This window comes from Argiope bruennichi, chromosome X1 (genome assembly GCF_947563725.1).
Source record: "Argiope bruennichi chromosome X1, qqArgBrue1.1, whole genome shotgun sequence".
NCBI classification, from domain to species: domain Eukaryota; kingdom Metazoa; phylum Arthropoda; class Arachnida; order Araneae; family Araneidae; genus Argiope; species Argiope bruennichi.
Window position 1 is genome coordinate 40,753,677 of NC_079162.1, and position 576,716 is coordinate 41,330,392.

The window sequence follows — 576,716 nt, forward strand, 5'->3', positions numbered from 1 at the left end:
TAATACGGCTTAAAGGCAATCTTACGTCTTAATGAAAATGTTATATAGCATATTGCTATATTAAGCATATGTTTTTATAAAAACTTTGTATGACATAATGTCACATTTATATAAAGTATAAATAAAAGCATTATATTACATTATCCATATTACTTTTTACAAAAATAATGTTACAATTACATTTATTATGTATATAAATTTAATAAAATATGGTTACATTATTATATAATGCTTTAATAAAAATATTGTTTCACGATGTACACAGAGATTAATAAAAATATTGTATGGCATAATATTCCATTTTTATTATGCTCTGCTATCAATAAAATTAAGTAATCTAGTTCTCCTTTCAAGCAAAGCAGTGTGTTAAAAATCATAAATACGACTCTAACGTTCCGAAAGGAGAATAACAATTACTTCGTCAAATCAGCTTTACTATCCACTGACGCAAATAAATTTCCTCAAATTTCAAAACAATCCCTCCTCCATTTTTCTAAAAAAGCCGCGAGCGATTCTCCTTTCTTTAATTAAAGCAAAAGGAAGGTAATGAATTGTAGGCGACGTAGTTTTCTAAAGCCTGTGCAAATGAAAGCTAATCAGGCGTCTTTTTTTACGCACTTTTAAATTATGCGTATATTAGTAATTAAAACCCATTTTCTACACCCTAAACATTTCATTTTTAAATGTGATCCTTATTTGCTTTGTTTCTAGCACTGATTGTAGCAAGGAAAGTTGCACTTAGAACAATTAAACGCTTAGTATTTTCGGTGTTAAACAAAATGGATAGATTTTTGAAGAAAGCAATCACGAGTCTGATTTAAGAACACTTTTAAAGATCCTTTAAAATAAACGCGAGGATTATTTTTCAGAAGAATGTTTCCTTTAAATGTGAATGGAAACAACCGATGATGAAAATTATTTAATCTAAAGTTTTTCTTTCAGCCAGTTCTTTCCTGCATTTAAAATTTTCACGCTGTAGATATAATTTCGTTAATATCTTCAGATTTTCTTAATTAAATTCAGGATGGCTTCTTTGGAAAATAATTGAATATGTAAATAAATTAAAATTGAGATAAATGAAAGGTTGTAACATTGTTTGGGTGCTTACTTTTTATTGCCATTCGTTGATTAATGAATATTTCCTCTTCTCAGAATGCGTTAAAGATGATCATTTTAATTTATGATTTAATGACAAAGCGAAACAGAAGGATTAGAATGAAGATACCGTTTGTTAATAATTTTATGTGAATTTATGTTTCGCTAAATCCTTTTTTTTTTTTCAAAAATTTGAATTTAATTCAAAAGGCGTATTATGCTCTTGGGCTACTCAAAATCTTTGGAATTGTAGCCCAAAGGCATTTTATTATTTTTATTGAGTAACAATGTTTAGAGAAGAAAACTAAAATAATTAGAATAAAAAAGAATGAAAGAAAATTAATAAATTTTTTTTAGAAATACTTGCATGTCTGTGCGAAGCAAATTTATGAAAAATTAGTTTAGTTTAATTGTTTAGTTTAGTTAGTTTTGTTTTGAAGCTACATGGATGTTATTTTGTGTGGCTCTCAATTTACGTCTTTGACAAAAATAATTGCGGATGAAATCTAATCTCTTACAACATGTTATACAATGAACGGCACGTTCTTTCTTCTCCTGCAAGATGCAAAATCGAATTGGTGATGCTCATTTGACATGTAATCAGGAAGTGTGAAATGAAGACTTATAACAGTAAAAGCTATTAGCTGTTAAAAGCGAAAAATACTGTTCGATGAGCTCATAAGTACGAGAGAAAGCAATAAAGATTAAATGTAGTAGATGCTATAAGTGACAAAAGCTAAAATATTTGAAAATCGTGATTCAATTTCCACTTATTTATTTAAATATTTTTAATGCGCTCTATAGAAAACTGATGAATTAAGCCTTCTGACGTTGAAATCGAAGGGATAAAAATCCTAATGCTTACAAGATTATTTTAAAGATACCTAAGATTCCCTTCCCTAATTTTACACATATCATAGAAATCGCCATCAAAATCTCATAATAAAATCAATGAAAGGAAAAATTTCAGTCACTTTGTTCTTGTATCGTGATGTAAGAAGAAGCCATTTTATTATTGCCTCTTTCCTAACTTTCCTTTCCTTTCAGTAGTGAAATAAATCGAAGTTAAAATTTCAAAAGTTTCTTCTTTTCGGCCATGCAGCTGCAAAATTCACACACACACACCTTCATCTTCGGCAGTAAATTTTTGAAAATAAATAAATAGGTATATTTATCAGTGATTCTGATTTTAAATAAAATTGATATTTTGCTGAATAACTATTTATACATTGCTGTCCTGTCTCTTTCATCGTTTTTATGTTGGATTTACGCGTAAGTTTGTACTAAGCTCCCACAATTCCTCATTTATATCTGCGATAAATTGCTTTCCTGTTTCTATTTATATAAAAAAAAATGTTAAGCAGTTATAAATCATTAGACATAAATATATTTGACTTATGAGGAAGTTCATATGCTATTTTACTTACTTTGAAATTAGATATCAATACTTTTTTCATTTTATACATTTGTATTTTATCCAATTAATTTTTAATACATCTTCAAAAAATTTAACAGGTCCTGAAAGCTGCGTTTATGCTTCGAAATCGAAGGATCAATATTCCACCAAAACACATTGTTATTGATATGCATTGCATTTTCAGTCGCAGCTCAGATGTCTTCACATTGCAAATATGAGGAAGTTTGGAAAGTGAGAAGCTGATTCAGGTATCATCCTCGTCGCTTAACCTCGGTTCAAAATTATGAGGTGCATTATAAAATAACGCACAGTTAAATTCAAATGGGGAAATCAATCTAGCAAATCAAATCAAATTCAAAAGTATTGCTTGATTAAATTTTATATGCAGAAATATGTATTTTTGATGAATAAAAGGACAATTCAGCAAATGTTAAAAATTTCAAATGGTGTAGAGTTTAATTTAAAAAGTATTTAACAAAGTTGTATAACAATTAACAGTGATTACTTGAATTTATTAGCAAATGTAGCATTTTCTCAAAAAAGTATTCAGTGTTACTTTTATTAATTCACAATTAACATTTTAAAAGCCTCCAAAATCTTTCCAGTTAAACAAAATTTATTAATTAACGCGCTAATGATTTTTTAATTACGAATAATTTATTTAATTAACTATTTCTAAGAAAATAACTCTCAAAACAAGTGTTTTCTTTTTCTTGCATTGATAATAAGAAACAAATCAAATAAGTGAATAGGTTCATTTAATTTTCTCTCTAAAACTATCTGCAGACACTTCCATGAGATAGTAATTAACTCTGTTTCTTTCTGTTATGTTCTTTATTATTTTCTTAAACAAAGGCATATAATTACGGGAAATAAATTAAGGTTATCGAATCAGCTGTTATAATTAGGATAATTCTAATAATTGATAACGTTATTTCTTATTTATAACATAGTATAAATGTCATAAAACATAATGACGTTAAAATTAAGCTTTAAAAAGTTTAAAAAATAGATAAATATATCCAAATTCAAATGATCAAGACCCTATCTTTTCAAACAAATAGGGTGCAAAAAATTACTCTCTGATTACCATTAATAAATTTTTTTAGAAATCCTTTCTTTCTTTGTACTTTCTAATATACTAAGTAAAACGAAAAGAAAATAATATAATCTATAAAAAACTCGAATTCGAAACTTTGACGAAAATCTACGTTTTGAACCTCATTGAGTCCAAAAAACACATTTTTGGTATTATATCTATATGTGAACACGATAACGCAGAAACACTTTGAGCTAAATGAATGAAATTTGGTATATGATCTTTACACCAAATTTGAAAATTTCTATCAATCTCTGTCTTTTAATCTATTCAGAGGAAATCTATCTATTCGATTGTTTGAATACAAGTCACACGATAGCTACAAAAAAAAGCAAAATAAATAAAATTCGGTGGACAGATTTTTAATTTCTAAAGCGTACATGTGTTTCACATTTGGAACTAAATCCGTCAAAGGGTTGAAAGTTTGCCGGTCTGTACTTTCACAAGCAAGTATACGCAAAAATGCTAAGAATTAAATATATAAAATTAGGTATGCGATTTTGTAGCTGTAGTTCTACGCTAAATTCTTATTCCTTCGGTAGGGAGAGAAAAAAAAAAACGCACCATCCAAAATACATATTCGTTTTTTTTTGGTACTTTCGCCAAAAAAGTCAAAGACCGCTATCTAATAGGCTTTTTCACAATTATTATTCGCCATTTACATGCAATTAATAATACATAAGTGCAATTATTATGGAGTATACGGGAAAGCTTCCAGGACATCCTCTCCCTCGTTTGTCTCCCATTTTTTAAGTAACACGTGACTTTGACCAAGCTTTGAGAAATTTTTCCTGTATAATTTGCTTCACGTACAAATTAAACTAACCATAAGAAGAAATGAAATAACTTTATAAAACGGTTTCCAGATTTTCTTTCCTGCTGTTAACACTCAAAAATGCTCTCCTCCTCTACATTCAAAACACTCTACACTCAAAAATGCTCTCCTCCTCTACATTCAAAACACTCTACACTCAAAAATGCTCTTTTATGGGTCTTCTTGAAACATGATGTTTGTCCTGAATTTTGAGCAAGAATAGTCATGCCGAAAAAAAAATTGCTTGGTTTGAAAAACAGATAAAAAGATGACTTGGGTGGTTGCAAATTAAAACAAAACGTTCATTAAGACACATTCCCCAACAACCGTAGGAATTTAACATTAATTCTCAAAAATGAAATTATGATGTCATATTTTGACCTCAATTAATTTAACAATAATTAATAAATGTATTAATCTAAATGTTCCATGGTAAATGAGGTATATATTCATATAGTAAATAGGATATTCAGTATCAAAACGAATAAAAGCATTAAATACTATAATATTCGCTATGCGCTCAAAAATATCATGACACTTTCAGATTTCATTTTTTAGAATTTCTTCCAAAAGGCTGGATGAAATGTCCTTGAACTTCGAGTATATAAAGTATGTGTATGAACTAATTCTTAATCGTGAAGATTCAGTCACGAGAGCATTTAACTGGATGGGCCATGTATTGATAAAAAAGAAAATTATTTGGGCTCACTTCGTTTCAAAGAAAGTTGATTGTAATTCGTAACTTCAGTCAATAGTCTTGTTCACTGCATTCAGTACTCACGTGTACTTTTGTAAAAACAGCCTGTATATTCGAGAAGATATGTAAAGATTTTTTAAAAAAATATTTCAAATTTTTTTCACAAATGTTTCAGAAATTTCATCCAAATTACAGAATAGATGGCAAAATTCCTCTAAAGCCTTATATTGAAAATCAAGGTAAATATTTTGATCATTCGAGGAAAAATGTGTATTTGCTGTAAATAAATTTTAATTGTGAAGTCCTTTCATAATTGTGGAGTTAGATATATAGGACTTATTAAACTTCTAGGTGAATATCGTTAAGGCTCAAAACCGGCTTTGCGGCTAGGTAATTTTCAGTTGATCTGTATGAAAAATTAAATGATAAATGCTTGATATTGATAATTTTAAATTGATATTTTTTAGATTTAAAACTTCGAATAATATTAACTATACAAAAATTAGAAATATGCTAATTACTGATGTATACTAATAAATTAATACATAATTTAAATTGTAATAATTTAGTTATTATTGTTAATAACGAATGTTATCACAAAATCGTATTATTTGTATAACACTTCTGAATTACTTCTGAATGTACTTGATATGTAACACATAATTAAAAGCCCCAGGATACATTAATCTTATAGTTTCTTTAACACCCATTCTTGTTTCAGAGTGATTATGCTTCTGAACTCAAAACACGAGTTGTACAAAGCTGGATTGTCGTCATTAATGTTGAAGAATTGATGTCCAATTTAAATTATTATTTGACACATCTGCAGGCTAAACAAAATATAAAGTTGTCAGAATGCTTTAAATAATATAGCGTATATTATGTTACATAATGTTACAATTCTAATGTTTTTGATAATAATTTGAATAAATAATATTTAGTGAATAAATGATATCGTTATTTCTGATGCCCAATATACTGCATTTTAAATTAAGCACTATATTTATAAATATTAGTCGGAAGTTAGCACTTATGATTTCGTGCAAGAACAATCATAATTTTACTTCTCTTGGAAGGAAGCTGAAATTCATCTTGTTGCGATGTTCTTGCTTCTTTCTGAATCTTAACGATATTCAACTAGAATTTTTATGTAAGTTGCCATATCTCCCACCGAGGGGTACCTCAAATATGAGGATGAGAAGCTTCCGACTTGGTTCTGACACCCGGGTCGGTACAGAATTAATGTGGGGTCGACTACCTTCTACCGAGGATGGGATGTGATTCCCATGGGAAAGGTTGTACTGTGGCCGGTGATGATTCTTAGGACTCAACCTTAGTTCCATTCATTTAGATTTTATCCGTGTGCCTCAAGGTGGGTCGGAATAATCAGTGTGTGATATAAACTATGATATATATATATATATAGACTTAGAAATTATGAAAGAAAAAGTGTGTTATGTTTTGTACATGCACAATTGAAAACTATTTACCACGCTCATACTGCCTTGAATAATCAAAATCTTTATTTTGAATTTCATTAGAATATTTTAGCTGCATTAGTCATCTGTTCTGTAAATTTTGCATGTTTTGATTGAAAACTCTGTATGCTATAAGAAAAAAACAAACAGAAAATTTTTGGATTTTTTAAAAAACCTTTATATTGTATACGCACTTTTTTACGTAAATATACATAGGCTTTGAGCGAAGAATATAAAAACCATTGATGAGAATTACAAATTGTTATCAAATTTCATGGAAAGGAGGTGAGCTCTCATCATTTTGTTCTTGATCAATTTCTTCTCGATCCCTTAAATGCCCTACTAACTTTTTTTTGAAAATATGAGAATATTCATTACATGATTGAAATTCAGTTCGTGCAGCAGCAGAATTGCAGTTCGTTCAGCCTTTCTGGAGTTGGTTGATTGTTGCTTTGAAATTTTTTTTGGCGCAAGAGCCATTCTTGGTCTTTCTGCGCGCCTTTATGGAAAATTTCGAGGAAAAAAAAAAGAAATGTATAAATCCCAGTGTCCGGATTATTTTAATCATATAAGGTACCTAAGATAAATAATTTATCTTACACATTAATTTTCTTTCCGACTTTTGTATAAAGTAATTTTTTTCCTTTACCTTTCTTGTTGCAAATATAAAACCTGGATAAATGAAATGTACGATCATAAAAATCGACAAACTTTCTGAATGGATCTCGAAACCTCTTTCATCTTGGGTGGCGAGGAAGTTCAGAGAGAGATGAGATATCCACTTGTGTGTCGTTTTCATCTTCTGACAGTACATCGGCCTTTAAAGGTCCGTTCTAAGATAAGGTCCGTCGTGTATTTTCAAAACAGAATTTTAATCTAACTAAATTAAACTGAATAAATTATTCTTTAGACTAAATCAGTTGAAAGATTGAAAAGAAACGAATATTCCACCTTAAAAACAACACCTAAAAGATTGAAATCTCTCTCTCTTTTATCGATGTTTCAACAAAGTTCGATAATTAATTATTCAGTTGTAATCTTAATGCCTAAATGTATGCAGAAAAATGTTAAAATACTTTTAAACACTATTCAGTTTTTAAATATAATTTTGCTTCAAATTTATCAGAAATTATTATATATAATAAAGATAATAATATAGAACAACACATACCAAACATAAACCATTTTCTTTTTAAAAGATAGAAAAAGCAAGCGTTATCCAATGCTAACAAAAGCGAAATAAATTTTCTTTGGCGAGGGATAATGAGTGATAAAAATATGCCGTTGGAAAAAATATGAATTTGGCGAAGTAATAAGAGGAGACAAAATTACCGGCTTCATACTGATGGTAATCCAGAATCTGAGGACTACGCATATTTATATAAGATTTTATTGGAGTTGGTTTCAGGTTAAAAGGGGTTTTTTTTTTTCAAAAAAAAAAAAAAAATTGGCGAAAAAATTGAGTGATTTGTTACATTGTATATCATAAATAGGATAATATACTTTTTCAATGTCTAATCGAGCAGAAATTTATCATTCGAAACCAAAAACCATGCTTGATTTTAATATAAACATAACAGTATATCGTAAGTAAGAAAAAAAAAAAAGATTTTTGATGCGATATAACTATTTTCATCACCAGAAACAAATATTTTCAAGGAAGAAAATGAGGCAACATTTCGTAAGTAATTCCTTACATTTCTGACGGCACGACTTTTTTTCCCCTTCATCCTAATTACCTAAGCAGTATGTTATCGTTAGAATCCAAAAATTATTATCTCGTTTCACTTAACTGTGCTCTCTCAGTAGTAAAATACTGACTTCAAATCGCATAACGCCTGACAACGAGACAATTTCGAATTCTAACTGAAAAAAAGTTATATTTTAAGAAAATTTTTGCCTGGTATAATTGTCATCTATGGTTAAATAGTGATGTCAATAGTCAAACAAATTTAATAACTAAATTTAAAAAGAGGACAAAAAGAAAAAAACTAACCAAAAATAATATTTATCGATAAAACGATGCATTGTAATGAGAAAATAGATTATCTTGATGCATCATCATTATAAAAAAATATTTCCATGAAAAGAAACACCACTTCATTAGCAAACCCCTAACACTTCTTTCATTTCGCCTTCTTTGTTACCATTCTAATCAAGACAGAGGCAATTTTCAACAATAGACGTAACGGCATATCATCATTAGAAATCAAGAACCACTGTTCCGCCAGATCTTCAGCAGCAAATATTAACCAGGCGGTTTTATTCAAATACCAAAACCTTTTTCCCCTTCCATTTTTTTTCCCGCTCACTCAAAGAAATCATAAAACCCCCTCTGAAAAGAAGTCGATTTGAGGGGAATCCTTTGTACGTGCTTCTAAGTGCCGTCTCTCTAATGCCAAACAAACCCCGTTGCTGGCGAATTACTGGCTTTTGATTCCACTAGCTGAATGGATCCTATTGTCCGTCGTGGCCCCATTAGCCTCTCCTAGGTGAATTCATCCAGTCTCCCTGCCTAAACGTTGCTCGCCACTGTGGATTGATGATAGAAGGTACTCTCTGCCGTCTCTTTTATCATTTATACGATTAGGCGGCGATACTAATTATTGACGTTAGTCCTTGAATAGCGGCTGCTCTATAGACTTCGAGGATCATCATGCTAAAGCTAAATAACGCTTTTTCGATCGCTTTATGCAGTAACCGCGGAAGGCATTTACTTAGCTTTTGTAACTCTCTATGGATTAAAGTTCAGTAAGATGAGCTGTATGTTGCGAAAGGGAATAAAAGTGAAACGACATAAGGAGGATTATGTCACGATAGGATGGCAGAATTGTTCGAGTCATTTTATACTTTGAGAGTTATGCTTGTAAAAATGCCTTAAATTTTTTTTCCTTATCACATTTATTTTTTTTAACGAATGATTTCAGTTTATTGGGATTTAATATCTGTTGCTTTTAAATTCGAAGCTCGTTTCCCTAATCTAAAACATTTTATAACATTTATCATACAAGGTGCCCTCTAATTGTGGTTTAATAGCTATTTTGTAAACTATAGCAATAGGCATATACCTACAGTGCTAAAAGTCTTTCAGTGAGATAAATAATTATATTTTATGTAGTTTAAAAATAGTAAAATGTTGAAAGAATTAAGAAATCTAAATTCTAATGTAATCCTCTGTCCTTTTAGTTGTATTTAGAAAAGAATTCTTCAGAAGCTAACATTTAAGACAAAGTTCACTCATTTATTCTTAAAACAGACTGAGTTGTGAAATTTTGAAAATTATTATTTAAGAAGAATTTTATAACTAAATTTCAATGCTTCATGGACTCTCTTAAGACATCATAAGGAAATTGAAATCAGACATTGATGTGTTATTAGAAGTACATTTTTTCGGATTACTTCTGTTTTGAAAAGATCTTTAATACTGAATTAGACGCTTAGAATGTCTTATTTTTAGACATTTTATTTAACCCACTATTACTCATAGTTTCTAAATAATAAATATGGTAAACTACTAAATTATGGCACGAATTTAATATAATACATTGATCTTTCAAAATAAAAAATAAACATCGACATTTTGCAGGATAGCTAATAAATTTATGAAATTAACGGCGATAAATGCGTTTACAAGTGATCATTCAGGCCAAACTGAAAGTGATAAACATATTTATTACTGACCGTTAAAGATTAAAAAAAATATCATAGAAGGCTTACTAGTAATTATATTTGTCACTTAATGTTAAGACACGTTCAAATTATTTTCTGGCATTTTTTAGCACAAAACAATCGAAATGTTTACAAATAGAAGATAAATACATTTTGTATTTAATGGGAAGTCCAAACATATAATTTCAATTAAAAAACTATTGTTATCTATTATAATTTATTTAATAATATCTTATCTATTTGTTTTGTTAAAAATGAAAAAAAAATTACTACATTTTAGTTTTCAATATGCCTAAAAGGAAGTCAAAATATGCTTAAAAGTATTAATATGAAGATCCCAAATGTAAAAGAAATCCTACTTCATCTACAGTTTTTTACATTTTTCGGAAGTAAAATTTAAATTCAATATAATTACAAAACACTAAAAATTGGATGTACGATCATTTCAGATGTAAGGAACCAATATAAATTTGGCTTTCTTATTGAGAAAATCATCTTGGACTGAAATAAAAGGACAAACATTTGTCTCTTTTAGACGCTAGAATATTCTCGTAACATCTAACAGGCATCGGATGCATAGGCTGGAATATGAAGAGTTCGGTAATTGGATACAGCACACTCGCATTCCTCTATATTATATTGGGGTAAAGTATTTTCATCGATGATGTTTCAATGCTTGTTAAATAACGGTTATTTTATCCGGACCATCATATAATTATGTGGAGGAGTCCGTTCCACGATGGGACTGTCAAGAATACGGTTACATGATGATAGCATGATGGGTCTCCAGCACACAAATCCTTTCAGCCACGTACTTTCATGACCAATGCGTTTGGAAATTGCATCAGTGGATAAGGAAGTCTTTGTGAGTGATTCAGCGATCGCCAGATTAAGTCGATTTGATTACTTTCTTTGGGGTTACTTAAAAAATAAAGCTTACGAAAGAGAATCCACGCGTAGATCAGATTGATAAGCTGCATTACTTTGACATGCAGATCTATTACTCCAACATTATTTCATGAAGAGGAATAAGAATTTGTTTTGAGGAAGCGTCTATGTAGGAGGGAATTTCGAACAAATATTACAGTGAAGTGACTTATATTTAAAGTTTATAAAAATGCCTATCATAATTGGAGTTTTAAAATTAATATTTCATTTTGTCATTAAATGATTTAGCTTTTTTCACCATGTTGTTTATTGCTCAAGTTAGATTAATCTTCTGTTATTTCTTTTTGCGTGCAAGCTGAATAACTGTTTTACGTTTTTCTGTTAAGTATTTAAAACGATAATAACAATAATAATAAATCTCTTGAAAGAACATTTTTTAAATTTCGTCAAAATTCGTATATTTTGTTTATATTCATAGTGGAATTCATTAATATTCTATTTTGAATTATTAATATTTGACAGCAAGAATTATTCTTTTAAAAGGTGTAAGAAACTCTTATATATAGTTTGCTCTTATTTTTAGCCTGATTAAAAAATCTCAAAATAACAAAATACTGTAACCCATCAAAAACTTGTTTAAGACATTTAATTACTAAGTAAAACTTATATAATTACATTTGATATTTCTTAATTTTAATAATATATATGCGAAGGTAAATTAATAAGGTACGTAATAAAGTAATAAGGTAAGTAATGTAATAAGGTACATTTAATTACTAAGTAAAACATATTTAATTACATTTGATATTTCTTAATTTTAATAATATATATGCTAAGGTAAATGCGATTAATCGATAATTGTTAATACTAACCTGCCGAAGTGATTGCCGGTTATTATTAATACTGACCCCAATTGTTATTAATTATAAGTGATTAATTACATTGATTGTAATATGTATATCATACTTGTGTACTGTAATTAGAATGATGTACTATATTACAAATATAATTAGATGAGGAAAATATTATTTAGCTTCAATTTCTTGATATTTATTTTTGATATTTATTTAAGAGCTGATACATTTAATGACATTCGGGATAAAAATATCTTCGTGTATTCTATTAATTAAAAATTAATAGAATTAATGTCATTGTCACGAAACTTTGACTTAAGCTTTCCTTATGTTTCAATATATGGGCGAATGTCTAAGTGTTTGACAATGCAACAGTTACAATTATCACATTAAATCAGCTGTTGTTGGGCGTGCTGCATAAATGTCATATGGGAAAAGGTAAATATATATTTAATAATAGTATTTTCCACGCTAACGCAGATTCAAGTGTTTTTTAAAGCATATAATATTTTAATATCAATAATTCATTTACATAAAACACTACTGGTACCCGGCGCGTCGCGGTCGCAGAAGAAATAATTTTGGAAATAGCATTTGAAATTTGAAATAGTTATCTTGTTTAATTAGGAATGATAGAAAGAATAATATTTATTTTCTTGTCGACAATGAATATATGTATTGAAATTGAATGATATATAAAGCAGTATAAATAATATTCATTTTTTTTTTTGCATTATTATTTAAGTACACTTTAGGTTAGGCAATATTTCTTGTTTTGCCATCTTCAGCAAAACCAAATAAATTTCTTGGCTGTCCAAGCATCCAGCGTATAACTGGCCATGTGAAAAACATCGATTTTCTTGGTTCAAAGCAATTGGTTGGCAAAGTTTTATCGCAATCGGGTGAATGGTACGGCAGCGCATAAAATAAGAACAAATAAAAATTTATTTTTATATATTAGATTATATCACAAAAATCACCTTTACAATTTTAATTTTTAATTAAAATAAGAATATCATTCACATGAAAATAATTTTATGTCTACCAGCTTCTTAAAGAATTACAGGCGGTTACAATCGATTTCTAAAAATCACCGAAAGCTAATTTTTCCTTTAAGTTATAAATAATTTTTAAAGAATGATACATTTTTAGTTAACATTGCGAGATGCAACTTGGAGGCATTTAAATAAAATGATTTAATAATTATTAATTTCTTTAATATTTTCATATATGGCAACACTATTCATAAATCCATTTGTTGTTGATACGGAAACCTATTTTTTTTATTAATGGAAGTTAACAATGTAATTAATTACTACAAAACCTTTCGTTATACTTCATTGTATTTTTGAACCAACTTTCTGTAATTTGGATTTCTATATTATCTATTTTACTTATTAGTTTTACTTATATATGCGGAATATGGCACTGCGGCATCCCAAATTTTTCTGCTAATAAAATTAGTTACTTTTTTATTTTGTTCTGCATATAACATCCGACTCCATCAACAATTTAATTTTCGACGTCTCTATCTTAAACTGAAAAAATGAGGGCCGCGGTGGCCTGGTGGTAAAGTCTCGGCTTCGAAGCCGGAGGGCTTCAAGTTCGAGACCCGATCCCACGGAAGAACCATCGTGTAAGCGGGTCTGGTGCACGTTAAATCTCGCGGGGCCAAATGTGCTCCCACTACTGTGGTGTGGAAGTTTGGAGAGGGGGTGGCGGCTCAGGTGTCTTCTTCGTCATCTGACCGCGGTTCAAAATTACGAGGTCCGTCCCAAAATAGCCATAGTGTTGCTTTAAAACGGGGCGTTAATAAAACTAAACTAAAACTAAAGCATCAAATGAAAAAATTCAAGTATATTTCAGAGAATTTCCTTACACACAGTCTGCTCAGACAAGCTTTATTTCTTTGCTAGTACTGTGATTTCCTTTTACTCCCAGTTTGCTTTGTTTCAGATACTTTTTCTCCCGTCCCTCAATCTCTCTTGAACTAATAAAAATATATCGCCCGGAAGTGCAGCCAGTGATTTTAAAAACTGAGTTTTAAATATTTTTCACAAGGTAAAATTTTTTTTAAAAAAAGGGAAAAATGGGCATAAAAATAATTACTGTTAAAATTTAAAAAAAAAAAATCTATTTTAAAAGATATTGTAGATTATTTGAATTAATATTATAATTATTACATTCAAAAAAATTTTCGATTATCTTTTTTTTCTTACGAAAGTCTGAAAGGAGGTGTTTTTAAAACGATTGCGATCTTAATATTATTTTATGTGATACCATTTAAAATAGTGAAAAAGATCTGATTCGAAGAGAAAGAGAAAAAAAAAAACCATGGTTTTTGTGCTGCATTGTCTGCTCAGAATAAAATGTAATAGCTTTGAATGAATACAACTTCTTCTAAAGTCCTTTCAGGTTGAAAAGGATCATAATCACTTTCCTTTCAAATTAATCACTTTTTTCCTTTCCTTTCTTCTCTCAAATTCGAAGTATACAAAGAAAACTATTGCAATTGCCAAAATATTTCAATATGAGATTTAAAAAAAATATCCATGCTTTAGACCTCATCTACCCACTGTGAAAAAATTTGAGCATTTTATTTGTCTGCTTGTCCGTATAAATACAAGCATGATTATAACCTTGAAAAGGATGATCGTGAAAAGCTGAATGAGCTAGAGATATGAAATTCGGTATGAGGCCTTTTAACTTCAAAATTATGGACTTGTATCAAGTTTTAAATAGAAATCCGTCAGAAAAAGCTTTGTCTGTCTGTTCATATGCATCTTCGTGGGATTTGATAGTCACACGGATATTGAAGATATTTTTTTCAATATATATATATATATATATATATATATATATATATATATATATATATATATATATATATATATATATATATATATATATATATATATATATATATATATATATATTCGATCGAAAACCTGAAGAACTGATTTTATCTTAAGTAATTTCCGTTAATAATATCAAGTGATAAATAAAAGAATAAAATGTAGTAGCTTTGAATGAATACAACTTCATAAAGAGAATCAGTAAGATCTTTCAGGTTGAAAAGGATCATAATCACTTTCCTTTCAAATTAATCACTTTTTTCCTTTCCTTTCTTCTCTCAAATTCGAAGTATACAAAGAAAACTATTGCAATTGCCAAAATATTTCAATATGAGATTTAAAAAAAATATCCATGCTTTAAACCTCACCTACCCACTGTGAAAAAATTTGAGCATTTTATCTGTCTGCTTGTCCGTATAAATACAAGCATGATTATAACCTTGAAAAGGATGATCGTGAAAAGCTGAATGAGCTAGAGATATGAAATTCGGTATGAGGCCTTTTAACTTCAAAATTATGGACTTGTATCAAGTTTTAAATAGAAATCCGTCAGAAGAAGCTTTGTCTGTCTGTTCATATGCATCTTCGTGGGATTTGATAGTCACACGGATATTGAAGATATTTTTTTCAATATATATATATATATATATATATTCGATCGAAAACCTGAAGGACTGATTTTATCTTAAGTAATTTTCGTTAATAATATCAAGTGATAGTTTTTATCCCTGCATATTATATTTATTTCAACTTGTCAATTTTCAGTGAATTCCTTTATTACTTCGCCATAAACCCTTGAATCGTTATAAACAATTGCAAGAAACGTGGAAAAACAATCGAAAATTTATTTTAAAGTTATCTATTAATTTAATTAATTTATTGAACATTAATTTTTCAATTATGAATTTAAAAAATATGTAATTAATATTAATTATATTTAATTTTAGTATTAATTTTTAAAAATTTAATAAGAAATTTTTAAAGAAGGTATATAATAAAAATTTAATGATAAATTATTAATTTTTCCCCAAGAAATTAATAATTTCTAAATTAAAATTTCTTTATTGAAAATATTCTTCATAAAGTCAAAAATCAAAAAATAATAATTTTATTAACTAATTATTAGGATTCTGAAAATTTATTTAAAAGGGCATAATCTATGTAGAAATCATCATTCAGAAGATGATGTACGAGGCATCACTATATGTATATACTTATAATTCAAAAATTATATTTCCACCTTTTGGTCTCAATTCATGTTTTTAAAAATTTCATTTATTTGTTATGAAAACAGAATGATAATACTATAGATGTTATTGGGTCCCTATTGTCTGCAGGCTGTTTATATTTTTAGACACAGTCAGCCATTGGTTGTCAGAGTGCATTTAAGATATTTTTCCAAGGGGCTATGAATATGTTAAAATATAAGAAAAGTGGATGATATTGTGAATTAGTTGAACAGAATTTCTAAGAATTCTAAGTCATTTAAATTTTCTTTTTTTAGCTGCAAAAAAAATCAAAATAGGAATAATGGCTTTTATATGAAAGAGTGGTGAAAGGCGTTTCTTGTTTGGCTTCGCACTTCATCTTTACAAAACCGGTAGCAAAAAAGTATTATCTTAGAAAATGAAGAAATATTTCAACTGAAAATAATTTTGATTTGTTAAGAATATATGTTTTTACAATGTAGCAAGATTATAATATTTCGTCGGTATTAGGAAAAGAATTTTTGTTAACAAAAATTATAACGAACATCAGTTTAGTAATAATAAGTTGTGCATCATACTTATGAAATTTTGTCGATAAACACGATATTTTTAGAGAAAGATCTTCTATACCAGGCAGTATGACATAGCTAAATGATTTGATTCAGGATATCGCATTAAATGCCTTTAGCGTAAGAGGGAAAAAAAAAAAAGAATTGAAAGTATTAACTGGAACAAATTTTTTGCTCTTTTATATCGAAATATGTTGGATTATTTTTCCAATAAAGACATCTAGATTTTTGTTTTGGGTCCAATAATAATTTGAAACAAAGTAATGGAAAATAAAAAAATTAATAAAAAATTTCTTTTATGATTGTTTTATTTTTCAAAAGTTCTCTTACAATTATTAAAGTTTCATAATTCTAATCTCACTCCTGTTCTTTTAAATGCACCAATAATTCTGATTTAATTATGAAATCTATCTAAATTAGGCTGATAAAAAAATGATATATGCAAAAATGTAGTAATTTTATGTCTATGTATAACAAACAATAAATATAACGATTCCGGAACGAACAAAGTTTGGGGATGAATCTTGAAGTTGCAGGAACATTTGTATTTTAAATTCACTTCAGATTATCACTTGAAATAAACCAGTATAAAATTTAAAAATGAAAATAAAACCGTCTCTATTTTGTTGTGAACATAGCTAAATGTATCGAAATTGCATGCACATTTTAAAAAACTTCTACAAAAAAAGTTTAGAAGCATATATAAAAGCTTCATCAAGCAAATAAATTTATACAAAAAAAGAATTTTTCATTTATCGGAAATTTTCGAAATGCTGACTGTTATTGTCTAATCACCGTGGATAAAAATCGGTTGAGGAAACAGCAAACAATTCTAAGCATGTTTGTAGGCATTTGGGCGTATCCTCTTTCAGTGAATGCTTTCAACTCGTCAGTTATATTTGTATTAGGAAATAAATATTAGATTTCATATATTCCCATTAAAAGAAATTCACCAGAAGGATACGAATGAAGATAGCAATTCATTGATCTTTTCTATCAAGATAGGTTCTTTCATCGCAAAAACCAGATAGGCCTGTCCTTCTGGAAGATCATTCTTTGAGAGCCTGGCCTAGCCGATTCCTAAAGTATATTCAAGTAAACTTCGTAAGACACGATGTTCTAAAAAAAGATAGATCTAGTTAATCTATGTACATGCTGAGATATCACCCTACACAGATCATATCTACGACCTCAATATGATATTCAAAATAGGCTTATCAGTTGCCGAGTAACTGTACTTAAGGTGGCTGATTGAGAAATATTTTTCAAAAACTATAGTTTTAATGCAAAAAATATAATCTGAAAGAAGCGAAATATGCATTAATTAATTAAATATAATCATGAAACTCCAAATAATTGACAAGATTTTATATTTATATTCGTTAATTTGAATTATAAAATTTTGATCATTTTGTCAACTGTTCATGTGATAGCTATTCCAAGAGTATATATTTTGGAACACTATATTGCAACAAAAGTTGTCAAAAGACATATTTTTAAGGTTAATTTGAAAATTCCTTTCTTATTCTAATACTTCAAAAGGGTTTTTTTTTTTTTTGATAATGAAAGTATAAATAATTTAGCTGTAACTTTTCCTAAGGCCTTTCATTTTTATATTAATTTTATAATCGAATTTATCTGGCCGAAGAATCCATCCAGGATTATCATGACCTAGATTTTAATCCTTTCTCACTTACTTGATTCAACTTTCATTGTTGTTAGGCATTGGTATTTTTAGTTAATATTAAAATATCATTTAAAATAATGGTCGAAAAATAAATTCAAAAATACATCTTCTTCTTTGTGGATATGATGGGCTAATCTCAGCTAAAAGCCTCATGGGCATCATAGCACCATTTCTGTAAAGACATATGTATTTGTGAAATAAATTGAAGAATCATTGGAAACCGTCACCTCATCCCCTTATATTTTTATCTCCCATCCCAAATCCACATCTGTCTCCCTCCCTTCTCCAGATATCTCTATATCCAGCGAATGCTCCGTATAAACTTTATTATGAAAGGCCACCGCCAGGTATGAAAGTGGGAAGCAGCCTCATTTATCGTAGTAAATGGCTGCCTATCCGTAAAAGTTTTCGGTAACAAATAACAATTTAGGCGAGTCACAAAAACCGAATTCTTGGGGAGGGCGCCAAACCCAATCAAAGGCCTTCCATCATTCGGCAAATTCTATTAGCTGGAGGCGAGGTGACGGCGAGGAGCCATTTTACGCAGGGCGAAGACACTCCAGTTAGCTTTGGTTTATCCTTATATTACTCCCTCCGATTTACGGTCCTATTTGTCGCTACTGGTGTCCACTTACGGACATTGGAGGCTTGTTTCACAAGGCGAGAGAGCACCTTCCCATTAGCCGCTATTAGGGAGAAAGGGGGAGTAATGGCAGGCGGTCGCCGACAGATTAGCCATTAGCCGGGCTCGACGCCCCTGATGGAAAGGATGCTGCGGCTTTAAATGGACTTTGATGGAGACGCGCGGTGAGGGGAAACACTAATGGAATTATTAGAAAACATCGCAGACAATCTGCTATTCTATCACAACCCAGACAGAAATCAAAGAGGCGCATTTTGATTTATTCCCGCGGTAGAAAAACTTTTGCTTTTTGCCTCTGCTGCGAGATGGAATTAAATCGCGATTGCCTCTCTTTCACTTTGCTTCGGTGCTTTTTGAGTTCTTTTTTAATCAATATCTGCTCTTTCTCCCTCTCCCTCCCGGGAAGGAGATGGGTTTTTGCTAACAATACCATTGATTGGCGGATCCATGATATTTTCATTAAAGATAAAACTGTTAGATAGATTTCGAGATGATTGTTATTTTTAGGCATATGAATCTCAAAACTAATACAAATGCATACATTTCGCGATATTTTTAATCATTATCGACTTTTTAGGAGTAGCAATAATCTTTTTTCTTTTCTTTCTTTCTTTCTTTTTTTTTTTTTTTTTCCTTTCTCCCATTGACTGGTGAGACATTTGCTCAGTTTAGAATTGTTCTGCGTAGATTTCAAGGCTGTTGCTTTGGGATAGATAACATTATATTAAATTATTTTCAGATTTTGAAGGCGTCTCATAACTATTTATTAAATACTTACTTTTTGTAACATTTTTTTATCATTGTCATTTCTTCTGAAGAAATATTGACAAATTTTTCTGAGTGACACTGATTGGCTGATATATATACTAATTGAGAATAAAATTGTTTTAGGCAGATTTCTTGATTATCGTTATTTATGAATATTCGACTTTAATAAAATAGAAAAACTGATATAAAATTTGTATATTTCATGAAGTTTTTCAATCAGTATCGGCTGTTTTGTTGGGAAGCAAATAAATATTTTTTTCCAACCATAGATCGGTAGATACGAGAAACACTTATTTATTCTGGAGTGGCAATAGATAGATTTTATCTTGATAGTTGTCTTTGGATATGCGACTTTAAACTTAACAAGTTTTCTATAAGCGTTTAGAAATTACTATAAAATATATATTATTCTTAATAGTACCAGTTATTATTGGTTCTACTAAAGGGCTGGTGATTACTTTTTTTCCCTTGTCAATAATGAAATTGATAGATTTGAGCACAATATCCTAATTAAAAGCAAAGTTCTTATAGTTAGATTTCTTCTCATAATTATTCGCCTGTGTGATTTTGTAGTAAATGATTTTTAAATTTTGTAAACAAACTAATATTAGTACAATCTTTAATATTTTTCAATCATCGGTGGTTCTGCAGAAGAGCTGGTAAAGTTTTCTAACAATTAATCAGTATATATAATTATCCACCGTCGTCTTTAACAGTGGGAAGAGTTTAAAATCCCACAAATCCCAATTTCTGTTTTGGTGTCAAGCAATTCATTGAGGTTTTTTTTTAAAAAAAATGTTTAAGGTACCTGATTTATTAGTGTGTGAATAAACTTAATCATGAATAAATAATATTTATGATGATTCATTATATCCTCAATCTACGCACCAAAATGAGGGGTATTACTAATATTTTAAATTTATATTGCATTCTAATATTTAGGGACAATTTGTCGGTTTTTAATATGATATGGGGTCTCATTGAAGATATTGTCGGAACTTTAATTGAATGCTCTCCGTCAATCATATTGATTTGTGTTTGAATGATGCTTAAAATGCTCATTAAATGATGCTCATGCATGATGCTTAAATGATGCTCATTAAAATGAAAGCGATATTAATTCAGTTTCAGTTATTATTTATTCTTATTGTTTGCATTAAACGTATTTTAATTCTATTGGTTACATCGGTACATTTCTTTAGGTACATATTGTCCTTATTGATATAATTGCCGGTGGTGTTATAAATATGCTAAAATAAAAATTTCTGAGAAAATTTAACAATTATTTTGTAAATAACGAGCTTCCTTTTTATTTTTGACATAAATTAAGCATTTTTATATTTCTCTTTCACATTATTAATAATCAAACTGTACTTAAATTTCCGCACCTGTGCATTTCATAGGTAGTTCACCTGTGCATTTTATAGCTCATTTAATAAAATCAATGAACAGTTTTTAACATAATATACGTTTCTTAAATTACTTAATAAAACTAAAATTTATAGGCTATACATAGTATTTGTTATGCAATAAACCAGTTAGAAACGTGTAAAGTCAAATTTATTTTCCTACATTTCAAACTTTATGAATATCTCACGATAAGTGTCGCTCTAATAGAAATTTGGATACTCTTATATTTTCATTTTGATGTATTTAAAATTGATATATCAAATAAACAATGTACAGTTTATGTACTGTTTGTGAATGACTTTCAGATATCTCTTTTAAAGTATGTAATTAAATGAATTTTATTCGAATCACTTTTTATTAAGTTCTTTCGATTCCGAATTCCATTTCAAGGGAAACCGCATCCTATTACAGAAAAAACCGTGTGAAAGCATATGTACATCGGAATTTGTACAATATGAAATAATAATTAGAAATAAAGTATATCCAAAAATATGCGCAATTTCATTAATTTCACTTACTTTTTTAAAAATTTTTTCCAATCATTATTTATTTTGAACAAATATTTCATACTCGTTACTTGGAAATGACCGAACATCTACTACTACCCTGCTCAAAATGAAATTCTAGTAAATCATTTCGAATATTTCATGACACTATCCTATAGATGGCATTATAATCGCGTTTGTGGTTGTCCACATTTGATTTCTCACTTCCTGTCGACCAAAACCACATTCTTTTTTAACTACTCATATCAATGGATTCACATGTACAGTGACAGACATAAATGCAGTGATTTAATAATAAACCCAGTTGCACTCATTAATTATTCATTCGCTGGATGATTCCCATCGCCTGCACTTACAAACCGTTTACGTTTTAGAATATTGATCTGAATAGAACGAAGTTCAAATATCAGACAAAAAGCACTTGAAAAGCCACTTCCTCTTCTTCACAGATTCAAAACTTTTTCTATTCATTTCCCTAGCCACTATATAACGTGTTTTTAATAAAAAATAAATAGAAATAAGAATTATATTTAAACAAAATAACGAATAATATTGACGCCAGGTTTTATTCGACAGTTATGTGTAATTTGTTATAAAAGCAGCCATGAATAAAACTGTCAAAACTGTTCGGTAATACATAACTTGCTTGGTATTTATAAGTTCCCTGAAAATCTTTCATTAAGTCAGAAGTAGAATTTTGTTCTAAATATGACGGAATTTCACAATCAATAAATCAATTCCTAACGTCAATTTGCATGTTGTTCAAATTTAAATGTACGGCCTAAAGGAAACATAAAAAAGTGGCACGACTAGGCTGGGAATAGCAGGGCAAGTGTCCTGGACACTATTACAAAGGTGTATGAAATTGTCCAATCAATTAGTTACTTTAAGGGAGTTTTTTTTTTTTAAATTCTCATTTCCAATATATTCTTAAAAACTAAAATGAATTTAAGTGTAAGAAAACGTCTATCTGATATAGTACTTTTCACAATCTTGGAGCCAATTCTAGCTCTTAGACTGTGAGAAGTACTAGATTTCTCAAAACAAGTAACAAATAGTTTTATGTTACAGATATCTGATGACTAAGAACCCCGTCTGCGAAAGGGGAATGTCATTAAGGTTCTCTCAAAGATTTATGTTACAATGGGGGTGATGAGTGTACTTTATGAACCTTGGGAACTTTTAGAATAAGGAAGATAGTATATCAATTAACTCCGTATCGTTTCTCAGGTTTCTTATGATATAAACGGTGATGAAATGTTGTAACCATGTTTTTACCAATTGGATATCGATGATTCGTAAAGTTCATGTCAAATAATAAGGAATAAAGCTTTATTTCCAGTTTCAAAGAAATATTTCTATTTTCGTGGTAAAGTGTAAAAGGAATCCTTTCTTAGCGATCAATATTTAGACTTCTTATTAATAAAAAAGTAATGAATATAATTTTGTTCTTTATTATTCATTTTTGAAGAATTATATTAAATACATTAAGAGATTAGTATTTATTTTATCTTAAGTTTTGTAAGTACGGCATCAATGAAATGAATTTTTGTATTATATTTTCTAATTATCATATTTTTCCCATATACAGTTCTTCGAATGCCTTATTTAAGGCCTTTTTTAATTTATTAAATTAATAATTCATGGAATTTTCCAAGAAAGTTAAGCGACATTTCATTTTCTTTCAAAGCAATTTTATAAAATGTATTTTTTTTAAAATATATTTTTGTGATATATCTTTATGATGCCTTTTAGGTGAAAGACCCGTTTATATTTAATGTCCAATGTTCAATTATCTCTACTTATAGAAAAAAACACAAAGTTATGAAGAAAGGCTGTCTTAAAGTTAATGAATTTGGTTGAAATATACTTTGGAAGGTGGGAACCTCGAAGCAATATTTATCAAAACTTTAATTAATTAAAAAGTAAGCAATATTTCAATATTTTTTGGTGATAATTTCTGAAAATGTTACCATATAAAAATAATAATTACTCCATAATATACCAAAAATTGTCTTTTTAAGGACATAAATGTTGCTGTTGAATAATATTATCGTGATTTTACTAACTTTTTATAATATTAACATACTTCTAACAACTTTTTATAATAATTTATACAATTTTATAATATTATCGTGGTTTTAACAACTTTTTTATAATAATATAGCAATTTTATTGTGATTTTAACAACAATTGTAAAATTGTATAAACTATTTTATTTTAGTTTATAAAAGTTTATTAAAATTTTATCTAAATTTGTTGCTTTTTTTATTGAAAATATCTTTGTATCCAAATGATTTCTTTAATCAAGGATTTTACTTTACTCAAAAGCTATAAAAATAAAGGGATTTTATATATTAAGCTATGAAACTATGAAGTGATAAGTTATGAAATGATACGCTATGAAGTGAAAATATAGCTAAAGTAATAAAATCCTCGAAAAATTAATCATGATTATTAGTTAATGAATTTTTTTACTTGCAAATAAGAACATTTAATTATTATGATAGAAAATTTAAAAAATGATAAACTTCAAACAAATATAATATTAAAAAAAATTATTTTGTAGAATCTGCCAAATGGAATTCAACGTAAAGAGATAATTAATGATTAATATTGCCATACATTATAAATAAATAACTATTTATAATTTAAATAATTATTTTAATTATTCAATATGCATACACGTAGTAGCCCAAATTATAATTAAAAAATGTATTTTTTACAAATTTATTTATTTGATAACCAGGTTAATAACATTTTTAAATGATGTACATGAACGTTCCGTTAGCTCAGAGACCTTAAGTTGCAGGCTAATATGAAATCCGCCACTGGATTTGTAAAATGTATATGAATCTGCCACTGGATATTTATTAAATGAATATGAATTATTTAAAAGATTTTCATATATTCAAAAACCACTGATATTTTTATTTGTGCGTTTTTTAAATAAAGGAAATTTTTATTTTAAAAGTTAGAGTACCTTATGCTATTAATTTATATTATTCATTTTTATAGTGCAACTTGCTAAAAAATGTAACTTCTAATCAACTAATAAATGCAGTTATTTTCAGAATTATATTTGACATTAGATTCATCTTTTTAAGTAGATAAATGATTCAGATGGTTGCTATAGATTTTTCTTTTTTATTTCTTTGATATATTTAGTCGTGCATTTCAAAAGACGCTTGCTTTGATTCAAAGTAAAAGCTTCGGCATCAATTAATTTTTTATTTAATTGTTTAGTATAATTTGCTTAAATATTTACTTCGTAATACATTAATAATGTAAATTATTGCAATTAAATTAAATTCATATTTGACCAAAGGAAAAAATAGTTTTATTTTAATTTCATGTATTTTAGAACTCATTCTGCCGTATGCTTTCGTTTAAAATAAATGCAAAAGCGTAATCATGCATTTCACCAGCAGCAAAACTTTCAATACAGTTCCATTTTGTTTCTGCATGAAAATTTAATTCAAACATTAAAATTTTTTGTTCACAGCTTTTTTTCCTTTGAAATTTTAATTTTCTTTCTTTGTTATTTGTATAGAAATTAATTTCAATCAGTCTACCAACAATTAAATAAGTGTAATAATTAAATTAATTTGATTGATATAACAAAATTAATATCGTTAATTTGATGCGTGAACAGTTTTCTAAAAGCAGCCTATTTGTAATGTGTAAACCATATTAGCTCAAAAATGTTTTATACATTATTTTGATTTAATCTGCATTTTAATCTTAGCCTTCCTGGAATAAAGTTTCTCAGGAATTGATTATGCATACTGTAGTTCTAAATAAAAGAGAGGGCGCCGTTTTTTGCATACTTTTCTGAAGACAATTTAAAGTAATACTAATAAAATAGAAAAAAGGCGTTATTCGTTTTCTACCTATATCAATTAAATTGATCGCGTATAATTTACTTAGTTTAGATTCTTTGAAACTGTTAGATCCTTCTTCTATAAGAAACCAAACAATCTGCTTTGTTGCAAGAATCTCCATTACCATCATAAATCGCCCCAAAATGCCAGGTATTTAGAAAGTATTTTTCAAGTATTTTGTATAGTTTGGGATCCAAACTTTTCTGTTGCCAAGTTCTACAATTGTGAAAGATAAGTAATTTGAGCAATTGGATTTTCAAATAGAAGTGTAAATCACAGCCGAACAAATAGTTACCTCTCGGTGTTGGCTTATCGAGTATCCTCTAGCTCATTCGGATGGTGTTTCCAGCTAAACATTCCTATGCGATTTATATTTGTTTCTGTGCTTTCTATCTTCATTAAAGTTTCTTCACTGAATTTAAACATCCATTATATAATAATGAAGATTAAGCGGCTATATCTTTAAATAATTTGTTTTCATTAATTATATTAAAATATCATTTGTGTCATTTTTAGATATTATTTTATTAAAAAAAGGCACCCAATTAACTCAAATAATACTTCCAAAATTATAACAGAATTGGCAAAATATTTTAAAATTTTTGAATGTTTTTTAACTGTAATTTGTTCCGATTCATAATTATGTTTAATAATTAGTTCATATTACATCTAAAATTTGCTGGAGATATATATTTTTTAAATGTTCATCAACTACTTGTAGAGCATTTTATTTAAAATGCAATCAAGACGTTAATAAAGAGGAAATGGTAATATTAACATTTCTTAACTTATTTTTCGCCATTAACATCATTTGAAAAAAAAATTCCAAAATATCTATTAATATTATATGTTTCATTTCTTTATAAACAATAAAAAACTATTCCGATAGTGTGATCTTTTTTAAATATAAATGGAGATTCTTTTAATTTCAAATCTCAAATGAAAATTTGAAAGTCTAAACGTAACTAAATTAAAAAAAAAAACAACCTTTTTGCCATAGTTTTGTAGGCTTTCCTAATGTGAAAACACAAAAATATTAATCCATTTTAAGAAAAAGCAAAAAAATTTTGAGAAAAAAATTCCATGATTTATTTTGAACCATACTGGATTTTAATCAGTTTTCACTTGTACTATTTGAAATCAATCTGTAACGAAGCTTTTTTATTCAAATACCAAACACGTTATCTCGTTATACAAAGGGTGTTGCCGAATTTGAGCGACAAATTCAGAGGGGTGGTAGTAGGCATCAGGAGGATAAAGAATCACCATACAACATGGGGTCCCAAATGACGTTTAAATGGTGAAAATCGCAAAAATATAGAAAACCGGAGAACTGCTGGAAACTGTAAAAAATTAATAAAAAAAATAACAAATGGTGTTTCAACTAAGAATTTATTTTAAGTGAAAGCATATTTTTAAAAGTTATTATTTTTTTTTTTTCATGCTGATAACATGCGGATTTGATGATCTAGAATTTGATGTCTTAAATTACTGAAAACGAAAAAGTAGTTTAGAACCCATATTTGCAAAAATATTAAAACTTGAAGAAAAATAAAAGCTTGAAAAGGTTAGGAATTTTATATTCTGTAATTTGATATATGCGTGTAGTGTGAGATCTGGGGAGTTTGAAATATATTCAAGAAAAACTAAAATGGGAACCAGAAAACATCGCTGCAACATCAGTGCCGATGATGCCGAAGTACCGAAGTAAATGAAAAATTACCAGAAAACATAGGGTCGCAAGTAACGTTTATTCAGTGAAAATCGCAAAAACAGACGTCGAAAAGACAATGAGTCTGGCGAAGAGAATGGCCTTATGAATGCGAGGATTTGGAACAAGGTAACCGAGAAAAAGCCTTCTCGTATGTAAATTTTTCATGAGCTCGAGAAAAATAAAAACAGCGACCAAGTATTCATTAATGAGCATTGTAGAATTCATCTTCATTATACTTCATTCGCGAACAAGTCAGATTTCACGAATGTGACTAAAATGTTCTGGTGCTCCATCATGCATTAACCAAATTTTCGGTTTTCCCTGCAGTAAATCCGGAGGAACGTGCTGGAAGAAAACAAGGTACTTTTTGCCGCTGAGGGGTATGGGAAGAATATACGGTCCAAATGGATACTCTGCCCAGATGTTAATATCAAACTTGTGTTGTACGTTTGACGAGATAGTGAAGTGGGGATTTTCGAATGACTGAATATTCACATTGTCTGTGTTGAAGAGACCTTATCTCGTAAAGCAAGCTTCATCTGAGAATTAAATTGTAGCAGAAAAGTGTGCCTCTTCCTATGTGGCATCAAGCATCCAGCATGCGAACACCGCCTGATTTGTGATTGACATTGAAAAACATTATCTGCGATCCTATGTTTTCTGGTAATTTTTCATGTACTTAAGGCCTATTATCCTTGCTCTGAATTTATCTTTCGAATTTGGCAACGCTCTCTACGAACATCGGTACTAATGTTGCAGCGATGTTGTCTGGTTCCTATTTTAGTTTTTCTTGAATGTCTTTAAAACTCCCCAGTTCTCACACTGCACTCTTATATCAAATTATAAAATATAAAATTCCTCAAATTTTCAAGCTTTTATTTTTCTTCGAGTTTTAATATTTTTGCAAATATGGGTTATAAACCACTTTTTCGTTTTCAATAATTTACGACCCCCTAGATCATCAAATCCACATGTTACCAGCATGAAAAGAAAACTTTTAAGAATGTGCTTTTACTTAAAAAAATCATAGTTTAAACACCATTTGTTATTTATTTATTAATTTCTTACAGATCTCCGACTCTCTATATTTTTGCCATTTTCACCAATTAAACGACGTTTGGGACCCCATGTTGTATTAAGATTCTTTATCCTCTTGATGCCTACTATCACCCCTCTGAATTTGTCGGTCGAATTCGGCAACGCCCTGTATATACTGTTGATATGAAGGAACAAATGTATTCCATTTATTTTGAACTATTCTTTGCCGAAAATGTCTATCACTAAGCATAGTAAAAATCTGATAAACATTTAATTTTAGGAGAAAAGTATTTACAAGTTTCGAGGAATACCAGGACAGATATAAAATCGGAAAAGATAACAACAAATCATGGAACACGCGCTATAATTTTCCAGAATTAGGATATAATCAATCTGAAAATTCGGTCAGATTACTTATTCTTGGAGCTCTTTCACCAGAAATTCTAATCAAGAAGTTTTAATCTTCTGAGATGTTTGATTAAAAGTAATTCTCTGCTTCAGTCGACCGTAATGGTAATCAACAATGTTTGAATTTAAATTGAATTCGGACATCTTCCGAGAATAATTCTCCTCCTTTCTAATCCGTACATAATACACACTCCAAGTCTAATAGAAAGCATAAATTTGTTTAATGAGGATGATAATGTCTCCGTTTTATTAATGCGAGCTACCCAATTGGATATCACAGTTTAATTACGTGCATTAAGATGAAAAGATGAATGTATGCTTTTCCTCTTAAATCAAAAATAAATTTGAAATATTTCATTTTTTACATGGATATACAAATTATGAAAACAATATTAATAAATATTTATCTTATGTGGATGGTTTAAATTTCAAATAAATAAATAAATAAATTTAAATTACGTTTAGTAAAGCACAAATTCACTTCATTTCGATTCAACCTCTACGTCAAATTTATATCTCTAAAATAAAAACATTATAGCATTTTTGTTCCCGAATAATACAGTAACTTTTGCGACACGGATAACACTGGGTAACAAAGAAAATGTGACTTACGCCACTGTTACCTTTGACCCGTTCACATGAAAAATTAAAGTACGATAAAATCTAAATGAAAACATAGAATATTAACTAGGAATAGGAATCTTAATTTATGAATATGTATTATATATTAGATGAACTATCTTTAAAAAAAACAAGAAAACCATAAATTGTACTTATATATATATATTTATTATAAAAACTATAACAGGATTTAACACTCTATACCCAAAACTAATCGTAAAGCAGTTTGGTTCTTAACATTCTTTGATTTTTAGATATTAGTTTAATGGCCAATTTTTAATGTATATTTGATGTTTAACAATCCTTATATAAATCTAACATACGATGTAATCTCAATTAGAAATATAATGGTAAAGGCAAAGGCAAAGATGAAAATGTTTATCTATTTTACATATGAAGGCTCATTAATTGATTATTATTCTTTAGTCATTTGCTTAAATATGAGAGTTTGATAGAATGTATTTTTCTCTACATCAAATACGAAATTGAATTCAGTTGCTGAGTATGTACATCATAGACACAGATCAAAGAGCCATAGAATGAGTCTGTACATCATAGACATAGATCAAAGAGCCATAGATTGAGTCTGTATATCATAGAAATTTTAACGCTAGTTAAAAATAAAATTTAGTATTAAAGCATCGAATGTAATAGTTTGAAAAAATAAATAATATACTAGCTGAAATTATGTTCTCTTTACACTGGTATCCCTAAATTAAGGCACGACAGCATTTTGTCAGCAAAAATAAATTGTAGAAGTTTTATGTTAGTAAAGCCATCGATATAAAAAACAAGTACGTCTAATAAGAAAATATAATTCGAAAATTAACAAATTTATTGGAATATACAGGAAATAATTAGTACCAAAAAATATAACAATTTATAGTTTTCAGAGAAACAAACAAAGTGATCATAAATATTTGATCATTGCTTCATTTATGAAATAATTATAAAGTATGTATCCGCTTCTCACAGTAATGCATACAAGTAACAACTGCTAATGCTCTTGAATAGCTAATCCTGAAAAATTTGGGATCTATTTTGCTGTGACTGTTTAAGAATTATAGCCAGATCTTTTTTGCAAAGGCCTGCTATACGTCTCTCAAGTGCATTCCATGCGTGTTCTATGTGATTAAGGCCGGGTAAGTATATCCGCCACTTAATTTTCAGGGTCTTATGCGATGCTGTGCTATATATATATATATGAGGGAATTTTATTTGCGTTCTTTTATTTAATAAGCTTAGTGTCTAACAAAATCAATGAAATGATGTAAAATGTTGAGTACTCATTCAATAGATCAAAAAGATCAAAAATTGCAGGAAGCAAAACTGAGGATAGAATTTCTGTATTTCTTTTATGTGTATGAAGAGATTCAATCAATAAGAAATAGTTTGGGAAATGAAGGAAGGAAAATGTATGCAACTGCAAATAAAATTAGAATAATATAAATATTTTGTCTAGATGACAGGAAAAAGAATCATGCGGTATTTACAAAAAGAAATGAAGGAATCCAGTAAGAGGTTGAGTGCTGTGTAGACGCAGGCTCTTAGATGCAGACTATTAGAATGTTCTGGAATTTCACATAAGATTCATTTTTTATGTCACAAGAAAAGTATTAAAGAGTGAAACTCAAACTAAAATAAAAAAGATACATAAAAACGATAAATAAAATTGATGCATTACATTTTTAAGCGTTATCATAAAAAAATGTAATGTAGACAAACTTTATATATACAGAAGATTCAAATGATATTCAATTTATTTGTATTACATCTACATCTACTAGTAGGTAAGGTTCTATTACACTCGAATCTAATCAGGAATAGTTTAGGCTGCTCTTTGTATGATTAATAACAATATAAATTCCCCTTAAATATAGCAATGCTATAGTTGACTCTACACTGATGCCTTGCTCACGTAATCTTCTATACATCTTATTCGTAACGAAATTTTATACTTCATCAGTATTAGGATGCACATCATATTACAAATGTGAGGGAAAAGATGTTCCAATACAGCTGTATTTCACTAGCAGAATGGGCCAGAAACAGCTCAGATCTTAACTCTAGCAACTTCGGACCCGACTAAAGAAACTCTTTAACTATAAGCAGTCCTGTAATAAAGTCAAATTAAAAGGACATATTATTTAATTTTAGCATAATAACAGTAAAAAAGAACATTAAAAAATATGGTTTAATGCATGAGCAAATGTTATAATGCCATAATTCATATTCAAGTTTATTCAATAAAATATTGATTGATTTGATGGTCTAATAAAGGATTTGATGGTCAATAAAAGCAATGACTTTACATAATTGTTTGAATTACTGGAGAGTTACAGAGTTTGGTTATTCCTGAAAAAAAATATGTCGTGAGACAATGAACATCAGAATTTACACATTTTCCAAAGGTTATTTTTATTTTAGACGCTAGATTAAGTAGGAAGATGAAAGTATCTGTATCCAGTTTTTTGAGTTTCAGTCGAATTTCTCTAATTCGTAGTTCAAGGGGGGGGGGAGGATTATCAAAAATTTTGAATGAAAGAAGACTGAATATAACCAGTAAGAGTAATCTCCTTGAAACATTCTTGCATACTTTCCAATAAAGGTCTCATGTCTCAGTCTCACTTCCACTGCATAAAATCGTGGATAAGGCCAAGAATGCCTTGTATGGCATTGGCGAACAATAGTTGCGAAATATAGATCTTTGGAAGGAATCTAGCATTTTTGCTGAATCCATCGTGCCAATACATATTTTTCCAACCGATTCAAACCAAATTTGGTTCATTTGTAGTCATACAACCACATGCATTTTAAGTCATGGAGTTTACATGCATGCGGTCAATGTTTTGACGAATTTGGTTCAAAACTTAATAAGAATCTACATTTTAAATGCAATAGCAGTTTATCAAATTTTATCGAACTCTTTACATTCAGTAGTTATCGATTTCATTTGCATTCGAACAGCCAGGCAGAGAGATTTCCTCAGAATGGGTTTCGTTCAAATTTTGATAGAAATCTACATATTTGATTTTAATTTCATATACTAAGTTTCATCCGTCTAGCACAAAGCGGTTTTGAGTTATCGCGTTAACAGACAAGCAGACATAGCGCCAAAAATGTGTTTTTCAAACTCAAAGAGGTCTGAATGATGATGATTTGTCAAAATCTCCAGTTCGAATTTTTTTGACGATTACGATATAATCTATATACTTCGTATATGCGAAAATAAAAATGAATTTAGAAAAAGTAAACGGCTATTCATTTTTTAACTATAAATAGCAGTAAATATTTATTTTTAATATCTAATAGAGTTAAGGAATAATATAGGATTACTAAATATACAGTAAGTAGTTTTAATAAATATGTAAATCATAATAATATCTAGACAGTGTATAATATTTTAAATGTACAGGGAATTTTAAAATAAACAATAGGATAGATCAGGTCGAGTTTTAGCAATTTTTGGAAAAATGTTAATATTTTTAAATATATTTGGGTTTTAAATGTATTCATAATAGTATGCATTATTAAATATCTTTGGACGGTAATTAAACTGATACAATGATATAGCGTTTAATTTTCCATATATTTTACATATTGTACTAAAATTATATATTGTACTATATTTTACATATAGTACTAAAATTAGTTTCCTGAAATAAAATGGAACATATAATTTCTTTTTAGAAATAATTGTTATATCAAGATAATCTAATTCTTTTTCTAGAGCTCGAACAACAAAACCTTAGGTCTTGAACGTATATTAATTTCCGGCAGTTATTTGTTGAACATTTTTTGTTTTCCTTCTTTTACGATTATTTTCAGAAGGTTCGTAAATCGAACAAAAAATCGAAAGTAAGTACTAAGGAATTGAAAGATGATATAAAACTCATACAAATACCTTTCTGACTTTGTAACAAGAAGCCATTCTAGTTACTTTAACCACATTGTCGAATTTTTGAAGTTAATGACATTTTTTTTAGGAATTCTTCGAAATATATTTTCTAAATATATGCCGTGATCTCGCATTATTGTTTAATTATAAGTTTTTCTAATACTAATAAAATATGATAGAAAAATGTTATTTTACATCTTAAGAACAGTTAATTTCTAACTAGGATAGCAATTTTTACAGTAAAAGAATTATTTCTGTTAATATCAATTTTTCGTAACAATGTACCGGATTCATTACAGATATGAGCAAGATTTATGCATCTAAATATAATTCGTTAATAATGAAAGTGAATTACATAAAGCGCCTTATATTTGATTTATTTGTTTAAAATTTACTAAGAATTTATTTATTTTTAAAATTAATTTCCTTTTTTAAAAGCAAATTTTAGATATGGTTAATATATTTTAATTCTCTTTTCTTCTTTAAATCTTTTAACCACTCCCACAGAAGGGCACCTCAGAAATGAGGATGAAAAGCTTCCGGTATGATGGTTCGTTCTTGCCACCCGGTTGAGTACAGAAATGGTGGGGATAGCTACCTCCTATCCATGATAGATGTACTTTCTAAGGGAAGGGTTGTATCGTAGCCGGTGATGGCCCTTAGGACTCAACCATAGTTCCAGCTGTGTTGCTGTAGCAGCGATCCTATCAATCAGATGTGTCCAGGGGCCTTCAGGCGGGTCAGAATAGCCGGTTAGGGTTAAGGTTAAATGCTTTAACCACTTGCGGTAGAAAGCAATTTACAGGGGCGGTGCCAAAGCAGTCCATTGTAACCTGCAGTGAGGCAGTGTAACCTGAAGCAACTGCAATGAGTCCATTGTAACCTGCAGGCCACACAAAGTATCCAATACTTTATAGAAATCAGAAAAAGATTTATATTTTTAAAATGGATTCATTTTCGACCTAAGACTCAGCTGTTGTAATTTGTATGCATCAAGCAATCTCAGTCGACGGATAGAAAATATCATTTTTATTTCTGTGACAAATGCAACTGACGTGTATAGCATATCGTTGGCGATTCTGTGAGAAAAGCATCTCGATGTGCGTGGTACGTCACGTCTTTCCACCACAAGTGGTTAATTGCATGGTCATCATTTCTTTCGAGAATCGCATTTGACCGGAAGATTCTAGTTTTGAGCCCTATTATCACCCAAAGTCTGTCGTATAAACGAGCTTGGTCTTTTATTGAGGGTCGGACTTCAATCCACCTGATATATAGAGAGGGAGTGCCAGCACAAACGTCGTCTTTGTCATCTGAATATGATTTAAAATTTCAAAATACAATCTAAAATAATCTCTTTGTTTCTTAAAATGTTAATTTGCCAAACGTTTCACTTTTTAATTTATTTTATTTTATTTATTTCTGTAGTTTATCTTTGTCTTTAATTTTGTCCAAACTTTTTAAATTTATTTTCCTTACATATATGAATCCAACCAATTTCACAAGATTTTAATCTGAATCAAAAATAAAGAAATCTCATAGTTTAAAAATATAACAATGTAGATCTGCAATAAATTGAGTGAAATTATTTCTTATGATTATTTATTTGTCTAGACATTCTCAGTTCTCATTTTTAGAGTATTGCGTAGGTTAGAAATATTTCTTGATAACACTGAACAATAAACACTGAGAAACATTATATCATCTTTAAGTAATCACTATTTACATTGATGCAAAATTTTTTCATGATATTAATTTCGCAATTTATTTACAAGCTTTTGAGAAGATTATTTTCTTTTTGCAATATTCAAACGTTCAAACTAAACGTAATAGAGAATTTTAAATGAAACATAGTTTATATTATTCATACATTTTAATAAACGTCTTTAAGGCCTGTTTATTTAAACTTAAAATGAATATATATTCAAAGAGTTTTGGAAATTTAATTTTGGATTAAGATCGTTTCGCACTTATATTTCCCTCAACATTATTTTAATAATTTCATCTCTTGTTCTTATTCACTCTGTTCTCTTTCTGTAACAATTAGTGAATCAACCAGCGGGATTGGTTGCCCCAAAACTTATCGCATAATAAAGGTTTTATCCCCCTCCTTCCCGTATAAAAGTGCGAACCTTCGTTAAAATAACGAATATCTTGCATGCCATTGCCGTTTTCAAAAGAAACAAAACATTTGCATCTTTTAAATAAACAGAAAATGCAAATTTGGAATACAAATTTAGAAAGAAAAATATCAAAGCGCTATAACTAATAAGTAAGCGCTATAACTTTTAGGCAACATGATCTTGTTCGCGATCTTTTTTCAAATCCTTTGGGGACAAGGATTCTATTTCTGAATTGTTTGATTCTAAAAGTGATTGTTAAAAATATCATTCGAAACTAAAAAAAAAAAAGATATAATAAAATTTTTATTCTATCATTTAATTTAAGATTATTAAAATTATCAGTTTTGATGCCCATATTATTGACTTTTCCAGCTTTATAATATTTTTATTAAATAGAAGTTTAAGAAAATGATAAATTTTTAGTTATAACATCTCGACGATTTTTTTCAACCGAGATTCTTTCAAAGAATTTATTTTTGAAAAAAGATTGTTCCCCTTTTTAAATAATCTCCCCTCCGGCTATATCATCATTTCAGATTTCCCACTGATTTTCATTCTATTGCATTGTTGGTATTGCGATATTTATTTCTTGAGATTTTTAAATCTGTGTTCCAAAATAAACAAGCTCTATTCGAACTACTTTTCTTTTAGATTGAAATAAAAGAATGTTTGATATGTTTGTAAGCTTTTATAAAAAGGCATCAAGTGAAAAGCGACGAAATGTTTGATTTAAATCTGGAAACTAAATCAAAAAAGTAATTTTTAGTTTTATTAAAAAAAAATTCGAATGATCGGTAACTTTGAAATATTAACGTAATAACATTGAAATATTAGAGCTATTACCAAAAATAACGCCAATATGATAGCTGAAGGATTTCATGACAAAAAATTTCTAGTTCCTTTTAATATAAAAATAAATTGGATTTTTTTGAAAATTAAAACTGGCTATACTTTTATGAATTGAAAAAATGGAAAACGCGGACCCATTAGAATTAAAAGCCATTAAACAATTATAAGTAATGAAATATATTAGCAATGGTCTTTCTTCATTTTCTCAAAATCATTATTCCAAACTTTTAAGTAATCGTTGAAATACCTAAAATAATAACATCTTTAGAAATAAAATTAATAATAACTTTAATAAATTAATGCCAGCTAGAAGAGGAAAGTAAATACTAAAAATAAAAACTTTGAAATTACAAAACTTTTCAAGAGCATCAATTATATGCGAGATATTAAGACAAGCATAGATTTTATATTCAGTAAATCAACAAGATATATCATCAGTATATCAGCAAGATATATATTCAGTATAATATCATATTTTTTGGAGGGGAGGGGAGTTCTTTCCAAAATTTTCTAGTAATCTCTGTAATAAAGGTGCTATCACCTTCCCCTTACATAAAATTGTGGACTTTGGGCAAGGTCGTCAACGCCTTGCATATCGAATAGCGTATAATAGATACAAAACATTGATTTTTGGCGTGAATCGAGCATTTTTATTGAATCTATCTTATGATGATAGATGTTATTTTTTTGGCGATTAATCTCTGACATGTGGTTAATACACAAGTACCCAAAAATCCAATTTGTATTTTGAATGATTTTTTTTCACTACGGATTGAAACGAAAATTTGGCATAAAGTTACTATTGTAGCTGGAAGATCACATGCAAAATTTCATTTATTTAATTCATTGTGTTTTTGAATAATTGCTTTTCCATTCATGCGAAAATACCGACCGACATTGATCAAAGTTTTAGCAATTTTTTTTTTCAAATTTTGATAAGAATCACATTTTAGATACTAAATATGTGACCGAATTTTATTTATCTAGCTCTTTACATTTGGTTTTTTTGTTTGTTTATCAATTTTATTGAACAACCAAACAGACTTTCTCGGAATAATTTCGTTAAAAATTCAATAGAAATCTACAAATATGTCATTAAATCTATACAGCAAATTTTATCCATCAAGTTCGAAGCGTTTTTGAGTTACCATGATCAGAGACGGACAGACATAATTTCAAATATGTGTTATTCAGATTCGGAGAGATATGAAAATTGGAGATTCGTAAAAATCCCGATTTCAAAATTGTTGACGATTGCAGTACTTTCTCTTTTTATACTTCCAATAGGCGAAAATAAAAAGAAGCCTATTCTCACAAACAAAAGATACTTTTAAAAAGAAAGGTAAATATTCAAAACCTCTAAAGAAAGATAATGCTAAAAATTTTTAATGAAACATTGTTAACAATACTCATCCGTTTTAATTGAAAATTTGATTCCGAATCAAAGAAAAATTGTTGAATTTTCAAATTTTACATGGGCAAAGAATGGTTTATTGTAATTTGCCTTCTAAGATATGTAAAATGATTTCATTTTTATTTTCTCATAATGATGTATTCTTAGAGAAAGTAATGTAACTTTTAAGAAATTCGAACTCGAAATTTTAACCAATTTATATTTTTCAGATCTCCCTAAAAACATATTTTTGGAATTATGTTTGCCTAACTGTGATTACGATAACTCAAAAGCATTTTGGACTAGGTGGGTGAAATTTAGTATTTACAACATTTGTAGATTCCTATCAAATTTTGAACTAAAGAGGAAGTCTGTCTGTCCCATAGTTCAAATTTAAATTAACACGATGAATTGACAAAATTTGCTAAAGAGTATTCAAAATGCAGTCTAATCTGTCAAACGGTGAACCGTCTGTCGGTCTTCAAGCATATAAACGTGATAATTTGAAAATGTAATATTAGGTAAATGAAATTTGGTTCACAGTTTTGACATCATATATTGATTCTTGTGACATTTTGAATTAAATCTCTCAAAGGATTGACAGTTTTTTCGCATGCGTGTAAAAGAAATAACTCAAAATCGCAATGACTTAACTATATAAAATTTGGCATTTGATTCAGTGATTAAAATTGTATTTCTATGTTCAATTTTGGTTTACGGAAACAGCATCAAAAATGTGCACTCGGTTTTCTGGCTCTTGAGTATAAACCGCATCTCAGCGATTAATCATCGAAATTCGCTCGCTGATGGGTTCTCTCGTAACTATTGTTCGTCAATAACATGCAATTTATAATATACAAATGCATTTTTTAGAAGGTAAGCAAGAAAGTTTCGGGAAAATCACTTCCGTTGGTTGATTTAATTACTTTAATAAGAAATATTTATATATAAATAAATCTGTGACAGAAATAGAAAAAAGTAAGCGAAATTTAAAAAAATAATAATAAAAGAGCTCAGAATTTAAATTAGGAATAACGAAAATTCTTAAGTAAAACATGTTTAACAATCTTCATTGTTTAACAAAAGTATTTAAATTGTATAAATTTAAATTCATATTTCTGTTTATTTATGCTGAATAAATAAATATTTGCATTTTAGAAAATCTTATTTCCATTAAAGATAATGCAATTTACCCGGCAAAACATTTTAAATTATTTCACTTACGGTTCAAATCCTTTGATGTGAAATATTGATATATTTCTTTATATTTAATTAATTAAACAGAAATTAATTTTCGAAAATAAAGGCAAGTTTCAGAAAATTATTGTCTAAAGATATTCTGATATTTTAAATAACACTTTGCAACCATTAAAATTACTTGGTGCGTGCATATTTAAAGTTAAAATTTTATGCCTTTTCAGTAAATAAATGAATATTTGCCGAATGTTAGCAATACTTCATGGATTAAGATTAATTTATCGAATTTTTTTAACGAAATATTTTAAATGATTTCGTGGCTTTTTCAAAAAATTTGACTAGATATAAAGGGAAGTCTAAATTAGCTGAGTAATTTCATAATTTATAAATTGTAATACCATTTCAAGGTAAATTAGAATTAATGATAGATATATTCTAAGTTTGCAGATACATAGCCGTAGGTCAGTGGCAGCTCGTCCATTTGAGCTGCAAAACTGTAACACCCCCTGAAATTATTTTTCAGTTACATTTTCGTTGTTTTTATCGAGTTTGCTTTCTTTTACACTCTGAAAGTTCAATGCTGTTTGTTTACTTTTTCTGTCTAAAAGTTCGATGATCAATGAAAATGGTGAAAAGGCAATAAAAACGAAACAATCTAATAGAATATAAATCATAAAGCAAAAAAAAAAAAAAAAAAAAAATTGCAAGTCAGTGCTATTTTTTATTTTTCCTGCAACCCATGATAGAAACGCATTGCACTGATTGATTTGAAGACCAAATGCAATCTTACATCCTTTTGAATTTTAAGGCACAAGAGTTGTAGAAATATCTGGTTCGGCATGGAATGCGGCCAACTGATCTTTTTTTTCCAGTCCTGAAGTTCGCCTTCGTTCTCTCAATTTATTTATTCATTTGCTATTTTTCAATTTGTTGTTTCAATACTTTTGCCTCAATCGATTTAACGAATATTAATTTTCTTTATTTAATAATTTATATATTTATCTAATATTAGTTTAATAAATTTATTCTTTATAGTATGTTAATTTTCTTTTGTTAGAGATTTATTTCACTTCGAAAACTAATTCGTGAATAATTTTCTAAAGCGTTATTCAGATAAAATTTTTTTATGAGGGAATATTTATTATTTACAATTACACGTAAAAAACGATGGATGTTGCAGATAATTTATTGCAATCTAATTTAATATTCATTTTTGTACGAGCATTTTTGAGTGTGGATGGTTCTGATATTTTTATCAATTCCATTATAATTTACATATTTTTACATTATATAATCTACATATTTATTTATAATTTACATATATAACATTTACATATTTTTTATTGAAAGAAACTACCAGTAATTTATATCGTATATTGGTCATTAATATATTTGAAATGCAACAATCTTCATATATGAATTTGGAAAAAATAAATGGCTTTTTATGTGTAAAGTAACTTTTCTTACGACAAAATGAACAGTCTTTTGATAAATATTTTTTGAAGCACTGCTAATTTCTTTCCTGATAAACCGTCACTGCTTTAAATATTTTTAAGTCCAATCTGAGCCTGATATTCTCGTAACTATGGAGACGTAAAACAGCATTAAAAATACTACATGCTCTCCGCAGTTCCACGAAATTTATTCTGCGGGGTGGGTTCAAGGAAATTTCTGTCTGTTATATCAGAAAAATCAGACGAAATACAGACATTACTTTCATTACACTTGATTTAATGGATCTGAGCATGCTTACAAACATACGGCAATCATTGATTTACCGATGGGCTATTTTGAGAGCAGAGAAGAGAAGAGAGCTACATAAAATTTTTATGAAAAAGATATATTTTATGCCTTTTCTTATCGTCTGTATTCTCGTGTTTGGCTGTGTATACACGTGGTCGTGTGTGGGAGTGTGTTTGTTTTCTGCAATAAATCCCGAGAATATTAATGCATAAAACTTATTTTTACACCATTTTAAAATTTAATAAAATGTCTTTTTAATGATATTAATTCCATTGATGTGCAGTCAATTTTACTCTGTTTATTGATAAATTAAAAAAAAAATTTTGCTTAATTGTCAACAATAGATTTCACTGATATGGTGAAATTCAAACTGTTTTCATTGTTTCGTTAAATATTTAATCGTGCGATATCCTTCCTCTATTAATTACCTGCAGTTTATATGAAAGATCAGAAAATGATTTTACATTGTCTTAAAAAAACAAGATATATTTTTAAATTAATTACCTGGAAACGTAAGTTTTTTATGGCACTATGATGTCATACAGTTCTACTCTATTAGAATGGTTCATGTGCGAAATTAGTAGAACATGTGAAAGGCTATTAAAATAACAAGGGTTTTATGCTTATCGTAATTTGATGTTTAAAATAGTTAAAAGCGTGGTAAACATTAAGCCGCAACCATTATTTCCGGTGAACAAGCTAGTCACCAAAAGCGGCTAGTCTCAAATAAAGCAAATAGTCGATATATAAAATAAAATACGAAAATATTATAGCGAAATGTAAAGACACTTCAAATAAAACAAGATAATAATATTCATCCTCTTTAATAAAAGTATTTGAAATCTATGTATTTTAAAACAATATTCTATGTATTTAGCCTAACGAATTTATATTCAAAAAGCTTTGTTCGGATTAAGGTCGTTTTTCTATTATTTTTCTAGTAAAAAAAATCTAAGTTAAATAATTTCGAATCTGATTTAATTATTTTGAAGAGAAATATTTGCATAAAAGCGTCGCTTATTTCTTACTAATCTATTGTGTTTAGCAAATTAAATAAAAGTATCCCAAACTTTGTTTATTACACCCGAATTAATTATTAACCCAAAATCAAATATAATTTAATTAATCAATACTTTTAAAAATAGAATTGCATTTAAAGAGGAGTAGCATTGAAATTAATCATTCATTACTCTCACGTAACAAAGAACTTGAATAAACTTTTGAGCTTGGGAAAAAATAGTCTTTTAAAAGAAATTAGCTGCCTTATTATTTGTGGACTCATAATAGTTCTTTCTTTGATCAAATCTTACCTTTCAAATTCAGCATCATTAAACTCCATTTTAATCTTCAACGCAAACCACCTGAAGGCTTCTTTGTAAAGGCAATAATTTATTCTCATTTGAAATTCTATTCTTATCTTTTTTCCACATTCCCAAGAAATGTTCAGATATTTAAATATTTATCATTCATTCTAATGGATTAGAAAATTTAAATCAAACATGAATTTTTAAAATAATTATGTTTACTTAGGTAAGTAAACTCTCCTAAAAATTAGGTACACACAACTTAAAATGTATGTAATAAATCTGTACGCACTGCGGTTCGCTGTTTAAGGTATGCGATTTGTTAGAGATTAGATTTTTAATGGTATAAAATACTTATATTTTAGAATTTTTATATAAAATAGTTTAAAAAACACTTATGAAGCACGAATATATCAGTTGGAAAAAGGTGCTTAGAAAAGTGAAAAAAAAATTTTTTTTTTTCCTCCTCTGTTGAATGGAAGTGTACTTTCATTCCCAAAAGCATTGTACAAAATAATGCAGTTCTTAAGCAGCAGGTTCTTAGTGACTTCAGATCCTTGCGAGATAAATTCTAGGAAAGAATCGTCAGCTGCTTATTTTAAATATAGAATGAAAGGTTAATCCCGAAGTCAAACGAATAGTGTACTATCTTTCTTAAATCAATGCCAAAGTCAGGAAAAAAATGAAAGAAATATTTTTTTACACAATTACCATTCGATAGTTCAGTAACTGAGTAGAAAAAGATTCTTTATACCTTCAATCTTAAGTTCCGAATAAATCGATCTTTTATCTAACAAGATTAAACCCTAAATGCGAATACATAAGTAAAATATTATAATTTATTACATTTAACTTACACATAATTTGTCATATCTTTCTCTTCGCTTAGATTTTTATGTGAAATTTAGTTTCGCGCCTTTTTGAAGGAATCATTCTTCAAAAATTTAAATTCGAATGATTGGGTTTGTTTGAACAGATGATATAATATGCAGATAATGTCTTGCAAATGTTTCTTTAATTTAATTATCATGGTATTAGTATACAATGGAATGCATAGAATTATATAATATTTAGGATTACATATGATTTTCACCCATTATTAATTCTATACAATTCTTCAAGAATGAAGCTGAATGAATTCATCATGAAGCTGCCTTTCGCTGTTGAGATGTGAGAGTTTCTGAAAGGTCAAATGTCATCCTCATTGTCTAACCTGTTCAAAGTTAAGAAATTGACCTTAAATAGAATAGTTCAGAAGTTCCCTACTTTTAAACACTGAGTCCACTTTTTGAAATTCCAATCTACCGCTACCTATTCTATTTTCGGAACAATGTTTTTTAGACTACCAGCCCAGATTCTTTCCGAAAAAGGTTTTATGGAACAACAAGGAGCTTTTGATAAGAAAAAAAAAACTTATCATTTGTACAAATATTTATTGCTATTAAATCTAATAAATGTTTTCACAAATGATAATGAACCACTTCGAAATTAACGCATAATCAAACTGAATTGAATTTTGATATTGAAGAGGAATTTCTGATAAGATGAGGGGCGGTCTGAGCTGAGATGAGCCGTTTGCTTGAGTATTGCGCTTTTTTATCGTATTGCTATCAGATGACTTTATGAATATTTTAAACCCACATAACATTTTCGTAAATTGTGGAAAGATACAGATATAATTCAAAATCTTGTCCCTCCTCACCAAAAATTGCCTTGCGACTCTGCAGTGAGTCACTATTCAAAGTTTAGGAAATCTTGTTGGAGTTACTATAAGCTGCCTATATTTTTAGAGATTATAAGTGATCATGCACTTCACATCAAATACTTATGGAGAATGCAGATAAAGAGAAAAGTCTAGACACTAGGAATCGATGTTTAGGTTTGGCTGAGAAATGATATACAATAAGTTTAAGCATTTTAGTAAGTCCATTTAGATAGTTCAGAAATAGTATTTTCAAACCTGAGGTATTGCTTTTTAATTTTCCGAAAGTGTGCTTATTAAGATTGAAACTAATCACATAGAAAAATTTTTTTTAAAAACTTAAATCCACAGGTTTAAAATTTGTTCCACGAGTTACATCTTCATCCATGATACATCTTATCATTTTATTATAAAAAATATATCTGAATTAAATCAAATTATTATCCCTTACTTAATACTTATCCATTTTTGATTCACGCTTTATTGATTTTTGCTTCAAAGTAATATTAACACCAAGATTAAGTTTAAATTTTCTTTTTTGCTTATTAAAATATTAAATAAAATTATTTAATATTGCAATGGAGGAAAAGGACAATTTTGATTGTATTTACAATAGTGGCCAAAATTGTGGAAACCTTTTTTGAAAAAGAGCCTTTTTGAGATTTGATGGCTCACAACAGTAATCGATTTTATTAAGAGAATCACCATAAAGTTGGTATCATTTTATAGGTAATTTAATTAAAAATTTAATGAAATAGTTTTTATAATGATATTAGTTTTGGAACAGCAGTTATAAGGATGAAAAATAAAACATAGAAATAATGATAAATATAAAAATTCCTGCTTATGGTAGTTAATAGTTAATTGAGTAATCCTTAGTTGTTATTATGTCTTGCTACGCCATTCCACGGAGTTCGCCAATACTTTTAGTTTGTCAGCTGTTATTATAGGATACCTTAATTAGATTACCTTGTTGTAAATAATTGGGTTTTATTATTGGGTTCATTCTGTATAACATCTTTCTTTCGCCTTCTCTATGGATTTTCGATTGGGTTATTCTTACACCATTCCAGTAGTGAAATATGATTGTTTTAAAACCAGTGCGTACATACAGTGATAACATGACATGGAGTTGAATTCTGCTGATGTATAAATTCTTCATTATCTGGGTAAAAATTATAAATGGAAGGCTGCTATTTTCGAAAGAGTATTTCATTTATGCATTTTTGGGAAATTATATTCCCATTTAAAACACAAATCCTGCCGACGCCTGTTACAGTCATATATCTCTAGATCATAATACTAATGGGGCGTTTAACAGTAGTTGTAATGCAATTAGGATGGAAATTTTCTCATTTTCTTCTAATAGTATGTTTTATGCAATCACTCAAGTCCAAATCATGGCGTTAATTGCTAATTTCTACTAGAAATAAATTAGTTGTTTTGTTTATTAATATTATTATTATTAGTTTAAAAATCCTGCTCATTGACTATATTCAAATGAAAAAAAGAAAAAGATATCTCTTATCGACTGAATCAAGTCGATAAGAAATTCTAATAAGAGAGTCGTTTTCTTTTTTATGGTTATTTTGCCTTAATTGTTAAAAAAAATAATGTTAAATGAACCTAACGTAATGAATTTTTTACTTAGTTAAATTATCTTTAAAATGATGCACAATTTTATGGTATTACTGCTAATACTATTACTGTTATTTGCAATTAAATCTACAAAATGCTCTTTTTCCAAAAGGTTTCCGTAATTGTGGCCACTACTGTATTTAATTTTTTTTCTCTATAGAAACGAAACAAAATCTTTCTTTATATGCTCTAGCTCAAAACCGTTCCTATTCAGTTGTTTTATTGTCATCGGAAAATACTGTCAATCTCTTTTTTCCTTGCAAATACAAAGATACATCTTCGCTTAAATAAATCAAATAAAATCTCTTGCTTAAACTATATCTATTTTTCATTCACTGGATCAATGGTTTTATTGGCCATGTCAAGGTAATATTGAAACCAGGATTATGTTTCAATTTTCATAGGTTTTTCTTTCTTTTATATGCTCACAACATCAAATAACACCATTGAAGAGAACGAAAACGTTCGCCTACCATATTTGTTCCTTTCTTCGCGAAATGAACAAATTTATTTTTAATTTAAACTCTGCATCACAAAACATATTCGATATCATCGAAAAATACACTCTTTTCAATTTGCGAAAAGAAATCTTGTGTTGAATAAGTTGAAACTATTTAAAAGCGATCTACTTTTGGTCCGCGAGTAATCGAGGATTTTTTTTTTCATCCTTTTTTTTATGTGTATTCATATTATCAAATAAAATCATTGAAAGATAAAATAGAAAATTGCTTCGACTGTCACATGTAATAGCTGCCTTCTTTATCAATTCATTTTTATTTTATGTCATCGTTATATAATTAGCCCCAGAGATTGATTTTTTTATAACAAAAAATAAATTAATATGTAAAGAAATCATTTCGTAGAGAAGTCATATCATTGAACTTTACTTTAAAGAAAATTATTTTTGGTCCTCGAATGATCGATGGTTTTATTTACATCTTTTTCAAAAGAGTATTGAAATTGGGAACATGTAAGATTATTTTTTTTTCTTCTGTGTCACAATCTTTACTAATAATGAAGGCACGCGCGCGCGTGTATGTGTGTGTGTGTGTGTCACCAAAGTTTCGTACTTTTATTACTGTATTTATTTTGTTTGTAAATTTGTGCGTTTAAATGTTTCCATTTTTTCCCAATTCTTTTTTCTTTTTTGTATTTATTTTGTTTTTTTTCTTTTTGACTTTTATATTACTTTTTAAAAATTACGCTCTAATATTTTATATTTTTTAAAACCCTTTTTCTCTTTCTCATAAGACTGTCTAATAAACTCCTGATAATTTCCTTTTTCTTTACTCGATAATGAATTAATATTTAAATAGAAAAGTTAAATCCTGAATAAATTGCAATTTATTATATTTGTTTAGTGAAAACTACATGCTTTGTACATTAAAGGAGTAGAGACCGAATTGAATTTTTTTGTAAGTATTTTCTTCTCTTATTCATCATTATTTTATCTTCTTTCTTTTTTTCACTTTTCGTATTATTTCGTTTTTTGTAAACAGTATTTTTCTTACTTGCATTTTGACTGTTTTCTGTTTTTATTTTATGATTATTTTTTTATGTGCATTTGTGTAGTTTTGTGCCTTCAGAGTTCTTGATACCAACATACTTCTGTCAAATTTTGTAACACAGAAATGCAGTCCAACCTGATATACCAGATGCTGATCAATACCTCTCATTTTTTTTATTTTTATTTTAAACAATTAAATTTTGAGATTGGCAGGCTGGCGAGAATTAAAAGGATCATTACCCCCAGGGGTTGTGATTTGTCTTCCACTTCATGTTCACGATACTACGTAAATAATCTTAAGGTTATAGTTGCAGGGGCACTGAGTAATGGTAGCGGTGATTTGTGTGTTGGCGCTCTACAGGCCAGACCATTTGACCTACAACTGCCAACTTTGACACAGCTTCTTGGAGAGAGGGAATGTGCACCTTGGGGTAATTGTTCTGAAATTTTAATTAAAATTTATTTAATTAAATGTTAAGCTGAATTTTGGAGTTTTCTCGCGCTAACTTCCGAAAATATTATAGCACAAACATAATTTTTACACCGTTTCAAATTTTTAAAAAATTGACTTTTTAATAGTACTAATTTAATAATCATGCAAATTTTCATGAATTTTGGCAATTATTTTTAAAAATATTTTTTTGCCTAATTTTCAAAAACAGATTATATTGTTGCTCTGAAATTCAAGCCATTTTCATTGCTTCATTAAATATTTGAACAAGTGATTTTCTTCCATTGTTGAAAAGTAAAGAAGGATTTTATTTAATATTTGTATAATTTACAAGACAAATAAAAATGTGAAGTTAAAGTACCTCGTCAGTAAGAAGGGATACGAAAAGAATAATTAAGTTTCTAATAGAGCTATCATGTCATAGACTGATCTTCTTTAGTAAGGTTCGGGTACAAAATGAACAGAAAAGGTGTAAGACTATTAAAATAACATTTTGACGGAATCACAGAAATAAAGTTAGATTTAAATGATTTAACTGAAATTTTATATAACCATATCCCTAGCGAACTATTTAGTCGCCAAAAGCGACTAGAACCAAATAAAACAGCTAAATTAATATTTCGATTGTCAATATTTGTTGCTTTCAATGTTGAAATTTTTTATTTAAATCCTCCTTTTCAAGACTGATACTCGCTATTGATTCATTATCGTCAAAAACTAATTATATACATAAAGGAATTCTTTCCTAAACGAATCAAATAAATGCCCCTTTTGTAAAAGGGATATGTTCGCGATCCATAATTTTATCGAGAGTCATGATAATATTAAAAATTGAATTTCTTCTTTTTTTATTTATTTTACTTCTTTACAAAACTAATAAATGAAAGGAAAGAAAATATTTATTTCAGCTGTCCTATTTATCCATTTCTTTCTGTATTCAAATTTTAATTAAATTATCTCGGAAATAATTCATTATTACCGAAAAATGCACAAATATCTCGATCTCTTCTTTTAAGTCACCAATCTCTTCTTTTAAGTGAGTCAAATCAAGATGCCTTTTAAGTGAGATAAATCAAAATGCTTTTTAAATGAGTCAAATCAAGTCCACAATTTTATTGATGACTGAGTCAAATATTATTGAAAATGTGATTCATCTAGTTTTTCTCATACTTTACAAAATTAATAAAGGAAAGTAAAGAAAAAATTCAATCAGCTGTCACATCTATTCCTTCCCTTCTGTATCAAAGTTTTTAATTTAAAATCTCGCAGCGCTGACTCGTTATTATGGAAAAATACACAAAGATACGAAAAACTTTTCTCTTAAATGCGTCAAATTGAAGTTCCTTATTTAAGAGAGATCTATTTTTGATCCACGGTTTTATTGATGACTGTGTCAAGGTAATATTGACGTAAGAGTTTTCCCATTAAGCATTGTTTACCGAATTCCGTGTCAAATGGATTCATTAATTTCGATCAAACACCCCGATCGCAGTGTAGGAATAATAAATTTACCCGAGGCGAGGGTAATCAAGCAGAGCATTTAAGAGCAAGCGGGCCAATGTAAATGAGATTCATTTTTGGCGCCGAGCAAAGAAGAAGTCTCGCTATTCATCCCTCTCTCCGCATCCTGGACATTTTCAGGTATTCTGAACTCGAAAAGCCGGGCGTGCGCTTCCCCAGATCCCTGGAGACTCTTCCTTCCTTCTTGGTGGTGCTCCTTCGCTCCGATCTTCATTCTATTCGGCTCCTCTTGTTATGTGGCTGCGGCTTTTCGCCGTGACGCGTCCCATCTTTCCCGTATGAGATTGCTTTTTCCGCCTAAATGCTTCGAAATGCGAAACGCTACTTTAAGAAGCTGCTTGCCAATGTCCGAGCCCGACGTAAAAAGCTTCCCCCATTATACAGTTACCCTATCTGGGAGGATCCCATCAGACTCCAGATCTGGCGCAGATTAGGAAATTTCACGCCGCATCAGTTCGGCGGGCGGCTCTCCTGGGATCGCCGCCCCTATTCAGACGGTGCGGGATTACACGTGGATGGCGATAACACGCTCCAAATTCCGGCTGACATGTTTGGAGACGCATTACGCGGAGGCCGCCTCATTGAAAATGCCCATCTTTTCACTTCAATCACCTCGAAGCCGAAGGGTTTTTCGAAGCTTTTGCTCCTTAACGCCCAATCACTGCGTGCGCCTGATCGCTCCGATCGGTCGCTCGTCACTTCTTGCCTTTAATTAGATCTTGGAGGAGGCCCATCTAATTGAAAACCGATTCTCAGCCAAGAGCCCCACTTCATTAGCAAAAGAATCCATAACTGAACGTTTATTCCGTCAGCTTTGTAAACAAAAACAGCCTTTCTTATGTAACTCACCTGGAAAGCTGCTTTGATTTTTTATTTAAGAAAACCAATGGCATGCAGTCATTTTGAGACTGGAAGGGTTGGATTCCCTTCATGGGCTCTTCGTTTAAATGGATTTTATAATGGCATGCATTTTATTTAAAAGATAAAATCATTTCACCACGTAACGATAAGCAACTTGATTTCACAAAACAAATTTGTTTCTTTAACAAATACCGACTCTCCTTTGTGCTATCAATGTAATTTCTTCTTCGAGAATATCTTCTATGCACAATATTTACACAAATATTTATATTTTTTAGAAATTCAGGATGGAAAATTTAATTGCTTTACAGTTTAAAGGAATTTCCCTTCATCTATTTCCATTTTTTTCTAAAGTAATACTGTGGAATCAAACTAAAAGAATCGCCATTGAAATCGAACGGCTATTCCGCCACAACTGTGTAAAGAAAAATATTCTCTATTATGCAAATCACCTGGATCAGTCGGTCATTTTTTGAATGGAAAGGTTGGATTCATTTCATTGACACCTGCTTTAGATGGATTTTATAATGTCATGGCTTTATATTAACACATTGATCGCCATGAGGATCACCAGTGACAGACATTTAAGTTGCTCCGTGGGAGTCATAGGTAACCAGTAAAGTAGCCGACTGATCGGTGTGCATAGCTGTCACTAAGCGCTGTCGGTCATATGCTTTACAAAGTGACCGACGTGGCTCTTCTTCATATTGCTGCGATTTGAATTGTGAATAATTTTTGAAAGAAACATAATACATGCTCATTTGTAAGAAAATTATTCCATTAGTATCGTGACAGGCACTGGTGATCGCACATAAAAAATAAAACTTTGTTAAAAAGTGCACCAAAATTCTAAAATACATGTTTACATATCCTCACAGAATAATCGTTTACACAAATATTTAATAAATATTTAAAGTAGAAAAATTTGCTTGATATTTCAAAAAAATTCTCCATCAACCGTTTCCTTTCGTTTCTAAAATAATATTGTAGCATCAGACTAAAAGAATAGTCATTGATTGTAGCAAAAAAATTATTTAACTGTTTACTATAAAAAGATGTTTAGTCACACAAAATATTTTGAAGAGCTAAATTTTTAAGCTTGAGATTTCAAATCTAATCATTTACATCACACGTGCCTTTAGCACTTCGAGAAACAGAACATCTAAGAATAAATGATAAATCCGTAATTAGCACAGTATTTGAAATATAATCCTGAAAACAGTTTTATTACAATACGAAACTGAATTCTTATTTTAAATGTCCTAATCTTTGGTCAAACAAACAAACCAAAAGTATCTTATACTATAGAACCTATAATACAGGCAGTAGCTTTCCTTCTTTAGCAAATTTAAACTGCAGCCAGTAACCATATTGCACTGCTCTTAAACTAATATCATTATCTTCAAAGGACGCTGTGAATTGGTTATAAGATTATGGTATTTAACACGTTTTCATTTAAGTCGAACCATGTGTATGATTATAACGCGTATCAAATCTTATGCAGAGCACCCTCCCACTTTTATAGAGCGAAAATTTGGCGAAAGGTTGTCACTCTCCTTATTCGATCACAGTTAAAAATTCGTTCCGAGATAGAATTCATGCAAGCTGAAAGGGGCTTTTTAATAATAACTGAATTGAAATATGAAAAGACCCCTCCCTCCGTCACGCATTCAAATTCAGGTGGACAACGCACTGAAAGCCACGCATACTCAGATTTTTATTTTCACTGCCGCACATACGAGCAGTGCTTAGTAGTAAAGTGAAGAAACTCGAGTATGCATTTTGAAGCCTTTTTGTAGACTGATTAAAACAAAAATGCGATACCGAACTACAATTTTAGTTCAAAGGTAATATACGACGTTTCGATTATTTAAGTCGTGGCATTTTTTGGGTTATCGCATTCAGATGCATTCAAATATACAGACCGACAGCTGCTCAATTCTTGGTTGGATTTGTTTCAAAATTCAAGGCAGATCTACACTTTAGATACTCAAACTGTGAATCAAATTTTATTTATCTGGTTCTTTGCGTTTTGAAGTTACCGTATTCTGTTGCTTTTGGGCAAACTGACAAACTGAATTTGAATGGATTTCTTTCAATATTTGAGGAAAATTTATGAATTAGGTATAACGGCTACAAACCAATTTTCATCTGTCTATTTCAAAGGGCTTTTTAGTTATTGTGGTCACAGACAGGCAGACTTAATTCCTATATTTGGGGCAAGGGAGGGAGGACTCAGGCAGGTCTGAAACATGGATTCATCAAAATCTCGAATTCGAATTTTTTGAGGATTACAAAACTTCCTGTTTGTATATTTCGGATATGCTAAAATAACATGTATCTTTGTTTCATGGGTAAATTTCTTTTCTTTGGAAAATAATCTTTTTTTTTTCTTTTCACTACATTAGTTGTTATTATAATTACTCTTTACAACTACCACCAATTGTGTTTCATTTTTAGAGGGAGTTTTAAAGTAATTTAACCCTTTCTAGGGCCGTGAGAAGTATGCTTCCCACCAAATTTATCAATCTTTGCATGAAATTATGTAGGTTGGCATAAGTTCTGACACATTTTTTTAGTAAGTCAGAAAATTAGATGCTCCAGTTCTTTATCTCAGACAAAATGCTATGTCTTGATTTGTTACTTAATTATTAATTAACCAAATTAATTAATTAATCAAATTAAATTTATCTAATAAGCTAAACGAATCCCTTTTCTTATTCTAATTTCAAGCCTATAAAAATACTTTAACATAATATGACTAGAAAAAAATGGCCCTTTAAAGGGTTAAAACCAAAAGCACTGATTGCGATACATCTGTTTAAAATTATTCCACGTCTTACATGCTTTTCTGAAAGCGATCCCACATTTGGACATTTATGGCGGTTAATAAAAGAATTTAGATTCAAGAATAACATCAATTTCTTTCAAAGACCTTTTTTAAAAGTATTAATAACAGTATTATTTTGTATCACATAAAGTGCACTGATATTTCAGTTTATTATCAAACTAAATTCTTGAACATTTATAGCTTCACTGTCTTGAACTACATAAACTACGGTTCTTACTTTCTCGTATACGAAGAGAAAGTATTCTAATCGTCAAAAAATTCGAACTCGAGATTTTGACATGCTTCAGACTTCCCTTAATCCAAAAAGCTCGTCCTTCGATTTATGTTGGAGCAGCATAGTCAAAGGTGACTTTTGCGCCAGAAAAAAACACGAACAAACTCAACTCAAACTCAATTTATGCCTGTCTGTCTGTGAACTCGATCACTCAAAATGGCTTTGACCTAGACAGTTGGAATTTCGTATATAGACTTTACGCCAATTTTTTAAAAATATATTTCTATCAACGGAGGGAAGTTTGATCTATGCTCTGGGATTCAGGCATACACCAAACCCGCTTATACGACGATCCTTCGGCGAAATCGAATCTTGAACCTGAAACCCTGCGTTTTCGAGGCTAAGACCTTATCTCTATGCCGCCGCGACTCTCTTTGATTAATAGCATAAGTATGTGTGGAGTAAGGGGTTTTGATGTTGTCTTTCCCTTCTTTTTCTGTTTTTGATATTTAATATTAATTGAGATACTATCCGCTATCCACTTCGTGTTCTCTCTCTAGAAATTCTCTTTCAAACATTCGTAACGCATTTTACGTTAAAATAGCTTTTAGGCAGACATTAAAGCTACTCAACTTTGCAGGATGTTATTTAATTTTTAATCTTCTTTCAACTGGTATATACCGAAACAATCTTGCAAGGCACTCAATGGAAATATTACAAATAGAGAGGAGCAGATAATGAAACATTAAATTAAAGAAGCTTTTAAGTAGTCTTTTACTCACGGAAATGTTTTATTTTAATAATGTATAAATTAGTTATAGTTTTCTTAAAGTACTAAATCATTTTTTATCTTGTCTAATGATTTCTCGATTTATAAAGATTATAATTTTCTTTTATTTAAAAAATTTCTTTCATTTATTTTTATGACATTTTTACGTACAATTAAGATGCGTTTCCAATTCTTTCAATATTGTAGCAAGTATTTCAAATCAATATTTGGTAGCTTATAACTAAGAAATGACTCTCGGAAGAATTGTAAATGAATAATTCATTTACATTTCTATCAACATTAGATTCACTTTACCTACAGATAAAGAAATTTGAAATTTGAGCAGATTTGTCTATACTTCAAAAAGAAAAACGATATAATTTCATCGAATTTTCAATCTAAAAAAAATAACATTTCAATCTTGATTCAAATACATCTAGATTGAAACAGGTGATCCATTTCATTCTGATTGCATTTGTACATTTATTTTTGATTTTGCTACTAACTATTTCATCTAAAAAGATCAACTAAAAATTGCTTTATTTAAACATTTTACTGTGTTTATGATAGTCCTTTTTTTCCAAAGCTTCAGTTTTATCTAACATCTTTTTCATCATAGTAGTTTATTATTCTGGAAATTTAAATCGGTAATTACTTCTTCCGATTCTTTTAACTCTGAATTTTAAAAATAAAATAATATGCAATCAATAGGAACTATTTCAAACCACGTGCATGTTTCAAATTATTATCATGCAACTGAATTGCAGTAACTAATAAAATGGGAGAGCACGCTGATTTATGAAAGTGGCTAGTCAGTAATATTTTTTTTTTCTAATTGTCTTTAGATAATATGATTATAAACTTACTAAAATTTTTATATCTTTATTGAACGATACAATTTTCTTTTCTTTTCTCCTATTCTTTTACATCAGTTCTTATTTGAATTTTTAATATTTCAAATATTGTTAGATCTGCGCATACTGATGCTGTCGCGTGACTCACCAGTGATTCACATCTATTGTCTAATTAGATTTCTTTTCCTCTACTACAATTAAGAGATAGAAAAGAACTGGTTATTAATTAGATTGAGGATCCGAATCACAAGTGTAAATGATGGCAGGCAAACGTGCTAATAAGCTGTTAAAGATTTCTACTCCCCCCCCCCCCAAAAAAAAAATTATGACTTCAACCATGATATTCTAAGTTAAGAAACAGTGCTGCATCTTTAGCAAAATCTACTATACAGGATGCTCATGAAATAACTTTGCGATATACGAGATTCTAACCACAATGTATATATATTCAGTTTCATTCTTATATAATCAATGTATAAGAATGAAATTGAAGATATATGTCCTTCAAAACATGAGTTCTTAAAGTGAGAAATTAATTAAAATCGAGCCTTTAAGGTCACTGGGAAAAATTTCAGAAACTCTTAATGGCAACACTTGCCACATTGCTAATTGATTACTGTATTAAAAAACAATGAATGGATTGAGCGGGAATGACCTTCATGTCTGTTGTTTTGTCCAAATAACATAATGGCTTTAATTAGCTAATTAAAGCCAGTACAACATTCTTCAACTTCAATTAATGATTGACATTGGAAAGAGATTTAAAACTCGAAAACTCCAGGTATATGAATGACAAAAAAAAAAAAATGTGGCAACAACCTTAAGGACAAAAACAAAGTACCAAAAGCAAAACATTTTAACTCATTTCACAAATGTTCCATCTATGTATCTTTACACACGATGACATTTTACATGTGGAAAACGGTGTTCTAATTCTCATGTGTACACCTTGAAATATCGAAATCTGGAACTTCATTCGCTGAGGATGCAAGGAGCTCAGACGTCGTGAAAACGATTATCTGTAGGTAAGTGAAAAGACATTCCTTCCAGTACTATTCCAAATTAGCTAACTGTTTAAAAATGCAAATAAATATAACTATTGTAATAGGTAAAATTTTCGATCGTTGCTTCAGCAAATTATTTCGTTCCTGTCTTTAAATGTTTCTTTTGTAAATGATATTGAAATTGCACAGTTATAAAATAGATTTTCGGGTTTATCACTCATGTTTTGAATTATACAATTTTGTATACTAGAATTATGACCCATTTCATTGCAATTCGATATTAAAATTATGAAAAATCTATTAACATTTCATTTGTAACGTGTAATCGTATTTGAACGAAAACGGCAACATATTCTCAAAATATATTGGTCTCCAGTTAGATAGAAAACTGATCTGTTAAATGAATAAAACTACAATGCAATATTTCCTTTCATACTGCTCTTTATTGCCTCATTTCATCTCAGACTGAACATATATTCAAAGTTAAAAGAGACAAAACTCAAAGGGACAAAAATTGTAAGCTGATAAATTAGTTCATTGGTGACCGCGGAAAGTACAAGGAAAAAAATGTTTCTTCTTAAGAGAAATAATATATTCTGAAATATCCATCGAGAACTAATAATTCATGCGAAAATCCAAAATTTGCAAGTGTATCAGTTGGTTTATTAATTAAGGAGCATCCACCTTCGTTTTCAGTGAATTTTTATTTTGAAGCATTAAAGAACAAAAACACAAATAGGCATATAAAATCAATACGCTTATTCATTTAGAAAATAATTAGATACTCAGCTGTTGGAACTAGATGGGTAAAATAACCTTATTCACTTTTAGCTTACTCAAACAATGTTATTATAATTATAATTTACATTACTCTCAACTTTACTGAAATATTAAGTCAGTCTACCTTTGGCGCACAATATCATCTATCTCCAACTGAACATCCACCCAGTGCTAAAAGCTAATTCACCTTGACAAATTTATTTGTCCACAGAATGTCCCGAAGATGGCAATTTTTATTTTTGAAACAAAAGCATACTGAAATTCATGTCTTTCAAAGAACAAAAGAACTCGCAACTTCAAATTACTTCCCCCACTGAGAATTACCCAACAAAAATGCAAGTTTATTAATTGGTTTATTGACCACTAAAGTATCCACCAAACGAAGAAAATGTCTTGTCTTTACTGAATAACTTCGAGAATTCCGAGTCAGCCGAAAGAAAAGCACAAATAGATAAATAAATAAATAAATGAAAAAGCCATCCACTCGGAAAATGGTGAATGCCGGAATGCAGCGGATAAAACAGCATTATATTAGTTTCGAAGCGAAAGTAAATCCTTCCATTCACTTGAGGACGGGAACTGAGGTTGGGTGTCAGAAGAGAGGCATCAGGTTACTCTAACTGTGGTCTAAAAGGGAAAAGCGATTTACAGCACAGAAATAAGTTGAAGTTGGGAGCCATTGATAATAGTTGAGTTGTTGATCTTTTGTACGGGAATTAAGGTGCCTTTAAACGAAGCACACGGCCATTGTATAAGAAGCTTAGCGTTACCAGCCTGCGTCCAGTGATTTCCCTCGTGGCGTCTACTCCTCTTTTGAAAATGGTCCTACAATTAAGCAGTTAAAAGCATCAGCGGCAGTGGAGGGTGTCTATTTTCATCGGCTATAGCCACTCATCGCTAATGGGTTTTGGCAAAAGCGATGGCACGCACAAAGTTGTCCAGATTAACCACGACGTCAGCTAAATTAATAGATGCAATCAGGACATAGTCCGAACTTTTAAAGGAATTATTGTAAGCGCCAGATTGATGTTTACGGTTCAAATCTTTTACGTTCGATATGGTGGAATATTTGTCATTTAAGCTTTAATTAAAAGCTTTTGTAATTGAAAATGGTGCAATTTCCGAATCTGCAGAAATTTAATTGCAAAAAAAGTTAATAGGTGTTTGTGAATGATGCATTTGCTTGAATCTTTTAAATTTTCGTGTTTGGTGCACAATTATATTGTTAGTATTTGACAGGCAATTTGTGTTCCTTTTAATCCTGCACTGCTCAATAATGCGTATTTGAACCATTGACATTTTAAGCTTTATTCTACTAATTTGAATTTAATATTTATTTATTAATATATTTGCATCACTACCATTTTTCCCATTTTTTTTATATATTTTAAATATTTTAATTAATGATTAATGAATTATTTTGCTTATGAAATTTTCTAATTCAATATTAAAATTTTTAATAAAGAAACAATTATTAAGCAACTAAAGCTTTTGAATGATGAATTTTAATTTTGTAATTAAGTTCAGAGTTGAATTTTTTATGTATTTTTATATATTCCTTTGAATCATTTAAAGCTTTAATGATGTGTCTCCAGAATGTAAAGAGTTATATACCTTTTCAGCCTTAGAATTGGAGCATGCTTTGAATAGCCATTTATTTAACATGAACATGAATTTTAGCGGTCATAATGGCTATATTCCTGTCAGAGGGTTAAAAATGCTTAAAAGATTTTCATAGCTTCTGTTGAAATTATACTTTTGCTTTAAAATATCAGTTTTGCATTGTATACATAGCTATTCACATTACATATGATAGATAACGATCAATAGATAAATCCTTTTATATCTTTGTCAAAGGCTTTGGAAAAAAATTTATCTACTCGAATCTTTTATCATAACTGTTCTATTTATTCACTAATTTACTTTCACTAGGACATTACTATAAATCTAACATAAAAAAAAATTCAATTTTCTAAGGAAATAAGATACTTCTGATTAAATTCCAAGTTATATGAATCCATAATCGTAAAAAAAAGTAAGAAATCGTGTACTCTAATCTGTTCAGATAATCTCAGAACATTGTTCCTAAAAAATAAAATTCTGGTTGATTTGAAAGTTATGACGCTAAATCTCTGTAGATCCATTCTGATTTTTACATTGGATTTACTGCTTAGTGTTTCTTCAGAAATAAATATCTTTATGATTCTAATAAATATCTAAAAGATTCGATTAATAGATACAAGGATCGCGATGGTAGTAAAGGAATTTGCGTCCGATTTACCAAAAAATCCGCATGTTAAATCAATAGAGGTCAAACATCCTACCACTTATATCATGAAGGTATTTGGAGGACATGTTAGCAAAGGTGCCACCTTGGACATCTAACGAGATCCTTCTGAGGGCAGCTTCTAAAAAATTGAACTAAACTAGCTGATGTTTTTGGGTGTTTAAGATAAAATGAAATATATATGTGATATATTGATCGATGTTTTAGATTATGTAGATATTTGTGTTTAGATTACGTAGATATATTTATTAAGATTATGTAGATATTTGTATTAGGTATTTCAGACAAACACTTAACTAACATTTCTTTATAGAATATCACTTATTCATAATAGATTTAATTGTCTACGGTCTGTTCAAATTCGGTGCAATCATTCAAAAAAAAAAAAAAAAATCAAATGCCATAATCAGAAATATCCACAAGAGTCTGAAAAATTGCGGTTTGTCGTGACGAAAATTGAAAAAAAAATCAGGCTAAGTTTACTTTAAATATGTATAATAATATCTTTGGGCTGGCTTACTATCGGTAAATTGCTTCATACAAGGTCAGTCCGAATGATCTGGAGTGCAGACCATAGGATTTAGAGCTACCAAATTGGTCATGTAGTTAGTTACTTATGTAGTAAGTGTTATTTGAGAAAGGTGTTTTCAAGATTTTAGATTAATTAAAAATCGATCAAACTGTTAAAGTTTTTCTCGGAAACCTCGGAGCATATTAACGCACTAAAAGTATTAATACACCAATTTAAAAATCTAAAGTTTTTTTCTTTAATAACTTTTTCAAAATTTGCTATACAGTAATTCATGAACTAGATTTGTATCATTTATTTACCACTGAAATGCTCAGGTCTTTTTAATCGTAAATTAGGCTTTTACAGTGAAACATTTCATTAAAGAAATTAATAAATTGAAGTTTAAAAAATGACTCGAGATTTTTTTTACGTTCTTTTTTTCAAATTTAATGGAAGCATCTAGCATATTGTGCTATATTGGTGAAATTTTATGATCTGTAAACTTGATTTAAAAATCACGATGAAGTCTAATATATAAAAATGAATTTTTCTTCGTTCGTATTTTATGCATTGCCGTATTGTTCATCTGATTACGATGAAACTTGGTCAACCTATTGCTTGCACTTGCGCGAAGGTTCTAGGCGTAATGCGTTATTTCCGATATCTATATATCTATCGAATCGGTATGCAATCGGATGAACGACGATACAGCAGCGCATGAAAAGTAACGAACCAAAATTCATTTTTATATAAGGGATATAAATTATCTACTCTAAAGAACATGAATAATAAAGTCAAGAAACAGAATAAATTTTATTTATACTTCTCCTTTATATGTCATTCAATTTCAAAGAATGTATTTACTGTCGACAAGAATATAAATATTCTTTCTATCATTTCCAATCAAACAAGATGTTGTCGTTGTCATGTGACTATTTTAAGTCAGGTTTTTTTCGCAGGAGCTTCTGAGGGTATAGACCCCTGAGCACCCGACGACAGAAGTCTGACTTCTAGCTCAAATGAAGATGACACATACACACTCATGCGTGACAGTGTATCATTACGTGATTTATACGTGCGTCAGCCACCACACACACGGGGAGTCTTCGGGGAGCCGGCGGGGTTCGAAATCAGAACCAAAGGGATGCGAGTCCAACGCCCTACCAATCAGGCTATCCCGGCCTTAATTAAACAAGATAGTTATTTCAAATGATATTTCCAAAAGTATTTCTTCTGTGTCAGCAACGCGCCAGGTACCAGCTAGTATTATTATAAAAACGCAAATGATAAAATAAATTATACTTTTTAGCATAACACTGTTATGCTATGTGTTTCAGTCTAGGGGTTTAAATTCCCTTTGTTTTCGTCCATTTTCAACTTAATACGCGATTTCTGCTTACAATTCCCTCTTAAATAGGTGCAGGCTCCAATTTTCGTTGGCATCGAGGAATGGGGATTCATTTTCATTTGGGGAGGAGCAGATGTTGTTAATATTACACTCAAAACATCACAAAATGGTGTGAAATTGTTACGCAGTCAAATTTGTGTGCTTCATGAAGTAAATTTTTAAATATGCGCCGGCACTTAAAAGGGAGCTAAAATATTGACAAAGAGAATTTATGAGAGGACAAAGAAGGATTTGAATAAATGTGCAGAATTATCAGATTCAATTGATTTTGAAATTTCAAGAGGACTTGTTAGGGACGCATCTTTCAATGGCGACAATATACGTGACGTTCAATGACAACCTTTCGATAGACACCACACCAACATGGATGTATTTGACCTAAAAAAACAGATTTTACATGTCTCAAGCCCACATATGTTGTGGATTCTCAATGGAATCGGGTTTCTAATTCGCCATCATTCTTAATCGTATTCGAAACCATTCTGAAAGGATAATCGAAAAAGAGGAAATTTGGATCGGACATGAAATGATAAATCTTTGAACTACGAATTTATTTAACCTCCTGTTTGATAACATATCTCAATTCGACATTTTATTGTTATTGCAATCTGTGTAAGAACATCAGAGTTTTATTGCAAACTTTTTCAGAATTAAATTGAAAAGCAAAGGATTAAATCTGTAGCGATGGTCTGGAGGATTTTGGCCGATCAGATGCTTATCATTTAATAGCGAAAGAAGTCACTTTGTTGTTTAAAAAAAATTAAAAATGAACTTGAAGAAGAATTTAGGAAGACCATGTTTATCGAATGGAAAGAAACGATGTATCCCTCTGTCAGAACTTCAATTCGACACTTTGAGAAAAGAAGAAATGTAATGATTCTTGCTGACAGCGATAGTTGGCAGTTATCGTAAGTTAACTCGTTATATAAATATATGTAGTTCAAGTCCTTCAGATGAATCTAAAATCATGAAACAAACTTTGAGAACATGTCAGACATAAAAAAAAAAGTCGTTTTTAGAAAGATAATCTTTGTCTGAAAATGAAGTAAAAGAAACGGGCACACCAGATAAAGTGTACAAAACAGTTTTAACAGAAAAAAAAATTTAAATACCAAGATCATAGTGGTACAACAGCAGTTCTATGACTCACAACATGTTAGTTTGTATAGCTTTGGAAGTCAAGTCCTTTGAAAACTTATTTTAATTTCTCAAAAATTGGCAATGGATATTGCATTCTACTTAACATTATATCTATATACAATGTCAAGTAGCCATTACCAATTTTTCATACTGCGTATGACGTGCGTATCATAGCAGCACAACACTGTTGCATGTTGTTAGCTCATGCAACAGTGTTGTGCTGTTATGGATTTGTATTCCATTAAAATTGGTGTGTACAACTTATCTAATGTATCCTTTTCTTTTGATAGAAAATAGATTACAGAAAAAAATTTTAAATAACAAATTTACAGTGGTGCAACAACACAGTTCCATGACTCACAACATGTTAATTATATAGCATCGGAAATCAAATCCTTTGAAATTTTTATTACTCAGAAATTCGTAGTAGATACTACATCCTGCTTGACGTTATATCTGTCACATTGTGTATGATTTGTAATGTTGATATCTCATTCAACAGTGTTGTGAATTTGTATTCCATTAAACTTGGATTATACAATTTATTTAGCGTATCCTTTTCTTTTATTTAATTCACTGGCAAAGAACACCTTGTAGCGTTCGCCGTTCGGATTTATGATCTCATAATCTGTTATAAAAATCACCTGTTTCTGTGTACTTGCCCAAGCTTTGCAGTTTGTCTACGGACTTTTGAATCCACCTGTACACTTGTTTTTTCAAAAATCTCTTTATTTGAACGAACTTGCAATCATCTCTATCTTTAGTTAATAACAGCGTAACGAGATAGAATTCGTGCAAGTTGAAAGTGATTCTTTAATAATAAGTGAATTAAAACATTAATGGTGTTATTCCCCCCACACTCATGCAGTAAAACTGGGATCCTTGGGCAACTCATTGAACACCACGAATGCTAAGATTTTTATTTTCAGTGCCTCGCATGCGAGTATTTTGTGCTTAGTAGTAAAGTAATCCGATTGTGCATTTGGAGCCTTTTTTCGACCAAATAAAATCAAAATTTGATACAGAACTAAAATTTTAGTTAAAAGATAATACTCGATATTTCAGTTACTTAAGTTCTAGTGCTTTTTAGTTATCACTTTTACATACATGCAAATGTACAGATCGTTAAACGGTCAACTAAATGGATTTGGCGCAAAAATCTCGAAAAGTCGTAGCGAGGGTAGGTAAAACCAGAAATAAAATGATCCTCTCCCCTCTTTAGTCGTTATTAGTGGCTTTCCAGGTGCTAATAGCGCTTGGGGATTAGAATTCTTTTTTTTTTCGCCTTTTCCTCATATTATTTTTATATATATAAAAAAAGAATGACATACTAAAACTTTGTTTCTTTAATGTCCCCTAAGATGAGACCCCATGGCATTTATATTCCCTTGCTACTGCCCCGGACTCTATGCCACTGCTTGCTTGTAACACTTTTAGGTTCCTAGATAAAGTTGTTGGGAAATACAAGTACCACTGACTGTTGTTTCCTATTATATTTTATCAGAAAAGATGTCGATTTAGTCTCCTCTTTTTGAATCAGTGATTATACTCGATTTATAAATAAATTCAGTTTGGATTTCAGTGATTATAAGTCCATTTCGGATTATTCTTTGGTTAGAAATTTTACCAATATTTCGCACGTATAAAGAAAATGAATTACTTTAAGAGGTACATATAGTTAATTTATATTTCTGTTTTAAGAATAAAATGTTTAGTTTCTAATTGGCTTTCAAGTATGAAATTTCTATCATTTAGGCATTTTGAATATTTTTGTTTCTTATCACTATAAAACCTTAAACTGTTTAAAATTTCCAATCAACTTTTTAATTTTTCATGCATGCCCGAATAATTCAGAACAAAATAAAAACGACTCTACGTTTTTCAAAAAAGTAGGATGCGACTTCTATCTTTTTGGCTGGAGCGCTTTCTGATAAAGTTTTGGTTCAAAACCCGATTTATTGAAAGATCTGCCGTACTTGTGGACCTGAGAGACGTTAAATCAGGCGACAAGGATCAAACGTAAGAGAGGGGCAGAAATTTAAAGTCCCCTCTAAATATCCGCAGTTTTATTTAGTTTAGTTATATTAACGTCCTATTTTAAAGCAACACTAGGGCTATTTTGGGACGGACCTCGTAATTTTGAACCGCGGTCGCCTGAGCTGGCACCCCCTCTCCACACCACGCCACACCAGCGGGATGACGTTTGGCCAGGACGTTTAGCGTCCACCAGACCCGCTTACACGAGGGTTCTTCGGTGGAATCGGATCTCGAACCTGAAACCCTCCATTTCGGAAGCCGAGACCTTACCACCAGGCCACTGCGGCCCCCTAAATATCCGCAGAGAGAGTTTCTGACGCGGCGATGTCCTCGTTGCCAAACCGTGGCTCAAAATTATGAGGTTAGAACCCTCGTATTGCTTCAAAACGACACGTTAATGTAACTGAAATTTTGAACTAATATTTTAAATGATAAATGAAACTAATATTTTAAATAATAAATGAAACTAATATTTTGAAACAAAAATTAATAAAGGAATTTTGACAGTTTTAAGGGTACTCAAGAATAATAGCAGAAATTCGTTAACATTCAGCTCATTATTTTGAAATTCTGTTTTTATCTGGTTACTAAATATATAATTTAATAGAACTGGAGTATTCAAAAAGTCCAGAAATAATTAAATATTGCTACAAATTTATCATTTTGAAGCTATAGAATAGCTTTTTTGCGACGAATCGCGTAGTTTTGAACAATGATCATATTATGGTCTCTCATTCCAGACTTTTACAGCACAGCTCTAAAGAGGCGTTTCACTTTCATGAATTTAACGAAAACCCATGATCGCGAGTATGTATACAAAGGAATTAAGTCTTTATCAAGTTACTTTCACCCTTGTTGAAACTGTGCCACTAGGGTACAGCAGTCTCTAACAACAAAACGCAACATGGGTGCGCATATATATATATATATATATATATATATATATATATATATATATATATATATATATATATATATATACACAGTGGCTCCCAAAATTGAGTATACACTATACTCTTTCTTCTTTAATTTTATTCTTTTTGACCTTAACATCCCTATTTATGGCTAATATTTATAAGAACGACAAAATATACATTAACAAACGTATTAGGCTAAAAAACAAAACGGAGGAATCAATAATATTTTTATTACAGTAATTTTTATGTCAAAGTTGCAAATTCCAAAGTCACAAAATTGAGTATACATCTAGCAAAATCTGTCAACAAAAAGAGAAAAAGATAAATTAATATTTTGTTGCATATCCATTTGCATTTAGAACAGCTTGTAAACGGCGTGGCATTGAGTTGACAAGAGTTTGAGTTTTTTCGCCGGATATTTTCGACCATTCTTCTTGTAATACTCTTTTTAAGTGTTCCTTGCCCCTAATATCGTGTTTTTGAACTGATTTTCCTAATTATGCCCACAAACTTTCAATCACATTGAGATCTCGAGATTGAGGAGGGGTGTGCAATTGCACTTTACAATTATACGACAACCATAACTTAACTATTTTAGATGCATGTTTTGGGTCATTATTTTGTTGAAACAGAAAACTTGACCCTAAACCCAAATTCTGGGCACTTTGTTTTAAAATGCTCTTCAACATATCCAAATATTTAATTTTGTCCATCATTCCATCAATGAAAACTAAATTTCCCACTCCTTTTGCAGACATACAGCCCCATACAAGAAGTGAACTACCTCCATGCTTGACAGAAGGATTGGTGTTTTTAGGAAAAAGTTCAGAATTGGGCTTTCTCCAAACATAACATCGACCATCACTACCAAAAATATTGAAGTTACTTTCGTCACTGAATATTACTTGATTCCAAAAGTCAAGGGGCTTTGAAATATGACTTTTAGCAAATGAAATTCTTTTCTCTCGATTTACTTTGGAAATGAAGGGTTTTGTTCTGGCTACGCGACCATTATAATTTGCTTTTTGGATTACTATTCGAATTGTTTTTGCAGAAACACACTTTCCAATTGTTCTTAAAGTAGATGTAGCAATTTTTGTAGCACTCACCTTAGGATTGTTTGTAACTTTTCGAATAACTCTTCACTTGGTCGTTTCACTGAGGATTTCTTTTCTTCCTCTTCCAAGTTTATTAGTAATTTGTCCATACATTTTATACTTCTGGATAATTTTTTGAACGCATCCGTGACTGCGTTGAATTTTCCTTGAAATTTCTCGTAGATATGTACCATCTTCAGACAATTGAATAACAAGTTTCCAAATTTCAACATTTGTTTCATTTCTGGAGCTCATTATGATAACCAAAACGTTTGTTTTCGCTTGGAAATTAATGACTGTCAATTAAAGTAACAAAATTATTTTACTTATTCACTTGAAAAAAAAATAATGGTAGTCAAATCGCATATTTTATAAGGTGTATACTCAATTTTGTGAGTTTGGAATTTACAACTTTGACATAAAAATTACTGTAATAAAAATATTATTGATTCCTCCGTTTTGTTTTTTAGCCTAATACTTTTGTTAATGTATATTTTGTCATTCTTATAAATATTAGCCATAAATAGGAATGTTAAGATTAAAAAGAATAAAATTAAAGAATAGCATAGTGTATACTCAATTTTGGGAGCCACTGTATATAACAGGAAGTACTACAGCAATTTGACATTATGTTTAAAATTAACATTTATTTACATTACAGTGCTATATGTTCAGTTACCTTAAAATGTGTCTTGTGAGAAAGGCTCTCCATGCTTTCATACCTAGACAGGATTTTTTTTTTTTTTTTTTTTTGTGTGTGTGTGTGTGTGTGTGTGTACGAAAATAAGGAGGTGGGGAAGAACCGTAGGAGTAGCTAAATAATCAACTTCTCATCTAACCTTGCTGAGGCTCTGCCACTAGAGCGCAGCAGTCTCCAGTAGCAACATGCAGCATTGGCATATATAACAGAAAGTACAATAACAATTTGACATGCATGTTCAGAATCAACATGTACTTACGCTACAGCATTATATGTTCAGTTACCTGAAAGTAAGTCTTATGAGGTAGGCTTCCCATCTTTTCATATCTCAATAGGAATTTTTCTTTTCGTATAGAAAAATAAAAAGACGTTAGTAACAAAGGGAAAATTAAAATCGTCAAGCAATTCGAAGATTTTGACGAATCTCCATGTTTTTGATCTCCTTGAATTCGAAAAACCATTTGTAAAATTATGTTCATCTTTATGTCTGAGAACACAATCGCTCAGAAGCGGAATGAGTTACATTAAATTTGATGTTGGCCTTGACTCTTAAATTGCATTTTAGTGCCAAATTTTGAGTGAAATTCTCCAAAAGGTTTATCTGCTGCCTGCATGTGAATATGGCGACTTAAGTTAGGTGAATAAATTTTGGCGTATAATTTTATCCTCAGATTTTATTTTCTGTAATTTTTTATAGTGAACCCGAGTTATTTGCCAGTTGATGACTTCATCTTGACTATAAAATATTACTAAAATAAAAGTTAATGTTCTTTCTCCCTGTCAGACTTTTTTTTCCTGATTGTTGTTCCTGAGTATAAAAAAAAAAAATCATTCATTACATTTTCACCTCATATATCTTTTCAAATTTTGTAAACTAAACCTATTAACATCTCCATTAAGATTAATTTTAATTTTCTGTTATATTCCGAATACACCATGTCGATTCGAAAGAAATTCCGTTGTGGTGTCATTTACAAGTGAATATTTGATTAATAAAAATAATGTCAGAATCACAATTTTTATTCCTAATCATCATGACAAGTAAAGAATTATGTGGTAACTACTTCCATAAAAGTAAAATTGGACTGATGAGTTTAATTATAAGCTATTATGAACCTTGAAAGTCTGACTTTTTTTTATTACTTTTTGTTTTGGTTGAGTCTAAAATTGAAATGTATAGAGTGACGACGAGATGAGGGGTTTTGGTACCCTAAACCAAGCAAATACAGAGAAGGAGAAAATGGGATTTACCCTTCTGAAAGATAAAGCCTGACCATTTATTCTAGTATATGACTATGTTTGGCCAGGTAACAAAGTAGGGTATTTGTAAATAAACAGGATGCTTTGTGAAGGCCTTTTGGTGTCATGATGGCCTAGTGGTAAGGTCTCGGCTTCGGAAGTACTAGGTTCAAAACCGAATCCTATCTCAGTTTATACGTACCTGGAAGTGTTAAATTTTCCATTTTCGCTTGAACGAAATGTGGTGTAGGGGTCTGACGAAAGAGTATACCAATTCAGGTGTTTTTTGTCGTCATCCGATCACAGTTCAAGATTCACGCCAAAATAGCCCTCGTAATGTTTCTAATTTAAATGCTAATATAACTAAACTATGAAGACTTATTTCAAAAATCTAGAAAATAAATTTAATAAACACAGTTTTTAAAAACAGACTTTTATTAGATGCTAAGAAACATTTTTTTTTTTGCTTTAATTATTTTCTACCTTTCAGTATTTAATTATATACATTATGTAATTTTGAAATCCATTACCAGATAGCCTAAGGAATAAAAATTTAATTAATTTACTCGATTAACCGGGGATTAAGTTTCGGAAATATCAAAAAAGTATATTTTCATCAAGAGTGCATAAATATGCAAAATTTCAAAAAATCAAAATAATATACAAAATTTCACTCTTTTCCTAATGTGCTAGCTAAGAATACTAGGAAGAGAGTAAAAATAAATTATGAAATTCCATTATTACAAAAAAGAAAAAAAATTTAAAACGTGGACGCATATAGAGTTTCAAACGGATTTTAATTTTACAAATTAGATGCAGTGATACAGTTTTCCCCTCTTCACATATAATTGAAGTATGTGAAAATACTGAGAATATTGATAACATTTTATGGAAGGCAGTCGGAGATGAAAAGTTCAAAGAATCACATACAACATGTAAAAACAGTATGGAAAGTCTTTGCAAGAAATTCCCATTATGAAGTAACTGCCCACTTTTACTATTACATACGTTACCTATATGCACATACTATGCTTAAGTATTCATAGTAAACTGCAATTATTGTTCTTTCACTTCATAATCGCTGATGAAAAGAAATCTGTATACCAAACTCTATTGTACCTATGAAGTAAATTGTACTGTAATTTGTACAATTGTACTGTAAAAGTATATTGTAGCGGTTCGACCGCTTGTTACCTTTTTTGAATTTTGAATGAATTAACTTACATATTGCATTCTTTATGAAATTACATAACTATGCAATTCATGAAAACTTTTGTAACTATCAATTAAAGGGGAACATTTTTTAAAAATCTTTTTTCAGAATTTAGATATAATCAAAAATCCTTTTTAACACTTTTATTTGAATAAAATTATTTCTTATGAATTCACATTTCAAACTGTAACCATTACTAACTTCTTCCGATTCCAATGTTAGATAGGGCGACAATCCAAATTTTACAATGCTTCATTTCTAAACCCGATTCTAGTGAAACTTAATGATTATTTATTTTATTTTTTGCTTATTATTTTGTGCTTCGGTTTTCTTTTGTAAATATTACATTTTAATTATGGTTAATTTTGTCCAACAAAAAAGTGACCGTTTACTTGCATGTCATCTTATAGCTTGACCTACATTTATCAGTCCACATCAGACACAAAGAACATATTTCAGCCTATTGTGATAGAAAATATTAATCATTTGTACGAGTTAATCTTTTGTTTATTATTGAGTATAGTAATAATGTTTTGTAAGGTCTGTAGATAAGCGTTTTATATCAACCTAGCATACTGTTTTAATTTCATAAATGCAGTAGATGTTTATTTTCTTAGTTGAGTGGAGTATAACACTAGATCTATGGAATGAGCCAATTTAACTAATTAAAGATTTTATTGCTATATGTATAGAGAGAAAGTTTAAATAGGCATTAAAAATTTAGTTGGTTTTTATTTACATTATGATATATTCATTTTTCTGGTCTCTATTTGATTACTTATTTTCAAATGTGGAATATCTTTTTTTACTGCTATGAGCCAACAGGATCTTATTATTAGTAGTTTTAACCTCGAAATTTTCTTGCATAAAGACATTTCTGACAGAAAACCGAAAGCCCGTTGATGCGCAACCTTTCATGTTCAATCTTGTCATTTATTCAATTATTTGAGTACAAATTTTACTATCTAGATGATGCAATGGAATTCTAATAGAATAATTTTGAAAGTTGTATAAAAATTAGTGCTAAATACAACAAATGCAACAGAAATAAAAATAAAAATATTTGTGGAAAATGCATTTTAAAAACAGAGTTCAAATGAAAAAAATAAATAAATAAATAAAAAAGCAATACATTTTTTATAACATATGATTTACTTAAATAAGGTAAAATTTATTTTTTCCTTTAAAATCTCACCCTGATGAATTAATCAAACTGATTTATTTCAGTAAAAGTTGGAAGAGTTAATATCAATAATAAATTTGAATGTTAATAGAGTAATATTTAATAAAAGATAATAGATTAATAAGTTGGCAGTGTTAATGACGCATGGGCCAAATTTCCAGATTCATAAAAATCTCAGAGTCAAATTCTTATAATAATATTTTCTCTTTCTTCGCACAACAAAGACACAAATTTAAAAGGGGGTGGTATAAATATGTGGTACAGAAAACTGAAAAGTTAAACTGTTAAAAGAATTTTAGCTTCGTCTTCAGGCACCATTCAATTAAATACACACAGATACAGCATCAAAATAAAAACGGCGCAATCAAAGCCTGCTTGCTTTACAGCACGCTTTCTGAATTACTTACCTCAACATCCTTCGTTTAACTACGACCATTATTTATTTTGGATTAACAGATCCCTCACCACCCCGGCAGTCCCTCAACGAACAATAGGCGTTCTGACGGTCCCTCTGCTCCTTTCAGGCCCCCACCCCCCTCTCCAGAGACAATGTGATGAACAGAATTCAGTGAGCTTCAATTGCAAAAATCGAGCATCTGCCCTCCCAGGTCTCGGGGGAATTATAATGGGATAGAGCTGGAAATAACAGTTTTCATATCAGATATTTATAAGAGAACAAAAAAGCAGAGAAGGAACTTGTCGAGTTTTATCTTTACGTTATATCAACTGATTCTTCCATCTGTAAATTTTATGAGCACTCTGGATGGATCAGACAGAGTTGTGCGGAACGAGTGGCATGTTGTCACTCTCGTACCATTGTCAATGGGTTCATTTGCTTCTGCGTTTTTAGAGCTGAATGGTGTGAATTGAGTTATAGTGGAGTGACACGCGTTGAATGGCCGATTTCGTATTGCTTTCTATCAGATTTTTTTAAAGGAGTTATTGTTACAGCTTAAAATTTTTCCATGGAACTATTATAACAAAAAAAATTTACAAAATTACATGAAATGGAATGTCAAATTTATAGATTGTGCTGTCATGGGTTTTGTGGAATGATTGCCATGTTTTCATTTGTTATACAATTAATGATGAATTCATTTGCTAATGTGCTGTTATAGATAATTATGGCATAGACTAAGACGCAGAAAAAATCAAATTCACTGAAAAATTGTTTCCATGTTATTTTCTAAGAGATTTTTTTCCCTTAAAGATGTCAAAAAATATTCAAATTGTCAGTCATTGCAAAATTATATACAATTTTAATTATCTGAAATAGAACTATGATTTTCAAAATGTAAATGAAGGTTACGCAATGGATTAGACAGAGTTGTGTAGAGAAAGCATAATGTCGCCACTTATTGCGCAAGACGTGATCAGTTGCTTCTGCCCTTTTATAACAACGAATGGTACACTATGAGTTCTAGAGAAAATGAAATTCGTCGAACTGTCGACAGCGTATTGTTTTCCAAGATTATATTTTTTTCTTAGAATTATACAATGTATATATAAAAAAAACTGATTTCATTTTTTTCATTGTATAGAAAATAGGCAAATGAAGAATAAAAATGAGCTGTGAAGCCCATAAAAAAGTGTTCTAAGAAAATCTAGAATTGCAGTTAGAGAAAAAGAAAGAAATGAGAAATTTTTTCCACAAATTATAATTATTTTACATTATATTTAGTTACAAAAAATATAAATAATTTTTTTCCCTTAGCATTAGAAAAATAAAGGACGAACAATTAAAATGAAGAACTGCTTTAAAGCCAAATGTGAATCAAATTATACTATATCAAACATTTCATACTTTTAAAATATAAAGAAATGGTTGTATTTTGCTCTCTTTGCATGAAAGTGTAAGGGAAATAATATACAAATCTTGTCATGAAGATGCTTTTTATTGAAATTCATGGACTGAGGGTTTTCTAATATCAAACAGTAAAGCGTAACGTATTTATGATTTGAAAGATTTGATTTGGGCCAAATATGTGATGCCAAGATATACCTTATCAAATCCGACTCTCACGAATAGAAAATCCAAGAGATGTTTTACTTTCTCGAATCTGCCGATTCTTTAAACAAAGCTCTTTAAATCTGTCAGTGTGGTCACTTGCTCTCTCCATTTCTATAGCATATTGGCATCCAATTTCATTTAATTTATTTGTCGATATCTTTATTTTCGAGTGAATCATTTTTAGATTTACTGCAGTTTTTTTTTTTTTTTTTAATAATCTTGTCGCCATGTGAATTTTTAAGTTAAAAATCAAAACAATTCCTTTATTAAAAACAGAAAGAAGATATCTATTGAATCATTTTATATTTTCTTCTATATAATTAAAATTCTTGTTTCGTACTCTTTCACTGGTAGTCTTGGGTTGTTGAGGGGCGGGGGAGGGTGAAAGAAGAAGAATATCAGAATTTCGCTGAAGAATTTCAGAAAAGCTAATTTTAACATAGTTTGATTCAGTTTAATGTACTCTTCATAAATTTAAATGTTTCTATAGGACAAAATACAACTTCTACGCAGAGGTACAACTCCTCCATACAAATATGAGTGACTGGCCTCCAGGCAAAATAAATGTGGACTATGCGGCTCTATCACGGCATGTTATCCATTGAGTCTATACATCATAGCTTGGCATGTTCCGTTTCTAAAATTGGATCACTAAACAATCTATCACAACTTACTGCGTTACCTAGGAAACTATTTACCTGATTGCATCTCATTCTGTTGCTCGAGGTGTCCCTAGAGTCATTAAATGAATAAAGAAGATATGTAAAAGAGAATAGAAAGATTTTACACTACTTATCGCATAGCAAGATAATATACTATGAAGCTAAGCAATGAAACAACTAATAAGAAATGCTAAGAATTGAAATTAGACGAAACAGATAATTAAATGTCCTTATATGGCATCCTTATCCTGCTCTATTGGTAGAAGGGATGTGCTTTGGAGGAAAGGATCCATTAATTATTAATCGATGTCTAGAGTTCTTAGGTTATCTCTTTAATTAATTTGATATAATTGAATCCTCTGATTTTATGCCAGTATTACAAGCCTTAACATTAATTTGTCTAACTGTAAACTACATTGTTTGTGATTAAAATAATGTGTCACAAAAAATTCCAATTGATTACATACATACATACATACATACATAAGAATTAATTAAGTAAAAGTGTGTGTGTATATATATATATAGCTTAGTTTCGTTTTACAAGTGTACTTAATTTATTAGTAATTTCTTTTAAACTTTTTGTTTTAATTAAGTGTAAATTCATTTTTTAAACTTTTATTACCTTAACATATAAAACCTTTTAGATATTGCATATTTTTATGCATTAATAGAGACCAATATGAATTAATTAATTCCTTTCAGAACATTGTTTTAATGCTTTTAATATCTCAATTTCGAGTTACATATCACATGCTTATGAGGGAAGCGTAAATAAAAATTCCATATTAAGAGATTCTTAAACTGTTTGATATAAGTAGTATTAATTTAGTATTTCCATAGTTAGTTCTCTAATCTATCAACAGATAACTATAAATCTAAATATTCGATTATTATGATGCATTTAAAAATTTTATCCCTCAACTTAAAAAAAACCTTCATACTTCACATTTTTAATAAAATATGTTGATTGTTTAATTATTTCTTTTAATTTCTCTTTAATTTAATTTTGATTATATTCGTTTAAAAGAATTCATTATTTATTTAAAAAAAAAGAAGAAAGATGTGATAAATATAAGAATAAAGCTTAAAAAAAGAAATATCAGAAACAGAGAGGAATTAAAAGTTATAAAAACAATTTTAAACAAAGCTGAGAATGCCGATCAATTTATATTTAAGAAGTTGGAATAATAATAGCAGTTTCTCTGGCCTCAACGCTTTCGTGTCGCCATCTGCTGGAGTTATTACCAAGCATTTGTTTATAAATATATTTGGTGCACTACAACAAAAACTCAAATTTTATGAAATATAAGTGTCTGTCATCAAATAACAATTCATACAAACTGAACGAATTATCATATCCTTTTCTATCAATAAAATAAGGTGGCGTGTTATTCTTTTCTCATATCAGTATCAGATTTTTGTATTTTAAGAATTCAAGCGAAAAAATTAAATAATAGGTTTATAAATATTTGTAGCATATTTTTTTTTCTTTCCATCTTTTTATCAAGGCCGGTCAGCTGTTGAGTCTGAAACATTTGTATTTATTTGAAAATTATTAACTGTTGAATCTATCTCTGATATTTGATAGAGATATATATTAGATTTATATTTCTTGTTCAATCTAAAACTAAATTTTTATCATTTTAATTCCAGTAAAGCATTTCATAATTTAATTCTAATAAAACTGTCTTTCAAAAGTATTTCAAAGCGTTTATCAAATAATTTCAAATTCATGAGATTTCATTAATACATCTACCATAAACGCAGCAGTTTGCAAGTGTTTGGATTGTTTCATTAGCAAAGTTTCCACCTTTAAGTATTTCTATATTCTCCATGGTTAGATGTAAACTAAGTGTATTTCCCTCGTGTTTTGGTGTTTTGTTATGTTTAAATCATTATTTGAGGATTTTGTTTTTATTCTGAATTCGAATTTATTTTTTTATGTTCTCTAAGTAATTTATGGCTTTTAATTCCTGCATTTTATGTCTAATAATTCTCTTTCTTCCTGGACCTCATGGATGAGATTTTACGATCACTAGGGTCTAATATTTAGACAAAAATCAGGTCGCTTTCCGAAGAAATCCTTATTTGAATCCCTGAATGGAGGTGGCTTTTCATAAAGTCTTCAGGGCGGGATGTTTTTTAAAAATCTTAACTTATTTTTATTTCTTTTTAGTTTCTTGGTTTTCATATTGATATTTCTTTTGGCTTGCTTATTGTACTTTCATTCATCTGTGTATTGATGTAAAAGTTAAATTTCACTGAAGTATTATCATGATTTTATCATCATAACTTTCGGTAATCTTCACTGTTATTATGAAATAAAGTTATGATATTTTTCCATATATGATGCTGATAATAACCGAAAAAAAAGAAAGGGTTCTTTGTTGTCGGTAATAGTCTAAAGAAAGTTTTTTCTTGGATGTCTGCTTTAATCCTCTTTTGTTTTCAATATGATTTGAAAATTTAATTAATAACAATAATATTAAGGTGTCGCAAAAATTTCTTTTGCACCATGCTAGGGATGACTTCAACTGTCGATTTCTGTATAAAAATACAGCCCATAATTTTCTTTTGAAATCTCTCTCAGTAATTACGATGCGAATAAATGTAGAGATTTGAATATTAATCAGTAAAATCTATGTGAAACTCTGTGTATTAGCAAAAGATATTTAATATTCTTTTCCCTTTTCTATTGAAATATTGCACATAACGATTGTCTCGAAAAAAATACTTCTCTCTGTAATGGATGACTAAGAGATAAATTATTCTGAATTCCTTCTGAATGAGATAAAATGTCTTTTAATCGCATATTTTTCTATCAAATTTATAATCACAATGGTAAAAGAATTATTAAAGTACTGCAATTAAAACAAATTTAATTCAGATTACTTAATTACGATCTTCTAATTTAACTTACGAAAAGTTCTACCTTTACCTTTCGGAATTGTTCATTTATTCTAAAGTATGGGTTTACCTATATGACAGTAAGTCACCTTAATAACGGAGACGAAGAGAAAAAATATATACAAATCTGATTACTTCAGATTTATACATTAATTAAATTAATTAATTTTCTTGAAGTGAAAGTACAGAGCATCATTTTTCATTTCAAAGAAAAATTTAGCATAATTTACTGTTATTAAAAAAAAAAAAAAATCTTGAACAATTTTTTTTGTATTCATTTTTGTTCACGAAATTCTTTTTATTTTTACATTATTATTTTTCTAAAAAAAAATTTCAAACTTTTCTTTCGTCTCTTCCCTCATTACTTTCTGAATTTTTTTATTGCATTTGAATTTTATATGCTATATGATCTTCTACTTTCTAAATGAAAGTGTAGTAAATCGAAAATAATATATTTCCTGATATTTTATTCCAATAAAATATTACAATGGAGTCCGAAATAGTGAATTACAGGATCGCAGCATATAGAAATACGGTTACTGCGGCCTATTACAAAATAACCATCACCGCTTCATACACAGAGCCCTTGCTTAGGTGGTATGTCCCGTCATCGAAAATAGGGCCCTAAATAATCACACCACCATTACTGCACCCACAGGAAAAGCAAACCCACGCATACTCGGAAGGGCCGTTTCTCATTCATCTAATCGATGTGCACCCTTTTGGGGATGAGAGGATATAACCAAAAACCACACAGATAAATTCTTTCCCAAGTGTCCAGCTGAATAACTGAATCGTGAACTCAATGACACTACAGAAAATAGCTTTGAGAACCGTGGTCAACGTACAATAGCCTTCATTACGAGAAGACCATGTGCCAACCCCTCATACGGAGTTACGGCTGATCATCGGCGAACGTCTAGAGAGTACTGTCATCATTTTTGTACTCAAGAAGCGAAAAACAACCACCATAACGGATGCTTCTCCTCTCCAAATCTAAGTTTTCCGTAGGAATTGAAAGGATGCAAGGTTTTCTAAATTTTTGGAGATTAAAAATGTTTTGTGAGTATGTTTACAATTAACCCTTTGCACTCGGATAGTGAATCTCCCTCACATTCAAGACGGGGCATCATTTTGACGTTTAATTAATTAATTTAATTTTGATTGTTAAAAATACCTGCAGTGTAGTAAGAAGATGCAAATTAATCAAACGGGAGAATTAAACTTAAAGCAATTATATACATATTTATTTTTCGGAGCAATAAACAAGTCTTTGTATTATGCGAATTATTATGCATCGAATTACTTTTCCGAGCTCAAAGAGTTAATTATGCTCTAATTTTGAAATTAGTTAATTTAATAGCAGAATAGAGTTAATTTAATAGCAGAATAGCAGCACCAACTTTTAACGACAAATTTCAAAATTGCATTAAGATTAATGCTCAAATTTCAAATTTCTTAATTGTTAAGTCTACATGCTTCCAAAAATATAGACAAATTTTGAGTCTCTAATGTTAAGTAAATAATACGAACTTTTAATTATATCTCGAAAGATGAAATATGTATTGATCTGAAATTTTTTGTGTTGTGTTAATAATATTGTTATTTATAGATAATCCACTTACATTTTTTATTTAAAAATAATTTTTAGAATATAGTATAATTCATCAAAACTGATATTTCAAATTTTGGGAATTATTAACACTCCATAATTTTGACAGACATTGACGGAGAACATCATTTAAACGATCAATCGAAATTACAGCTCTTTCCTTGGAATAATTTTTTAGTTACATTAATTAAATTGTATGCTTTGGTGGTACTATGATGCGCTTTATTTAATATTAAATTACTAAGAGAAATTACTTTTCTAAAAATAATTCTATTATCATATAGAAACGTATCTAAAGAACCGTAAAACGTTTTCTGGCAGTCAAATTTGGCAATAGAATATTATTTATATGAAAATAAATGATTTTTACGAATGAATTCCACTAGTAATTTTCTTCGCTTTTAGTGTTTTAATTTGGAAGGTAACCATTGCAAATATTTTTTGAAATAAAACTGTAAATATTTATTATTTAATATTTTAAAATTCATAAATATTATTAACGTGTGAAAAAATTTTGCAGAGTAAGTGATAATTTGGGCAACACCATTTTATACCCCCCCCCCCTCTAAATGCGCAAGCATTTATTTTAGCAAAACCCTGTAAAATCAATTATTCATCTTCCATTTACGATTCCTAGATGGCAGCACGGCAATATTGGATTACTTGATTGCGTTTAAAGCTCAAGAAAATTGACTATTTTTATGCATTCAATTAAAAATTCTTTAAGCGATGCAAAATATTTTTTTTCAAGTTGGCCTATATGTTTTCCCCTCTTCATGCGTATGATGTACTAAGTATGTGATTAATAAACAAATTACGTCGATTCGAATACTTCATTTTGTAATTTTTCAAAGATATTTGCGAATTGGCAACATCGCCTTCGTAAAACTTCGTTTTGGTGAGTTCTACTAATAAGTTTCATACTCTTGCAGCTGTGTTTGTTTACCCAGTAAGGAAAAAGAGGAAAGAGATGGACTAAATATTTTCTAGAGAGAGTAATATTAAAACAGTAAATATTTTCATATATATATACATATATAGATAGATAAATATGTTTTTTGAATTATTTCGACCATTTGAAAAAAAAAAAAAAAAAACTGTACGAAATTGACAGAGCCGAAAGCAATGCCAAGGAATGTTTTTTCATTTTTTTTTTTTTTTTATAAATTTCTTTCTTCAACTCTTTCATTTTTTTTACTGTCTTGTCAGAGTTTTAAGTAGATTCTAGAATTTTAAAAGAATCTCGTGGAAAATAATGAGAGAACTGATTTCAATGGAAAATGAAGAAAATCATAAAAGGAGAAATCGCCAATATTTCAAAAAAACAAATAAACAGTGATATAGATTTTTCTAACGAGAACCGTCTTAAAAATGTCGATCACTTTTCTATAAAATTCAAACCAAGACAATGCGCGTTTTGCAGCAGAAAAGTTAAGCCGCACTATGCAAGAATAATGCGCCAAAGGTCCAATGTTATGATTGTGCCAAAGCAAAAAGAATTCTGAATGTTTTAAAAATTTTCATTCAAAATAACTCTTAAAACAATATTTTATATATTTTTTAATGTTATGAGTTTTTATATAATATATAAACATTCATTACCTTCAAATTAATTTTGTATTCACGTGATTTTCTAAAAAATGATTTATTTTATTGTTTTCAACATAATATTTTTAGTATATTATTAGATTTTTATATTTATAGAATACCCGTACATTTACTACTATCATAGACTTGAGTCGTGGCAGCAACCTGTTAAATATGAAACGGCAAGAAATAGAGATAAACACTCAGTCATTGTAATCTACTGTTATAATCAGTGTACTATACATTCGGTAAATAGCTGAAGAATTTCCAGTCAGTCAAACTGAATTTCGAAAAATACTTTCGTTACTGGAGATCTCCAGTCTACTCTTGATCCCTGTATACCTTAATCTGGAACAAGAAGTAGACTGCAATCGTACGATTTCAGAGTACGTGCTGATTGGTCCCATTTGATATCTCAGTGTGACTGCTTTCAAACCTGGGACTACTAATCTAAGCCGTTGTATTAAGCGCTATTACAGAAATCGGTCAACTGTTTGAGGTTTTTTTTTACTTACTCCTTCAGTTTCTATAACTTCACTCTGAATAGTTTTCTCAAATTATGAGAGGTAGATAATTTTGTTCGGTTATATGATGCATTGGAAGGGATTTCCATTGTAATGGTATCTAGGTATATGCATTTCGGGGATTTCGACGTATATTTTCAGCTTTTCCATGCTCTGGGGATTTTAACATATTTTAATCTATAATTTTATATAATGGCAAAATATAATTATATTTAGCGAACAATAATTTGATGTGTGCAATATCTTAATTCTAAGGAATTGTTAGTATTATTTTTTACGGTTTTATAGAAAAAGCAAAGTTAGGAAGACTTGACTCCATTAAAAAAAGCTTCAAAAACACATGAGTTGATTTGATACAGATATGTTTGAATTGAAGAAAACTTTATCAAAGCTCAGGATCAGTTGGAATGTCACAGAGGAGAATGTCATCTCCAGGGTCAGGTGGAAATCAGTAGTATTTGAATCTGACTGACCACTACTGTTTTGCAATGTCGCTAATATTGTAACACAAACAATCAAATTAAAAGGTTCTATAAGGAGCACCTCGCCTTGATTTTTAATGTAATTTCTAACGGTTTTGTTAGTTTTTATTTGCGAATAATTATTTAAAAATTGTTTTCTTTTGATTTCAAATTAGTGAAATAAAAATATTAAAGAGAATTGAAATTTACTAATTCCAATTTATTTTCCTCGCGCATAAATGAACGATTTATAATATTTTAATTTAATAAAAATCTTTTGAGAGAACTTTTTATCATTGCCCGATTTGATTTTATATGTTTTCGCCATTTCGGTTCAGATCTCTTTTTCTAGGTTCAAGTTTTTCTTATCCCGAATAAATATAATTTATTAATCTACAGATAAAAAAAAAATTACGGGAATGAAGTAACCTATTAGGCTTTACTAGTTTAGTGAAACTTTTTAAAATCTTTGTTTGTTTAGTACTTTTCTGTCTTAATCTAATTTTCCAAAACCCAAAATTCTTTAATGCGGTATTGAAGATACTAAGCTCTTTGCTCCATTGTTGTTATTTCTATTATTTACTTAACTCAGCATATTTCAGATGTTAATTTTTGTTACTTAATGTTGCATATTTTTTAAACACTTTTGTTTCACTTCGCATGTTTCAGGTTTGCAATGTTAAATTTTTTAATCGATTTTTCATTCTGTTCGTCATGCACATGAATTACGAAACTTCATACAGTTGATGGTTTCCAATGACAACAGAATATTTGAATAATTTTAAAGCTCATTATCATGGTAATTAATAATCTCATTAGTTATCAATTAATATATTAACTAAGCTAAAAATTTATTTCATATAGATGGTGTTATCTATAATTTGCTTTGATAAATATTTTTTTATATTCCATAATATTAATAATTATGAATAATGAAATATATTAAAGACAAAAAAGTAAAAAATAACAAAAAAAAACCTTTATTAATGTACTATATATTTATTACTGCAGTAAAAACTGGCAATAAAAACATGAGAAAAAAAAATCAAACATTCATTAAATGTCAAAATGTGATCAAAATCCCGGTTGATTTTGTGTATTTTTATCAAAATCTTAGGGCTTTACGATTTTGCTGTATCATTTTGGTAAAAGTAACTGAAAATAAGAATATTATGGAATGATAAGATTATTAATACAAACTAGAATATTTATTCTTAGAAAATGTGCAACATTAACTAATAGAAGGCAATTTTCTTCAAGATGAAATTTTCAAGGTAATTTTCTTCAAGTGATTTTTAAAAATCTGGACGTAAGCTTAAAAGTAATCGCTTGATTTTGCTAATGGTTTGCGTATGGCAATGCAGTATCAGTGTGATTGTTTTAGATACCCGGTTAAGACTTATATGTTCTCCGTCATTTTTTTAAGCCACAATGAATAGCATAAAAAGTAAGTTTCTAAACATTCATTAAAAGTGAAAATATAAATGAGGAAGATTAAAATTCTATTAACTTAGAATATTTCTATCTGAAGTTCACCGCACTGACGCCAATATTTAAGGTAAGAATCTATATAATATTAATAGAAGAAAGTTTTTCTTGGTGAAATTTCATATGATTGTTTAGAATATGCATGTAAACTTAAAGCTACCTGATTTGGTAGATTGGTTTCAGCACTAGATTGTAACTCAGGGTGATTAGGTTCGAAACCTGAAAAAGATTAGGGGATTTTGTTATATCACTGTAAGTTTGCTTTCTCCCATTCTCTGGTTCCAAAAAGGTAATCAAATCCACATTTTTGCTGATTAGATAATGTATAATATTAAGATTTCTTCTAAGTAGACACAAGTAAAGTAAGTCAATTTACTAAGTTGAAGAGGATATCTAGCAGCTAACAGCACTTTAGATTTATAGATTTTGCAGGGTGACCGATATTTCTAACCCTGAAAAATGTTTCTAATATTTTACATAACCTCGCATGCTCCATGTTTATTTGAAATTTTGCAATCGATTTTCACTCACTTCGTCATACACTAGAGTTTTGAAATTTTGTTCAGCAATTGGATCTCATTGAAAATAAAATATTTTAATAATTATAGAGTTCTTAAATATCATATTAATTTAGCTAAAATTTGATTTCACAGAGATGGTGACATCTAGAAACTAATTTGAGAAATATAATTTGTAATTATAAAATATATTAAAGACTAAAAATTGGAAACAAAATGTAGCAAGAATAGGTAATATTTTTTTTAAAATTGAGAATCAAGCAATTTTATAAAGAAAACAAAATACAATGAGATCATAAGAAAATAAATATTCATTGAAAGTTAAAATATAAATGTGATTAAAATTCAAATTTAATTAGTTAAATTTTAATCTTAGAATAGGAATATCACTTATTCGATTAGAATTTTTTTTTTCCCTTAGAAGTCTACAATTTTAGTAAAAGCTAATTCTCTTGTATAACTGTATAGGATTATGGATGTTAGCTTAAATAAAACTACTGATTTGGTTTAGTCTCTTACATGCTGTGTTGTGCTTGATTGTTGATTAAAGCTTACGTACACATATTTTACGTCTTTTTTAAGCCGCAATAAATATTATAATAATTTAAGATTAATGACTGGAAAATAATGAATAGAAGAAAATGCCTTTGTCAGAGTAATAAAAGGGAGAAATATTTTTATTAAAAATAAGGACGCCAAAACAAAAATTGCGGGAGGTGCAAGTAGAAAAACTTGGAATCGTAATCATATTTATAATGCAATTATAAAGTTTAGGAGTTTCTTCATGATATTCTTTGTGGTTTCATAGCCTTCTGCTATTGTTTTCTGTACCTCACGCTTTTTTCGATGCTTGATTATAAAGATCTTCAAAGTCAATTTTTTACGTTGATTGAAATCATTCCACATAGATTTTTCACTAGTTAAACTGCGTTTTATATTTAGTTTAATATTTGTTAATTATTAAGCTATTTCCAGTTCAATCATTTTAAATTTATTTGGATTTCGCATATATTATGAAAACAAATATATATTTATATCTAAGATCAAAATTCCTTACCCTTAGAGATTTAATCACAAGCGATTTAATGAAATATTAATTAAGCATATTTCATTTCTTAAAAAATGTCTTTTGATATTTTGTGCATTAAAATATTCGGAAATTACAAGAAAATTTAATTAAATCCCTAGTTTCCTCTACATATTCCCACTCCAATGGTTTGCTGTGTCAAATAAATTTCTGCTAAGAACATCACCTACTGAATTGGTTTAGATAATACAATACTGAGAAAATTTCTGCATCTATTTTCTTTGAGCATGGCCCTAAAATCCCAAAATATTCCTCTTTTAAAAATCGTATATATTATAAATAAATATAAAATGACTGATACATTGTACAGATGAAAGTCCCGGCCGAGGTTATAGAAAGGCATCCTACCAAGGCCATAACTATTGATTTAGGTGTCCTGGGACAACAGATAGCAATCCCCATTTTTGTTTCTTCCAAAATTAATTTAAAAAAAATGATTATGATGGGAATTTTTTTTTAATAATTAAAGTGGCTTTATCCTCTTTACTTTAATATAATTTCGTTAATAATGACGTATTGATGTGTTTTTGCATGCGATTTCTCATCCCCTTAAGTCAAAAAAGCATAGTATATCCTAATTTATGTACCATACATTAAATGAAACGTATGCAATATATTTCATGTAAAATGTTCACTAGCAAATTAATTAGAATAATTTATTTTTACATTGGATGGTAAAATCTGTTTTTGAACTATAAGGAATCAAAGTTAAATTATCATTCACCTTCCGCTGATTTTTTTATGCCTCCAATTTCATTAGTAGCAATCCAGTTATAATTAAAGCTACATATTGTAGATCCTCATAATATGCTTCACAACTTAACTCCAATCTAGAAAGTCTTTGATTCAATGATAATCTTAATTTTATTTCTTTAAAAAAACATATTTTTAGAGAATAAGCACAGAAAATAAAACACATAAAATTTATTAAATTGGATAACAGAAAAAAAACCCCTCATTTTATATACATTTTTATTAGTTTTCTGCATTGATTGATAAAGGTCATTTACATAAAAACAAGGGCTGGAGATAGCATGTATACATAAAATTGATTTGACAGGCATAATTATCAAATAATTTTGGAAACTAGATTCGCACAATCTAAAAATTGTACTGTTAGACTCGGCAGTTAAGAGTAAAATAAAATTATTTTGGCAGATCAAACTTATATCATTGCAAAATAATAACAACAACATTTACAATGTGCTACGAAAATTTATTATAAGAAAATCTAATAAAATCGAACTAAAAAATTTGAATGTCATACAAACCCAAAAATTAATAAAAGAAAATTTCCGCCTTGTAAATCTTATTACAAAAAGAACACATTTTATGCATCGTGTTCTTTAAAAGGCAGTTACCATTTATTCTTCCGCATTCACTCATTTAAATCATTTATACAAATATATGTACACTATTGGTCCACACCATATGGGTAAAAATTTTGGCAGTGTCACATGGTTATGTACAATTTGAAACAACACTGACATCAACCATGACAGATACTTGCAGCTGAATGAGTAATGCCGCAGTAACAGCTGAAGATGCTTCAGAATCGACACATGAAATGATAGAAGGAAAAATGGCAGTGCGAAGGAAAAAAAAAATTAAATTATGAGATTTCATCTTCACCTTACAAAAATAAAAATTACTAAATAAATAACACTTTACATTCAAAAGTTCTCATAAGATGAGGTAGACACGTCAAAAGAAAAACAGCTTGAGTTAGAACCGAACATCACAAAGACAGTATTTACAAATTCAGAGAATTTACATCTATAATTACATATATTAAATAAATATAAATGTATTGTTTAACAAATGATATTAAATAGGTATCAAATATAATACACTGAAAAATACAGCCACAGGATAAACATCTTGAATCACAAAAATAAATTTAAAATTATTTAAATTGCTTCAATAATCATTTTAAATGCATTATTACAAACTAATAATACCACAGCCTCCATGTAGGAACTTATTATATATTTCAGATATTGTAAAAATAACTGAAAAAAGTAATCTAAAGTTATTTTCACGAACATGTGAATATTCATATCTGACATAAAATTAAACAGTATATTAAAAACACATGCTAAAAATTCATTGCTATTAATAATGATATACTTAGAAACATTTAATACGGGGAAATTTATTCAGCTCAAAGTTAATACTAAGTATCAAATTACTCAAAATTTTTTGATAAATAAATAAAAAAAATCAAACTTAACATTAGCTGAAAATTCATTGGCAGTCTATCTAAACAAAATAAATAAAATCCATTAAATGGTACTCCTTATTTAATGCTAAACTCAGAAATGCATTGCATCTGGTAAGATAAATAGTTTGTGTATATATTAACAAAAATGCAAATTAAAATAAATAGCATCGGCATAAAAGTGCTTGCATATGATGCATTTTTTCACATGTCAAAAGATCTGATCAAAATTCGTGTGATTATCATTTGCTTCTCTAATTTAATGACGTAGCGAAGTAAGAGGCGCTCGGGTCTTAAAATGATTATTTTGTCCACAGTCACCATCAGTGGTTTGGCAACGATAAAGGACGTCCAAGGAATGCCCCCCCCCCCCTCGTCTTTTAAAACTGGCATAAGCGCAATATTCTATTTTCTTGACGTTCGAGGCATCCCTTGCTCCGTGCTCGCTACATCACTGCTCTAAATACAATTCAACCATCACCTTACACATGTTTTTTGCATAAGAATACTGATTTTAAAACATAATCAGAAAAGAACACTTAGGGTCAAAGACAGACGCACATAAAAATGATGAGATGTGCATTCAATTTCTATCGGGTCATAAGAGATTCACCTTCTCCTCCTTAATTTGACATACATGCACATTTACTATCACTGCATCAATCAAAATTGGATGCATGTATGAGAGAAAAAACGACTTCTTATATTCTAAATGTCATGTTATATCCAGTTCAAAAACAATCACATTTCCGAAGAGATGAACACAAGATCTTGGATGAGAGTCATGCCTATTCACAATGCTTTCCAGAGATGATTACAACTGATGAAGAATACTGATAAAATTTAGTTAATTTCTTGATCTGAAATTTAAATAACATTATTTTGAAATAAATTCATATTTAAATTACAAAATCTATTATAATAAAACAATATTAACAAGAGAAAAAAAAATCAGAACTGATAAAAAATATTCAATGATTGTAATACAAATAAGTGAGTTTATCTATGACAATGACATTCTAATTTAATTATTAGTAATGCTGATTTAATGCATATTATTATTAAAAGATTGTAGAAAAAGCGATTTGATATGCATTGGTAATTGCATTTTTAAAAATAAAAAGATCAGAGTTTAGTAAGAGCATTTATTTCCTATGAATAAATTAGAAATTTATAACAGTTCAACATGATGGTCATTCAGTTCTCTTAAGTTGTATTATATCTATTGGAACTTACTCTTTTTTTGTTTTTTGTTTGTTTTAGAAAATTTGCTGAATTCTTAAAAATATACAGCTGATGAAAATTCCATAATTATATAATCTGAAAGATATAAGAAAAATCGCAGTGAAGAAAGAGATGGTTTAGAATATTGAGTGAAAAATTTCTATGGCCTTTGGTCAGCCACGATTGTGATTTGATGATGAAGGCAAAACAAAATAGCTTTATTATTTCTCATGTATTTTGGGATTCAAGAAATTATCAAAAAATACTCGAATTACAGACTGTATTTACATTAGATATTATTGCTAAATATTGAATGGATTATCAAAACGCTTTAAAGATTATATACAAAATTATCATCCCACTTTTAAAATAATACTCAAAATAATTAGAAAGTTGAACATGAAATAAGTAGTTAATTTTAAATATTTGTGGGAAAAAGAAAATTAGAACTTCCCCATTATAGTACAAGTAAATCCTGTTATTCTTTTTATTCATACAACGATTTTTAAACAGACGATGAGGAAATTGTGCCTTTTTTTAAAGAAGTAAGTTTGGGGACATTTATGCTAGCCTTTCCTTTTCTTGAAGTTTTGAATTAAAAATTGCTTGACCTAAAATCAATAGAATATATAATAAATAAAACATTAAAATATTTCTAATATTAAAGTCTATCAAACATTTTTTTATTTACTGATATTATATTCATTAACCCCTTAACTGCGAAATACAAGTGAGGTTAGAACATAAAATTGTAATTTTAAGCTCACAGTCTAAGTAATTCAGACATAATTCGATACAAAAATGACCAGTACATAAGGCGTACCTATTTAAAATGGCGTCCAAGGCAAATATCAAAACCATGTCCCTTTCCCCCTTTTTTTAAATAGCAATCTTCTTATTTGCCCTCCCCCTTTCCCCCAAAAAAGACATTACTGTGTAAGGAAGGAGAGTTTATATAAAACTATTTAAGTTTAATTTCAACATTTTTGAATAAAATGGCCCAGCATCTTGTCAATGCATCTCAATTAGTCACAAGATTATTTTATTCTTAAAAATAGTTTAGTTAATGTATTTGCTATACAGGCAACTGTTAACATCAATGTTGCTAAAATGCACAAGAGTATTTGAAATTATATTTTAAACGTAATAATTGATAAATCGAAACGTTCATTATATGTAATTTTTTCAGAAGAGCTCCTAAGGATACCAGAACAATTCAAATGTTTCGAAGAATTAATTGTTTGAATTTCTTATTCAAACCCCTTTCAAGAGGTTTAAAAAATCAATATATCAAACATTTTCTGGGCAAGTTTAACAAAATTTCATTGGCAATTTTTGAAACGAAGATATTTTAATATATCATTATGATGCCTTTTGGAGGAAAGAACCGTATTTAGTATACATTATACAGTTATCTTTGCTATACTAAGAGCGGATATTTATATATCTGATTAGTGTCTGAATTGGTACATTACAGGTCAAACAATTTGACTTAATATTATGAAACTTGTTTCAAACATGTTTTGGATGTGGTAATTTGCACTTCACGTCGATTTTTCATAACTTGAATTCATCGAAAATTGAGCGAACTCTTAGTAATAACTTCTGAAAATATTATTACCTAAAAATGCTTTTTATACCATCTTAAAATTTAAAAATATATATATTTTCAATAACTACATATGTTTGTTCAATTTTTCTCCAGTTTTAACAAATTTTTAAAACTATTACTAGTGTGATTTGCAGCTGTAGTTCTCATTGCTGAAATATAAATTAGACCTATTTCTTTAACTTACAACTCAGAAATCAACATCAACACCGCTATCATTAGAAATATGAAAAAGAGGAATAGAAAACTGATTAACTCTCTGGTTTTATTCTGATTAATACAGAAATTACAAACTGAGATTAAATTCAGCAATATTACCGTGAAATTAAATGAAGACAATAAGATTAAAATTTTACATTTTTTGAGAAGCTGAAAATTTGGCATTAAACTTTCATTACATAAAAAAATATTTTGAAATTGTAACATAATTCTTATCTAAAGTTCAACGAAATTATGTAGAGAATTTGTTCAATTAATTACTCGATACCAAATACTTTGCAATAATTAAGCAATTATTAATTATATGACTAGCTAACTTGCTTAATTTGAGAAATACAAATAGACCTATAGCTCCAGTGAATTTGTTTTCAAGTGCATTGCATTGTTATGGGACAAATAAAAAAAAATCTATCAAAGTTTCTTACGTCGTTCTTCTGTTTGATGAATTTACAAGAAAACATGTTCATTCCAGGCTCAAAACGCAACAAAAATATTAGATTAATAATTCCTTATTACATCCAAGTCCTCTTTCATCACGGTATAGTTCTTACTGCTTATAATGTTTGTATCTGGGCAATTTTATTATTAAATTTATTTCCGCTCTTATAATTCAATTTAGTTTATAGAAATATGAACTGCTAATCATATTTACAGTAAGCCCGTTTCCATGTTAATTTTGTTTTATCTAATAATAATTTCATGTTTCCATCTATATTATGGCGATATATTAGAATTTGCTTATTAATAAAAAGAAACATTTTCAAATTGTCATGATTTAATTAGAAATGCCAGAAACGAAGTTAATGCAAGGTACTTAGTGATTTGTATTTGGAAATTTCGAGATTTCTTAGTATATTCAGTTATTTTAATTTAGTTTTGAAAAATTAAATTTAAAAAAGGTACTTATTCAAAAATACTATTTATTTATTCCAAAGTATTGCACTCTCTGCTACTGACACGCAGGGAACTTGTCTGCCTAACCCATCCTAATTATGCCACTGAATCGGTAATTCACAAACATCTCAAGTATTATGTGAATACTTGGTTAAATCAAAACAACACATTTCCAAACAAAAAGTCTCCTTTAATTAGACAGTGGATTTCAATAAATCATATATTATTTATTAAAAAACTATTTAATTGTTAATCATATATAACATATCATTTCAATTAGTATTTCACAGGAAGGATGCTTAATGACAGGGGAATTCATGAAAGTTCTTATTTATTAATTTGCCATCATCACTCACAATTTTGAAAAATGATTAATATTTGTTCGTTGGCGCTGTACGAACCAGACCATTAGACCTATAGCTACCAAATTTGGCACATATGTACGTTTGAGGATAAAAAATATGCATACAGGTACGATTTTGAATTTTTAACTGGAATTTTTATTAATTAAAAATTGAGCGAAACTTTAGGGCTCTTTTTACGATAAATTCTAAAAATATTACAATAAAAATTAGTCTTTACAGAATCCTAAAATTCAAAAAATTATCGTTTTAATGATAGCAGTTTTTTCACCAAATAATTTTTCTTTCTATTTTTAATGAGTGTTTTTTTAAATATTTTAAACATATTTTACAACAATATATATCGCTGTTAAAGTGAAATTCAAACCGATTACATTGTTGGCTATTAAAATTTCATGTCGGCTTTTTTCAATAGTTGTGACCAAGATATGAACATTCAGCTTATTTTTTCATATTGAATAGTGTTTAGTATAAAGCATACTTTTAATAATTTTTATATCTACAAATAAGGTTTAACTTCAGAATGAAGCAATGCTGAAAATTTTTTAAATGCCTGTATTTCAAAATACTTCTGACTTTTCCCAAGACATAACTGGATGCATAAAGACGTGGATAGAAAATAGGTCACAAAGCACAATATACAGAAACAGAGCAAAACTTTTGAAATAATGTAAGTTTTATATCAAAATTTGAAAATGATTTGCCGTGGAAATAATTCAAATTGTTAGCGAACATTAATCCCGGCGAACCAACTGGTCTCAAAAAGCTGCTACTTCTAAAATAAAACTGAATTTCAGAAAATCAGGTTCATCGTGGAAGGAATAAAATAAGTTTTTCCTCATTATTTTGATTTTTTAATCGCATCTTGAACAATACAAATATAGAATGAATGCATTTTATGCAGTTAAAAATCTTTTGCAAAAATGTTATGTTGTTGTATTGACTATATTGCAGCACTCATACCCCAAATGCTACAGATACATAAAAAATAAAATACATATTTATAGCGCAATACAGAAACCATCCTATAAAATTTTGTCCTTTAACTGTAAATAAAATCATTCACATTAAAATGATACTTTCAAAATTATAAACAATTTTTATGCTTATGACATTTGTACTCAGATCAACAATTCTTTTTTTTAAATGTAATCTAGAGACCAAAAGCAGTTTTTAATAAATAATCATAAGGCATTACTCTGTAATTTAATAAATAAAAGGTGTTTTATTTTCCAAAAATTTTAAAATAATGAAGTTTAAAATATTACAAATTCAGCATTGTATTGTATTGATTGAAACCAATCAAGGTGCTAAAAATGTGTAGAAAATTATATATATTGCTCTGAACTAAAAATAAAAAATGTAAGTGCAATGTTTTAAAATGCAGAGATAATTGTCTAACTTTTTAATCTTGTTAATAGCATTGTTTATATTTGTGCATCAAAACCGTTGCAAACATTTTTATACTTTTATAAAACAGAAATCTCCTTAAGAAAGAAAACATCTTTTTAAAACCTATATATGCCAGAACTTTAAAAAGTTATAAACACCGCTACTTACGAAGCAGCATTTTCTACACGGGCAAACACAAAATATGTAAACACTTACCATCACGAAATATCAACCGCAAGACCAATTTTGGGGTCAGGAATACATAAATCGCAATAACCTCCACATTTGCCTTTTACAACTTCGTCATTCTGAAAAGTATATAATATGTCTTTTTTTTTTTTTTTTACCAATAATAAATTTCTTCTCGAAGTAAAAAGAATATTAATCAAAAATATATTCTCTAATCTTTCAGTAAATTGACAAATCTATAAAAATATGTTGCAGTTACCATAGTTCTTCGAATGAAAATTTGACCAGCACCAGTTCTTGATATCCAATTAGTGTCCTGTGCTACTCGGAAGCCAGTTCCTTGAAGAGAGATGAAAAACATGCCTTGTGGGCAATCTGGTCTTCTAAAACAATCTCCCGCAGTTCCATAAGGCACAGGTTTACCATGATAAGTTTGACTAAATGTAAAATCATCAGCTGGAATAATATAAAACAGATTTGCTAAGATTATGATAAATCGTTGAACAAGTTCTGATCTAAGAAAAAAAAATACATTATTCTTTTTCTTGTTTTATAAAAATTTCTGTTGAATTGGCATTGATAAGACCTTACAAAAATATAATTTGAGTTCAAAACCATGAACGTAAAGAGCTAAGTAGATAAAATTTGGTGCACAGATTTAGCATCTAAAATATAGATACGTCTCAAATTTTGAACCAGATCTCTTATAGTGCTGATCATCTGTCAGTCCATACTTTCGCATGAATATAAACACAACTTGAAGCTATGAAATTCGCAATGTAATTTTGTAACAACTTCCGAGTCAAATTTTAGTTCCAATCGGTCGGAAAAAATGTGCCCCAAAAACACATTTTTGCAAGATAGAATCAATAAAAATACTAGTATCTTGTCCAAGATCTATATTTCGTAAATATTGATCACCAACACCATTCAAGGTCTTCCTAAGGTCCATAAATTTATATGGGGTATGGGGACAAGACGTTCGCTCGAGCGCATGCGAGAAAGTTTCAGAGAGACTACACCTGCTATTTTTTAAGAACATATAGCACATTTTGTGTGTGTGTGTGTGCATTTTCAAAATTTGCTAACAAAATGTGGCTTCTCTTTGTTACTGTAGATCGATAGTAACCCAACTTAATAACTCCAGAAAACTTAATGTGAAGAGATACTTATCCAGATACTATTAAAATTATTCCACAGGCAATATACTAAAATCAACTGTCTCAAGGTTAACTGCAAACAAGCTATCCAAAATTAAATATGATGTCTGGCTGAAAAAAAATATTTGTTATTCAATAACCGCTTTTATAGAAATTGAATTGAAATCGCTAAAAAATATCTGGTTTTGGAAGTTGAAAGGGGAGGAGGGGCCGAAACTTGATAACTAATAGCTCTATTGGACTTAATACAGCAGTGAAATCTTGTGCACTACATCTAATTATTGAAAAGAAATTTCAATCTTTTTGTTTACTGTTGATAATGATTATTGCATATCAAGATATTTTTAGTATTTTTCTTAATAGTTCTATAAATTTCCTCTAGTCATGAAGATAAATTAACAACGAAATCAAGTTAAATATATGCAGAATTACATTCATTTTATTGTTAATCATACAGAGTCTTTGATTTTTATACATCATTGTTACCTTAAATTAAAACCAAAATTTCAATTTTGCAAAATTAAGGTAAAACAGAAAAAATATCAATGTAATACAACAAGACTACTAATATTTAATACTAAAAAGTAATACCAGCATCACATAAATAAAATCTATAAGACTTCCGGAGTCTTAGAAGATGCTTAGAGAATAATTAAAAAGTTTTTGTACATAATTTTTATATGGAAAAAAAAAAATCGATAGTTTCGAAAAGCACAGACGCTACTTACTAATTAATTTCAGGCTAGATATATTTAAGGCTATTTTTGTAAATACAGTATATCCGAAATCTTTTCTGTCACAATCGCAATCACGACCGACGTTAGTAGTTAGACAGCGTTCAGAAGTATCATACCTAAAATGAAAATATCAAAATGATTAATTCATAATTCGAAAAAATGCAAGCAAGAAGAAAATTAGATTCTGCACAATGATAAAATTCTCACAGAAATAAAAGTATCTACAAATTCAAGTTCTATAAAAAAAATGTAAAGTTAAGTTTTTCAACTTTTTTGAAAGAAAGTTTCAAATTTTGTAATGATTTATAAATAAGTTTAAACCAAAAATTAAGTTTTATTTAAAACACGTTATTAAAATTATTAGTTGGACATGACTTATTTAAAAAACTAAATCTATACTGTTTTAGATATTTGTTCATGTTTAAAAAGAAACTACATATATTATCAGAAAATATCTTCAACTAGAAAGATGCTATAAATTCTACTCTAATAATGATAAAATGTAAATTTTCATCTCAAGCAATGTGAATGAATTTGGAAATAAAATATGGTTATGAAAGAAAAGTAAAAAATAAAAACATATAATTTGAAATATAAAATATTTAGGTTACATACTTTCATAAATATTAGAAAAATCTTTCCTTAATATTTATAAAGAACATAAAAATACATACTGGCTTCCTAAATTTGTTGAATGTATTACTGCATAGTTCCTATCCCGCAAATTTATGTATTCTTGTGGATATGGTGTATCCATAGCATTACAATACACAATAACAAGCTTCCCTCTAACAACAATTTGGTAATTTCCATTATCTGTTTTTCCTTGGGAATTATGAATATCCATACAGCTCTTTGGAGGACCTATAAAAATATATTAATACACATTTCCTTTTAAGAAATTTGAAATAGAGAACAAATAGGATGCAACAACAATGTTATATAACTATTTTATGTTTAACAGAAATAAAAAAAATAAAAAAAAAACAGTTTTCTATTCAAATGTTTAGGGATTAAACCCCTTCGTTAAATACTTTCGGCAAAGAAAGAGCATACTAGATATTGCTTACTTTTTCTCAGAGAGCAAAAATGCTTTTTTATAATAGAATCTGCTACAAATATTTCCTGCACCTGACATAAGACAAAATGTTTCCGAAGTTAAGGAAAGTCAGCAATATTTACATAAAAAGACTACATATTTAAAAAGCTTTTTCGAATCCAAATACAAAATGTCTTTGAAAAAATCTATCAAGAATGAATTATTATCACATTATTTCAAATTAAAAAATTTTTTTTTTGATAGAATTTGCATAAGGTAATAGAAATTGAGTCAAAGTGTTGGTGACTATTTTAATAAGATTCAATTCAACATGATATGACCTTGAAGTGTCAAAGATAGTTTTTAGAAACTATAATCATAAAGTTGCTGCTATTTCAATTATTTACAGACATCAACAGATTAAGTGGTATCACACAGATTTCTTGCTGAATGTGAGTGTCTGACAGGAGAAAACGAAAGTAAATAAAATATTTTAAATACATTTTCTGATACACTGTATAAAACTTTCTTTTTTATTTTTTTCATTTTTTAACGTAAAAAAACAGTTTGCTGTTGCAACGTATCTTAATAGATAAAAACTTTAGAGGAAAGCATAAGCGTTTCGTCTTAAATCTTAATTTAAAGTAGTAATATTGCCTTTTTAAAGCACATATAGGAAATTGTTATTTGGCAACTAAGTTTCAGGAAGAGAAACTTATATAAGTTGATTCAAGATAATGGAGAAAATAATACCCCAAAAATGTCCTGCAAATGTCATATTAACATGTTATGACAAGGTATTTAAAAATGGCTGTATGGATATTTTAGGACAATTCGCTAAGCTTAAATCTCGCAAAACAATATCTTGATTATTATTAACTAGATAATTTTTTAAAAAATGTAGAGAGTATACATTTCCTTTCAGAAATATGTCTTCAGCAATTTCGTTTCCCCGTATAATCTTTCAACAATTTTGTTTTGAAAGTTTATCAAGTCATTTCTACTGATGAATAGAATACTTCATAATATTTATTTGTTGAAAAAGAAATAGATTTGACATTTTGTTGGCAGAGAAGAATCTTAGTAATTTCCTAGGCAGGAAATAGATTTAATATTTTCTGGCGCAGAGAAGAATCTCGATAAAAACAAAACTTTAAGAAAGTATTCCCATCTCATAGTATTGTAATAAACATTTCAATCAGGCCTACAGCCACACAGTGCATATAAACTAAATTTAAAAAAAACTTTAAGTAACCTGAAGTATAAAATTTAAAACCATTTATGCACAAAGAGTTTAATATTCAAGTGAAATGCAATTTAACTTACACTCAGGAGATGAAGAGCACCGTCTTTTCTTTTTTGGCTTGAAAGATGGATTACATCTTCGATTCGGAACTCTTTTTCCTTCTAAATCAAAACAGTGCAATTTGCGTTTCTGTTTTGCATTTTGACAAGGTCCTTTACACTAAATAAATGTAGGTGAAAAAGAAATATATGTTTAGAACAATATTTTGGATTGACAGAAAAAGAAATGCAACTAAAAAAAAAACCTTTTATGAAAGCAACACTGAATTACATCAATGAAGATTAGATGGATGCATGACAATAAGTAAAAGTAACCTATTTTTTCCATTACTAATAAATTCAAATGAAATGCAAATTATGTTTTTGAAGCGGTAAGAGATACGCGTAGGATAGAACCTGGGACTTTTTGGTTAGCAGTCCAGTAACTAAACCATTTTACCAAAACAGCTGTTCGGGTAGAAGAGCTATTACTGGCTTATATGCTATTCACCACAGTATTCTCCCTCCAGTGAGTCGAAGGTAAGACGAACGATATAAGTTGAGTGATGATTGTATTGAGTAGTTATTTGCAGCTGTTGCCTTAATGGGCCTGTACCCAGTTGAATAGCGCCAAGCGTTATGGCGAGCGTTTGTGGGTGCTGATGCGCCAAGTGTGTCTGGCGACTTTTGAGTTGCTGCGTCAAGTGAGTCTGACGACTTTGGTTTTGCTTCGTCAAGTGAGTCTGACGATTTTTGGTTGCGGGTAGATGGCGCCACAACAGCGAAGGTTGAAGGTTCATTGTCTGAGGTCACCAATGAGGCGATATGCGATGCACGAAGGATAGAACCTGGGACCTTTTGGTTAGCAGTCCAGTAACTAAACCATTTTACCAAAACAGCTGTTTGGGTAGAAGAGCTATTACTGGCTTATATGCTATTCACCACATTTTTAAGGTAACTTGTACAGAAATAAGGGATTACAAAAAAAAAAAAAAAAAAAAATCAGAAAATGAAATTTCTAACACAATAGGAATGGAAATCTTGCTTTTAAGAATTTTTCTGATTGTTAAGGAAGTCAGATAATATAAAATATTTTTTTATAGTCCATAATTTTAAAATGATGCGACATACCGATTGCCATTCTTCTGGCTTCCAGATGAATCCACTAGAGCAGTTACCATAATTGCATGCTTCTACGGTCTTAGGTTCTCGAGCTCCCATTACACAAAAATGCTTCTCAATTTCTTCAGGTTCAACCCAGCCATACTCATTTACAGCATGACAAGCCACATGACGTTGTCGAATACCTTCATTACACGTCTTCGAACACTAGTCCAAAATTCAAAATCATTAGATATGAAATCATTCACAAATATTTAATACATTAAATGCTACAGGTCTCAAGAGATTATTGCAAGAATAATTGTTTATTTTCAATCTCAAACTAAAAGTGCAAGCATCAGAAGAGATGGCATAATAACTCGTAAAGTATAAGATTACATGACATTTAACAAGCATAATTTGTTAAATGTCACTCAAGACCATTTAGAAAGATAAATAGGGCTTAAATGACACTTACTGAATTAAATTATTACAATTTATTTAGGAGACCTTTTTTTTTTAAAAGTATGAAACTGAAATTGACATTTTACTACAATAGAATGTTCCAAAAGAACTTTAAACTTTGTCCCTCAGACCTTAATGAATGATTTTTACATAGAAAGTTGTGTGGAAACATGAACAATGACTGCCAAAATCATTTTATCCATTAGGCTACTTGGCTGTAGACTAGGATCGCTATTGATGCAAATTACTTAATTTGCTTAAATAAATTTTTGGTTCAAAATTAAAATTGGTTAATTATAATTTTATATATTAAAATGCGAAAATAGGATTAGGTCTTCTAATTAGACATCAACCGGCTTTATAATTTTATATCATATATTACCAATTAAAACGCATATTTCTGTGTCAAATAATTTTTAAAACATAAAATCAATTACAAAGTGTTTATATGTGCCTTACTATGCTTAGTATTTTTATATTCAATACAGTAAAGCACCTTTATACGCCTTTCAAGAGGCTAACATAAAACGATGTATGAATGGAAGAGATGTATAATCGAGATTTTAATAAGCAACTCTGATTATTATAAATATAATGTTATTAATATAAATTTATTACAAAGCAATAACTTCAAAAGTTTCTTTTATAGCAGTACTTGTGCAAATCCTGAAAACAATAATTCTATTTTAAAGCTATAATTATAAAAATTGAAGAAAACCATACCTTTATTGCCTACCTAGAGAACTAATTAATTATTCTTACATGATTTATGTGTACGCAAGTAGATGTTTATTTTTAAAAACATAATTGCTGTCTAATGTATTTTATTTCCAGTGAATATTATATAGAATTACTAATCGAATTAAGATTATTGAATGTTTTTTCACTAAGTAAATAAAATAAGTTCTAAGTTTTTCGATGGAATTTAGAGCAAGGAAAGTGGAGTATGGTGGAAAGGATGGAACATATAACCAAAGCTTAGCGGTAAATAAATTATGTACTTCGCCATTACACTGCTTTACGATTGAAAGCAATGAAACTATGCGTCAATGGAGACTACATATAAATGAGAAATGTATAAACGGCGCATAATGAAGAGCATCGAAAAAATATTTTTAATATAACTCAGCTGTTAAAATTAATCACATATACTATAAAAGATGTTGGAAGTAGCTTGCCACATCCTGTTTTGATAAGGCTCTAAATTGCAAAATTGTAAGAAGTTAATAAAACAAGTGATTTTTTTCATTCATTATTGCAGGAAATAGATGTATGTAGGGCTATGGGCAATGAAATTACTAATTACTATTGTTTTAATGTGGATCTAAATTATTTCATTCCAAAAAATTATTCTATTCTATTCTTAATATTCCAAATAAATTATCAGAAACAAATTTAATATCAATCAAATGGGAATAGTTTGGCAATATCAATAAAATAAATGAGATTTAAAGACAGGAAAAGACACTGTACTAAAATTATCTATATTCAGATAAAGAAAATTTTATTTTCTAAAACTACAATATCAAGCGTGCGAAACTAGTCATTCTTTATTTTTATGTAAAAAAAGTATAAAGATTGAATAAAATGTAGTACAATCGATCGTATCAAGTTGGTTGGAAAAATTTGCATCTTATAAAATCAGAAAAAGTAAAAATACATTTACAAAAAAAAAAAAAAACCTTGTAAAACTTATAAAAAAATCAATTGAATTTTCATCAACATTCAAGCATGTTTAATTCAGTTTAAAGAAGAAAAAAAATCAATACTGCTCCTTTCGGAATCCCACACCTAACACTTTTAGACGATTTTACACAGCAGAGATATAATTTGCATTCAGTAAGAAGAGTACTTTTCTGAAGTGTTACCAGTGATTCGTTTTTATTTTCTTTCTGAATCTATTTATTTTTTTATACCAAGCGTGTAATGTTTCTATATATTGTTTAATTTTCCCCATCATCTTTTTATTTCGACCGTATTTTGACGAAATTAAAACAAACAAGGGCATACATATAAGTATGGGACGTTTCTGTTCCGAAAGAGAGTTGGTGCATATTTTTTGAAAAAAAAAATGTAATCCATCAAAATACAATCAGAACTCACCTTTTATATTTAGAAATGGGATAAAATGAAACACCTTAAGAAAACAAAAATACATAACTCGGGTAATTTTTTTTTTCATTTAGTGTTCTCTTTTTATTCATTATTTTTTTATTTTCTCTACACATATAGGAAATTTAAGATCTTTGCAATTAATAAGAAGTGTAAAATGTCAAACTATAATTCAAAATACACATTTAAGTTTAATAGGAAACAAAAAACCGGAACTTACTTCAGACCACTGTCCTGATACCCAGGTATAAGGACAGGATTTTAGATTGCATTTTCGCTTTCTTTTAGGTCTATTCTGAGAGGAACACAATTCTTCAGGCACACGATTATTTTCATTATCAACACAAACAACTTCACGGGTTTTGTAAGTAGATCCACAAGACGCATAACACTGGAAATAAAGCATACAATAAAACTAAATAATGTATCTCGTAAAACTGAATACCAGTTGCATTGAATCTCAGTAGCATTCTTAATAACATTCTTAAATAAAATGTAATCATTGACATATACCTGTGACCAAATTCCTTTGCGCCACTTATAAGAGCACTCGGGAGGAATTTTACATTGCCTTCTCTCAGTTGCAGGTTTAGGCTCAAAACAATCTTCATCATTAACTATCCTTTCGCCCCGAATGCAGTGAGCATGTCGATATTGTTGATGAAACACGCAACTTTTGGGACACTATTGTAAAAATATATATAAGGCAATTTATGATTAAAATTCATACTGTACAGCCGTGTTCTAAACATTAATAATAGTTTGTAAAAAGTATAGCAAAACTAATCAGCCAATTTAATATTGAAACGTTTTCTGCAAATAAAATAATAGCTTCAAGCATTCATGTTTTCAAGTACATGCAATCTTATTTTAATATACCTTGCTTACACCAGCAGTTTTTTAAATATCGCACATTTTTTATTTCTACAAATAATCGAATTTAATATTGTCGAACACGATTCATTAATATTTAATAAAATTGAATCTAAGAATGCCAAAATGTTTAAAGGTTCCTAATACGTTTTATTTAAGGTATTCTCCTTGTACTCTTCTAAGTAAATGATATTTATAGATATTCGGATCAACATAAATCTATTAAATTATCTGTTAATATTTTAAGATAATCTAAAAAGATTAATCTGTAAACGTCAAAAATGCATTTCCAGTAAAAGACGCTAGGCATGAATCATATAATTTTAAATTCAATTCAAGTTTAACGCATACTTTTATCTCGACATAAATTCCTCGGGAAGAAAAGAATGTCTCTCGATTAACAGAAATATTCATTAATTTAACTAAGAGTTTAATAAAAAAAAAGTTATTAACATTATTATAATATACTTTTACAGCAAATTTCTTCTTAATTATCATACTACGTACATGACATAAATTACTAAGAATTCCTGAAGATAAAATTTTTTTTAAATTCTGAAATTTTACAAGAAATACATTAAGATACAGCCAATTTTTCCAAACCCTATACAAACCTGACTCCATTCTGACCATTTCCAGCTAGAACACAAGCTTAACAAACAAGATTGTACAACAGTAGGTTTCGGAGAGGGACATTTTTCTTCAACCTCTTCATGACCTTCAGCATTTACACAAACCACACTGCGATACTGAGTCCCTTCGCCACAGGTTGCAGAGCACTGGAAAACAAAAAATTTTAAATTTAAATTTTAAAACACGGCATTAATATATTCTTGAATATGTAATATGATAAATGCCCCACATAAATTGAAATTTTGAACCTAAATACATCGTACAATTGGCTGCTCGTAATGTTAAGAGAAATACATTCGCTTTTTTTGAAAAAATTATCTGTTTCTGCTTAATATTTTTTTCATAATTCTTAGTCCCGACATTAGAACTGAAGGATTTATTCTTTTATCAGCTCTCAGTTACTTCCTAATTTAATATTTCTTTTTTACATTAAGATCACCTATGTTTATTTCCTTTATTAAGCTCACTTTAAATTGCATTAAATCTAATGAATTAACTATAAAATAATTTTTTTTACATTATTTGTTAGATTCTATATTTTAATAACTTAATAAATATGCACATCAATGAGTTGAAAGAAATTAATTACACAAAAAAAAATGGTACAATGCAGAATTAAAAAAAAATCATAATATTTAGGCTTGTTTAATAACTCGGGATTGTTAAATGGAAAGATAAAAAAAAAATGCTTTCGTACGACGACTGACATTCTCTTTTGAGTTCCAACAGCCAGAAACTGAGCAATAAAACATCTTTTCTACTCAAAAAGTTGCCTAAAATGTAAAACAGCGTCATGCAACAAATAAAATATTGGCCTATAGGTGCATGCATATTGAACCAGATTGTTGCATATTTTTAGTTGACATCCAAGTTATGTTTTTAGGTTATTATGACGTCACATAATTTAACTTTATACAAAAATCGCACAGAAACTTCAAAAAGAACATCTAAAATACTAAGCAGTTTTTTAAATTCACAACTTTAAGTCTATGTAACAAAAAAATTTCTAAATGTATTCCTTTCTGCATAATTTTTATGTATATTTATTTTTTTTAATATTTATTGATCCATCTTGATCCACATATTTTATCAACTTTCAGATTTTCGATAAAGTGCAACAGAATTCATGCCAATTATTCAAAAGGCAATGAAACATAAGAGAATTATAAAAGTAATAAATTTTAAAATAAAATATGCTGGAAACAGATAATATTATCAATGTTTAAACCGATGAAAGCTACATTGAATATGGAGAAAAATATGTTCTATGCCAATAAATTTTCGAGATGAAAGCACAAATATTTCTGATGCATCGGTAAATGATTAAAATTAAGGACAAAAATAAACTAATTCTGACAACAAATGAAAATACATTCAAAGACATAAATATATTTGAAAAATATTCCAAACATTTATGCAAATTTCCTATAAAGGGTTACCTGGGGCCATGGTCCTATAATCCAATTGAATTCATAAGTTAATTCTGAGCAAGACTTCTTGAAACAAGATTGTTCTTCTTTAGGCTTCTTTAGCAGGTTGCATGAACTATCAGGCATTATTTCTCCATTATCATTAAAGCAAAGAACAGAACGTACTTGCGTTCCATTTCCACAGGAAACACTACACTGTAGAAATTCCAATACAATTTTGAATTTAAAAAAAAACTCCTTACAGAATCTTACATAATCTAAAATAGCATCGCTGAAATATATAACATAGAAAATGAGTATATATTTGAAAATATGCAATTTCAATCCTGTTGTCAGTTAAAAAAATAAGATGTAAATTAAATTTTAAAAAATTCCATGAATTTGTATTTTAACTCTAAACGGTATGCTTCTTTATACGCGATTCTCATTACGTTGTAGCTTTCGGTAAATATGCTAAATATTATTATTATAAGATTAACATTTTGTTAGAAATTATTTAATGTTTGAAGAAGTACTATAGATATAAATAATTATTTGAAATTCATATAAGTCTTTATGATATATTTTGAAGCAATCTCCAACATGAAGGAATGGTTTTCTGTTGCACCTTTCTCAGAAGCATACTGTTGCTTTTCGTTTTCCAGCAATTTACGATTGGGGCATATTAAGCAGTCATTATGTTTTCCTTTAGCATCAAATTGTAAGATTTGTAGTTTTCATGTAATCTCTTTCCATGTCTGTTGTTGATGGCGGTCCATATCGTATTAGAAAGTGAAATTATATTCCATATAATTTCCCCTTCACATAAACTCTCAATTAATTTCAATTGAGATTTAAATTTATGTTTTAATTAATATTTTCCAAAGAACGTTTATATAAAATTTTATGATGCCACTACTAATCTCATAACTAGAATCAAAATCATTTGAGCACTGTTTTCAAAACATTCATTGCTCCTATTACTATTGAAATTTATAAAATTTTCTTCATTCATCTTTGGGCTGATTATATTAAAAAATGAGTACAATAAAGATATCACTGGAGATGACAATTGCCCGTTACTGATGCTTAACTGACAAGACAATCATGCCCGCATTTCACAGAGAACGAGTTTCGACAAGTTCCATCTTGTCACCTCCACGTGACGTACGACCGCAGCGACAAAGCATTGTTGTCACCTCTCAGGTGACTTACGACCGTCAAGAGTTTAAGTTCAGTAAAGCTTAAGTTTTTAAAAAAAATTCCACGTCAGTTTCAAAATATTTATTTACCTCACTCCATTTATCTGCAGACCAGTCTGGACACGGGCCGTTATTGCATTCAAGTGTTTCTGACGGTTTACGATGTAGATCACAATCGAAACTTTCGACTCCATCAAAAATATTATAACAAACAACTTGGCGACGTTTCACACCATTGCCACAGGAAACTGAGCACTGTAAAATCCATAATTAGATTTCGACGAGGATTAATTCACCATGCAATTATTTATATTAGTTCAGCCTTTTAATAACAAGTTATATACAGTCATAAAATTCAAATGCAGAATAAATATTAAGGAATCATATGGAATAGGTAAGACAGCAATAATAAAAGTGATACTAGATAATGTGTTCTGATTTCAGAAAAGTAAGGTGTAGTTTGAAAAAAAAATCGTTAAAAGGTTTACGAAAGAGATAAAGTTTTTAACTATCTTAAATAAATTATTTTTGGTTCTGTTTAGGCACTGTGTAATTGTTTTCAACATTAATTCTCTTCTATATTTAAAGTCTTAGAAATATTAAAGTATCATTAAGTAAAAAATACATCAGTCGATTTTTTTGTAATAAAATAAGAGATGCGATACTTATGATGCTTAATATATTTAGAATTTCGAAAGTAAAATGCTTTAGAGGTATCCACACTTTAAGGGTTTCATTTGAGCTAAATCAATTTTTTTTTTAAATCTAATATAGTCATTTTGAAAGTCTACAATCTTTTTTTGTTTGGACAGTATGGATTTTAAATTAGTATCCATTTGAAAACGATTCAGCTATAATATATTCTGAAAATTTTAAGTATCAGAAATTTGTGCATGCAAAAAAACATTTTCTACGGCGAATACAATACAAAGCAATGTTTGTCATCTTCAGTTTCAAAAACATAATACTTTAATTTTCTACGTCAGATTAGTATCGATTAAAAAAAGTTTCATTATGTCCTAATCAAGAGATTGATAGACAGCAATAACATTTAAGGTGTAGTAAGTTTATTAATTGCTTTTAGTTTATTACTCCTATACATGTAATTGAGTTACCTAAAACTTTTAAAGGTTCATAATTACAATCACGGGAAACTACCATGATTGATTAATTTGGCAATTTTCCAGTTAAAGAAAATAAACAAGGAGAAATGGTATAATAATAATCTTGGTCTAATGTTGCAGTTATAAAGATTGAACTTGTAGTTATAGTTCAGCAACGGATTGTAAAACCCTCCGCGTTTAAGCGCATGCGTTAGGATGGGTTTAATTCTTCAAAATAGGGGTGAAAGGAAACATGAAAGGAGGAGATGTTTACAATTACTAATATGCAATAGGGAAAATCCAAGGTAGAAGGGAATACTGGAAATGCACTCATCGTGTCTCACCCCTTAATGAGATGAAGTCGTTGAAATGTGGTAGTCTCAACATCCGTTGACGAACTATAAATAAGAATGGCTTCAAACTGAAAATATGATTTTGACAATTTCCAGAACAGGCTTTAGCATCTTTAGGATCCTGGGAAATTACCAACATTTGCCACACAAAAGATATTTTTCAGATTTTAAGTTTATTCTTTTCCACAACATTGTGGCACTTAAATCATAACTCTACTATATTTTGAAAATGATGGAAGAAAACATTTACTAGATTATACATAGATTTTTAAATCGCATATTTCTGAATAAGCGCTTGCAAAAATTATTTCAACAAAGCTAAGACATCAACATATTTCTGGAAAATGCTTATGACTGTAATTTCCAAGTTAAATCATATCCCAACCTTATTCTTACTACATGCAAGGGGTAACTTTTTTTTTTTAACTAAACAATGGCATTAATTTTTAAGATTGAAGAGAAAGGATTATTCATTTTTTTGTACAGCACACTTTCCCATTTTGTGTTACATTTTTAAGGCAGTTAAATAGTAATAGGAATTCCTATCTTATAAGGTGCCTTTAAGGCAGTTAATAGAAATAATAAAAACACAACACCATTGAAAAAATATATTAAAAATACAGCAGTGAAGCTTACTTCAGCCCACGGACCAATTTTCCACTCAGAATAGTTTACTGCATGAGGCTGGATATGCATTTTATGAATACATTCACAATTTTCAGAAGAATGCGGTTTTTCTTCTATGTTGCACTCATTAATCCCGAATTTGTTTTTTTCTATAATGCAAGTAACTTTCCTACTTTTCGATTTTGAATCGCAGAAACACTGAAATATAATAAAGATTACAAAAATTAACGTATATAAAGTGGGGAAAAAAAGAATAAATAAAAAAATTAATTTTTGATTTGATAATAAAAAGTACAGCTTTCAATGAAAGTTATTTAAGACTCATAAACATAAACATTGATGATTATTTTCCCAGATAAGCTAAATTTCTAAAATGTTAATTTTTAATGATTATTTCAGATGTAGGTAAATTACAAAAAGTGATAAATATATAATGCAGAAATTTTTAATATAACCTATATAGTTTTTAATACTAAAATTCGAACATCCTTGCAAAAAAAAAAGTTCATATTACGAATGAAATATTATTCGTTCATTTACATGGATAAAAAGAATCCCTACTTTTAATATCTCAAAAAACTATTAAAATCCGTAGTTTAGAAACAGACATGTATAACTTAAAGTAGATAGTTTTTGGATAGTTAAAATACATAAAATTTCAATACCTCAGACCATTCTTCAGTTTCCCAATGAGTACACTGTCTACCAATACATTTTTCTGTGGTCTTAGGTTTCCTTTTGGAATCGCAATAACTCAAAGAAAGGCGTGAGTCGTCATGAGAATCATGGCAAGTTATTGTTCTCCTTTTTACGCCTTCACCACAAGTATTTGAGCACTACATGTACATAAGAAAGAATCACATAGATCAAAATCTGTCATACAAACTTTTCAAAAACTATATTCACGTCAGAAAACGGTTTCTAAATTCGATTCTATCAAAATCTTCTCACCAACATTAAATTTAAATGAAAAAGTTTAATATCAAAGCAGGCATTACGAATACCTTTTCTTTTAACAAAAGCAAAAGCTGGCTACTCATCAATGAATACATTACAAGAATTGCTCAACATCTCAAGCAAAATCTAATGCATAGTTACATTATTTAGATGATTAATGCATGTAAGAAAGTAAGCTCTTCAGATATAACCTGTATATAGAATGCCACTTCATGTTTCTGCACTTACAATCATTGCTATCTTTTAAGCAGCTTATTTTTTAGTCGTTCATACATAGTTATAAAATAAATAAGGACGCCAAAATAATAAGGAAAATGTTTCTTCCTACAGTTGAAATGCTGGCACATAAGGATATGAATGCTTTATACCAAAACCGATTGCTAATTTTCTATTAGATTAAAACAATTTGTTCAGTTCCCTGAAGTGTCCTTGACGAATTACTAATGATAAAATTCACAAGAAACTTTCCATATTACTATCGAATGCAATTTGGGTTTTAAATTTTTGCTGACATTAACATGATTTTTTTTAAAGTTTAAAATATTAAAACGACGAAGCAAATATTCTCCCTGTAAAATATCTTAAATAACTTAAAACAACAGATGCAATATATGACTAGTTGCAAATCAAAATTTGTGAAAATTCTTGTAGCATATTTTATTTTACAGCGATCAAATAAGCTGCCAAAAATGATCATAAAATCTGATTACACGAAACAAGCTAAAACAAAAAGACACGAAGAAACAAATTTGTATGCTTTGACAGAATATTTTGACTATAAGGAACTCATAAAAATTGGAAAAGAAATAACAAATAACAACTTTCTAAATCAACAGTAACTAATAAGTTTCATATGAAATAACTTACCTTCGACCATCTTCCTTCCTTCCAAATAGCTCGATTAAATTCCGGAATAGAGTTAGTGTCACTAAGGGTGCGTAAAGGGGGAGGCTTCCATTCTTTGAAACGATTCTGCAGAGGATTCTTCTTCTTGATACCAAGATTACTGGAACAAGACAGGCCAGAAGAACAACTTTTACTTGCTGGAGGTCGATTTAAAGAAGAGCAATAAGATTCATCAACTTTTTGATCAGACGAGGACTGGCAACTTAGAACTCGATGTGTAGTACCATTTCCACATTTTACTGGACACTATAACAAGCATCTTATTGAATTAATTTCTTCAATATAAGCATTTTAATCATGGAAAGAATTTTCGAATTAGTCATGAATGGGAAAATGTATAATCGCGCACTTATAACAGAAAAAATTAAAAAAACGTACGAATCATAAACATAAATGACGAAAACTCGATTCAATAAAGCAGTTCACATGCTTGATCTTTTCACATGATTTTTTTTTTTAATAAGTGCATATCACAAGAGCAACTTTACTTGCTAGAGGTCTCCATAGCAAAAGGTTTTAAATTTAAGAAGACATACGGAAATTATAAGAATATTATAAAGGCAAAGAAATAGACTTTAAAGAAGGAGCTATGTAAAAATCTGTGGGAAAAGAAGTACCAAAAAATTTGTCCACAGATAGACTTTTGCCAAAAGTATTTTAAGAGTTTAAAATTTTTGAAACATTGCAAAACAGAGAATAAGCAAACATATGTAGATAGCATAATTTTCATAGATGGGTTCCGCGACGGCGGTGGTTTTGGAATAAACGTTAATTTATTTCACCACTTTTGTGGGCAAAAATTTGTACATGGGGACGAAAGACGGAAAACATCTGTTCGTACTAGAACAAAAGAACAAAAAGTGACAGAAATTTCTCCCTCTAGTCATTTTACTGAGATTCTGAGAGGGATTTCTTTGACACGTGTCGACTTAGGAAATAGAATATTAGATATCTTTGAGAGGAATACGTAGGTGCTGTGTAATTTTATCCCTTCGTTCTGAGAGTAAGAGATAGCAATGTTCAACAATGTTTTAGAGTGCGTCTTAGAAATAATTAGAGAAAAAAAGTGGGATTCGGATCGGAAATAATAGAAAAATTACCAAATTAATTAGAATTTCAATTAAGAGATACCATTACATGCATAACCTTTGTAATCTTAAAAGCTAAGTAATTAGATTGTCTCGTTATTATTTACTCTACTAATTACAATCGATGTATTCGATTTTTTTAATTTTTTCAGACACAAAAAAGTTAGAATAACTGCATTACATCTTTGAGAAAGTAAAATAAATATATATATAAATAAAAATCGCTGCTTGAGGCAAAGAAGTATATAAAGCATAAATAACTATGACATATGTCCCTTTTTATTTTTAAATAACAATTTTTAGAGGAAAGCTAAAAACATAATTAATTATTACGTAATTATAAGGAAATATGTAAAAATAAGAACTGCCCAAAATACTTTAAATACTACTCTCTATTAAAATGATTTTTATAACTGAAATTTCAAATTATAAGATGGCTATTAAAATGCTGAAACAGATAATGACCACATAAAAAAGAATTCAGATGAGAATTGACTTATACAGAGGAATAATACCACTAAATTTTTCAGCTAACAAACAAAAAAATAAATAAATAATGTACACTGAACAAATTTAACATTTTCTTTTAGTCACAAAACTGATGCATGTAAGTTAGTGTCTCTTTATATTAGTAATAATGCTGCATTAAAACCCGAAAGAAACGTTTCTACATTTTACGAAAATAATATGCAAATCAAATGATGTCAAGGTATTCATAGTTTAGAAAACTTCCCATACAGAGAATTGGCATTACAGATAGGATTCTGGATTCTAATTTCTGAATCAGTAGAACTTTAAGTGGCTTAACCAGTTTAAAAGGAAGTGGCACTATTTAGTAGATCTTAATTTGACAAGAATAATGTGAAAATTTCTTTGTTATATGTATTTCTTTGTTACTGCAGCTATATCAAACATGGAAAAAAAATAATTAAAAAATATATAACTTGAACATATTTCATGCCACAATTTGTTGTAAAGAATTAAAAAGAAATTAGATATCAATTTAAGACAAAAATAAATAAATAAAATAAAGAATTACACACGCATGTGTGTATAAAAGGGGCAGAACAATAAAATGAACTAGAGAAAAACTATAATAACTGAATTAATGGTATGAACCAAAGGATTAGGATGATTTTTATATGTTATTTTCGCTATTTTTCAAATTAATACAATTATTACTCATGAGCCATGTTTTTAAAGAACAAATGTAAGCTAGTAATGGGTAGTAAGAGAAATTTATATATATAACAAATTATACACACACACATATAATTTTAGTAAAATCAAAAGAAATAGAAAACAATATCTAGAAGCTTTAAAGTAGATAGTAAAACTGTGGATTTAACAGAAAAAAAGTTTAAATTGAATTTCACTCTTTACAGTTCGAAAAATAATCAGATGTAAAATAATTCATATGCAACTGTGAAAACAAATTACTTTTGGAGTTGCAAATGATATTCTGCAATTTTTATGATGATCGAAATCCATTAGGAATATAATAAAGAAAGAATCATTGCATGTGGCAAATCAAGTTAAACATGACACTGCAAATTTAAAAAAAAATGCTGTACAACAGTACAAAGGAATCATAAATCTTATCTGAGTTCAATGAGAAATCAATTTAAAATATCGTTTTGAGACTTCTGTATATATATTCACTAACAAATTCTTTTTAATATTTATTATTAATAATGATTTTAAAACGCAAAATCCTTCAACATAAAGAGAAATTAGTACAGAATAAATCAATAAATATTTTAATGAATAAATTTATTATCGTGGAATAATGTTCATTTATTCCAATTACGAACATTCAAGTTATTATTTCAAATCTTTAGATAACATGGTAAAAATAGCATTCTTATTACACGATCAAAACAAATTTGAATTTTCAAATTTTCAATTGAATTGCAGATAAAAAGTACACAAAACATGATGTTAAAAATCTATAAACTGTATTATTTTGTTTACTCCATTGCCGTTGTTTCATAAAAAAAAAAAAAAAAGAGCTAATAGTAAATGTTTATGTAAGTCTTAAATAATCTAATTATTTGCAACATTAGTAAAAGAAAATATATTAAGGGAAAACAGATGAAATTTGTTTACATGCAATAATAATCTAAGAGCATATTAAAGATATATAAAGAGTAAATAGCAAGCTGACTAAAGCAAATAGATATCATTCATTAAAAATAAAAATGTTTTTTCAATAAAATACTTGCCGGTTCCCAAGGACCTGTTTTCCATTCAAAACAATCCCCCATGTTACATGTTTCTTTTGCAATAGGAATGTTGTCATCTTCACAATAGCGTCGATCGACATATTTGTTTTCATGTTGACACCAAAAGGGTCGTTGCTTCACACCAAGGCCGCATGTCACAGAACACTATAAAAACAAGAAAGAAAGCATACTAAATAAAAATATAGCATTGAGCATACGTAGAAATTAAGAAATATAAACCGATTTAATTAATCGACATTAAAGTCGATCTTAAGTGTTAGACTTATAAAATCGTAATAAGGCAAACAATATTATCTGGTTAACTATTCTACTTTTCAGATATTTAAATATATACACTAAAGACGTAGAAAAGAGATGTTGCACCAATATGGCGAAGAAACATATCTTCGAAGGGTTTCCAATAAAATACAATTCGTTTTACAAGAAATATAGAAGAATTTATTTTAAATAGCAGTATGAATACATAAAACGAAACGCAGCTAACCTTCTGCTTCTCATATCTCCATAATAATCGACAACCGAAATTTCTTGTTTTGATATCCGAATTTCATTATAATAAAATAAATGCATAGATAGATGCATATACAATCAAAATTAAAAATCTACAATTCAGGATATGATTAACTGCACCAAGAGTATTAAAATCTATTAGATATAAAGTTTCCATTCCAACAACAAAGGATGTAGGAAAAAATTAGAGCATTTTCAAAACACGTATCTATCAAATCAACAAAATGCAAGTTATAGTCATAATGTCAAAAGCCACCAGTCATTTAATGCAAAAAAAAAAAAAAAGTACACAATAGAATTATTCTATTCTTCTCAATCCTGAAATAAATAGTAGGCATAAAAAAATTTACCAGTCAGCACCATTTAAATCAAACAGTTAACCAGAATCATTTACTATCCTTACTATTAATGAATCCTTACTGTCGAAATTAAGAATTGAACTTAAAATTCGAGTTTCATTCCTAATCCGAGAACATTCCTAATTGTTTACTGTAGAGACTTACCTCAAATAGCAAGTCTGTACAGTAAACAATTACTTGGAAGGAGAGAGAATCTAAAAATTTTGTAATGTATTTATACCCACAAATGCAATGGAACAAATAAATCAATTCTGAAATTTTCCTCAATTTTTGGCAAAACACTTTTTAACTAAACATAGTAAATCTAAATCAAACAGCCTTAGAGCTTTACATATAATGATTATTCTCAAATGTAATATCTGCAATATAAATCGTATTTTCTCCAAACTGCAGCAAAAATAAATTTCTACCAAAATAAATTATCAGAAAAAGTGTATTTACTTCAGTCCAGTTTCCAACCATCCAGTGAGGGCATGGACCTTGGTCACATACTTTTGACACAACTTTAGTAGATGAATCACAATGATCATCTGGTTGCTTAATATTTTCAGCATTGCGGCACTCAGAAGTACGTTGTTGAGTACCAGTTCCACATGATACTGAACACTGCAAATTAAATCGATTAAAATAAAAATTGTAATGTATATATGCTGATCAAAACTGAAATTTGATATAAAAATTTAGGTGATCAGTAATGTTTGCTGCTTTATCAGTGTTATTTTATGACCGCCTTTTGTTGCAACTGCTGTAGATAAGAGATGAAAGCATAGCAACAAAATTTATTGAGAACTAAGCCCTTCGGCGATCACATTTCCCTCAACCATTAGTCATTTCAGTCAACTTTGGTGAAGTACATTTCAAAAGCAAGAAAAAAATTATTGTTGAAAAATATTATAAGTTATATGTTTATTATTAATTTATTATTATAAGTTTATAATAAATCGTTTCATTTTGATTAGCTAACTTAGCCAGCAGAATCACGAAATAAACTTGTGAATCAAATTGGCACAATCGGTCCAGCTGCTGAGGCTGACATTTCTGTCAAAATTTCCAAATTATGAAATTTCTCGAAAATGGAGGGTGGGGGAACAAGTGACCATTGATGATATATCTAGAAATCATAAGCTTTTATACAAAATAAAAATTATAAAATTGGTGAAATTGGAACAGTAGTTGGGGCTGGGAGACTGGTTCTTCGATTTTGCCAATTATTTTAAATGCATAAATATTTCATTAGGCTTTCACAAATTTTGATACATTATATATTTTTGTTATAAACGTAAATTTGTTATCACAAAGTATATAAATTTCAAACAATGATAAAGAGGAAGAACATGATTTCAGATTTACAATAATTTTATAATTGTATAACCAGATAGTTTTTTTGTTTACAAAATAATTTAGAATCAAATTTAAAATTAAATGAGAAAGGTGAAAAATTATGAACAAACGCTTAAAAGTTAATAAATGAAATTTATGAAAACTAAATTTAGAAAGTAAATTTAAAAAGGATAATTTCTTTTACATTCCTCAATAGTGCAGAAATGTAAATGACAAAGGGCAAGAGGAGTACAGACGGCCAACGCGATAGGAACATTGCGAAGATATAATATCAGTGCGTTTATTTTACTTCTCCACATTCAATATTGCAGGAGTATGACATTGTTCGATATTCTGATGAAAATACAATGTCTTGAAGGCATAACAACTACAACATAAAGAATCTTTTACTATGAGGAAACATTTGAAAACATTTCTACGATATATTTAGATTTCTAAATATTTCTGAGCAATTTAAGATGTAAGGCATGTATAGGTAATCCTTACATAATACAGAAAGCTTAAAAATGATATGACAAAATTCAAGTGCGCATGTATCGAAATTTTCAAAACCAATAAATTCAATTCAAAAACTAATATAAGAACAAGGATTATAAAATTATTCCGAAAACATTAAAGGGAAAAGAGCAGCAGATAATTTTTTTTATTGTGTGATTAACAGAAAGGAAAGCTATAAATTATATTTAAAATTGTAAATGACTCAGAATAGTAGTGGCCATTCATTCTTAAATACGTTTCATACCTTTTTAATGCAGCGTGAATCGTTGAACAAAAATACAGTACCCAAAGTAAAAATGGACTGAGTATTTTCTTTAAATATTCTATTTTTCACTCTTGAACTGTCATGTAAAATATTACATCGCTGTATTTATACCTACAGAAATCTTCAACACTAATAGCAGATATAGGAAAATAACATTTTAGGAACTAATAGCATATAAGGAAAGATATGATTAAGTTTTAAAGAAGAAGGAAACTATTTTTAATTTGATGCAAAACATTTCAAAGAAATAGAATAAATTATCACCTCTGACCAATCCGAATATATCCATGATGAATTGCGACAAGAGACAGAACACTTTTCTTGAGAACTTGGTTTTGGACCTAAATGCATGCAGTGTTCTTCTGGCACAGCATGAGCTATTCTAGTAGAAATTTCTTCCTTCATGCATTTAATTATTCTATGACGAATTCCTCTTCGGCATTGAACTGAACAGTCTAACTTGCTAACATCTTGCCATCTATAAAAGTGAATACGCATATATAAGCTTCAATTTAAAATAAATAAAAAAAATATGATTAAGTTAATTGATATAAACAAAATGAAAATATGTATACCAATAGTTCTCTGACGAATGATTACTCGAAAAGTAAGGAAAATCTCTTAAGATTTTAATGCCACAAATGCGAACTAACAGCTAAGGAAAACAAGTTCATTAACGTGATCAGCACCAAACATATTAATATTATTGATTTAGTCAGCACTTTTGATAAATTACTCTTTTTGAATGTTAGTAAAAACAACGTTCAAGACGGTAATAATATATATATAATGAGAAAACTTGTATATAAACTAATAAATGTAGAGAAGAAAACTGAAGATACTAATTTCAGTAATTAAATTAATGTATACATAAAATGTAATATAAGAAGAAAAATGTCAGATTTGTTACAGATTGTGCTTCACACTTCATTCAGCTAAAAAAAAAAGCATTAACTTACTTAAGGATACAATGTTCGTTGCATTTCCGAGTTTTTTGTAAACTGGGCTTCGAAATATCATTGCAATGGTCTTCATTCACTGGATATTGGTCCGATAATCGAACACATATAGGCTTTAAAGAACTTATACCTATCAAAAATTTAAAAGAAAAAAAATTAAACAGACGAAACTATTTGTTTGAAAGTTTTTTAATTTAAAACACTTAGATATAAAAAGAACTGAGACAAAAAGAAGAATCCCTTTAATGTTGCGTTCTACACACTATTGTTGAAATTCCTATAATTTAAGAACTAAGAACTAACAACTTTAATTCAAAGAACATGCCTTTTAATGAACCAATAATAAATATACTGTTTCTATTAAACCTCAAAGTTGTTCGTCATAAAATTAAAAAAATAAATCCCTTTCAAGAATAGCCAAAAACTTTCAAGCAATATTTCTTTAAGAATAACGATTACTGCTGCTCTCTTTGAGCAGTTTCAAAAAATATTCAATTCACAATTTAAACTTTTCCATAAAATCCTAAGATTAAATTGTATAAAATGTTGTAACAGTAAAATCATCTAAGAGAAAGACTCATTGGTAGCTGGTTATGGTTATTGGGCTGGTCGCTGCAGCATGTATATTAAAAAATGTTATGAATTTATTGCCAAATAAATTTCTAAAAAATTCAGATTTCATCAATTAAATAAAGAAACTTTGAAATAATTACTTTGATTAATTTTTTTAAAGTTTTATGAATAATGTTTCCCATGATACATATTTTAAAAAAACATTTTCAAAAAATTATTAAAATAAACCAACAATATTTTTACGAAAAAAATGTGTCAAAATGTGAACTATATGGATTGTTATTATAACAAGAGAATCAAAATGCATTTGCCTGAGGCCAGAAATTTTAATTTTTCAAATTAATATTAACGATGTCAATTTTGTTGGATAAATAAGATGGAATAAAACGGGCCAAAGAAAATATAATATATATTTATACTTTACCTCAAGAAAGAAATAATTAAAATAACCTTTTGGTATCATTGTAAAATTTACTATGAAATCCTTCATTCAAAGGAGCTGAAATTACGAGTATAAAACTGACATTTACATGGCTTTCAAACTAAATATACATAAAATAATAGTTATCCATTGAAATGCAGGAATACTGTTAATATCATAGAAATAGTTAAAGAAATAAAAGGGCTAAATTGGTGGAGGGGCTAAAGTACCTACTTCTTCTGAAATATTTTAAATTTTAAGAAGTCCAAATGACATAGGAAAATGTTCAAAAATGCACACTGATTGAAATGTAATATAAAATAATCTAACTAAATGCATAATCAAAAAGTAAGAGCAATTCAAACAAAAATCTATGTAAAACTCTAAGACATTTCTTTCTGACAGCTTGTATCTTTGCTTTGTAAAATCACTTTTTATCATCAAACGATTTATTTTGGAATCAATATAAAATTTTAACAATTTTATATAATTTCACAAAATTTTCTGTGTAATAAAAAAATAGGCAGCATGACAGTAATGGTTACTTTACTCTAAATTCTAAAAAGATAATCAATATAAAATTAATAATAAAAAGAATTAAGATATGAATAATTCTTTATTTTTCTTCCTGTCAACTTCTTAGCTTTCTGACTGGTCTCTCACGGAAAGAAAAGAAAAAATTCATAGAATCATAAATCTTGAATTTTTAATGATTACTTCAGTTTAAAGGCACATTAAAAATACAAAATAATGGACACTAGAATCAAAATTTTTACTATAATAAATTGTCCACAATATTTTAGAAATGTTTTGAAATATCTTTCAATTACAATTTTACTTTCCAGAAAAAAGATGACAATTATATTAAATAATAATGCCCCCCCCCCTAAAAAAAAGGGCAGGTGTGAGAATGTCACAACTGAGCAGCATCAACATTCATGATTGCAAAAAACGTTCACAGAGAATATCGAAGTTCACATATAGGCTGATTCATTTGTTGGCAAGTGCATCAAAATGCCTTTCATGCACGGTAAAGATGGATGCGACCAGAATGGAATAGCAAAAAGTAATAAGCATTTAGTGGCAGAAAAGAGTAATATCGACATTTATCGTCAAATGGATGGCGAGTACTATTTAGAACAAACAGCTGTGAACAAATGGTGAAGGAGTTTTAATAAAAGGCAGAAATCAATATTAATGTCCCCTGACAAGATTAAATAAATACCATGATCGGCGTTGTATCTGTTGTAGCTTAAGGAAAAATCAAAAGGGTACGACTCGTTAAATCTATGCAGCTGTGACCTTGAATAAAGGAACAGTGCAATCACTCATCCACCAACATCGGTAGTTCAGTAAAGCCTGTATGCAGCGGTTACCTAAACACTTTATCCCTGAAACCAATCAACAAATGGGGCACAGCCTGTAACGAATATCCAAAATTTCTGAAATACATCGCAGAGAACGACTAGTCGTCGTGTCACCACTACACACCGGATTCAGCAAGCAGTGGAAACATACATCATCCCCTCCACTGCAAAAAAAGTAAAGCCTATTGCAAGGAAAATTATGTTAATGCTGCTCTTCAACCACTAAAGGCAGCTTTTGACTGATTTCTGCCGCGTAACAGCACTATTAATTCTGCACAATACTGCATCACTCTTATGAAACTTCGGAAAGCAATCCAAGGCAAATGTCCCTGTCTTTTCTCGTAACAAATTATCCTTTTTCACGATAATGCGCAACCACACGTCTTCCGTGATACTTCGACAATCCTACCAAATTTTCCTTGAGAAGAATCAGAACGCCCAGTGTACAGCCCCAGTCGCCATGAGAATATCGCATTTTTAGATTTAAGCGCAGTTTCTAAATTAAACGTTCTCGTTAGGACGTTCTAACGAAGAAAGCAGAGCGGGATTCTTTCAAATAAAAATCGTAATCTATTCCATAAGAAAGGGCCTGCTGTTGGAACACTGGGTCCAGTGTATGAATAATAATGGCGATTTCGATTAAATTTATAATAAAGGCATTACTTTTTTTAAAAATCTCGTCTTCTTCCATTTGGGCCACCTTTATACTATACTAATTATTTAAAATCTACTGACATCTGCTATTCTGAAAAGAAATGATTTTCCACTGACAATGGTTCAGATACCATGTTTTATTTCAAACAATCCATTGGCATATGTAAAAAATGTCAAATATGCTGATCTTATATTATTACACCAGATTAATTAATAGGAAAGTTTACAAAGATACAGATATGCATTTCCTGAATTTAAATGTCCATATAAAGAGAATTTTTTGGTTTCTTTTTACACAAACTCAAATCCTTGATGAAAACTAGTTAATTTGTACCTAAGCCAACTCAGATCCTTTGTGAAAACTAGTTAATTTGTACCTAAGCCAACTCAGATCCTTAGTGAAAAGTAGTTAATTTGTACCTACGCCAACTCGGATCCTTAGTGAAAATTAGTTAATTTATATCTAAACTAATTTCAAGATGGAAAAAAAAAAAAGAAAGATTTAAAGCTATTTTTAATTAGAATAAAAATACAAGTAACAATGAAAGTACATCTAAAAACACACATAAATGTTGAATTCCTTTCTGTATATTTATTCAGTGTTATATCAGGTAAAAAAGCATAGCCTTAAATGATTTTCATATTATAGTTAGTATTCCTTAATGTAAAATTCATCTTGTGGTAATTTAAATTATAAATTATCTATATTTATGATATGAAACGAATTTAGCAGCATTAAACTGAGCGTTGAAAAGGGAAAATGAAAAATATATTGTTCAAATGTAGCAAAAAAAAGTTGCTCGAACATTTGCATTTCTCACAGCTTAAAAATTGAATTCTCAATGAAATTATACAGAGATTGAAGAGAGCTTTCATTTGCTTTAAAAAAGTTAACTAGAAGTTCTTTGGAATTTTCACATACCGTTTTCATAAGTTGTCATTGGTGAAAACAGAAAAAGGCTGCACTTAAAATTATCTGAATCATTCACTTTATGCCGCTTAATCTACAAACAACACAGACATAGAAGTAAATATGTGACAATAATAAGCATCCCCATTTATACATACCATTACATAATCTTGTGCATTCTGAATATTGCGTCGCTAGTTTCCAACTGTATAGCTGAGTACCAGTAAGAGGAACCGTGTAACTGAAGCTAATATTCGGTGGCTGAAGCTTTCCAACAACCAGGACCTGAAGAATTAATACTTATCAAACAACTGAAAAAAACCCCGAAAAACACCGAAAAAAAAATTCAATATCAAAATGAGAATGATTTTCAATGAAAAACATGTTCACAGCATTACTTCACTGATTAGTAACACAGCATCAGAAACATGTTCAAAGTTCAGTAACCGACTGAAGCTTCGAGTCCACAGTTCATTAAAGTCTTAACTTATATCCAATAATTATACTGCGATGTAGGAATTTTTGCAACTTAGGTAAAAATAATAATTCCAAAAATATAAAGTACAATAGCAAAATGAATATAATAATACTAAAGGGTGCAATTAGTGTAATGATTGTCATAAAACAAAATATAATCCATGGGACTAGAGCATTTTACCTTGAAAAGAGACAAAATGTTCTATGGTAATGTCTAAAGGTAAATGTTTGTTTATTACCTGTCGTTCAAAAAAGCCTGATGTCAAAAATAACTCGAATTAAATACGAGATGCAAAGCATTTATCATGTTAAATAATTAAAAGATTGTTGCTATAACACAGGCCAAAATACGAAGGACGTAAAATCCAATATAAAATATGCATTCACTACTAAGAAGTTTCCTGAACATAATTTTTATTGCAGCATAATTATTCAGTAATTAGTGTTTGTAAATATCGCCTTTTTAAAATGCATAATGAACTAAATATAATTAGCTTGAAATAAAAATAAAAACAAATTTTAAGAATATATAAAAATGATCTATTAAAATTGTAGATAAATCCACTCTTGATGAAACCTATAATTATACTTCCAAAGCAACGCTTCAGGGAGAAAAAAAAAAATGTTTGTGACTGAAAAAGAAATTAAATTCTGTTTTTTTTATATCAAATTAAAATACATTTAGAGTGTAAAATGCCATAAAAGATATTTAAAGAGTTTTCATAAAAAAATACAGGTTAAAATTTAGGAAACTCAGATATCAAAATTAAATTAACAAGCAAGGACAGCTATGCACAATTTTATTTTTAAACGTGAACCAATTTTGTTTCAATTAAACAATTTTTGAACTATAAAGTAAGTAAAATTCATGTGAAACTATAGAGTATCCATTTTCTCAATAGATGCAATTTTAATCATGAAAGCCTAGATAGTGCATGAAATAACTAATGGATATATTATTTGTCATAACATTTGAAACATTAGGATTTATAATGAGAGGAGAGAAAGCCTGAATATCTTATTTTCTACAGAGACGTTTAGTTATATTTAAATCCCATTTTGAAATAAAACATGGGCTCTTCTAACTTCAACACCACAAATTGAGTGTACAGTTACCCAATGAAATTCAGTTACATAGTGTTTTTATTCAAAAGAACAGGGTTTGAATGTAGAATCCTATATCTCTGAAATCGATACCTTTTCTGTCATTTTATAAAGGCAGAAAAGGGATCAACAATAATTTCAAGTTGTATAAATAAATGATAATTAGGACAAATACACATCAATTTTTTCAATAAAGGAAAACGCCAAGATCTTATGAAAAGCACTGGAGAAACATCATCATGTTAACTCAAATGCTTCATAACAGAGCATTTACAGATATGCATGTTTAATCGATTTTCATTGTTATTACGTAAAGGAAGAAAATATTCAAAAAAGCAATGAAAAAAATATGCGCTAAATAGATAATTTAAGTAAAGTTTTTACGGATGAAAACATTTTCTATTAATAAGTGAAAGGTATTTGTAAGCTTGCATATATACTATCAATCAATCCCAATAGCGTTTTTGAAGGCACAAAACACTAAAATACATTAATGCTTTGTTTTTTCATATAGTGTATAAAATATTCATAAATAATCTATTCAAATCATTTGTTCAGTATTATTTATAGTTCGTGGATCACATGATAAAAATCAAGGAGATAAAGAAACCAAGGATCAACGAGATTCTTACTGAAAAAAGGGATACTATTAGATTATTTATTCTCTGTTACTTGTTATATAGAATAAAATTATTTCAAATATATTAATTATACTATTATCTATCATAGTATGAAACCGATTTCAGAAATCTTAATACTGAAACTATAATTTAATAAGTTTTGTCATCTTATTATTTATTGAAATAATTTTCAAAAGTAAAATTGTTTTTCTACCAGCAAGACAGAAATGTTAATGTTCAAATGATATTTCAAATAAAAGTATGCTTTTATTTTTACATTAATAACATGGGCAAGTTGATTTTATTAACCACTTAAGGATCAAATTATATTTTATTATCAAATGTACATATAGAAATATAGAACGAATGAACTCGGGTTATAGCCTTATGCTGTTAACTTTTAACAATACACTTTTACTAATTGTAAAACCCAAATCAGTTTCATATCCTTAAAGAGCTATATTTACATAAGAAATTTTACCTACCTTCTCAATTGATCCTTAGGATATTTTTCTCAGAATTTAAAAGAAAAAAGTGCTGTCTAAGAAATTAAAGAAAAAATTGGGACAGAATAAGCAGTTACATAAATATAAATTTCGTACCTTTCCAGAATTGCAGCCTCTCATGAAATGTAATTTATTTTTTATTCATCATAATGTTATACATAAAAATATTTGTGTATGTAAAAAAAGAACGCACACATGATTACTTTCTCATGATAATCGGAAAATGATATTTAAGTATAAACGATTCTCAAGAAAGCTTAAAAGTTAAAATTATGAATTGCAAAAAGCTAGAGTAGTACACGAAAAGTATAGAGAAATCAAAAGATACTTACTTAAATTTCAATAAAAAACTTAAGAAAACAAAGAATATAGAAATATAATCTAAAATGCATGCATGCATCCTGCTAAGCCACCTTCTTTTGATATACAGTATAATAAACCAGACACTAGATTTTGTTTAATTGGTATTTTATTCCTTGAATATAGAGTTCAATGCTTCGTTTCTTAGGATAAAAACATGTATGATTCAACTTTATACATATAAACTAAATTTTCCAATAAAAAATGAAGTGTACAGAAAAATCTTTGAGAAAAAACAAAACCTTTAATAAAAATATATACTGTACAGTTACTTAAATTCAAAATATGGCATAAATTCAAGCTAAATTACCTGGACAAATAAGTCTTTTGTAAGTGGATCAGAACTATTTATATGTTCTATCACAGAGTGGCTGCCAGAATAATCGATAGTTATTCCATGATATGCTAAAGTCTTCGGGAACATGCTGATCATGAAGTCTCCGTTCAAAATGTACTTTTCAGATGCATCTTTCAATGCTAATAAGGTAACAAAAACACAGTCACATTTGAAATGCCTTTGACTATTTCAGAACAAACATTTCATACAAACATGATTAATATCACATCTCCGAAAGAAAATGACCGACTCACCTTTAAATATTGAATGGGTAATTTAGGCTAATAAGTTAGATATAAAGGATAATAGAACTTACCTTTACAAAGGAAAAATAATATGTTCAACGTAAAATACTAATTTAAACAAGGGTTAAAGCATTAGTAAGATGGGAAAAAACAGATTCTTAGAATTTAAAATGGAACATACTCCTTACTTCTAACTCATGCATTCTGAACTTTTATAAATTTAAAATCTTTACTTCTATATATTTAAAATGATATCAAATACCTCTGTAAGTCAGACAAGATAAAAATTTTCTTTTGAATTTCAAATAACATATTTTAATGCATTTTCACTACATTCATAAATTGCAAATAACATTCAGCAAGAAAATTTTCAAGATAAAACAAGAAAATGTATAAGGCAAATTAAATTCTTTCCATTAAAGAAGTATTAAGGTATGTAAGGCTACTCTTCAAAACCTTAGAATATATAATAATTAAATTGTTACAGATACAAACAATTAATTGACAGGTTAAATGATTTGTCAGAAAAAATCATTCTTACCTTAATTATTATTATTTAGTATATATTTTGGTAGAGACATAGATTAACATAAATTCATAAAATATTCTCAACAATCATAAGAATACTGATGGTCAGAATAAAAGAAATACCTCTAATTTATTTCAATATCACACAGCAAACTTATTGCACAATGGTTAATTTTTCTCCTAATTTAATTGTAAAATACTTAAGCTGTATGACTGCTAATATTTTTTAAGTTAAAAATTATTGAGATTAATATAATTTGAAAAGCTTTCTTATTTTAAGAAATTTATCTATTGAAAAAAAAAAACAGAAATGTGTTTAATTTGAGAAAAAATTTGATAATATAGTCACAATATATTCTTTCAGATGCTTAAAAGGTAAATTTTACCAATATAGTTGTCATCGACACTTCCATCTGGACTGTGCTGTATTACTCTAAGATTACTGGCTCCTGGTGGTATCATTACTACATTATGGTAACCTAGAAGGGTATTTATAAAATATAAAATAGAGTAAAGTAATATGAAAAAAAAAAAACATTAAAGAGAATGGTATACACATATAATTTAAATTATTTCTCTAATACACATAATGGTTTACATATATTAGAGAAAAACTAAATTATTTTCTCTAAAACATGTAAAATGTCCTTAGTGTTCTCTTAAACAGATGCATTAACATATGAAAAATATGTCTATAATTGTAATATGAAGTATTTCGTCTCCATCTGATATTTCCAGTATAAATATTAACAATTACAGCAGAGTAATGATAAGAATGCTATGTTGCTAGCACAAAATTACATTTGATTACAATGTTTAAATGTGCCACCAGACAGAAAAATTATTAATGATATACTTCAAATATGAAGTGTAATAAATAATTTAAAGCAAACTGAAAGTTAGTTTTAAATAATTATTCTAGTGAATTAGACAAAAGAAAAAAAAAAAGATGCAATTATAAAGCCTATTCAAAAATTCTGATGATAATTACAAATGAAATAAAAGCAATTATTAATTTTTAGCAAAGTACAAGTAATTATTTCTATTTGCCGAAGAAAAATTTTGATGAATAGAGTTACATTATCAGTTCTTTGAAAGAGATTACTTTTATAGATTTATTGTACAATTTATTTTAAAACTATTCGTTAAATGTTAATTTCTTCAAATATTATTATTTACAGGAATACATACATGTCTTTAAATAGATGAAAAGTATAGAATAATAACTCATTTAATAATATTTGATATCGAGCTTTGTTGTATCTATGATTGTTTTAATGCAGTAATACTTTCAAAAACTTATTGATTCCCTATTTTCAATTTTAATCATTTTAAGAAAAGCAAAAATTTTCTAACTTACCATAATCAACTTTTCTGTTAAATTGCCCTTTTATTTCTTTGCATGTGTTGTTAGATCCCCCACAAACACCACAACGATCAAGTGAAACTTTAGAATGAAGAATATGGTCACAACCAGCTATCTGGAAGAAAGCTTGCAATATAATATTCAATAACTGTAAATTGAATTAAATTGAAGTCTTATAAGTTCATTTCCGGTTTAATCTTAAATTGTGGATAAATTAATACAACTTAAAAACAGAACAAAGAACTGACATTTTTCAAAAAAAGAATGTCATCTAATAACTAATTAATTAAAATAATTTAAATTAATAAATGGTATCGAATAAAAATTTTATTATTAGATTTTGAAACTTTAGAAGCATTCATAAAGGAATATAGGAGAATGACCAAGCTCTCCCAATAAATGTTCCATCGAAGGAAGTAAAAAGAGCTGATAGCATAGAAATAGTCTGTACATTTCATCTGTACATTCGTACACAGTCTACTATTTCTTTCAGTAACGGCAACAATAAGAAAACAACCTCGTAGTGCTTAAATAATTTGCTTCGTAATTTTCATTACGAAGTGATTACGAGGACGTCACCTGAGCTGGCATCCCTCCCTTCTCTAAACTTCCGCACCACATTCGGCTCAGGTCTTCAGATTTAATGAGCAACAGGCTAGCATACCCGACAAATTTTTTCGAACCTAGAGCACTCTGACCCCGAGACCAAGATTTTATTACCAGACAACCACGGCCCCACGCGCAGAAATTGAAAGCATATCGGCTATTAGAGGGGGGGGGGATCCAAAAAAGTAATAACAAACCAAGATATTCACTTTATTGAAACTTTATTTTTATTGATTTCACTTTATTGATTTTGAAAATGAGTTCTCCTTACTCGAAATGGGATTTATGTTTCCCGAATAAAAACAAAAAGATCGTTCTTCAAATAACTTCAAATAAGTTATCTCATTTGATCTTGAAGATTCATCAAGAGAAGAAAAAACGATATTATAGTATGATTCCGAAAATGAAATCAAAACCTCGGGAATCATTCTGTTGGAAACCTACAGACTTCGCCGCTAAGAGTTTTGTGTATAGGTTAAAAGGAATGCAAGAAGAAAAGATATTTATTTGCCGACTATGCTAATAACATTTATTAATCGTCCTACCAGCACTCCCACCCCTAGACCAGCGTTCTGAAATAGCTATCTAGTCGGAAATCCGCCACTGTTTTGAATCACAGTAGCTTTTCTCAATTTTTTTTAAAACAAAGTAAGTTATGGTTTGATCTTTAGATTACCTCTAATCAAAATCGTAGCCCAAGAAGCAGGAAGATTGGCGAATCTCCTTCCTTTTTAAGTCCATTAAAACAACAAGTTTTTCATCTCTCTCAATCCCTTAGAAGAAGACTTTCCTTTTCTTTCCTTTTTTTTTTTTTTTTTTTTTGCTTATTAAGAATTTAATACAATTTGTGAGACAAAACAGTGAGTTCCAATATAACATATTTAAACAGAAGTATCCCATAAAATATATTATTATCCTAAATTCAGGCAATTATTTTAATAAATAAAGTAAATTTACAAAAATATTTTTGAACAATAACGATAGAAAGCATAATGCTAAATAATAACAAAAAAAAAAAATTAAATTTTAGATGAGGGATAAATGTACATATAGAGCAATATTAAAATGATATTTCAGAAATGGTAGTAAAAAAAATGGGAGAAAAAACTGTGAGAAGAATGTTACCAACATAGAAGCGGATATTGCAAGTCATTAAAATATTAAAATCTCTTTTCTTGCCTTTAATTATACATTTTTAATAATCTATTTCCCGTACTAAGTCATTTTCCCTTAATCAGAGACAGCTCATTTAAGTGCCGTTGGTTCATAGTATTCAGATAGTTTTTAATGCATTTTAGAAAAGAAATCTCTCTCTTCACTTACATTACAAATTAGCATGGCTCTCTGTCGGATTTCAATTTGGTCGAAACTAAGCAAAAAGGAATTAAAGAATTTTCTCTTAAATATTTAATCGCTGTTTGTAACTTTCTGCATTTAGAATTGTTTTCTTTTAGAAAATATTATGATGCCATTCTTACTAATTTAGGTAGTCTTACATTATTAAAAATAGAAATATCCGTCTTGCCCGATGATAACACATTTGTAAAAACCATATTCCCTCAACAACGGCAAAGCAAATTCTGTCGAAAAAGAAAAATTGAACTTCGAATACCGAGAATCGAAGAATTATGTAAATGATTCTTCTCAAAATTTATCCCTTTCATTGAAATATGACTAATATGTATTTCTTTTATGTACTTAACCTTTTAAGCATTGTTGATTTTATGATTTTTTTTTTCAATTTTTATATCTTAGAAATTTACCAAATATTATTACTTCAGAAATTATTATTTTTTCTCTTGGTGTTTCTTTAGTGCTTATTTCCCCTTATATTTCATTTGGATCTTTTTCTTATTTCATTTTCTATCTTTCATTTTCTCTTTTTTAAAGAAAAAGTAAGGTAAAAGTTTTTCAATAAGCAAGAAAGGTTTGCAATGTAAAAAATTAAAATTTTCTAGAAAATCTTTGAATAGCTTTTGAGGTCTCGGGATAAGGGGCAACTGCCTTCAATGGCTATGCGGAAAGCGCTGTTGCTGCTGAAAATCTCATTCAAACCCAAAGGCATGAGAGAAAATGGTTCACTCAAGCTGCTTGCATCTGTTCAGAAGACACAAGGAGACAAAGAAAACTGTCAAAAACAGAAAAGATAAGGAAAAACAGCGAACAAGAACAATGAAGAATTTTGCTGCTAAAAAATAATAAATTAAAAAAAAAAAGCAGATTATTGCAAAATGAATCCAGAGGTACTGAAAAGGGAATAAAAATCAAAAATAATATTCCAGAAATCTGAAGTAGTGCATTTTTATTTTCCCTCTTTGTTTTTCTAAGACTAAGAATAGAATCAGTATCCTGCAAGCAGATACTAAGATGTGGAGGGGAAGGGGGGAGGGAAGAGACTATGAGAAAACACTCAAAGTTTATAAAAATGGCAAAATGTATATCTGAAAGTATTTACTACAGCCGCTTGCCTTTCATGCAATATTACAGCACAACATTAGACAAAGTTACAGAAATTAAACTCTGAGAAGGGTGAGATGGCCAAAAGCCCATACAACTCAAAAGTTGTAGTAGTTTTCAAATCTGATTTCAAGTGATTAGAAAAGAATTAATTTTTTGAATGCAAATAAATTGAATTTATTACACACATATATATACAACAGAATCATATTATAAACCAATGCAGATACTTTATATTAAAAGAAATGCAAAATAAATACCCAATTACTCATTTTGGGTATTTATTTGGATATTAACATTAATAATTACCCTTAAAAATAAGTGGATTATTCATTATATCATTAGTTTAGAATAGTAAAAGCCTTACTAGAGAGCTTAAAAGAAGTACTCCTAGAGCTGACAACTATAATCATGATGGAAATATTTGGAAATATCCTCCTAATAAAAAAACTCAAAGGTACTCTATGTAAGTTTCTATTATTAAAAGCATCTAAAAAAATAATAATTTTTTTCTTTATTAATTCATGTGCTTTTCTAAATTTTTCTCACACTACGAAATTTTTGAAAAAACAAAAATTGAAAAATAACCATTTCCTACTTTAACAAATGAAAAATTGTTAATGAAATTTTATATCTAAAGTAAAATATTATTTCATATTTTTCCAGTAAGAAATCTTTGTTATGATCAGTAATATCTGCTTTAATCTGTGTTTATGTTCTCAGCGATATCAGTAAACTACATTTTTATACTCTATATTCAAAAGGCATCTCAATCAACACTTACCAAATTGACAACCTAGTAATGATTATATTAAAAGCAATTAATGCAATATATATTTCTATGCACCTCAGGTTTACAGAAAGATTTTTTTAAATTAAATAATTTTTATTTTAAATGCACAATTTTAATATATGATTGGTGCTTAAAACTAAATTCTGCTCAAATACATCAGGAAAAAATATTCAAGATTATTAAACAAGTGCATTGATTCATTGTATATCTTTCCCTAAAATGTCAACTTCAATTATGTATAACTATTGATACACTTAAAGTAACTATATGAATGTTATGAAATACATTTCGTGAACAATGCTAATGGAAATATTGTGTTTCCCTTATTCTGCTCTGATAAACAATAATATAAATAACAAAATTATCTTATATTTAAAACAAAATTGTTAATTCAACTTCATTTTTACAAATGAAGTCTGAAAAAATTATATTAGATGCATAAAAAGCAAAGTTTAGCAATAAAAACTACATAGCATAGGGAAAATCTCTATAAGCAAACTTAAAAAAGAGTGAAATATTATGTGACAATGAATAAAAAATACATAATTTTAATAACTATTTTATAAGTTGCAAAGAAAAGAATTACAAATTTGAAGTTTAAAGTATCTTACCTCACATTTTCCATTTACACATATATCAAATGAGCCTAAGTCACATGGTGTACCATCAATAACTTTTTCACGTAGAACAAAATAAGAGGAGGAATCATTGATCTTGCAATATAATTTGCATTTGTCATTAGGAGGAACTGCAAAAAAAAAAAAAAAAAAAAAAAGAGCAACTTAAAAATTTTTAGCAAAATAAAATAATACAATAATTTATGATTCAAATTTACTTTTATCAAATCTGATCTCTCAGCACAGTAGATTTTGAGTAATATTTTAATAAAGCTGTGCCAATGACAACACTAATTTAAAATCATTTAATGAGGAAAGAGAGTCTCAACAAATTGTATGAATGCTTATATTCCAATATGCATCATAACATAGAACTGGGAAATATAATTATTATAAGTTAGATATAATTAATAGAATTTAAGTATTATATAGCCTGCAAATTGCATGAAATTCAAAGGAAAAATATTGGAATAGAAATTTTTCACAAATTTCCAATTAAAGATAAAATGCACCCTTTCAAAGAGAAATGACCTTAATATCAAATGTGGGGCAATTGCTGCGCCAAGAATGAGATTTTATTTGGAGATTTTGAAAACAACTCTTCATCTTTAGTTAATTGATATTTACCCAAAAAGTGCTTAACCTATTTTTAGATAAGAATTCCGAGATGGCAAGACTTCCTTTCATGAAAAATTGACTTTGTAGCAACACATTTGACAGTGTGATAATTGAGATTGCAATTTGAAAACGCCGGTAGTCGCAGGCTGCAAAAAAACTAATGTAAACAATCATATTACTGCACATCATATAGCAGCGCCATCTATAGACTAATTCTGAAGATAAAAACTATATCAAAGAAAATCTAAAAGATTACGTGATGTAAAAATGAGTTAGTTTCTCGCTGGAAAAAAAGATACTGTAAAAAAGATTCTTTCTTCACAAATTTCCAACAATCGGAGAAACGAAAGTTCTTATTTAATGAAAACCTAGAGTCACGTTTCTATGAAATAAATTTAAGAAAAACATTTTCTACTTCCCAAATACATCTTGCATTGAAATAATACATCTATAATTTTTAGAATTTTTTAAAATCATTCAGTTATAAATAAATAAACGATTAAATCCAGTTTTTCATTCTTATTCCTACTCTTATATTTTTTAATACAGGGTTTATTATTTTATTATTTTGACCAAAAATGTAGAAATTTTCAAATTAAATACAGCTTAATACGTTTTTATTTACAAAAATTTCATTACTTAATTTTAAATGATATTTTATTTTAAGCTAACGTAGTTAACACTGGTGAACGGAGAAATTTATTTAAAATCTGCACTTGTTTAAAACTTTTGAAAAAAGAAAGTAGTGTAAAAAAACATTGTTTTATGTAAACGCATTTCAATACAAAATAAATTTTAAAAGTTTTGAAAAAAAAAAAAACTGACGGGATGAAAAAAATACGGAGTGAACTAAAAAATATTCACATTAATAATTTATCGTAAAAGAATAAATTAACTTAATATTGATTAAATATGAATGTAAAAGACCTATCTAAAATCCATATACACTTAAAAATATTTCAATAAAAACCAAATAAATTCTATTTATTTTTCAGTACTATAGCATAATATAATTTTTAAACTATAAATTAGTAATTTTTATTTGAAATTTAAATATATTTATTTTTAAAAAATTTTGTCAGAATTAATCGTAGAATAATTGAAATAAAATATCAATGACTTCATTATTTCAACTCAATCAAGTAGTAAGATGCAAAACTCGGTCAAATTCGCTAGAGAAAAATTTTAATGAAAATTTTCTCAATTGGCACGCTATTTCTGACAGCATAGTTTTTTGCATAGTTTGAGAGACAGAAGCCAAGAGGCTTTTAAATAAACAGTTTTTTTTTTAAATATTTTAATAACCAATAGTAGTAGTAACAGAAATCTCATTTTATTATAATTCCATGTAATAATTTCAGCTGGAGATGAATTATTGATAAATCGATATTGTATTTCCTAATTAATAATTTTTAACTGCGCCAGCTTAAATTGATAATTAAACCATTAATATTTTAAGTTGCTGAAATTCTTATTTAATTCTTTTTTAAGAGGATTAAAAATAAGAGTCCCCCCCCCGTTTGCGTAAAATGATGAGCCACTGCACCATCAGGATTTCATATTCTACTTACTAAATCAATCTGTCAGCTCAGTAATTATTTTGAAGATATTTTGCTCTCTGTTATTATTATATCTATTACTAATGAGAAAACCTAGACAGGAAAAACTCGGAAGGAGAAAAATACTTTCCTGTTTCGCCCATTTGAAAAACGGCTGTTTTGGGATTTCACTAATCAATGATGTAAAGATTAAATAACACCTATACAGGGTGACATCGAACTAATCAGCCAAACGAAAGATGATGAAAGAAATGTCATTGTAGATCAGAAAACATTACAGTAACCCTGTCTTATCTCTTACCGTTTGCAAGTTACGTCAGACAAAATGATTATGCTACCAATCGGGAATAAATCCTAATTTGAAAGGTTTTTGGCGCGTAAAATAGACATATTTTGAAAGAGCAAGGAAACTCCTATATAATGACACCATTTTCGTCGGATATCTGGATTTAAAACCAAACTATAAGTGCCGAAGCCTTGGCGGAATGCACAGTCAAATTGTCGCCAAAATCTTTAATATTCAATACCGCGAATACCGTTCCAGCAACAACATGTCAAATTTATCAAAAACTTGTACATTCCACCAGCTTTCGAATGAGCTATAATAAACCATATCATAAACCATATAACTATTTCCGATATGAAGTTGTCGGTCGGTTTCTTTCCATTGTGTGTTTATAACTTAATAAAAATACGACTTTTCTTATTTGTCGTTAAAAATTGCTTTCTCGATTGTAACTGAAACAGCAGGCTTAAGGTGATCAGGAAATTAAAATCAGGAGCTACAATAGACTCTCGCGAATTTTCTTTTTGACTAGCACCGATTTCAGTGATGTATAGCAAACGAAATTTCTTCTGAACTAAAGTACTATTATGGTTTATTGTAGGTTCATTCAAAAGTTGATGGAATGGGCAAGTTTCTGATAAATTTGATGTATTTCAGCTAGAAAGGTATTTGTTCTATTTAACGTTAAAGATTTTGGCGACAATGCGGCGCTTGAAGCTCGGCTTTAAATCCAGATATCCCGATAGAAATGGTGTCATCGTATAGAACTTTTACTCTTTCAAAAACGTGCTGTGTAGGTCTGTCAGAAACTTTTTAAATAAGGACCCCCCCCCCTTATTTGTAGCATAATCACTTTCTCTGCCTTAACTTACAAATGGTAAGAGATAGGACAGGGTTGCCATAACAAACTCACCCTGAAATTTAATTTGAACTACAGTATCCTGCTTTGTATATTTATGCAAATATTAATACGCATATTATACTATTTATGTATGTATTCTAATGTTTTACTATGTCACCGCAATAAATGTATACGAATTAGAGACAAAGGAAAAATTTTAATGCAATTTGGATAAAGTTTATGGAAATGGAATTCACAGCAATATGTAATGCTAAAATGTGGACTTGTACAGAAAGCATATAAATTCGTCATTGAATAGCGGAAACGGATGATAAATTTAGGTTTCTCCATTTTATTTGTCAAAAAATGCATAAATAAAATATCATAAAAAATGATTTATGAACCCAAAATAGCTAAATAAAGCTGCATAATTAATTGGTTAGAAAAAATTTCTCATACATATAAACTGCGCAGTTCTGAATCTTTTTTCACTGTGTATTTTTATTTTTTTTTATCTGTGTATTTTTATTGATTTTCATTTTGCATTTATTATTCACATCAATTAATCAATCTAACGCACTTTTAAATCAAAAGCTTTCGATTTTCTAATGAAACGCAAGGAAAAATTTTGGTATAAATCAAAGTTGTCTATCCAATTTTTTTATTTTACTAACTAAAAAAAAAAAAAAAACTGTCTGAGTAGGAGATGAAAATAATTACTCAAATGAACTGTGCTTCTTTCCATGTACTAAATTTCACCATCGCACATGCGTAGTTACTCAGTGTTAGCTATCCCTACCACGATTTTAAGTTGACGAAATACTGAGAAGGCGTGCAGTACCAATGACGTTAAAAACGTACTCTAAACGTTTTTCCATAGCGGAAACTTTTTTGCAACTTTAATATTTGAAAATAAATAAGGAAATAAAGCATAATCAATGATAAAAAAATTAACTGAAAATAGTTTTTACAGAGTTAATTTTAAGCTAAATTTCTAGTAATTCAAATGATTAATTTTGTTAATTTTTAATAATTTTTTTAAATAAATTTAAAAGGTAGAGTTTCCAAATTTTCTAGAAACCAATATTATAATGCACGATACTATTTGGGATTATGCATCATTGTTTAAGAACCTTTGATTTCGAATAGAATATTCTTTGGCTCCAATCAAAGAATTTTTAAAAGAATATCTATATATGTATTCTAATTTAAAAGAGACACATTGATCCTTTCAATAAATGTGACAGAATATACTAACAAATATAGTATTAGTTATACGATGTAATTTTTTCATATTAATTAAATTATTTTAATCATGCACTATACTCTCATTTAATTCTTCACCAGCAGCTGCGAAAATTTTCATAAATGCAATAAGGAATACAAGAAAATAACAGAAAAATAAATTTTGATCTTAAATTCGTTATCAAGTTTCTTTAATTACAATACTTATCTATTTGAAGTAATAATTTTATTCATTAAATATTAACCTATTCAAAATCAATGAAAAAAAGCTAAAAACATAATTTATATAAATATATACCATTGTGCAGTGAAAGATTAAAAATTATAGCACCTTCATAAAGATGATTACATTACATGAACAACCACTATTCCTATGATCAGCGTCACATTTTGAAGCCACATGCCGATTATTTTAAGACAAACTTCGTAGTTCTGAACTTTGATCAGATGACGAATACAGCACTTCACTCTCCAAACTTACCGATCATACAAATATGAGAATGTTTTGAGATAAGGACAACTTTAACAAGTACAAAACTTGCAAATAAGTACATAATCTGAGGCGGAACTCAGTCTCAACTTCCGTTACTTCCTACGGCCAAATCTATACTATCAAGGCCCTAAGATCTATTCTGGAAATCATTGCTTCGTGTTGATTTTGTTACATTAAGCTATTAGCATTCAATCAAAATCGCAGTAAATAAAAAGTGGTAGCCGATCCAAAGCTACATACAAAGAGTTAGTCATCATAGGTTTTCTTTTAATTTTCTTGATGCCAAAACCAGTTTCGGTAAAAAAGAAAATTTAGTTATTCGGGAATTTTTAGAATGAATTTCTGTCATTGTAATATTTGAAATATTTGATGTTTCAAAAATTAAATAATTGCAAATTCATCGAATGTCAAGGATTCTGCTTTTTATATTTATTTCCATTGGGCTAAATTCAAATTATTACAAAGGCCAAAATGTTTTTTCACATAATGCTTTTCTTGAATTTTTCAACACGATAGGATGCGATGATATTTTCGGTTCCAGATCGAATCGAAAGGCGTTATTTTTTACATATATGTTTAAAAATTCAATTATATGCTAAAAGTTAATTTTTGTTTTATTCAGATTTAAATAGAAAAAAAAATGACTTAAAAAAACCTACTTCCAGTATATTGTGGTACCCATTTCGTCGACCACTGGGGTACACCTGGCAGATTAATATCTTTACCATTAAACTCTGCGCACTGTTGAGCTCTGAAATCACCACTCCCACGGGCACAATCCTATAATGAAAAGGAAGATTTATTCAAATATATCTAGAAGTAAGATCTAATACTCAAATAGTTTGGGAACGAAATGCAAGCAAAATATATGTAAGAGTAACTTACGTGAGTATTACAAGACTTGTATTTCACCCGAATTCCAGTACAATAACGTCCACCGTTTGAAGGTCTAAAATAAAATTTAAAAAAAAAATTACACGTGACGGTTTTTTTTTTTTTTTTTTTTTTTTCGATTTGAGAACGAATTCAACATAAAGTAGAGTCTTGAATATTCTAGTTGATTGGAACCTTAATTACAAGGGATAATAGAAGGCTTAAATATTTCTGTCCTTTAAGTGAATAAATTTTTAAAAGCGAAAGAAAAGAGATGAATTCTTTTCTTTTCCCCAAGGTTTTCAAAATTCATTTGAAAAAATAAAATAAGTCCCTGAGTACTACTATGTGTTGACGCTTAACAATTTCTTTTATTAGTTATGAAGCCTCTATGGTGCAATTTTTAAAAAGTTGAATGATTTTGATAAGAGAACTCGTGATTGTTGCCGATTTTCGTTGTTCCCTTTACACCCACTCCCCATGATCATTTAAAAGAACACACTCCCGTCTCTCCAAATCACGAAACTTCCTGACACATTTTCAGTGTCCATATAATTTTTGAAATGCCAAAAATGAAAGTATGTTTTTATTTTTACCTTTAATAACTTCTCATATAGTTTTAATGACACCTAAATAATTTCTTCAGTCATCCGATACCAGAATAAAAATCCGTTCCAATGCAAACTTTGATACGTTGTCTAACAAAAATTTGGTAACTTCATGAAAAAAAAAAGAAAAAATACAGTTTGATTTTCTGGACCAGCTCGGTCAACCTCGATTAATGGAGGTCTTGATATTCGTGGTTGTACAGTGTCACTACTTCTAGATAAGAACTTCGATTAGAACAATATCAAGCCAAAATACTAATGAAAGTGAACCTACTGATGTTAATATGAATTTGGAAAAAAAATTGAGTTAATTCTATTTTTCAATACCATATATGCAAACCTATAAATTTAAATGTATTAACGTCCATTTTTAAGATGAACTCAGATGCAGTTTTGGGACGGATTTCTTAATTTTGGTCTTAACTATGGTCAGGTAATGAGGATGACACTTAGTGAGGGGCGCTCCTGTTCCAATCTATGTGCCAAATTAGCACGTTTGACACCCGACGTCGAGTTTAATATGTACCAGACCCATATTCATTATAGATCTTTGGTTGAATCATCTTTAGAATTTAAAATCCTCCGATTTCAAAGTTGAGATATTACTATCAGGTAAATTTGATACATTTACTTATTTAAAGCGATTCATTCAGGTCAGATTGTTTTAACAGGAATCCATACCATTTAATTTTGAGTGATAGCTGAACGAAGTTAAATTAACTTTTTAACAACATCTCATTTTTTTCAAAATTCTAGGTCTCAGTGGCGTTAAGAATCAATATTGAAATGTGTCATCTATTTCTATTAGAGTTCAGGTATAAACGTGACACCTCAAATCACATTCCTGTTTTCAATTGTTGAACTCAAAAGTTATTTTTTCAGTTAACGGATAAAAAAAAATCATTCTGACAGCTTGCTTACTTAGGAGAATCGCATTCTCTGAAGGCTTGCTGAATTCCACCACCGCAAGTTCGTGAACACGTTCCAAATGGTTTCCATTTACCCCACTGACCATCAATGGGAGTCAGTCCAGCTGGTCGGTAGCGCATGCATTCACCTTGATGGCATCTCTGAAAAGAAAATAAAATAATTGTAAGTCATAAAAAAGAAAAATGGGCACGCAGGAGAGAACATTTTAATATTATTCGAAAAGCTTATGAATATTTTTCAACCGAATATACAAAGTGTCGATATTAATTGTTGTGAATCAGAAATTCAACTATTGTTCTCGCTCTGAAATACTTTATTTTTAGTATGTTCAGTAATTTTATTACACTCTCTAAACATCAGTTATTTCTTCCTTTAATTCTTTTAAGGTATTTAGAATAAGAGACGAATGATTACAAAATTTCAAATTTTTTAATAATGCCCCTAAGTTTTCTGCTGTCATAGAAATTGCAATCTAAATGTATAAAGGGATTCGCAAAATTTTCATAATACAAAGCTTCACTTCCAATTCCATGGAAGTCAAAAGAGAGATACAGAGACAGACGGGTAGACAGCTTATAGGAAGAGAGAATACCAATATTTAGTGTGACTATTTACAAGCGCGGGATATGATAATTTACAAGCTCCAATTAAAAATTTTCTTTGAATTCCTACTCCAATACGATAGCATGGCATCAATACCAATTTTCACGGGAATATTTGGAAATACTAGACATAAAATGGATTAGAAATAAAAGCTGACTAAATAAAATTACGGAAAGAGTAATGTTTGAATGAGAAACTTATTTTGAAATATTTATGAGAAACACAAAAGTTCTCAGAAATTCAATGTCTCTCCTTAAAACACATTTTCCCCAGACTTTTAGAACGGCATAAAACCATCTTGAATAACACTACATAACCTAAAAATATCTCATCTTGATTCCTGCTATATTTCGGGATCCAAACTCAAAATATAACAAGTAGATGACTAACCTTCAACAAGGACAGAAAACAGTTAGCATAGTTTTTGTTGCCAGTATTTTCTTTTAACTACTGAACATCAGCGTCTCAGCATCACTCACGCTCCAATTTATCGCACTTTTAAACTCACAAGCTAAAATTTAGTCATCCACAGACATTAAGCGGAGTAATAAAAAAACAAAAAACAAATTTATTGCAGACTTCAAAGTTGAATCATATCGTCAACGCATTTTAGAGCAAAAATGCGCCATCTAACTAGATAGCAGAGAAAGCTAACCTATCAGGGGATTCAGAATATACAATACTAAAATATTCATCGAAAAGTTAACTTATAGAACAAAGTATAAATGTGAGGAATGCATACAACAAGCAGAACATTAATGGATCATAATAATTAGAATCTGGACCAGTTTTATAATTAAAATGTGTGTGAAATAAGAAAACACAACATTAATACATTTTGCTCAAAAAACAAAAGAAAAAGCAGAGATGAATGAAAGATAAAAAGGATATATTGTATTCATCGCTTTACAACTCTTTGATAACTCGTTACCTCGCGCCATTTGCCGCAAAAGAAAACAAAGTTTCTCTTCCTCAACTTTATTCCGCATTAAAAACAATAAGCGATTTATAACAGGAAGCTTCATGCTTCTTTTCATTGTTATTATTTCTTTTTTCTTACGTTCATATTTCGGGATACATATGCCTTATCAGTAAGGCCTCATGTAAAGTTATTTTTATGACAAGCCTTCTGCTCAGCTGTCTAAGGAGGTCAAGGCGCAGAGAGAGCTCTTCTCTTCGACCTTGAAGGGGAGGGAGGAGAGGAAAGCACCGCACTCCGCCTTTATTTGCGTATTTCAAAGTCGGGTAGGGAAGTGGGGGATGTTTAATGTAAATTTATACCCCACGCATTCTATTTATCAACAATGCTTTAATTCTCCGAAAGCAGTGTTAAGCAATTTTAACCATCTCTTTACTTTCAACTTTTCAGATACAATTTGACAGGTACTTAGTTAAGTTGTAAGTAAAGAACGAATTTTAAATTGGTGCTGTCATTTAATAAGATCCATGAAAAGTTATTTAAAAAGGACTTTTTTGGGGAAAAATGTTATTTTGTTTTTGCAGGGCAAGGTTATTTTAAATGATGTCAGTACTCTTTGATTCACATTTTAAATATAAACCTTGTTATGGATTTCATTTATAACAGTAACATTCAGTTCTGAAACTGCACGAGAGTTTGCGACAAATGAGTCTTACTTTTGGATAGTGTTGATGATGGAGGTACCCGAGTTGCTATCCTTCTTTCCGAACTTCTATAACACATCATGATGGAATGGTGATGGAATCGAATTTCAAACAAGCGATTTTTTTTACTAAGAAAACAAAATTCTGTCGCCAAACTACAAATGCCCACAACATCGTCGAAGAAATGAAGTCCAAAAATTACATTTGGGGGCCTTCGTCACCATACTGGCAGTAAATGGCCACGACCTGGCTCTTCTAAAGATTTGTCTTATATAATGCCATCATAATTGTCGAGTCGAACGGGTTCAGTCGTCTTTCCGCTTATGAGGCGTAAAGGAAGTGTTAGCTTTGATGCAATTCATAGGCATACGAACACAGTTCTAAATTACCAAGTCCATAACCAGATATGCCTTGTGTAGCTCTATAACAGGACATTATTCTAATAAATTCTAAATCTCAGAAAATGAATCTGGATTATATAAGTCAGCATTTTTATTTACTTATTTAATAACTTATCTTAGATTTCATAATTTTAGAAATCACGAATTCCAGATTCTTAAACTGATCTCATTAGAGCTCCCCCCCCCTCATATTTGCGTCATACAAAAAAAGCCCGACTTAAAAAATATCTTTTTCATTCCAATTCATAAGAGTTACCACAGCACTTTTCTTTAGAAACTAATATTCATACCCATTATTTACAGTTTTTTAAAACTTAAATATAAATCTCGACAAAAAAAAAAATGCAGATGTACGGAATAAAAAAAAATAGTTTTAAATACGGTATTATGACCAATAAACTTAAACTTTAAATGACAAATCAAGGTTAAGAATCAGGTATTTATGATGCATTCTCAATAAAATTTTATAGTTAATAAAAAAATATAAAAATTATTATCAATATTCACATAGGTTTTTATTGCAAATATTATTCCCCCAATGTCTGAATAAATTAATAAAAATTAAAATTCTCTTCACATTAACTGAAACTAGCATTTTCAAAACTTTTTTTTTGGTGAAATCAGAAAAAAGTTGTTCGAATTGTGAGTCAATTTTATAATTTTCTCCTATCACAGATTAAATCCGAGTTGCAAGCTTTTTAACTTAACGAAATATTCTGCAAGACAATAAAATTAAATTGCACAGTTATTGGTTGAACATCAATTCGAAGGTCACCAATGATCGGTAACTAATTTTCTTTTCAGGTCATCATAATAGACAGAAGTACTGGATTGCTTAAGAATATTTTGAAATTTTTACGCATCCGAAACAATTGAAACACTGAAATTAATCAATACAAACGTCCTAGCTTCTTATCTTTTTACTTTCTCGTATAGGAATTAAGAGCAAATATTATAATCGTGAAAAAATTCGATCTCGAGATTTTGACAAATCTCCACGCTTCAGATCTCCTTGAGTCTAAAAAATATTTTTTGGCATTATGTCTGCCTATTTGTGTAAACGATAATTCAAAAACGCTTTCAGCCAGATGGAAGAAATTTGATTATATGAATTACAAGCAAATTTGTAGATTTCTGTCAAATTTCGAAAGAAATCCATGCACAAGAAGTCAATCTGTTTGGCTGCTCGAGTATAAGTGAACTCTATAACTACAAAATGCAAAGATCTAGGTAGATGAAATTTAGCATACAGGTTTAGCACTTAAAATATAGATTCTTACCATCTCTCACCCAATTGATCGTCTGTTGGTATGCACTTTCGCATGCGTGCAAACGCAGTAATTCATAAACACAATCAATAAAATTCGGTATGTTATCTTGTGACTACAATTATAGTTTTGTGTCAAATTTAGGTGCTAATCAGTTGGGAAAAAGTTATTTAAAATACATATTCTCATGATAGATTCAGTAAAAATGCTATATTGAAACAAAGATCTATATTTCATAACTATCGTTTACCAATGCCATGTAAGGTATTCGCGGCCATAGCCAAGGTCTACAATTTCATGGGGGGGGGGAGGGGAGTTAAACTTACTAGAGAGAAAGCGAGAAAGTTTCGGAGCGACCACTTCCGCTGATTTTGTTTTATAATTGTTTCTATTACAAAGAAACTGATGTAAATGGTCACTGAGATAAGTTAAATTAAAGAATTTAATTCGAATGATCCAATAAAACTTGCTCATGAAGTGACTTTTTATAGATAAAAATCCTAAATCGATTCTAGGATTTGGTCGCATTGAATTTTAGAAGCAAAATTCAGATTTTCCTGCATCGATGCAAGTTCGTAAAAGCGTTTTTATTTATGAAGTTTACACATCTAATCTATAATTCTTGCAGGATGCGAATAGACCACTAATTATCTATACGTTTTAAGATCTAAGGAATACCTCTCTTAACTTAATTAACTATTGTGGAAGCCTTTCAGCAAAAGTTTTTATTTTTGACAAAAAATATCAAGAATTTTTGTTTTTTTACATACTCACTTTTGATTCCCCACACAATGTACCATCTGCCCATGGCATATGTTGAGTTCGACAACCACCTTGTGCAGAATCACCATCCATTGTACACCATAACCTCTTGCATTCGGGCATGTAAGGACAAATTCTAGACTTTGGTCCAAAAACAAGTTCACACTGCCGATCTCGGGGATAGAGTTGTCCTGGTGGTTGTTGAAATTCGTCGTCTAGTAATAACCGATTTCTACCAGGTTTATCCATTAAACAGCGTCCATATCCAATACTGAAAACAAAAAGACACTTGTGAGTAAACATTTTGTGGATATGACAATGAACAATGCATAAAAGGAAAAATATGAATTATGAATAACATGAATTTTAAATTAATAACGCAAGAATTATAATAGAATTCCTGCTTATTTCGCATGGTTTAAGTTCTTGACCATCCAAAATTGATGCAATACATACAAAATTGATACTTAACAATACATATTTCTAAAATATATAAATAATTTTTATAGGATCATATTTTGAATTATTTAGCTGAGTGTAATGAAAATTCATCAGCTTTCGTTGCCGTCATACTTTACTGTCAGTCCCACTGAGGAGTTGGCACCATAAACATGTGGATGTGAAGCTTCCTGTATGGTGGTTGGTTCTCACTACCCTGGTGGGTACAGAAAAAGGCGGGGGTTGACAACTTCCCATCGATGACGGGACTTAATCGCTCCGGAAGGGTTGTATCATCATGGCCGATAGCGACCCTTAGGACTCAACCACAGTTCCCGCCAATTTTGTTGTAGCGGGTTCTGTTATCCGGTCATTGAGTTTTTTCCGTGTGCCTTAGGACAGGTATGAGTAGTCAATTTGTGATACTATACTGACAACTTGAGTTGCCACTGATGGTACTAAGAAGGAAATTCAATCTTTTTATAATGCAGTAATTGAATGCATTACTTACTATGCACTACTTTAAATGTCATGTTTTTGACAAACGTTTTCGAACCAAGTGGAAGCATTTTATCATCAGCACGTATCTGATCAGTGAAAGTACTTTTTATTGCGTGGTGTTGTTGAGAAATAACTCTTCCTCACCTCATTGACGTCATCACAACCAGGGATGTTGCAAAATGACTTTGTAGTATCGCAACAATGTCAGAATATTGACACATTCTAAAGCGATGCCGCATCAACGCATGAATGGGAAATTTTGATCATAAGTTGCGCCATCCTTTGCGACTACACTTTGACGAACATTGGGATTATTACACGAACTTTCCAAAACAATATTATTCCGGACCATTGTGCGAACATTAGTAAAAGGTTATTCAATCAGAACATCAATGACTAACAAAGATATAGAAGTCATTGAAATTGAAAAACAGTTTGAAATGCCCCGAGTGAAGAAAATCCGAAATCAGATACAAATCCACCCCAACTCTTAAGTGAGATAGTACGGATTTTAGTTTCTAACATATCCGTATATGTAAAAATAATTCAGCAAATATGTAAAATGGATTTCTTTTTTAAGTTTGCCAATCAAAAGTGAATAACTGGCGGCAAAACGCTGAGCGCATCAGCTGTGATTAAGTTCAAAACATGCATTTGTATAATGAACCCGATCAATTTTAATAAAGAACTGTGAATATGAATGTTCCTTTTTACTTTGTAGTGAGTTCGTCCCATTATTTTTTATTATAAACATCGTTATAGAACATGAACAGTTATTGCATCCAAAAACAAGAATCTGGGAATTTCAAAATTTTACTTCGGAAGAAGCAAAATGCAGGAAGAATTTTAATTTACAAAAATGTAGGAAATGCATATGCTCTCTTTAATAGCTATCTATAAAATCATAATGATATACTTTATTTAAAAAATGCTTAATCACAAGGCATTTAATGAAAGAAGATATTTAAAATTCACTCACTCAAAGAAAGTTGTTAAGTATTGTCGACTGCATTCTGACCAACTCCAAGGGTGGGAATTGTAGTCTAACATTCTAGCCATGACGTGCAGTTTCTTTTTCTGAGAATGAAACCTAGAGCATTTGGAGTCATCGTCATGAGGTATACTCATTCTGAAAAAAAAAATCAAGCAATTTACGAAGCCTTCATAATTCACAAATAAAAGATAGTAGAAAAGAAAAAAAATCTATCTACTACAAGTGAAGTACAAATTGAATTTTTAATCAATAATTTTAACTTTTTTTTTTTATTTTCAATTTTAACAAATTGATTTTTTGATTCGTACAAACATTTTTTTTTTTACAATTCAGGTGATGACCGTTTGAATGTAACCTTCCCTTACACGATTACTAAAATCTAATTAAAGAAACTCATGCAATAACATGAAAACGTAATTATTTTGTTTGTTCAAATTTTTAGTGAATGTACTATTAACTCATATAACTAAGAAGCCTATTTAATTTAGCCAATTTAATAATTAATTTAGTTAAGAGAATTTCACCAACATTTCAGTAGGTGAAGTCGTAAGGAGTTTTCAAACATATATAGCACATAACTCAATAATTTTTGGAAAACTTAATCCACTGGTTCAAAAATTTATTTAAATTGGAAACAGCCAACTTTCTTCAAAGTTAGAATTGATTCTATAATAATTAGATATGGTATTGAGCAATAATTTGAAAACCAAAATATCAAAAAATGCATAGTACATTTTTTAAATCAAAAAATAAAATACGTATATCGAATGTCGATTACGAGGTGTTTCATAATGCTTGAAAACTATCACATAGGGTGTTTCAATGCATATTTTTCTGTCTTCCGTGTGCAACAACAATTCACAAAAGTCGAGCATGTTGATAAATTTCTAATATGTTTAGATTAGAAAACGAGCAGAATGTATCAGAAATGTAGAAACTCAACATGAGACATAAGTTTTCTTTGTATCGCTTTTTGGGAGAAGCCGGGTAAAGCGAATAAAGTTTATAAATTATAAAATATAATATATAAAAAAAGCATTATCCATTATTTATTTTTGAGTTTTTAAAACTGATATAATAGTTTTCCCTCTTACAATGAACATAGTTCTTCCTTCTAATTGTCACTTTTTTAAATATCTAGTGAAGTACAGAATAAGTTACACTCTTTTTATTCTGTCCGATTTTGTAACGATCATGACCTAAGAAAACTCATTTATAGGCAATAATACAGGCATAATCTTACAGACAAAATCTTGTATGATTTTCATTACATGAAACTATAAAAAAATAATACGATATAATTTTGATAGTTAAAAAAAAAAAAAACGAAATAAAGTTCGCCATTTTGTTAAGAAGGAATTTTTCTACTAGTTTTAATTTATCCTTTGTAATAATTCTTGTCTCATTCTGTTGTACAATAGTTTTATGGAAGATAAAATAACAACAAAAAAATTGAAATGCAAGCAACACATATCTAGATTTGGATATTCACAACAAATAACTCTTATTAAAGATATTTATAGCTTTCAAAGGATAAATCAATCTTATAGGGGCCATAATACCTTATATACAAAATATATTATTAACTTTAATTTCATTCAAGATTCAATCATTAAGAACTGGATAGCTTTATGAAATACTCAGCGGAAGCCAACGTTTTGTGTTTTACTTTATATAGCTAAATATTTTTTTTTTCGTGTAAAAATCTTATCAGAGACACAGAAATACTTCTTGGAATTCTAAAAACTTTCCAAGAAATCAAGTCGGCAAAATTTTTTTTCAGTCATCATGCGGAAGTTCTTCAAATAACTAGAAAACTGTAATTTTACGTTCTCGATATATTTCAATGATAAATGGCCCTTGTAATCGGTCATTTAAATCGAAAAGAAGTCAAGTCACGCTATCGAGTCATTGCTAGAACTCCTCCCTTATTCATGTTCACTTCTGTTCTTTTACCAAAAGATTATAAAAATGATTTCGCAGAAAAAATTTTCTTGGGTTGTTGTACGACATATAATTTGGTAAAAAGTGGAGATTAATAAAAAAAAGTTTTGTTATAATGTCTTATATCGATTTTAATCAGTAACCGGATGTCTGGAATATACCTTTTTCACAGATTTTTCTTAGAAGTCTGAAGTGGACAGAAACTTGAACATTCACACATCAAAATGATTTAAAAATAATTATCATTTAGAGTTTGCAAGATTGTTAGATTACCACTAAGAGGAAATAATTGATGAGGCAGGTTTTTTTTTTTTAGAGTTCTATATACAATCCGAACCAAAAATAAGACATGACACGAGCTTTGAACAAAAGAATATGAACTCTATAAAATAATAAATTGTACCAAACATAAAAACCGGGAAGCAAAATAAGTATGAATAATTGAGCAACGGAAAGAATAAATTTGGACAAAAAAAAATGCTTGAGATGTTAAAAAATACTGCCGAATAATGACTCAAAAGAAAACTAATCGATCTCATGACTGATGAAATTCGATTCCGAAAAAGCTAAAATCAACATTTCTGCGGAAATGTACCATGTCTGATAAACATCCTTACTGATTGTATTGAATTATAGACTAATAAACAAAATAAAATTTCTGGGAGAATTACTGTGAGATACATTTATTTTTGTATAGAACTAAGGCGTATATGTACATTGCATTTGTCAATATGTAGTAAAAAAGATAATGATGTTGAAAGGATAATGAAAGTGAAGTGGACACCTAGAAAAGAATATATTTAAAAAATGTGATTTACTTAATAAGACAGAAGCATGATAGGCAATTAAGGTGGCGATCACAATTCAGAGAACTATTTAGCAGTTGTGCGTGTGCGACAACGAATTGTAGTGCTTTTTCAAAACTTATAAGATAAAAATAAAGTCATTCAAAAACTTTATAATTTCTAATAACTTAAAATCTATTAATCTTTTTAAACTTAAAACTTTAAAATTTAATTTTTAATTTAAAATTTAAAACTTTAAAATCTATAAGCAAATCAAGCGTTCTAAAGACTTCAGAGAAACAAAATGGCAAAACATTTCCAAATCAGAGAGTGCTATTTAATTATAAAACTTTTCAGAAAAAATTTTAAAATGATTATTTCGGAAGTATTGATGTTGGTTTTTTTTAAAGAAATTAAAACTTTAATATTTTTAAATGCGCTTCGCAGAAACTATGCAATAAAATAATCCATTTAATGAAAATGTATGCTACTAATCATTATTAAAAGGATCGCCAAAAATGCATTTCACAGAAATTATGCAGTGAAATAATCCATCTAAATAATAATCCATGTCATCGTTTAAAATAATTTGTCATCTCGTTCATAACTACAATGCACAAGGTTTTGATAATTTTTCATTTTAAACATAATTTTTTCATCACGCCGTTAACAAAGGGTACTTAAAATTCTTAATAATTTAAGTGAATCATAAAGGTAGATACTTTGATGTATCGAAATATACTTATTTAAAATAAGTAAAGGATATTTATGAGAAACAAAGAAGTGAATGAAAATTATATTTACAAATTGAATGCCTGAAAGTGAAATAAGGATTCACCTGAAACTATGAAATATTGCACCAATTAAATTTATTCAGGAATAAATGTCAAGAAGTAATATGAAGCATTCATTTAAAAAGATTGGAAGAAAGGCTATGAAATGTTTTGTGTTTTAAAAAATTTGAAAGACAGAATTTACACTCCATGGTTCCTTTGAAAATGCCATTCCGCGATGAATTACCTGAAAACAATTACAATTCCTAACATGCCATTATAGTTTCATTAATATGAAATAAGTAACATTTAAATTGTTAAAAGCTTAATCAATTTTTTCAGATTTTTTTCTTTCCTTATCGCAGAAAATGAAAAAATTCATCAGATTTTACATTTGTAAAAAAAAAAAGTATTCTTAGACGGTTGCGCAGGGAAAGTAAATTTTGCTCTGGAAATAGTATATAATATACCTGCTTCTCCATCAATTTCATTAATAACTTATCTCGACTAAATGATGGCATGGTATTTTTTCATTCTTTTATATTTAGTTAAAAAAAAAAAAGATTATGTACACTCCTTGATATTTTGTCTTAACTGCGCCCCTTAAAACTGGCGCATAAGACCTTTATATGTTTTTTGATTCTTCCTCCTCTCCGCCTTACGTTACGAGTCTGTAATGAGAATACTGACACCTAATAATTTTTTTGTTAACATTCTTGTTGTTATTCTAACATTCCTGTTGTTAACATTCTTTTTTTTATCTAAAGAGAGAGAGAGAGAGAGAAATAAGTGGCATTAGAAATGAAACGTATAATTTGCACACTACCACTGCATACTTATGGATTGTTAAAAGAATTTGAAAAAAACTATAGGTATTTTCTTGAACTAGTTCTCTAACATCAAATGAAAAAATATCAGTACTTTAATCATAAAATAATAAACAGTATATAAGGACAGCTTTAAAATCTGATGGTTTTATGCAGAAAAAAAAAAACTTTAAAAATAAACATTTGCTACGTGTAGTTTTAAACTTATTCAATAAAGAAGATTTGAAAAATTCTTAAATTACGATTTCTTCATTCTTAATAAATTGCTGACATGCATGCTGACTTTCTAATTTTCGAATGTTGTAATCTACATTCACATTCAAATTGAAAAATTCATCTTTTTGTATTAATAATAATTATAAAAATTGTAAGTTTTTAGCAATACTTATTTCTTTACTAAAAGCTGACAGAATGTAAAGAGGTAGCGATGGCATCGAAGTCATAGGTTATCCATGGTCAATTCACCTGCGCTAGACGTAATTGCATGTTGTTTTATGATACTGGGAAGTGTATTTCATGCATAATGTATTGGTGAAAATCGTACAACAGCCACCATAGGTCATCGTTGAGTCAGGTTGACACAGAATGTGTTAAATAAGCCCTCAGGCCGATTAATAGATGTTACTGAAATAAATCTAGCAATTAATAAATAATAGCAACAAGAACTTTCACCCCAAGAGTTAAGTAAGCATTTCATTGGACTCAAAAGAGAAGCTCCAGGGTTGAAACAAACTATCAATTAATAAAGATGTGATAAAGAAACATTTAGTAAAGCCGATGTAGCAATCTTAAACGAGTAATTTACAGCGTCAAACGTTTTTCTTTCGATTAACATTCATATCATAGCTGGATACTACAAAAAAATCAATAGAATGAATGAATTTGCTGAGATTTTATGACTTAACATTATATACGATTGTGTTAAAATACAAATATTTTTTTTTTGTATTTTAACAAAAAATATTTGTTAAAATATTCGGTAAATTGGTTGGTTGGTAAATTCTATGATTATTGGGTAAATGTCAACGTTACGAAAGCCAACTGTGGCTATATTGAATCACAATAGATATCGGAGTTTTAAAATACAATTCACAAGTTGCTACAAACAATGTTAATAAGAAAATCTGATCACAGGTAAAGCGATTTCACTGTTCAATTCGAAAAGTAAACCAGTTTTAGTTGCTAAATTAATCCGCACAGATTGAAAATCGTATTATTTTTTTTATCAATCCCTTATCAACTTGAATCTAAAATCCCTTATCAACTTGAATCTAAAAACTGATCTTTTTACAAAGATCTGTCGGGATTCAAATTATTTAGTATCAGATCTAAAAATATGGGCTCTAAATTTTTTAAATCAAACTATTTCAGTATATATTTGTGACTAGATCTTCTGGAAGCTGCTGATCAGTTCAGATTCACACCTTATATAATAAAAATAAGTCAAATAGGAAGTGTTTAATCACACTAAAAGCACCTCTTTCCAGTCACAAGTGATGGCATTGTGTTCATATCCAGTGCATCGTCTGCTCAGTTAGCGAAAGATAATATTCAAATTGTTTAAAGATTGAGTATTTTTTTTTCCTTCTATGGACGAGAAATCATTACATGCATCTTACTATTCACCTAATCAATCATTATAAATATTGTTTCTTTCTATAAAAATATTTCTTACATTTTGAAAGTTCAATTTATTTTTTATTTTTTCATCACATATTAATTTTATATAAAAATAGGCTTATAAACCAATAAGTAGAAGATAACGACGGCCAACCAGGTTAAGAAACGTCTCGTAGATCCAATTAGTTAATCCTAAGAAAGAAGAAAGAATTAAGTAACGAAACAATTTTCAAACTATAAGAGATTGAAGAAATAATTTGCCGAATATAGAGTTAGATTCTGTTTTTTCATCTTCGATATGCTTAAAATAAGTTTTTTTAATAATGTACTATGGATCTGAATCAATAAGTACATAGAGCAAAATATTTTCAGGAATTCAAAAGGGGATTGGCCTTTCCCGATGTGTCGTTGTCCTCTTGCGTGCCAAAGCAGATTGTTTCAATGAAATCAATACTTCATGAAATAATACAGCAGAATCAAATTACTATTTTCTAAATCTGTGAGTTAAGAGAAATAACTGATCTTCCAATATTTGGTCACGAATCAATGGTGAAATATTTTGATTCCCTGAATCAGGCAATGACCAGCAGAGTTTCATGCAATCAGGTGAAATTGATTTCGAATCATGGCTTTGCTTTATAAAAGATGGATTTTTTAACAATAGTCTTTCTAAGTTAAAATATTAAGATTATTGACTTCATAAATTGGGTATGTCACTCAGCCACAAAAGATTCTGTTTTGACCAAAGATTTTACATAATTACTTTAATCTCAGTAGTGTAACTCGATTCACTACATTTTTTTGAAACTATTTTTATTGCTTAAAATGGCCTTTTCGATATCGTATTCGAAAGTACTTGTTAAAAACAGCCTTTTGTAACGAATTTTGTAGTTTTCTATAAGTTAAATTAAATTATATTAATGAGGACATATATCCTAAACTGTTATTTAAAAAGTTAAGGAAATAGAAAATGTAATGGTGAAATAGAAATTATTTTTCCATCGGTAGTATTTTTCTCAGTTTGTAAAATGAAGGTGAAAGAAAAAAAAAGCTTCCAACTTTTTTATTTAATTAAGTATTTCTGTCTTAGAAATAGTTAAGTGCAAAATTAATGATGAACAAGTGTCATTAAGGCTTTTACTAATCATTTTTTAAATTACAGAAACAGGTTAACACTATTATTTTCCGTAACATCTGAGAGATAAATTTCATATACGAAGAGAAGTATGCACTAAAATATGTGGTTAAATCTCGCAATATCTCTATTTTAATGTAAAAAAATGGTTACTAATGATTATTGGAATTCAAAAATAGATTTTTTTAAAAATAACTTTTCAAAGAAAGAAGTATTTATATTAATTATAATAAACTAAAATATTTCCAATTGATTAAAAAAAATTTTGTTTTATCAGCAATTGTTTTCTCACAAATTAAAAATAAATCAAACTACAAATCAAACTGCAATAGCCAATAAAAACTAAATGCTCTTCATTTGCCAATTTTGTTTTTGTTTAGACAAATTTCTTAAAGTTTTTATATTTCAATGTAATCACATGTGGTAAGATATAATCGATAGTTTTTTCATTAAAAGTTTACGTATTTTGATGAGTGATTACCCAAAACCATTCAAAGCAAATAGAAGTAAAAACTAGTTTGATAGGAACGTGCAACTCTTCATGCTAAAATCGCGGTTAACGCAGAGGTTTTGCATTGCTTTAAACCACACAAATAACAGTTTTTAATTTGACTAATATGAAGATGTATGCGATAGTCATAATTACAGTGGTTAAGCAGTAGCCGCACTATTAATCATACAACAGCAATGATATAATTGGACTGCATGTTTTTTAAACTAAAGTAATGATAATTTATTCCTAAGAAAAGTCACCACGGTAGTAACCATTTAAAGTCAGATAAACTATTGTAATTTCTTTTTTAGACGCGATTCTTTTTTTTTTTTAGTGATGAATAAAATGGTTGTTTCGTGCATTTAAAATGATGGAAATAATATAGTTAAACCTTTTTTTTTTTTTTTTGTAAAAATAAATCGTTTTTAAGTCTTACCGACCAATTCTTTTTCTTTTTTTAATAACTGTAGTATAACCTCCGACACTGTTGAACAATTACTTTCATTGCATTCATACAAGCATAGATGCTTACAAGACTATTTCATAACAGTATCTAAAAAGATAACGAAGGTGTTTTTCATTTTTTTACTCCAAAAAATCTTTCCGACAACCATAAATGAAAAAAAAAATTATCATTGCAGCATAATAAAATGAATTTCTCAAAAACAAATTATATTTCGTAATTTTTGAAAATTAAAATGCTTTTGTACCATAAAAACGATAGTCAAATTTCGTAATTCGAACTTAATTTATTTGTGAAGGTTATTAAGAAATGGAAACCATTATCTAAAAAAATAATGTAAAATATATTAATTCTTCCATCAAATCCAGATGATTGTGTATATAAACTTTTAAGGTGTACGTACACACTTGAAGATTTTTTTTTAAATTTTAACTTTAAAAATCCAGTTTTTTCACAGTAGGTCATTAATATATGTTTAAACTCATTTCAGTGAGAAAAACCATATTACACTATTTATTAATTAAATAATATTTAATGAGCTAATTAGCCTATTTTTTGAAACATGATATCTTAAATTCTAATTTGTACAGACACATAATTCCAGTTGGAAATGATGCCTAATATTAGTCTTCATGTTGTCTGCCTCAAACAAGTTATAAAAATGTATAGTTTTTTTTTCAAACAATTTTTTCATCAAAGATGAATAGAAAAAGCGAGATTTTTTCTTTAATTTTAACTTTTAAACAGCTAATAAAAATTTGTTTCTATAAATATAACTTTGATTGAGGCACAAAACATCCACTATTTCATACAGATTATTTTGATATATAAATAACTGTATTTGGTTCATTTCTTGTTGAGTTATGATTGTTTGAATGAAGCAACATAGTGGAAAAATATCATTCTTCATAAAATGAGTTTAAAAAACACCGTAACTAGAGTTTTTAATGAAAGCACCTCAAGAAAAATAATTATAACTCGAGAAATATTTCGAATATTGACATATCTTGGTATCGTTTGAAAGCTAAAGGATCAGAGAAAATTATTAAGCAATAAAAAAATATTCGATATTTTGAACGATTTTCGAAGTTTCAAGTGTGTACATACACCTTAAAACTGCGCTTTGTGAACAGATTTTTCACAGAATATCATTAAGAATCCTGAAATCTATGAAAAAAATAATAAACACAACACTGTGGTGAATAAATATAAGCGAAAACTTCATTTAGTTTCATCGTTCCTAGAAGGCAACTGAATTGGTGTCGTATAAAACTGAAATTTCGAAGAATGTGTATTGATGATTCAATAAGTTTTCTTTTTTCGCTATCATTCTTGTACATACGTATATAAAATTAAACAGTGGCACTTTTAATGAAAAGGGAATAGTCATCATTTTAACTGACAGACATTTTACAACAGTTAAACTCTGTTTTAAGTTTTCTTTGAAAAAAAAAAAAAACACATTTACATGGTGCAAATAAGAGCGATAAAGAGAAGGTTAGCATATTACACCGAGTTCTGAACACGCGAAATATATAGCCCTTCAATCATTCTCTCGTCACTACGCTTAGAATATTCTTTGTATTTGAAAAATTATTACATCCTAGAATATTCTTTGTGTTTGGAAAATATATTCATGACCCAAAGTGTTCGCCAACCAAGATTTAACTGAATACTGGTTATACTATACTTGGAGACCTAGGCTACAAGAAAGTAATTTTTAAATGGACATCAATCTACTTCTTTTTGTAAAGATGAAAGACAAATTAAAATTAAATGACAATCTTTTTCGAAATAGAAGACTTCTTAGAACTTAATGCACGCACTATAATAGACTGGTTTTAGGATAAAAATATAAAAGTCGTACCAAGGCCATAAAAACCCTTTTTAATCCCGACTTAGAATGCCTGATAGGTATTGACGGAACTTGTTTAAGTATGCCGCAAAACTAAATAATTGAAATCTACAATAATTGATCCATAGAAAACTTGCGACTAGCCATTGCAACAAATGTAATTTGTTTTAATTTTAAAAACCTTGAAGTTGAAAAAGGTAGACAAGACAAGTAATGGAAATATTAATAGCACATCTCATTAAGTGCCATTGTTCACTTAACTTTTTACTGATCAGATGTCTCCTGTAATTCAATAGTTTAAAAAACTTGAAAATCCACCTTGCCAAAACTGATAAAGCATATCTAAAGAGTTACATAACAATTTCATTCGGTTTTATTTAATTTGCCTTTTTTCAATATTATTTATTTTTATCCAATCAATGTTGAAAGAGCGAAAACGCATTTTGCTTTACAACTTCAAATAGAATTCTGACTTATATTTAGAGGAGACTTCAGTCAAAGGAAAAGATTGTATGGATATTGTTGTTGAAGTGGAATACACAGGATATACACAAAGTTTTTTTTAACAATTTCAAAAATTCATTAAAAATCCTAATCAGCTATACTAATGAAATCTCTCTCACACACTCGGCCATTATCGAAATTTGAGAAAAAACTGCATTTGCATATGTAAGGTTCTCTACTGATGGAAGACAGGTTATTGAAAAAATCTTAAAAGGTTATTTCTGAAGAAAAACGTCTCTTGGGATGTACCTCTTTCTGTGGGTTTATATTAAAGCTGTAGTGTATCGAACAAAAATATAGATCTTTAAAGATCTTATGTAAAAGATCGTTTGAAAATTTTATTTTATCTATCGTTCACGATGACTCTGTGACAGAGTGTTGCAGAAAATCGAGTGCCATCTTAATGTATTTCATGCAACTAATGATGACTCTACTATATATGTATAGTGTCGAGATTTGTCAAGTGATGACAGTTTGTTTCCTAAAGGAATCAATCTGTATAATTTCGAGTAAACAAGCACTATTTACATACGTACATTTGAAATTTAAAATGAAAATGTATATAGGGAGATTCTATCAATAAAACTTCAAACTTTGGAGCTCCTACCAAAAAAAACCCAGCACGCGCCTGTGTCTTCCACTCGTTTTCCTCGCAACTGTTCCTTCAATTCACTTCTATGACCGCGAGGCCGGAGTTGCTACTTGATTAGTGGCATGATAAGAATATTAAACGCGACAGAAAAAACTTCACTATCTATTCATCATTTTGAAATAATTTTTACACATTTGTCAATAATCTGGTTTTTTTAAATGAAATTATAAATGAAACCCTGTATATAAAATACAGATGAATGGAAGAGTTTTTCGGATTATGTATTTAAATAAAACCAATTTATGGGGGAAACGCAAATAAATATGCGTTTCTAATTGACACACAAAATAATTTTTAAAGTAATTACTCAATGTCAAAATCTTACGACCAGTCAATTAGCATTAATTTTAACTTGAAAACCTTAACTTACTATATGTGTCAGTGAATTCATTGTATCTTTCAGTAAATCTTCAGCAATAATCATAACAGAAGTCGAAATTTCAAAATAATAAAAAAAAACGAGTCCGACTTTTAGTTAGCGAAATTTTCAAAGCGTGTTTTGTTCTAAAAAAATAATGTGGGATAATTCTTAAATTTCAAAGCATTACTCAGATAATAAAATTAAAAATCCACACAATTTTTTTTAATAATCCAAAACATTACTTGATTTTCGGAATTGAAATTCTGAACTTATTTTATCAATGATGAACTTATTTTACAACTATGATGAATTTTACCTGTCATTATTGTGTTAGTGTCCCAATTTGAAGCAGCAAGATGATTATTATGAGACTACTCTTGTAATTTTTAATAGCACTTAGATGACATCTGCGCTGGCAGCCTTTTTTGAGAACACCTCCTCCTATGCGAAAGGTCGTTTGATCAACGGATATAACGTGCATTAATCTCGAGAAACTGCCTTATTTAAATGAAATTGAGTCTGAAATTCGTGAATTGTCGACATCCCATTGCAACATTTCATCATTTTTAGGAAACATATTTTACGTAGAGTAAAAGAATATCTATGATCAATTTTTACATCTTATAAACGCCAATCTTGAAAAAAAAGCCTAATAAAATTGCACCGATGTGAAGGGCATCAAAATGAAAAACGGAGTATTTGTTTTCGCTTATAATCAAAATCCAGTGAGAGAAACATTCAAATTTATTTTAGTAGCACCGATTACATTTCTCAGTTACATGAGCAAACTTCGAATTATTGAAGTACACAATTAACGCTTTATTCTAATATATATTTCGATGGCGTTAAAAAAGGAATATATTTACAATTTCGGAAAAACAATTTTTTCTATATGATTTTATACCAAATAAAATTCCGAGAGAATTTCTGTAATCTTAAATAATGTTTACAGAAAACAATGTCACTGTCTGACATCAGAACTGGCACAGCCTTAATGTTTATGCACGCCTGCAACCATAGAAACTGGCCTTAACACAGTTTATCCAACAAGTGACGTTTGAAAGAAATTCATTCTCTGCTGGCGTATTTCATTGAAGATAAATAAAACAAAAAATTACCCCGTCACATAACACTACTACTTGAAATTGTAGTGACAGCTACTTGAAAGCACTTCATAAATTAAACATTACCTTGGGATTGCTCTTGTAATAGTGAACAGTTGGACACTACCTATATAATTTTAATACTGTCTAGTCTGATTGCTGAATTTCACGACAAATGTAATACAATTAAGAGAAGGCTGCACCACGCATCATATGAAATATTTTATATAGTTTATAAAACAAATCTTTTGAAAACAGGATCATTTCAATATTCGCAACTAACCATGCAATTAAAATGCAAATTTTTGAGAATATTTGAGTCAAATAAAAGCTTATCGTATAGTTTACTCATTGATATTTTAACAGCAAATTTCACGTCTCTTTACACGTCTGCAATTTCGTTTTTTCTGCTCTCCAAAGAAATAAGATAAAATGAAATTTTCATTTTTTTTTATTGTGGGGGACAAAATGTGAGAACTTTTCGGTGATTTAATCACAATAAGAAATTTAAGAACTAAAAGACTGAAAAAATTTCACACTCTTATAATGTGTTAAAAATTCTTCAATAAAATGCATAACGAAAAATGTTATTTACATACAGGGCTCGTAGGAGGGCAGGGAGACAGACTTTCACACATGGTTGGTCAATATAAAAAGTGATTTGATCAAAATTAAAAATATATGAATGCTATCATTATATGTGCTTAATTAAAAGCGATACATTTAGAGTCCTTGAAACATCAAGCTTCTTTACTTCCACGCGCAATTAACACCAAATTTCAGTATATTAATTTGTTCCGCGCACTTTATTCTTCAGTTCCTTACAAGTTTCATCATTAGTGTCATATCGCATGTCCTTCCATATTTTCATCTGGTAACTAGCTTCCAGAAAGGGCTCGTTTTTAATTTATATTGAGTTTTCACTTTTTTACTTCCGGAACAGACTCTTCCAATGCCAGCAGCTTTATTAAAAATAGATAGAAATGCTATCTTATAGACAAAACAATAATAACTTTAACTGTCATGATTAACGCCTTTGATTCGGACCATTTATATAAATAGATGACCTCTTCTTTACAGTCTTAACTATTATAGAAAAAGATGGGGGGGGAGTCATCTAATTAGAAAGTATGTTTGCATCACAGGCAATTCCCGGGACAGACATCACATTAAATAAAATAAACATGACAAACATTTGGCTGAGATAAAAATCTAACAAAAATAAATTTGTTATCAAATTGAATTAATAAATCGAATTGAATCAAGCTCATAATATTATACGACAGTGATTTATAATATTAGAATAATTATATTGCATTTGAAAACTTATTATAAAACGATTCAATGAGTTTCTCTTAAAATTTGAAGCAGCTTCATAATGTGTTTGTGTGTATGCGTGCGTGTGTGAAGATATTTTATATATATTCGGATGTCTGTAATTTTTGCCCTTGAAATTTTTGGGAACAAAGCCTGGCAATCACACTCGTTCGTTAAGGGCTATATTACTAACGAAGAAATAAACGTTAGAGAAATTCGCACTGAAACTGGTCCACATTCATTTCACATGCAAATACAATCAACCTGATTTCAGGGTAGCAATTTTCCAGGAAAGTGTACATTCATTCTATCAATTAAGTGAATAGTTCTAAACAAACAACCTTGGTTATCTGAATATTACCTTCTAGAAGACCGTTGATAAAAAATAGCCATATCTGAAATTGCTCTCAAGAAAGTTTCACACAATACCTAGTCTTGTTTTTTCTTAGAGACGCAGCAGCCTGGGTTTGAAATCCTGAGGATCGTGAACTCGAGGTCTAATCGAGCAGAAAAACAATGTGCTCGGTTCATGTTAAATCCATGAAGTCAAACGGCCTCCATTTGGTGCGTGTGAATGACTGGACAAGACAGGGTCGTCCTTTTCATCTGAACACGCTCGGATATTACAAGATCCATCTCAAAACAGCCCCCAAATAGTTAAACATCAATCTAAATTAACTGAACTTGAATGGCTCAATTCTACTTATCCAATAAAGAAACGAGAATTAAATATTAACTATCATGCACTGATCTGTAATACTGCTTCTCTTCTTTTAGTACCATAAAGAAAATATAATTACGATAAACTTTAATGAAATTCATAGATATGAAGTGCATTATGAATAAACATACTTTATTAAGAAAAAGCAATTATATCTTACTCAGGACGTGACATACATAATCTAATTGAATTTACTTCATCACAAAGGAATGAATATGCATAAAGTAGAAATTGAGTTATACATAAATCGTGTATGGAATTAACCGTAAGGTTAAATTTTTACGTTATTATTATTATAGATAATTGAAGTAATCATAATATTATCATCAGTTTCCAAATACAAGGTCGATTTGGAAACTTCTATTATTTTTAAATGGCGAATGAGATTTTAATTTCTGGGCGACATTTAATTGGTTTCATTACATTTAAAAAACACAAATACAAAGGCTTTGGATTCTCAAGAACTCTCTTAACTCCATAACTTTTTTTATTACCTCAGTAGATGATATCTTCCCTTTCGGGAATGTATTGCCTTATTGATTTGATTCAAAATCCACAGAATACTTGGTGTTTCTGGATTATATGCAATTCTTTTGTCCAATTATAACATCTTTAAATGAGTTAATGATAGCTTACCGTTTGAGAAGCAATAATTCGTTGCTCGGATGAAAGATGATAAAGAAGCTCACTTATAGAAAATTTTCAAATGGAATAATCATACCAAACATTGGGGATTCCATTTTATTTTTTACAAGTTGTAAAAATGCGTTTAATTTTAAAATCATTTTCATGCAACATTTAGATAAATGTTTTTTCCCACTGTATGTATCTTACCAAAGTTAACATCAAAATAAAATTATCAGTTCTGACATTTATGTAGCTACTACTTTAACTTAAATTGCTGGAGTATCCTCTTGTTAAAATTTTACTTCAGAAATTTATATTTAGAACATAATTTTGCAGTGTCCATCAGCTATTTCACAGAGACATAAATTTTCATGTACATGAGTTCTGTTATCTTTAATGTGCATACAGAAGATAACTTTTAATTTCGAAAATTTCAATAAACTCCACCAGAATATATAAAATCTAACTGAAAAATTCAGAAGTCGCTCTCCAAAAGACAGTCTAGTTTGTCAAAATGGGGGGGGGGCATATGTAGCGAAGGGAGTTCACGAAAAAAAGGTATTAATTTCTTGGTATATAAAATGAGCATGGGTTTGGTTCTCATGTCACTATTACTTACCACTAAAAACTACTAAAATTCCCTAATTCGCGAATAAGTGATAGATAAAAATGTAAATCATTCGCATTTTTTAAAATTCAAAGGAACATAAATTTTTCTTTGTTTTCCTGATTTTTCTATTAACTTAATGGGAAAATATAATTTATGAATAGAATTTATTTTCATTAATTCGAAATCAAAATTTAAAAAAAATGCTTTTATTTCTGAATAGTTTTCATAGCTTAAATATGTTTGAACCTTTTATCTTCTTCGTTTATAAGTGGATAATATTTCAGGGGCTAAGTTTTCTCTGGAATTTCACGTTGAGCAAATTATTAAATTAAAAAAGTAATAGGATTTTCTTTTTTCCTTAAAACATTTAAACGCATTAGCTGCGAATCATACTGTTTATTGTAAGTTTTATTGTACCATTATTGCATACAAATTGTTGGATATTGTTTGTTGAAATTATTTACCTTGTGAAATTATTTTTAAAATTTTAGAAATGCTTAATCATAATTATTAAAATTATTTCTGTTTATTAATTAATTATGCAATATTTATTAATTCTTCAACTTTCAAAAATAATTCCTGCCACTTTTAGTTTGAAAATTGTTATTTTTTTCCCTTGTTTTTCTCATTTTGGAGCCAATTTTTCTTAATTCAAATTTTTGGATAAATCGATTTTTATTGGGATTTTATTGAATTAGTCAAGCAAAAAAGTATAACTGAAAATAATTTATGTGAAAATAAGTTTAGTTAATTTATACATATTTACAAAGGATTTTTTTTTTCTTTTAATTCCGACAGAGATACTATGTAGCTCTTATCTCTCTAAGATGTTTCCCATTTTTTAAAAGTTGCTTGAAAAAAATTGTCAATCCATCTATTGTAAAGCAACGACACTCGTACGAAGCTGCTAAATTGCTCCTTCAATTGCAAAGTGAAGCGCTCTTGAATGTCTCTTGGAAAAACAGTAAATCAAACCCAGTGAGAGATAAAAGGCCAGCGTGCGCGATGTTATAACAGAACTATTTCAGTGCGAGCAAAAATTTCACGCGTCGAAAGAGAATAAAGATTTCCTAAGGGAAGCACATTTCGAAGAATGAAGCTGACCTTGGTGAGAGAAAGCTTTCGGTTTATGTGTAATGTCTGCATTAGTTGGTGTTGGTGGGCAGAGGCGTCAAGGGTCAACACAGGGTCGAGGTTGCTTCCTTTTCCAGAAAGAAAATTCAACGGTAAATAGGAGATTTAAGACTTCCCAGTTGAACAATTTTGGTGGATCAAAAACATCCAGACAGTAAAAATGCTGAGTTTGAACATAAAAAGTGAACTGCCAGGGAAAAAAAAACTTTGGGTGAGGGGACAGGATATGATAATTGGAATCAGCAATAATTTCAACAAATTCCAAAAGTTTTCTGTTTGATTTATACATGAAAAAAAGAAGAGATTATTTTGTCTTCGTTCAGCTTTCGAATAAATAATATGGAGATTTTCTACTTCAATTCAGTTAACTTTTCTTTTTCTCGTATAAATTCAAAAAAAAAAAATTAACCTTTGCTGCTTTTTCTAGATCAACAAGGTCGTTTTAAAAATACTTAAAAAAATGGTTTCATCCAATAAGTGAAATTTAAAATTTTTTCTCAGGTTGAAGTTTAATATTATTTAGCCCTATTTTGTCCCATATATCTTTTGTATTTCGAATATGCCACTAGATCATCATAGCTGAAAATTAATCAACTTAGTAAAATGCATCAATTAATTTTATTTGCTTCTTTAAAAGCTTTATATTCCCTGCCTTAGTTTGGTCAAATTCTCTATGAGTTACTTATCAGAATAATATTAACCTACTCATCAGAATATTGCAACATTTATAATCGCTTGAAAAACAAGAGAATATGCAAAATAATAATAATAATAATAATAATAATAATAAATAAGTTTAAGAAATTGATACGACTGTGATTCTCTTAAAACATTTTCTACACCCGTACCTTTATATAAATAACATACAAATATCTGTATAATAATAAATATAAAATAATACAAATTAAATTTATTAATAAATTGTAACCATATTTACTATTAAAGTTAAGAAATACATAAAAGGTAACACTGATGACTTACAATACACGATTCTCTCAACCTGATTCTCGAGGAAAAATCAAAACTTTTCGGGGTGTGGAAATTTTAATACAGCAAATATAAATCATGGATAATAGGGAAAAGGCAAAATCAGCAAACTGATATTACAACCAAACATTTTTCAAGTTATTGCCCTAGAGAAATGATCGCTTATTTTTGTTGACAACTCAAATTATAATCGGGGCATTTTGCATCTACGTGCACTTCGCCTCGTTCTGGAGATTAAAAAAAAAACTGGGCAAAAAAATTGATTTTTTTAGTACGAAATTTTATAGTGAAATGACAGAAAAACAGCACATTTAGAAATTTAATTTTATGTCTATACTTCCACCACAGAAAAAATAAAGATGAAAAGAAAATATAAGAACTTTCCAGCTCATCTAAATTCGCTTTTAATTTTCAGTTTACTCAAAACCGGCATATCATTAGAACTACACACAAAAACAGTATAAACAAAATTAAGTTCGTTAAACAAAGCAATATATATACTTTTTTTACCTTGAACTCTGGTGTGTTATCTCGCAGAAAGCCACGGTAATTTTCGATGATAGATTGGATGAATGAACCGTTTTCTGCACAAACACCTGCTATTGCTTGTTCCGACATAACAAAGTGAAGGGGCAAGACGCTACGACTTACGAGTTAGCCGTAAAATTACCTCATTGTTTTGTGCTCAAATGCAAATTCGGCATTATGTTTCGATGTAAAATTGAAGATAATCTAGCTCTATATTTTCGCTTGTGAAAAGTATTAGTCGCATTTGAAAAGATGGAACTTAATTTTACAATGAAAATGTAGTCGCATATGCGGCATTTTTAAAACCTATACATATTCAATGCAAGATAAAATATAATTTACGAATCCCTCTGGAATAAAAATATTTTTTTCAGTAATTTAACTAAATAAAATTAATATAAAATGATCAGAAATCTCAGATTAGCCATGATTGTATAAAATTTTGACTGTCTGCCCAGGATTGAAAAAAAAATTGTCTCAGCTTTTTCTGGAATTTAAAATGACCCAATTGATCCAGTGTTTACTTGCAAGTATGGAGATTTTTTGCAAATAGGTTTAATGATACAAAATGAATACCTGAAGAAATATCCTACCCAAATTATATTATATATACTGCGGGCTCATTAGTAAAACCATTGCGCGTAAATAAGCTTGAAGAAAGACTGATGCAGGTAGTATTGACATTTTTTTAAATATTCCTTCATTTCTTCTTTGCTTTCATTTGGCAATTTTTTTTATTCAACCTCCACAGCCTATATCTCAATTCCTGCTCCTCCTCATTAGCAACAGCTTTAGGCTGTCCTGAATACAGCGAATCGCAAACTATTGTTCAGAAGAATCTGCTCAATTTCACTTATTCCAGGGTCAGACATAATTGTTTCTACTTAAGGAATTCAAACGTGAATATTTTAAGCTATCGGAAGAGTGCATCAATATTAAATATTCTCTATAATTTCAATTAAAAATAGCAGATTACGCTAATTTTACTATTTTTCATTTTTATATGTTATTTATTTCAATACTCACGCTAAATATTCAATATAAAAGAAACAAAAGTGGCTTACTAGTACAAAACAATACAAACCAAAATCATCAAGCTAAAAATATTCGTCCTGGGTCAGAATCAGACCCGACAAATATTGAACTCGGGTGACGTCAAATGTAACCTACTTAGTGATGCAAACAGCGCAAATAAAAATTACTGTGCGAAAAAAAATGCGAAACCTGGGGTTAGAATATATATAACTATTAAAGGGTGAGAATGGTTGCTTTATGCACACTGTGGACATTATGTAATCCTTCAGTCTGGACATAAGATTTTCCAGTCGAAGTCCTAAACAAATCGCTGAAGCTCCATACAATCTTGGCACTGAAAAAAGAAAGTCTTAAACACATCTATGTTCTCATTTTCATTTAATCTTCTAATGTAATGGTTGCTTTAAACAATGCAGACATTAGTTTAAAATTATTATAGCCTCAAACATCTGGATGGTGACCTATTCAGTTATTTAATACTGCAAAAAAATGTTAATCCGTAATAAGTTCACAACGATGAACCCTACACTGGCCCTGATCTTTTTGCAATTTTGTTTATGTTTAATAGCTAATTAATGATTGAAACAAACATCACGTTTATGATTCTTATGCAGCATCACTTTTCCCGTTTGAGTTACCACTTCATTTGATTTGTGTCTGTCCTTCCCCCTCTTCATGTTATCTTTTTTCAATGTCGTCTGCTCTCATCTGCTTCCTTCCTTCAAATGTGTCTGCCTTGTGATGAATAGCCTGCACTTTCTCGTTGAGCGACCGTCTTTAGATTCCATTCACCTAGACACCAGTTAACGATTATTCCCACCTCCAGTATCTAACCTAATTTTATTCCGACTTAAAATTCAACAAAAAGCACGAAAGAACATTCATCTTTCAAAACATTTCTCCCACACAGTTAATGCTTACAAATTGGATCCTTTTAAGTTTTCCGATGAATGAAAATAAAAAGCCGATACAGCAATTGGATCAGAAAGTGATCCAGATTTGTCTTCACGTAGGCGACGATTTGTGTCTATCACAAGTACAGATAATTTTGACAGGTGAATTAAGGAAACAATTCTTTTTCTATATTTTATGAAGAGCAGCAATTAATTCAGATCATTTTATTTTAAAGCAGATAAATTATTCTATTTATAAAATTTTATCAAGAATATTTTCAATATAGAATTTCTGTTTCGAAATAATGTATCTTTCTTTCACAAATTTGCAAGTTTTTAAGTAAATTTTATTGCGCTAGTATAGATTTCTGTGTATTATAAATTTGCTTATCCAAAGGAATGCAAAACACGAAGATCGTTCACCGAAAGGAAGACAAATACGATAGAATCAGGTTGGGAAAAAAAGTCAATGAAAAAAAAGGCGTGAATACCAATAAAAAGTATCTAAATATTCAGTAAAAAAATTTGAGAGAAAATTTAAATTTACGATAATTGCCAATATACTCACACGTGTCCTAATTCATGCGCAATAGTAAAGGCAGCGCTAAGACCATTGTCTTCAACAATAGCGCAGCTGCTTTCTGAATCGCAAACCATCCCAGACTGTGCTAATCCTGAAATCAAAGACAGCTGTTTTAATTATACAAACAAAATTAATGAAAACAGTAAATGCATAAAAATTGTGTTGTATATAAAAAGAAAATGAAAAAAAAAAAGATAAATGTATAAGTATATATTATACGATTTCGTATTTTTAAATTTAACTGTATTTTAAATTTAGTAATACTATTTTTTTACGATTTTATGCTAAAAGGGAACACACGTATAAAGTATTCGCATTTTTAGAAGAAAAAAAAAAGCCAGAGTTAGAAGCTATCAAGAAATATAAATATAGATTTGAATTAAGTATCGGTTAAAATAGGTGTCTTATAAAATTGTCAAACCATCAAGTAAACAAAAAGAACCAAACAATTTAACATGCCTTTCATCCTTTATGAAATTATTATCATCCTTAATATTAAGTGATGAAATATTTTGATCAGAATTTAAACATTGTTGATATGTACTTTTAACCAGCACTCAAGTCTTAATTTTTTTTTTTACTTTTAAAAGATCATAAATAAGCAGTATATTTATTACTACTATCATCTACAAGTGATATCACAAGTGTACGAAGTAGGGGAGAAAGGGAGAATACCGCGAAGTGAGCAATTTCGTGCAAGTCTGTTTCTAATAAATTAACGCGCGGGAAAATTTGCATATGTAAATACTGACAGATATAGCATTTTTAATTAGAATACATCATTTTTTGAATCTATTTATTCATATTTAATAGAAATGGCAGGGAATTACTTTGGAAGGAAGCCTATTTTCTCAGTTTCTTAAATACAAGACCTCACCCACTTTGAAGTTAGTCAAGATATTTTGTGAATATTCGAAAGCTGGAGCACAATTTAGCTGAGCACAAATAACCCAGATTTCAATAAACAGACAAAAATAAACGGTTTGGATTGGTTGACGTTATTTCTTAAACGAGCTTTGCCCATATCATTAAAAAGTAACAAACTGATAAATACAAATTATGTCAATGATTTTAATACGATGAGACGAAAAACTACTTTAAAAAGTTTACAAGCAATTTTTGAAAAGTACAAATTAACCGAAAAAAATTTACAAAGTGGGCGAGACCAAAATTCGACGGTGTAAAATCCTGCGAAAGTATTGGGTAAAAAAGAATGAAACTGTTCTGCGTCTTAGCATACCGGGAAAGTGTAAATAACGCCACATTGCTTTATGCTTCAATGGCAAAATCTTAGCTTTGAAAATTACAAATATATTAATGAATTTAGTTAATTTTCTCTTGCGGAACTCATAAAGACCGCTGAGGGTGTGGAAGTTATGTGAAATTTAACTTTGTTATCTTAAATTCATATAATAACGTTCTCTGGTTTTAAAGTTTATTCATTAATTTAGTAAATATGTGAATTTTAGAACAAATTGGATTCATATTTACATATCTGTTAACAGTTTTCTAAAAAATAGTGTTTTTACTCCTAATTACACAAAATGTAGGTAAGGGGATACAGCCATAGGCGATAACACTGCGCAAATGAAACTTCTAGAAAATTGATTATTTTAAAAATGTAACCTGGTTGGATAAAAACTGCTTTCACTTCACACTAATAGTTGCACTAAAAAAACACTGGCCGAAAAAAAAATTATTAAATTTACGAATGGAAAACTTTTTCAGGCACGCGGAATTCCGTAATTTCCACTATTATCACAGTACTTACTTTCTTGTGTACGAAGTAAAGATAAAGTATTGTAATCGTCATAGAATTCGAGATTTTGAAGAATCTATGTTTTAAACTTCCATGAGTTCGAGAAACACATTTTTGGCATTGTGTATGCCTGTCTACGACAGCGATAACTTAAAAACGCCTGGAGCTAGACGGATGAAATTTGGTATATATTCTTTACACCCAAATTGCAGTTTCTGTTAAATTTTGAGTAAAATTCATTATGTGGAAGTTTGTCTATCCGGTTGTTCTAACATAATTTAACGCTATAATTATAAAACGAAAAGGGCTAGATTAATTATTGCAAACTGCCGTCTTCATATTTCATGCTGTACACACATACTCAAAAATTTTAATTCTTTAAAAATTATAAGTTAAGAAAAATTAGCTTTATGTCATTTTTAAAAATTGTTTGGGAATATCTGCTATTTTTTTCAGAAAATATAAGATAATATAACTTTTTGATGTCAAAGACTTTCTCGTTTCAAATAAAAATAAAATTATAGACAATAGAATGATTGAGAGCTTTACAGAGTTTTATTTAAAATGAGTTATTTAAAAAGCGTTTGCTTACGGATGCATGGAATTCCATCAAGTTCTAATATTAAATAAGTCTATTTCTTCCCGTATTACGAATAAATACCTAAGCCTTTGTACATAAATGCTAATAAATAAGTAAGATTAATAATTAAGCTTTTGTGACAATTAATTACGCATTAATTTTTAATTAATAATAATAAAAAAAATAGAAATTCTATCTCAAGGAGAACTGGGTATTTCATGTAGTGCAAACATAAAACAGAAAAAGCTTTGATAATACATCTTGCCCTTATTATTCACTTACGATTTGTTACCATGTGAAGAAAACAAAATTGACAGCTCATTTAGAACTGCTTAAGAGCAATTCTCTGATTAATCTTGTGTTTTGTTTACATTTACATTCCCTTCTGAAATAATATGAGGGCTATTTTCGGACTGATCGTGAAATTTAGAACCATGGTCAGGTGACAAGGACGGCAAATGAGCCGGAATACTGTTTTTCAAACTTCTGCGCCACAATGTTTAACTTTATGGAAAATCCTTGAGACTTTTTTAGATACGTTTTATTGATTTTACAACGACCCAACATAGTAATTCATTGCGAGTTACTGCATTTCTCTAAAAGGAGCGGTATTTTATTAAATCGCTTTATAAGTTAACAAAATACCATAAACTTTACTATTGAGAGCGGGGTTCCGCAATCTAAACTGTTCGTATTTATTATTTTAAGAGTTGAAATAGAATAAATATATTAATATAAAAACAATTTTATTTTCAACAGCAAGGAAGTTATTGGGGAAAAAATAAAATATTTTTTGTCTTTGGGAATTCTTTTTCATTTATATATGCTGAAGAAAATCGTTTTTCAATGATATTTGATGGGAATGTGGATTATTGAAATCAGGCCAACTCAGCTGATAATCCCAACGATGATCAAAAGGAGTAGTTCAAGAATCCTTGGTCAAGGTTACAAGAAAGACGTTTCAGTCTCTCCTTTGGCTGTTTGTTGCTTATGACTGCACAAAAGAAATAAAATATACAGGGACAAAGTTCATCCTACTTACATTTAGTCATTTATTTTAAAACAAAAGAATTATGCAAATTTTGAATAAAATTCGACATATTCCCTAACCACGGATATAGTTTAGATAAAGACTGGATGGATTTGGGAAATATTATTAACTTAATATTGGGGAATATTATTGTCTTCATTTATTAAATCGGACTCGAATTTCTGTTTCGGATCAAACCCGGGTATATTTATGCTGACATCATTATCTTCGGCAAAACGTGACTATCAAGTGTCAGCCTCTTTAAAAAAACATTAAGGAGCTAAAGATTGTTGTTTTGATTTTATTTGAATTTTTCAAGATTGGTGGCTCATAAAATAGATGAGTTAGGCTATTTAGAAAATAATCGTAAGGTATTTCTTTTTAAATGCAACAATCTTTTTATACCGAATCGGTATGGATCGGCGCGCCATTTAAGTGCAAAGTGTTTTTCCAGCCTATGTAAAGAGGGTAATATGCAATGCCATGACGGTATCATTACTTTAATGGCCCATAAATTATTTTTTTTCGACGGATAATTCTCAATTTCATACATGGATTGTGCTACCAACTGTAATTGCAACATCCCTTGTTTTTGTTGGTCATTCTTTAAGGTTACAAGAAAGAAAGACTTCCGCATATTTAAACAATTCGCATCAGACAGTTTCGAAAAGACAATGTAGTTTATTTAATTGCCCCGATTTATTACCATTCGCTTAAATAAGATATTCAGTCATTGGGATACGTTAAATATCTGTTATATCAAAATACAAAATGAATGTAATGAGAACTGAGAAAATGCTTCGCAACAAATCTCTCTCTCTCTAATAAAATCAATTTAGACAGCTTTAAAAAAATTCCACATTTTTAAAAAGTTCTAAGGAGGAATCGAATGACATTTCACGAAATTCTTTTTCTCCGAAACTAGACGGAGTTATACAAAAATAAATAAATAAATATACAAGCATCGCGAGAGACGCATTTCAGAATAATTTGATAGTTAAGAGCTTACCAATTAATTGCGTGGTAATAAATCTATCAATGTCATGGATTAGCTTAAATATATTAAGGACCGATTTGGAAATAAAACTAAAGCTATTTGGGGACAGAGCTCGTAATTTTGAAGTCTGGTTAGATGAAGAGAACGACATTCAAGTTGGTACCTCTACTTAAAAATTCCGCGCCACATCATCGGGAGGACATTTAACCCAAAAAATCAGATTTAATGTGCAAGAGGTCCATATAAATGAAGGTTCTTTAGTAGAATCAGGTTTTAAACCAACTTCAGACCTTCAGTCTCGTAGTCACTAGACCACTGTAGCCTTTTGTTTTCCCGGATTTTGAATCAAATGTTGAACTTTTCCCGGATTTTGAATCGAATGATTGAGAAGGTAAAATAATAATAATTTTGTACACAGCAAATTTTAATTGAATTGTCTTTTTTATTCAGAAAAATCCGACTAACTATTCAAATGAAATTTTAAAATTAGTCAATAGAATCTATACCTAAAATAATAAACGCCAGGATAAAATATTTCCTCATTTAGTGATGGCCATGACTAAATCTAAAGTTCAGAAATGTTCTGTAAGATTAATTTAAAAATCTCCATTTTTTGAGCCAGAATCTTATAATAAAAGGCAAATTTTTACTTAAATCAATGACAAAATATAGACAGCCATTAAAAAGAGAAAAAAAAATGTGGAAATTTTCAATCAGTTCCTGTATATTAGCCAATAGAATAAGCCTCTCGCTGTCGAGACAACGTGAAGTTGTATTTTAAATAACTAAAACAGATGCTTTTAAACTGCTGATCATTAAAAAAAAATGAAGGGAAAATAAACTTGCTCAAACTTTCTTAAGAGATGGTGTTAGTCTTCAAATTTAATTACTGACACCAAACAGAACCGCTTAAAATAATCCCATTTCTTACAGAGAAGTCGGTCCGAATTCTATTTTGTTCTTTAGTCTTCAGAATTCTCACTGTTTAAGAAACTTCATCACAACCGAGACAAAACATCAGCTGCATAAAAGTTATATTTAAGGTTTATTTAAGCAATAGACTCCAGAAGAGAGAATGAGTTTAACGTTTCTGAAATGCTGGAGGGCAAAATTCTGAAAGACCTAAGCATAATCTTATATCGCCATTTTTCTCAAACTGTAAATAATTCTTACAGACTTTATCAGCATCAGACGGTGATAAGAGACTAAAATATTATGCTCGTGAATTTGATGATGTATTGATTAAAAACATGCTAGCGATTTTTTTGATTGACAATTAAAAACTTTGAGTTTATTAATTTCAAAAATGTTTCACGTATTCTAATGCAAACAATCCCCCAATCAATAACGAATTAGAACCACCTGATGGAGAGAATGACAGCGTTGCCGGATACAACACGTAATAAAATATTCATTTTATTACCACACTCTGAATTTGTTTAAAAGTCTGTAAATGTTTTAAACAGCCCAATATTTGGGATAATCGCACATTAATAACCTTCAATCACCGACAAATTACACCAAAAATCTCCTTTTTGCCTGTATTTAGGTTTATACATTTTTCTTTACATTGAAGTATTAAATTAAGGTCCCGGGGTTAAAAGCCGGATTAAATGTCTTTGGTGAAATCTCACCAACCTTCAATGGCGATTATTGTTTTAACTGAAGTTATGCACACTAAAAATTTGCCGTTGTTGGCTGCAACTGAAACCTAATCTATACTTATATAAAGCTGTATGTGTGTGTGTTGTCGCTCTACAGGACAGATCGTTCGACCAACAGTTACCAAATTTATTTAGAATTTTAATTATTAATTAAATTTAATAAGAATTAATTATTAATTTTTATATTAATTGCAATTTAACCATTTCCACTTTAATTTAAAGCATAAATTCTACTGGAGCTAACAGAAAATTAGAGTTTGGTTTGGTTATATTAACGTCCCGTTTGAAGCAACACTAGGGCTATTTTGGGATGGACCTCGTAATTTTGAACTACGGTCAGATGACGAGGACGACACCCGAACAGGCATCCCCCTCTCCACACCACACCACACCAGCGGGAGGACGTTTGGTCATGACGGATTTAACGTGCAACAGACCCCCTTACACGACGGTTCTTCGGTTGAATCGGGTCACGAACTTGAAACCCTCCGGTTCCGAAGCCGAGACCTTACCACCTGGCCACCGCGGCCCAACAGAAAATTAGAGAGATACATATTACGTTATGGCTGAAGGCCTTTATAATATTATGAATGAATTATATGACTATCAAAATTTGAAGCTTTAAAATTTTTTATGAAGTTATTAAAATAGGAGTTACATAAAATATTTAATTATTAAAATTTTAACACGCATTAAGATTGGCGAACCGGCTGGTCACCAAAGGCGGCTAATTATACAATAAAGAATGCGATAATAATTAATTAGCCGTGTTAAAAATGGGTATATCTTTCCAGACTTGTGAGTATTCATGATCTTAAAGTATCACTTTCGAATTTAATTTTCACATTTGATTAAAGTATCGCATTTAAAATTAAAAGATTTACGCTAAAAGTCTATAATGCACTAAAAATGCAAAAATCTAGAATTTATTTTAAAGTATATTATTAAATATATATTGACCAAGAGGATGACTGATAAAAATATTTTTAAATTAAACTCGTTAAAATGACAGATTTTGAATTTTATTTAAACTCTTTATTTGCTGGCTTGAAAATGTAATTCTTTAAACTTCATAAAATCTAATTGATTTCCAGTTTAGCTTTGTATCGTTTCACAGTAATCACAGGAAATAAAGTAAAATTTGAGAGACTGATTTCGGCTGTCATATCTTCAGCCTTTTTAAAAGCTTTATTTTCACGAAATTCTTATTGCACTACATTAAGTCACATTCATGAGACGTTTTGCACCAATTTGAAGAGTTGCGAATCCCAGCATCAGTTATGCAAAAATAATTCGCTTACAATTTTATATCGCTTATATTTTAAATTCATACATTTAAGTGATCTGAATAAAAGTAAAAGCAAAACATCTTAAATTCTATAACGATTTTATTATTACAGATTACTAGCATTCTGTGAGCAAATCTTTCATCAACATTTTTAGTCAAAAGACTGGAAACCGTCTTCTGTCATCAACAATTCCATTTACTTAAAAAAAAGGTTTCTTTTTTTTCATTCATGATCCAATTATTAATGAAATCTTTCGCCATTAGTCGCATTTCAATGAATAGTTGATGAATGGTCAATAATACCACGCGAAGAATGACTGATTAAAAAAAAATCCTGCAACAGTAAACAGCGTCTATCATCTTCACAAAAACAATTAAAACTAGTCTTGATTAGAACGCAATGATAAAGAAAATCTGTGTTACAGTAATACTTCCTTTCAGATCAGAAACTGATTGCTTAACTGGCATTTCTTCTGCGAACAAGAATTAAGAATTCAGTTGACAATCTTCCATTGCGCCATTATAATGTCTACAGACTTGATGAACTTTAGTTGTAGGATAAGATTGAATACACTAAAAAGGATTTACTCTTGTGCGGAGTCCAAATTTAGTCTTCGCTGTTTCATTTTTTAAGACTGAAAATCAAAATATTTCCAGATACTATTGATGGACATTAACATCAAGTGTCCTTAAACAAGTTAAGTTTTTAAAAATGACATTTACTTGTTTTCGCTTGCTCAATCGAACAGGAAATAAGCTTCTTGCATAATAGTCTGTGAAGAAATATCATTTCCTAACTATTAACTTTACTTTTTGACTAAATGGAGTGCTTACAATTGTGTTATTTAGCCTTGTTGTCGGAATAATTTTCTTCTGCGCGGTTTCAAACGTGATGGAAATCATCTTTCGACGTTTGCTGATCAAAACAGCAAAATGGTTTTTTTTAAACCATTTCCGCATTGTTTCTTGTTTAGATAAGAAAAATAGGTATATGATCAAAAATCATAAAAGTCGACTAAGCAATTTAACTTTCACTTCTCTTTTAATAGCTTATATTATTATTCACAATTAAAAAAAATCTGAGCAGTTGGCAGTGGTAATGAAAATGCTTACATATCTCCCAAGGAAAAATAAAACACATATAAAACGGGGGTTATATGACTAATCTGCCGCCTAAGCAAGACGCAAGGATAAGAGAGTCACGTTTGTTAGACGAATCAATTCTGCAAAAGAAAAACTTATCCTGCGGACGTTCACACAAGGGCAACCTAAAGTACCGATTCGTGATGGCAGAAACATTGATTTAAGAGCACTTCATTGCAACAAAATGTTTAAAATGATTTTCAAGGCGGTGAGAGGTCAAATGAGCAGAAACTCGGATATCACTGCATTCTACTTTGAAATGAATAAAGCACATTCAGGACAGACATGACCTTAAATATTAATATCATTGGGGATTTCCGAAAATACTACACGCGATGTTTCGATAAACGTTACAGTACCGCCTAATTGCGGTTGAATGATATTAATTCGAAACTATATGGGAAAAGATTGATTACCAAGATTGAAGGTTTTACTTTGGAGATTTAACGGCGTGATTAAAGGAGAAAAACAATTTCTAGAAAAACTTTTTTTTGGGAATTAATAATACTTGATTTCCTTTACAATATAGTGTATGTATATATATATACATTTTTAAAAGCAGGTTCTAAAAAAAGTTTCTTGAAGGTTCTATAAAAATTTGAAGTAAAGTGATTATGTCTTCTGAACGTCAGTCCAGGATGTCTGGTCGATTTACCATTCACCTTAACATGTTCGCTGCCATAATTTACGTCTGTGATGCTGATAATCTCTATAATCAGCTGACCCTCTTCTTTGAAATCTCTTAACTGTAGTATAGAAGGGGTTATCTAATTAAATAATCGGTGAGAAGGCGAGTCACGCAGCAGCCAACGTGTTAATGTTGTCAGAAGCTTAAACAAATATTCAAATGAATTATGATTCTAAACTGATTTTGATTCACAAGAGCAGAGTGAATATATCTTATAGAAAACAGATATTGGAGGGGGCGAGGGGAATTCTTCAGAAGCAATTTTTTAAACATTAGGCATTTTTTCATAACGAGAATAAGAGTCGAAAAGGACTGACAAGTAAGATGGCTGGTCAGTTTAATTCAGACATCATCATAAAGTAAAAACTCCTGAACTATGCTAATTATTTCCAGAATTTCGTTGTTAGCGTGAAACAGAAGGTCTGAATTCTGAATCCTGACAATATAATTTTTTTAACAGGACCAGGACAATTTTTTAAAAAATTTCTAATAGTGTTTCGTATTAATTAGCGCCTTCGTTTCCCCCCTTTCCACTAATTTCATTGTAATTTTTCTAATACACTCTAAATAATAAAAAGAAATGCAATAAAATAAATTGGCATATGTTTAGAAATGATTTACGGAATTAAGCCATACTTGTTACGAATAATATAAATTAATTGGAAAAAGAATGTTTTAAAAGTCAGTCTTCAATATCACATGCTTAGCATTCTTCTAAGAATTTTAACTTAAACACGGTTCTTACTAAAGACCTTTCATCACATCTTCCGAAATTTCTTCAGATTAGTCAGGAAATTAGATTTATGAATCATTTACCTGAGGCAACTCTACAAACCACAACCTAAGCAAGGATCCGCCTAAACTAATGCCTATTCGTTAAAACTAAGAAAACTGGAAGCCATGCATCATAAACTGAGCTCCAATTACGGTGTGCCCCTTGCAGCGAGTCACTCATTGTAGGTTGGTACGTCTAATCATCGGGAGTTCCTGCTTACCATGATTGTTCAACAGTACCACAAAGGTGGATCGAAAACTCAAACTCCCATCCACATTTTTGAGGTGATCCTGGAAAATTTTTGCAATGACAATGCAACTTTCCTGTAATTAACAACTATGCAAATCAAATGTTACATCTGAATCGGTAAATGTCCAAGCAATGCAAAAAATGTGTGATATTTTTGCTGAGTTGTGAAAAAGATAACTTAATAGTAATTCAGTTCGCCCCAAAACTATCTCAGTCATTGGACACTCGCTTGAACAGAAGACTTATATCTACATAAAAAAAGTTTTGGTTGGATAGCTCTAACGAAAGCGAGTTTTGAGAACTTTGAGCAAGTGCCTATGGAATTTTAATAGACAAGATCGTGCCTCTGGTCACAATTTTAAAGCTGTTGATGGATAGCAACGACTTATCCATCTCCGAAGAAATTATGGAGTTGTATTCTATACAACAGCAAAAAGCTGCAGACGAGATTTGATCGAGATAGAAATAATAGATTCAATAGAGCAACAAACTTTCAATGAAATCAGAGAAATGCTGAAAGCATGGGAAATTATTGAATCCTACGTTGAGAAGCATCACCTAATAAGGCAGTCACTTTACGTTCTTTAAATTCACATTTAGCAATATCGCTATGTTTCATTTTCACCAAATTTTGAAGCGTAGCCAAAGAAAAATATCTATAGACTATTTTCTTGTAAAAAACAAAGGACTATAAATAATAAGTTAAATTATTATAAATTTGAGTATTTTTCCGGAATGAATGTATTGCCCTATTTTACATGTATAACTATTGAAAAAAATTGTTTCTCTAAACGAGTATTTCGAATTATGAGTAAGAATCGAGAAAGAATTGTGCTCCTTAAGCTGGGTTTCACTGTAGTAGGTTCTCTTTTACTGAAGACCTAAGATTGCTTTAAAGATATTAGAAGAGAGAGTTTAAAGGAAATATGGTTCTCTGAAACACTCATTTATGATTGAGTATTTCGAACAAAAGATGGTAAAACAATGAGATTATTAATCAGAATCATTCTTGATTTTTCACTTTATTTTCTATGAAGTAAGTTGATTACGTATACCTGACTATCTTTTATAACATTACACACAAAAAGAATGAGTGCTAAACATTCTTAAATCATGGCTTCTGAATTCAAGTGAAGTTAGGTATATTAGTTTAGGCTACTCAAAATAATCACATTTCGTGTTTGCGTCGGATTCTTCAATGCCATTAAGACAAAAATAATTCAGAAGGCCATCCTTTTTAAACATTTCATTCTTTATTACATTTATGTTTAATATTAATTAATATTTCATTACCTTGATTTTTAGTTTATTTATATATATGTGAAAAAAAATTTCTTGCCTTTTCTTGGCTAAACCGAGGTAGTTGGTGGAAAAGCTTACGAATCAATCTTTTAGAACTATGAATGAGATGTCACAGAAATAATTTGATTTGAATTTTTAATGTCTCATATACGAAATATACAAAAAGAAAATACTGTAATTGTCAACAAAAAAAAAAAAAAAAAAGAGACTTCAAGATTTTGATCAATCTTTACGTTTTAAAGCCGAGTCTGGAGAACAAATTTTTGGAACTATGCCTTCTATGCTGTTTCTTATGGCACTCGCCACGGACAAGCCCACTTTTACGAAGACAGCGATTTAAGCCGGAGGGGGAGCGTCTCTTGTTTTTATAGTAGCGCCAACTAGGGCCAAGAGTACGACTTTGCTACTCACGCATCACTCATTCGCTTGCACAACCCCTTTTTACAGGAGGGCACATTCACACATCTCACTGATAGAACAACGGAAGAACAACCATGCCCAAACCGGGACTTGAACCCGGGACGCCCAGATCACAGGGAAGACGCGCTACCTCTATGCCAGGACTCCGGCATGCCTTCTATGAATACAATAATTCAAAAATATTTTGAGCTAGACAGATGAGTTTTATTATGTGGTCCTGACACTGCATTTGCTGATTTTTATCAAATTTTAAACAAATTCCATTCGGAGGAAATTTAACGGTTCGAATACAAATCAAGGTGATAAACTCCAAAACGTGAAGAGCGAAATTGATAAAGCTTGATATAAAGTTTTAGCTTTTCGAGCATAGATCCATATAAAACATTGAATCAAATTTGCCATGGAGTTGGTATTCATTACATCTTTAGGGGATAAGCAAGAAAGAATAGGGGAGACCGCTTCCGCAGATGGGACTTGTCATACTAAATTAGGATCAGATAATGATTATCAAGAATGAGATCGATCTTTAAATCGCAGCAATGTAAATACATTTGACTTGGGATCAAATATTAAGCTCAGCAAGGGAGCATTCACAGTTGATAATTGGCGAAATCGAGTCTCAAATTGCAATCATGTACTCAGGTGTCGTTACCAGCATCATAGCATTTGCGAAATAACTCGGCAATTCACAGTTTAAGGAAATAATGAATCTGGTTAACTTAATAATTGCAAGTATTTTCATAATAATGAAATAATGAATCTGGTTAACTTAATAATTGCAAGAAGCTTTCCTAAAAAAACCTACCTTTAAATCTAATTAGATATTTATAATATCCTTCTTTGAGTTTCATTTATTCTTATTCATTTCGTTTTGTTAGGCTAATTCAACTTCTTACTAAATGCGTAATTTTAATAATTTCAAAGTCGTTTTTAATAATGACAAGAGTTTTTTTAATTTATTAGTATTAAAAATATCCATATGTTTCAAAATAAATATGTCATAATTATACATTGAATCATTTGGGGCAAATAAAAAATAAAAATACTTAACACATTTATGGTGCCTATTACGCGTCATCTATCATCTGTACTTTTAAGCGGATATAAATCATTAGATAAAATGAATTATATTACGTGAAGATAAAATTCTGAGGATAAATAATATAATTCCTCGTTAGCATCCTGTGAATATTCTTAATGGAGAAATTAGCTCCTTGGTAACGACAGAGGCATACGTACATTATATTAAAATTGCAATGACAAGAAAATTGTACGTATTCTAGTTTTCTTGAAATGCATCCAAGTTTGATATTTCAGTTAGTAAAACTAGCCCATCGTCAGAATTAAGGGTCTTACAGTTTTAGATTACTTCATTTTTTTTTTAGTTTCTTTATTATATTCCGGGTCAAGACAGAAGACTTCAATTTAGCTCCAAGTTTCTTCCGTCATTTTCATGTTATTTACGTTTCTAAGCGCAGTCTCACATCTTTTATGACGTTCCAAGCTTCTTAAATTAATCAGATATGGACATTTATAGTGGGTGAGTAAACTTCTTTGAAATATTGGAGTGTAGATCAAATGAATCATGTCTCAGCATGTCTCATTCAATAGAAAGTATTTGTAGAAGAGAACTGACGTCAAAATTTTCCTTAAGCACTTCCTTTCTTTCCGAATTGTAGTTATAGCCCATCAGAGTTCTGGAAACGCACCTAATTTTTATATTCTTTTGAAATGAAATTTGGGACAAAATGTAGATGAAATAACGCCTAAACAGCAACAACTATAAACTTGTATAATATGTATAGCGTTGACATTTTGTCCCAGTATTTCCCAAGTATCTTTAAACATCTCAAGGGGAATGGCTTTAAAAGATATTTGACAATTTTTTGGTGAAAATTTCCAGACCATTATCACACAGATAATATTAAACGCGAAATTGCGCGTACAACAGGTAAATGAGTAAGCATAGAAAGAAATTATCATATTCATAAATTAATGAACATTTTATAACTTTGAAACGGGGAATACTCTTTATTTAGAATCCAAAAGATAAGAAAAAGCTGGTTTAGATTTTTGAAGAAGCTTGAAAAACTGACTGGGTTTATTAAACAGACAGTGCAAGTTTCAGAAGTTTAACTTTAAGAAGCATATATAAAAAACGAACTTAATATATAACATAGAATACATATAACATGGAACATTATTATAACATAGAATTTTTAATAATAACGTTATTTTTCAGGAAAAAATCGTTTTTAAATGATATTTTTATAGAATTATGAATTATTTAGTAGCCCGAATTTGGAACGCGATTCCCTCAAAAGTCCGTCGCGCAGGCCTGGTCCATATTAGACCGGTCAATCACGATCGTTTTATTAGTAGTGGAGCAATTGAACCTGAGGAAATGCAATGTTCGACGAACCGCTAGGCGTTAAATCAAATGAATCTCAGTTTTTGGCGCACTATTGCGCCATTTTAGAGGCATGCGTTGACTTGGCGCGGGTGTGAACAGTTGGTTTTAGTTTTGAAAGGTTGAACGTCCTGTCACTGGTGTGTTATGCACGTTTCAAAAGTGGGTGTTGTCCCAGATATCGTCTTTGTTATTTGACAACGATATTTATCTACAAATAATTTTAGAATACCTTCAAAATGGATGTTAATCTCACCAATCAAAACAGAATTCATATTCATTAAAGCGCAAATGAATTTCTAAAAAATAATTTTGCATATTAGAACACAAACAGAAAACTGTTACCCACGGCAATTTATGATATTGTTTCAAGAATGATATTTTTTCATTACCCGTCAAGATAATCCAAGCCATAAGAGTCTCGAAAACACAAACCAAGATTAAATAGTTCCGAATAAATAACCCAAATTCAAATTTTGAATAGTTAAAAAAATATTTTAAAAATCTCTAAACTTTTATCAATTTTTCGATATACTAAACCTGCATTTGAAAATTATCTGAAATGCCACAAAGAAAGTTCATATGTTCCATATTTGTATAATTTTACACTAATACTTCCAGAAGTCGATAAAATTGTACATACTCATATTTAGTTTTGCTTGTATCTGGATTGCGTATACCTGCAGCAACGCAGTCTACCCGATAGTCCTTTATATCCTGCTCTTTCTTGAAATGATCGATAAGTTTGTAGATTAATGTATAGTCACTCCCCTCCCCACCCTTAAAAAATAGGGCACGATTTAAATAGCCCGAGCCAAAATAGCCTGACAAAAAGACTAAGAAACGAAACGCGAAAATCGCGAATAATACGGATAAATATTTACATATTTTGTACAACAATAAATTATTGCTAGGTATAAAAAACTCTAGGCATAAATTTTTTTTTATAATAACTAATCTCTGGTACCTTTAAAATATGCTTCTTTGTATCTAAAATAATTTTATTATTTATGGACTTTTTTCTTAGCACATCGCATAAACCTGGAATGTAATTTTTTTAAATATATAATTATACTCGTATACCTTTCTTTTATAATTTCTAATAGTATTCAAAATTTGAATTTGTATCATTGTGTGGGAGCTATTTTGTTACGGCTTCTCATAGCTTGGCAATGCAATTTTATCGAGGTACTCGCCTTTTTCTATTAATGTCGATTTTTTCATTTTATTCAACCAATAAACAATATTAAATATCTTTAAAATATTACTTTCTCCTTGTGAAATTACAAGAAGAGATAGAAGGATAGGAAAAAATCATTAGCTTTAAGACAATATGTTAAACACTTGATTAGGGCCAAACACAATGATCCGAGGAAATTGAGAACAAAGTATTTAATTCAAAACAAGTAGATTCAAACCCAAATTATGTATTAAATCTGCAAGAAAGGATATTTCCCCTAAACTGAAAAACATATATTTATAGATGTATTGCTTCCATTTAATTTAAAATTAATTAACGTAAAAGGAATAGAAAACATATTAAAACAGCTTACCTAGTGTATCACAGGCACCAGGGAATCGGCAAAGATCTTCCCTACAAAATAAAAAAAAACAATTTACAACAGCAAATTAAATAAAAAAATAAATTTAAAAATGCAAGTGATAAGTATTAATTATAGCTACATTCAGTTCAGAATTGTGAAAAAAAGTATTTTATTACCGGTTGTTGCAATTCGTAAACAAAAACGATGAGAGACAGTGACCTTCACTGGGACTTCTGTTTTAGCGCTATGTTCCTTCCAATTTGCAAAATAATGTTTTCAAGCCTTTTGATTAACATTGTATATTACAGTATATCGAGGTTGTTTTTTTTTTGTAAATACTTGTAAGTTTTAATTTGCTAAAATTAGTAAGAACAAAGAGATTAGAATTTAGAAAAAAAAAAAAAAAAATTAAGTCTTTACATCAATTGCTTTCAAGTATCAATTCCTTTAAGACTAAACGTACAACGATCGACTGTAGACTTTGATTAGAAAATTCGCATATAATATTATCGGTTTTTCTCAGTAAATTTCATAATTTGTATTTAATATATAATCATAATTTTACATTATTAAAGTCTATTTTCCTTTGTTTATTCTGATAAAACCATGTCACCATTATTAACTACGACAGGCCATTTTGAATGGAAGAAAGATTTATTGCCTTGAAAGGTTATCGCATCAATAAATATGACGTACATGCACATTCTTCACATGTCTGCCTATCGAGTTATCGTTGAAAACGATTATTCAAATTCGAACCTCTAGCCAGTAACACTGTAGCATGGTAAAATTTTAAGCTCCATTCTTCTATCTCGCTTCGGTCCAATGTCGATAAATGCACGCATAAAGACGAAGATATCTGTATGTGAAGATGACTTTGTTGAAATGGACAAAATTTTTTGGATTATTTTTAATGTTATTTCATTGAATATTTTCTTATTAAAATCAATATTTTTACATCCACTTAGGAAAAAAAATTATCTCAAAACCAGTTCAGTTACTTTGGTCAGTTGCTATGAGAATAGGCATATATTAAGTGGCAATATGCTTAATGTCAAGAATTGGAAAATGTCAAGTGAACATAACATAATCTGCGATAAACTTGCGCAACAACTTATCGCAGTATAAACATGAATCGTCTCCAAACCCGACAACTAACACTGAAACAATCGCCAAATGGCCTTCAACGAGGTCTCGTACATCCATCCATGCCGAAACTGAGTTGTTGAAGCGATTAGGATTGATCAGAACATGAAATAAACATGATTTCTCATAGCTTTTATACAATGACATGACAGTAAATTGTATCCATCAACAAAAGGGTGTGACAGTGAATTGAGGGATTTGCTACGCTAAAATTAGCAAGTTATGCGAGGAAAAAGAAGGCGAGAACGATTCTATATAAAAGACAGAATGCTAATATGTCATATTTCATTCAGGTAAAGGCCTTTAATTTTAAGTAGTGGAATGATGAATAACGCATATCTGCAATGAAGGAATTCATACAAAAACAATGATATGAGCTTGGTTTCATAGCATAAGTTTCAATACCTATCTCTTTTCGTAGATTTCAATAAAGTTCTTCCATTATGGTTATTAAGTGTGGTTAAATAAAAATATTGAAAAAAGCGCGCAGATAACATCGAATACATACGAATTCGTCAGGAAGGTAAAATATTTTCTTTGCGACTTTCTGTAAACATCAGAATGCATTACTGACCAATTACTAATGTTATGCTTTTAATTCAGTTTCTATAATTTATTATTTTAAATTAATTTAACTTTATTGGTACTTTTAAATTAACCTGTCTCATATTACGAAGTTACGAATATATAAGGAAACGAAAATAGAAATAGTAAATTACAGCTTTCACAGAAATAAATTCCAACTGACACAAATTCTGTCACATTACGATGCAGTTTCATACATATATTTACAAAAAATATTTACCTTGTGATTAAAATGGCAGTGTCATAATGTTTGGGATCACTATCGTGAGCCCTGTTGTGCTTGTGTTGCCAGCGACAAAATTTTCTGAGAGTAATAGGTGCAATATGATGAATTATTTCGTTGTCCTAAAAGAAACAGAAAATATGATCCGAAAATAACAGAAATATAGGCGATATAAAAAAAGCTACAGGAAGCATAAATAGGCTACGTGAAATCTTGTTTAACATATTATACATTTTTTTTTATTTTGATCCAAATAAGAATATAGAGAATTTTCCATTTAAAGTGAAAGCTGCGATTTGAAATAACAATAAAAACGCTACTTTGTAACAAATACAATCATGATCAGATTAGCTATATGATTTGAAGGCAATACCAAAGGAAAAGAATTGACCAGTCATATCAAAATATCCATGGGTCATTATCTGGGAACAAGGATTAGTGTTTTTTTAGAAGTCAGAATCTTTGGTATTTGTAAAACTTCTATTCTTTAGGCCTGAATGAATTTCAAAATATTTTTATAACTTAAAAAAGAATAATCTAAACATATTTTCATTTCCAGGGTGTTTTTTTCGAGCTTCGGGAAAATCTAACTCCAGATTAAAAATAGAAGTCTAACGCATATTCGTTAACGGCTATTTTCGAAGCTGCCAAATGTTTTTTGAGGGGATGTGCTTCGTAATTTCGATTCTTGGTCAAATAAGGATGAGCCCCGTACACTGCCCTTCTCTTCATAATTCCATATCACACAAACACGAGTATATTTTTCCTAATCAGCGATAATTAGACGATTATTAGATTATACAATTAGAAGACTTTTGAAAAGATAAGGTCTCTAATCTATAATTCTTCGATTTTGAAACCATCACACTTCTATAAAGTCGGCGCTACTGCAAATTTTAATATATATGAGAACAATATTCAGTATTTTCGTAGCAGTAAGCAATTTCCACGAATCTCAGTACATTTAAACCTCCTAACCCCGAAAAAGTAAAATGCGTCAGTTCATCTTGAGAGATGAAAAAGAGAGTCTAAGCAGATTTCAGCATTTCTGAGTAAACCGGCGAAACAGAAAAACGAAAGGGTTTTTACTTTTGCTGATGTACAACACTTTCAAAAGCGCTGGAAGTCATCAGACAAATTTTATGGAAAATCAACAGAGAAAACATGTATTTTTAGTCCTTACATATGTTTACGTTTAAGGCTGTGGCATTTTCAAAATACACTCCTACTGAGTCATCCAATCACATCAGCAATAACCTATCTACCGTCTAGCGAAACGGGAAACTTTAATTTTAAACTGGCCCAGAATTTAGTTTGAGTTACAATACCGTTATTTTGTATTTGTTATCCACAAAAGGGAAATAGTTTATATTCTTGAGTGCACTTGGAGATAACCCAGATACAATTTCGATAAGAAAGAAAAAACCCACTTATGTTGCGGTCGTAAAAGAGGAATAAGATGTAACATTAAAAGAGTTATTTCTTAGAAAGAAAAATGAACATTGTAAAGTTATACGAACAGCTGTTTCATTGAGGACGACAATATCTACGACGGCAATGTTGATGTGGTTTCCAATACTTGGATCCTTATAAATAAGGGCAACCTGAAAAATAATGAGAACAAGTCAGATTTTTTTCAGAAATTATTAAATGCCACATATCTTTTCAATTTCATTCATTCAAGATATTATATTTATATATTTATTGCTTATATAATAAATAAAATCGCATTTTTCTTTCATTAAATAATCAAAACAATCAAAGAAAAAAAATCTCACTGTCACTCTGTTTCTATTGTAGACAATAATTCTTTTTTATAAATTTCAAAAAATATAATTTATCTGCACTAAAATTTAAGAGCCTTTAATAATTATTTCAATCAATATTTTTTTCTAGAACATCATTCAGTAACTATTTTTAATATTAATAGAAAAAAATGGCAAGAGCCAATTTTTATCCTGAAAATGACTAAAGCATGTACAATGTACAACAAATTTGTAAAACTCACACAGACCATAATCAATGCCGTTGCTGTCCATCTAGTATTACTCAAAACTTCTTGCATTAAAACGAATTTTGAAGATCTCTGTTTATGGTTTAAATTTATCCAAAACAGTACTTAATCAAAAATACGAGGAATTCTTTTTGAAAAAATTCAAACTTAAAGAATTTGCAAACAAAATACATGCGATATAAAATGATGCATACGTGAATGTAAAGATTCATTTTAATGTTTAAAAAGCTCAAAAATAAAAAGTTGTTCAAACTCCAAAAGAGAAATGCACACGTTTTTATTATTATATGTCTTTTATAATAATAATCATCTAACAAGAATGTGCAAACGGTACATCCTTCAGAATGACGTGTCATATTCGACATCGGAGAGCAAAAGGTTTCAAATTGATGTTGAAACAAGTTTATATATTAGAGTACTCGGGATTACACGGGATTTGTCCCAGACAAATCCTGAGGGGGTAAGCGGAATGGCGATGCTTCCATGTATAGCGCGGCTATGACGGGTTGGCTGCGGGCCTTCGGCCTAAAACAGATGAATGCATTTATTGAGAGGGAGAAAAGATTAAAACGGAGTGCGGATCAGGAAAAATAATACGGTTGTAATAAATAAGGATATGTTGAGCAAATATTTTCCCTTGCTTTTCATCATTTACAGATCTTTAAACTCGTGTTTTGAAGGAAATACTACCACACCTGGTAAACTTTCATTGACACCCGTCTTCTAACTTATCAAAATACACTCGTCTAGTGACTTTTACGTCACATCCGCCAATTCGTCAGAGCCAGGGAGTAAGTACTATAATCGTACTCACTTCGAAGAATAATCATTCTGATTTTGGGAATCAGAATGATTATTCATTCTGATTCCCAAATGAATTTAATCTAGAGTGATACGTTTTTATGTAAAGATTAAAGTGAATAAAAGAATATTACATTTTCAACTTACAGTTGACATTAAAGTTAAAATGTAATGATCTAAGTTGGGTCCATGGTATCTAGCCATTTTACTGTCAGCCACCACCAATACTTCCAAATGTAGCTCTCGGGACTCAGACCGCTTTTTTCGGATATGAGGTGCTGATGAGTTGGATGGAGAATCTGATTCGAAACGGTTGAGCAACGGTTCTTGTTTTTCATGGTTCATGTGCTCATCTGGAAAAAAATAGTATACATATATGAGAATAGTTTTTTTTTTTTAAGAAAGTAAAGTAAACGAAAATAACGACTGAGTATATTCATAATAAAAGAATCACTAAACTATTCAAGATGCTTTAACTTTTAACAATCAGAGTAGTCATTTTTTCAAGGTACCTTTAATCTAATCTTTGAAATATCGTTTTCAAGATATATTTAAAATCATATTAGTCAATTAAAAATTGCTTTAACTTTTCGCTGTCTTTTTTATCGAAAGTAAAGCTAAACTTTTAAACATTAACTGTTGAAACGACATTCAGTTGTTGGTAAAAAATAAACAAGACACTCAATCTAAGTGGCTAAGAAATTCTAGTACGCAGTATTGACATTATTTGACAAAACAATTCCAAATACATAGAGCGATTCAAAATTCGGTGCTTATATTGTTGGGAAAGGTATAAAGTAATAATAATAATTTTTTTAAACGTAGCCAGGACAACAAAGGAGTAACAAAGAAACGCTGTTTGAATGAATTAAAGAACACACGAAGTAACAAAAATGATAATTTAATAATGGGTTTTGGAATACGGTCGAAAGTTTTTCATCTTGACTTCATTAAGTTATACTTTATAGAGAGCAAACATTATATTTTCTGGTATGGTCGACATTGAGATCATATCCAAACAAGTCAACTATTTTATTTAAAGGACTTAGTATTTCGTTAAAGTTATATACGTTTCTGTTATTAGTTAATTGATCATGGAGAATTTTTCCAATTAAATTAAACCTACCAGTTTTTCAGTGCAATATTTTAATACTCCTCGCATTTTATTCAAAATATATCCTTAAGTCTCCTCAAGTACCTAATTTTTATAATTACTTTATTTTTTCACTCATACAGTACATAATCATGTTTATTCATCCAGTTTTATTGTATTCCAGATATTTTTCATTCTCGTTTTTACCATTTTTGTTATCATATGTGTTCCTATTTTGTCATTTGTATGCTTTTTTTCCAGCTGATTGCAGTGTAGTTTTTTTCTTTGTTTTTTAATAATGTCCACCTACATCTATACCAAACCGTAAAGGGGTTACATGAGCTCTAGAAAAGAAGTCGTGGTGTTGTGTTAAGAGTTATTATTATTTCTGTAACCAAGGGGAAGGGCGACTGGACCATGGAGATCGGCGCAAATGAAATGTCAAAGAGAAAAACAGTTGTTGAACAAACTCGTCTAATCCTCGTCAAAGGATAATAATCCTCGTCAAAGGATAATAATCCTCGTCAAAGGATAATAATCCTCGTCAAAGGATACAAACTGAAAAATTTCATTCTTGAACAAATGCGCGCTTATTTATACAGTACTTGAATTTTAGTTAAATATGATCAAAGTCTTATAATAGTCTTTTTTTAATGAATAAATATTTATTAGAAAATACTATAATAGTTTTCTAATAATTTTTCAAAACATTAGAAAAAGTATGATGATTCAATATAAATTTTTTAAATATACCAGGTATCTATTTTCGAAGTGAAAAGTTAATTTGAAAAATATGATTTCAATCTACATGTCGTGTAAATCGAAAACAAGATATACTTTAATAAGAATTATCAGTATTTTTTATAATTTCCAAACCCCACACCTCATGTAAGACAATTACTACAATTTCTAGAATATTGTGTAGTTCAAATTATTTTAACTATATACTATATGTCAAAATGAAACCATTCGATATCATAATAATTTAAAGAAAAGCAAAATAAATTTATTTAAAAAATGCTAGAACTTTTAAAAGCTATATGCTATCCTTTTAAGAATAATCTTCTATTTTAAATAAACCATTTTAAAAACAATAAAAATTTCTTCAGTATTAAGAGAAAATTGTAAACATCTGGATACATTAAGGTGAAATAATACGAAACTAGTATTCCTGATCAACAGGTTGTTCATCAAAAGCAGAAAATGATTTATTGAAAATTACTGGTTTTAGTATTAGTTTTATATCAAGCCAATATAAAACTTGTATTTCCAGGAAATAGCAACCATAAATTTTGTTTACAAGGTTAATAGCGCATTAATGCTATATGATGGAAATATCTTATTCATAATGTTTTGATTCATTTGAAAAGAAATAAAATATAATTTATCATAACCTCAATTCATCATTATAGTTAATTCAATTCAAATATTATATATCTTTAAAAAGCTAAGAAAAAGTTTATTATTAATTGGTGATTTATTGTAACTCGTTCCTCTTGGCTATGAACAGCTTACTGGTAATTTCCAATGCTATATTATGCACTCTTTCACACAAGCGCTGAACTTATAATAAATTATAATACTCGAATTCGTTCCGCAATATTATAATAATATTATCAAAATCACACTCGTCGAGAGCTATCAAGAAATATTTCCTAGAGAAAGTATTATTTCGCTCCTGGTAACTAGTGTTTGAGACAACACCGAAACATTGACAAATTTTTTCTACATTTTTTATAAAGGAATGCTGTTTAAAGTTTACTGCAATTTCAGTAAGCTCATAAAAACTTTATTTAGCTCTTGCCATTGTAATCTCAATACTGATATCCACTCCTTCTGACTGTATTCTCCTCTGTGCTGAACAATCATATTTATTACACATTACTATTTTCAATAGTTACACATAAGTAAATGAAAGTGACTCTTAGAAATATATTTTATGATTAATTGGTATTAACATATCCGCTACGGTTACTTATAAATATAGTTAGCGAGAGCTATTTAAATAATTATTTTCAAAAATTTAACGTCGGCAGATGAACGTGACTTAAATTAGTAAGATTGTTCAAAAAAATTTTCAACAAATTGCCAATGACATTTAATATGACGAACGTAAAGGAATGCTCTTTGTTACTCATTTATCGTACATGGCGAGCTACTCTGTACGCTTCCCTATCTTTTACAAAGTACAGCGAGTGTGGCCGAACACTCGTCTTATGCGAGTGTTCGGCCGAGCACTTTTAATAAATAAACGAGCACTTTTAATTTTTTAATTTTGTAAAACCTTTAAAAACTCAAGAAATAGCATCAAAACCAATATACGAAAAAAATGATACCAGAAAAGTAGATGATTCCTGTAAATCTTGTTTAACTTGACAGTTTTTTTTATAGGAGGTAAAATCAAAAATATCTTTTAAAAATAATTTACAATTTCATATTTTAATATTAATATCATTTATATATTATTTTATCGGAAAATTTCATGCTATTCCATTATTAACATTGTGTGGTCCGTACATTTAATCAGATTTTTTTTCTTCTTTTTGCTCTGAAAGGACTTATATCGTTGGTGGTTTTTCGAGGCTTTCGGGAGATCATAATTTTTAATTTCATAAATAATTAATTAAAATAATAATTTTTCTAATGTAAATTATAATACCAAATAATAAAAATAAAATAATTAAAAATAGTTTAAAAATTTAAATAATAATTCATAGTAAATAATCAAAACAAAAAAAAATCATAAAATTCGTGTGACACCAGTGTGGCGTCTTCGTCATTCGACCGATAGTTTTTGCAACACGCTACCATGGTGTCATCAGGCGACATAGTGTTAATTTAAAAAATATATATATATATTTACAAAAAGTTGTAAAAAATAGAGCTTTTAGTGATTATCATATTCTGAAAAACTGGAAGGATACAAAAACTTTGAAATTAAACAAAACATCTTAAAGGTTAAAAATAACCATTAATCCTAATCATTTTAATTATAAATTTCTGCTACAACTGAGGATAAAAAAAGATTAGAAAAGCAGCACTATTAACGAAAAAAATACTTTACAACTCCTATAAAGAAACAAGAATCCTCTGAATATTTTAATTAAGAAAATAATTCAGGTGGCACTTTTTTTTTCAAGTGTAACAATTAGAATAAACAATAACTTCGAGCAGCTCTTCTCAGCTTGAAATCTGCAATACATTTTAATACTATTGCTTTCTTAAAATATTAATAGAGAAACAAGAATCCTCTGAATATTCTAATTAAGAAAAGAATTCGGTTTTTATTGTTTGTTTCCAAGTGTAACAATTAGAACGAGCAATAACTTCGTGCAACTCCTCTCAGATTTTATATTTTAATGTTTCTGCTATACTATATTTTAATGCTACTGCTTTCTTAAAATATCGATAAAAAACAAGAAGTATTTAAATATCACAGTTAAGAAATACATTAAAGTAACATGCTGAGAAATAAAAACGGCAGCGATTAGAATGAATAATAGTTTCGTGAGGATCCCCACATATTGAAATCTTTCAACGTCACGCGTATCATTAAGACCAAATTTTACCTCCTAACAGAACTGTCAACATAATCAGCATGGGCAAAAAAAAAAAAAAAAAAAAAATGCTGAAACCCTGAATCATAAAACTTGCTACCTAATGAGTCAAACAGGTGCACCACACTTGTTATGCATCGCAGTTACAGACTATAAAGATTAGCAGACATGAGTGTTTTCATTCATGAATGAAAGAAGGAACAATAATTTTGTCACGTCTTAATAAGATGAGTTGATGCTTGCTGCAGAGAGCGTTTTTCCTTTCAGGTTTCATTCAAATAGACTAGAATCAAAGTACGATTCACAGGGGCTCAGATGTGAGGGAAGTTGTCAGTTATTCTTAAAAACTTCCTGCTCATACTCTGAATCGTAATTTGAAAATCTTTTATATTCTATGTATGTCAAGGACGTTATATAATAAAATTTTAAAGCAATTCACGCATTTTTAAGCGTTAATGCAAAAGTGGTAATATTTATGAATTATATTTCAATGTTGTATGTTAAGCAGCTTTGTTAAAAGCATGAAGGTATTTTACGATGTTGTATTTGATGAATAATAGATGAAGTGGTTCTCAACGTAATAATTAAGTGTCGAAACATTTGAGGCCACTTTATAATGCAAGTCTAATAGGAACCAAAATCAAGCGGATGTGGTTATGTTATGGGCGGAAAAGGTTAGCTAACGCACCTGGGAAAAACTTTAAAATTGCTAAATCGAGGGGCGGAATTATTTTATTATTATTTCTAAGTGCTACTTTAAAATAAAGTAAACGTTAGACAAAAATTACAGGAAAACCCAGCATAACAAGAGGTTCTACATGTAAAATATTTGATGGAAGTACTTATTATCATTTTCAAGATTAGACAGTGCCAATTTGCTTTTTAATAGAAAAGGTTTCACTGTAGTACCTAGTCATTAAAAACCATATTTATTACATGATGGTAAAACTATTAAATTTCGAAACAAACGCTTAAATATCATTAGCAAAATTAAGGAAGCGATTAAATAGACATATAATAGATCATTAACATATTCATAAATTATAAAATTGAATTGTATAACAGCTCTTTTTTTAAAGTTCTTATATGGAAATATATTTAAAATATTTCCAAATGCGAAATTATTCTTTGAACTTTTAATATTTTGTTGCTTTAATACTGATGAATTAATATCAAGCGATCTTTGCCTGGTTTAAGGATTATATATTTTATTTAGATTGTTCCAACAATTTGTTTCTGATCATGATATCCATTTCGAACTTCTGCTGAATTCATGAGCATATTCTGCATTAAGGAAATGAAAACAATGGTTATAAAAAATTATACTTTTGATAGTTTATTTATCTCACAGAACAAAATTTCTTATGCAAAGTGTCCATAAATTAAAGAATTTTATTCGCAAGATATACCATGCAATGTTTATGTCCCAGTTACAAAATTATACAGGAATTAAATATACTGAAACGAAAAATAAATTGTATCTATACGTCAATGCTATATGTTCGCATTTAACACTAAATTTCTCGTTGTGTCTTATACTAAATAAAATCTTTTGAACCAAAACTGACATGCAAAGCTCAGGAATATGATTAAATATATTAGAAATGTAGGGTGAAGCTACTTATATGAAACGCTATAACACAACCTCCCCCCCCGCCCCGAAAAAAACAAACCAAGGATTAATGGAGACAAGATTTCTAAGCTGCCTGTGGGGGGAAGAATAAATAGCGAAATCTATTTACATTTAAGGAATTTACCGGCGGTACACATAATTTAATTATAGTAAGACTTCACTTGGTGTATAAACAGCTATGATTTGTAGATAAGGCTAATATTAGATATCTTTAAAGAAACTGCCTTCTGATTATATCTCAGACAGACTTGCTTTGTCTCTAGAAAAGCCGCCGTTCTATTAGGATGTCGAAAACCTGTCGGAAGTGAAAACTGCTGTCTCTGAAGCAAATAGAAAGCTGAAAGCTCTTCAAACAGCAGCTGCAAATTGACGCAATCAGCAATCTCGCGTAGACTGGACTGGAACATTTACTACAGACGAGTTTCAGTAACTGAAAGGGAGCGTAATTATTTTTCCATTCATCAAAAATATTACGAGAAAGGAAATTAGCTGAGATTAGAAATGGCATACGAGTACTCAAATATCGATTAAAAACCGGCAAGACTGAGTGAAAGTCTAAGGATAATTTTGGAAGAACTTAATTAAGGCTTGTTAAACCCAAGTTGAAGAAATCGATACAACAATTCATAAACATAATGGTCGTTTTCAAAAGAAAGGATCTGATAAATTTCGTTTTATCACATCAGCGTTTTATTTTATTCATATAGAACCTGATTTTTTTTTAGCTCGAAATAAATTAAAACACTGGGAATGGTCTTACCGCATCTTTCTCGCAGATTCTTCATTCAAGGTCTTATTTTCCCGCTCTGCATAAAATTGGGGACCTTTCGGTAAGACCGAGAATACGTTGTATGACATTGGTGAATGACGGATAGGAAATATAGATCTTTGGCGTGAATCTAGCATTTTTACTGAATCTATCGCGAAAATATGTACTTTGGACACCTTTCTGCAGACTGATTGACACCAAAATGTGACGCAAAACTGCAGTTGTAGTCGCAGGATATCGAATTTCATTGATTTAAGTCATTAAGTTTATGAATTATTGTGTTTACAAGTAAGCAAAAGTTGAAATCAACAGATGATCAAACCTTAGTAAGATTTGGTTCAAAATTTGATAGGTGTGTATATTTGCGAAATGTATGCACTAAATTTTATTTATCTAGCTCTTTGCTTTTTGTGGTAATCGATTTCATGTTGTAAACGAAACCTGTGAATATATTTCATACAAAATTTGACAAAAATCTACACATTTGGTCGTAATTCCATATACCAAATTTCAGCAATCTAGTTCAAAACGTTTCTGAGTTATTGTGTTCAAGCAGCATAGACAGACATAATAACAAAAATGCGTTTTTTGGACTCGGGGGAAGTGTGAAACTTGAACATTCATCAAAATCTCGAGTTCGAATGTTTTGATGATTACAATATTTCCTCTATACTTCATGTACGAGAAAGTAAAAAACGTACGATGGTTTTGTGTTTCTAATAAACTTATTTGATAATGTATTTATGACAGATCTTGAATATGAAGATGGTTTCTTTTCTTTACTATTTTTTAGCTATTTTTACACGTACATTTGCAACAGAAATTCTTTAAAATTATTGAAATGTTATAATGCTGTAAAAAAATGATTTACTTAACGCATATACGCTTTATTTAATCAATATATTCTTTTTATAAATTGGAAAACATTACACGAACTCATTATTTCCACTTTCCGTAATTTTACTACTTAAAAAAACTATGTTTTTACGAAGTAAAACTGCTATCTCCATATTGCTCTCTTTAGTTGAGCTATCCAGAATTTAACAATACTGATTAAAAAAATCCTGAATGCTAAATATTATATATTCAAAAATTAAACAGTAATTCGTTAAACTGCATAACAAGTAAGATAAGGGGATAAAATATTATCTATTTAATCCATTATTTTAACGAGTGGATTAATATATGAGCGATTAGTTTAAGAATAGTTTTAATATATTGTATAACTTGTTATTAAACAAACAATAGATTAAAATTATTATAGATACTTGGGTCCTTTACATTGTATGTAATTTAGGAGGAGACTCCTCTATTACGGTTACAAAGCTATAACACGTCCTGCAACTTTTCCAGAAATTTATTTATTCTCTTCTAATTTATGGATATTTCCTTCCTGAGATTTGAATAATCTTAGGTTTGAAGCTTAATAACTGAAGGTAAGAAAAAGTATTCACATCCTATAACAACAGTTTAGTTGTGAAAAATCTATTATATTTGATCAAAATTTTGATTCTCGTCGAAACAAGACTTACAACTGTTTATAAGATGCAGCTCATTACTACTTTAAAATCTGTTTGTGGCCTTAAAGGAATGGCATATAAATAGGAAAAGCAAGAGAAAATGGTTTTATTGGGATTGCAAATATAGATAACTAAATCTCTAGTGATTCTTCTTCGGATTGGGATCGATCTCCCGCCTGCAGTGTTAATGACAAGAGAGCTTCGAAAGTTACATGAGGCAACTTCTGAATGAATTTTCATAACTGGAAGAACTTTGCGTCTTCAATCCCAAAAATCTTAATAATTTTACCTATTTGCGTTTCTATTATTTTTAACATTTAATTTGTATTTTAAGCAATACAAAATAACGTAATGGAATCAGGCTTTTACGACTAGGTTTATTTTGATTAGTTATAAAAAATGTTTATCCATTTTTTTAATAATTTGAATTAAATGTTCTATTACTACGCAAAAAAAATCTTTTGGCTTCACAATAAATATATGTTTTACAACAGATAACCGCTATATTATTTATTCTAATATTACCAATGTAGGTACTTATATTTGGATCTTTAAATAGTAATTTACCACATCGGGAAAAAATGGCTCTACTTCAGTAGCAAGGGAATTCAGAAAATAGCATTATTTTCACGTCTTCTTTTCTGTTCTCATTTCTTTCTATTTGTATACAATTCTTTGAAATGTTGACTATTTCAATTTCTACACTTCGAAGTTCTAAAAAATAAATTGCACCAAAATTTCACTTGAAATGAAAGTCCACTTTTAATTTAAGGACAGCTGTGTGTTTATATGAAACCCGGGGCTCAATTCTTTTATATTTTTTTTTTACTTTATTGTAGCCTTTAGATAAACCTCGCACATAATAAATAGGAATCATAATTTACCAAAACATATTATAAAGTCTTGGAGCATTTAACATCCATATTTTTCTAGCCAGTCTCAAGCTTTTTTGAGCCTGGAAAACCCAACGAAAGAAGCCAAAACACATATCATTCAGAGTTGCTTTTTCTTGTTTTCAGAAGTGATATGGTAGTGAAAAATTACCATACTCTCCTTCACTCAGATGAGAAAAGGAGATAAAAAAAAGTAAATGACGACAAGGAAGTTAAACTTATCAAGACCCGTTGCTGGAAGAAGTGTGACTAGCATTCTCTTTTAGTCTAAGCAATTTTTTTAACGGAATGGCGGCAGCGTTTGAATCAGTCTATTTAAGTGAAATAGACAAATGGAAATCTAAGCCTGTCAGCGACTAATCGCTTAAATTATAGGTATAATAAAATAGGGATTCTGAAACTGTGGTAGTGGCACCAAGTGGGGTCATGAAATCTTTCAAACTGCCCTTTCTATTCCGATTTTTCAATATTAAGCAATTGGTAAAATGTTGTACAATTAGTACATTTTTAAAAATAGAAAGTTTAGCAATGAAATTTTTACTAAACAACTGATGTTTTGTAAAGATGTTAAAGAACTTATTTTTAAGTATTTTCTGCCTTCCTTACATTCATTCATAAAGCATTGCACAACTTCTGCTGTAAAGAAAAAAAAAAAAAAAAACATCGTGTAGCATCATGTTAAAATTTATTACTTTTCAATTTTGGAATTGGGACAAGTTTTTTGTAGAAAGGTGAGATCGCCAAATTTTGTGGCGGCCTGAAAAGGGTTACACAAGCAGAATTTTAAGAACCACTAGAATAGACAGTATCTAGTTGCGTAAAAATTACTAATTAAAAATTTCCAGGCAAAGTCAGAGTTCTATTAAGATATATTTGATTTAAATAATAGATTTCTTTTGGTTTAAGCTTTGGGTTAAGTTTCAAATTATTGACTTGACAAAATTTTAAAAATGATTTTGAAGTGAAGGATTTAGCAACAATTGTAGCAGCTGGATCCCACCACCGATACAAATTGTTCAAATCCTTCCAAGGCAAAATTCAGTTTTTATGATTTGAGTAGTTAACTATTCTTGCCTTCTATCATTAGTAGCAACTATATTTATAGCAAACGCAGCGATAAGAAGTACAAGGCAATGGAACGATGTATAGAGTAATTAGAGTCACTACAGATTAGCTACCTAAAAGCAGTGAAACTAATGACTAGCAGATACGACAGTTGTATGAGCCTGAATGCTGAGATAATGAAAATCTATTCATAATTTCATTTATATCTCTATATTCCCTAAAGTATTTTTTTCATTACTTAGACATATAAACAATTCAAATAATATTTATTTGTAAAGAATATTGTATTGGAAGGCATTGGTCTTCTTGGTATTCTAACCTACTATAATAAGATGTGTTTATGGAATAAAAATATGGAAATTTAAATGGAATATATAGACGAACTTTTTAACCCTCCACCACTGCTTATCCCAAGATTTCCAAGGGTTGAAAGTTAGTCCATTTTCTGCTGCATGCCGCGATTTTTGAGGACTAGTATGTTTATTTTTTTTTTATTATTATTATTTCAGAGTTGAATTATATCATGATGTTAACAGGGAGCATATAAAAGAAAATATCTTCGTTTTTAAAATATTTGTGCTTTTTGTAAAATATACGTTTAAATAGGGATTTCAACTAAATAAATCGCAGTAGGAGTATTAACTGTTAAACCAGAGAGCAGATTTTGGGAATGTGTTCAGATCCTTGAAATGCATAGAGATTCCACCCAATTTTTGTATCAGGCTATAACATCTAGGAGCATAATTTTAGCTAATAATTTTTTAATACTATAATTCAATAAATATACAACATTTAGGCATGACAGTTGAAGGGCTTATAAAAGTATCGTTCAATATAGATAGAGTGTTCAAGACTTGACAAACTTGGAAGAAAAAAAATGAACTGCATAAAATAATGAGTGAGTGATTCATTGTTTTATGGCACAAGGACCAAGATAGGCCATACTGCGCCAATCAATGGCATAAAATAATGAAATGGACCAAATATAAACACTGCGAATCAAAATATGATTAATTGAAAAATAAAATGAGCACACTTTTTATAAAAGTGGTTGAAATATTGTAGAATTATTACATAAAGAAAATTATTCGGTTACAAGAATGTTAAAATTCGATGCTGAAATCGTGAAATCCGCGTTTCCGCTAAAAGGTGTGGTTTCTGGGTCAGGCGTAAATCTTAATAAATATCTTGCGCTGCGCATAGGTTGCATTATTTTTTAAAGTGTCGTTACAAAATCTTTAATTTTTTTTATAAAGTCAATCCTAATACAGTAAGTTAATATAATATATATTAAATCCTGTAAGATGCTGTATAAAAATACATTGCCATTAAATAATTTTCTATAATAACTTACTAACTATAATGGTCTCAATTTAGTCAGATTAATTAAAAAAATGCAATATATGAATTATCTTTATGAACATTAAAATAAAAGAAAACAAATTTCATCTCCGTGGAGTGATTTGAAAGGCTAGTTTTTACACTTTAGTCCGGTTTGAACTAGAAACTTAATTACTATTTCATAAGCATAAGAATGCAAAGAGATGCATTCTTTAAACTGCCCTCTCGGACCTAACTCTTCTTTGCCTACCTGGTTATTAACCTCCCCAGGAGATGCACGATTGAAATTCCAAAGTTCAAACAGCATATTCGCTAACTCGAACCGGTTGATTACCATTTAAAATTAATTTTGCTTCCACTTCAGTTGTGTGCATGCTGTACACACGTGGGTGACATGTTAACGTCCATAAGATAACAAAAAAAAATTTCCGAATTACTAATTCTTAAGTTTCGTGCGCCACCGAGTTCGTATGAATTATATATACTTGAGGCTAGGTTTGACAAGGTACTAATTTAGAAAATGGAAATTTGGATACTTATTAAAAAGAATGGCCTCAAAATGTCAAGAATATAAGCCTTCATTCTAAAAAGAGAAGTAAAAAATAAACAATGCCGGTTTGTAAAATAAATATAAAAAGTTATTTTAAAAGGTATATTTTAACCCACTTATATTCCAGACAACATTTGATTTGATGTATTAGAAGTAACAGACGAGTGTTCTGGTTTCATTTGATCTGTAACATTGACACTGTATTTTGAAGTTCACAAAAGAATACATCAATCTCGAAATACGGTTAAAAGACTGATAAAATGAAGGCGATGTATTATTTGGCACTATAATTCATAACTCTTTTGTATTTGCAATTAGGTGTTTGAACTCATATATCGAATTATAAAATATTTTTGACATTGAGTCTGTAATTAAACCAAAGTAACAATTAATTTAAAGGGTAAAAACTTGGACTCGCTAAAGTATCTCGGATGTCTTTTACGGAGTGTAATAACAAATGTTCCAAATAGGATGCACCGTCTTATTAGGAGTTAAAATTTATTCATACGTCAAGGAGTTAATATAAATCAGTTTTAAAGATTCAACTGAATTTCTGTAGAAATTACTTTCGATCCTACAATTACGGAGCTAAGTTCTCTAAGTTCTATCTATGGAACTTAGTTCATCTTATCGCAATCCTACAACCATGGAATTGAGATTGATGACAGATTCTCAGATTTTGTGATTAAAAGAGATGTACCAGTAGATGCACTCACTCTAAATCAATTCCAATAAGAATTTTTTCAAGAAATCATAGTTATTTGTTAGAAAAACTAAAATTACCAGAATTCAGCTTTAAAAACAATGAAACATATTTACTTAATTAAATGCGTTCGGAAATAATTAAAGAAAAATGGAACTAAATTGATCATTCTGTGGCTGATTGATTGTAAAATAATAAATGACTGTACTAGATGTTGACCGATATTGTACGATATCGTACAGTGTAATACAATATAATAAGTGGGTTTGAGCGAATCATTAGCGTTCTGTCGGAAGCAACCAATCTAATAGTCACACATCATATGTTCTACTATATAGTCTTCAAATTATTATGCCTGATTGCAAATTAATTTGTTCCGTTTCATTAATTAAAAAATTCAAGTTTTCAGCCTTTAACCATGTGGACTTAATTAATCCATGTTCTAAAATGTTCATCACTTCTAATAATTAAATTAATTAATTTCCCCCATCCTTTTGATGAAGGATAAAGTTTAATATCTCTTGGGTTATCAATATGCATGACATCATATTTTTTTTTCAATTATCATTCAATTTTATATTAAACTTTATTTAATTTCAATAAATATATTGTCGTTATCTCTGATTTTAAGAGGTTAAAAATCATTCTTTTAAATGCATGCTATTTCTGAAATCAACCAATTTAACATGCAAGATAGCGATTGATACGGTTTGGCCTTCTAATCAGCCAAATATTTACCTCATACATATATTTAGAAATTCCGATATCTATTTATTAAGAGAGTTAAATATCCATAACTTATTCCGATAGATAAACAATCAATAAAGTAATTTGTTGAGCAGATAAAAATATCAGTCAGTATAATAATAACTCCAGTAGCGACGGTTTTATAACGAAGAAAGAAATGAAGTCAACGGATCAGTTACACAATTTAATCTACTTAATGCGAGGCATTACCGTGCTGATGTCCGAGATAAACATGCCAAATTTCACTCATCCGTCGACTTCAATAACAGTTGAACGGAAGAAGTTAGTCGGAATCAATTAAGAAAAAAATCCCCTATTAAAATGGGAAAAGAGAGTGGAGGTCACAGTGATAAAAAGGTTGGCGCCAGACACATCACTCAACTTATAAGCAATTACTAGAATAATTACCCGCTTTCATATTCTACTGATTCGTGTCCGTTGATGGATAAATCGAAACAAGTGTGAAAATTTTTTACAAAGTATTATTTATACAGTTTGATATTAACACAAACAAGATATTGTTACACTTGAGAAAGAATTTTAAATATTTATGAGATGCAAGAGCGTTATTCTAAGCTCGAAGGGAAATGCTATATTTGCATATCAATAATTTTATTCACTGCTTTTATTAGAATTAATTTATAAATTTAATTATAATCCACAGGTATCCTTTTCATGAAAAATAAAATTTTGTTCAGTTTTCTTCCCCTGTTCAAGATGTCTTTTTAGCTGAAGAGCTGCAATATTTGGCAGTTACACGAGATTGAAGGATCGAGAATTCGTGACCATATTCCACTGGAGATCCTCTACTTATGTTATTTAGTACACACATAATCTAATGATGTGAATCAATAGCTCTTATATTACGCAGAAAATAGCGCAACAAGGTTTCATCGGCATTTTAGCACAGTTGAAAATTATGAAGTCTGTCTCAAAATGATCCTCGTGTTAACCTTGAAAGAGGAAACAAATCAATCGATTTACACGGCTCGCGATTAATTGAAAAATTTTTATATTTTATAAAATCATTTTTTAATCCAAAAAGAACATTTTCTGCATTGTTTCAACTTTACGTGCATACACCATTTCGTCACTGTTATATTCAAATCTCGTACGTCAAATTTGTGAAACCCTTTCATTGACGAAAAATATTTGCAAAAGCAAATCACATTTTCTCTCCAAGTGCTGTATGTTATCACAAAACGCAAATATCACTAGTTGTGCCGGCTAGAACTTGAAATTTTTTTTCAGTTTGTTTTTGACATACAGCACTTTGATATCACAATGAAGAAATTAGAAAAAATAGAATCAGTGTTATAATTAAAATTTCAAGTGACGAATCTAATGAATGACAGACATAGCAAGTCTATTCAATGCTTTTCAATTAACCCATTAACTGCCACGATCCCCATGTGGGTTTTTTTGGAATTTTACGTTCACCATTCGGGGAAAAAATATATTTGTTACCCTTGATAGTTTAGTTTGATTATATATATATATATGTCAATATTGTGTCTAGCAGAAAGTGTGTATTCCGTGCTTCGTTTCTTTACAACATTATGAACAAATTTGAAATTCGTCTGTAAGCTGAACGGAACAGAATTGGTTTGGTTTTTTTTTATATATAACGAAATACAGTACATAAATATGCGATTTAGAAGTCACAGTAACGCTCTGTTACTTACTCAGCCCTTTTTTATTGAAATTATTTTATTGATTATTTTATAACGATACCTTTTTTCAAAAATATCAAATATTTTCAAAGCAAATCATAATTTGAATGTACTTATACTGTTACATAACTTTTTGTGCATATATATATAATTTATCCAACCAAACATTTAAAATAATTGGCAGTTAATGGGTTAAAATTAATCTTTTCAACTTCGGATTTCTTAACCTCTTTTAGATGACATCCTATTTGGGGTATTTATTGTTATTCCAATCCCTATAATATCAATGATACTTGAAGTTTTAAAAAGTGACTTGTGTTTTAAATGACGTAATACTTTCACTTAGTTTCAAATTTAAATACAAAATATTCAGTAATTCGATGCACATTTCAGACATGTCATTAAAATGCAAGAGGTAAAAAAAGGGATTACCGGCTCCGGTATTGTACTCGTCATTCCACCAGAATTCAAAATTACTAAGTTAACTCAAAACAGCTCTTTTTTAGCTTAAATACAGGGTATTAACTTAACTAACAAACCTAACAAAAATACGACTTTTTAAAAAATTTGTTTAACATTTGTTCATCCCATAAATTATTTGACAAAGACTCGCTTCTAAAGACAACACGATTTTTGTCTCCGGCTAAAGTAGAAATCTATTTTTGAATTAGAGCTCTTTAAATTGTATTAATTAAGATCACATATGCATCATTAAAGATGGGATGCTGCATAATCTAAAAATCTAGACACTGTAGCCTGGAATAATCGCACGATTTCTCCTTTGAAAGGTTCATTTTCACTACTATTAACAGGAATTTTTCCAGTTCGATCACACGTGAATTGTAGACAAAACAAACCCAGAGACCGAATCCATGTTTAAATTACATTTTTAGTTCTCCGAAGGTACTTTTAAAAATATTTTTGACGAATTCTAATATAGCCATGCAGCTGAAAATTTCTTTGCTGTTTATTAAAAATATTACTTCAAGCATTTTTATTGCCTTCATTAAAGTGTATAAATCACAAAAGCGTAATGTCACCAAATTTGTTATAATATCGATCTTAACACAATAAGATAACGTTTGATAATGAGATATATCGTTCGTATATAGCTAAGTGCCCAATTAGAAGGAAAACTAAACTGTGTTAATGTGCTAAAACGTTTTTAAAATGCCATAACTGAAAAGGAAAAAAAATCACAGATAAGCATAAGCATAGAATGTATGCAGTAATACAGGGTGTTTATAAAGTCCCGGACCCATTTTGATGTTTAATAACTCATAAAATAATAAAGATAGATTTAAATTAATAACATAAATGGTTAAATAGACTCAAAAATTTTCATGACCCTTGTCAATGAACTTCCACGTGTGCCCCCTTCGTCGCACGGAGAATATCAAGTCGATAGTCAATTTCACACCTGGTAGCGACAAGCATGTCGGCATCCACAGAGCTATTTGCGCACTTTATGGCGATTAACAATGCCAGAAACATGAAAGGATGCTTCATCGGAGAACATTATGCTCTTCAGAAAATCAGCAGCATCTTCTATCCTCCTTAGCATATCTGTTGCAAAGGCCATCCTCCTAGGTCTATCGTTCGGTTCCAAAACTTGAACAATTTGAACTTTGTATGCATGCAGTCTTAATTTTTTCTTAATAACCTTGTACACCGTCGAAATTGACATATCCAATTCTGTTGCCGCTGATCTCACAGATATTCTAGGATTGTGTAAAAATGTCTCTCTGACACGCTCAACATCAAAATCACTTGTGCAAGGACGTCTGGAACGTTTCTTATCTGCGATACTTCCAATTTCTAGAAAATTCTTTTTCCACCGCAAGGTGCTGTTTTTGGATGGAGGATCTTTTTGGTAAATTCTTCTGAAATTTCTCTGTGCTTGCACTATCGATTTCATTTCTATGAACCACCATAAAATCTGTGCTTTCTCTTGTGGTGTATGCATTCTCCTTAATATCCACTCGAATAAAACATCACATAGAAAAGTATTACATAGAACAAACACATCAAAAGTAAACATAACATTGCAATAGTTGTCAAAAATAAAAGAGAAAAATGCAATTAATAAGCAGACAATATTTAGAAAAGTACAGATATTTAGACTGGAAAATGAAATTATCTGAAATTAACCACACTCGCAGACGATATTTACAAAAGTAAAAATATTCAAACCTGAAAAGGAAAATATATGAGTTATTCCATCAATAAATGTCATAAGTGTGTTTATATCTTTATTATTTTATGAGTTATTAAACATCAAAATGGGTCCGGGACTTTATAAACACCCTGTATAATAAATAGAATTTATTATATTACTGAACTACTATTATATTAAAGAATTTTTGTATTACATAGATGACATTTTAAAACTTGAACACATTAACTTATTTTTATTTCTTATTTTATTTTGTCACTTTTAACAACATACCGACGATAGGTAAATAAAAGTATTTAAATAAAGCAACACCTAAACTTGCCATTTATTCTATAAATAAAAAATATAAGACGATTAAACACAGTTCTTTATTTTGTAATACCTTCCAAGTTAATTCTTTTCATTTTTAACACTGTTTTTAGTCTGGATACGTGATATAAAAACCGTTACTCATAGAATTTAACATTCCCATGGATTTGGAGCTAATCTGATTCATAATTCTTTTTTGGGTAGTAGTTGCTCAGAGAAAAGGCTTTTCAAAATTTTAAAGATTTTTTCCCGCAATAACTTCCCGCATTTCACTGGCACTCTTTTTTAAAATTTCATGCCATACCAACACAAGGATATCTGACCTGTGGTGACAGATTTAATATACACCAAGTCCACATACACAGCAAATATTCAGTAGAATCAGATCTCCAAGTCTGGCAATCTCGAAGCTGATACTGTGCAAGCAAGTGTTTGAATTTTGTGGCACTTCATATTTTTAAATAATTCAACATATTAAATCGAGTCTCAAGACCATTTCTTCGGTATTAGCTGCAAATCAAAACCCCACAATCCTATTATACCACACCCTTAACTCTATAGTTCATATAGCTTCTATCCAGTTTGATATTGATATTATATTTAAATCTAAAAATAGTAAATTATAATCAGGGATTAGAAGCCTAACTTAAGAAAAACAGCATTATTAAGCCACGCCTGATTGTTGAACCAATCTATTACTCGAAGTTTTATCATTAAAAAATCGTTTTTTTCAAATGCTTTAACTTTTTAAAACCAAAAGATAATGCCAAAGATTTCGCAGATAATTTTATGTACGCTGATTAGATCCTAAGTACAGCTTGTATAGAAGTAATTTACATATGAAATAAAATGTCTGTCTTCATTTATTTGAACATTTTACACTTCTATAACTACAGATGGATTCGAATGAAATTAAGCATGTTTCTTAGTACCTGGAAGGATTAATAATTCTATTAACCCTTGAGCTACCAGTTTATTGACTTCCAAATTAGATAACATGTCCTATTTGGAACATTTATTGTTATCTTAGTTCCTGTAATAATATAAGGGGCTCTCAGAAGTGTTTCTAAGTGATTTTTCATTTTAAATTCTTAATACCTTCTCTTAGTTGCAGATTCAAAACTAGAATCTCAATTATTCGATGCGAGTGTCAGATAGGTTATTGTATGCTATGGGATTAAAAAGTTTCTAAAGGGACTGAAAAAGGAGTTAAAGGATTTTAAGTTTTTTCCGCCATAACTTTGGAAGATATCTTACGAAAAAATTTTTAACACCTTAGAATTCAAAACGTCAGCTATGCAATGACATCAATGTCACTTCCATACAGTTTCCTTTGCTTTTTAATCAATATTTTAATACTGTTTATGAGAAAGCTCAAGAATAATGATTAAATAGGAGCATTAATAAAGATTTAAATATTTTAAGGCGTTAAATATTGAGTAGATAAAAGGTATACGCGTTTTTTTTCACTCATGTAGAATAGAAAAATGCTGGCGAAGCTATAGGAATAACTGCTAGTGCATTAAATAATATGGTGCATTAAGTAGTAAAGATTTTGAGTAAAATAAAAGAAACTGCGAGACAGAGAAATTCGAACTGAGCGATTTACTAGTCTTTCTTACAAAATTATACAAATTCATTCGTTCTAGAAAATGCAAGAAAAACATTGGACCCACCCATCCGCATTTTTCTTTGATATAGAACAATAAAAATCTGCTGGAATGTGAAAAATGTATTTGAATAAGTACAATTTAAACAAACTGGCGTTTTTATTTTATTCTAGTTATGCTGATATATTTGCACCCTAAAACATTCTCTACAACTCTTTCCTGAGAACTGCAACAGCTTTAATAATAAATTATTTCGAAAACAAAAGAAAACGGAAGCAATAAAGTATTATATCATATTTAGGAATTTCTGTTCCGCTGCCATTGAGACAATGCAAATCAATTAGAAAAATGACGTACACGTTCTGGAATACAGGCAAAATTACAGAAAACAAGTGAAAGGGTTCAGATTATCAGAATATAAAAAACAAAATCGTACCCATAAAATAACACACGAAGAAACGGTCTCTACTCACGCTTTGAAGTAGGCAATAAATTACCCACGGTGTTTTATTCTTGTTTCTATGAAAACAGGAATTGTATCTGCAACGGACTTTGGCCTAAGATTGCGGAGTTTACTTTGTCGTGAAAAGAAATTAGTAACTATTGAATGAATACTTGTTTAGAAGAGTTTTCAAATAATCATCATTTTCTTTCTGTGCTAATTTTTCTCCACTCCCCCATGAAATAAAAAGTGTAGAATAGACGGCTATTTGTTAAGTGTTAAATTGTTACATTAACATCTCATTTTGAAGTTGTGTGATGGCTAACCGAGATGGCCGTACTGAGAAGGTACCTCAACTGAAATTCCGCATTAACATGCCGTATTGTATTACACCGCTGTAAGGTAGTTAACCCATAACAATACAATTAAACAGACTCAATTTGTGGAAGTGGTTTCAAATCTGCGATTTTTAAACCTTTCATTGTGACCTGTGTGCGTGCATACGTGTGTGTTTTAGAATCCTATTAGTTTTAACATAACGTAGTGAAATGATTAACTTTACATTTACTCGAAACAACAAAAAAAAATTCATAAGTTTTTAATTTTTATCAAATGAAATTGCATAAAATATTCCAAATTTGACAATTTAAATAAGCAAAACTGATCATAATGTACACACTTTATAATGTTTGTATACATTACTTCTCTCTTAAAACACAGCATTCTGATGCAAAGTTTTCCTTTAAATATGACCCAACAACCGTGACCACCCTTCTTCAAAGATTAATTTTAAAAACAATTTTTTTTTTTCATATTTAATGGAGAGTTGAATGAAGTATTTTTAATAGTTCTAAAAAAATTGCTTAAATGACCAGAATTTTTTTTAATGTAATTAACAAGTTTCGATGTCTGGCCTTTCTCAATACCAATGATATCCCAGAATTATTATTAGTGAACACACAATATGTACAGAAATCTTTCCTTATTGGAGGTTGAATCATCGAGGAAGTGAAATCGGTAAGGAACATGAATGAATTTCTAAAAGCAACATATTGTATAACATCTGAAAAGTCACTGGTCACAAACCTGTTCACGCCTGAATGAAAGTCCTTTATATTATTGCCGACCTCTCAAAACCTATTAGATAGCAGATCCATGAAAGAAATAAGGCAGCTTACATAACAGAAAGGCTGCTTTTGAACTCTGGGCACAAACAATCGATTTAAGGGGCGGGGTGCACGCGACAAGATGAAATCCGAGACAAGCTCACTCAGAAATTACAATAACTCCTTTCTGCCACAGATGGCCACGCGTCTGGCAAGACTTAGAAGCAGCAACTTGACAAAATTATGACCCTGAAATGTAGGTGTCTGTAGAACACGGAGAAAGCTGATGACTGATTTGATACAGAAACATCTGAAGATAAATAAACGATTTTTATCTTCGGCAAAGTAAAAAATAAGAAAATATTCTTCAAAAAGATAAAATTAATAATAAAAAAAAACGACGAATAAGGTGATAAGCAATTCAGCAAAATATTTCTTTCAAGAAAATTTTTTACCGTACCTGAATGCCATCGAAACATAATACTGATATTTTATTTCTATGGATTCATACTAAGCAATGCTCTTACAACACCTGTCTCCTGATATAAATTATATTAGGATATTTCGTAATTTCTTGTTTACAGAAAAAAAAACAATGTCAAATTTACTGGTTTAAGAAAATTATAACTTCGTCCTAGATAACGCGCTAAAAGATTCTCAAATCAGATCACAGCTCATAATTTTATTTTATTTCTGTAGAAATTCGAAATGAATTTTTGAAGTTGGTCTTATTCTAAGTTCAGGACGATATTGTAGCAATTCTTCAAAATGATATCCCATAAAATCGAATTAAAATGCCTTCAATTATCAAAATGCATATAAAAGAATCTTTAAATTCTAAGATCTGAGAGAATGGAAATGATAATTTAAATGAGCCACTACTAACCATCAAAATTAGAACCTACATCGATCCTTCAAAAATGTTTTTTTTTTTTTTAACTTCTGAAAAATTGAAGCATTTACATAACAAAATAATAAGAATATGTTGTCGAGAATTTCGAATAAACAGTCATCTCTCATTGAAATCTAGCATAACTTCAATTTTAAACTGTTTTAAATAACTAATTATGGATTGTAAATAACTAATGATGGGATTAACAGTATATTTTTTAATCACTAAAAAGACCACTAATATAGAACAGATGGTACAACGTATACCTCTTTAGTGAGCAGTACATCAAAAATGCATTTAAAAAATATATAATTCTAATAAAATAATACTGAAAAATTTGCTGATATTGCAATGAATCATGGTCGTCCTCATGACTGGTCGTAATAAAATCTCCAAGCGAAATCGCCTGAAAATCGAAATTCATTATTACAAGCAAATTTTTGATCACTAGAACCGGAGGATTTTCTATGTATTCAAACATGGAAAATCAGTTCCATGGTATTTTGATCAATACAACCGGCTGATGTTTACACCGGTGATCACTACAGGCGATGACAATTGTATTTCTTTTTTTTTTTTCGACTTTTAATAACTTCTCTTTCTTTCACACATACGGTAAAATTATTCTCTGGATAGACGAATGTTATTTATTGGATTTTTCGACAGTCTCAAATAAGTTTGAGAGTTCGATAAAAAAAAAATGTTAAATCTATAGAAGATTTCCATACTTATTAAAAAAATAACCACATAAATGATATTGCTTCAGTAACAAAGAATTAATCACACTTGAAAATCAATTACGCATTCAAAAATGTACATTATTGCATATAAATTAATGGACATTTTTTAGAATCACAAATTTTCATTTCTGTTTGCTTAATACAGGGCACAAAACTAAATCTTGTGTTTAAAAATTTAAAAAAGCAACTTCTAACGTATAATTGGGTAAGTAAATATTTATAAAAAGATTTTCTACGTATGTTTTGCCCAATTAATTAAACCGAAGGCTGTCATCGCATTCTTAATTAAAAAAATTCATTGGTTATTACTGCTGATTAAAGTTTAGTAAAATCTTAAAAAACAGTAAGTCGAAGATGCTGGAATGGATATTCTGAAGTTATTTAGATTAAAAAATTTTAAGTAAATAATTAAAACAACAAACGTTAGCGGGAACTGATAAAGAACAACTTAAAGGTTTTTGAACAAACTTATAAATTTTCCCATCATTCGAGGCAAATTTCGAAAAGATCAACTTTTTCTATCATAAATTCTGTTTTAATTTTAAAAGCGTTTGAGAAAAAGACTAGCAAAAAACAAGAAAGATAAGAAAAATGCCTAACTGAAATGCATTTTACAAAAACTTACATCAGTATTCACTAAACAGCCTATTAATATGTTATGGAGTACACAAACTAATAAGTTAAATGAAGTTATTTTAAGAGGTCTGTCTTAAACTAATCATAAAATAAAACATGCGAAGAAGCAAAATTACAGTCAAGTTATGTATAGATAATATAAAAAATAATATATTAACCTATATTTCATGTCTTTTCATCAACGTATATTTATAAATGATATATTATGCCGAGAAAAGCTTCCACCTATTAACGGCTTGTTATTTTGTCTGCTTAATTCTTGTTAAGAAACACACCTTAAACGTTGCCATTTTAATGAGTTCAACACGTTGATTGGCCTTTCTTCTTTAATCCTTTTCATTTATTTCAAAGAAGAGATTTTCTTCATGAAGAAGTTACCATTTAAAAACAAGGAACAATAAAATTTTGCTTGTTATGAAATGACAGAAGCTATTTATTCAATTCAAAATTACTTTAATGATGCTGACTTAATTAGCCATTCTCGAGATTTTTGTTTGCATAAATTGCTATTTAAATAATGATAATGCAAAAATAAATACATTACATTTAAATATATCCTCAAGGATTAAATATCATACCAGTATTCTTATTGTTCACTTGACAGTAATTTTTATTCGTTTATGTATCGAGTAGACTGTTGTTAGAAAACTCTTAATTAAAATAATGCCAAGCATACACTGCCTTCGTGAAATTTCAAAGGCTTTGTTTAAAATAGATTTAAAAAAAGTATTTCTAATAATAAATTCTATCTGTATGCTAAGTATTATGAATTTTTTCCCAAACATAATGTCATTGTACCGAATTTTTTCTGGTCATTCCGTGTCTGGGAAACCCACTTTAATCTCCTTTAGATGAAATGAATAAAAAAAATAGTATTTCCAGAAAAACTTAGTTAAACATTCAAATGGAACAAGCCACTTGGAGGTACTTGTCAAGGCCGAAGTGAGCAAAGGGTGCACGTATCACATGCATAATTTGTAGCTGTATAATCTTCTCTCATTAGCCTGTCATTCTCTTTCGAATGCACATGCAAACGCATGTAGGTTGGATATGATAGTATGCATATAAATAGTTCTGTTTCGACGAGTTGTAGCTGTGGCCCGCCCTTCGACGAAACGACTATTTTTCAGTCATCATCGCTTCATAATTGTCACTTGCATTTGCAGATGTTTTTCTGTTCTTAAAATGCGTGAGTTCTCAAACGACCGGCCATGAACTTGTACTCATCCGTCTAGACTCGACATCCCAGCCTTTGTCCTTTAAATCACCCCGCTTCCAAATCAGCAAAAAGGTAATCATAGTACAAAAAAGTTATTTGGATGTCAAGAGAAAGGCTATGGAAATGTTAAGAAATGATAAAGTAAAGAAAAGGAAATACAGTTTTACTGAACAAGCCTCCAATTTACCCAAATTAGCTCTCACCAATAGAGCTGTCAGACGTGGGGTCAGAGACTTAGTATTGCCCCGCCCGCTTCAAAACTCATATCAATGACCACCGTGTAAAATTTAACTTCCGTTAATAACATCAAACATAACTCTTTACCAATTAAATGAAGGTCAAAAGACCGTTTCTTTTATAAAAATATTTATAAGATAGAAAAATGGCAACTATAACTGGGAATAAATGTTTTGTGAAACACGACAAAGGCCACCATTCATAAGACGTTTGTCAGCTACATCAATACATGTCAATCATACCATGCATTAAATGCATTTAAATAATTTAAGTTTTCACCGATATACCGATATTTCGTACTTGAAATAAGCCTAGTTATGCAATATGAATATCTTTTGCATAATGATTGAGCTTAAGATGATGTAATTTTCCTGGTTTATTTTACTTACATCCCTCATGATTCTAATGACTAATGTAACAGAATTATTGTGATATTTGTGATTCAAGAAACGATTTCCATTCTGAGAAATGCCGGGTACATCAATTAGAACTAATAGTGCATTCAGTCAAAGGAAGTAAACGAACAGTTTCAAACCAAATATTTGATATATGAAAAAAAGAAACCAGATTGGTTTCCTAAACAATCTGAAGTAATCTTGATAGTTGCCATTGTAAAAAATATTCGCATGGAAAATTTCAGGAATCTTTTCGCAAAAATAATTCAATGTAGCTAAAGTAACAACCACGTATAACGAACGTTTTTTTCCAAAGAAATAGAAAGTGCAAAGTATGAAACCTTCTGGTATGTGTACGCTGTTTCTGAAAATACAAATCAAATTGACGGTTTTGTAGTAGATACGGGTAAGTACTGAATGCCGATATAGTTACAGTGTTAAATAGATGAGAATTCAGCATTATTCTATGAGAAACCAGTGGGACAGGTCTTCCCAAAACTTTCTCGTATATCCTGTAATAAATGTGTATTATTAACCGCATGTCATTAGCGAACAATATCTATGAAAGAGTAAATTAAAGAGCGAACTTTGACAATGAATCGCTGGGATGCGGTTTATACACAAATAACAGAAAACAGAATATGTATTTTGGATACATTTTTTCCCGAACGTTTGAGGCTAAAATATGGCACAGAAATACAATTGCATTCAGAAAATCACATAAAATAATTTCACATATTTAGGTCACTGAATTTCTGAGTTACCGCACTTACATGCTTTTGAAAGTACAGATCGACAGAGGGACATTATTGTATACCCAAAACGGATTTAGTACCAAATTTGAAAAGAATCTACATTTTAAATGCTGCACTTGTGTACCAAATTTTATCTTTTCAACTTTTCTTATCTGAAGTTTCGGAATTCATTTGTTCTTGAGCAGCCAGCCAGACAGACTTCTTTTGAATGGATTTCTTCCACACTTCGAATAAAATCTACAAATTTGGTGTAAAGATCATATACCAAATTACATTCATCTAGTTCAAAACGTTTTTGAGTTATCGTCTTTACAGACAGACAGGCAGACAATTCCAAAAATATGTTTTTCGAATTCAGTGAAGTCTAAAAGGTGGAGATTCGTCAAAATATCGAGTTCGAATTTTTTGACGATTACAACACTTTCTCTTCTTATACTTCGTACACAAGAAAGTAAACATTTTACGTTGCAAATATAGTAACCAAAATTCTTTTCCCATGTTACTTTCTCCTTTCTTTCTTTTCTTTTTTTTTAGAGAAATAGCATTCGACTTGGGAGTTTTTGAGCACTTTTTTAAAGCTATTCGTGGGAAAAATATCCCACCACCTTAAGAAGTAGGGGAAAAAATAGTTTCATCGAATAACTAAGGAGAGCAGTATTAACATCACAGCAGAGGTAGCAAAAGCATTTCTTATCTAAAAGCTGGCTTATTTATAGCCTTAAGGGGATCTCGTAGTGAAGGCCAAAGGGACTTAACTCTCAGGTTTCGCACTTTAACTCTCTTTTCAATATAGAGCAGAGACAGTCGTTTATAATTATGTTTCCACCTGCTCTTGAAAGCACAATGAGATGATATAAGCTCTTTTGTCAAGTATCCGCGGCTGAGTGTTGTTTTATGTCAAGAATCTTTCTCAGAGGATTCGTTTGTTGAGCTCGAGAACCCCAAAACTGTTCGCTGTCATATGTCATATATCAGAAACTGTAAAAATCGTGAAAATAATGCTCTTCCATAAATACATACATAATTTTAATATGAAAAGTTTTTACTATCTTTTTTCAAGATATGTTATATAAACTAATAAAATACCCAAATGAATTTGTTCTAAAATGAATATATTCTTTTTGTTCAGATAATTGTAATTCTATGAATCTATGGAATCAAATACTATTTCATAAATGTATAAACTCACGAACAACTTAACCACTTGCGCTAGAAAGACGAGCCACGCAGGTAGAGATGCTTCTGTCACAAAATCGCCAATGACGTTATACACGTTTGCAGGAAATTATGACAGAAATAAAAAAGTTTGTGGCCCGTCGACTGATATTTTTTGCCGGAGGTTGCTTGGATTGAAAATTAATTCATTTAAAAAATATAAATCTTTTTCCTATCTCTGTAAGATATTAGATATTTTGTGTGACCTAGCTGCGAGTTACAGTCAATTATTTTGATACGTGCATCTGTGAATCTTTTGCCTGCATAAGTGGTTAATTTACAAACCATAACCCATAAAATATTTAAACTTATTTCAGTTTGCACTTTGAATCTAACCTGAACTATATACTTCGTAATTTATTTAAATTTTCGTAATTAATTTAATTATTTTATATAACAAATCGATGCAAAATATATTTTATGAATTAGGAAGAAAATAAACTGTAGTTTCTTAAATTTAAGAAATAATTTGTCATTTTGTAATTAAATTTCACATGGGTAATATGAAAAATGCACTATCTCACGTCTGATACAAACAATTCAAGCTTATGCGTATTTCTAAACATCAAAAATTTCTTAAATCATCGAAATAAATATAAAGATATGAAGAAATTGGGTGATGACAAAACATAAAATAAATTAGCAAAATTTAATCATTTTTCCGTTTAAACTAAACTAAGATAACTGTTTTAAATCATAGTTTTAACTGTTTTAAAGCATTCACTATTATGAAAGGATCAATCATCACGTGACAAGAACAACATTCTTATGGAAATTATCTTTTCAACCAGCTAATAGATATATTAACATTCTGATAATTGGATTGAAATGCGCCTCAAGATTCCGAATGGACTTTATACGAAATTTGTAAATTTCCAAAAATAAAAATGGAAGAAATCTATTTAGATCATTCTACGGTTGGATAATGCTACTGCTACTGATCACTTTTACTGCTTATAATTGCTGTTATTAACAAAACAACGTTTATAATCTACAGCTAATATAATTATTTTATAGAATTTCATATTAAAAGTCAATGGTTCTGATATTGCTATGATCTGACATCACTATTACTACTTAGGCAACTAAATACAAGATTCTGGCAATCATTTTGAAATATTTTGCATAATATGAGCACTAGCATTATTAGTTCATCAAATTAATATTTGGATCTTCCAGCCACAAAATTCTGCAGCCTTTCTATCAGAAGATTATTGCGATAATTTTGAAACACTTTTAAGAAGTTCTGATTTTTGCCAATTTAACAATCATTAACATTTTCGCTCAATACAACATATATAAATTATACGCCCAGAAAAGAAAAGATAATTTTCTTCCTCAAACGACAGAACGCATTTCTGTCGATACAGATTCTATGTTATTTTGTTTTTTTTAAAGGGGGGGGATTAGATTTTATCTCGCTAATATCTTCTGTTTATTCTAGTGGCGGCAAAGACAAGAAGAGAAAATCGAATTAAGTTTATGTCCTCACACACATGAAACATTTGAGAGTCTCAATCGGATAATTAATGAAAAAAAAAACGCATTTGATTTTTTTCGGAAAACAAAGACCTTTTATAAATGTGAAAGGTCAAGTCAGTGTTCTACTTCGGAAACAATTAACACGAAAAAAAATCATTATTGTTGAAAGTAAAAGCTCTCTCGTAAAACAAGTTTAAGCGACTTCCCGAGTGAAAAGAGCGAGTTGACATTGATTTTAGAGGCTGGTTAAACCCATCAGTTACCTAAAGATGGGCATTGCTATTTTTGAGGTACACGTCATCGCTGGAAAAGCTCAAGGTGAAGAAGCTTTTGTCGAAAAGGTGAGTGACAGAGAGAAAGGAACAAAATGAAATTTAAATGTTTAAGAATAATGAGAGAAGAAGAATACAACCAAAAAGGCTTATGAAAGGCTTTCGGCTCGTTTGGCTTACTGGTTCATATCACAATTTTTAATTTCTCGCATACAAAATACGCACAGTATTGCAATCGTTAAAAAATCCGATCTTGAGATTTTGACGAATCTCCACGTTTTAAACTTCTCCGAGACCGAAAAACACATTTTAGGAATTATGTGTGTCGGTCTGTGAAGACGATAACTCAAAAACACGTTGAGCTTTACGGGTGAAATTTGGTATATGTTTTCTACATCAAATTTGTAAATTTCTTTCAAACTGTGAACGAAATACATTCACAAGTCTGTCTGTAAATCTTTCTGAATATAATAACTAATTTTAGAATATTTAGTTTATATTATTAATATTTAGAACAAATTCGCCTGACCGTCTGTCGATCTGTATTTTCCCAGCTATTTAAACGCGATAATTCAAACATCCAATTACTTAAAATTTGTTATGTGGTTTCGTGACTACAGTAGTAGTTCTGTACGAATTTTTTGGTTTTAATCTGTCGGGAAAAGTTGCCCAAAAGATACATTTGATTATCTGGCACTTGGGTATTGATTGCATCCCAGCGATAAATCGCCAAATTTCACACTCTAACAGACTCTTTCGTAACTTTAGTCGTCATACGTTTAATAATACACAAGTACATTTATTAAAGAGCACGCGAGAAACTCTCAGGGAGTTTACTCTCGCTGATTTATAAAGGGCATATATACCATATATAAGAAATATGCGCCTTTCAATAGGAAAGGTGATATAAGTTTCAGCTTCATTTTTCAGATTCTATGCATAAATTAACAAAGTTTATGAATGAGTATTAATTATATATTCAAAAAAGGGACATTTCCTTTAGAATTTTGAAATTGTACGTATTTCAATATTCAAGCATTCCACTACAAAAAAAAAAAAAAAAAAAAAAAACCAAAAGCAGGAAGAAAAAAAATTGCCGTGTTCAGAGAAATGCCACCTCATATTAAAACCCAAGAAGGACCGCAGTCATTAAATAAGAGAGCTGGGGGCAGGCACCTTGCCATATTGGGGCTATTATGCGTTTATTACAGAGACAGTTTTAATTGTCGTGGCAGCCCGATCATTCAGGTCACCCCTTACGCTAATGCAGATTAGAGGTAGCTCTCTTGTGATTACCTCATAATGGAGTACGCAATCACCAGTATTAATACATGGATGAAAAGATTTTTCCCCCTATAAAAAGTCGATCATTTGCCAGCCATTTAAAAATATATAATTATATTTTTAAAATATATATTACTGCCACTTGTTTCATGTTTGAAATAAAAAAAATATCAATAATCTCTAAATGTAATGTATAAATGTGCAGTTTACTGTGTGAAATTCAATGGGGGAATACATTAATATTATATTTATATCACATTTTACAACTTTCCTATTCAACTATTTTGTGGGATTATAGCAATGAATCAAATTTCTCACAAGAGCGAGCACAATCTAAGTGTTTTTATGCAAATTGGAATTTCTTAAATAATTTCCTCAATTAATAAAATGAATTAAATCATGTATTATTAGCTTGGAGCTACAAACAATTATATTAGCAAGAAAACAAGAAGAAATTTAAAAAAATACGAATTAATTTTTGTAATCCCAACAAGAAAATACATCATGTAAATGCTAATTAAAATGCTAAATTAAAATAAGATATAGACATTCAAATTATTAAAATAAAGTGTTGATAATAATTTTAAATTTTTATATTCATTAGACAACTGTCTACTATATGTTTTTTAGTTCTAGTATTCTTGTCAATTTTGCACAATTTGGAAAGTTAAAATATTTACAATGAAGAGATTAATAATAGCAATCAATTTATATTAACTGTAGATTAAACTAATCCATTTAAATACGAGTTTTGATAAAAGAATTGAAAAGAATTTTGCAAAATGTGAGGAACATAATGATATATATAAATACATGTTATACATTTCTCTCTTAAAAGACGCAATTTGCACTCATTGATATATTATTTCTCTTGTAATTTTATGCATTTTTTTTTAATTTATTTAGCCATTTTTTTCTCATAGTAAAAAAAAAGGAGAAGCAGGGCTACATATCAAATTGAGCCCCCTATTTTAGGGATATCGAAGTTTGATTTTTTACGGCAATGCCAGAGTAATTTTGTGCTTTCAAGAGTCCTGAACTTGTACATATCCAAATTAAATCCATTCTAAAAATTTCAGAATATATAGAGTTTTTTCCTTTCGTATTCAATGCTGGCCATAGATCAGTATTTTTCAAACGTTGTGGTTGATTCACTAATCAAATTCACTTGTCCCATTCACCGAAATGAATTACTTCCCCAAACTTTCAATTAGAGTATTTATACTGTGTTAAAAATTTTTAATTTGTCATTTTATATAAAATTGCTCTTAAATTTCATTTCCAGTGTTCTTTAACGCAAGGTACTGAAAAAAATTTCAGGTTACTTGAAAATAACCTGCACTTGTTAGTTATTTCAGTATGTCATAAAATTTATTGCTAAAAAACTGTTGATATAGAGATAACCTTTAAATCAGTAAGACATATCTGGTTCTGATAGTTTGAAAGAGAAAAAGAGAGTTGCAAAATTTATATTGCCTAAGGCTCGCTACAAGACTTCCCCAACCATAGCAAGTATACGAGATTTAAACTACCCGTCAATAATTTCAAGTTATTCCTCCTCTTAATCTTTTTTTCATCACATAAATTCAAACTTCATGGAACTTTTCATAACTTCTGAGTTGTGCGCAAATTTCTCACGTCATACCCTCGTTTTGGCCGCTATCTACTTGCTTTGTTGAGTGTGATGCTCACTGGTCATAGATTAACCAAAGGAATTTTAACGATTACTAAAAAATGTATTCTCCCTGGAAGGATGAAAAAAATAAAGATATGACTCCCAGTTAACATGCTCATTTCCAGAAAAAGGCATTGTAATTATTTATTCTTTTAATATTTAAAGATTATGAAATCTGGTAAAGCAACGAGAAGTTCGTGGAAAAGATGGACATAATTCAAAGAGGACAAAAAAGAAAAAAAGATTAAAATCTATGTGTAAAGTTAAGTCCTGTAAATTAAAATGCGCAGAATCTTTGAATTCCAATAAATAAAATAAAATAAAGAAGCAGTTGTAAATTTTGAAAGCATCGAGCAAAATGGGAAAATGTACAATTCCGAGCTGATAATATTTCTCATTTTAAAGATCCAAATAAGAGTCAGTGAAGCTTGTCCAGTCCCTTTAAGATAACAAAACAAGCCATCCATTATATTTTCTAAGAATACCGGACTGCTTAATGAAACCACTTGTGTTTCAAGCCGTGTAAGTCAACTCCGCACAGTATTTAACACAAAGCAACGTCATGAAGATCATTTCATTTCATTTACGGAGTGGATTACAGCCACTTAAATTCTTTTGAACCGGAAGCTAAGATTCACTTTAATTGATTATGTAGGTTAAAAGACAGTTTTAGGCCAGTTACTTAAATTGAGGTCAACACTCTTCAAAATACAGAAACAAAAGAAAAAGTAAATAGTCTAAACATTTCCAGAAATTGAAATACTTGGTCACGGCTTTTGCAGAGTTACATTTTAACAAAAGAAGTGTCTTATGTAATAAAGTGTTGTGATGTGGCTTTTACGTTGAGTTTTATTGATAGAAATTTTAAATATACAGTGGAGTTTTTTTTTTCCAAATAATTAAATTTCCAATCTTTTAATATATTAATAAAAGTATATGATACACATAAATGTCATAAATGTTCCGCGAGTTATCGGCCCTCCAAATACTGTGAATTTTATCTATATCTGTGTTAACACATTAACTGCCATGTCAGTCACCGGTGACTGACCCTGAACTTCCCGTTCAGACCGCGTCAGACATCGGTGACTGACAGTATATTTTCATTTCGTACCTCATCTGTTACTGATGACTGAGTTTGTACTTTTCCTTCAGGCTACATCAGTCATTGTTGACTGGCAATATAATTTCGTCCAGGTTGCGTTAGTCATTGTTGACTGACGATATATATTAAAATTTATTCAGAAAACAAATTCTTAAATCTTGGAGATCTCAAAATAATGCACCTAAATGGATGCACTTATTGCAACTTTACATAATTCTCTACTTGTCAGCAAGCCAAAAACAGATATCACGGGTAGATGGAAAGGTCGTCAAAATAAACATGAGAATTAACGTGTTAAAATAATGGGTTATTTTCAACACTGTTTTTCAGCATTTTCTTAGGAGCAATTAATCTAACAAAAATATTTCAATAGCCTCTTAAAAATAAAAAAAATTGTCGTTTCAATGATATCAATTCCATTTTTGCACAATATTAGTTTCAATTAATTTTTTTAAAAATTAAAAGCATTAAAAATAATATTAACTTTGAAGAACCATTTTTTTAATTTCTGTTTCATTTTATTACATATATTTTTACCACGCTTTTATTTATTTCAGAGTATTTTTTCAACAATGTTTAAAAGTAGGCATAAGTCAAGCCCTCAAACGGAGGCAATAAAAGTAAAGTTCTTGTGAGGAAATAAAATAAATGTACGCCAAGAGCATCATCGTCAGCTTACGAGAAATTAATCCATATTTTGCCTATTTTCCACAGAAAATTTGGAGAAGATTATTCCGAAAAAATTCAAACCATTGTAAATTTTAAATAATTCTCTCTTGAATGATACCAAAACGATATTCATTTTTTAGCAATTTTTCTTTCAATTGTTATTAATTCTTGAGCTTGAAATTTTTTTCCAGTTAGACATTAGACGATTTGGCAGTCACGCTTGCCATATGGCAATAATATTGCCTGAATTAACTCCATTAAAATACCAAACATCACATTAAGAAAGCGGTATTATTTACACACAGAGAAGTAAAGTTCTCAGAAACATTAGAAAATATAATCATGCGCAATTCTTTTGAAAATAATTTTATGAATTTTATGAAATCAAATTGCAATAAACAATTCTAGAAATGGAAAAATACAACACTTCGTTACGAGTATTGTGGGTTCTCAAAACAAGATACAACACTTCCTGAGATTTTGCCGATTCTCCAGGAATTCACTGAATCTGAAAAAAACATTTCTGAAATCACCAGTTTTTGAAAACGAAATGATATGTTTGGTATAAAATGGTAAAGGAAACGATTTGGTATGGCTTTTTTACAAAACCTCGTAGATTTCTATGGAATCTGAGCGAAATCCATTCACAGGAAGTTTATCTATCCAGGTGCAAGAGAACGCGGTAAATAAAAAACGCAAATATTTGGTGCACCTTTTTATCATCTGAAATATCCAAATCAATTTTTTCATCGAATTCCTGCACGGCTTGACAGTCTGTTGGCTGTACATTGGCAAGCGTGTTAACGCGATAACTAAACCAGCGGGAGAGGTCTAACCGAAACTTTCTCGAATATTCAACTAATGAAGGTGAATCCTCTTCTAACTATCCTCTTCCGCATAGAATCGAAGATCATGCATTAGACTGCGAATACCTAGCATGGCATAGACACGAAATGTTATTTAGCATGAATTTAGCAGTTTTACTGAATCTATGGTGTAATTTTTGACGAATTTTTTAAGGCGATTCATCCCTGGCATGCGGTTTATAGTATACAAATACCCGGAAATCAAATTTGTATTTTGACCGCTTTTTCCTACCAATTTAAACTAAAATTTGACACATAACTACAATTACAGCCCCAAGATCATATACCAATATTCAATTATTTAAGGTATGGTGTTTTTGAGTCATTGCGTTTAAATGCATGCGAAAATACAGACCGATAGAAGGTCAACTCTTGACAGATTTGATTCAAAATTTGATAGAAATCAATATTTTAGAAACTAAACTTTTGCACCAATTTTTATCTATTTAGTTCTTTATATTTTGTAGCATTGTACTTCTATCCAAATACACAAACATCCTCTGAATGGATTTCGTTAACAATCTGGTAAAAATTTGCAAATGAGATATACCAAAGTCTGTAGACCAAATTCAATTCGTCTGGATTAAATCTGGATTCGTCTGGATTTGATATATCGTGTTCACAGGTTGACAGACATAATTCCAAAAATGTGATTTTCGGACTCGGGGAGACCTGAAACGTGGAGATTCGTCAAAGTCTCCAGATCGAATTTTCTGACGATTACAATATTCTCTGTACAAAGAGAAAGTGAAAACGTAACGACTTTGATAAATGAAATCTGTCATACGATTAATTTACTAAAATCATAGTTTTGTGTAAAAATTTTTCTTTGTTATACTACTAAGCACAAAACATTCACGTGCGGTATTCGGAAAATAAAAATCTGAGTACTTAAGGCGTTTACGACCTTGGTTAAAATCACCACATTTTATATTTGTCCTATCAACCCAAAACGCCTAACAATATTGTTAGGTTATCTTCTCGATAATGGACAGCATTCAGAATACGGGGGGGGGAGGAATATAACACTTTTATTAGGAAGTATGCAAGAAAGTTCCGGAAAAATCACAATTGCTTAAATATGCTTCATAATTCAATCGCTTAAATATGAATGACTATTTTAAAGGTTAATTCATAGTTCAAACTAAACAACTGTTTATTCCGATTACAAATATTTATTTTATTAAATGCCTAGTATTAATAACTATTAAATATTAAATGCCTAGTATGTAGACGAAATAATGACGTCTCCAATTAAATGACTTCATTTTTACGTATGTTTTAAATAGTTGCTCTTTACATAAACAATATTTACAGGAAAATAATTAAGAAAAAGCTCCCAAGCATAAGTATAAATTGCTGTTTTATAAAAATTACGTACATTTCTTTGATGGTGAATTATGAGAATTAAGAATATTCAGTTTTAATGCATTCCATTTTTTTTTACAGACAACTATTATTTCGGTTTTATTTGAATGAATATGTAAATAAATTTCCCATGAATCGTTTCTGCCGCTTTTCGGTCAATAATTTTTAATACTGACGAAACTAACTGTTCTTTAAATTATCAATACACGTAAATGAGGGACTCACAAAAAACAAAATTCAATGAAGCTATTTATTTAGATCGTAACAGCAAATATTTAAATGAAGAATTTATCATAAATTAAGAAATAAAAATTAAGTTCCCATTTTTTGTAATTAACTAGATCTCTAATAGTTATTCAATTGAAATTTAACCTTGGTTGTTTTTTTAAATTGTGTAAATCGACAATAATAGCTGAATTAAATACAGTAAAATCGAGTTTTAAGATTAAATTTGTAATTAAAATTAATTTATTATGGAGCATAAATAGCACAATTAAAATTTTATTTACTAATTTTTTTTATTCTGGACATAAATGTAAAAAGAAAGCAATTTTATTATTCAATAAGTTATTCAAAATTAATTGAAAAAAGAGGGGAATGGGAGCGGTCCAAATATATATATCACTGAGTAGCACGAGACCAATGGTTTTTGCTGGATTTGAGCCAGCAAAAATGAAATGCGTTAATTGAATTAACGCATTTCATTATTCTATGGTATTTTCTATAACAGTAGTCGCCTTAAAAGAGTACTGCTACAATACGAAATTTCCAGTTAATTATTATTATTACCTGTCGAACTTACAAGGGCACAGGTTGGAAAATTGAGTTCGCGATGAGATTTAGTAAAATGATAGACTACCCTTAGGATGGTCAGTTATTAAAATTCAATTTCAAGAAAATAGCCTTCACATTTTTGGTATAGCTTTTATACTAGTGAATTGTCACACTTTTCCCGTACAACTGGCTTTGCAGTATGTAATAGCAAAACATAACTAAAATTACTCTTAACATGCATGGAAATAAGGTCCCGGCTTTGAATTTTGCTTTTTAGCCTAAATAATTTAGGAAATTATACTCAGGTGAAGTTACACTCCAATAATAAATGGAAAAGGGAAATTTCTCTCTGGCAAAACAGTTATATTGTGATCTGTGAGTGTGCGTTGTATTTTCCATTTGCGGGATAAAAATTCGAACTTTGGAAATTCCTACAGTTTCATTGGAAACTTTGGAAATTCCAAATCTAATTCAGTTATATACCTTATTAATACAGAAAAATTCGTTTAAATAAACTAATTCATTTTTTCTATTCACTTTTTTCCATATTATTATAAGTTGTATATAGTCTAACTATGGCGAGAATGGCAAATGGCACTCTGTTAAAGTCTCTTAGAAAAATTTTGATCCTTGTCCCAGAAAATGTTTTATATAAATTGCAAAAAATGAAAAGTTATAAGAAGAATTCCTTTTCAATTTTAGATATCAGTTACTTTCCTTGAATTAACATCCTCATTCGTATGTTTCTAAACCAGTTTCTTTTACTGAACAAGAATTAATACTAAAAATATTTCCAAGAATCGTCATAACAGTTTTTTAAAAAAGTTAACGAATAAGAAACAAATTCACAATGCTATGTAACATCCGGTATACATTACTAGAAAAACATTAATATAGCGGTTCTTAACCTGCACCGTAACACCAGAAGTGCGTGAAATGGTTTAGACATAGATAAAATAGATGACAGGATATAGATAAAATAGATGTAATGCTAAGCATAAAATAGATGTAATGCTAAGCATAAAATAGATGTAATGCTAAGCATTGACAGACACATATATAGATGTTAATAATTATATATAATAGAAGGGGAATTAAGGTTCGTGAATGATGGATCAAGAATAAACAAGTAAAAAAAATGAGAAAAGTTGTTTTAATACACGGGGTTAATTAATTCCAAATACCGCTTTTACTAACGAATCATTCACGAAATTTCAGAAAACCACAGGCTCCTCTCCCTATTCATGGTCTTAGGGGACACTTTGACCTTCACTTTGTATGTCAATCAGACAAAAGGGAGTCAAAATTTTTTCAACGAGCCAAATAACAGAAATTCAAAAAATGATTTTCACCACTTATATTGCCCTGATTTTTTCCTATTATTCTGAATCATCAGGTGCCTGAAATTGTATTTTTTATTACCATTAAATATTAACATGAGTTATGAGCTAGCTACCTTTATTCTAAGTTAAAGCGAAATTATCTAAGGACTTTTTATCATGACCTTTTCTTTTCACAACATTACCCTAGCCAGGCTTCTTTTACCACATTACGTCAAGCTTACCCTCTCTAAGTTAAACCAATTTTGGTAATTTTTCCACTTAGCGTATTTCATTAAAATACCAGAATTCATTTCTGTAAATACATTATACAGATAAAAAGGATTCAATCTGATTGCATAGTGCTTTTCATCCTTCACAAGAAACATGTCCAATAAAACATAGATTTATATTGCGCTTATGTTCTGTTTTTATCTAACTGATTCCTTCAAACGGGATCCCTTAAACTAACAATATTTCTTCTTCAAATCCTTATTTCAATCATTTAAAAAAATTCATAACAAAAAGAAAATTGATACACTTCAGTGTAATTCATAAAACTATACTAAATCAGAGTTTCTTAAAATCAATCTGTATCCCTTTCTTTTTTGAAAGAAAAAAAATACTATTGTGACAATCAGAATAATTGTACAGGGACCCAACATTAGAAAATAAATAATAAAATGCAGAATGAATTGAAAAAATAATTCAACTCTTTTGAATCCTTTCATATCATTTTAGTACTTTCTTAATTATTTTTGTTTCAAGTGTTGAGAAGTTTGAAAGAAATGGTCCTGTTAGAAGAGATTCTACCATTTTTTTGGGGGGGCGACCCCCTCCTCCGCTGGAATCGTGGCACTCGGTTTAAGAAAACATATAATAAATAAATATAAAGCACGATATTATTTCTTTTTCAAGAGTTATTTTTATTAACTACACACTATTTATTATGATTATCTAGTACTTGTTTAAAAAACTATTATTTGTTGTTATATCCGAGTTAGGAAATTTACGAGGGCAGCGGGAAAATGTTGGCATTTTGACAATATAATTAGTTTTAAAATGAGGTATGGTGAAGCATAACAACTAAATGATTTTCAAAGCATTCATAAAACTCATCAGTATTGTGAATCAATTAATTTTACCATGCTAAGGCTTGGAGAACAGATAAAGAAGATACATTGAGCGTCTCCTGACATCTACTCGTATATCAGCAGATGCAATTTGGCTAAACACTGGCCGCGCCACACGGACTGCTCCACCAGGCGCATGCTGTTGAAGCATTAGTGTTTTATGTCCTCGATGAAAATGTTAAGAGAAACAAACTTTTCTACATTCTAATTACTTCCTCGATGATGTACGTCATTACGTCAGGTTACGTCCCTAAACTCGATGATGTACGTTCAACCGCTCACGTGAATCGATGATAAACGAATTGAAGCAGACGATCTTTACAAAAAATTATTCCAAGTCATTGATAAGAATTAAATCAACCTAGAACAGGCCCCTTGACCTTTGGAAACCTTCAAGTTAAGCATTCCGTTGGTATTCTCTATCTAGAAGTAACAGTAAAAATCATTGTCCCAAGAAGGGTGGTGGCAAACTGTATATAATCAATTCTTCAAGAAAAACGTGCTGCATGCGGTCAGACTAAAAAACACAGTATTTTCTGTAATGACTACAATGTATGAGAGCACACGCATGCTGTGGGACCTCTTGACCTCCGTATGGGTGCCTCTTTGACCTCTCGCATAGGAGTGATCGTACAGGCCAGGTAGGTAATTCATGAAGTGGGGAGTGAAAAGTGTGGTTAACTGTAAGTCAGTAAAACAAAAAAATATTAAGCTTGGAAAAGTGAAATGGTCGATATGGGATAAAGTGACGTTGATAGGCGGGTTTATGGAGATTGGTTGAAAAGAACGAGTCATTAAGTCAAAAACTACACCTTATGATACACAATACTCAACGGAAAATTCAAGGAAAAGAAATTGTGCTGTTGGTAGAATATTCATTGAAACTGCAATTTGCAGGTTCCGGCTCACAGGGTAATAAAGGGAGAGGGATAACGGATAACAGAAGTATTCTAAAACGAATTGAAGAAATTGATATGAAATTAGCGATAATTAAGAGCACGCTGCATGAAATATATTCTAGATTATAAGTATCGAGGAATAATTATACATAATATCCAACTTTATTGCAACTACAGTAAATAAAGAATTTAGGAAAGAATCGAATTATCATTGTTTATGGTTATATGAATTATATCTCACAAGAAAAGGACTGGGCAACTGACATGTTGGCGGAAGGTAAACTGTAAAAAAAAAAAAAAAAAAAAAAACATTTAAGCATTAAAAGATTCCAAATCATTATTGATTAATGACTTGCGTGGAAAAAAATGATCTGCATCATCTTTGCGATTTCACAACGTGAAAATTTCTATTTATCAATTTAGAAATATTTACATCTTAACTATAATTTAAAATTGCATGGTTTACATATAACTACGTGTCGAATAATAAAGTTCCTTTATTTAAAATTTAAATGAAATTCTATCTTTTAAACGTCTTCTGTTTTACATCATTTTAATCCATTAAAAATACTGATTTAGTGAATTTTTAACAAAAAGAAATGAAATTAATTATTAAAAAGTAGTAAGTGAATGATTTTGAAGTAAAAAAACATCAATATTGAGGATTTCTGTGTAGAGAAATAAAAATGAATCGGCCCGGAAGAATTTACCAACGGTCACTTATATTCTGAAATTCAACCTAGGGATTTTTCTTTGAGGGAGACGGGCTTTCATTTGAAAATTGATGACTTAATTGAATTGCTTTTTACTAATAGTGTTTTAAACATAGTATTGAAGAAGCTCTTCAGATAATATCATTATAAATACAAGAAATGCTTGCAATGAAGAAATTGTTTATTCATTAGGCTTTTAATAAAAATAATATGTATTAATATAGACATTTTTAAATTTACTTATTTAATTAATACATCGCTTAAAATACAATCATATATAAGGATTGAAGAAGTCAACAACAACACCTTGAATGTATTCAATACTATTGCGAGATACCGACAGGATATTTCGGTACTTAAACTGTGATGAAGAGTTCCTATATAAGAAAGTCCCTGTTTCTAAGGATGAAATTAATTAAGATAATGCCATATTATAAACGTAACTGCGAATGCGCTATGCAATTTTCCTTTCCTTGATGGATTCAAAAATTAAATCGATATGATGGACTGAGCTTAAATAACAGGAATTGAATCTATTAACTTAAAGTCATCTTTCTTGATTCTTATCAATACATCAACTGAATGCACTTCAAATTTCTAATGTATATAAATATTGTGAAATTAAATCCAGGTATGAATTTTAGTATGCATGCTGCGTTGTTAATTAAGTATGAAAAATATTATAGCTCCATTACGCAAATTGAAATAAATCAATATGGGAAAGATAGGAATAGTATGAATTAATAGGGTAATTTCTTTAATAATAATGCAAGAATAAATCAAATTTCTTTACAGAGATATAATGAATATGGAAATTAATCCAGTCGTGGAGTTTAGTATGCATCGAGCGTTATTAATTATTTGCAAAATAAATTTTCGCTCGTATAAAGATAAGTCAGTATGGGAACACTAGGATTGGAATAAACTGTAAAAATGATTTATCGTTCCATTTCAACTCCAGCTGAGCCAAGTGGCTATTAATGTCAAATATCACAAATAATAAAAATTGCTCTTGAGAGATCCCCAGCAAAATGTTGCAAGCATTGATTTCAAGTAAAACCAGTCTAATTTATGGATTTTTGAAATCATCAAGTGTTACCTTTGACGTCGCAGAATTGGACGTCTTCAGAAAGCAAAGGCCTCCACTGGCGCTCCGAGTCGGGGTGTTGCAAAGGTGATAGATGATGAGGATGGAATGAGCTTGCATTGTACGAAAACGGAGAGATTACGTAATCACCCTCAGATAAATGAATGTCACCCGTCTGAAATGAAAAGAGATACATCAAGAAATCATTCAACAATAAATAACGTAGCTTTAACAATTTTTCTTTTCAGTTGATAATAATTTCATTTTATTTCAAAAGGGGAAAAAAATAACATTCTGAGTAAAACTTTTAAGTCGATCTGTACTGAAATTATCATTTTAAATATATTTCAAAAAAATATTTGTTTTCTTTCTACTTTAACCCTTTTAAAAGGGCCATTTTTTTCTAGTCATATTATGTTAAAATATTTTTAGGCTTGAAATTAGAATAAAAAAAGCGGATTCATTTAGCTTATTAGATAAATTTAATTTGATTAATTAATTTGGTTAATTAATAATAAAGTAACAAATCAAGACACATCATTTTGTCTGAGATAAAGAACTGTAGCATCTAAGTTTCTGACTTACTAAAAAAAATATGTCAGAACTTATGCCAAACTACATAATTTCATACAAAGATTGATAAATTTGGTGGGAAGCATACTTCCCACGGCCCTAGAAAGGGTTAAGGGGACAGTAGACATTGAAATAAGCAAAAACCGGTAGAAATTTTAAAATTTTATTATTATCGTTTCCTAACAAAAATATATGTTTATAATCAACTAAAATAGTTTTATAAAATATATTGTTCAATAAAATGAATATTTTAATGGCCAAAATTAAAAAAAGCACATTTTAATTACTTTCCTCAAAATAATATTGTAATTCGATTTAAATATATTTGAAGCGTTCCAGATGTCTTAATTTTTGAAGAAATTAAATAGAATTGATAATAAAGATTTCTATTAAACATTAAAAGAAAATAAAGCATGCATTTTATATTTCGAGATTTTTTAGATGGTTAAAAGTCAATTTTTGTTCCGAAAAACAAAAAATTCTTACGAAAATTCAGTAAGTGTGGATAAAATTATTTCTAAAAAAATTAGCATTTAACTAGAATTACTAAATCATACACAGTTATATTCTAAATAAATTTGTATTGGGTAATATGGAAAAAGTAGAAAAAATTAAAAATTGAGTCGCCTGGAATATTTAAAAGGGTGAAATTGTGCAATTTTCCTACATGTGATTAATGAAAAATGAGAAGATACCATATGCTGACAACATAATTACCAAAAGACGTCATTTATCATTTCCCATTGGTATTGTGTCCATGAAATATCCTACAGGGAACTCCGTAATTAATATTTGAAATATTTTATATGGTTATGAAACTTCTATAATAATTCTACATTTTAAAAGGTTGAATTTGTGCAATGTATTAACTTAATGCATACTTATACAATAAATTATTGAGTTTCAGTTTTATGTATGGCGGAGTTATAGACCATTAGTTTTAAAAAATGAAAGTCATCATTTAATAAATGACACCGTTCATTTCAATGTTTTAAATTTTACAAGAGGAAGGAAAAGGTTTTTTTCTTTCTCTTACAAAAATTAGAAAATTGAGATGAGTGGTGTCAGTTTCAAAGTGGCGAAATCTATTTTATTAACTTAACTGATTCCAAGGATGCTCTTAAATGCTCAATTTTGAAATTGAAAATTTAGTTGCGAAAATACTAATAAAATAATGAGATCTGAGGAATAAAACAGTATCCAATATAAAAATAAATAATCAACTATTCACCAATGGTAATTTTTTTTTCTCAAAGCAATGAAATAAAAATGAAATTTATTTAAACTGCATTATTTGCGTTCGTTTAAATAAATAAATTTGAAAAATAAAGACAAACATTTTAAAAGCAGAAGTATTTAAGCATCAAAAGCAGTCTTCCTTATTTTTATTTATTTATTTGTATTTCCTGTAATGAGAATTCCCGATACTTCAACGAAGGACTAAGACATCATATTGTTAAAAAATAATTCCTACCTATTAATTGTCATTTTCAAAACTATATTTTATTTTACATAAAAAAAAATTCCAGCGGCACTTATTAGAACTGAAAATTAATCAAAAAATTAATTTTTCCAAGTATAAATGTAAAATTATGCGATTCAATTTTAAATAATGATGTATAAATAAGAAATTAGGTTTATAAAATATGATACATGGATAAGTTTAAGAAATTCTGCCCCTACCACAAAAATGTAATAAACGCAATTAACAAAATACAATCTGTAATCATAGAATACTACAAACTTCTTCTCGAACTTCTGGTCTTCTATGATTAATATACAGATACTGAATCTTTATATTACATGAATTTGATGATTATCATGACTAAAAATTTTTTTATGATTGTCGCGTACAATTGAAAGTTTTAGGAAATAATAAGTTAATAATCTGCATAATGCGAATTAAGATAGCTTATGATTTCGGTTCCTTAATTAAGAATATAAAATTACTTGTATCGGTAATACATTCGAGTTCAAATAAAGTATATGATTAATCAAGAAATTCAAAACATTAAAGCATATAAATAAATTGAAAATTTGTTTGAAGTAATTATTTTTGTTTTATTTGCAATGTATAATGTTTCATATGATATAAGTCAACGACAAGATTTTCAGATCACTTTAAATTATTTATCCTTAAAAGTAAAATATTTTTTCATTCAATAAATAATAAGATATATGAAATTATCCAGATAAGTTTTAATGGATAAAATAAAAAAAAATTAATCACATATTAAACTGAAGGATTAATTTTTAAATTTAATTGAACCCCGATCCCAAATCCTAACAGCTATTAGAAGAATAAATTTGTTAGAATATTTAAAGTATTTGTTGATACAACATGGACTGTTTAAGGAAGTGCCTTAAAAACAGCAAACTAAACAAATAATATCAAAAGTAAGCATCATTGCTTGTATCAAGTTACAATATTTATTCAATTATCAATATGTTATAATATATTTAATACAATTGAAATCATTTCGACATATGTATAATAGCGTTTTATTTCTCATTTTTTAAAAATTAACAAGTCTCCACAAAAGAAAATGCTCCTTTTCTTAGAATTCAGGTTTTTTCCCCCATAATTTGAAATCATGATTAACCGAAGGACAGAATAATCTTAGATATTCCCTTTTCGATCAAACCTTAAAGGTTCATATAGCAAACTGCTGTGTATGCTCACTGTTTTCAAATGACGATCGCTATTTTTACGATGTACTAAGAGGCTGAATGTTTATTAGCTCCTTAAAATCTTATCAATACACTTATTTCTCTTAAATAAAAGTTCATCATAATTCTTGAAGTAAATTTTCTCAATTATGTAAGAAATATCGTTCTGCGCACTGAATTCTAAAGTATTTTTTGCAATAGAATATATTTTCTTATTTTCGTATAGTACTTGTTATTCTTTTGCTTAATGTCACATTAGTTATTTTTATTTTACTTATATTCATCAATGTTTAACCCAAAAAAACAAAAATCAACTTCATTAATAATAGCCTATAATTAATTATTTGATTTATAACTTTGATGAATGAGGAATCAATTTTAAGTTCAATGAAATGGGATATTCAATATGACTCACAATTGGAGTAAAAAATTGCATACATGCACAATCAAAACTTGATAATTTAACAAATATTTTCAAAAAATTTCTGATTAATGAATAAAATGAATGAATACTCCAAATTCTTCATTTGCTTATTCTGCAGAGTAAAATAAATAAACAAGCGGAAGTGCTTTCTTCGCAACTTTCTCACGTGCTCTACAATAAAGGTCTTATTCCCTTTTTTTCGCATTAAATTGTGCACACTGGATGATGTGGTGAATTCCGTGTATGGCACAGTGAAACGATAGTTAAGAAATATAGATCTTTTATGTGAATTTAGCAATATTACTGAATCTATCGCGAAAATATGTATTTTGAACACCATTTGTCATCCGATTGACATCAAAACTGCAATTACATTCACAAGATAACATACCGAATTTCATTGATTTAAGTTATTTCGTTTTTGATTTATTGTGTTTACATGCATGCAAAAGTACAGACCGACAGATGGTCAATCGTTTGATCGTCTGCCATTTGGTTCTAAACTTGATGAGCATATATATTTTGAATTCTAAACCTATGTAAAAAATTTTATTTACCAAGCTCTTTGCGTTTTGTACTTATCGAGTTCGCTTGTGTTCAAAAATCCAGACAGACTTACTTCCTGTGAATGGATTTCTTTTGAAATTTGATAGAAATCGACAAATTACTTTGTTATTCCATATAACCAAATATCAGCTATATATCGAGTTCCCAGACAGACAGACATAATATATTTTATATATATATATATATATATTTCGGATTCGAAGAGATCTAAAACAAGGAAATTCGTCAAAATCTTTATTTTGATGGTTATAATACTTCCTCTAAACAACATATATGAGAAAGTAAAAATTAAACCTATTATTTTGAATGTACTGATGAAATCACTTTACGATCGATTACAAAACAACCAAGGAAATTCGAATCATTCAGTTTATTTTGAAAAACATTGCTTCTAGTAATTTAATTTTAAATCTAGTAATTTAAATTTAAGCAAAAGAATGGAAAAAACCGCTAATCCTTATGGCATATTTACTAAGCTATGTGGCAGGAAAAAGGAAAAACGTGCAACGATTATCTGTTGAACCTCGCAGAATCGTGTTCTCCTCGAGAACTCTATGAGTCATATGAGAAAAAAAGAAAGAAAAACCGTTTCTGTTTGTGTTTGGCCTTGGAGTGGAACGAAAAAAGTATGCGAGAACGATTAGCATTCGCATCATTCATGTACACCTGATCATCGATATTAATTTGCGAAGCCTTCGTAAATTCCCCATTCAACTCCAAAGCACATTAGCAGAGCACTTATATCGGTCAAGGTACAGAATGTAGACGAACAGACACGAAAACTTTGTAAATAACTCAAAAGAAATGATGATTGACAATTTCCAAGCAACAACAATGACTTTTTTTTTCATTCGTCAAAACAAATCTAAATATGGAGACGACATAACCCTTGTAAAAGGTATCTGGAGTCGGAGGACTTTATCAGGGTCAGTGTGAAATCAGTAAGGTTAAATGACCTTTCCGGCTGGAGACATGCCCTTCACTGTAGATCTGAATAGTTGATAAAATCTGGAAATGGGATCTAATATCATCAGTCATGCACAGATTAAAGTCGGATGTTTTGATTCCCCAAGGCAAGTTGGTGAAATGAGAATCGATAGACAGAACCCAAACAGGTAAGAGAAAGGCATAGGTAGCTTTCATATCTGTAAACAAAATCTACCTTTGACATTTGTTTAATACGCCCAAGGATGTTTTCAGTCTTTTTTTTTCTTTCTTTCTTTTCGAAGAAAAAAGGAATAAAACTAGAAGAATATTTCTTTTTATGCTAAAGACAACGAAATTAGAATCCCACTGCCATCAACAAACGAATCATTAAAAAATGCTAAATAAAAAAAGTAATTTTTTTTCTTCAGTGGAAGGACAAAATATTGATTTTATTGTTTCATTAAAATAAACGTGTTTTTTTTAACAATTTTAATTTAAACAAAATTTTAAAGGCTACCATAGGTTTAACTGACCTGAAAAGTTCCGAACTCGGGAGAACTTGTAGTAATTTGGTTGGATCTCCACTCATTTGATCATGCGGTACTAATGACATGGTATGATGCTGTACTGTACAATAATTTTTAATAAAATGCGACTGCATAGTGTCATGATTATAAAGTAAATGTGTTTAATTGCTATATGAAACTATAGATAACAGTGTTTTATTCTATTGTATATGTTACCTTGTAAAACACTATTAAATGCTATATAAAACATAATAAATCAAATGCAATCTCAGAATTTAGATTTCATTTTTCTAAACCGAAGATACTAATATTTTTTCATATTTAACACTATACAGGCCGTTTGTTTGACCAGAATATTTTTGTTTGGCGCAGATAGGACTTTTGTCGTTGGCGATTTCTCTAGATTTTCGTGTTATCATAATTTTCATTTTCCTATAATAATTAATTAATTAAAATATTAATTTTTATAATATAAATACTAAGTAAGAATAAATAATTAAAATACAATAAAAAATTCCTAAAATAAATAAAAATTCGCGTGAATTATCATTTGGGAATTTGTACAAAACTAGAACGTAGCACCGATTTAAAGAAAAAAACATTAAAATTGAACATATTTGCATATATTTCAAAGAATTATCATGCAAAACTCGATAAAATAAAGCGTTAAACACAATCTTTTTGTCTTATGGCGCGTTGCAAATTTTAATTAAAGACCATCAAATTCTGAAACAAAAGGTTTTCTCCTAAATGAATATTCACAAGAAACATATTTACTCTAAATTATTATCTACGTCAGAAGTGCCAATGCACTCACATGGGAATCTGGTTAAAAAAAATCTTTTTATAAACTTTCTTTTAAGTAATTAAATAGCTTATCTATCGAAAAAAATAATAACTCAAAAGATTAAGAGTCTACAGCAAAAAAAAAAAAAAAAAAAAAGTTAAATATCTAATTACGAGTAGTCCCAAGTTTCACTAAGTTCAGAGAACTTAATATGCTTAGTGAACTTAGGATCTAAAAAGTAACTCCAGATGTGAAAAAAAAGTAAAAAGGCAACGCATTATCTACTCCAGACAAGCCAAGCAAAATATGATTACTCTTTAATTTCAATTATTATTTCTATTTTTACGTTTTCCTTGTAAATAGAAATAATTGTTATTGCCTGATTTATAGCGATTAGACATTTCACATCTTTTGCACAAAAGAATCTGAAGCAATTAAACTTATTAAAACGGATCTGAAAGTCTAAAAAATACCCAGAACTCTTCCTTTCTTTGTTCCAACTTGCATCATCTCATGTTTTTATTTCATTTACTTCTCAGTCAAAGATGGTCTCGCAGATAAATTTTATAAATGACTAGCCACGGTGGGTTGGGCGCACGAAAATGTGACAGTTCATATTTGTTATATTCCCTTTCGTTGATTTAATAACAGGAGAGGAAAAGCGAAGCAATTGACTTAGTTGAGGTTTGCAGGATAAAATTTGCTGCGTCTTAAGTATAAGTTCAGACGCTTGGATAAATAAAGAAATGCTTGTCCTTCATTCTTATAAAATCCAATTCAAAGATAACTATCTTTACTTGCATTGCTCGAAATTGAATATTAACTGAAACATCATCATTAAATTATTCACGTGATACAAAAAAATTATAAATAAAACATCATCATTATTATTATAAATACATGAATTTTTATTTTTATTTGCTGTATTTTAAGCATAAGTGGAGTTTTGCTCACCAAGCACGGAATAATGAGGAAATGGAAATTTCTAATATTGATGTGACCCTCACTTCTTGCAAAAAGCAGTATTTTATTTGTTACTTCTTAAAATTCATTCTATTTTATACTTTCATCATTTGATTCTCCCTCTACTAATATAGAGACACAATCACGATTTTGGAGTCTGCCTTCTAATGTGGTGTGGAAGTTTGATGATGGAACGTCAATTCAGGCGTTGGTCTGTCTTTCACTGTGAATAAGAATGATTAGGTCTTGGAATCCTTATGTGGCTTGGTCTAGGTCTACCCCACGACGACCCGCCTACCCGAAATGGTTTAAGACCTTGAAGGCCACCGGGGTGACCTTATGTGGCTTGAAAAATATATATTAACCCAACAGAAAATCCATCAATCAAAATATCATATCAATTTCAAAATAAAATGTAATGATGACTAGATTGCCTAAAAAAACAGATTTATCTTCCGCAAAAATCTAAAATTCTTTCGCATTTTATAAGCATTATGCCTCGGTATCTCTTGAAAATGTTAGGCTCAGATTAAAGGGTGTAATAAAATGAAAATCAAATACTTATACAGGTTGACTAAATTAATTTTAATTCCACAAATAAAATTAATCATTACACTAATTACTCTAAACAATTAAAAATCCAGATATTACATCAAAAAATTACTATAAGTAAAAGGATGTTATGTAAAACATTAAAATAAACATTGCGCTTGTAAGGTTCAGGGTGAAATACAAGTAGTTGGAAACTTGCAATGCAAGTGGAAGTTCCTTATTACATAAAACATTCCACTTGAACTTAAGTGGTTTAAAAACCAATTTAAGGAAAACTGTCCCTTAACAAGAGTCTCTTGTATTCCCCCTTTTTTGTTGTTGACCAAGCTGCGTATAATAATGGTTTAAATATGACGCGGATCAAAACTGCTTTGCTTCAGGGAAAGAATAACACTTCACTTTAGAAGTATAAATTACATCTCATAGCCAATATAAGGCAAGGAAAATAAACTCATTTTTTTATTTTATTTATTTATTTTTTGCGCAAAATGCTTGGCTATTACTTCGATACAGATTAAAACTCATTAAATCTCACTCATCACATCCCTGTATTTCAAAAAAAAAAATGCGACTCTATTCTTAATTTAGACTTTGTATTATCAGCTAAAATTTAACTTAAATTGTTGAACAATTTTTAATGAAAACTTTTTTTTAATCAAGAGTACTTTAACAAATGTTTTAAAATACTGAAGGAATTTGAAGGGCAAAACTGCGAAATTTCGCAAGTTGAAGTGGGGCTGCAGTCCACACACTAATTACTCTGGTGTAATAATTAAATTTGGTACATAAATTCTGGTAAAAAAGAAATGAGAAAGTTCTATTTGAGTAAAATATTTATAAATTATTAAATCCGGTATAAGTACTCTGGTAAAAAAAAAAAAAAAAAGTACACATTTCTTTTTTATTCAGACCAATTGATTCATTCACAATACTAATAATCATTAACAAAACGGACCGGATTCGTGACAACTTTATATTGCCTCTATCAAAACGCAAGTAGTTCATATTATGTTAAGAGGAGGAACGAAACCCACATTTCAAAAGACATACCATACCCGAAAACGTTTTCTTAACTTTTCTTCGTGGTTTTAACATAATTACATAAAAATTATCGTATGAAAGTTCAAATATAGGTTTCTGTATTAATTTACATTTACGATGCTATCTGTATATATGCTTGATAATTTACCTACAGAAATACGTGAATAATATCAGCAATATGATTATTTAACGCATGCAGTGAAGAGATATGTACGCTAACCCTCTTCATTACATTCTAAAATTTTATAATTAAATATTACCCTTTTCGTTCCCGAATAATGTTTATTTCTAGCATTTTAAAAATTGACAGAACACATATGCATCATGAAGCAAAAAAACATTAAAATAATCAACAACTATGTAAATGAGAAAAATTCAAATTAATTTAAACATTGTAAGCAACTTATTTTATGAGTGAAAACGTTCACATTTCTAGTTACAGTTATCAATGGTTTTATATATTCTTTAATTATATCACCGGTTTGGTTCCGATCAATTTATTTGTTCAATATGATAATATTTAAAGACAACTCATCACAAAATATAATAAGGCGTGCAATGTTTTGAAAGTTGTTTTTGTAAAAATGCGAAAAAGAAAGCGAAATCCATTAATTATAGTTGCACGAAACAGCGAAGTTTTAACATAAACTATTGTGAAACATGTATTGTTCGTAAAAATCAATCAATTCTTTTCTATGCCAAATCTTTTATCAATACCTTTTTTCGTGTACTAAAACATCTGTCGATCCATTCATGTTGGGCCGAATTTTTCTCTCGATAAAACTGGCGTTAATGATACGTTTCTTTGAAAAAGAAAATGCTCGAATAATGTGTACTTTCACGTCAAAATACACCTTTCCCTTGAAATGACAAAAGGATCGAAATATCTGCCCAAAAAGGATTTTTCCATTCAACAAAACCTTCTTTCCTGTTAAAATGCAAAGCAATGAATGATAGCGGCAACAGTTCAATGGCAGTTAGTTTTAGGTCACGTGCGAAAGTGTTGAAGGGCACCGCAAGACCTGGCGTGTCAATTACCTCTTCAGGAACACACATAGATGCAGATTTCAGACGATGCAAAATGACGGAAATAACCTTCGCCAATAACGGAGAAGCCGTATTCCCCGTTGCACTGGGTCAACGACAAGAGCTTGCAACTAAAGAAATAGTTCTGAATAATGCTTTGTTTGGTCATGAATCAAATAAAAGTCACGTTTGTTTTGCTTCGGTTTAGATTCGAAACCCTGAGCTGTCACAAAGAAATAATCGTATTCCACTGGCTTGCTTTTGCTGTTTCGAACTACCGGGAGTTTTGATATCAAGATAAGAATAAACAATTTCTTTGACCCAGAACTGATAACTCGATTTATTTACTCAAGAACATACTGTGGAATATGGATTTTTTAAAGACATCCTTTTCAAGTTCGTCTTGAACCAAGTTTTTGCACAAGGAGAAATTTGATTGCTGTGCATTTATATTTTTAACATCTGTTGCCTTTTCTAAGTCATGAACAACATTTTATCTTTCACATGGGGGGGGGGGTGGAAAAACCCTCAAGTATACATCGAACTAATGAAAGTTTGATATAATAAAAGGAATACAAAATTTCTTAAACCCTGAAACTATCATTTATTTATTCAGTTTCAGTAAAAATTAGTCTTAGTTCCATTATAAACTAACATTTTGCTTAAAGCAGTACTCTTATTTATCCATGTGAGTGCATGCATGACACCACTTTTCTTTTTAGAAGCTCCTGAAAATCAGTCAATTTTTTAACAGAAATATGGTTATATTACCATATTTCTGTTATTATTATGGAAATATTACCATAGCTGACCATTTATATTAAAACCAATATAGTGCAGAACATTCTAAATTTAGGCAAATGATTTTTTATATGTATAAAGAATTTCATGTTTCATAACTTTCCAAAAATTCCTTAAAAACTCAATTTTTTTTAAAGTTATATATTTTCTTTGTTTCAAAACAGTGTTTAGAATACTATATTGTGGCTCAATTGGAAAATTAATAAGTAGAAAAATAGGATTAATTAAATATTAACATGCGTGTGAAATTAGTGAAAAACAATATTTATGGAAAATTATCAAGAACATGCATACCCCTTCATATATGATACATTTGAAAAATAAACAATCGTTTGATTTTATATTGACTTTTAGAAGTTAACAGCTAAAATATCGAAAACTAAACTGTAAAACAGAGACCAACCTTTTAAATCTGAAATAAAGTTTGATTTTTAAACCATCTTTTTCAGCAATTGAAATTGAATAATATCACCATGTTTAATTAAATCTGAAGAAAAATATAGATATTCATCATGGCTAATCCGATATTTTTAATTTGAAATTTTTCTCCGATCTCTTAAATTTTTAGGAATTCTAGCAATAAAAATGTGTCGATAATTCGCATTTATTTTGGTTCATTCGAAATCAAAACCGAAAATGTACAAATTAGTTTTTATTTCTGAATTGTTTTCGCTCGTTAGATAACAATGCTAAGGACGCAGGCACTGACGCAAGTGAAGAAATTTTAAGGGCCTTACTTCTCTCAAGAACTATACTGCCGTACATAGTATTTAATTTTTTAAAAAAAATTCTTTGCTTCTTAAAAACTTTGACCGCATTTGAAGTAAATTACAACGTTTGTTTTGAAGTTTTAAGTTACAGTTGTTGAATACAAAATTCTGTCAATTGTAGTTTTTTTATTTATTGATTATTATATATTGCTTAATATTGTTATTTATTTTTCTAGCTTATTATTATTATTTAAACATTTCTAATAATTTATTATTTATTGTTTATTATTACTTATTTATTGAGGGTATTTTCTAAAATTATTAAACAATTTAAACAATTAAAGTTTGCTAATTGCGTATTATTTATTGAAACTGACATTTCAAACATAAATCTATAATATAATTTATTTTTTAAATTGTACTGTACCCATTTTTAGATCCAATTTTAACCCAATTCAAATATTTGGATAAATCTAATTTTATTGCGGAACCAGCAACTTCATATTAGCCACATTCCACAATATTAAATACTTTCTTTAGCAAAGATTTTCCACATGTGCTTTTTCTAAAAATAGGAATTCTTTTTAAACGATTATTACATATAATATTTTCAAAAACGCGTCCAGAATAAGTTTCCTAGATTATACCCATTAAAGATCAGCTTAATTTATAAAAGAGATATAGAAAAGCAAACAAACAGCCAACTTAAACAGATCATCCATTCAAAGAATAATCCCAGGGAACGTCAAAGGAACTTCAGACAATGTATTTTTTTCTCTCTTCATACAAACATGTCAATCATCCTTACAAACCATCTGGGAGGGAGAAAAATTTCTAAGTAACGTTACAAACTTTTTTTGGATCAGATGGGTAGTATTACAAGATTTTTATCCTTACAACTTGTTATATTGCCACAAAATGCAAACTACACAAAAGAAGACTCGTATACATAATCTTTGTTTTCATAAGCGACACAAAAACTCAGCCCTTCGAAAGACCAAAGTTCAAATAAACTCCTCTTTTTAGATATGAATTTTTTGGGGTTTAAAAACATTCCGAAACAAGTTTTCGAAAGAGTAATATTGTTAGTACAGAGGCTCAAATGTCTAGCGAAAACATCGCGCAAATCATCTTCCAACCACTGCAGCGGCCTTCTTGCTACAAGAGATTATCTTCCAAAACCCTGTATTCAGGTTTACCGTTGGGGTGAGAGGGGGGAGGGGGGGAGAGACTGCAGGTCCTTTTGAAGATTCGCGCTCTGGGACTAAATATCCGGAATAAAATTTCGTGAGGTTATGTCAACGTTCATGAAAGTAGTGATGCACTGGAGCAGAAAATTTGCGAAGGTGTTGGTTGACCTCATCTTGACCTTGGAAGGGGCCAAGGCGGTTTAGTGTCTCATTAAAACTGCAGAAATCAGAGAGCAGTGGGATCTTACTGACAAGCTACTTCGACAGGTGGAAGTCAAAATTGATTGTTGAACCTCGAAAGCCGAAGGGGGGATGTCAAGGATTTCTCAGCCTTTTCTTTTCCTGGCTTTAGCCGCCCTCTTTTCTTTTCTTGCAGACAAGCGGCAGACGGGGAGGTATGCAAAGGTGTGCGTGGAACAATTTAGGCGTGAGGAGTAAAGAGACTGCTAACTGAAGGACAAACAACTTGTTGATTATGTCGCCGGGCATTTTATTTAGATGGTAAATATTTTGCGAACAGAGTAAATGGATATTAATGCAAACAAATAAACTGCTAGAATTGAAGATGTTCTGGAGTGGCGCATTCCAAGATCAAGCCGATGCACTAGATGATAGCTTTTTAACGATATATTGAGGTAATCCATTAAAATAAGGCTTCTTAAAATTCCACAGCAATTTCTGATTGGTCATAAGAAATTTACTATCAAAGTTTTATTGTAATTTTTACACTCCTCGATACAAATACTTGTATAAAGAATTTTTTAAAAAGTTGCAATCGTATGGATAAAAGACACTTTCACTGGAGAATATGATGCAGTCAAAAAGTTCATAATCATTGCTTTTCAACAGACCAACAACCAAATTTCATAAGAATAAAAAAAGAACTTATCTGTTTTGCTATAACTAAATCTTTGTATAAATACAGACTGTCACAGAAGCAAAGCATCCTATGTTTTAACCTACTAACTGCCAATTTTTTTTTCTGAAATTTTTGTCCGAATAAGTTATATATATGCACAAAAATGTTTTGCAACAGTATAATTATATTCAAATTACGTTTTGATTTGAAAATATTTGGCATTTTTCGAAAAGATATCGGTATAAAATTATCAATAAAATCATTTTAATAAAATATAAAAGACTGAGTAAGTAACATATCGTTTTTATAACCTCTAAATTATATATTTATGTACTTCCTTATAATATAAAAACCAAACCAAATCAAATATGTCAATTCTGCTCCGCTCAACTTACAGAAATAATAAAAATATTACTTTTTAAAAGACTTTTGAACCTACGAGATCCGAAACTTTTTATGCACTTAATTGCTTTATTGAAATTAATTATTGAAGCTGCTCTTATTAAAATTTTAAAAATTATAATTATTATTTTATCAAAATGACTTATTTCGTATTTATCAAAATTGCTGAAAATTAAAAAATAAATCTTGACTGTTATTTTTAGTCAAAAAATGCCTGTTGTATTAAAAAAAATGTTGCTTGTTTCTTTTGCTGTATTCAATTACATAACCATTTTCTTTGATTCGAATTTTTGACCAAATTGTACTTTGACTGTTATCCCCGTCAGCTTCGAATTAACCATGTTTTTTTAAATAATAATTATTATTACTTTTTATACTTCTAAGGAAGCTTAAGTCTGAATAATATGTCACACTTTAAAAATATTACGAGATATTACATTCCTTAAATTATTTATAAATGTCTTACAGCAAAATCTATTCTATGAGTACCTACTTGATTTATAAGGCACTTCTTAAAATAAGAAAACCAGTCTTTAACAGAGCTTCCCAAACTATGGGTCGAAAATCAATTTTTGGTAGGTCGAGACATGATATTCAATACATATGTATCACCCCAAAATTTACAAAAATATGATCTGGGCTTAAAAACTTCACCATAAATGTAATCTCTGGAAGATCGTCAATTTTTCGGCAATTGCACGGCAATTTTTTTAGAGAAAATATTTAGATACGAGATACTAATTATATATGAATATTTTTCAATCTTACCTGCATATACACTGGTCATTTAAATAAAAAAAATCATGTATACACTTAGTTTAACATGTTATTCGAAACAATCTGCTATATTACAGCATTTATTTTACAGTTTATCTACACTCAGTTTTACCATGGTGAAATCGGGTCCGAGATGGCACTATATGACATTGTCAGCATGTGAGCTGATAGAAAAAATCTAACAGTTAATTATAAAAAAAATAAAATCCCAAATCTTCTATCTTAATCAACATAATATGTTGTCTTCCATGTGAACTTATAACAAAGCATTCTGCTATTTTCACTCTTTGAAATTCAATAGGCTTCCTTAAGACAAAGAATTTTTAGATAGGAGTTCTCTTAATTTTATCTGGTCATGATGAGTCCAAGAATAATCTAGACGCACTTCTGCTCCCAGAATCAAAAACGAAAACTAGTCATTTGGATCTTTGCCATATTATCCATAATAAACTCCACTTAATAACAGCTCTTAATTGTGTGATGAGATATTATGATGACAATAAATTACATGAATTAAGTCTCTTAACTCTTCTAGCAAGGTAGATACTACTTACAAGCATCCTGATATCAAATGATGCAGGGGATGCACCTAGGTGCCTTATTGCGAGAACTAACTCATTAATACTGAAAAACCCGAAGGGGGAAATATAAAACCTGTTCGGAGAACACTTTCTTGCGCCGCAACCCCGTTCGATAAAAAGTAGATAGTTAAAAAGTGATTGATCCTACCCTGTTGGCAGAACTGTATTTATCGCACACCTCACCCAGTACACTAGACCCATTTAAAAAGTGGTAAAAGACTCCTTTTAGCACTTCTCTCTTTTAAAAGCAATGGTGAGGGCAGATGGCAGGAATTAGGGTCACAAAAACCCAACTCAACGCCTCTTCAGCCAGACTTGGAGACAAGCAATTGGCACGAATTTCTGGCCCCAAAATTTCTAAAAGTGTCACAGCGTCAAACACAATGTAGGTTACGACTTTCTTAAAGGGAGAGGGAGGGGGGGAGAGACTTTAAAAACCAACGAGAAAAGGAATTTTATGAAACTGCGTTAATTGCAGAAAGGTAGCGGGAAAAACAGAAGGGTTCTGGGAAACGGCAGCAATTAAGTCGTTAATTACGTACTGGCCTCCTATGCTATCTATCACGCTATTGCGAAAATGACGATTAAGATATGCTATGATGGAAGTGGTTTGTCTTTAATCGATATCACTATCATTTTGACAGTTCACTTAAGAGTGTTGGGAGTGGCAATGGCTTCGAGCCAGGAGAGGTCTGTCGGTGAATCAATTGAGGAAGCGATGAGAAGTTTTTAATTATCTCTTATCTTGAACCACATTTTTAAGAAAGCTTCTCTGTCATTTTTCTGGAAACAAAAGATTTTGCTTTTAAGCACTTTAGAACAAACATTTAAGATCTTCTCCTTTCATTCTATTGTTTACCTTAAACCATCATTAGTTTAAGCTTCGATTTATGTTTTAAGATATTTTTACTTTCAAAATTTATTTCAAGAGAACTGTTACTACATCTTTTCCAGAATACTTATTCTTGTCTTAGAATTTAAAAAATAAAAACTAAAAGAAAATGAAAGTCTGTTTGGTCTAGTTTAGTTTAAGTTAGATTAAAACCCTATTTTGAATAACGCGAGAACTATTTCTGGGCAAGGCTGTTGAATTAGAGCCCTAGATGGATTACAAGGAATACACATGAAATATTTCCTCTTCTTCAAAGTTAGATCCTTTGACTCCACATCGAGTTTAACGTGCATCGTATTCCAATTTAAGATGAATTTTCATGAAATCGGATTTCGAACCAATGAACACACGGTCAAGTAGGCGAATATTTTCCATTCGGCCATAGCAATCTCTTGAAGCCCATCAGAAAAAAAAAAAAAAAAAAAAAAATTAAAAATGAACTACAATTTTTTTCGGCTATCATAATAAACTGAATAAAAAAAGTTTTCACTTAGAAAAATGCATCTTTAACAATTCAATATACAGAGTTCACTTTTAAATGTAGTTAAAGTGTATATATATGTCTACACAAATCGAATTTATGTTAAAAATTTTATTTTCGACGGACTATTTATTTGACACTAAAACTAGTTTATCTTGCATGTTAATAAACTTTGCTGAAGTTTTACTAAGTCTAAAAGAAAATATTTAACTTGATAAATTTTCTAATATTTTTAAAAGATCAATCTGGTCTCAACAATCCTTTACAACACAGATCTACTATCAAAAAACAATACATAAGTCAAACGTGAAGGATATTTGATCAACACTTCCGTGTTTATCCATTCCTCTCGAAGTACTTTCTTTTAAAATTAAAAAAAAAAAAAATCTGTCTCGTAAATTTAAAATAGAACTCGAGAATTTCAAAATACAAAACATTAACAGTATAATGATCACTAAATAAGGATAATGAATTAAATTAGTTTCTACGAAGATAAACTAATTTAAAAGTATATTCATAGAATCAATCAGAATTCAGTTTATTTATAATATTTGTACAATAAATGAATAATAATATTTTTTTTATTCCTACAAACAGTATTATCTTTTATGCATTTTTAAAGGTGTTAAAATTGTAAGATGAATATATTTTATTCCCTGTTTTCATCTTCCAAACAAGTAGCAGTAAAAATCAATAATATCCAATATTCGAATTACAAAGCCAGCATTATCACACGGAAAAATCTAATAAATTAGTAGAGAACGGTCAGGCGTTTTCTGTCTTGACTTATATGATCTTTATGTTATTCGACTAGCAATTCCCATGATCGTTGTAGCCCTTATTTTTTGTTCCAACTTGTAAATTCTGACGGTTGCGTGACTCGTTCTGACCGAGGAAAATTCAAGGCCACGTTCCACGTTTTACGAGAAGCTTCAGAAAGTCATAGATGTGGTGCAGGCACTTTAGCTGTTGTGGAGTACATAGGAAGGAAAAAAAAAAGGAAAAAAACTTTTTTTTAACGACTGGAATTCCATTATCCTTAACACTGGGATGAAAAACTTAGCTAAAACTCATAAATTCACTGTCATATTTCCCCCCGAAGTTGGAAAAAAATAAAAGTTAATGAGGCATTTTACAAGCAATGGAGTACATGTTCCGATTGCCGACATCGTTGTTTCTGTAGAGAGAGGCTTGCACGCATAGGCACTTTACAGGTGAAACATTAATCAAGGAATCAGCTGGGCCTTATTTCATATGATATATGAGAAGTTTTCTGTCAATATTTACGTTATTTATGCTGTGACATGAATTTAAAGAACATCTTCAAGTGATTAGATAAAAACAACAATCAATACTCAGCAGCTCTTACAGTCTAGCATTCCCGGTTCAGCCTTCTATCTGTTCCAGAGAGCACCACCATTAGAACGATGGGAACTGAATGGCCTTGCTATTCTTGTAAAAAAATGCAAGGGAGAAATTTATCTAGACGATTCTTTGTAAAAGAATACCGCCTTTTTAACACCTTGATGACCAAATTTTCTTTTAATTAGGCGACACATTCCGTCTTAGGGATTCCTTTCTATTTTAATCCAACTGAGAGCCAACAGAATGTTTAAGGATTCCAAGTAATTTCTTTCAACAATAATTACTATGAATAATTCATTCTTAATGAACAAATTTAGGGATTTCAGAATTCAATACACGTATCTATCTCGTCAAAAAATGCCAAAGGTTAAGCACCCAATATTCAATGAAGCGGAAAGCCTGTCGTGGCACTTTATCTTGTTTTTTTTTTTTTTTTTTTTTTTTTTTACAAAAGACTTGTTGAATTCGAAATTTAAATTATTCGTTGATAGAACATAAAGAAATAAAACTGGATAGCCAAGTTAAAACTTCAACTGCAGCATCACAATCAAATGCACCAGTTTAAAGAAAATCAAATCAGACAATTTAATTATTTTTCTGACAAGTCAGTGAGCTTCTTGCGATACTTTAGAAACTCGTTTTAATATGCAATCATGCCTTTGTAAATGAATAATGAGCTTCAAGTATGTCAGATTCGATATAGCAGAAAGTCCGCTGTCCCGTGCTTATACTGATAGTGTTTGGCGCATTACACATTTAACGGCAGCTCTCCAGATAATGAAAATATTAATCAGAGGAACAACAAATTAAAAAATTGGCGTAATATAAAAAATGTTTTATAGTTCAGAAAATTTATAGGAAAGATATGTTATTAAAAGCTTTTAATTTAATATTTCATGTTTGTAAATTTTGAATTCTGTTATCAATTTTTTACACATTGAGAAATTTTGTATAACTACGCGTTCTTGATGACATTACATTTCTTCAATATTTTCATTGTCCTTATTTACCTTATTAATCCATTTATTTTAATAAATTTTGATTCCATAGACTGGCACTATCTGACAGTGAAAGAGAAATTATCATTATAAATACCACAGAATCTTGCAATAAATTTAAAAAAATAGAAAATCATAATATAAAAACGTTATTCTAATTATTTTACATAATTACAATTCATCTAAGAGACACCAAGTTTTTTCATATCGAAATATGAAAAAGCATTAAAAGAAGTAAATACAAGCACATTGGCAGAGCATATAAATTTAATCAGAAAGATCTCCTAAAGGCCAGAAGGTAAGTAAAAATTTTAATCATCTCTAAAATATTTGTTAATTTTTCAGCTTGTACTCATAAAAGCATGTCGATAAAATAAAACATATTTTCGCGCTGTAATATATGCATTAACTCATAATTTTATAATTATTAAAATGTACTACACAGCAGATTTACTAAATGATGTCAGGCCGAATTCCATTCCAAAATATTCCATTTAGCAAATGAAGTAGCAGCTAGGCTGCACTTTCTTAAAAGTCGGTTCATTAAGCTGCAAATGGAAAAGGGAATCGCGAACCAAAATCATCTTTCATAATTGCGCCATAAAAGATTGCGATGGTAGCAATTTTTAGTCAGCGGCTTAGTTGCCCTTAATTAAAGACTAAGTAGTGTGGGTGATTGCGAAGGCCAAGCCACTTGTTGATCCTCTAAACTCTAACCTAGTGACCTAGAAATGACACATAATGCAACAAAAACTGATTTCAGAAGGGGGCTTTCTAGAGAAAAGTATCTTTCACGGGTCAGATGGCAAGGATAACAATACAGATAAAGAATATCCAAAAACTCATTTAAAACATTTAGAGATTAAGGCTCGAATGTCCCGATTTAGAATCAGGCCCAGAATTCTGCATTAGAAGTACTCAAAACAAATGCGAACAATTAATCTGAATTCTATTCTGTCACTGAAAAGCTACCAAACATTTAATCAGATAAATTATTAATAATTAGGCACTATTTAAAACTATATTTAACTATCATCGTACGATCTATTGTTCAGTCAGGATTTTAAGTTCGGTTGATTGAAAGATAAATTTATTGATGTAAATAAAATAAAAGCTATCACTTATTTTCAGCATTGTGTTAAGATATTGTCTGGAATATTGGTGAAGAAACTGAATATTGCTTTTGCGATTTTTTAAATATATCAGGAAGACATTTTTAAGACATGTTTTAAAGGTAATTGAATTTCTTCCAGTATCGCTGTATTTTTATTGAATAAAAAATTCACTTGAAATTATACTTCTTAAAAATGAAAATACTTTTAAAACATTATAATTAGTCATTTTTCAATGTAATTTTTTTTTCTGAATTTATTGAAAGTAGCAAGATAATCATGCAGGAAACAGATTAAAAATGAATTTATAATTCTGCAATTCATACTAACTTTTTGTTGATTAAAAGTATGGTACATCTTTAAGAGTTCGATTCGCTAACCAGCTTTCTTATTTAAATTACGTAATTCAGCAACTATCAGTTCCACAAAGTTCAAAGATTTGAAAGTTTTATTTGTAAAACAGAAAGCTCCGATGCAATACTAGTTATGTTTGGTATTATCTTTTATTCTATGCTAATTTTGAAAAAAAAATTTCAATTAAAATATTGGATACGATTCAATTAGTCATCGACCTTAAATTTGGCTAAACAAATGTAAAGAATCATTCAAATTTTCCGAAGTCCTGCCTCTGAGGTTTAAACTAATCCTCCCTTTTCTTCAGCAGTGTTAAATATTGTAGTACAGTACAATACAGAAACGACTTATTGAAGCTCAAAGTACAAATCCTAGTGTTAAACTTTTATTGTCTTTAATAGTACTTTCGCAATGGTGGGTTTCAGATTTGTAAGAAATGCGATTCCAAAAAAATCTTAGGGAATTTTAAAAACAAAGTTTCAACCAGAAATTAAATTCAAATAAAAAAAATATAAGCAAGTTTATTACAAATGTACATAAAATAATCCGATTCTTTTAATTCCGAAAATTTTTAACTAAATGAATTTGTTCATCGGGGATTTAGGTCTTTTCCTAAGTAGACGAAACTCTATCAAGTCAAATTATCATTTTCTATAATGAAACAAATTTCTTTTAAGGAAAGAGTGTAACGAAACAGAGTTTTTCCATTTTAAATTTGAAATACTGATATTTAAATATTCTCCATCTTGCAATTTGAGCCCTTGATTCCGTAAAGTTGACAGAACAGGCAAAAAAGTTAAAATAGATACAATGCATAAACACAGTGTGGGAAATATATCGGGTAAAGTCGAGGGATCTAACAGAACAAAGTACCTAAGAGAATACGTCTCGAAACCTCCAGTTTTGCGGTTATCAGCAACTTCTTTTTTCGCGAATCGTAGCATCTTTTCCACGCCGTCTGTGCAGATAAGGGCTATTCCAAAGCGGCAGAAAGGAAGAAAAAGAAACGCAAAGAAAAAGTGAAGTGCATTACTAGTGGGAGGTGGGGCAGGTGTCGCTGACTCACCACATTTCAAAAGCCAATGTCCTGCTGCAAGCGAAAAAGAGCGCTGGCCACCTGCCAATGGTTGTCCATCAGACAGTACTTGGCGATTGAAGTTGTTGCGGGCTCTTATGTAAATTTAAAGTAATGTTTCGGAAGGAATGAGACCTACTAATCCCCCCCTCCCCCCGGAAGAGCACTTGTAAGGCTTTAAAACGCTATAGAAGAGTTTCTCTTTCTCACGATTTTCAAAAATATACACGTTTAATAACACATTCGGAAATACGCGTCACTTTTTTTTTCGAAATGAAATATTAATTTGCTGAGTGCAATTTAATTTATTCTTGTTAACGAAAGTCAATGCAATAATTTTAAAGTTGCCTCAAATAACGTAGAAATTTATTTCATCTTGTTACTTGGTCATGAGGCTTAATAAGTCTTGCAAGCGACGTTGTTACAATATTACAATGCAAAAAAGAAAAGTTTAAAATTTTTTTTCAGATGTTGCCGATTAATGGAAAATATAAGTAATAACTTTTATTTCAAATTGCATAACACTTAAAGGGATTCGAATCTTTTAATGAGAAATAAATGCATAGGTTTAGAGGAGAATTCTGTTTTTGAAATACGGAAAAACATTTCAAATTGAATCGTGTAATGTGGAGACAGGCGATGAAACTTCACTCAATTGATTAATGCCGATACATATTCTATGCCTTAGGGTGAAATATGAAGGAAGTAGCGTAACCTCGTGTATTTAGCTTGTAAATTACTGTTCAGATGACGTCATTTAGAAGACCATAAACCCAAATTCTTTCATTGAATAAAGTCACATTACGTTTCTCCTCAGCTGAACTACTCGCAACTCATGCGAAAAAAATATTTAATAAATTTGCATTCCTCTATTCGTATAGAAAATACCAATAAAGTTAGCTTTAATTTTTAATAAACAAATAATAAAGGAGAATTCTATCATAATTCTCACATCATAAAGTTCTAGATTCTTATTGGTAAATCTTTTTGACTGGCAGATTACAAGGTCGAATCGCGATTTCGTTGAATGTTTGTTCCTTTAGACAAAATGCTGGAAGTTAGAACTTTAATCTTCGATCATATTTCCTCACATAGATGTGCCACAGAACGAATGAGATATTGGTAGATATCATTCTCAAGTTCTGAGCTGGGGCCAAAATAATGATTCTTTTCCTCGGTTTCAAATCGCGACGCTGACAAAGTAGTACATTAAGACTCATACTACGAATCGAATTTTTAAACAGATAAATTAAAATGGTCATTTGAAAACAATATCTTTCTATATGTGGAATCTATGAATAACTCAATCATTCTATGGAATCTAAAGAGAAAATTACAGTTATGGAATGTAGCATTTAAGAAGGGTTCTTACAACGGAATGCATAATTTATTTAATTACGTATTAAAATAGGTAGAATCTTCAAAGCGTTACATGAATCACGATATGAAAATACATCAAAACTATAATAATATAAAAAGGGAATGTCTCAACAAGAAATATATTTATACAATTCTTTATTTTATGTAGATTATTTAAATCGTGAATAATGTAGGGGTAAAAGTAGAGAGCAAAGATGAAACCAAAAAATAAGAATTTTCAAATTATCTTTTTCATAAGATGATATAATTGCATGCATTTTAAGATATGGGTGTTTTTTTTTTAAATATAAAATGAGTTTCATTTCTTCACGTGACTAGTATTTTACTTACGAAACATAATTACAGATTCCACTAATGTTTTCTTAGCTCATTAGCAAATGTATCAGATTTCTCCTTGGGTAATTAATGGCTAAAGTTTTGTGTCAAGTATTTTGGCTGGCTTCAGTTAATCTGATACAAGTAGCTGTATTACTACGCTTAATTTAGCTAAAATTTGTCATATTCATATGGATTAATATTTCTTAGCATACGGCAATGTTTTAAAAACTGACTATTTTGACGATTATTCAATAATTGTAAGAAAAATTATAGAATTTTTGTCTATTGTCTATTGAAGTCAAACGATGACAAGAATACGCAGAATAAATTTGTGTATAAATTTAAATCTTACATTGCGTCGTAAAGCATGTTTGCATTGCTTATTTTTTTTTTAAATCTAATTAGAAGGATTTAATAAATAAATGATTTACTTATTAATTTTTACTTCAAGAAGGAAAGTTTTTAACTAAACAATGAAATTTTAATTGTTTCCCATACTGATCTGGGGCTTAAAAATAAAATAAAATATGGTTAATCCTAGTTTATTATTTAGACATATCGTGTTTATAATTTGAGTGCTCATTTTGAAAAGCTAACACAAAATTTTGAATCTTGAGTCGATTCGGGATTTCATTAAAAAAATCTATTAAAAATTTTCCCATTACAAAATTTTCCATTTAAAATATAGGGAAAAAAATTTCTAATTAAACGGAAAATGTGAATCCACACGATCCTGAATCATTCATAACTTTCAAGCGTTAGTATATTCAGGTATAATATTTGAAACTACTTGCTGCCACTTCTCAAGTTATCTTTCTGATGGGAAAAAAGCAACGAAAAGAAGCTATTTTTTTAATACTATAGCATTCCTTTCGTAAATTTGAATTACTTCTACTGAATATATTTAGTCTTCTTTGAAATCATTGCAGTCTTCTTATAGTGAAGTCTTAGTTGACAAAAGAGTGTGATGCAAGAATTTGATTCCCAAGAATACAATACCTGAACTTTACTAGAGAAAAGCATTATAAAAAGAGCCCCATACCACAATTATATATATAAAAAAGAACCGAAAAGGAAATCTATCAACATAATCTCGTTTTGAATGTCTTGGATCAAGTTTCAGGTCAAAGAGAGCATGGAGAAAAACGTCCGAAAATCGGATTTGAAATGCCTGTGTACAAGACATATGGTCTGAAAATTTGCGATAATTCTCCCCCCTTCGACTCAAAAAATTATTTAAAGTTGTATTCTGAAGAAAAAATGCACATATCTAAGATCCATTTTCTCCCAAAAAGAACAACTCGTCATTTCCGATTCATCCAGGTTTTCAAATAAAATAACCTTATCAAAAGCAAATTATGGTAGATCTTCACTCGCTACTTTTAGGATACAAAATCTATGTAATGGTAACATAATTGTATCCAAGATCATAGGGTCAAAATGTTTAGTTAAAGTGATTGAAATATGCATTCGAAAAATTCAAAAGTCAACTCTTGACAGAAAAATGAATATACGGAGTCATTCAAAAAGAAGCAGATTTACAGTATTTCTAATGAATGACTATAATTAGAGACATCTAGGATACATAGCTGGATAAAAGGAAGTTCAGAGTTTTATTTGATGCATTCAACATAACCACCATTTACTATTCATCATCAAACATCATATTGGAAACCTATTTCTTACCACAAATGAAGTAATTGGTTCTAATAAAACAAAATATGCTGTATAAGAATTTGATAAAGTCGAAATAAGAGAATTTTCTGTGGTAAATATGATTCACTTACTTAATTTGTTCTATTGTAGAGAATGCTGTCCGAATGGAAATATTACTGTCGGGCATCAATGACCAACGCTGCACTTAACCCTCACTACCAATTTTTTAAACCATTATTTGGATGCAATGTTTGCTAAAAAGTTCAAATATTTTTGAAAGAGGCAAACAGCTACTATGCTACCTAATAATAGTACGATACAATTCAAATATATAATAATAAACACATTAGCCAGCGAAAATAATGGGATACAAACAGAAAATTTTTCCAACCTGCGCAAATAACAAGATTAGAAATTACAGGATTAATGCGTTAACCAAAAAATGCGGCAGAAGATCGAATATACTATATATTATATGAAACGCTAATATACGTGGCACAGAAATCGCTCTTATTATTACTTCAATATATATATATATTTTAATTTGCAGGAAACTGATTAAATTTAATTCATTTTTTTTTTCGATCTTATCAAATAATAAAATAAAATGTATTTTTTTAAAAATAAATATTAATCATTTAAAAGCATAAAAGTCAATAATCTAGGCGAACAAATGGATCGACAAGGTGGCTAGTTTAATGAAAAATGTGAAGTGCAAAGGGAAGAAATTGCAATTTTAAAATGGGGACATTGTGAAACTTTTATTTTCAGTGCCTAGATAATGCTCAGAATTTATGAAATGCATCTGCAGGGCCAAGAAATGTAGAGTCAAAAGAAATGAAAACGACAGAGATCCAAACGGACTGCCAGCATCCTATACCAATAATTCGTTGAGATATTAAAGTTCGAGTAGGCAAATTAACTGCCCTTTCTGTAATCAGATGCAGCAATGTGGATCAGACAACATGATGGTGAAGACATTCAACACTTCGTACATCCACCCCTACCAAGTAAATTTAGACTTGTGGGGGTGACCTCATAGTGCTTTATGCATTAAATAAAAAGATCAACAATATTAACATACTGGTGGAATTCTTCAATAGGGAAAAATGAACTGAGTATTGAAATATATCTTTTGCAATTTATTTTATTATATACCATTTCTTTGCATATTGAGAACTTATATACCTATTTTTTTTAAAAAAATTACGCGTATAGAGGTGGAATAATCGAACGTTTGTTTAATCGTATCTAATTGCAATAGTTCATTTACTAAAAAAAATCAGATTGAAATGTATACATTACCTTACTTCTGTACCTTATAAAATTTTTAAAAAGTTCAGGAATTCTCTGAAACTTTTTTTTTTATTTTTTTTACAAAAAACCGGTATTTTTACAGTTCTAAATTCATAAAATATCAGTTTACTTCTAGCACAAATTATTTTGAGACCTAACAATATATTTTCAAAGTCAGCCGTTTAAGCAAATCATCCTAGTGACAACATCATAAAAAATGTTTCATTGTGTGGATACTATTTTGCCCCCGATTCTAAGACGCCTCGTGTCATTGTTGCTCCATTCTCATTCATTCATTCTGTATTTTTTAACATCTTCACAGGAAGTTGAATGTGAGCCCAAATTGAAAAGCCAAGTACAAGGGCGTAACCCGGAAAGAAAACGATCTTGTCCTTGTCTGCTTACCATAAATACACTGGGCTTAAGCGGTTGAACAAACGTTACGCGCTAAGAAGCTATTTATTGCACACGCGATAGAAGAATGGATTTACAAAGCAAATAATAGATGAAAGAATTTAGGTGATGATCTACTACTGAATATTTACTCCATGCAAATGTGATTACCGCACTGCGAGGCACCTCATTAAGACGCTTACATAATACGCTAACTATTAGAACATTTAACTAACTAAACCTTCTATTCAGGATGTTAGATAAATTTACCACGTTGAAGCAACTCGACAGCGTGCCATCTAAGCGCTTAAAGTCATTTTGCTTATCTCAGTCAATGATTAAAGAGGATTTATATATCTCTTCTGTTATTTACATTCTTTAAATTAGAAGAAATATTGATAGAATGAATAAATATGCACATTTTTAGAAAACTTAAAACAAAGAAATTCTAAAAACTATCATTTTCCCCCTCATCTTAGCCACCTTTTTTGTCAACTTCCGGGAGCCTGTTGTGATCATTCACTTCGACCCCTTAAGTCAGCTGCCCACTCTCCTACACACTTTGCCCTTTCCCAAAAGTTTTATACTAGGGGTGGGTGGAAGATTGTTTATCTGATCTGCTGTCGGTAGATTGCACAATAACTATTTTATAGGACAGAATTCGCAATTTTGAGCCACGGCCAGATTAAGGAACCTGTTCAAATGTCCTCTTTGTATTCTTCGAATTTTTATGTCTAACAAGTTTTGTTGACCCACGATGGAAAATTTATCGTGCACTAGGGCCACATGCTTGCAAGTCCAAGGATGAGATTTTGTCTTCAGACTCCATCCTATCGAATAGAAATATAGTAAAAATAACGATCGTTAAAAAAGAAAATCTACCATGACACCACAATTATTTCCACTCATTTAATGCATCCTTATTCATTCATTTAAACTGTTTAACAGTCTGCATTTTAGCACTTCTTTCTTCATCAAGACATGCTTATATCGCGACGCGTCGTTCGTTAGTTTTTAACTATCAAAATTTGAAACAGCAACGAAAAGAATCACGCTTGCAATCAATCTATTAAATCAAAAATATAATTTCATTTATAATTTAGAACTATGCTCCCCAACTAGTATTTAAAAAATGTAAATCGGAAATTGCAAATTTTACGCCAGTAAGAAAATACCTTCACCTTTTTTCATTAAAATGTACTTCATGGAGCATGATTTCCAAATGCAAAAGAAAAATATAAAACTAATTAGATAATTTCACCGTAGTTCAGTTCTGTTAACTTTCCGTTTTGCAGCAACGCTAGGGCTACTTTGGGACGGACCTCGTAATTTTGAACAGCTGTCAGATGACGAGGACAACACCTGAGTTGGCACCTCCCTCTCCAAACCTCACATCAGCGGGTGGACGTGTTGCCCCAACTAATTTAGCGAACACGAGACCCACTTACACGACGGTTCTTCGGTGGAATCGGTTCTCGAAACTGAAACCCTCCGGTTCCAAAGTCGAGACCTTACAATCAGGCCACCGCGGTCTCCAAAACTCGCCGTAGTCTTTACAACACATTCTATGAATGGCATTTAAACGTTTTGACAATCTGAATATATAGCATAACATAAAAATATATCAAATATATCTGAATATAAAAGCATTTTTTTTTAACGTTTAGAATTTTTAGCTCTTTGCATTCGGGAAAGTAATTCGATGCATAGTTATTCTCCTTAATATCTACATTGTTTAATACTCCGAAAAATAAAAATATTCGTTTTAAGTTGAATTTCCCTGAAAAAGTAATCTATATCTTCTTACAACTCTGTAGGCATTTTTAACAATAGAAATTAAAAAAATAAATGAATAAAACGTCAAAATGATGCATCGTTTTGAATGGTAAGTGACAGGCACCATCCGAGTGCAAAGGGTTAAAAATATAATGTGCATAGAAGTCATTTGGAAAAATTTGCATATTTGAAAAAATAAACAGAAACAAACATCCCCTAATGAGAAATTTCACACAAATTATACTAGTTTCACTCGATCTGTGAGATGCCCATTCAGCTCATTCTCTAATCCTATATCTATTCTAGCATCGATTCAATAATTGTCACATGATAACTGGGAGATGCTTACAATTTAGATAATTATGGAAAAGGTAGTATTACAAATGCGAAACAAATACTCCAATGTTCATTTTATAACTTATCGAATAAATGAGAATATATTTTAACGTCAAAGTCTTTATTAATGTAAAAAAGCTCAGATAAAATTATTATGGAGGCCAGAATTAGTGGAGCAGTAGGTCTGACTGCAGTCATAAAATGTATTTACTGATAAAAGAAGAATGTTAAGAGTCGACAGTAAAGTTAATCTATTGCTCTAGCCCTTGCGCCCGTTATCAGAAACACGCGTCTGGTGTCCCATTAAGGGGAAGATTTTCTTTTATATGAAGATGTCTTTTTACTAGAATTCATACTTAGAAAACTGCCGAGCGTGAGATACTAGCCAACTAATTGCCGGAAGGCATTTTGCACTTCCTTTACAGTAATAAAACGTTTTTGGAAGAGATCATTCATTCATTCCAATAGAAGTAGTTAGGGTAAGACTGATAAGAGAGTAGAAGATAATTTATTTAGAATGTGTGAATCATTTTATACATCAAGGACGAAGGCTCTTTATTGCTTATTTGCGACAAGGTTTCTAAAACTGTAGTTGAAGTAGAAGAATCTACTACAGAGTAGTAGATGGAAACTGTTTTGGAAAAAAAGAGTCAAGCCTGTTAATTGGAACAACGTGAAAAAAAAATCGAGATGCGTGGCGGAAGAGTCGACACTTTTGAATTTTTAATTTCGATTTATTCGATCCTGGGAGGCATAATTTGTACAAGAAACGATGATTAAACATGTATCAGTCTATATCGCGATACAAGAGCAAAAGAGACCAAAATTTTCCTTTCAATGGTTTTTACAATGAGATTTTGATTTGATACCGTGAGAAACTGCTGAATTTACAGTTTTCTAGAGCGCATGTTAAAAGTAATTAAATAAAAAGTGGAATTGGATCAGTAAATAAGAGACCATTTTAGAATGAAGTTAATATGGGTTAAATTTAGATAAAAAATTAGGAAATTAATCAAACCTAAAATTAGATTAAGAGATATCATTACATATAAATAATTCAAATACGGAAAAAAACGTAACATTGTAAAAACTAAAATAATATTTATACTTTTATTGCACTAAAAAATCACACAAAATGCCTTCGTTGATTTTAACCACTGTGTGCAACTGGCTTACATCTCCTCAAGGGCGGATTATAGCATTTTGTGACCAAGACGGTATACATTATGAGCCTCCTCTTTTGATAAAGTAATCAATTTAGTTCCATAAATCAATGCAGATTTAATTTAATCAACAAATTCATTATTTAAAGGGTTTATTTTTGTTTTAGTAATTTTGTAGAAATGCATGTCTTAGTTCATTTATATATTATAACTCATGACTGCCATAGCATTTATTTTTATACAATATAATATTTAAGCAGACGCTTAGTGCTTAATCAACAAATACGGTAATAATTAAGTGAGCGGAATGAAACAGATAGGACCTTGGTCAATTATACTTAACAAAATATTGATTTTGACGTTATATTTTATAATACGTACTTGAGGAAGATCTGATTTTTATCTTATCTTAATATTTTAAATTAAAATTTTAAAAAATTACAAATTTGGTAACTAGACAAATAACATTTTTAAATATGAAAATCTTGAGGTCTTAGGCAATTGTCTAGATGCCTAAATGCAACTGCATCTCCTGAGGCTTTTGTATATTCGTTATATAATGCATAATATTTCAATTAAAAAGGAAAAGCAAATAAAAATATCGATAAATACGAAATTAATATAAAAAGAATTAAAGTGACAGGAAAAATTTAAATTCGCAGAAACAAGCATTAGTAATTTTCCGCAAACTGATCACGTACTTTCCTTACAAACTGAGAATCTGGGGGACATGTCCTTCATTTATATTAGGAATTTGTAGGTGAGCGCTAGTTAGCCTTGAAACCCACAACTTAAATACCCACACCAAAGTAATTTAAATAAATACATCGACATTATTTGACTGTTTTGTTTTGCTACAGTCAATAGTTTATTTGACAAAACTAACATTAAGATGCGTCATTTTATTTTAAATGAGCGATTGATAACCAATGACTGCCTGCATGGTACAGCAAGTTAAACTAAATAAAACTTAATCGAAATTTGAATTGTTTGGACGATATAAATATTATACGATGGACATTTTCATAACTGTTCTATCGTCCTATAGAGAAAAAAATATTTTGAAAATACATTCTAGATATTTTTATAATTATTGTAAATAGAGCGTGATAAAAATCCAACTCTCGTTATCAAATTATATATATTTGTAAAACAGGCATTTGATTAACCCCTCGAACCTCTATATATAGCAATAAAACCTTTAATTAGCTACGACATAATATAAAGTGTTGGGAAGAAAACGATTTTAAATTTTTTTTCGATATTGTACAATTTTTTTCTGCATGTATAAGCATGCAACGCGCGTTTTCTACAGCATGATGAGTATAGCTCATCACTGCGCAGTTATTAAAGCCTACAACAAGTTTAACTTATTATTGTAGCAGAAGGGGTTAAAGTAAAGCTTTAAGATATTTAAATTTTTTTTTATATGAAAACGAAAAAATATTTTAGGTTTTAAATTCGTCAATGGATTTACGGATGCAGCTAGCCTTCTTTTTCTATTAACGTCTAGTAATTAGAAAACAACCAATGAAAGAACAAACTATTAAGTGATTTATAACCTGTTTAATGTAATAATTTTTAATTCTCATTTGTGCGAATCATTTAAATATTCTGAAGGCAAAAGCATTCTTTTTTCTATAAATGAACATAAACTATTCCTCATGTACCACAACTGCATTTCACGAGGCTTACAGAAGGAAGTGTAAAAGCGATTTAAACACTGTAAAAAAACAATTCCTTAACAATAGTTAAAAGACAATGAAAAGCAAAACAAAAGAAGAGAATGGAAGTAAAACAATAGAACAAAATATAAATGCAACATACACATATTGCAACTATAAAACAAGACTCAAATACCAACACGCCAAACAAACACATATTTAGGGTAGTTACTATTAAATTTATCTTACACAGAATTATATTGAGCCCGTTCTGGTTGACGTATTTCATTGAAAATTGGTTTAAGTATTATATGGGGCATGAGAGATAAATAAAGCTGCAGTAATAATAATTTGAAGTCTGACCACCTAATGATACTTTTCGAGCAATGCAGAAAGCTTGTTTTGCATGTTAAGAACGTTAAAAAATAACAGTAGTCAGTGCCGTAAAATCTTTCCACTTCAGACTAAACCAATCTGCTGTCAAGTCCTACACAATCGTCAGTGACGCCGCTTGCCCGCCATTGTGACAACAAAAACTTTTCCCTATATCCCTTATGCCGTAAAATCATTCACCACCATGCTTTTAGAGAAGAAAGATCGAACTTTGTAGGTCATGTTTTATTAGAACTCAATAATGGTTTAGCACTGGGAAAATATTGACAACCTGAAAGGCTTGCGAAAAGTGCCTAGTCGAAGAATGGATTGAAAAAGATTGTTAAATTGAAAAGACTGGGGAGTCGGATGCGCTGTACGGAAGTGGGTGGAAACGGATTTCAAATAAAATGATAGGTGTAGTCGTTATTGCTATGACTGAAAGACAAGACGTATTTTTCGACAAGTGTTCGAGCGGTATTGTGTGATTTTTCTCTTCAATAGCCTACGCGTATGAAAGGTTCTTGGATCAATTTAAACAGCCCTCTTTATAAGATCAACTTAGTGCAAAAGCTGCATCTTCAAACCATGGAACAACGTATTAATTTTGTTTGTCGATTTCTGGCCAGAATAGCTGTTGATAGGAACTTGCACGACTTGGAACATTTTGTGGGCAGTAATTCCGTTAAACCTTAGACGGAGCAATGGATACGCAGAACTGTCGCATATTACTGCATGGTGTGGTTTTACTGCTGATTTTATTCATGAGAACACTTCTCACAGGCCTAAAAATATATTCCGGCACGTGTACCCATTACTACTAACTTCTATGACATCAAGTCATTCCTATCTTACATGAAAACGACTGTTTAGCGACTACTGTCTTCATGCAAGATAGTGCAACACCTCATATAATGCGAAAAGTGAAGAAAATGCTTCATGCTCACTTTCGAGACTATACTCCAAACGTAGTTTCACTTTTGAGACATTTTCGAACTACGTGGCCTCATCGTTCTTCAAACACGACTCTCTGTAATTTCTGATTGTGGAGATTGCTGAAATATCGCATCTATGGAGAAAGCATACGGACTCTGCCTGAATTGAAAGCAATAGTAATATGCTATGTTTCTGCAATTTCTCATGGAACATATCGCGTTGCTGTTGAATTCGTGGTTGAGGCAAATGAAATGCATAATGAACAAATGAAGTAATTATAGTTTTTTTATGCATTATGTGCCACCCTTTCATTTGGTGGTTAAAATCTGAATTATTAATTTTTATTGCAGATTTATTTTTCCCGCGTTCCAAATAACTTGTATACGAATTTAAAAACATGTCTACGAGAAAAGTCAATATAATTCTGAATAGGGGTAGTTAATTTAATTATAGTCAACTTGTATTACTATAAAGGAAATTCCACAAAGAATTGAAATTGAGGGAATGAAAAACCATTGGACGGGTTTTTTTCATCATATTTCTGAGTCCAATGTTAAATTCAAATTTACAACAAGAATACGAAATGTAGAGTCATTTTCAAAACAAATAAAATCACCAGATCGATTTTTGAAATATATATATAAAAAAAAAAAAACATCAGAGTGACATCTAATAATAAGTCCAAGACTTACCTTAACGGAAAGAAAGTGAACATTGTAATAAAGAACTGTCTCAAAAAATTTTGACATAAAATACTACTTTTTGGTTAATTAAATATTAAATAATTTTATTTTAATAGTTTCTTGCGTCGAACAGAATGTCATATGAGCCAGGAAAATTGAATTTTATCAAAGAATATCACAAACGAGCTAGCGCAAAATGATTATACAAAGAGTCTAAGAAGAATTCAACTATTACTGAAAAATAGGTATATGAAATTTAATTTACTTCAAAAACAAAAACAAAAAATTATAAATTTTTTCAAAAATTTCATTTTAGTAGATATTACCACAACCAATTTCGTCAATAAATATAATATGTAATCTCAAACCTATAAGCGTAAGTGAATGCGAAAACATCTTAATTTTCTTATGGGCTAAGCAATGCAATTGAAAAATGTGTAATTTTATCTTATAGACTAACGAAAGATAAATAACTCAGACTCATTAAAGTCAAATTTTTTTCAAACTCAATCAGTAAGGTAGATCCTAATAGATGAAACTGAATTTTTAACAAATTTGTAGCTCAAGATTTCAACAATAATAAACGCATATTTTAAACATAAGGAATTCGGACACAAAAAAAGGTGCTCGTTATCAAATTTCAAGGTTGTGAAGTGTTTTGGCCTTTCACCATTTTGGCAAATTTTCTAGGAATAAAAAGGCTGTAAGCCGTTTATCTTTACTCATCCCGCTGACGAAAATGTGACGCAAAGCATTACGAAACTTTGCGATTTATTGTAGATGGCGAGTATACATATGTTAAGGAAGCCATCGTTTAGTGCTAACTGTAACAAAGTTTCTCTTGAGACTGTTTCTGAAACAGACAAGGTCCTATTTATCACTTGCGGCAGACAAGGATAGTACGTCTAAGCAGACGCAGACTTTGATGATTTTGAAATTTGGAGATAGGAAATTTCAAGTGCAGAAAAATAAAGTAAAAAAAATTTCCCAGATACAACCACTTCCCTGGTCGTTTCAATGATTTATAACATATTTTAAGTAACACTTTTTAAAGAGATAAATCTGTAGGATAAATTTGGATTTGTTGCATTATGTGTGGTAAAGCTGAATACATAGAAAAATGTTTTTGCACGGTATGTGTTTCTCAAAAACGAGATACAATTGGATCCCAAGTTTGGATTTTGAAAGCTTCGTTGACTATTTCTATTATAAATAAAATATTTTAAGCTCACATTTCTGCAGAGTTTTGCAAACCAATTCCACTGAAACACATTTATTCGTAGGTGACTGTTTAAATCGTAAAAATTACTTTTTCAAACATTTTTTTATAACTCACGCAATATTGCAGCTCACGCATTTTGATGTGACTGGCGTGAAAATGATGTTAGAGCCTCTGGATGACAGAGATATGAAGTAAAAAGCCTTCTCCTAGCCAGATGCCTTATAAATTTTTAATGAAAAACACTGTATTCGTTCTTTATCAGCCCGTTCATTGCATTCAAATCACGAAAGAAGCTGAGTGCACACAGAAATTAACTTGAAAAGACGTTAATTAGAAAACATTACTAAATCTTATGAGAATATACAGTCAAAGTATTCTTTTATATGAATTACAATTTTTAAATAAAAAATATACTATTTTCTAATAAGCTATAAACATAGATATTGTTTCCTGACATGATAGTTCTGTAACTCAGAATGAGTGTAAAAATCATTGTAAACTTAAAAATTTATATAGTCAGAAATTTTGAAAAAGCTGTGGGGAAAAAAATGTTTCAATATTATTAAACTCCAATGTCTGAAATTTGCAGCAAATAATCTCTTAGAATTAGCTTCGAAATATTTTAAAGTAGAAAATTGCAGCTGCGGCATTCTATAAATTTAACATACACGATGAATGAAAAGCAAATGCAATCTCAGCTTATGATTAAGCTAAGAGAAATTTAACGACGCTATTTGCAAACTACTATCAAATTCTATTTAAAGTCTGGATAGCTCTTATATAGCACCGCTAATCAGATTTCGAAAATACCATCGTGGTTAGAAAAATGGGGGAAAAATGCAATCTAAGAAACCTTTCATGTCTTCTCCTATAGAAGGACTTTTAGGATCCCACGAAACTGTTAGCCGCAATATTTTTTCATTCAGTGAAAATTTGCAATGAAATTATAGATGTTTTACATTCTGAAAAGTTATAAAATGTTTAGTTATACAAGTGTCAATATTTAGACTCACTTTATAAGAGAAGATCATGTTAATGACTCGAAGTCAGGTACTTCTAGGTATTATTTAATTAATATAAATGTTCCAAATTATTAATAACGACAAAAGGATTGATTTTCATTCGTAGCTCTTCATTGATAACTCACCCTTTGAACTAAAATAATAATTTGTATTATAATTATTTAAGAAATCATTCTGGACTTAATACTTTTAAGCTTAGTGAATCTGGCTAAAATCAAATTATAAATTCAAGACTTTCTTGCAAGAACAATAAATTATTACTCCAATTTGTTATATGAAAGACATAAAAAAATGGTATTAAAGTAATGGTAAATCATAAGATGTACCATCAGAAAGAACTGAAGATAAAAATTTAAAGCTTGAAATGAATTGCGCGCATTAAACCTAAATTTTATTAAAGCGAATAAAAATTGTACTTTTTAATCGGAAAGACAAAGTTTCAATCTGTGGCCTTTATTTTTTTCCAAGAATATCTGGTCACCGAGATAACGACCCAGAATGTTTTCTCACTCGCCCAGCGGCATCCTCTATGTCATACTGTAGGATAATTACAGTCTTCTAATATGTCATGGAGATCAAGTCCTCAAGAGTTCAGAAAACACCCACCTTTGATGACTGAATATATTTTGTAACTAAAAATTCTAGGCAGAATCGAAATCATTGAAGCATAAATCTTGAGCTGTCATTGACAGAACTTCGGGTAAATAATTTCTTTTCCCTTGACAGCTAATCACTTATCAAATCAGTCTCACCCACACTTACACAAATGTACCTAAAGGGTGTAGGTTAGTTCGACATTAACACCCAGTCGACATGACTTAACATTCCAGATTGGAATCCTTCATCGCTCCGAGATATAGACCCATTTTCGAACATAACTAGACTTATTGAATACTAAGAAGTCTTTGCATAAGTATATGTTGCGAATTCTAAGTGTTTTTGCCCAACAATTTGTAATGCAAATCGAATGAAGTTATTAAGCAGTTCTTGTAATACTACATTGCAATGACAATTTCGCCAGAAGGACGTTTTAAGAACTTTCGGATATCTTTGTGACTGTCACTTTCTTTGCAAATATGTCTGTGGTTTTTGCCTGTAATAACTTGCGATGTTTCGATTTATTTTACATTTCAAATGCTACTTGTAATATTGTAATCAGCGTAATTTTATGACTACCATTTATTATTTCATTGTTTCTTTAATTATATTAATATCTCGTTTTAAACAATAAAAAGGCCGATTATTTCATTGTTTCTTTAATTATATTAATATCTTGTTTTAAACAATAAAAAAGCCGTTTGGGGTTGGGTTTTACAATTTTTCTACCGTGGTCAGATGATGAGGGTGGCACACCTGAAGCGGACTCCTCCCAATCAATGGGAGAAGTTTGGTCTATGATGGATTAAATGGGCACCAGATATACGGCGAATCTTTTAGCTGAATCGGGTCTCGAAATAAGAATCCTCTAGCTCTTGAGTCGATACATTACCATCAGCCCAATGCGGCCTTTTTATTTCGTTAATCTAGATAGGTCCAAAGATTATCTTCGGATTTTCCCATGAAATACTTTACTTTTTTTAATAGAATTTTTATTGATTAGCATAATTTTCTGCATCAAAATATCTGCATGTATATATTCTCATTAATAATTCCCAGTAAATAAAAGAAAACCATAAGAGTATAATGAAAAATTCGGAAAATGCATATATTTAAAAAAAAAAAGAAAGAAAGAAAAGAAAGTAAAGGAATTTCTTCTCATTATTTCTACTCTTTTTAAGACGATTCTCAAGAAAAGTTCTTTGTCGGAAATGCTAAAATTTGCCAGTAGATTTTGTTTCTTATCGTCTGCATATTTCACATCTTTCAATAGAATCTTTAAACTTCTGCATTCAGAGTCAAATACCTGTAATACTAAAACAAAATTCACTTAACAACTTTTCAGCGAAAAACACACAAACTGCTTATTAGAAACTAATAACTCATTAAACCTTTTAAGAGCTAGAATAGATGAATATATGTTTTGTAAAAATAAATTTATAAATTTTAATATAAGATTGGAAAGTAACTTATATTTCTCAGAAATTTAAACGTCTTTCTCTCAAAATCATTTTTATTATAATGGCAGCTGTATCTCAAAAATTCAATCATAAAATTCAAGTTTCAAAACTCAGTTATTTATTCACAACAATAAATTTACACTGCAAAAGTTCTTAAAAAATGTTGCTGAACTTTTAACAGTATGAAGTATCCAATAGATATTTATAAGGAACATTCACAAAATAAAATATGCTAATTAATTAGGAATATTTTATATCAAAGGATTAATTAGTCAAAAGTAATTCGTAATAGTAGTTTAAGTTCGGCAATAATCATGATTGATTCGTTTATGATTATTATAGGTGGTTGCGTGTTTGAAAGCTTAACATATAATTACTAACGAATGTTTGATTTCTTTAAATCACATTCTAATATTGCATCATAATAGTGATTAAAAAGCAAATTGCTTTTCTGGACTTTATATAAGCCAATTGCAAGATAAAAAAAAATATATTGACACCACAAATTAGCCGATTCAATGGTTGCAAATATAAAAGAAGAGGTAAAGCTTTGCTTCAGAGCAAATTCAGATTTTCGAAATCTGAGCGAGTAAATGTACCTACCAGTAAAATGGATTTAACACTTACTGATTGGTGCTTTGGTATTGGTGTGGTGTAAAGGTTTGTTCTGGTAGAGAACGGATAATCGTCTTTCTTAAATGTTGAAGTTCATTTTCAAGTGAAACTATTACAAATTAACATATGACGACTTTCTTTAAATCCTTGATCAACAACTTAATTTAATCTACTAATTAGATGATACATCCGATTTGGGACATCGAATTATATTTGAATCCCTATAAAAACATAAATGGCACATGAGACAGTAAAACATTTCCAAATGGTTTTTGCATTTTAAATGACTTAATAATTTCATTACATTGCAAATTTAAATACTAAAAATTCAATAATTTGATGTTCACAGTAAATGAAGGATAGTTGACTTCTCTATAATAATTGTTTCTGTTGATAAGTACGTAGCTAATGCTTTCTTGCAGATGTATAATTCTTTACCATAAAGTGACCAGGCATCCTCAATTAGCCGAGGAAATCCCGATTTTTGATTTTTTTTCCTCCGTTTGAAACAAAATGTCTGTATTTTCTAATAATTCCAAAGAAGATAAGGTATTTAGCAAAAAAAAAAAAAAAAAAAAAAAAAAAAAAATGTTATATTAAAAATGTTTAAAAAGATTAATAGTCAATCGTTCCAAATTTTACTATCAAAATACATGTGAACCCTAATTTAACACATCAAGGCATCCTCTTCATCATAATACATATAAATATTGATTTATGTTATGTGTAAACTCGTATTATCGTCAGCGTCAAATGACTAGACGTCCCGAATAAAACGAGACAATAAGGATTTCCACTTCCCGAATAAAGCGAGACAATAAGGATTTCTTTTTCCCATAAGGATTTCCACTATTTGCCTCAGTTTAATCCTTCTCTTGAAGACTCCCTTCCTCCTTTCAATATCTCGATTAATGTATTAATGTTATGAAATTTTTATCACGGAGTTGTCTAGATACGTAATCTCGCGACACTGTATACAGGGTATCTATAAAATCTTCCAACAGTTAAAAAAACCTACTAAAAAGTAATTGATGAGACATGTTAATTATGTTTAATTATGTCTCAATGTAATCAGCCATTATCCAAGTTTGTGACTACATAGTATTTATTTATTTCGGGTACCTTATTAATGTAACAACAATTGTCGAATAAACTTTAAAAATTGAGACTTCTTTTAAGCTAATTTTTCTCGGTAAGTTTAGTTTAGTTATATTAAGTCCCGTTTAAAGCAACACTAGGGCTATTTTGGGACGGACCTCGTAATTTTGAATCTCGGTCAGATGACGAGGACGACACCTGAGCTGGCACCCCCCTTACCACACCACGTCACAGCAGCGCTAACTTTTCTCGGAAAATTGTTTTTTTAAGAAAAGATACAATGTGGATTGTTGAAACAAAATCGGACGTTCACTCATTTCAGGCTTTAAATTTTTATTTTTTATTCCTTCTGATGGAACAACTTACGATCTACCATTATTTTAAAACCATTTCTTTATATTCTTCATAATATCATCAAGTGAAACTTTGTCCTTGCAAAAACGTTCACTCAGCGGAATATGAAAAACTTCTCTCGTCACATTTGTCAACTGGTGTTGGTACAAAAAAAATTTTTACGAAGACTGTGACAATATTGGATAAAACTTCCATGTTCAATAGTGCGCCAGGTTCAATAAAAAAAACTTGTGATTGAACATTTATATAGTGAAAATCTTACAGGCACCAAGTTGCCTTATTTACCCGATATCAGACCTTAATACTTCTTTTTGTAGTCGATATTATGCTAAGATATCGTATCGAAGATTAGTGCTATCATCAACTATTGATGACGCTATGCTATAGAGCAGAAGTTTCCAAATTTTTAAACGTTGCGACCTACTTCATCTTCGGTGCAATGAATTTAAGCAGAAATGAACAGAAAATAACCTTTCCGAAAGTAGTTTTGTGGGAAAAAATCTTTAGTGCAGATAAAAATGTGTATATATATATGTATATTAAATATCTCATCACAACCCACAGTATGGAAACCTCTGCTATAGAGAAAATATTAATGAATTCAAGCATTGTCTTGAGGCTCTTCATTTAACTAATGGAAGATGGGGAAAAACTTGAATATTTATCTCCTATTTTTTAATAATTTCCTTAGATTTGCACATTCACTTCTTTAATAAAATCTTAAAATTCTAAAGAGACATTTTGGACGATTTGCATTTTTATGTGTTTTAAACAATGGCATACGCAGATGATCACATTTAGCACCATTTTTAAAAAATGTGAATTTAGATGAAGTAATTAAGAAAATTAAAAAAAAAAGAGAATCGTCAAAAGCATTTCCACTAATGTCACTCCTCTCATGTCTAAAACTGTTCCCCTTTCGTTGCCTCTAAGTGTGCGATTTGGAAGTAAACACTGTAAAAAACAGGAATAAGAAACTGAAACTAAGTAGCATCATCTTAAACCTTTTCTCGATCGCTTAGATGGGAACAAAAAAAAAAAAAAAGAAGAAAAAAAAAGAAGGGGAAAAAATGGCTCGTACGAATTCTAAACTTAAGCGCACAGCCACGTTTTTCTAATAAAAAAATAAGCAAGTCTCGTCTACCCATTTCGCTTTCTTTAGTTGTTAGTTTATGACGTCGGAAAACTTCTTTTTCTCCTTACGGAGTTTCCCGCGTAATTTAATGTAGGGGAACAGAACAAGAGGTTGAATAAACGAATGTGAGCGGCACTCTAATATATGAGAAAGCATGAATCGTCCATTTTATACATTATATAAGCTATTTTTATTCTTCTCGACTTCTTTTGTGATAAAAAGAAAACTAAATCAAAAAGCGAAAAAACATAGAGATGTGTCACATGCAGGTCATTGAAAGCGGGACTGTAGAAAATTTCCGGTCGTTACATATAAATTGAATCAGTTGACAACCATGGAAGATCTGCTTTATTTTGCAGCTTTGTCACCAAGTGAAGAACAAAAGATTGTGAATGATTAGATGCATAACATTTTATTATCGACCTTCCAATTAAGGAAACAGTACGAAGAGCCCATGATATCAGTTTCATGGTATTATCGGTACTCCCCATCAGATAAGACTTTTATGATGTTCCGAATGATGTCATTTGCATCGGAAGAGGGAATTTTGCAATGAAAGCTATCATCTCCTGGGAAATTTATTTTTATGTGGACCCGGTGGAAGGTGAATGTTTGAGGTTAATCAAACCTAATCTTTCTTTATTTAATATTCAGGGCGGGATTCGCATTTGTGTTTATTTAAAATTTAATGATAAGTTTAATCTTTTTACATGAAACCGCAGATATTAAACATCCCTATTTTGACATAAAAGTATTTTACAACAATAGTAAAAAAAGAATAATTGCATCTAACAACGAAAGAAAAAATATGTTTTTACATCAGTTAGATTGTAACAAAGGAGAGACAGACTGATAGTAATAAAGAGAGACCTGCACAATCAATCAATTTAAGCACTTTGCGTCCGTAGGCTGTGCACATTATGAACTCTTGCGCAATTAATTAATTCAATTACAATTAATTTCATTTCATTTGCAGTTCTGCAATTTAATTTCACATTTCAACACGTTTTAAACTTAAAAATAGATTTATGATTTATATTAAATCGACTTTTTATTTTAATAACTTGTGAAAATGCATATATTTCTATTATTTATTTATTTATTACGACTCATGAATACACCACTTTTGCGTTTGTACAAAATATTTTAAGTAAAAGGTTCATATTCATAAATAATGTAATAACTATTGTGAACGTAATGAAAGAGATAGGATTGTGACCAATTATATCTGACAAAGTGTAAATATTATCCTGGTATTTTATAATTCAAAGAATTAGTATTTTTTAAAATTTATTTTTTTAGCAATTAAGCTAATAACATTTTTATAATAATGTTGCCCGCATTCCCCTTCAGCCTTAATTCACGACTAGACAGTTGCCAAGTCCCGAGTTCTTCATTGTGGTTGACGTCCTTTGGAAAGAAAATCTCGAGCATAAGCAAATAGAAATCCCATTTGATGATACGCGAGCACTTTTTTTTGGGAAAGATTGAGTAATTTTGAACTGTTGTTACATGATAAGAAGGGTATCTGAGTCATCACTCGCTTTTCAAACTTCCATGGCATACTGATGAGAGAATAAGCAAATCTTGAGTTTAGTTTCTATTTTAAATCCATGTGTTCGAATAGCGTTAAGAATTTTTATATACAAAATCACTACAAGAATAATGATGATTTTTTAATATGATATTTAACTATGATAAGGGTCAGTAAAAATCAGCCGCTAAGGAGTTTCCGAGTATCTTGAAGCTGAAGATTATTGTTACTTCTGTTGAATAGACTGAAGTTTTTTAAATAATGATATTCTGAACATTTCAACTGTGTATGCGAAAACAACATTACGAGCAGGACAATGGGAAAAAGGACAAAGGACAAGTTTGCTGTTTGGTATGCCTTTAGTGCGCAGGGAACATGTTACCTACCAATATAACTTATTTCCGCTTAACGAATTTAAAAGGTTTTAATCGTTTCAAGGAAAGTGCCTTGAATACCTTGTTTTAGAATCAGAAAGACGACCTGCGAAACACATGGGGATATTCAATAACCTATTTCTCTTCCCTACACCATTAATTTCTATACAAGCGTTCGCGTCACTACTCCATATTCCTTTATCCAAAGAAGATACTAATTCTGAAATTAATATTGGAAGTGAATATGAGGAAAGATTGTCAAGACCACAACAATTTTCTAGAGGAAAAATTCAGTACTTTGTTGCGAGAACTAGGCTGATAAAGCAAAGTTCAGAGCCTTTCCCCTCTAGATTAAGGGGGCGGATACTTAAAGCCTGGTATCAAAATATCAGTTTACAGAACTGGGAAAAGAAAAATTCTTCCATACTTTAATCAAGATAGAACATTCGTAGCAGTATATATAATCGTCCACAGCCATCAGTAATGCTGGGCAGAATTTAAAAATATTCCCGATCCTTTTTTCTGTGTTACTGTTGGATCGCATATTCCATCTTCTGTTTTCTTATGTTTAAAGTGAATGATTTATCGATCAAATAAACTTAAGCAAGAATAAATAATATTCCTGTTTATTTTTTAATACTCTCCCTTCACAGGCCAAATTGAAGGTTATTACTAATATTTTTTCGTCATTTTTTTTCTATATTTTGTATTCGGCATGGTGTTTCTTTTTTCTGTTGCTCGATAACTATTTGTTTCAATCCGATTTTAGTGAGTAGTTTTGATTTAAGAATTTTGTGAACATTATGGATAAAGAAAATACCATTGTAAGGAAACAAAACTTCTAACGTTGCTAAATATTTTACATCCAAAGTGTGCAGCAAATAATAATTTTTTATTCACTTAAGAGCACTGCAAATGTGCATGGCATTTTGTATCACAGCTTTCGTTAGTTTATCTGTGAATATATGGAATATTGTTAACAGGATGACACCTAGTCTAGACAGGCACATCTTCCAGTATAGTAATAATATTTCTCATCTTTCTCATACAGGAATAGAATATAAACTAAGAGGCATTGTATAAACAGTTCGAATAGAAATACGAAATATATATTATTACAAGACGGCAATCGTTGTCTTTCGCTGTCAGCTGCCTAATCGATAAAACTTCAAAAAGTCAGAAAGGTCTTGTAGAAGCTCTACTCTCAGGTATTGAGTTAATGACCAACTTCCTACTTGGACAACAAAGTGGATATGCTAAGTATTCTTATTCCATTTACTTGTGAGGTGTGATTAGCACTCAAAGATCGCAGGAACGATGAGGAAGGACGTTTAAAAGAAGTGCAATTGTAGATACAGTGAATATTATTATGTTAAAAATTATTTAATTCTTCCACTATTTCATATGAAACTTATACTGAAAAAATTCGTTGTGGCATTCAATAAAAATGAAGACTGCTTTCAATACATTTCTGAAACGTTTCTTGGATTAAGTGATAATAAGCTACAGGCAGAGATTTTTGATCACCCTCAAATTCGTAAACTCGATACAGATTCCAAATTTTCAGCACTCATAATGACAGTGAGTCTCGGTCATAGTTCATTTTATTAAAGTAATGTCACAAAAATATCAAGTTACTTACTAATACTTACTAAAAATTTTTTGAATAACCCCAAATTAAAACTATGAAAAATTCGGGAAAAATATGTTTAAAAGTTGCGAAAAATTAAGAACTAATATGAGCAGAAGGGCGCAATTTTTACAGAGTCACTAAATCAAATTTCCAAACAACCTAGGTCATTTTACCAAGAAGGAAGGAAAAAGGTTCCAATAAGATATCCAAGAATGGAACAAAGATATCAAGGCAGGTAAGACACATTTATGATAGAAGATTACTGCTGGAACCTCCAACGCAAATCTTCTTCTGCACATAAAAGGAAATCATATGAGAAGGCGCATCTTCCATTGTTCATAAAAAGAAATCATAAGATTGCAAAACTTTTACTATATATAATGGGAAATCATGTAAGAAAAGCTTTTCCATAAATCAATTGAAACCACTTATTTAATTTAGTTTCAGTTATTGAACTTAATGCGACATGTATTTTTTAACATAACAAATGCAATGAATTTTGATTTATTAAAATGTAATTATTTAATTCGTAAATCTGGCTTTAAATTTTATTTCTTGGCTTACATTTAACAAAGATTTTATGTAATTTCGTTACTGATTTATCTCTTTAATTATATAGATTATTCTGTCGATTTAATTTTATTATTAATTTACATTTGAAGTAATTTACAAAGTAATTTCACTCAGATTCGGCATTTCAGTGCATATGACTATTGAAATTTTATTTTCATTTTTCCTCGGAAATTTGAGCCAAATTTACAAAAACAATGTCATATTCAAAATTAGAATTACAAAACTATCCCAAACTTACTGGGATATAATTGGCAATAAAGTCAGTGTTATCGATCCCCGGTAATTGCTATAAGTTTTTTTATGAGATAGGGAAAAAAATTCTACATTTTGCAATCACTTTATTTTTTCGTATCACATCTGTAAGAGTTTGGATTTCAGAGAATGTTTTACTGTAAATGAAATAAGAAAAAAAAATCGATCGATAATACATTGCAGAATTTTGGGAACGCTCTTCAATATCATTAATTTATGCAGCGCATTTTCCAACAATATCATTATATATGATATGCAATATAATAATGCTGTATGTCCAGGATGAACTAGGCCGAAACATATGGACATGAACCGTGTTCTTAAATTTAGAAAGAAAGCTTCTAATATTTAGTTTCTGGATTGAATATAGATTGGAATAAGATATAAAATTAGATCGCATGTACAGTTTTCGAATGAGGTAATTTTTTTTTGTTTTTTTGCTGGAGTCAAAGCGCAAGCTAGAATATATTTTTTTTTTTTATATTTAACTCATTTTAATATTTTCCTATTAACTTTTTTTCTCAAAGGGATTAAAATCTGCTTCAATTGGACATTCAAATCATTGCTGTTAAACTGTCTTAGATTATTTTTAAGCTTAAATTATTTCGAATTTCGGCTAGGCTGATACGAAAGGCAAATTGGTTCTCCGGCGATACTGAAAAAGACTATTACAAAACACTTTCTTTGAAGAAACCGATGATAATGTGTTCCTGTGGAAACAATAAAACGTTTGAAAATTATAGCCGAAAACTGCAATTTAAATGAAGTGATAGGAATACCCAAATTGTTTGCGTTTTGTTTTCACGGGAATACCTCAAAATAACAGAGAGAAATACGTGCATGCAATTTAAAAGAACCTAATACGTTAGCAAAGAAACTTGTTTCCCTCAAAGAGTTTCCGAATGTTGTTTAAATTCAAACTGAAGTAAATAAACTGTTTTTCTGGATCTAATTTTTCGACGTACAATTCGACTGATTCAGTTATGGTTCACCAAGGTTATAAGACTAAAGAAGTGTTGACACATCCAAGAAGCCGGTAAAATGAAGAATTCAGTGTCAATTCTTGCTGGCTAACGCTATCTTGGTCTCGTTAACTATGTAGGAAAATAAATGCACGATTTTGTCAAAGTATTACAAAAATATAAAATAAATGAAAAACTCATTTTACTTTCGATCGTTTGATCCTTCATAAAGGATAAAAGAAATGGACCAAAAGAAGTAAAGCAAAATGAAAATGTGTTCATAAAAATCTCCAATTCCTTTTAATCTAGAAATTTTAAATAAACCAGGTACATTTTACATAACTATGTTATTTTTTCCAAGGACTTTGAGATATAAATCTCTAGATGGAAAAAAAAAATCATTGAGATTTATTTTTAATGAACACTTGTGGATTCAGAATAGAAGAACGTATAAAAAAAAGTAACTTCATGATACTCGGAATACAAATGTAGATTGTAGCCTTCAAATAGCATGACACAAGTAGCCGATTGAATGCTTGCGAAAATATTCATCCAACGTGATATTTAAATTCAAATTTTTCGGATAGCTGACTTAAAAAAAAAACAACTAAAAAAATGAAAGAAAGAGTTCTCAGTACTCATCTAAAATCCTAATGAAGTAAATGTAGAAAGAAAACGCCCCTGATGAAAAATTGGGGGAACTTCTGAATTGTGGGAATATGCAATGGATGAAAAACTGCATATCTGCAATATATTTAAATTCATTAAAATTTTTCGTACAGTTAAAACCAGCGGAAGTGGTCTCATCGCAACTTTCTCGCATATTCTCCAATCAGGTTTTATTCCCCCCCCCCTCCTCGAGTAAAACTAAGGACCGTGCGTCAGGACGCAAATGTTTTTTCATGGCATTGCCGAAGGACAATCAGAGAACATAGATTTTTGGCGTGAATCTAGCATTTTTATTGAATGTATCGTGTGAATGTATTTTCGAGGCTTTTTTTCCAATCGATTGTAACCAAAATGTGACATGAAACTACAATTGTAGTCACAAGATCACAAACCGAATTTCAATGATTTAAGTCATGCGCATTTATGAAAGAACATGCATGCAAAAGTGCAGGCGGATAGACTGCCAACTCTTTGGCGGAACTGATTCCGAATTCGATAAGAATTTACATTTAAAATGTTAAAGCTGTGTACTAAATGTTATATATCTAGCTCTTTTCGTTTTGTAGCTACTGAGTTCACTTGTATTCGAACAGCAGCCAAGACAGATTTCCTCCGAAAGGATTTCGTTCAAAATCTACAAATTTGGTCTAGGTTCGATGTACCAGATTTCATGCGTTTAGCTCAAAGTGTTTTTGAATTAACATGTTCATAATTCCAAAAATGTGTTTTTGCACTTCAAAAGGTCTAAAACATGGAGATTCGTCAAAATTTTGTGTTTGAGGATAGCAATAATTTCTTTATATTTCATATATAAGGAAGTAAAAATTAGAAAAAAAAAACGCAATGAAATTTATAAATATTCATCAAACATCTTAAAGAATGCTAAATAAAAAAAAATGCTGCTAAAGGATAATGGTACCTGTAATTTTTTTTTTCGTACAACAAAACAAAATTTTGTTTTTGAACTCATTTTAATTTCATCGAATAGTTAATTATTTTTAAAGTTAACTTGAAAAGCAAGAATAAAAAAAAATGTCGAAATATTTATCAAAGATCCCACTTTGCAAATACTATCAAAAAATAAACACCTGTCGAATAAAATACATAAACAAATAGATCTAGAATTCAAATATTTATCAACATTCGACATTCATATTGATGGATTTTTTCAACCGTTAAACCCGATTTAATTTGGGATTCTTTCATCGAAAAAAAATGAGCAGGACAAAAAGGTAAAAAAAATTGCTACGCTACTCCAAAATGCTATGCAATCAGCCTCAAGATATTTGACTTCTCTTGAAGTCGGATGGGATATTATTTTCTCTTTTTTCTTCATGGATGAAAGGAAGTTTAAAGGGCTGAAATTCCGTTCTTCGAGAAGGAAACGTCACCTTCGATGCTTCGCTGACCGGTGACACTTCAATAGAGGGGGAGAGGGAACAGAAAAAAAAAAAAAAAAGGTAGAAAAATTAGGATAGAAAGAAATACGTAGGCAGGAAGGGGAGCAAAAAATCGTTGGAGGGCGAAAACTGCTCTAGAAAGTAAAAATACAAATAAAAATCTGTCTCGAGTGAGGTCATAATGAGTTCAGCGTGGTAAAAATGTGCGACAAGCTCTCCTTTTCAGGTCTAGGAGCAATATATTGATACAATATGAGGTGTGTTATTTTTATCTCGATCGAAATTAGAAGTTGCTTAGAAGGGAGGGGGCAACAAGACACGAGTGTCCAAATGAGGCCAAAATGGAATTCTATTCACGGCACACATACGCCCTGGGACGTTGTTTTATTAATGTCATCATCAAAAATTGTACTTGCAGCAATTGGCTTCTATATGAGGTCACAATACAAATAAGGTAAGGCTTTGAAACTCGTAATAAATGGATATTAGAAATTGATTTGAGGTTAAGAGAAAAGAGGTTAAGCACTTACGAATTTTTAGAGCATCTGTAAATTAAAAATTTAATCAAGATTTGTATACGATATAGATAATTTTATTCAAAATAATAAAGCTGTATAAATTATTAATTATTATAATGGCACACGAGCTTGATTTTTCAGCTTAGGAAGTAAAATTTTCCCTTTGCCTGGTGACTTTTTAAATTAACTTTTTTGGGGACCAAGTAAAATATATATATATATATATATATATATATATATATATATAATAGCAACGTCAAAAAGTAATCTATGTACAAAACCTTCTATTATGATTGATTTAAGAAGGTGCATATGCTTAAGAAATGCGTTAAAAAACAAAATTTCTATTACATTTTATTTTTTGGTCAGAACCAAACGCAGAATATAAAAAGCTATCTTCTCAATTTGCCACTATTACACGAGTTACGTCAACTGCCCAGTGCACTTACACTTACTCTGAAACATCTGGAAGATTTACTTTTCTTTAAAACTGATGCATTAGAAATATCATTAGATTCAAAAGATGTTTCTTATTATATGGCATAAATTTGGTAGCGATAACAGCATTTTCAAACGACCCTTCCATGTTAATAATAAATATAATTCTTGTATTGCGCTAGTTGAAAAATGAGACCTGATTAAGTTCTAAAAGCCACTCTTTTCTATATAATTCTGTGGTGTAATTTAACTTACTGGGCAACTGATAGCAAGTTAAGGTAACTAGGGAATGTAACTTACATTGCACTTTAATGCTAGACTATTAGTATTCCATTAAGATAATATTATGATTGTGTGCTACAACAACTTCTCATTTCTGTGATGCAAGCAAAATCCAAGTTTATATTTTCTAAGCAAAGCATGACAAGTCCCTTAGAATGTATTCTCATAGATAAAAAAAATCCTGAACAAACATACGTATAAATATACATTAAGTCCTTGTATTTCATTCAATAAGCGACCTTTTTGAAAGATTTATTTTACTCCAGCGACCTTCCAGCATAGGGGAAAGTTCACGCGAATAGACTAAAATTGTGCACGCTCACTTAAAAAATATCATAATCTCCAGATCAACTTTTGGGAAGGTTGCTATTTTATATCGCCGGCGTTTTTCAAGAGAAGAACACTGAAGGGAGGGGGGTGAATACCCCCAAACATTTAACTCCCCAAAACTGTTCATCGTTTGAGGATAAAGAGATCTAGTCCTGGCATCTATTCTCACTTCAAGTGATGCTAATCTCTCCCTCGTGCCTCCAGCAAAAATGCCACCTTGAGAATTTGATCCGCAAGATTGATAAAAACGCCAACACGAGAAAACTCTGTTTTATCACCGTATGTCATCGTCAGATGTGGGATTTTCCCAGCCCTCGATCTTACGTGAACTCTTCATCTTCTTTTAATTCCGCCCCTGTCATAAAATAAATTAGCTGACATTTGTCACTTTCCAATTTGCTTTTCAACCCATTCCTTCGCTTTGCAGGTGAATTTTCAGAAATCAGACGAGCAGCTGTTTCTAGATTCATTTGATACAGAAAAGCATCCCGATTTAACGTTTCATATGTGGTCTATTAAAATTAATCTTTGTTGTAAATATCTTTCAACGAGAAAGAAGAAAACTATGCCTGCAACTGTTGTGATATTCAAGCTGTGAAATTATAATCGAATCTAATTTAAATCTTATGAATAATAATTAGAAACTTCTTCAGCTGAACAGATATTATCCGATTCATAAGATTTATCATAATAATTTTATTTTGATGTTTTGTTTTGTGAATTCCATCAACAAGAACTGAAAGAACGAGGCTCGAAGTCAATAGTAAGGAGTTTCGGAAGTTATTCTTAACACCAGCATATTGCGATACTTTTTTAAAACTAAATTATAATAGTTTAGCCATATTAACATTATATTAAAGTTTCATATAATTTTCAAACTATCCAAAATACTACGATGGTCCTTTTTCTCAAATTTCTTCATGCGAAATTCATTGAAGATTTTTACATTTTTCTAAAATTATTCAGTATTTTTCAATGTGAATATACTTCCCCAATAAACTGTAGAATCGTTCGAAAGAATTTCTAATAATACTGATATATCTATTAAATGTATATATATTTAATAGATATATCCTTCAATATATATGGCCAGCAACATTATTTTCACTTTTTGCTTGATTCTTTTTATAAATACTCGAAGTTATTATAAATTACTAAAGTTTGAAAAGTCAAACAAATAGTAATCGCATGTGTTTATTCTTAAGCTAATTTGAGAATTGGCAAAAGAAGTTCAGTTGACGATTACCCAACACAAACACACTTTTTCTTTCTTTAAAAAGTCGACTGACTTGTAAGATATGCTTTTCGAAGCTCAGGATCGAATAAACACAAAAGGGATGTTAAAATTTATATATCTGAATTCAGTACTGCAGCAGTCATTAGTAGAGGAAAAGGATATGAAGAGCGTCCCATTCCTAAATAAGATTTAGTATTACATTTAATTTGGATTATCATTTATGGTACGCTTGTGAATTATTTAACAAAATACGATGATAAGCCAAAATACAAACATGTAGCAGGATATTGTACAATATTTTTTTGACATTACAATATTATTCGATTTTATGTAATATTATATAGTATTCAATAACTCTACGAACAATATTTACGTCCCTACAATATTGTAAAATATCCTTGGACTATTGTAATAACGAGTTATTTAAAGCGATCTTCCGTCAGCCATAAAATCATACCTTGTTTAAAATCATTGCCTAGGAACATGCCTGAATAAATTGAAGAAGAAAGCTGAAGATTCAAATTAAAAACAGAACACAGCAAATAACGAAAAAGGAATCCAAGGAAGAATAAATATTCGATTTCCTTTCGAAAGAGGTGCTTTAGTACGTTAATATTAAAAAAATAATTTTTAAAAAATAATACTTTTGCTTACCTAAAAATATGGTTTTGATAAAAGATACAAATAATAATTGAAAAAACTGCTGAAGAGTAATGTATTATTTTAAGTTTAAAAATAAATACGAAAGGAAATATGGCAAACGAAAAACGTTAAAGGAAGCCTACGATAGACTTCGTTAGTACGGAAGAAAAACACATTTCATTTTTGATTTAAAACTTCCGGTGGGATTAGGCAAATAAGAAACCTATGCAGAAATACTTTCAAAAAGCTTTAAATAAAAAATGGTTATAAACAATGAACATTCAGCGAATGGGAAAATTAAATTAAAAAGGACATTGCCCATTTGAAAAGTGAGTAATAATAGCAAAAGTAAAATATAAAACCATCTGTCTCTTTTAATAAAAATCAAACCTCTGAATTGTTTTTTAAAAAAATGATATGATTAAAACAACAAAGGAAAAGTAAACAAGCTTGTAATAAATCTTGAAACGAAAGTTTAGAAAACTCCTCCTACTTTAATTTTACAGCCGTATTCTACAGGACGCGTAGAAAAGGAAATAGAAGCGAAAAGGGATTCACTCGAAAAAGTTAAGATGTCTGGACGGCGATGACCTTGTGACCTTGGGGCTGTCTGTTATTGCCAACGCCCCCACGTCCCTATGACATAAATGTGATTCTTGGCCAGATCTTGACTGACATCAGGCCACAGGCCGTTGGCCTCGTCGTATGCAAAAGACCTGTGTGGGGAAGCGGCCGGCTGACGAATTAAATCAGAGCCGTTGATATGAATAAAGACGAATAGGATGTCATCCGCTCATTTAGTAAACTACAACTTGAATCTGATTCGACTCTGATTGAAGAATGGCATCAAGCCGTTAAGATACTTCTACTGTAATCGAAGTAATTAAAATAGTCTGCAGCTGATAGTTTGTATGGAAGACTTCGGAAAATGAGAGCAATGCACTTGGAAATTCACGGAACTGTAAAATCTTTAGATATAATTGCATCCTTTGAAGTATGCAATTTTTTCCACGAGTAAAATACGGAAATTCGCTTTCAGGTTTCATTTCAAATAAAGTTAGCATTAAAATATGACATCACGATGTAGTAAATTATCTGAAAATTGCTTACAAATAATTATTTATAGCTGAAAAGATCAATGTACTGAACATTCTCGATGTCGTAATATTATTTCTTGAACTTATCAATTGGTTTTTCAGGAATCTCCTTTCTTTCAGGGGTAAAAACATGTAAATTAATAGATAATAAAAAGTTGTTAAGTGCTGTAATAAGAAATAGAATCGTAAGATAAAATTAATTCGCTATAAAATTCGATTATCCACTTATAAAATCAATGAACGAAGAGGAGATGAAAATTAAAAAAAAACATACAAATACTTCAGTTTTCGATAATAAACTTTTATTAACCGAGTATGACGAAATATTTTATTGTGGAACAAATTGTACAAAAATAAATTCCCAATTAAAGGTTAAAATAGTATTTCAAAACAACAACAATAGTGTAACGAAGGGAAATGATGATCGAAGGTAAATAATTTCTTTATCTTATTCATTTATTTCACTTTAAAAACATTAAAAAATATTGCAAAAATATTTTCACTAGGTTTCGACATCCCTTCGCTAGACCACTCACTGAAAGATAAACACTTTCTGAAAATATGAGCACAGAAAATATAATTCAGAAAGTTTACAGACAGGAGAAAAATATTTTTAAGGTCTTACGCAGCAAATATTTTGAAAGTAATGGATAAGGAACTCATGCAAATGGAAATTCCTTAACTGGAAAAAAATTAGCTCCGAAATCTAAGTGCAAAATAAAATTTTTAGATTATTATTATTATTAATAATCGAAGAAATATGGCAGAATGCCTCACTGCTAACGCAGATAGTAGAAAAAGACAAATTTAAATAAATAAAATTTTTAAATCTGCCATGCTTATTTTTTTACTGCATATAACCTGACAAAACATATGAGTGAAGATAGATTTCATGCCAGAGTGAATTAATAATTTCAACATCTGCAGAGGAAATTTCTTCAAGTTATTCATTATTTTTTAATTTCCTTAATTCAAGCATTTCACATTCAACGAAAATTGTAGGTTGAAATAAGAAATGCATGCGTCATAATAGAAATAAAATTGTATGACAGAAATAATTAAGATGCAAACAGACTAATATAATTTCGTAGTCTGATGCACATTTTAGAAAGTCTTATTTAAAAATGGATAAAAATAGAAGACCTAAGCCTTAGGGAGAAATAAAAACGCCATTCTTTAATCCTTTGCGTAATAATATGATCTCATCCAAAGTTTTGTATGATGAATCAAAAATAAAAGTATTTAATCGCTTATTCTTTTGGTAGTTTAAGTCCACAATGAATGATTCTTTTGCATTAAATAGAGAAATTATTTCGTAACGCGAATGTTTCTTTTGGACATCTTTTTAAATTTTCTAGAGACAAGTATATATTATAAACAGGCCAAACAGCTTTCATGAAATAAAATAGCATTAAACATTTCGGTATGGTTATTTCGCCATGCAAGAAATGACCTTGATTTTAATTGCTAATGGGATGAAAAAATTTTGCAATTAAATTCATCACAACCAGGGAAAAGATTTTATGTCACGAATCATTTTGTTGATAAACATAGGTACCATAAAAACAGGTATAATCCATATAATCATATCATTACAACACTGACTAATCACTGCTAAAACACTCCCAAAAAATTATGCGAAAAAACAATGTTAAAAAATTTATTGGTGTATATTTGAAGAGATTCATAAATACGCATAATATACTTTAATTCATCCGATTTGCATATACTTAAAACAAACCGATGAAATTATAAAGTATTTATTAGTTTTGCTATAAGTCTTAACCACAATTTAATGCAAATAAATATTCTATACTTTTCAATAAAGATAACTGTAACTTTTAGAGTTCAAACTCTTTTTTTTTTAATGTTGGACGTGAAATGGATAGCTCCAGTCTGTGAATTTTGGATGCTGCATAATTTTTTACTTTATTATATACTAAGTATACAAAGAAAAATTGGAATAATTGTCAAAAACATTAAAATTCGAAATCTGTGAAATATCTCCAATCCTCCCTTAGTCCGTTAATTAATTATTATGCCTATCTGTGTTTATCTGAGAACACAATCGCTCAAAAATGCTTTGAGCTAGATGAATGAAATTTGGTGCATAATCTTAGTTTAAAGTTTTTAGATATCTAATCATTTCTATATATCTATCATTAAGAAATCGGCATCAAATTTTGAGCCTAATCTATAAAAGGGTTGGCCATCTGTTGGTCTGGCCTTTCGCAAGATGTAAGCGCGATAACTCAAAAACGCAAAGAGTTATATAAGTGAAATTTGGTATGTGATCTTGTTTCTAAAATTGTGGTTCTGGTAAAATTTTGCATTTAATCATTCGGAAAAAAAGCATCCAAAATTTTCTTTTTTATACTAAGAAACACCTACGCGGAACTCTGAAAATAAAGATCTGAGCATGCGTAGTGTTCTAGATATTGCCGAAGGGTCATAATTTTATGTGGGAGCCAGAGGAAAACATTTCTACTAGAGAGTTTGCGAGAAAGTTTCGGGGAGATCAAGCTAATTTCTTTAGTGTTATATGCAAAGTTAAATATATAATAATTATTTAGATTTAAATGCAAGCAGCCTACTAATGAAATTGGTGAAAAACATCTATACAAACCACCTCCCTTTCATTGGTTCTAAGATTTTTTTAGAAAAATTTAATGAATACAGAAGAATAGTACTTATTTAAATTTAAAACGATTACTTCTGATTCAGAATTTTTGACAAGAACTATTCCATCTTTTCCCCGATTTAATCACATAGTATATCTAATTACAAAATATTGCTTCAATTTTCAGTAAAAAGTGAAAATAGATTTCGAAGTGAGACTTTTTTTGGTTTATTGCATTTTTAGCATAGCAATCGATATGCTTTTTATTTTCGAAAGAAACTTGGACTACATAGTAATTAATAGTATAATAATTCTCAGTGGACAATAACTGAGCACTTCATTGACTGGCATTTACAATCCATTTTCTAGTAAAATTAATTCATCATTACTATTATAAATACATTTTTTACATAAATCTCGGATTTATACTGTACGTAATGCACGCAATATTTGAATTTTATTTTACATAGTTTAATTGCTCGCACTTCTGTGCCGAGATTGACTCCCTAATCTGAAGGAGGGGGAATTCCAATTTTCACATTTTTGTTAAATAATTATTATTTTAAAAGCTGTATAATATTTAACACATTAATTTTAAGGAATTATAATAAACCTCTAAACGTTTTCCTAAACACTATAGGGAATCCTTACACTCACATATGTATAATTATTTCAATAGGCCGTAGATGAAAATTCTATACTGCAGGACATAAGAAATTCACATGTATTTTTTTAGCAGACTATCTGAATACATTCTAGGAATCGTTAAACAAAAATAGAGAACTGATGTAAAAAAAAAAAAAAATTCTTTTTTTGTTACGCATCTAATACGAGATACTATTTTATATTAATATTTTTTAATTTATATTGGAAGAAACAGAAAATTTGTGAAGACTAGCACTAATTTACAACTCATTTTTGTTCGTGACTCATTATTTAATCTATACAAACTATGTTTGCAATAAAAATTTTGTTATTATAAACTTTAAATTTAAGATAAAATCAATTCTTTGTTTAAGTGTATTATATATATTATATATCTTAACGATGCAATTATAAAAAATGCTGATATGATGGAATAAAAGTAAGTATTTAGTATCATTCAGAATATTAAATTGTCAAGCACCTGGGGAAACAGAAAACCAAATTCTTCCAGAATTTCCAAGAAAGATATTGAATCCAGCGTAGATAATTCCTACTGGAATTTCTTTTATGTCACATTCAATATTTTTCAAAAAACAGATGATTTCAAACCTGTCCCTTTTTTTGTCTTTCGACATCAAAACTCTGGTCTTCATTTTACATAAAATGAGGACATCGAATTTCGCAGAAAGTGCATATTACAGAATCAAAAACTTACCATTCCTTCACAAAGGCTGACTTTTACTGAAGATTTTATTTCACCAATCACACGACCTTTATAGTAGCATCCTGATTGGACAACAGTTCGGACTTCTAACTTCGTCTGGTTAAATTTCATATGATGATGGTATGGCTGCAATTCAATGACCCACGTGCGATTGTAGCCTTGGAATTTGTAGCGCGTTTTTCCATGCCATGTTGCTTGGCCTTTTCTCCTAAACTGTAAGTGATGAGGATAGGCAACCCCATGCATGTCAATGCGTACTGGATACACTGTGATTCGGGGGATATCATCGGGCTGATCTGAAAAAATAATGTTTCAAAACTTAAACAACGGCATTCGAAAATTTAATTATTAGGTTTATAGGGAATGCATTTTCAAAATACTTGATAGGACGTAAGGCTTAAGTGAAAATATCTGTGACACCAATTTATCAATAAATAGTATAATAGCAATCAAGAATAGCAAATCAAGAAATAGTACGAACTTTTTATAAGGGGAATTGTGAAATAACAGCTGCAACTAACTACACGGAATAAACCCGTTCCAAGAAATACTGGTACAGTTTTAGAAGTTCAAATGTTCTATAGACCCATAGCTCAAGAAGTTTTCATTATTTTGGGCAATTTATGTATTCATCTAAAAAATTATTAATGGTGTATTACGTAAATTTGGTTCTTGCGCCATAAACCCTAATTGAAAGAACATAAAAGAATCCATTTTCCAAAAAGTATAACAATTTCAATTCTAAAAGAGAAAGGAATCAACAAACACTTTTTTCATTCAGAAACTTAATGAAAATTCGTAAATATATTTTACACTAGGATTAATCTGATGATAAACTAGAATAAATAATTTTTTTTTCCCACAAGTGATCAATTTTCAGCAGTTGAAAGAATAACATAAATTCACAGCTCATGAGAAAAAAAATTACTTTTACAAAATATTTGGCCCATTGCCTACAAACTAGACTTTTCAACCTTTGTTTTGACTGCCATTTGTAAGGAAAGAATGTTATTAAACCCTCAAACTTTGTGTACCGAAAGAATTGTCAACCTTGTCTAAGGTATTCTGAGAATTCCGGATGCCTTTGAAAAAGCGCCGTCAAGACGAACAGAAACAAAGGGATCATTTACACTTGTGCCAAAATACTTCATCCTGATTCAAAAGAGCAAGCTAAACCACAGTAATTATTCTGTCTCGAAAGATTCCGGGTATAGGAGGAGATTCCGTTAAAAGATTTGACTAGAACTCAAGAAAAATACGGAGCAAAGACCTGACTTTTTGCCCACATACGCCTACAATTTGTATTTTGCACTTCGCGAAAGATATCATTCATGCCTTTGTTGCACTCCACTAACTGCAATTTGCGGTCATTACCGTCAAAGAAAATGATTTTATTTTTCTTACTTTTCACAGCTAAATGTTGAGTATCTATCCCCCCAGAGTTTGTAATGCAACTTACCATTGAAAATATTATCGAGTACAGTAAATTTCTAAATACCTAATTTCTATATTTTACCGAGATTATCTAGCAATTTATTCCAAAGCTTTCCAATGGAATTCTTTCTGATGGAATTATCATCTGAAATAGTATGGTATTTAGTACAATGTCAATTTTCTTGAGATGTGAAATTCTCAATCTCTTCTATGTTCTGGTCTGCCAAAATATGATACAAAGTTGTGAATAGCTGGACATATCTAGAGAGAGCTCTAGGTACATTCTAAATAAACAAGAAATCCTTTCAGCCTATATCTATTTAAATCACTGTGCAGCTTTCTTTAAATAAAACTAAACATGAATGCTGAATAACTTTTCAACATTCATGTTTATGTTTGTGCACTATATCGTTGGCCAAAGAGAATTTGGAATGAGTTACGAAAAAAGTTTATTAGCAGCCACAGTAAAATGCATCTTTGATAGATTACAAATCAAAATATGACAGAAATTATATGACATATTTAGGGACTTTAACAATTTTTATTAATGCATGGATAATGCATATGGATAAGAGCAGTTATAAAATATTTGTTCGCATCATGCCAGAATTTAACTTCATGACACTGGCAAATGTGCACATTCACTTTCTCTTTAAAATTACTTTTTTTAAAAAAAAATTTAGCTAATTTTTCCCACTTCAGTAAGAATTTGTTGGCAACAAAGTAATGATACATAGTGAAATAGAAATATAACCACTTTAACTACATAAAAAATTCGCTGTTGCATAAATGATATTTCATGCAATCTTTCATCGTATTTTATTTTCAGATGAGAAGATGTCAGCTTTTGATTTCACTTGATGGTATTTCCGCCTTTAACCCTTTGCTCTCGGAAAAGTAATCAGATGCATAATTATTCATTTAATACAAAGGTTTATTTATTTATTGCTCCAATATATAATTTTTTTTAAGTTGAATTTCCCGAAAAATTAATCAACGTCTTTTTACCATTCTGTGGGTATTTTTAACAGTAAAAATTGAAAAATAAAGCATCAAAATGATGCACTGTCTTGAATGGTGAGAGGTACAATTAAAGTGCAAAGAGTTAATATTAAATGATGTAGTAAACAAAACTGAGAAGACTTGCTTTTCACTGGGAATTACAATTTGAGTTTGTACGAGTTCCAGGCATAAAAAAAAAAACTTTTGATTATACTTCGACATATTCATATTAGAAGATAAATTATGAAACATTTATGCGCAAATTACAAAAAATCGAAATATAAAATGTGCACAAAATCGAAGTGCCCAAGAATATAAAACCATTGCATAAGACAACAAACAAAGCGATGACGTCATCAAGAAGCAATATACCAGAAGGTATAATTTAATTAAAGTATAATAGTTAATTATACTTTAATAATTGAATTATAGTATTAATAGTTATAAGTTTAATTAGGAAGACATAATCAAATTTTTAATAGTAAATTCCTATATTTTTCAGAAAACTTAAAAGATTAACATGAGGAGCATTAGTAATTAAATTGCTCAAGTTAAGATGAGATATCTGGAAAAGAAATTTTCGAAACAAAGCGTAGACTTTCTGTAAAGCTGTATAAAACAGACACTGTGCAATTGTAAACGGAATATAGAGATAGAGGGTCTTCTAGAAGCAAACACTCATGTGTAAATAGAGTGTCCATTTTGAGTCTAACTGTTGTCTTTAGCTGCAAAACTAAACTTAGCTTTTAGGAGCAAACAGAGCCGCAACTGCTTATCTCACACAATTGCCCTTAGAGCCATAACAGCTTATCTTCCGCTCAGAGTTGGAAGACAGAAAGCAAAAATACAAAACCATAAGGGTAACTGGGGTTCATAGTGTCCCTCATATATTAAGAAGCGCTCCTGCGGGTAGTTGCGAATTACAGATTCAGAAGAATCATAATACAATTTTCACTGGCATTGGCATGGATTACATCTTAAATCAGCTAGATTTATTTGTTTGTGATACATTAAATCTACATTAAGACACAGGATTATATAATGTCAAAGTTTCTGTGAATAATCTGGATCTTTCTTCATACTAAAGCTATAATTTAATAGATTGACTTCATGTATTAAAACCGGCTAAAAATGCAAATTTTAAAAGCTTGAATTTTTAGATCTCGTTTATTATCCATGTTATGTTGATTTACTGAAACTATACCGTATTTTTATTTAGAAAAGACTTAAAAAACCAGAATAGAGTCAACTTTAAAAGTATTCAACTGAAAATTAATTTTAAAATGTTTGCTACAGGCAGATTTTCTTAAGGAATTATTTTTTAAGCAAATTATGAATTTGTCATACTAATTTTTGACACAGCGAGAAATAAAACAATTTCGATTCGAATTATAAAGGCACGGAAAGACAGGAGAAAGACCTATATATTCGTATGCAAAAACATGATTTTTTTTATAGTTTATAATCTCTAAAATTTAGAATTTTAATAAACTGATTAAACTTAAATTTTATTGAATCGAAACGGATATACTTTAGAAAAAAATTTTAGTAAAACTTTTCGCACAATTCCTTTAGAAAATTCTCCAAACTTATATATTCTAGTTTCTTTCAGTTTCCTAAGAAGGAACATTGCTGAATACGTATCAGCTGAGTGTTACATTGAGGAAAAAATATTGAAGCAAATATTAACTATTTATTCTTATTGAGTTTCATTTCAAAACAAAAATAAATTGGCCATGAAAACTTCAAATATCAGGAAGAGAAATTTCGAATTTTCCTTGAAGACAACAATTCTACGAGACGTATTGCCTTCTTTTTCTGTGGCGTCAAAAAGTCGTGAAATATGGCAGAAAAATATCACGGGAATTAATCATTGCCAAAAACCATCAATGACAGTTACTTATTAGATTTAAGAAAACCCGACAACTTACTGCAAATTAAAATAGAAGCCGGCGAGGATTCTGTAACAAAATACTCTTAAAGTTTGCTTGACACATGACTAAATATCCATTTTTTTTCAATGTCAATCATAGTCTCTTTGAAGATGTTTAAAAACAGCAATTCAAGATGCATGGCGTCAGTTTTGTTTACAAACATGCGGTTTCCTTTTCGGCTTGTCCGTGATTTAAGATTTCTCAATGTTTGCTGTCATTTTTAGCTTATTAAGAACTGAGATGAAACCAGAAATAAAATAAATAATAATTAAAAAAATCTTGAGGAGTAAAGAAATTTTGATTGTAATTGTAACTCGTCTCTAAATTGGGATGAAATTTTTCTTAGATATCGTTAACTCCATAAAATAGAGTCATATCAATCAATCATAGTTTAAAAATAATTTTGTTAATAAAATTTATAATAATAAAAAATAAGTGATGTAAACTCTACTAATGATTTAGTTTGTTAAATTAATGTTCTGTTTTGAAGATACAAGAGGATTATTTCGAGATGGGCCTCATATTCTGCATCTATTTGTCAGTTGGTTAGGATAACTTCCGAAACCTCGCCCGCACTTTCGCTATATTCACACTATTTTCACAGACTTTTCCGCCAATATCGGAATTTATGTTTAGTGGTGTAGGTTCTCGAATCTCCAATCCTTTAATTCTGAGCCAAAACCTTGGAATATTTCTAATCTTGCCAAATATGAGATTGATACTCTGCCTAATTATTATCTTTGTTTGATATTTTGTTAAGTTAAATTGCAAATGGCAATAGTTTAGTTTTTTTATGTATGCAGAGATATGGGCTTTGAGTTACTTTTGATTTTATAGAAAATTGATAATTATTTGCGCCATAAATATTGTCGAGTGTTATGATTTAAAGCAATAAGTATACGTATTAGAATTGTAAGTAAACTATTTGTGTGATAGGGTAATAAAGTGTTTTCATGAAACGATTGATTACACCAACTATAATCTGAATATTTCTGATTCTGAAACTCAAAACGGAACATTAGTGCCAAATTGGACCTAATCCGACGATTAAGTTTCCATGTTTAGACAGAAAGAGAACTTCTGTCAAGAAATATGGTCGATTGATTCATTTTTAGGTTAACTAGAATTAGCAAAGGAGTACCAGTAACTATTCTTCTATTCTAGATTATTCCTGAGTGAAACGTTAGCCAGCATCTCAGTATTCTATGTCAAAAATGTTACGTTAGTTTCAATTGTTCCTAACTGTCTCTTTTTGAACTCTTCTACCACCAATGATACTAGTAATGGTTCACATTCCCAGTTTGTAAAATCAGGTCTCACAACTCTGTCACCAAGCCACTACAACTTAAGAAAGTTGTTAAGGATTTGAAATTAATTTTAGTAATGAAAGTTAATATTTCGATGCTTCAGAGTTAATCTACTTCGTACATCTAAATGTGATGAAAACGGTAAAAAGAAAAGTGACAATTACTAAACTGTTTATGGGGAAATATTTAAATGAATGGATTTTGGAAACTGCTTTTGTTTACAGTTCAATACCTCTAAATAAAATGTCTTGCACTGAAATGAATTATAAAACTATTATAGCATATAGCTGCCATTGCAAATATTTTAAATATTAAAACTTCTCAATTTAAAATAGTCCATTGTTTTCGCTATAAAAATGTTCCTGAATAATCATCCATAAATGCTATGAAAAGAAAATAATGAGATGACATTCTGAAAAACAATTATCATGCTTAAAACTTTATAGCTTGAGATAGTGCAAGCATGAATTGAGATACAAGAATAAATGAAGTAAAAGTTCTGACAACCTGTAATCAAAAATTTCCAGATGTTTTGTTCTACTCTGAGTAATTATATATGGCTTCCCTAGCGAAATACCTAAACCATACTATGTAATTTATTAAGCAACTTTTAATTAATAAAGCAGCGGTATACAAGGTGCGAAACAGGCGGGAGTAAATTACTGTGGAGAATTTCTAGATAGAAAAATGACTTTACAAAGATCACGATAATGGTTTTCAAATAATATTGATTAATGTTTTTATGAAAAATTGAAACAATTGCCGAAAGTTATTGCATTAAAAAAAAACTTATCGAACGCGAAAAGCGGTTTGAAGAGTTGGGAAGAATTACTTTAAATGATTAGTATTATTATAAAGTATCTTAAGATTGGATTCAGTAGGTTTATTTCTATTAAATAAAAAATTCGGAAGTGAGAAAATTTGCGAACATTATAAACATTTGTACAATCTCCATAATGTGCTACTATGGAGTTTGACTATTCAGAAACACATTTTGAACAATAAATCTCTTCGAAGTCTTATTTTTGAGTAAAAATGCAAAAATAGTCTTTTTCTTTTTTTTTTAACTCTTCGTCTGAAAATAAGCAAAATAGGTGCCAAATCAAGTATTGTTCATGTCATTTAACCACAATTCAAAATTACAACATCCATTAAAAATAAATGTCAAGCCTAAATACAGGCTGTGAATCTTAATAAACCTTCAAATTATAAAATTCAATAGACCACGACAATGTTTTCAAAAGAATTAGTTCATTTGTAAAATTTACATTTTAAGGAAAAAATAACAAAAAATCCAAAAGAGTTAGTATATTTAAAATTCTAGTTCAAAATTTATGCTGTGTCTATTTAAAGTCCTCTTTGCTGGAAATATACTTTTTCACAAAGCGCAAATTATTTTGGCGTCACCATTCGTAGCGAATTAACGCATTTCTCTAGTTTTACCAATGATCTTTATCTAGAAAATTAATACAGAACCAGTATAAATGTTCTTCCCGTCAGAACCTATCGTGCGAACGATAAATTCAGTAAAAATGAAATGAACGATATAGAAAATAATTTTACCAGTCAAATGAAACCAAATTTGACACGGAACTATAATTATAGTCACAATATAATATACCTAATTTCATAAAGACATGATGTTTATGAGTTATTGCGTTTTCATACACGGGGAAGCACAAACCGACGGACGGATTTGGTTCAAATTCTGATAATCTATATTTTGGGTACTAAACGTGCGTGCGAAATTTAGACTACCTAGCTTTCTAACTTTGCGTTTTGGAATTATCGACTTCAATTTTAATCGTACAGCCAGACAAAACTGATTTCCTGTGAATGGATTTCGTTCAAAATTTGATGTAAATCTACAAATTTGGATACAAGTCCACATACCAAATTTCATGCGTCTAAGCGTTTTTGAGTTATCGTATTCACACACAAATATAATGCCAAAAATGTGTTTTTCTAACTCAAGGAGGTCTGAAACGTAGAGATTCGTCACAATCTCGAGTTTGAATTTTTTGACGATAATAATACTCCAGTATACTTCGCATAAGAGAAAGTAAAAGGAACGGTGCAATCGGTAGTTAATTTTTTGCAAACACTGAAACATGCAAACTTTTTTTCACCGTTAACCCTTTCTAGGGCAGTGGGAAGTATGCCTCCCAGCAAATTTATCAATCTTTGTATGGAATTATGTAGGTTGGCATAAGTTCTGACAAAATTTTTTAATAAGTCAGAAACTTAGATGCTTCAGTTCTTTATCTCAGACAAAATGATGTGTCTTGATTTGTTACTTAATTATTAATTACCCAAATTAATTAATTGATCAAATTAAATTGATCTAATAAGCTAAATGAATCCCTTTTCTTATTCTAATTTCAAGCCTAAAAATATTTTAACATAATATGATTAGAAAAAAATGGACCTTTAAAGGGTTAAAATCCTTTATTATAAAACTGTAAATCAAACTTACAGACAGATTAAATTTAAAAAAAAATTAATCTTTAATCTTGTAAATTCCAAGAATGTGATCTATTTGAGAAATATGATTTCAGCGATTAACTGTAGAGTTACGCGGTGCGTTAAACTATAAGTTTTTCATCTACATGTTAATTAAAAAACCACTCCAATTATAACTTTTTGGTTAATGTCATCCTGTTAAATTGTGTCGAATGAACTCTAAAGAGTTGAATCTTTTTTTTTATTTAATAGGGAATTTTTATAATTATCAGAATACTGCAAGATCACAAGCTTGCATTAACATCCTGATTTCAGTAACACACCATGTTAAAAGTTCACGCATCTTAAATTAACCCCATCACTGCTCGACTTTTCTTTTTTCGCGGGTTAATGACAAACCCTTCAAAGCATTCCACTACCCAAAATGCGTGTATGATCCTTAATTACTTGTAGACCCATCTCATCTATCATGTTGCCATCTTTTTTTAGCTTTTGTTTTCATTTTTTTGCTTACAGGAAGTATAAGAAACGATTATATAATTTCGGGATAGTTATTTTGAACGCTCCTTTTCATTTGCTTAAACGGCAGAACAAATATACATCTTATCCTCCTTGAGTGGTTGATTGAACTTGAAAGTAAAGTGTATATCGTCTACAAAGGTCTAGACTATCTGCTGGCAACAAGTTACCTCTTTTGCGCGCAGAGAGACATTTTCGGATAGTTCCAGTTCACAGGGAACGGAGAGACGCCAGCGTGTCTGGTTGGAGCGTTCGTGGATTACGAATTCCTGTCATCGCCATTTTCTGATGAATGTCAGCTTGTGACCCCAGAAAAAGCGGCTGCACAGTTTCTAAAGGATGCCACACACACGTACACAAGGAGGGAAGAATCGATAAAAATGAAAAATGCCTATCGTTTGTCTGCGTTTAGTTTAGACTACAAACTTTAAAGAAATATTTGCCATGTCAAAACAAAGATTGCCATTGCTGAGAGAATCAGACTGGTTCGTTTCTCTTCCGCGTACAGAATTTATAACTGTACAATGCTTCAGTTGTCACGGTGGTTTCTAATTTGTAACGTCTGTCGTATTATGACCACTGAAAGGGACTGGATTAAATTTTTGAGACAACGTGCAGATAATCCTTGACATTGAGCTTTTGTGTATCTTTTACCCCTTATGCTGTCATAACTTAGTCTTCAAGAATAATTAACAGCCATAATAGACTTTTTACAAAATTATTAAATAAAAAAAATTGTTTTTCAGATTTAGTTTAAATTTAGTGTCTCGTTATTTGCTTGTCCTTTTAAAGAAACTCGGCGAAACTCTCCCCCATTTCCAGAAAAATTGATTTTCAGTAAACTATCGTTTGTCGCAGAGTTAAGTAATTAGTATTATAAATATAGTATAATTTTCATTTAGTATTACTTTATGTTTCTAGGCATTGCGCATTTTAATAAATTGGTCAATTTAGCTTCACATTTCAACGCCTTTTTAAAATACTAATGTTTTATTTTAGGTCAATTTTTATTTTATTTACGTTATGAAAATGTGCTCCAGAACTGCCCGGCATACAAGTTGGTACACAATATAATTGAAGCAAATTTTCTGTGTTTATAGATATTCTAAAACAAAGTGAACATAATGAAACATAAGAATTTGATAAATAATATTTGGTAAAATATTAATTTTTCCCTAATAGTTTATAATTCATAGAATTTGTATTTTTTAGGAACTTATTCATTTGTAAACTCAGAAAACAATTTTCTTTAATTTTCTGTTGTGACCTCCTCTCGCCTTAGCGGCTCTAAGTAGTTGCCAGTCGAAAATCCGCCAGTGAGTATCGTGCTTGAAAATTACTCAATCTCTAGAAATGACTTCCAATTCCTTCCTATTTAAGTGCTATTCATTTCTGTACTATTTGTAATAACTCTGACTGTTTTTTGAGAAAATTAATTGAATATCTGAAAGTAGTCTGCATTTGATTTGAATTTCTATTGAATAATGAATTTTGAATTATTATTTATTATTTCGAATTATTTATTACTTATTTATTATTTTGAATTACTTAAAATGCTCCTAATTTGCGAGGACTTTTATTTATCACTGGATTACATTAAAAGCAGGAATTTAATTTACGAGTTTATTAACTTATTAAGATCAACAAAATTCTGTATCAATCTTTTATCCATCATGTTAAATTGTCTTATCTCATTTTGATAGAGATTTTATATTAATTTCAACTAAATTTGAAAACAATTCTGATTGGAGAATATATTTTCGTAAAAGTTTTGGCACCTGTTTACAAGTTAGCTACACTATAGATAACTAAAAAAAAAATATCCATTACTGGCTTTAGAAAAACAAATAAAATAAAAATCAAGTTAAGAATATTATTAGAATAAAATAATTCTGCTCCGTTTTATATAAAAAAAATTGATGTAAACACTGCAGATTCTCAAGTATATCATTATTTTGAAAACCTCCAAGTGGTCCGTATTTTATTATTCTTCAGATGCTTCCTTTATTATGGCAGGAAGATTACCATTCTTTTAAATTCCTGTTTTCTTTCGATTTCAAGACGGAAGAGGAGCTTTTATGAACTTCTTAATAGACTTAAGTTTCCCTGCTGTTCCGTTTCGAATAATTTTGTTTCGAAAATTCGACATTCCCGTGCTAATGATAGTATTGACCCACGTTAAGTTTCCTGGATAATAGTGATTCTATTCTGGGACGTACAAAAGTAAATCAATAATAATCTAGCATTATCTGACGCTATTGCAGTTTTGTTGACCATTACACACTGATACAGAAACCTCAAAAGAAAAAATAAAATAAAATAATAGAGTTCATGAACTGTATTATTTACAATTCATGAACTTATAAATTTCTAAATAGCTTTTAAGTGCATCATTGAAAACTGTTTAGAGTACCACGCCATTCCCTTTCGAATCTCCAGTTACTTCTGCGATACAATTCATTGTTGTAGTCACTTTGTATTTTTGTAAAAGCACTAAGAGCCAATATTCTATTTCTCTGCAGATCAGAAATTAAAATGGCAAAGAGTATATGAATTTGCAGTAAGATAAAAAGATTGATACACAGCATTTAAAGCAGCTACACAATAACTACAAACTTTCATGTCAAAACTAAATTTTGACAACTAACATCTACATTATCATAAACATTTAAGATTCCTATTGAAAAATTGCAAGACTAGAGGTTTGATCGAAAGGTGAAATTCAAAAATGAAGGGCATTAATGTCGTATGGTTTCATATCTTGAAGCACAAATATTTATTTAAAATATCATATAGAAAATAAAAATTTTGCAGTTTATTTTATTTTTTATAAAACGGTAAAAAAATTCCACAATTTCAATAACAAAATTAAAATAAATTCTGCCTTTGAATTAACTTACAATTAGTAATTTTTAAATGCTTTTATTTAATTATTTTCAGAAAAGTTTTCAAGTTTTTTTTTAGGTTCTGTAAAATCTTGTTGTATATAAAAATTTTGCACTTGAAATGTCATATATGAATGACACTTGTCAACAGAGTACAATACAAAGCCTCTCTGAATAAGCTGTTTCCGAAAAGCCACCGCAACTAAAGAACGCACTTTACGTACAGTGCATTAATTTACGACTATCTTGAGGGTATGAATTGCCGTTATCAGATTTGCCAAGTAGAATGTCGGATGCAAAGAAACCGAAATAGGTAAATAAATGACCGGCGACCGTTTGGACGCAGTTATATATCCCAGAAAGATACATATATATGAGTACCGAGTTGCCTATAAACCAAGAGATAATTTTCCTTCACCTAAATCTCTCAGACATATCTCCTCCTCTAAAAACAGCTATTAATACTTAAGGTTGCTTTCTTTTCGCATAAGATATACAAGTCGAATTCTGCTATTAGAGTCTGTCTTATTTTAAGGTATAGGTGAATACGTTATCTTCTAGCTAAGTCAAGGGCTGGTGCGGCAAATAGCCTGTCTGCTTATCAACCATGTGTGATTTCTTAACCCACACCGTATTTTAAAGCAAACGCCCAGTAAGGGAAGCTTTCTCAAGACCTTCAACTGTTCTTGGCAATATTTCATTTTGAGAAAAACAAGCAAGCATCGGCGAAACTTCAAGAGGGCATCTTTAAAATCTTAATGTCTTTTCCTCACAATGATACCATTGATAACATGCAAATGAGAATTACGTAACTTGGGTTCGGTGTGTTTACTGATGATCCAAATATTCTTTTGCAGGAATCGTAAGCAGCAGCCCTCGGAAATTCATCAAGAGTAATGCTAGTTCATATAACCAACACAAACCTTTATTTTATTATTTTATACTGGAAACAAAGAAGTCTTCTTAAAATAAAATATTAATTTTCATCTTACAGTTTGAATTGCAGCTCTATGACTTGCAGAACTAACGAATACTAAAGAAAAGTCATCATTTCTGTATATTTTTAGAAACCTACAAAAATCTAACACCATTCTTTTCTCCATGGAAGGAAAATAATTCATGAATTTATTAAATGCCAGGAATTCCAAGATGAAATAAATAGTGGGATATTCTGAAATAACCCAGCAACTTTCAGTAAGGGTATCCAAAATTTTAATTTTAATTCCATATATAAAATACACTCAAATATTATTAAAACCTTTCGACTTAACACACCAGACAAACAATTCGCAAATCTGATAAATTATATATGTCAAAATTTCATCCACTAGAATACTAAGAATTTCCATAATCATTATGCATACAATTTGCTGGATTGAAATTCCCACTCAATGTAATAATGAAAGCTAACTGTCTTTTTTTGCACTTAATCTGCAAATATGAGAGTCATTTTTAATAAATCATGATTTATAACCGTCTACATTTAAGAATACCTTAAAAATATCTAAAATCTGTATAGTGATCTTATTAGAATTATATTCAAAGAAAGTAATATCTATTCAAGAGAGTTCGATAATAATAGAACTAAATGTCTTTTGTCATATTTCTGTTTACAGAATATAAAACCCATAGATTATCACGGCATAGCATTTCGGCAATTCTATTTGAATTTATAAGTTCGGTTTAACGTCATGTAATATGACGTCCAATAATCTTTCCACTGTATCTTTACAGATATCACTAGTAATGTCTAGTTTCATTAAGCTATCTGATCTATTTTGGTAAAGGATTAAAGCTGATCTATCGACTCGTGTAGAGAGTCAAAAAAGTGATATCCTATCTTTCCCCAGGGCCAGAAACCACCGTTCGAGACAAAGTGGTGATGATCGGAAACTAGTGACAATGGTGTCCTAATTTCATACGGGTATCTCCTTTCTCAAGAAGGGTCAAGATCAGAGCGTGCAGTATCAAGATGAAAGCTTATCACTACCCTTGGCTTGAGTTGTAGAGTGAAAGCACCCGTTGGGTTGTACGTTGATCTCATTGCTTCCGAGATGGATATCGAGGATTTCATTCACAACTTCCACATCCACTTTCTTCAATTAGTAGATATGATGAACACGTCACGATGATAGAAATAGACTTCGGCCAACTTCTATTTCGTAAGATTAAAGTGACGAATATGACATTTTGAAAAGCGATACGAAAACGGGCAGGGAAAAAGTTATCATCATCATTATGATGCGATCTATTCACCAGAAAATATAGCGTTAATATAAAAATAAAACAGCATGAACGATTTCTGTCATGGAATGTAAATCAGTGTTTGTTCTAATTTAATAAATAAGGAACGAGTTTAAAAATCAATAACAAAATAAAATGAAAAATACTTTAAATATCTAATTTATATTGAAAATTTTAATAAATTTTTCCTTGGAATAATTATATAATAGAAAAAATAACCTAACTGCACTTTATGCATGAAATTTGTGTTAACATTAAAATTTTAATCAGTATTTATAAGGATTTTAAAAACGTCCTTTCATTGGAATGTGGGGCTATTTAAGCAACTTTTTTTTAAATAAAGAGATTCAAGTTTCATTGATTTTAATTCAATCCTCTGATCAGAATATCGATTATTTTGACCTCTAACGTGCATGTTAACATGTTGACTATCGCATGATTCAATTATGATTCACGCCTATTAATTATAGTGGATCATTTAATTAACTAAATTACATGAATTAAGTTAACATCTAATTAACTTAAACTATCCTTCTCAATTATAGTTAAGAAATAATAAAGAGGGTCATCTAATTAGATATGTAGGACTGGATGTCTCAAAATCAGGCGTGAGTTCTGGGAGAGCATGTTAAGAAATCAGGTATGCAAAGGATGTTCTGGTTCGAGAATTGAAACTATAGATGTTATTGGTTAAAAAAAAAGAAAAGCGCTGAAATATATGTATTTAAGAAATATAATTTGTACCACTGAATAGCAATTTTATAAGTAATACTTTTTATGTCTTCAAAAAATGCTACATTAATTTAATCAAATTTTAACTTTAACCCTTTCAAGACCGACGAGACAACCAATTTTATTTAAACCAATGAGAATTTTATAAAATCGGTCTCGAAAGGGTTATGTTGACAATCGGAAAATAAAAGAAACAATTAACAATTAAAGTAATAATACCTTGACCGATTTAAATAAATGGGCAAGAAATTGAAGGGAAAATGTTTCTCTCCTGACAAAATTTGTATAAATAACAGACACAAATATTGTTTATTAATATTAAATCATACCCGTGTAAAAAAAAATCTGCATTTTTTTTAAATGTCAAGGCAATGGGTTTGTGAAATACTGAGACTTAAATGTTTGACTAAAATGTATTCAAGCAAAAATTGTATGATATTTATGTAAATAACAGAAAATTGATTTCTCAACTAAACGTGAGACGATTTTTTTATATATGAATTTTATATATGAATATATGCATTCGTGCATTTAATATATTCATCCCTAAGCGTAACTCGGTAACTCATTAGGTGGCATATCTAAAAATTTATTATCAAAGCACATTATAAATGCAAAAATATTTTTAAAAAACCCCACAGAAACTCAATACAGCAAAAACAGACGAAAATAAATTTTAATAAAACTTTAGAAAAAGTTTTTAAAGAGTTCAAGGATTTTCGCAAAGAGACTTATTCATTTTCAGGAGGAAATGTAATAGTCTCTTTCTATTTATCCAGTCCTTATAGAGAGCGGAGATTGAAAAATATAGAGAACTTATCTCGAACTCAAAGAACTAGAACATGGTGATCAGAGTATACTTAGCAGGCGTCGGCGCATTTTATCTATTTTTAAGAGCTATCCTTCTTATCTCAAGATAACATCTCTATTCGGGTACGGCTTGCCGTCTTTAATCTTTCAGCTCTCCACGATTAGATTTTTTTTTCAAACACGACCTTGAAAACTATAATTTGTGAATAAAGAAATCCTTTAATAGCAGTTATTAGAAGTCTATATAGCTTAAACTGCTCTTATTACCGACATAAAAGTGATTAATGTCCAAGCCAAACCCTGTTTTTAATTCTATTTTGAAGGAGAAATATCTCCAAGAAATTTTAACCATCCCTCAATTACTTTTTGATATCAGGACAATATATGTATATAATGGCCTCTTCTATGTGTGTTTCAGTATACAAAACCAGTCGAGTTCAATGTATTAAAATTTTTTTTTAAAACTTAATATGCAAAATAAAAATGAAACTATGCACGCGGAGACGAATTAACAATTACTATAACAGATATTAAAGCATACAGCTCCTAATAAATTCGTCAAGTAATATAATGAGGATTATATGCCGGATTTAAAACAGATTTCAGAAAATGTTTTCTTTTAAACGGTTGGCTTTGTTTGCTCTCTGTACATCCGCAAATGTGGAATATCTCCTTAAGTTTCTAAACGAATTTTTAAATATTAGTTAGCTGTAGCCAGATGTTAGAATTAATCCTCAAAGAATTTTAGCAGTCATAATTACTAAATTATCCGGTCAAAGGACTAAAAAATAATCCCTATTCAGCGCCGCAGGAAAAATCACTTGTCATGAGAACGCCAGCTTTCAGGGGTATGCAGCACAGAACACGTGGAAAAGAATGAACTATGCGGAAGATAGAGTCTTTTCATATATAAACACAATTCAAATATCGTAATGTAATTCCGATCATAAGAATGAAGTATATTAATAGTCCAATCAAATGGAACTTTGGCATGTCGAAAACAAGTAAACACCAAAATAAGCCATTTTATCATACAGTTGGATGTCGGAGCAGGCGTGGGAGGTTGAAGAGTTCAAACACTGGTTGTTATGTGTTAGTTGGGCCTAAATAAGACTATTAATTGAAGATGAAAAGTATAAATTAGAAAGTTATACATTTAAAAAAAGCAGAAAGAATGTTATACAGGACGGGATACAAGGTAAAATTTTTCAGATTAATGTCATTTTTGTAAATTTTTAATTTTTGCAACAACTATACATAAAAAAAAGAACCTATAAAATGGTAGAATAATACTTTTTGAACAGAACGTTTTTTCACCCAGCGAAGAGAGAAGAGTTATTTTAAACAGTTTTTGAAGATCCGATTTCTTTTATAATCACATTGAATTTAATCAAAATGAAAGAAATGAAATAAGAAGTATTTAATATACAATAAAAAAGAAGCGTAGCAATATTAGCAAACTGATTAAAATAAAAAGAGTACAAAATAACTTCAAAAGCCAATGCAATCAGAAAAATTCTTGCACGAGCAGAAGTCGTGACCTTGCGTTTGATATTTACGATCAAATAAAGATGACACGCATATTAGAAACCTAATCATCAAAGTTCTACACAGCTTTCATGTAAGAAAATAAACCCACGACATTAATTTTCAGCTCTATTTGTGGGAAACAACTTCATGTCGCAATATATCCTACTAGATTACTTTCAATACAGGGTACATAAAAAATTCGTCGTAGTTTAAGGTACTTCTAACTTCGCAAATACACATCTGATGAAAAGAAACAATAAAAATGAACTGGGACTTAAATTTCTGATGAAAAAAATTAACTAATTAACTGAAAAATTACTTTTTTCAGCAGTACTCATAGCTTCATTAGAAAAGGAAGTGAATCGTACAAAAAGTGAACATGCATTTTATCCTCTAAGTTAGTGAACAGATCAAACTAAATGCAAATTTGTATGTGCATATAACAGAAAGAATTCGTAAGCAAGATCAGAAAATTTGATGAATTTGATATTTTTTCTTCCTCCAAAGGTTTCTAAGAATGTTTGTTAGAGCTTTTCAATTTGAGAAAGTTAGCTCAAGATGCTTTTGTTTTCAAAATTCTTAGTTAACTCACAGCTTCACGAGGGGGCATAATCTTCGCTTTTTGAGTTGACGAAACTGCAATCTACCGCAGATGCACGATGGTCTGTTTAAACTCAATAAAAAGAATTTTTATTTATTTATTATCAAAACAGGTTTCTCATTAAAGCCATGATTTAAAAATGATTCGGAAAAATAAGTAATTTTTAAGTTACAAATATTTTAAATTGTATTTGAACATGATGAACTCTATGTTCATTGATAAAATTAAATGATTTACCAGGATACACAACATTTTGTCGATCAAGTCAGCCATATAATGCAAGATAAGCAATCATCCAAATCAATACAAATATGCAAATTAATATTTTAACGTATTTGTAATAAAGATAATTTCAAACATTGAATATCCGAATTACAGAAAATTACAACCATTTTAAACTACACATGAACATGATGAATGCTACGTTCATTGATAAAATCAAAAGATTTACCAGCATACAAAACGGTATGTTGATCAAATCAACTGTATAATGCAAGCAATCATCCGAATCAATGCAAATATGCAAATTAGCATTTTAACGTATTTATGCAAAAACAATTTCAAACATTCAGTATTTGAATTACAGAAATGGCTATCTCGTGTTCATCTGTCAGCAAACAGGACGCCAGTCGAAGCTTTTTCTCCTTGCAGATACGGACGATAGATGAAACCTTGTCTACCAAGATAACTTAGCAAGATTTGCGTGATTGATAAACCTTCTTGAATCATTTATTTAGATAACTTTCCAAGTAAAACACTAGTAATTGATACATCATGTAAGCGCACGTCATTACCTCTATAAACAGTAACTGATGTACGATTATTTTTATTCTCAGGTTATTAGGGTTATTCGCATAGATGAAATGGCAGATATGAATAACAAGACAGAATATTCTTTATATTTCCAGGAAATTATAAGCAGCATTTTAATTCAGGAAAAGAGTAAGGCCAGACGTTCCTGTTCTCGACTCTTGACCAAAAAATCATAACTAAATTTCCACGACATTGAAGTTTGTGCCATCATTAATGACATTAATAAAGTAATTTTCGTTTCAAATATTCTGAAACATTACAAATACTACATTCTTTGTCCCGGCTTCATTTACTATATCCTTTCCCGACTCCTACAGGTTGAAGATCAGAAAATCAAATGACATTAATGGAAGTAACGTTATTCATGAAAGATAAAATATATGATCACTTTAAAATAACATTACTCACAACAACACAAGACAAGGTTTGGAATAAAAATTAATTTCCGAATCCTAGCATCTACGAAAACGATTGAAACTGGTTTTTATTTCCGTTTGAAGTTTACTCAAAGCGAAAAATTCTTTTTCCTACGAGTTTTAAATATATTTTGCATTTAAATTTCTGCCCATAGGTAGAATATCTTTCTGTCAAGTAGAATATCGGATTTCCTGGTAAACAAAATGGATGGGAAATCTAAAATTAAATAAAATATAAAGTGAACGTCATTATCTCTATAAACAGTAACATCAACAGTAATTACCATGAACGCGTTTTATTTACAAAACATTTTGTGGGAAAGAGTGTTCCGGGTTATGATTGCAATGCAGGTGAAACATTACAAATGTTTTAATGAGAAAATTTACTCACACGTTATAATCAGCATGTATCTAATTGGAATTATGATTTCTGATATCTTTTTATTATTCTAAATTGTTAAAAAATCCAAGGAATCTAAATTTTTATTAGGAAAACAAATTCCAATTCTTGTTAGGAAAAAATATGCTATTAAAATTATTTTAAATTACAAAAACACGTAAAATAGGAAAAGAAAGGGAAAAAATAAATGGAACCTGGAAAAAAGCAAGAAAAAATTAGAATTTATATACAGCACTAATTTATGAATAGAGGAGAATTAATGAGATAATAATTTATCCTATGACAATTATCCATATAAGAAAAAAATGTGGTATTTTTTGTTAAACAGTTTTATTAACCGTATCATTTAAAAACGGAACTTAATTAAAATAAATAGGCTATCAGAATTTTACTAACTGAAAAAAATAACTAACTAGGCACAATGTTCATATTTGTTGAAATGCTTTCTTCACATACATGCCAAAAGACAAAATCTCAACTATATCGTACGCCAACTGTTCAGCGTTCGTAATCTAGTATGTTTTCAGAATTAAGAATTAAAAAATGATCTTAATAAAATTTAAGCCTAATCCTTAATTCTCATTAAATTATCGCATATTACTGCAGTTACAAGTTTCGAATATGATACATTTGACAGACGAAATTTGACACGGTTTCCACTCAACAGTAGATGGATCGAACCGTATTCTTTATATCAGCACTTTTTTTAAAATGACGCTTTATCTGTGAATGAATTTGATAATAGCGGATGGTAGCAAATGTTATCGCCTTGTTTTAAAGCACAAGCTTTTATTTCGTCAGCAGATACTCCATTCATTCAAGTTCGTCCAGCAATTACAAAACAGATACAATATCACGTTACTACAACACTTTCTGGTGTAAATATAATACTGGCAACCGGTAACATGAGTCTTCTCATTTTTCCTATAACAAAATTGGCGTCCATTCATGTCGAAATGGCAGTTAACTCGTAGAAACAAAATATTCAATTGAAATGACCAGCTGTTCAACAATATGATAATCTTTTCAATTGTTACATTTTTTAACTCGTAAAATACCAACTTATTACACAAGTCCTTGATAAGGTCGCCGAGTAAGTGAATTTCGTATTCCTTTTCACGTTCTCGCTGATATGACTCATGCCTGTGATTCATACTAATCTAATTAGATGGTACATTCTTAAATACCTCTGAATCATTAAAGTTTAGAAGTGGTCATCTAATTAAATAAGTGTGAATTACAGGAGCGAGTCAAATGGCGTCAGCGGCAAACAGCTTTTTAAAAATGAAGAGTCTTCATGGTCTGATGGAGATGTCTCAGTTTCGGCATTGTAGAGTAAGGAATTTAAGACCTGATTCAAGCGAAGATTCACAGTAAATATGAATTTGCATAAGATTCCAAGTTCGAAACCTGATTTCACCAAAGATTCTTTATGTATGTGCACCCGTTGCACGCTAAATCTAATGTGGTGGATCCAAAATCCTCCCTTTGGTATTTATTACGCTGAAGTTCAGAAAGGGTTATGAGCTCCGTTCCAAAATAATCTTCACGTAGTTTCAAAACAGAGCAATAATATAACTAAACTTTATCATCCGTTCAGGTTGACTAATCGGTAATTTTCTTTGATAATTTGTTAATAGAACAACAAGTCATCCTTCTTAGCGACAAACGTGTTATCTAATTATTTCCACTGAGTGAGCAAGGAAAAAATATAGCAATAACATTATAGTTTTTCTTAAATTTCAGTAATAATTTCCTTAAAATTTGATACGATTATTGTCAAATCGATAATATTTTAGATCGGCAGTTTATTAAAAAATTACTTTTGTTATCGAAAACAGCCAGGAATGTAGTGACAAAACAAATTGCGTCAATATTTATTACAATTCCTTATGAGAATTCTCCTACAAACATACTTTAAAATTTATTTTTTTGAAATTCTCTGAGAGATCGTAACGAATTTTCGTTAATTTATTTCATCAATAGGCTCAAAAAATAGTAACGAAGAGACAGTTTTATAATTATGGAAACAAAGAAAAAAGTTAAACTTTGCAATATCTGGTAAATACAGAGCTTGCGGAGCCGTATTTGAATTTTTGTTAATCCACTTAGTGCTTAATCCTTATTTTTGTTAATCCTAATTTTTTAAAATCATTATTTAGATGCGATGTTAGCAAATAAGTTCAAATATTTTTCAAACAAAGTGAACTGATACCATATGTTACACGATAATAATATGATATAACAAAAATCTGTAATCGTTAAAATAAACACTCTAAACTGCGAAAAACGCAGGATGCAATAGAAAATGAGCTGACTGCCAACCCTCGGAAATAGTGGAACAAGCAGCTGGAGGGTTAAGAATTCACGAATAATAATGGCACTGTAAGAAGGCGCATTGACATGGTACAATACCTATCAGTTATCACGTCACGATTCAGAGAATTTTCGAAACGGAAAGTTCACAATTCTAATTGTTAAATAGCAATTCAATCAATACTCATGACTGGTCGACATGTTGAGGATTAGACGAAATGGATGGTCTATCAAACGTGATATATCTACGACAGGTTTTTTACCTTCCCTCAACATTTTATGTAAAACAAGAGTATTTGAATGATTAGCCATCGTCTTTACAGGCTTTTAGCAATATTTCAAATATTTTAGTTGTAAAATTTGCAATGCGGAAACAAATTTTAATGTGTATTCTTTACCCAATTTCATTTGCCAGTTTCAAAAATCAACAGATTTAAAATTCTCATCTTCTTGAAGACAAATTTATTTTTAGATCGCAGTATGTAAAATTCTAAGCACTGCCATATGTTTATATTTTATAAAATATAAACATACAATATTTTATAATATGTAATAATATTTTTATGTAATAATATTGTGATAATATTTTATAAATATATAATATAAATATATAATAAATATATAAATATAAATATATTTATCCACTCTCTTCACTACTTCTTCCCTCAACATATTCATTTTTAATCTGCGAAAAAGGATAAAATTGGCGCTAGTTTACGAAAATTCCTTTTTAGAGCATCAAGTGGTTTTGGAAAAGCTCAAATTTCATCAGAAGTGCTTAAATTTAAAGGAATCCAGCATGTTTTTATTCTTTTAATACCTCTAGTGCATTAACACAAGCACTAGAGGCATACACGAAAAATTTACAGGAGACACAAATTAAGACCATACAATCAAAAATGATGTTTGTGCCAGCAAAACGAGATGTTGCAACGTTGCACAGCAAAAGAAGTTAATGGGAGCTCATAATGTAGCATTTACCATTTACTTTACCATCGCTATTCAGCATCAGCTTATTTTAAATATGCATATTAAACTCCAGGTCTCACTTTTCATGGGATAAAAGTGTAAAACAGCAGACTCAAGTATTAAATAATAACAACAAATAAAAGTAAACTCAATGCAAAACAACACGGCATTTGTGTATGTGCGCCAATTTTAGAGAGTTTTTTTTAAAAGAAAAAAAATAGATTTCTTCACAGTTTCTGAATAAATTAAAAAAAATATCGAGAACAAAGCGGTACGAGAACTGTTCTCCGCTAATTTGAACCAATATTACTGTGCGCGATTCCATAAATTTATTGGCACGTTCAAGCACAATACGGTAAAATAGCAACCACATATTTATCCTATCCATAAATACAAAATGACGGCCATACCCGTCATTAAAATACAAAAATGCATTTTTCTTTTTAGTTGATGACGGCTATACCCGTTATTAAAATACAAAAATGTATTTTTCTTTTTAGTTGTCACAAACTAGGATATTGGTCTATAAATATTTGGAAAGAAAAAAATCACTTTAACCCAGAAGATAAAAATATGCCATTACTAGTTTTCTGACATTCCACACTTTAAAATCATCAATGAATGTGTTAAACTTGTGTTAGATCATATAAGACTATTTCTAATCTTTCACTGAAAACATCCACCTATATTATTTCATAACTGTTTCAAGTAGTGATTCAGAACTCATGATTTAAATTCACCCATTTCGCTACTTCACATTATATAAATAAATTTTAAATCCGAAACTAAATAATGATTCGTTCTTATCACCTTATCCTTATCTAAGTGAATAATTTTTCCACGTGTGACATAGACCTTCAAGAGCGGAGCGCATCCGAGACGCGCTTTTTGAAAGAAATAATCCACTGTCTCCCCAAGATACCTTTATTTAAAGCCAAGTGTCTGGCGCCGGCGGTAGTCCCAGCTTCTTGTTACGAAAACGCCTGATCAAATAAAGCGGCACTCCGTTTACCCAAGACTCAAAGATCAGGGCTTTCGAGGGTTCGACTCGACATCTGCTTTTAATTTCTAAATGAAGCTCCAACAAATAAGAAGTTGTCTTTTGCTTATCTCAACGTTTTCTCTCTCTCTCTCTTTTCACCTGTTGCAAACAGTCAAGTGAAATTTTTTTTATGGTTCTGAGTAATCTGACGACATTTAGATGACAAATGTAAGATTTGTGGAAACTTCGTCATTGCATGACGCTTTCAAGAGTAAGATAAAATAAACACGGATTTACATATCTACGCAAATATCAAACAATGAAGAAATAATCATACTGTGTTATTTCATCGAGATAGCATTCATTATAGTAAAACTCAAAATATAAGTTTTATAACGCATAAATTAATAAATTCTCGATAGACGCAAACAGACAAGCCAATCTAATTTTAGAATCCATTCAAGTCCCTTGCAGGAGGATAAAGGGCATGACTCCACATCACAATGCAAACTAGTATACATTTAGATATTAGATAGTATGAACAGTAAAGTTTGTCAAAGACTGTAACGCTGCGTAAATCACATCTTTCGGATGCATTCTTTTTTCAAGGGGATATTTTACATTCAAGTAATAACTAAACAATTTTTAGTAAATCACAAATAGACAATACAAAGTGGGAGTTAGTATTCCATCAGTTTATATATTTTACTTTATTAGTGATTTCTTGTTTTGTATTTAACATTTAGATATTTTCTAAGTTTTTTGTAATAAAAAAGATTTACTATTTTTAAAAATAATTTTACAAATTTCACTTAATATTATTCACTTTAAAATCAAAAACACTTCGTCTTTTCAGAACAACAAATCTAACCCACAAAAAATACCATGCGAACATGTATAGACTGACATTTAGGACCTCTCCTATCCCCCTCCCCCCCAAAAAATACCTTTTGCAATTTTAATCTCCAAATTCTGAAATTTGTGGTTAAAAAACAGTAACAAATACCTAGTAAATATTTTAAAACAAGATTATGTAATATTAGAAAAAAAATCGAATATTTAAATATTTATTACTATAACCACTACGATCGTAAAGAGTTAGGGGCTTATAGATTTCTGTTTTGTGTACGATACCGAATAAATGTCTCAACTCTGACTCAGTTATTAGTAGTAAAAAAAAAAAAAACCTTTAGAAATGCATCATATTTACAATTTGCCATTTGTTATAGATCAGTATTTCCTTAATTAAAAATATTCATTTATTATTTATTTGTATCCAGATCTTGTTGTCATCTAGGCTTTTGTGGAGAAATCATTTAAGATACTAATAATATAATTTATAGATAATCCAATTAATTTCTCTGTTCCTTACAATAAATTATGTCCGATAAATAAGATGGTCAAGACATTTTTTTTTTGGAACACAAATTGCTACTCGCATCACTGAGTGTGTTTTTCCATATTTTGATCGCAACTTTCTTATTTTGGAATGATAATCATCAATACCGAGTTTTAGATATTTTAATTAATTTAATAAGTTTACAATGATCGATTTGCAGTTTGGTTTTTAAAATAGGGTTAACTTATCGAAATATTTGCTACTAAAAATATATATAATTTTCATAGTTATTGCTATTTTTAATAGTAGTTTTGCATTTTTTTTCTTTGCAAATGTTTATCCAATCCTCCCTATTCCGTTCTTCGAGTAAAAACTCTTGATCAAATGCAGTATTGAAAAAACTTCTAGGGATATCTTTATTTTCAATACCAAAAATTTGATAAAGGTCAAAGCCATTCAATAAATTTAGTAATCAATTCATATATAAAACATGCATCGATCCAATTTAATTTTACCGCATCTATAGGAGAAAAAAGGGTTGATGTCATAATACACTAAGCATCTATCTTATTAAATGAAATGCACAAATTCATTTCACGTAACAAAACTGTCAAGTAAGAATCGACACTCCCTGAATTTGACCAGACTCAAAATACATGGAATTTCATTCACAAAGATTTATGATTCATTTTAATCAATATACGCGTTTTGTATTTAGTTTTACTTTAGTTTAATTAATTAGTTATATTAAGATCTCGATTTGAATAAAAAAGTGAGATATTTTGGGAAGACATTAAACTTTTGAACAGTAATCGAAAAACGTAGACACCCCAGGTGGGACTATCCTCTCAATGTTTCTCAATCCATCTGCGGCAGGCATTTGACACTAGACGTAAGATTCAACAAGCACTAGGGCCACATACAACACAGATCTTAGGCAAATTTGAGTTTAGAACTTGGAATCCTCCAGTCCCAGAGCCCGATTTTACCATCAGGTCACTGCAGTTTCATGTAATATGGTGTCACCTAATTGAATTTCCATCAATTAGACAAGGACCTTCGAAAAATGTGCAACTTCTTTAACTATATTCCCAAACGTAATTATTTTAACTAATATTCGTGTTGTTCAATATTATTTGATCATGATGTAAGGGATTTAGATTCAGGAAATTGTTAAAAAGCAATTTGTGTTTGTTCTAGAAATTTATAATTTTGCTAGTATATGTTTAACTACTAAAGTTAATTAACATTTAGAAATCATATAATAGAAAGTTTATGAAGTTACAGAATTGATTCTGTCTATTCAACGCAATAGAGGATCCTTCAAGAATGCAAATATAAATGAATTTCCTCGATATTTATGATAATGTTGTTTGCCGATTAAAGAAAAGGTTGTCGGTTCAAGGGAAGTTCAAAAGGTTGCAGTTAATGCACATTGATTCATTAAAGAAAAATTATCTTCGTCTACCGTGAGGATAAGCTTCCAACTGCGTGATTTAATGACTAAAGAGTTCATTGCATAAATATATTAATTACTTCGCCAATGCTACTGCCCACAACAGTAACTCTACTTCGTCATCTTGATATCACTTCTAAAACAAATTCAAGGCAATTAATTACCTTTTTTCGTTTTTCTACATACAGCATTATTGGCGAAACATCCTGGTGCTGTTGCTAGAGGCTATGCTTGGGTGTTACTCGAAAAAATGGACACAAATTATTCTGTGATTAAGCAAATGCCAATATCAATATATGCACAGAGGTCAGATTAAGGTTAACATATGTAACTTTATTCTAGTCAGATATTTTCATATTTATTTGTACTTTCTTATTTCTAAAATTACTACAAGACAGCCGAATGCAAATCGATGTTATTAATATGAAAATATTAGTTGAAATATCACTCCTTATCGGATATGACAGCTTTACAAGCTGCTAAAGTATCTATCATACTCTTTACTTTCTTTGCTGCATATTAATTCACAGCATGTTTGTAGACGACTGCTTGTAATCAAATGTTTGAATTTAGGTTTCAGCTTCCACAAAATTAACCACCTTTAGGACACTGGCACGATAGTGTAATTTATAATATTAAATTGAAATTATTTGAAACCTGATTTAGAAAGAATTATTTTTATTTTCACAATTCAATGAAGAGTCCTTGTTTGAAGCTGCATCTGATCGATGGTATGATTTACTTTAAAGCCATTTAGTATGGGAATTTTTTTCATCGAGTGACAAGAGCATGTAAAATCTAAAAATGAAGATCAGTTTTCCGTATCTTACAGGGCAGAATATAAAAATTATTTACAAAATAAAATTAACATAACTCTTATCATTTATATACAGTTAAAAGTGACCAAGTCGCACACACACACACACAAAGAATTAATGCGTTTTTATTTATTTATTTTTTGCTTAAAGTTTTGCTTCCATCTCAGTAACAAAAAAAATCATATATCGTTAGTATACAATATATGCTTTATGTATTGACACACACAATTTTTTTTCTGTTATAGATATTTCATTTTAACACATTTATTTGCATTATAATTATACATTATATTAATATCAAACTGGATTTTTTTTTGACTTGGCTGCTTTTAGTTACCCATCTACGGTTCATTCAAAAGTAAAATGATTTGTCATGCTTTCTTAAATAATGAACACGTTTTTAAAATAAAGACAGGATATAAAATTTCCTGATATTTGTTTCGAAATATTTGTCTGCTAGACCTTTCCCTGCGTTCTTCAAAGCTAAAAAGACTGAATCTATCTTGATTCATAATATGCTATTAAATTCTATTACATAACTAATATATTGATTTTTTATTAATCGGCAATTAATATTTCATTAGCATATTTTCATCAATCAATTTTTTGAGGTCATGAATGTGAAAGCTTCAGAAGATTTGATTTATTTTAACATTGCACAGGTAGTAAAAGAAGTTTAAATAAAAACGCGGTTTAGATATTGTAAAAGGTGCACAATTCTTATACAGGCTTGAAAAATTATAAGAAAAATGAATAAACTCATATTTTATACAAACAATCATGAAAAAAATAAATCCACAATTCGAAAGAATTCAGTCGCATATTTACAAAATCTTCCGCATATCAAACTCATGAGTGTGATTGAAGGTTACTGGGAATTCAGGCTGTCCTTTTTCAGTAAGCCGACGGCTGACAATTTATAACAAGAGAACCTTGTTTTAGAACACAAAAAAAGTACTAAACAATCTTTGCAATGCAAGAGCAGCTTGTACTAGAACCATGTGACCCGGAAGCCATAACCCCAGTACTGAGAAGGTCCCAAAATTATCCACAGTTTACAGAAACCCTTCTGCCGAAGCATCTGTTGACCTCAGACAGGAGAACTTTTTCGAGGAGAAGATAGTAAAATGGTTCCGAAATAACGCTTCGTGTGTTGCGGAGAGCGAAACACAGCGGAATCACTTTTGCCCACACTAGATTATGCAACAAAAGATCGATTTCATGGTTTACAAAACGTATTTTACACCATTTATTTTCAAAGAAAATTCTAAATAGGAATTTATTTAAAACTGTACATTATGTTCGTGACAGGCCTGATCGGATTGCTTCAGAGGATGCAATCGCATAAATAACAGCAAATATATTTACTTAAATAATCAATATCAACTATTATATTATCAACTTAAATAATCAATATATCAAATATTATCAACAAATAAATAAGATATCAACTATTATATTATCGACATATATAATCAATTAATATATCAGTTATTATAATCTAACTCGGTACCAATTGTATTACTCAAGTTGTTAACAGCAATAATTGCTTCAAAATTACGAACGGCAATTAGAATTGAATTCGGCTTCAATAATTTGTGAAAAAATTATGAATTTGACAAAGTTTTAGAGAATAGATTTATAAATAAACGATGTTTACCATTATCGGTGGATGCAATCGATATTCAGACTCAAACAACTTTCAATAATTGACGCCCATAGGTTCACATTAAAAGTGAAAGATATTAAATTCAGTGATAGATCTGACATAAGAATCATTCGATTTGCTGAAATATAAGAAATAAAAATTACGCTCGTTTCAAACACAATTTAAAATATATTTTGGATTCTTAAGTTGAGCAACCGAATTTTTGTTGGATAGTTCAGAATGACCACTCATATACGCAGACAATTAAAAGCATAAATATTGAGACAATTACTGGTAAATTTAATCAAGGATTAGAAAGCTGACACTACGTATCAAGATCTAGTGCAACGAAAAGTGCTTGCAATCAGATTTTATTTTCTCATAATTCAGTGTTATTTAACTAAATTGCTTTAATAAACGATGCTAATACTAAAATTCTAATGAATGATGAATGAAAATTATGTATTTCCAGAAACTATCCTCATTTTCGAACATTTTCTTTAACGTTGTATGCAAATTTAACAGAAGGGAGGGGGGGGGGGGGAGGTCATGAAATACTGTGTTTATTATTTCTTCAAATTTGAACTTGATTTTCATGAAATAGTAACTCTTATCGGTTTCTTACAACATTTTTTTAAAACTGAATATTTTTATAGAAGTAATTATTAATATTAAATATTTTCACCGCATACAATATTCTGAATGTAGTGAATACAGTTTTCTCTGATTTAGACAGAAATATCCCTTCGTAAAATAGTCCATGAAGGCATAAAATTTTAGTTTTTTTTTTCAATCATAAATAGAGGAATTATATAAATATTTAAAGAAACAATATTTGACCAAATTTATTTCTTTTTTTGAAATTATCGCTAACCGGAAACCAAAGAATAGAAGGAAGACGCGATTTCAAAAAGTTTTATCGGAAAAGATTCTTTAGTGTCAAATTACTTAAAAATCCTCTAAAAAAATAAAAAAGAGCGATTCCAGTTTCGTTGAACCCAGATGTATTTTGTTTGTCAAAAAATATATAAATATAATTATAAAGGTAGTCTGTCCAATATCAGTCATAGTTGAAGAGTCATCATTTACTCTTTTACGTAAATATACTTAAACGGAATTCCAAAACTCTTTTGTTTCAACGCAGCAAACAAACTGGCAGAAGAAGAAAAACCGTTGTTCAAACTGCTTGAGGACACAATTGATTTATACTGGTTGTAAAATAATGAGACCCGTAACGGTTCTTTATTGCCTCAGGTTTCCACTACTTCCTCCTACCATATGCACGGCAGGATATCCTACGCACCCAGTTCAACTGAAGAGTTTGCTAGACTACCTTTCATTCATTCATTCATAAAATAACACGACGTAGGTGTCGGCGATACTATATTTTATTCCGCACGTGGTGTGAAAGAAGGTTACATCATTGTTTTGAATGATATGCATACAGTAGGATGCATGCAATTTAAATAACAATTAATTCGACTTTTCTTTTCAATAAAATTAAAATTTTAGGATAGTTATGAAATACACGAATATCGAAGTTTCCATACAAGGAGACCTTACGAAGATATACGAGTGTTGTGGGAATTAGTAATGCTTTTGTATGTTTGTTCAAAAGATAAACAGTAAAAAATTACAAAATAGATCCATTCCCATTCTAAAACTACATATTCATTAATTTTTTTATAATATATTTCCGTTTTTTGTTTCCAGATGATTTGCATTATAATTATTCTTTTAACTCTTTCAAGCATGGTGGTTTGTTTCCTGAATTATTTAAAGTATTTAATGCATGATGGTTAAATTTTTTATCACTAAATGAAAAAAGTATACATTTAAAGAGTGTTGACTTAATTTGTAAAGCACATTTTAAAAGTCTTTTGCATACTTCAGAAATCTACCAAAAGAATTGTCGGCACATCAACCAGAAAGATCCACTAGAAGAAAAATATGCCGATTACAGCACTAAAAAACACGTGCAAAACGTACTGAGTGTATCTATTCTAACTTTCATTTATGTTTAGGCAAAACAAAACAGAAATTCTTTCAAATATTTCATACTTAAGAATAATTGAGAATAATATTTTAATACATTTAAAAAATAATTTTTAGTTAAATATTTTTAAAAATTAAATCATCTATTGTTATATATCATTAATCTATTTGCTATTAAATTAAATCCTAATAAATAGATCTGCTTTAAAAGGTTCAAAATTTGATGTTAAATGGTGAAACTTTGATATGATTAAAAACATTATTAGAAAACTAGAAACCATTATGCACCACCACTTAAAAAATTAAACAAAAGATTTTGTCCAGATTTTAAATATTTTTATGTTAAAGATTGCTTTAGAAAGTTAATAAAATTTTTCTATCAAATAAACAAATTTTTAATTTATGTGCAACAAGAGATTTATTTTGTATAAATTTTGTTGCCTGAAAGAGTTAAGATCATGGCCAATGTACATCGCCGATAAGCGACAAGTGGTTTACCAGATTTTTATCGCTTCTTATCGCTTGAGCAAATTAAAAACAAATACATTTCTTTGAGACCATTATGATTCAAGAGAATCAGAGAAAGTTTCGAAGCATCCCACCTGAAATCTGGAAAGGAAAACAATATATAAACTTTGTAACTTGAAGAAACCACAGGATAGAAATACTTTTTAATATAAAAATGATAGCTTTGGTGTTTATAGCTAGCTGGTGAGAAAGAAAGTATTACGTTTTACCGTTATTTAACCTGTATCTAATGATTCTATCTGAACATAAATAGAAGTCATTGAGGCTATGCATCCAGGCATGCATAGCCTCAATACTGTCAACTTTTCTAATCGAAAAATGTAATTAAATATTCAATTAATTAAAAATTAACCGAAAATGTGCAGTTTTTTCTACAGTAATTTTGGTGCAAATTATATTATAATACCTTGTTAAAATTCAAAATTTGACCTTTTAAATGATATCAGATTCGTTTATGTACAATTTCTCTTCAACTGTTATTAATTCCTTTTAAATTTAAGGTAGACGATTTTGAAAAACGGTATTAGTAAGACTGATTTCTATTTCACATTATTTGATCTTTTTTTAATGTTTAAAGTAGTTAACAATGTCTGAAAGAAAGAAATGGTATACCTTCATCTTCAAGTGGTGTCCGAGGTCATTTAATCAAATGGTGTGATGTAATGTAGTAAATGGATTATGTTTTCTAATAATTTACACAGAATCAGTCTTTATATAAAAGGATTACACATCAAAATATTTTATTTATGATGTGTAATCCTGCCGGATATGTCAACTAATTGTGTTATATTCCTTGTTTGGATTTGATATATAAAAATTTTCCAGCAAAACCTTTTAAATTTTTATATATACACGGTACACCGAAATTCTCAATGGTAGATAAGGAATCAAAGATTTTTGTTTACAAGAAGATTGAATTATGATGCAACTTGAAATTGATATTTTTATGAAAAACGAAATCCTTTCCAGACGTTTAAAAAAAACAGAAAATACGGAAACAGATCCAGAAGTTTTATAATTTTTAATTATCATCATACTTTGGTAATCTGATGCAAATCAGATATGAAAAGTAATGACAAATCTGATTTTCGTCTTTAATAAAAATTAGCGAATTAATTAAAAAGATAGATTACTGAAATCCGAAAAATATAAAACTTTACGGGAAAAAAAAAACCTCATAGGGAATTTTAAAAAATCCGGTCCACGGAAAAAATTCTCAAAGATTTCATTACAGATATTCGAAAACAACTCTGAAGTCAATAAAATTTGCACTAAATCAAAATTTCGTAAATCAGACAGAGAAAATATTTTCAAACTTTTTATTTGCAGTGCAAAATCATATATATTTCACCTGTTACATATTTATTTTTTCGCCTGTTACATATTCAGAGAATAAATATCCCTTGAAATATGGTAGACTTCTAAAATTAGCAAAAGCGATCATCCTCAGCGCATGCCAAAAAGAAGCATTTTCCCTTGGGGCTTCTATGAGAAAGCTCTTCAATCAGTTGGCACGTTGTAATAAACTTATGTTAGTTGAAATGTAGCCAAGAGTTAAGCATTAATTTTCGCCGCCTAAATAATTTATGCGTGAAGAAAACTAGGTGACGGCATGATTTAATCTGCCTACTTAAAATGCAATTAAAAAAGGATAAAAAAAATCCAGTTCGTCTGGCTGTGTGATGAAAATTACTAATAAAAGGAACACCCATGTTAGATTTTGGTAAGGAATCAAAAGGTGAAGTTAACGAGACCGTGCACTAAACATAAAAGGGGGAAAATGAATTTTAGGCGTAGGTCCATTATGTGAAAAATAAATTGCAGTTTTGTTTGTAAAACTTTTCAAATCACTATTCAGAGGACCCTGCCCTTCACTGAAGTTCTATTAACCATTCAAAACTGATTACTTGAATCGTCAGGGTGAAACAAAACTTTAAATTCTTACATAGATTTCAAGCAACATTTACTTCATTTCCAAAACGAATATCTTTTTATTCATTCAGTGAACAAAAAGGTTATTTTCCTTCAGATCAACAGTGGAAAAGATTTCTGTCGTATATTCTATTCTAGTGCACTCAAGGAAGTATTATATAAGAGTGTCAGTAAACTCTGAAAACAAGATTGGGAGACCAGAATATTTGTTTGATTGACAATTTGAAAAATTAAAACTATCATTACTTGACCTTCGAATTTTTTCTATCCTCTAATAAGACAATACTTCCTATTTTTTAAATATTTTTCTATTTCGATGCAGATAAGAATTCACGGAATACTAGATGTTGAATTGTTGTTCGCTGTGACTTATCAAATCTGTTATTAATAGGGATTCCATGACTGCTTTCAACACATATTTTTATAATTCAAAATAATCTTAAATCGTGAGTTAAAATGATACACATTATGAGGTTCTTATTTTAATAAACTAGTGAATTTAGTTTCACATTTCTATACATTATTAATATTTTAATGATTTATTTTAGATTAATCATCTTATTTTATTAACTTCGTGGAAATATATTTGTTTTTTATATATTTATAGACTCCAAACTATCAGACATTCTCGTTTGTACCGAATATTGCAGAAGTAGAGATTTAGAGTTTATAATTGTTTTAATAATTAAGTGTACTTAATGAGACATATATGAAACTAATAAGTTATACTTCCTAATATTTTATAATTCACAGAATTTGTATTTTTTATAAACTTATTTATTTGGAAATTAAAAAAGTCGACTTGCTAAGGGCATCTATTCACTCTAGCTGCCTTAGGTGGCTGCTTAGTCAGAAATTCACCTCTGATTTTTGACTAGGCAGACTAGGGATTAAACAATGCTAACAAGATCAATGCAAGAATAAAACATTTAAATCGGTTCCAATCCTCTTTTCAAAGAATCAAAAAATTGCTAATCCCCTTTCCTCCCAAAATTTAATCAATTCTCCATTACTTCTGCATAAAATCTTGTATTATTTTGATTCACTAGCTAAATGCAACAAGCACAAAGGAGTTTACGAATTTATGTAATGAAATAAATTGATTCTTACATGCATGCAATAATATAAAACTTTCACCCGCAAAATTATGTCATAATGAAATATAAACATTACGCGAAACAAGACAGTCAACCCCATGCACTTCTATGGAATTGCTAACTCTTCAAATATATATAAAAAAATCATTTGCGATTTCTCTGCCATAATAAGAATTGCTTCTGAATTGAATCTGTATTTATGGAGGCATTATGATTTCAAAAAAAAAAAAAATAATAATAAGTTTAAGATTTATTTTCTCTTAATTCAAATAATAATTCCGATATTGGGAATTCGCATACCATTTTGTAAGAAAGCTTGTTCTTTCCAAATTTCCTTTTGTAGTATTGCATCACAACCATGGTGAAAGCAAGCATAAACAGTCGATGGTGAATTAGTTCACCATAAGGTGTACACACCACTTTGTGTAAAATGCATGAATATTTTTATTCTTTATGTATACGCAACACTTGGCGAATAAATTCAAATACTTTTGCTATGATGCGACAATTATTCATATTCATCGCCATAAATAATATTGCCCCTCCCGTTGCTTAATTCCATATAAATAAGTGTAACGATTTTTACGTTCGCAGATGGAAGAGATTTAGTTGACGGGCACAAAGTTTAACCTGCTCAACAGTCAAAATGAAGTAAATTCTTTGCGAATTTGTACCGAGTATTAGATCTTTATCTTACTCGATTCTCTTGACTTCCCTTTTTTCCTAACGCCCAAGAAAGTCCATTAGCAATTGATCACCATACATCAAACGAAGGTGATATATTTCTTCCTCCTACGCTGCTAGTACATTTCCACAGAATTGACAGTATGGTCTTGCCAGCAGTTTTTTTTTTTTTCCCCTTCATCATATATGGATGCGAAATATGGTTACAAGTTCTTCCACAATCAAAATTTTTAAAAATTACACGGGATTTAATGTTTGATAGAAAGAAAGTTATCCACTGTCTGGAAGAAAGCCAGATGACATATCTCGGTTTACATTACTTAATCTCTTAATATGTTTGCATCGTACAGAAAACTGGTTAATTCGCTCCTGTCACCGAAAATTTGTTTCATTTAAAACAAAAAAGAAAAAAATAATAATAAATAAAAAAAAAAAAACTTTAAAAAATGGAGTAAACTAAGAGTTTATAATTTTATTATGCTTACTAAAGGTATAATTCACACATAAAATTGATATGCACCCTAAGTATGATGCCCGGAAAAATTGCATGCATATATGCACTTTAGTAATACAGTACACTCCCGATTATCCGCGGAATTGGGTGGCGCGGCCACCTCGGATAACAAAAATCGCGGATAATCCGAAAAAAGCTAAAAACGGGTATAGCAAAAGAGAAAGCAGTCATTCCAACTTTGAAAAATCGTTTTATGTACAATAAAACGTAAAATAAACAGCAGGAAATGTTTAACTAACGCTTAATATTTTAGTATATCACTCAAAACTAACCTAAAATGCATTTTGTTAATGAAAACAGAAAAGTGCTTTGTACTTACAAGAGGCGTCAAGGATACACAGAAAAATGAATACATATGTACTGTTTTAATACTGTAATGTATTATGTAATTACAAAAGCATAACTGTAAAACTACACCTTTTTGAAGAAATCAGTCATTTGTGTTTACTTCTTGCTTTGGAAGCATTTTCTCTTTGCTTGGAAGCAAAAAAAAAAAAAAAAAAAAACTTAGTGCGGCAGGCGCGGATAATCGGGAGTCTACTGTAACAGCAAAAATTTCCATGCATATACGCGCAAATGGTACAGACGGGTTAGTATTCCCTCTGAATATATGCGGACAACGGAATTGGAGGTGAAATTATTAATGTTCTGCAGAAAAAAAAATATTTTTCCTTATTTTGAATCGCTCCGAGTGATGAATGGGCCACAAAAATGTGCACAATACAATTTGCAATACATAGATTTTAATTTTTTTCAGTTCTTAATTACTTTAATCTAATACCATAAGGTCTGAGAAATTAGCCTTTAAAAACGAATAAGTCGAACTTTTTGTATTAAATTATATCCATGAAAAATTAAGAGTAATTTGTCCTAGGAATTCAAATATATCTAATTTTGCAGATGAATGACCGAAAAGAAGAAAGTTCTGGAATGAATTTCAATTTACTTTACAAGGGGGAGGCATAATTTGTACACGGGGAAGAACGATAAGACGCGTCTATTCACATCACGACACAAGAGCAAAAGAGACAAATTTTTTCTCATCAGTGATTTTTCTACGAGATTCTAATATGACTTTATTATACATTTGTCGACTTACGAAAGGGAATCTTAAGTATCTTTGAAAGGAATTCATATTAGGTGTTATCCCTTAGCGCATGGCATGGGAAACAAAAGAATAGGCCATTTTTTACAGGACGCCAGAAATAATTAAATAAAAAGTGGAAACTGGATCAGGAAATAAGAGTAAATTTTTGAATAAAGTAACACGGCCTAATTTAAGACAAAAATTATGAAGTTAATTAAGATTTAAATTAAGAGATATGATTACATTATATATAAAAATTCTAATCATCTGCTTTTGAAACAAGCATGAAAAATTGAAACGGAAATTTAAATTTGTGTATTCTATTGCATTTTAAAATGTTTGAAACCATAGATACATAATTAAAACTTTATGGCGAGATGAAATTTAAAATACCTTTTTAAGTTTAGTTTAGTTTAGTTATATTAATGTCCTGTCAACATTGGGGCTAATTTGAGACGGACCTCGTAATTTTGAGCCGCATTCAGATGACGAGGACGACACCTGATCTGACATACCCCTCTCCAAACTTCCATACCACACCAGTGGGAGGACGTTTGGTTCCGACGGATTTAACGCGCACCAGATACGCTTACATGACTGTTTTTCAGTGGAATCGGATCCGAATCCTGAAACCCTCCGGTTCTTGTGGAGACCTTACCACCAGACCACTGCGACCGCATGATCCCCCCCTCCCCCCCAAGACTGGATCTTAACGAAGAAACGAGAAAGTGATTTTCCCCGTTTGATATTATTGTTTCTTTCCTCGTCTTCCTTCATTAGTAACAATATAATTAGTGATACAGATAGTATGAAGATGTAGAATTGTCTATAGGGTAGCGATAGACAGGTATGTCCGATACAGATTAGTTTTGAGGGGGTTGAAACAAATGATTTAAAAGTTCAAATCAAACTATACGAATAAAGAAATATGTGATACAGAAACCAGCATCATCTGCAATCAATAAATTTTTGAATTTAATTCTGTGTCTACATTTTCTCAAACTTTAGTGCTTTTTCGGTCAAATGAATAGCTTAGAGAAAAATAAAACCGCAAGATTATCAAGGGCAATTAAAATGCAGCTTAGCTTAGTTACTTTAATCACCTGCTTTGAAGCAATATTTTGGGATAGACCTAGTAATTTGGAACCGTAGTCAGTTGACAAGGTCGACACCTGAGCCACCACTCTTTCTCTTAACTTCTACATCATACCAAAAAAAGGAAATCTGATCTACAAGGTCATATTTAACGTGTTGTGGATCACAGAATGCGGATCTTCTGAGGAATAGGACTGGAACCTGAAACCCCCTGTCCCTCAAACTGAGATCTTTACACCAGACAACAATGGTCTCAAGGAGAGTTGAAGAAATTTTTTCTATAAAGTGAGTAAAGTGAGCAATAGACACTATATGAAAATGATAAAAATGCGCCATTTGCTCAGTCGTTTTCGTCCATAAGCATGAAACTCATCTCTGATTTCATAAAAAAAAAAGGAACTTCGAACTCGAAACCTTTTCAAGATTTAAGAAGATCCTAGCTCTATGTTTCACATACGGGCACAGAGTGGAACATATTCCTTGAACTCAAGGACGATGCTCTCACAAAATAAATGATAAATTTTATGTCTAAACATAGTCAAGCTAAAAAATCTCTGCAAAGAAAGTGCTCGAAACCCAGTACCCGAGAACTCTGTAATAATAAATTGAAAATCTAACTTCGCTTTTTATTTTATTGATTTAAAATATAAAAGATAAAATAAGCATTAATAACTATAAGATGCCTTTATATTGCATATCAAGTTTTCTTCTGGTGAAATGTTAATTCGATGCAAGAGCCCTGCATGCTTCATAATTTAGTAAATTTCCTTTATTACCTAAAACGATGCAACATTATGTTCATTCAATCCGATATGGGCCAGGTCAGATGAACGAGAAATGTACCACATGAAAGTTATTTCTATTAAATAAGACACTGTTATTTACTAAAATATTTTGTGCCAATTTTAGATTCGACAGTATATATATTATATTACTTACAGGAAAAGAGGATTTAACAGAATTATAGTCAACACATAGAAAGTTAGTGCACAATATCCCTATTAGCAGAAAATATCCAACAATACTGTTACGATATCTTCAAGATATTGTACAATATTCAGAGCCATATCAGTTGTAACAGTATCATGGAGATATCGTACATTATCTTGTGTTAATATGAACAGTATAGTTCGCAGAACTTATGTTATTTTAGATTAACGCTTTTATTTATATACATGATATTTATGGACAAATTTATCCTTTTGAAACCTGAATAAAACAAAGCCATAAACATGAAAGGAACATCCGGTAGACTAGATATCCGGTAGAATTATGTCTAGGTAGGTAGACCAATCTCGAAACTGACAATATCAATAGACCACTGTTGGTTTTTGTTGACATAGTTAGTTTTGGCGGATTTAGTTAATTTTGTTTTAGTCAACTACAAGGACTACACTTTTTTTATTTGGACAAAAACAGTAAAAACAATTTGAAACTGAAAAATCCATCCGTGTTTAATATATATGGTGACAAACTATGGGAATAGAACATATGAAGCAGAAAATGAACTCAATTTCATCGAAAACTTGAAACATTCTGTTTAAAATGATGAATATATTTTTTCTATGAAATATCGAAGTGAAAGCAAGCAAGTTAAAAATAAATTTTTTTTTATTAACATTTTTTGAAAGTTCAACAAATGGTCACAATATTTGAAGCCACTACTAAAAAAAGCATTCGGCGTGTGCCAAGATCAGTTTTGCCTGCTCCAAAAGGTAAAAAGAAACCATAGTTTTGAAACAGAATAAGATTTTTCACAACTTAGACCAAGATTTGTCTATAAAAAAAACTGCTCAAATCTTCTTTATCTGAAACACACTTTTCTCCTATTCAAGAAGTCAAGTTGATTTTATAGATTTTAAACTCATTTTAACAGTAAAATCGGTTGCAATATATTTTTCGAAAAGTATCTTTTGAGTCAGATAAAAGAAATTTAGTTTTCAAACGGGAAGGTATGGATTGGCAAAAAAATAAGCAATTTAAAAGATTAGCCTATAGGGAAAGTGGTGGCAGTTTTCAACAAACTTATAAATAAGCAGTTTCTCGAAATTTATACAAAAGATGAAGAGATGTTTGAAATTTGAATAAGAAATAATTGTTAAAAAATTGGCTTAAGATTGATATAAAAGGATAAAATTAACCTGAATAGCCTTTTGGAACAAAAAAAATCGTCCTTGGAATTTCTAAAGAACACAAGGTTGGTGCCAGCATGCAGGAAATGGGATAAGTTAATGAAATAAGTTGTTTAACCCAAATCCACCACTATTAAAAGCAAACTACGAAAATGATCTTTTTGTTGAAACTTCGCATCAGCTGAAGTTTATATGTTACTATTAAGCTTCAGTTGATTACTATATATCTTATTGCTATAAGTAGGAATAATTGCCACATTAAAACTAATTTATCAGAAATTGTACACATAATTTCAAATTTTCACTAGACAAAGCCCGACGTGTCATCTTACTACCATTAAATAACACTTTCATTTAAAAAAATATACTTTCAGTGAAATGGATAAACATATGTGTTAATAATCATTATTACTTCGATGTCACCCAGATTTTCTTAAATTCAAACTTGTTTGAAGAACTACTGATATGAATATTAATTTCAATGAGGCATTTTCATTTCTTTGGTGTGGTCTGTATTCATCATTAGCTGCTTTCAGGTTTTCTTAACACGCTCATATTTAAATGAGGATGCATCATCACAAAATGTCAAGACCTTCGATAAGAGTGGAGACGTATGCTTAAACGACGTGGATGGAATCATAATTTTTAAATGATTTCTCCGAAGAAATCGAGACAAGGCCCTATTAAATTTCCCAATAATTTTGCATAGGCTTTTAAAAATTCATTCTAAAAACACGGATGCGGTTAGGCGCCACAAGTTACCCGCAAATATTTTTCCTTTCATACAATAATCATCGCATTTCACATAGTTTTGATCAAAATTGAAATCACTAATAACAGTAAATATGTATTTGAGGTTTTTAAATTTCTTTACGATTTCTCGTGGTTAATGTAATATGTTAATAATTTCAGATAATACATATTTCAGTTACTTTCCAGAAAGATCTTTAATGAGAATACACTAAGAATTAAATGCGGAATTCTGGTGTTTTCATTTCTTTTTGACAAAAAACCCTACCCTAAATTGAAGACGCAAAAACTTTTCTAATTTGAGAAATTCTTAAATTTCATAGAACACAACATAAATGCATTGATAATTTTTCAATAGTACTGTTTTTCATCGGAAAAAAAATGTCATGGTAGTTGATTTGCCTATAGAGTTAAACCTTAGTTTTAAATTTAAATCCAACTAATAAAAAATATATAATATTCATAGAAATGTGGAAAAAGTTGATCGAAAAATTATTCTTATCCTTCAAAGAGTTTTTGTTACTCATGCTTTATTACATTAATGGACGCACAATAAGCAAGATGAATTTCATGAAAAATTCACTACAAAAATTCGCAAATTGCTTTGCACAGGTTAAAAAAATGATTTTGAAAGAACGTACAAAAGTAAGAACAAAGCAACGATTTTCAGCTTCAAATATTATTCCAATATATATATATATTCTTACTGATCTCTCTACTCTAATAAGTCTACAATTTATGAAATTTTATAGTATTGATAGTTTTCATGTCATTAGTATAGAATGTTCAAAAATATCCGAACATCTTTGGATGAATTTTTATAGAAGTCTTTAAAATAGTCAAGGAATGAGCGAACTTTAACTGAAAATACTTGCAGCCTTAAAAGATTATTTATATAATTTTTAACCAGTTTCCCGAAGAGCAATATTTTCAAGAATAAATATTTTTAATGGCTTCCAATAGAAACCTTCAAACTAGTCCAAGAAGGAGAGATCTAACTGGAGGGATCCAGACGAAAAATTCGTCCAGTCCGTATCTTTTCTGATCGAACCCAATAAAGGTCAATGTCAAAAGAAAAAAAGAACTAGTCGAAAAATGCCAGAGCTCAAACAGTCTACCGCATGCAGCTTTTCCGACCCTTCCGCAACTACTGAAAGCAGCACAGAAAACGGCGATTTCAACAGGCGAAAAATATGGCAACCAATTTCTATCACAAAGTGTTTTAAGCAAATCACCAAATCGCGCCAAAGAAACATGTGCGCGAAATTTGAAATGCATTTCAAATCAGCATATATGATTATACACTGAAAACGAATTTGAATTATGCCGCTTTCATATGTTTTCACTTCTTTCCTCTTTTCTTCAGTGACTTAAGTGATCCGTTCTTTTTTTCCCCCGCCTCTCATTCTTTTATATAAAGTCTACAACAATGTGCAGTCAACGCTTAGCATCTTTCTAGATAATATAAAAAATGAATTCTAATATCTTATAAAATTTTATAATGTGATCTTAATTATGTTCTAATATGCTAACAAATGATATACAAACAGTAACGATGGTCATGGAGAGAAATTAAATTGATTAAATTTGTAATAAACATTATCTAGGTTTGTATCATTAAATAATTTAATGTTAAAATATATGAATATTAAATACTTGATTGAAAAATTTCAAGGATCACAATTCCCAATATCTGAAAAACATTAATTCGAAATATGTCTTCGAAATTGCATTCAAATCAAAAATGAAGTTAAACACGCTGCTTAAAGCAGCAGATATATTATGAGAAATAGTCATCAAGATTATATCACAGTGATTCAGTGCATATCATTATATATTCTTCATCTCTTTAATTGTACTTTCGTTTACAGTAATCATTCCATCACAAATTCTTAAACGATACTATATCATAAAAAATAGCTTTCAATACATATTAAAAGATCCTAAATGCCATAATATTTTAAGTTTCCTTAAAATATTCATTTAATAATATTACTTTCAAACTTTACTTAAATTTTGTATAATTAATCAAAAAATACTAATCGCAATTTTTGAAACAGCAATCGCGATCTTGAAATCTATACTATTTATTGTACATACTATTATTACCTCGATTAAGCAAACAAACTTTTACACTATCAAAAGTTCAAGTATAGTTTTAATTTTAAAAAAAATTAACGAAATATTGTTAAAAATTTTCAAAATAAAATATTCCAATTTTTTATGTCATCCAAATTAACAATAGCGATATAAAGTACACAAAAATTATAATTTGAGATGCATCTAAGCATTATAATTATTTTAAAAGTCACAATTGACAAATTTGGAAATTCTTACCTGGTGTTCTATGAGCGAGCAAAGGGGTATATAAAGCAGCTAATGTCAAAATTACTGGAGTCAACATGGCTATTCAATTAATTGAACCTAACGGCAGAGCATACCGTGGAAGAGAGGCTCGGACAATAGTGACCCAGTTACCGTTAGCACATGAATCCAGGCTACACACGTATGGACGAACTAGACTAAGTCCCACAGATGAAGAGAGAGCTCACTCACTGTCACTTTCACTGTTCTCGATAGAGAATGATATCTAACATCCCTCTTTTCTTTCAGTTTCAAGTTTTGGCGCAGCTCACGCGGCTAAAAGCGAGCCAAGGTAGCCAAGCTACATGTGTTAGGACTCTCCAAAGAAGAAAAAGTGAAGGAGCGAGTTATTGACTTGTAATTGAAACATAATTTTTGTCAGGGGCTCGATGATTCTGGAAAATTTTCCATGAAGCTTAATTGAAACTCTTAAATCTAGTCCAAAAAACCCCTACAACTTATTCCTTAATTTACTCTTTGGCGATTTATGGCATGGTTAATAAAAAGGAGAAAATGTATGAATGAGTTTTGGGCGCTGAGTAAAAATGATCTCATTTAAACTCTGGTTGAACGATCCGCGTAGAGTGAAAAAGCTAATGAACTGTGAAGTTGAATGAATATTTATGCTGTCATTTTGCTGAATAAGATACGTTTAGTTTGTAAATGTCCTTTAGAAAGCGACTCTATATGCAGGAATCGACAATCTGGTTGAATTTTATTAGGGTTTGCGTAACTCATTTAGGGTAACCAACCTCATAAAAATTACAGAAAACAAGGAAAAGAATCTTTTAGAATGTTTTGGTGCAACTTTTTTAAAGCTCATTTCCTTTTTGCCTTTCAATCAATGGTTAATCACTGAATACTATAATAAATTTTCAACTAAGGCTTATTTATTTATTATAAATAAATTTGTGATGTTTTTATAGTAGCTTTCAATTAATTGAGAGAAAATATTTTTACAATTTGGATTTTCACAGGAAAGTTTGTTTTTCTGTAAAAATATTCAATTCTATCGAATCGAAGGACAAAATACAAAGACAATTTCTGCAAACAGTAATTGATAACAATTTTCAATTTAGAAATCTAGGAAGTGGGGGTTGAAATGTAAAATAAACAATGAATGTGTTGTATTTTTTTTCTGAATTAAATACATTTTGGGGACAATTCATTCTATTTTCGGGATAAATAACATGTATTTTCTAATCTCTGATTTTAAAAATAAAAAAATTCTATTTTTATTTAAGTGATATTAATTATAATTTTCATTCGAAATTTGTGATCACTTTAAAATATCAGACGACTGTATTATCTCATTTTACTTCAGTTTACGAAGTGAGAAACCAAGATTTTATTCAGAGTATGATAAAACAGTTTAAAGTAATCAATAAGTCTCGAATTTAACAGCTAAAAATAACAAATACTTATGAAATTGCAAAAGAAATCTAGCTCATAAAACTGATCATTCCATCTATAAATATTTCAGAATCCAAAAGCATTTTTTAAATTAAACTAATAAATACAAAGACAACACTCATGAGATATAGTAAAAAAAAGCAGCATTTTGATAAAAATTGCTTGAACAAATAAGAAGCAAATGAAAAAACACATTTGTTTGTTCCCTCTCATTCATTCATGAGAAAAAGGTGGAAGGTCTTTTTTTTCTTCTTTACATCTTCTTTTTGAATAGAGAGAAAAAAATCAAAATACTTCGAACAAAAGTCAACAAGATTCTTCAGGATATCAAATTCATTAGGAAAATTTATGAAACTAAGTGATTAGTGATTAGAATAGAATTCAGGTTTGAAACTGACAGGAGAAGGCTGATTTTGAAATTTTAAGTCATGGTAAGCATGAAATCAAACTCAGTAACTTAGCTTCTACACCAAGCCAAGTTAGGTTTTAATAAATTTATCAAGAACCGAACCCGCAGAAGCAGTGGATTTTGGCTGGAGGTCGTTGGTTCAAATCCTGTATCGTAGCCAAAATTCTGTGATCAATTCACTACCTGTCTAATCTTATGAATAAATAAATAGCTTACTATCCGATATTCTCTTTAAAATATTTTAAATAGTGCCAGAAACGAAATAAAGGATTTTTGTTTGAGATACTCGATAAAATTTTACTAATTTTAAAACCACAATAAAATAAAATAAATAAATGAATAAAATTTTTAACGTTGTTCTTTCCAGTAATAGTATTACCTCGATGTCCTTATCTAAACCCTACAGTAAAAGCGACAAAAAAAAAATGGTTTTTAATTTATATCCAATACACTTTGATGGACTTGAAAATCTAATCGGCAATTCATTTCTAAATTATGCCAAGAAAGTAAAGTAAAAATGGATGCATATATATATTTATATTAAAGAACATAGCTATATTTTTAAATATTCTAAACTTTAAAATAACATTAATATATGCCAAATAGTTACATTGAATAACATTTCTTTTATTTATAATTAGTTCATGTTTCATTATTGCTATTATATACTTTTTATAAGTGATTAAACTTGGGGCTAATAAAATTTTTGCGCTAGAAAAGCAATCTGGACAGTTTGATTGAATTAATATTTCACTTTATATGTAAGACTTTTCTTAAGAATTATTTATTAAGATTTTTTTAAAGTTTTGTTTTTAAATTTCAAGAGCTTTTTTTTTCAAAACAATTGCATTTAGATTAAATTTTAATGGTAAAGAAATATATTTCTAACAGTCTGAACTTTATAAAGTATATTAGAGCAATAATAAATTAATGAAATATAAAATTGAGTACTTTACGACAGAAAAAGACAATTAGGCCCTAAAAAGGACATGCTATGGCTTTAGGTTAAAAGAAGAAAACAAAAGGAATTCAAAGCTCCTTAGTGCATTTTATTTTCATAATTAAAGTCCATTTCCCGTACTCTCCTTCTTGCTTTTCATGGAAGAAAAACATATTGACGATAATTTTGAGGGAAAAGAAGAAACAAATAAGTACTTAAGATTTTCTTGGCATAAAAGCAGTGATTTCAAGGTTTTTAAGTGAGCGAGAGACGTGAGGACATAAATAAAAAATAAAGAAATCTCAAAGTATAATTTGTGAAAATACAAATAAAAAAATTTGCATTATATCAATACAATAAGCATAATCCTTAAAAATAGGTTAATATATATAAAATATAAATTGTTCGCAATCAATTATTTAAATTTTCAAAATTTAATAGACTGGGAAATAGACTTATCAAAATTCAGAAATAATCATTGGACAAACGGCGATTATTTATGATTAGCAAAGTTGGTTTTAAATTGCTAAAATTCTGCTAATCTCTGATTCGGAGCATTTCTTTATGAGACATAAATTATCTTTAATTGCCTAGAGTTTCTAAGATAATGAATATTGTGTATTTATCATATTAATTGAAATTTTAGGATTTTCATATCTCAAAATATATCGAGTACCGCACAATATTATCAATCGATTTCTTTAATTCTTTAAAACTGAATTCATAAAGCTTTTATCTCCACCTACTGTACGTTCCCTGAATCTAAAGCCCTCCGCGCGTTTGCGCATGTGTCAGAAGGCATTTATTTCGCAAAAAGGGGGGGGGGCGAGAGGAAAGATGAAAGGAAGATATGTTTACATTTAACAATAGGGTGAGCTCAGATTATTCACGGAATTAGGAGGTTTAATAACCGCTTAAATTGCTGCGTACCACCCCTTAGCAATATTCAAGCGGAGAAATGTGCTAATCTCGACATCCTGAAACGAACAGTCTAAGTAACAGTCTTCTAAGTTACATAAACAAACAGCAAACTTGATAATCTGATCCTATAATAAAAAAACATAAACAAAAAAAACTACACCTATAAATCAGTTAATCAAGATTCTATCATTAGATGATTCATTCTGAGTATTAATTCTATACATTTCTGGTAAAAAATAGTAGAAGTTTTAATATTCTTTAAAAAAATCGATTTATTATTTTACAGAAGCTTCCTCTTGTTTATCTTGAAATCTTTAATATAAACTTTGAGAATTAAATTATTCAGAAATAAGATGCACTAATATAGTTTTCTTAGAAAAAACTTAATTAACTAGGCTTTGTAATATATTTTTTTCCTGTAACTTTTTTAAAAAATATTTTCTGTTTGGTGCTCCTGTTTGATTTTCACATTGCGTAAACTTTTGTATAGTCATTTTTTGCATGGATAGTTTTAAGTGTATTTTTTAGCACTCCATTTTCCATTCCACTCCATTTAAATTTTTCCACTCGATTATTCATAAAAAGAGTGCGAATTATTTTAATAGAAATTCTCGGTAATTTAGCCCCGGATTAGCTTAATTTACTTGGAGATAATTAAGGAATTATATAAACGAATAAAGTTTAATTTTCGCACAGAGGATGATAAAGTAATAAAGAGGATGATAAAATAATCTAGGAATGACCGCAGCTATGCACAAAATATCAAATGCAGCAGGTGAAATTTAAGTTCGTCGAAGTTTCTTTTAAAATATATCGGCGATATATTAGTAAAAGTGACCAAGTCGGAAAGAAAAGACAAACAAGTTATTATTTTTTTGTCATTTTAAAATGCTATCTCTGTAACAGAAAAAAATCAAGTTAAATGTATCGTCAATGTACAATTTATATTGCAAACATATTGGTTTAAATCATTTTTCCTGTAACAGAGATAACATTTAAAAAAAGTAAGAACTCATCAGTTCATTTTCTTTTTATTGATTCGTCACTTTTAGCAGTATACTGATGATATACTGCATGGTAATTTCTTTATCAAATATATTGAATGGGGTATGCGATATCAAGCTGTTGGAGGTTAAACATACTTTGATAAGAAACATATACAAATAGATATAAAATGAAAATCGTCAGTTTGCTCGAAAATAATAATAAAAAAAAACAATCCATGAAATAGCTATTCATTAAATTATTTATTGTTTTAAGATATTTAATTCAATTAGATATTATTACAATCAATTAAAATATTTTTAAATCAACATAAATTAAAAAAATTGCTTTAAAGTTCAAAGGAAAAAATTAAAAAAAACTTTTACATAACTATACTTTACTAAGAATAATGTTCTTTTCAAGCATTTACCCTCCAACACTGTTGCTAGATGCGAAAATAATTTTCTTCCCAAGAATTGAAATGGTTATTAAATCAAGCTGTCTCTAGAGGATTCAGGCACGGTCTAAACAAGTTCTTTTGTCATATCAGACAGAGAACAGACGTTCTAGCTAAGTAGAAATTTCATGGGAGATTGCTCTGATGAAATTTTTTATTTGCTCGTCTAATCCATATAGACAGCTATGATTTGATGTCAAGTTTGTAATTAGAAATTGATTACTGGCTTTCGGTTTTCTTTGAACAATTCTTGCTGATGACAGCTGTCCAGGTGCTTGAAAAATCGGAACACTGATTCACCGACAGCTCAGAATTCGGGTAACTTTGAAAAGTAGGTTTAACGAAAAAAGTGAAGCCACCTGCTCAATCTTTGTTACATGCTGATAATAGTATTTAGGTAAACAGAAAATATGTTCTACAGTTTTTACAACATTAGATGTATCTAATGTTTCAAATTAGCAAGTTTTTTAATACCAAATTAACATTAAAAATATTTACATTTGAAATAGTATTTCATTAACTGCCAATTTAATGTGAAATAATTATGCATTGTTTTTATTTAGTCTAGGAATTATAAGTATACGTATAGTTCCTAGACTAAATTAATTACATATGATACTAATGTAAAATCATTGAAATAAAAAAATGCCCTCTGAAAATGAAACAGACATAACATAGATTTTTAATGGAAAAGGAGTAAAATAATTTTCATCTTGTTTGGAATATTTCAGAGGGACCTGGTGACATATTGACTTTTCTGCATCAGAAACAAAACAAAACAGGCACAGTTCCACAAAATATCTTGCATATAATGCCTGCACTTATAATGCGTTTTGGGCAAATGTTGTTCAGATGCAATGTGTAAGGCTGAAGAGGCAGATGCAAGTAAAAATGATATCTTCATGTTCTGTTTATAATCAAAATTTGCAAGATCTTTCCAAAATTGACTTAATTCAGATTCAAAACGGGGATGAAAACTATTAGAAAACTATCAGGGAACATTTTTGGAAAAGTGCTTTTCGAACCGTGTTAGCATTTTAATTAAGACGGAATGTTGATAGTATACGGTCAACATTTTTTAATGAAATTGTCAAATCTATTGAAGAACTTTCGGTAATATTGCAGATTCTCAGTTAAATAATGGATTTTTCTTGAAGTGTAGGTAATTTTTTGGAGTATAGTTCGAATTAATTTTAGTTAAAGTGGTGTTAAAACTTGTTTGATGAGAGATCTTTCGATATGTTTCCTACCACAAGAGTTTTTTTTTTAATCAGGATTGTTGAAACATATAATATTTTGTTGATGAAAAATACTTGAAAGATCCCTTTACTATACCCAGCGAGTTATAGAAAATTTAAATTTGTTTAAAACATCATTAATCTCATTAAAAATAATAAAAGATGAATGGAATTTGATAAGTGGTAGTTCTAGTTTATGTTAAACTTCGAAGGTGAACAAAACGAGTTTCAAATAAAATCTGTATGACTAGAGGAAATAAGTTATACATGGATTTTGAATTTAATATTGAACCTGCGAAAGTTTTTCTTTAATATTCTTAACTATAGAAATTTGGAACGTCCTATTTTATAAGATTTTCTTCAATTTCAATTTAACCTAGGTTTTTCTTTTTTCACGTACAATGATTTATATCCATAGGAGTGTATAAGTGGATTGATATATTTCACTTCTAATAATAGATAATGATGAGAACGAGACCTAAGCCAGGAATTTTAATGTCTATCCAAGATGTAGGCACTTGACCTGTCAAATTTAATGGCTTTAGAGCATATTACTAAAGGAAATTTGAGGCTTATATTTTTTAGCGAGTATAATTTGTAAATTTGTTTTTATAGCATAAAAAGCAATTGCACCGTTCAAATAGTTTCTGAAAATACATATTATGATTGGAAATATATTACATATATGTATTGTATTTAAAATCTGTTATCTTACTACTTGTAATTTCGAAAATTTACAAAATGTGTCGAGAAAATTATTCGGCTATACAAACATTTTCATAACAACGTAATGCCTAGAGACATTCTAGAGGTAATATCTAAACTAATGAATAAAATACAAAGTTTGAGATTAATACATAACTTGAGAAAAAATACAATTTTTGAAACTAAATTGATAGACAAAATATAATACCCCAAATTAATAAATAAATAATTTAACGGAAATTAGATTTGGTGGTTATTAAATTTCAAGGAAAGAATTTTTTTTTAATGTACTTATTTTTTCGTACTTTTAGGGTGGAGTCATCAATTCTAGCAGCTTCGGGAAGAAAGTTTTTAAATGTACTTATTTCTTCGTACTTTTAGGGTGGAGTCATTAATTCTAGAAGGATTTTCCAAATTCGATTATTCGATTCAATTATTCCATCCATTCGATTATTATTATTATTTTTTTTAGATTACATACCAAGGGGCCGTTTCCTCTTTAAGATAGATGTTAAGATTTGTGTTCGAGATCAACAGACTAAACATGAATATGCGAAAATAACTTTTCAAGTATTTAACAGAACGTAAGAGCCGGATGGATAGACACAATATATATTCTGATTATTAGTAGTTTAGACTTAAAAGCTGAACTCCATTAATTTACATAAGTTTGTTGTTTTCAAGTTCAATAAAATTAATTCAAGTTGAATAAATTAAGTTGTTTGTTGTACAAGTTGAATAAAATTTGTGTTTGATTAGAAAGTAATTACTGATCAAACGAAAATTTAATTCGCTCTTAAAAACATTTGAATGAATTATACTATGCATTAAGACACTTTTCATAAATTTTTTTAAAAATCTCTTTTCAAATACAGGAGTCTTTAATCATTGCTTCATGTTGTTAAAGTATTGTAAAATTTCTTTTATCGAAATTTTATGAAGAAAAATAGTTTAAATTAAATTTAAAACCTTACTCGTCAATCGTATAACCAATGGATGAAACTGTTAATTGGAGCTTGACAGCAACTATTTAAAAAAATTAATCAGAAAATTAAATCATTCAAAAAATTAAAAACAAGATTTTTTTTTTTGTAACAAATCTGAAATTTCTTTGAAAAGTAATTTCGAAAATATTTTCTGCTATGGTGAACGGTCCAATGGAGTTAATTTACGTGACGCTCCAGTTTGACGACTGCATATGTCGCCGTCTTATAGACACCATCTCAACTTTTTTCCTTGTCTTGATTTTTTAAATTCCTACAAGATGCACAATGGATTTCAGAATCAAATGTGCACCATGTAATCGACCTGCATAACGTAAGCACGAATTGATTGATTGATTGCCGAAGTAATAACCATCCATTGATTAGAAAAGATAGACGAATGTGAAAGTTTCTTGTTTTTCTATGAAACGTTTGTTAATTCAGGATGGATTTCTTTGTTATTGACTTCACTGCACAATCAAGAAATGATTCTGTTTGATGAAATGAATATAAAACACACTTTTCTAATGCATTAGTAGATTTAAATTAAAAAATAAATTAAATTAGGTCATAACTGGGATAATGGATATCATATGCATCCACTCAATGAACTTATTGCCGTCACTTGTAATTGAACATAAATTTTTACTGTAGGCGTCTATGCGTTGGAAACGTTTAGTCTTTTTTTATCCTTATAGTTCACCAGATGTGTTAATCTGTTTGACTTTTAGGAAGTCTCAGGAGAAAAGGAAGTGCAAGATGTAGCAAAATGCGAGGAAAAGTAAAATGAACTGCACTCTAGGAAGATCTTTTCCAATTTTCATTACAGAATTTGAGATCAATACATTTTTATAAACAAGAAAAATATTTTTGCAGGTGGTATGGTATTTTGTGTCAAATTTGTTTCGAAAAATTATCATTTATATTTAAATATAAAATAAACATAGCCGGAATGATAGAGAAATACGTAGTGAGAGTTTTTGACCAATTTCAGTATGTGTTCATATTGAATTAAATTATATATAAATTAAGTATATGTACATTATTCATCTATTGACGTGTACTGATCTGTAAATATGTTTCAATACAAAATCCACATTTGTTTGTTTCTCAATACAAAATCCACATTTAAGAAGTTTGCTAACAGTCATGTAATTTTGCGGCATAGCCCCACTTTTATTTAAATAATGATTGGAGCAGATATCACACTCTTCTGAAAATATCTGTGCCATTAATTAGTTTAAAAAGGCAATAATTAAAAATTCTTATATATTGGCATTTCAGAGTTTAATGCTGATCTGAAAAAGTATTAATATAATAGTAATTGATAAACAATATAAACTGAATCTGTAGTTATTCCTGATTTTACTAGGTTTTAAAAAAATGTACACACCGACTTTTAAAAGATGCCTTAAAATCCAATTTTTTGAAAAGTTTCAGATAAATTGGATCATTGATGCAATAATATAATTCCAACAACCTGTAAAAGTTAATCTATCATGTTTTATTCAAGGATAAAGAAACATCCATTAAAATTCTGACATTACAGCTATAGCATGCAGGGAATGTATAGCTTTTTGTTGAATTCCTCAACCTTTTGAACCCAATATTATCCTTCTTTTGTAAAACAAGAATTCAATTTTTGTAGAAGAAATGAGGCAGAAAAAAGTTAAACTCAAAAGTTATTTCAAAGTTAAGATAGATCATAGTTTGAAGAATCTAAATTATCTTAAATTTTCTACGGCAGTATTGATATTTAGCATTTTTCTTTTTTTTTAGTTAAAATTTTTTAAAATTTTACAAAGTATTTCTTTGAAGATACACTTTACAATGCTATATATACATGTATTATCTTAATATAGATCCTTTAATTTAACTTTTCAGAAATTTTTCTTTTCTTTTTTACGACTGAATTTTAAAATTATATTTCTTAACGTTTCCAGTACCTTACATAAGACCTTTTTTACTGTGAAGATCAGATAAAAATTTCCACTTGCTTTTAAATTGAATTAATTTTAAAGCTTGTTTTTTCAGTTTTATTCTTAAAGGAACGGTTATTGGAATATAAAGTGGTTATATTACTCAAACCGTTTTATTTTTTTATGATACATTTATAAAAGTTACATGCAATCAATCAATTCATTAGAGTTCAGCCAAACAATTATTTAATTCTAAATCACAACCATTTACTTATAAAATATAAACAAAGTTTTAAGCATCATTTTATCAATTTTTTAGGCTTGTAATATTGCTTCCTAAAACCAATTAAAAAAAAATATTGGAATAAACTTTCACTACTAGAGTTATTTCATTCATTGAAGCTGAGCAAAGTAATTTATTAAATTTATTTAATATTTTCACAACTTTCGAGGAAGGAATCACGTTTTAATATTTAATACTATGATAGATCTTCGCATTTCCCTCTTATCTTTTACATTAGAGTATATCATATTTATTCTATTAAATAATAGTACCTTCATTTTATTTGTCATTATAACGATCAAAACTTCCATTGAATTTTTTCTTACAGTCGCACCAAATTTAACAGACAAAAAATGTTTATTCCTTCAGTAATTTCTAACAAAAAATGCTGATTGTTGAAACCCTACATGCAAGTACCAGTATCAGGATTTTAAGAGAATATGAAATTATCCAATATTATAAATTAAGAACGATTGCTACTATCATAAAAAAACCGTTGAAATAAAAATTTTTTATTCTGTTAGTAGAACAAATAGCCTTTTCATTTTATTATATTTGTAGCTTATAGAATTATGCAAAAGAAATCTGAATAATTGTTTCCGAAATTTAGCTTTTAAAACGAATGGTAATGTTATTAGAATTGGCAAAGTTTTAATTGTTTAAGTTATTCTTTTTTTGTTTACTTTAACACTTATAAAATCGCTTTAATTTGGAATAGAAAACTAATTATGGTATTTTAATCTTCTCATTTACCATGTTACTCACTTGTGTGTTTCCACCATATGTTTATTCAATTTGATCGCCTACTATGTCTCTTGTTTATAAAATAAACAACTGATAGCGGCAAAGTTATAATTTTTATTTTTTTATACAAAAAATACTTCAATGTAAATATCTCTTAAACATCCACCCAGAGAGACTGAATGAATTTCATCAAATATCTTCCACAAATTAGCACTTTTGAAACCAGATCGCGACATTGTAAAAGTGATGACAGAATTGTAATTGTAAATAATCTCCTTTTTGATCTGGAGAATTTATGCTCTGTTGAAATGCATGGATTCATTAAAAAGAAGTACTTATCAGTCAAAAAGAGGGAATGTTTACTCAACCGTCAATCAACTGGTTCATTTCTAACTTAAAAAAATTCCTACCTATTAATATGCTGCGCGTCTATCATAGCTCCTTTAACTACTGCAAATTTTGCCCCTGCAAAGTATAAATGAATAAGTCTATCTTATAGTTTCATAGTTGAGAATGAACAAAGATTTGTTTGTCTTTATAAATTAAACAACGGAAGGACCAGCTGAAAATTTTCTGTATACAGGAGCAGCTGAACATTTTCTGTAAACCGACAGTGATATAAAAAATCAGTGTTATTTTAGTTTTACAGAGCTACAGTCTATTGAATAGATAATTTTCCTTCCATTTTGGTCATATGGTGCAGATTTCATTTGATTACTCACTATATCTTCAGGTTGTGGCTTATCAATGTTGCTGGTTCGGACCTTTTGCTTTAATTTACTTATCTTTACTGAGAGTTCATTGCCCTTAAGTGATCTGCTATTCAGTCGTCACATACGCGTTTAAATTATGATTATTTAACTTTTTAATATAATTATTGATTTAATCCAATAAAAAATCTTAAAATAGAATCATAATTCAATTGTTAAAATTACCAGGTTTTGAATTCTCTCAAATTTGATTGCCAAATGTTTTTAAAATTCAGACACATCAACTTCAATAAAACTTTCTTGCCTTCTCTCCCAGATTCATTTATTAGATCCTTCTTCAATACTTATCCAATCATTTTTTTTTCCTCCCAGATAAGATAGTAAAATAGTTAGATCCTTCCGATTCTGAATTTCGCTCGGGATATATCTCATATTCTACCTACAAGGAAGAAAGTCCAAAAATAATTGAATCCTGGTGTCCTGCATTTTCTTTGGCACAGCCACACACCATTTATACGAAAAACGTTACTATGCTTATTTAAAAAAATAAGCAAGATTTTATGCAAGATATAAGCAAGATTCAACAACCATCGTATTACGCATTCAAGCGCAGCATATCGAACAACACTGAAAGATATGTGATTGAAAATGAGCCTTTCGATATTTAAGAATCTGCATCCAAATATTTTTGCACATACGTCAGTGTGAAATTTTAATTTTTAATTTATTTTTTATTCAGTTGTGCGGAATATTCTCTAAAGTGAACCCAGCCTTTCATTTATTTTTATTACCTTCTTTTTGGTATATATTCTGCTTATTTTCAATGATATAGTTACGATATATATTCTCATCCATACTACTGAGGAGGAAACTGAAACCCTTTTCCAACTTCTTGATATGAAAGAAGGAAAAAAAAAAACCCCTAGAAACTGAAATATAACCATTGACACGCAATAACCTTTCTTTAACTTAAATTATTAACAACCCATTTATTTACACAGTTATTAAAATAAGCTTTTCAATGACTGACATTTCTATTCTTACATAATCATACTTGAACTTAGACCTTCAAGACAAGTTTTAAAAATATTGGTTTGTTTGCTCTCATGAAATGTATACGTTATATTTAACAAACATGCATGATAAGGTAAAATATTTCGTTATGAATATAAATAGGCTACCTTGGCAGCTTATATGTTTAAGATTGTTATATTTTATTCCATTGTTTAGCTCCTTTTATTCTTTGCATTCTAAAAATAAACAATGCTTTGTAGCTTCTATTATTTCATTTAAAAGCAGCATAATACAGTCTCTTCCATTTTCCTCTGTGTTTGTTGGGTCACAACCGACAACTGGTATAAGAACTATTCGATATAGCGTATGTTTCATAATGACTGGTAAAACGACATTTTGAATTTACTTTTTAAGAGGTCTTTTGAAAGACGATATGCTCGAGAAACACGATCAAAATACATTAGCGTTCTTTCCAGAATGGTTTGATTTGCATAATTCTATGTAAGTTATTGACAGAACAGCAGTTGAAACTGTCATTAAATTTCCCAGCCTATCTGGTTTAGATAAATCGATTTAGTGCTTCCGCTTCATCAAAATATAATTTTAAAAACTTATGTCTTTAGAAATAAGCTAAAAAAGTATAAGCGAACAATTCGAATACAAGGTAAACTACATCATTATCTAACACATTAAAACCTAATATTCGTTATTACTTAATCTCGTGACAGATAGCGATCACGATATTTCTATTCATCTTTCTACATTGAATAAATGTCATTTTTATTATGCCATTAATATTTCATTTCGATATGATTGATAAAATTGGTAAAATGTAATGTAGAACGTTGATTAAAAAATTGCGCCTTCATTGCTTTTAAAAAAGAGGCATAAAATATTATATAGTGTAGTATTTTACTACGCGAAGAAAAAAAAATAGTTTATTTCACTTTAGAATTTTAATTTTCTCATAGAATGTTTATAATCTCTGATATGCTATTACAGATATAATATTTAAAATAGTTGTCAATTACTATAACCTCTAAGAGTCATTCTCTGTTAGACCTGTATATTACTTTTCCAATGATACAGTTGATCAACTTTAAATACGCTATCAATTTACAGTCTTTTCCATTCCTAAACAAATATGATCATAAATAATGGAAAAAATTTATGCTCGTTGTTACAAGCAGATAAGGCGGCAAAGGGAGGGTATAGAAGTCCTAGGCGGCGGTTTCAGGAAACGTCAATTTACAGCCAAATATGATGAAAGGTCGAAAAAATGATATATGCCAGGATACTAGCTGAATTCTTACTAAATCGCCAATGATCTTCATAGAACAACGTACCAGTTATAAAGGTAAGCAGTCAGCAAGATTTTTGCAGAAATCGATGTCGCACTATTTCTTGTCGAAGAATACTGGGTAACGATATTCTCATTTTGTTATGATACATTCACTGTGAAAGTCTATTAAAAATAAGTTACAGCCGGTTTTAGTACCAACTACCAAAAATTGTCTCCATGACTGGAAACTGTTCTCCAGACAGTGAGCCATCAAATATTGTCCAGCAGCTTACGTCTCAAAGCCTTGTTCATTAAAGTAATATTAAACAAATTCAGTTTAAAATAAAAAATGAAATTTTGTTACTGCATAAAATTAGCTTTAGATTGCGTAAAATTAACACATTTCTTTCATTTCAAATGCAATATATAATAACCTATTTTGTAAATGCATTACATTTTGCATTTGAGGTAATGTAATCAAATTTTTTATTCGAAAGGAGAAAAAAGTATTTATCCAAGCATTCTTTCTTTACAACCAAGGAGAAAGCACTAAAAATCTCTAAAACTTTTTCTAGACAATTTCTTGTTTGTGAAAACAAAACTGATGATGCTGAAAAGCAATTTTAATTCAAGTGAAAATTGATTAATGTGACTCATTTTATAATTAAAATATTCACCGCATATTAAAATGAAAAACTATTTGCTGAATTGCCTTAATGTAAAAAAAGTTATAAACTATTTTTAATTTCCGTTTGATCTATTATTAACTTCGCATTGTTCAAAAATAATTATTCATATCATTTATACCCTAGCCTTTTTAAAATTACTATCAAATAATCTAATTACCAATTAATAAAATAATTTGGTATATTATTACATATTGAATATGGTATATTAATTTGGTATATTATTACATATTGAATATGGTATATTAATTTGGTATATTATTACATATTGAATTAGAAAACATTTTAATTAGAAAATTTTAATAAACAAAAACAGTTTTTCATTTTTGGTTTTTGTTTAACTATTTGTCACGGTTGTTCCGAGGCAACGCGTCTTCATTGGCTCTTATGGGAGATCTACACCACCAAATGTTTAAATGGGTATTGTAAGGATGCCTCCCTACATAGATTTCTGGGTAATAATTAAAACAAATATATTAAGATAAATTTCAAAGAATTAATTAATTAAACAGTTTTTAAGAACACGTAAATATGCATAACCTACTTACTTAGTAAGTGCAACCCAAAAAATTTTTGCTACAACGTTTCACCATTTTCCAATTAAAAGATTAATAATTAAATTCAAAATTGATTTAAAATTGCTTATATATTAACTTTTGCTCAATTTATGTCGAGAATTTTGATAAAATTATTTATCCTGCTAGTCATTTCAAAGTCGATTTGCCCTTCACACATTAGCTGTAAAATATGATTCTAGGATCATAAATTCAAATGTTAGGAAAATTAATTTGTACATTAAATTTGTTAAACTAAAATGAATGAAAAAAAAATTCCTTTTATTTTAACTAGACTTTATTTTTCTCTTATTAGAATAGTTGAAACATAAAAAATATCAATCATGATTTAAAGATTTAGTTTAGTATTCAGATAGCTTTTCATTTCCAAAAGTTAATATTGATATATGGAAATGTTTTTCGTCATACGATCTCCAATTTCTTCGTAATGTTTAAATTTATTTATCCGAATAAAATACTGATTCAAATAAAATACTGTTACGCATAAAATATCAATTTATTGCAACGAATGATTTCCCTCCCTTTCATTGTATAATTGTTTAAACAATATCAACCATCGCACAGAAAACATCAATTGTAATTTAAGCGGCACTGATAAATACTGCCTACAAATGAAACGTCAAGGAATAATTTCTAAAAAGCACTAATTATTTTGAAATTATTGCTTACAGCTGATATATGAAACGACGGTTCATAAAATTCCGTCCAAGGGCTGAAACCTTCTACTGAGAGCAGAAAACCAAACACAAACAATTCTCCCATTGATAATAAAACAATTGGTACCGCTAAAGTCATGAAAGCTTCTTTTCATGGAGTGAAAAAAAGTCAATAAACAATTGAACACAACTGAGTAGCTATGTAAATTTCTCCAATCAAACTAGCTCTGTGGTGAGGTAATTCGTAAAAGGAGGAATCATATGTGGTCGTGGTTTTGATCAGAGGTTATATGTTTTGAGATGTCGTTTCCGACAGGGATATAGAATTAAGAGGTATCCTTGAGTAACAGAAAGTTGTCTGTTAAAATCGATAAAAGAGGTAGTGATACTTTTTTGCGATCATTCGTAGAACGTGGAAGAAAGATGCTAGTTGTATGCCATGTTGGTTTTAATGAGTAGTAAACGTAATGATGCATAGTCTTTCATCATCCAGATTTTGCTTATAACAACACATCGGAAAACACCTATTGGAGAAAATTTTCTATGTAACTTTCTATAAGAAATATGATTCTTAAAAATTTGATTGTGAAATGATTTTAGGTGTATGATGAAAATAGAAAAATTATATATATATATATATATATATATATATATATATATATACACATTAGATGAAATGTTGTTTATATATCAAAAATGAAGAAACAGACATATTTTCATGCTTTCTTGTACAGACCTATTTTCGTGTTTTCTTGTTTCTTATACAGACATATTTCTTGTTATTTTCTGGTCAAGATAAAAATGTATTACTTGCTTTAAATAAGCTGATCTTTGAATAATTTTTTAAAAAAATGCTAGTTCTAAACTAAAATATATCACTGGATATATGTAATGGCAATGATTTAATGTTAAATTAATAATAATTTTTATGGATTTTAATCTTTGCCAAACAACTTTTTTGTAATATTTTATCTTCAAATTACCAGGCCAAATTTTTCAATGAGTAGGAAAAAAAAAAAAAAAAAAAAAAGGAATCAAAATTGTTGAGATTTTGTTCAATAGGAGAATAAGATATTCTTGTGCCCTTTTATTGCTAGTTTTGATTATGGTTTATTAAACTGTGTGAGAGATCCAGCTCGAAAATTCATGGGTTATCTCTAGGAAAACTGTATAAGAATGTAACGAGGCTTATCAAATATTAAAGGCATTTTAAGTGGTTTTAATATGATACAAAACGTGAACACTAAAGAATACTTTAATTATGTGAAATACCTGATCTTCAATATTTATAATATTCAAATGGTGGTGTAACACGCGTTAAATGCGTTGTGCCAATTTAAATCTGAAATGCATTGCGCAGCTCTCAAAAAGAAAGAGGACGTATGTGACAGAAAAGCATAAAAGAATACGTAAACAGGTGTTAAAGGACATGCACAAGTATGTTTCGAAAAATTACAGCTTTCCTGAAATTGATAGATCTGATTTTACTATTTCTTAGTTTATTTTAAAACTGCAGAAAGAATTTCCGTGAAAGTCAATAAAATTGTGTGGATCATTTGCGCTCTAATAAATGAATAATCCATCAACTTACGTGCTGAACATCACAGAAGTGGGAAACAGGTGAAAGATGTATTTCAAAACTGCTTAGTTGATATTTTTATATCTTAGTTACAATGCTGATGAATAGTGAAACTTGCTCATAGGGAGTTGTTATAAACTCAATTTTCCTTTAAATAATGCGAAAATACAAAAAGAATTTTAAAATAACCATTAATTAGTACTGATTGACAAGAAGCTGAGTCTTAATTTTAGAATTACGAAATCACGAAAAATTTAGGTTTATTGGAATAATCTTATTAAAAAATTCAACAATAATAATTATTTCGATTTCGATTAAATTTGATCGAGTTGAAATTGCTGAAATCTGAAAAAGAAAACCCACTCTTTCCTTATTTAAAATAAAGACGCGATGAAAAAAAAATCGCATCTTTCTGCCTTTTTTTTTAACTTATATATGGTACCTAACCAGGAGACATCTGTGCCAGCACTGTAGTAGCACATATAGATTGTACAGTATTGCATGATGTTAAACAAGTTTCACATTCTGTCGAATATTGAATAATATAATATAATATAATATTGCTCCATATTGTACAATATTCTGTAACAAGCTGTACTACCTAAGCACCCCTCTACCCTTTCCACACATCATAAGCAGGATGATATTTCACACTGACAGAAATCATATGTATCAACATGTACATAACGATTTTTTATTTTAATTAATCATTGTTCAAAACTGATGTGTTATCACTAGGCCACAGAGGTCTGTATGTTGGGGAGAAAATACAATGCTAAAATTAAATTTTTATAAAAATCTATTAGAAACTATCAATCATGAAATAATTATAAGAAATGAGACAACCTAAAAAATGCCAGTATGAATAATTACAATCCGGAGTATTCCGGGAAATGTTGCCACTTAAATTATAATTCAGAATTCTTTTTCACTTTTGGAAGATGGCATATTTACTAGCATGTATGAAAGGAACGCTTTTAATTGAGATTAAATAAGAAAATGAAAGTATACTCTATCTAGCTTTCTGATATAAAAGAGAGTTTCATATCCTTCATTGCATATTGCATTGTTCCTACGACAAGGAAAATCAGAAATGTCATAATAATTCTTTGTTTTGCCATCATTTGTTATGTAATAAATGATTTAAATGGTTTTTATCCTTACAAAATACTCTTTCAGTAAATGTAAACAAAAAACCAGAGCAAGCTCTAAATAAGTTTTATTTCTCCCAGAGCAGGAAATGTTTGCCTTAACTATCAGCAGTAAGCTTGTATTTCGAATACAACAATATCAAACAGTTTTGAAGAACATTCTGTTGTGTAAAGAAAACTAGCTTCTAGAATTCACAATTATGGAGCCGAAAATAGCAACCATTAAAAAATGTTTTACTTTATTTTTTAATTTTCAAAATTTAGTTGAGCAGGTATTTATTCAATAAATTTCACGCTTGTTGAAAGCAAAAAAAAAAAAAAAAAAAAATTACCATTTGCTTCTTTACATTATAAAAGAAGTTTCTTCGTCACTTCCGTGGTATATGATTTGATATTTCTTCTGTAACTTTAGATAAGCAGTTTAAATGATGTTATGAAAATCCTGTAATTAACCTAGATTCTTAAAATGAAGTAACTCGAACACCTAAATAACATTCCATTTCAAAGATTTTTCTAAAGAAGATTTGACTAATAAGAAAGAATACCCATAAGAATGAGTTCCACTTACTCTTATGGACGAAATGACATTCTTTTTTCTTAGCAAAAATATTAAAAGAATGTCATTTCCTTCACCTACTTTTACGAAACAGGAGTGCTGTACGTTTATTTGAAGACACTTTTTTTCATTCAGAGATAAGCTTCGAAAATTTTATCAACAAATATTTTCAGATTGAGTTACATTTTCTCATAGATGTCCTTTTTTGTTATCGTTTGGTAAAGATAAAACTAATTTTTTGTTGATGCTACTTCACACAGTGAGATTGTTTGTCAAGCCTTCGGTGCTTCGCTTGAAACAACTATGTTAACACTTCTTTTATTTATTTTAGTGTTAACATATCGTTTTGTTTACTCATGTAATCAGATATACAGTATTCTTTGATTGCCTTTTCTTTTTAAATCAAACTTATTTCGTTCAGTGAAAATAGTTGGATTACGATACAAAAATGGTAAGGTTTAAGAAGCAGTTTACATTTATATATATTTACTTTTTGCAAATAAAAAATAATTCAAAATCTTTTTAAGGCTAGATTTAATATTTTCAACCACTAAATGTCCCATTCATTTAACTTACAAAATGGAAACTATTTTCGCGTGTTAAAATGTTGAATTTATCCAAATAAATTTCTTTGGTCAAAGAACAATACCCTTTCATTTACACAATGACATGCACGCCGAAAAGGAACTTTTGAAATAATTGAGCGTTTAATCAAAACTGATTACTTTAAATTCATTAACTAATGTTTTTAGCACAGAACGATTAAAATGCATATTTTTTTTCCTGGATTTTCTGAAATTGTCACAAGATATAAATAGAGGTAGAAAACATTTTTCGGAAAAAAAAACCCTTCCGTCTGCTTTTTTCTTAGCGCAATCGTATGTGAAAGGTGTTTTTTTGTACTAAGTCAAAAATGTGCTACAATTTTTTGATTGACTTTTCCCCCTGCCTCGCACCGTATTTGAGATATGAACGCTAACTTCAAGTGTTCAGTTAGGTGGCGCTGCAAGTGCTTCACTGTTTAGCGTATAGCCGTTTTATTATACTTAGACACCAATTTTAAGACTATAACTGTCGCAATTCTGAAGTTAAGAGTGTGTGGGCAAGTGGGCCCCCTATATATATATATCACCTTAAATTTAATACTTAATTAGATAACTATCAATACTTGTTTGCTATAATAATAATTGTGGAGACGTCCCGGAGCTATGCGCAATAAAAGAGTGAATAGAATGAATAAACAATAACACATATTGTCTCATCTAAGCAAATTATGAAATACTAAAATTCTTTTCTTAGTATTAGCAATACCTCCGCATTCAGGTAATTCGAAGGAATCCAAATCTAATTAAACGAAAATTGCTTTTATTAACCTCGAGACCATTTTGAAAGACGTCACTGTAAACAAGATTCTCCTCCGAAAAGGGACATATGGTAGTAGTGAAAACCAATAAAACGAATATTTCTGTAATACAACATGCTCGGCCTTGTAAAGAGGGTCAGGTAAACAAGAGAGATATTTTTGCACCAATGTTGATATCATTAACATTTCAGCTGGAGTAATGCAGTTGTGAAAATTAAAATAGCGTATTTTTGCTTATATATATTTTGAGGATTGTTGAACCGATTACTATGTTCCAACATGAGTTTCGTCGCAATTTACAAAAATTATCCAGTTCCCTCTCCTAACATAAACTTTAGTTGGGTTCATCTTATTTGAAGAGGTTCAAAAATGAAAACCCTTTGATAATCCATGCAAACTACATACTCCGGAAAAACTGGTTCGCTATGTTATGAAATTCACATCGTTATGCTCGGATAATTTCAACGAATGATATAAGCGGAAATGGAAATCATTTGTATGGCGCGATTTTACATTCATGTCTAACGCGTCGCTTTATGAGTAAATCTCGAATGTGTATTTGTCAAAAAAAAAAAAAAAAAAAAAATCCTTGACAAAATTAAAGATTTTGTAATTATTTAAAAAATATTCGACACCCTACATGTATAACAGTAAGAAAGTACTGTTTATCATTTTGTTCCTTTTTGCTACCTGTACTAATTGTTACTTTCTCGTATAGGAAGTATGCAAAGAGAAAATATTGGAAACCTCAAAAAATTTGACTTCGCTATTTTCATTAATCTCCACATGTCAGACCTTCCCGAGATCGAAAAACATATTTTTGGAATTATGACTGCCTGTCTTTGACAAATTTTAAACGAAACCTAATCAGAGGGAGGTGTCAAAGAAGGTGCCTTTCTTAGGCACCTACCTAGTCTGTCTAACCAAAAATTCGCCACTGTTCTGAGCTGTAAAAGACTAGCCTTTCTTAGACATCTACCTAGTCTGTCTAACCAAAAACTCGCCACTGTTCTCAGCTATAAATGACTAGCTCCAAAACCCAACACCGCAATGAGATCCGCTATGTATGTGGACCATGTACACGTTAAACATGATGTCAGGGTTGGGGGAATGGTGCAGAAATGCTCGTTGTTATGGTGCCTTTGGAATGGTGCAGAAGCTAAAAAAGGTGTGCCATTTGAATATGGTTCAAAATTACGAGGTTTGTAGTAAATGATGGCTCATATTGCCGACAAATGGGATGTTTGAATATTTATAATAAACTCAGTGTCATAGAATGGTTATATTATACTACGCTATTCGATTATTTCAAATATTAGACACAAAAATGTATTATTAAAATACAACAATGATTTTGAACAATTTTTGTATTTTCATAAATTGTAATGTGAATGAATGAATTTGCGTTATAGTTTGTTTCATACTATGTATTACAGTCGTATCTTGCCTAAAACTCTACATATTGACAGATATTTCGGAAAGCTTGATAAAATACTTGATAAAATATGATCGAAATTAGGTTCCTGAAAGGCATGTGTATAGAAAAATGTTTTGAGACCCCAACTTTTCTTATTTTCACAACTCTTTTTGCTAACGCAAAATTGTTTTTTTTTTTTTTTACCATTAATCGAAATCTCTAGCAAATTTTTTTAATGAAATACAAATGAAAATGAAAAAAATAAGATGTGGCAAATTCTGCCATCAGATCTAATAAAATGTGTTAAAATTATAACATTCTAAATACGATGTAAGCAGTCACCATCAACAGAGTTAAACAGGAATAACTTCGTTGTGTTTTCAACCGACGCTATGTTTGATTCTAAATTTGAGTCATAGCAAACTGGAATAAATAAAAATGAATAAAATTGAATTAATTCATGTTTATACAAGGTGGTACAAATACATCACGCCAATTTTGGTAACTTCAGCCCATCTTTCAGGACTAGTCATTACAAAACAACATGCTAGTGCAGTTAAAAGTTAATTACATTTTGCCATATGACTTTGAGATTTCGCGAATTGATTTTATTGAATTATCTGAGTAAAAAGTAAAAAAGGAAATTCTATATAAAATATTGCTTTGTACTTACTGTTTCGATGATGGCAAGAATAGCATTTCAGAGTAATATTTTTAATCGAATAATTATGCGTATCATATCCCTGTTATATCCCAAATACGTGTACATTTTTACTAAGATGTAAAAAGAAAGACAATGAATACAACTTTTTAAAGATAATTATTTCCATGACTAATGAATTATTAACATATTCTATATAAACCATATTATTCATTTCAGATGTTATGAAGTTTAGTATTATATTATATTACAAACATTTTCAATAACTATTAATTAACTACAACTATCTCAAAGCAATTTGAATTCCAAACTACAGTAGTATATAAAATTTCAAAAAAAATTGTTCCGGAGAACAATTATTTGAGAAGGAAGAGGAAAATAGTTCGCCTTCTTTCGAGACATTGGGAGAAAAGATCACTAGTCCCTTTCAGCCACCCATTAAATACTTATTCAACTTTTGCCTCATCATTTTGATAACACATATGAGGTTAAATAGAAGGATCGACGAATAAAATAATCTTCATGAGGATTAGAAAAGAAACAGATTAAATCCGTAAGGAGAATGAAATTCTAATGGTTTAGTGGTAAAGCATCTGTACCAATCTATACGAAGATGAAATAATTCCTTAAATGAAGCAACTGTATAAATCTGTAAGAAAGAAATAGATTCTAATACTTTCTACGTAGAAAAAAATTAAGATGAACACTTAAATTTTGTAAAAATATTGTAAGGCAAAATTTTTCCAAGTCCTTGGCTGTACAAGAAGTAAGATAATACGTGATGAAGAAATGAAAGAGAACCTTCATTTTCACATCGATATATAAAGAGTGGGTCTAAAGCAATTTTATAATACAAATGAATGTGTGAAGAAGAAATCAAAATCGGAAATTCTGTGGCAAAAAATATTCGGAGGTAGCTTTGAAAGAAGGAGCAAACTCCATAACAGCAAACAGAAATATTACTGTGTGGAAAGAGGAAAAAAGTACAAAAAATAATATTAATAATGCAACATTCTTTTTCAAAATTTCTGATTACGCTCTAAGTAGAGTAACATATGCAAAATGAAGATAGTAATTATGAAACATATTGTAATTGTTTCATTACTAATTAGTCAGTTTTATTATATTAATGTCACGTTTTGAAGCAATTCATGAGCTGTTTCAGGAAGGATCGTAATGCTGAACCGCTGTCAGATAATGAGGATGACACCTGAACTGGCATCCCTTTCTCCAAGATTCCACATCACACTAAAGAGAGGCCATTTGTTCCAACACATTAGATTTAATGTGTACCAAGACAACAAACTTAATAGATCTTTTAGTGGAAACAGATGTCGAGCTTGAAACACTCCAGTGCCAAAGCTGATACCTTACCACTGAGTCACAGCGGCTATGGTTCGCTGTTATATGACTAAATACTATTACTTATGCACCAATTTAACTAGTAAAGCTGAAATTCATGTTCATTAGTTGATTTCTAATTGTATAATAATGTTTGTTTTATCTATGCTAATAATTTGGAAGATTCCGTTTTTTTTAGATGTATATTTAAAGTACTTGATTCCCTCAAAATGTTTCGAATTCTTTTTAGTTCTATGAAATACTTGAAGTTTAGTTTAGTTTAGTTTTATTAACGTCCCATTGTAAAGCAACACTAGGGCTATTTTGGGATGGACCTCGTAATTTTGAACCGCGGTCAGATGACGAGGACGACACCTGAGCTGGCACCCCCTCTTCACACCGCACCGCACCAGCGGGAGGACGTTTGGTCTGACGGATTTAACGTGCAACAGACCCCCTTACACGAAGGTTCTTCGGTGGAATCGGGTCACGTACCAGAAATCCTCCGGCTCACAAGCCGAGACCTTACCACCAGGCCACCGCGACCTACAAAATACTTGAAAGATTAAAATATTGGAAAAATAAAAATTTTATAAAAGTAATTGTCATTTCTTTTTCGAAGTGTCCGTGGTTTTTAAAAAAGCAGAAAAAGAAGGAAAATTGCGGAATTTTTTAAAAAAGTACTTGTATAGGTGCACAAATAGATTTATAAAGTAAGCTTATTGCATGTATAAATAAAACCCAAGGCTTCTGTTTTTTTTTTAATTCAAAAAAAATTATTTTGCACTCACGACCCTATTTTAGCCAGAAAAATCTAGCTATGACTGTAATAATTGTATAATATTGACGTAAAAATAGATATTGAGTCAAATTCTTTTCGTGCTATTTCTGCTGATGAAAGCTAAACAGTGTGGAAGTAAAATATCCTATAAAAAATTTCGAGACTCTAATAATTCTTAGCTTTAATGCTTTCTGCTTCATGTTATTCAGTTTAAGAAAGCCTCATTTGTACAAGGGATAGAATATTCATAACTTTGAGATAAACAGTTTATAATGTTTTAAATCATGAAATGCGTCTTAAAAGCATGTTTTATTACTGTTTTATAGCAAAAACTCATTAACTGACAGTTTTACTTTTACCATTATGTCCTTGTAGGAATGCATTTTAATTTCAACAGTCAACATTTCGAAAAGGTAAAAAGACAAAAACATTAACTCTTTGCTTCCTTTAAATTCCAAAATGTTTATGTATTTTAGATATATATTTTAATGGTTTCCGCTTTGAATAAGCGATGTTGATTTATATCGTATGCATGAATTTAAATTCTTTGCTAATTAATTCAAATCAGAATACAGCGCGTCTATGATTAAGTTTGGTTTAATCCAAAAAATTGCTAAAACATCGCTCAGTATTTTTCTCTTAGTCTAACTTCTTCGGATTTTTTTTTTCTCAGCAGTTGCAATTTTTGCTTCACTGCTTATCTTTCAACAGTTTCCAGATATTCGGGAAAACAGAAAAAAAAAGTTACTTTAATTTTTTTTTGTTTGCTTGTATTTGTGGAAATTGCTCGTGCATGCATTTAAAACATTCCCTTTCTTTCAACAAGATTTTAAAAGCTTTGTCAGTAGCCTAAGTCTTTTCTATAACATAAATAAAAGCATTTTTAAATCATGAACCCAAGTTCGATGTATATCGTTTTTTTGGTGTGTCATTTTAATTGATTCAAATCATTTATTAAATTTCTGAGGTTATGTAATAGTCCAATAATCATTTTCGTACTAAGCATTTAAATATAATAAAGCCTAAATTTTGAAATTATTTTTTTAAAAAATGAGCTATATTTTAGTAGTATGCGACTTTGAAATCGGAAGATTTTGCTATCCCAGCCGCCAACTCAATTGTGCTACACGAATGGAACATACTACAGTGAATTTTGCTTATATTAATTTATCACTTTAGGTCTTAACCAAAGTGATAGCTACATCCGAATGATTACTACAACCAAAATGCCTTATGCAGCTGTTCTATAGGAATAAAAGGATGCCATGAAAAACAGACTGCTCGACATCATTCGTACTATTCATTCGTTTTAATTATAAAAACCAACACAATATACAGAATTGAAAAAATTCATACATATTTAACCCTTAACTGGGTAGGTGAAATTTTAGGACTTAACTGGGGAGGTGCGGTCTACGAGACCGCATTTCATTTACACTCAAATTAAATTTTTTAATGAATGTATTAATATGAAAAACTGCCAATATATTTTGCAGATATTTTTCTTGATATATAGATATGTTTTAGAAATTTTTCAAAATATAGTATCTTTGAAAAAAGTAAAGGCGTTGGAACATACATTTTCTCCTCAAATTACATGTTACAATAAATAATATTCTTGAAAAAGTATATTACTTTTTAAATCATATTTATTTTTACAGTATATGAAGGTATATAGAAAACAATATAATGTGAAAGTCTGCAATTATATGAAAAATAAAAAAAAATTGACAATAGGTAAAATTGGCCCTTTTTTATCGGCTTCTGTGACTTTCATAGCGCGGTTTTCTAGGGCATTTTAAACATATAAGTTAAGAACTAGTATAAAAATCAACCTATAAATTCTGTATATATATGTCTTGGTATATTAATATATTTTATAAATTTTTCAAAATACATTATCACTAGAAAAATTAATTATGTTTGATCATACATATAAAATCAGTTGAATGCGAACTTTCATCGAAAAACTCTTCTGTACAATTATTCTTATCACTAAAACCACTTTCTGCTTCATTTAAAAGTGTCTGGAGCACTGCTTCATAATAGGATCAGTAAACTGAATGATATTTCGGGCCCACGTTTTAGCGCCATCTGCTAAGCCTTGTTTATCACTGGGACACTAACAGGGAGATGCGGTCTCTAAGACCGCACTCGAAGAAATAACTGAATTATTTTAAAAAGCATCTGCTAAAATCGTTTGAAAAAGTTCACGTGTATTGAAGGTCACAAAACAGGAAGCTACAGGGTCAATCCATTCAATTGACCTAAAAATAGAATAGGGGTGAAAGAAAATCCATCGCTAGCGGTCTCACAGACCGCACGTCCCCAGTTAAGGGTTAATATTTTGTTTTCCTTAAAAAACTTATGTATATTAAAATAGTACTTTTTGAGTTATCAAGCATTCATAGAATAAATCGTTTAAACGAATACTGTTCTTCAAAAAAAATCCGCTAGCTACTGAAATGCTCTTAAAGTCTTTGCTACTCTAACGAAGCACGTATTTCCTTTTCTCTCGTTTTGGCAAATTACACCTATAACACGTATTCCACGTCTCCATCCTTCACATATCTCTTTCGTTCATGCGTCTGACTGTCATTCTTTTGGATTATGGATTGAGCATCACTCCTACATTTCAGTAATGAATTAAGCAGCAGCTAGAAAATTTTCAATAAACTAGCAGCCTCCTGCTGCCTTAGTCTGGGAAGTTGGTCATACTTTTTCAAAAGATCGTATTTTTTTTTCAAGCTCAACCCGTAACGTTTGCTCATCGTGTAAACAGATCATGTTCTTTGGTCATAGCCATTAAATTAGTGAATGTAAGGCGGTAGAATACTGCAGAAGGTAGAGGAAGAGGATTGGTTACCAATAGTCTTAAACTTTTTGTCCGACCATCGAAACTGATCAATACAATCAAACTGTTGATCACTAGAATCAGCGGAGTTTGTTGTATTTAGATACGGGAGATATGTTCCGTGCTATTATGATTAATACAAACCGATTGATCGTTGCATATGTGATGATTACAAGAAGCGGTTACTATATGTGCAACGACCTAACTTATTTTGATAACTTAGTTTCATCCAAAAATGTCCATTACATATTTTTTTACTCGAAATCTGTATATTTTCTCTTTTTACATCGCTAACTTTTCTCATATGTAATAAGATTTTGGGAAATTCTTGAAGCCATCGTTAATATAATTTAAAATTGGAAAAACACTACACTAAATCTCCAGAACATTTCAATTTCTTTTGATCTGAAAATATTGTACTTACAGTTGTCACATATTATAGGTCCTATGAAAATCAACGAAGAAATCATTAATTAATTTCACACATGGAATTTAGAGTTTACCTCACAATTATGAATTCACGCCTATTATCAAATAACTTTAAAACAACTTGTTATATTATATAGGTTTCTACAGGTTTTATAAAGCTTTTATGAGCAAATTAAACCTTCAACCCTCGCTTGTTAGATTTTTTTTTTAGAACTGAATCAAAATGTGAAATTTGCTTTTAAGTTAATTCTGCACAACTTCATAAAAGAAGCTGAGATAATGCCTAGGAAGATAAAATGACATCCTATTAGGAATATAATGATTAGTTTCCAAAAGCAGATCTGTAACTGATAACACGGATTTCAAGAGAGTTCTTGTTGAAGTTCATTATTTCATTTCGACCGAAATTCCGGAACTAATAGGGCAATTTTAGAAACTTATTAGCTTACAAATAAATGGCATTGCTCTCTTTATAGCTCGGAAGTTAGCTGTCTCAATATTTCTATTATAAATCAGCATTTTAGCATTTTGTGAATTGAATAAAAGAATATACATATTCATTCTTACTTAAAGGTATATTATCTGTTTAATAATATCGATCTATACGTTCAATAGAATTAAATGAAGGTAAATATTCAAAATCTAGGGCAAAACCATATTCAGTTAACGTTTTAGCGTTTGTTATAGACAAACGGAATGTGATATATTTTCAGATGTAATTGAATTTCTAAAAGAATATCACTTACGGAAAATAAGCATTTGTCGGTTTCTTCTACGGTTGATAACGTAACTTTTAAGTGATTAACTTTTTAACCACTTAACTGTTTTTGACGAGTATACTCGTCATGGAAAGAGTAAACATTTTTCGTTATAACGAGTTTATTCAATGACAATTATATTATAATATATAAATTTAAATACGCATTTTCCGAAGAGGTCGAAGCAGTTAACTTGTTAAGTGAAATAACTTGGATTGATCCTAGACAATAAACTCAATTTTAAAAGCTATATCAACAATAGCAAGTTATGGTTAAAGTTCATCTAATTATCCCACTTATTGGAAGACGTTACCCTCTTTCACTTAAGATAAAAATGTTGTTATACGAACATTTCAAGATCTACCCTCATTTATGCCACTCAGATTTGGGCACTTGCTGCTAAAACCCACCGAAATAAAATTCAATACTTCATGTCATTACTTACGTTCCCTGATTTATCCGGAATGATATTATACACAGAAATCTTAAAACTCTAAAGCTCGATGATTTCATCAAAGAACTCTCAAGAAAACTTTTTAATCAACTCAAAATTCATGAAAATACTGCAAATAAGGAACAAATTAACTATGCCCACTGTAATGTAAAAATTACTTTTCATTACTCTACTATTAAATGGACTTTGCCACTTAAACCTCTTTAGATTCTATTGAAATCTAAATTGAATTTAAAGAACTGCTTCATTTTATAGTTTAAACGCAAACAAGAAATCCCTTTTTTCCCCCACCTGATTCACCAATTGTACATAACTTCTGTTTTTATCTCTGCTACAAGCTACCTCAAACTGAGTAGAAGTGCCTAGGCACTAAGCCTTTTTACATTTCCGATTCAAGTTGATAACTTTAAGTTTTATATTGACATAGTTTTCTTGGTAAACTTACTGATAGATTCATAATCATGAGTTTTCAACAATGTTTCAAAAATTTAAATAATTCTATTTTAATAATGTAAATTTTCGATTACTAATATAAAATGAAGTTTCCAGTTCCGTCAGTTTCAGATAATTGCATCTTTATCTCTTAAATGGAATAGGGAATTAATCAGTTATTACTTTTTAAATTGTCGTGTCCTCAATCATATTTTAATGAAAATTTATATAATGAAGAACGTTTCTAAATAAATAATACTCAATAGAATAATTTTCAAGTTTAGAAATATATGATTACTTTAAGATAAAAGTATCCAAGATCAAGATACAATTATTGACATGCAAATAAACGAAAACATAGATATATTAAGGTTTTAAAATGCCCAAACTTTGACAGACATGCGCAAACAAGTTAAAAATAGATTATTCAGTATTATATTAAATAAACATATTCTTAACGAAACTAAATATTAAATATTTTTGAGGAAAAAAACTTTAAATAATTCTGGATGTGTTAACACATCATGAATATTTTATCAGTTTTATTTCTTTCTTTTCACACTTACACGTTTCATTTGTTATGTATAATTCATTTTTTGTAACACCAAAACTCTGCCATCTCAATGCCGTAGGAATTTGAATGAACTAGACAAGGTCAAATATTCCTCTTGAAAACTAAAGTCTCATTTGTGTCGTTAATATATCAGATTTGCATAAATATTTATTTTCAGAATAAATTTGGAATGAAAATATTTGGTCAGTTTAAAGGCTTTAAACAATCGTGGAAGTCAGATTGTTTTCTTTTTCTTCTTTTCTAAATAAATGAAAAAAAAAAAAATGGTAACGCTCATAAACCACTAATATCCTCTACAGAGATACACCATATGATGTGTTTTCAAGTAAAGAAAAAAGAATTAAAAAATGACAGTTTCTAAAACAAGTATCCATCTATCTATGTTTGCTTTGTATTTTGTAATGTTTGATTTATCATTTAATTCAGTATCATCAGTATTTATCTGCTACTGTCTTATGGTAAGAGAGGAATATGTCAATGTTTAGATTAAAGATAATACAACTTATTTTTCATTTTCTTATAGTTTTCTTCAAAATGTCACATTCTAAAAAACATAAAGATGATAGTAACAGGATTATTCTAAATTTCACTTACATGTTTTGTATCCATGGTTACATAAGCAGTTTCAGATATATTCGATTCTTGAATAAAATTTGAATGAATAAAATTAATAACCGAATTTTTACTTCTTTCTCGTATGCGAAGTAAGAAAAAGAAAATATTGCAATCTTCAAAACTTTCGAAGTCGAGATTTTGACGAATCTCCACGTTTCCCTAAGTTAGAAAAACACATTTGGAACTATGCCTGTTTGTCTGAGAGCACGATAATTTTTAAACGCTTTGAACAAAACAGTTGAAATTGGTGTATGGTTTTTGCATCAAATTTGTAGTTTTCTATCAAATTTTGATCGAAATCTACTCACTGGGCAATTGTCTGTATATCCATGTGCAAGTAAACACGGTAACTGCAAAATGTAAATTTCTAGATACACAATACTTGGTAGTCCATATAGCGTCGTATATAAATCCGTAATGATAGATCCGTATCAAATTCTGAACCAAATCTGTTAAGAGATAGACAGTCTATTTTTCTGTATTTCGTGTACATGTAAACGTGATAGCTCAAAAACCCAAGGGCTCAAATAAGTAAAATTTTCTATGTAGACATTTTACAAAAACTGGAAATTTGCATCAAATGTTTGTTTTAATATATAGAAAAAAAAATGACTTTCAAAATGTATATTTATATTTTTTTACTGCATTAATAAAAATAATGAAAACGAAATCCGCGTACGCTGAATTCATCCCTATTATTGGGAAATGCTGACATTTTCGCATCAGAAGAAAACTGCTTCTGGTCACTGATATTGCCACGAATTTAGGTTTAACAAATTTGGATGGTATTTTTGTTATTACAACAATTTTCTTAAAGTTATGTTACATCTTTCAGAATGTCAAAAGATTATTCGAATTTTAACTAGGTATTCAGATTTTAACCGTACTGTAAGTCAGTTTTTCTCGGGCTTGATACATAGCTTAGAAAATAGGCATGCGGAATGCTATTTAAAAACACCGACATAAATTCCTAGTTCTATACATATTTAAGCTACTATAATATGTGCTATCTAATGAAATAAAGAAGCAAAATTGTCAATAAATTTTTATTTACCATACGTATTCTAAAATATCTACTATTTCTTTTCACTAGAAATGGATGTAGATACCCAACAAACTAAATTTGGTCAAAAATCGCAGAATGAACCAATATAAAACGATTTCTTTATTTCACGAGAGTATTACATAAATTTGTAAATAGGAACATAATAAAAACGGTTTATAAATGTTTCTAAATTATTTCCAAATTATAAAGAGTTGAAAAAAAAAACACAAGGCTGAATACATTTAAGTTTATCTAGTCAGTTCTAGCCGCTTATGTTCAACTTGTTCATTCTCTCAGGTAATGGAATGGGAAATTTAAATCAAAAGATAGTCACCGACCAATTTACAAATTAATATGAAACTATATTAACAAACCAATAAATTTCATAAAATATGTAAAACAAAATTACATATATGAAAGATCTTTTTCAGTTTTGATCTACTCTAAAAAATTAGCTTTTTTTTTTTAAATTGTTGCATTGTAAGTCCCTTATTCTAGATAGAAAATTTTTTCAGAGGCTAATCTTAATTGTTTTTCCATGGAAAGATATTGCTGATTAAAAGCCTGATAAAATGTTACCATTTATAAACATAACAATTAGGATTCATTCTTTTGATCGATTTGGAATAAATTTTATAAAAACATAATTTAAAAGCACATGTCATAAGTTTAGGAAAAAATAGAAATATCTGTATTTTGATCTCTTTATTTCTATTTCTTAAACTTTAATTTATAATTGATTATTATCAAATCTATGGATTCGATTCTCAAATTCACTACTTGGTGGCGCCTCTGATACGGGATCCAAAATTTAATAAAGTTAATCGTTTAACTTATAATTAACTTCTAAAAATATTATATGCATTGTCACTGAGAACTTACAAGAGACAACATTTCAAACTTCCAGTATGTCAAAAAATGAATGATTTAATCTATTAAATTTTTCAGTAAAGATAAATACTTTTGGGGATTAACAAAACCTTGTATATATTTCAGAAACGGAACTAATTAAAAATGTTTTTCATTTTATTTTTCTCTGTTTCTATTTTCTTTTCCTCTAGTATCTCGCTTTTCTTAATACCCCCGCTTATAACCTTTTGTTTACAAGGATGGTGAAATAGGAACTTGTTTCACAAAATAAGAAAAATGTTACTTTTATTTTAAGTATCCGTAATTAAAGTATAAATGGGGTACAATCCAAACACCTGTGAAAATATATGTCGCATTTCACATTTGTCGTAGAGCCATGCTACCTGACACAGACATTTACCACTTAGTAACCTAAAAAAGAATGCACCACTGTCTCAACAGCTGCCATGGATATTGTATTTGTGTTTCGTACTCTGTGGGAGACTGTAATGTCAGACATGGCATAATGTGTGAAATGCACGATTGTTAAAACGTGTTAAGCTGGAGCCTCAGTGTCGAAATTAGCAAACTTTTTAAGATGTACAAGGAATACGACATCAGCCAGTTCGACGCGTGCATGGCAGAGAGTAAGAGGGTGACTTCAAAACACAATAGTGGAGGAAAGCCAAAGCCGATTAATACAGAGAAACTTTGTTAAAAGGCATACTTGCCAAAAAGCAACAGCAATCATTATGTCAGATAACATTCGATAACATCTTCCTAACAATCATCTCCAAAATTCAAGTGATCAAAAGTCTTGGAAGAAAATACCATGTTGCTAGTACATATGGCTGAGTGACAATAAAGCACGTTTTTATTCTGTCTTTAATTCTATCAAGCGGCGCCAGTGTTGCTGAGTCTTTATCCCACACAGTGGTTACAAGTCAACTTGTTTGATGAATTAGAAGCTGCATTTTCAGACTGTCTGGCTTTTACAGATTGGAGAATGCCTAGAAAATCTGACTTCTTATTGCCAACAGTGAAACTTGGATTGGTTCTATATTGGTATGGGCTACAATATCTTGGTGTGATCTTGGACCACCATTATTTTAAAGGTTCGATTAAAAAAATGAAAAGGAAGAAGACCATCTCATCCCGATCTCTCAGTAGACCATCATTGAACATTTATAGATATACCTGGAGTAATAATTTCCATGTTCGAATTTATTTTCAGCCATACTTTCGGAATAAAGAATTGCTGTATTGGAAGAAATGCTTTATATGCCCTTTAAGTGTTGCACCTTATCTGTACCATGCAGCATAAATTACATGGTCAGTTTGAGGGCGCACCAATCCCAAGTTAATATGGATTTTTTTCTTATGTCTCAAATTTTCATTTCATTTACTTTCCTTTTCATCCTTCCCTTCGTCTGAAGTTTATTCCATTCTTTCATTTATTTATTTTTTACAAAACGAACGACGTTGGGAATAACGTAATGAGAGGACAAACTGTAGGGCCAAATGACCTTCAAGATGATGTGCAGGAAAGGGGGAGGGATTTAAAAAAAATCTGCGATTTGTTAAGTTTTAGCAATTGAAGAATAATGTGTCATTAGTGAATCATAAACACTAATCATAATTCTGGTGCTATATAGCTCAATCATAGTTCCGGTGCTGCACAGTAAATTCATAATTTCAGTTTTATATAGTTCCGTTTTAGAACATATAAAAAATTTAATTCTGGAAGGTATAACTATAATAAATGCGATTGAATAATAAAGAAAGCGAATATGTCCGCGTAAGTGAAAGTGGACGTTTTGTTTCTATTCAGAAAAATTTTTAGACCTAAAGCTACCACTCATAAACATGATTTGGGGAGTGAAATACGCCGCTTGCTGCGCCCTTTTTATAATTTTATTAATCATGAATTAAGCAAAACTTCGGCATTTTCCTGCTATAGTTTTGGAAAATATCGCCGTACAAAATTAATTTTGCACTATCTTATAGATGGGAAATTATACTTTAGTTGTTATCAATTTCAAGGCTTTGAAACTTTTTGCATAATTTTAGCAAGTCTTTTACCCGTGTCTTTCAATATAATTAGCTTTAATACTTTTCTTTGTGACAAAATTCGAAAAGTTTTTTTAATAGCTTCTGCAGTTCCATTGTTAGGAAATAAGGCATCATGTTATTATTCATTTTTTGCACATTGGACAAGTATTATTGAAAAATACTTACATTAAAATCTTTCAAAGTTTTGAAATAATTACAATTAATGGTGAAGTTTAGAATTCTATAATGAAAACTTTTTTTTAATAATTTGACTCCGTCTGAACACTCCAATTAATTCCTGTATTATAACTTGGTGTATTAAAAGTATACTTCCTGTCTTTAACTTTTAGTTTTGCCTACTAATTGTGGGGCATAGAATTATTTATTGAATCTTTAAGAAAACGCACTCTAAAATATTAAGTAATCAAGTGACAGATGTCTTGAGCAAACAACTCTGATGCCGCATGATTCGAGTTGTTTGTCACGTATATTTTTTGAGTATATTCAATTTAGCTAGCACATTATTGAGTTAATTGAATTTTCTTTATTTCCCCTTTTATATTTAAGCTCTAATTTTAGGTGATATCATAAATAGTTAATTTCGGAGATACATGAGTAATATAAATAGAGCATTGTGAGAAATAAAACAATAAACGACTAAAGTATATATAGCAACCTGCAGTTTAAAATGTTGAATGAACATTGACTGCTCATAAAATATTAACTTAAACTAAAAACAAATATTTCAAATCAAAAAGATGGGCACTAAGGCAGTTAATATTTTAAAATGAAAGAATGAAATATAATTAAGCTACTTTATAATACCATTCAACTATATTTAGAAATTGAAATAATTTAAGGCATTTCTTTTTTGCAAATGATAAATATTTTACACCAAAATTACAAACAAAACTATTTTTTCCCTTCAAAACTGAGATTTATCATGAAAATAATCTACATTCTAAATAAAATTTATATCTAATTTATTTTTCAAATTTAGCTTTAGTAAAAATGTATTTTCCTAAACTTTTTTTCAGTCATGACTCTTTTTCAGATGGAAATGTTTTTTGCAGTTATATTTCGTTTCGAAAAATTAAAAATTTTGCTTCAATTCTGAAGTTAGAAAATAAATAAGGAAATTAAGAGTTAAATAATGGTAACTTTATGGAAATTTATTTAAAAAATACCTTTGAAGCCCATTTTAATAAAATATTACATTCCAAGATAATTTATTTAATTAATTTCGTTTACAAATATAGAAAAATTAGAAGAGAGATCCAACAAAATTTCATCATTTCTACCCAATCTAAAATCTCTCTATAGATCTAAACTACTTTGGCAATTCGTAAATTCTTCTTTTCTATAAATTTTTCATAATTTCCAGACAATAGAAAATATATAGCATGTTTTTCAAATACCTATTTTCTTTCCATTAGTTTTTAAATTTCTAGAACTTAACTGAATCCTTCCATGGATATATAGGGTTTATAAAAATTTCTCATACTTTTGAAAGTACACAAATAGTGAGAAACTACAATTTATTTCGAAATCGACTGCAACGATAAAATTTATCCCCAGTTTATTTCCTAATAAATATGCTATCTATTGAAAGAAACTAGAGGCGGATTAAGTCTGCAGAAAATATTAGGCAATGCAAATGCACATTTTCCACTCTCAGCCCTGCTTATTTCTCTTCAAATTCCCAAACTAGAGTTTTTGTAATGATTTAAATTTATCTCTATATAAAAGAAAAGACTGGAAATTTTTTAAATGAAAAACTGGAATAAAAAAACATTTAACAACCGATCGCCTTCAGTGCAGTTCGTTTCAGTTCCTTCTGTAGAAATAAATAAATAATAAATAAAAGCAATTTTAAAGGAAATAGTAAAAAATTTACGAAACCTTTTTAATACAGCTTAAATACTGTAATTTGAAATTTGCCAGAACTACTGACTTTTGATTTTGCCGTCAAGCTGTGAAAAAATTTGAACCACACTAATCTGTAAGCGAATTAAGAATCCATTAAAAAAAAAATCTGAATTTAAACGATATTTTCTTGAAATAGGAATAATATTTTATTTTTATTTTAGTAAGTTCAAGATTAGGGCCTTTGTAAATCAAATAAACATACAAAATTAAATTATCCTGAAAATACAGCAACAATTCTTCGCACCCACGCCAGTTACAAAACTCCTAATCAGTTGCCTCAGCTGCCTATTTGTTAATTTTACGGGGACGAAGCCAAGAAATCGTAAAACTGTTCTTTGAACATACAATATAATAAATGAATTGAAACTAAACGTGTTGAAAATACATGAATGAGGCACACCAATTATAATATAGATAAATGCATTGTAGAATCGCATTTTCCCATAAAATTGAAATAGCACCATTCAGTTTTTTGCATCATTATTTTACATTTTTTTAGATTCTTTTTTTGTGATGGAAATGCTGTTAAGATCTGAAGTTGGATGGGACAAAGAAATGGAAAGCAAATAAATAATTCGGCTGCATCGACGAGCCCGAAAACAAAGCAGGCGTTTCTAGTATCTTAAGTAAATAATAGATGGCGTTACGTATTATTTGCAAAAATGAAGATAGGTGGATTACATTGTTCAAGTTTCTTCTCCTCCTTATAATTTTGAAATGCATGCATGAACAAAAATTACAATATAATTGATTAATTACACTTCAAAACTGTTTAAATTTTATTTTGAAAACTGAGCCTCCTCCATTTGAAGTAGAGGAGAATAATCAATGTTAGAACTTATCTATAAATGTAATTATTTTCGAGAGAATAAAGCTCTAAAAAATAACCAAAATTTCGAGATAATCTACATATTTTAGCGTATTTAACTAACAATAATCTCAAACTATTACTATTGACTGAAGAATAATTTCTTTTTTCCTCCTCCCTGTTCCTTACAGCGTTATGGAAATAAGAAATGATGGCATAAGATGATAATAATACTTCATGGATTTCATTTTATTTCACTGCATTGTCAAAAAAATTATGTTGCTTTTAAAATATGTAGTATATATACGTTGTGTATTATTAATGGAATTAAATATATACGTAATGAATTTAATGAAATTAATTAAATATCATTAGGGGATTTTAAAATAAAAAAAATACATCGAACTTTTAAACAAACAAATATTTGCAGCATTTAGATAGTTTAATTTCAATTTAGTTCCTTAAAAAAAAAAAAAAAAAAAGGAAAGTAAAATAAATGAAATGAAAGTGCCGTTGTAAGATTAATAGACGAACGTACCAAGACCAAATTATAACCCATTATTTGATAAATAGTGGCGCCATCTATACTTTTTGTAATGAAACAACTTTTATTTATTTCTTTATGCAATGGGAAATAAATAAATAAGTAAAAATATAAAATTTGCTAGCTATTTCACAAAAGAAATCCAAAAAATTCACAAACTTTCAAATACTCGTTTGAAAATTAGGATTTTAATCTAAAAAAGTCTGTAATAAAAAGTTGCAAATTTCCAGTTTTCGATAATTATATCATAATATTTTTTCGTTCATTGAAATTACAGTTTTATACACATTTTATTTGCACATTAGAGATGAACGTTTATAATTAATGATTTTATAAATTGATTTAAGCCACGAGAACATTTTCGCAATCAGTTTAATGAAAGAAAAATAGAAACTCTGTTATGGAAATTCTAGTTCTAGCAGATTCGCTAGAACTAGAATCTTTTATTGATACAATTTTCAACGCCTTAATGTACATGCTTATGAAAAGGGGGAAAATAATAATAATAATAATAAAAAAATACCGTAAATTCGCACGTATAGTCCGCAGACACGATTTTATATTAAAAAAATTTCAAAAATCGTCAGATAGTCCCCACCACCGGATAGTCCGCGAACTATACGTCCGAAATTACGTTATTTTAATACGGCAATATTAATGTATTTTAGAAACAAAGAACTAAGTATAAATAGAAAAAAAGTACTTACTAATATATCTTCAGAAATAAAATGCTAAATACAAATAAAAAACACTGCTTACTAATTAATCATATATTAATTAATCACACATTCTACTACATTAACGAAACCCTTCAAAGTCCGATTCATCGGTATCAGAATTAAAAAGTTCTAATATATTTTCGGGAAGAGTGTCCGAAAGTTCATTTTCAGCATCACTATCTTCACTGTCAGTGATTTCCTCGCTTTCACTAACAATCCCGGCTTTTATAAATCCCGATCGGATGGTTGACACTTAAACACTTTTCCAGGATTTATCGACCCATTCGGCAACTTCAGTGTATGAAGCGGGTCTCATATTTCCTCCTTTTATGAAAGAATAAAAATTATGGATTTTAGGAGCTCTACTTGCTACCACGCATTCGTTCTGCACTATGCTCTATGGTTTACTATCGATACGATACATACGAATGTTTTCTTGGAATCTCGCGCTTTTTTTATATTTGATCATCGGCAGTTCACGACAGCGTGTTTTTTAAATTTCAACGATTTTAACCGTGAACAACCAGCGTATTATCCGCACTGGTGGATAGTCCACAGCTTCAAAAATTCGCATTTTAAACACAGATAGTCCGCGGACTATACGCGCGAAATTACGGTAGACAATTTTTTTTTATGACAGGATTTTTTTATATACAGAATTTATTGGCCTTTAAGAGTTTCAGAATTATTATAAGAATTGTAGCATGGAAATTAAATTGTTAGCTGAGAAAATATTAAGAAAATGTATGGATTAAAAGGAAATAATAGTAACAGAAATAAAACATAAATAAATATGAATATATTTAATGAGTGAATACTGTTTTTATTTCCTGTGAGTTATTAACTGAATTATTCTACCTTATCTAATTCTGTATATCCTGTATAATCATAATTCCAATGCTTTCACATTCTTTTATTCCGATGTTCATATTTCTTGGCATATTATCAAATTCTTTTGGAAACATAACTATTAAATAATGAGAACTAAATAAAATCTATTGAATGAAATGTATACATAGACTTTTAAAATACGAAAGGGAAACAGCGGTGAATTTTAAATGTACGTGAGCAGAATAGAAAACGGCATTTTAGACAACTCATTTTTTTTTTTTTTTGCTACCTATTAGCATTTTCTCGGCATTTAAATTTCAAATTTAAATTACAAATTATATTCCCCGGATGTGTTTATTTCTAGGGCTATTCATAGAGGGACAGTGATACAGAAATTTTTATCTTCGCACATTTCGTAGTCATTTATTAAGCCTTTCAGCTTTCTCTATCATTTAATTCCTTTTCTTTCTTGGTCTTTAAAAAAGCAACAACCTTGAAATTCAATTATTTTTTTTATCAAATAAATGAAACGTAACAGATCTTGATTTAATCAAAAATAAAAATTAGTTGTATGGGACAGTAAGTACGTCCACTTACCAAAAGTCTTTCCTTACCACTTAGGAAGACGATAAAATTATTAAGAATGTTTAATTTCTCACTTCCGAATATTTGTCAAGAAAAACCATTTAGTGAATTGAATACGCTTAAAAAATTATTTTTTTTTAAATGAAAAGAATTTTTTAAATAGCTATAAAATTCCATAAAAATATTATGACAGTGTAATTTTAATGAAACTTGGGTTGTTAATTCTTAAAATAAAGTTATCCGCTGTTTATAAAGAATTAAAAAGACATCGGACATTTTTCAACATAAAAACATTAAAAAAATTCCTGGAAAGTTTATCTGATAGATTTAGACAGTTTTATTATTTGCTTTTATGCCACAATTCGTTATTCCAACTGCAACGTTTTTGAATGCATGGCAAATGTACTCAAAGATTTTGAAATAATGTTTTTGCATTTTTTAAATTTTCATTCTTCATTTATGTGGAATTAAATTTATAAAAAAGATTAGATACAATTTTTATGTTTATAATGACCGTCAGCTCATTATAAACATTATTACACATTTTTTTTCTTATTCAATTTTTCATTTTTTTTTCTTATTTTCAACTCATTTTATTTCTTATTTATTAAATATTAAAATTTTTTAGTCAAATTTTTTTATTATTTTCGAAAAATTATTTAAGATACCTGTTACATGTTTTGTATAACAGAATGCCAGAAAACAAGGAGATACCTAATCATTACTTTAAAATCTGGAGAGATTTTGAAGATAATAACATATATTGATACTATACGCATTATCAATATAATATTCAAAACAATAACATATTTATTAATATTTGTCTCTTTAAACTATAATCAAGTAAATTTTTTCTTAATGATGTAAAAGATTGCTATAATTTGGCACACATTTTATTTTTAATAAAAATAATTGAAATATTTTACTTAAAAGAACACATTTAATGAAAAATGACCAAAAGTAATACCGGTGTCTGTCGATTTAAACTATAACTGTCATTTTAAATATATATTTTGAGCAATTTTTTTCGTTTTACAGTGACAAAAAAAGAATCTCTAAATGAAACAGATGTTGTTTACATTTTATTTTTAAATACTTGAAAGAGAATTCACCAGAGAAACTATAAACATTCTGCATCTCCAAACCAACCATTAAACACCTGCTATTTACACAATGTGTAGTAAGTTGTTTATTTGTATTTGAACCTGAATAGTCTTCTAAAGCAGTTTGATGCACTTGAATGGTTTTTGAAAGATACTTTGCGGCACAAAACAGAAAATTAACAAATTATCGGCAAGAAGCATCCACGAGAAACCTACAAACAACCTTTTAGAAAACCCGTATTGTGTCTAGGACAAATCAGATTATTTTCTTTGTTGTAGAAAGTTTCAAGTTTCCAATAATTACTGAGCACAATGAAAGTGTTGAAGCATAGCGTTTGGCGGTCAACTGAAAGATGATGCGCATCATTGTATTGCAAAGTTTTTCCTTCTGACTGATGCAAAAAAAAAAAAAAAAAAAAAAAAAAAAACTTCGAATGATTTTACGAATATTTTTCAAGATCCATCGATTACACAAACTTACTGGCCTAAAGCGTAAATTGCAGGGTACGCATTCGTGTTACGTAGCTGAAAAAAAAAAAAAAAATCACTAGCAACCAACTCTTCGATCAAGTTCAAATCTAAGAACTTTTTTGGACGTCTTGAAGAAAAGATAATAATAGGATTGTTTTTTTAAAAAAATTCCACTATATGTAATGTGCAATCAGAGTGGAATGTTTAGTTAAAAAAAAAATAAAAAAATAATCTGAAGTATAACATTCTAAAGGTGTGAACTTGGAATTGAGATGTGAACTTTATAAAAGAAGAACTGAACTTAAGGTAAGGGCTTCATGAAATTAACGAAACTGCTTTGAATTAGCTTTCAATATATAGGAAAAAGTATGTTTCAAGAAGGGGCATAGTTAGATTTATTAATATATTCATATGTAATGATATCTCTAAATCTAAATTAAATCCAAATTAATTTCCTAATTTTTATCTTAATTTAGCCCATATTAACATCATTCTAAAATGTTCTCTTATTTCCTGATCCAATTTTACCTCTTACTTTTAATTAATGCAACAGAAGTCTGTAAAACTGCTGAAATTACAGGTACAAATACCCACACTCCGAGTGAAGGGATAAAAATTTGTCGATTTAAACAGATTCTTTTAAAAGATCGAAATAATTTCCATACCTAAATCGGCACGTGTAAAGAAATCCCTATCAGAATCTCTTTGTATATAATCATTGGGGATAAATATATTTTTTAACAGAAATTTTTAAAAACAGGTTAACGAGCGTCTGGTGTACCTGAATTATAATAGTAAAAATGTATTTTGAGCATAGTTTTTAAATGTAAAACTGATTAATTAAATAGTACCCGTTAATATATTAAAATTTCCTTACTTCGAAACTTATATTCAATATATTAAAAAAGTATAAATTAAATATTTTCTAAACGAACTATTACATTATTTAAAATTAATTAAAAAACAATCAGAAAATATAGTGAAGGAAATAGGATTCACTGAAAATTGTAGGATTAATTCAAGAATTATAAAATCCAAACTAAAGTTGCAAATACTTATTCTAAGGTGAAATTGAAAATAAAAGATAGCATTTTTAGTCTAGAATTGAATATTTATAAAATAGAAGAAGTCAATTAAATTGAACTATAACCCAATATGACTGAGGAGTACGAAAGATTTAAATTAGATATTAACGGATTAAAACTAAAATGCTAAAAACTGAGATTAAAGTTGTACTTAGGAACTCACACTGAACAAATAAGGTAATAAGATAGCATCTTTTGAAGGACATTTTATTATTTTCTCCAACCTTACGTGACAAAGGTTTTATTCATTTATGTATTAGTGCCTTTATTAATCTGAAGTCGAAATAACTGTGATACATTTAAAAATTTTGAATTTATATAATAATTTTTATGCATCCCAATTAATTCGGAAATCTATATATATCCTCTACGATAAAATGATTCCTCTGGTTTTTCTATCAAATGCACTTGGCATTTCAAAGTGCATACAGTTTGAGCTATAGATATTTTTTCAGGAAAACCCTATCACGTCAACATATTTGGACTGCCGGATAGATAGATTTTCGATCAAAATTTGATAGAAATTTACAAATTTAGTGTAGGTATCATATAACAAATTACATCCGTCTACTTCAAAGCATTTTAGAATTATAGTGTTTACAGACAATCAGAACAATTAGAACTTAGAGAGGTCTGAAATTCGTTAAAATCTCGAGTACGAATTTTTTGACGTTAAAATACTTCCTCTGTACTTCGCATACAAGAAAGCAAAAATGCAACTTAATATGTAAATGTAGAAAAAATATAAAAAATTAACACTTGTGTATCTTCGCCCAAAAATAATCGTACATTGTTTTTTACGTTTTCATTTTTGATTGACGGAAACCCTAGGTGGGAACAAAAGAAAAAGGAATTAGATGCAAATTTTGGAAGCAAAAATAAATATTTTTAATCGAGGCATGCTATGAAAATAGGTAGGGTATGTCATATGGTAACCATTATCACTTTTTTATAGAATTTTTTTTCTCAAGAAGCTGCGCTTTACTTTTGGGAATATTTAAATAGGCTTTTATTAATTATATGAAATTTTTATTATTAATTGTTTCCATCGGCGTGAGCATAAGATGCCTACACAGATGAAACATGCTTTCCCCCCATTACTTTTAACAAGCACAAAAAAAAACAAAAAAAACCCGGAAATAAGAATACAATTTTTTTTTTCTTTTCCAAAATCAGCCAGAAACTGCTATAACCGAAAATGTCATGCATTTTCCGGCCATTACATTTAAGCAGTCATGTCAGTGATGTGGTAGACTCAAATAGCAAAGAGTTGCTCACTTGAGCATGAGTTTACTCATATGCGTAAGCAAAAAGCTGCCATAGTAGCCGGCACCTCCAACCGAGAACACGGAGGAAAGTTGAGGCTAATTATAAACTAGACAGAAAGTTTCATTTTATTTGAATAAGAGTTACAAATTTTAGAGAAAATACACTTGAATGAGAAACGAATTTCATCTACAAGCCTAGGAATTAAATAGAAACATAGTTTACTGGGAAGAAATATTATGTAGGGTGAAGAGACAGCTAAAATGAGATCTTATAAATCCGTCGACAACGAAACAGCTCCATTTTTTAGAATACTTTTGTTTTTATTTTGCACAGGTATGTTTGAAAACTGCATTTTTTAATAACAAGCGTCGCAAAATTAACTCAATATTTGAATTTGCCACCATTCGTGCAGTAAAGTGTTGGCAACCCTATTAAAAAAAAGGCCTTTTGACAGCTGATAGTTTAGAGTTAGTAAAAATGGAGCTTTACAATATAGAACAACATGTTTTCATTGTTGAATAATATTTCAAAAATAATGAAAGTCTGGCGGTCACAGTTTGAAAATGTGAGAATTATCCCTCTAGATCGTGTGATTTAATTCCACTGGATTTATTTTATGGAGTTATTTGAAATCAAAGATCTATGCCAACAAGCCAACAAGCCAACAAGCACACATGCATTAAAGGAGGAAATTCAACGCTACATCAATGACATACAGCCACATGTATGCAAAATGGCAGTAGAAAATTTTGACAAAAGAGTGCGTATATGCCAGCAAACCCGTGGAGGCTATTTGCCCTATGTGTTATTCCATACATAACTCTATCATGAGTAATATTTAAAGGAAAAAAATTGTGTTTCTTTTTATTTAATTCAAATCTTGCGTTAACACGTTGTTCTATAGTGTAACGTCCCATTTTTACTAACCCTAAACTATCAGCTGTAACATGATTTTTAATAGGGTTGGCAATACTTTACAGCACGAATGGTGGCAAATTCAAATCTTGTGTTAATTTTGGGAAGCCCTATATATAGTTTTTCTTACAAATAGCAGTTTTCCTTGCACTTACTTCTAATTTAAACACCTATTATTTATAAGTAAAGTTGGACCACATGATTATCTCTTTGAATTTAATTCTTCCTTTATATTACTTGAATTTCTTTCTTACTAAAGCGTTTCTTAATTTCAGTTTAAATGCTTGAAAGAAGCCACGGTCACCTAAGGAAAAGTTATAAAAACTTTTAACGGATGTGATTATTTATAACGCATGATCAATTCATCCAATGAACGCATTTGATCACATTTAATTACGAGTAACTTATCTTGAAAGTAATCTTGTAAGTAAATTAATTATCTTGTAAGTAAATAAGAAATAAATGTCAAAAATATAGAAAAAAAAATAGCATGACACTCAAAGCGACATCATTGAAAATGTAACGTTCTTTGAATTTTTAAAACGATGCAAAAATTAGTTTATCAGAATTAGTATGAAAATTATGAAAAAAAAAGAATGTAATTTCCAGAAAGAATACTTTTATAGATTGTTGTCAGTTAAAAACATTTTACAACATCATTTTTTACTACACGTTCTAACAGTCTTCTGTAAGTGGAAATATATGAGAAAGTCAGGGTTGGGTGGAGTTGGGAAGAGAGAAGCCTCAAATTTTAAATAAATTTTAATTCGTTAAGAAAAACAATAGATAAAATAGTTTATTCTTGGTAAATAAACTTTTTCTACAGAATTTTCAAAATGGAAAATGACCTTTAAAACAGTAATATATGATCCATGACATTTCAAAATGTTACATACATACAATACAAACGCATAAAAAGTGTAAATAATCTGAAAGACGTTTTTCCCTTACGAATAATATAACACCAGAAAAATGAAATGAGCTTTACAAGATAATGATTTCAAATAACTATTCGCTTGAGATGATCACTTCCTAATTAACAATCAGAGGAAAAAATTCAGAAATTAAATTTTATTTTATAAACATGCTCCTATTGAATAATATTTTTCGGTAAAAAAAAGATTTTAATAAGAGGATGCGTAACAATTATAAATCTCCAATGTTTAGAGGAAAAGAGGGAAAAGTATCGCACAAAACAAGGAACAACTTGTACACTAAACTTTTCCTTTAAGTATTTATTAATTGGAGTATACTTAAAAATAAGGAAAATGTTGGCATCTTTTAGCTAAGTTTCCCATAAATATTTCCTATAAGAGCTGATGTTCGCAGTTGTTTTGAACAATGAAAAACGTGATTTGACATTCGCAGAATAAGACTTGAGTGAGCGGTATTTTGGATTGTGTTTCTATTTTCAATTAAGAATCGGTAAAAAATACAAAATTCGAATTATAACATTTATGAATAACTTAACTATGATTTATAAGTAAAAAAAATGGCAATTCGATGCACATATATGATGATTAAAATGCTAAATTGGGGCAGAAAAATGTTCGCGACGCTAAATTTGGTTAACAAATAATAAACTGGTGCATTAACACATGATAAAACACATAAGTTCATATTAAAATAATTAATTTTTTTAAATGCTTTATAATTAGGCCAGTTCGCTTAAAATTTTTGTTTGAAAATGCATAACAATTTTAAAAAGAAGCAGCTGTTAAAGTTTTCGCAATCCAGATAAAAATTATTATCAGAATTCTCAGATAGAAAGAACTATCATAGAATTCTTGTCGTGAAGTTGAACTTAACATTTTAGAGTTTCATTGAAGATTCTTAGCTCATGCCTTTTAAAAATACACTATATAAACACTATTTTATGTTTATTGCATATGAATTTCTAAAGCATTAATTTTTTATATAAATTATTATGATTTTACAAAAATCCTAGATTAATTCAGTTTTTTCAATAAAAATTTTAAAAAATTCAAAAATGCTAAGCTTATAAACTAATTTAAAGAAAACTAAATCCAGAATCAATTGCATACTTTAGACGAGTATTTAATCTATTAAAATATTATTAATAGATTAAGATTTTGCAGCTAATCAAACAATTATGAGATTTCCAGAGAATTTTTCCACTGCCATTTTTGAAGTAAAATGTTGTATTCTAAAAATATTCATATAATATAAATTATTCTAATGAAGCTTCCATAAACTATTTAGCGAAATTGTTCATGAAATTTGAAACCTACCTATTAGACACGTGTCGAGTTATCATATTTGTAATAAGAAAGCTATAGGGTCAGTTAGAATAAAAGGATTTTTCAGACTTTGACATCTTCTTCGATTTGAAAAGATAGTAAGAAATGGAAAATAAGCTATAATTTGTTTGAATACCTATGATCTATTCATTTACATAAAGTATACAAAGCCTTTGAGTACATGCGTTATGTGAGCGAGGCCTCATTACACAATGCGTTTCTTTCCAAATTAATTTATTAATTAACGAGTTTAAGTTACAGCGACGTTCAAAATCACTCTGGTATGTTTCCATTTGTCCCAGAGACTTTGGGATAGTTGGGAAAAACTTATTTGAGTTTCTGATTGCAGTAATGAACTGACTTGAAGAAAATATATTCAAAATGACGATTAAAAAAAACCTACAGCTTTATTTTACAAAGGAACATTTTTGGTTCCTCTTTTTCTGAATACAAACATTAGGAAATAACACTGAAAATTGTGGGAAAGTGTTGTTTTTTTTTTGTCTTTCTCTGGAGTGTTTTAAAGAAAGCATATGCTTCACAGCTTCCTAAGGCTTCGATAGTGTATATTGTAGTCACTGTTTTTAGATACTCCTTATTTCTTATAAACCTTCCTGTTCCTACATAAAATCTAGTTTGGGAAAATGCTTTTTTAATTTAAATAATTTTTTTATAAATATTATATCGAGAAAATTAAAATCCAATACATTTACAGCCTATACTTTTGTCTAGTAGAGTCTGAACAAATTTTATTTCTTTTTATTCGTTCAGTTTTTCTTTCTGGCAGTTTTACAGAAGACGGTCAATGTCATTTGTTTCTGCAGCCTTTCATTATCAAAATAAACAATGCTTTTCAACGCATACATATAATCAGGGCTCATATTAATGAAATTCAGAATATCTAATAATGGCTTAAAGCCTTCGTTAAAGTGTATTTACTGCTCCAAATATTAGGTTTATTAATTCAGTATGAATTTTTCTTAAGATGTATTTCCACAGAATGTCGGTAAAAATGCTGTTAAAGTTCTAATTGTTATGAAGAACCTTTTGATAGTCTTTATTATAAACATCTGTTATTTCTTAATGGGATTTAAGTTTTGATTCACTCACTGAAGAAATAGTTCTGTTAGCATTATTATTCATTAAGTGATTTCTAATAACGAAATGTTAGTAAAGTCACGTTTTTTGCTCGTACTAAAATACATATTTATCGAAATAGAGACTAAAACAATAACTCAATTAAGAAATTCGTTTCGTGTGCCATTAATCAGTTTATAGAACACATTAAAAAATGCTTATCGTTGCATCAGTTATACACAAAATTATTGTTTCGATTGAATTTTGAACCATCTTGACCAAAAGTCTGCTTCTCAGAGTGGAAATTTTCTTAAGCATTATCTTATTAATATCTTTCCACAAACTATATATTTTAGATTTAGAAATTTAAAACGAAGTGAATTTCTGAGAAAAGATAATTACAACCAGTGTTTTCTTTACTTTAAAGATTTATCTCAAACAACCTTACTTGCAAGCCCTATAACTGCTTATTAGTCAGATATAAACGATATGTTTTAAGTAATTAAATCATATGTCTACTATTCTATCAAGGAAGAGATATAACTAGCCAACAAGGAAGTATATACATCATTTTCACATGAAAAGTGTTAACGGATAATGTACACAAAGATAATTATTACATTGTCTAGATCACAAAGACTTAGTCGTTAACAAGCTGAATGAAATTTAGTGATCCTTAAATCTTTCAATTGCTATTCGGATAGACCACGATTGTTATTTCTGAATTACTATTAGCATATCTAAAGGAAGTAGCGGATAAAACTTCAGATGTCTGCGTGCATAGGTTTCAAAATTCATATACTTTATAATAACTAATTGCTTTTTTCTAATTATAAAATATTTGCGTTCATCTTCAACTTGACCTAAGATAGCGTGTCAGATCTTTTATTCGAAACAAAGCTTTGGTAGATTATCACTTCGGAAAAAAAGGCCAAAGTGAAATGCTAAATTAGGTCTTCGTGTTCAAACCGCCTCTCGGTGAAGATACCTTCTGCCACATCTGACGCGAATTCAAAATTGGAGCAAAAAGTGTGTTAATAAATGTGCGTCGGGGCGATTTTATCGTAAACTGTTAGACATTGTTTCCTTGTAGTAAAACGCGTTGAGTTCACTGGACTCACATTCATGTTTTAGTTTTTGTCTCACAATCGCCTATCCGGTCATCTTTTTGGAACTTCTAGTCAATGCAGAACTGGATTATCTGCTCTTATATTTCTAGGTGTGTTTCGTTATTTAGCTCAATATAACTTAAAGAGGGAGTGTAAGGGGTGTGTTTTCATCCACTCATTTCTCAGAAATTTCTTTCAGGAAATTCTATTTATTAAAAGTGCGTTCAATCTTCCCATAACACAGCTAATTCATTTCGTGTGATGTTGAAACCTTAGTGAGGGAAGCTAGCGCATCTGGTACAATCAAAATATAATGAATGGAGGAAAAGGTTTTCTATATAAGGAATATCAGTATTTAATATTTCTTAAATATGTGTCCTCAAAATGTTGTTTGGTAGAAGAGATGTGGGAAGTTTTTCACCATGCTATCAGAATGCGGTTTTATTAAAGTTTTTTTCACACTAATTTTATGGATACTCATATATGATATTATATCTATAAATTATATTTTAAGGCACATATCATCATATTTTATGTGTTACACCTTTGTGCTAAAATACTTGTTATCCGCCTTAAATATAACCAATTTGTTAATGAATTTAAACTCCAACATTTTGATCGAGATATTAATATTGAATTTAAATTCCATCATCTTAATCCGATGATGGAGTTTAAATATTGAATTTAAACTTCATCATCTTAATAAGTGTAAAGCTGAAGAAACTCCATCTTATTCATACGTCTTATGTGTAAAAACACGAATGAGCAATTTATATCTACTTTATAGATCACGAAAATCTATATGTATATGCCATATATGTATGTAGATATTCCATATTAAAAATATTTTTTTAAATATATGTTTAAATACATTTGCTGCTTGCAAGTATATATGCTGATAGTTATAGTGTATCATTACAACATATTTTTGCCGTTGTATACGATGAATATAAAGATAAAGTATTATAATCGTCAAAAATTCAAATTCGAGATTTTGACGAATCTCCATATTTCAGATCTCCCCAAATCAGAATAACACACTTTTCTGTGAACACAGTAACTAAAAAATTCTTTGATCTAGTATGTAGCCTTTATACTAAATTTGTAGATTTCTGTCACATTTTGAACGAAACCCATTTAAGGAAGGATTTCTCTGTCTGTCTGAGAGTAAGAAAACACGATAAATACAAAAGCTAATGAGTTAGAAGGATAACATTTTTTAAACAGTTTTAGCATTATAAGTGCAAATTCATATTAAATTTTGAATCAAATTATCAAAAGTCTTATTGGCTGCAAATACTATGCATTTAAACATGATACAAACGTAACGACTTAGAAAATTTAAATTTAGTGTGCGATCTAGATACTCATATTGTAATTCTATGTCAAATTTTGGTTTCAATCTGTCAATAAAAGATTCCAAAAGGCAAACTAAGCTTTCTTTACTATGCTACAAAGCTGAAAACAATCATGTAAAGATTCTGAAAGTAAAAATTTGAGCACTCATGGATTCAAGGCCTGATCCTTTATGATACATTGGGGATAATAATTTTATTAGTCAGTATTCGAAAAAGTTTCAGTGAGAAGACTCCACCTGGTTTCAAAATAGTATTTTCTTGCACAATGAGTCATTTTTTTGACATTTTTAAATAGCTTTATACATCTTAAAATAACGCCTAATTTTGCTCCTTATCTAAGAAATAAAGAATTCATTTTAAACATCGTTTAACAACACATTTTCAGGCATGGCAACTGTGTCATTAAAAATCAATCAATAATTTGGATATAAAAAATCCTCGTGGAATTGTTTTAGTAATGTCTGAATGAATCTAAACCAAAACTTCAGATGATTCTCACAGACAAGGAACTGAGTACGGTTTGGCTAAATAGAACAGACAACATTCAACATTTCCTACCAGGAAAAAAACCCAAGAAAAAAAAATGCTTCCCATTTTCATTAAAATTTTATTTTATTTTCAAAATATGAATGATTCATCGTCTTACCCAAATTCCAAGTTAAGCTTTGATTAGTTCAAAGTGCTCACTAGAAATTTTTATATTTTTGTGGGTTTTTTTTATAGGCATCTGTTTGACTCTTAGCAAACAAAAGGACTCGGGACTCTATAATTTATTTTTATTTATAAGTTATTATTACTTATACTTATTACTTATAAGTTATAGTTTATTTTTACTTATAACTAGATCCAAATTTTAAAATTAAAATATCTTTAGAACACAAATATATGTGCAAAAATTCATACTTCAATTTTGATTTACTAATCCAAAGAAGTTACAATCGCAATACAAATGTAATTGCTTGTGTCATATAACGCCCGCCCCTCATTCCCCACCCATAACAGAAAACTGCAATAAGAGCAAAGCATACCAAAGAAGAATCAGTGTAAGAATAAAAATCATCAAAGAAGAATTGCAATAATTATTAAGTCTTAAATGTTTATCGAAACTGCCAAATTTGACATGTGCGAGTGAATTATATATCGATTGGTTGTCATATGTCCACGAGTCTTCTGTGGATTAGTGGCGTTCTTCACAAATATCATAATTATATGAGTGCATCACATTTGATGTGTATCAAGTCGTTATTATATAAATTCACTAACCATCTTTGGCGACCAGCTGGTTCGCCGGAAGTATTGGTTGTGCTTGAATTAAATCAAATCTCTCAAGCATAACTTGATGCTCAGGATTCTCTCACTAAGGAATTTGTTTAATGATGTCATGTCTAAAAAGATCGTAGTACTATTAAAAACTTAAGTGCCTCGTATTTTATGTCGCATGCTGTCTTTTGCTGTATTGTAATTTCACTTTCTGATTCCTCACGTAATCTGCTGAGATAATTGGCAAAACTTTTCTTATGTAAGCTTTCAACAAAGAAAGAAAATCACTGGATTTATATTTGATGGAACAATGAAAACGGTTTGAATTACTTTGTAACAATGAAATCTATTGTTGAAATTAAAGCAAGAAATATTTTTAAAAAATTAAAAAAACGTAGAGGAAATTACACGACATTTAAACTGATATCATAAAAAAGAAAATTTTTAACATGCACACATGCATGTGCACGTACACACTTTCCTTTGATAAAGTAATGTAATTTCTTCGAATTTACAGTAGCAATTGGGCCGCGGTGGCCTGGTAGTAAGGTCTCAGGTGCGTGTCCCGATTCCACCGAAGAACCGTCGTGTAAGGGGGTCTGTTGCATGTTAAATTCGTCATGACCAAACATCCTCCCGCTGGTGTGTTGTGGTGTGGAGAGGGAGGTGCCAGCTCAGGTGTCGTCCTCGTCATCTGACCGAGGTTCAATTTACGAGGTCTGTCCCAAAATAGCTCTAGTGTTGTTTTAAACAGGATGTTAATATAACTAAACTAAACAGTAGCAATTAGTTACTAATATATAATTTAAATGATATTTGAAATAAATTGAAAAAAATAATAAGCGACAATGACATCAGCAGTAAATGAAATTCGTACATTGATTGTCAAATGTGATGCAATTGTAATTTTTTTATTATCAAGTCTGTGATGCATAGAATTAACACACTATCTGATGCTGCAGCGATAACTGGTTAACAAATCTTATTCAGCAACAATTAGTAATGCAGATTTATATCAAACTGAAGCGAAGATGATGGATAGTTACAAAGTTTTACAAAACAATATTTAAGCTATTTCGCAGTAAAATATCTATGAAAATATTAATTTAATAACAAAATTTTAAAAAATTCATTCATTGTTTTAACTATTCGTATGTCTGTATACTCATGCTTTGGAAAGTAATAATTTATGTATATTATCATAAATTTACTGAATAAACAGATTTATACTTTTACAAAATACCTCAAATAAAATTAGTAGATAGCATCGAATGGAATAAATGACGTTTGTCATTTATAGTTCAGTTGAAATGTCACGAAACGTATTAAATGCCGAAAAAATACAAAATAGCAATTTTATTGGCTTATGTTGACGGATTGGCAATCCAAAACATGCCACTATGTTTGCTCCTGGATATCGAACCGGATAAGGATGGGAGAAAATGAAAAAATTATAATATCCGCTTTTCCTGTTTAAATAAAAGGCTATTAATATGAGAGGAAATATTACAATAGAAAAGTTACAGATATTAAACAGGTCTATGTAATGAGTTGCAACGAATGTTAAGATAGCTAATTTGAACAGGGCAGGAATAGAATTAAAAGAAGCTTAAGTATGGAAAAAATATTAATTTTTTTTCCATTTTGCGAAATTTTTGTAATTTTACATATGTGTTATACAGAATGAAGCACCTAATAAAAATTTTAGAAGAATATTTGGTTAGAAAAATTCAATTTTGCCGGAAAAAAAAGTTTTTGAAAAATTCCTATAAGTACTTTCTATCAATCCGAAATCGTAGACAGCAAAAAAGACGTTTTTTAAGCATAATACTCTTCTAAGAAGAAATGCAGTATAGTCATTTTATGCGTTGTCAAATTTATTTATGATTTTGTATTATATTAGTTTAAAATAATTATTGTAAAACATATGACTTAATTATTTTAAAAATTTTCAAAACTGTTAATTAAAAAAGAATTCGGCTGATTTACCAAATACAATTTTGAGAAGATGCCTTCAAACTTTAAAATATAGAAATATTTTAAAAATAAATTTTATTGGTTACTTACAAATTTTACAAATTTTTTATGTTTCATACACAGCGAAATATTTTTAGCTGCCGCACTCCACATGTGTTTAGTACTCGTATGTGATTTTTATTGTAATAATTTAAGTATTCTTTAATCTCAAGTTTAATGTTATGAAACATAGGGTGGCCACAGTGTTCACAGAAAAATGCATTCATGGTATATATATTTACAAATATAATGAATTTATTATTTAAATTTTGCTCTGGTCTCCACAGTTCAATATGGTTTCGATTTTTTAATACAACTACTTTCTGCTTGGAATTTTTTTTTTATCAGAAGGTCCAATGAACCTATGAATTTTACAGGGTCAGCAATAAGATGAGTTTTATGTAACTTATAACACCTTTTTGGGATCTCGCACATTAAATTATAAAGATCTTAAAATGGAGAATGCTCAAAAAATCCAACTATATCTCTTCGATCTTCCACAAGTTCTCAACCGTGTAAAGTCGCATGATTTTTTGGTAGTGAGGTCGTGCGCCACTTTCTTGAAAGAAATTCATTATTTTTGTAAAGTTCATGAATAAGATGTTTGTAAATTGGATGCCTAGTTACACTTGACCTAACAACTATAAACAGAAATGGTCTTATTCGATTTCTTGTTATCATTCCTTTTAAGACATGGATCTTTTTGTCTATAAGCACGCCAACATTTTTCAGTATCTAATCTTCGGGTAATTAGCGCTGTTCAGAGCTTTATTTAGTTTGAAATTTTCAGCAGACTACACAATCTGCATCAAAACTCATGGCTAAAGTGTTGAAACCTCTCATAAAATTATATTCTTCGATTTATATATGAAATTATAATAATCTTGGAAAATATTTCAGATACCTGTTTTAAGAATGTGCTGTTTGCTGATAACACTTACTCCAGTCTCACAAGTAAATTGTACAGTAGACTTTTGTGGTGAACAGTTATGGAAGCAACACTTGTTGCTGTTGTAGATCTGTACGATATTTCTTTTCGTGCACTTCATCCAGGGTAAAAATTCCTTCAAAATTTGGAAATATTGTCAGTTATGTATTAAGAATATACTCTAACACTTTGTTGAAGCAAAACTTGTTGCCATAGTAGATATATATGATATTTCCCTTTATATGCATTACCCATAGTAATATGTTTTCAAAATTATAAATAATATGGTATTTATTGCCAGGTATACTGGAGATTCTTTCTGTTGCTCGAGACTCCGCCATCGTTGGAATTCAGCGACTTCCTCAAAATTGAAACTCCTTTTTAAAGCGATAGCAAGAAATCCTCAACGATAGCAGTATCTTCTTCATTTTGTCATTGTTGATTATATGGCGTATTGATATTACTATTTAGAGAGTATATAGGTAAGTTTTCTTTTTTATGGCTCAAGAGTTAAATATGCTCTTGTGTCATAAGAAGACATAGGACACAATGCCAGTTCTAAAACTTCATGGTTTTCCGGCAAAGGGTACACCGAATTTTCATTTTTATCGATTACTTTTACTAATAAAGTGGTACATCCTTTCTTACTATTACTCTGTATATAAAATTTTTATTGTCTTTACTGTAAATTCTTTTTCTAAATTTATTCTTACACAAATATGTCATTATACTTAAAATATGTTATGCGTATGTAAATATACTTAAATATATTATTTGGCATTTAAGATAATAATGAATTACTTATCTAATCTTACATTATTTTTTAGTTTTATCAGTTTATTTCTCGATTAAAGTTTTTCATTTGCTTCTGCTTTATATTGTTTGCTTAACGAGTTTATCTCCTACAAAATGGACTCAAATAGATATTTTCATATTTTATTATCATATATTATCATCAAATAGATATTTTCAAATTTTATATAAGTAACTCTCTTCGTTTTGTTATGAATAATTCCTTTTTATTGTGAAACATTTTTAGAAGGCAATGCAAGAAGAAAAACAAAATGCATTTGTTAGCTCAAAGATAGATTTATATATATATATATATATATATATATATATATATGAAGATATATATGAAGATGATTTATGCATTCTAATTACAATTTAAATAAAAAAAAAGTATCATCTGTGTTGAAATATTTCCCCATAATTTATTTACAGAAACTAGAAGATGCAGAATTTAAGGGGTCTTATTTAAGATACAAGTGCATACAAACCATATATGTGATTTGCATTCAGAACAAAGAAATTGTTAATAATGTTATTTTTTCTTTATTAATAATGATAATAATATGAACATAGAACTCTTTTTTTTAAAAAATTCTCTATAATATCAAACGTTAGTGAAAAAATATAAATAATTCGTTTTGCTTTCTTTGATGTTTTAAGAAATGCATGTAACTGGTATATAAAACACGTAACACGTTATTACACATATTATATTAAATATATAATAAGTGTTATAACATTTTTAAGGATCTGAAAGTCAAAATTACGGCTCTTCAACTTCATTCTTACTAGATCATTTAAAACATCTTATGAAGGAACAGTTAGTGGCTAAACAATAGCTAATTTGCAAGTGATTATGTATATAAAGAATGAATAAGCTGTTTAAAAGTTCTATAATTACCATCATTATTTAAGCAAACTGTTTGACTAAAAAGAAGAATAATAAGTACTTCGTGGAACACATTGAGGAAAATATTTGCATTTTTGAGAGACCAAATGGTCCCAATTTTTTTCAGCAAGTTAATTTTCTGCACGGAATGTCCTATTCACAGAAAAGTAATAAAATATTTTATATATTTATTAATAATTAATAATTTTTAAAGAAAGACTTTCTTCAGGCTCTTGAATTAATAAAAAAATTAATTAGGATTTAGATAGCACTAAAAACATTATATATAAATTGAATCAAATTTATTTGATTGAGAGCATGCATGTTTTATATAAAGGACTTCAACATGGATTCAAGTAAAATCCAATGAAAATCTTGATTTCGAATCCGTTCTAGTGAATTAAAATAAATTATTTAAATAAGAAGTGTATGTCCAATTGTGCATTGTACAGACCATAATTTTCTAAATTTAGAATTTAGATACTTTGCTTTTTTAACTTTATTTATAAGTTCAATGTGAATATCTGTTTAGCATGAAAGGAACACACGTATTTAAAATATTTTAAACGTTGGTGTTTTTTTCTGCAGTGGTTGAACATTTAAATCTGTATGGAAAACTTTTGCATCGGTATATACTAGATTTGCTTATGGAGAATGCTTCGAAAAGGAGAATGAAAAGTCAGTTGTTTAGTCCTCGATAGAATATCAATCTTTAGATTATGGCTGAGTGAAAACTCAAAAAAGATTTTAGGAGTAAGAAATAGGGGAAGTGCTTTCCGCCTTTCTAAATCATTTAATGATTTTAAATCTCTTACAACAGGATTATTTATTCTTGTCTTCCATCATCAGCAATAAATTCTAGGAATAGATATGCATAGCAAATAGGTACCAGTCTTAAAACGTTACAAACTAATTTCCAGTTTAAATGTTTCTACTAATTATAATTTCCTTCTTTTATATTATTATAATACATCAAAATGTTTAACGGAATTTACTCTTTAAAGTGGTATATGAAACTCATCGAAATTAACCAAATCTAATTTATAAATATATATCCCCAGGTACTTATTCCCCCATCTTACTGAGGTAATCAGACACTCTATCCCCTTAAAATTGAGAAATATTAAGGGGATATATGTTTTTTTTTATTACATAGCTATATTTAAATGCTAGTTAGTTGTTACAAAATGAAAATTTCATGTTTTTAATGCAGTGGTAAGTGAGGGGTACACCGGCGTTTGCCTCTTCAGTAGATTTAAGAGTATGTCGGATATTCTGAACTGGTTTATAATGAGGGAATTTCTTATATAACCTTTTTTATCCCAAAGGGAGGCACCGAAAAAAACGGGAAGGAAAAGTTTTCAATATGGTGATTAGTTCTCGCCTTTTTCATGGGTATAGTAATGGCGTGAGGTCTAGTTACCTTCTGCCGATGGTGGGACGTACCTCCTACGGAAGGAAATTGTACCGTGGTCGGTGATGGTCATTAAGATTCAACTATAGTTCTCGGCTGTTGCTGTCATGGAGTCCCGATCATTCAATTTAACTGTAAACTTTCAGGTGAATAGTGGCACAAGTATGTTTGTAGAATCTTTTTTCAGTTATTCTGTTTGTAAGCATATTGGTATGCACATGTATGAAAAGTTGAAACTTTTGATTGCGATTTTGTCAAACTCAGTATTTAAAGGAAACTCTAAAATTACTAATTGAATATATCACAATATTTTGGAAAACCGCTACAAGTGTAGGGTTACGTATGCAAGTCAAACTTTTTTTAAAAATAAAATTTTTTAACAAATTTTTTTAAGAAAATTATTCAGTCTACATTAAACAGAAGTTATTACAGCTTGAAAGTATTAATTTGTTTTGTAATTGGAAATAAATAGACAAAAATAATAGACAATTATATAACAAGAACATAATTCTTAATGTTCGATAATCAAACGATACAGAACTAATTTATAACCTTTACAATAAAGACAAATCAGGAACCTTATACATCCCACGTTTGTTTATTTGATTTTTAGAAAATGAAATGATCTTAATTATTCCAGAATATTCATAAGATGACCTCTGATGGCCACTTACAACATGTTCATTCATGAAAAATATAAGCCGTTTTCAATTAATCTTTCAAGATTTTGGCAATTTATCTACGATATTTCAAATCCTCACATTAAACTAACACATAGTAATTTCATCTTATTCTAATTATTTTCAGCATCACCATTTGAATTTGGGGCTCGGGACACAAATATGGAACGGAGTAATCAATAAATAAAAAAATTAATAAATAAACAAAATATTTAATTTTTAATACAAGAATGAAACATATGAAATATTTGTTCATATTTAAATAATATTTAAATTTCAATGTATTAATATTAATAAAAAAGTATAACTTTATATTCATCAATTTAATTTCAACAAATTTATTTTTTATATTTAGAGACTACTATTTCTTGATGAAGAAGAAAAAGAATAAAGGTATAAGAGTATGAATCATTACATTTTCGACAAAATTATTTATTAAATTTGCATTAAGCAAAGTAGAACTCTTGAAAAATGACAAATGGTTTCAGCAGTTCTAATATTCCAAATGATTAAATGTACAGCGTCTAATTTTCTATTTTGAAATATCTTGCTATGATTGAACTGTCATTTATTTTTAAAAAAGGCAACTACAACTCAGCATTAATTCTTCTTTGTCAAAGTTTTTATGGTTTGGAAATACAGGAAATGAATTTGCCTTGTTTTCATGATCAAACGACAGTTCCTGATCCTTTCATAAGATAGATCGGTGAAGGACCAGAATATCCCGGTTGACCAACCTTAGATGATTGTTTTTTTTAAAAACTAGTAATTGGTTTAAAAACATCGCTGTATCTTCAATATGTTTAACAGGGATTTCATCTTAAATGCTTATGTTTTCAGTATCGAAATTGCTCGAATAAGAGTATTAAGAATGCCTTTTCTTCTTTTAAGTAATCCAATTTTATTCATTAGAATTTAGTTTATTTTAATTATAAGTATACACTGAGCTTAATGCGGCTCCTCAGCTTAGAAAATAGCAGTACAACAAAAAAATATTTTTCAAGAACTAGCAATTAAAAAAAATATCTTACCCATAAATAATCTCAAATTTCTAATTTCATATATATATACGAATTTGTTTGCATTTGAGATCTATTAAATAAATAGTATATGATATAAATTCCTTATCAATAGAAAATAATGTGAATGGTGAAGCGACAATTTAACAATACGAGTATCGGAGCCTCCTCTTTCCCAAAACAGCCTTCGTACACTTCTCGTCAGAAAATGAATATCAGATAAGATTAGCAATCAATGATTTGCAACATTAATCGATTTTTACATAACTTTTGGTAAAAGAAAATGAATATTCAATAAAGAAGACGTGTTTCTGTCAAAGCAAAAAGATAAATATCTAACCAATAAATATCTAATGAGAGATACAGGATAAAAAACCCAGAAAGGATAAAGGTGAACTTGGATGGGAATGAAAAAAAAAAAAATGATCAGCGCTACAAGCCGGATCTGCTGTGATTACAGCTCCAGCGCTTTTAAATTCAATGCGAGAAGAGGGCTGGGTTTTTAAAAAATCAGACAATCAGTTGGGTCCGCTGTCGGTTTTCATGGGCCACTCGATGAATAACCCCGATCTGAGTTTCTCTAGCTATTTGGCTCATTTCCTGTCTTAGTTTTAAGTTTTTATTACTCTTTTTTTTCAAATTTCGCTGATCATCAGATCCTCAGAGTGACAAAATAAGTAAAGAGCATCGAAGTCTCAAAGTGGGAAAAAAAGAAAATTCGAAATAGGAAAAATATAACTTTTAAAAATAAGTTCAAGGGTCTGCATCTCTGTAGCCTTAATTGGATGACTGCCTCTGTCTTAAGGCCGCATTTTTTAAAAAAAAATATTTTTCTTTCCTTATTCTCTTGTTTTATCTTCCACTTTCTTTTCTATAGTGTACTTAGTTAAACAGTATAAATAAAATGTATGGGTCCTCCTTGCAAATGTTCAGTGTGGAGCCTTTATTTTAGTTCTGAAGAGTATGACAGGTAGCAATATCTACGTACTTTTATAATAGAAACACCTTGGTTTTGAATCCCCTATGACTGTAGATCTCTGGAATTATGTCATTTCTGCCATCCTATAACTAAACCACACCCATAGATGTTATTAATTCATCAATGAGGGTTTAAAGATAGAAGGAACACAAAATAACTTAGGAATCCCCCCCCCAAAAAAAATCAGTTTTTGAAACGAGGTAGCTGAAAACTCCTTCTTAAAAAAAAAAAAAAAAAAAAAAAAAAAGAGTGGGCAAAAAAATTGAATTGGAATAAATTGTATCATTAAAAAGGGAAATAAAGTAAAAAGAAATAAAATAAAATATTAAGAACAATCTTTATTGTAATCACCAGATTAGCTTGAATTGAATAGTGTCTCAAGCTTTATGCAGTAAAAATTCTTCTTTTCTGTGATTAACCCCTGGAGCCTCCACTGCTTTCGTACGATTGGTGATCTGAACATTACATTGGTGGGAAGACATATCAAGTAATACCAATAAATGGCTTGGAAACGTTTTAAGTTCATATTTAAAAAAGAATAATTAAAGGGCTACCGAATTTTTAAGCAGTTCAGGATTATGCCATTAGGATTTCAATTCAGCGTAGAATTGAAATCCTATGGCATTATGATACAGCTGCCATAGCATCCAATTAAAATAGAATTCTACATCATCTATGCCATGACATAAGGAAATGGAAACTTCTACTGATAGAGCAACTGTACCTCCTGAAAGTTAGAATTTAAAAGATATCCCACTTTTTTTCCCAAAGAGGGTTTAAATATCAGGAAATGATGGGCTAACTATGAAAGGTCAGTGTAGTGTTGCCTGTTTCATAAATGGCTCAGCACTTAGTCTTATGAACGAAAATGATTGGTTATTAGAATATTTCTGAATGGCCATGAAGGTGTAAAGAATGATAATATAATATTTACAACAATAAATAAGTGAAAAGTCTTCTCTGATTAAACACTTTTCTGTCGTTTTCCTTTACTATTTTGTAAAGTAAACCAAGTTTATAAATAGACACAAAATTAGGTCCGAGTTTTTTTTTATGGGTGTCATCATACTTTTCAGATTTTTATAGTGTTTTTGACAGTTCAGAGCTTACACAATGACATCACTGAATTTCCTCTAACTGAGTTTTATCTACGTATCTGTCTACGTGCGAAGACAAATTTTTGAAAAAACTGTTTAATTTTCATTTTTAGTTTATTTTTTAGGTTATTGCAATTCAAAACAATGAATAATACCATTTAAAAAGTTTTATGTAATTTGCAACTCAGTCAAATGGGGAAATTTGGGTAAAAAACTGTGAAAATTGGTGTAAAACGCAAAACATCCTAACAAGAATTCTAATCAAAATTTTCAAATTCTTTTTCTACAAAATATAGTTAGAGCTTTAGTGAAGGCAATGAACTAGGATCTAAGAAATATTTGCATTTATAAGAAAGTTATAGCAGTTCGAGTATTTCCTAACTGAAAATTTATCAAAATTCTTATGCATAAACAACATTAATGAGCTCTAAATAAAAAACTATTCATCTCAAAACTATAATCCTAGTTCATTGCCTTTAGGATAGTATAAATAACATACATACAAAATTTCATTAAAAAATATTAATAATATTTTGAGATATCATGTTTTGCGTATCAAAATTTTTACAAAATTAAAGTTCCTCAAAAAATGCATTTAAAGTTTTTAATTGTGTTTTATGAAAAATATCTCTCTTTATTTTTATTAATATTCACCACATTTATATGATACACCTTCTTTGTTAACAATTTTATCTGTTTTCTTCTTTCTAACAGCTCTTAATTTTTTCCTGGCAACTTTTGTTGTACCCAATGACTGCCTTTTTGACGTGATGATTCTTTCTTTATCGAGAGAAAGGAAGTGTCTCAGGGTATAATCCCCAGGAGTTATTCCCAGTTCAAAAAAAATTGCCAAGAGACCATAAAATCCATCATTAAAAATTATTGCAGTTATTGATGCTCCCAAACGTAAAGTCTGTAGCTCCACAAATGTGTTTTTGGGAATTATTGTCCACAAAAGATTATTGAAGCTTTCATTGGCATTTTGAGTCTTACCGTGTAAGCATTTTTTCAATAAGTTTTGATCGCATAGCTGCATATATGTTGGCTTAATGATTTTAATAATGTTCTTTGGAAGACCTGCATTTGTTTCTTTGAATTTTTTCCCACAGGAAATCGCACATTGATATTTACACCAACTGTCCTTTCCTGTTGGGCACTGTCCATGCATGGGATGTTTATTATTAGAACATGTGTGAGCAAATGCAGCAATGGTTGCGCTCTGCATTTGCAATAAATTCCCTGCATTAGCTCTAATTGCTATCCCATAGTAATTCTGCAACTTATTTATGAAGGAGTCTGTTAATTTCCCTTTGCCACCAAGAGATTTATTCGATGACTTTAATTTTCTCAAACGAGTGCCTACTCGCTTCTGAATATGGCCAATGCATTCCAGTTTTGAAACGGAATCTTTCCCATAAATGTCTTTAACTGTATCATAGCACTTAGAGTCACCATCTCCATAGTATTGTGAATAAATGAGTTTACGACAACTCTTGGAACGCTCAAATATTCTGTAAGCACCAAGCACTTCCATACTTCCAGATGAACCCTTATGATTTGCACACTGATGTTTTGATGCACATGATAAATTCAGCTTTTTCGTGTGACACCATTGGCAAAACTGAGACATCACTTCAATATCCAGCACCTTACCACATGTCACAGAGATTGCACTCACTACTCCATTCAGTGATGAAAACCCTCTCCGTTGCCATGTTCCATCAACAGATACACCACATTCAGTAATAGCAGCAGGGTTTTTATTGTCTTTTAACTCAGTAGCAGCAATATTCATTGAATTTTCTGCAACAGAACGAGCAGCACGAAGAAGCTTCAGTTCCTGCATTCTGAATGCTTGTTTGGAAAGAAAAGATGGAAAATTGAGGGTAGCAAAAAATTTCTTTCCAGCCGTATAACCCTTTCCAATGATTCTAAGTGCACACACAAGTCGAGTGTTTATTTCATTGGATGTGTTTTTCTTTTTAGATGAAGAAAAACCTTTGTAAAAGGAGCAATTCTTGCATTTGAGGCAGAAATTCGAACACAATCCAAAGGTAGAATCCTCTATCAAATACAAGTTGCTTTTGAAGCATAAAGGACAACATAAAAGAGTAAAAACACTTATTAATATCTCGATATCCATAATTCGAAATCCAGAAAGGTTATTTGTTTTCAAATCAGGAACATTATCTTCACATAACTGCGAATTCAGCAGTTTCTTTTCGCTGCAAGTCTTTTGTTTTGAATCTGATACACCAACAGAGTCTGCAGCTTGCATGGAAGAAGAATGCCTATTTCCATGAAACTTTCGTTTCTTACTTCTGTTAATGCTTTTTCCACCCATTTAAAACACTTTTTAAACAAAAAGCAATAAATATTCAAATCAAACTAAGCTGTATTCACTCGAAAAAGCAAAGTAAATAAACATATAACACGAGACGAGCAGATGTTTTCAAACGTAAACAATGTTCGAGAAGCAGCTGTTGCCAATCTTTTCTGTATATAAAGAGCTGAAAATTAATTCAAATTTAGGTGGCTTGCACATAGTTTTGTATAAATTTAAAAAAATAATTAATTTATGATTTTAGGAGCGTATGTTTGATGAAACGACGAAAAACATTCAACTTCCGGTAAGCACTTCCGGTTTCGTTTTCGACTCTTTTGAATTACATAAATCTTCATATCTCCATTTCTATCAATCGTAGGAGAAAAATAAATACAGATTTAGAAAGCTAAATAAATGCACTTTAAAATAAAAAAATAAAAAAAAAAAATTGTGAATTTTGACCAAAAGTGGCCTTTTAGACGTAGACAGATACCTTATGAAACACTTTCATAAGAGGGACAGACATTTTAATACATCAACTTAATGTGCATCTTCAAATGTTAATAAAATATTTTAGACAGGAAAAGAAAAAAAAAATGTAAAGCATTGAAAATTTACAGTAAAGTATCTCTACAATACGAGAGGGACATTAAATACTTTATGAAGGATAGATTAAAACTGTAGCACTATTCAGCATTTTAAAACTTCACATGAACATTTTGAAACTTCACATGCGACATTTTTATTGCAACAATATTACGAGATAACATCTATTAATGACAAATTATTTCGTGTCCCTAAATGAATAAGTAGTTAGAAGAGAATAAAAAATTTAAGTGCTGATTTATAACAGACAAGAGAGTTTTAATCGAATATGTTTATTTATCAAATTTTACAGAGATACTAAGAATCAAAACGATTTCATGAATTAATTTTGCATTTTAAAACTGAAGAAATTAACACTTTCAATCAACAACATCTTCTTTTTATGTAGTCTTTAAACCCAAAATAATAGCCACGATCCCATTTGAACCGGAAGTTTTATATTATGAGCAAAAAAATTTCCGAAAAGACAGGTATTAGGTATTTAGGTATTTTAGAAAGGTATTAATTAAAGGAATTAGGTATTTTTGAAAAGTTCTATTACTTCTAAAACAAGGTTTCTTAACTTATGGTTCGTCATTCTTAATGGGATTATGAGAATTTTGACAACATAGATCTTTATCCGATAATTCAATATTATTCATTCAAAGTAGTTAAGAAATCCATCGTAATTAAAATATACCTTAAAAATGTATCTACCAATTTCTATCAAAATTTTGTGGGCTGAAAAAGTTTAATGAGAGAGGAAAAGCTTCAGAGGCAATGTTTTTCATGACGTATGAGAAATCTTTGGAAGCACTTCAAAATGTTGTAAGTGTACGTATAATTTCCTCGAACAAATTAACAAACAAAAATCCTTGATGATCACCATTAGACACTAGATGACACAAAATAACTTTAAAAGATATCATCTTTTCGTAAATATGTGAATGGAATTGTCAGATCATGAAAAAAAAATGATATCATTTTTTTTATCTAAATCTCATTTATCTCATTTATCAATCTCATTTATCATAATATGCAATAATGATACTAAATATCATTATTGCATATTTAGTATCATTTCGGCAAAAATCATTATTGCATCTTTGGAATCCTTTTCATGCATCGAAAATACTACATTAAACATTTTAGTAGGGATTTAAAGGAAACCATTCCATGACCATTGAAAAATGTTGGACGCATTTTTAAACGGTCATGGAAGTATTACAATTAAATATTTAATCATAAAAATATTGCATCAAATGAGTGCTTGGAGTTTTCATAACTTCGGAACCGAGTACGTTCCAAATGAGAATACCCTCATTTTGGAACGTACTAGAGTAAAAATATCTATTTCTTCGTTTTAAAAAGCCTCGAGAAACAAATTGAAAATTACGGATTAACTAAGACAGTGAAAGAAATTTACAGGAAGTTCCCTTTGAAAGGCATGTTTAAGAAGATTTATTATATATCTGTAAGAAAATAATAATTAAACGCGATTACTTAATGAAGAGAAAATAAAACAATAAATAAGTCAGCTTTAATGAAGTACTTAAAATTTAAACAATTTTCTTAATTTGCTCAGAATCTAAAAGTTTTTTTTAAAGGATTGGCTTTTTTTACATATTACCCGCTGTTGTCTTGTAGATATTACAAAACAATATCACTTTTATTTTTGTTTACAGATAGTTTGATTATATTGTGAGTTTTTAAAAGTTTTTTTTTTAAATTTTAACCAGTAAATACTCATGAAAACTTCTAAGAATTAAAGTTTGATTGAAAACAATAGAAAATATTCTAATCCACTTTAAATTGTCTGATTCAAATAAAAAATGAAACAGAAAAAAAAATACAGGTGATTTAAAAGTAAAATAAGTGTGTGGATCTCTGCGAATTACTAGTTCTTTATCATCGCAAAAGTAAAATTTCCTTTGTCAAGATGCGGGTTGTTCTAAAAACGGAAATAGTTGTAGATGTTATCATTATAAGGAAGTAGTCACAGACAAATCTTTACTTCATTATGAAAAAATGTCGCGTTCAGTTGGAATTCATCCAGTATTTTTTTTTCTTTTTCGTCTCTTACAGCAAAAAATGTATTATAGTCTAATTAGATTTTAAATATACATTACCAAAACAATAATTTGATATTTTTATCCAATCTCATTCTGCCTAATTTCAGGTTTAGTTTTTCTTCTTTAAATCTGAAAACCGGTAAAAAGACTATCTGATTTAGTGAATCTTGTCGGTGTACGCTTTCACAAAAAAAAAAAAAAAAAAAAAAAAAAAAATTGTAAGAAGATTTTGTTTACATATTTGGATATTTTCTCTTCTGTTCCTAGGCAAGTACATTTTTATTAAGGATTGATAATTATTATTGCCAGTTTTCAATCTAGCTTAGCTGTATAAAAAGTTTCAAAAGTCATAAAGAGAAAAAATAGTAAAAATACGAAAAAAGAAAAAAAAAGGAATTTTTCAATTAATGTGAAAATAAAATAACTAATTTGATAAAAAAGACAGTTTATGATATTGCCGTTAAGTTAAAAAAAGGTTTTTATAATATCAAAACTGCAAAAACAAGACATTGCAAAAATAATCATCATAACATTTTAATAAAATATTTCTTTTACATAGCTTTTGAATCATTATGACTGCTTCCAAAATTTCATTAATGATGTTTACCATAAGAAATTATGAAGTTTTTTCGAGAAGCATGATTCGAAGGAAAATGAAACGAACTACGCCAGCACAAGTTTCAAAACATCCATTTCAGAAATTCTCATCTATTTTTTTAAAAGTGTTTAAGTTTTATTTAAAGTTAAGTTTATTTATTTATTTTAAAGTTTTATTTTCTGATTCTAAACCATCTCATTTGCGCAACACTTTCCTCCGCAAAGTAAAGTTGTAACAAGAAGCTCATAATACTGGAGAGTAACTGAAGAATTTTTTAAAACTAAATGGTTCCAAGTAAACATATATATATATATATATATATATATATATATATATATATATATATATATATATATATATATATATATATATATATATATATATATTATTTCTTTGCTTTGAGACACGATTTACATGGTACATTGAGAACTTAGAAAAAGGAGATAAGTCATTCGTTTCACCACAAATATAAGTAACAGTGAGACAGAAAAGTAAAAGCATAAAAGTGTATAAAAAAACCTATTTGCAAATGGAAAACACCATTTGAATTGATAAAAGTGAAAACATCAAAAAGAAAAAAAAATCACATTTGAATATAAATTTCAAATTTGATTTCAAAGACATCGATTTATTCGAGCCCAAAATTAATTTCCACCTGCTCTACAAACTCCTAATTCGGTAATTTATGTATGTGTGTGAGGGGTGGAGAGGGGTTCATCGGAGTGTTTTAACTCAGGATTCTTAGTCTTCGAGCAAAACAGCTGGATGAAGAAATGGCTTAGCAATAGCAAGATGGTTGAGCTTAATACGTTCAATGTGCTTAGTAAATATTAAAAATAATTAGTAGAATAAAAAAAAATAAGAAAAGAAAATATCCTTTTATGGCCGCCGAGTAATTTTCAATATTTTCTGGGAAGAATTTGTTAGTTCTCAAATGCCTAGCAATTTCAGTTTTTTCTTTCTTTCTTTTTCTGAGAGTCTCAATAACTGGGTGGTAGAGTATAGGTGGTGAGATCGGCAATTTTTGGATTTGAAGCCTTATTTACAAAGATCTGCCATATAATTTAAATCCGCTATCATAGGTTTAACGCAGGTGTGGCATGGAAGGACAACTTTTATTTACTGAGAACGAAGATTCTCATTTTGCACAGTTTGGTATCTAAGCACCTGCATATCATGCAGCATATTACATATCTGGATACCTTTAGAATGACAAAATCAGAATATATTTTTTGAAAAAAATATATGTTGTGAATGTGAAAAAAGGCATATATATATTTTTTTTTCTCTACGAAAAATGAAAATCATTCTTTATCACAATCTTAAAAAGAAATTATAATTAGTAATTAAATATCATTTGATTATGGCTAATGTACGATTTTAATGTTCGATACAAGCCTAAACATTATGTAACGATTTTGAGCAAATACTTTGGTTTAAAAGAATTTTCAAAAATGCGATTTTCTATTTATTAATGTTATAAAATAAGGATTAATATGCAGTTAATTTTAAAAAATGTGATTTTACAAAATTTAAAATTTTTAGATTTGGAAATTATATTTCCTCGTGATTTTTTTAAAAATTAGACAAATGATTGAAGGACTTCATATTAAATTTACTAAAGGTTTTTATTTTCAAATAAAACAGATCAATATGCATATTATGAAATTTTCTTTAACGCTGCATTAATATTAATTTATTTCTAATTTTTAACCATAGGCAAAAGATATTGCCATAGGAAACAAGGATTAAGTAAAATGAAATTCTTTTTCGCTGATTTTTTTTACCAAATATTTAATAGTAATAAACCATTTTTTATTGCAACTGCAAGAGTCGGGAATGTATTTCTTTCAATACTAATGTGTTGGAATATCCTAATAATTTATGTTATCATTGGAATTTAGTTTACTTCGAAAAATGAGATCGCTAATTAAAAGGTCCATAAAGAATAATTTTGAAGATTTTACTGATAAAATTTTTAAGCAGAAGCATTGCGAATAATGAAAAAACAATCTTCTGGAGATGAGAAAAATTTTTTGGAATTCTTTTTTGGATTTTGATGCATTAGAAAAATCTATTTCTATAGCATGTATTAACACTAAGCATTAAGAATTCCAGTTGATTCATGCTAAAATATTTTGTTGTGAAACTTTATTTGTTAAGGCAAATGATTACTAGATATCAGTGTTACATAAGCTCTTTTCTTATTGATAATTAATTCCAAGAGGAACGTCAGATTTCAGCTGAATTTTTATTTGATGTCTCAAAGATTAATTGCAGAAATGAATATTTTCAATAGACAGTTACACTTAGAAAATTATAATTATTCCTTTATAATCATATGATCATATTCTTATCGAATTATATTTGATTTATTTAAATCGCAAATCATTTTATTCCAAAGTTAATAATATGTGAAACCTAACACTTAAAATAGTTCAAGGCAGTATATTTATTTTGCAATATTTTAAATGGAAATAAAAAAAAATGTATTCAATAATATTCTTTATAGATATCCTATAACCAGACTTAATTCGTAACAAGTATTAACAATTAAAATTGCTTTAATCCTTTTATAGAAAGAATTAGCCCAATTTTAAATATTTATTAAAATGCTATACTATAGAAAATATGCGAAATATAAAAAATATTCTAACTAAGAAACTAAAAAGTAGTATAATATTTATAATACGTTTTAAAGAGTTAAAATTAATCATTTGATTTTCATTTATTTGAAAAGAAATCATTTATTAATTTTTCAAAATTTTCATATGAATTTTATTTGAAATCCATTAGATTCCTAGAAATGTCTGAAATTCTCATAAAATAGTTTAAATTTGATATTTCTAATTCACGAGTGTATGTCCTTGTATCAAAAAGTTTTGATTTATTGAAGTGCAAAACATTGTTCTTTGACAATTTTACAAAAAAATGTGATAAATTTTTAATTTTCTCATTTATTTAGTAATAATACTATTCTCAAACAGTGCCGAATTTTTATTAGTTTTTTAAATTTCATTCTAGCATTTACTTATTAATGAAAGACAAACATGATGGGGCCACGGTGGCCTGGTGATAAGGTCTCGGCTTCGAAACCGAAGGGTTTCAGGTTCGTGACCCGATTTCACCGAAGAACCATCGTGTAAGGGGGTCTGTTGCACGTTAAATCCGCCATGACCAAACATCCTTCTGCTGGGGTGCCAGCTCAGGCGTCGTCCTGTTGCTTTAAAACGGGACTTTAATAAAACCAAACCAAACAAATATGATTTTATTTTTAGAGTGACACATTTTGTGCATTAACATAAAGTATTGAAACAAATTTTATTTCAATGGGATGTTCACGCCTCTGCATTTAAATTCTTTACAATCTCAGAAATATTACCTTTCGATTTATAGATCTGAAAAATAACAGGCATAATTTTAATCATTTTATCAAGGAATGACAAAAAAAAACAAAAACATTCTGGGATTTTTATTTTCTTATTTGTTTAATCAATGCTTTTTAATAAAAAAATAATCCACAATTTTAAAAACTTTTTTTTTCATTTAATCACGAAATATGAAGAAATAAAAAAGTCGCACCTTCATCTGTTTAGAATTCATAAAAGTAAAATAAATCGAAATTAAATAAAAAAATATATATATATGTTAAAAGAAATTTTTACTCCCGAGAAATCGATTGTAATTAAATTTTCATTATGGGTTAAATTTAATACAATGCGGCATCTGTTCTGAAATTAAATAATAATCTTCAATTTCATAAAAATTGAAGATTCAATTTCATAAAAATTAACCATCCAAGATTTGTAAAAAAATGTTAACATTTAGTATATAGCTTGCTGATTATAACTGAAATATCTTATTCTTATTTTTGTAATAAAGACTTACAGCGGGTTTACAAAAAATAAGACTTAACCAAAAAAATAAATAAATAAATAAATAAATAAATAAGTTCCAATTAGAAAAAAATTTCTATCTCGAAAATAAGCATCAGTTAAAATCGTAGAGATAGACGCATTTAATATCATACGAAAGTTGTTCTAAATTTAAAAATAATGATATAAATATAATATTAATTGTAAATGAATAATGATATTAAAATAAATTATTTAGAAATCTTTGTTAATATATAAGAGCTAGTGTTATATTTATAGTACTGCAATGGTATAATAAATAAATAAAATAAACTTTAAAACTTGCGTTGCGTAATTCTTAATATATATTATTATTTTACTAAGTCTTGTTTTATTGTTATTTTTTATTTACATTTATTATCGTATTCATACAAATATTTCATAATTCAATATAGCCTACTATACTACGTAACTCTAATATGCAATTTATTATTATGTGGTTCTAGGTAATTCTTATTAAAAAATTTATTATCAACTGTACCCTTTTTTTAATTTTTTCATCCAGAGTTTTTTTTAGAAAGGACTGAATGTGAAATTTTAAAATAGCTGTATATCATCATAAAATTGCACTATCACCTGGAAGAATGGTTAATGATTGTATTTAACTGAGCCTGAATAGTTAAATCGGAAATTTAATTTATAATTACTTTAAAATAGGCAGATGCTAACAGATGCAAACAGTTGTAGTCTAAGAGGAATTTGTATTTGAGAACTGTGAATTATAAAGGTTTATTTATTATAGATATTAACAACCATTATGTTTAAGTATAGCTATATACACACATAATAAGAATCTATATTGGTAAAAGTACCAACTTAGCATTATTGATTAGTAACTTAAATGCATTATTGATTAGTATTTTAATTATATAAAATATTATTTTTTTCAACAGCAGAAATCTCATTTTTTAAATTTAATTTTTTAGGAATAAATTTAATTTTTTTAGGAATTTTGAAACATTACTAAAATTTAATGGCTTCTTAAAAACATCCTTTTTTTTAAAAAAATTAATACAATTTTTTCATTAATAAAAAATTAATACCATTAATACCATTATTACTTCAATTTTAATAGCATTAAATTTCTTATGACATTTTATTATTTTGTCATTGTAATAATAAAAAAAATCTTCTTTAGCAAAAAAAAAAAAAAAAACTTTTTCTAGCGTAGCGGCATTCTTAACAATGATTTAGAACTTACTCTTGATTTTAATTATATCTCTTACCAACTAAAAAAAGAAGCATAGCATTAGAAAGTGGTTTTATTTTTATAACTCACGTTACAAATTATTTACATAAAATGGAAGACAATGTTGATTGTATGACATAAAACCATCGATAAAACAACTAAGTTCAGCGTATAATGATTATTGTAGTTTGTGACATGAATTTTCAAATCTCTTTTTAAAAAAGCATTTACAAATATCGCTCGGTACTATGCTACTCCGCGCCATCGTATACGTGTGAAAAATAAAAAGCAGCTCATTAAAAATCCTGGCGTGCATTTAAATGGATGAATAAAATCGAAGTCCATTGAGAGATACAATCTATTTCAAGATATCTTCCTTATACCGATCGGAGAAAAATGGTCAACGTTTTTGATACAAATTAGTGTCCACTATTAATGCCGTTCAACCCTGAACTGGGCCAAACAGCGGTTTTGGGCGATGTAGTGAAATGTACGCAGATGAAACGCATTCTGTTGATAGAGGGCAGCAGGTGTGTTGGTAAATAAGAACGGCTTTTCTCCCTACCGAGTGATTTTTGTAGGTGAACGACCAAACAGTTCTTCATGGGGTCCGACTATGTTATGTCTCTCTCCGAGGCGGTAAGTGCAACTTTTTCCCCTTAACCGCGTGGAATGCAGGCTGTTTTTTTGGAGCTGGACTTGGCGGCATAAGTTCGGCTTCGCGGATCTTGTGTGCATGTCGGCTTCCGTCGGTCATTTCATTGAATAAATATCTGGATATTTACGATCAAGTTTTGGAATATGCTTAAAGTATGTTGGTGATTATATATTTTGATATATTCATTTTGTTTTAGAGTTAAGCACTTTTTTTTAATGCTTCAAATTGTGATTTGATAGTCATGTTTGATAATAGTGCAAGAATTTGATTTTTGTTTTGGTTCTTTCAGAAAATTAAATTTATTATATTTGTAACCACTTCAGTTTTGTGCCCATGAATTTTACGAGCATTATCACATTTTTAATATTATGTTCGACATTTTTAATATTATGTTCGAATCGTACAGCATTTATTATTAATATGCATGGTACACTATTCATAGACAAAAATTACGCCACTAAATCATGGATAAATTACGTTAGATGCAAAAATTGCGTGGAAATCATAAATATTTCCAGGAGCTCTTAGTTGAATTAATACATCATCGAATTGGGAAGTATAATCTAATTAGAGAATCTAATTGGAAAGTAGTATCTAATTAGAGAGTAGAGAAACAAATTAAGAGTTAGGGTAAGCTTACTCTGAACTAGTAGTTGTTTGTAATATTACTATGTTCATATTCTACTCTATAAAAATAAGTTATTTTGTTTAAATTAGTCGGTGCATTCTTAAGAAATGTTAGCAAATAATATGCCTCAAAATTTTTTAACAATTTTGTAAAAAATTCAGCAACTTCAGTACACATACAGTTTTTGTCAAAAGAAATTATTTTAAACAATTTAGAAAATTTAAAATTCTATCATATTTTTATATACCCATGTACGCATTGTATATGATTTTTTTGCGTTAAGTAGTTTTTATTTTGAAGCCCCTTTAAACGTAATAATCAAAAGCGAGTATAAAACTAAGAGTTTGTTTTTTAAGAATTCGAAATAAGATGGAAAACGAAATTTTCTGGAATGGTTATCAACGACATTACTGGAAATATGATGAGAAAGCATTAAAATTTGTTGCTTTTTTTTGGGGGGGAAACATTTTTAATTCCGTATCTAATAAGGAAATGCTTTTGTAAAACTCCTTCAAACAAACAGCACGTTTAATATATCTGTTTACAAAATCGAAAGTGAAAGATTTTTAGTAAAGTCTGATTCACCACATGATTATTTACGATATGAATCTAACAAAACTAAATCAGTATTCATGAGACAGTTATTCAGGGCGAAACATTCCGATAGCATCGAAAATTCTATTATTCACTTGTTCGTGGAACTCATCAAAATCCGCCATGGAGAATCCGATAATAACTGTTGCCGGCTTTGTGAACAAGGAAATTAAATGATTTTGAAGCGAACAAGCATTTTTTCCCCGAACGGCAGAAAAGTTCGTGGATGAAAAACTTGTTTTATAATTACATGCATCGTAATTGTTATCCATATTTCCCACCAATTTTTTTTTCTTGTCTGGCATGCTTATAATTGCGCAATTTTTTGCTCTTGGTACAATTGGGCTTTGGCAGCCGGCAACCTGTTTTAAACTAAATTCTATTCAAATGTCCGTTATCGCAGCCTAGTCAAATAGCTTGTGCCAATAAACTCGCAACAAAACCAATTACTATCTCGTACAAGAGATAGTAAATGCCGAGTTTTGCAATCTTGGAGTTCAATTCTTTACCCTCTTGCGTTATTGCGGAACGTAATTGCTTTCTGAATTTGACTTTAACAATGAAAACTTATGGTTTCGTTGATTCATGAAAGTCTGGCGAGAACTGAAGCTGATGTCCCGATTTTAATTGTCATCTTACACTTCGAGCATATGAATTTAACAATATTTCATTATAATGCAATAGTGGCGAATTGATTTGTATTTGTAATATTCAAAGCGAGACTTCCCAATCGAGTAAACAATGCGCATTAACGATATTGCCTTTTTTGGTTTTAGAGAAACTGTAATGCTCTTAAAATATGAGCACCTTAAGATATAGAATGCTTGTTTCTTGGGGTGGGTTTATCGAATAAAATGAATTGCTTTTGGTGCAATATTAGTAGTTTATGTATAATGTCTTTGAAATATTTTGTAATCGTTACTTAGTTTGAAAAGAAAAACCTTAATAATTAGATGTGCAACTGTTCACCTCACCCACATGTTTAAATTTGAATTTCAAACTCTTATTTAATAAAATAATTTTTAATAAATAAATAAAATTCATCTCCTAAATTTTACTTCTAATTTTTTTAATAACATCAATAAATATCAATATTGGCGCTTACTATCTCTTTGTGAAAGAGTACATACACAGTAGATATTTTTTCTCAGCTTGCATCCGATTCGTGGGATGTTAACAAATCGATTAAAATTTCTAAATCTTTAAAGTTATTAGTTATTTAATTGTACAGAATTTTAAAAGGTAATAATATGAAAGGAACTTTATGTACCTACAGCCTTAAAAATACTTACGTTGGCGAGGAAGAAAGAAGGTTGGTACATTTTTTTGTAAGAACACAGTTAAATTACGAACAAAATTAAATGTATATATAAGTAAAAAAATAACTGTGGAATGTTATATATTTATTAATGATAACAAAACATTAATTCTGTAAAATATAATGAAGTGCTTCCAACCGAAATGGCGTTTTCTACCATTTTTGCTTTTTAATGTTGAAAATTGTTATCACTTTTTCCAAGTTATCCCCATCCTCGTGTTGATATAAGCTACTTTGAAACTCCGATTTAAAAAGACCTGCTCATAAATGTTTGAATCATGTAATGTTTTTGAAACTTTCTAAATCTAGTTAGAATAAATTGATTTTTAACAGCTATGAATTTACAATCATAACGTGGCAAGTCGATATATACTTTTTTAATCAGAAGGCAGTTTCGAAGTGAAGACTTTGCATTTGTAAGTTCGATTTATTCTCTCCCAGGAGGCAGTCAGGATTATTTACAAGAGGACGCGGACAGGGCGCGTCCGCTCACAGCAACAGATTAGACAAGATGTGGGGAAGAGCGATAAATAAATTATCCCTCGTCTTATATAACATGAGATATTGATAGGGAAAATATTGTTTCACAGTGTTAATATATTAAGATTCTGAGAGATTTCTGACGCATGTCAATCACAAGTAAGGGAAACACTAGGATCTTTTTAAAAAGTATTCGTTTAGATCATCAATTTTTCTCCTTTCACTCGCAGCGTGGGAACCGCTGACTAAAGCATTTTTACAAAGCTTCTCCTGAATTAAGTAGAAAAAGTGGAATTGGATCAGGAAATAAGAGAATATTTTAGAATGAAGTAACTATGGGCTAATTTAAGATAAAAAAATTTGGGAATTAATTTGGAATTGAAATTAGAATTTAAAGTTTCATTACATATATATATATTAAATAATGAATCCTTAGGGCTGCAAAAATGTTCACTTAGAATTTGACTAAATATAGCCTCTTTTCAAAAAGTTATAGATTTCAAATAGTTCTTAAGTTTTTGTTAACTCTTGAAAAATAAAACGAAAACTTTTATTTAGAATTTGCACTAAATATTGATGCTTTTATTTCTAATCACAAAAATGTAATAAAATTCTTGGTTGCAAAACTGTTAATCCATCTACCTCTAGAATTAAAAAAAAAATTGTATATTAGATGCATTTAACTTGAATCGACCTTCCTTTCCGTCCAAAAATAGTCTGATTAAAAAATAATGGCCATAATAGTATGGAAAAATTATACAAATAATAATCTTTTACACCTTTATAGATTCTTTTGGTAGATTTTTAAAATCTGAAAGGAATAATTGATCCAGAAAGATAGGGGTAATTTCTTTTGTGTACTAAATATTAAGTATATAAAATTAAAAAAAAATAGATGTTCCGAGGAGATGGAATGGCCACGAGCCATAAAGCTAAAAATTTATTTTTTGGTTAATATTAAGAAATAAAATGGAAATAAGATAATTTTACCGTGTTATATGATGTTTGAACTGACTGAAAATATACTAAGAAAAAAAAATGCTTCTATATATGTGTTAAATCTGGATTTCAAAACAAGGTTTGCAGATATTAAATCTTTTAAGACATTTTTGTGTTTTCTTCGTATGGAGAAAGGAAGTCGAGTTATATGCATCTGGAGAGAATAGATATTATTCTGATCTGAAGGCAAAAATACGGTGTCTTAAATTTTCAGATATTTGTCAGCCATGGTTGGTAAAATTTGAGCTAGAAATTAATTCAATGCATGTAAGTATTTATCTGTGAGGAATTTTTTTTTATATTTATAGAAGAAATGCATCCCTCGAAAGCTCCAGAATTACTAACACTAATCTTGTTAAAGTTGATATTAGTTAACCCTAAAAAAATATAGTTGATAAGACATCCCAAATTTCAAAAAGATGCATTAATACTACTGTTATATTGTTTATCCATGCTATAATTTTTAAAATATTTTTAATGTTAAAATTTTTTTAATAAGTTGGTGCTACTGTAGGTTTTATTTTTACCAAGGTAAATTTGGCATTTCCTTTTTTATTTATGCCGTGTTCATTTGCGAATGTGATTCCTTGTGTTTTAACAACATACGTCAATCAATCAGTGTCATCACTTTTACGCTTAAGTAGTGAAAAAATCAACACTATAGAAACTAGGAATGTCAATATTTCCTTTAATATTTCGTATCATCTAAAATTAGTCACTGACGTCATAATGTTAATTTTAATTGACGTCATAATGCGCATTTCCTTTCCTTTCATTTTATTCTTATTTAAAACCCTACTTTTGTATGCTATAGTTTTTACTTATACGAAAGTTTATTTAGAGAAGAGAAAGTGTTGTAACTACCAAAAGATTCTAACTCTAGATTCTTACGAATCTGCGAGTTTTAGACCTACTTGAATTTGGAAAACACATTTTTAGTACTGTCTATTCTTCCGTCTGTAAACACAATTTGGACGCTGTGAGCTTGTTGAATGAAATTTGGTATATGGAATTTAGACCAATTTTGTAGATTTCTATCAAAGTTTAAAGGAGATTTATCAGAGGAAGTCTGTCTGACGACAAATGAACTCGATAATTAAACTGCTACATAGATAAAATTTGGTAACACGAATTTAGCATCTACAGTGCGTAAATTTTTACAAAAATTTCAAGCCTTCTGTCAAAGGGTTGACAGTCTAAAGGTTTTTACGTTCGCATGCATGTAAACTCAATGACTTAAATCAATAAAATTAGATGTTATCTTGTGACTACAACTGTAGTTCCGTGTGAAATTCTGTTTTTAATCATTCGGATAAAAGCATGCAAAATACATATCCGCACGATTGGCATGGATCTAGCATTTTTACTGAATCAAATATCAACATTTTGTTACTATCATTTGTCAATTTCATGCAAGGCATTTGCTATCTTGCCCAAGAACCACAATTTTATGAGGGGAGTGGAAGATAAGACTTTCATTGGAAAATATGCGGGGAAGTTTCTGGGAGACTACTTCCGTTAGTTTGTTGGTGCATTTGGTGTTCAAATTTTAACCACTCCGCTGTATTCCATGCACATTTCACAAAGCGTTTTACCTTTTAATCTTTTGATCTACAAATTTAACTTTCTAATTAGATTTGGGACATTTGTTATTCTAATTCTTATAATAATATAAGTGGCATTCCAAACACTGAAACGTTTCTAAGTGATTTTTGCATTTTAAATTACTTGACACTTTCACTTAATTGCAGATTTAAAACTAAAAATTCAGCAATTCGATACATGAGTCAGTCCCTTCAGTGATACGAAGGGGTTTAATTAACCAATTAAGTGCATTCGACATGTAAGTATCGACATGATGTGTAATTTTTTATATAAAAATTAAATCGTATTCGCTTTATTATGATTTTTTTCAAAATTTACTATAAAATCATTTGTGTTGTTTTCAACATGTATGTGCGTCATCGCTTGACTTTAACCCTTTGTAAGGCAATGGGAAGTATGCTTCCCCATCTATCTTTGGGTGAAGTTATGTAGATTGGCGTAAGTTCTGACAAATTTTTCAGTAAGACAAGAAACTTAGGTGCTACAGTTCCTTGTCTCACACAAAATGATGTCTTGATTTGTTACTTAACACAATAAATTAATTAATCAAATTAAATTTATCTGATAAGTTAAATGAATCACTTTCCTTAAGCCAGTCTCATTCCTAAAATTATTTTACTATATTATGACTAGAAAAAAATGGCTTTTTAAAGGGTTAAAAAATGTGATTTGAGGGACTTTAAAAAATAAATTCCGTATTTAACAGGTTAATTCCACCCTTTTGGACATACAGTACTTGCAACAGAATAATTCAGTATTGCATTTGAGAGTCGATTCAAGAGGGCATTTTTGGACGTCCCCTCTGGAGAAAGTTTTTAAAATTCAATTTGTATTCAAATATGCTAAATGTAAAAAAACTGAAAAATTTCAAATTGTTTGAATAGAACTACAGGATATTTCAAAAATATTTTATAAAGTGCAACAGCAAAAAATTGTTTTTAAATTGAACATTCCTTTGTTACCTATACTTTTTGCAAATTAATATATTTTTCAATTGCTATTAAATTAATTAAAAAATATTAAAATGTGCGAAGTTGATCATAGCATTTGAGACATGTTTGAAAATTAAGCTACTTTGTAAAAAAAATATCATTATTTAAAATTTTGAAAACAGACGTATTTTGATTTCACGCAAGTGAAGATTGGCAATGCTTCAAATTTACAACTTCTCCTTTGTGACAGTTTTCTCAGATTTAGAAAATTAATCTATTTTTTTCTTATTTGGTACATATTTTTTAATTGGGCCATTTTTGTGTATTTTTATTTATATGCTAATAATTTTTTTCTTATAGCTTTCCAAAAATCTAAATATTGTTTTGAATAAGATGAACGACATTTAAATATGCAAAGGTACAAGTTCATTGATAATCGCTGCTTGTAAACGATTTATTGAAGCGGAAAGTTATTTTGAATGCGTCAATGATTAGTGGTCGTGTTTCTAGTTTGTTAAACACAGATGACTTGATATAAAACGAGACCAGTCCTGAGCTGAGCAATATTTTGTGTTCATTATTAAGCGTTTAGGAGGAAAAAATAAAATACTGTACATTTTGATATGGCAAAAAAAAAAAAAAAGTAATTGAGTTACAGTTATTAAACTCATAGGTTAGAGATTATTCCTGAATTCACCTCAAAAATTTGTTTGGCCTTGAGCAATAACTAACCTCTTCATAAGCGGTAAAACGCTTTCTCATTATCTCAAAATATTTTGAAAGAGGTTGAGATGATGTTTGAGTTAAAAGGCTAAAAACTGTCAATTAAGAAATGTGGATAGTATAACATACTATTTAACTTCCAAAGTTCACTTTAAGTATTTCGAAAAGAGGTACATAAAAATGAATGTTTAATCGCCTCTAATGTATTGTGCTTCATCATATTATCGAAAATGAATGTATCTTCTCTGAAGCAATCAATTCAATGGAGGTAGAATTGGATATTAAGCAACAGGAATTCGTCATATAGCAGTATTTTAATTGACACGTTTACTATCATATTTCACGCTTGCAATTCGGACTTCGCAACTAACTAGAACCCCTTTTATATCGTATCTTAACAAAAATAGAGAAAGGGTTATTTGATTAGATAGCAGATGTGAATCATGGCCATGAGTCAAATGGCGTCTTGTAGCCATTATATTTTAAACTGCATTGCAAATATTTGCAATCTAAAAAGAATTTACGAAACTCATCTTAATTATGATAGTGGATTGCAGGAATCGGAAATAAGATAGTCGTGCGTCCGTAAATTCCGCATGCATTTTTAAATTATTGTAATTTTAAATACATGCGATCGAAAGAATTCGCAAAAGCGATAAGAAAATTTGATATTATTGTAAGTCGGTTTTAGAAATTTAATAATAAAAAAAAATTACTTACTTTTCCGAATAAAGCTCCACATTTCACGAACAAAAGCTATACAATCGCTATTTAATTTTTATCAGCTCATAGAATTCCTGAGCGATGTATCCTTCTTTTAAATGGATGCGAGACCTTTGAGAGTTTTTTCTTTAAGCTGATGAGAACTGATGAAATCAACTACTTGTAACGTGCCAACAGTGAATTCTGAAAAATAAGTGATTTATAAGTTATATATTCGAAAATTTATTCGACTATTTAAAAAAAAACACTTAGGCGCATCTATCTCCTGATCATTTGAGTTCGTTTTGTGTATATCATTACAATTATTTTAAATTGCTCAGAAATTTGAAAAACACCCTTTATGAGCGAAAATTAAAAAAAAAAAAAGTTTGAAGTATTTTTTTTATTATGGGGTAGCAGATCACCTTACTAATATCGAATATTTTTAATATACATTTTTCATATACTTCCTCTTGTATGAAAATTTAATATTAAACCCTGTGAAATCTTGTAATTTGAGAAACACACATTTTGGTGAAATATAAATTTCTTCTTTTTTGGATCAATCGGGAAAATTTTCGCGTCATTAACTCATTTCTCTCGTGTTGAACTCACAATTTCTTTTCATATTTTAAAATTAACTTTGAGAAGTTAAATTTGTAGTTTAATCATCTATTTGTTAAAAAATAAGAATTTCCATAACTTTTTTTTTCTTTGAGAAATTTGTAGGAAAATAAGATTTTTTTTTTCCTTGCTTGCATAAAAACGCACGTGTTTTGATGAAGCAAAGATTATTTTGTCACAAGACAGGAAAGATGGAAGTCTACAAGGATAGATAGCTCCACATTACTGTATAATGTCAAAAAGGTGAAAAAATTAATCTATTGTATGATTGCAAGTTTCCTTATGGAAAATGCATTGAAATACAGTAATTTCAGTAAGGATCGAGACAGTTAATTGGTATAAATGCATATTTATTCCTAAAATTATCTTGAAGGTATCAATTTAATTTTGAAACATTGTCATTTAATAGTTAGCTACAAAGGCTGCAGATTGCGCGTGTTTTCTGTAAAGTTGAATCAAATTAGCATCTCTTTTTAAAATGCTTGTGTAATCTTCTGTAGAGCCACAATTATGATCGTATTATAATTTTAAAATATATTTACAATCATTTGAATTTTACCACAAATTTATTGCGTGTGAAAAAAATAAATTGTAGATTTTTTTTGGAATAAAATTGTTTTAATGAAAGAATATTTTAATTAATCTAGGTATCTATTATAGGTGTGCAATGAAGTTAATATTTGACACAACCAACTTATTTTAATCCATCGTTTAAATATTGAAATATTGTATATGAAGTCGTAGAAAATATCTTGTCAATGCTGTTTTTATTACATTCTGTAAATAAAGACTATAATGAAAATTTTGATAAATAATTATGAAAACTATAATGAAAATTTAATAAATTTAAGCATATGAGTTTTTCAAATAGCTGACAAAGTAATGGTTATCAGAAGATTCTTGCGTATTGTTGCTCAAATAGTAAAGTTCGTATATCAAAAATTCAGTTTGCCCACTAGTCGTACCTCTTCGTATGGTTAAAGATGCGCCATGTCGCCAACAGCAAAAAGAAAGATGGCTGCTAAAGTAAACGAAGCTATAGAGCTATCACAGCTAAATTTTAATTAAAGTTTAAACAAATTTTCATTTTGACCAGATAATTCATAGATTGTGTTCGCTCGACTTGTGATATCATGTATTTTAGCGACCATCTTAATTTTTAAAATTGGTGATTCGACATTGTTGGCGAAATGAAACGGCATTTATTGACTAGTTGATTTTAACCAAATGGAGTTTGATATACGATATTTTGATATTTCCATTAGGATATGCATTGTAAGAATGGATTCGAAAAATTTGGGGCAAGGTTAACTCAAACCTTAAAGGAATTTTTAATAAGATCACAATGTTGTTTTGTATTGGATAAAAATATAATCAAAAATCTAATTGTAGAGTAAGATTTTTTTTTTTGCCTCTGTCCTTGTTGTGAGGAAAATTTTAAACTCTACTATTTGACACGCCTCCAAATTTTAAACCTTTTTGAACAATTTCTTTTATAATATAAATGTAAGCAAGAAATTTTCGCTTATGACAAAGTTTCTAGTAGATTAGCTTTTTATAAAATACTCAAAACAATAATTGATAACTTCAATAATCTTCATGCAAGTCAAATAAAATAAAATTGAATCTGCGTGAATTTATTTTCAACTAAATTTAACACACAAATTTTAAGTAGGTTTTGAATCTCGTAAAATAATATTCTCGCACTTTTTTTAAATTTCAGTTTCCTTCACGTTAATGAAAAGACTGCAAATATTTAATGTTTAATTAAATTTTAAATGTTCTTTGTTGAGAAAGAGACTTCTCACGAAAATGATTCTTTTATATGGTATTAAAATTACGTAGAAGTAATAATTTGTTGATAACATTCTGAAATTACTGCTAAGATAAAATGCATTAATTCAAAGTTCTACATTCGAGAAACCAATAATTTCGGCATTGACAAGTTTAAAAATGAAGATACAAAGCCAATTTGAATGAAAAAGCGCTCCATTTGGATTACAATGGAAAGAAAACTAAATGCAAGGCCTTTCAATTTTTTTTTCTCTACGAATACAACTTTCACTGAATACAGGGAAGGAAATTAGGGGAAAAAACTATCATGGCTGTAGAGAAAAGGAACCGTAGTTCAATCTTTTGAATTTCTATTTAGATTCAAAAGATTGATTGGAATAACTTATTCTGAATTTAATAATAAAATCTACATATATCTAATTTATTTTTTCCATGAAAAGTTTAAGTAAAAGCGTTGAACATTTTAGTCTATGAAAATCAGTGTATCTTACGGTATTTTCTTTCCATCGCAGCAATATTGTGTAACACAATAAATTTGTCATTCTATTTATAGAGGTTAGTTATAGAGGAACTTTCTAGAGTTTGTTTTTGAAAATTTTCTACTATGAACTCAAAGCATTTTAGAATCGCAACATTCTGCGTTTTCAGGATGTATTGAAGCATAAAGCTAAGAATCGTCATAAAGTCAAATTAAATTTTGAAGCTTACCAATTTTGTAATTTTTTTTTTCTAATCTGATCTTGAAAGTGATCGTATCTTGGTAACATAACGCTTGTTGCAATTGATCTCAGGAGAACTAAAGCAAAAATAAACATTTCATTCTATTCCAGAAACATTTAAAAAACTTGAGAGCAAAATATTTTTCACTCTTTGATGTTTTTAATAAAAAGGGAAATAATTAGTATTGGCTTATGTAGATCTAAGGATGTTCCTTAAATGGTCTTGGTTCGCTTTTACAAGATCAGAGCGGTAGAGATTGTGCCTGGGATTGTGTAGAATTTGAAATATAGTTCATTAAGTGTGCTTGCGAAAGGTATACTTAGCCCGTTGAATGCCGCGTGACTCGCCTATGATTCACACTTACGATCCAAACAGTTCTTATCTACTATCTAATTAGATTACCTCTTCTCTACTTCAGATAAATGATAGCAAAGAAGGAATAATCTACATAGATGGCCCAAATCACAGAAGTATTTCATGGCAGCGAACGTGTTAAAATTATGAAATCTCGCCAATATTTATACCCTAGCTTTCAACCAAGACCATAAATTAGGATATGAAATCCAATTTTTCATGTTTTGACTCTAAACAAAATCGAATGTTCCAAACTTGTTTTGACTCTACAAAAGTTCTCGTACTTACGTTGAGAATCTTTTTTTCTTCTTTTTTTTATAATACATAGAAATTTATTTTGTTGATCGCATCCTCCAAAGAATTGCCAGAAGTATTAGTCACGCATTTGCGAAAATACGACTTGCTTACGTCAAATGTACGTGGAACCAAACCAATGTTTTTCACCACTGTGTGACCCTCTTCGGGAAAGTCGAAGGTTAAGTGAAACTTTTCCTCAATTACTGGACAATAGGACCAACGTCAATTGGATCTTTCTTAGCAGTTGACACGGCGTCAGGGAGAGGCATTATGTTACTGTGGATGTTTCCGAGTGCTGGGGTCTTCTTGAACGGGTGTATCAAAATGCAGCTTCGCTTTAGAAAAATGCTGAAAGTGCAAAAAATAGTGCTTCACGTTAATGTGGTAAGTTTATAGACTATTGCAGTCGTTTATTGCTTATCAACTTTTCAGGCGAGTTCAACAAATTTAAATAATTTCGTAAAAAGTTTATTGATCGAATTCGTTTTTTGTTGACTTAGTGATTTTTAGGATATCGATTCATGAAATGTAAGTTTTATCCCCACAAATACATAAAACTGATGTTCTATAACCGAATGCCGCACATTTTCATGAACAATGATGAGCAGAAAATAAAGTCATGCTTTAACAAGGTAAAAAAAGTGTGAATGTTATTTTTAAATGCTGTATAACTTTGTAACAATTTTTAAAAGGCAATAAAAATGTAGTAAATATAAAAGCATAAGCTTATAATTCTGGATCTTTTACAGAATTCTTGAAAGATTTGATCAAATCAATCTGAATAATTTTTTTTTTCTTTTCTAAATCGTTTTTCCTTCTGATATTTTTCTGTCGTTATCGTTTTTATAATTTCTAAATGGTTTGTATTCACTTTCCATGAAAAACCGATGGATATGACACTGTTTATGTAACTCGCTAACCCTATTGAAGTCTATTTTTTGGGGTGGGGGTGGGGCAAGGACTCAGGAATTTATTTAAACAGATATATGGCATAGATAATTAAGATATATCAAATGTAAGGTTTCTTTTTTAAAATATTGTGTGGTTATTTTCAGGTGTGGGATTTTTTCCTCCTCTCCCGAATTTGCATTTTCTTTTCTTGTTTACCATTTGATAAAATTTTATTATATATTAGAGAAAAAGTGCTTAACAGTTTATTCAACATTCAGTTTTAAGTGTACAGAGATTACAATTAAGAAAAATATGCAATTAACTAAATTTTTTTAAGTTGAGATATTTTGTATGTTTTATGAATATAATCAACTCTTAATATTTGCATCTCATGTTTGTTATGTACTTGTCAGAAATAGTTCTGTTGTCAGTTTAATACAGAGGTAAATATGACATTTAATGGTTCGAGGCATACTTGTTAGAATATAACTCTGAAATTATGCACTAAATTTTGCTTTTTCAGTCATAAAATATTTTGTTACATAATGCATAGACCTTGTATGGTTTCACATTTGCAATACCTTTTTGGAATACGAACTAGTGTCAAGGATTTTGAAAACACAGGCATAAAACTTAAATCACCGAAACGCACATTGGAGTAAAATACTAATTCTCATAATGACAAAAATTGGCTATTGAATATTTTTATAGCTCATCGAAAGCGAATGAATAACAGATAAATGAATTATTCTGAGAGATAATAATTATAGAGAACCTAATAATTACAGAATTAACTCCACAATATTTAGACTTAATGATACGTGACTAAAACTTATTTTGTAATAAATGCAGAATTTTATGATTGGTTCACAGAGGATACGATCCTTAAATAGCATTTCATAAGCAACATAAAGTTGGAGTAGGCATTATTAAATGTAGGTAGGCTCTTCTCTTAAGTTTTCTGTTTCTGTTTCGGAGTTTAAAAAATATGTTTATGCTTTTTTTAGTTAGCATTGAGATATCGTATCTCCTTTTCCTTTTAACTTTTTAAAACCAAACGTAGTTTTAAGATTTCATAATATTTCCTCGAAATTTGATATTTCTTTAATTCGTCGTTACTTGATACTCTTGTGTTTTTCATTTCTGAGATTGAGTGTGAAAAGTTAGAAGTCTTGAATTACAAATGCTAATTGAAATTTTGAAATATTATTCTAAGAAGTGACTTTGTTCTTAAATCATAATGTGAATTTGTCCTCAAATTTTTAAATGTCTTTTTGAATTTTGTTACTTTCTGATTTTTGTCTTGGGTTAAACGCTATCACGCATTTTTCTACTTTAAATCGCATACTTCAAGCTCTGTTCAATTTATGATCAAATTTGCTATTAAATATCCCATGAATAGCATAATATCTGATCTATATAAAATTTATTTCATTATCAACTTCATTCAGGCTTGATTTTCAAGAATATAAACTTAATGAAGTATTCGAGTGAAATTTTCAAATTCATTTCTATCTAAATAATTTGAAATGTTTTTTTCTATCTTGTAGAAATTTTTACTGAAATTTCAAAGATCCGAGAATTGAATCGCCCACCCACCCACATCATTACACATATGCATTAAATAAAGTAACGCTCCTCACCAGTTTCTGGAAATTACATTTATCAGATTTTAAGGTTAAATTAGGAATTAGCATAGTTCAAAATTTGCAACCTGTAGAAATTACCTTCTCTAGGTTTAAAGTAAATTTGGAAACCTACACTTTCGGGTGGCTATTTGTACACTTTCCCTCATTTTCTAATGATTATCGAGTACTAGAGGATTTTCTATTTTGTTTTCACCTCTTTATTTCTATTACTTTATAATTCAGTGCCCTCATTTTTTCCCTGCGTTTTTTCCCATTACATAATTGATTGTAAGCGCTTATCTTACGATTTGCATTGGAATTGATTTTATCTTACGAAAAGTGCTATTTTTTACCATCTAATTGGATAACATCTATTTCGGGAATATGCTATCCTATTGATTCAATTAAGAATCCATTAAACACTTTTGAGGTATTTGTGAATTAAGTGAAGTTTTGGCATTGAAATCTAACGTCTTTGAAATATTTGATTTTAGTTTCGATATTTGAGAAGCCATAATTCGATGCGTTTATGATGCAGATGGACATCATTAACGTGCTAATATTTTCCTGTCATTTTCAATACTCGAATTGCCTATGTTCACAATGTATATGAATGGTGCACTCAATTTATCACTTTACATCATAATTTCTCTGTACTCTTGAAAAGCGTTAGAGAAGAGTACAGTATTGTTTTAATGTTGGTTATTCAAAACACGCTCGTTTATCGAAGATTTTAAGTAGTAAACTAGCTGCAACTTCACAATCAAATTTACATTTTTATTTTTTGGTAATGTATGATCTGAAAAATCGTAATTTTGTTGAAATTATTCCGTATTTTAATGAAATGTAAATAGACTTTTAGAGTTTAAGATTGCCATCAGTTGCAAACACTAATATATTACCATTATGGGTTTTCACCATTAATTAAGAGTGTTGAGGACGGAGGGTAAATTCATGTGTGTTTCAATCCACATAATATTTTTGTATACATGCTATCATCATAATTTGGAAATAAAGCTTAAAAATTATTATTCTGCTGTTTTTAACATATATTTTGTAAATAAAAAGCAACTTAAATATCTTCGAGCTCTTATACATTTTGGTTTTTCTCATGAAATTTAATTTTAGTATTTTAATATATCATTGATTTTTTTTTTCAGCGATGAATCTTAATTTGAAATTTTCATGCCAATCTGGTATTGACCCAGTGTATTCCAATAAAACAGCTTGTGCTAGGAAAACTCATTTGTTCATTTATCACATATTTCAATATCTAATATTCCATGATCTCTTTCAGGTAAGCCAAGCTTCTGGATTACTGTCTTCCGGTATCAAGAGTGTACTTGACGTGGGAAATACAGTATGCATTCAGATGCCAAAACGAGCAATAGTGCTTTGTTTTACCATCCAGAAAGAAATTTTTATGCTGCCTTTCCGCTGTCTCAATAAAGGCTACGAAGCTATAAAGCCACCATTTCGTTTAGTGCATCGCATATACAAAGCGCTTATCAGAGAAGACCCGTCACCTGCTGAACTTCTAACTGGCGAGAAAAATCCATCTGCTACTAAAATTATTGCCTCATCTCGACAGCTTAGATGTTCAGTAATGAAAGCAATCAACAAAGAAAACAATTACAGGTCTCGGCTGTCTTCGTACCAAAGACAGCTTGAGAAATGGAAATTGGAAAATGAAAAGAGAACAGAAGAAATCCACAAGATAACCCTCGAAGAAAAAGAATTAATGAAAGCTGTAGCCTCTGCCCTTAGATACATAAAATCTTTGAAGGTAAAACGAGAAAAGTTAAACGATTGCTTCTCTAAAAATGTTACCAATATGATTAACAGTGGTGACATATCGGAAGAAAAGTTGCATGTTATGCAAAAGGAACTGAAAAATATTGATGCCATTATAAATGATAAGAAAAATGTTTGCCTTAATTTGCTGGCCCAAGGACGTGCTCCATCTGATGATTTTTTGGGAGGTTTGACACCTTCCAAAGTTCAAAAGCGCACTTCCGTCAAATTCGATGTTTCTCATATTCCAGTACAAACTGAGCCAGTTCAGAAGGTTTTGTCTCTTTTGATGGACGAAAATATGTACTTAAAGACTCGACTTTCAACCACACATGATAAACTTGAAGACATTTTGAAACTTTCTGAAAGCATTAACAGAGAGGTTGTTGTTTTGAGCGAAAAATTCACCCAAATGGCTGCTGTGAATAATGAAATGACTGACCTTCAACAAAAACTTGATCGTGAACGAGAAATGCTAAAAGACGTTGAAGCAGACAGAGATCAAATGCGATATAAACTTGAGACCTTAGCGTCCATCATCAGAGAAGAGGAAGAATTCTTGGCTTCCACGGAATCGAGCGTTGAAGATGGAAGTTTCGTGTCTTTTGCGGAGGATTTAGATGAAGTGTCCACTGTATAAACATTCCATTTTATGTGCCATAAATCTCGAGCTTCGGATGAGTCAGTTGCCCACATAAAAGAGGTAAGATAAAAAGATTTGTGAATTAAAATCTGTGAAAAATAGTTTTGAACTAATTATGCTAATGTTTTAGTTTAATCAGTATGAAAAAATATAACCTCGTATTTTGTGCCTCTTCCTCCCAAAATACGTCGTTTTATAGAATGCCCATTTCCCAAAATTGTGTTTTCACGATTAGAATAGCTATAGATTACAGATTGAAAAAACTTAAGTTTAACCATTTTATCACTAGAAAGCAAGTTTTGGAATGGATTATTTTTTAAAGAGATATTATGTTTTATACAAGAGGGAGGAAATGAGACAATATTGTTTTTAAAGGAGACATTGATTACCTGGCAGTTAATAATCACTGTTTTAAAATTTAAATTTGAAAATATAACGCACTCTTCCTATTTTTATACATTTTTAGATACAGATAGTTGTCTGATAGAAAAAACCAAATTTGCATACAGATACATAACGATATATTTTAATTACAGTATGATTATGCTTTGTTTTGAAAGGATTTTTAAGATACTATTTTTAATCTTATTTTAAAAATTAGTTTAGCTTAAAATAGAATGCATTTTGCGTCACAAAAATATGCAAGCTGAAATAAAGAGGAAATAAACAAATTTAGCAAATTTTATTTGAAAATATTAATAAATAATAATGTTTCAGATAGCTTCTGGCTTTTTGCATTCTTGACAATATTAAATTCGGTATATTTTGAGCGATAGAAGACATCTTCTGCTTACCCTCTAGTTAGTTGCATGGCATATAAATATAAAATATTGATGTGTGTGTCGCGTATTAATGGATTTCACTGATTAAAAAGAATATTAAATACAAAAAAAGTACAGCTACAAAATAATTTTTCCAAATGGAATTTTTAATCTTTTTGTCAAATGCATTTTCTTGTTAAAAAAGCATCTTGCTTGGATAATGGTGAAATGCATAAGAAATTAACGATGAAGAGCTCGTAATAGTATAAAGGTATTAGTAACCACGAAACATTAGACACTGCATTTGTCTTTGTCTTCCAAAAATGAGACCTTTTTCAAAAATTCAGTTAGAGAATAAGCAATGCTTGCCATTATTAGAATATTAATAATAAATTGAAAAATTAGGAGTTACAATACTTAATGCAATGTAACACTCCGTGTTATTTATTTTCAGTCATTTTAGTTTGTATGAAATCATCACCAACCCCTTTGACATAAGTTAAAAATTAAAATACGAGTATGGGCATCAAATTCTGGTGTACAAAACTATTTTTTCATTTATTGGGAAAAAAATTAACTCGGAAATACACCTATGCATTTATTTAAAAAACAAACAAACCTTAAAGTAAATTTCCAGAAGATGCATAAAAATTAGATGGTTTTTATTTGAAGAAATTGTTCTTTCTTCTTACTCCAAACAGCATGCACACATGCAGCATTTCAATCTTTCAAGTGTTTCTTTAATTGAAAATGTCTCCATAATTTTATAAACCTCTGAAATGGTTTTTTTATACTTGGGGCCATATACTTTATATAAAATTTATATTTGTATATTAAAATGCTTAAATTTGTGATTTATATACTCTTCTCAGTTTCATTGCTCTAAATCGATGTAAAGTCGAGCATAACTCTTGAAATGTTTTTATTTTAGCAGCTACGCATACGTAATAAAAGATGAATCGAATGTATTTTTTGAGCTTTTTAATTCCTTTTGTTTTATGGAAATTTTACCTGGTAGAAAAAGCGTGGAAAGGTTATTTAGTGCTTATTCAATTAAAATAATGCATAATATAAATTCAGTAGCAATTATACGTTGAGTAAATTTTCTCAATAAATTAAAAAGAAATGAACTGGAAATCATAGTTCTTCAGCTTTTAAATTGTGATTTCTGCGCATATGGATTAATCATCCTATATTTTTAAGCTTAAAAAATATTATAACGTAGGATACTGTCAACATAGCAAGCTTTTAATATATTCACTGATATGGTTTATATTAGGAATTCGAACTTATCTTATTAGACGATTCTTCTATGCCTAAACTGAAGTCGAGTTCCTATTAATTGCAAAATGCAATAGTAAGAGTAGTACTCAGTGCATAAGACTACTCGAGGAAATTGGCTTTTTGGAAGAAAAAAATGCTCAAAGACGGAAAAAGCGGTTATGATTTCTAGTTTATTAAATTGTCTTCTTTAAGGCCTTGAAAGGAATCTTTTGTCTCCCGCTGGCTTTCTTCTCTCAGAAGTTTCCTTGTAGGAAATTTAAGAGACATCAAATTGAGTAATTCTAGGTTGTAGCGATAAGTGATCTAAATTATGATCTTCGGATAAACCCAAAGAATAGCTCGACTTTCATTGGAAATTCTGTTATGGTAGAATGTCTGGAACATCCAAAATTTTCTTTTATTTTTGATGCCTATAAGGAACTGTCCGAGATAAAATTAAGGTTGATTCTTCGTTAATTGGAAAAACACTTGGTGACTGGTATTTTCCGAAACGTAGCTTTTGTGTTGTATTGTTTCATCAGTGATTGTATACCTCAGTTTTTTTTTTTTAAATCTTTTTTGTGATACTATGAAATGGAGGAGAGCTACATTTAAATCGTCAAGTCGAAGACTAAATTTTGATATTCTTCCAGTTTTTTTCAGGCACTATAGAGTAACTTACATTTGTAAAAGGAATAGTTTGAGGTTAATGTTAACTCCAATTTACAAAGGACGGATAGAAAAATGCAGTGAAACAAATTAAATATCAACGAAAAGAAAGGGAATTAGTAAAGTCTTTGTTGTGCAGCTCAAGACATTCTATGTAATGAGCAACGACTTCTTGCTTATAAAAATGGATCGATGCCATTTAGCGAAAACATAAACATTATACTATTAAAACATTATAAACCATTTATCTGGAATTTTATTCTTAATAGCCGAATCTAGTGTCTCTAAAATTTTAATTTTACGCTGTGGGAACTAGAAGTAATTTGTTTTCGGTTTTAGAGATTTATCAACAGTAAAATATTTGCAAATTAAGTTACAAAGAGTATAGATTCCGAGTCTCCTATTTCTTAAATGAAGCAATCGTTGTGCTAGAAATTTTTATAACGTATCTTCATCACGTCTCGTATCTGCCTAAAACGCGAATCTTTTCTTGCATACAAAAATATATTCGGTATTGATTGTATTTGCATGCAAACCATGTTTCCGTACAGCAGATACAAGATAAATACCAGTTTTTTCTCCTTCAAAATATCAAAGGGGAAAAAAGGTAGTTGTAAAAAAAGAATGCAAGATGATGTATGAATGGAAATAATACTATAAATTGTGAAACATAAAGGGGAAAAAATACTTCTTAATAGACGAAAGGGAAAGATCGACATTTACTTCTAAAATAAACATGGTTCAATCATAATCACAATGCTTATTAATCGTGATTGATAAATAATATAGAAGTGCAACGAATGCTAACAATTGTCATGAAAAGTCAAGGACAATTTAATTAATGCTTATCAAGTAAAATACGATAATCCGCCCACCCCTCCAAAAAAATAAAAACACACTAATTCTTATTAAATGGTTTTTTTTTCTTTCCTCTTTTCTATTTCTGAAATACATTCTACTCGATTTGCCATTCTTACGACTTTCCGGTATTTTTATTTACAGTGCTTTGAACAAGGATGCTTTAATTTTAATTATTTTATGTTGTTAGCCAATATTTCCAGTTTCAGTTAAAAGCGCTTAAGCAGATACAGGTTTTTTAAAAAAATGTTTAGCATATTGATAAAGCCTCTGATGAATTTTTTACAGTAAACCGATTCCCCACCTGGGTCACTGAACATTAATTCAGGCGTGGTGTAGTAAATGGCCAAGATTGTTTTACCTCAAAACAAAACAGACGACCACACAGCTGTTGCAGTAAGCTTGCCCTCAGCTATTGCCGAATTCAATAACTGTACATGCGATTTTTAATGCTCTACTTGGTTTCAGATTCGCGCCCTGCTCTAGAACTTCCCATTGCCTGTTATCGGAAGAAATACGATCGAATGCGAAAGTGTTTTATAACTTTTTAATTCTTGTGTATGGAGCTGGCTTCTTTTAATTTAGGATTTCCTTTATTGGAAGGGTAACCCATAAATGGGTCCAACATCTTTTCGTACAATTTGTGAAAGGCACTCGACTATGAAGAAACATTGTTTAAGAAAGTTTTTCTTCTTTATTTGATGTTTCACTTCAAAGCAGCATTCTGAGAATCGTTTCGTCTTCAAAGCTCAGAATAAAAGCTGTTCAGAATTGGGTTGTCTTATTCAATACCTTCAAATGGCCAATTATTTTGATATTATAAATTTGAAATCTTCAAAATGAGATTTCAAAGATGATAAATCATACTTTTTGACATGTAATCGAAACGCTATCTTAAGCCATTAAAATTGCTTTTTGAAGAATTTTCGTCGGTTTTTCGTCAGTTTTTTCGTCGGTTAACGATTACCATGCGCTACAACTTAATATATCGTATCCTATTATGCCCTGGCATATTGAATTCATTAGTTTAAAATATTTCGGAGACATGCACCGACATTCAAAATTAATCTGCATCATATTCGCTTAAAAAGGATTTTGAGTAAGCAGTTTATATAATCACAAAAAAGTGAAGTTAAAAATATTCAAAAAATTAATCATTCATTTTGGATATTGGAATAACAGAAGATATTATCATCCGGATTTAATGCAGACAATTTGCTGAAAATTTGTGAATTGATGGTCCACGCACAGTGATGCATACTGGTGTCGCTTACATTTTTACTATTTTTCAATTTTAATTTGTTTAGTTGTTAATGAAATAATTTACTTGCATTTTAGATTTGGTATAGAAAAAATTTCAATTTATATAAATTAGAAACAAAATTCAAAATTGATTTTCCCCTTTATTTCTTGCAACTGTGTAAATTGCTATGAAAGAGTATTTAAAAATTCCTATAGATTTAAAGTTAAATACATAAAATATGCAGTAAATAGAATACATTTAATTTCAAATGAAAGTGTATGCACAATTTAGCCTATTTGGGCCATTTTATTGTAGACTTACCTTCTAGTGATGAATTACCTCAGACCTTATCTCATTATAAACAGTTTAATGATATGCACATTTTAAAATACTTCCTTATATTCGCTTATTTGCGGAAAGTGATCCTATGTGTATACATAAGAGATAGAAAGCAGTGGTCTACAAATCCTGTAAGAAGCCACTGGTTTTAAAGTTCCGATTCCTGCCGTTGAAATATGCCTTAAGGATTAAATACAAGTTTGAAGTTGTGTAGGTGTAGATATTAATGAAAGTTTCCTTCAAGATGTGCTAAAACCTTCGGGTTAAGATGTGTTTTGGTCTGACATGAACTTCATGTCTTTTTGAAACGACTTTCTTTACTATATATATATGTGGGAATAAAGTATTTTCGGTCATTAAAAATAAATGAAATGATAGGTCAGTGCATACTCCTACGTTCTTATCGAAAGAATATTTTGGTTTCATTTGCTCTAAGCTTAATAAGATCACTTAGGAACGAAAGATAAGATTAAAGAATGTTTAATGTTATTTACTCTGCTTATTCAAATACATTCTTGATAAGTCAATTTCCTAAAAAAATATCGTTACATTTTCATTTAAATTTCAATGATAAATAAGAGCTTACTCTAAAAACGTAGATTACAGGGAAAAAAAACATCTCTAAGAATTTCCAATGTTCTATTGAAAGCAATATCCTTAATTTCCAAATATGTGAAAGCCAGATATGAAATATGCAATAAATATTCGAACCAACTTCCATCGATTTCTGTTGTCTATATTTAATATGACAAATAAATACAAATTCATTGTCTGAGCGACTGTTCCAATGATTATCACTACGCGATGAATAACTGCACTTTTTCTCTATAGAGATCTGCTTTGATATAAAGATAACTTTCTTACGATGATTTTTGTTTTTGCTGTTAAATACTTACTCGCCAAGTTTGTAAAAACGTAAGTAAGATTACTTTCTTAAAATTTTGGAAAACTGTCAAAGGCTGCAAAAGTTGACATGTTTAAAAAAAAAGGGGGGGGGAGAATCGCAAAACTGTCATTAAAAATATCAAATGAATGTAATAAATTCGATGACTTAAATTTTAGAAGATATAATCATAAAAATTGGGAATTGAACTGAACAATTTTGATTTTAATGCTTATATTTCGGTATTTATAGGCACAAGAAGTATTCGAAAATAAACCATTTAGAGCTATTGTGACAATGCAAAAATCTTTCTAATTGTTCACTCTAAATTGAGATATCGATTTTGGCTAGACAACAGAGAGCTCACTTTATATTAAATATTTCTATAAATTACGTGGCAAGTGTAGTTTTCATTTCCTCTGTCCAGAAGAGCAACTTTTTCCATTAGAGACCGGAATTTTTTTTTATTTTCACTTTATTTTGGTTTTTATCTTAACTATTACAGTCTCAATTCGTACTAGTGTTGGACTCGGTAAATATGGATATTTTGTCTGTGGAGGAAAATTTTTTAAATTCTTGATTTGAATTATTGACATTTCTCTAATTCTTTTATAAGATATTACCATTAAATAATGAGGCTTTGCAAACCAAATTTTTGAAGATGAATTGCTTGAATACAAGTTAAATCTCAGCACGACAATTGGTCCCACCATTATTCTGCCATTGTAATTTGATAAACAGGAAATATGGACAGATTATTAGCATTCCTGTATATTGTATGGTTTTTATCTACTATCAATTAATAATTTGTTTTTGGATAATTGGATTTTAGTTTTAGTAATAGGTACATTTGTTTCATTTCCTAGGCATGCATTTATACTGTTGGGAAGGTCGTGGGATATTTAATTGCTCATAAAATCTTCAGATAGCCTTGGCTTCAGGATCCAAAAGTAACGGATAAGATTGATCGCACTAGTGATCATCCATCGCAACAATGATCCTGTACGCGGACCTGGTGTATGTTAAATCCGTCAAAATGAACCCTATAAGGACAGTTTCAGATTTTTTATTATAGGCGAGAAAAGCCGCTTCATTATTTAAGTGCCCTTCATCTCGTAATGATAGAATTCTGGACAGGAAATTGTCGATTGTTTAAAAATGGCTTTAATATTTACTTTGACACAAAATGTGAAACTTTCAAAACTCAACTAAGCCTATTTTTGTCTTGCATCTTCGTAAATTTAGTTCGCTGAAAGCAAGAAGAGCGAAAGTCGTGTTCCTTTCAGTTGTGGTTATGAGTATTTCGCAATATTTCGCTCTTCGAATGTCTACATAAATGTGCCCCAGTTTTTGCAAAACAGCCTCTAGCGGCCCAGCTGGAATGACTTTCTTAACATTAGTGATAAAGGTAGCAGGAAGCGTTCTCGACCGCCAAAGAGCGTTGTATTTGTCCCACGACTTCTGCAAATTGGCCTCGATAGCAACATTACTTTTTGCGGCATCTTTAAGTTGTTATCGTCCCGCAGCTTCACGAGCCATTACGATTTTATTATGTGAACCGGTTTCCATATCTTTCGTGACGCTTCTTTCATTAGTGTAGCTGCTATGAAGGTGAATCCCCTGCTTCCGCTTACTTTTTCACTCGCCGATGTAATCGAAAACAATTAAAATACCTTCCTTTTCTTGGAATATAGAGCACGGCATTTTATTTTTCGTCTGAGAAAACTATTTTCAAAATTTATTTCGGTGATTAATGAAACTTTAAATATCCCTAGATTTAAGACCATTTCAAAGATAGTTCGTTGATAAAGCTTAGTTGTTTAACGTCTTTTTATAAGTCACATATAAAGATTGAAAACTAGAAAATTATTATTGTAAAAAAAAAAATTAAATGGAAAAATTCTTTTATGAAAGCAAACGAAAAATAATTTAATAAAATTTGGAAGACGAAACAAAAATTGTAAAAACTTGAGGCGCGGGAAACAGTAGATTATAAAGCCACAAATACCCCAAGAAACGCAAACCCTCAAGCGTTTGTTTATATAAATATTAAAATATGAATGTGATTGCGATTTACTCGAATCTTTTCTACTTCTCGCGCTTTTACGCTTTTCCTCTTGCCCTGTAAATTTTTGATAAAAACATTTATTTTAATACATTGAATAAAACGTTTGTTCGAATCCTTTTTATATTTTAGATTTCAACTACCAATGCAGAATTGGATAAACTACAGTTAAGCATTAGGTATTCTAAATATATTCAAGGAATTTTAAAAGCCTTTGACAGAATACTTAGAGAATTCTAATCTTCTTCGATAAACTCATTACTATTTCAATTATTTCTTTGATAAGATTTTTTAACATAAATTTGTTTTTCTTAACACTTGCAATCGGAATTCTCCTAATGGCCGATTGCAAATTTAAAGTATGCTTCAACATTCTACGGATCAATGTTTTTTAAAGTGAATTAACTTTTCAGTAAATTTTAACGTATGAATCGAACGGATATTTGAAGATAAATTATAACAAAGACGAAAGTGCGGTATATATTTTCTTTACAAACAGAATTGAAATTCAATGAAACAGGGTTTATAAATTCCAATCTTGTTTATGAAAATACTGTTTCGAATTCTTTTATCACTAAATATAAATAATTAACAGATTATGATGAGAAAGGGGATTGCATGCATTGCTGAACAAATTGTCTAACTGGATAACTACAAATTTTATTTCAAGAATGAATTTGTTTTTCAGTTAAAGCTTTTGTATTGTGATTATTGCATGCATTTTGTATATTTTCCATCTTAGACTTATGGAGTATACGTAGATATCGATAAAGTAAGTAAATAAATGAAATGAAAATTCACCAAGTTATAAATGCTTAATGGTTTTAGAAATGGAGAACATAAATTGTTTTAAAACTCCAGCGCATAAAATATTTCATGGATAGGATAAGCTATACAGCAAAGTACATTTGCTGGAAGTTTAAGATACACAGACAAATGCATATAGTAAAAAGAGGGTAAAACTCTTCACTCTAATTTTAATCCTGGTGATCACCATTTAATCCACATATTAAGTCCAAAAACTACTTGACATCATTTAATGTCTCTCTAAATCTACTTGTGAAATTTTTTAACATTGTTTCTCAGTTTTTAACTCTTCATCGATCTTGTTTCATTTATTTTACATGTTGATGCTGTCGCTTCACACACCAATTACTGTCTTGGAAAAAAAATTTACCGGTTTCCTGATGCCTTTTTCAAGTTCAATGGGCCAATGAGATTTCACGTAGCCATGTTCTCACGCTCAGTCTATAATAAAGTATGCCGATGTATTTTCCTTTATCCTTTGGCGATCATTAGCTTTGCGAAGGAAGTGTTAAAAAATCCCACACATAATAATAGTTTCTGTAGATAATGATACGTCACTTAACTTGAGCCTTATTCTAATGTGCCATTTTCTGGAATTCTTTGCCCGGACGTCCACTGCTCTTGTATTACACTGACTCATCCAACAGTAAAGCTCCCAAACGTAGAAAAACAAATGCAAATAAAAAAAAAAATTCTAAAAAAACCCAGGGCAAACATTTTTATTTGATTGTTTAACTGTTGAGATTCGAATGCTTACATTAACATAGAGATTTAAAGAATAGTATAAGCAATTCCTTATTATAATGTATTTAAAAATATCTTATTAATGTCCAAATATTTGATTTTGATCTGAAAACAAATGCTTTTCTGGGTTTTTATAGAAAAAGTATTCAATGCATTAATAACTTACAAGCTGCTTAAGTTCATTCTAAAGGTTTTCTGCTATTTTTGTTTCGAAAATTGCATTAAGATACTCAAACTAAAGCGGAAATAGGTTATTTCTGATAATACATTCTAGAAAAGACACATTTCTTGCTTCAATAATAATTTTTTTCCCTCGGATTTCTCAAAACTTCTGTCAGTCTAGTCTAGTAGCCCAATATTTTAAAAATCGGGGTTTTTTTCATGGATTTTTGAGAGAATGAACGAGTGACAGAAATTTACAGTTCATTAGTGAAGTTTATTTTCAATTTAGTTTTCAGATGATTTAAAATTCTAAAATCGCAATGTAATGTGTATTATGTTTTAATATTTGCAGGAGTATTAATATTTCTCTTCTGCCTTGTGTTTCTCAATAATAGCGTCTCTTACTGACATGCTTTCCGAAAATTTTCTGAAATTTCAGTCTGCTAATTTTTATGGCTTTACTGCAATAATGTATCGCTTTAATTTACAATGAGGTTACAAAACATAACATTGAAATGCAGTTGGATATAGTGCTGGATATAATGTACTGTCTTCTGTTATTGAATAATACATGTTTTGCAATGTGACAAAATTCGCTTTAAAAATTTGAGTAATTGAATGCAAGCCAAAAAATTGCATAATTTTACTTTCCTCCGATAAAATGAGGTATGAGTCGTAAAATTTCAATTACGACTGAAAATTATTCTTCATATATATTTAATTTGAAAACTTGTGTTTGAAAATTTCTGAAGATTTTCGAAAATAAAGCTGGCCCTTTAAAAAAAAAATATTACGTAAAGTGCCTCATAGGTAGTCTTCTGTTTAAGTAGAATACTTCCCGGTTTAAGTATTTAATATCGAAATCAAATTTCTTAATATTGTTTCCTTGGTATAAAGCTGGGCATATTTATCTTATTACCTATTTATTTTGAATTTGATTTATTCTAAGAATGGCCACTAGTTTTATCAAATTGAACCGATATCCTTTAAAAGGAAATATATTTTTATAATGCTAAGAGATAGGGTCGATAGACACCACAATTTTATATCTTTATTTCATTTAATTATGCCAGAGGGAATTCATTCCCTTTTGGAAAAGAATGAGAGTTGGTCACCTAATTTAATTGCAGGTGGTATCATTCGTATCTTGCATCTGCTTTCGAGTCTCGTATTCAATCTGCAATGATTCCAAATCACCTGTGCTTTATGTATTCTGATGGGAAGCTTACAAAATCCTTAACATAGTTATAAAGAAATCTCTAAAAGAAAAACGAAAATAGTCCTTTTTCCCTTCCTGATGATGAAATATTGATATGGTATAAAATAATCCTTTTCTATTTGCGGAATTTGCATGCCAAATAATTTTAGATTTATAAATGTTTTCGAGAGACTGTTTTTCTTCTCATTTAAATCTAAAAAAAAAAAAAATAGTAATAATGTATGGTTTTAACATGCTATAATAAATCTGAAATGCATTTTTTCCTGATGTTTTACGATTTCTCTAAAATAGGCTTTTTCTTTTTCAGATTGGTGGCAAATCTTGGCATTTGGAAACTGTTTTCATCTATTTATTTATATGTTTGTATTAACCAACTGTTTTTTAGTTTTGATTTTTAGTGCTTTCGCACGTTTTACTTACAGCTGTGATATCAATAAATTGTATTTTGTAAAGCATTATTTGTCTTTAAAAGTTTTGGAGCATACCATGGTATCAAGGTAACAAAGTTTTTTTTCCCTGTATATCTTTACATTTTTCATACAATGTGCTACATTCCAAAACTCATTTTATACGGAATTTGGTTGACTTTAGAAACGAAAGATAAAATGCAACATTCTTGACTCAATTTTTTTTTTAACCTAAAGATAATAATCACAGCATTTTAGATCTACAGTTAAGCTACGACGCAGTTTTCCTTTTTGTGAAACAACTCAAATCTTCCAGAAACTATCTGTTTCAGTCTGCATTTTTGAAAATTTGCAACAATTCTTACATTACTTCCTGAACAATGCACTATTCAAATGTGATTGCAGGATGGAATCTGACATAATTGGATATCAATATTCATTTGCAATTATAAGATTTGCATATTTTAAATCTGCATATCGGAGGGAAATCAACAATTCTAACTTTTTACTGGAGAGGCAAATGAAATTCTCTAGCGCACTATATTACATTGCTATTTTTTTTTTTTTGAGAGAATTGTTTGTCTATCTCTTTTTCTTTCCCGACCGATTGATACAAGATTTTGTCCATTTGAAGATACGGTACGGTTATTGCAAATATGATGTCCAATTTTGCTAATTTTGTTTCCAAGATAGTTTACCTTTGGATTACAGAAATATGACTTTAAAAACTGTATATTTAAATTCAGAAAATCTGAGTATGTTACTGGTTTTTTTTATTTAACATTTATTGTCTAATTTCCTCAAGAAATTTAAGATTAGAACTTTATTTATGCATATAGTTTGATGTGCAATTGTATCAAGAAGGTCTATTGTATCGGCTTTTGAAGGTATTTATTAAAATTCCGGGTCGCAGTAGCATAGTGGTAAGTTCTCGGCCTTTGGGCCGGAGGTTTCCAGGTTCGAAACTGGAACTGTTGGGCATGCCGGCTTAGTACTAGCTAGATCTGATACCGTGGGCCAAATGGGCTTCCGTTGGTGCTGAACAGAAGTTTGGAGAGAAGGAATTAGCTCGGATATTACCCTCGTCATCTGACAGGGGTTCAAAATTATGAAGTCAGCCCCCAAATAGCCCTAATTATTGTTTCAAACGGGACATTAATGTAATTAAATTTCCTTGGACACTTTTAAAATATCCAAAAGAGTTTAATCTTTTTCATGCAATGGAATGTTTACCAGAAAAATTTTAAAGTTTATTTCGCTGAAATTTTACATCAATTTTGCCGTTTGTCACTTTCAATGAATAAATTGGCATTTTATTAGTCATACAGCAAGATAAAAAAAGCAATAACTCTTGCGCTATAAAATATAGCCGCTCTTCTTTTTGTTCAATAGAAATTCATTCATTGCCCACTTGGGTATTGCACCTAAAACTGTTACTGTGTCTAGCTCCGTTTTAATTCCGATGTGTCTTCCAATGCCATTTCTTTTTATATTTTGGAGTGTTGGCACTTGAACTTCCACATCTCAAAGGATATTGCAAAATATTCCTTATTTTGAAATTTACAGATGAAAAAAACTGTTGAAAAGTTTGATTTAAAGTTTTTTTGAAATAAAAGCAAATGTTCAAATAGTAGAAAAAGTATGTGGAAACAGAAGATTCATCTTCATAGCAGCTGCACTAATGAAATAAGCATAATAAAAGATATGGAAACCGGTTCGCATAATAAGACGCAAAAAAAAGAAAAGTGTTCAAATTCTGAAAACCGCACTGGTGCCCAACTTTTTCCACGATTCCAGCCTCGTTTCAGTACTTTTATGGTGCTGTTGTTTAAGGTATTGCAGACGTGTTGTTTAAAAAAAAGACAGGAAATTTTTAAAATAAAGCAGCTGTGCGCCAAGAAAGCGTCTTAACTAATAAGGTTTTACCGAGGCATGATTTTTGCGAAGAGTCTAAAGCCTCCAGTCAAAACAATTAAAATTTTAATACTTTGGGTTAGGGTAAAAGAATGAATGAGTGGTGCAATATTTTAATTTCTAGATTTAGTAGAGAATTGAATGATCTTTTCTTACAAAAATCAAGGTTATTTTAGGCGTTTCATTACTAAAAGAAGCAATATAGTATCCATCCTGCCTCTTAGATTGGTAAGTGTATACTATGAATTAGTAATGGCCAAAGATAAGTTAAAAAAAAAAAGTTAACTTTTTTGTAAATTCCTGCAATCCGACTGCGCCTGTCTTTAACAAAAATAATTTTAAAAGGGCTATGAAAAATGAACTTTGGCCAGATTTTTTTTTATTACGTTAAAACACACACACACACACACACACACACACACACACACACACACACACACACACACACACACACACACACACACACACACACACACATATCCAATAGTTTTACTAGCCAAGGAACTTAAAGAAGCTATTGGTAATGAAGGGAAGGATTTTATAGATCAGATAAGCAATGCTAATTTAAAAATCCAATTTCTGTTGGTTGTCTCATTCCAAATTCTTCCCGGCAGTTTTTCAATCTTGTCTGAAGTTTACACATGCAGGGTTGTTATAATTAAAGTTCACCGATTCTGAAGGCTGTAGAGCCGATTCTATGACTTTTAATGAATTAACTGACATGTAATAAGAGTGATGAGCTCTGTGTAAACAGAAAAAAAAATTACTTTTTTTTGTCAATATGTGGCGATGTGTCGATAGCTATTGAGATTTTTTTTTGCAGATTGTTCTATTACTGAAGCAAAATAAAATAGTCGTCGCAATGTATCATCGTTTTCTTTTTAATTACAGAATTGCAATAGCGAAGCCGCTTTTAAAATGGCCTTTTGAGAGTGCAAGACGCTTCTTATTGCTTTCTAAAAATAGGACGATGGTAAAATATACTGCTATTCATTCTTTCTTAAATGGAATGAGAGAAAGATCTTTTGCCTAGTCTAACGTTACATATGTTACAAATACTTCTTTGGTTTCGCTGCACAGGTTTTTACCTGCCATTTTCTTTATCGGTTTTCTGTATTGATTTTTTTACAGTAACGTGTTCCTTTTTCATGTGAAGTTTTAGAAATTCTTCATGAGCTTATTGGATACCCTGTCTTCGTCAAGATGATGCCATGGAAATGAAAGTCCCTAAACAGGCAAATGTTATGTCTTCAAAAATCAAGCAGGTTCAGATCAACATCAGATTATCAACATCAAGCAGGTGACTGAGCGTCCATTAATAATAATAGCCAATACCATTTTCATCTATAAAATGAATAAAATAAGCCGTTGAATGATTATCAACCTGGCCAACTCCGTTTTTATATTTATTGCAGGATGCAATGGTAAATTGGTATCTTTACCAATTTTCTGCCATTCTTTATTCTTCTCTTTATAGTCGATATATTTTTTATTTTTTCAAAATTGATCACAAATGAAACACTTTAATGGTTTGAATTGTCTTAAAAGAGGAAAACTTTGGGTCATATTTTTCCTTTTTGCGGTTTATATTACATTCTTTATAGGTGATTGGCACTAAAATTATTTTTTGTGGCCACAGCCTCTTTAGGACATACTTTAGCACAAAGTGTTTTATATTCCTTGTAGATATGAATCAACAGTTTCGTTAGAGTTACTCTGTACATCGGGACCTGGAAGTAAAATCTCTGATTCCTTGTGCATGTGGTTTAATCCACTGTTATCTACAGCACACAAAAAATTCCAAGGCCTCTTGCGTAGTTAGAATTTAAAATATCACTTAAACTTTTAACCTCAAGGTGATTTTCAAAAGAATACAGAATTCAAGCATCTGAAAAGGAGTTAAACTAAATCTGCTTCGATGAATTTTAAAACACAAAATTTTAATCTCCCAGCCCCCTCACGAAGTCAGTTTAAGAAAATTTCACTCCCTCCCATGTCTGGCACATGATATGCACCTGTAAGAAGGATTGTTAAGGCGCCTACTTTAGTATAAGAATAGTAATACTTAGTTCTTTCTTTCTCTGTTACGTTCTATCATACTAACCGATGAGAGTTGGGTAGTAACATATTGTACATTTTCCCTATTTTTTAATATAGTTTAAAATGCGAAAAAAAATTATGTATATATATATATATTCCTTGGAGCTCAAAACTTTGAAAATCTTGCGCATTAAAATTGTAAAAAAGAATCGCCATTTTAAATTCAAATTATTCACGTACAGGCCACTTAATGTGTCTTGGCTTGCTTTTGGGACGACGGGGAAATATGCGGTTCGAAATGTCGACGAAAATCCTTGCTTATAAATATGCTAATTCAGACACGACCTCTTAAGATTTTAACCGCAGCACTATGTGGCTTCAGTTCGAGGAAACCTGAAAAATTCAATTAACTCTTATCTATTCCTGAGGTATTTAAAATTTTATTTTGAAAGATCCTTACAGCAAGAAGAATTAGAATTATACTCCACTGGATTAAAAAAAAAGGTTCAAGGATAAGTTGTCCTTTAGCCATGAAGTTCTTGGTTTAATAAGGGAATGATTACACAATATTGGTACTTAATATAGGACCGTGAATTCAAATAGGATGGTGCATATTTATGTTGTAGAAACATTCAAGCTTGGAATAAAAAATAAAGTTAGATGGCGTTAATACATGACAGCCGCTTTTTGTTTTAAAAATTATCTTTGATTTGTAATTAATTTTTTAACGCAGTGTGCTAATAATGGATTATCGTTGTTCAAAGCACTGAATAGAAGAATAAACAATGGTTTTAAAATCAACTAATTGCGTCAGTAGGAATTTTATAGCATACAGTAACTAATGAAGTAAAAAAGAAGATAAATATAACAGGGGAAAAACATCCAGAAAACGTGACCAGTTTTCATCTTAGAATTATTTACATCATAGGCTTACTATAAATACCCCTTTGACTTTGACGGTAGTATCAATGTCACTCCCATACTAATTGCAATCGATAATTATTATATATCCCAAGTGTGATGCATTCAAAGAATGAAAATTGAATCAGCAATGTAATAAGAGACAAGTATAATATATATATATATATATATATATATATATATATATATATAATATATTATTGCGCACTAAACGAGTGTTATCATTTAAATAAGTTTTGTGTTATTTCATTCCTTTTTCATAGTTGAAAATAAGTAAAAACCATTGAGTAAACCACTTATTTAAAGAATCTTACGAAAAAAAATTTTTTAAATTGGAAAAAAAAAAAAAAGACAAGAAATCCAAAAAGTTTTCTTTATTTCATCACAAAAAGTGGTGTTTGTATTCGTTTCTTTATTCAGACTGTTAATTCAATTGTTGTTGAAGCAGTGCTCTAGTACTTAAACTGTGTAATCATTTAATTCAAAAAATATTAATCTGCAATTCAAACGAAAATAAGGAGTTGGAAAACACAGAAGTGAAACAATTCGAATTAAGTAACACGAAAATCTAGTATTTAAAGTGAAAAAAGTAAAGCAAAAACTAATAAAATTGTTGAATATACACCATATCCATGATTTCTGTCATTCATATCTCAGAATTCTATAGCCCATATCTCTAATAGTGACTAACGGTATTTATAATTTAACAGACAGAAAAGCAGATTCAGATATTGCTTTAAGTATAAAATTCTTTAATGTAGACTAATTGAAAACTGCATTATAGACGACAAAGCGTCTAAAACTCTAAATGTGATTAATCTTTTATATTTTATGTAAGTAGCTATGGAAACTGCAACAGTATGAGAAAGTTAGCGTGACTGTAAGTTTAAAATGACGGTGCCTTCTTTAAAAAAATTATTGTATTCATGAAAAGTCTTTAATTTATATAATTACTACAGCATCGGTTTTGTATGATTTTTTCCAATTTTGAAATTGATTTTTTTTAGATCTCTGTCATAGTTTTCAATCATGGGATTCGCTACTGGAGGATTATTCTGAATTGATAACGCATGATTATTATGTATACGTAATCATTACTTCTCAACGCTTAACTCTTATTATTAAAATGTAATTTTAATCTATAAAGATATAGCTATACATCCTGCATTTACAAAACGTGAAAGAAACGTATTTTATGAAAGATGCAGCTTTTTAATATAATATGCAATAGAAGTAGTTTATGATTCGTTGGTAAGAAAATGAAAATCACAAGCTTATTTAAATCTTTCAGGCAATGAAAAATCAATGTCTTACCATTAAAATTTCAAGATACAAAAGACAGGATAAAAATATTTAAGCCTTCGGGATGACACTCTGAATTAGCTATGTAAATTAATTAATTCGACCTGTCTGTCCGAACTAGTTTTCTTGCATAATTAGTTGCCAAGGTTAAAATAGAATAAAGACAAGAATATGAATTCGAATATGGAATATTAATCTAAAATTCAGCAAAAAAAACACTGTTAGGAAAATTAACACTATATTCCTAATGGAGGATTAAAAACTGAATCCTCAATGATTATGCTATGAGGCTGATGATTCAAAGTTGTATGTTAACATAATAGATTTGTTGTGATATAATACAAGAATAAACTCTAAATGTTGGAAGAAAAGTGTAAAAAGTAAAAACTGTCATGAATAAACTTATTTTATATTCAGAATGAGGAATAATTTGAACTACGTGCTTATCGCAGTCGGGTCCAGAGACAAGGTTCCTTTAAATTATCAGTGAGTCTTAAGGGCTTTTTTTTTTTTGTTGTTGTTGTTGGAGGGGGGCACATCATGTGTACATTGCTGTAAAGTCCTAACTTCTGATGAAGCTCCTAAGATCTTAAGTTCTTTACTGAACTCTCTTTGAATCATAATCATCTTAGTCTGTTTAGTTGCAACATTTAGGATCTTCAGAGGAGGATTATGGTATAAAATATTGAGAAAGAAACATCGCATTAAGACTTCAGATATTTATTTAAAAAAAATTAAAAATAACTAAGCATTTTAAACAAAGAAAAACCTATGTCGGTAAACATAAAAGTTTTCACTTTTTAAAAGTTCGAAAGTGACAGTCAATAAAATTCCTATAGGTTACATAAACCGATGATTCAAGTTGGAAATCAAAAAGTATCAAGAAAGCTGAATCTCAGAAAGTAACACTAAGGGGGAAAAATGGGGGGGGGAGGGGGAGGGATGCAATTTATAAATATCACAGTGATATCTCAATTTCTGACCAGTCTTTCAGACAACCCTTGCCTGAATCATCTTAGTCTGTATTAGAGCATGATTATGTTCAGTGGTACATAAAACTTTAAGAAAGAAAAGTCCCATAAATATTTCAAATAATTATTCTTCAAAAAATAATTAAGCATTTTAAACAAAGAAAACCACAGATCGGAAAACGTTAAAGTCTGTACAGTTTAAAAGTGAGACTCAACTGCACAAAATTCCAATTACTGACAAAACTCCCATCATTCAGTTGAAAATCATAAGCAACTAGGAAGCGAAAACTCAAAAAACACGAAGGATGGTGTGGAAATGAAAATAACTTTTAATTTCCTTTTGACTATTCCCCGTAAAGTAACAATACCAAGGCAAAATAAATGTTAGGAATTTTTTTTTTAATTTATTGTTTGCTTAAATTTATTTTTTACTTTTTGTAAAAGGGATGTAAAATTTCTTATGCAAAAATTGCATTAACTAAATATTTTTTAAAGGAAAGAAAATTGAAAAGAACTTGTTTTCACTATTCCTTTATTTTTTCTTTCTTATTTTCGTAGTGTCCATGTGGTAAATATTCAATGTTTTGAAATGGGTTCTAGTATCCCAAGAATGCGCAACTTGATGTCATTAACCCTCATGATCAAGAACGAACTCTTTTGTTGAATTTTATGAGTTGTTGCATTCGAGATATTTTTTTTTTATCTGAAAGAAAATTAACACCTGAATGGTATTTTGGACATCTGCAATTGATAATGCGGGTGCTATTATATTGGAAGCAGTCAACTATTTATCTTTCTTTTGCTAAATAAAGGAAAGTCCACTGCTAATGAAAGAATAATACAAATGGTATTATTCTTGTAAAAGTTCAATGACATTTTTAAAGGAATCGAGAAATAATAGCGAAATTGATTCGTTTCAAATGGTTCAGCATAAACAAATAACAAGTTTCTCCAATGTTCATATCATTTTACGATCGGAGGTAAGAGAGACTTACTTAAGAAGATTGAAATAGTATTTAATAATAGATCTTGATTAGAAATTAAGTCAGATGATTCACATTACGAATTTTAAATCAATGAATTTAAATATAACAGTTGAATAAATTGAAAATTTATTTTAATTATTGAAAAAGAAAACTACTTTTGTTGGTTTTAATGGCGTTAAGAAAGTACTTCAAAGAACTAAAAATAGCCTACCTGTTTTATAAATTTCTGATAATCTGGTTTATTCTGCGTCAAAGTAAAGAAATGGAATCATATACATGCACATTATTTTGAAAAAATGCTTCGAATGATAATTAATAATTAATAACATATATTACAATTTCAAACTTCAAATTAATTTACACAAATGTAGAATTTTTTTTGCTGAAGGAAGTGTTTGAACTGTCGGTAATTTTTAAGAGTATCGACAGAATTATAAATTTCATTCAGTCAATATTTATAGCGACAAGACTGTAATGTTGGTTGATTTGATAGTGTTTATTGGCTCAAGAAACATATTTGCCTAAGCTGCGTCAAACAAGTGGTTAAATCTAGAGCAGATAATAAAATTAGTTTTACTAAAATTTAAAAGCATATGAACAGAGATAAAACTTATAAAATATGAAAATGCAAAAATGAATGGTGGAATTCAATATCTGAAAGCAAGAAAGCGCGGACAATGATACATAAATGTTGAACACAAAGAAAAAACAAACGGAAAAATTCTAAGAAAAACTGAAAAAGGATGTTAAAAGTTGGTAATACTAAAAAAATATGCGCTTCAAATATCTCATATGAAATATCATACAATTTAACAGGACATTTTTTAAATTTATAATATTTTTTAAATATTTATCTCCTTTGTATTCAATCTAAGGAAATCTGTTGTTATTTACGTAAAAGTTAATAACACATAAATAAAGCAAAAGAAACTTCTGAAAATTTTACCAAATATAAGATTAAAGTTTTGAAACCACAGTTTATTGAACTAAACCACACTATTTTTTTATATCTAACATTTAAGTTATTTGTCTAAAATGTATTCTAATCTTCAAAAAAGGCTAAAATGAAAGAATTTCCGCAATCTTATCTTAATATAGTCATTTTGGCTTTGTATATATTATGTTCCACAGCTCCTCCTAAACGACTGAGTTGTTTCAACCAAATTCTGTGCACTTATTCTTTAATACAAGAGAAGGAATACTGTCAACTTTTCAAAGTATGAAAATTAATTAAACATCCCATTAAACAGAAATTGGCTGAAATTTTGCCGTTTTTCTTCTATAACTTGGAATTAAATAATTTTACAAAAAATGTTTTAATCCCATCTTAAAATTCAAAATTTTTTTAGTTTCATTGATATCAATTTCATTACTGCTCAATATTTATCACAAATGTGATTAATTGAAAAAAAGTTTTAAACGCATTCAAATTAATATTAACATTGAACAACTCAATCACAATTTTTTAAATTATTTTTTTTATTATCACTATATGTACTTTTCCAATAGATTGGAAAAATGCATATGCAAATATTAACTTAATTATAATTGATTGGTATTATAGACATTATATTTCAGGCATACTTCATGAAAAAAAAAATCCAGCATATAAGAGACGTAGTGAACGTAAGGGGTACTTAGTTTAGCGCGTCATAATTCTATGAAGATTTACTCGTAAGTTGTTCCAGACAAGGGGAGATAATTTATTTTGTTGATATTATCGTACCACTCAAGAAAGTCAGCTCAGCTCCTTGATTTCAAACTTTTTCTGAACGCATGATGTAAATCATTTCTATAATGATATGAACTTTATTTTCTCAGTAGTGGTTTTCTTAAACTAAGTTAAATATTGATACACCAATCTACAACCTTGTATCTTCATATCAATCATCTATACTTATATGAAGCTCAATGTATGTGTATGTATGTGTGTGTGTGTGTGTGTGTTGGAGCTCAACCTGCAGCTACCAAATTTGGCACATGCATACCTTGGAGGTCGGGAATGTGCACTTGGAGTCCCTTTTTTTGAATTTTCAATTAGAATTTTAATTATTAATTTAAAACTAACTTTCCCGCCAAAAAAATCTTCATTTCCCCACGCCAAATGAGTAAGGCTTCAGTTTTTTTCCCACGCTAAAGAGGATAGACTTAAGAAATTTTCGGCAGATTATTTCAAAGGATTCTGTTTATTTTCTTAATGTTTGATGCATTTAAAATTAAACATTGTTAATTAATCGATATTTCAGATTCATTCTGAAGTACTTTTGAATTAAAATAAGACAGAATAAAGGAAATTAAAAATTTCTAATCTGCGTAGCGTTACCCCCACTGGCGTAGAAAATTCACGCATTTGCGTTACCATAATTGGCGTAGAAAATTCACGCATTTGCGTTACCATAATTGGCGTTGAAAATTCACGCATGCGCATTGTGTTCTGATTGTTGACAACGGATACGGACTTGGTTTTGAAGGCTTAATATGTTTTCGATGGATTATTTCAAACGATTCTGTTTACTTTTTTTAGTGTTTGATACATTTAAAACTAAACATTGTTAATTAATCGATCTGTTCATGATGAATCTGAGAAAATGTTGTTGAAAACTTCTTGAGATATTATATAAATTAAGAAAAATATTCTTTAGTGCCCATAAGGTTTAAATACTCAGCGACTCTGTTTTCAGTATTCATATTTAAAAAAAATGCTTCGTTTCAGTAAAAAAAAATATTATTATATTTATTGCAGTTTAAAAATTTCCACTTTAATTTAAAGCATAAATTCCACGGGAGCTAACAGAAAATTAGAGAGATACATATTACGTTATGGCTGAAGGCCTTTATAATATGAGTGAATTATATGACTATTAAAATTTGAAGTTTTAAAATATTTTAATGAAGAAGCAATTAAAATGGGAGTTCTATAAAATATTTAATTATTAAAATTTTAACGTGCATTAAGATTGGCGAACCGGCTGATCGCCAAATGCGGCTAGTTTATATAAGGAGGGTTAAATGGATTCATGGCCAATTTTCAAATTACGTATTAGCTATGTTGGATATACCTCCCCCTCCCCCAAGAAATAGCCAGACCAAGAGTCACATTAAACCCGTCGAGAAAAGAGGCTGTCCATGAAAAGAAAAAAAAAAATTATACTACTTAAAACATGAGATTTCATCCAATTTAAACTAGTATGGGAAGTGTAATTTTACAATTGCAATAAAAATAAATATATCACTTTAAAGTTCATTTTAAATAGCTTTAATTTTCATTTAATTATAATTTATCTTTTCTTTCGCGTAATATTGGGTATAGAGTCCCAATTACCCCAGATTTAATTTGTATTTCTTCAGTCTTTAAATCATCACTGCTGAACTAATAACATCTATGCTGGTAGCATAATTAGAGAGTGGTAGAATTGGTAAAATGGTGGAGTTCACAGTCTTAGAAGGTCGCGATAAAAGGTGTTGTTATTATTATAAAGACTCATCATGCTTATGCCCTACTCTCTAAAAAAATGTATCTAAAAATCTGCAGATAGAGAGCATGCTGTCAATTTATACTATTGCCTAAAAGAAGAATAAAACTGGAAGAAGACCTCGAAAAAATAAAACTGATATCAGGATATACTTGAAATAAAACTAAACCAAAAACTGAAAGCTAAATGGATGTACACTAAATGGAAGTACACTATGAAATCAAGGAAATAAACGGAAAGACTCAGATTCCTCTAATTGCGATATAGTTCCAAGAACATTAGCTTTCCAGATGAAAGCGATATTAAGATGACGAAGCTGTGGCAATATCTTTGAAACCAATCACTAGCCTCCATAAGGTCGTTCAACCGGGCGCATGCCCGAGGACTAGTGGGGCCCTTCACTGAGCTTCTTTCTGCGTGAGATTAAAGACTGTTATAAGATTGAAATCTAGCTTTTTTTTATATATATTCCCATACTCACAAAATCTCAGTTAAATTGTATTTTCCTGCATTAAAAATAAATGCTGTGTTATTATAACAACAGATTTCAAAATTGGAAATGAGGCATTGTGCATTTAATCATTTTGAATAGCTCAAATACGAATAAGGTTGAATCTAATACTTATTATCTTTTAAGAAGAATTTTTTTTTTTTTTTTTGCTTAGTGTAAGTTTAAGAAACATATTTTTTTTTCTGGTCAGAACTAAAATTATTCATACATTTATATCCTCATTTTTTTTTCATTTAGAAATAACATCCATTGAGCAATAAAAAAAGTTTACTTAAATTAGATTAATGAACATAATATTATAATTTTTTTTATTGTTGTGCGTTGATAGTTCAGAATTACTATTTAGATATCAATAAATGTTTCATAAATTCCATTCTTGTAAAAAAGTAAAGATTTTATTTATTTATTAACTTTTTATTCATTGATATCCCAATCGATTTTAGTACCTTGGCTTAAAATTCAAAGGATGGTGCTGAAAAAAATTACAATAGTATGAAACAACCATGCAGTGATTTTATATTAGGATCAGAAATATCGTCGAAAAGTCGTCTTGTGAAGGATAAATTAAAAGTTAGTTGAATATTTATGAATGAGACACGATGAAATTTCCATTAGAAATTGTCTTTCGTATGATAATTTTGAAGTACTTCAGATTTCTGAACCTCTAAACAATTAAATTAATGAAGGGTGTTCAAGGTCTCCGAATTATCTTTATTATAATGTCGATTAATTTATGTTTTATGACTAGTAAAGTTTTTCAAATAGTTTTCGTGTTTAATTTGTTTAGGAAAAGTCAACTCTGCATTGAATCGTAATCATTGAACATTAAGTGCTATGTTTTGTTATAACCCATTATTTCAGGTTACAAAATTTAAATCATTATATTGAAGCTATAATAAGATATTTTAAATTTTTATTTGTTCAATTTAGTTTGCAAAATTTTCTTATAAACCTTTCTTATCAAGTGTGAAAATACTGATAAAACTTTCTCAGCATGTATGAAAATCAAAAATTTCAGGAAGTTTTATTTGCATAATTTCATTTTCTAACACTTTCTAAAAATAGCGTCATTTGTTAATTTTCTATTTTTTACTGAATACTATGTTGACAGATGCTGTAATCAAAATTTATTCTATTTTTCGATCAAATTAGAAATAAATATTAAGTTTAAATTGCAAAGAAATGGACAAAATGGAATAAAACAGAAGAAAATGTACATGATGATGATGATGACACCCTTTTTCCATTAGCATTCTTTCTTAATCTATTTAATCCATTTTTTGTAATTTAAACTTAATATTTATTTCTAATTTGATTAATTTCATTAGTGTTTTAGGTGCAGCAGCATTGGCGCGCTCTAAATAAAATGTATCTTCTTTTAATAGTTTTTGACTCAGGAAATATTTACTTTATAAGTTAGTTTCATAAATATTGCTGTAATTTTAAGGTTTTGAGTTTCTGTTTTCCGATGTTTCACACACATTTGCATACTTAAGCGCAAGTACACATAAAAATTGAAAAAAAAATCTATAGCATTAATAAATTGTCTCATTATAAATCTGTTGAGAACATTTAAGAGATTATTAATCTATGGCAGAGGTACAACCAGATATGTAGAGGAACCTGTGTACCACTAGAAAGTAGCCAGTACGGCTATTTTCACTTAAAGAAGCGATTAGTCTCAAGAATTTTTTATATATTAATTTATAGGAATATTTTGATATATTACAATAGTATATAAGAAGAAAGTGTTAAAATTCAGAATCAACTTGTGATATTGCGAAATCTCTACCACTTACCTTACCTTACTATAATTTGAAGGATGGCATTAGTATAAAAATAGTTGTTTTAAAAAATAAGATTATTATATTAATTAACTTGAATTCCTAGGTTTTTAATAATTAACAAGAATGCACTTTCATATATGTTAAGAAAAGTTTATGTAACATTTATTCAAAGTGTTTATACATTCGTAAGAATCCTTTTTCATAAGAAATTGTGGGTAAGATGGCGACAAGTTAATAAAAGAAGAGGGAAAACAAGATGCACTTTTCTAGAATTTCATTTAAAATGACCCAATGTTGCCTTGACACACACAAAAAATTAATTTTTAACGATAATACGAAGTGAAATATCCATTGTTAAAATATATGCATTAAAAAAAAACAAAAAAAAAAACGTCCTCCATTGTTGTGAAAGGTATTTTGACATTCACGCTCTATCAAGTCACAATTTTATCATATAATTAAGGAGAAGTGAATCTTTTTGCAAAAAGCCTACAGGTTATCTATTCTTTATAAAACTGTAAATGCAACAATAAGTGAAGATTCCCATAAGTGAACATTCCCATTGTTTTAACTTTTCTTTTCTGTCAAGAATTTTATTTACAGAAAGAAGACCGTATGCTTTATTCTACAAGAAAGCATTTTTCAAAATCGGAAAAGAGAAGTTGAAATAATCCCCTTGAAATAATAGTTGAAATAATAAGTATTAGTATTTTATATTTGAAAAATTATCTTTATGATATTAGAATTTGTTTTGGATAGCATCTATCGAGAATTAAAATTTTATAAAAAAAAAGTTCTTTAAATATTTATATTTAAATAAGCATATCCTTAAGACTTTTTGATATAGGTTGCTTATCCATTTGCTAAAGTATGTCTCTGCACTTAAATAACCGCTTTCATAGGAATTAGAATCAAGGCTCCAATTTAGCTTAGGATGGAAATTAGCCATAGCTACTAAGTGGATATTCGGAAGAGAAATTATTTTAATAAATTTTAAGTTTAAAAACAGTGCATGGTAGCCATAATTAAAAATTTAGGATGTGATAGCAATGTTCTTAAATTCAGACTAAAGTCCGTTCTAAAATTTAAAATACAAATATATAAAGATACAATGAAAAAAAAAAATTTTTTTTGAAAAATGCATAAAATGTCATTGTGATTCAAGCTGTTTCAAAATTACATGCCTTAAGTGGCAGCCACTAATGACAATGTAATTGCGAATGAATTTCTCGAAAATCCACCATAATCCTTTGAATCTTGTCTTTTTTTGATTTCTTGCTTTATTTCTGTTTTTTGATTTTGGAAAGTTGCTGGAAAGTGTTCATAAACTAGTTATTTAAGGTATCCAATAGAATAGATTCACATGGTTTTCAATTCCATGAACGTGGGGACCACCCAATATCACTTCGCAATGAAACAACATGACTCGGAAACATTTTTCGAAAATTAAGAGCGTACATACATCATGCGGTATACGACAGAACATGGTCTTGATGAAACCAGAGACCTTCCAGATTAAGCTCGTTTAATAAAGAAATGTTTGTGAAAAAAGATTTGAAATAGCAATATTCAATTCACCGATCTTTATTGTGAAGATTTCAATTCACAATATTGATCGATTCAACCATTATTGTAACATTATCCTGGAAAAATATAGTCCAGAAAGGTTGACAACGGAACTTTCATATGATGTACCAAGTTTAAGACCTGGTCGGTGGCCGACCACAATTGTCAATGACAAAACTCTCTGTGTATAGGGCACTGATGAAATGAGATAAATCATATCACTGACTCACCAACCCGCCCGAAGGCACACGGATAAATAATACTGAAGAAATAGATCACTGCAACAGCAACAGGAACTGTGGTTGAGTCCTAAGAGCCCTCACCGGCCACGGTACAACCCTTCTCTAAGGAAATGCGTCCCGTCATCGATGAGAGAAGCCAGACCCCCACTTTTTTGTGTACCCTCCTGGGTGGCGAGATCCAACCACCATGCCGAAGCATCTCATCCTCATTTTGAGGTAACAACCGGGGGGGGGGACAGAATGAGATAAAATTGCTTTTTCATAAAATGTAACTATCATGTAAATATAGCAAGATCTCAAGCTCTAAAGTCAGCAAATCCTATACCCTATCCCCACAATAGGCCGAGAAAGCTCCCCACCAAATCAGAGCACCTTTTTGTAGTTCACTGTTTCATTAAAACAAGAAACATTTAAATATAGAATGATTGATGTAAAATTCCTATATTTCAGTTAATCTTTGTGCAGTATAAAATATACTAATAGGAATTTCTTTCCATATTTTTCTAAAATTTTATCTGTCGATTGATTTCCGATTTCACAAAGGTCCTATTGACAACGTTATGTGCTACACCAGACAGTGTGTTGCCATTTACGACTCTAATATCAGTATGAACGTTCTATTTGAGTTGATATCAGCATTTAAAAAAAGATTTTCAAAACGTTTCTACAAAAATTATTCAAGTGGTCAAGTTGACGTGTGTTCTTTGAAAGCGATCGTTAGTTTACTTTTAATGAAACGATTCAAAGATTTTGATATTTTCATTTACACAGAATTTTCCCGCCTTGATTAACACATCGTAATAATGTTTTGCCTATTTAAATATTATTTGATTTATTACAAAACTGGTTTTTATATGAATTTAAAACTAAATTTGTCGAGAGACAGAAGGGAAACAGAAATATGTTACATATATCAATATCTACTTTCTTGCAGTATTTTACCTTTTACAAAAATAAAGATGTTTAAAGCTTATATAAATTACTGTTTTTATATGAAAGAAATCAAGAAAATATACAAAACAAGGAAAATTTAACTGAAAAATGTTCATTTTCTGAATAAAGGATATATTTATATGAAATTGTCATTGCTGAGCTGAAAATACTTAAAAGATGTCACAATAACGAAGTTTGAACAAGGTTTCTTTATCAGAATAGTAATCAGAAACGAAATTACTTAACAGCCTTCAAATGTTGCATCATAAAACTGGAAAGTGAACTAAGGAGAAAGTTTAATATTAAACCTTGGAAAGGTTAAGCGCTAAATTTATGTGATATGTAATAAATATTTGTCGTTTATACTTGAGATTGAGTTAATAATTTATCATAATATTAGAACTATAGAAATTTCTCATATACCCAGGACAACTTTGACCAAAGGATTAAATAAAATTTATCTTATTAAAATTGCAGTCTTTTATTTCAAAGAAAAAAAATTGGTTTGTTTTATTGAAAAATATTTGTATGTTTCATTATTTAAAAAATGATTTAATGCGTATCATTTTAAGATGGATCAGAAGAATATCTGAGCTATCTGATCATGATACGCATAAAAAATCCGCTTTTGAATCTATTTCTAAATATAGCGAATTTGGAAATCTGCTTTTAATGAATAAAAGAAACAAAGTAAATACATATAGATGCAAATCTCGAAAGGAAAAATATATTTTTTTTTCAATAAAATATTTTAAAATCATCGTTCATACTCAATGTCATTATTCTTGATTTATACAATTGTATAATTATATCTCAAGACAGCAGCAATTAATCCAATCTCAAAGCGCAAACTATGAGATAGCTATAAATTAGAAGCATATCTCTTATAAACACTCTTTTAAGAAGCTGAGATTTAATCCTTCCTGTTTTAAAAAATATCGATTAAATGCCTGAAGAAGAGATAAATCATTTTTATTTTATACGAGAGATCAACACATTATTTACCATTTTGCAGAAAATATTTTTATTACCTGAAAACCCAAACAGATCAATTCATCACTCTGTAGTGACTTATTTTTTATTTCTATAAATTAAGCTCGGTAAAAGAGGGAAGTTTGATTTTATCTTGATGATTATTATCAAGAGTCACACTTAATCACTCATAGTTGACTATGCTTAAATTACATTTCACAGTTCAGTAAATGCAGACGAAAATAAAGTATTGAGGCTAATTGCACCTTAACACCTTTATTCTATGCCTAAGATATGTCTATTCTGAATCGTTATATTTCTGGAATAATTTAAGATATAAAATACGACAAATACGTCACATTCTATGTCAATTGAAATATTGCATTTTTATTGAAATATCCTTCGACAGTTGACTTTATTTCTCATTATTGTTAGAGAGTATCGATTGAAGAGTTACAAATGGAAATTTATTAATTTTACTAGCCATTTCTACGAAAGCATTATTAACCCTTTAACAACGGGTAAAACTTTACATCCAAAAGGAAATTATGTAAATGAACTCTATAACGTAAAACCCAAAAAAAATGAAGAAACGTCGATTTAAAAGGATATTGAAGTAAAAAAGAGTATAAGATTACTAGTGGATATCTTGTTCGAAATAATAAATTTAAAAAAAAAAATGCATCATCTGTTGATGAACGAAGGAATATAAAACAAATTTGCTAAATTGCTTTTTGAAGACAACCAGAGTAACACGGTTCAAGTTTTTTTCTTTTACTCCACTTTCTCAGTCTCAGATTCTGTATTACTAAACTATAAAGATTTTCCTCCCCTTGTGGAATAAATATGCTTATTATTTTGTCATATTCGAATATTATTCCAATATGTATTAACTAATTCGTCACTAATAGGATAATACAGGAGCAAATCACCCAAAGTTTGGTTAAGAGGGTCTACATAGTGTATTTTTGAGATGTTTGAAAAAGGAACAAATAAGATCCATAAATTAAAAAAAAAAATGAGATTTAACCCATTTCATGATCTAAAGTTAGAATCTTTTTTTGAAGAAATATGTGAAACAGAATTTGTACTTTTAAATAATAAAGGCGTGGCGTCTGAGCTGGCAATTGTCTCTACAAACTTACCCATTTTTTCAGCATTTTATTAACACAATAAGATACAACGAACCGCAAATAAACTTGTAATTAGGTTTCATACTCACAATTCTTTGATTTCAGAACTGTAATTAAGTCAAGAGGAGTGTAGTCCCAGAAGAAATGTATAGATGTAAATTCAATTATCTGAATAACATGAATAATTCTATAAAACAGAATGTAAGTGAAATATGCTATTTTGATGTGTGTACAAAATATTCTTGCAGATTATAAGCTTGAAATATGAAATGTTTCATTTATATAGAGTGATTTCACTATTTCAGAACAGGAAGCAAGTGTTAGATTTGAATATACACCTGGCTTTGGAGACAGTGATATATCAATGGGAGTAGTTGAAGCAATTTCTTTAAAATGCAAGGAAGAAGCATTAATGGACGTTGTTTCCTATAAATGCAAATTTATTAACATTGCAAAATCAAAACTGTAGAAAGGATTTTAAATTGGTGTAAGATGTTTCCAATGTAATTAATATTAGAAATAATATACAATACAATCTCTATACATATATGCTTAATCCATTTAATTTTTTAAATTATTGTGTTTAATGTTCTGTCAATCGTTCAGTGCAAGATGTAAATACATGTAGCCTTGGAAGGAAATGATATTTATAATTTTATATGCAGTATCACTCGAATCCGAAATAACCCCCCGTCTGTATTTACCTCTCAGGAAAAGTCAGATGACTGACAGAATTTGCCACCATAGCCCATTTTGACGGTCTTTTTATTTTATTTGCAGCATTGCTCGAATCAAAGCCATCCTCCATCTGCCCTTACCTGCTACATAATGTGAGATGACTAATAGAGTTCGCCAACATTGCTTATAATGAATGCTTTATCCAAATTATTGGGAAAGCAGTTCGTACATTTGAAGTTTAGACGCGGTAATCATTGCCGATCCAAAGTGAATGCATGAATGAGCCTTCATACAACTTGCTTTTCAAACTATCTTTTCTAAGCATATGAATTGGCAATTAATAGTATTATCTCTCAGAAGCCAATTATACTCTAATTGTAGCTGGTCAGATGAAACATAATGATTATTGTTATATAATTGGTCTCTTATTGAGTTACTGGCTGATATTTTTAACGCAAGATCTACTTTTGTATAAAATTTTATAATATTCAATGTTCTTTTCAAGATATATTAATTAAAATAAAAATTATATACGGTATAAAATTTTATAATATACAACACTTTTTTCAAGATATATCTATTGAAATAAAAGATAAAAAAAATAATGATAAAGAAGTTTAAAGTCTTGGCATTTTCCACCAAAAGAGAACCTATAAATTCCTTTACTTCAGAATAATTTGCAGTAAATTTTCTAAATAACTAATAACTACTAAATGAAACACTGCACAAAAATGGAACTGATATCGCAAAAAAAGCAAAAACTTTAAGATTGCTATTTTTTTTCGATATAATTTCCTCCGAAACTTTTGTAGAAATAAGGCATAAATAAAAATATTGATTAATTTCTCATAGTTCGAAATCATCTGTTTCATTTCCAGGCAAAGGCTTTACTTTTATTGCCTCCGTCTGAGCGACTGACTTACGCCTACTTTTAGATAGTATTAAATATCTGGTCTGAAATAAATGAAAGCCTTGTAAAAAGATGGGAAATAAAATAAAATAGAAATTTAAAGAATAGTGATAAAGTAGTTAAAAGTTAATATTAATTTTAATGCTTTTAATTAAAAAAATGAATTATGATTGAAAAAATAATGTTTAGAAATGAAAGCGTTACAATTTAAAAAATAAAGTTTCGAACAACATATTTCTTGCAAAACTTTTTGCTCTGAAATAAGGCAAAATTTCAGTTAATTTCCATTAATCGAATATTAAATTAAATTTTGCATTTTGAAAAGTTAACAGCATTCAGCTTGTCTTAAATAAAAAGTGTACAAAATTTGCTTAAATTCGAACCAGTTTTTTAGGAGGAGATGTGGAACATACATAAATGGTCACAATGCCTTTTGTTTATAAATATGTTTCTTTTCAGGCATTCCCCAGAAAGAAATCTTTCAGGTCATCCTGTGAATGATGGAAGAATTCAATGCTACCTCCTCGTACAAACCAATTTTCATTACAATTTCATCAAGATAGGACCTTAAGTTTTTATAATAATGCAGATGCGCGCAACCCTACTGGAAGTACCATTCTTCATTTTTAAAAATATGAATCCGTGACATAACGCATTCTTGTTGTAAGGTCAGATAAATTTCACCAGTCATGCTATTCTCAAAGAAGAAAGGCCCAATTAATCCAAGCGCAAACAATACAATACAGTTAACGTTTGCTGAGTTCACTCGATGCTCCACTATCAAACTCGGATTACCAATTACCGGATAATTATAATTAGGGCAACTGATTGAATCAATATTCATTAAAATGTATCGCTTTAATTTAAAACATTGTGATATTAAAATATGAAAATTTATCGATTTAATTAATTGGAATTCATGATAGCTTGAAAGATTACAAGATTTTATTTTTAATTTGAATTATGAATTGATTTGAATTTCACTTCTAGATAATTATCGATGAATTATCTGTTACACCAAATTTAATATAATTGAATTTAGAAATGATTTGATTTTTTAAAAACAGAATTTGTAAAATTATAAATGAAATACTGATATAAGCTCGGCAATTTTTTTAAAACATTTATTACGTACTGAATGTTTTTCATCTATTTTTGTAACTTATATTTAAAATGATGACAATCTTTTAAGCCATCTGTTTACAGAAAACTCCGGAAGTAGTATTTCCAACACTTTCTCGCATACTCTCTAATAAAAAGTGATACCCTTCCCCGTATAAAATTGTGAAACTTGGGCATGGTCTCGAATACCTTGCATGGCATTGGCGAATAATAGTTACGAAATATTGATCTTTAGTGGGAATATAGCACTTTCAGCGAATATCTGCAGAGATCTGTGCTAATTTTTAGAGATGAATCTTGCCTTATGGTTAATACATATGTAACCGAAAACTGAATCCGCATTTTAAGCACTTTTTTTTTCTGTCCAGTTGAAACAACAATTCGATTCAAGCCATTGTGTTTTTGAATTTTTGCGTTTACATGCATGCAAAAATACCGAAAAACAGACATTCAATCCTTTGATATATTTTATTTACAATTTATTAAAAAACTATGTTTGAAATAAAATTGGTTCGCAGGGTAATATATATCTATCTCTTAACATTTTGTAGTTATCCATTTTACTTGTGCTTGGATAGCCGGACGGACAAACTTCCTCTGAATGGATTTCGTTCAAAATTTAATAAACATCTGCAAATGAGGTGTTAAGTCTATATACCACATTTCATCCATCTAGATCACAGTGTTATTGAATTACTGTGTTCACTGACAGACAAGCAGACATAATAATATCGTTTCATAAAAATCTCGAGTTCGACATATTCTCTTTGTATATTTCGCATACGAGAAAGTAATAAGAATTGATTGCTAATTGAAGATTTTCCATTTTTTTAGAATTAGTTGCTAATGCACTAGAAAACGCTTAAAAGTTGTTAAAAATATAGATTTTTATCGGTTATTTAAAATTTTAAAACTTTAAATTTAGTTAATTTATTTTAAATGTCATGCCTTAAAATGTATACCATATATTACGTTTATAAATATAATGTGGATTTTTTTTGGAATAAAATAAATGCCAAATAAAATAATAATTACTTCTTTATTTTTTACTTTTTTCTGTATCGAGGAGAATGGTGCATCTTTGACCACTTTTCAATATTAATTTGTTCCTGGCTTCATATATGAATTCACAATTCTGTTGTGAATGCTAAATTTAATTCTGTTTAGTTTTGCATTTATAGAATATTTTTAAAAATCCAAAATTTCCAATTTTAAAATTTTAAATTATTTTTCTAAGAAAACCTTACATGATGGCCAAAGATACAACATAGTGGTGTACTTTTGAAAAATGAATCAGGAAGTTAGTTATATTAAGATAGGTCAAAGTTTGAGTTAAAATCTGTATTAAAGAACCTACATTGGCTGAATCGTGTATGAGGCATGGATGAATAATGGACCTATCAGTTACAGGTGAATGAAGAAACTTATCATTAGCAAAAATATTCTCTTTAAAGAGAACAAAACTTATAACCTATAACATTGAACCCTTCCATGATATTAATTTGAGTCAGATTTAGTAAACCAATTTAACCACTTCATGTTTACATCTATTACTAGGGCCAAATACGTCTCTGTCTAAGGCTGCATTAGTCGATTGTTTGGAGGATAAATAATTATTATAATCGCTCCATTTTTTTTTTCTGTCGTCTCAATACTAAGAAAAATTGCGTGAGTTTCATGGTTGTCAAGAAGTAGCAGAGCAGACTTTCAGCCTTGGTCCGATATGTGGTTTTTGAAGATCTTAGTTTAATGGGTTTAAGTAAGTGAAGAAAAGTAGTCTTGTGAAGTAAATTAAAAATTGAAAAGTAGTCTAAGGGAATAAAATTAATTTCTTAAGAAACAGAATTGCAGATGAAAAATAATCTAAAGATTAAACCACTCAGAAATAAGTGATCGTGAAATATCATATGTCAAATTACAAATTAAAACATGCTAAAAAAATCAGAAATATTTTAATTAATCTTCTTACAAGAGTAAGCTTCCACTCGATAGAGAAATGACTTAAACACCATTACAATGGTTTTTTAGACTGGAATGAAAATAGATCACAGGACCAAGTGTCAAATATATATGGCATACACAAATTACCATCTTTTTCACAAATCAGGAAATGATTTTGGATAAAAATTATCCCCAATCTCCTTTAAATAAGAAATATTATACCTCTGAAGTGGTGTGAAAGGAACAACACATCATAGCAATCAAAAGTACAGCATGTTATACATTTAAATGTCTATTACTTATTTTTGGTTTGAATTGAAAAATCAGAATTTGCACAAAACAAGAATATTCCTATGTGTATAGTATGAATAGACTGATATCATTTCTGAATTGTCTCAAAAACTGCTATGAGTCCAAATGTTTTGTTTGTAATGCATACTTTTTAGCAGGAAATCAGAGAAACATTTTTATTCATCAAAATATCCATTTCTTTAAAATAGCAGTAAGTTAAATTAAATAACTAGTAGTTAATCTAAACCAAAAACTTTCAGATTTTTTCCTCTGTTGCAAGCACAAAAAATGTGGTCAAAAGCATAACCGTTCAAAGGTACAACACTATCCCCTATTGTATGGAAAAACAATTTTAATTGAGCTGTTTTACTATTTTTTTTTAATTTCTAGAAACTTGTTAGGCATTATTTGTAATAATTTTTATATGGCAATGCTATATATAACAATATAAAATGATAGTATAACAATATAACAATGCTATATAACGTTATATATAACAATACCTAGTTCTCAATAAACGTAGAAAAGAAATTTAGAAAACAACTAGTTTGAAATGTTTTTTGTAATGGATGATTTTTTTTATTGAAAATCCCTTACCGAAAACTTTGTTGAATCTGTTATTGATAGTTGAAGTTCGCAGGAATCAGTTTTATATGTACTTTTCTTCAAAATTTAGTTTTTGAAAATCTGTTGAATCTGAAGTTCTTTTACAAATGAAATGGAAAACGCTTGCCATCTGCTATTAGAAATACAAGCAAAATTTCACGAATATTCTGTTGACATGCTTTTTTAAAGCGAGCTTATTTAAGAATAATTTTATGAATTAGAAAACAACATCATTCAATGCCCAAAATAACTTTGATTACCTTTTTTTCGATTTGCACAATTTATTAGTACAAAATGACTTTTTCTCCAATACGGATAATTAAGTGTCAGTACAAAACATTCTTGAAAAACTTAGTTGTTCTCTTCGCAGAGTTTCAAATAATGAATTTAAATTCGAATACTTAAATATAAAAAAACAAGCTCGTCCAGAACCTAGTTACTGTAATTTTTTTGTGTGCAAATACAAATGCAATAATTGGAAGTAGAGTGTAAATAAAAAATTACTAATCCCATCGTTCATTAAAAATTTAAATCATTACATAATGTTTTGTGTAAATATAATACATTTTGGGTGAATTTATAACGAATGAATGTTTTATCTGAATTATGTATCAAAAATGCATTTTTTCAATAAGTCACGAATTTAATTTTCTCAAAAAAAAAAAAAAAAAAAAAAGAGACAGTAAGAAAAAATCTATTCTAGCTCTTGATTTTTAAAGGAAAAAAAAATTAATCGCATGATAATTCTCGCAGTTATTTTTAATTTCAATTAAAGTGGCTTTGGTTTGTATGGAATATATCAAGAATGAATTAAAAACATCTATAAAATAATCTTGTGTATTCTTTATCAGAAGAAACATCTAAGTACAACAAAAGTATTGAAACAGTGAAAAAACATTTACTTTAATGGCATGCAAACAGTGAATTATTTTCTAATATTCAAATTATTTGTTCACTTCCTGTGATAAATTATCATTAGTTCAAACAAGAATGCATACTCTAATACGAAGAGGATTAAAATGATAAATCCAGTTATGGATTAATTTTTTTTGCTTCGTCCCACCTCATAACCTTCTAACCCAATATAGGAAATGCATTAGAAAGTCTAATGACTTAAAGATTTTAATCCGAAAAATGGTACACCAGACTTTAAAAATTGATTTAGAGATATTGAATCAGACATGTTTCTGAGATTATATATTCGTTAAAGGAATTCTCAATTAAAAAGAAGTATGAAAATTGTTTTTTGTTGTTCCAATTATGCCCATTTCTGAGAAGCATTATTAGTCGGATAATTTCATTTTCATTTTCCATACAAAATACAATGAACGAACATAATTATTCACTGATTTGGTTAAAAACTTTCTCAACAAATTTATAACCTTTTTAAATTGCTTTTTGTGTTACTTTCTATTTGGTTAAATAAAAGGTTATTCACTACAGACAGGTTCAGCACTGAAAAAGAGCAAATTGCATCCTTTAGAGCTACAGGATGTGATAAAGAAAATAAAACATGAAAGAATTTCTTTTCAAATTGTAAAAGAAAGAACACAGCGTTTAATGCATGGGACCAAAAAAATAACTTGCTGTAATAATTTTCTAAGGCACTTCCAATTCTCTCATTTTGTAATCAGTGTCATGGTGTCAAGCAGAGATAATTTGAACCATAAATTCATTCACGTGCGTGAATTCAACAAACACAGCATAAAATCAAATAAATATTTCTTGTTAACTACTAGTGAATTCTTTTCAGAATTTAATAGCATCCAACATCTACTGAAAAGGAAAAAGTTACCTGTAAATACTAAGTAAAACCTTCTCTAAAATGAAACGTACTTCGTTAGAACTACGTCAAGAATTATAAATAGATGACTCGCCATGAATATTAAATTTCACTTAACCATCTTTTGAGTAATCTACTTGTATATTAACTAGCACGTGAATTATAATGTTATATAATAAGTTAAAATGAATTATAACGTCCTCTTTATTTACAATGGTAATTATTCCTTTGTCTAGTTTCCATCAAAGTATGCTAGAAGATATTGCAAAAAGCGATATTACTATTGTAAATATGGAATAAAGTAACGAAATACTGAGTTTAATATTTTGTAGATATCAGTCAAATTACGAGATATTATGTTATATATTTTGCATTTTTATAAATATCAAATATACTAATAATTTTTATAAATATCATACGTAGCATTAAAATCCAGTGATCAAAATAATAAAGCGGTTAAAGTGAAGTGCGTAGAGTTAAAAATTCAAAAAATTACAAAACATTACTTGAGTCTATATATTTTTGTTGAATAAGATACAGATAATACAAAACTTCAGCTAACTCCTGTTCTTATAGCTTCGACATCTCATTTCAGTTTTTCATAGTTATAAGAAGTAAAATATTTAAGAGTTCTCTTTTTGATAGAGTTTACTGTGAAAAATGAAAAGCGAAAACACTTAAAATAATCTGGAAAAATTCAGAGGTGAAATCCATTTTTACATCGTACAAGCAATGAAAAATCAAAGAACAGCATTGTGAAATCAATGCAATTTTCTTTCAGTGAAATTACTGTACTTAAGGAAGGAAAATAAGAACTAGAACTTCGTGGCATAGCCTTGTAGTAGAATTAACTGCATCCATATTAATAAACAATTAAAGGAACAGGAAAATCCAATTCTAAATAAGCATCGATAAATTTTAAAAGCAACATTAAATCTACATGAGTTTTGTATAGCCAAATATACATAAATAAAGGGAAAATTAAACTAAAATCTTAAATATAAAATAAAAAAGTAGTGACAGGTTAAATGCTAGAACAAAAATCTCTTCTATAGACAGATATTCTAAAGATCTATCATCATACTTATAAACATGACGCAGGAGGAAGTAGGAAGAAAATGTTAATAATCTCCGGATTAAAGCTTGTTTAACATTTACTAAACGTGAACATTGAGAGTGATTTGAAACATTCTTTGAATATTTGATTGATTGCATTACCTGATATTCAGCATCGATTTAAAGGAAAACTTCATAAACAATGATTCATTTTTGAAATGAAAAAAAAAAAAAATCACTTAAGAGTCCGAAAAAAACAAAAACAATGCGATTTCGAAAACTTGTCTATGCAGGAAGAAAGAAATTGATATGAAGCTTTAATTATTTATAAATATAATGAAAAAGAAATTGATTCAATATATTTACAATTTTAAATGAAGAAGTTTCCCGTGGATTTATTTATTTATTCTTTTAAGGATTAAAACAGAATTTGATGAATGCTTAAATCGCCTAAGTTTTCCCGATTAGTCTATTCAGTATGTTGTGAGATTTTCAATTTCTTAAACAAACAAACAAACAACAAAAAAAAAAAAAACCGCAGACGAACTGCTCATTCAAAATAATTGATGCTAAAAAATCAATTGTTATTTTTCTTCTTTCCTTATAACGAGTTCGCAATGTTGAAACGATTAATTTTATTATAAGTTTTTAGTTTTACTTTTCCTCTCAATAATAGGGAAATAAATAAATGATACACAGCTGTTTTCTTTTTGTTTATCCTTCATTGAGAATTTCATACCAACAAATGATTTAAAAGTCAAACTTCGACTAACAAATATAGATAAAATGCATCAAATCCAAATTAGGTATACTTACCTGTTTTATCTTTACTTTTTTTTCTCTTGAACATACTATTAAAAAATTGAAGTCGAATGTTAGCATTCATGGTCAACTGAATGAATGTGAAATTTGTTACACAAAACTAGATTGTGTTTCCAAGTTCTATAGCAGATAATTTATAACTTAATAATTATTTTGCGCAACTATTCAAATGATATTTTTTTGCATTTTGTGTTGGGTAAATAATAATATATTAAAATGTACTCACTAGAGTAGTTTCCTAAATTTTAGATTTGCGTCCAGATAATATCACAATAATATATGCATTAAAAAAATGGAAATAGAAAATAGAAAGAAATTTCGGACCAATAACGTTAAAAAGAAAACATTCCTTTTATTCTTCTATCAAATGTTAATTTCTAACTAATGAAAGTTTTTTCCGCACTACTCGAGCGTCTCAAGCCAAAGTTCAGGAAGCTGTTGTTTAAATATGCATACCACTTAATTTTGATTCTGGAATACTTCTGAAGATAAAATATTTCATTTGATAAACTTTTACCTTGGATGTTGATGAATATATTTATAAAATGGCAAATTTGTCGAATTAAAAATGGAATTTCCCATTTTTATTCAGTAGTATTTAAGATCAGAATTTCATTCTATTTAAGCTTTTTTGTCTTCATTCATAACCATAATCACTCACAAGGTGAAATAATACTACCCGTGGAGTGAGTGGGATTTTAGAAGCTTAACATTATAGTGAATTACTAATGGCTAAAGGAGAACAAACTTTACAAAATCTGAACCAACTCAGGTATAAAAATGAAACTTCTACAGGTAATCCTTTCTTATTACCAATATGGTAGATACTTAGATATCGGCTATAGTTTCTTCTTGTATAATATTTTCCATAACGTAGAAGATCCTACATTATCGAACATATAGGAGATGCAATGGAACCAACACCCACTTATATTCTAGCTATGCGAAGACATTTGAGGATCTCAAACTTTAATAAGTGTCATTTTTGAAAAGTAATTATGGGTCGGAGATTGACATGTGCTTTTCACTTTCTCGTATACGTTATGTAGAGAAAGTATAGTACCATCAAAAAATTCGAACTTGAAATTTTGACGAATCTCCACATTTTATACCTCCCTGAATTTGAAAAAGCACATTTTTAGAAAATTTCCATCCCTCTATCTGCCTATGACAAAGATAAATAAAAAACGCTTAGAGCTAGACTGTTGAAATTTGATATACCGCCTTCGGATCAAATTTGCACATTTCTAACAAATTTTTAGTAACATCTGTTCAGACGCAGTTCGTCTGTCCGGCTATTCCATTATAAGTTAATAAGATAATTACAAAATGAAGAGAGCAAGATAGATAAAATTCGGTATTCAGATTTAAATTTTATACTATAGACACCTGTCAAATTTTGAGCCAAATCCAACTACGTGTTGACTGTCTGTCAGCACGTACTTTCAGAAGCATGTAAAAACGATAATTCAAACACGCAATGACTTAAATATATCAAATTTGATATCTGAGTTTATGACTACACGTGCAGTTTTGTATAATTTTTTTTCAATTGGTTGAGAGAAATGTATTTAAAACACAAATTATATTTTTGGATACAATTAACCGCATTACAGTTATTAATCATCAAACAATTTGCCAATGAAGACACGATAGATTTAGCAAAAATGCTAAATTCACATCAAAAGTTGATGTTTCATAGTAATTGTACGCCAATGTACGTAAGGCGTTCAGTGGCATGAAAAGTTTATTAGAGAGTACACGAGAAAGTTTTGGGGAAACCAAATTCTAATTTGTATATATATCATCTAATCTAATTTGTATATATATCATCTAATCTAATTTGTATATATATCATCTAATCTAATTTGTATATATATCATCAAATATCAAAATCGAACGGAATTTTGTAGAGGAATGCAAAAGATAGGGTTTATTTTATATAAATTTAAGCATAATTTTTTAAAGCTTCCGGAAACGGAAAAGCGTCTTTTTTCCGAGAAACAGCAGACTTTCATTAAGTTCTGGAGTACTATATTTCATCATAATTGCAATTCAATAGTCAATAGATGATACACAGTGTCAAACGAATAGGATAGAAATATTTGGTATTTATTTTTATATATATATATATATATTCAGGAAAACAACCTCACTCTGTAGACATTTGATTGATTGCATTTTCTTTGATAATTTACATCCTATGAATATACCTGTAATATATACTTAAATATTCAGAACATAAAGGTAGTAAAAATACTTTTCCTGCAATGTCTCACATTTTTCATTTTGTGAACAAGGACTGAATGAGAATTTCGAATTCAGAAGGTTTGAATTTCCGAATCTGAAATTTTATTGCAATGCATAGTTCGTTATAAATAACAAACTTTTAGCTGTAATTTATACGCATAATAATACAGAATTAAAATTTATATATTAAAAATCTATAAACAACTAAAGAAAATATGCTGCCACTATAAAGTACGGCTTCATAGATCTCACGCTTTCTCGACAATACAAGCCTAGATAGTATTAAGATATTTTTGCGATGCATGATATGTATATAGTATTTTATTTTATTTGGTATAATTTAACAGTTTAATACTTATAATGAGCATTACAGATCATTGATATATAGCAAATTCGTTGCTTTTTTATAATAAATATAACTATAATCATTTAATAACTTAATCTTTTGTATCAAATGTGCAAATTAATCTTTCCTTACTGCAATAATTCTTCTAAATGTTCAGGAATTATTTACTACAATTTTAAGAATTGTGCGATTTTTTTAATCAGTATGCAATGTAAACTGCTTCATAGAGTTTGTGGATGTTTCTAAATGGTTTCTTTAATCTACATATACATTTATTTTTTTTCTGACAGTCCTTTTTCCTTCTCTGCGATTTTTTTAAATTGAAATATACGTGAGAATAAAAAGAAAATAAATACTTTTCAAACACACACTGAATTACTTTTGTTTTTGATAACACAGTCTAATGATGTGAATACAAGGGAGATTAAAATGTATTATCTGGATTAGTGTATATCGATTCAGATCTGGAGGTATGGCACGGATCAATGATTCCTTAATTGTTTCGAGTCAGTTGTGGGCTTCAGTTTTCTTTTGTCTTCCTTGTGTAGACATTTTAACCTTGACGCGACGATGTCTTGATTTTTATTTTTAAATTCAAGAGCGTTCAGCTGATTTTTTAAAATTTTTTTGGCTTAATTCTACTTTATCACCCATTATAACCTGTTCCTTGTCTGAGAGTTGTTTTTGCTGCAAGTTCAATCCAAACAAATTTCCTGCTAATTTTTTAAAATTCTTCAAATTAATTCTGCTGAGTACAATATCATGAATAAAATAATGCTCAACTGCTCATTGTTTGTTTTAAGAATACAATGGAAATATAATTTATTAAGATTACCGAGTTATTGCAACAAAGCATTTAAAATAGCTTTAAAAATTACTCACATATTTTCGAAAGATGTTCATTCCAATGTATGATTAACATCTGGTTTCTTCAAAACAAACCTATAATATTAACCGAAATAATTTAATACTAAAAAATGTACCATGGGCGCTAAGACCCAACTGTATCAGAATATTTTTTCACTTTAACTTTTTTCTTTTGGCATTGAATTTAGAAAATACGAAGCTTTAAATAAAACACACACACACACTTCTATAATAATATGCAAGACTCAATATTTCATTTTTTAAAAACTAGAAATGCAAATGATGATTTAAAATAGAATTATATCATAGAGTTTTATTTAGAGCATTTATAGAAACGTAAACAAGTGAGGATTTTGCAATATAAAAATTACTTGTGTAATTAATGATCTTTAATTATAAATAAAAAGTTTACATTTTAAAAAAGTCATCACACAACTTGCTCCTCGAAATAGAGAATTTCGTCTGACTTTCTTCATTTTCAATGTTCTTTTTTTCTGTCTTTGATAAATCTAATTCATAATCAGAATTTCAAGGGAAAATGACCTTCATTGAGTAAACATCAAAAGCATATATGTTATGATTTCGCATTCAATTTTATTTGACTTCAAAAGAGCAACACTGAAAGAGGCATAAATTTTAAATTACTGCAGACGGAGCCTCAAGATTATTATTATTATTATTATTTTTTGTGGCGGCAATATTTATTGCATATATCGAATATACCGAACTTCACACTTAGCTTGTGTCAGGAATTCATATATAATGGATGTTTGGTAAAATGTAGTTTTGAGCGTACAATCAGGGTTGGAAGTTTGAAAGGAAAATGTACTCTCAAATTCTTATTTTAGTTTATATCTTAGCTGATCAGGAGATCTATATCCGCACACCTTGATAGTCCAAAGGGCCTTAAAAAAGATATAGTAACACCAGATATAATAAAAGAGTATATACAAATGAAAAAGATAAACATTAGGTTTTAGTGCGATTCTTATCTTTGATACATAGTCTCCTCAAACAACAAATATCGTATCTTACACAGAGGATACAATTTTAATACACATCAACCAAAATGTATCAGTAAATAAGTGAAAGAATACATTAAGTTGTCTCGAGTAATGTAAAAGTTGTGTTTCAGTTATTCCATACACATTGGCGGAAGATGTTACCATAGTATTACATATAAATAGAAATTCGAATGGTTACAAAAGCAATTGGTAGTCCTGGATAAGGAAAAAGTATATATATATATATATATATGAATTTTAGAAAGTTTCTTTTAAAATTATTTAACATGCATCATTTCATTTTCTACTCAAAATTTGTTAATTCATTTTATTTCGAAATATTATTGAATGTTGTTAGAAGATATTTAAAGAAGTATAGAGCCGTTTTTCCTATGGTGACTTTTAGGCAAATAAGTAAATGGGAAAGTTGAATATCCATTTCACAAGTGAAAATTACCAGCTGGATCATATCTGGATTTTAAACGGAAATATGAGCAGATTATTAATATAACTATACCCTACATAAGTTTTATTATACTCTTCATGTGTTGGTAATTAACATATAGAATGAATACATTCAATTCGCGTGCCTTTTACGATTTCTTAACACTTAGTTGATTTGTATAATTATGCAAATACTGTTATTTTTATAATTAAATCTACATGTAAGAACTTAAATTTTATTAATCTAATCATTCAAATAATAATTATATTGATTTAATTATATATAATTATAGTATAATAGATTATATTTGCAATAACTAAAATCATAACTTGTGTTAAACAAACTTAACAGGCTCGAGAGTATTCGAAAACTAGTAATTATAACATCAAATTTCTGATTATATTTCAAAGCTATAGATGTTATATAAAAACAATTATTATGTTAAAAATAAAATAATACTATTTAAACACCGTTTGCTTTCACATAAGTACCAACTCGAGGTACCATTAGAATATCATATTCGGACATACATATTAAGGATCCATCAAACGTTTTTCTTTCGATAAAATGGAAATCTCCAACTAAAAGTAAGATATTTCGACTATAAAAGACAAAATATCCTTTTTTTATTGTTGTATTTTAATCCTGGTGAAATAAGTTTATCACCACTGATCTTTCCACGCTTAACATGCTGCCAGTGTCATAAGATCAATGAACTTAAAACTATACTATCAGAGCACTAATAAACTCTTTAAAGATACACAAATTAAAAACTATTTATTTATTTATAAATAATCCGGTAAGATCTTCAACTGTAATCATTAAATACAGTGAAAACAAAAATTAACAAAAATTAAAAATTTTTAATTAACATTTAAATTGTGGAAAAAAAAAACCGTTTTTCTTTTGAACAAGAAATGCAATTAAACGGAAAGGAACTAATTATTTTATCGAAATGGGAAGACGTAATGGAAATGGAAAAAAGTACTCTCGTGAATGTTCAATGGAAAATTCTATAAGCAACAGTGCAAATAATTTTATCAAAAAGTTGGGAAAATTAAGTAAAATTTTCATTTTTATTACAATATATTACAAAATGATATACACATAAAACTTTCTTGGATTTAAAATCAATATCATATAAAAAAGAAGTCTGACAACAGAAAGTGATTCATATTTTAATAAATCTCAGATTTATTTACTTTATCGTATGGTAATGTTAATAAGCAGCACTATATTTTTAATTATATTTCTCTGTTTAATTTTTGATATTTCAATTTTCCTGCTTTCATTTAATCTGATGCGAAATTTTCAATTTTCCTGATTTCATGTAATCTAATGTGAAATTTTTGATTTTTCAATTTTCCTGCTTTCATATCAAATATATTCTATACAATACTATACATATCAAATTTATTGACATTCATATGCGAATAAATTTGATAAAAACTATTTTCAAAACCCCCTTTACGCTACATTCAAATTTGTGCTGCCATCTATTCACAGTGTATCATACTAAAACTGGGAAAACAAATTTTACAATCACGCGTTTAGTTTTACTTTAATTACAAGATTAAGAAGGTAACTCATGAATATGGGCTGCTAAAACCAACCAAAAATTTTAATTAGAGTTCTATATTTAGAATATTTTAAAAGATCATTTCTTTCCAAATGTTACTGATGATTGATAGTCACATTTAACTGAATGTTGGTTGCTGACGATAGTTGAATTTATCAAGTATCAAGTTATATGAGTAACGTTCCATAATTTTCCTATTCTTTCGCCAGTAAATGAAAAAAAAAAGTACCAAGCAAATATTCAGAACTGGATAAATATTTTTTCTCGAGCTTGAAATCTAAAATAATTCAAGTAAACATTTTTTGCTATATTTTTTTTTAACTAGAAAATAAACAAAATATATACTCATCCTAAATTAAAACGGTATTATGTGTCGAAATTAAAATATAAATGATTTAAAACAAAATTTAAAGTAATTTTTAAAGGATATTTAAAGAAAAATTTGTATTGTTTAGAAAGTTCTCCAATTCCATAACTCGAGTTCGTAATATTCAATAATTTATTAACATTCTTTTCTCATACAATATTAAAAATTATGGGCATTAAAAACAGCAAAAGCATTTTCTTTTAGACTAATTATGAATATTTCAAACAATAATTTTTCGTAAATAACAGAGTTTTGATGCTTTGTGAAATATAACGCTTGGGAGCAAATGAAACCTATCTGTTTTTGTAGGTAATATCTCATATCCTGAACATTAGAGAGTAATATTCAACAATTTAAGTATTTCCTTCACAAGTAAAAGAGCAAAAAGAATTTCCATGGAATCAAAGCATTTCCTATGAAAAAGGAAATTTCTGGTCGAAATTGATACATCCAAAGGAAAAATAAGATAAAAAACGAAACAAAGAAAATAGGAGGAAATTTATTCGTGATATACGGTCACTTATCAATACACCTACAGCTCAATTACATTTATTTTACTGTAAGTTGCATTTTCAAAAGAATACATTAATAATACAAAATAAAGAAAATAAAATATTTAAATGATATAATTTCAGTAAAAGATATATTTCAAATTATGTTTAAAATAAAGGATAAATTCTAGTCATTTTTCCTCCATGGACTATTTCATCTAGTTTTGGCCTATTTCCTGATATTGTTGGCAGCAAAAATAATGTCTTAACGATATTCTATAAAATGCAAATGAATTTGTTCTAACAGTGCAAAAAGAAAAAAAAAATGCATAGTTTACTTACAATTACTAATTGTACATTATTTATACAAAATAGTGGTGCTTTTTGAAACATAGTTTCTTTAATTTTTATTGCATTATAGCTCCCATTTTTTTAATCATAGAATGATATTTAAAATTAAAATGATTCGTGCAAATAATTTTTTTTTGCCGTGTTGAACTATTTATTTTTGTACGTTAGATTTCCCCTCTGATATTCCAGTAAATTATCAAAAGATTGATTAGACTGCAACAAGATTTTAAATGTTAAATACAATATGGACCGTTAAGAATTATTTCGAATAGTTAGTTAACAACGTCAAATTAAGTAATGCGATTAAAACTACTTATTAAACATATTGGAATTGGCTATTTCGAAGCTGGCTAGAGATCTCAATAAAAATTCGGCTTACTGAAAATTCGGATTAAGGGTTTAAACATTAGTTATTAAAAAATCTCATTTTTATTCTAATCCAAAAATGGGAATAATTTTTTATATGTGAGACTTTTTTTATTAGTATTACAGAATCAATAAACAAACAGTAAATCATTTTAATAAATAGTAGACAGCACATCAAATACAACAGTTATTCTATAAAATCTCAAAACAATGTGTGCAATTGACTTCTAGCGCGCTCAAAGTTCTTTTAAAGATACACGTTTTATTACTTCTTGTGATTGAATGTATTAAACTGCAATGAAGTTCTTGAGTAAATTAAAATCCTTGAAAATCGTTCTCTCTTGATCATTCAGGACATGTGGGTCGGCATCATATTCAAATATTGCGATTTTGAGTTTAAGAATTTCAAATTATGTATAAAACTTTTTTGTATGCTAAGAACTTAAAGGTATTTCTGTATCAAAAGATGTGATCTCGAAATTTATATTTATTTCTCTGTTTGAAACCTCCCTGAAGCGGAAAAACAATTGTGATATTATATTTGTTTATAGGTATGCCAGCTTTAAACCACCGAGCTAAATGGATGAAATTCGGTATGTGGTCATAACACCAAAATTAGATATTTCCTTTCGATTGCATAAAGCATTTTACATTTGTTAAATCAATAATATATAGAATGAACAATAATGCATTCAGCAATTGAGAAACTGCACAACAATGGTACACATTTTATTCAATATTCTTAATGCTGTAATATTATAAAAATACAGAAACAGTATTGCAGAGCATTTTGTGCTTTTAGAGAATGTATTATGCAAATTTTTAGATTTTTGTTGGATATTCGCACTGTTATACAATGCCCCCCCCCCGAAAAAAAAATTAAGATAATTGAAGATGTATGCTGTGCTACTTGGGATCATATAATTTCTAGCAAATTATAATTAGTTAATTCCAACAAATTATAACCTCGTTTTCTGTTTTTTTTTTTTTTTTTTTTTTTGTCAAATTAGGAATAAGTAAAAGAAATAAAGATTTAAATAAATAAATAAGTTTAATTACTTGATTTTTTTATTAGTTAAAGTATTTTTATTACATAAGAAACCCCGCAATTTCTGCCTGTACTCCGCAAAATCGTCTTTCTTATGTTTAAACAATGCCAATCATCTTTCGTGGTCTAAGAAAGGCAGACATTTAGAAATATTAGTCCTTTCTAGTAGAATAGATCCTTAATGCCTTTGTAATTTTCACACTATATCATTTATTTTTTATTATATAGTTTTATTATTTATTTGCTATATTTCTTACAGGGCATAGAATACTTCAGTAATATTATATTTGTATATTAATTAAAAATAAGCATTTTAAGACCAAACACTTTGGAGTTTCAGAAATTTTTTATTACTTCTAAATGAAGTTGTAAAATTTTGACTCCACATTTCGACCTCTACTATATGGAAGTTATGATGAAAATATCTCTATGTATATATAGCTTTAAACACATTCATGTTTATGCTGAACTATAAATTCTGTGAATTTCTCTGTATATATTTTTGAGCATATTTATATTTGCCCGGGTTATTAATTTCAATTAAGTAAATATTAAATCAGAAATTCGATTTCTTGCTGGGTATTAATAGAATTACTGAGTAATAATTAATGTATTTCTAATTATGACCAACAAAATAAATTCTAATTCCATGTAGAAGCATTTACGATATAATGAGAAATACCATTGAATTTATTTCACGGACAGAATCCGAAAAATAAAAACCGTGCAAGTACTTGCAAATTAATTCTGGATTTGTGCTGCCATCTATAGGATTTAAAAGTGACTACTAATTTTACTTACTTAGAATTAAATCAATAAACCTTTCAGTAATTTTACAAAGTGAAAATTTTCGGATTCAGAAATATGAATTACACAGTGTTTTAATTCGTAAAAAAAGTAAATCAGTAGCAATATAAATTACTACTTAATGCTAGAACATATGTACGTAGCTGAAGATTTAATTCATTTCAAATGATGATTTTACTGATAATTAGTATCATTCCGATAATAATACTTAAAAAATATTTAAATAAACTATTATGAATGCTTTATCTATTTCTTGTATAAGATAATCACGTTTCATCCCTAAATAGAGTTTGTGTACTGTAATTTATTAAACAATTTTAGTTTTAAATAAAATCAACAGAAGATCATTGAATCATCTAAGAAGTTAAGAGTAAAAGAAAGGATTTTATTTTAAAGGAGTTGATGAATACCAAAATATATTTACTTTCTCGAAACATATTTGAATGAACCAGTTTGAATGAATTTGAAGAACAATCATAGGTAACAAGGTTTACCAAGCTATTTTTGACTATTTTTATTTTTATAATTACATTTGTTTTATAAATACAAAATGTACTAAAAATTCATTTACTATTATAATTTTTTAAAACAATTATCACTGTCATTTTCATCCTATAGTGATAACAAATATTTGATGTCAACCATAATTTTTAATACTACTGAATTATTATTCTGTATTTTTACACAAATGTAGCATATCATAATCAATATATTAAATGATAAGCATAATTAGATAAGAAATGAAAAATCGAAAGCACATTTTTATGTAAAATAACAACAACTGTTCAATCGATGGCGAAGTAAAGATTTATTGAAAAATAGCTTGGCTAATAATTAACAGAAATAGACAATGATAGACATTTTAATTTATGACAAGATTTTGTAAAAAACTCCTCATTTTAAAGGATATTATTTTCAATTATATAGGAGCAAAATAATTTCACTAGAATAATTCTATTACGAATTCAGTTTTGTTTTATCCAATGATTTTAAATTATAAATGCACACTAGGTAGTGCACACATTTTGGGATCCCTCTTTTACTCTTTTAACAAAATGGGCAGTTTAATTTAATATTTTAGTAAACTTTTAATATATTTATAATTTATTTTGATTATAATTTTTTTTTAACTTTCTTAACATGTATTTATTTTTATTTATCTAGACTGCTCGGCATCCATGTTTGTACAGCTAATTAGGGAAGCACATTTTCACTTTTATAAATATTCTAATAACTAAGTGAACATAATGAAACATATAGGAACCTGACAAATTATACTTGATAAAGTATATTAACAGTTTTTTTCATATTATCCTAACATTTGTATTTTTAAAATTTTATTTATTCTCAACTAGGAAAAGAAATATTTTATAATCGATTTGTTTGTAGAACCCTTTTAGTATATAGGTCATAGACAGTCGCCTAGTCTAGGAAATCCTTCGCTGAATAATATAGGCAGCACATTTAAAAAAAATTGATTTAAAAAGTCTAAAAAAAATGGGATAAAAAGGAGACATTCAACAATTCCAATAATAAAATTTTCCCCTTAAATACAGGGAAATGTATACAAGAACAAAATATAATTTGGTATTAATATTAAAATTCAAGAAATTGAAGGATTTCTTTACAAGTGTCGATTTAGGATAAGGAAATCTAGGTGTCTTTTAAAAGAATTTAAAAACATAGCAGTTTTTTATCCCTTTACTTGGAGCGTGAGCACCTCTAATTTAAGCATTTTTATACAGCTCCTGTACCATTAATTAAATAAAAAGAAAAAAAATGGATAAGGAAAGAAGAGGGCATTTTAGCATGAAGTTAATATGAGTTAAATTAAAATAAGGAAATTAGTTAAGATTTAAATTAGATTTTAAAATATCATTACACATACACACATATATATCAATCTAATATTCTCTCTCTCTCTCTCTCTCTCTCTCACACACACACACACACGCGCGCGCGCAATTTCCGACAGAATTTCTTTTCTTCCACTGAATATTAATTATGAATGAACTGATATAACAGGAAATTGTTCGTCAATACTCTTCCTATGACGCATTAGAAACATTAATGTTCAATGCAGTTCGTATTCAATGGCATTTCATCTTTTTGAAAGCTAGCTAAGGCATATGAACCTAGATTCCAAGTATTTCATCACAATTCTTCTTTTTCCTGGTTTCGTGCTGAGCTGAGACCTAGAATTTGCCTTCTGTAGAAAATCCTGCCTGATAAAGATAAGAAGTGGGGAATGGTATAAGTAGGCGAAACTTCTTTCCATGAAAACACCGATCAGTCAATCCGGTTGAAAACTCAAACAACTTATTTTTATTTATTGAATGATCTTCAAATAATATCGTGTTTTATTTTTTAAATAATTTCTTTTTCACAAATTTAGAGTCTTTCAAGAACATTATAAATATATCTAGTTATATTTTATGATTACATTTTCTTTGATTAATTAATGAGTGAGTTAAGATATAGTATCATTTAAAACTACGTTTTGAAACAACGCAACCAAGGACTATTTTGGAGCATGCCTCAAAATTCTGAAACACGGTCAGATGACGAGGATGACACCATATCTGATACTAGCTCTCCAAACTTTTACGCCCCACCAGTAATAGGTGGTTTTACCCACAATTTTGGATTTAACATGCACGGAACCCACAATGGATCACTAAAGAAATCGGATTTAGAACATGGAACCCTTCAGCTGGCAAGTTACCACTGGGCCATTCCGGCAGGATGGAGGGTGGGAACAGTTAAAATTCATATTGACAATTAGATTTCGAATATTGAAAAGCTGAAATACATTTTCAGATGTGTGACTTTTATCTAAATGAGCATAGCTGTTTTTATTCGCGACTTTTAGTATTATCTTACCTCTTCATAAGCCTTCATGGCAAAATATCGGCTTTGAAACCGGACGTTCTTTGATTTTTGATTTTAATAAAATTTGAGACTAAATTATTCCTAAAATCTTTCATGAAAGGGGGAATAATGCGCATTAAAACTATTAAGTAAAAAAATGTTGTCTCGATGGTATTGTGGCGACTCACGTGTCGTCTCGTTATTTAACTACATTTGAAAGATCCGAAATCCATATCAAACCATCTCTGAAACCAATTATTTCCAGTTTACGATCATCATCTGGAGGTATTTCAATCTATTCTCTATAAAATCTTTCGATTTCAATCTATTATCTATCTATTTCATTAATAATAGAAATCTAATTTAAAAAATATCTCCCAGATGGCGTCCCTCTACCATAGCGAGCTACTGGGTTCGTTACAGTGAGTTATAGCGCTTCATTTACAGGTGAAACAAACTTCAGTCCTGCGATTCATGACCGCCAAACATTTCATTCCTTCGGAATGCTTTATTTCTGGTAAATTCTTAAAATATCACTATAATTACTATAATTCACTATAATTTTATTATTTATCATTTCACTACGATATCACGAAACATGTTTTAGAAAAACTGGACTTCATCCAATCGTATCTTTAAATTTTATTCTCTGTAAGCAAAGAGTGCACTTTATTCCCCTAAGCTATATTCTTTATATTCCCCTAAGCAAAATTTTCTTTGATTTCAATACGAAGAATTATATATTTTTATTTTCTCTTATAAGAAGTATACCAACAGATAGAATTCTAATCATTAAAAAATTCGAACTCGAGATTTTGAAGAATCTATACGTTTCACACCTTCCTGATTCCGAAAAACACATTTTTGGAATATGTCTGTCTGTCAGGGAACACTTTAACTCAAAATTTTTTTGAGGTTCATGGATGAAATTTGATACATGGTCTATACTCCAAATTTGTATATTCATTCAAATTTTGAACGAAATTCATTTAGGAAAAGTCTGCGTGTCCGGCTGTTTGAATATGTTAACATAAGAACGTAAAGGGATAGACGGATAAAATTTGGCACGCAGATTTAACATCTTAATTATAGATATGAATCAAATTTTTAATGAAAACCCGGAGGAGTTGATCATCTGCCGGACTGAACATTCACAAGTATGTAAACGCAATTATTCAAAAAAAAAAGAAAAAAACAATGACTTAAATATGTGAAATTTAGTATGTGATTTGGTGATTGCAATAGAGATTCTGTATTAAATTGAGTTTCAATGGGTCGGTAAAAAGCATCCAAAATACACATTCGGTTTCCTTGTACTTGTGTATTAACAGCATCCCAGCGATTTTTAGCCAAAGATCGCGCTCAAATAGGTTGTTTCGTAACTATTGTTAGCTTTAAGAAGTGCTTTTTAAGAAGTAAGGATAGAATCTCTAAAACTTTCTCGTACACTCCTGAATAAATGTGTCAGCCATAAAAACTGTAAACCTTGCCCAACACCATGAGCATCACAACTGCTCAGATTTTTATTTTCAGATTACCTCACAAGAGCGTTTTTTACTTCGTAGTGTAGTGAAGATAAAAGAGTATCCAGTTTGGCCTTTTCTTCCCCCGAAGGAAATCAAAATTTGTCACAGAACTACTAATTCAAAATAAATAAATAAAACTTAGAGAAATAACGTTTTAAGTTTCGTTAAGAGTTAAAATTATTTATACGTTTATATACATGCGAATGTGCAGATCGACAGACAATCACACCTACCACGTAACTGTTTCAAGAAGTGATATGGATTTATACTTCAGATGTAAAAACTGAGAACCAAATTTTATCCGTCTAGACACTTGCTTTTGTAATTATTATGTTCACTTGCATTCCTGAGGATGTATTTCATTCAAAATTTGATAGAAATCTACAAATTTACAGTAAAGATTATATACCAAATTTAAAATTTCTAGTTCAAAGCCACTTTGAACTAGAAGATAGATAGATAGATAGATATAAACTTTAAAATGTTCTTTTCGGACTCTTTTGGAAGTTTTTCCATTAGAGCGCATTTTCATTAAAATATCGAAGTAGAATATTTTTTGCGATTTCAGTACCTTTTTCTTTACATGGTAGATATGCGGGAAAGTAAAAAGGACATTTCTGTAACTCCATTATTTATTATTGCAACTTTGGATAAAATTTTGGACATAATTTGGATAAATGAAAATAATAATGAGCAAATTGATTATCTGAGTTATTTATGACTATCTCGAAATTTACCATTACAATACTCAATTTTTTTTCGTCGATTGGATTTCTCTTCATGAATCTCAAGTAATCACATTATACAAAATAATGAAATAATTTTATAAATAAAGAACTGTAATATTTTTCTCAAATTTTTAAACATGGTTGTAAAAAAAGTTTATTATAACACAAAACGAGATCAAAGCTGAGATGCTAAAATGTCGGAAATCAATAAATTGTGCCTATATGTCTTGGATAATTTTAGAAATATTTATGAAAAACTGCTTTCTCCACAGTCGACCGGTAGCGCCATCTATTTGAGGGCTGTATATCATTTTTACTTGGTATTTATCGATCCATTCTTCATGGAACTAGAGTTTTAACGCTCATTATAAAATATTTGTTATACTAAAATTCCCTTAATTTTCAGATCAGAAGATTTTTATATAAAATAACCTTCCTCTTCTCTTCAAAAAATTAAATACATCTTCCCCCGAATGGAAATTTGTAGTATTTTATCAAGTAAAATTTTTCGTGAGAAGAAAGGATAATAATATTATTGAAATAAATAGCTCCCTTTTTAAGCAAATAATTTACATTGCATTATTGCTTTTTACTCTCAAATATTAATAAATTTACTCTCTACAAAACATACAATGAGAAAGTATTATAATAGTTGAAAAATTCGAACTCGAGATTTTGACGATCTTCAGATTTCAAATCTGTCTGAGTTGGAAAAACACCTTTTCAAAATTATGTCTCTCAGTCGTTCTGTCTATCAATGATGAAGATAACTAAAAAACGCCTTAAGATAGACAGATAAGATCTCGTATATTTGCTTTACAGTATGTTTGTAAATTTTTGTCAAATTTTGAACTAAACAGATTAAGAGGAAACTATCTAATGTCTGCTGTCCGACTACAAATGAATGCGATAACATAAATACGTAAAGATCTAGATGAATAATATTTGGTACACAGGTTAGATTTTAAAATGTAGAATATCAAATGAGTAACACTCATCGTGTAACCAAGTTACTCATCTTGGTCACAAGATGAGTAACAGTCTTTACTTTAGAATGCATGCAAACGCGGTAACTCAAAAATACAATGATTTAAATAATTTAAATTTGATATGTGATCTTATGACTAGAATTTCAGTTTTATGTCAAATTTTGGTTCCAATTAGGTGGAAAAAAGACTTACAAAATACACATTACATTTTATGATATTTGTGTATTAGCAGCATCCCAGCGATTAATCGCCAAAAATTGTCAAAGATCGTATGAGGTTCAGTAAAAAAGATAGATTCAATCCAAAGATCGATATTTTATAATTTTTGTTTTAATAAACAAATACCGGTTCTTTTTATTATGAAGCACATTCTCTCACGAGTGGGAGATTCAATCCAAAGATCGATATTTCATAATTTTTGTTCGTCAATGCCATGCAATTAATAAACAAGTACCGGTTCTTTTTATTATGAAGCACATTCTCTCACGAGTGGGGCTCGGAAAATAAATTACCGAGCACTTGTGATCTTCATAGCCTTCTCAAGATTCCGAATTTTATGTTGAAGAAGAGGGAGGGGGGGCACCCATATTAGAGAGGATAAGACTAATTTTGAAGGAAACTACTCCAGCTGATTGTATATAAAAGACAAAGATATTTTACAAATTTTTGTTTTGTATTTTGCAAAGCAATTTTCTAAAAATAGTTTTAATCTTTATTATAGTTTTTGCATGCATTCGTTTTTTCTCCTATTCATCTCATGCATTGCCTTACTCTTTTAAACAAATATTTCTTTTCAAGATAATTATCTATCATTATCATGCATTCCTTACACTTTTAAGCAAATATTTCTTTTAAGAGAATTATTTATAATTTTAAAGATAATTCAGTGTGTCATTTTATCACAGTGATTTTTATTTTCTTTTTAAGCTTCTCAAAGGTAATGAACATTAACTTTTAACGAATGTTAAATTTTTTCCTTTGGCATTCAAATACCGATCATTATTTTATTTTGCGATTTTGAATAATAAAATGGGAAGCTATATAAAAGAATTTCCTGATTATCTGTCATTTGCTTTTTGCTTCAAACTGCCCACAAAATCGCTTATTTTCATTGTAAAATGTTATTGCAATAAATATGCAAAAATAATATTAAAAAAAGGGCAGATTTTACATTCTTAGCTCAGATATATTTAAAAAGAACAAACAGACGATACATTCTTACTTCATATTTGATGCATTTCTGCCCATTATATGCTTCAGAACGAAAGCTCATGTATGTCCAAAGTGCAAATGATTTCCACAAGACCGGTGATGAAACTATTTTACAAATTTTACTAATCTAGCATAGTTTTTATTTTTTAAACTATCGTGTTCGCATGAACCTGCACCATTATTTTCCTCATATGAAAAATTAAAAAAAAATATTTACCTCAAATATTGTTTTATTATCATGTATATAACTTAGCCTAACCCATTAAGTAGGACACTCAGATATTGGAACGAGTAGTTGCCATATAAGGTTGTCAGGTTCTTGCTCCCTCGGTGGGTATAAATTATGGTAGGGGGTTGAGTTGAATCCATGACGATGTAGGGTCATATATATCATAGGGCCATATGCATGTGGTGGGCATTTGAGATACATCATAATGGAGCCATTTTACATTCATCTCAATACTTCACTATTCTATTGTGGAGGTTTGAGCATTCCTTTTTCTTCGGATGCCTTAGCAGGACGGGGGTAGTCCCATTTGTAGTTTTACATGTATTTACCTCAATTAGATAACGTCAGTTAAATATTTTCTGAAAATTAACTTCTATTTCTTTAGTTGAAAAAAAAACTTTTATTAAAATTTTACCATGCAATCCTTTAAATATTTAACACTGGTTTATTCTACTGATCCGAATAAAATATTGCTATATTTAGTTTAAAAACAAACGCGTAATATCTTTATTATTAACAAAAATAAAACAATGCACATTAGATTGTTTTTTTGCAAATGAGTTCTCCAGCCAGTTCCGCCTGAAAATAAAATTTCGTTTTTTTTTAATAAAGATTATAAATTAATTTATTGGCTTGAATTGTTATAACGGATATTGTTTCTAATCAATGAACTAAAACATCGTTTAATAGAATCGGAACCAATGCCTTTCATTTGCAATAAAAATTGTATTAATAAAAATTTTTGAAAGAACATTAACATTTCCAGTTTCTAAAGAAAAATAATAAAATATTTAAAATTTGAAAATGTATATTCAAGTTAAAGACCAATCATAATCAAGTTAAAGACCAATCATAATCTGAAAGAATAGATTCTTTTCCTTTTTCTGTTTACAAGTTAAGAATTATTTTGTATCTGGTTTTTAGTGGGAGGCTCTATTTACGGGAAATTTACAGAAAAAAAAATTAATTGTATCTCATTAACTGTAGTGAATTTTGGAACAAATTTGATATAAATGTAGAAAAAAAGTGATAAGGATCGAATCATTGAAAAATCTGGGTTTTCATAAAGGTCAATTTACGAGGAAAATGTTAATTAATTATGTAATTAAATCTATGAATGATTTTCTTTATCCGAATAAATATTTTTACTCGATTCCATCGACATCAATTTTTGTGAAGCTCTGATAATGAGTTATAAAGGTGCGTTTTTGGCAAAGAGAAAGAGAAAGAATTGTGAGTGCAAAGTATAGTAATTTTTCAAAAACGATTCTATCTCGAGACTTCAGTGAATCTTCAGATTTCAGACATCACTGAACACCAAAAGCACAATTATGGAAATCTGTCAGCTTATGAACGCAATAACTTAAAAATCCTTTGAGCTAGAACTATTAAATTACTTTTTTAAGCACCACATTGTGTTTTTATGCCAAATTCGTAGATTTTTGAAAATCAAATATTGAACGAAATAAATTTACAAGAAGTTTGTTTACTCGAGGAAAAATGAATGTGATAATAAACGTGAAGAGCTAAATGAGTAAAAAGTTGAATTTTATGAGGATAAAATTTGGTACACAGATTTAGTCTCCAAAGTATAAATCTACATCAAATTTGTAAAGGGGGTTGGATTTCTATTAGTTTGTATATCCTCATGCATGTAAACACGATAACTCAAAAACACAATGACTTTCTACAAAATTTGCTGAATAAATAGTTAATTTTGTGTTAAATTTTAGTTTCAGTCTTTCAAAAAAGCATACGGTTTTCCTCACTATAATACAAATACCAAAACTCTTGCGCAAGCCTGAAAATAAAAATGTGAGCAGTTGTAGCATTTATGGACTGGCCGAAAATATACTATTTTTCAGTTGAGAAAAACCCTCCTATTAGGGGGTAGGCGAGAAAGTTTCCGAAAGACCACTTCTGTTGATTATTATTTATCGCGACTGCATATTAGTCCATGGTTATGAATTTTTTTAACCTTTAAAAACCAACATTCGTATTCCTATGTTGCAAATACATTTTAACATTTAAACACATTTTTACAGAAAGTTCATATCATTGCAGGCACTGATCATTTGATTTGATAAGGATATAATCGTTTTATTACACTTGCAAGGATGCAGTTCACAGCCATATTACCTTCTTTTTTTTTTTTAATAACAGATTGTAATAAATACATGGTAATAAACATGTTTATATTAGTGCATCATCTTTTGAAAAATTAATTCAGTTTAATCATTAATAGATTTCATATCGAAATTCCTCATGGGTTGACCTTTGCTCATGTAATAAGATTATATAGAATATTTTTAGTTTAAATAATATATTCACAGGAATTTTGAAAATTCTATTTGTATTTGGTGATATATGTATTCTGGCGTCTAGTGCCTTGCGTGAACTTTGAGACATGAAAGAATCTTCATGAGATATTTCTTGGTGTGGCTCATATAAGAAACTAAGTGAAAGGACTACAAGCATATAATTTAATGGAAATAACCTCAATTGTTCAATTGTTATAGAATCTGACAGGACTCATAATTGAAACGTGACAGACCCTCACGAAATCATCGGAAAAAATTTCGTCATGAAGAAAAGTTTAACGTAACTGCCTAGCCCAAATTCCAAAAGATATAGAAAATGCATAATATGTACATAAAACCATCGCTCCAGGCCTGTGGATAAATGCTTTTAAGAATTGAGACATATTAATAAATTCTGAAAATCCTTTGTACAAAAGAAATAAACTTTATCTAAATTTTGAAAAAGTGTGGTTTTGTCTATCTAATGTAGAAATGAAGTAAACTTTATTTAAATTTTGAAAAGGTGCAATTTTGACAATCCATTGTACAAAGGAAATGAACTTAGTTTGAAATTTAAGAAAATGTGATTTTAACAAACTATTCACAAATGAAATAAGCTTTATTTAAATTTTGAAAAAAATGTGATTTTTGAAAGAATACCTGGTTCCAGTAGAAGTTATACAAAGAGGAAATTGTCAAGAAAATTAAATTAATATTTCATAGCTGTACATAAAATATTTATAATAATAAATTAGTCTTCAAATAAAAAATTGACAATTTTGCTATAGATAAAATTTTCTTAATACAATATTTTTATTTATGAGTTATAATCCCATTTGGTCATGAGTAAACTTAAAACTAGAGTTTAATTGAGCCTTAAATATAGAAACATTTGAATTTTGTAAAAATATGTGATTAAAATTGAAATTATATAAACAATAAGTGAAGAAGTTCTTATTTCTTAGTTATAATTAATATATCTGAACTATTCAGTAGCTCTTCATGCAAAAAAAATTGTTAATTGGCGATTTTGATTTAAATGGAATTTTCTTATTATAAGAACTTTATTTATAAGCTGCAATCGCCTTTATTAAAGAAGTATAATGAGTTCTTACCAAGTCCACAGTTCATTTTACTAGCTTCAATGTGCTTCTTACGCCCAAGAACTGGAAACAATTTAAAAATGATTTCTTTTGATTATTTCTTATCTATTTTGATTAAAGAATAACTCATTTTTCATTAAAATAGTTTGCAGTTTTATTAAGTTTTCATTTAATTTTAATTAAAATTTGTGTGCTTGAAGTAGCGGTAAGCTTTACTTTGAAGAAAAGGAGAACATGAATCCTCTTCAACCAAAAAAGAATAGAAACCGCTCTATCAGTATCACTGAACCCATATTTTTACTGTTTGTTAATGTATGAAGAAAATATGTTCTTACCTATGGGGAACAATTGTTTTAATTAGATACCATCATTACGCAATTAATTTAAATATTCAGCGTTTTGTTTTCAGTTTTGATAACAAATATTACATTTAGGTATAGGTTATTTTGCATTTGTTACAAACTGAAGAATTTTTAATGGATTACTTCTCATTAGCTCCTATAAATAAAAATGGACATATCTTTTTTTTTTTCCTTGAAAAGATTTCAAAAATACACATAACTATCGGAGTGGCAGAAAAATATTCTGGCGCTTCATTTTATATACATACTTTTTGAAATAGAATTATTTAAAAATATTTATACTTATTGATGGAACATTAATCATAAGTTTGTTCCAAAAGTCACTACATGATGATATTTGCCTAGTTCTCCCCCTCCATATCAAAGCCAGGGTCTTTTTCCTTTGAACTTATTGAGTTAGTTTCATTTAGGGATATGAAACACATACACACTTCCTTTTTTTCGCCCACCCCAGTATATCCTTGAATTCGGAATTGTTTGAGTTATAGTCAGTTAAGCGAGTATAAGCGGAAAAATTATGGATTTTATTTCCGATTAGATTAAAAATCTAAGCGGGCAATCTGTCCATTAAATCATCAAAATTATATTATCAATACAGGTCATTTTTGCCATTTTTGAAATTATTACATTGGGAATGTGATACGGGGATGAAAAGCTCCCACTATTATGGTTGTTTCTCACATCCTGGGTGATAGTTTATAGCTGTGATGTCGAATTACCCCTATTTATAAGACAAGACGTGCTTCCTACAAGTCATATTGTATTATGGACGTAAATGGCCACTTTTCTTTAGCTCAGTTCTGTCACAACGACGGTCATTCAGATTATTCCGTTAGCTTTACCAGGTCGGAGATATTTTCTGTGTGATTATCATATTTAGTAATTTTTTTTTAATAATTTTATTTCATGTTGCTTTTTATCACCTCATTTGTGATGACTTTACCGCTGATTTTCACACACAAGAACAAGGATTTTCACGGGAAATTGAAATATACTACAAATTTTATCTTTCAAATACTTGAATAGTGGCGAAAAACCCAGCGACAGTTGCTTTCAGATGGTTCGTTTTTTCTTCGATAAAAATTCAGTTTTCCTGCAATTAAGCTTCTCCGACGAAAATATCTATTTCCCTGTAATTAAGTTTGATTAATTAATCCTACCGTCTCAACACAGAGATAAAATTAAAAGGGATTTATAGTTTGGGATTTATTAGATTATTTTTCAGTAGAAGATCATTTATGGAGAAGTTCTTCCTTACCGATATTAAGATCTTTTTCCAAATAAATAAAAACTGGTTTTTCTGAACTAGACAGCTCTTCACACTTTTTGCAGAATTTTAATGATAATTGATTGCAACAAATTCGGACAATGATTTTATTTATATAGGCCCATGAAAATGACTCTCCTGAAGTAAATGATCATAAGATAAAGAAGAAAAAAAAATATATATATAAATAATTACTCAAATGTTTTCAGTCGAATGTAATGGGATTACTTTAACCGGTTTTGATCTCATATATTGTGAGAGTCTTCTGAGAAGATCCATTAATTATCATTGATTTAGCAGCCGTGTTTCAAGCTGCTCCATTAAAAGTTTGTTTTTGTTTAGCTATCACATTATTTCTACGGTAATTTATTGATAGTGGATTCAGCATCAGTCAATTGTCTGACCGTTTTTCTGTACAACAAAAATCCAGCATTTAAACTCGCATGCTATTTTTCATTCTATGTATTAGAATGGTTTATTTTCCGAATTAAATATAACGTTTTGCATAATGAAAGTAATGAAATATATTATATAATATGATTAAATTTATTGCATATATTTGGGAAGCATTTCAAAATTTAATGATGGCATAGTTCATAATTATTTGACTAATTTATTGATCAAATGAATATTTGCATATATTTTTTATGGACATAAAGGATAAAACAATGATGAATGCAATTAGTTTTGAGCAAACACGCAAATGCAGTTTATACTTATGGTCTTCAAAATATGATAACTTCTTTATATTTTTATACAAGAATATAAAGTTCCTATTCTATAGGTTCCAAGAAATCCTTTTTTTTTTCCTTCTCATTTTTAAAACACGTCAACTGATATTAGAATAGTTTTGTACAACGAGAAAATTTCTTCAAAAAATAATCATTTCAGTTTTAATGCAAGTATTCGAAAATGAAAAGATATATGCTAAACAAAATGTCTCCTTTCTTTGAACTGCAGGATGCGAGAAAAATAGAATTTCATGTACAAAATATAATATATTACTATATCTATAAATTAATATGATGTATATTTTTTGCATTACATTGTTAAAATTATAAGTTCCTTTCAATTTAGTAAACTTTTATTACAAAATTTTTATTTTGAGTTTTTAATTTAATTCGAGTTTCGAGGATTAATCTTTCTCATAAAAATTATTACAATTCTACTACATGAATGGTATTTTTTAAAGTTGCAATGACCGTAATTATGAATCCTTTACAAATTGTGAATTATCAGGTGTAGCATAAAATATAACTGATACATTTTCCATTTCTATAAAATATTTTTAAAAAGGGTGGAAGTTAATGAATTGAAAGCATTTCATTTTATATGTGGGTTTGCTTCAACATAGAATGCTAATTTTTTTGTTGGCAGGAAATTCTTTTAAAAATTTGGTGGAATGCACTTTTATGGTTGTTTATTAATACCAAAATGTGTAAATTTTATTGTTACTTCTTACTATAATTTTTAATTAAATTGCTTCTTGTGTATTTCATAAATCCTTGAAACTTTCTATGCATCATCAAACTGATAAAGGAAAGACAGTGCAAATAAAATTTTGCAAGCATGAGAATAATCCTAATGAAATAATATTAAAATATCAATTAATTATCGGTTTAAGAAAACAATTTCTAGAGAAAATTTTATAATTTTTTATTTTTTTAATATTATTTATTTCAGGATTAGTTTATTTTCAAGATAAGACATTTGCTTCGAAATTCAAACAAATAGAATGTTGGCATGGGAAATATTTTATAATATATTTTGTTCTATAATACATATACACATGTAAAGATGTAACAACTTTATCATTTAATTAAAAAATTTTATATCTTTTAAGTTGCAAAAAAAAAAAAAAAAGAATAATTCAGTTTCTTTTATTGATATTTTTTATATCTTAGATGCAACTTGTTAAAAAAATTAATCGTGTAGTTGCTTTTTTAAAATATTCACTTCCTTTCATATTTGATTACTTCAATAGGAAATATTGCTGTTTAACTTTGTCACTGTTAATTCTGGCCAACCCAACCGTGCAAGTACTTTACTAGTGGACCGGTTTTTGTTTCAAAAGAGGGGTGCGAATGTAAAGCAAATTATCTCCACGGATGACCTCGATTTGCATTTTGTGCCTCTCGTTTAAAGCAGAAACCGCCCCCAAAGCGGCCCACCATATAGAACTTGTTTGGCCGCGTTAGGGCGGCTAAGTAATGAGAGGGTTTATAGTTGCGCGTTCATATGTTCGATATAAAGAGAAATAAGCATATAATTATTTTAATTTCGCACAGTTTATATACAAAATGTAGCCCTTTTAGGTAAATATATTATCTATTACAACCAATACCAGAGAACTTCACTGTTTATATTATTCCCCAAATGTTCTAAGCTAAAAAGTGGAGGCTATAGAATAGTAGCGAATTGCATAATTTAAATGAACTGAGGGAAGATTTCGAAAAGTGAAATGATACGTAGCCAAGAATATTAAAGTGGTGAGAAATTTGTTCCCTCTTTGTTCAGTATGTCCCAAAAATAATATAATTTATAATAAATAATAATATAATTTATATCAGAAAATAATAATATAATTTAAAATAAATAATAATATAATTTATAATAAACAATAATAATAATAATATTTTATTATAATATTATGTATTATTAAATAATTTATTTACTCTCACCAAATTACAATAAAATGGTAACATGATACATTTATTGAAGTGTTTACAAAACTTAATAAAATTAAAATATTTTCTATATCTACAGAAATTTACATTATTATTCTAGTAATATTTACATACACATGTATCTGCACTACGATTACATATAAATCATCAGATTTTCAAAACATCCCTACTAGCTGAAATATGTCATTTTTCAGAAAGCTTAATATCACAACACAATTATAAACAAAAATTTCATCTTTCTCTTATGAATTGAACTACTTCCCTGAGATAGTGTAAGTGTTCAATTTCATATGTCTTTAAGTTTCAGTTCCCTTTTCAATAAACTGAAGTTGCAATTGTCGACAAATCAATGTGAACAACAGACTGCAATAATTAACAAATTAATTTCAATTCATAACTATTTAATGATATATTAATAAACAAATATTTATATATGGTAGTTTTTATATATAGTTATAAAATAAATATTTTTATCTACATTTGTCGTTAGTTTCTCTAAATTTAGAAATTATATGCGCACATTTTGTAGATAGAAGCGTCAAACTTTGCATGTGCATAGATGAATATAAGAGAAACATTTTACAAACTGGAACTTTTACACTAAGGGGGTCGTATAAAAATGTAATTTCAAATAATTAAAATATAATTCCTTTATTTGAATTATTAATTATCAAATTCCATAGAATCCAAAGTGTTTTCATGAAATTGCTCACCTTATTTAAAGAAACTTCATAACTGGTAATATATGTTTATGTGCAATGTTTTAGAAAACAAATGCTTGTTTTACTCTTTTGGGACACTCTATAAAGTTGCCATCTAAGGCACTCTTTCCATTGCCATCTAAGGCAAAACAAGATTATATTTTTTGAAAGTCTGAGATATTAAGACATTCATTTGGATTGATTTTCGGTCACCATCAAAAAACCTGCTTAATTTGGTCTTTGGTAAATTCTTAACGGGAAAAATTAAGATAAAAAATAGAATTCTGTAAGATTGAAATGTCATATAAAATAATATTTATTTCATACACGCCTGAGAAGATTTTATGCAGTTAGAAATGAATTTCAGAAATGCGAAAACATTAGAAAGTGAAATAAATTCTTATAAATGGTGATCAATGCATGAAAATTATGCTAATAATTAGGAACTAAAAATATATATATAATGAATTATTTCTATATGTTCTTTGTTTATTTTGGACAAAGAGTATGCGCGGAAATTACAGGCCTGTTTTTATAAAATAAATGTTAATATTCTTAAGAAATGGAGTTATTAACAGCTAATGCGATGACAAACATATAAAGATATTAATAAAAAATAGTCAACTTGTTTATGACATTTAAACTTATACGCGAACGTTAGAAATCAATCTATTTTATCAATTTTCTTTCCACTTTCCAATTTTAGTATTTCAATACCTTCAATCAGTATTTCTCATTATTTCGCAATTTTTCTGCTGTGTAGCCACAATATATCTTTTTCTATTTCCTTTGGACTACCCAACTGCACATCAAAATCTGCGCATAAGATTTGATTCCTAAATGCTTAACAACACTGAAAAAAAAAAGGCTTAATCTGTTCTTCGTGATTTATTAAGCGTGTTTGGGGTCGCTGATAAAAGATAAAAAACCATGTCTAAATAAGGGATCGGGGTTTCTTCCTTTCTTCTTCAAGTCGAAAATGATTGGGGAATGTAAAACCTTAAACCTGTCTCTGTTCCTTTGATAAAAGAAATTAGGAAAAAGTTGTTCTTTTAGAATATATGATTGACAGTAGAAAGAAATATGTTTATTAGCTTTCAAATTTTTAGGTCTCAGAATGTAATGTTTGAAATTTCAAATTTCTTACATAAGATATTACTTTTTAACATTTCAAAGATTGCAATATGTGTATTGTTATTAAAAAAGGCTCTATTTTATATTTAACAAGAGAATTGACGTCATGAGAAAATGTATTCTTTTCCCACAATAAATTGTAAGTCTTACAGATCGGGGAGAAGCAAGCAAATGAATAGAATGTTCTGAATACATTTCTTCTTCTAAAATGATACAAAAGTTAAAAAAAAAAAAAAAAGGCAGATAAAGAGATGTGATCAGTTTTGGTGAACAAATAGAAAAGATTTTAACGCTTCAATAAATGTAAAGGATATTTACACATTTATAGAATGATTTCGACATTCTTTAAAAAGGCACATCCTTTGGAATAAAAAATTCCCGCAATAGCTTATTATTTGAAATGAGAATTTTCTTTCGCTACTTTAAAATTTATTCTTTTTCCAAAACATCGCATGTAAACTAGTTGCAGATTGAAGGATATCTATTTGCGTTTTTCGAAGAGAAATATTCTTTTTCCATAATTCAAAGACGTCGTGAAATGCATTCTAATATTTCTAAGTACAAAATAAGCAAAATTATTAATCGAAAAGGTAAAAATCGTTAATCATTACTTCTACAAGGAATGAAAACTCCAAAGGACCCCCCACCCCCCCCAAAAAAGTATGTACTATTTCAAATATTTCTAAAGTGAAATTTCTGGTAATGAGAAAATCAATCTACATGTAAACTGATTGCAACGTCTTTAAATACGAGGGCTGTCTAAAAAGTATCCGACCTTATGCCAGCAAAAATACATTACTTACCGAAATTGGGACCCTAATCCCCTTCAAAATAGGCCTTTTGCGCATTCACACACTTAGTCCCCTGATCCTTCCATTGACGAAAGCACTCCTGGAAGGCTTCTTTTGGAATAGTGTTCATCTCCGTTGCTGCGTTCTGCATTATCTCTTCTCTATTCTTAAAACGGGATCCTTTCAAATGCATCTTCAATTTCGGAAACAACATTAGGTCGCGAGGAGCCACATCTGGAGAATAGGGGGATTAGGAATCGACTGGTATTCCGTGTTTTGCCTGGATCAGGCAAAACACGGAAAGAAAGTCTGGATCAGGTGTGACAAATGAGACGAGCATTGTCCTGATGCAACTATCAGTTTTTCTTTGGCGTTGGACTTATTGTTAGATCTGTTTTGTTACTGTTTGTCCTTCCGGTGCATATTCGTGATGCAATAGTGATCGTCCATTTCTGATTCGGCTAAACCACTCCTTCAATTCTATTACCCCATAGAATCATCTACAGACACATGATGATTCTTACGAATTGTTTCGCTTTGAGAATTACCAAGCTTTTGACAAAATTCGATGCAGTATCTTTGCTCAACACGTTCTATCGTCTTGAAAGAAATCAAAAATCCGACGAACGCTTATTCGATGAAATTTATTAAACTCTTAACTGTTATTTTCTTCTACTCACCGATTAGATGGTATCTTCTGTTGTGAAAATGTGTAATCATTTTGAGATATCTGGAAGTATAAAAAACAACTGAGATGCATCTGGCTCCTGTGCAAGTTAATTTTAATTTATAAGTTTTAAAATGGGAGAATTTCATGCACGTACAGTGTATGAGCAAATACTTGAATTGGCTAATAAACTTACATCCATCATTTAATACTATATTTCTTCACAAATTTCGTGAAGTAGTTATGATGATAATAGTAATTAGATGCATTTCAGGTATTTGTATTAAGTTATCGAAGCATACCTATGGTTATTTTATATTAAATTAAATGTGTGATGATCTACACTTTCGAAATCGCATTTCTTTTTCTTTCTTTCTTTTTTTTTTTTTTTTTTTTTTTTTGCCTGGCATAGGTTTTGGGATGCAAACTCTAACTTCCCAAGATTCGTTTTATTTCAAAATGAGGACATTTTTATGTTTTGTTAAATTCTTCAACATTAGAGTCATCTAACGTTAAAATATTCATATCAAGAGAAAGAAATACAACAATAATGCTAATTAAGGCCACCCTCGAATTTCGGAAAATCGTCGAATATAGCGATTTTCCAATTTTAAGTGAAAATGATCCTTGAACCTTTGACTTATTAATCTGAAAATTTCAAAACAATTGGGCAAGTATTTAGTGAGATATGGAATTATTTTGTCTAACTCGATATCAAGTACCACCCCCACTTCCAATGTTTACATCAAATCATCAAATATGTTTTATGTGCAAGTAGCCAAACCGCTTAATTTTTTCCATGAAATTAAAAACAGGCCAGTTGTTTGATACTGTAACGATTAAATCTTTGTTTATAATTGCACTGCTTTCGCTTTCCTTTTCTTTTGAATTTCTCACTGGTTATTACAATCATCTTCAAAATTATAAATTTAATTTAATTTGAATGTCAATGAAACGATCTAGAATTTTTGCTGTGTATTAATAGATATGTGATAAGTAGAATTACAGAGCATTTTTTCAATAAAAAAATTTTATTGAAAAAAAGAGTAAAAATTTTCTAATTTTTTCTTATAATCAGTATATATGGTAATGGTCATTAATAAATAAGATATTAATATATATTAATAAAATTGCTATCTTAGGATTTACAAATATGATTCTATTGCCCTGAGAAAAAAACCACCTTGATATAAGCTGTTTTTTTACAATTTTTTTGTGTTGAAAACTTTAAAGCTGTTTATCTCGGTTTCCTTTTTTCCAAAATTTTGTTTGCTACAAAATGTTAAAGTCAATCACATTTTATTGCAATTGCATGAAATTCTTTCTTCTCACCCTTAAATGCATGCTTAATGGAATAAATGATTGATTTGTAAAAATGTTGATTACTTTTTTTTTTAATGTTTAAAGGAAAAAAATCTTATATTTTCAAAAAAAAAAAAAAAAAACCCAAGAAATTTTGATTAACATTTTTCTTCTCAGAAACTAATGTAGATATCAAAAGTCGGATCTCTAATTCCGTTAAATAGTATGTGCGGTCCCTTTAAAAAATTTGGGGAAAAATATTGAAAATTGTATGAAAAGAAACATTTTTTAAAAAAGGGTTGATATTTTTTTAAATTAAAATATTTAAATTTGTAACTTTTGAAACTGAAAAATAATTTAGAAATTTATGTTTCTGTACAATTTACATCTATTACCACAAAGTTTGAAAAAAATGTTGGTAATTTTAGAAAAAAAAAATTTTGGGTACCGAGTCCCCTTAATCATATTTTAACAAATTTTAGCTTATCATTTCGAAGGAATCTTTGCCTTAAATTTTAAAAGAATTCTTCTATCTTTTAGATATACAGTTTTTACTTTATGTTTTTCGGACGGTCTCCATGAAGTGCTTTTCTTCCTTTCAAATCATAGAATTTAAAATTCGAGGTATCTTCTTGCTGTCACTTATTAGTAAAAATCTTAGAAACAATGGATAACACAATAAGATGGGGCAGTAAAGTTATCTGCAGGGTGATTAGAAGACAGACAGTTTAAGGCTTGATTAGAGGGAAGTCGTAAATGCTTAGAGATACATTATTGTAAGAAAAAATAACATTTAAATGTTAAATAATTTGTAGTTAGTCTATAATTATTTCAATCATTGAATATAAATTTTCTTTGTTAATAAACTTTCCTCTTTTATTGTCAAGAATTATTTAAAGAATACATTCCTGAATATGTCATTTAGTGTTTGTCTCTTTTCTGTCTTTAATATTGACTAATACCCCTTTATATGTTCTTTCTCTACAAACAGCAAGTCTCGGAGGTCATCTCATATGCTGCTATCGAAAATGAGAACTCATTGATAATCGGTTCACGGCAGAAATTTTATCAGGGGATATTCAGAATGTAAACATACTAGCAATATACCGAATTCCTCTTTAATGAATGTTTACCAGAGTTGGATTTTCCATCCAATAATTTCGTGCAAATAAGAAAGAAATTTTCGAAATTTTTTCACAGAGCAGAAGCAGCTCCGTATAATTTATTCCTTTTTTTCTATTTTTAAAGTGATTTGTGTTTTTTAAAAAAGAAATAAGGAAAAAAACCCGATAATATGTTATTTTTAGTATTCCAAGCATTGCATTAATTTTGCGGATTTCATATATAATATTCTTATTTCTAAAAATAAATTTTAGGAGTAAGAGTTATTATATACGACAATTTATATTCAACCACGCCTCATCAAAATTACGACTACCACAACTTTAAGTCACATGAGTACAATTTGATGAAGCATTTAATTTCATATACAATGTTTTGAAAAGCTTTATGAAAGACAAGTTTTGGTAAAACTTTATAATTTGAAATTAAATTAATTGTGATACATTTTAATAACATTAAACGCAGTATATTTGGATGCAATTAAAAAAGTCGAAAGTAACTAATATTTTGTTGACTCAAGTTTCCATGTTAAAAACTTTTTTTTCTCCCAAGTTTGATTTCCTATGTAAAATTAAACCGTTTCAAAGTTGTTAATGAACAGAAGAATCATATAATGCAATGATTTAATTTTGGAAAAAATGTAGGATTATAAACATTCGGTAATAATTTTCGAAAACAATTATATCTTCAAATGTGGGCTGTCGTATTTGTATCAAATTGGAAACTTCGTCCGTTTATTAAATATGAAGAATAATTATCTCGGCACATTTGACTAAATGTAATTGTATAGCTACGAAATAAATAAAGGTCGGTGAAGATTCTAACTAAATTTTAATTATGAATTAATAAATGACTGCGCACTAAGCTTTGTCAAAGTTTTCTTTCAAATACTTTTAAATAATACTAAATTTTTATATACGTCTTCTCGTATAAAAATGTTTACTATCATGTCTTTAAAATAATAAAAAAATGCTGCAAAATATGTTTCTTTTCTCCATAGCATTGCTTTAGTTTTACTTATGTCATGCAATTTATCTTTTTTTTTTCCGAATTGCCAATATTTTATTCCCACAAATTTCCTGACATAGTAAATTTCAAATTCTTAATAAGAATTTTAGACATCTTTAGATCAATATTCAGAAACATGATTTCTTATATTATTGGTTAAAACTTATGTACTGTAGCAAAATTTTACTTAGTTGCTTACTTAAATTTTACTTACTTTACTTAAATTTAACTTAGTACTGTAGCAAAAATTTTTAAAAAAATGTGTATTTTCCGCCAGTTTATTATTATTTTTTAAACGGCAACTTATTAATGTCAAGTTCCTTTCATCCAGTGACTTGGATTTCCACAATTATATTCAATCTCCAGATTTCTGCACTTTCTAAAATTCATTCTCATTGAAAGCTGTCCGAATTCTTTTTGTAACTCCAAGTAATTGACTGTCTCATAGCCCTGAATATAATTGGATGTCTAAGAAGCTGTGACGAAGTACCTGGGGACTGAGCTGTCAGAAATTCTTATAGAAGTATCATATGCCTATGGAAACTTGCTATCTACGAGAAATTTGTGTACGAAAGCAAAAGGTAATTAAGAATTTACTCATAATTACTTCTATTAATCACCTTAATAAAACCCCTTTAAATTATAAAGTAGGAAAATATGTAATAGTTACAATATTTATGTTAAGATGTTAAAATTAATATTTTTTTCGAACCATTGTGATTATATTCGCATCATTCCATTTGCAAGATAGATATCATCAAAAAAATGTGCATGTAAATTGAAATTGTGCAATTAGAATCAATTTTTCACTCCGAAATAAATTTAAAATGTTTATACGAAACTTCGTTATATATTAAAAAAATTCCTTTCAGAAAGCTGGAAGGCAAAGGTAGATTCTTTTTCATCTAAGTAACTATTTTCGTATTCTTTTCAATCCATATACAACAAGGTTCATTAATATTATATATGTATATAAAGAACTAAACGCGCAGTTTCTGAAATTTTTTAAGCTGATCGTTTTTACATAATGTTGCCATTAAATCTTTCCATTTTTTTATTTAATTAATTTAATACAAGCGTTTTATCTTTACTACACATGCATTTAAACAATTTCAAACTGTGGAAATGACAGAAAAGTAAACGTTGTATTTCCTTTTTTAAAAAATTGGCAACATAAATTGTTGATGTTAGAAATACTCAAAATTAGGGCTTGAAAATAAATGTTAGTCCCTAACTTCCAAGATATTGCAGTTATCGATAAACTTTAAATACAAAAGTTTTTCCTCTTAATGAGATGCTAATTTGGCTAATTGGATTAATTTTTCTTTCTTCAATACTAAGAAAGTTAGAGCGAAATGAAAATCCTCCCACCCACCATTTCCACCTCCTTTGAGCTAAATGGCCCATTTACGAACTTATCCGAGATTTTATATATATCTAAATTCTTGAACGAAGGGTGGTTTGGGGCTCTAAGGACCATGATCGGAGAAGAATTGAAGAAAATTTTCCGAAGTCTTGTGATGAGAACCATTGCAATAGGTTGTCTTCCTATAGGAATCTACTGAAAAACATAACATACATATTCATGAATTGAAACTAAACTTAATTGTGCACTTTGTGTTAGCATTGAAATGAAATTCAGGTGCTATGTAAAGGAAGAATTTGCTTTTCTTTTCTTTGATTACTCAGTCAAATTAGATTAGCGTAATTCGAAGGTCAAGAAAAAATATCACTTAATTTATTCTAATAAATTTTCGAGTATTTTTCATCTTGTAGACAAAACTTTAATAAAAAAAAGCACGCAGCGTTATATTTTTCTTATTAGGCTTTCTTATAGGGTTTTCAATTTCTTCATAACTAGAGTTTTTCCTATTTATTAGTATGATTAAATATTTGGATATACATCCACATATTATTATATATAATAAACAGAATGTTTTCTAATATTCTTAAAAAGGTTTTATTATTTTTAATCTCAAAAGATCTTACTATAAGAAAAGCAAATATTCCCTCGTAATAAATTATTAGGTTACAGCATCCAATTTTATGATAGAACGATTTCGTTCGTGATTACATTTATATTCTAAAATGTTTTTTCATTATGAAATTCAAATTTTCAATTTTCGTATTAGGTAAAAATGCATTATCAAGAATTCAAAGGAATAAGATTCCTATGAGTTATTTTGATACTGAATAAAAATTCTTTCGTATTTACTTAAATGACTTCTCCTGCCTGAATTAATTTATTCATTTTTAATTAGAACTTTGAAATGAAGTTATTGAAACACGGAAGTATAGGTTTCCTATATTATATTTTCCTTTTTAAACATTGTACTAATATTTTTATGCTTTTAAAGTTGATGAAATGACAAGGGTGTTACTCTTTTACACTCAGTATATCTTGTCCATTTCTCTGAATTTATTTCTATTCATTCTTCCTGGAAGGGCGTTTTTAGGCCATCTTGGGTAAAGTTCCTTGTTCATTGTACGAGAAAAAGTAATTCTGTTTTTGTCATTAGGAAGTTTCACTGTTTCGCTTGTGCAAGCAATCTCTCAGAATGATTGAGTGGGAGATTTTTGATGCGATTAAAGTTGGCTGGACCATTCTCATGACTATATCGTTATATAGTAGTGAAATAAATTGTTGCGTCATATCAAGAGCCTAGTTACTTCACTAGGATATAAAATAACTAGGTTCTGAAGAACTATTATGATTTATGTCATCTGGGAAAAGTTTAAGGAACATTGTATTTTATGTTGAAATTTTCACGTTCGAATAAATGACAATTTTTGTCAACGAAAATCTATCATGAACCCTTCTGTCTAAAGATTGTTAAAAGAGTTTCACTTATTATTTTAAATTACGGAAAACGAAAATTTAAGCTACGGATAGAAAATTTATCTTTTTGATTGATATTTTAATTTTGTGATTTTTATATTAACTGCATGTCATTAGATAGCGTACTTATATATTTGCCTACAGAGATAGCGATTCTATTGGTAATTTTCTTCTACAATGAAGGAAATTCACGTGACTTCGCAGTCACGTGAGGAAAGTCGTTATGTATATCATTTAAATATAATTGCAGTCTGTCACATACATTTAATTTTCTTGCAAGTTAATTTGATATTTCGGCATTTGATGCGTTCAAGACAGCTTGAATTAGGTTCATTGCATTTTATCTTATTTTTTAACTCAATTTTACCTCTTAGAATTCTTGTCACTGAATAGAATTTCATGCAAATAGTTGCATTAAACGTTGTGTGCTTTGCTTTTTATTTTGCAAGCGAATGATTTATTAATCTCTTTTTATTGGTCTGAATTTGAAATCCTTTTTTATTTTGAATACAAGTTTGCTCTAAAATAAAGGCACAAATATATTTAGATAGAAATATAAAGACACATAAACATCACCAAATCAATCAAATCATACGTTAGCATAAAAACAAATGCATATCATATTCTGACTATTAAAAAAAAATTCATATCAGTTTAGCTAAGAATATAGTTTGGGACAGTTATTGCGTTGAAAATTTCTTTTCAGTTTATAAGTTTTAGTTTTTATACTTTCTTCAGCTCATATTAAAGGAAAAAGGCAGACATTTCCTTTTAATCCACTCACTACAGAATATCTTTTCTACAGTAAGACATTAAGTATTATGAATCCCAAGTGCAAATTTCTTCACGTGCAAGTTATTTATTAAGTAGCTTGATATTGCCGAATATTTTGTAAGAGTAAAAAGTTTTATTAATATAATATTATGAATTATCTTACTTTTAGTCATTCAGAACATTTTTCTGTCGTATTAAAGCGATATTTGCTATGAATCACGTCATTTCCTTTCAAGTACATTACACTTCATTATAAGATATAAACATAATTGTTTTAATGATTCGATATTTAGCTGCAATCCATTCAAGATTTGAGAGTCTACATTTCAGGATAAATATTTTCAAGACGATTTAAATTACGACATTTTCATATAAATCGCAAAAAAATTTTAAAAACAAATATGCAATATAAAATGGAAGTATGTAAGATTTTTTGGTTATAATAAAATACATAACATTTATTTCGCAGGGAAGACAACTAAAAAAGTCAGTAAATTTTGAAATTGATTTATTATTTAGATTATAACGGACCGATTTGATTGCAAATTATTTAAGAAATGAAGACAAAAATGTAAAATAAAATCTCAAACCATACTGGTTTAGTACATGAGTTACTAAGAATCTGAATTTAAAGCATCATTAAATAAAAAAAGTGTTAATAATAAGAAAAACAATAATATATTCTGATATTAAAGAATCAGCATTTTAAAAATAAATAAATTAAAAATTAATTTGAATAATTTTTCTTTGAAATAAACATAAAGATACTAAACTTTAATAACTATTTTGTAAAACATCTGCTTAATTTTTCTGGAAACTTTGTCGATTTTATATATATATATATATGAATGATTATGAATTGTTGATATAAATTTTTCAATGAGTAAAACATATCAAAATCCTTTGAATTTAAGTTTATATCCTCGTATTTATATAAAAAAAATGATATTAAACTGTAAAGCTGACGCAATCATTCAAAAATCCATTAAATGATTGAAAATAATAAAATACAGTTTCTAATAATGCTACTGATTTTGTACTATCCACTATATTTAATATTTCTCAGAAGATTATTGCTTTAACAGAACCCCACTTAACTTAATGAATCTTTCAAAAATTGATAATGTGTCTTTTACTACGGTGTTCTTCTTAATCATAATTAAAATTCCAGTTATTTCAAGATTTCTGAAACAATGGACCGCCACAATCTCTTAAATCAAATGTAGGAGTAATTCTTAATCTACATTTTGCAATTCAAAATGCAATCATATAGACAATTGCAGGGCCTTTAATTTCAGATAACACAATATTTTTACGAATGAGCAAAAACATTTTGTATTTGATAAAAATGTGCTTTATAACTATTTTTTTATTTCTGATTTATTTCTAAATTCTATTTTAATTTCTAAAGTGTAAGAAATACTGTGGAGGGACAGAAGGGTATTTTTTTAAAAAAAATCTTCCACCATAAAAGAAATGTTTAATAAACCCTAATTAACCCTAGAGAAGGGTATTTTTTTTTTTAAAAAAATCTTCCATCATAAAAGAAATGTTTAATAAACCCTAATTTGGGTATATAGAAATATTTAATTAATATAAAGTAAGTATGAAAGTACTTAAATATAAAATAAGTTTTTTCGTGTTCCATAATTTCTTTATTTTATTAAATTCGGGCAAATAATTGTATACAAAATGAACCTTCTCAGACTCGTATCGCTCAAATAAAACTAGGAAGGTTATATAAGGTCATAAGATCTACAATTATATGAACATGATGCCATAGAACATAATTATGAATCAATATCAAATTAAGTAAGTAAATAATATTTGGTGAATGATGTTATGATGATGGAATTCTGTTGATATGGGTGAAAAACTTTAGCATTGAAAATCTTCTTTATTATTATGAACAAAAAGTCTCTTCAACCACTGGTTTCGCTTGAGTGCCCTCTTTCAATGATATAAAAATAAATGAAATAGTGATGTATGTTCTTGAATGCCTAAGATAAACAGAATCACGATTTTGCTTTTAAAATAGATAATAGCATTTAAATGTTCATGAACAAACAGCCACTTAATTTGTAAATTCAGTTCTAGTCTCCTGACTGTGTGAGAAATTTATGTCAATATAGTCAAATTTATGGAAAGAGGAGCTGTATGAAAGATTTGTCAATGAATTTTAAACATTTTTTACCAAGTTAAATTTCTAAAAATGCAATACATAAATGGTTAGAGAAATTCATAAAAGCTTAGTGAATATAATACGAAATTTACTAATTTGGATCCATAGAAATATTTAGAAAAAATTACAGAAAGATAATTCAAACATCTCTAAGCAAGCACTTATATCATCAGATCAAAGAGCAGCACAACTATTCCCATTGCATTATAAAAATAATTTAATCCGTGATAATTATATAACATGCTGTTTAGTAAGACAACATTTTAAAAATTCCCTCTCTCTATATATTTATATATGTAACATAATTTTTGTAGAAGATCAATTGATTTCATTGTGGGTGGATAATAATTTGTAAACGGAGGAAATCGATGATAAAAACACTCAAGGGTAAAATGAAAGTAATTTTCCCCTCAGTGATTTTATTAAGATATTCTAATAGGGATTTCTTAGACACGTGTAAACTTAGGAAAGGGAATTTTAGGCATCTTTGAAAGGAATGCGTAAATGTTAGGGATTTTTATCCTTTTGTTCGGAGTGTGGGAAACTAAAGTGTTAGCAATTATTTGGAGACCGTATTAGAAATAATTAAATAAAAAAGTGGGAAAAATTTTAATTAGAAGAATTGGAAGAATTTTAGAATTTTCTCTTATAGGAAATAAGAGAAAATTCTATAATAAATTAACATGGGCTAATTTACGATAAAAATTAGGAAATGAATTCAGATTTAAATTATATTAAGAATATCATTATATTATGTATAAGGGGTGTTCAAATGAAAAGGTACGAAATGTCGTAACAATGTAACCGTTAACATATTTACCTATGCCGTTTTGGGAGAACGTAGCGAGACATATAGGGATGTGATTGGAGTCTCCGGTGTAGATCGGAGAATGCGCGGACGCCAGCATGCTCAGGATGCAGCAGAGGCTCTAATGAAGAGCGCCGTTCAGTTGACGTGACAGTGAAGACAAGATGGTGACCATTAACTCCGATGTGTACTATGAGACACTCCTAAAGACTATGCAGGCTCATCAAGAACAAAAGACCGGGGCTAATCACGGAGGGTGTGGTTCTACTCCATGATAACGCGTGTCCACACATCTCCAGGGTCACACATGCGGAACTGGTCAAGTTCAAGTGGGAGCAGATAGACCATCCGCCCTACAGCCCGGACATGTCGTCCTGCGATTTTCATGTGTTTGGTCCCCTGAAAAAACATCTGAAAGGGAAGCGCTTCAACTCGGACGGTGAACTCAAGGACGCTGTGAAGGACTGGGTCTCGTCACGGTCACAGAATTCGAAGAACAAGGAACCCTTCGGCTTTTTGATCGCTGTGCTCAGGCCTATGGTGTATACTTTGAATAAAGTCTTCATTTATACCCACAGTGTCGTTTCGTACCTTTTCATTTGAATATATATATATATATATATATAAACTAAATAAGCTTTTACTATAGAAGTTATATTTCATGTATTTCAAATTGAATAATTATAGTGAAATTTTCTATAGTTCTTTATTTCGGTTTATATTATGTTATTTTGTTCATTTTAATGATCATAATAGCAATTATATTTGATGATGTGGATCAAATTTTTGAGTAATTTTATTTTCGGAATGAAATTTAATTTTATTCATTACAAATACTATTCAAGCCATATTTCTTAATCATTTTGCTCAAAAAGAAAGATAAATTTCTCATTATTTTCACGTATATTCATTACTGTGAATAAAGGTTGTTGTTTAAACGAGGTAATTTTTAACACTATTCAATGGTAATGGGCAAATTTATGATACATTAATTGTTAACAATATTTTCTCTGAGACAATTTTTAACAATTTCAGAAATTTCTATATACAACGTTTAATTAATTTCTATTTCAATTGTAATGATTAAATTATGTGTCTTAGATGAAAGTGCATATACATTACATTAAAAAGAGAATTGATATATATATATATATGAGTCTTGAAATAATTTATATTCTCCTCAGTGATTTATGATTTTATCTATTCATTTATTTCATAAAGCCTAAAAATATCGCAATCCGTTTTCAGAAACTTCAGTTTTCATGTACTTGTATAATCCTACAAGTACATGAAGAAATACATTTATAATATAAATTCTTTTCCAGCTTCAATAACAAAACTCGAAACAATATTTTTAAAAGTTTTATTCCATTTAGTAAATAAATAAATAAATATTAATATGTATTATGAGGTGTGAATAGGCTTCAGCAGTTTTTCAAATATTCTAGTTATAGTCAACAAATTTCTAAGAAGAATGAGAACGAATGAGAAAGAAAAAATACAAAAGCTTTTGCTTTCTCATTCTTGCTTTATATCTTTTTATTCATCTTCGCTAAACACAGTATAACACTTAAGAAGAGCATAGATAATTTTTTTTTTATTTTTTATTTTGCAGACACTTAATTTGACAGATGTTTTTCTCTTTTTTATCACAACATCTCTGCAGTACTTTGGGATTTATAGGCTTGTTTATTTTTCCATAACAATTGCTGCAAATAATCAAGATTATAAAAAATCTAGATCGATTGTTTATATGAAAGCGCCTAATAGTTGAAATTTTTTTTTAATTTGTATTTGCAGTCTGTAAATACAATTTTCAATTTGTATTTATCAATTTCTGCAAAGCAACAACATTCTATGTTGGCTTTTTCAGTTGTCTATTCATTCAATTTCTATCAGACAGAGAATGCTAGAAACGAGAGAAGAGTAGATATTTTCTTAATAGACGTGTATTTTTATATTGTTTTTTTTTACCACACCTTGTCTGAAGTAGTTCCAGGCTTATTGGACTATTTTTTTTTTTTTTTTGTAATTCCACTTAATATATATTGCTTGGTCATGGACTGAAAGACTGTTGGCTCCTTGAGAATTTTCTTACGATGCCAATTGCTACTTTGAAGAAATTTTGATTTGTGTAATGAATAAAGCTGCATAAATAGAGTGGGACGTAAACAAACCACTTGAAGATTCTACAATTAGGAATACATTATACGAATATAGATATATATTAATGCATTCACTATATATGCATATAATGAAATTGAAGAACTATTATACTGGAAAACTGATAAGCATAATAAATATTGATGACGACAAGGTTGCTTCATTATGTTCTATACATATTTATGTGCCTATTATGTTGCGAAATAGAACGAGTTTTGTCAATTGAGGCAAGATTCTAATACTTTAAATTATTTTCTGACTATATCGTTTCATTTTTGTATCAAAGAAAATAAAAATTCATAAACTCTTTGAAGAATGCATATTGTCTGTAATGAAAAGCAGCATAAGAAAAGAAAACTAGAAATAATTTTCAGTCTTAATTTGATAACAAAAAATATTGCTATCCAGAAATATTTGAAATTTAAGGCAATGTATGAAAAATAGCTCTTATTTCTGAAATGTTTTATTTTCACAGATAAGAGCTATTTCACAAACAAGATCAATGATGGAAGATAGGTTTTCTTTTAATTAAACTAACTCCAGTAAGGAAAGAAATTTTGGTATTAAAGGAAAATTATCAGATATTCTTCTTTTTAATGCCACATTTTCTTCAAAATTAAAGAATTATTTTAAAATTTACTTGAGAAGATACAAGATAATACGTATGGCTAGTAAAATTTTTGGCAGTTAGGATACAGTTGTTACCCCAAATTGTGTTTCTTTTGCTTGCGAAACAAATTATCTCATGAAATTATAATTCGAGATAAAATTTATAAAAGAAAAAAAGTAAGGTGGTTTATAATAAAATTGGCTTTTCTAGAAGAATACTTTTTAAAAATTTAAGTTATTTGAAATATCTTTAAGATAGTATCTAATCTATGCTTATTATCATGATAAGAGCAATAGAAATTTTTATTATTACTCTCTTAAAGCCTTCAAAAGATATAAGCGGATATTAAAAATTCTTGCTAGAAGCTGAGATGAGCGAATTTTCTAGACAACAGGAAGAAAAACAGCGGATTAGAAAACTTCACTTAAACATTTAGTGAAACAGTGATTAGTTAAATGCTTAACCAATCAGTGAAAATTCATGAATTTTTTCAGCTAGGACTTTGATAATACCAGAAAAAATTTGGCTTTTCAATTTCAGAAAAAAAGAGCAAATTTTAATTTTTTTACATAAATAGTATAAATATTTGGTTATATTATGTATATGAAAAATTATATTTTATATAATATTACATATACATAATAGCTATTATGTGCAGATTTTGTAAATTTATAGGGTAGTGAACTGACCATTATGAAATATAAGATTTCTACACTTGAATAATGTAAGGATATCATTTGATCATCGACGACTAATTTAATTTGTAGTAGGCTAGAAAAGACGACAGATATTAGGTGATATTGACTCTCCCTATGTGATCCTCTGATTGCAAATTCCAGTCTCACTAATGTAAGGGCCACTGGAGCCATGACGACTCATATATTTGAAATAGGATCAAACAGAACGCATATCTTAATTGGCATTAACTCTTCATCTGCAGTCTTCCAATTCCGAGTTTCGTTACTGTAAATTCGTTGGAGACATGATGATTTATTTAATTAACAAAAATCTCAAATAGACGGCAGATAGTATGCGAAATCAATTCTCATTCGACTGTTTTCCCATAATAGGCCCTAGACTACCTCGCATGAAACATGCTGACCACTAAAGGGATATTACTAAAATTAGAGGGATGTTACAAATATTTTATACTGTTTTATAACACGCCACCGGGGGCCACTAGTTATGCAAGTAAGAAGTTTCTGGTTCAGTATTTGGTTCTTGCATTTATGGTGGGAATAACAAAATGTGGGAATGAGTTTCTTCTGCTCTGATGACGGGATATACTTCCGATGGGAGGGGTTGTACCGTGGGCGGTTGTGACCATTAGGACTCAAACACAATCTCCGCTTCATTGCTATGGTGATGACATTCATTTTCCTGGAATGCCTTCAGGCAGGGCAGGATATCTGTTTTTGTTTTTTTATAATGACATCTGTTTTTTACTTTTTTATAATGAAATAGCCCATTCCTTCTACATATAAAAAATTTTGTATCAAATATAAAATTTACTTTCAACAAGAATACCCTTATACAACTTAAATTTAGACGATTTTCGCCTTCGAGAACATTCCGATTCCTTTATAATTGTGGTGATGAATTATATCAAAACGCATTCTGTGGTGGCTGCGATTCAAACCTTTTTTTTTTTTTTTGCCTAGCATAACATGTACAACTTTATTAAAATAGTCTGAAATTCAAGTGAACGCCATGAAAATTCAGTGAAGGAGATAGTCTCATTTGGTTCTTTTTTCCTGGTAAGACAGCCGAGAAGGAGAAAATAAAACATACTACTCCTAACCTACCTACAATTAAATTAGTGAAATCGGACAAACCACTAACTGATTTACTATTCATAATAAAAGCTGAGTCGTTGGGCGTAGTTTCTCGTTGGTCGACTTTTCGTTCTCACTCATCACGAACAGGTGTGAATGAGAATGAAGGAACGACTGTACCAAGTCGAACCCGACAATTCATTTTCTTTCTGATCAGTGCAGTTCCTATTAATTTGTTGAACGAAAGTAGAAAGAAAATCTTTCACGTTTCATTCTAGTCACATAACGTGAATGTCGACTATATTGTCCTCTTGAACTTTGTCTTAGTGATATATCTCAGTAAAGAAGAATGAAAATATGGAGTGCACCTTGATGCTTTTCACTTCATTCAATAAAGTTTCATTCAGATAAATCCCAACGAACATTTTATGAAATCGAACAACTTAATTACGCTTTATACAAGATGTCCATTCTAGTGAGGGCCCAATAGCTGATATTTGTAGAGATAGGCATATATTTCTAATTGAAATAATGCTTTAAATGAAGTAAAGAAATATACTTAATGTTGAGAATTTTAGGGAAATTTAAATAATTTGTTTCTACGTTTTAGCATATGAAAATGGAATTTCTAAGTAATGAAAATAAATGCTTGATTAAACTAAATGCACAACTTCATTTTGCACTTACTGGCCACGCGAAGGATATGTTACAAAAAAAAAAACCTGTTGTAATCCATTATAATTGCGTTAATAAAACATTATCTATTTGTTACGTATAGAAACAAATAAAAAAATAAAAACCTACAGCCTTTATTTATTCATTATACTCAAAAATAAATTCGAAAAGAGTATATAATTATTAATATAAAGAATCAGAATTTGAAGAAAAGCTTATTGCATCAATAATATTTGCCGTATTTCAAAAATTAAAAATGAATTCAAATTAAATTTATTCAATGCATGATGCTGAAAATCATATGTAAGAGTCAGTCAGGCTTGATATACCCAATATAAATTTATTATTTTACTGAAAAATTCTTCATGTGTTGAAATTTAAATTTTAAGACATAGTAGTCACGTTTGATGGCTAAAATACTCTTATAACATTCGTCCAATTAGGCACCAAGTAATTCGGTCTGAGAAGGCTCTTCTTCGATGATGAATTAATGTTTGCTAAATATATGGCTGTTTTATCTGGACAATTATTTGATAGATTGGAGAAGTATCCGATCATTATTTGATCATTTGGAAAATTATCCTTCTCTATAGGATTTTACAATAATGTGGTTTCACTATGATGGTGATCCAACTCACAAATCGTTTCAGTCGCGGACTATCCTGACTCACATAATTAGAAGTAACATCCTGAATACAGAAACCACTATGAATGCTTCCGCCAAATATAATAAGTTATATTACAACTTCCTTTGTGATTACTAAAATAATAATAATAATAATAATAAAGTCTACGAAAGAGAATTTACAAATAGTATATTTGATATTTTTTTAACATACTTGTTATATCAAAAATAGTACATAATATGCACGAAGAATTTGTTTTGAGGATGCATTTCTGTATTTCAGTTGAGAAATCATTTAACCCTTTAAAGGGCCATTTTTTTCTATTCATATTATGTTAAAATATTTTTAGGCTTGAAATTAGAATAAGAAAAGGGGTTCATTTAGCTTATTAGATAAATTTAATTTGATTAATTAATAATTAAGTAACAAATCAAGACACATCATTTTGTCTGAGATAAAGAACTGAAGCATCTACATTTCTCCCTTACTAAAAAAATTTGTCAGAACTTATGCCAATCTACATAATTTCATACAAAGATTGATAAATTTGGTGGGAAGCATACTTCCCACGGCTCTAGAAAGGGTTAAAGGAGATATTATAGGAAACGAGTTTTATTTAAAGTTTATAAAATAATTCGTTATAATTGTTTTACATAATATTTCTTCATATAAGGAAATGGCAATGCTTTTATCAATCATTTTATTTATTGTATAAATTATGCCATTTTTCTTTTATTCTTTTTCCCTCAGAATCTGAGTGTCTTTTTTTATGATTTTCTCTTGATTATTTACCAATTGATATATTGTAATGGAATTTTTAATTTCGTCCAAGCATTTCACTTTTTCAAAAATTGATAAATGTCATTTGAAATAAATCTGTTTTACCTATTTCCTTCAAATAGTTATTATTAGGTCAGATCTAGTCATAAAACAATGGAACTTTATTATTTTATGTTTTAGGATGTCAATTTTTTAAAAACTAAATTTGACTAATAGGATTCTAAATTTCATAACAATTTAGAATTTGTGATTTTTAATGCATTAAACTTTTTGAATCAAACAAATTCTATATATAATACGCTAACATATGTGGCACAGAAATCGATCTTATTACTATTGGTAATTGTCAAATGTAAACAAACCGTCGTGCGAGCATTTCAGCCAACCAGAAAAATTAGCTTCATAGGTATGACCTAAATTGAGGCTGAAATAGCAGGGTAATAAAAGGTATAAATTTAAATTGTTACAAAATTAAAGAAGTGATTAATGCTAAAAATATAATTTAATCCTATTATATATAAAAAAAAATATTTTTTTATATTTAATAAAAAAATATTTTTCGCATTATTCTTTGATATTTTTTAAAAATATTTTTCGCATTATTCTTTGATATATGTTAGCTTATTATTATATATAAGCGTTTGGTGATCAAGGCTATTAAAGCATTGCTTTATAGTTTGCTATTTTATTTCCATTAAGTATATATAATAAACTGACAAATATTCGTTTCTTTCAATATTTTGCAATAAAATGCAGTGATTGATAATTGCTTAGCTTGAATAGCTCTATAGGGAAAAAAGTACAGAATTTACTAATGCATTATGAATAAATGTAAACCATTTATGCCGTTTCAACTTCTTTTTTTGTTTTAGCTGTATTTTGTTTTTACATAATACTCTCAATTTCTATCGGAAAACATATCTTTGAAATCGAATAATTATTCTCATATAGCAAGAAATGTGTTAATCTTAATGTGCAAGACCTGTATAAATAAACGTTTTGTACACCGTAAAAATTCAACTATAGTTTATGCATAAAATTTGTTTATGTATATTACATGGATAAAGCAATATGATGAAAATCACATGAAAAAGCTGATTTATTCTCCATAGATTTACTATAAAAATGTTTATCAATTAAATATTAAGTTAACTTTTTTTTTCAATGATACCTAATATTAGGTAATCTTAATTAAGTTTTAAATAGTCCGTAGTCTGTTTTCTGAAACTAGAAATGAAAATAACTAAAGATAATTGATTACTAGATTCATAAATTCAGGATTTTGTGTCAAATAAACTTCGATTAATGAGTTTTCGAGCAAAATCAGCTTTTGAGTTTTATTCTACTATAATAATAAATGCATGCAATCCAGTCATTAGTTTAGTCTAGTTATATTAACGTCTCCTTGTAAAGCAACACTAGGGCTATTTGGGGACGGACCTCGTAATGTTGAGCCATGGTCAGATGACGGGGACGACACCTTAGCTGGCACCCCCCCCCCCAACCCACCACAATAGCGGGAGGACGTTTGGCCTTAACGGATTTAACGTGTAAAAGACTCCCTTACACGACGGTTTTTCGGTAAAATCGGATCTCGAACCTGAAACCCTACGGTTCACGAGTCGAGACCTTATGCATAGTGGTGGTATAAACAAAATATGCAATACTTATATGGTGAAAATTATTATATGGAAAAATTTAGCTTCTATTTTTGCCTTAACCAAGGGATTTTTTTTTTTTTTTTTTTTGACAAGAGTAACAAAAATCGATATAATGGTGAATAAGGAATTCAAGAAAGGCAATTAAAGTATTTAAATTTTAGCTTAATTTTTAATTGAAACTAATGAGCTAAAACATTAATTGCTGAATTAACTTTGGTTGTTGCTTTTCTTTTATTTTTCCCCCAAATAATTGAATTAATTATTTATTGTCATTAAAATAAATTTTAAAAAAAATTAAATTATCTAAGTAATATAAATAAATCCTTGAAGTAAATCACTCTTTTATGGTGAATTCATTATTGTCAAAACAAATCTGATCATATAAGACAAACAAAGCAATGAACTCTGAAGTCAAAATTATTATTAGCTTAATTCAGCTATCAGTTTTATTACGTGTATTAATACAAAAAGCATTTTGACACTTTTTCTTTCTTATTTGAAATTGAAAATGTGTTTTACCTCTTCAAAAATAGAAACTAATTTACTCTCTATATTTTTCTATTTCTTTCTTTCTTCGGAAACTTGAGTGAAAGTATAAAGAAATCGATCCTTTCTTATCTTGATATTCCAAGAGTATTCATACGACATGTTCCATTTCTACTTCCTCATCTCGGCCTGAACATCAGATTCATTCATCGATTTTGACTTCCCTGTTTTGTAAAATCACCACTTATTGTGAAAGTCCTATTTGTGCTATATTTTTTGAATGACAGTTAGCTTCTAAACGGAAGTTTACCTTTACGGAATTTTCGTAATCTTGCAACCTATGTACAATGCTTTCATCACTATTTCTAATATTATTGTTGTTTGAAACAATTACTTGCCGAATCTTGGTTTTTAATAAAACCTTGAAAACTTGCATTCAGTAAATGCATTGCCTTCAACTTCAGATTTAATGCCATGTTATTATGAGATTTGTTTGGTAAACTGACATTTTACGCGAGTAGATAATCCACTCGTTTATCCACAACACATTAGTGCTGAAGGTTCTGACAAATGGATTACGTCTCTTTGAAAGCATCGTCTATCATTAGAATTGTGCATTTAATTAATAGATGGACAGATGATAACATTAATGGTTAATGCCGTGTTTACAACAATTACTTGATTTTATGGGTAAAACATGTGTGCGGAAATGCGTTTCGGAACAAACTTTTAAACATGACACTGATTGATGGATTTCCACCAGTATAAAGTACGCTAGCATCAGATCACCATTTTGATTTTAATCCATAAACAATTGAATTTTTAAAAGTAAAGCAATTATCCTACCTCTGGATGTTTAAACGCGTGAGTTGAACGTAAATATTCAGAAAGGAATATTTTAATTTTTTTTTTTGTTATTTTGCGCTCTTATCTTTAACTCTAAAATAGGGAATAATGGTATAACACTTGAACGACACAAAAATAACAAGTTGGAATCAAGTCAAATTGATTTAAATAAGGTTTTTAACGATATTATTTAATTACTTTTATTACGTCTGTGTTATATTTTAATTAATTAATGCTTTAAATGCAGAAATAATTATGAAAATTCATTTTATAACTTTTTAGTTGTTTTCAAACGCTTTATTTATGAAATCATGGGAAACGCATGGTATAAACTATTTTGTTTAACACCATTTATATCACTCATTTACAATTTCGGTCCCTACTATTAATAAAAACGGATGTACGTGCGCATCTATGTTTAGGTGCTTTATAAGCGCATTTATAATCCGTTGAACCTAGAATTATCAAATTTCGCACGCATATGTTTTCAAAGACGGGAATGTGCAATCGAAAATGATTTCTTACAAATTTAATAAATTGAAATTTAAGCAAAATTTTATCGTTTATCGTCGATGACTTTTGAATTTGTTGTTGCACAAAAATAATTCTTACGCAATTCAATAATATTTTTATGCATAAATTGCTACAATATTTTTCATTGTCTTAATGAAATTTCAATCATTTTTATTGTTTCTAAAAATGCTGAATAATGTAGTTTTCCTCCCATTGTTGAAAATTAAGGAATTAAAATTTCATTCTTTGTTTCACATTCTTTGGCAACAGCATAATGAATTTTTACTTTCCTATTTCATTTCTTGAATTTTTTTGAAAAGTCAATTAACAAAGATCTCTAAGTATTTGTATAATTAATATTATATCTGATATGCAAAAATTTGTACTCTTTCCACTTTAGATTTATTAATGTATTTCCATTCAGCTAATATGCTGTTAGTACAAGTAGAATGCACAGTTATTTTAATGTTAAGCTGGTATTTTGATTGAGGAATAAGAAAGGTAAAACACTATATAAGGAAATATGAAATATGATGTTTGATGATATGGAAATTGCATTTTTCATATGACTTGATTCCTGTCTGGAGATTCATGTACACACTAAACAGAATAGATGCAATGCAATTAATATTAACTCTAACAATACTGAAAGGCTCAAACGTCCGTTCAACTTAAATACGGTGGATGCCAGAGACGCCCGGATAAGACCGAGAAATTCAAACCTCTTTCGTTAAGTATAATTGATTGACTATCTGAGTCATCTGCTTTTTCTGAGAAACCTCAAAAAATGTCCTTACACTTTGACATAGCATACATTTGCTATACTTTTTACTCAGTTAAGTGGGGTCATCTTTTGCATATCAACCCCTTAAACATGCAGGATGTCAGTGCAATTTTAGAGGGGGTAAGAAATGTTTCCTATTTTAAAAGAGAAACTCGGGCACTTCAATATTCTGATATATCTAAATTGAATGATTCTTAAGAATATGAGAGTTAAATATCTGCTAGAACATGAAGTTTAAAAATATATTGTTGAGGGAAAACAATTATCAAGATATGCATAAGAGATTCCATTGAAATGAAGGATATTCAATATTTTTGTCAAATCTGTTGGGTTCTAAAATGCTAGCCTACATCTTTTCTACCTTCTACTTTCATCTTAGGGCTAATCTGCTGTATTTTCTTAAGCATACATTAGATCAATAGACACAATCAAATAAGAAATCTCAACGATACAAATGAAAAGGAAATAAATGTAATATTAATGCTAAGAAAATGTAAATTCCAATTACACTAAAAAATTGTTTTTGTTAAATTTTTAAAGTATACTGAAGGATTCTCAAAGGAAATAATGATAGGGTCGACAAACGTTTTACGTAAAGAAGCATTTTTAGATTTCTGTTTACATAAAAAATATTTAAAGAGCCACAAGTTAACAATGCGAATTATGAAATATACAATTTTGAAATCTTATCTTAATTGAATTGTTATAACAAGTTTCTGTTCTGCATAAAGATACTATAATAAATTATCCTAAATTCACTTATTTATTATTAATATTACAACATTCTTCTTCATAATAATAAAATATATAAGTATTCAAATAAAATGTAAATGAATTTAAACATCATTATAAATAAATTATCATTTTCATTTCTTCAAAACATATGCTGGGATTTTAAGTATTTTAATATATAATTAACTTGAGAGAAAAGCAATATTGAATATATACTTTACAAAAAAAAATAAGAGTAATATATGCTGTAGAATCTCAGCTATCCGATCTAATGTAGGTGAAAGCTACCCGGATTAAGGAAAAATGCCTGATAGACCAGATTTCTATAATTTCTCATTTTTTACCCCATCATATAATTAAAAACTCCTTTTTTTATGCTAAAAGCTCTTCTTATGTTTTTGACGTAGTTACGTTTATATAAATGTTTGCTATGTATTGAGTTAAAAATTTAAAAAAATTTTTAAAAAAGAAAAAAACTCCAAGATTAAAATAATAACTGTGTCTAAACTTATGTCATGCAATTGCAGCATGGAAGGTTTGCTATAAATATACGTCACAAAGCCTTGACAAAATGTTTTTAATTCATTTTATTAAGAGAACAGTTTTATGAACTAAGCCTTTTAGTTAAAAGTATGCTAAAGTCTCTAATGAGATCTATCCTATTGAATTTTTAGAGGAAGTTAATCAAAATTCAGCAAATACTTACACAGTTTATTGATGTTAATTTCATTTTCACACATGGCTGTAGACTCAGATTGTTTAGCTGATTTCTTAATTCATTTTTAATAAAATTTACATTCGCAAACTCTTTACCAAAATATGTCAATCCGAAAATCTACAGAAGGTCCAGTGCTTAGGTTTTTATTCTCGAAATTTGAAATCCGCATTTGTCTGATTTTTAAATATACTGGAACTAATAAATGGCAGTTCATCAGTTCAATTTTTTTTTATCAAGTAATGCTTCAAATATATCTATCAAAGATTCCAATTTTAGAAACAAGTACTTTATCCATAAGAATCAAAGATTTTTAATTTTAAAGCCAGATATGAAATTTGTTGCACTAGAAAAAATAATTAATAACCAATAACCAATATATGATATAAATTACTTGTGATTTTATAGAAATGTGTAGTTTCTATAGAAAATAATGTGAATGGTGAAATGATGATTCAGCAGATGAAAATATCACAACCTCCCCTCCCTCCAAACATACGTTTCTATTTTCATAGCTTCCACTCGATTATACTCATCAAAAAACGAACATCCAATAACATATACAATAAATGATCTACATCGTTTTTTAATGTAATAATAAATAAAAATTATAACTCCTTGCAAAATTTTCATCTGAATAACATTTTAGAAAATTATACACGCACTTATTTGTTTAGGAATTATCTCTACCAAAAGAAAATGAATTGCTAGTAAGCCAAACTTGTTTCTGCCCAGACACAAGGAATCAAAACAAAAACCTATAAACAGGCAATGAGAAAAAAATAATAATGATAAAAAAAATAACAAAACTGGGAGCATGAAGGCGAAATTGGACTGGGAATGAAAAAAAAAAAAGAAAAAAAGAATACATTTACCGCCCTCTAAGCTGGTCGGCTTACAGCTTTAGCACCTCTGCATCAAAGAATCAATCAGTTAAAAAGTCTCTAAATCAATCAGTTAAGCAGTGGCTTTTCATGAGTTACTCGGTGACCAGCTCCGATCATTTATCTTGCTTGTTGATTCATTTCCTGTTTTATTTTCACGTTTTTATTATTTTTGCTCTTTTTCATTCATCAACATACTCACAGAGTGAAAATGTAAATAAACAGCATCAAACTTCTAAGCTGGAAAATCAAGCAAATTAGATAAAAATCGAAAATACAGCTTTAAAAAATAGTTTCAAGGGAGTGCTGCAGCTCTATATCTCTTAGGGAAAAGCAGCCATTGAAAGTTGAGATCTAATAGAAAACTACTTGCCAGATATCACGAATATTTGAGAATTTCCATCAGTAAAATTAATTTCGAGTAATTTCAATATAAAAAAAAGGGAACGTAACTTTTACTATTCTAAATTCAATTTTTTAACCAAATTTTGATTTAACATATTTTTCATAAATAATTATTGTGATACGAGATCTAATGAGATATGATCTTGCTAATATTTCTTCAAAATAGGAAAATGTTACTATATGCCTTTCTCTAGATCTGCGGTAAATACAAATAAACTTTTATTCAAAAACAAGCATTTCTAAAAGCAAAATATCCATTTATCCTTTCCTTTGGAATTTCTTGTTTACTGTATTTAAACATAAAGCTATTTTTCATTAAAAAAACATTTTTGTAACCAATTGTGATTAAAGAGATAAACGAACCCAAGACCCTTTTGATTGACAAATAGTTTTATTGCTTCAATACAAGCAAAGAATTGCACTAACACTACTCCTCTGAAAATTCACCTCACTTTATAGTGCAAAAGAAGATCAGAATATTGGTTATTCATTTCGTAAAAAAATTCACAGAATTGCCAATGTTATAATGGTTTTTTGAGATAATTTTATTCACAGGTTATACAAACAGGTCCATAGTTAACATTATTCCATTTGAACCGATTTGTGAATCATTTGTGAATCTCTTCACTGATTATGCGATGAAAAAAACTTCACGTAAAATTTGCTCTTTAAAAAAAAGAAACAAAAACCTTTCTTTTTACCTTTCTTTCCTGATCTGTTGTTTACAAATGTTAGCTTTAACTTTTCAAACACAACGTTCGATGCCATACCAATAAAAAAACTTGTAACCGAAAATAAGATTCAAAGGAGATTCCACTTCCTTTGAAATGCGTCTGATGCATATTTGTCTTTGAAACGCGAACTCCTGACGCGATACGTTCTTCCCATGTTGTTATTGGAATGTTAATAACACATATTTTCCATTTAACCTAAATTATATACTTAACTGACAAATCTTTTTTTTAAATCGTATTCATTGTTCATAATCGTTACGTTTAAGGCCCATGCCTAGTTCAAAATTTGTTTTGACGTTTGTCGAGGGAATTACAGAACATCCTGTACACCAAAATATTTGTGTTGCAGGAACGATTAAAAAATATTTTTAATATGATCTACACCTGAGTTTAATTTATTACACCTGAGTTTTTCCTACATCCGGTTTTTGTCGTTATGAATGAAAATTAAAACACTGCGTGAAGGTACTCTTTAATCACATTTTATCTACATAGCTTCTGACAAAGTCGTAAATTATGTATTTTTTATATATTTTTTTTATTTTGCAACTAGCTGACTGGATGTGCAAATTTTTCTTCCCAACATTTTCACACGAATTTATATTTTGATATAAAAGTTTGATTAATTCATTGACCCGAGTAAATACCAACCTAAACCTCAAGAGTTGCATGAGAAAATTATTTAAATATTATTTTTTTCCATTTAAATATACTAGAATAAATAAATAAATTTCTCTCTTCTAATAGACTGAGAATGAATTTTATGTTGTGCAAGCATGGTGTCTATTGAAATATTTAACCTCTTAAACGTTTCTCAGTATTAAAACTCGACCTTAATACTTTTAATAAACTTTTGTCCATTAAAACAAACTCTATTAACATTAAATTAATGAGCAACTCTCCTAACGGATCACTAGTTTTAACAATGGATTCTAGCAGAGAAGCTATTTCTGACCTTCAAGTAATTTTTCAGATTATTTTAGAATTTACTCTTTGGAAAAGAGAAGACCCTGATAATAAAACAAATAAACATGTAAATTAATTATTTGAGAGTGACATAGATTTATAGGAGGAACATAATGAGTAAAAGAGGTGCTTTGTTTTGGAAATTAGAACATGGAGAATATTTTCCCGTCCTTAAACATATCTCCTTTATTTTCAAGCATTAAAGACATCTATCAAAAAATGGTGACATATAATTGGATCTTACGCTATGTTTGTTTAAATTTGGATCTGTTGAAATGAGTTTAGTTTGAATAATTCAGGTTGATTCACAGAAAGGTTAAACAGAGTTCTAGAAATCCTATTGTTTTCTCCATTTCAACTTCAAAATGTTCAGTTGGGTAATTTCTAGATTATCTATTGTTCGAATTTAAATAGTATATTTGACTTTAGGTTCTCATTAGTTGAAAAGTTTTCTATTATTCTGTTAGAGAAGTAGGTGTAGTTTGTAGAACAAATAAAGTTTCATTATTTTAGTTGGTTATTCTACAACAATAAAACTTCAGATTTCAATTTGCAATTATAAATAGATAAATCATTCCAAATGTTTAATTTAATCCCAAACTTTTTTCTTTTAGTTATTTTTATTACGAATGAATGTATAAACAACTATTCTATTTTTTAAAATTAGTTTTAGAATTCGATTTCTAATCGTATAAATTATATTATTTAAAACTCTGAATGATCATTTTTAACCTTGAATTCTTAAAATCATTTAATTGTGGAAGGAAATGATTGATTCCTTTTATCATATAAAGCATGAAGTAGTTTTTATACTGAAAAAAAAAAAGGAATAAAAGTTTATAATTTTTGGCTGCCATGTCAGCATCTACGATAATCGCATTAAAATCCGTTTATTTATATTTTAAAAATAGCAAAAAAATTGTTAAATATCATATTGTTAACTTTTGCTACATAGTTTTATGGGAAAGGATAATTCTCAGAATTTATTCACCGGTTTCTACGCATGACATTTCTTAATTCTTTTCTTTTCACTGTTATAGTGCAAAGATATTTCTTTATTTTCAAAATTCCACTAATAAAATCGGAGCATTTATATGTTTGACAAATTTTATAACATTGTTGAAATACCATTAATGATTTCAGATTCGAGAATGAAAAACTTTCATTAACTGTTTTCTATTTAATTTTTGTTTTACATATCAAAATGTTAACCGTTGGTCACGCTTTGATGCAAAACGAAAAAAGATAAGCTTGGTATGCCCAAAAAGAGAAGAATTTCCTTCTATTTGAAAACAAAGATGATATCATTTAATAAATGTGCACGCAGATAAAAAATAAAAAATAAAAAATTCTCAAGGTTTTTCGATCAAATCTTCAAGGTCAATAATATTACTGCTTCTTCTATTCAACAAATTCTATAAAGCGATGAGTTCAACGAGCCGCTTTAAGATGGCAAAAAGAAAATAATATAGATAATCTTTGTGTGAATGTCTTAAAGGCTATATCATGTTTAGTTTCCATAACAACGTTATGAAAAAATTAAAGCAGCTAAAAAATTATGATACTCAGATGATTTTAAGATTATTTTAAATATTAATGCTTTCGGATTTGAAAATTATATTATAAGAGACGAATATTACTATTATAATCGCTATGCGCATTCAGAAGTGACCGATAATTTTACTAATTATTGGTCTGCAGAATAATGTAGTTCAAAATAAAACGTTTCACATATCTATAATTCACTTTTTTTGTTTCTTTTACAATAATATAAAAATAATTAACTTTTATAACAGACTAAAATTGCCAAACGACCCAATTAAAATAACCTCAACATCATAAATAAGAATAATGAAATAGAGTGATAAGAATTTTATATTTAAAATTCTAACTGAATACTTGTGATTTTAAAAACAATACTTTACTATAAGTGCTTAGATAAAATAACAAATGAAAAAAATGACAAACAATATATGATCGAAAAATGAAGGTAGATTTTTCGAACATTATTTCAAGGGTCTTGTTTTTAAATTTATAAATGCATTGAGATGTTAATCAGAGTTTCGTAACTTACCCTCTTTTCTTTTTTACATAAAAATTTCTTTGTCATCGAACTAATTACTTTACTAAAATAAATTAAACCTTTCCACATTAGGTTCTTAAAAATAAACGAAATATTTCTAAGAAGAATTTCTTTCCTTTGTATTCATTTTTCTATTGATTCTTTTTGTCTTACATGTATAATATTTTCGTTGCTGATTTAATTTTTTTTGGATACTTGAATGTTTTAGACTCGAGTCAAACTTTGTTACAATAGTAGTTAAATTAGCAATCTGAACAAATAGTAGCTTTGAAAATTTTCAATCATAAATTCAAATTTTTAGTTTATGATGTAAATTTGAAAATGAGTCATGACTTCTTCACAAAAATAAAAATTTCCGAAACATAATTTTAAGAATTTAAATACCGAAACTATCTTTATTCTTAAATTTTATGGAGAAACCAAAATTTACAAAGAAATTTCAAGTTTAGTATTGTTCATTTTAGTACTTTATCAGAAATTTAAGCAGCAACTTCTCAACAAAATTTTTTAACAGCAAAAATAAAATCAACTAAGAAAGTTAGTACGTGCTTAGTATTCAGTTTGACAATTCTTTATAACGAAATCTAACAATCACGGATTATCCATATACTGACAATGAGGTAACAATCAAAGTTTGAAAAAGTAAAAAGATGAAAATGAAAGGAAAAAAATCAACAAAAAGTGTAAAAACTTCTTTTATAGTTGTACTTTTTTTGCTTTCATCCAATTAATATGTATATGTAATATATCAAGTTTCGTAATTTATTAACATAAAGTCTTAAAATATAAGAATTTTATCAAACTAAAAGCGAATTTACCAATCTAGTACATATAAAGAATTAACCCTCTAATAGATTTTTTTACAGTAACTTTAGATGAAAGAGATAATATTAACTGAACAGGGGGATACATAACTAACAACCAACATGTGAAATAGTAAAACAGAAGGCACAAATGAAATTGAAAGGGAAAAGTAAACAAGAATTATGTATATTTACCAAAGTCTATAATGAAAAAAAATTTAGATGAAAGCGATTATATCAACCAAGCTAAGTGATATATAACTAACAGCCAAAATTTAAAATAGCAAAAGAGAAGATACAAATGAAAATGAAAGGAAAAAGTAAACAGGAATTTCATATATTTATAAAAATCTATAATTGGGCCAAAACAAGAGCATCCTTATGTAATCCTGATTTTCCTTCAACTCATCTAATGAGTTTCCGAGTGTGATGTACGTGGAATGGAAAAAGGACTTAAGGTGTCTTCCAGATGTTTGGATGGGGAGGGAGTGTTCTGGTGGTTTTGCCTGGGGCCTTGCTTGAAAGGAGTCCAGTAGGTCAGCCGGAGAAAGTGGCAGGCAGGCGGAAACGATAACCAGATTGCGTGCTTTGAGGAATAATTTCGCTTTTTTCCTGCAGAAACTGTTGCCTTAGGTCGCGAGTTTTAACCTTCGTGGTCGGCGCAAAACTCCTGTGTCCCTGTTAGTGTGGCATTGAGTGCCGTGATCATCACGCGTAACGCTATTATGATCATCTTGGGTTTCGGTTAAAAGTATCGGCAGGTTCGGATCTTGCAATTAAACAACCGGAGGAATGAAATCGGTTCTGTTGATACTGCCGCTGCTCTGGTCAGTGGCGTTGACAGGAGAGTACGGCGAATTTTATACCGGTTACGACGATTTTGATCTAGTCCATGATGTAGGAAGTATCGGGCAGTGTCAAGATGGACTTTGGCATCTCACTAAATGTAAGTAAGAGTTTTGATGTAATAAAAATATAAAAGAGTTGTAAATAAATCTTGCATTTTTTATTATTTACTCCAAGTATTCATGCAGTTAATAAGTTTAATCTTAAGCAATGTAAGTGCATAAAAACAATACTGTTATTTTTTTTATCAAAAACAATCTTATCTTATTTTAAACCTGTTTTGAAGAGTTGATATTCTTAAAAGAAGTTTTTCCTATAAAATGAGAACAAAATTTTATTTCAAATATTTTCAAATATTTTATTTCAAATATTTATGATCAAATATTTTCAAATATTTTATTTCAAATATTTATGATCAAATATTTTCAAATATTTTATTTGAAATATATATGATGATTTATAATCAACCGTCTTTATTTTTGCTAATATTTTAATCCTTATTTAAGATTAATATTTGATCCTGCATTACTATGGTAGATAAAAAAACTTATCTTAATTAGAAAAAAATGCCACATCAGTAATTATTTTTTTAATATATTCTAACATTTGAATTGTAGTATATTTCCTTTTCCCCTTTGCATTTTGCTTTTTCTATGAAATGTTTTCTCGTATTAATAGATTGCGAATTGAACAAAATTTTATCTCATACTTTTTATTTAAATTCGCTTTTGAAAATAAGTTTCAAATTTAAAAAAAAAAGTGAGTATTTTTCTCCTTTACGAAATTTCTCGTTTACATGTTTTATTATACGAATAAGCTTTGAAAAAAAGTGCTTTTTCGCTATAGAATCCTTCGTATTTAAAAGAGAAACTATTAAGATAATAAATCAAGTAGATATCCTTACTTTATAAAAATTATAGAGATTTTGAATGCTAAGGACTGAATTTGAAACTAATAACTACAACCGGAAGAACTTTGATTTCAATCACGCATATGATGGATAATAAGCATTTTTCAGTTATTGATAAATTAAACTAAAATAAAGCATTGATTTTAATTATGTACGAATTTTATAAAGGTGGATAATTTTTTTTTATTTAGCTTTATATTAATAAATAGTTGAATGATAAAATCTCCAAAAAAATTTTTAACGATCATTCCGACAGTGAAATAAGAAAGTGCTTCTCAATTTTAAAAATAAACCCTAAACCTAATACGGGTGGTAATTTATTGGGTATAATTTATGTATGCATACGAATATGATAAATTACCGGGTGGTAATTTATCATATTCGTATGCCACTAGCAATAATTTTAAAAGGGTGGTACAAATAGGAGTTATATAATATGGGATAAGAGAGTAAAGCTATCCACATGATGATTACAGGATAGATAAATTAGTTCGATGGGACGAGTGGAGCAAAAATGTGAAATGTCAGTAATTAGGATTTATGAAAGAAGATGGACGAAATTTTTAAGATTTAAGAGACAAATTATTGATTGTTATTTGAAGCCTAGATTCACTTTCTCAGTTAAGGAAAAATACGCTATCATACGTGAATACCAATTGACTTGATCCGTATATTAAAAAAATGCCATAAAAATGAAGAATTAACTTTTGATCAAAATCATAATAATTTCAACGGTTTTGTTTAATAGTGTGAAAAAATTCTTTATATATATATATATATTTCAAAACCATTATTGCTCTTAAATTATAATGCAAATTTATAATTCTATGGAGTAAAACATTTGATATCTATGACATTGATTAGTTGAAAACTCACAATTTTTATAATTTGTATTGATTGGTTTAAATTGTTTTCTTTCTCTGGCAAAATTTTTTGACTTATATTTTAAGCTCCATAATTCATAACATAGAATTATCTGAAATCACCACATATTTATATATAAGACAATAGATAAATAAAATATTGTTGGTGTCTTTTTGCTTGAGAAGACTTACCGTCTGGACTCTGACAGTCTCAAAGAAGATTATAAGGAGTCTAAAAGTAAACATTTAATTATCTAAGAAGTCAGAATTTTGGATTTAGATAAGACGTGAAAATTGAACTCAAGCTTCTTCTCTGTTTTACATTGCCTAATCACTGTTTACAGACATAACGAAAGCAATTTGAGATTAAATATAAAGAAAAGCAATGCGTGAGGGGTTTCGATGCTTTTAAACAGGGAGAAATAGATTCTTGCTAAAGAGTCTCGGCTGAATAACCAAATAAATACTTGTGGGAACAGAAAGCAGTGTCGGATATAATAGAAAACAAATTTCAATCTTTCTCTTTAAACTTGTTTATCTTTAAAAGACAATTTTTTTTTATACATATTCAAATCCTATTTAGCTTCACTTCTTGTAAGCAAATGATTTTTCAAATAATTTTGGAGATTATATAATGTTATCCTTTGTCGTTAAAAGTTTAAATAGAAAGAGACCTATGAAAGGAAATGTTTTTGCTGTATCAGCCGATTTATTTATCGATTGCAAGTATAAATGATTATTCCAATGAAATTCAAATGAAGATTATTTTTATTCCAACTCACACCATTCTTTTTATATGGAAAAGTAATATAATGCAATTATTTTATTTTTTTGCTAATATTTTTGAATTGTATCTTTTTATTCAAATTATTAACAAGGAGTTCATTTCTTTTTCGCTTGAAAAAACATATTTTAGTTATAATTTAAAACTGCTTCCAAAACATTCTAAAGGCGGTATTTTTTTAAAAAATATACCTCATATGATTAAATGATAATAAGTGAAACTATTTTTTTAATAAACTAGTGAAGAAGAACAGGATTTGGTTATTCGAAACTTAATATAACTATAAAAGAGCGATTTATACAATCTTCAATAACAAATTTGAAATTAAAAAAAAAAGAATGAAAAACGAATACTACTAATATGGAACTAAAATTAAGTTCCATAGATCTATTCAGTAGGATTGAGTACATAATATTGATTAACTAGTACAGACTCAATTAAATGCTGCGATATTGATTATCTAGAATAGATTCAATTAAATGCTGCGCTCTCTTAATAGCAATTATCTGTTCAATATGTAACAAGCAACTATAATGGATATTGAAAAGCTTTGATGAAGTGTTTGACTACTTTTTTTTATTAATTTCTTTCTATAAACTAGACGATAAAGTACAATGGTACTTTGTGGAGTTTATTGTGGTATAACTTGAAATAAAAATAGTTTAGTTTAAAATTTGTTTTCTTTTTATTAAATAATGATCAAAAATTTGACAAATACTATTCAAATCCCTTTCCGTTTTCCAGTCAGTAATGTTATAATATTTAAAAGTATTACTTATTATAATATGTGAAAGAAATTGAAGTTATGTTAATTTTCATGTAAATGATGGAAACCCTATTTTCAATCAAAAACAAAACGTAACTAAATATATACGACAAAATTATATAATGAATTATGTGTATTCATCATTAATCGCATATTTACAAAAACCTCATGCTTTTCAATTGATTAAGTATGTATGAAAGGTGATTCGTTTATTTTTATCCAGTTGAAATACGGAAGCGGAAAAAGGTATTATTAAGAATCGAATATCGAGGGCAAAACGAAGAATAATTTTAAAGAGATGAATAAGAAAAGTGACGGCTCTCGTTTTCGTTAGTTGTGTGGTTAAAGTAACGGAAAAGAGATTTAATTATGAGCTGGTTTCGATAGTTCGTTAGCATTTGACATTTTTCTTTTTTTGTCGGCACAATATCAGTCGGATAAATGAAAAGCGTAGCTCAAGATTCGATGATTGCATATTAGTGTTTGGACACGTATTTAAGCGATTGATATTTGTATCTTTTGTTGAAAAATGAATTGCAAATTTTAAATGAAAAATAATTATTCATATCTTTTCGTTTCTGATATAAAATTGACTAAAAAGAAAACTTAGCATCATAGTTTTAGCAAGCAAGATAAGAAAACTGCATCATAGTTTTAGCAAGCAAGATAAGAAAATAGCTTACAGTATTATATCTTAGGAAGCCAACCATTTTTCCTCAGAACATCCTATAAAACGTTCTAAACATATTCAGTTTTCAGTAAGCTGTGTTGGTTGAGTTATGAAATCTCATTTATCACTTTTGTTGATAGAGGCATTTTTATGAATGTTACTTTTCTCCAACAGATGTAATTTCTAACTTATTTAAACATATCCATCTTAAAAGTGATGTTTTCACAATTTTTTAGTTAAAGATAACATTGAGTTGTGATCTCGGAAAATATGACTACAAATGTCCGAATTATATTTATTTTGTTGCTCTAAATCTTAATTAATACTTTTTTCTCGTTTTATTGGGTAACAGTGTCATAAAGCTTAAAATTTCTGTGTGATTTTATTCATCAAAATAATAGCAGATATATGTTTTATCTAATGAATAAATGATGCAAACATAAAAAAAGAAACCCCTCTTGAAAACCTCATGCCGGTCAGATGAAGTAATGACGATTAAGAAACGTTGCAAATCAATCTTGCAGGCAATTTCGGAATTAAATTATTGCCATCAGTTTTTATATTTCCGATTGTGGTTACGTAGAAAATCTCTTCCAAGCTATTAAACCACATATTTATCAGTTCACAGATCAAAATTGCCCTACTATGCAAAAAAAAAAAAAAAAAAAAGCCACAGGGTATTAAAAAAGAATTTCAAAATTTGTGGTTTCGTTTATCCATTTTTTGTCAAAATAAATAAATTTTTTTTTCCGTAAAAATTACATAAATGTGATTTCTTTTCAATTTAATTGATAAATAATTTAAAGGTTTTGTGTAAATTACATAACAGAGAAGGAAATAAAAATTTAGAGTTTATTCAGGGTTTTTTCCACAATACATAAAAATTAAGGAAAATAAATACTAATAAAACTGATTATCAGTAAAGTAAGGAATATGTGATTACAATAATTTTAATTTGGCATGAAATATTTTTCCACCCAAGTTCTCAAACTCAGATATTAATGAGGACAAACAGATAAACGTTAAGTTTATGTGGGCTGTAAAATGAAACAATCTAAAATTATTTTTAAAACAGAAATTTATTTTGAAAACACATTTTTTATCTGAACTTTGTTGTTAATTTTCCTCTTCATAATTATTGATGATCAAAAAGATTAATTAAAAAATTAATTCCAGGAGATTGCTAATAATTCGAGACCATTCAGAAGATACATTCCTGTCAACATTTTTTTCTCAGCAATTAAAATTTCTAACTAGAAAATAAATTCAAGTAAACATTTTTAAATGTTGCTGATAAATATTTGTTAATTGTAAACAACTCGACACTCTGAAAGATTTAAAAACAAAATTGTTCGTAGTTAGAACCGATTATATACATGTATATACAGAAAAAAAAGAATTCAGTTTTTTTTAAGATTTGAAACATATTAACCTTGGTTCAAATTCATTCTAAATAATCTTTAATAAAAATTTAATGGCATACATTTGATAAGTTTCAAAGCGTGCATATTGAAAACTTAGAGAATCTTAAATCTGGACGGTCATTTTTTAAAATCTTTATTATACAGTGTTATCTTGGTTGGGCCACAATGTTAATCATTGTGGGTCAGCAGTTTAATAAGCAAGCGTTTTTTTTTTTTTCTGTTACTGGAATCTTTCAGCACCAAAAACACAAGATATCAAAAAAAAATTTTGGATTTAGAAGATACAAAAGGAAATTAATTGAACGATGTTTGAAAATTTGCCTTGTTAGTTCATTCATTTATTTTCAAATAAAATTCCGCAGTGCAATTTGAGTAAAAGAAAATGATGCACGAAATCATTCTTAATTCATGACAAAATTTCAGTAACCCTTTTTAGTTGTTTTTTTTAAACTTTCGTGTTATCAATTGGAATATTTTAATCAAACTAGCTTGAAAATAATGTATAAGAGAATTGCCGCTCTACTAGCCGATTGTACAGAAAGCAAATGCATGATGTTATTTCATAATTCTCAAAATTGTAAACCAGAGTATTTTTAAAAAAAATTAATCGATTTTATTATTTTGAAATCCAATTTCACGGTAGGAAGGAAAAGGTCTTGAATACAAAAAATATTTGAATTTAACATGGTTTGCAGAGTTGGACAATAGTTTGGTTAATCTACGCTTAACGAACTCTAACACGCATATAAGAATTCAAGCACGCAATCTCAAATTCACTGTTATCATCTCAAAGAAAAATTTTAAAGCCATAGGTTTTTTTCTAGAAATGAAATTAAATACCCAACATTGCAATTGCCGCAACTCATATTAAGATAATGTCATATAATGTGTCGTATACTTATAAAGGAACTCTTTTAAGATTTTTGACATATTTGTAAACATTAAACTTATTGTTTTACTATTTCTTTCCTTCCTTTGAGAATTCACAACGAAGCAAATAAAATAATCCTGATTCTTATAAATTTTGAAAAAAAAAATCATTAAATTAGCATATTTATGCACAATAAAGAATGCAATGGATAAGAAATTTGATTATAGCGTAAAAGAAAACTTTCTGAATAAAGTTACGATGTGCAAAAAACGTTCCACTGCAATCGAAGAAATGCATCATCTGCGAATAGCAGACGTGTGCGCGTGTGTGCGTGTGCGCATGCGTGCGTGTCAGTTGAAATAAAACTATGTTTCTTTAAGATCGAGAAGAAATCGGGACAGAAAAAGATTCACCTTTAAAGAAAATATTCAAGTTTGTCTCACTATTTTTTAAGAATTTATATATATTCTTAAAATATATATTATGTATATAAATTTAAATATATATATTAAAATATATATTATGTATATAATTTTATATATATTATGTATATAAATTTAAATATATATATTAAAATATATATTATGTATATAATTTTATATATATTATGTATATAAATTTAAAATTTAAGTACATTTAAGTAAAGCTGGCTGATACAAGAAAATGAAGTATATAACAAGTTATGGTGTCAAGGCGGACTATGACACAGGGCATTTATCATTGTGTGATAATATTTATAAATTGCTATAGGTTTTACTAGTTCATGGTACGCCGGATCCATAGATGGCGGCTAATGGAATGGCCCTTAGCGAAAGGAAAAAAGGAAAATCCCATGATCCAAAATGGATAGAAGGGTTAAAAATTATATAAAAATTCTAAAACTGTTTTACATCCTCGGTAAATACATTTTTAAATCATATATTTAATAATTACTACCCCATTCGTTTATTTTACAACTTGTAGTAGTTGTAATTCCGTTTCATTTACAAATTACATGATCACTTTTCATTTAAGCCTTAGTCGTCGAAATACTCACTGGAACTGGACAGCCATCTCGCATATCGAAGTTTCCTACTTTTTCCCCTTCCCAAAGTTACCATCCTACATAAATAACTAAGACTGCATATCATATATTTAAAAAAAAATATATAGGTTATAATTTTTAAAGGAACGATTTTTACATAATATGGCGTATAAAAAATAGAGGAAAATTGTTTCAAAGCATAAAACCTACGTTTCCTACATTTATTCAAAATTTATGGAAAAAAAACCCTAATTAGTATAGCGTAAATTTGGAACATAATTGCTCTTGCAGTCCATTTAAACATCAACAAAGCTAAAAAATTAATGAACATTAATTAGAGAGATAAGCGTTGTTTCGTCAATGATAGCATTTTGAAACTTTGTGAGGGACGGAGGGGAAACGCTCTAGGGAAATTTTTAGATAATTTTATAAAAATGCTTCTCTGGTAATGTTCTATGAATTAGGTGACATTCAGCTGTACGGTAATTATAAGCAAAATTTTTATTTACCGAGTTAAAATTTGATATTTTTAGATTGATCGGAAGTGTAAAATGGAGAGGATTATTTTTCAGATTCTGCTTTAATGAACCCATAAAGATTTATGCCCAAGAGATGCTATTAGTAATCAGTGACTTTCTACTGCTTAATGATGGTACGTTTTTCCTTCAGGCACGAATAAAATTATCCCTGTTTAGCTTCCTTTTTAACTTAATAAAAATTCTTAACGCATCGAGCACGGGATTATCATAAAGTCTGGAAAATAAGATGTGTTTACTGATCTCAGGCGTCTTCATATATTAAAATGATAAAGAAATATGAATGAATGCATGAATTACTTCAGAAGAATGACACAATAGATGAATAACTTTTGCAATTTTCTACTTCTACAAAATATGTATGCATGTTTGTGAACTCGACGTATTATTATCGAAACTATTATGCGACCATCATCTCATTAAAATGTGGAAGTTCATTTTTAAAGAAAAGTTTATTTCAAAATAAACAAAAACTGTTCGAACATAGACTAATGGAGTCATTTAGCTTCAATCTGGTATTCAGTGAATATGAAAACACATTGTTGAATAGCCTTTGTGGCTTTAGATTAAGTTCTTTAAGCCTTATTGAAATAAGGATAAAGCGTACATATACAAGTTTGTACGGATATATGCAAGTTTGTACGATGCAATAAAAAAAGCAATAATTATTTTAAAGCATTTTGTCTAAATGAGCAGTTATTAAAATTTTATTGAGTCTTTCTTGTTTCCTTAATTTATTCCAAATTATCTTTTCACAAATAAGGTAGAAGAAATCGAGGTTAGTAGAATCACCCGATTCTTATATTCGGATTTTAAATTAATCGCAAATTAAATTTGATTTTTCTCTCACTAGATGATAGCCCTCATTTTTGTTGTTCCCTTCATAATTACTGGACTCAATGCAGTCTGTAACGCAGTGAGAGTTTTCGTAAACATTGATTTTACTTCTAATGGTAATCATTCTTTTAAATTTTAATTATTTGCGCCAGAGTGCTTGGAGCTATTTTTGTAAGGTCTGCACTAAAAGAAAGCACAGATTTCAGGTAAGTGATGCATTTAAAAGGTAGGAACAACTGCATTACGCCGTTCATACGCATGATAGTATAAAATTGTGTCAGAATGGTAAATTGTTCCAATTCCCTAGGGGCTATTTTTTACAGTATAACAGCTCGCCCCGAATAAGTTTTAATTTCAAAAATATGTTTCCTTTTTAAAGTTATTATAAGAAAGGTAAAAACACGCATAATTACCACAGGAAATATTTTTGGAAGCAGCGAGAGAAGTGATGACCAATTGTTTACTACGGAAAGCAGATAATGAATAAAACAAAACATAATTTCAAGACATTCTAGAAATTCTGTAGTGCATTGAAAACGGCTAATAGTGGTTAGTTGTATTTCTCATCTATATAATTTAATAACTAAATTAATTTAAGGGTAATTAAATTAAAATTTGGCTGAAGAAAGTGCAGGCTAACCGAATCAATCCGAATGGATGACTGGGCAGAATTTTCAAAATTTCATTGGACATTTTATAAAACTTAACAGAATCATAATAAAGGGCATGTCCTACTTCTTCTGGACAATCATTTATCTCCTTGATTTACTTACACTGTGGACACTTATAGTGAGTGCCATTTTAACAATTCACCGATAAAAAAAATGATTTGCAAACCAAAACCGCAAAAAGACAAACAAAGAAGAGAAAACTACCACTCAAAGGCAGTAGATCAACATCAATCAAAGAGAATGAAACAAATGAAGGAAGCAGGCTTCCAATCAGGTGTTTTCGAATGAAGAAGGCAACGACTTCTTTTGCACATTCCTCTTCAAAACTCACATCGCAACAAAATGGTTTCAATGTAGCAACTGTTTGAGATGGACAACAGATCATTATGCTAAGTTATGAAAATTGTAATTCAAACTAAGATTATGATGATTGCTCATCAAAATAACTTATAATAATGAATATTCGGCGCATATTGTTAATCTATGTATAATATACATATTATTATTATATAGAAATTGCAAAAACAAAAGCAATAAAAAAAATAATAATTGTTTTATCGATTAACATAACTTATGAAACAAATAATTCTCATCCGCTACAACAATGTATCCGATTGTGGGGCAAATTGCTACAATCTATATACGTGTATAAAATTGTTAATATTCGTCAAATACCCACTATCTAATCGTTTATAAATAATATGCTGTGAATCGTAAATAATTAGAGTAAATTTTAAAGTTCGTTTCGTAAAAATACTTATAGTTGATTTTAAAAAAAATCTCTCTGAAAAATTTTAACAATTAGTCCCGGCCTCCTCTCCTTTAAATTTTAAATCTAAACTACCATTCATGTAAGTTTATGTGCATGTTTACCATGTGTTATTCCATTAATCTTGAAATCATAATGCTACTCGTACCACCCTTCATTGATAACGAGAAATAATATTGAAAACTACTCTAATATTAGTTCATTTAGAAGTATTGATTTATTTAATTAAAGAAGTTTATTTATTCAAATACGAATATAAGTTTCTGGAATTATACTTTCATACGCAAATTTGAATAATATTATGTATTGCGAGTTTTTTCAAAAATAAAAATTTCAAAGAAGCATATTTGAGATTACAGAAAGGTAGATAAAGCACAGAATATATGAAAATATTAAGAATGAAACTGTACAATACATCGGAAACCAAAGAAAATTTCGATAACCTTTAAACTTACAAGAAATGTCTACAACTTGCATAATTAAGATAAAAATTCTAATGCTAATTAGAAGAATTTATCATGTAATAATTTTTAGGGAGCACAGTTCTATTTCCTTTTCACAGTTTCATATATAGACAGATCTTGCTCTACCTCAGAGAGAATGTAAATATATATCATGGCCTATGGACAAATTTGTTGGCATATATGGACAAATTGTGTGTGTGTCTCATCATACATAATAACAACAAGTGGCAGCTTTGGTGTGCAAAGATATTAATAATTCTTCTTTATAATATTTTTTCTTATTTTATTTAGCTATATTCAGAATAAAAAAGGACGCAAAAAGGATTCTCATATTATTTCCTACTTTAATTGCCACATTGAATAGGAATATTTATAGCAACAATTACTATAATATCAAGTCTACTTTATACCTTTAAGGTTGTGTAGATTTTTAACCTCAGGTGACCATCTCTAACTATTTTAACTATTGATTTTTGAATGCTGTTTTTTAATTAATAGTTTAGCTTCTTCGAAAATATAATAAAGGTTTAAAGTTCCGAAAAAGAGTTCTGAAGAATAGCAATCTAGATGCGGCGGCTTTACAAGTATACAAAAAAAGGGTATGAGGGAACAGGAATTTAAATGAATTGCCTCAGAAGTAAAACCCTCAGTAAAAGAATATTAAGTCTTGCGGAAAATACCGATAAAAATAAAAGGGAAAACAACTTTAGCTGTATTACAGAATGGAGATTATTTAAATTCTACTAACTACTGAGAAGTAAGAAAAGGAGTGGATATATGTTCAAAGAAAAAAATTGTTGTTCCTTATATTAAAGGAAGACAAGTTTTTTCTGTTTGTCTATGTCTCTCTTGCACGAAGTGAAATTTTAATAGTAAATGGTGTTGGCAATGAAAATTTATTTAAACTTTGCCATTTCATTAATTAGTATTTTATCTTTAAAAAACAAACTCTCGGAACTTGTAAATTATTTTATGTTAAAAAGGCATGATATTACTTTTGTAATCACTAGCGTCTGACAACTTTTTAAATTACATAAGAAACAGAAAATATAATAAAGTGAATTGATTTCCGCGTGATGCATGTCAAACGCTCGCCACCAATTTGATTTTGGAATCCGTTGTACATCACGTAAGAGGAAAAAAGAAAAAAAGACGTGAAAAGATATGAATTACCAAAACCTTAAATCAGTTGTTTTGAACTGACACTATCTGAAATCACATTCTGAATAATCAAAATGTAATACTGCGTTGGCTTTAAAAAATCAATATTTCTTATTCATTTTGTTTTGGTTTTCTTTAAACTGCAATGTTACGTTTATAGTGAGAATTATTTTGAGATATTTTTTACAGCTTCAATTTATTTCAGATATGGCTTTATAAGATATGAAAAGTCAGCAAAACCTTGAATAAATTGCAAATGCGTTTTCATACAAAAAGCGCTAATAGTCAAATAATATTTAATGAACTTTAAATAGCAAAAATAATGAAGACGAATCATTCATGAGATAAACCTTTAAGAAGGCCACGGATGTAAATAAGAAAGACAATACCAGTAATACCTTTCTGTTGTGATCATTATATTGAAAGTTTTTTTTTTTTTGTTCTAATGAATAATGATGAAGGAGCGGAAAACCTTGAAATAATGATTTCATTTACTACTAGCGAATTGACTTCTGCATGAATGAGCAGGTCTTGTACACGCAAATGAGTGCTATCTTCACTAACTTCACAGGAATACACTACAAATGAAAAGAACTCGGAAAGTGAAATGACACGAAAGAATTACAGATTACATGCGTGATAAAGATAATGTTATTTTATCTTTTAAAGAATGAGAGATGTTTTTTATATATATTTACTCATAATAAGAGGTATGCCTTTTCAAATTATACGCGAAAAAATTGAAATTTCACAGTAAAAAAATGAAGAAATTAACTTAAAACAAAATTTTTATAGATCAAATTTCACAATCAATTAGATTAAATTTACTTATTAATACGAATGAAAATTATTTACTTGATTGTAGTTTTGAATTATTTCAGTTGTTTTCCAACAATATTTGAAAACAACCGCTTTTAATTTTACAAAAAAAAAAAAAAAAAAAAAAATCATTAGATTTGTAAGCTAAAAGCAGTGCCAATTTTTCTATTATTTTTTATTTGTAAATTATAAATAAAATCTACATCTATCATTAGGATTAATTCCAGAATTGTTGCAATTAATGAATTATATTTGATGTAGCGAATAAAATCGAATTTTTATTCAAAAACAGATTCAGCATTCCCTAAATGAATTTATTATTTTGCACTATCCATTTGAAACAATTTTTAAGTATCCGCATAAAAATGAATATATATTTAATTGTTTCAAGCTTTAGAACATTTAATTTAAAATTATAAAATAATTGTTCTATTACTCAAGCACGATCGCAAAAATTCATTTTAATATCAACGAATTTCAGCTTAGAAGTCATTGAGTAATCCATTAATTGAAAAGAAATTAAAATCGTCTAAGTCGACCTAAAAATTTACTGGCACAAGAAAAGGTTACGCACGCAAGCTAAAATGTTGAACTCACAGAATTTTAAAGCATCCGATTACGAAACTATTTTTAAAGTAATATAAATGATAATGCTGGCTCATAAAATTATTTGAAGACATTTTTAATAGAAAATTAAATTTTTAATATATGATAATAGACATGTAACGAAAAGAAATCTTGAATTCAAGGATCATTGAATTTTCAATTATATATTTGTGAAAACTTGCGTATACTTTATATTTTAATTCTTGTATTTTATGAGAATGTACAAAATGATTTTAATTAGAATATAAAAACTGCCTCCTAATTTATCTATAATATAAAATTAGTGATATTGTGTACACTCATGTTAATTATATTATGTAAATCAAGTTATAATTCTCATTATCGATCCTTTTCTAAATGGCTATTTCCGCTTTCATGATAATGGTTATTGGTTCAATATGATTTTATGAATTGTACACTGCAGTCCCATTTAATTAGGGATACCTGATAATTAAACAGTTGTTTCTCTTACCTTGACAATAGCTTTCACTCGATCAGGCACGGATTCAATAAAGCTACAAAAGTGTTTCAGAAATATGACCTAACAAAAGTTGAAATTATTCCCATAAATTAGGTAATGTTGCTGAAAAAAAAGTGGATTGATGTCACCTTCATTTTCAAGAATATTTCTCAGAGATTAGATTTAAGTCCAGACTTATCGGTGATTATTTCATTACATAGAATTCGAAGGAAAACTCCTCGAAACAGGTGTTACTTAGCTATGATATGAGATATGATATTCATTTTCTTTTAAATCATGGGGAGCCACTACATGATGAAAGTGAACGCTCAACTAATTCACTGCAGGAGGATGCTTAGTATTATGTTCCAAGAACTCTATGTCTTACCACGATAAAACGTCATAAATAATAACTGAGCCTCCACTATATAATAATTTCTAATATACTATGCTTGAAGGGGGTTTATGTCGCAATAGAAATGAAGACTTTATAGTATTTACTGCTATTCGTAGATTGCTATGTCACGTTAGACGATGAACACGACCGAGAGCAGTGACAAGTAATTCTATTTTATGCTTTTTGTTCCCTAAAGGTCCATAAGGTTTCTCAGTCCATCCAACTGTCTGACTGGGCCCCTCAATTTCTTGAGGAAGGGGGGGGGGTCACTTGAGTTTGACTTCCGTGACTCTGGCTGTTTAGACTGAATCTCACAAGATCTTCTTTTGAACCCTCACAATACTCTATTCTTTCCAGTTAATCGAGTATTTTTACCTTACTTTTAAAACTATGAAATAAAAAGATCTAATTCTGGAGCTATTTCTGAAATTGAATGCCATCTGAGACAAATAATTTGTCTTCTATCGAGGATGCCTTCATTGTTTTATTCATCCTGAACCTTTAAACAAATTCGACAAATATCGTACACTTCCATTATATATTATATATCTTCTGCGTAAAGAGAGGCATTTATGGAATTAACGAGAACCTCAAGTTCAGTTCGACACTAAGCATAAAAATATTTTTTTTCAATGCAGTACCCACTGTCTTTTTCTTATAAAAATAATTTTTCCTTATAAGCGTAGGATAACACTAAAACCGAAGAAATTTCAGAAAAGATTATTTTAATGCTTTTGTTAGAAATAAGATTAGTATAAGTAGTGATGAATGCAATTACTTTCTTTATAAATATTGTGTCATAAATTTAAATTGGACAAATAATGCAATTAAAAAACAGTAATTTTTATTGGTTTGCAATAGGAGCAAATGATTTCATCATCTATATTTTTATTGCGCCATTCTTTAAGTGATAATGAAGCTTCTTTTCTACATTATGGCAAAATCAGAAATGTTTCGTTTTCATTTGCCACTTCGGTATATAGAAACAGTAACATAGAAAGCTATATTGTATAATTCAGTACCCCATCGCGGAAGAAGAGAGATATGATTACTGGCTAACAGTGTTCTGAATGAAGCATAACCTGAATGCGTGGATGTATTTCTTGCATTCAGAAAATTTTGGCCAACTGTTGACTAGGACATAAAAGAAGTCTAAAGAAGAAGAATTATTTGCTTTTTAAATCAAAATACCTTCTATTCCAGCTTATCAAAATCGAAATAACAGAATGCACCCTTGAAGGAAACTTAGATTTGTTTATGAGCTTTTAAGCAAAATATTTAAAACGGATTCAGGCACACTTCACTCTGGAAATATAACAATTAAAATTTATATGGTATAATTGCGGAGGCAAAGAAATATAATTTAAAATTATATCTAAAAATGTACTTACGTGTGTCATAAGTAGCACGATAATAAATATAACATTTAAGTAGCGTCTGCATTTTAATCTATCTTTCAGTAAGATGTTGTAGGATAAATATATTTTTGCATAATAGTTAGCCTAACGCATATAACTAATCCAAATTTAAGCTCCAATTACTACCTATCAACTGTCTCATATCAAAATTACTTCGGGTAGAACAATTTTATGAAACTCAAATCTGCTACATAATAAAATGACAGACATTTTAATCCGGTAATTTATTGATTTCAATTTTAAAAGTGATGTTGATTCTTTTACGAGCATGAGAAAAATTTAAGGAATATCAATATCCAATTTATTACGTAAAGTATTGACTTTGATCCTATTGCTAACATTTTAATACGAAATTTGTTATTTCTTGAATATGATTATCCAGTCATTTGCTTACAATTGTGTTATGTTACACTTACTATTAGAATACTGCAAGAGCAAACAATGTGCTGAAAATGAGTTTTCTGACGGAGGTTCGAAGTTAATTCAATTTTTATCAATGTAAAAAGTATAAAAAAATACTTTTACAATTTTAAAACTTAAGAAGCATTTTCAGTTTTTTAAAATAATTAAATTTGCACGCATAATTTTAAAATATTAAATCTGAGTTCTAAAATGCCTCAGAGAGAAATTTAACAGTTTATAATTTATAATTTTATTTAACAGTATTTAACAGTTAGTTTTATAATCAAGTTTTCGATGTCTTTATAAATTTCATATTCAGTGCATAAATGACTATAAAGAATTTAGAATCTGTGTTTGATACTTTTAATCGAAACTTTTTTTTAGTTTAATACCTTTCAATACATTAAAATTACCTGTAATTATGAGATCTAATAAGTTTAATTATATTAATGTCCCTTTTATAAGCAACTTTAAGGCTATTTTAAGACGGACCTCGTAATTCTAAAACCGGTGAGACGATGAAGATGACATCAGAGCTGGCACCCCTCTTCAAACATTTGAGCCACACTAATATTAGATTACAAGTCCTAAAGAAACTCTTGTAGCTACTCTAAGAAAACCATGTTGGACTAGTGATATGGTATTGGCTTCGGAGCTGGAGGCTTCCAGATTTGAAACCCGATTCTACTGAAGATCTTCCGTGTATGCATTCCAGGTACACATTATATCTGACATCGTGGGCCAACCATCTTTCCGTTGGAGTGGTTGGAAGTCTGGAGAAGGAGGCGCCAGCTCAGTTATCGTCCTCGTCATCTGACAGGGAACCAAATTACGAGTTTCGTTCCAGAATAGCCATTATGTTCCTTTTGAAACGGGACCTTAATGTAACTAAATCAAATCAAATAGCTATTGAAATTAAAAATCAAAAAAACTTTGAAGCATACAGTTTGTCGTCTCTTATTTTGGCCCAATAGTTAATTTCTAAGCCATTAGAGATATTTATATTTTCAATCGGAAAAGTTCTTTAAATGACGGGAGGAATTATATTTTACGTTGTTTGAATCGCTGTATTTCTCAAAACGTTACGAAATTTAACTTTTTACACGATCCCCTGATCGTAATTTTAAGTTTACTTCTAGAATGTTTATGACAATCTTTTGAACTACTTTTATATAAAGAATGTAAACTAAGTAAAAGTAGTTAAAAACATAAAAGTAGATGGATTATTTTATTTAACGTTCATATGATTTTTTTTATTTAATATTTGGTACATTGGGGAAGATTGTGTTATAATTAAGCGCATGTCTTTTCGAAAAGTGCAGAGAAATACTGACAGCAGACTAATCCGTTAGTTTCTTCAAACGTCATCAAAGCAGGTAACAGAATCGGCGCTTTACAAAATGAAAAAAAAAAAAAAATTAAAAAATCAGTGTATTTCGTCATTTTAATTTCAAGGTCTTACATTTATAACTATGCGTTAAAAGTTCTCGCCTTTTTTTATCTTTAAAATTGTACTAAGCCGATTGAAGGAATTTCAAAAATTTCATTGTGACGACCGATTAGTAAATGAGGTGAAAAAAGCAACATATGGCTTAAGAAATTCTCAGGTTTTGCATAACAGTCAATGAAAGTGGATAATTAAGTGACAACTAACACCGATTTCAGATGAGACAATTTTTTCTGACCTTCAAAATGGAAATTCAAAGCTTAATTTTTTAACTGAAGCTTGTTATTTTGATTAAAGCATCGTTCTTAGGATCAGTGGATTTATTTTCTTGAAAATGTCAATTAAAAAAATTACCAGGAATATTTTAAGAATCATAAAAAAAAGTTTTGTAACAGCTTAACAAAAAAAATATTCTTTTTAAATATGCTAAAGCCTTTAGGGTAGAAAATTTTGAATCAAAACTTAGCAATGGAGTGAAATAAGTATTAAACTTGCGTCATTTAAAGTTTAAGGATTTAATTATTATTCTATTTCTGTAACTTTAATTACGATAAAAGATAAAGTTCTTGTTGCTAGGTTTATTGAATTCTTAATATGTTAGATGACTATTTGTTTGAACTCATTAACAACTACAAGGAGTATTATTTTGAAATCTATCAACAGATTATCATGCTCTTTCGTCATTCTTTCGGCTTTAAACAGCCAGCATTTTCATATAAAGAAAACAACAGTCAGTTTCGAAACAGTTATGATGTTGTTCTAAAACGCAATGAATATTTTTAACTACATTTTTTTAATCTTCAAAATTAATGACATATTTACACACGCCTGTTTAATATGTCAGTGAAAAATAATCTCAATCTGAATTGAGAATTACTTAAGATTAAGAAACAAATCATTTCATGAATTAACCTTTTGGAATGGCGCGCACTATTTCAATAACGAATGATTTCGTAATCTGAAAACTGAAGAATACCATAAAAAGTGCATATTACGGATTAGACATTCTTATTTTCGAGATATTTTTAAATTTGATCTTTTTTAACTCTCGTTGGAAAAATGTCGTCTTCTTTGGTTAGTATCTTGTATTCTATATGAATTCAGCTGTTTTAATGAGATTTAAATCCTTTTATGACGGTCTGTGTTAATACTTATGGGAGGAATATCGTAAACTTCAGCCGTGAAATCCGAATGTCACATCTGATCTCACTAAATTTTAATACTACATCAGTGAAAGGACGGCTGACCCCAATTAATCCAAGCAGATTCGCATCAGTTTCTGTAGAATAGGGTCCAATTTTAAATTCTGCCGCTGCGCCACTTGGGTTTTAAAGAATACTAGAAATTATAATAAAGTATCGAACCAAAACAATGTTGGTTTATAACAAGCATAGTACAGATATAAAAACACAGTTATCGCATTCTTTCAAGGTTAAATAGATACAATATTAACATTTTTGATTGAAATTAAGTGAACTAATTTTTTTTTTATGAATTTCAATCTAATATGATTTATAAAAAAATGAGAAACTTTTTCCAGTGGATATATGGCATAGATTATGTAAAATATTTTGTTACAAATTTACAGCAAAAAACATTCTTTTTATTCAGGGAAAGAAGAATATTTGGAGTGTCGGAGAGTTGCATACTGTAAAGCTATAAAACTTTAGACTTATTGTTACACGATACTAATTATGTAATTACGTTATCTAGTACAAGATGCTACATGGTATTGTGAAATATTTCCCGATATTTTCAAATATTTTTGAGTAATTCAGACAGAAAGCTATAAAGTATTGATATAGGAATAAATTTGGAATGTTGTTTTCATAAAATATTCAGAGAAATTTGACGTTTAAAAAACGTTATTATGGTTATTTAAGGTACACATCAATTATTAATAATGCTGTTTTGTGGCATCATTATTTATTATACTTTCATTATTTTATGGATTATGGATTTGAAATCGGTTTTCTTATTTGTTTTTATAAACAATGAAGGTTTTTATATAGTGTTGTGCTGCATTATTTCTTTTATCTTACATTATTAGCAATTTCTGGACTTTTTTTGTTTTATTTTCCTAACATTCATAGAAGTATATTTATGAGATTATATTCTGAACAAAAGCGCTAATAGTTTGCTAAGATAGACTTTTAATTATTACAGATACTTTATTAAACTTAGAGCTAGAGGTTAGAGCTTATGTGAAGCAAAAATTGAAGTAGTAGGAACCAGTAAATGAGTGTATATTTGAAGAGTTGCATTGGTTGCGCACTATCTTTTATCGTCTGCTATGTAACTTATGTGTTACTTTAGTTGCATTAACTTATCATTCTGAATCACTACTAAGAATATTTTGAATTGGACCTTGAAATTTCGAACCATGGTCAGATGACAAGAAAGAACTCCTGAGTTTGCAATTCCTCTCCAAACTGCAAGCATCACTGCAAATAGAAGGTATTTGCTTTCGTTGAACAAGACCAACTTATGAACGCCTACAAGACCAACTTATAAGGTGATGTTTCGGTGGAATCGGATTTTTAAAATGAAGTATTCCAAAACCAAGATCTAGTTGTTTGATCACTACAGACCGCACTTGTTAGTTCCAATAATTTAAATCAAATTTTTAATGCACTCGTTAAATAATCACATTAACTTCCTCAAATGCCATCATGTGGCATCACAGAGCAATTCGATTTTAGATGGCATTTACAATTATGTTTGTCATTTTACTGTGACATTACGTAAATGACTCCTTTTTGTTATGTTGACCTTTCCTAGTGGCTGGAATTTTTTGGTGGTGAGGGTTCATATGATAAAATTAAATATAAAAAAATAAAAATTTATATATATATATATATATATATATATATATATATATATATATATATATATATATATATCCTTTTAAACGCATATTTATTTATTATTTATTTTATGCTCATTTTTTTTTGTTGCTGCATTAACACATTTTTCTTTCAGTGGGAGATGAAGTGTGCATCAAGGAATTGGGGTGCTTCACGCTGTCAAAAGACTTTTATCACCCTCAGTTTCGACCCTGCAATGTTTTGCCCGAGCCTCGTAGCCTTATCAACACACGCTTTGTACTTTTTACAAGAAGCAATGTTCACCAGGGAAAATTTTTAAATGCTGACAACGAAACAAGTATCAGAGAATCCGGTTTTAACCCTAACCATACGACGAGGTTTATAGTTCATGGATATCAAGAGAATCCACTGCATGATGCATGGGTTTTGGTAAAAAAATTTTGATACTTTGAATTTTTCAGCGAAAGAATTCTCTTTAGAAATATTTGTTTTTATTTTTTTATTATATATAAACATATAATTTCAGTCAGCTGACTTGAAACTTTTTGTATAGGCATACAATAATTTTGTTTTTTCCCCCTTCAGAAACTCAGGATATGTTTATATATTTTTAGTTATTCTTTTAGAATGGTGACATGCATTTACTCTAATAAAGTCAAGATTTCAGTAGTAAAACATTCAATAAACAAGGCGCTTATAATTAAAGTTCCACTTTGAAATGGTCATGAAAGGAAAACTACTGGAACAAATGTTATCAAACTTGGTAATGGTTTAAAGAAGGTCATGAAAATTTCTTTACCGCCAAAAAAAAGTTCAAAAAATCACCATTAGGTGGTGCTTTATGAAATATTATTTATGGTGCTTTATGAAATATTGTTAAGCAAAATAGGACAAAATGTGCTTAATCATTTCTGAAACGTTTTAGAAAGCATGTTCAATGTGGCATCCACCATTTTTGAAAGAAAGTTAAATCTCATTACTGCATTCTCAACAGTAGCTCTCAGCATTTCAGGAGGAATGTTACTCACATGCCGGTGCACCGCATCTCTTCAGTTCCGCCAAATTGTTTCGATTATCAACATAAACAATGCTTTTGACACACATAACACACATTGAACATGCTTTGTAACACATTTCAGAAACGATTCAACACATTTGAAACCGTTGTCTTCATGTCTTAACAATATTGCATACAGCGCCATTTTCTCTCTGGTGGCGTGTTTTTGAATTATTTTTGGCAGAAAAATTCCCATGACCTCTTTTAAACTATTGCCAAGTATGACAACATTTGGTCCAGTAGTTTTCCTTTTATGACCATTCCAAAGTGGAACTTTAATTATAACCACCCTGTATTTTATTTTATGTCATGAATATTTATGTTGAAAATAAATAAGAAGTTAGAATCAAAATAGTTTCAAATGATCTAAAATTGAAGAATGTTGCAATAATGTTTTGTAATTAAGCACTTCTTACTGCTATTTGTCGTATTTAGAGCTTTGAGCAAAATTATTTTATTAGATAGGATATTAATTTTGAATAGCTTCTAAATTATAAAATTTATTTTTTATAGTGATTATAAGGAAATGTCCGTAACTGGTATTCGTTTTCGAATATTAAATATAACATTATTTCAGTTAAACAGTGAGAAAATTAACTAACAATATTTTCTTACATTTTTCAGAATTAATTTTTGAAATAGAATTTTAAAGATATAATACAAATATTTCCCATTTGCTGTATTTTTAATTTTATTATGTTAACACCGCATTTTGAAGCAACTGGAGAGATATTTTGGAGCGGACCTCGCTATTTCGAGTCGAGCTTAGATGACGAGGACAACATTTCAGCAAGTGTCCCTCTCTCCATTCTTCCATATCACAGATATTAGGAGAAGTCTGCTTCATGATGACTAATTTAAAATGCCCCATTTCCATAAAAAAAAACATGCAACTTGAGTGGAATCGTGTTCCGAACATGCAATCTTCCAGCCACAAGTCCACTCTCTTCTAAGTCACCACGACTTCTTTGATTTTAAGGAATAAAATTTGATTACAATCAGATTTTATAATAGCAAAACGTATATTTTGTATGAAAATGAACGATCACGAGAATTTTTTCTGCTACTCCTTGGGAGGAAATATTCTATCCTAATTGAAAGTTCACGAATACATAATTTAGAAAACAGCGAATAATATTAAATTCATTTATCAATAAGACTTTTCAGAGGTCGTCTGTTGATAATAAACTTTTGCTATATTTGCAATTTCGTATAAATTTTCCATTAATACGAAAATTCGTTATCATGCTTGAGTAATCTAAATTTCTGTTTATTTATTTGATTGTAATTACTTATACTGTCAAACATTTGTCTGTAATTTAATTTTGCATCCATGTTTACGTCAGATGACAATTGTGCCAGTCTAAATATTTACTTGAGAAATACAAGAATGATTTAAATCCGATAATAAAAAGAAGGTTTTTGTTAAGTACTTGTGGAAATAATATAGATTTTTTTCTTTAAAAAGTCGTCTTGAATTATTTTTAATCTCAACCCTCTGTAATGAAAATAAAAATATCATTAAGTGTATAAGAAAATACTTTTGACATCATGCGTTTAAGCTCAGTAGATTTATAAATGATCAATAAATGGTATTAAAAAGAGAATATTGAGAATGCATGAATTCTAAAAAAATGATATAAATTTCTGATATCAATACACTTATTTATTTAATAGTGTTGATGAATGTGGCAAAAAAACAAGAATTATTAATGTTTTAGAGGTCTATAATTCATTTATGTGTTATTCTTATGGAGCAGACCCACAGTATTAAAAATAGATTCCCTTATTCAAGTTTGTCAAGCATGAAAATGTCCATCCTTTCAAATATTTTCAAATATATTCATCTTTAAAAATCATAAATTCTTACTTTACTTTCACACGGATTGATTTTGTTTCCAAATATTAACATTCTAAACACTGTCCATGAATTATAACATATATAACTCTTAAGTAATGATTACGGAAGGTAAATTCATTTTATTTATTACCTTTATGCAAACATTTAAAACTCAATTAAAATTATTATCTCTAACCTACCTGCATTATTCGTTTGGATGATTCGATGAATTTCGTTTTCGTCTCATGTATTTAAATTCAACCAATAATATACAAAGTAAATCAATAATACACAAAGAATTCTCAAATCCATAGTGAATTGTTTTTATATTCTAAGATGGCCAATTCATATGGGTTTTTTTTCATTACGAGAACTACTCCACGTACAATAAATATTGTAAATATCTGAACAAAACTATGAATGCAGTATGCGCAGGACGAAACATTTCCATGAATCATTTTTATAGTTGTAGAAGCCATTTAGTTATTATTATAGAAACAGAAGAAAGGAAAATCCATAATTTGAGTCTTTATCATTTGAAGAATTCTATTGCAGAAGTGCATTAACTTTGTCTTTTATTGGGCTACTCCTTTTCATGCATTTATTCATTTAATTTTTTTTAACAAACTTAAAAAACGTTTTCCTATTTTTCTCAGTACAAGCAATGCAAAAATGTTTCGAATTTCGAATATGACGAAATATATTAATCTTTTGATTTACAGTTAAGCGATTCCTCAGTTTAGTTCAACTTTTTTTTCGTTTTTATTTTAATGTAAACACGATTTCACAAATATTTTTATAATGTACACTCACTGCATTCACTATGATAAATATTTGCATGCGAAGTGCAACTAATGCCTATCATTAAATATCATGATGCACTCTCCCAGAAATATCAAATAGAAATACATTTTCTTAATTTAGCTTATCGTCTTTATAATTACATTTTCTAAAGTTTTGGGTGAATAAATTATAGAAGAATAAAGTTAGAAAGCCCTTGTGAATTCCACTATAATGAACCCAGGATAGTAAAATGATTGAAGATTCTCATATAAGAAAGTTTAAATGAAATTAATCTTCAATTGAATATTTTTTATGATGAAGTCTTTAATTTAAATTTGGATCATAATTAATATAAGCATTAGTTATATAAATGCTTCCTAATTTTCACACCTGAGAAAGGGTCTAGATTGTTGAAAAGAAATACTTTTTAGGTTTCTTTTCATACCTTTCATCTATACTTCACACTGTTTAATGAATTTTTAAGTTAGGTATTCTCGAATAAGAATTCAAAGAGTTATTGATTTGAAATAATCCTAAATGCCAATATCCTAATGTCATTAAAATGAGCTCTTTTTGGGAAAGAACAAAAAGAAAACATTTTAATATATTGTTTGATTATGTTTTATATAATTCATGCAATAAATGGTACAGATAATAATAAATGGTATAGATATATTGATTCTATACATCTGAAATTCTATTCAACGGATCTTATTATTTTTTTCAGTATAAGGCGTTTTTAGAAATTCAGACATTATTTAATGATATATATAAGAATTGGACATATTAAAAAATACTGTAAGGATATATTCGAGGTCTCCAATCTAAATTATTAATTTATTTCCACGTCAGCTAACTTTTCCTTTCAGATAAATGAACTAAAAAGTTACACTCATGAAATTTCAGAGATGAGGATGTGATTCAGTTGTAGAATACATTTCAGATCTCAGTATGTGAAACAGTGGTTAGATGATGAGAACTTTATCCGAGTCGGCATTCTCCATACTTGACCGACCTATCCATATGAAGAGGATTGACCTCCGAACACATAATTAACTTCCACCAGATCCACATATACAACGAATCTTTGACTGACTCTATCTTAAACCTCTGCTTTGAGATCGAGAATTAATCGCCGTTTTCCTATAATATGAATATACTTTGGCTTAAACTTCAGTAGAATTCTTTTTCTCAGGAACTTTATCATACGAAGTATACAAAGAAAAAAATATTGTAATCATATAAATATTTGAACTTGAGATTTTGACAAATCTCCACTTTGTAAATTTCTCTGAATATATTTAAAAAAAACATTTTTGGAATTATGTATATTTTTTAGTGAGCATGATAACTCAAAAACCCTTTGAGCTAAACAGATGAATTTGGCATGGTAGCTACAAATAAAAGTTATAGATTTGTGTCAAATTATGAACGAAATTTATTCGCAGAAAATACGTCTGTTTGATCATCCGCGTGAAGGCGAAGCTAGATGGATAAAATTCAATTCATATTTTTAGCATTTAAACTGTAAATCCTATCACATTTTGAACCATATCCATCAAAGAGTGAATTATCTATCTATATGTACAATCGCATGCACGTAAACGTGAATACTCAGATAAATGAAATTTAGTATGTGAACTGGTTACTAAAAGTATAGTTTTATATCAAATTTTAATTTTTATCTGATGACAAAGTATGTTTGGGTTTCTTCCCTATAGTACGAAACGCAAAATGGTCATGTGCGATATTCAAAAAATAAAAGTGTGAACACTCGTGGAGTTCCCATTCATCCCATTGTACATTAGTTTATTATCCTAAGGTTCACAATTTCTGTATAATTGAAAATGGGGTATATCAGTTTTATCATGGAATACGTAAGGCTACTCTCACTCGTTATTCTAGGGAACAATTTCAACTAGCATGGATAATAAACTAATCAAATCAAAACAATGAAGCATTAAGAATTTAATTCCAGAAAATAATATTTATTAAGTATACTGAATATTTCTTCTATAAACATAGCGCCACTTGTTTTTTCTTTGACGATATCACATCAAAGTAATTGCTTTTAACAAGACAATGATACTGAGTAAAAGTATATGATATCTTAATATTGAGAGCTGAAAAAGAAAATCTCGTTCAACTGTTTCAAATAAATGATTTCAGGAGAAAAAAAAGAAAGAACCATTTAAAAATTATTTTCTCTCGGCGGCAAATAGCGAGGAACTATTTACTGATTCGAAAATAAATCTACTCTTTTAAATGACAAAGGTGATGAAATTTAATATCATGTATTACGCAAAGTAGATTTCTTATTAATACCGCGAATGAAAAAATATGAAGGAGGCTTCGAACGCATAATTTATTCTTTTAAGCTAATCCGTATCAGTGGTTTTGTATCTTGAAAATCATTTTTTATAAAATTCTTTATTTTTTATTTATATTATATATAGTTTATTTTAATGTAATTTTTGTATTAATAATAATAAAAAAAGAAGATGGGAGATTTAAAATTTAGAAATATTTATATCTATGAGTTGCCTACTGCCTACTAAAACTAAAAACCGTAATAATGAAATAACCTAAAAGAAACAAAATTATAAATAGAAATTTATAAAAAAATAGGAAAAAATATATTGAAATTATTCGCTAAACGCATTCTAATCAAGTTTTTCTCAACTCTTATTTATTTTAAACGACTATCTTTTTTTTTCTGTGAAACTTAAATAGCTGAAATCTCTAGCACTGGAGATATAAAAATATGCCTCAGTATATATAAATCTCATTATAATACCATGAAAAGCAAATTTGATCGCAGATGTAAATCACGAAAATTTGATTGCTTTAGTAAAATTTGCAATTACAAATATGTAATCTGAATAAGTATCAAACAATTGATTTACTTTTATAATATTGTTCACGAAGATTCAAGGTATCATGAAACCCAATATATAATAAATAATATTGAGCTTGGGATTTGAGCTACACACGTCGAGATTAACACTTTTACGCTCTACCAAATGAGCCATGGGAGTTGTGGAGATGGTTTCTTTGTGCAGCTTTGCTTCTCTCTTAGAATGACAACGTCTAGTATAAAAATAAAGCACCAATTTATAGATTTCATTCGGAAATGTACCTTGGATCTGGGGTAAATATCTTGCTTCTCATCAAGAGTGTAATCTTGTTTCGACTGTCTTCTATTTAATACTGCGTCTTCGAATGATGGCATGGTTTCACAGAAAGTAGATGAAATATATACTTGTGGCCTTCTTCCGAAGGATGAATCAAAATCTTCCAATGGTGTAGCACCTGATACAGATAAAAATACCTTCTTGAGTTTTTTTCAATGGCCGACTTTTTGGATGAGGATAACCAGATTTCCAAATACCACATCTCCAAATTCAAAACTTGGGGGATCAATACCAAATCTCCATTTGATTTTCCGATTTTTATATCCTGATCATTCATACTTCGCATCTTGACTTACTGTCTTACTTTTTAGGCTCTAGAAAAAAATCTTGTAAATGTAATTATTACTACGATATCATCTTGCAAATATAATTTTGAATACGATATCATTTTGTAGATGTAATGATGTAAATGATGATATAGCCATAATGATGAATATGAAAATTTATTCATCATCAGGGAGAAATAGGAACACAATGTTTTATATAGTTTCAGCCTCTGTACTACGTAGTAAGATTAAGAATAAAAAGGTATATATCTTGCCGTGTTCTGTTTGTCGTTTTTATAAACGATGACTGATATTATAAAGTTCTACGACAGCTGAAACTAGCCAGTATTGGATAATGGTCTCGTGCTCTATTATAATTATTCGAGGAGCGCCATGCATGCTCCAGCAAAACTTCCGCTACTTATCTTTTGAAGCATGACATGCCAAGTAATCTATATAGATGATGATCCACTTAATTTCATGAATAAATTTTGGAAGACGTCCAAGAAGATAAATTTCAAAGCTATGGAAAGGAGATAAAACTGGAGGAATGGAAGTCCCTACAGTGGATTTTTTTTCGTTGGCATATTCGAAAATAAATGACACATCAAACTATATTTCGGTACTTCTCTAGCCAATAAAAACCTGTTGCGAGTTCTATCAAAAGTTTTTTCAAAACCAAGCTGACCATTTGTTGCGGCACTGTCTAAGTATGTCTGTTCAGAAAAGTTTGGTGACGACTGGCACGACCTCTTTCCAGCCAGATCAAAATTCCTTTTCCATAGTATTCCGTCAATTAATTAAAATTCTTTCTTATCTGTAGGTAAGGTGATATGAGAAAGAATTATTTTTGTGAAGTCTATATCTTTCTGTTCACAGCGATATTCATATCTTAAATAATGGCTAAAACGGATGTTTCAGTTTACTCTTCCATTGAATTTCAAGAGAATGTCGGCATCTTTATATTTTTTACCGCCCGATCGAAAAACAGTGTTCTTGAAATCAAAATAAGCTGGAGGAGTGAATGATGATCTGTCATAACAGAAAAACGCCTCCCATTTAGGAAAGATCGAAATTTGTTGACAGACCGTATGAAGACTAGGTATTCCGTTTCAGTAGGGTAGGTATTCTGTTCAGCATTCTTTCCTGATCTTGTCAAAGTTCTAGACATATAATTTTTTGGATTCATTATGTATCAACAAAATAACAGCCACTGGCATCCGAATAAATTTCTGTAGATGAATTTTTGTACATTCCTAATATTGGATCTGAAGTAAGTGTATCCTTTAAGATTTTTAAAAGATTTAAAATACCAGTGGGATTCCTCATTACATTTAATGGGCATGAATCAAAGGTAAGCTTCGAATATCATGCAAATTCTATGGAATTGGGAAAATTCTTAAGGCTTTCTCTTTCTCAAGACCTAGTCGCACTTAATTACTGAATGAAAGAAGGGTTAGTATTTTAATTTTATGCACAACAAAAAAAAAAGTACTTCTTCCGATTTCATACAAGGTCCGCTTTTTGAACACATTCGGAAGCAATTATTAATCGATTAACATGTTTTCGTGAAGACTATTTTGTCATTTTGATAGCAAATCATATAGTCCATATTAATTAGAAAACTATTCATCATTCCTTCGAAAGTCGTTAGTGCGTTGCGGCATGACTTGCGGTTAATCCAAACGGCATCGGCATGCCTTTAAATTCGCACAACCTGTTAGTGTAGTTAATTCCCTCCCCCTCTTTTTTTTAACACAATTTGTTTTTCTGCTTTTCTCAGGCCAGAGCAAAGGTTCATGAAAGACAAAGGCCTTTTAAATAATTCAGGATACACTCGATGGTAAAGAGAGGATAAGTATTTTTCTTCGCATTCAGATAAAGCTTACTTAATTCTTTCTTACTAATGTCTTTATGATATAAGGGAGATTTTATTAAAAATATCTTCAATCATATTATGCAAAAATTTAATAGCTATTAAAAATGCATGATTTCTTCCGATTCATTATAAGATCAAATTTGAATCTAGTATGTACTCCTTTTGTAATAATAAATGCGATTAGAAAATTTTTTGTTTTATTAACAATTGTGAGTGATTTTAATGTACCTCAAAAACCATGATTACATTTCACTTTTCACTTCTTTTATTCAAGCGACCGAAATAATCATTGTTTTTTTAATTATGAATATAGCATAAAATAAAGTGTTCTAAAATAATCATTAGCGTATGTGTTTCTAAATAAAATTTTACAAAATGATTGATGTAAACATAAGGATAATATTTGAAATGAGGATATGTAATAGGATAATAGAAAGGATAATATAGATATGTAGACTTAAACTTACGTGTGCATTTTTTTTATCTGATTGATATAGTAATAATAAAGCACAAAGTGGATACAGCAAATCTCTGTCCGAAAGTATAGATTTTTTTTACTATGCTTATAAATTTTTATCTCAATATACGTCGTTGTATACAAAATTTTCACAGCTTATCTGATCGTTCCTATGGTATTAATATTTCGTTCTCCAGTCATGTTTAACATTATTATTATGGTTGAAGCATAAATTAATTCATGTTTAAAAATGAATTATTATATTTGTTAAGTTATATAAGAATTCTAATCAAGAATAAAAAATTTTGTTCAGAAAATAATAATGAATTTAAAATTAGTGCAGAATAATTCGTTTATTATTCTTATTAATTGTAAGGGAACAATGAAAATATCCGAATATAATTAATTTTTTCTGTAAAATTGTTTACAAAATATTCTAAAAGGAATCCTTTCAATGAAAGGGATTCAATATAAGTTGATATATTTTTGATTCCAAAATTTGAATTTATATAGCTCATAAACAAGGACTAAGGAAAGCGATTGAAATAAGTTTTAGCAAAACATCGTTATTAAAGAAATGTTTCTTATATAAAAGCGTTCAAAATATGTTTTTGTTCTTACAAGAATGAATTTTGATATAACCAGAAGCAACCCGCATAATGCTCTTGCTTATAAAATACGTTTTGTCGAAAGGTCAGCTTGTACGATGCGGCAAAACAGAAACTTACTTTAAAGAATAAACAAAACTTTTTAAACGAACAAACAAAACTTTTTAAACGAACAAAAACCTGGCGAAATAGATTTCTGAAAAATTTATAAAGTTTTGCATATATAAATTTAAATTTAAATTTTTTGTTAAGTGATATAAAGCAGGAGTTAAGTTATGATATTTTAGTTAGGAATTATTCCTCAATATGAAAGAATTGGTCACAAAACATCTATTACAAAAACATTTCAAGTGTGAATTTTCGTTAGAGAAAACAAACATTAAGAATTTTGAGATACCAAAAGATTACCATATTAGATATTTCTTATATGGTGACGTATAAAAACTCTCATTACATATTTTTTTTTGTATAGAACACCATCGCCTCATACTCGCATCTTTGCAACTATTAGGCTACTGAGCGGTTGAAAGAATACGAAAGCATTGCCTTCATTAATATTAAAATATACATTAATGTTTAAAAATACAGAAAAATCGCGCTCTTTAGAAAATGTAGATGAAAAGAATATATTTGAATGATAGTGTTGGGGATAGAGGTTACAATGGAGGGCACACGCCTCAGATAATAACGCCTTGTAAAATAATTTTAAAATGAGAATAAGATAAACATTCTTAGGGCAGCAAAACATGAGACTCTTCCCGGCTTTAAGTTTGAGAAATTTAAAAATGAGAAGGTGGATGTTAATTTAAACGTTGAAATAAAGAAAAATAATAATTAAGAAAAACATATCAAAATTAATTTTGAAACATAATTGAAAAAAAAATATTTAGATCTAAAAAGAAAAAAAAACAGAAAATATTCTTTACTTATGCATACACATAAAAACAAAAATTATAATCGAAATCACACTCAAATACATTTTCAAAATCCGTCATTCAAATAATAATAATTAAAACCGTTAAATTTTTAGTCTTGTCACTAAGGTAGGAATGAATGAATGAAAAAGTACAGGGCTGTAATATTCAATTCACATTCACATTTCAGGCTTCCAATACGAACAAATGGTTAAAAAAATTCCTCAGATTTGCTGAGTTTCTTTATATCGTCAAACAGTTTTCTTTTTGAGGAGAACAAAGAACTAAAACTATTGAAGAATTCATCATAGTCTTCTGTAGAGACGGGATTCTCTGAAGTTATTCTTGTATTAGATTAGAATGGATTCACGATTTCCTTAGACATTATTAGGTCATGAGCATCCATTATATGGCCTAGTGAAGTGCAGTTCAAATATCTCCACATGTGCAGAAGTTGTTGTGTCAACCCGAATTCTTTTGAGGTAAGCAAGAAATGGGCTATACTGTCTAAAGAAGATTATATCTTTTCTTATCCAATTTGTTGGATGAAAACTGACTTTTGGGACAGTATTAAAATCACTTTTGCCCTTTCCACCTTCATTACAGTTTGATTGTCATTTCTTAGACATGATTTTTCTCAAGTGATTTTTGATGAATGGCTAAGGGAGTTTGAAGTAGCTATGTTGCTTTATTTGCTGATTGGTCAGCTTTCATGTTTCCAGTTTCTTCTCACGTGCTTTAACCTACGTGGTGCTAGTATTTTGTGATATAGCAGAGTTTGATTTTTTTTCTCTTTGTTGGTCTTGTTTTGGGATTAAATGCAGCCATGATGTCCATATAAATTGTTCATATTTTATGACTATTCTGCACCGTATAGTTAACTACTTCTAACAGAAGTTCCGCATATTGTCGTTAAATTTGGCAGACTATTATGTGCTATTCTCCAATACGCAGAATGCTGCTCTCACACTGAATTCTATTTTTGAGTCATTCGTATATATTTTAAGACAATATTGACGGTATGTTGTTTTCACATCTTCAGTTTCACCCACTGAGATTTGGTCTTGAAGAGGAATTTTAATGGAAGAGTCCACCATTCAGTTTTGTCCCCCTCTAAGTTTTCTGATTTAATTATGGTTACATTTGGTGGAAGGAGGATGGGTTGAATTCACTTAATGTCACTAGTTCCTATCATATATTTCATAGTGTTAATTCAACATCAATGCAATACAAATGATATTGTGCCTTAACAAATATTAAAAATATATGCAATAAGTTAGTTACTCGTATAATGAAAACATTCTCTTCATTCAATGTAATTCCCATTATTTGATTTAAGTTGCTCCATCTTTGCTGCTTAGTGCTATAAATGTGTTTTCCTGAATTTAAAAGTCATTAGATCATCGTGAAAGTCGGTAATTTTATTATGTCCTTACATATTTATTTATTTTTCTTGACAGGCAACTAATATAAATAAGAATTTCCAAAATGAAAATAGAGATGCTCTTTTGTGAGATTTTGAAAAATGAAACAGCAAAATCAAAGATTAAAGATTAACAAAAAATAGTTTTAAGAAGTTGCCTTAGTTACGAATTTTTTTCCCGTTCAAAATATCAGTGGTTCTAATTACATATTTAGCAGTGTTAGACTTATTGAAAAGAAATTGTCAATGAAAACTTATATAAATTATAGCTTTTGTTACTTTTTACAGCATTCATTAATTGTTACAATTACATCCTGGCGTTTATAAAACTTTCATTGTTAATATGTTTTGACTTTTGATAGAATTTTTTATTTTATGTATATTTTAAAGTGTCACACAGTTCAAACTGGAAGCTGCTTGTATGTGTCAGGTTATTTTTTTACTATGCTATTTCTATTTCATGTAGCAGCGTAACTCAAAACACTTTTTTCGCTATAAAACTCGACTACAATCAAGATTACACAAAACATTTATTTTGACCCATACGTAATATTTTAATTTCTTTCTTTTTTATATTCTTTCTAATACGGTAAAATCAGAAAAAGATAAATTATTTTTAATGGAAAATTAAATTGAGTTATTTTTTGGATTTTAAATGTGGTGGCTTACAAACTAAATACTGGTAAAAATGCACTAAACAATGTCTACTATTAAATTATAATGAATTATTTTTAAAACTGCAACAATAGATATTTACAATATAAAAGATTCGTAAAGAATTTATTAAAATCAACTGAGAAATTCTTGGAATTAAAAAAAGAAATCTCTCTAAGGTAAAAGATGAAATGTGGCTTATTAGAGAAAATATCATCTCAATCATTCTCTCAGGATGAAAATTCCATTATAACGCAAGTTTAAAAATTAATTGCATAAAATAATCGAAGAATGCTATTTAGTTAGACAATGGCAAATAAAGAAAAATAGTTTTTTCTTTTCTCATTTGCTTTATACTTTCATGCGTATTGCTTGAAAAAATTATCTGAATGAACTGTGCACTTTTAAAAATGATTCTTTAACTTTTTCAGCAAAAAAAAAAAAAAATGAAAATTAGGGTTAATTGACTCCACTAAGAACATTATAACTAACTATGGAATTTATCTGTTTTTTTTTTAAATTTAATTTCGCAAAAAAATTGATTTATATTTCAAATGATAATTGTTAATGTAAGGTACCGAAAACACACACACACACCTAAAAGAGCAAGATTTGTTTGTAGTGCTGGTAGAGGAAAGGATCTGGGTGGCTCTTCATGTGGAGGCTGATCTGTTGCGTAGGAACTGCTGGGCCTGCGCGCATTTTTCTGGTAGTTTGCGAGTTGGATACTGCTCTCTCATGTATCTAAATTACAGCCCGTGTCAAATGAGAGGCGTGATTGTATTATGCGACCTCTTATGAGCTTCCCATATGGTCTCTGGCTAGGACAGTGTTTGTAATGTTGTACTTCTTAATTTTCTTTCTTTTTCTGCAGATTCTCCCTCTTTACTTGAAAACAAAGTAAATTCACTTCAAAAAGCAGTAATTCATATCTTATTTCAGATTATGATGAAAGAGTTCCTCAACCAAAATGATACCAATGTAATGATTGTAGACTGGAGCAAAGGAAGTCAACCTCCTTATATCCAGGCAGTTGCTAATGCAAGAGTAGTGGGAGCTGAAATTGCAAGAATGGTGAATGCATTGAAGGTCTGTGAAAATTTTATTATTTTTCAAAGAAGTTTTTCAACAATTTTTATCCACCAATTTTTTTAATTCAGTTCCTGAGATCTGAATTTAAAAAACATTAAGAATCTGTTCTTCGTTTGCTCTCCATTAGTACTAAAGTTAACAACTGAAGATTTTCTTGAGCATGTTATATTACTATCTATTGTTGAAAGTTTCACTTTTGAGCAATTATCGTAAAAAGAAACATTTCCTGCTTTTACATTTTCGCTAGGTATTTGAGAGATACATAATATACTAGAATTTTCTGTCATAATAATTTAGATTGAAGAATGTCTTTTGAGAATTTAAATAATAATATGCAAATGTATGAGTAAAAAGCACAATTTAATTACCAAAGTTTCTTTTTGAAATCACTACAGTAATTCTAATAATCAGAGTATTCAAGTCGGAATATCAGATTCAAAATTTTCGATAAAAATCATTACATTCAATGGTTTATTCGCATTATTTAATAACAAATGTTTTCAAAATAAATTTTAATAAACTATTCATTCATGCTACTAATTTCGCCCCCGTGATCTGGGCGTCCTGGGTTCGAGTCCCAGTTCGGGCATGGTTGTTCTTCATCTGTTCTATCTGTGAGATGTGTGAATGTGCCCCCCCTTGTAAAAAGGGGTTGTGCAAGCGAATGTGATGCGTGAGTAGCTAAGACGTACTCTTGGCCCTAATCGGCGCTACTAAAAACAAGAGACGCTCCCTTGGCTTAAAATTGATGACTTCGTTAACGAGCTTGTCCATGGCAAGTGCCATTATAAACAACAACAACAACAAACAACTAATTTAGCAGCATATTTAACTGTCGGTTTAAGGAAAAAAAATGGAAAAATCAATTCATTGTTTAGCAAATGTTTGTTATTGAGGTTTATTTTTCAAAAGTCAAACAAACAATCTGTAAAAAATTGTTAGGATTATATTTTATCGACATTTCTTCTTTTTGAGAATTCTAACCTAATTATTTTAAAATGAGTTTCATACATTATTATTATTTACTAAATTTATCTGTACATCTTTTAGAAATAATATATTTATTTTAGAAATTCGGAAATTTGACAACATCCATGTTGCACATCGTCGGACATGGACTAGGAGCACATGTAGCCGGTTATGCTGGTCAGAGCATTTTGCCGATGGTTAATAGAATAACAGGTAAAAGTTTTGTATGCATGATTTCATTTAGATTTTAATCGAAGCCTAGAATAAAAATTAAGTAATCCTTACAGAATCTTTAATTTTATTTTATACTAAAAAGAATGTCCTTTTTTATGTAAAAATTACAATATTTAGATTTTCAGATTTAAATTTATTTTTCATTTTTTAAAATTTTAATATCAGTTATCAAAAAATTATTCTGTAAAAAATGGTAAAGAATTGTTTCTGTCATCTCTTCACACTTATTTTAGCTATTTAATGAAGTCTTATCTACTGCACATGGTGTTTACACATTTCACCAAAAAACTAGGCACAATGCGAAATGTTTATTTCTTAATAAGATTTTTCATGCTCTTTTAAAAAAAAAGTTGTATGGTTAAATATGGTTATTAGCAACCCAGTCTCTCGGCAGGAAATGCAGAACAACGTAAAATATATGACCCAAAGTGATTTCTTCTGGTTCTTGGGTTTTTCCAAATTTTTACCTCTTCTGCATTTTTTTTTTAATTTTTTTTTTTTATTTTTTTGCGTTTTTTTCAAACCCCAATAGTTTATTAGAATATCTAAATCTCTACATTCTTGAACATATACTTCTTAATGATTTAAATGAAATAAATATATTTTACAGAAACAATACTTTTGCAAACTCCTTTTTTAATAAGAACTTTTCAAATGAACTATAAATATGTGAATATTAGGCATTCTCATTAATTTTAATTTTTAATATTTTAAATGACTTTCATTTCGGTTAAAGAATATGTATAAGGTATTTGGTAAAAGAAATATATCAATAATAGGTGTGGAATTAATTTTTTTCAGTGTGTACACCTTTTCTCGTGTAGTTTTTTTCTTTTAATACCGTTATTTCCCCCTATATTGTCAATCTAAATGAAAAACAACAAGAAAAGACATGCTTTATTACACCCACTTGCTTAAAGAATCAATAATTCTATAAGCAAGGATATAAGGTACCTAGGAATTCTGTAGAAAGACAAATATAGAAACGTATCATAACGAAAGATGCATAAGAAAATACATTTTAGAAATTTATTATTGGGGGATTTTATTCGGGAAAAGATAAAGATGTATTGCTTGTTGATGGAAAACAACTTCTATGATTATATATGATGCTTTGTATGTCCTTTCACAATTCAATTATATTTCTTGATCTTGCAGGTGAATCTTTTAAGCTTAACCAAAATACCCAAGCCAGCGGAAAATAAAATATTGAAATAAAAAAAAATATGTCATACCTTTTAAAACTATTTTATAGAAAAGGAATTTTTCTAAAAAGATCATCATCATTCATTTTAAAAAGAAATGGGATTTATATTTTGTTATTTGATGTCGATTGGAGTAATAAGTCGACTAGAATTTTAGAAAAGCAAGAATGTGTCAAAAATCTTTTATATTTTTTAATTATATTTTATTATTATATAAAAAAACAAAGCGGTTTTTTATGAGTTTCATTTTTCATGCAAAACCAATAATATAAAATAATTTTTTATCAGTCTTTCTGATTAATTCTATTGTAGATTTTAGAAAACTATTTCAAAATAATGAAAATTAGATTACAATGTTAAGTAAAATTATATTTATAATGAAAACCAGACACATTAAGATTGCAAAGCAAAAAATTCACATAAAATTTTATAGTTTTCTTCTGAGATGGCTTGTTCTTAAAACTTTGATTTGGAACTGCCATTTCTGCCTTAATATAATCACGAATAGAAGAAAATTTATAAACGTTAGCAGTTAATGGCAAAATTAATCAAAAATTTATTCTATATTGAAAACTAAAGAAAACATCAAAAACTTTAAATCTTTTAAAATATATACGGCACTTTACTGGTCATAATATATCTTAACATATATCTGGCAAAAAGTTGTACAGTTTGATAAATCCTTTGAAGATAAGATAAAATGTACAAGATTTTGCTTTTAGGATTAGATCCAGCTTACAAGTACTTCTGTAATATGCCTGAAAACGTCCGGTTAGATTCTGGTGATGCAGAATTTGTGGATGTGATACACACAGAATTGAAAGCATATGATTCAGGTAAACAGAAATAATTTAATAGTTTTAAATTAAAGTATTTTTTGCTACTTTTTAAGTAAAACTGAAAAAGTAATTAAGTTTTAATTGTGTACGTTCCAAAGAGCTTCTTTCTATTATATTTGAAAATTTTAACGTGCATAATTTCGAAAGTTGATATTTATGAATTGTAACAGAATACTTATTATGCAGATGCTAATTCAGGAAAATTTCATTACAAAATCATATACATAGACATAAGAATTGTATAAATGTGCATTTCACATGGATTGAAGAATAATTAAAAAGATATTAACAAATTTCTTCTTTAAAAAAAATATCAATACATGATATTTCTTTTTACATAAAAATGATAATTTGATATCATGAACGAAAAACTAATTTTCTGTCTTATTTTTCTATTCAAGGAAATCAGATTCAGTTCGATCAAGACATGCAAATTTTATTCCGAATCTTCTTTAATGCATTGGAAAATAAATGTCATTATGTACGACATTAAAATAACAATAGAAAAAAGGTTTCATTTCTTAAAAATCGTTATTAGAAAAAGCACTATTTTTGTCATGCGACCATTCAATAACTTTGAGAAAGGAAAACTTTTCACCACAACCAATTCATGCCATGTCACTTGACAAACGCAACCACTCTGGTATTTTAAACAAGTAAATTATACACTGTAGAACACAGTATATATTCTGCCATCATCTAAGATCTTATGTTATGTTATGTTATTATGTTCCTATTTTGAGCTATTTTTTTTTCGTAGAAATGCTATTGTTCATTTATTGATTGACTCAAAAAAAAAAAGAAGTTAAGAATGATATAGCAAATACTCTAAGCAATTAAATACATTAAAAATTCAAGAAAGGCAATAGCAAATCATATTAAACTTACTATAATAACATTAACTAATATAAAAGATTTTAATGTAGATAGAAAAGATACAGAATAAATTTGACTAAGTTTAAGAACTAAAACCATAATTAAAGTTGTAACAAAAGGACTAGAATAAAAAATGTAAAACAAAACAGCACCAAAATTTATTTTAAACAACAAAAAATTGTTCTTAAGATTATAGAGAGAAACTGCCAAATGCGAGATGGATTCTAAATTTGAATCGGCACGCTACACGTTACATGCATTGTGTAATTATGCATTAAATATATTCTGAAGTAATTGCGGTTTGAGACGTATGCTGAACTTTATAAATTTGATAAAAATCTAATATATTGCCAAAATTAATCAACATTTCTTTATTACTTAATAAGTTAATCTTCAAAAAGTATATTCTAATTAGTCATTTCATGTAGGTGCTAAAAACTGTTTTTTATAAATTTATTTCTATTAAATATTTTATCTAAAATAAAAGAGAATCAATTCTGGATCAATTTTAAACATGTCTTTTAGACCATAACATTCTGGTATCATAACTTTTTTATAAATTTAAAAGTACTTTTGTTTTACAACGTGATACTTCATGTAGATCAGAACTAGTTTCCAGGGAACTACTTTCGTTTATCAGTTAAAAATAGTAACTTTCTAGACTTCCATACATTGTTCTTCCTCCATGTTTTAATTTGCATATCTAATTTCACTAACCTATTAAAGTATCAGTTTTTGAAAGAGAATTCTCTTCCAGTCTGATAAAACGTATTCATACTTTAAGGCTTTTACAGCATTTATTCAGCATACTGTTTCTTTAATATGATAGTGCTTTATTTTTTGCATTTATCAATGTATTCATTATTTTAAACCTAATTTTATACATCCGGAGTGGAGATCTATCGTAGATTCTGAGAAAGGGTGATTTATGTTTCCGAAAGATATTTTATTTGAAATGATTTGTGCCATTTTGGTTTCTAGTAAATCAGGAATATCGAATCAGAAATAACCATAAACGATTTCCAAGAATAATAAAAGTTTTCACTGTTATACATTGTATGCTATTTGTTCATTCAAGCGTAGAGTGTCTAAATCGAAAAATAATGCCAAGTCATCTAAATAATATAGTAAAAAATAATAAAAGTCAAGAATATTTTAAAGAATTCACTTTCATTAGTATAGTAAAATGTAAAAAAGTATTAAATAAAAAATAATGAAAGCGTGAGTGGCTAATTTAAATTCTCTGTGTAAATTTGAACCTTTAATTTCCTTAGAAATATATTCTGAATTTTAATGAATGTTTAATAGTTTATTTCTGGAAATTGATAGTTGCTTATTTTCCTTATATATTGTTTTCAACATTTTACGCTTTTGAGATTTTCCCAGTTTTGATAACAAAAAAAGTTTATTTTCTATGTTTCAGTATTTTGATAAAAGCCCGCTTTGAAAATCTTTTTCAAAATTCTCCTTTAATTTCTAGTATTAAGTCTTTAATACAGTTCCTTATTTTTACCATTATTTTGGAGTTTGGTAAAATATTTTTTCTCAAATTCACTAAGAGATGTCGCCACAACTTTCGAATTAAATCAAAATAAAATTAAACGGTTAACTGATAATTAAGTTCTGAAGTTATTAGACATTTTAAGGACTGTTTTGTATGCAGGAATACAAAAATGTATAGAATTTCCTAATTCGAGATTATCAGAAACGAGTGAAAAACTGATAATAAAATTCCATCTTCACAAATAAGAAACAAATTAAACAAGAAAGTATCAAAATATGTTGCATGTAAAAATTAAAAAAAAAATTCCTTAAAGAAAATTCTCTAAACAGGTAACAATTTGCTTGGAGAGAAAAAGAATTGACGTGACAAAGAATTAATTCCAAAGAAAAAAAAAGCTTTTTTATGATAGAAAAAACAACAACATACAGTAATCGTATATTCATGCATGTTTTGCATCTCTAATATATAACAAATGACGTAAAAATTAACCCAAATCAAAAATTTGAAAGAAAATATAATGGCGCATATAACAATTTTTACTTATAATTTATAATTATCACTAAGACTAAATAAAAATATAATTAATTGTTTATTAAAAAGAAATAAATTCAACACAAAATTTAACATGCAGTGTATTTATATGAGAAAGATATCATATCCAAAACTTTTCAAACAATTTAGAAAAACTAATTTTAATTTCTTCCACAGTAAATGTGGTTGAGGTGTGCAGCAAAATTTTAATTTTATTCTCAATGGTCCTTTATCTACTTTAACGAAATTTATTGTTCAGGTGAGCCCTATACCATTTTAAAAGACGGTTACAAACATGGTTAAAATGAGTATTTTTGCGTCGTCTTCATTTTAATGAAAATGCTAAAAACAAAAAAGCAGGTATGCTGTTTTAAAAGCCAGTTTTGCTGTTAATTAACAAATAATTTAACATTTCTCTAATTTTCACAGAATAGCATTTCAAAGACTTCAAAATATTTTCATTAATTACAAACTGTTCCAAAATAAAAGTGCGTATAATACTAAAATTTCAAATTAGTATTTTTTGTAGCATAGTTTTGAATATTTATGTAAAATAAGATGAATAAGCTAAAATCATATTTTGTCAAAACTAATTGCTATATTTCCAGTTCTTGCTATTGCTATTTTCTATTGCTATATTTCCAGTTCTTATTTTGTTCGATTTTACATCCAGACAATTTCTCAGAATATGAAAATTTAATTTAATTAACATGCGTTTTCTTTTCGGCTATCAGAATGCAAGTTTGCAGGAGTTTCCGAGGCTTCTGAGTAAAAAAGACACTTCGCATATCAAGCCAATTAAGCAAGTTCACTAATTAAATTTTGTACAGTACAGCGCAATTTTATAATTTTTGCCCTTACAGCAAACATATACAGTTTCCCACAAGAAGCTTTGTCAGGAGGAGCTTATAGTCACTATCAAGCAAGTGTGTAAACATTTTTATTAGGTTATCATAATTTAATAAGTTGTTAGAAAATATATGCGTTTGGTAAAGCATTTGTAAACTTTAGACATAAGATTTCAATACATTTTTGATTTGTAGCTCAAAATACTAGTTATATTTAAAAAGATTAAATAAAATATTTTGTTTAGCTATTATCTCTTACATGGTGTAGGAAAGATATCTCGAGTACGAGGATGGGAAGTTGAAGGATAAGAAATACGAAGTAATGGGCTGAGTGGGCTGGTGTAGAGTGCCGTTTCCACATCGGGTTATACCTCGCGGTAACTAGGAAGGGTGAAGGAGGATTAGATGCATGAGATGTCTTTTAATGGCATCTGCACAGGATGTCTAAATGGAATCGACCATAATTTATTTCTGTTCTTAACAGATATTTAATATAATTTTTTACAGGTCATAGTTCGTTAATTCTTTACTTCCTTAAATTCAAATTAGCAAACACATCAAACTGCAAATAATGCGGCTCACAAGATTACGTAATCGGTATGTTTTCAACTAAAACTTTACGGGGGAATTTCATTTAAACAAGCAAATAACAAAACCACATGATTTTTTTTAATTAACATTTAAAGAAGTAAAAGAGAAAGAAATTTTTCAGATTTCTGGGTACTTTGACCATAAACTTTCTAATAACAGCGTTTATGAAAGAAAATATCTTTGTTTCTTTTAAACACTTTTCAAATTTGAACATTTTTTTGTTATTATACAGAAATTACAGTTGTTACATATTGAATGGTCTAATATGCTCTGAGGATTTCTAGATTTTATGCGTTTATTTTACATAAGTTTGTTGATTTGGTATAGATAATTAGTTCATAGGTACTTGACTTTTCAATTTCCATATTTCATGATTTTATTATTCTATACATATTGTATGAATCAACAGTGATGTAAAGTGATTTTAACTGGATTTGTACCTGTATTTGCGAATTCAAATTCTCCACCCTACATATTCGTGTCCTACACTCACTCTCTTGGCGGACTCAAATAAACACAAAGACATGGAAAACGTGCATTTTATTCTCATTATAAAAATATTTACTAAGATGCAATTTCTGTAGAACAATTTACAAAGAGTTCATGATCTTTGACCTGTAATTTTAACCCCTTAATCGACATGCGCAACCCGCATATTCCAGCACTACAACAACATGGATGTATGCATAGCATAATTGTTATGCACGATGATACTTCACCGTACAACACCGTGAACAACAATAAAGCAGCTGTTAAATCTGCATTTTGGAAATGACTGAATTATCAATCGCCATTTTCCCCTAGCCTGATCGCCACAATCACCTAACCTGAATCCTTGCGACTTCTAGCAGTGGGGTTAATTTATTTTGTGTAAGAAGATCCCATTGCTAACTTAAGTGAACTGAAAATACGCATTAAGCATCACATTCACAATATAACCATTGAAACTCTCCGATCTGTTGTGGAACATACTGTTTTGCACTTGCAGCTCGTAGGAAAATAAATGGACAACATATTGAACATTTCCTAAGCAAATCTTCAGCAATTTCCTTTTCTTAAATGGCTTGATCAGTTTTGCGCTTTCTACGGTTTTCGGCTTCAGGAAAATTAAAACCGATTTCATTTTTGCTTTTTCTACAGTTTTTGGCCTAGGAAGGATTAAAAACCGATTTCATCTTTGTTTTTCTACGGTATCTGACATAGTAATGATCAGAAATTGATACTTTTTCCCTCATCGAGCATGCCATGCAGCACCATCTATCAATTAACTTAATTTTTTCCCTCTCTCAAAACAAAGTTCCATTACTTCATGTACATATATTCAGATGAAATATCAGGTCACTCTGACCTGATATACCTCTTCAGTTGACCTTCTTTTGTTTTCTAGCCTTTTGAAAGTGTCATTTTAATTTCAACCACTCATATTCTTTAATGTTAAGAAGTTAATGCCGTATTCCTAGAAGTGCCAAATAATAGTCTGTTACCGAATATTGACGCCTTCACAATCACAGAAATTCCTGCACCTCTTAATACTACGCATTGCTATCTCGTTTTATTTTTAGTACCATCTTATTTTTCTGCAGGTAATCATTATACATCAAAAGGTAGCTATCTACCTTATGAAACCTCCTTTAAAAACCTTAAAACTGAAGTAGAATAAACCGTTCTATATGTATTTTGGTCTCACCTCATTAGATAATAAGGAAATATTCATGGAACAATATTTAACTGCCTCTCGGTAGTAAATGTTATGAAGAAAAGTCCCTCATCAATTATTCTGTATGTTTTTATCGTTAATGCACATTCATTTTAATATTAAAAATGGAATAATAGATGATATTTTACTCAAATTTACTTAGTTCTAGAAATCATAGATTAATCCTCATTTTATTTAACACATCCACTTCTATTTTTAAAACAGCATGTACTAAAATTAATCACTCATGAACGAAAGAAGTATCAGATATTGAAAGCCAGTATTTGACACCTACGAATATAAATACAAAACCAATATTTACTGTTCATAAAGTATTGTCTACTAATTCGAAGACGATTCTTAAGATTTTCATTTCTATAAAAAGACCCGCCGTTGAATGAAGATTTAAAAACAAGTAATATATATAAAAAAAAAAAAAAATTAAGTCAATTCCTACTTTCGCAAGAATTGAACTCGCATTCTTCACCTTCACGTGAAAAACACTAAAATCCTTGCATTTTACCGATCGAGCTACTGCCTGTTGATTTCAATTTTCATTACAAACTGCTAAAACTCTATTTAAAGTATTAAAAATTAATTAAATTTAATAATTAATGAATTAATATTTGAAAAAAATCGTATTAACATCAAGTGTCACCCACTACAAGTGTAAAAATATGTATTTGAATTTGAGTGGATGAATAAAAAGTATTTTAGTAACGATTCAAAATTTGAACAAGATATATAAATATATATAGGGAGAGTGTGAACTAATAGTAGGAATTAAATGAATAAATATTATGATAAATAAGTTGACTTTTAGTTTCTTTGAAAACGTTAATTTAATGCATTTTCCGTCTTACTGCATAAAAGAAATAAATGACGTCATTGCAGCTTTTATCAAGCAAAATTAAATATTTTTTGCAATAATAAAAAGGGCTTTTATAAAAACGATTCTTTATGATATGCAATGATATCGTATCGAAATGCTTATCTTCAAGCTAAAATTGTTTAAGGAGTAGAATAGTATCTTACAATTTGCAGAACATCGAAAAGATTCCTATTTTGTTAAGATGTGTAGGGTCTTTTTTGTCAGTGTTATTATATTATTAATTAAATATACGAAAGTTTAAGAGAAGTACAAAATCAAACTGAAAAAAAAAATTGCTTGTTAGTTTAAATATTACAATTCATTCTTATTTATAATTGGTGAACTTTAAATAAATATTAGAATTTCATATTTTATATATAAATATAAAAGTAGCTTATATAAAAGTAGCTGCTTACAATAATAAAAGTAGTTAATTCGCAGAATATGTCTATTAGTTCATCTAGTTATTTTAGATTTAGTTCATATGATTATTATTATTTGAAAAAATTGAGAAAAGCAACTATTTAATTCTTGAGCGTCCATTAACCTTTCATAAACATAAAAGATGAAATAATGAATAATTAAGCATAAAAGATATTTACAAAATATTTCCACTTTTATAGGAATATTTTCTGTAAAGCTACTGTTATGAATCTAACTCTGATTTGGAACAAATTACTTTCAGTGAAAATCAAATCGAAAATTATAAGCATGACATTGAAAAATATTAATATTCAGTTTCATGATTTTATAACCACAAAATCCTCTTTTAATTAAAACTATAATTAGGCGCCTCAGTCTAATTTGGACAAAATACTACTAAGAGAAAAATGAAAATAATTCAATAGTAATATAAATGCTGTTGTTTACTGTTTTTTTAGAAATAAAATATTTCCTTTCTCTATACTTGAAAAGCAATAGTGTGAATCCCCACTTTATTGACCAAATAAAAAAATTTTTTCATAGGACACGGGGGATGTCACAAATTAGGTCACGTGGACTTCTTCCCAAATGACCAAACTGTTGCTTCGCATCCTTACTACGAAGGTAAGAAAAACATGGCATTTTTTAATCCTCCAGGGGGGCATTATTAGAAAATATGTAGTAGAAATGTGGAAACGCATCAGGGGGTGAAGTATCCATAGCATCTCCACTGAATACTAAGAAAAAGGTGAAAGTGAACTTTCCTCGCTTACTTCTGACTCTAGTACAGGAGTATGGAGTCCAGAGTATCAGTAATTTTTTTCAGCGGTTCAGTCTCTCAGGAAATTCGTGAAGAGCTGTCAAAGAAGAATATCGTAACGCATGATTTCCAGGAAATAAAAGTGCGGAAGAAATGAATTTTCTTTTATTTATGGAAAAACTTCCGAATTTTAATTAAATAAATTAATTTCTTCCGGAAAAATTTCTTATAGATATAAGATATAGAAAGAAGACTAATATTTATGATATTAATATTGTGGCATTTATCTTGGTAATGATTAATGCTTCATTCGTTTAATATATAGTAGGTTAAGAAAATCGAATTTTGCGAGCAGTGTAAAAGAATATTAAATTGTCTACAGGTAACAGCCACAGTAATGTTATATTCATTCCTCTATTATAAAAATAAAATTTATGCAGTATATAGACACATGTTCAATAATCACTACTTAAGAGCTTAAACGGATAAAACAATTATATATCGCGATATCCTTCCATTAATATAATATATGCAATTAAAAGTTAATTTAGTTCTTAACCCTCTCGCTACTATTCCAGCTTATCCAACCATACAAATTCTATATTGATTTACAGGTTTCTGCTTCAAACAATGGTTGCAGGATGTAAAGGAGGCCACCTTTGTTGATAACCCATTTTACATCCTGCACCCCTCGTTTGAAACAGAAACCGTCTCGCTAGTATAGAATTTTCCAGGCCAGTTGAGCCGAGTCAGTAGTGAAAGGGTTAAAAGTAATTCCTGTATATTACGGAATTTTGCATGCATTATACTTTCATAGAATAAGATGTGTAAATAAAAGTTTATTTCAATTTCAAAAGTAATTACTTCTCTTTATGTACTATATTCGGCGTCAGTATTATTGAATTACTTTAAAATAATGCTTAATTAAAAAATGAATGCAAGTTTAATCTTTAGAGATATTTTAATACAAACCCTGTCTGAAAAATAAGTCCCAGATTAAAAACGTAAGGAGAAGGATGCGTTTTATATCTCATTTGCAAACTAAGTTGAATAATTCAATTTTAGATTAATAATATTTATATTTAATAAATATACAAATAATATTGCTATGATGAATTTTCTTTACAATGAAAATTTCAAAACAATAGATGAAATTATTATGTTCACTATCAATAAAATGTGAAAACTTTCATTTCAAGTGCTACATTCACTTTTTGTCTGAGAGAATTGGGCCATTTTCTATCATCTCTGACCTTGAATTTCACTGCCACGTGCCTATGATTAAGGCACTAAAATTATTATTTTTTACTTTAATACTTCCAACATTAAAAAATTTAGACGTCTGCCCACGACTTACCTTGAAAATAAGCTTAATGAGCCTCCGCAAGGCTTAATATAAGATTCAATCCTTTTTCTGGGAAAACAACACAACAACTCAATTCAGAGAAACTAATATGTTTGGAATTTTTTATTTGTGTTGTATAACATTCTTCATGCAATATGAACATTCCTCGGTTTCCGATTTTAAATCTGAAGAAAAAAAAATATAATTATCTAAATCTCTTTTCCAAGAACTTTCGAAACTTTTCTACCAGAAGCATTTTTGATTTCCTAGAAGTATATTCGCTTTCGAAATCCCAAGATCCATTAGAAAACAATCCAAGAAATCTTTCAGAATTCGAAATAATAGAATGAGAAAATATTGACTTTCGATGAAAGCTTTTTATTAGTGCAAAAATGTAATATACAATAGACATTAATAAAAATTCTTATTAAAGTTTCATTGCGCAATTCTTGTCGTTTTATACTGCTTGGAATCTCTTAATTCTTTCTTAGAAAAGTTTGCCTGCATCATACAGCCATTAAATAAAGTCTCAATTACAAATAATAAATGGATTTTAATTATCAATTAATTTTTATGTAGTTTATGAATGTAGATAAAAATTATTCTCGTTTCTTTCAATTTTCAGATCTACATCAATATATAGTAAAATTTCGTTTAGTTTCTTTTCTTTAGTATTTTATTTTATTTGAAAGTTTACAAGAATGTAGTTTTTAGGATATTTAAATTTGACTTCATTACTTAATGACAAAGAATAAATAATATTTAGAAAAATTTCGTTTAATTTCTTTTCTTTACTATTTTATTTTATTTGAATGTGACAAGAATGTAGTTTTTAGGATATTTAAATCCGACTTCATTAATTAATGACAAATAATAAATAATGTTTAGAAAAATTTCGTTTAATTTCTTTTCTTTAGTATTTTATTTTATTTGAAAGTTTACAAGAATGTAGTTTTTAGGATATTTAAATCTGACTTCATTACTTAATGGCAAAGAATAAATAATGTTGAAATTTTACTCGGAGTTCCCACTGTGAATAATATAAATACATTTCAGTCTTTGGAAATATTTAATGTTTATTACAACCGAAATTCGTTCCGATTTCAATATTCTAAGACGGATCTCACCTAGTTCATTTTAAATAATAACTTAAAAAACATTACAGTAAAAAATAAAAACTCCATAACATAAATTTGCATTGCACTTTCAAAATAAATTATATAATTTATACTACTACTTATAATGTTTAAAATGTAAATTTTCTACAAGACATAATGGGGTAAGCTTACCAGTAGTAAAATATTTATTTAGTTTATACAGCTAATTTTACTATATAAATTAAATGAAGCATGAATGATTTTCTTATTAAAATATTAATTCGTTGCCTAGGCAATTGTTTTCCTATTTCAGGTGAAAATAATGTTGAAAGAATTCTTGATATTTTATAATTCGATTTTTTATTCTAAAATGATGCATACTATTTTCTGAAAGTTTTCTATAAACAGTTTAACTATAATTTGCATTCAATGTAAATTTATTTATTTACAGAATATGCAAAGTACACTATAATGTCTTAATTGATTAGTTGGCGGGAACATAAAGCGGAGACTTATTTTGCTATTGCGATTCATTATGTGTGAAATTTTGTTCATAATGACGAATGTTTATAAAGTGATAGGTGATCATCAGAAGGCAGCATCTTTATTCATCTCTACCATTCGGAATCGCACCTGCAAGATGACTGGATATTATTGCCGTAGCTACAAAGCATTTCTACGAGGAGAATGCGGAGATTGTGGATCAGATGGATCGCAATGTGCCATTATGGGATTTCAAGCTGATCAATACGAACCATTTAAATCTTCGAATTTCTCCACGATGTATTTAGTGACTGGATCTTATCCGAATTTTTGTGGTAAGTAATTGGGTTGGTTTTGTTAAGAATCTATACATTTTTACTTTTTAAAAAGGAAGTTGATTTCATTATCATACAATGTTTATTAAAAATGTCCCTGGCTTATATAGGTAAATTTCTTCTATATAGTAGATAATGTTTTCCTTGAATAATTAAAATAGAATACAGATGTTATATCACGTGAAATGTGAAACTTTAAAGAAGTGTGTTTAATATTATTAAATAAGTGATTTGAAATGATGCCGGGTGATTCAAAAGTCCATTAACATTTGAAAACTCAATAATTTACGGAATACTGTAGGATAGAGAGGTAAAAATCAACACACATGCTTGAAATAACATGGGGTTTTATTGAAACTAAAAATGTGGAAGAAATGTCCAATAGATGGCTTTTTATATGATAGCAAAAATATAATTAGTATAACAATTGATTTTTAGCAAAAACTTTGTTCTTTATAACAAATACTCAACATGTCGACTATCATTCGCCAACAATATCTGTAGTCGGGGAACAATGTTATGAACAGCATTGTACCTCATATCTGTAGGTGTGGTAAGAAATTGCTTCGGTAGGTGTTTTTTAGCATCCCTATGAATGGCGATAGACTTGCGATCCCCTCAGACGATCAGGTAATCTCACAACCAACGTCATGCAATGGGGTTTCAACGGCAGTTTTAGGATTTTCGGTAGCTCAAATTCTGCAGTTTCGGGAGTTGATAGACCCTCGAAGCATGAAATGGGTTTCGTCGGTTCACAACACGTTAGACAAATAATCGTAGTCATCTTTCACTTTTTGCACTCCTTTTTTGTTTCAATAAAACCCTCGGTCATTTCAAGCACCTCTGTCAATTTTTACCTCTCTACCTACATTATTCCGTGAATCATTGAATTTTCAAATGTTAGCGGACTTTTGATTCACCCTGTATATTAATTTGGATATAACCTGAGTGTTAATGTTATTAACTGACATAAAATGTTATTATTTATTTCCTTCTTCATAATATCTTTTTCCGATTGACCTATGCATTTTTAACTTTTTTCCTATGATAATTTTTTTAAATACAAAAACAAAATAGAGTTTAAGAATTTACAGATAAAATTCATTATTCAGTTTCAAAAAAAAAAAAAAAACCGTTCAGCTTTGGTGTAATCTCAAGGATTTGATGATGGAATTTAAAATTCTGTGTTTTTGATACGTTTTTAACGTGCTAACTACACTTATTTTTTTACTAATTTGATGATCCTTTATAACTGAGGAATAATTAACTTCAATTATGTTAATTACATAAAAATTATTTCATGAATAACTATGGGATTGCAGGCAACTTAATATTTTCAAAGTTATATTTAGATAGTGGGAAATTATATATTCCATAAATTATATGATGCTTTTTTAATCACTTACAATTTATTGCAAAGCTCTGACCTTGGTTTATAGAATAGGTTCCAGGAATGATTTTTTAGGTTTCATTTTTGCATATTTTTATACTTCTTGATTTAATTTGCTCTGGCATATTATTTTCCAGCAAACAATATTGCTTTTTGTCATCAAAATTTCAGCTTTAGCTGTTAATAAAGAAATGCTTTTATTACCAGATTTGTTGCACAAGAAAGTGCAGAAAATATTTTGAATTATACATATATTTATGTGGGATGTAAAATATTAGAAATTTATTACATTTCAAGACCCTTATATAAAGATTACACTGCTACACTTGAATTATAAGACGCATACACGGAAGTCGAAGTGTCCACCAATCCAGTCACGAGCCTTTTGCTGAAATTACTTTCATGGCGAGCACATCTTTATTAATTAAATAATTACAATATTCTAAATAAAAATTAAAATATTCTCTTTTTAATGCTATTAATTTTATTGGCGCACAATTTTTCAAAAATTTAAATTAAAAAAAACTTTGATGATTTTCAACTATACTTATTATTGCTATAAAGAAAATCCAACAATCAACAATGAACGGTTGATACGCATCTAAATTTCAGATGTTTCACCTATATACTTAATTTCATCTATCTAGCTGCAAAACACGTGTAAAAATTTCTATTAACCTAGATCTTTACGCTATGTAGTAATCACGTTTACATGTATTTGAACAGCTAGATAGCTTTTCTGGGAATAGATTTAGTTTAAAATTTGATAGAAATCTGCAAATTTGGTCTTAATTCCATATACCAACTTTCAATTATCTAGATTAAAACGTCTTGGGGTTATTGTGTTCATAGACAAAGAGACTGATTGACATACACATTCTTAAAATGTGTTTTTCGAACTCTAAAAGGTCTAAAACATGGAGATTCGGCAAAATCTCGAGTTAGAATTTTTTGACGATTACAATACTTTGTATTTGTATTCTTCGTATACGAGAAATTAAAAACAGTGCAAGAAAACCAATAGAATCAAAATAAAACGGGCCTTAGTTTCAGATTTTAGATTTATTAGGTTTTCGGGAAGAATGATGATCTATACAAGAAAATGTTCAGCCGGCGTCCTGGCATAGGGATAGCGCGTCTTCCCCTTGTTCTGGGCGTCCTGGGTTCGAGTCCCAGTACGGGCATGGTTGTTCTTCCTCCGTTCTATCTGTGAGATGTGTGAATGTGCCCCCCTGTAAAAAGGGGTTGTGCAAGCGAATGAGATGTGTGAGTAGCTAAGACGTACTCTTGGCCCTAGTTGGCGCTACTAAAACAAGAGACGCTCCCTTGGCTTAAAATCGCTGACTTCGTCAGCGAGCTTGTGCATGGCAAGTGCCATTATAAACAACAACAACAACAAGAAAATGTTCCAATTTCAGTTGCGAATAGCTTTATATTCGCCGGAAAGATGATAGGATTTGTTTCTCGGAAAACAGAACACTCAACTTTGTTTGCCACCCCTCTCCTCAAAAACACCCAACCTTGTTTTCATCCATTACGAGTGGCTCTCGAAACATTCGACAGTCAAATATATACTGTCTAATGACGAGAAATTATTATTTTATATTACTCTTTCTTCGGATTAATTCTAATTAATATTTTTGCGACCTGATATCCACTCGCCACTTAAAAGGAGTAACATTAGAAATAGTAAAATAAATCTATATGCATTAGTTTCATTTAATTAATTAAATTCACTAAAGCTATTCTAATCTGTTTATTTTGAACTAATATAGTATCAGTTGCTCAATAAATAAGTAAACAGAATATATCTCGTTTTCCTTAAAACGTTATGCATTTCATTGCCGACTTTTTTTATGCACCCTCTCAATCCTCGACTTTCTTAACTTTTATGCTGAAAATCATTTTCTTAGAAATGTAAAAGGAGACTTATTTTCAGCAAAAATGAAAACACACACACACTATTTTCTTTATTTCAGCTCTAGCTTTATATATAACTCAGTTAATACTTATGGCCATTAATTCAAAAACATTTATTATTTTATGTAATTTAACACAAAACGCATTAAAAGTTTGAAGAATCCGTGGTAAGATTGTTTACGTCTTCACACTTTCTTTTCTGATAGAGAGTTGTTTTTTTAATACAATTATAGAGTGAAAGGATTTGCACATTTCTACTTTTGTCACGTGGAGGGATTTTTTTTCATTTGTCTGTCTGTCTAGTGTCTCACCGAAACTACCTTTCTGCTTCAATAAAAATTCTAGATAAATATTAAACATAAATAAACATTCTGCTTGTTTGCATTTTTAGGAGAAATCGAAAAATGACTTTTCAGTTTACTTTAAAAGCAGTGGATAATTAGAACTAGAGTTATGGGCAGCATATTTTTGTCAAAAAATTGATATAAGATAAAAATAAATTCCATAAAACCTTGTTGGTTTGATTTTTGTTGTTGTTGTTGTTGTTGCTCACAGCTGAACGTGTGATCTAAACACAGGCTGTATATAATTTTAATAAACCCACACTACAAAAAATATAAACTAAATAAAAATTTTGGACTTTCATTTCAGGCATATTTTTCATAAAATTTATTATTTTCCTTACATTATTAGTCAGTGAAGATTATCATTCAATGCGGAGTACTTACCAGTCAAGAAATGTTTATCGGACAAAGTAATTTCAAAACATAATAATAGAAATTTTTTAAAAGGGAAAAAAACTAATAAGCTATGTTATTGATGCCTAACGCTGTTATCTGTCTATAATTAAATTTTGTCATTCATTCCACAGTGTCCCATGGAAATGAGTTTCAGATTTAGAACAAACCAGTCATATTATTCAACCCTTGTGGGATGAATTGGTATGACGATTCAATCTAAATCATAATGTTCCACTTGTGACAAGACTTTTTAATTCTTTTTTACTAGAATAGCATGCAATTTATGTAGAAAAAAATAAATTGTGGATAGCATTCTTCATGGAGTAGTGCCATCATTACAACAAACAATAGTTCTACTTCGTATTAACGAATGATGCATCTGCAAGATAAGCAAAACATTATGGTGTCCGGTTGTTTTTAACTACAGAATGTATATCAAAAGTTGTACAACATTGAAATTCCACCGTTTGTACAAATAGTGCAAATAACTTGCCTACTTAGAGCAATTTAAATTATGTACTTAATTTTTTATATATGCAGAGTTATTTTGCATATATAAAATCAGTAATTTTTAAAACTGTAAATGATAGTGTTTCTGTTTATATAATTGTTTATTCACAAAATAAGAAACTTGAATGTTTTTACATATTGCATCCCCTGGAAACAAATTTAATTTCATACTTTACATACATACAAAAAAACCTCAAAATAGAAAAGTGATAAAAGATTATATTTATTTTTCAAAAATCATAAGAAAACATAAATTAACTATTTCATTTTAAAATCGAAACGAAATTTGACGCTATTCGTTGAATAATCAGTTACTAATGATTTGAGGCTTAAAACTTTGGAGAACCCAACTTAGAATATTATTAAATTTTGGGGGAAAAACTCCCTACTGAAAATTCAGTTTTTATCATAAACGTATTCTTTTTATTAAAGAAATATTTTTGAAAACAGAAACTGAATAGGCTTCATGTTTACGTTTAATGATTCTTATATGTAAGAACAGATGGTAAGGATTTTCTGAAACATTTGTGACAAGAAAAGAAAAAAGAGGAATTATATAACCTAGATGCTTGTTTTATAATCTTGAGAGTTCTTACGTTTTGATTATTTGCTTCTCATAAATCCAGTTAGTTTGTAAATCTATTGCAAAAGAAATATCTCATGACTGTGACTGTTTTCAAATATTTCAAATTCGCTTTTATTTAAAGCACTGATATTTTGAAATTTTAAAGTAACTGTAATAATCAGGTTCTTACAATGGTCCTTCTTAACAAATAAAATGATGCTCACTATTCATGTTTACAAAAGTAAAATCCATTTTAGTTTTTATTATCGCAAAGATTGTTATAACATGATGGGGAGCTACGAAGCTTTTTTGTAATTATCAGAGCAATACTCTAATTAGCTGAAAAGTAAAATATGTAGAAAATAGCAAATATGAAAAAATTGCTTCGAATGACTTATTTCAAGTACATTACGATTTTCGCATACTGAAAAAGGCCAGTTGAAAATCATTAAATTTGAAATTTTGCAATCTCAGAAACCATTTTATTATAAAATGCATATAAAACTAATATGAATTAAAAAGTGATTCAAGGTAGACGTCTGATGTATTAGACGTAGACGATTGTATTGATGATGATGTACGATTGTATTATTTCAAGGTAGATGATTAATGTATTTTTAAAATTCTTTCTATTAATTACTCCTTTTTTATTATTGTATATATAATATTTTAATTTTTATGTTCAAAACACTGCTATTTAATATCAAGAAATATGTGATTTCTGGTGTATATTAGTTTATTCTTCATCTGTAATTTCAGTTTTATATATTAAATAGAAAATGAGACCTCGTCTGTTCTGGAAGTTTGTTTGGTTGGTTTATACGTTTCAAAATATTTTTTTTTCTTTGCAAGTTTACGAATACCGCCTGAGAATGGTGCTGGAAAGCACAGATCCAGGTCTTGAAAAGCACACAAAGAGTGGAAATCTCTTGTTATTACTTAGAGGCCAAAGAAAGCCCCTGTTTGTTCCTTTAAGGTAAGTCAAAATATTTTTACTGATATGTAGTAATTAGAAATAAAATTAATAAGTGTTACAAATATTTTTTTGATTTTACTATTTAAAGATATAATTTCTACAAATATCGTGGTAATAACGAAGATACGAAAGGGTTATGAAATTCCTGTGTTTTATCCATCTACTTTAAATGGGCCATGGAATTTTTAAAAAGTCGTTTCACATTTCTTGCTAGGTTTCTCTTGCTTTCTTACCTTCATTTGATACAAATATTCTAAATACATGCGACTCTTATAGGTATATTTAGGTAAAAATTTTGGTTGTTAGAAAACTTATAATTAATTTACTTTTTACGGTTATAATCAAACTCTAAGATTGAATAGAATAAAAAAATAATAACGCTATTAAAATGTGTTCAAAATAATACAAATAGTTCAAGATTAGGCATTTAAGAATATATATCTCCAATTACTTATCGATTTTTCTCCTTTTTCTGTATAAATTCACTACATATTTTTATTCGTTTTTGTATGGAGTGTTTGAGATAAAATCCAGAAAATTACAATGAAGCGCACTGTTATTTATGTTCAACGTTATTAAATGTTGGATATCAGACTGTACAGAATAACTGAAATACGATTTCAACGTTACTCAAATAAAGTGGCATTCTAGCAAATATTTGTTGATTTCTTCAAGATTTAAGGAGAAAGAGATGCATTGTTTAGAAAAAAAAGCTTCTCAGCTTTCAATCATACCTCTTTTGAGCTTTTCTTAAAAATTTTCGTTTTATCCTTATCATGATTCTTAGTAACAATGGAAAATCTCAAAATTTCTTAAAACTTGTATTTTATTTTCATTTATTTTAATATGATGCTGAATCCATTTTCAAACTGAACCATTCTCTATTTTATTCTGTACATCTAGAACCATAAAATATTTTAAGAATGATTATCATTTATCCACCACTATTTACAAATTAGGATCACAATTAGAACTAATTATCTGGACTTGATGAAATACTTTATAAGTTTCTGAGTGTCTTGGTTTTTTGTAGACTGTAGTTATTAAGTTTTTTTTAAAGCGATGACTTTTAATAAAATAACTAAAATGATTTTTATTCTATAGATTTTACAGCATGCATTCTGGAAAAGAATACACATTTCTGGTAACTTCAGCAGTGAATATTGGTGAAATCCAAAATGTAACAGTAAGATGGCAAGAGCAGGGCGTTTATGATGAACGCTTTCACTCGGGGGAAGCAGTTTGGTATTTTCAAAATTCAAATGTTAATATAGAAAGAATCAACGTAACGCGTTTGAATTTTGAACCTTCCGAAGAGTAAGTTTTATCTTGCTGTTTAATTAATTAAATATCGGATAAAAAATCATTTTTGAAGTTTGTTGTATCAAAAATTTTCTAAAATTGTACTTTTTTAAATATAAATTGCCACAGCATAAACTAATTAATAGTTTCTTTTTATCTCAGATAATCTCTGCTTTCATTTCAATTACATTTATTTATCATTTGTTATTAATTCGTATTTTCTTAATTTAATAACATAATAACAGTTAATAACATAATATTAAGCATATTTGAAGCGAGTAGTGTTAATAATAGAATGATTTGAATGATATTTATAATAGAAAATGACAAAAAATATTTGGGAATTTCCTATTCTATTATTTTTAAAAACATAAAAAAGCTATTCTACATTTTAAAGAAGATATTTGTACGATTTATTATCACACGAAATAACCCACTGAAGGAAATGGGTGACGTTTACATTCATAATGCAAGTATCTCTTTAAATGAGCAAGTTATGAATATTTAATTGTTAGAGCATTAAAAAATATTTTTGACCATTGAATAAATTTACAATAGTAATTTCATAGAACTCCCTGACTCTGCTCAATTGATTATTTAATAACAAAGTACTTCAATCTGTATTTTGAAATGTAATTATAGGATTAATGATTTATATTAATATGTCATTAATATTTAATAAAAAACATCCTGCATTAAAATATGCTTATATACTAACATTTTGAAAAAGAAAAAAAATATATCTAGGATTCATTGAGGTTATCAACAACATTGAAAGAATCAAAATCGCATACATAAAACATATTTACCACCAAATCTATTTTATATTTTAAAAATTATTCCAAAAAATAAAAACACTTGTTTGAGAAAATAATCTAAGATTAAAATGCAGAAACTGACCATTGTATTAGGCTTATTAATGCGTATGTCTGAATTAGATATTACGCAAATTAGTAAAATTGTCTTAATTTCTAAGTTGCAAGACAAAAATATAAATGAAATGTAACATTGCTATACAGGTTTAAATTTTTTAAACGTATTTACAAAAGGATTGATTTTACTTTCAGGATGAGGGGCCCTACTGAAGTCACATATTGCAAAAGAGCGGCAGATAGCGAACCAGGATGGATGTCTTATTTTCCAGACTGCAGCTAAGGTATCCGTCTTCAGACCGACAGGACGAGTTAGAGAAGAAATTAATCTAAAGCTTCTTAAAAGAAGAACATTTTATTCTGAGGCAAGAGACTGAGACGCCTTTCTGTTCAGCCGAAATTAAATTTTTAATTTCTTTCATGGCAAAGAAGTTATGGTTTCGTTAACTTACGGAAATGTAATTGTTTCAGTCTTACTTTGCGAAAATAAAACACTGTGACAAAAATTGTTCGTAATTGCTGACGGGTGCTGGTTTTCTAAAAAGTGAAACATAACCTCTGTGTGTTTCAAATGCTTCTTTACTTAAAAGGATTCGAATACCTAAATGCAACTTTTTTTGCACAGGTAAAATTGACTGTTTGTGTGATGAAGACGGATGAAATAATCGAGGTTCTGTGATGCTAAAAGACTTTAAGCCTCGTAGACGAACACAGTAGAATTTTCTGAATTAGAGCACTATTTTCTATAAAGCTTCAGTGGCGTTTTTTAGGTGCTTCCTTTCTGTTCTGTGTGCTTCATTAATTCTGCAGTGTGAAATGTATTGAGATTATGAATTATATATAATGTTAGAAAGTTAGACAAGTCTTAAAAATGTTTCACTGTTCTGTAATTAATCCTTTAAGAGGTTAATAAACTTTTTTAGTTTTTATCTAAGTAATAAATATTTTTTGAAAAGAAACAATTTCATTTCTTTTTAATACATTATTATATTAGTAATTTTTCAGACTTAAATATGAAGCGAATCACTGAATATCAAAAATGAATCGTTCAACTAACACTCAGAGTAAATTTATTTAGAATAAAATGATTTTGTGCATAACTATTTATATTTATCTTTATTCAAATAAATAAAAAAAATCATGAAATTATTGTATATTGAATTTATCAGAGATATACGATTTAAAATTTTTAATATTCAATAAAAAATACTTTTCTATAATTATATTTTAATTTTTACTAGGTTGTATACAAATAAACACAAAAAATGCAGTTGCTTTATAAAGTATTTTCTTTTCTCAGATAAAAAAAAAAATATTTTCTTATCTGAAGAAAGAGTTTAAAAAAAGTTGATAAAGTTCTCAACGTTTTTTCCACAATAATATTTCATAATTTTTATCTGTGTTACGCAGTAATGGCATATTTTAAATTTGCATAAAATTCTTGGAGATACTAATAATTCAAATGCATTTTCATTTTTAGAAACATCCACTTATTAACATGACGCAATAAGAAGTTATTAGACTTATCTCTTCATTATTTCATTCACAATCAACAAGAATTTGGTGCAAGATCCGGCAGATAACCCTTTAATAATAAAAATCACATGTCAGAAAAAAGTCTGAATCTATACCATAATAAAAGTCTGAATGAACTAAATTTATTATAAATATTTTTTAAGGTAATTTTCGTTTAATTATGCCAGATTTCAGACTATTTCTCTGTTTTAATTCACAATTCATATTATCATTTTTAGGACATAACATTTTAAGAGATGAAAAGAATGTTGGAAAGAGTTTCAATTATTTATTTTCTACTTCAGTGAGATTAAGTATTTTTTAGACTATCTCAAAGTGATATTTTTTTAAATACTTTTTTGGTGGAAAATTTTGTTATGTTCCTTTTTTTTCCTGTATTATTAACAGATTATATCATTCAGTTATTAGGGGGGAAAATGACAAATTCTTCTCTTATTAGCCCTTTTTTTAATAGTTACATTCATTATAGTCCTATATTAAGAACAATTTCTCAACTCATTCCTGTCGAGAAGAAACTTTTATTATTTTGATTCTCATATGTTCAAGTCATTTAGATAAATCGATAGATGAAAAGAAAATGTTATTGCTTTATTTTTTTATAATATCAAAAAATATTGCTAAGATGTAAATTTTGTATCTATAATATATATACTGAACGATTTAAAATTAAATAATAAATATTATATACATAGACATGAAATTAACTATACAAATAAATTTATTTTAGGTTAGATTTTTACATTAATACAATTTTTTAGGAGGGAGACTTAAAATATTTTTCGCATGTGGTTTAATATAGCCAACATCGATACTAGCACCATAAAATATCAATTATCCACAACAATAACCAAAATATTACAATATTGCATTTTTTTATTCAAATCGATACATGCATAATATTGTTTGTAACTTTAAAAAAGATCCGTAACAAAATATTGAAGAATGTTCATAATTCTTTTTGAATAGAATACAATAGATGCTTTCAATATTAGTAAGGATATCGGAAAAAAATAATATTTTGCTTTTATAAAAGGGTGAGTATCCTACTTAGTCTTTAAAACAGAACCCCAAATCCCCGAGGCAAAAATTTTTCATTCTGCAGCTCACCTGTATTCCTTTCAATTTTTCCCAAAGGATTTGTGGAGATTTTGAAAACCTGCAACACATCGAACAGAAAGAAATTTTGATACAAGAATCTTTAAAACTATTGTGTTAGAAAATCGTAATCACATAAAAAGAGGTTCCCTTGAAGGTAATAACACTGAATATTTGTAGATTTGTCAAATCTTTCTAGTAGATTTGTTAAAACAAAGGATAGTCAAACATGAAGACTGAGAATGCTTTGCTGGTAAGATATTACTGTTTTATTGGTTCTCATAAGATGACGTAATCGTTTCAAACTTTTAATAATCTCTAAACCCTCGGAACTTTTTAAAATCGCAAAACATTTTCAATCGTACTTAAAAAGAAAACTATTCTAAGTCAAAAACTGAAGTAAAACAAAATAAAGAATAAATTATATCGTGTAAATTATTTGAAAACAAATTACAAAAAACAACTATATAAATTACTGCATAAATAAATCAATTTGAAAAGACTACAATTTTCACTTTCTCGTAAACGAAATATAGAGAAAGTATTGTAATCGTCAAAAAATTCCAACTCCAGATTTTGCCGAATCCCTACGTATTACATTTCCCATTAATTTGAAAAACTCATTTTTGGAATTGCATATGCATGTCTTTGAGTTAGGGGGAAGAAATTCGGCATACGGTCTTTACACCAAATTTGTAGATTAATGTCAAATTTTGAGCAAATTCGTTCAGAGAAAGTCCGTCTTTACTGCTGTTCGAATATAACTTAATACGATAATTACAAAACAAAGAAAGCTACAGCAATAAAATTCGGTAGACAAATTTGACATCTATAGTATTAGTACCTTTTAAAGTGTGAGCCAAATCCAATTAGGGATTCATCATTTGTCAGTATGTACTGAAAAATTAAATGCAATATTTCAAAAAGGCAAAGACATAAATATATCAAATTTGACATTTGATGGGTGGACTACAAGTCTAATTCTGAGTCTAATGTTTGTTTCAAATGGTTGGGGAAATGGTTGGGACTTTTGGATGCTATAAACTACATCCCAGGGATAAATCGCAAAAGACTCCCTGAAGAACACATAATAGATTCGATAAAAATGCTAAATTCCCACAAAAGGTTAATATTTCGTAACTATTATACGCCATTACAATGCTAGGCGTTCACTGTGGTAACTCCTTTATTAGAGAGTATACGAGAGCGTTTTGAGGTCAGAACTCCTACGGTTTAAAAAGGATATCAGTCGAACATCCTTTATTACGCTCATGTAATTAACATGACTTACATCATATTTTAAAAAGTATAATTTTGTAAAATATATTTAGCTCACTTTTTTCTGTATTAAATTTCTGAAAAACACTTTGCATATTCAGAAGTTTACGCAGTTCGAATCTTTAGCGTAACGCTCTTTCTTAGCGAATTTTTTAAAAAAGTTTTTTAAAATTCTATGATATTTATAATACTGAATTGGTAATTATAGCAAAGACTAAGAAGGAGATAATAAGCAATCAAGCTTCAATTAGTGCATTAATAAGTAGAATTTGTAATCAAACTTTGAACATCAAAGCAAAGTTGTAAAAGCGTGATAAGCTGAAACAATGCTATACATAAATTAAGCTACAATAAATGTCAATAAAAATAAAACTTCTAGACATTCAGTAAAAACTTAAGATATGATATCAATTTGATTAATATTTCGGTTTGCGCAAAACATTTTATATTTGCTTTGATGTTCATATTTTTGATTAAAAAACTATTTCTTAATTTTTGTCAAGTTAATAATTTGTTTTAATATTTCTTTTAGATGATTATTAATGAAAAATACAATCCTTGAAACTTGCAAATATTACAAAACACATAAGAATTCAACTTCCAAATTTTAAAATATGCAAATTGTACCCTGTATTTTATATTTTTTTAAATGTCTGTTTTGTTTATTGTTTTTCTATCTTACACATTCAAAAGAATCGTGTTTACCACTGAAGAAAATATTCAATTATGTCTCTGCGGACTCCAATAACATCCATGAAAAAAATATACCACCTTAAAAAATTAATGCAACTCTTTTACTGCAACTCAAACTGACAAGATTTCCAGAATTCAATTTAAAGTATGACGTTCCTTAAATTGATTTCATCTTATAAATAAACTTGTTTATATAAAATTGCTGTAAACGCCGCAGTTTTATTTAGTAAATGTAAATAAAGCAGTTCTTTTATGGATTCTATATAATTTATACTATCAGCAAAAAGATAAATTTCTTCTATGTATTTTAGAAATATTTGTTTTCAGTGCTTTCTAGAATTTTTTTTTTTCATTTTTTACACAAATTTATTATTTTTCTTTTATCTGTTATTCGATTTGTTTTAAAAATTAGACAATGCTTTTACAACAGTTTTTTTTTATTTTATTGTGACATTCTATTTACATTTTTCGACAATAATGAGGATTTGATATTTAATCTGGAAATATTTTGAGAATTCATAACACTTATTAGCCTAGTTACTTAAAAGATGTAAGGCTCTTAAAAACAGATGGAATACTTATCTCTCTATTTCTTTCGAAAAAGGTAGCGTTAAAAGAATATATCGCTGAAAAAGACATCCTTATTTTTTAAAAATAAGAATAAAATTAAATCAGTTTAAAAAAAACTCCCATTATTCTTTCTTTTTCAAGTATACTCATCCATACAAAATCATTTTAATCTATAGTCTTTATTTTTGTTTTTATGAAATTAACAATTTTCAATGGAGAAGTTATAATAATTTCTTATGAAGGAGATGACAAAAGATAAAAAGTGATTTTTACCATTAACAGAAAAGCGCAAATTACAATTGAGCCTTGTTATCAGTTTCCACACTTTATTTTTAAATTTTATAACGTACTTGCAAATATTTTGTCCAAACCACATTATGCTGCTAGATATGTATCAAATGTATATACTTAGATGCATATTTTAAGGAAATCACAGAGCTTCTTGATTATTAATATTGATTGTCAAATAAAGGGTTTTAAGTAATATTTTGAATTTTGACGTCACTACGCGAAACTTTGGAGCAACGTTATACGAAATTTATGCACGTTTACTTTTGTATAAAAATGCTGCAGTAATTTGCATGACTTATCATTGATAATTGAAGGATATTATATTTGAAAATTGATTCTTATTATCTAATATCAGAAAAAGGTATACCTTTTATATTTTATTTAAATTCATAAGTTTTGAAACGCGTTTTAAAAATTTCCAGCTTTTGTTATGCAATCAAAATTTAAATTTAGATATTTTTAAAGAGTAGTTTGATCTATTTTACAGATAGAATGTTCATAAATATTGAATTCGCACATGTTGTCTAGCTGAATTTATTTACTTTTGCATTATGTATCCGATCTATAGAGTCATGATTTCTGTAATCTTGACATATAGTGATTGCGGAGTTGATAAATTTCGAAAAATTGCCTTCTCACATTTCACTTGTTCTGAATATACTCACAAACATAAAATAGAAATTACTTATCAAGGGGAGTCAGGGAGTATTAGTGAAAAATATAAACGTGTTTCATTATCTCATAACTAAGCGTATATACATTATTTATGTAATAATGTATAATATAATAGATCATTCATTTGCACAGCAAATGTAAGCCCGCCTTGCAATTACAAATTCCACTATATGGCATATCCACTAACTGGCATATCATATATGATGAACTATATATATTACATCCGTTACTTACGAAAAATTATAATACTTAATTAAATATAAGATGTACATTAAAATATAATATATAACTAATATGTTAAATAATACATTATATATAATCCTAATTAATAAAATTAATAGTTATTCTGAAATTAATAACAAATATTTTATAATTTACATTTCTTTCAAAGCAATTAGAAATCTAAAGATAAATTGTTAATATATTTAAAAGTCTAATCATTTCTCATGATATGAAACTCGTGAAAATTGTAAGAAACTTTAAGCAAATTAATTGCGTCATTTAACCAATCATTCAGAGAATTATTCATATTATTAAGTAATCAAAATCGATAGTGAGCAGTCAATAACGCTTTAAAATCTTATCTGTTTTCCTACTCTGGCATATGAATTCTTTTTACCATTTATTTTCTGTCTCACACTATTTTCTTGAAATTCTCCATTCTAGCAAAAAATGTTTTAAAATCAATTTCTAATTTTAATTAATGCACACGAAATAGAAATTCGAATGAATTACAACATAAGTCTAATTTTTAAAATTATATTAATATTTTTAAATATTAATGCCCATATATTTATTTGGTCAAATGATTGAATACATTTATTCTCATACGGTGCCATTTAAATATAGTTTTGTTAACTCCCCGAATTTCCTTATCTGATTCATATTATTTAATTTATTTATTCTACTAATGAATGACTAGACTACAAAATCCATGCATTGTAAATGAGTTTAGCATCTCATATCTAACCTTTTGATGCAAGGACTTTTTGGAAAAAGTAAACCTTTTTTGGAAAATAAACTTTTTTGGAAAAAGCCTGGTTTAGAAAAATATCTTCCGTTTAATTTATAAGATCTAAAAATAAAACTTCAAAAAGGTGAAATATACGTCAACAATCTTCGAAATTCCAACTTTA

General features: G+C 29.3%; 3 protein-coding genes across 5 annotated transcripts; 2 read left to right on the forward strand and 1 right to left on the reverse strand.

The window, feature by feature from the left end:
• Window positions 1-83,533: 83,533 nt before the first annotated feature.
• Window positions 83,534-325,438, reverse strand: LOC129958690 (A disintegrin and metalloproteinase with thrombospondin motifs 9-like). The gene is made up of 37 exons (XM_056071336.1): window positions 325,214-325,438; window positions 282,436-282,740; window positions 225,397-225,559; window positions 183,610-183,815; window positions 182,168-182,251; window positions 180,645-180,769; window positions 178,703-178,743; window positions 162,830-162,935; window positions 141,880-142,029; window positions 139,974-140,232; window positions 135,296-135,444; window positions 133,779-133,842; window positions 133,553-133,673; window positions 127,846-127,982; window positions 123,373-123,493; window positions 122,399-122,491; window positions 121,213-121,379; window positions 117,994-118,120; window positions 113,911-114,040; window positions 113,216-113,429; window positions 111,289-111,453; window positions 109,958-110,122; window positions 106,606-106,890; window positions 105,447-105,617; window positions 104,791-104,979; window positions 102,789-102,953; window positions 101,527-101,712; window positions 100,069-100,233; window positions 99,095-99,265; window positions 98,802-98,972; window positions 96,035-96,232; window positions 94,946-95,084; window positions 93,255-93,444; window positions 92,572-92,696; window positions 90,943-91,139; window positions 90,711-90,802; window positions 83,534-85,654 (listed from the first exon to the last, which is right to left on the reverse strand). The coding sequence occupies exons 1-36, from the start codon at window positions 325,278-325,280 to the stop codon at window positions 90,713-90,715; spliced, it is 5,601 nt and encodes a 1,866-aa protein (XP_055927311.1). The 5' UTR covers window positions 325,281-325,438; the 3' UTR covers window positions 83,534-85,654; window positions 90,711-90,712.
• Window positions 325,439-398,405: 72,967 nt separating this feature from the next.
• LOC129959011 (putative autophagy-related protein 11) lies at window positions 398,406-426,744 on the forward strand. Of its 3 annotated transcripts, none has more exons than XM_056071773.1 (3): window positions 398,406-398,531; window positions 414,137-415,336; window positions 426,597-426,744. In XM_056071773.1, the coding sequence occupies exons 1-2, from the start codon at window positions 398,496-398,498 to the stop codon at window positions 415,271-415,273; spliced, it is 1,173 nt and encodes a 390-aa protein (XP_055927748.1). In that variant the 5' UTR covers window positions 398,406-398,495; the 3' UTR covers window positions 415,274-415,336; window positions 426,597-426,744. The 3 variants fall into 3 exon arrangements, with proteins under 3 accessions (XP_055927748.1, XP_055927750.1, XP_055927747.1); XM_056071775.1 differs by lacking the exon at window positions 398,406-398,531 and adding an exon at window positions 398,538-398,702; XM_056071772.1 differs by lacking the exon at window positions 398,406-398,531 and adding an exon at window positions 410,550-410,704.
• Window positions 426,745-511,978: 85,234 nt separating this feature from the next.
• On the forward strand, window positions 511,979-570,268 carry LOC129958651 (pancreatic lipase-related protein 2-like). The gene is made up of 10 exons (XM_056071259.1): window positions 511,979-512,366; window positions 532,548-532,822; window positions 546,411-546,557; window positions 547,631-547,742; window positions 549,691-549,804; window positions 557,691-557,771; window positions 560,925-561,167; window positions 567,145-567,268; window positions 568,373-568,585; window positions 569,638-570,268. The coding sequence occupies exons 1-10, from the start codon at window positions 512,213-512,215 to the stop codon at window positions 569,723-569,725; spliced, it is 1,551 nt and encodes a 516-aa protein (XP_055927234.1). The 5' UTR covers window positions 511,979-512,212; the 3' UTR covers window positions 569,726-570,268.
• The last annotated feature ends 6,448 nt before the right edge of the window (window positions 570,269-576,716 follow it).

What these genes read in the sequence shown, in the direction of transcription:
- LOC129958690 (XM_056071336.1), bottom strand. Translation starts at nt 325,280, where the DNA reads ATGTTGACTCCAGTAATTTTGACATTAGCTGCTTTATATACCCCTTTG. An exon ending in GTGTAAATGGAAAATGTGAG is followed by an intron (nt 123,494 to 127,845) that starts GTAAGATACTTT and finishes GCTTTCTTCCAG; the next exon opens with ATAGCTGGTTGTGACCATAT. An exon ending in CTGCAGATAAATGGAGTGAG is followed by an intron (nt 101,713 to 102,788) that starts GTAAATAAATAT and finishes GAATTTCTACAG; the next exon opens with TGTAGTGTTTCCTGTGGAAA.
- LOC129959011 (XM_056071772.1), top strand. Translation starts at nt 410,591, where the DNA reads ATGTTACTGTGGATGTTTCCGAGTGCTGGGGTCTTCTTGAACGGGTGT. An exon ending in TAGTGCTTCACGTTAATGTG is followed by an intron (nt 410,705 to 414,136) that starts GTAAGTTTATAG and finishes GATCTCTTTCAG; the next exon opens with GTAAGCCAAGCTTCTGGATT.
- LOC129958651 (XM_056071259.1), top strand. Translation starts at nt 512,213, where the DNA reads ATGAAATCGGTTCTGTTGATACTGCCGCTGCTCTGGTCAGTGGCGTTG. An exon ending in TTCGCATCCTTACTACGAAG is followed by an intron (nt 557,772 to 560,924) that starts GTAAGAAAAACA and finishes ATGTTTATAAAG; the next exon opens with TGATAGGTGATCATCAGAAG. An exon ending in CCCCTGTTTGTTCCTTTAAG is followed by an intron (nt 567,269 to 568,372) that starts GTAAGTCAAAAT and finishes TTTATTCTATAG; the next exon opens with ATTTTACAGCATGCATTCTG.